The sequence below is a fragment of the Rhinatrema bivittatum genome, chromosome 5, assembly GCF_901001135.1.
Source record: "Rhinatrema bivittatum chromosome 5, aRhiBiv1.1, whole genome shotgun sequence".
NCBI lineage: Eukaryota > Metazoa > Chordata > Amphibia > Gymnophiona > Rhinatrematidae > Rhinatrema > Rhinatrema bivittatum.
The window spans coordinates 252604677-253181392 of NC_042619.1; the positions used below are offsets into that span (position 1 = coordinate 252604677).

At 46.6% G+C, this 576716-nt stretch overlaps 5 protein-coding genes across 15 annotated transcripts; 2 read left to right on the forward strand and 3 right to left on the reverse strand.

Moving 5' to 3' along the window:
- Positions 1-28840: 28840 nt before the first annotated feature.
- Positions 28841-40619, reverse strand: FGF17 (fibroblast growth factor 17). Of its 2 annotated transcripts, XM_029601761.1 has the most exons (5): positions 40399-40619; positions 40242-40278; positions 37830-38007; positions 37108-37214; positions 28841-29168 (listed from the first exon to the last, which is right to left on the reverse strand). In XM_029601761.1, the coding sequence occupies exons 1-5, from the start codon at positions 40428-40430 to the stop codon at positions 28872-28874; spliced, it is 651 nt and encodes a 216-aa protein (XP_029457621.1). In that variant the 5' UTR covers positions 40431-40619; the 3' UTR covers positions 28841-28871. The 2 variants fall into 2 exon arrangements, with proteins under 2 accessions (XP_029457621.1, XP_029457620.1); XM_029601760.1 differs by having other exon boundaries at positions 40242-40619.
- Positions 40620-66304: 25685 nt separating this feature from the next.
- NPM2 (nucleophosmin/nucleoplasmin 2) lies at positions 66305-75314 on the reverse strand. Of its 5 annotated transcripts, none has more exons than XM_029603857.1 (10): positions 75215-75314; positions 71247-71322; positions 69697-69782; positions 69028-69150; positions 68816-68909; positions 68271-68392; positions 67773-67807; positions 66761-66800; positions 66487-66555; positions 66305-66396 (listed from the first exon to the last, which is right to left on the reverse strand). In XM_029603857.1, exons 2-9 carry the CDS (start codon positions 71302-71304, stop codon positions 66511-66513), a joined length of 603 nt encoding a protein of 200 aa, XP_029459717.1. In that variant the 5' UTR covers positions 71305-71322; positions 75215-75314; the 3' UTR covers positions 66305-66396; positions 66487-66510. The 5 variants fall into 5 exon arrangements, with proteins under 5 accessions (XP_029459717.1, XP_029459714.1, XP_029459716.1 ...); XM_029603854.1 differs by having other exon boundaries at positions 68259-68392; positions 75215-75310; XM_029603856.1 differs by lacking the exon at positions 75215-75314 and adding an exon at positions 75101-75153 and having other exon boundaries at positions 68259-68392.
- A 4552-nt stretch (positions 75315-79866) lies between these two features.
- Positions 79867-100297, forward strand: PBDC1 (polysaccharide biosynthesis domain containing 1). Its single transcript, XM_029603862.1, is given in 7 exon segments — positions 79867-79993; positions 80210-80275; positions 97888-97947; positions 98446-98526; positions 98528-98584; positions 98846-98957; positions 99846-100297. Coding segments are annotated over 7 exon segments (522 nt in total). The 5' UTR covers positions 79867-79954; the 3' UTR covers positions 99953-100297.
- Positions 100298-109786: 9489 nt separating this feature from the next.
- XPO7 (exportin 7) lies at positions 109787-424120 on the reverse strand. Of its 3 annotated transcripts, XM_029603860.1 has the most exons (28): positions 423956-424114; positions 348011-348157; positions 345885-345978; positions 345543-345709; positions 332797-332862; positions 313573-313677; positions 312899-313064; positions 295139-295212; positions 294257-294376; positions 292804-292950; positions 292407-292579; positions 281155-281348; positions 280434-280539; positions 243246-243381; positions 242600-242673; positions 242137-242217; positions 227509-227572; positions 227264-227372; positions 220807-220913; positions 219855-219943; positions 197445-197552; positions 197274-197356; positions 190205-190419; positions 126072-126210; positions 123966-124126; positions 123453-123551; positions 110923-111050; positions 109787-110233 (listed from the first exon to the last, which is right to left on the reverse strand). In XM_029603860.1, the coding sequence occupies exons 1-28, from the start codon at positions 423971-423973 to the stop codon at positions 110140-110142; spliced, it is 3264 nt and encodes a 1087-aa protein (XP_029459720.1). In that variant the 5' UTR covers positions 423974-424114; the 3' UTR covers positions 109787-110139. The 3 variants fall into 3 exon arrangements, 2 of the variants coding, with proteins under 2 accessions (XP_029459720.1, XP_029459721.1); XM_029603861.1 differs by lacking the exon at positions 332797-332862 and having other exon boundaries at positions 423956-424115; XR_003857049.1 differs by lacking the exons at positions 109787-110233; positions 110923-111050; positions 123453-123551 and adding an exon at positions 142584-142720 and having other exon boundaries at positions 123994-124126; positions 423956-424120.
- A 30697-nt stretch (positions 424121-454817) lies between these two features.
- DOK2 (docking protein 2) lies at positions 454818-484370 on the forward strand. 4 transcript variants are annotated; one of them, XM_029603865.1, is made up of 5 exons: positions 454818-455450; positions 479780-479872; positions 480349-480433; positions 482246-482421; positions 483138-484370. In XM_029603865.1, exons 1-5 carry the CDS (start codon positions 455388-455390, stop codon positions 484107-484109), a joined length of 1389 nt encoding a protein of 462 aa, XP_029459725.1. In that variant the 5' UTR covers positions 454818-455387; the 3' UTR covers positions 484110-484370. The 4 variants fall into 4 exon arrangements, with proteins under 4 accessions (XP_029459725.1, XP_029459723.1, XP_029459724.1 ...); XM_029603863.1 differs by having other exon boundaries at positions 454819-455450; positions 479780-480064; XM_029603864.1 differs by lacking the exon at positions 454818-455450 and adding an exon at positions 455579-455675 and having other exon boundaries at positions 479780-480064.
- The last annotated feature ends 92346 nt before the right edge of the window (positions 484371-576716 follow it).

Below are 576716 nucleotides of genomic sequence, written 5' to 3' on the forward strand. Positions count from 1 at the left end.
CCAGAATGGACCCCACACTCTTACCCACGGAGGCACTTATGGGATGAGTGTAACATCTCTCACCCAGGGCATAGGACCAACACTGTATTTTGCTATTCCTCACTTCTAATTCCAGCTCTGCCCCGACTCTGTGTGACCTTGGAGGAGTCACTTTACCTCCCTGTGTTTCAGTTCTAATGCCCGGCTTTGTCAGTGATTCTCTGTGTGGCCTGCAGGTGGTCACTTGATTACCCTGTGCCTTGGTTCTAATCCCTGGTTTGCCCCTAACTCTGTGAAACCTTGGGTTGGTCAATGTACCTCCCAGTGACTCTGTGTGTGTTTCCTTTCTGATCCCTGTCTCTGCCACCGAATCTGGGTGTCTTTGAATGGGCCAGTGTGTATCTCCCTGGCCTCAGTTCTAATCTGGTTTTGCCTCAACAATGTATGACCCAGGATCAGGGCTGGTGCTTCTCCATTAGGCAAACTAGGTGGTTGCCTAGAGTGCCAAAGTTTTGGGGGCATTCTCCAACATCCACTGTTCAAGGGAAACCCTTGCTCGGTGGTTTTGTGCGGTGGCTATATTTAAGGACAACTACTGTGTAATTGCCCCTCCTAATAGCCCCGTATTTTACTCTTTAATATAAACTCTTCACGTCTATTTTTTATTAATATTTTAATTTTTATCCTTTTTAATTTTTTATTATTTCACTTCTCCCTGGCTGCTTATCCGACCCAACCATCAATTTTTTCTTGTATCACGTACTTATCTAGGCTGCCACCCTTATTTCTCCTTATGGGTTTGGATCCGCCTCCCCAGCGGATCCAAACCCATAAGGAGGTGGTAAGGTGGGGGAAGGGGGTCTTGATTGAAGCTTCGCCCAGGGCACCAAATACTCTTGCAACCTGCCTAGAGTGAGTCAATCAAATCTAGTTACTTACACCTTTCCCAGATCTGGGCAAAACATGTGACAAACTGTGTCAATAAACCCCCACATCCAGCATAAACAGAGAAATACATTCACAACAAAACAGCACAAGCTGTAGTGTATTCACAGATCCCACAATATACATAAATCAAAGTCAAAATCATAAAAGCGCTAGTGATATTAAGTTATGTTCACAAACCTCACGAGTTGCATACGTTCTCAATTAAAGATTTCTGACCATCTAGTCAGAGTTGTAGCAACTGCATTATTAACAGGGAACTGGCCACAAACTTGAGTGAAGAGCCATGCCCTCCCGATCATCCTAAATGTTAGCAGATCAGCAGTTACGTGGCCCTCCCTTGAAAGTCAATTCCAAAGGAGTGGACTGGCCCAGTGAAAGGCTCTTTGTCTGGAGCAGGTGCGGTTCAGCTCGGCTATGGGTGATCAGCGCATCTCCCTGCACCTCAGTTCTAATCCCTGGATCTGCCCTTGACTCTAGCTGGCTTTGGGTAGCGATGCAGCTCCTGGCAGTGGGATAAGCGGCACCGGGAGGAGGGAGGTTTATGGCTGAGGCTGTCTCGCGCACCTTCAGTCCTCATTCTTCCCAGCTCAAACACTCTCCCTTGAAATCTGGTCTAAGAAGTTCTTTTCACTTGTTAGACAGGGGACATGGCCTTCTGCTGATGACTGGGGGATACCCTTGACTGCACTTTTTGCTCAGGGAGGCATTTCAGAGCATCCTCTTCCCACCCCCTCCCCCCATTTAACCTTCAAAACCAAGACAGTGAGCTGGGAGGGGGAGAGAAGGAGATGGGTTGGGAAGGAGGGGAATAAGGAAGGAGGGAGGAGTGTGGCTCCCAGCAGTGAAAGTGCCTGGACCTGCAGGCATGACAGGCTGGACAGAAATGAATAGAGCCCTGCAAACCTCAAAGCCTCCTAATTGTTTTTTTTGTTTTGTTGTTGTGTGTCAGAGCCCTGCAAACCTCAAAGCCTCCTAATTGTTTTTTTGTTTGTTTGTTTTGTTGTTGTGTGTCAGAGCCCTGCAAACCTCAAAGCCTCCTAATTGTTTTTTTTTTTTGTTGTTGTGTGTCAGAGCCCTGCAAACCTCAAAGCCTCCTAATTGTTTTTTTGTTTGTTTGTTTTGTTGTTGTGTGTCAGAGCCCTGCAAACCTCAAAGCCTCCTAATTGTTTTTTTGTTTTGTTGTTGTGTGTCAGAGCCCTGCAAACCTCAAAGCCTCCTAATTGTTTTTTTGTTTTGTTGTTGTGTGTCAGAGCCCTGCAAACCTCAAAGCCTCCTAATTGTTTTTTTGTTTGTTTGTTTTGTTGTTGTGTGTCAGAGCCCTGCAAACCTCAAAGCCTCCTAATTGTTTTTTTGTTTTGTTGTTGTGTGTCAGAGCCCTGCAAACCTCAAAGCCTCCTAATTGTTTTTTTGTTTGTTTTGTTGTTGTGTGTCAGAGCCCTGCAAACCTCAAAGCCTCCTAATTGTTTGTTTTTTTGTTTTGTTTTGTTGTTGTGTGTCCTGTCTGTCTTGACTAGATTGTAAGCTCCAAGGAGCAGAGACTGTCCATTGTCTCTGTACAGTGCTGTGTACACCTGGCATGTGCTATACAAACCACGACAGTAATAATAATGGGAATCCAAGACCCTGGGGATGGGGTGGGGGCAGGGTAGCCCTCATGAATTTAGAGCTATCCAAAATAGAAAGGGCCAAATTCTCTAGAAAGAACATACAGGCAACTCCTGAGAAACAACTCCATGCCTGCTCGGTGGCAGTGCTCGGCCCCCCCCCCCCCCCCTCAAAAAAAAACACCCCAAAACATTTGGGAGCAGGCTGCCCACCTGGGAGTAAGCTGGACCCCCATGTACCGATCAATATGGCAATCAAACCTTATGATGTGGCTCCATGAATGCCAGAGGGCGAGGGCAGCCTGGTGTGAAGAGGTTAATCATTATCTCACAGGAGATGGCATCTCAGCCAATAGGAACCGTTCCCAGGTGCAGTAGGTGGGAGGTAGCTCCCGACTGCTGGCTAACCTGCTGCTTTAGGAGTCAAAGGCCCAGCTCTCCGAAGTGGTAAAGGCATAACATTGGGGTAAAGAAGAGAGAAAGAGTGAGTGGCTCGGTAAGGGAGTGATTTGAGTATAAGCTGTGAGCCAGTTCAGGGGCTGTTTGCAGAAGGAGGGAATGAAGGGGGGGGAGAGAAGGAGGAAAGGTTTGGGGTGGATGCAGAGAGGGCTGCCACGGAGCTGTGGAATGCCCCTTCAAAGCCTCAGCTTTGATTGATTTAACAAACTAGTTCCTTGCTTTAAGGACAAAGCACGAGTACGGAGCCACCCTGGGTCCTCCGCTCTGATTACCGCCTTAGCAGGAAGGAGCCTTTTCCTTTCAAGCTTTTTTGCTTTTTTTTTTTTTAACGTAAAACAAATTTGGTGCAAGCTACCGAAATCCCCTTTAATCACTCTGACACTTCCAGTTAATCAGAGCCAGCTAAGTCCTAAAAGCCAGGGTCCTGTCTGCCCCCCCTCCCTGGGTCTTTTCACACCTTGCTGTCACAGGGAAGAATAGGGTTAGACAATCCCTTTCAGAGGGCCCCCCAAGCGTCCAGCCCCCTCCCCCCATCTCTTTCACTCCTGAACTGCAGGAGATAAAGGGTTTCAGGTGAGTTCCTTTCACCTCCCCTGGGGGACTGGAGCCAGTTCTTAAATGAAACGAGCAGAAAATTGGAGCATGGATCAAGGATGAAAAGCTTTACACCTTGGTGCCAGCTGCCCTGTCCTCCCCTCCTCACTTTTTAATCAGCCAGGAGCTTTCTGTTGCCTTTCATCTCCCAGAACCACCAGGTATTCAGGGCTGCACCAAGATTTCCAGCCAAATTAACCTCCAGCTAAGGCCTCACCAGCCACAGTTTGCTGCTTTCCAAAGCTAACAGGCAGCTGTTGCAGGAACCACACGTGCTAAGGGGAGCAGCTGCAGGACACACGAGCACTGAGAGCTGCACCCATGCTGCGAAGAGTCACTGCAGGACCCAAACATCGGGAAGGGAGCCAACTGCAGAAACCAGACATGCATAGGAGAGCTTTTGCAGGAACCACACAGGCTGAGGAGGTTCACCGGAGAAACCACACATGCTGAGAGATTCTGCAGGAGCCGCACAAACTGAGGAAAGCCGCTACAGGAGACACATATGATGAGGAAAACCAGACATTATGGGAAAGGAGAAAAACACAAAACCAGCATTGCTAATAGAAGTGTCAGTACCAAGTGAGTGTTGCGTACTATGTATGGAGAGAGAGAAGATCATCAGGTAGCAAGCGATGCAATCAGAAACCAAGAAAATGCAACAGGAAAATAAAGAAATATTTCCAATTGTACTGGTTGTAAACTGGCCTGATTAAGAAAAACTTTCATGAGCGCCTTGATATGTTGCCTTCACATATTACACTTTATAAAATCCAGAAGGAAGCTTTCTTTGGCACACTAGCAGTGCATTTGAGAGACTGAGATCGTACTCAACAAACCCCGGCTTATGAGGAATGAGCTTCATTCCTGCCATGGTGCGTGCAAAACCAATCCATTCGGAGACAATAATTCCTTAAAAAAAGATGCTGTAGGTCCTACACATCCTGAGGACAGCAGCTGCAGGAGCCACAGGGACTGAGAAGAGCCGTTGAGGGAGCAACATGTGCCAGTGGAATTAGCTTTTGTCTGTTGTGTTCCCTCAGTTTTCTAAGATGAGTTACATTCTGTTACAGAGAATTTAAGGCTCTCCAGTTCCCCCAAATTATAGTGACTGATGATCCTATAGGACCTTTACTTCCATAAGGTTTATTCTGTAGATAACAGTGCATGGGATATAGAGTTCCCTGGAGCAGGGAGGTACTGAGAGGGGATGGGGCTAGGCTTCGTAGGTAGAGTCTGCGGTTCAATGGCTTAAAGATATGGATCCCCCTAATGGTCAGAGCACGAATCAGAAAGGCCTGAAGGCCTAGATTCCAATCACACGCCTCCACTCCCAGCAGGACCACTCATGTGAGAGATCTGGATTTGACTTCCAAGCCTGGCTACTGCTCTTCAAGCCAGGCCAGGCAGGATAGCATTCATAGCTGTGCGAGGAAGGGGGGGGGGGGGGAATCCTATTCTTTATACAAAAGTGACACCTAGTTGTCAGATTCAAGATGGACAGATACCAACAATGTACAGGAAGCCACAGTCAGTAGCCCTGGCTTGGGGGGGGGGGGGGGGGTGTCATTGTGATAGCTGGATAAGATGGGAGAGGGAGAAAGGGTTAAATAATGGGGGGAGGGGGGATGGGTAGTTGCCAATAATCCAGTGGTGCCTGGTTTGAATGAGTGGCAATAAATTACAGGACCAAAATATCTCAAACCCACGAGCCTTTGGGCTCAGATGCTCACATACGGGCTCATTTGTTCTTTAGAGAATAGGATGCTGGAGAATCCCACCACAAATGCATTGCTTGAGCCCATCTACATACTGACAACACCACATACACAATAAATATTGGTTTGATCTTAGCTGTCTCCAGTAAAATTAAAAGTTTAATAAAAATTGGTAACCTATCAATCCATAAAAAGTGTGTGCTGTTAATATAACAGAAAATAGAGACAAGAATAGTGCCCTCTGTCTCTCACAAAATGTAAGCTGGTGCTGATTTATAATCATTACTGGCATAAAAATGTACCCCAAAAGGCAAGATGGCTATAATCTGTGGGGATGAAAACATATATAATAAATCTTGTTTATTGCATTATGTAATAAATTCAGTTTATAGATCTGTGCCTTATATTAGTTCTCCCTATCATTAAAATAGTCCGTTGTACCTGATGATTGGAAGATGGCCAAAGTGGCCCTGATATTTAAAAAGGGTTCCAGAGGTGATCCGGGAAACTATAGACCGGTGAGCCTGACTTCAGTGCCAGAAAAAATTGTGGAAACTGTTATAAAGAATAAAATCACAAAACATTTAGATAGACATGGTTTAATGGGACACAGCCAGCATGGATTTACCCAAGGGAAGTCTTGCCTCACAAATCTCCTACATTTTTGAAGGGGTGAATAAACATGTGGATAAAGGTGAACCGGTAGATGAGGTGTATTTGGATTTTCAGAAGGTGTTCTACAAAGTCCTGCATGAGAGGCTTCTAAGAAAACTAAAAAGTCATGGCATAGGAGGTGATGTCCTTTTGTGGATTGCAAGTTGATTAAAAGACAGGAAATAGAGAGTAGGATTAAATGGCCAGTTTTCACACTGAAAAAAGGTAGAGTGCCTCAGGGATCTGTACATGGAGCAATGCTTTTTAATATATTTATAAATGATCTGGAAAGGGGTATGACGAGTGAGGTGATCAAATTTACGGATGACACTAAATTATGCAGAGTAGTTAAATCTCAAGCGGATTGTGGTGAATTGCAGGAGGACATTGCGAGACTGGAAGATTGGGCTTCCAAATGGCATGAAATTGAATGTGGACAAGTGCAAAGTGATGCATATAGAGAAAAATAACCCTTGCTGTGTTAGGTTCTATCTTAGGAGTTACCACCCAGGAAAAAGATCTAGGCTCATAGTGGATAATACATTGAAATTGTCGGCTCAGGGTGCTGTGGCGATCAATAAAGCAAACAGAATGTTAGGGATTATTAAAAAGGGAATGGAAAATAAAACAGAGGATGTCAAATGCCTCTGTATCGCTCCATATTGAGACCGCATCTTGAATACTGTGTGCAGTTCTGGTCACCACATCTCAAAAAAAGATGCAGTTGCACTGGAGAAGATGTAGAGAAGGGCGTCCGAATTTGATAAGTTTCATGGAATGGCTGCCATATGAGGTAAGGCTAAAGAAGTTAGGGTTGATCAGTTTGAAGAGACGACTGTGTGGGGATATGATAGAGGTCTACAAAATCATGAAAGGACTTGAAAAAGTGAATGTATATATATTATTTACTCTCTCAGATAATAGAATGACTAGGGGGCACTCCATGAAGTTATCAAGTAGCTCATTTAAAATAATTCAAAGAAAATTATTTTTCACTCAGCGCATAGTTAAGCTCTGGAATTCATTGCCAGAGGATATGGTTACAGCAGTTAGTGTAGCTGGGTTTAAAAAAGGTTTGGATAAGTTCCTAGAGAAAAAATCCATAAACTGCTATTGATTAATAATCATTAGTAGCTTGAGATTTACTACAACTAATCCAAAATGCAACCGCAAGAATGATCTTTAACTTACCACGAAAAGATCATATCACCCCCATACTGCAGCATCTCCACTAGCTTCCGATAACTCACCGAATCAGATACAAAATCTTGACTACCATCCATAATTTACTATATAATCCCAACTCTCTATGGCTTTGTTCCATGTTACACATATATAAACCCCCAAGACAGCTCCGATCCATGGATAAATGTTTATTGGAAATCCCATCAGTCAGAATAGCCAGTCTAGCTGTAACAAGGAAAAGGGCCTTCTCGATAGCAGGCCCGACACTGTGGAACTCTATCCCTGAATTTATCCGAATGATACCTAACCGCAAAGAATTCAAAAAAATGTTAAAAACTTATCTGTTTAATGATGCTTACCGAGTACAATGAGCAATACGTTATTCTGGCCGGACCATTATGATGTTAAACCTTTTATAAAAATTTGTTCTACTCTGACTTGCTAAGTTTGTTTTAAATTGTGTTTGTTTTGATTGCAAACCGCCTAGTCGGACATGTAAATACCTAATTGTGCGGGATATAAAACTTTTTAAAATAAATAAATAAATAAATAAAATAATGTTTGGATACTTGCCAGGTTCTTATGGCCTGGATTGGCCATTGTTGGAAACAGGATACTAGGCTTGATGGACTCTTGGTCTGACCCATATGGCATGTTCTTATATTCTATGTACTAAGCCATCGTCTGGTGAAACAAAGGCCCTTTGTTGGGGATGTTTATGAAATTACTTTATAATATGTTACAACAATGGAGATAATTGTGTGGACACATTATATTTTGCCATAATAGTATGGCATGGTCTAAGATCCTAAGGAGGATTTGTCATAGATTTATGCACTTTAGGTATACCATATAATACCGGAATAACAGGATGTTTAACTTCCAAGAACAACCGTTCTTTTTTTGTAAGAAAACCTAAAGCATCAGCTGTGTTCAAAAAAAGGGCTTAATTTATGTTCCAATATCTGCTATGGGATCTGAAAGTAATTTTTTATTATATTTTATTTATTTATTTATTTCGGATTTTTATATACCGGCATTCGAGACAGCAGTCACATCATGCTGGTTCACATAAAACAGGGGTGCATAGTAAACATAACTATAACAATGGTGCTGAAAAGGCAGTTACATATAACAAGGTGATAAGAACTTGGCTGAGAAGGAAGAGAAAGGACAGGTTATTAATTCACACAGGTAAACGATAGAAGATATGGTTAACCATGGTGTAGTTGGAGATTAGTTGACCATGTTGGAGATTAGTTAACCATGGTGTAGTTGGAGATTAGGGGTGGCTTGGAGGTGTTAGATCAATTGGCGTCCGGGAAAGCTTGTATGAATATCCAGGTCTTTAGTCTTTTTTTAAAGGTTGAGATGCATGGTTCTGTTCTGAGATTTGAGGGGATGGAGTATTATATTTCCCATCATCTTGAACATTGAGCCAATCAAGAAACATTCTTGTGGTTTTTCTAGTATGGCAATCACAGACATACAGCTACATCTAAAAAGTGTTCCGATTAAGTGATGATTCATTGCAGATTGCTGTTCTACATTTGTCATTTAATTAAGTGTCCTTGTGATCTTATTTATGTTGGCTGGACAAGCAATTCTGTGAAGAAGCGATTAATTGAACATAGGAGTCGTCTTAATACTGAGAAAATGACAGTGCCAATGGTGACTCATTTTTTGGAACTGAAACACACTTTTTCACAAATCTCTTGGACTATTATTGATCATGTCCCCGAGTCTAATAGAGGTGGCGATCGGTTAAAACGATTGGCTATGAAAGAGCAAATGTGGATTTTTAAACCAAATTCAAAAGCTGCGAACGGGTTGAACGAGGACATTGATTTACCAATCAATACGTTATTCTGGCCGGAGCTGTCCTCGTTCAACCCGTTCGCAGCTTTTGAATTTGGTTTAAAAATCCACATTTGCTCTTTCATAGCCAATCGTTTTAACCGATCGCCACCTCTATTAGACTCGGGGACATGATCAATAATAGTCATCCTGAGACATATAATCATCCCATTGGTCATTTAATCATGGTGAAAATGTAGTGGGTCATTGTGATTGGTTGGGGACAAGATGTAACCAATGAATACATTGAGTACATTTTGTCTCGCAGAAACAAATAATTGGTTGGTCAAAACGGTGAGTACCCCTGAAGTAGAAAGTAGTGAAGTACGCTCTCGAAATGCTGTCAGTGTCGAGTGATGCTTGTGTTCCTCGCTATAAAAGCTTAGAACTTGTGATTTGTGTTGTGAAAGTCATTAATATTGACAAATGTTAATTGCAATAGAAAATTCTACAAAGACATTTTTAAACAAAGTATTGTGTTTCATCTTGCACAATTCCTATGATGATAGTGTTTTCCCGCAGCAATATCGGCTGTTGAGGTGTAATGTTTGAGGAATTGTGTTTTGATTGAAGACTTTGACGCTATTGTGTTGGCATCTCAAATAACAGTTACAGTGTGCCTGGTGAGAGTGTTTGCAGTAGTTTAACGCAATGTACAAGCATTATGTGCTGGGGAGATGGAGGGGAGGGGCCTAGTGTGGGGAACTGTGAAAGAGCACTGGCTATGGAGGGGCTGTAGGGAATGGTGGAGGAACGCTGGCTGTGGGGGAGTTGTAGGTAGTGCTGGAGGAGTGCTGGCAGTGGGGGAGCTATAGGGAATGACGGAGTAGTACAGGCTGTGAGGAAGAGCTGTAGGGAGTGACATAGGAGTGCTGGAATGGAGGGAGCTGTAGTAAATGATGGAGAAGGGCTAGCTGTGGGGAGAGCTGTAAGAAGTGATAGAGTATACCGACTGTGAGCTATACTCTAGGTCTGTCTACCTACGACTGTAGGTAGACAGAATTTTAGAGGGTGCTAAGGAGGAGCCACTGTTGTACTCCATGTGGGTCCTAATGACATAGAAAGGTGTGAGAGGGAGGTTCTGGATGCCAAAATGTAGGCTTCTAGGTAAGGAACTGAAACCCAGAACCAGGCTCCAAGGTAGCATTCTCAGAAATGTTCCCAGTTCCGAGCAAGAAACAAGCTGAGCTCTGGAGTATCAATGTGTGGATGAGAGAATGGTGCAGGGAGTAGGGCTTCAGATTCATTAGGAACTGGGGAACATTTTGGGGAAGAGGGAATTTATTCCATTAGAATGGGCTCCAGTATGGCCAGAATGAAACCAGCTTCTAGCACGAAAAATTAAAAAGGAGACAGAGCAGATTTTAAATTATATCATGCAGAAAAGCCGACAGTCGCTCAGGTGCACATGGAGCAGAGAGAGATAACTTTACAGAATATTATGAAAACAAGAAAATTAGAGTATCCTGATAGTGAGGATGTGGAGAAGGCTGAGGTAGCTCAGATGTATTTAAATAAAGAGCAGACAAACATGAATGCTTTCAGATTAGCTGATTAAGAATAAAAAATACATTTAGGTGTCTATATGCAAATGCCCAAAGTCTAAAAAAATAAGATTGAAGAGTTAGCATGAATGGCACTGCATGACAATATAGACATAATAAGCATCTCAGAGACCTGGTGGAAGGAGGATAATCAATGGAACTCTGTGATACCAGCATACAAAATATAGCAAAATGACAGAGCAGATTGAAATGGTGGGGAAATGGCACCATATATTGAGGAAAGCATAAATTCTAGTAAGATAAAAATTCTGCAGAAAATTAACTTCACTCTAGAACAGTGGTTCCCAACCCTGGCCTGGGGACCCCCCAGCCAGTCAGGTTTTCAGGATATCCACAATGAATATGCATGAGAGAAAATGTGGATGCACTGCCTCTATAATATGCAAATTTTCTCTCATGCATATTTATTGTGGATATCCTGAAAACCTGACTGGCTGAGGGGTCCCCAGGACAGGTTTGGGAACCACTGCTCTAGAATCTCTCTGGATAGAAATTCAATGTGTGACAAGATGTATAGCAGTAGGGGTATACTGCTGTCTGCCTGACCAGGATGGTGAAACAGACTGAAATGCTAAAAGAAATTAGACAGACTATTAAAATTGGAAACAAAATGGCAGATTTAATTTAACCCAGTACGGACTGGGTGAGTCTCCTCAGGGCATGGAAGGAAGGTTAAGTTTCTAAATCAGGGCTTCCCAAACTTTGGATTGAGACCCCAAATGGGGTCACAAAACTTTCATTTGAGGTCACAAGTGACTCAAATGGTAGCGTTCTCCAGGAGCAAGAAGCAGCAGCATTAGTGGTGTCAGACAGAGTAGGGCCTGTGAGCCAGCATGCACTCCGTCTTCACATGAGTTTCTGTGGTAACAGGAAGCCTTACATGAGGAGGGATCAGGGGCACTGCAGGGCCTGTGAACTTGCCTTGGGTTCACAGGCTCTGTGATGATTTTTATTACTAATGCTCCTGCCACTTGCAGATCACCATCTGACTTGGGATCAGCAATAATGGGAGGGGAGGGCTAAGTATGAACCGACCAATGGAGACTGTCACCACCCTTCTCACTTCAACCACCCCTGAATCTACCTAAGAGAAAAATGTTGCCCTCATCATCAGCTTGCCCTCACCAGTTGTCATTCACCTTTGTCTTGATGCCCAAAAGAACATGTTGCCACTGACCCTGGCCAGGGGGATTTTTAAAGAAGGGGTTGTTTGAAAGGAGGTATCAGATGCAGGAGGACTATGAAGGCTGGATCAGCTGGAGAGGGTTTGGCTGTGAAGGATGAGCGAGAGATAATGAAAGCAGATCACTGGGGGATGTAAAAGAGGAGCTGGGGGTTGAGGGGAATCAGTTGGGGGGGATGTGAGAAAAAGGTTGGAGGGGAGGAGGTGGGAGGTCAGAGAGAGGATGGGGTATGAAAGTGAGAAGGGAATGTAGGATGGGTGAGAAGGAGGGAATGACAGAGGATTAGTTGGGAGTTACAAGAAGGGCTTGGTGGCAAGAGGGGACCAATGGCTGGGGAGGTAAGATGAGCTGGGGGATGCAAGAGGGGGATCAAATGAGAGAGGAGGTCCACTGGAGGAGGCTCTCTGCAGGGTAGAGGTTGAGGAAGTAGGTGAAAGTTGAGAGAAAGAATTGACTAGAGTGGGTGAACTTTAAGAGATGGCATCAGCTGGAGTGTGGACAGGGTTACAGCAGAGTGATTGGTGTAGGGGGATCACACGCCTGCTAATTTCTCTGAGGGTCCAGTGAATTTTCAAGTGCTAAAATGGGGTCATTGGTTTAAAGTTTGGGAAGTCCTGTTCTAGGTGACCATTTCATGGAGCAGCTGGTTCCGAAACCGATGAAAGGGAAAGGGACTTGAGATTTAATCCTCGGTGGCACGCAGGACCTGCTGCAGGAGGTGGAGCCATTTGGTAGCAGTGATCATCATGCAATCAGATTTGATATTATCAGTGGAGACTGAATAAGAAATAAAACTACTGCAATAGCATGTGACTTTAAAAAGGAAGAGCATGATAAAATGAGGAAAGTCGTAAGAAGCAAATTAAAAGGAGCAGCTACAAGGGTTAAAAATCTGCATGCGGTATGGAGATGGCTTAGAAATACCACTAGGAAGCTCAGATAAAACATATTCCACAAGTTAAAAAGGGTTGAAAGAAGAACAAACAACTTCCCACATGGCTACATTGTTCTGTGAAAGAAATTATTAATGCCAAAAAATGCATTCGTTAAAAAATGGAAAGCTGGACCTAATGTGGAAAGCAGGAAAGAGCAAGAGCCCTGGCAAAGTTAGAGTAAAACATTCATTAAGCAGGCCAAGTGAGAATGCTAGAAACTTGTCAAAGAGGCAAAAATGAATACTAAAACCTTTTTCAAGCAGATAAAAAAACATGAAGTCTGCAAGGGAATCAGCTGGAGTTCTAGATGACCAGGAATAAAAAAAAAAAGGGGGTGGGGTGGCTCAGGGAGGATAAAGCCAAAGCAGAAACAGTCAAAGAGTTCTTTGTTTTGGTCTTTGCTGCGGAGGATACTGGGGAGATTCCCCTATTGTAACCAATAACCATTCCCATACTGTAATAAGGTGCACTCAGCTGTGTTCACACATTTTTGTGTGTACAACCTTATTTCCAATTTAACAAGGAGTTTATTGTACAGAAAATGTGAGGAAAACTGTGTACATAAATTAGCACTCCTCCCAGCAAATCCCATTTTCCTCAAGGCATTAGCTATTACTCCTCATGCAGAGAGGACAAACGGAAGGAACAAGTGAGAATTCACCCGCACAGGAGAGGAAAGAAGCAACAGAATTTGAAAAAGGGGGGGAAAAAAAACCTTTTTCAAGGATTGAGACCAGCAAACAAGGAAAACCAATTGTAAAAGCACAAATATAGCAAGAAATATAGGGAGTTACTTGAAAAACACCATGTAGATCAAAACCTGACAACAGAAAGGCACAACAAGATGGCACAGTTCTTCCACTGGAAACTGTGTAATCACTGTCACTCTATCAGAAAAACATTGGGATTACGACCTTGGCAGAACTGCAGAGAACGAAGAAGTTGTGATCACCTGGGACATTCCCATTCCAACTGATACAAAGCTCAATGCTAGAGAACTGGACACTGTAGTAAAAGAGGAATACATAAGAACAGCATTGCTAATAGACATGTAAGTGCCAAGTGACTATTCTGTGGAATGTATGGAGAGAAAGAAGATGCTCCAATTTTTTGTATTTGGTTAGAGATCCAACCAAAGACCAAGAAAATATGGCAGAAAGATACAGAAATACTATCAATTGTATTGGGCATCACTGGCCTGATTAAAAAGAATTTTCAAGCATGTCTAGATATTACAATCAATAAACTCCAGAAGGAAGCTTTCTTTGGTACAATGCAAGTATTGAGAAGAGCAACAGCAGTAAATTGTTATAGTAGGTGCAAACTTAACCCTTTTGGAAACACTAACCCAGGGGCCGATGCAATAAAGTCACGTAGAAAGCGGGCGCTGAACAGTCAGCACCCGCTCTCTTAACACACCCCAGGGGCACCATGCAAGCAACCCTAGCGGTTCCTTGCTAACGCGAATCCAATCGGTTTTCATGACTGCCATACACCGATCACGAAAAACAACTCCGAGTTTATCAGTGTCGGTTTTCCTTACTGGTGGACAGCCAGACCTCGGTTTTCGTGATGGGGCCGACTGTCAATTTTTTTTTTTTTTACTTTTATTTCTTTTATTTTTCATCTTTTTTTGATGTGCTCAGCTATTAACGCCTGCTCCATAACCCTTTGAAAATCTGGCCCAAAATGTATGCTGAAGTTCAGTGCACATTTTTACTCATAGACGGGCCGATACAGTAAAGTCCACGGGAGAGCGGACGAACACCTGCTCTCCCGGCGTGCGCGCCGGCTCTTCGCCGGTGCGCGTGATTTTGTATTTAAATTAGGTGACGTGGTAAAAACGGGGAAAAGGAGGCACTAGGGACACTAGTGCATCCCTAGCGCCTCCTTTTTGACAGGAGCGGCGGCTGTCAGCGGGTTTGACAGCCGATGCTCAATTTTGCCGGCGTCGGTTCTCGAGCCCGCTGACAGCCACGGGTTCAGAAACCGGACACCGGCAAAATTGAGCGTCCGGTTTTTGGCCCGACAGCCGCAGGCCGAATTCAAATTTTTTATTTTTATTTTTTTACTTTTCGGGACCTCCGACTTAATATCGCTATGATATTAAGTCGGAGGGTGCACAGAAAAGCAGTTTTTACTGCTTTTCTGTGCACTTTCCCGGCGCCGGAAGAAATTAGCGCCGACCTTTGGGTCAGCGCTAATTTCTGAAAGTAAAATGTGCGGCTTGGCTGCACATTTTACTTTCTGTATCCCGCGCGCATACCTAATAGGGCCATCAACATGCATTTGCATGTTGAGGGCGCTTTTAGGTGCCACGGGTTGGACGCGCATTTTCCTCCCCTTACTGAATAAGGGGTAAGGGAAAACGCGTGTCCAAGAGCAGGCTAACAGTGCACTCCGTCGGAGCGCACTGTACTGTATCGGCCTGTAAATCGGGCCAAAAGTGATGAGTCAGAGGAACTTAAATAAATCATTGTGAATATGAAAGAGGTACTAGAGTAAACTGACAAATAATAGCAAATCACAGGACCAGATGGTATTGACCCTAGAGTTCTGAAGGAACTCAGATATGAAATTTCAGACCTGCTGCTGGTAATCTGTAACCTATCTTTAAAATATTCTTCTGCACCTGTTGACTGGAAGGTAGCCAATGTAGCACCAATTTTTAAAAAGCACTCCAGGATAATCGAGGAAACTACAGACTGGTAGTACCAGATAAAACGGTTGAAGATATTGTTAAGAACAATATTATTGGGTATGTGATTAAAGAGAAAGTCATGCCTTACTAATCTACAAGAATTCTTTGAAGATATATATAAACATATGTATGAGAGTGAACCAGTTGACATACAGGTACATTTTCAAAGAACTTGCACACATAAATGTAACATACTATCGTAGCAATTTTAAAAAGCCATTTACATGTATAAAGTGCACTTATGTGAGTAAATCCTATGGACAATTCAATGGCATATATTGTAGCAATTTTCAAAAGCCCACTTACACAGGTAAAATACATTTACATGTGTAAACCCATTTTTAAATGTGTAAATGATTTTGAAAAATAGGCCCATAATGTATTTAGATTTTCAGAAGGCATTTACTATATTTGATAAAGTCCCTCAGGAAAGAGACGCTGAGAGGAGATATGACAGAGGTCTATAAAATAATGAGTGGAATGGAAGGGGTTAAATGCGAATTGGTTGTTTACTCTTTCAAAAGGTACAAAGACTAGGGGACACACAATGAAGTTGCTAGATGGTACATTTAAGACAAATAGGAGAAAATACTTTTTTATTCAATGCATAATTAAACTCTGGAATTCATTGCTAGAGGACATATTGAAAGCTGTTAGTATAGCTTGGTTTAAAAAGGGTTTGGATGATTTCTTGGAAGAAAAGTCCATAAATCATTATTAAGGTGGACTTGGGGAAAATCTACTGCTTATCCCTGGGATAAGCAGCATGGAATCTATCAACATTTTAGGATCCTCCCAGGTACTTGTGACTTGGATTGGCCACTGTCGGAGAAAGGATGCTGGGCTTGATGGACCTTTAGTCTGACCCAGAATAGCACATTTTATGTTTTTATGTTGTAAATTAAAAAGTCATGGGATAGGCAGCAATATCTTATTATAGGGAGCAAAGACTAAGACTAAATAGCTTTCCCTGAGTAAAACTTGTGTGCTAAATTTTAGTTGACGTTTTCTTTACTTAAGTGCTGAAAATTGAGTTAATGCCTGATGCGTTAAACTAATGGTTTGCTAATACATCAGGAGTATTAAAAAAACAGGCTAACCCCAAAATGTGTGCAGAAGACATGCTTAGTGTGCATAAAATTTGATTGATATGTACAAAACATGTTTTCTGCTCAGAAAATACATTTTGTGCCCACACATAGGGTCTTCTGCGCATAAAACAAGATGTACGTGCACAAAACAAAGGTCATTTACGAAGCATTTTTTCTATAGATATAGAATGGGAGAAAACCTTTAGTAAATGGGCCCCAAAATCTGTAAACATAAAAAAAAAAAAATGTGTGTACAAAGCATATTCTTGCCACATAAAACATACACTGGGCACAGAAAATGTGATTTGTGCACAAACTCCTAGTACAGGACCCCTTCACATCACAAACTTCGGCTCCAGTTTCATAGACCGACATTAGCTCGAGTAATTTTACTGCAGCTCTGACCAGGAGTTACATTTCCAGTGATAAGAAACCATGAGTTGAGCCTACGCATCTCTCCGCATCCGGGAGTAATAGCTAATGCCTTTGTTAATGTGGGATTTAAAGGGAGGAGCTCGTTTCTGTCTGCAGCTTTACGCTGGTTGGCACACACATTTTTTACATTCAGAACTCCTTGCTGCATCCAGAAAAGTCTTTGCACAAAAAAAAGTGAGCACATCCCAGGGCACCTTATTACACCAGAGCCAGAAAGACAGAGGTGAACGTGGAGTGCCCCAGGGATCTTTACTGGGGCCAGTGTTGTTTAACTTATGACCTGGAGAAAGAGCAGAGAGCGAGGTGCGCGGCAGATGACACAAAATTATTCAAAATAGTCAAACCCCAGCGGATTGCGAGGAACTGCATGCAGGAGGACCTTGCCAGACTGGGAAACTGGCCATCAAAATGGCAGAGGGAATTTAATATGGACAAGTGCAAAGCGAAAGGCGTGAGGAAAAGTCATTCTAAATATCTGGACACGGGGCTGAGCTCCACATTAGAAGTTACCACCCAGGAAAAATAAAATTATATATCTAGGAATCACTGTGAACAATCCACTGAAATCCTCAGCTCAATGTGCAGCAGCCAAAAAAATAAAAAGCAAATCGAAGGTAAGGAATTATTCAGAAAGGAATGGAGCATAAAACTGAGAAAAACATAACGCCTCCGTAACAATGTATTTGTGTGACCACACCTTGAGTTCTGTGCTCATTTCTAGTCTCCCCATGTCAAAAAGGATATAGAAAAACTAGACAAGGTATAAAGAAAGGAGGCAGGTGATGCAATGAGAGCAGAAAGATGCTTTCTGGCTTGCTCCTGGGCCCCACTCCCTGCATCACAGCCCATCGACCTTTCCCCAGGCATGAGCTTAACTGGCCTCTGCCATTTTTTATTGCTTTCTGCCTTCTCTCACCACTGTGCTTTGCGGCACCAGGAAAAAAGCAGCGAATGGCGACAAAACCGCTGTGGAAGGACAGGCCGAAGGCTACCGCGGGTTCCAACATGGCGGCGCCGCCTAGTCCTCCGGCGGCAATACTAGAGACCTCTGAGGAAGCGAGCTCCCTCGCGGCGACGATACTTACCGCACTGGATGAAAAACTGAACAAACTACACTCTCACTTCGATGATCTCCAATCCTTGCTGACGCGAATCGGCACCACGGAGGACCGGATGCAGGCCTTGGAGCATGAGTTGCATGCGGCACAGGCGGAATTAGCTAAGCATGAAACTAAATTGGAAGACTTGGAGAATCGCTCCTGTCGGAGCAATCTCCAAATTATTGGCTTTCCTGAGTCGCTTTCTGACCGAGGCCTGTGCTCCTTTTTTGAAACTTGGCTGCAGCGGGCCTTTGACTCTCCGGCCTCTCCCACGGACCTCCGCGTGGAGCGGGCGCATCGGGTGCAGAGTCGGCCCATGGATCCCAACAGACTGCGCCTGATTTTGGCTATAATCATGAACTTTCATCATAAAGAGGAGGTCCTACGCCTGTTTAAACAGCACCGCGCCATTGAATATGAAGGCCGGAAGATTTTATTCTTCCCAGATTGCTCTCCAGCGATTTCTACTAGAAGGCGTGCCTTTCCAACACTGTGCTCTGCTTTAGCACATCATCCGATTCGTTTCACTCTGCAGTACCCAGCCCGACTTCGGGTATCTTATGACAACCAAGTCCACTTTTTTGAGTCAGCGCCTGAAGCCCATGTCTTTTTTCAATCCAAGTTGAAGGACATGGAAGTCCAATCTTCTTCTGTTCCTTGACTTTCGCTGCGTAATGGATCAGCGGCCTAGTGATTGACTAAGAGTTTTTGCACTGTCTTTCCTGAGACTGCCTCTTGAAGGGACCTCTTATTCCTGTCTGGTTTTTGGGGAGTGGGGCCCCATTACACCCAGTTGCCCTTCTTTAGTTGTCTGTTAGTTGTACCTTGGGGATATGGGGCGGGGGGAGGTGGGGAGGAGTTGGGGGGGGGGGGGGGGAGGGAGGGTATAGGCCTTTCCAGGAAATTAATTTTGTCTGGATAGTCTCACATACACAATTTCTGATGGGCAGTGATTCCTTTGTTTTGTGGGGGGCCAGGCCTAGGCTGGGGTGCCCTGTCCCATACCAGTGTTGTTATTGCTGTCTTTATTTAGTTCCTGTCTCTCCGTCTGCTTCCTCATGACTCACCCTTCACGCTGTATTACCTGGAACATATGTGGTCTAGGTTGTGTTACTAAGTGTTTTACAGTTCTGCAAGCTTGGCAGTGCTGGCAAGTGCTCATAGCGATGCTCCAGGAGACAGGCCTCTCTCAACCTGAACACCAATGGGCGGGTAAGGTTTTTGCTGCCCAGGCCACATCTGGAAAAGCGGGAGTGGCAATCCTGATAGGGAAATCTGTTCCTTTCCAGGATATGCGCATAATTGTTGATTCAGATGGTCGCTATGTGTTAGTAGAGAGGTGGGAAACCGCTGGTGCTCTGAAATATTTATGCCCTGAATCAGTACTCTCATGCATTTTTTTCAGCAGCTCACTAAACTGCTTGCGTCACTTCTTTCTATCCCTCTGATTTGGGGGGGGGGGGGGGGGGGGGGGAACGACTTTAATTGTGTCGAGGAGGCCAGCTTAAATAGGTCACAATCCCATCCGGTGCTCCTGCCAGCTCCCCACAACGGGTTGCCCTACGCATGCGCTGCCCTGGCATTTCCCGAAATTCCTTTACAAGGATCATCAGTTTGGTGGCAGGAATATACTTCCTTCAATTTTGCACATGTATTCTCCCCAGTTCTTTTTTGGGAGACTACGAAAGCAGTGCTGAGGGGGGACATTATTTCTTATGTGGCCGATAGAAATAGAGTGCTAACATCAGAAATCCTTGCTTTAGAAAAATAACTATATGCAGCTAAGCGGTGGTATGAGACCAACCCTATGGCTGCTCAGCGAACCAATTTTTTTGAGATACAAACCACGTTAAATATCCTACTACACCAACGGGCAAAAAAGGGACTGATGTATTACAAAGGGCGTTTTTTCCTGTATGGTAATAAAATGGGCAGAACTCTGGCAAATTTAACACACCACGAGAAAAGCACTCCATTGTTGACCACTTTGCATATTGCCACAGGTCAATTGGTTAACTCGGGCCTGGCTTATTGTCAGATTTATCGGGATTTTTATCAACAATTGTATACATCCGTCCCTAGCCCTACGGACGATATTCAATCTTATCTGGGTACAGTGGGCCTCCTCCACCTGTCCGACTCCCAATTGCAGCAACTTTATAGCCCTATTCAACTTCAGGAAATATTAAAAGGAATTAAGTCAGCTAAACTTCTGAAGACTCCAGGGCCTGATGGGTTGCCCACTGAATTCTACAAATTACTGGCCCCAGACTTGGTAGGCCCTGTGGGCGAAATGCTTCACTCTCTAATAGACCAGGCGGCATTTCCGCTCTCCCCTAATTCGGCCATGATTATTGTTCTCCCTATAGGTGGTCGTGGCCCTACTATTCCAGCTTCCTATCGGCCCATTTCTCTACTTAACTTTGCTGTCAAACTCCTTGCAAAGATTATGGCCACTCGTTTGGGTAATTTCCTTCCTGATCTGGTGGGAGCTGAGCAAACTGGATTTATCCTGAAACGTAACATGGTCACTAACATTTGGAAAATACTTGTCACTTTGGCTTACAGTCAAAACAATTGCGTGCCCTTGTTGCTCTTGTTTAGATCTGGAAAAAGCGTTTCATCGCTTAGAATGGAATTTTATATTCTGGGCGCTGGAAGCTTTTGACATATCAGGCTTTTTCTTGTGGGTGATTCAAGTCCTTTATCAAAGACCTCGAGCCTTTGTATACTTTAATGGGTGTCAATCTGAGGAGTTTGAGCTGGAGAGAGGCATTCGCCAAGGCTACCCATTGTCGCCTTTGCTCTTTATTTTAGCCCTAGAGCCCTTTTTGTGTCGGATTCGGGCAAACCGAGATATTGCGGGTATCCCTACTGATAAGCTATCCATTTTTGCAGACAATATTTTGTTACACATCTCCGACCCACAACAGTCTGTACCAGCTCTACTGTCAGAGGTATCAGCGTACGGACAAGTGGCGGGCTTTAATCTTAACTTTGACAAATGTGAGGCTCTCCCAGTTGACCCCACCGTTCGGCGTACGTGGGTTGGTGACTTTCCAATTAAATGGGTCTTTGATTCTTTCTCTTACCTTGGCATTATTCTGACCACAGAATTACACCAGCTCGGTAAGGTTAATTTTACCTGCCTCTTTTGCGCGACTCAATGGACTCTTACATTATGGCAGACTTTTCCGCTTTTGCTTTCAGGTAGAGTTCATCTAATGCAAATGATTCTGTTTCAGACCCTACCTTGTGCCTACACTAAATGAGAATCGGCGAGCGTTGATAGTTTGTTGCATCACTTTATTTTGAAGAACAAAAGACCCTGACTGTCCTGGTCGGTCTTACGTCGGAAGAAAGACTGTGGCAGGCTGGGACTCATGGACTCGAAAATATACAATACTGCGTGCAATCTGTGACACTGGATGCTGGAAACGTTGTTTTTTACACCTCTGGCTTTTGAACAGTCACTTTTGTCTTCTGGGCTCACCCTTCATTACTTTTTGCATGCTCCTCCACGGCTGACCCCAATCATTTTAAAAAAGAGCTTGTTATATTTTCCCCTCCTCCATGCATGGAAATATCTTTGCAAGGCCCTATATCTAGAATGCACGGTATCTCAATTTCTCCCTCTGTGTAGTAATCCTAATTTCACTCCAGGGCTTGCCAGGAGTATTTTTTCATGCTGGGCCTCATGTGGGCTGAAATGGGTGGAACAATTCCTCTCCGAGGAGGGGGAATTTAAAATTTTCTCTACCCTCTGTGAGGGATTTGATCTACCTGCAATGCAAATGTTTATGTATCTACAAATCCAGAGCCATATTCGCACTCTCTGTGTCCAAGACTGGAACAGTGTTCAACACGAATCCCTTTCCGATATACTAGACATGGAAGACCCCTTCCCTAATTCTATTTCTTATTACTATAAGCTTCTACTACGACTGAAGCCTACTTTGAATTTTGTGGGGTCTTATTGCAGTGACAGGGTGAACTCCTTTTAGATAAAACGGTAGCGCAATATGCTCTTTGTTTTAAATGTATCCCAATGGTCGTGAGTGGTCAGGATCTTCGGGAAACCCAATATAAATTCCTCACGCGCTATTACTACTCCCAGATACGGGCACAACGTCTCAATCTCACCCCCTCACCTATATGTGAGAAATGTACTCTTGCACCAGGTACACTGGGTCATAAGTTTTGGAGTTGCCCTAAAGTCCAGATTTGTTGGCACACAGTTGTCACTCATATTTTTTGAGTGACTAGGATAAAGTTACCCTTTCAGAATCACGCTCTTCTTTTTGATCATCTGAGTGGGGTGGCATTGGGGCAGAAATGTAAGCGGCTGTGGATTCGGAAGGTTTTATTATTAGACAAGAAGTCCATTCTGCATACTTGGGTGGGACCAGACCTGCTTAATTTGACATACTGGAAAAATCAAATCCACCTTTTATGTCTAACTGAAAAAGTGGCAGAGCACATAGATATTGTTTGTAAAGCTCAGCCCTTCCTCGCTGCCTACATTTTATTTTTGCCTCACAGAGTACGCAGTTTAATACTCTTCTTCCTTTTGTTTTGTTTCCTTGTTAAGGCCTAAGGGGGAGTGGAAGGTATGGGGGGGGGGGGGGGCCTTGCTTTTTGTATTAAGGTAGGCTGTGAAGATCTCACCAGCTTGCTCTTAGTTTTCTATGCTAATGTTCTCTGTGCCCCACTATGTGGGGGATATGGGGGAGGTTTGTGGGATTAAGGGGATACATTGCCTGTGTTTATATATGCTGTTCTTATTCTAGTGGTTGCTTATTTGTCCAATTATGTGGCAATGTTGGCTTTTTGTGAAAATCAATAAAGATATTTAAACATAAAGGAGGCAAAAATGATAGCATGGTTCCCTGAAGGCTAAGTAGTTTAAGCTTGTAGAGGTTATGATAGAAGACACTCCATGAAACTGATAGCAGATTTAAAACAATTAAGCTGTGGAATTTGGTGCTGGAAGATGCAGTCAAGGATAATAGTACAGCAGAGTTCAGAAAAGGTTTGGACTGGTTTCTGGAGGACAGATCCATTAACTATTATTAGCCAGGTAAACTCAAGGAACCACCATCCCTTACTTCTGTGAGCATGCAACAAGAAACAGATTTCCACAGTGAAATCTTCTGGGTACTGAGTCCCTAGTGACCAAGATTGGCCATTGTCAGAGACACAATGCTAGACTCAGTGGACTGACCAAGCATGGTAGGGAATGGGGAAGAGTGCTGGCTCTGGGAGAGCTGTAAGAAATGGTAGATGAGAGTTGGTTGCAGAGAAAGCTGTAGGAATGGTGAAGGAGCACGAGATGAGAAGCAGATGTAGGGAATAGTGGAGGAGGACTAGATGTAAAGCAGCTGTAAGAAGGTAAGGAGAGGTGGAGGAGTGCAAGATGTGCAGGAGCTGTAAGGAATGGTGGAGGAAGGTTATCTGTGGGGGTTGCTGTAGAGAGAATGGTAGAGTATTAGGTGTAAAGAAACTGTTTGGAATGATGAAAGAGCAGTAGGTGTGAAGAAGCTGTAGGGAGTGGTGGAAGAGTGCTAGATATGGATCAGCTGTAGTAGTGGACGAGCACTAAGTGTGAAGGAACTGTAGGGAGTGGTTGAGGAGCACTAAGTGTGAAAGAGCTGTAGGCAGTGGTGGAGTGTTAGGTATGAAGGAGCTGTAGAAAGTGGTGGAGGAGTGCTAGGTGTGAAGGAGCTGTAGAGAGTGTTGAAGGAGCACTAGCTGTAAAAGAGCTGTAGGGAGTGGTGGAGGAGCGCTAGGTGTGAAGGAGTTGTAGGGAGTGGTAGAGGACCACTAGGTGTGGAGGAGCTGTAGGGTTTGGTGGAGGTCCACTAGGTGTAGAGCTGAAGGGAGTGGTGGAGCACTAGATGTGAAAGAATTGTAGGGAGTGGTGAAGTGTTAGGTGTAAAGGAGCTGTAAGGAGTGATAGAGGAGCACTAGGTGTCAAGGAGCTATAGGGAGTGATGGAGAAGCACTACATGTGAAGGAGCTGTAGGATGTGGTAAAGGAGCACTAGGTGTGAAGGAGATGTAGAGAATGGTAGAGGAGTGCTAGGTGTGAAAGAGCTGTAGGGAGTGGTGGAGGTGTGCTAGGTGTGGAGGAGATGTAGGGTGTGGTGGAGGATTGCTAGGTGTGGAGAAGCTGTAGGGAGTGGTGGAGGAGCATTTGGTGTGAAAGCTCTAGGGAGTGGTGTAGGAGCATTAGGTGTGAAAGAACTGTAGGGAATAGTGAAGGAGTTGTAGGGAATGGTGGATGAGCACTATATGTAAAAGACCTGTTGGGTGTGGTAGACGAGCAGATGTGAAGGAGCTGTAGGGTGTGGTGGAGTGCTAGGTGTTAAAGAGCTGTAGGAAGTGGTGGAGGAGCACTAGTTGTGAAAGAGTTGAAAGGAGTGGTGGAGGAGCATTAGGTGTGAAGGATTTGTAGGGAATAGTGGAGGAGCATTAGGTGTGAAGGAGCTGTAGCGAAATGTGTAGGAGCACTAGGTGTGAAGGAGCTGTAGGGTGTGGTGGAGGAGCACTAGGTGTGAAAAAGCTGTAGAGAGTGGTGAAGTGCTAGGTGTGAAGCAGCTGTAGAGAGTGGTGAGGAGCATTAGGTGTGAAACAGCTCTAGGGAGTGGTAGAGGAGTGCTAGGTGTAAAAGAGCTGAAGGGAATGGTGAAGGAGGATTAGGCGTGAAAGAGTTGTAGGGAGTGGTGGAGGAGCATTAGGAGTGAATGAGTTGTAGGGAGTGGGCAAGGAGCATTAGGCGTGAATGAGTTGTAGGAAGTAGTGGAGGAGCATTAGGCATGAAGGAGTTGTAGGGGGTCATGAAGGAGCATTAAGCATGAAGGAGTTGTAGGGGGTGATGGAGGAGCATTAGGCATGAAGGAGTTGTAGCGAGTGGTGGAAGAGCATTAGGCAAGAAGGAGTTGTAGGGAGTGGGCAAGGAGCATTAGGAGTGAATGAGTTGTAGGAAGTAGTGGAGGAGCATTAGGCGTCATTAAGATGTATTGAGTGGGGGAGGAGCATTAGGCGTGAATGAGTTGTAGGAAGTAATGGAGGAGCATTTGGCATGAAGGAGTTGTAGGGAGTGGTGGAGGAGCATTAGGCGTGAAGGAGTTGTAGGGAGTGATTGAGGAGCATTAGGCATGAAGGAATTGTAGGGAGTGTTGGAGGAGCATTAGGCGTGAAGGAGTTGTAGGGAGTGATGGAGGAACATTAGGCGTGAAGGAGTTGTAGGGGGTGATGGAGGAGCATTAGGCGTGAAGGAGTTGTAGTGAGTGGTGGAAGAGCATTAGGCAAGGAGTTGTAGGGAGTGGGCAAAGAGCATTAGGCATGAATGATTTATAGGGAGTGGCGGAGGAGCATTAGGCATGAAGAAGTTGTGGGGAGTGGTGGAGGAGCATTAGGCGTGAAGGAGTTGTAGGAAGTGATTGAGGAGCATTAGGCATGAAGGAGTTGTAGGGAGTGATTGAGGAGCATTAGGCATGAAGGAGTTGTAGGGGGGTGATGGAGGAGCATTAGGCGTGAATGAGTTGTAGCGAGTGGTGGAAGAGCATTAGGGAAGGAGTTGTAGGGAGTGGGCAAAGAGCATTAGGCATGAATGATTTATAGGGCGTGGTGGAGGAGCATTAGGCATGAAGACGTTGTGGGGAGTGATGGAGGAGCATTAGGCATGAAGGAGTTGTAGGGAGTGATGGAGCAGCATTAGGCGTGAAGGAGTTGTAGGGAGTGATGGAGGAACATTAGGCATGAAGGAGTTGTAGGGGGTGATGGAGGAGCATTAGGCGGGAAGGAGTTGTAGTGAGTGGTGGAAGAGCATTAGGCAAGAAGGAGTTGTAGGGAGTGGGCAAGGAGCATTAGGCATGAATAAGTTATAGGGAGTGGTGGAGGAGCATTAGGCGTGAAGGAGTTGTAGTGAGTGGTGGAAGAGCATTAGGCAAGAAGGAGTTGTAGGGAGTGGGCAAGGAGCATTAGGCATGAATGAGTTATAGGGAGTGGTGGAGGTGCAATAGGCGTGAATGAGTTGTAGGGAGTGATTGAGGAGCATTAGGCATGAAGGAGTTGTAGGGGGTGATGCAGGAGCATTAGGCATGAAGGAGTTGTAGCGAGTGGTGGAAGAGCAGTAGGCAAGGAGTTGTAGGGAGTGGGCAAAGAGCATTAGTCATGAATGAGTTATAGGGGGTGGTGGAGGAGCATTAGGCATGAAGGAGTTGTGGGGAGTGATGGAGGAGCATTAGGAATGAAGGAGTTGTAGGGAGTGATGGAGGAGCATTAGGCGTGAAGGAGTTGTAGGGAGTGATGGAGGAGCATTAGGCATGAAGGAGTTGTAGGGGGTGATGGAGGAGCATTAGGCGTGAAGGAGTTGTAGTGAGTGGTGGAAGAGCATTAGGCAAGAAGGAGTTGTAGGGAGTGGGCAAGGAGCATTAGGCATGAATGAGTTATAGGGAGTGGTGGAGGAGCATTAGGCGTGAATGAGTTGTAGGATGTAGTGGAGGAGCAATATGCGAGAATGAGTTGTAGGGAGTGGTGGAGGAGCATTAGGCGTGAAGGAGTTGTAGGGAGTGATTGAGGAGCATTAGGCGTGAAGGAGTTGTAGGGAGTGATTGAGGAGCATTAGGCGTGAAGGAGTTGTAGGAGTGATGGAGGAGCATTAGGCGTGAAGGAGTTGTAGCGAGTGTTGGAAGAGCATTAGGCAATGAGTTGTAGGGAGTGGACAAAGAGCATTAGGCATGAATGAGTTATAGGGAGTGGTGGAGGAGCATTAGGCATGAAGACATTGTGGGGAGTGATGGAGAAGCATTAGGCATGAAGGAGTTGTAGGGAGTGATGGAGGAGCATTAGGCATGAAGGAGTTGTAGGGAGTGATGGAGGAGCATTAGGCGTGAAGGAGTTGTAGGGGGTGATGGAGGAGCATTAGGCGTGAAGGAGTTGTAGTGAGTGGTGGAAGAGCATTAGGCAAGAAGGAGTTGTAGGGAGTGGGCAAGGAGCATTAGGCATGAATAAGTTATAGGGAGTGGTGGAGGAGCATTAGACATGAATGAGTTGTAGGATGTAGTGGAGGAGCAATAGGCGTGAATGAGTTGTAGGGAGTGATTGAGGAGCATTAGGCGTGAAGAAGTTGTAAGGGGTGATGGAGGAGCATTAGGCGTGAAGGAGTTGTAGCGAGTGGTGGAAGAGCATTAGGCAAGGAGTTGTAGGGAGTGGGCAAAGAGCATTAGGCGTGAAGGAGTTGTAGGGAGTGATTGAGGAGCATTAGGCGTGAAGGAGTTGTAGGGAGTGATTGAGGAGCATTAGGTGTGAAGAAGTTGTAAGGGGTGATGGAGGAGCATTAGGCGTGAAGGAGTTGTAGTGAGTGGTGGAAGAGCATTAGGCAAGAAGGAGTTGTAGGGAGTGGGCAAGGAGCATTAGGCATGAATGAGTTATAGGGAGTGGTGGAGGAGCATTAGGCGTGAATGAGTTGTAGGATGTAGTGGAGGAGCAATATGCGTGAATGAGTTGTAGGGCGTGGTGGAGGAGCATTAGGCGTGAAGGAGTTGTAGGGAGTGATTGAGGAGCATTAGGCGTGAAGGAGTTGTAGGGAGTGATTGAGGAGCATTAGGCGTGAAGGAGTTGTAGGAGTGATGGAGGAGCATTAGGCGTGAAGGAGTTGTAGCGAGTGGTGGAAGAGCATTAGGCAAGGAGTTGTAGGGAGTGGGCAAAGAGCATTAGGCATGAATGAGTTATAGGGAGTGGTGGAGGAGCATTAGGTATGAAGGAGTTGTGGGGAGTGATGGAGGAGCATTAGGCATGAAGAAGTTGTAGAGAGTGATGGAAGAGCATTAGGCGTGAAGTTGTAGGGAGTGATGGAGGAGCATTAGGCGTGAAGGAGTTGTAGTGAGTGGTGGAAGAGCATTAGGTGTGAAAGAGCTGTAGGGACTAGTGGAGGAGCATTAGGCTTGAAAGAGCTGTAAGGACTGGTGGAGGAGCATTAGATGTGAAAGAGCTGTAGGGACTGGTGGAGGAGCATTAGGTGTGAAAGAGCTGTAGAGACTGGTGGAGGAGCATTAGGCGTGAAAGAGCTGTAGGGAGTGGTGGAGGAACATTAGGTGTGAAAGAGCTGTAGGGAGTGGTGGAGGAGCAGTAGGCGTGAAAGAGTTGTAGGGACTGGTGGAGGAGTAGTAGGCGTGAAAGAGCTGTAGGGAGTGGTGGAGGAGCAGTAGGAGTGAACGAGTAGTAGGGAGTGGTGGAGGAGCAGTAGGTGTGAGAGAGCTGTAGGGAGTGGTGGAGGAGTAGTAGGCGTGAAAGAGCTGTAGGGAGTGGTGGAGGAGCATTAGGCGACGGGCGTGAAAGAGCTGTAGTGAGTGATTGAGAAGCAATAGGCGTGAAAAAGCTGTAGGGAGTGGTGGAGGAGCATTAGGTGTGAAAGAGCTGTAGGGAGTGGTGGAGGAGCATTAGGTGTGAAAGAGCTGTAGTGAGTGATTGAGGAGCAATAGGCATGAAAGAGCTGTAGGGAGTGGTGGAGGAGCATTAGGTGTGAAAGGGCTTTAGGGAGTGATGGAGGAGCAGTAGGCGTGAACGAGTTGTAGGGAGTGGTGGAGGAGTGCTAGGTGTGAAAGAACTGTAGGGAATGGTTTGGATTGTAACTGAATGACAATTTATATATAAGTGACCACATGTTTAAAATGAAAGAACAGCGAAACATCGCAAGGAACCATTTTGTGAAGAGCAGCTCTTATTTTTAGGTACTGTACATAAAAGCTAAACTTTCTTTACGAGTTCATTTTTCTCTACATTTATTAAAATATAAAAATAGATCATCTCTTTTAAAGCATCTGATAGTTCTTATTTACATCTGCGGGGATGGGGGAGTTATGTCTGTGGGGGCCGTGGATTCTGGCCATGCCTCGTCTGCCTGGTTGGGGAGAATGCCACGATCTCGAAGTGCTTCTGTTCCTCCGCGTGGTTGGGAAAGGACAGGTGGCCACGGTACAGGCGTTTGATGAAGTGGGCCTCCCGCTGGTTCCACTGGCTCCGTGAGGCCTTGCGTGGCCGCCCCCGGCGGGTGAACGCCATATACCAGCTGCTGTGGCGGGCGTTCTGGAAGGCCGTGTAGTTATTCTCCAACACAATCTCTGTGAAGACGCAGTCCTTGCTCCTGCCGCTGGGCTAGGTGGAGGAAAGAGACAAAGAGACTTTCTGTTAAGGATTCAGCCCGTAGTGGAAATCAGTGCAGCCCTGCCAGTGGCGTGAATCTAGAGGCCTGGAGATGAGCAGGCGTCACACCCCTTTCCTAAAAGCGGGCACAGGGAGGAGGCTGGTAACTACAGAGACCTCAGTACTGAGTAAATGAATGCTCTTAATGGAAAAGAAAGTATCTGGAATAAAATAGGTTGCAGGACACGAGGCAGCATCATTTTACTAGGGGAAGATTGTGTTCAGTGAATCAATGTATTTTTCTGAATGGTGAAAGAATTAGATGCTTGTAAATAAATGTAGCAGCCTGAGGGTGGACCCCCAAGTGGGAAGCTGGGTTAGGAACTGGATTGGGTGGATGAGAATAGTGGTAAATGCAGTTCATTCCAAGAAATAGAGGGTAACCAATGGATTTTCTCAGGGACCAGTCCTGGTCTGGGCTAGTTCTGTTCAATATTTTCAGAAGTGATATTGTCGAGGGGTTAGTAGGAATGGTTTGTCGTTCTGCAGATGATACTAAGATCTACACAGGATGGACATTTGAGATGGAGTAGAAAAATGAGGCATGATCAAGAGGTTAGCAGAGGTGAGAGCCAGAGGACTGTTAAGAGTGCATGGGGGGGAGATATAACCAGAAGGAAAAAAAGAGGGGGTAAGGCCTCTGTACAGGTTATTGTTGAGACCTCATTTGGCGCATTGCGTTCAATTCTCATTAATAATCCTCAAAAATATAGACAGTGGAGGCAGTACAGAGAAGGGCTATCAAAATGGTGCACAGTCTGCATCAAAAGGTCTAAAAAATGAGATTTAAGGACTTAAATATCTATATCTAGAGGAGAGGGGAGAGAAGGGAGACATTCAAATATTTGCCACAAAACTAATGCATAAGAAACTATTTTCAATGGAGAAGAAGTCCATGAACAAGATGTCCAGTTTGAGGCTCCAATGTGGGTAGACTAAGGAGCAACAACAGGAAATATTCTTCACAGAGAGAGAGAGTGGATGCACAGGACAGCCCCCTAGTGAAGGACTGGGATGAGCATAGAGAGAATTAGTGGGGAACTGAAAGTAAAGCTGGAGATTAGGTGGGGTCTGCAGTGCTACACAGGAAAAAAGGGTTGGATGTCCCAGTCTCTGATGGGCCCTGTCTCAGATAAATTGTGTCTGCAACACCTGGCTGATCTTAAAATGAGCTTGGAGTCAGGGCCGGTGGAAGCACTAGGCGAACTAGGCCTGGGTCTAGGGCACTGAGTATTAGGGGGCGCCGTGAGCAGTGGTATCCCAAAGGGAGCCAATGCCCTCGGGCGCAGTTAGGCTCATGCGGCCGCCGGTGGACCTCATAGCGACAAATAGCACGCAGGCAGATCGGCAGGGCCGTGAAGGAGCTCATGTCACCACGGCCCGAAGAAAAGGTTGCGTTCAAGCCTGCAGGTGCTCCTCCTCCTTCCTGCCCTCGCGACCCCAGAAGAAAACGTTGCCGGAGCCGCATGGGCAGGAAGGAGGAGGAGCATCAGCGAGTGCAAAAGAGGAGCAGCATCAGCGCATGCAGAAGAGGAGCAGCCACCACGGGCCGCCGCGAATCTCAAGTCGCAGCGGCCCGAGAAGAGGAAGAGGCCCGGTAGTGACCGTGAAGAGGAGGCCCAGAGGTGAGAGAGAGGCTGAGGGCCTGTAGAGTGTGTGTGTGTGTGTGTGTATGAGATGAGTTGAGAGACTGTGTGTGAGAGTGAGTTGAGAGACTGTGTGTGGGAGTGAGGACCTGAATGTTTGCAGAGACAGCATGTGAGAGCCTCTGTGTGTGTGAGAGGGACAGCATGTGACAATAAGAGCCTGTGTGTATGAATGATTGTATGAGACAGCATGTGGGAGTGAGAGAGAGCCTGTGTGTGTGAGAGTCAGACAGCATGTGCAAGAGAGAGACTGTGGGTATGAATGATTGTATGAGAGACAGCATGTGACAGTGAGAGCCTGTGCTTGAGCAAGACAGTATGTGGAAGTGAGAGAGAGCCTGTGTGTGTGTGTGAGACTCAGACAGCATGTGCCAGTGAGAGTCTGTGTGTATGAATGATTGTATGAGAGAGAGCCTGTGCTTGAGTGAGAGAGAGAAAGCATGTGAGAATGAGAACCTGACTGTGTTTGAGGGAAGAAGATAGATGGAGAGAAAAGAAATAGAAAAAAAGACAATATACAAGGAATTGGCAAAAAAATAAGAAAGGGAAGGTGGAAAAAAATAAGAAAGGGAAGGTGGAAAAAAAAAAAAAAGACTTTGACCAACCGATTAGAAAACTAAGATCAGACAGCAAAGGTAAAAAAAAAAAAATTACTTTTTAGTGATTGGCACCTGTAATATTTGGGAATGTGAAAGAGTAGCACTTTTTCTATGCGGATCTCACGATGTACGAGATCAGCATGGAGGAAGTGGAAACCCACGGGGCCTGCACAGAGGAGGCAGCAGAATGGGCTTCAGTGTCAGTAGCAGCAATCGGCGCCTCCCCAATAGCCACGTGGCAGCAGTGACAGTGGCAGCAGAGGAATGAGAGAGGCTCTGAGGTTGCTGGCAAAAGAAAGAGAGGGGTTGTCTGCCTTTAGTGTGTGAATGTGTATGAATGGGACTCTGCCTGGGGGTGAATGTGTGTGAATGCATGGGTGCCTGCCTGGGGGTCTCTGTGTGTGTGAGAATGAATGTGTGCACGCCTGGGGGATGGGGAGGGAGTGGTGTGAAAATGAATGGGAGCCTGCCTGGGGGGTCAGTGTGTGTGTGTGTGAGAGTGACTGGGAGCTTGCCTGGGTGTGTGTGTTTGTGTGTATGTGAGGGAGCCAGTGCGTGTGAGAGCATGAGTGTGTATGAGAAAATCCAGGGGAGTAAGAGTTTGTGTGTGGGGGGGGGGAGGGTGTGGAGGGGGAGAGAGTGTCTTAGAGCCTGAGAGTGTGTCAGTGTCTGTGAGAGCGAGAGGTTATGGTGGATATAAGAACATGAATGTGTATGTATGTGACAGTGTATGTGTGAGAGAGAATGGATTATCCCAGAGGGAGGATAACCTCCTAATTCTCGACAATATCAGGGTGACTGGAAATCAAGAGCTCCCATGCATGGACAGCAGGGGCTTTTTAAAATCCTTATTAGTTTTAATTATTGGATGTTATTTAATATATGTGCTGTTTTGAAAAATTTTATTGGTGTTTGGGAAATTGTAAAAAATGTATATGATTTTAATTAATAGAAATTCTATTTATAGTAGTTTTAAAATATTCTTTAATTAGTATGGTTTTACTATTATAACTGATGCTTTATGTTTCTTGATTTTATTGTTTTATGAGGAATGGTGGTTCTGTTTTTCCATTGTTAATACACAGAGTCTGGCTTCTTGGGGTTTCCATTTCAGTTTTTCTAATTTGTGCTCCTTTATTTTGTATTCTGTATTTGGTGAGGGGCTGTTTCTGCTCTGAGTGTGTGACCTTGATGAGAGATTCTGCTAGCATGTAGTGTCTGTATAGGGATCTATAGCAATCGGGTTTGTTTTGTTTCCTCAGTAGGTGGTGTATTGGTATTCTAGGACCCAGTGTAATATTTACCCTTGCTTTTTCACAGGTAGGGTTATTGTTGTTTGAGTCCTTGGTGTTATTACTGTTATGTTACGATGGGATTACAGTATAGATTTTGAGTGTCTTTTTTGCGAGGTTTTGTGTTAGTTCACAATGTGTCTGGCATTGGAAGGTGTTTGTGCTGCTGTTACTGTGAGGTGACACCAGCATTTGAAAATATCTTTTACTATGATGAGCTGTAAGGGAAACATCCAAGCTCCACTGTTTGGGGGAATTTCAGTGGATGCACAGAGTTACAGAACTGGAGGTGCAGGATTTGTATTGACATTCTGTCCCTTCCTATATATTCCAGACTTCACTCTCATAGCCATATAGAATTAGTTGAATGAGGCTATCAAATAATTTTATAGTAGTTTTACTAGAAGTGTGAAACTGGCCAGCTCTTTAAAATTATGCAGAAGACTCTTTGGACTTTTTTATTAACACTTTTTTTTTTAATAACCAATTTTAAAGCAGGATCCAAGGTATAGAGGTGGGTGTGATGAAGAAATGTCATTTTGGCTCCCCTCCCCAAAAATTCTTCTGTCTAGAGATGCCACTGATTTTCTGTGACCTTAAGCATTAGTACAAGAAGGATTACGGGGGGGATGCTGGAGAGGCACACAAATGCATTAGCCCTGTATGAGATTTGTTATTGGTCATAGGGAAGATTTGTTTTGTATTACTTTTTTGAATCCGTTTTTTAATTTGCCTTCTTAGTTCACCGTAGATGCCCTGTCCAAGTATAGGTTTGATAAAGTTTATGTGCTCCATTGTTAGAATGGTTTTAGTTAATAGGAAAGGTTATTATGGTAGATGAACAGCAGGCTAGCACTTCAGGGGTGCACAAAGGGGCAAGCTCCTCTGTTGCACTCCTTTGTGCACTTCAAGGGCGCGCACCCACCAGAGACCCTTGGTACGCCACTGGGTGCGAACCATATGGGGCCGCAAGCGGCGGCAAAGAGGAGTGGAGATTTGGCGGGCCGCGAGCAGTGCCCAACCTGCTCGCGACCCAGAAAACCACACACTCGGTGGGCGTGATCGAGAATGAGGTAGGAGTTGGGGCCGAGACCGGGGGGGGGGGGGGGGGGGCGAAAGGGAGAAGGCTCGCCTAGGGCGCCTAATCCCCTTGCACCGGCCCTGCTTGGAGTCTGGGGAAGACTGAAATTAAATGTACTATATAACTGCTGCTGTTACCCAATGTAGTGAAATCTATTTATTGAGTTTGCATTTGTTTTCCTTTTTGCCTTCACAGTGCCCACTGTGAAATCTGTTTACCCAATGAGTTTCCTATGATATAATTAGACTGGGAGAAGACTAGAGGTCTAACAAGTTCAACTTTCTGATTGCCTAACAGCTTTCTCTATGGGATAATCCAGGGGAAGACGAATAAACACAGTGAATTCCATGACAGTGAAAAAATTCCTTCCTGACCCCCCCACATCAGGCAATTGGCTCAGAATCACTGGATTAACCATTTTTTTAACATATAGATACCTCCCCTCCCCACCCAAACATTAGTATTTATTTAGTTATCATCTGCTTCCCCAATGATTCAGACACTCACACAAAGTAGTGTACAAGTAAAAAAAAAAAATCCATACATTACATCAAACAAAAAGATCAACACTTATCTCTGCTACAAAGCAAAATAATTATAAATACATCACATCAATCATAAAAGAAACCAAAAAGTCATAACATGAACACAAAAAAAATACCAACATGAATATAGAAGCCTCATCTTAGCTTTGCCATGCCCCCAGCCAAGGCCAAAAAGGAACTCATAATCAATGCCAAAAGACTCCATCCATGTCACCCTACCCCTCAGGCTGCAACACCTTTCTAACCAGGCTTTTTCTTCTAAAAACCTGTCCAGTTTATTTTTGGGTTAATTTAGTGCTGCAGCCAAAACTACTTCAGCTGGCAAAATGATCCATAATTTCACCTCCAAGTAAAATCTCCCTTTCCTCTGGAGGCGAAATCTGTTACCCCATACTCTCAGAGGATGCTCCTGGTTTTAAGACCGATGTAAAAAAGGCTTAGCGCACAGCAAAACAAGATTTATGTGCACAAATATTTTATGAGCAGAAAACATGGTCTATGTGCACAAATCATGTTTTCTGCGCATGGAAAAATGTGGAAAACATGATATGTGCAGATAAATCATGTTTCCTGCACATAAAAATATGATTATGCAGACACAAAAATGCACAGAAAACATTTGCCGTGCACATAAATCATATTTTATGCAGGGAAAATAAACTTTTTGTGCACAAAGCATATTTTCTGCACATAGAATTCTGATTACAAGTCCTGACAGTGGCACTCTTAGCTGTAGCCTAACATTAACCCTGGAAACTTTACTCCACCACTAGGAGTTAAGTTTCCAGGGCTATGAAAACACGAGATAAGCCAGTACCCCTCTCTTCACTGAGGGAGGTAAAAACGAATGCCTTCATTAGCATGGGATTTCCATGCAAGGGCATTAACTTAAGCGCACATTATGTTGTGTGCAAAACTCCTTGCTGCATTGGTGGTACAGTTTGCACACAAAAAATGTGAGCACAAATACAGGTTTTCCAACCGTGCGCTCTGCCAAGTGCCCCTTCTTACATCTTTTTGTTTGCAGTTGCTCTGGTAAAAGGAAAATGGTTCCGCAGTCTTTCGCTAAATCCAAGCCTAGGGTCCCTTCCTGATCTTTTCAGATGACATTTCGAAGCTGTACAATATAGGAGGTTAATGCCCTGCCACCTGTCTCCCACTGGGAACAGGAGGATGTAATGACCATTGCCTAAACAGAAGGATTAAACTTTTTGCTAAAATAAATTAAAATGCCTGTGAGATCCCTGTAAGCTCCTGAGATACATCAGTATAGCATAATTAAATCCCCTTTTAACAGTCTTTTTTTAATGTAAATAACCCCATTTTGGACAATCTTTCAGCATACATAAGCCCCTGGGTCCCCTTTGATAGCCTCCTCTCCCTTGTGTACCAGTTCTAACCTTTTAGAGAAAATAAAAATAAGAAAAATAAGAAATTGCCATGCTGGGTCAGACCAAGGGTCCATCAAGCCCAGCATCCTGTTTCCAACAGAGGCCAAACCAGGCCACAAGAACCTGGCAATTACCCAAACACCTAGAAGATCCCATGCTACTGATGCAATTAATAGAGGATGGGTGACCAAAGCTGAACCCCTGAACTCCCAATATCTTCTGACAAACACCTGGTATAGTGATAGGGAGAAATCCTCAGTCCATAATACTTCCTATCAGGGTCCCAGCTCATTCCCAGTTTATCAGCTAATCCCCACAGACCTTTTGCTTGGACAGTGTAAGCAAATACTGCCCCATTCCAACTTTTTACTATGTCATCCTCTCTCCCTACTGGACAATCTCCCATATCCGCACATCATTCCTCTTGTCTTTCAAAGCTTCCCTCCTCCATAATTTCCATCCCTTTCCCTTTCACAGCTTCCCTCCATCTTCCCCTTCCCTTCAGAACTTTCCACCCCATTCCTTTCATAGCTTCTCCCTTCCCCTTCACATCTTCCCTCTCCATCTCCTTCAGAGCTTTCCACCCCATTCCTTTCATAGCTTCCCTCCCCCTTCCCCTTCACATCTTCCCTCTCCATCCCCTTCAGAGCTTTCCACCCCCCGTCCCCTTCTCATCTTCCCTCTCCATCCCCTTCAGAGCTTTCCACCCTCCTTCCCCTTCACATCTTCCCTCTCCATCCCCTTCAGAGCTTTCCACCCCATTCCTTTCATAGCTTCCTCCCCTTCCCTTCATAACATTTCACCCCACTTCTTTCATAGCTTCTCTCCCCTTCCCTTCAGAATTTGCCACCCCATTCCTTTCATAGGTTCCCTCCCCTTCCCTTCAGAACTTTTCACCCCATTCCTCCCCCTTCCCCTTCACATCTTCCCTCTCCACCCCTTTCAGAGCTTTCCCCCCTATTCCTTTCATAGCTTCCTTCCTTCATCCCTTTCTCCCACCATCCCCTCCATAGATTCCCTCCTTCTTTGTAGCTTTCTCCTTTCCCCTTCACACATTCCCCATCCCTTTCATCCCTTCTTTCTTTCCCCTTCAAAGCTACTCTTATCTTTTTCCCCATCATAATTTCCCTCCCCTACTCCTGCTCTCTCATTGCTAATACTGCTTCTCTCCCTCCAGCACTCTTATAGAGGAACACATATGAATACATACACACACACATATATGTACAGAGGTATGTAATGTATTGCAGAAATACATAGAGATGAAAACATATGTTAACGAAGACCACATGCACTGCAGGTCTATGGCTCTGTGTGTATGTGTGCGGGTGACTCACTTTTCCAACCAGCTTCCCTTTTTTGCTCATACAGATGTACTTTTCGCTCTCAGCCCCCTTGATCCTGACGCGGCTTCCAAAGGTATCTGTCTCCACAATCAACTTCGCTAGAAAAATCAAAGCAAAGAGAAAGAGAAAAATGGTCTTGCACGGATTTCATGTGCTACATGCACCGACCGACGTGTCATCTTTCACTGCTTCCGGGTGCTGACATGCTCTGACCTGAATCCCTTCATTGATTTCATGTGCTACATGGACAGACATACTATCTTTTGCTGGCTCCATGTGCCAGTGATCCTGGGCACAGGCATGACCTCTTTCACTCATCCCGTGGCCTAGCACGGACGGATATGACTAGTGTCGCTGTGCGGACCTGACTCCGAGGAACGTGAGACTGTGAGAGAGATTGGGAATTGAAGACAGAGAGAGTCTGAATCTGTCTGGGGAGGGAGGGAGGAAGGGACGGGGTGGAGGAGAGTGGAAAGCTCTCCTAACCAAGGTGTCAAGGGTGGAGGATGGAGCCGAGAGGGGGCAGGAGTGGGGTGGATGCGCATGTTGAAGTCAGAGAGCTACACTGCGTCAAGTCTGAGTGGAGGAACTGGAAAATCTGCAAGGGCAGCTCTAAAGTGGGGGCCAGAGGAAGAAATAGGCCCATCTTGCACTTTGTCCCTGCTCGCCCAGGTTCTGGGATCAGTCGGCCCCTTTTGGAGATCGTTTCTTACCAAATCGATTGCCATCTTCTGCAGTGGCGCTGACCCGTTTGCCATGGACCTGGACATGTTTGCCACTGGTTCGGCTGTAAAGCTGGTACTCCCGCATCTGGCGCCGGCTCAGCTGGTCGCTCACGGCTCCCTGGTCCCTCACATACTGGTTAAAATTAGGAGACGGTTCATTCTCCCCCTTTGTTTACAAAGGGAAAAATAAAATCATTGTGTTTCCGACAGGGTTAGATGAGGGGAGTCAGGAACGGAGGTGGGAGTAGGGCCAAAAACTAATCAGAGGACCCCCTCCTCCATAAAAAGAACCCCAAATAAACAAAATAATAACCAGCTGTGCCAGGCATGTATCTGGGGTAGGGCCTGGAAAGTCACAGGGGCCAGTTGGTGGCCTCCAGGAACAGGGTCCAGCAATACATAACCTCCCTCTGATACCCACCCAAATCACACCCTGACCAGGCCCTCCGACTAACCCCAAACACAGCCTCCCTCTCCATCCCTCCCCATCGCTCTTATCCCACTTGCATCCTCCCCCACCAGGCCCTCCTACTCAGCCCAAACACATCCTCTCCCCCCCCCCCCCCAGCCCTCTCACACCAGTAGCACCCTCCAGCAACTTTCCCAGCTCCAGCAGCCTGCAGACTGCCCTCCAGTAGTGCGCTAGGAGCAGCGGGGAGGGTGCAGGGTGCAATGTGCAGCTCTCCAGGTATGGAGCACATCATGATGCAAATCTTGGGGTTTTCTTTAGAATTTTTTTTCCTTGCTGATGGGAACTGTCTGGCTTCAGTGCAATTATTCATTGATCTTTGCACCTTTCCATCCGTTTCCTAATTCTCTGTCTTTTTGTTCCCATTCTCTGTCCGTTCCAGGTCACAGGGACCCCCTCCTTGCAGTGTGAGCAGAGGGCTCAGCGATCACAGTCCACATTCTCCATGTGCAGGGATCCTGAGAGCCCTTCCCCCCCACCCACAGACTGAGCTGGGAACTGAAGCATGGATTTGTCCACCCCTTCTCTCACCCCCCCCTACCCCCCACCCCCACTCTGCCTTTCACAGACCAGCCATTATTAGCATTATTAGAGTCCCTAAAGTACCCCTTCCCCCAACCAACTTTAATCAGGGGGCTGTCCCTTGAGAAGTTTTACAGACTGGATAGGTTAAGAAGTTTAAACAGACAATTAAAAAGTAACTGGATAATTTTTCTTTTGTCAAATGATCATCTGTTTTTGTCTTCTAGATATCCTGAAGGTTTGGACAAGTTCCTGGAGAAGAAGTCCATAAATTGCTATTAATCAATGGGGAATATGTTTGGGTAACTGACAGGTACTTGTGACTTGGATTGGTCACTGTTGGAGACAGGATACTGGGCTTGATGATGGCATTTCTTATGTTGTAACTATTTTTCCCCTGCCTTCCCCCATGTACCTTTTTCTCCCCCCTCAGCAGTCCTGTATCTGTGTATTGCCCCAGACTGATCTTGTCTGCCCCTCATGCTACCCTCAGTAGTCTGGATATCTGGCTATTGCCCTATCTTTCCCCCCACCTCCCCTTCTCTATCTCCTCAGCAGTCTCTGCCTCTGGCTATTACCCCTGCTTTCCCCTCACTCTACATTCAGCAATTCCTGTATCTATTTGTTACCCCTACGTTTCCCTGCCTGCCCCTGTCAGCAGTCCTTGGATCTCCGGTTATGGCTCACTCAGTAATCCCTGTTCCTAATTATTGCCCCTGCTTTTCCTCCTTATTACCCTCTTCCACCCCTCAGCAGTCCCTGTATCTGGTTATTGCCCCTGCTCTTCCCCCTCTTTTGCCCTTCGGCAGTCCCTGTATCTGGTTATTACCCTTGCTTTCCCGTAGGTGAAGTCAGAATTCATGGAAAAAGAGAAGCAGTAACACACTAGTAAAACATATAAAGTCTCCTCTATCTAATCTGACCCCACTCCCAATCACAGGTAAAAAGAAACATTCACAATGCTGCAGAATGAATCTGGAGGTGGTGTGGGGTGCAATACTTAACACTGTCTCCTGAAGATTTACAGTCCCCATCCTCCCTCAAATTATTCACAATATATAACACACACACACACACACACACAGTTTATTTGTGCAGATAACCATATCCATATTATATGTACATGCTATATATGTAAATACACTATAGATTGTCTTTGTGTGCTATATAGAAATAATGGGATGTATTTGGGTACATTTATATATACATACATGCTTATTAGTATATATATGCTTGCACCATATATATATGGTGCAAGCATATCTAGATCTATCCTGTGTACAGATTTCACATCATGTATTTCTCTCTCACACACACACACACACCGTATACTAATTCTGCGTGCACCATGCTTACACTACACACAGCAGGAGACACACACATGCAGTGTGGATATTGTGGACACGTACCTGGGTTTGACAGGAGAGCAGCAAAACTTGCAGACATCTGCATATGGAAAGAAGAGGGAGAAGAAAGGTTCGTTTAAGACATGGACACATTCGCTTAGTCCCGTTGCTGCTGCTCTGGCGGGTGAGCGGAACCGAAGGGACCCAGACAGATGCTTACAGGTAAACGCCGGGAAGCCGGGGAGGTGCCATGATGCTGGAGGGCAAACTCCTAGGTGCAGGACCCTTCCACTTTTCGCGCAGGATGGGGAGCCTCCGGCGCGCCTGCCCGGTCCCCTTTTCAGCAGACGGAGAGCGGCCCGTGGAAAGTCATAGCCGGAAGAGATGAGCCACCAGATAATGTCCGTGGACTGAGCTGTCCTGTAGTGCAGGTCCCGTGCTCTCCTCCCTACTTCCACAGGCTCCCAGCAGCTCCCACCACGTTAGAAGCCAGCAGCCTCTGGCACGGAATCAACTCCCCCTTCCCTCCCCGCACACCCCCCCCCCCCAAAAAAAAATAGTCTCACACCACGTTCCCTGTCTGGAGTGACTTTCATACCTTCTCTCGGGCTTCCTTGCTGGAAAGAGAAACCTCGCGCATAATGCGGAGATGCCCCCTCCTCATCCCCCAAAGCTTCCAGCACAGCCCCCCCAAGGTCCTTCCCGCAGCGTGGACGGGCCCCTGGGAGCCTCTGCGTGCGAGTCAGGCTTCCAGCAAGCAGGCAAAGAAGAAGCCAAGTAGGGGGCAGCTGCACCTCCTGGAGAGATCGGGTGGCCCCACTGCTTGCTGTCTCCTGCCCAGCCCTGCTCCAACATTAATCAGAGCACACCTTGGTCAGGAGGAGAGGGGCTGGGGGGAATTTGCTGCTGCACAGCTGGAGGGGGATTCACATTGGATTTTTGGGCACAGGCTGGAAGCAAATCTCCAGTAGCCTAATGTTTACATTTAAAAAGACAAATCTGATCTCCTCGACAGGACAAACATGACTGCCAGCTGGCTCTGCTCGCTGGGGGAAAAGCTGATCCAAGCCTGATTTACCCCCGCTGAACACACAGGAGTGCACTCCGCTTCTCTTAGGGGAAATCAGAACCACAAGTGCACGCATGCAGTGGGGCAAAACCAGGACTGGGTCAGGCCATGTGCATAAACTGGAGTCAGTTGGCAACTCCTCACTATAACATATTCTCATGCAAAAGTTCCCAATCCAGCCAGCAGAAAAGCACACCAGACTTTATATCAGTACACCTAGTCATTCTGTGAGAGTCTTTTATTTGAACAACGTTTTTCTGTTTGAGAATAAAATGGATAGTCCAGAGACTCTTATTTACGAATACAGCAACCACATTTGTGTATGCAAGCACACACACACACATATATATATATCTCTATATATATATATATATTTATCCTTCCTTTCTCACTACTAGTTTTTTGGTTCCCCAGTTGTATGTGAACCAATGTGATATCCATTTGAATGTCGGTATATCAAAGTTATAAATAAATAAATATGTATATTATTATTATTATTATTATTTATTTCTTTTGTATACCGACATTCGATCGAGATATCACATCGGTTTCCAGATAACAGGTTGAATAGAGCCGGAACTGCCCTATTTTTACATTGTAACAAGATAACAGTTGATTAAACAATTAATATAAGGAACATTGTAACATATGGATAAAATTAAAATTAAATATTAAATGTGGGTATATAGAAGTGGCATATAGCCTATATACAATATGTACAATATGACTTGGTTACGAGTAGGGTGGGGGACAGGGAAAAAGGGAGGATAGAGAGGGGGAGGAGGGGTTATGAGTTCGTGCAGGGTAGAAGTTATGCGGTAAGGCTTTCAAGAGCGTTTATTTTGGGATGTTGGGGTTCAGGAGGGAATGCTTTCAAGAACAGCCATGTTTTGAGCTGTTTTTTAAAGACTTGCGGTGAGGGTTAGTTTCTGAGCTGAGGGGGGAGGGAGTTCCACAGGGTAGGGCCAGCTATTGTAATGGCTCGTTTGCGTGTTGTATTGAGGTGAGCATTTTTAAGAGTTGGGATGGAGAGGAGACCTGAGTTGGAGGATCTGAGATTTCTTTGTGTGATATATGGTTGGATGGTGTTGTTTAGCCAGACCATTCTGTTGTTGTTTATTTTTTTGTGAAGAAGGGTGAGGGTTTTATACTGGATTCTTTGTGTGATGGGTAGCCAGTGGAGGTCTTTGAGAGTAGGTGTGATGTGGGAGGATTTTCTGTGATTGGTGATAATTCTGGCAGCGGCGTTTTGTAGTACTTGGAGGGGCTTGATGTGGATTTCAGGAAGTCCAAGGAGGAGGGAGTTGCAGTAGTCGAGTTTTGAGAAAATAATTGATTGCAGTACTGTTCGGAAATCATGCGGTTGAACATATACACGCATGTGTCCCTACATTTACACATATACAGGGGGTGACTCTGCCCCTCTCTTGCCCTGAGCAAGCCCTAGCTCATCAGATCTCGGAAGTGTCAGGCCTGCTTAATATTCAGATGGGAGTCGGCTAGGGAAGACCAAGTGCTGTAATTCTGCAGGGAGCAATGGCAAATCTCTTCCAGTATCCTGCCAAGAATGTCAGCGGCATCATGGAGAGGCTGGCATTGCCTACATCTGTAATGGAGAAGGTACTTACCACCACCAACCCACCTAGCCACAGACACCAAAAGCATGCAACATATAACGAAGACACAGGAGACCAGAGGGACTAAGAAAAAAACAATCTACAGGGAAGATGTCACCGCCCCCCCCCCCCCCCCCCGGGACACATTCTATAAACACCCACCATAAAACTCATTCTTCCGCACCCACTCCCATTAACAATGAACTCCACAATCCATCTCCAGCCTTCCAAGCAAGGACCCTTCACATGCACACACAAGAAATCTGTAGCTGAAGCCTTCTGCCTCCCCCAAGTAAGAGTATTCTATGTTAAGAGGAGCCTCAGATTTGCTTGTTTGTAACCCTCCCCTCCATCGCTCCCCCATCCAGAAAATTAGATAAAATTGCACCCCCCCCCCCCAAATCAGAGTTGCTGAGGGCAGGAGGAGCTCAGATAAAGCCCACTGATAAGGTACCCGCCTGTTCATCACCCTTCTTACAGCCAGACCACAAATCCCTCCTGCACCCTACACACCTTCTAATACACAAAATTGCACCCTCCTCCCAGTCTCAGTGAAGAAGCTGCTACTTTCCCAATTATTTTCTGAGAAAACTTTGCCTTTGGCATACAACCCTGAATCCCTTAATTCAGTGGTATTGTACTCCATATTTATCTATTTCTATTGTAACCCGTTGCCAGTGGCTCTCCTAACCTTATTGCAGGGGTGGCCAAGAGCCACAATAAGTACCGGTTTTCAGGATACGCAGGAGATAGATTTTCCCCACAATGGAGGCAGTGCATGCACATCTGTCTCATGCATAATCCATTGTGGATCCCCTGAAAACCTGGCCTGTTTCTGGCTCTTGCAGGCCGGATTTGGCCTCCCCCTGCTTTACTGCAATCCACGTTGAAGTGGCAGTCCGATCGGCAGAGCAGAAATTGAAAATTAAATAGGATTTAAAAAAAAAAAAAAAATCTCTTGATGCCCTACAGCAGGGGTGGGCAACTCCAGTCCTCAAGTGCAGCAAACAGGTCTGGTTTTCAGGCTATGCACAGTAAATATGCATGAAATAGATTTGCATAGAATGGAGGCAGCGCATGCAACATGCATTTTCATTACAGATATCCTGAAAACCAGGCCCATTTATGGCACTTGATACCCCTGCACTTATTCTCCTGGCCCTATCAGATTCCGATTTAAGATAGTGTCATGGCCTGATCGTTGGTCCACGGGTTGACAAAGTAATATATAAAGTGAAAAACAAAAAAGGAAAGAATTGCTAAGTACAGAAGCGAAATAACAGGGTCATTCATTCACTGGGTTTTGATGCCGGGCCAGGCTGTCTCTGGTCAGATTATGTTTCTGGCCTGGTGGCAGGATTCTACACATTTTGCTGTGTAGCTGTTATTTCTCTCTCCCCCCGGTACAGTTTTGACAGCTATTCTTTTCTGGGAAATCTTCGCTATGCTCTCTCAGCTTTGGGAAATGTGCGTCTCTGGTATCTTTGAATTTTGCACAGCACTGGAGCAAATGTATTTCTGTTTCTCCACCTTTTCACTGCATGCAGAGTCTGCTTTTTTGGGATTTCCAGTTCATTTCTCCCTCTCTCTCTCTCTCTCTCTCATTCTCTTCCTCTCCCCTACCTCCCCCGCCCCGTCCATGGTCCCGTTCCCCCCCCCACTCCCTTTCCCTTCCCTCTCGCTGGTGGCTGACGTCAACAAGATGCCCCTAACAGTGACATCGCGCCATCTACCTGCGATTCTCCCTTGGCGGCAGTCCATGGTACTCCAAGCATGGGCTGGGAGGACCCCCCTTGCCGATTACTGGCAGTGGCAGAGGGAGACGGGCACCGGCTGTACAAACTGCCACGAATAGGCAATCCTGAAAGGGCAGCTCCATCCACCAGATCTGGCAGCCAGTAAAACAGAGCTGAATGGCATTAACTCTTCCCAGCCAGGAGTAAACATTCATTAACAGGAGCATCAGCACAAAGACATTTAACATGTCCATTAACAGGTCCTTAAAGTTTACAAACTGGTTTATTTTCTTATCTTTACACTAAAAGGGAGGGACTTAACACAGGTTGGAAGTTTGTGAGCAGTAGCCTCAATGTCAAGTCTTCACTCCTTGCTGCTGTGCATTTGCACATCTTTCATTTACATTCAAAATTCAATCATCATAAAAAAAAAATATCTAAAGTGGAGAATATATACAAGCAAGCAGTAAGTAAGATGTGAGATGTAGTCTCCACTTTAGACAGATTTGTTTTAAGATGATTGAAGTTATATATGAGAGAAGCATGAATGGGCAGTCGCCAGGGATGAAGCCTTAACAATCACTACATTACACATTTCAAACTTGGGCTAATTCACCCCCTTTGTATCTAGGTCACTGTGTCCAATATAAGCGCACATTTCTCAGTTTTCTTCCTTCTAGGAAGGTAGAAGTGCATCAGGCTTCCAGGAAGGCTGGGACATACAGAACAGAGCAGCCCTGCATCAGTGAGCAGCGGGGCCAGATGTTTTGGACAACAGCTTCCATAGTTTTGGTGGCTATGTGAACTATTACACAATTATTTATTTAGAAACTTTTATATACCGGTATTTGTGGGGACATCATACCGGTTCACATAATAACTGCAAGGTTGGAAAGTACATTTCAACAGGGAGAGTAACTGGGCGCGGGGATAACCATTAGGCAGAATGAAGGATAGAAAACAAGAAGGTCATAACCAGAGAATAACAATTAACAATTTACATTGAATATCTCCTTAATATAAGGAGAGGGCGGTCACCTGGAGGGGGGGGGGGCGGGCTACGGAGGGGGAGGGAAAGCTATTCTGTGTAGGCATGGTTGAACAGGAGTGTTTTTAGTTTCTTTTTGAATTTGATTGCACAGGGTTCAAGGCTCATGTGGACAGGTAGGGAGTTCCAGAGGGCTGGACCGGCAATGGAGATGGCACGGTCGCGGGTGGAGGAGAGATGAGCTGTTTTCAAGGATTGAACATGTAGGGTGCCTTTGTTGGTGGATCTGGTGGCTCGGGTGGACAAGGAGGCGGTGAATGGGAAGTCGAGCCAGTTTGAGTTGTGGGTGTGGATGGACTTGTGTATTATGGTCAAAGTTTTGTAGTGTATACGGGACAGGATGGGGAGCCAATGTAAGTCCTTAAGGATGGGGGTAATATGGTCGTGTTTGTGTGTGTTCGTGATGAGTCTTGCAGTAGCATTTTGCAATAGTTGGAGGGGTTTTATCGAAGATAGGGGGAGCCCTAAGAGGAGGGCATTACAGTAATCAAGTTTGGAGGTGAGGGTGGCTTGAATCACTGTACGGAGGTCATGGGTGTAGAGCAGGGGTCTGAGTTTCTTTAGAACATTGAGTTTGAAGAAACCAGCTTTGAGGATGGAATTGATGTGAGGTTTCATACTGAGATTGGGATCGAGGAGGACTCCGAGGTCCCTAACGGAGGGTTGAGCAGTAAGGAGGTTAAGTTTAGGGTCATTAGGCGGGAGGTCAGGGGGATGCGAGGAGATGTGGAGGAGTTCTGTTTTATTAGTGTTGAGTGCAAGCTGAAGGTTGGTGAGGAGGGCGTTGATGGCTGCTAGGCAATTTTCCCAGTGCTCCAGGGCGTCAGATATAGAGTTGTGAATGGGAATGATGATCTGTACATCATCAGCATAGAGGTAGAATTTGAGTTTAAGGTCAGAGAGGAGGTGGCAGAGAGGTGTGAGGTAAACATTGAAGAGGGTCGAAGAAAGTGATGAGCCTTGCGGGACTCCTTGTTGTAGGGGGTATGAGGCAGATAGGTTGTTTCCAATTTTAACAGAGAACTTTCTGTTAGAGAGGTAGGATTTGAACCAGGCGAGGGCTATTCCTGAGATGCCGATGCTTTTGCTTTCTAGCCGTGTCAGGATGTGGTGGTGGCTGATGGTGTCAAAGGCCGCTGAAATATCGAGAAGGGCGAGGAGGTAGCTGTGGCCTTGTCCCAGACCTCTGAGGAGATGGTCAGTAAGGGAAAGGAGTAAGGATTCAGTATTAAAGTGTTTCCTGAATCCAAATTGGGAAACATGGAGGATATCATGGTTTTCAAGGTAGTCCATGAGTTGAGAATTAACCACTTTTTCCATTAGTTTGGAGATAAAAGGGAGGTTGGAAATGGGGCGGAAGTTGGAGGGGTCTTTTGGGTCTAGGGAGGGTTTCTTGAGGAGGGGTTTAACAACAGCGTGTTTGAGGGGGTCTGGGACTGTCCCATGGGTGAAGGAGCAGTTAATAATATCTGCTATAGTGCTGGCTATGCTGTCGGGGATGGCTATTAGAGCTTTGGTGGGGATGGTGTCATTGGGGTGAGAGGCTGGCTTAAGTTTATGAAGGAGGCTTATGATTTCTTTAGAGGAGGTAAGGTCAATTGTGGCCATTGAAGGTTGGGTAGGAGGGGGAAACGAGGGTGGGTTAGTGGGGGGACAGGGATTGGTGGGGGGAAATCTGGAGAGCAGGTTGGAGATTTTACTTTGGAAGTAATTTGCCAGTTCTTCACATTTAGCCACAGCCTCAGAGTCTGGAGTGGTAGGAGAGATAGGGGTGGTGAGGCTAGTGACATAGGAGAAAAGAACTTTAGGGTTGAATTTATATTCATGGATTTTTTTGCCATAGAAGTCACGCTTATGTTTGAGGGTGGACAGTCTGTATATGTGTAAGGCTGTTTTGTAGCTGGAGGAGTGTGGCGGGGTTGGGTCCTTGCGCCATTTTCTCTCTTTTTGTCTGAGATTACATTTTAGGGTTTTTAGCTCTTGGGTGTACCAGGGCTTGGAGGGTTTCGCTGCGGTGTTTATAGTACGTTCGGAGAGTGGGCAAAGCTTGTTGGCAATGTCTTCAGTGAGGCTATGCCAGGAAGCTAAGGCTGTGTCTGGGTCTGAGCAGATTAGTCTTGGTAGGGAAGAGGCTAATGCGTCAGTTAATTCGTCGCTGGGGCAGGTTTTTCTGGATTTGATGGTGGTGTGAGTGGGATGGTTACTTGGGAGGGATTTCTTCATGGCGAGTCGGCTTTCAATGAGATAGTGGTCGGACCAGGGCACTGGGGTGCAGATGGGTGAGTCTGTGGTCTGGAAACTGGAGTTAATAAACATTAGGTCCAGTGTGTGACCAGCTTTGTGGGTTGGAGATGTTATAATTTGTCGGAAGCCTATGGCAAGGAGCGATTGAGTGAAGATTTCGCATGATGCAGTGGGGGGGAGTGAGTCAACATGAAGATTAAAATCTCCAAGGATGATGGAAGGGGTATCTGTTTTCATCCATTCTACAACAAATTCAATTAGGGGGGAGGGGTTGGACTCAAGGATGGTGGGGGGGGGGGGGCATAAACAAGGCAGATTTGCAGGGTGGCTATCTTAAAGAGACCTATTTTGAGTTTGGGTGGGGCGGGTATGCTGATGGGTTTCAGGTTAAGGTGTTTCTTAGCTGCTAGGAGAAGTCCTCCTCCTCTTTTTTTAGGTCGGTGGATGGGGAATATGTCATAGAGGGAGGATGGGAGTTGATTTATGAGGATGGTATCTGATTCTTTGAGCCATGTTTCCGTGACTGCACAAATGTCTGGAGTGCAGTCCGTAAGTAGGTCATTGAGGATTAGTGTCTTTTTGGATATGGATTGCGCATTCATGAGTATAATGGAGAGGGTGGTGAGACCAAGGAATTGGGTTAGGGGTGAGGTAAGGATGGGGATGAGGGATCTGCGGCGGGGGGAGGGGTGGTGGGGAAGGAGGGGGGGGAGGTAGTCTGGAGAGAGGGTGATGGATGCGAGGGATTGGGTAAGCAGCCATGTTGTTACCTTAAAGGTCAGGTAGGAAGGGGGGAGCAGGTAGATGGGAGGGGTGCACAGTGGACTAGCAGAGGATAAGCAGTGAAGAAGATATGCAGAGCAGCTATCTGAGTCCGCAAGTTTCAATAATCTGAATATAAGCAAATTACAGTTTGCAACAATAGGGTACAAATAGTAAACAGGGATGCAGCACAGAGGAATAGGGCACTTTGAGCTGCTCACCGTGTGGCGAGTGTCCGTGTTGATTGATAGTGAAAGGAGGGGATAGCGTGGAGGATGGTCCCATTGCACGTGGTTCAGTTAGTGCCTGAGATGTATGTCCTTTGCAGAAGCGTCTTTCTCCATATCTCTCGGTCGGCGTCTCTCACGCTCTCTCTCAGGCTGTGTGACTCCCTCCCGCTCTATCTCGTTCACCTTCCGGGAGTGGGTCACAGTGGGAGGTGAGAGGATAGAGGCCGCAGATTTGAAGCTGAGGGCTGAGCTGTTTCAGGGCGCTGAGTATGGGGGATGTCAGTGGCGGTGGAGAGAGGGGGGGTTTGGGCGCGGCCCTAAGGTGCAGCACGAAGGAGCGCGAACTAAGGGGGTTCGGCGCCGCAGGTATGAGCCCGGATTTAAAGGGGCTCACCTTCCGTCCTCCGTTGATGGCGTCGGAGCAGCGCCGGGCTGCCGATTGGTCCCTGGAACGGCTTGGGGGCGGTCGCAGGGGAACCCACGTGAGCCTCGGGCAGGCAGGGCGTCGGGCAGGCCGCGAAACAGGCCAGAGGGTTCGGAGTTGCGTCTCGGTGGCTGGCTCCTTCCCCGATGGGAATGCGCCGGCAAGCGCGAGCCAGGGATGCGAGGCGAGGTGGTCGCAGGCGAAATGGAAGGTGCCGCAGGTAGGAGCCCGGATTTAAAGGGGCTCACCTTCCGTCCTCCGGTGGTAAAACAATTAGGTGGTAAACCATGGGAGGAAGCAGGGGAGCTGGATGAGTAGGGACCTTCATTTCTTTTCTGCTGGGAATTTATCAGGGTTTATTTTCACAAAAATAAAAAATGGGAGAAAAATCAGTGGAAAACAATTACTCATCATTTTTCCAGGTGAATATCAGACCCCACCCCCCCCCGCCCCCAACAAAAATGATGACCAGCCTCTCTTCTCAGCCCCTTGAGAAGTATGCCTAAAAATACTATACTTTTACTGAGTCTAAGTGTTCTTGTGTCCCTGGCCATAAGCATAGAGGAAGCTTAACACCCTCTCTTCATTCTTCCTTCTCCAGCCCCTCTCCTGCTAGCATTCCATTCTCTCCTCTTCCCCCTCCTCTCTCTCCATCCCCAGCACTGCTTGCTTTTGTCCCCTGCCCCATCCTCTCGGCATGGGGTACCCTCATTCACACCCTTCCCCACAATCTCATTTCTTCATTCTATCCCCCCACATACCTCTTCCACCCACAATCCCCCTCACCCGCCTCCTTCACTCCCACCCCCACGAGCCCTTCACCTTTTTTCTCTCCCCCCATCACTCACCTTCATTCCCCCTTTCCCCATAGCAGAAGAGAATACTCATTAGCATGGGACATAGCATCATTCCTTTCCAAGTGCCCCCCCCCCCCCCCCCCCCATCACTCACCCACCTACCATGCTCCTACAGAATCACAGCTTTTCAGGGCCTCGGGTCTCGTCCTCCTCTGCAGCCGTCTGCACCCGATGACATCACTCAGGCACCAGCAGGAGGGAGAAGGTCAAGGTAGTGCAAGGCCAAGATCCTCCAACTTTAGGAGCATGGAGGGTGAGTGACCGAAATCATGGATCAGAGGGCAGGGGTAGCAGCAGAGGCCACCTCCAGGGAAAGGGGGTATAGCACCAGGTCAATGAGGCTTCACTTGTTCTGTTGCCAGTGGAATCTTTATTTATTTATTTATTTTTGAGGAGGGGCTATAGCCCCTGCAGTTCCCTGCTTCATCGCCTATGCCTCCTCCATAGACATAAAATTAGGGTGAAAATCAGTTTAAACTGATTTAAGGGTGAAAATTGGTTTAAAGTGAAAACGAAGGTCCCAATGGACGAGGTAGGAGTCTTATCAGAGTCAAAGCAGAAGATAGGCCTTGCCACGCTTTATCAGTTAGGACTGCCAACTGGCTCCAGCTTTTCCCAACAGGATTGATCCAGCCCAGGGCTTATCCCATTGCATACAGGGACTTGAGCCTTACTTTTCTTAAAGCGTGCAACAGGGAAATCAGAATTACAAGCTCTACTTGTGATGGGGTAACTTGAGGCCTGGATCACCCTGTTGGCATATCTAGAGCTAGTTGGCAACCCTACTACCAATTACCCCAATATAGACTGGGTAAATGTATCATCGGGTCACGCTAGAGAGATAACGTTCCTGGATGGAATAAATGATAGCTTTATGGAGCAATTGGTTCAGGAACCGACGAGAGAGGGAGCAATTTTAGATCTAATTCTCAGTGGAGCACAGGACTTGGTGAGAGAGGTAACGGTGGTGGGGCCGCTTGGCAATAGTGATCATAATATGATCAAATTTGATTTAATGACTGGAAAAGGAACAGTGTGCAAATCCAAGGCTCTCGTGCTAAACTTTCAAAAGGGAAACTTTGATAAAATGAGAAAAATTGTTAGAAAAAAACTGAAAGGAGCAGCTACAAAAGTAAAAAATGTCCAAGAGGCATGGTCATTGTTAAAAAATACCATTCTAGAAGCACAGTCCAGATGTATTCCACACATTAAGAAAGGTGGAAAGAAGGCAAAACGATTACTGGCATGGTTAAAAGGGGAGGTGAAAGAAGCTATTTTAGCCAAAAGATCTTCATTCAAAAATTGGAAGAAGGATCCAACAGAAGAAAATAGGATAAAGCATAAACATTGGCAAGTTAAATGTAAGACATTGATAAGACAGGCTAAGAGAGAATTTGAAAAGAAGTTGGCTGTAGAGGCAAAAACTCACAGTAAAAACTTTTAAAAATATATCCGAAGCAGAAAGCCTGTGAGGGAGTCAGTTGGACCGTTAGATGATCGAGGGGTTAAAGGGGCACTTAGAGAAGATAAGGCCATCGCGGAAAGATTAAATGATTTCTTTGCTTCGGTGTTTACTGAAGAGGATGTTGGGGAGGTACCCGTAATGGAGAAGGTTTTCATGGGTAATGATTCAGATGGACTGAATCAAATCACGGTGAACCTAGAAGATGTGGTAGGCCTGATTGACAAACTGAAGAGTAGTAAATCACCTGGACCAGATGGTATACACCCCAGAGTTCTGAAGGAACTAAAAAATGAAATTTCAGACCTATTAGTAAAAATTTGTAACTTATCATTAAAATCATCCATTGTACCTGAAGACTGGAGGATAGCAAATGTAACCCCAATATTTAAAAAGGGCTCCAGGGGCGATCTGGGAAACTACAGACCGGTTAGCCTGACTTCAGTGCCAGGAAAAATAGTGGAAAGTGTTCTAAACATCAAAATCACAGAACATATAGAAAGACATGGTTTAATGGAACAAAGTCAGCATGGCTTTACCCAGGGCAAGTCTTGCCTCACAAATCTGCTTCACTTTTTTGAAGGAGTTAATAAACATGTGGATAAAGGTGAACCGGTAGATATAGTATACTTGGATTTTCAGAAGGCGTTTGACAAAGTTCCTCATGAGAGGCTTCTAGGAAAAGTAAAAAGTCATGGGATAGGTGGCGATGTCCTTTCGTGGATTGCAAACTGGCTAAAAGACAGGAAACAGAGAGTAGGATTAAATGGGCAATTTTCTCAGTGGAAGGGAGTGGACAGTGGAGTGCCTCAGGGATCTGTATTGGGACCCTTACTGTTCAATATATTTATAAATGATCTGGAAAGAAATACGACGAGTGAGATAATCAAATTTGCAGATGACACAAAATTGTGCAGAGTAGTTAAATCACAAGCAGATTGTGATAAATTGCAGGAAGACCTTGTGAGACTGGAAAATTGGGCATCCAAATGGCAGATGAAATTTAATGTGGATAAGTGCAAGGTGATGCATATAGGGAAAAATAACCCATGCTATAATTACACGATGTTGGGTTCCATATTAGGTGCTACAACCCAAGAAAGAGATCTAGGTGTCAGAGTGGATAACACATTGAAATCGTCGGTTCAGTGTGCTGCGGCAGTCAAAAAAGCAAACAGAATGTTGGGAATTATTAGAAAAGGAATGATGAATAAAACGGAAAATGTCATAATGCCTCTGTATCGCTCCATGGTGAGACCGCACCTTGAATACTGTGTACAATTCTGGTCGCCGCATCTCAAAAAAGATATAATTGCGATGGAGAAGGTACAGAGAAGGGCTACCAAAATGATAAGGGGAATGGAACAACTCCCCTATGAGGAAAGACTAAAGAGGTTAGGACTTTTCAGCTTGGAGAAGAGACGACTGAGGGGGGATATGATAGAGGTGTTTAAAATCATGAGAGGTCTAGAACGGGTAGATGTGAATCGGTTATTTACTCTTTCGGATAGTAGAAGGACTAGGGGACACTCCATGAAGTTAGCATGGGGCACATTTAAAACTAATCGGAGAAAGTTCTTTTTTACTCAACGCACAATTAAACTCTGGAATTTGTTGCCAGAGAATGTGGTTCGTGCAGTTAGTATAGCTGTGTTTAAAAAAGGATTGGATAAGTTCTTGGAGGAGAAGTCCATTACCTGCTATTAAGTTCACTTAGAGAATAGCCACTGCCATTAGCAATGCTTACATGGAATAGACTTAGTTTTTGGGTACTTGCCAGGTTCTTATGGCCTGGATTGGCCACTGTTGGAAACGGGATGCTGGGCTTGATGGACCCTTGGTCTGACCCAGTATGGTAAAAAAAAAAAAAAAAAAAAAAAATCAAATCAGAGGAGGTGGAGCACAGCGCTACAAAGCGTAGGACAGAGGTAGGAAATAGGTTCAGAGTTCTGGTAAAAGACATGAGGACAGATGGTGTTGGTTTAAGAATAGAAATGTTTATGCTCATGTACCCAAAGTAATAGAGAACCAGAGAGGAAAAGAATTGGGTAGTGAGTGGGCCAGTTGGTCTTTATCTGCTATTTACTACAGTACTGAATCCCCACCCCTGAACTCGTTAAATGTAAGAAGCTAATCGCGACCAGGCCTAGATGATACCTGCATGGGGTGGGGAGAACAAGAAGGCAGAAAGGAGTGACGGACTGCAGAAAGCAAGGGTAAACCTCTACGGTATTCTGCCACGGCAAGAACATTGGCACCATAAGGGATCAATGATCACCTACAGCTCAACACCCAAGAATAGGTAGAAAGAGAATAGGGAAAGCAACTATATCCTCAAATGTTTTCCAGCAAGCCACACACTACAGCATTAGTGCTTAATAAACAAACATTCCAGGGGCTAAATTAATAGCACCGGAAGCCAAAGGCAGCAGCGGGGCAAACCCCCCCTCCAAGAGCCAACAGCACTGAAAGAACGAGTAGAAGAGCAGGAGAACACTGGCTGTGCTGGGGGAAAGGTTTGACCCCCCCATTCCTCATGCAGTCTCTACAGGGTCTTCTAGATCTTGTTCAGTTCAGATGCTCACCACCCATACAAACCTCAGGAAGAGGTGTGATGAAAACCTAGCTCCTGCACCTATTATTAGGTTCTGTGAAAAGTTTGGAATTGCATTAACTCCTTTTAGTGACGTGAACGCCTGTTATGCTAGGAGCAGCAAGAGACGATCGACTCACTGTGCAGGGACACCCAGACCCATCCACTTCTGCTGGAGATGACTTTCAGTCATTACTGAGTGGAACTGGATGTGAACCCAAAGTTGAAAGATTCTGTGTTTCTGGGTCAAGCTACTGAGCCCCTGAGAACTCTATCATAAGACTAAAGGCATCACCTCCCTTTCTAACATAATGTCCCAGATTAGGCAGGGTATCAGCAGAGAGCACGATGCGAGACAGCGTATTTAATGGAGAGTGTGATGGGAGCAGAGAGCACGATCGGAGATGGCATTAGACAGCATGAAGGGAAACATGACATGACGGGAGGCAAGGCATTAAGAAAAAGCATGATGGGGAAACAGGGCATTAGCAGTTAGAAATGTTGGCAGGGTACAGGCCGCAAAGCCTTCACAGTCAGTCTCTCTGCCATGGCTTTCCAGACCAGAGCTCCCCAAACTATGCCCCCCTCCCCTCCCCCTACTCCTTTTTTGTGCAGCTGGATCTAGCCTAGGGAGAAACATGTTTTGTTTATGAGGATGCGGCAGTGGGAAAAAGGCTGGCTGAGCCCCTACCCCCAGGAGAACCATCACCTGAATAAGAACATAAGAAATTGCCATGCTGGGTCAGACCAAAGGTCCAGCAAGCCCAGCATCCTGTCTCCAACAGTGGCCAATCCACCTCATAAGTACCTGGCAGGAGCTCAAGAGGAAGATAGATTTGTTGTCGCTTATCCCAGAGAAGGCAGAGATGCAGAAATCCACTTAATAGTAGTTTATGGACTTTTCCTGGTACTGGCAGGGAGGCCAGGCCCCGCCAGAAAGAGAACTGCCAGAGACGACCCCAGAAGTCAGCCGCTGACAGGGAAGCCAGGCCTGACTGACTAAGAAGAGCCTCCAGGGAAAGGCTGCACCAGCAGGGAGGCCCAGCTGGACCCCATGCTCAAGAAGCAGGTGCTAGTGGGGAAGGCCCTGCCAGCTGGATTCAGTCCACCAGGCCCCACCTGCATAAGGTAGTGGGGGGTGAATGAGTGAGAGGAAATGAAGGGAAGGGAGGGGGCATGAGGGGAGGAAAGGAAAAAAAATGTGAATGAGAAGGAAGGGAGAGCATGAAAGAGGAAAAGAGGGGGTGGAAAGCAGAGAAAAAAGGGAGGAAAGTAGAGAGCAAGTGTATATGGGGGAGGTGAATTAGAGCGAGAGTGTGCATCACAAACATATCCTGCCATAAAACCCAATCCCCCTACTCCACCAGGGGGCAGATGCAAATCCTGAGGAAGAGGGGAGGCACGTGATAGCGTTGCTAACTTTCTAGAAATATTTTTACTAAACACCCTGTGTGTTAGTGCCTCTGTGGCCCCCCCCCCCCCCCCGTCTCCCCACTTCCCCAGCATTTGGAATCAGCAAAAAATGGCTAGACCCCCATCCCTGCCCCCCTCAGCTCCAACCTTCAAGAGAAACCCCCGCCCCAGCTTCCACCGGAATAGTAAATGTTGCACGCAGCCCACTGCTTAAAAAAAATTAAGAGCAGCCCCTGAGTAGACTCACTCCTCAAACAATTTGTTCATCACCAGCCAAGCAAGGGGTTGCTTTCTGCATTCCATGCTTCCCGCAGGTCCTATCCCCCTTCCCTCGCAGAGGCTGTGTGTAAAGGGGCCCCCGCAGCCGTGAAAGGAGGGATCCACAAGTATCAAATCAACAAGCTCTACCCTGAACTTATTAACCCCAAGAAACTCCGTTTCGCTTGCCCGCATGATAAAATTGTCTTCTTTATCTGCATGGCATGAGTGAAGCGTGTGCAAAGTGTGGAGTCATCAGGAAATAAACTTTTTTGTATCCTGTTTTATCTCAACACCTTCTACTCAAGCTTTTTACACATTTATAATGTATTTTTTTCTTTTGCTTGGCAGACTAAATTATTTCATATAAAGAAACTGTTTCAGCCAGTATGAGATAAGGAACAGGTAAAAAAAACCAAAACAATAATAATAAAAATACAAATTAAATAATGGGTAGAGCAGGGCAGGAATGAGGTGCATTGATGGAGCTGTGTGGATGGGGCAGGGGTCTCAGTAATGGAAATTCAGCACGCTCTGATCATATTACTCTGGCCCTTATGAAATTACATTGGCTGCCTATATCTTTAAGAATGGAGTACAAAATGCTTATGCTCATTCATAAGTTAAGCAGGCAGAGGCCCCAGGGCTTGGTGCGGCCTTGATGATGTAGATAGATAGATAGATAGATAGATAGATAGATAGATACTCCTCTACCAGCAATAAACACAGCACATATAGGCGAGGTCGGGCATCAAACTTTCTCCAGATGAATAATATGCCAGAAATCACCGAGAGGCGAATTAGCAACTCCTAAGTTCAAGAAAAACTTAAGACCTGGCTATTCCAGAGACAATCTGGGACAGCAGCATCTTAGGCAGAGAGTAACGAATAGCTGTGACGCTTGGGCAGGACTGAACAGTTGCTCTCAGAAACGGCATTTTGAAATGTTTGTCTTTTCAATTTTTTTTTTTTTTTTAATTCTTTCAGATTTTATGCCTGTGTTTTAAGTTTGTAAATCAGACTGATGTGCTATGATTTTCGATACATAAGCAACAGCAAATAAATGAGGGCAGGAGTAAGGTGCACGGCCGGAGCTGGAGAGGGCAGGAGCAGACGCCCTCCCTCTTGGAATAACAGGGCAATTCTAGTGTAAACAAACGCCTCCATCTTTACCTGAATGCAAGAGCATACACATAAAGGATTTGTAAATCCTAAACCTTGTTCCTCTAAGGTCTGAATACGGCTGGCACAGGAGTTGAGGGGCACAGGTAGGGGCTGCAGGGCAGGAGGAAGGAGTATGTCTCGCTGTCCCCCCCGCACTAAGCTGCCCCTGTGTTATGTACAATCTTCTCTAAACTAGCGGCGACCGGAGCACAGCTCTGTGCTAGGGGAAGGGTCCCCAAATGTCCTGCTCTCTCTTCCTCCTCCTCTCCCTCTTGTTTGCCTTCATCTGGGACACCACTGCATCCAAGGAAAACAGGAGGTGACAGCCCAGCACAGAAGGGGGGCAGGGGTTTGTGTTTTACTAAGAAACAGACAACCCATCCTCTGCTGACAGAAAAGCCTTTTTTTTTTTTTTTTTACTGTGAGGTCTTACAAACAGGGGGTCAGTAGTAGAATGAATTTGTCATCACACCTGAGTTATGTAGAGGGGGTACAGGAAAGTAATGAGTAACAGCAGGAAAGGAGGACAGGAGCAAAGAGACAGATAAAGCAGCCAAGAGAAGAAAAAGGAACAAATCCAGCAGCTAGAGGAGGGGGATGGGGAGAGAGAGACAGTCCTCAGAGAACCTCCCTCTTCTGCACATAGCAGGGTTACAATCTCAGGGGCCGATGCAATACAGCGCTCTCAGCGAAGCGCACTGTCGGGCCGAGGTTTGGATGAGTGTTTGACGCGCTAGCTTTACCCTTATACAGTAAGGGGTAATAGCGGGTCGAAAACGCGCGGCCAACCCCCATGAAACTAATAGCGCCCGCAACATGCAAATGCATGTTGATGGCTCTATTAGTTATTCCCGCACGATACAGAAAGTAAAATGTGCAGCCAAGCCGGCGCCGCACATTTTACTCTCAGAAATTAACTCCTGCCCAAAGACTGGCGTTAATTTCTGCCGGCACCAGGAAAGTGCACAGAAAAGCAGTAAAAACTGCCCGTGGGACGGAAGACGGACGCTCAATTTAGCCGGTGTCCATTTTCCCAACCTGTGGCTGTCAGTGGACTTGAGAATAGACGCCGGAAAAATTGAGCGTCGGCTGTCAAACCCGCTGACAGCCGCCACTCCTGTCAAAAAGGAGGCACTAGGGACGCGCTAGTGTCCCTAGCACCTCTTTTTACCGTGGGCCCTCATTTGCATATTCTTTCCCCCTGAATCGTGAGCACAGGAGAGTGGCCTGTGCGCGCGCTGGGAGAGTGGGTGCTCGCCCGCTCTCTCCCGTGACTTTTACTGAATCGGCCTGTGAATAACCCACCCTCGGACACGGGTTAAATGCGATAGCGCTCATCACATGCAAATACATGTGAATGAGGCTATTACTCATTCACACCGCATTAAAAAAAAAAAAAAAAAAAAAGTGTGCATCTCAGATGCACATTTTGCTTTCAGATATTGCTGCCTACCTAGAGCAGGTGTTAATAGCTGAGAGCAGGTAAAAGAAGTACAGAAAAGCAGGAAAAACTGCTTTTCTGTATTTTTTTTTTTACTTAAAAACTCCCCCACCTCAGCAGACTGCCAAGTTATGAAGACTGAGGCTGAGTTTACCGGCGTCGGTCTTCATAACTGGCAGCCGCGGCAGAGTCACGTTAGCAAGGGGGTGCTGAGGTCTCGCATGCGACCCTAGAGCCTCCTTGCTAGCGCGACCCCCTAGTTTGGGTCTAGCATGGCGCATCCCTTGCGGGCGCTGACTTTTCAGCGCCTGCTTTCTGCACTTTTTATTGCATCGGCCCCTCAGGGAGCACATCTGCAATGCTTGCACAAGGTTATATTAACAGGACGGGGGATCCTTTGCCAGGGGTGAGGGGGGAACTGTTAAAGCCATTCCACTGGCGTCCATTGCACTTTTACTGCTGCAATTACAAAGACAGCAATGGTTTGCCTCTGGCGGTTTCCGGTAGGGATGTGAATGGTTTTTCTGACGAATTAAAATATCCTACGATATTTCTTAATTCGTCAAAAATTCGTGAATGATGAGAACGATCGCATTTCCCCCGAATTTTTATCAAAAATCGTTTTTCCGATTAGTGCGCACTAAACGGGAGTCAGCGCGCACTGACAGGAGTGAGTGCGCGCTGACTCCCGTTAGCGCGCACTATTCCGAAAAAACGATTTTTCACTAAAAAAAAAAAAAAAAAAAAGCCGATCTGCAGGAAACCGAGATTTTCCCGCGGCCACACGAACCCGATAGCAGAAACGATGGGGCACCTGATTCACATCCCTAGTTTCCGGTATTTCAGCGGCCAGACAGAACCCTCTGAGGTTCACAGCCCCAAAAGCTGCATGGGGCAACTTTCTGTTCAGCTTACCTTAACCTTCTGTTTCCTAGCCAGGGCCGATTGCTCTTAAGGCCAACTCCTTGAGGACTGAGCAGGAGGTAAGTAAGGTAACCCAATCTGTGCTTTTGCCATCTCTGTTCAATTCAGAACCCGGGAGGAGAACAGAAATAGGCCAGAAGCTCAAGATAAACATAACAAGCTAGAATGGGTGCACTCCTTGCTGCCCTTCCTTGGGAAGGTAACATTCACAGGAAAAAAAAAAGAGTGGGAGGTCCCCTCATCCAAGCAAGCAATCTTCAGGTACAGCGGGGCCCTGGAATTAATCATTTAATTGCTGTATTAGAACAATAATCTGGATGCAGCTCAGAGTTAATATGCAGAACAAAAAGCAGGCAGCGTGGACAGGAATTGATGGGCCAGCTCGTATTGTTTCTGCCAGCATCTACTATGCTACTATGAAAAGTCAGATCCACTGCGTCAAACTGCCAGAGGCCGCCCAGCGCCTCTTAGAATGGGAGGGGAGTGTATAATCATAAGTCTTCACTTAAGCCCAAAAAGTAGGCCCAGCAGCTGGAAGAGGCCTAGGAGAACATCCCATTGCCATACAAGGGGTCTTGGGCTTTAAAATTGTGCCCTTTGAGTAATAAACCACAGGCTCCGAAATAATCCTCTGTACTGCTTGCTGGCAAGACCTCAGCGTACAGTGTCCAATGCTGGAGGCCCTATCTCCAAAAGGATATGGATTGGACAGGTTGGAAACGGTCCGGGTGTACATCAAAAGCCATACGCAATCAGCCTGAAGGATGTAAATATGGACGGGCGAGGAGAAACGGGAGTTATAAAAGAAGAGACCTCAGAAGTATGAACAACGTATAAGAAGTAAACCTCCAAAGGGAGAGGAAAAATCCTAATCAAGAAGTCATGACATGGGGCTCAAAAGGGGGAGACTCAGGAATAACATTAGGAACTATTTCTTCATGCCAAGGATGGTGGGTGCATGCAACAGCCTTCCAGGGCAAGTGGTGAAGGCAAACAAACAAAAAACACAGTACAGAGAGCCCCTGTTTGTGAGGAAAGGGAAGGAAGAGTCAGAAATCAACTGGGGCCTATGGCCTTGAACCAGGAAGTAAATGGGATCTGCTCCCGCTATTCCATCAGACTCTTACAGGCCCATACAATACAGTGCATGCGGCCGAGCACACTGTTTAACCCATGATTGGACGTGGATTTTGGACACACGTCCACAACCCCTTATTCTAGAAGGGGATTAGCACGTCCAACCCCCCTGCAAAACTAATAGCGCTCATCACGTGCAAGTGCATGTTAAAGAGACGATTAGCAATTCTCCCCCACTTAAAAAATAAAGTGCACTCGACACACACATCTTAACCCTGAGAAGTTAGCACCTGCCCAGAGCAGGCCAGAAAGTGTACAGAAAAGCAAAAAAATACCACTTTTCTGTCCTTCTTCCATGGCAATATTAAATCGGAGGAACATAAAGGAGGACATCTTTAAAAAAAAAAAAAAAGTGCCAGCAGTTAGGTTAGGAATACGGATGCTCAATTTTAGGAGCCTCCGTTTTTCTAACCGGCTGACAGCTGACCTCTCGGGGCGCCCACTGCTGAGGTGGTGCTAGGGGGGGGGGGGGCACAATTTCCCCTAGTGCCTCCTTTTTACCACAGCACCCAATTTAAATAATTAAAAACTGGCACCCCGGAGAGGTCGATGGGCACGCACTGGGAAATGAGCGCCTGTTTTCAATATTGCATCAGCCTGTTCGCATCTTGCCTCTGCCAGAGCTGCATCGTGAATGCCGAATGCTCATTTCCGGAGCTTTCCTCTCACCGTGGCACTAGCTCTCTTTCAGCATGGCCTGCTCCACTAACAAGCCCCTGTCCTTCTTAGATTGCTCCTGGGCCTGGCCTCCCCCAGCAGAGAGGAAGCCATGGGCTCTGTGCCCACAATGCTCTGGAAGTGCCTTGTGGTGCAGATAACAGGCAGGGGAGGCTCTTGCTGAGCGGCCCTGCGCGCGGAGTGTGTGCTGGCGAGTGGGAGAGGAGCGCTTATCAGACCAAAGGAACTTTCTAACAGCTTTCTCTTCAGAAAATATACTAAGCAGGGGGGAGAAAGAAAGACAACCAGACAGACAGAAGCCACTCGAAAGGAACAGAGCATAAGGACAGGCCCGGCCATAAAATAAGAGCTGTCTGCCAGTTGCAGGGAGGCCCAGTGTCCTGTGCTTGCTGGGGGAACGGGATGCAAGTTGTGATTTATCAGCAGAGATAGCTACAGCTGCAGAAGTGGGAGTGAGGGCGGGGGAATCTGTGCCACCTTTGTGCTACCGACTTAGTGCATATGGCCTTGAGGAGCAGATGGTAAACCAAGGTCTACCCTTGCCCCTCCCTCAAGGCAGAAACTCCAAGGGGAAGGCCCCCCCCACCCCAAAAAAAAAAAGCACTCAATGTTCTGAAAGCCCACTCCATTCCTTTCCCAGCCAATAATGATGAGACTCTGCTAGTTTCTTGCCCACTTCCACCATGTGCCGCACTATTACCCCCACAGCCTGTATACTGACAACATTCCACTCGCCACACATTTTCCTCATGTACATTAACCCCACGTTCCATCTAGTGAAAGTGTAACATCTATTTCAAGACAGCCCCATACAGCAGCATAGCCGCATGCAGCGGGGGCTTACATAGGCAGACCATCAACTGCTGCCATAGTCAGAACAAGCCATTTGGCAATCTAGGCCAGGGCATTAAGAACATAAGAAAATGCCATACTGGGTCAGACCAAGGGTCCATCAAGCCCAGCATCCTGTTTCCAACAGTGGCCAATCCAGGCCATAAGAACCTGGCAAGTACCCAAAAACTAAGTCTATTCCATGTAACCATTGCTAATGGCAGTGGCTATTCTCTAAGTGAACTTAATAGCAGGTAATGGACTTCTCTTCCAAGAACTTATCCAATCCTTTTTTCCCAATCCTCTGTGGGAGGCACACCTAACCCGTCAGGTTTTCAGGATATCCATAATGGAATATGCATGAGATAGATCTGCATATATTGGACAGCAGGGTATGCAAATATTTCATGCCTATTCATTGTGGAAATCCTAAAACCCAAACTGGGTAGAGGTGTCTCCAAGAGAGAGTTGGGAAAGTGATCTAGGACACCATCACACAAGCTGCTCAGTTCACTTCATCTTCAGTAAAAACAGCTGTACCAGCACACACATGGCTGTGTAGGGAGAGGGGCCATCTTATTACTCCACACACTACCTTACAGAGCACAAACGGGATGCAGCTTTCCACTACACGGGACTTCAGCACGCAGATATCAGGGAGTTTATCACAGAAACCTCTGCATTCCAGGGGTGCCCAACTCCCCCACTGAGTATGCATGAGAAAGAGTTGCATACAATGGAGGCAGTGCATGCTGACCTCTCAGAGTTGTATTGTGGATATCCAGAAAACCTGGCCTGCTGGAGGCTTTTGAGAACTGGAGTAGCCACGCCCCACCCCCCCCCAAACTAGAGAGTGAGGTTACGCCCAGCGTGAATACCACCACCATTCTGCCTACACATAGGCACACCGTCGCCACTCAGTAACAGTTTACAGGAGATCATTACCCGTCCCTGGGCCCTAGAAGAAAGTTAAAAAGGGAGGCTGTAGAGCAGGTCCACTGCCTCAGTGCAGAATTGCTGGGAGTCTGAATTTTAGCTCTTGTTTTCTGCTCCCTGGGTGGGTGCGGGTAGGAAGAGGCGCCATTTACAGCTCCTAGGCAAGGAAATTCATTGTGCAACAGTGACACACAGTGGTCAGAGTTAGGGCCTCCACTTGCACCTGTCTAGAAAGAGCTCTGGTGTGTGGTACCTGGCCACGGGTAGGACACCTAGCACTGCACTAAATCGAACTAAAGTTGGGAGGCAATGTAGAATAATGGGAAAAAAAAAAACCAGGTACGTTTCCATGAGAACTCATGGTACCAGATCAGAGCCCTGCTACCACCCAAGCTAGAAGCAGGAGGCAACTGTCAGCCTCCCTTCCCCACCCCCCCAAAAAAAAGAGAGTGTCTGCTAGTTTGCAGAGTCCTTGTCCTTCCATCCCCTGAAAGGGCTACCTGCTGGGCTCAAGGCAGCAGTTTCTCTCATCCTTTTCTGGAAAGGAAGCTCTGAGCTGGCAGCCAGCACTAGCAGACCACAAAAAGTTGGTATATTAATGCCTAAAAAATGCTAAAGGGTGTAGAGATTACCCCTACCACCTTCTTCCCAGACCAGACCAAAGGATAATCCCGGGAGGGCTAGCATTAGCTGGGCATCACCTCTGGTTTTTTGTTTTAACCTTAGTTGATAGCTAAGCACAAGGGTTGAGCTATAACCAGAGGACAGCACTTCTTGGGTGAGACTGAGTGTTCCGTAAAATATATTTTGCGTGGGGGTAGCAAATAGGGATTAACACCTACCATCAAACCTCATTATGATGAAGATTTTTTTAAACCTGGCCAAAGCAGGACACCTACACCTTCTTCCCCCCCCACCCCCCCCCAAGAAAAAAAAGTGATCCATAAACTTACTCTACTACTCTTGAAGTCACCTTAATACAGTTTTTTCCTAAAGCCCTGCTTTCTGGTCCTGTTACTTGCTGCACCTCCCCATGCAGACTTTGTATGGGCTAGCCCTTTTCCCTCTGTGCAGGTGTGGTCCTTTGGTGGTGACCACCCTCACTAGCCACAGCACTGGCGGCTTCTGAAAAGGACTGGGGGACCAAGCCCCTTTCATGTTCATGCCAACACCACACTATTGTGCTCTACTCACATTTTGCCTTTCCCACCAACCTCTGTGCTTTTGTGTCTCTCTCCCCTTACCCCAGCCAGCAAATACCCCCCCTCCCCAAAACCTTTTCCCATCACTCCTCTCTCCCACCCCCAGCACCGTCTGGGCACTGCCCCTAAGCCATTCACTAGGTAATTGGGGCTTTTCATGAAGTTTGTGAAACAGACAGGCAGAGCCCACCTTTTAAAGCAGCCCCTCCCCTCCCCCCAGCTACATTCCTCAGCAGCAGCTTCCAAGCAGGGGATAGGCCAGTAGCCCAGAATTTAAGTCAGTCCAAAAAATGGTGAGAGGAGGCTTGTACTAAACACACAAAAAAATCCACAGAAGAACTTTACTAATATGAGGGGGGAGGGGTAGATTATATACCTGAAGCCTTCTGCTCCCACTTGAATATGCAGGATCTGTAGCTACAGGTCCCTACCTAAATGTGCAGCCCAAAAAAAGTTGCTATTTTCTTCCTCTTTCAGGGAGGGAAAAAAGTGTCCCTTCCCCATTGCTTTGGTTAAGGGCTTCTGGCCCTGCCTTTCTGCTTAAAAAGTTAGGACATTGCATTAGCCTAACCTTGCACTTGGCCAAAGCTGTGGCTTGAGAGGAAGTTATCACTTCATCCCCTTCCACTGATAGGTATTAGTGTCCAGAAGGGTGCTTTTTACCTGCAGCTGTACTTCTACACCTTTAGCCAGTTCTCACTAAGCACCCACCAGCTAGGCTGGGGCATCTGAGAAATAGGCGCACATCGGTTATCTATAGCACTGCACTCCTCTGCATGTCTGCTTAATTCACTACAAGCAAACAGGGGCTCGTGTGCCTTAATTATAGCCATCCACCCAGTAGCAGCAGCCCTAGCACAGTGGAAAGCACTTAAAAGCTTGAGGTGCTGATACAATATGGTATGCACACTTTAAACATGTGGTTTAGCACACTGGTATAACTGCCACTGCACTGACAGTAGTGCATCCAAAGAAGCAGGTAGATAAGTGCTCATGACATGTAGGTGACTGTTCTCAATGAGGGATGGTCCACACAGGACTCTAACAACACAGAGCACCATTTTTCCCTAACTGCATGTACTCTTTAGAATTTTTTTTTCCTTCAATCTCCAGCACCCATGTTTGCACCTCTACCATCTGCTGGCAACAGAAATAGAGGGACTGCAGGTGGCAATTCCACATGAAGTAGTAGTGGCTGAAAAGTTTCTCTGCCTCCATCTGCTGGTACCGATGCAAAACACTTATCTAGACTGATTTGGGGTATTAACAGGAAGAGGGTATTAGCTATTGGTCCCCAATGCATACTCCACACAAACTTAAACACCAGCAAGGGCTCAAGAAAAAAAAAAAAAAAAAAAGGTTCTAATGGCAGTGATTTTTCCTATGTCAGATCATTGCAATACTAATACCCACTACTTGTGGAGATTGAAGTTTTTGTAAAGGAGTCAAAGTTTAACCAAATTCAGGCTGCAGGTGTGTGTACAAGTTAGTGGTAGCAGGTAGGTTCTCGTTACCAAGCAGCTGTCTTCCTAAGCCCTGCTTGAGGATAGGTAGTGTGGCCCTTGTGTGCCCCGTTTAGCACAGCTGCTAGTTTACATACCTCATGTGGCATGCAGGAGCTATGGATGTGTATGCAGTAGGAAGGCAGGTGTCCTGTTGAGCACCGGTTGTTTCACTACACTATTTTGTTGGCCCCTCAGAGCTAGCTTTGCCCTGCAGCAGAAGGGGGCTTTATTACAGAGGGGCACGGCTATGCCCTAGATGAGCATTGTACAGCTCTGCCCTCTGCTGGCAGAAGGATAGCATGGCAAGGAGTACTAGTACTCAAAGCATGCACTAGGGCACAGTTCATAGCCAACCTTACCCCTCAAGTGCCAAGGAGGAAAAAAAAAAAAAAAAAAAAAAAGTGCCCAAGATCAGTACAGGTAAAATCTAGCTCAGGCCATAGAAAAAAAAAATAAACCTAGAAGAAACAGAAGGCAGGTGCACTGTTTCAACTGATTACCTCAGCTCTTTAAAAGTTTGAGTTTCTGTTCTGCTCTTAAGCATGCAAAGACACAGTAACTGCTGCCCTACCCTCCAAACAAGAGCCAGAAACCTAAAAACCCAAAGAGGAAGAAAAGAAACCAATTCCAAAAAAAGTTCTTTATTGCTACAGAAACTAATTTCATCTTCTCCCCATCGTCACAGCACCTAGGAAACAGAGAGGCAAGGTTACCAAGGAGACCAGCCCCCCACCAACTCTTCTGGTGCAACAGGGAATAGGAGGCCTTCAGCCCTTACCTCGGGTAGGAACACAGCACAGCTTTACTTTTTCATGGACAACTTCTTGCCCCTGCCAGCTCCTTTCCCCTGCAAGGTGGTCAGAAAACACTACATCAGGAAGCTCCAAGCAAGAAAGCCCTGCACCCAGGTGAGAGCAGAAGCCAGCTGCCACCTATACCTACATAAAAAGGAGTTAAGTCCCCCTCCCCTGTGCAGAGATGGCATCATGTCAAGCCACTGTGACCCACTACCCCCCCCCCCCATACAAAGAGACTTAAAGGGTACTTTGTACCTTTTTCACTGGGCTGTCTTCATCCTCCACAGAAGCCATCCTGAGACAGGCACAAAATGAGGTTTAGCATACAATAAAAATAAGACCCCCAGCCCCAACAGAACCATGCCCAAAGCCACTTGTACACCTCCATGAAAGCCAGCACTGGTACTGCCTCCCCCCCCCAAAGAATATGTACACACTTATCTCAAAATACTTTGAGAAACATTTTGTATAGAAAGCACATTGAAGTCTAAATACTCCCAACATCCATGAGTTCAGTATGCACCTACCTCACAGGAATAGTGATGGGGGCTCTGGTGCCCCACAGCCCAAATGTCTCCCCTACTCCCAGTAAGAACACTGGCCAACACCACACCTCTTGCTTCCCTAGAGGGGGGGGGGGGGGCTTGACAGCCACCAGTGCCCTCTTGTCATCCCTGCATCCCCTTGCCTCCACCCCCTGGCCCACAATCCTGCTTCAGCTGGCAGCTTCCATGCAGGAAATGACATAAGAACATAAGCTACAGCATCACAGAACAGCTCCACAAATCTGTGCTCTTCAGCAAGCACCACCTTCAGCACCTGCTGGTTGCAGCCTGATGATGGCGGCACATAGGTGGCTTAACAAGCAGCAGGTGCCAGTTTCCACCTCCTCCAGTGTTATGAGGGCAGATGGAGCCACAATGTCACACACCCAGCACCAACCAAAGCCCACACAGGCAATACTGAAGTCACGCATCCTGTCATAAAACCCCACTGAACTACACTTCCACATGGCCAGGACAACCAGCTCTGCATGTCTAGAAATGTTTATTTTCTTCCTGGGAATTAAGTATTACAAGAACAATATTTACCTGGAAAAATGACAAATCCTCCCCACCCCAGATTTCTCCTATTTTTGTTTAAACCCCCAAACATTCCCAGGAAAAAAAAATAAATCTGAACATGAAGGTCCCTGTGGATGTGCTGTGTTCAGACAGCTCTCATCCCCATATCTGAGAGGCTGGGTCATAGGAATGTCAGTACTCACTCATCCTCAGGTTCTTCTTTATCAAGTTTCTTTTTCTGGGACAGAAACAGAAAAGGAATACCTGCATTTACCTTGATTCCACCACCAAGTGACTAAATCCCATCTTCACAAAGGGCAGGTTAAGACCTCTTTTTTGCCAGCATGGTGGCTCAGTGGTACAACCCTGCAGAGGACCATGTTCTCTTCACATGAGGCCACTTCTCATCTCCAGCCAACATGCTCCCAGGGACAGGATGAGAATCCTGGTGTTTTTCATTCGGGGGTTTCTTCTGCTTATCCAAAGCAGACTACCCTCTGGCATGTAGGGAGTTAACACAGGCCTGGTCCAGCCCATCTTCAGACTGGGTCCATTTGATGGAGCCAAGCATTCTTCCCCTCCCCACCAGATAGGAAAGTGGAGTCAAGTTCCCTACCCCCCCCCCCCCCCCCCCAGGGAGGTTAGTCAATTGCCTCTGTTCCAGAGTTAGAAGGTAAAGAGCTGCTCACCAGTTGGCGTACCTTGGCCTGGCCCATTTTTTTGTTGGCGGCAGGTCTCTTCACAGGCTTCGGAGGAGATTCTACTTCTTCCTCTTCAGCCTCCTCCTCTTCCTCCTCCTCCATCCATGAGTAGTCTGCTTCCACTAGGAAGCAGAGAGGTGGGGGGAGGGGGCATTAGTGCTTATACCAAGGGAGTGGGGCAATTTACAGGCTTCAGCTGTGCTCACTGCAGCTGCTATTTGGGGAAGTCACAAGGAGGGCTCCTCCCAAACACAAAGGGGCAGACTATTTTCTTAGAGAAAACCCCTTCCCTGAGGGATCAGGCATCATAAGCTCCACATAGGGGAATTTAAGAGGATCATTCCTGTCATGGTATACTCAGACATTTGGAGACTTCACCCTGGAAGGAGGGAATAATATTAAGCACAGGACTTTAAAGAGAAATCCAGATTCTGTTTCAAGTCTGGGCATTGATGGTATCCAGTAGGATGCATCTAATCTAAATTTCTCCTCATCTCCACCATGCTGCACATTACCAAAAAAAATAAAATAATCCATGTACTCACAGGCAATGTGCTGTCCGCTGATGTACACTGGGCCAGAGCCCACCTTCAGTCGAAAAGCAACCGGAGGGTTCAGCTCAAATCCAGCTACAGTGGCCTGCAAGTCAGACACTGTCAACCCACTGAGGCAAGTAAACATCACCAAGCAATGGCATGGTATGCCACCCATAGAGCAATACGCAGAGGTACAATTCACAGGGCCCCACCCCACTCACCATTGGCAGGATGGAAGACCTCAGGGTTGCAACAGGTACTCCCTCACCATCACCTCCCTCTCCAGGTCTGGATATGATCTCTACAATGTTGACTTCATCCTTGGCATTCTCTCCTAGGCACACCTAAGGACAAAAAACCCAAACCCTTCCACATTTAGATACTCAGACTGCACCACATGTAGCTCTCCCCCTTTACCATGGGGTTTCCAAATGGACTCATTATCCTGTGCACTAAAGTCAGACATCCCTGTGAGATCAGACTAGAAGTCTCCTCCACCCTTTAATAACTATTGCCTTCCTAGCACTATAAGGTCCCACCTACTAATCCAAACATAGGGATTTTAGGTAATATTTTGTTTCTTCTTTGCTATTTGCCTAGCAGTTTCTGCCTATTAACTACCAAGTCACTATTTCAGACTCCCAGTCACCGGCAGCCACCAGAAAGATCATGCACACCACTGGAATAATCTAATCCACTGTGAAAGTCAGATTAAATCAGCTGAGCAAAGTGCTAGGTTCTCTTTGTGGGATACATCTGCTTTTCCACCATTCCTAATTTTGTTTAGGGATGGGGAGTAGTAGACTGGTCAACAGCAGATTCCACATCTTTACCCCATTGTAGGGGAGGATGGTTTCGGAAACTAAACACCCCATGAGGCCAACACATACCGTCCGCAGCACCAACTGATACTCATACTTGTCCGTCTCCATCACTTTGAAGAGATAAGTGCGACTCTGCTCATTCAATTCACATCCTATGGAGGAAAGGCAACATTGAAGACTCCAGCATAACTGTTTACCCTTAGAATACAGTGGGGTATGCAGCTGGAAGAGCAGGAGTAAGATTAAAGCCCAGAGAAGAAAGAGACTCGGGGGTATGTTAGAACACAGGACTAGCTCCATTCTGGGAGCTAGAACAAGAAAGGGAAACAGTTCTGCAGGGCCAGTGCCCTAGGCAAACCTTCTGCCCTCCTCTGGCCCTGAGCTCACTCAGACAGGCCCCCTCTTACATACACAGGCCCCTTGTCTCATTCACACATGCATCCTTACACAGGCTCCCTCTCTCCCACCCATTGCTCTCGTATGCACACAGCAGCTGCTCTTTGCCACCCCCTAATGGCTGGCACCCTAGGTGACTACCTAGTTTACCTATTGGATCGCACCGGCCTTGCTTGTGTGCTGTACATTATTAAGTAGAGCCAAGAGGCCAGCAGAAGCAGATTAGTCACAGAACACAAGCTAAGGTGCAAAAGCAGCTGTGTTACCTAGACGTCAGAAGGGTGTTACAAGGTCTCCTCTGATACTTTGTAGTCCTATGAAGTCTGACCAGTACAGCTACAGTTCACAAGTCTCCACCCCTGTTTAGCCAGTGATTCATGCCATGATGCAGAAAGTATCTCAGAAGTATGTTCTTGACTATCTGAGGAACTTGTGTGAAGTGATTGAGCTCCTTTGCCAGAGCAGTGACTCACTACATGATTCAGTTACAGGCAATGGTTCAAATTAATTCTCTGGATGTTGCCAACCTTAGGCTCAAGCCCCTTTTTTTTTTTTTTTTAAAAACACAAGTGTGACATGTCTTAAAGTTTATTTGCAACATTCACTTATAGAAAGGTGAACCACCTCCAGGCAACAGCACAGCATATCCCATTTTGGCATTACAATAGGCTTTTTAGCAGTAGTAATTTTCTTAAAAGGTATCAGGTTGAGGCCAGTAGCAGCTTCCACCTTTCAGTCTAGCTACAATGGGAAGAGTTAAAAAAAAAAAAAAAAAAAAAAAAAGGTCTGCTGACCTGGAAACAGCCGTTGCAATCTGAGCCCTCTTACACTTTGCCAGTCACAGGTAGTTCTCGTAGTCAGTTAGGGATAAGTTTTGTTTTTTTTAAAAATGCTTTGAGTCTTCCTAGTCACCCTCTTGCCACATTCCCTAGGACAGATATCTTGGCCTATTATACCAAATCCTTAGTCTACAAGCATATTTGTCTTAAGACCTTGGACAAAAATGCTTTTCTGGTTTTGTTGTACTTTTAAGTTATGTATCAGCAAGAGAGCCTGACCTCTGAGCCACTGTTCAGTTCTATAGACCCAAGTCCTAGGAGTAGCTCGACAACCACACACAATGAGACTGGATTGAGCCCATAGCCTATTGCTCTGGACCCCAACTTGTACTAGAATCTCCAGTATCAGATCAGATCCCCTCTCTCCCTCAAGATTCTTACCCCATACTAAGGACACCGGCTTCTCAATCCTGCTGCTGTTACTAGTACTAGAAGCCATGGTCTTCAGAGTTATCTTCTGGATAGAGAGAAGGAAATAGTGAATCTACAAGCATTGGAGATATCACCAAAGCTAGCTCTCATCTGACACTTTTAAAGCATAAAACAAAGCTATCTGAACTGTTCCACTTGATACAATACTGGCATGAGGGGCCCAGAACCACCTTTGAGGAAGGGGGCCATCTAACGTGAACACCACACTGTCAGCCACAAGTGATTTTTCTCCAACTCCTTGTGCATAGTTTTGGGGGGAGGGGGAGGGGGGCCCCACACAAAGCCCAGGTTACAGGAAGATGGGGCAGTCCTTGGGACACACCTAGTCAGGCAAGTTTTTAGGATATTCATATTTAATATGCAATGGACATGCGTCCATCAGAGCAATGCATGCAAGCCTAGCTCATGCAGTTTCGTTGGGGATATCCTGAAAACCTTGACTAGCTGTGTTCAGAGGACTGGAGTTGAGAAAGTCTAGGAGTGGGGCAGCAGAGTCCTGAAGGTTACAAGGACATGGGGGGGGGGGGCTGCTCCTTTAGGGCCGGATTTTAAATGCCCTGCGCACGTAAATCCGGCCGTATTTATGCACGAAGAGCCCCGGGATGCGCGTAAGTCCCGGGGCTTTGTAAAAGGGGCGTGTTGGGGGGCATGTCCTAAATGACACAGTGTGACAGTGTTGCGGGGGCAGGCCCGGGGGGCAATGCACCAGCCCAGGGGCGTGGTTGAGGCCTCCGCACCAGCCCCCCGGGTCGGGTGATGGCACGCCAGCAGCCAGCTGGCGAGTGCAGATTTACATCTGCTTTCAGCAGGCATAAATCGTGCAACAAAGGTAAGGGGGGGTTAGGTAGGGGGAGGGCAAAGGAAAGTTCCCTCCGAGGCCGCTCCGAAATCAGAGCGGCCTCGGAGGGAACAGGCAGCACGCGCTGGGCTCGGCGCGAGCAGGTTGCACAAATGTGCACCCCCTTGCAATACGCGCAGCCATGTGCTTATCTTATAAAATCCAGCATACTTTTGTTCGCGCCTGGTGCGTGAACAAAAGTACGTGCTCGTGCAAAATTATAAAATCTACCCTTAGTGTTGCAGTTCAGGAGGTGAGAGGGGAGCTCCTTTAGTATTATTAATTAGCAGGTCTATCCAGTAAAGTGCGGCCGCGTTTACCCCGCTCCTAACCAGCGTTCTACTCACTTTCCGGCCGCGTTAGCCCTTCCTGCGATCCACAACCCCCTTTAACCTACCCTTACCGCGTCCTAAAATCCCAGGGCAACCCCTTCCACACGCGACATGTATATTGCAAGTAAATGAGCGAATTAGCTATTCCCTAGCATCCAGTAACCCGTGCCCAGACTATCGCTATTTTACCCTGCAGTTTTGCCACGCGTTTAACCTGTTAACTTACCGCCTACCCTTACCCCTGTGTTAGAGGCAGGGGTAAGGGTAGGCGGCAAGCTTTCCCCCAGCCCCCGCTCACCTGCCCTGGCCGCGTCCATGGATGCTGGTCTCCGGGACAGTCCCAGTCCTCTCCCCTCCTCCCGAAGCAAAAAAAAAGCAAAAAAAAAAAGTTGCAAGAGGGGAGAGGACGGGCAATCCTACGCTCAGTGACTTACTTTTGCAGCCCCCCTCCGGACATCGTGGCTTCCCCCGTGCCAGTCCCCTCTCCCCTCCTCCCGAAGCAGGGCAGAAGGGACTGGCAGTGTAAAGCGGCGAAGCGACTTACTTTTTGCAGCCCCCTCCGGACATCGGACGACCTCTCCTGCCTCCAGCTGCTCACGAAGATGGACGCCTGCATGGCCGCTGAAGACGTGACGTCACATCTTCAGTGGCCATGCAGGCGTCCATCTTCGCGAGCAGCTGGAGGCAGGAGAGGTCATCCGATGTCCGGAGGGGGCTGCAAAAAGTAAGTCGCTTCGCCGCTTTACACTGCCAGTCCCTTCTTCCCTCCTCCCGGAGCAAGGCTGCTTTTCGCGCCCTGCTTCGGGAGGAGGGGAGAGGGGACTGGCAATCCCGACTTCCTGGTATCTGTCATTTCAAATGACATTTGAAATGACAGATACCAGCGTGGCCGTGAAGCGTTAGGCCAGCGCACCCAGGATACTGTATAGGCGCTCTATACAGTAAAATGGGTTGCGCGGGTCTAACGCTTCACGGACGCAGCTTGCATTTGCAAGCTATTTACATACAGGATAGAGCGGTAGGTGAGCTGCACTGTGCATGCAGCAACCGCGGGTGCGCCGGGCACTAACACAGCTCTTCCTACCGCTCGTTACTGGATAGGCCTGTAGGGGAGTAGGAAGCATAACCCAAGGTGGTTACAGCAACATTGAGGAGACACTGGCACACTGTACAGCTTGCTGTTGGACGCCGGTTGTATAGGCATTATATTGCATAAGGGGATTACCCCTTATGCAATAAGGAGATTAGCACCTCTACAACCTGCATTCAGTGTAGAGTGAATCTACTAGTGCTTGTCACATGCAAATGCATATAAAAAAACCAAAAAACCCCACTGCACACGCAAATGCTACGGGCTTTGGAGCTTGAATGTACAAGCAGCAATGCTTGGGAAGGTGTGTAAGGAAGTTCCTATAGCTATTCACTCCCAAGGCAAAAAAAAAAGTGCCTCTAGGACACATTTTAGCAATCAGATATTAAACACCTGCCCGGAACAGGTGTTAATAGCTGAGTGCTGCTAAAATTAGCACTGAAAAGCAGAAAGAACTGCTTCCTACTTAATATCATTGCGATATTAATTAGGAGGAAAAAGAAGGCGGGGGAGCACCGGCAGTCAGGTGCAAGAAACAGCCGCTCAATTGACAAGCGTCCGTTTCCTGAACCCCTGGCTGTGGCATTTAGGAAAGCTGACCACAATAAATTAGATATCGCATGGCACCCCAGGAGGGAGGGGCATATTAAGAAAGCAGGCGCTAACTGTTCAGTGCCACTTTCTGCTCATAAATGTTGCATCGGCCCCTTAGTGCTACAGCAGAGGCACATAGAGTCCAGGCTGTTCGAGAGAAACAGAGTAACCTCTAGTGAGGCAGTGTTACCGTACAGCGATGAGAGGTCACACGGCTCAGGATGGTAGAGACATAAGGGAGAGAGGGGTGAGTGTGATGGAGGACCGTGTTGTAGTGAGTGAAAGAGTAGAGCCCAGGTGGTTATAGGACACAGGGGGCGGGATCCGGCTGTTACAGGAAAGGGTGAGATGAAGACTTAGTATAACCAATAGGGGGAGCAGGGACCAGAGGCCAAGAAGTTATAGGAATATAGCATAGCTAGCATTATAGTACACAGAAAAGAAGGGAGGAAAATGCCTCTAGTTTTAGAGTATAGGGGATATTAAATACAGAGCAATCCCTGAAGACAAAGATTAGCCTCCATTTTGGTTTTTTGTCATCAGTATTAAGCCAAAGACTTAGTGCTCGATCTTTTTTTATTAGCAAGAAGATCTACAGTAAGGATATTTGTTTATTGCACAGGCACATTACTTCTTTTGATCTCATTCCTAAGCTCTTTGGGATTTTTCCTTTTATACATCCTTTATAAAAAGGAAAAATCAGAGCCCATTTTCGCAGTGTTTATACTTAGTGAGAGACCTTTCTAGGGGTCTTCCACAATCTCTTAAATTTATTGTAAGCATAATGTTTCAAAGTCTTAACATTGACCTCCCCAGAAAAGGAAGAAAAAGGGAATCAATTTGTTTCAAGTGGCCTCTGAATTATTTAAGATTGCGACCAGTACTAGAGTTTTAAACACATTAACTCCTTTCTCTTAAAACACTGCTGCAAAAGCAGGCTCCTGCTTACCCTAATTTCTGATGCCAGTAGGTCTGCAAAAAAGGCTAAAGCTGATGATCCAAGGGACAGAGGTTGTTAAATTGCTAGATAAAGTCTTAAACTAATTGCACCCTCAGGTCTTACCTGATCTTATTCTCTAGCAAGGAGCCTTGCTTTGGACAGAAAGAGAAACCCAAACTCTAGCAGCTGCTTAATAAAGAAATTCCAGATGAAGCAAATCCAGGCTCAGCCAATCACAGAAGACCTTCTCTACTCCTAAATTTGCACTAATTTATTCCAATGATAAGCTAACACTGGCTCAGCCCCGTTCCTCTTTTTTTTTTTAATCACTTATTTAAGTCTTCAGAATGTGGGGTTAGTCTAGTCACACTCTTGTTTTAATTTTAAATAGCTTCTTACATCTGCATATAGATAAAATAACCTATGTTGCTACGGAACTCTTTTAGCTCCTGCCCCTGTTTTCAAACAACAAAGACGTGCCAAGTGCAAGGAATGAATCATTTTATTTTAACTTCCTCTGTCCTTCTAAATACCAGAAGCACACCACCCAAGTCCTAGACAAGTCCATGAATTGCCTCTCTCCCCTACAGTGTCATTCTTGTTTTCCTCCTATGTCTCTTTCTGTTCATCTTTCTAACTCTTCTCTGTTCTAGCTTTCCTTTCTCCAGTGATATCCTGTCTCCTCCTTGTGTCCACCACCACCTGTCTCCCTAGCCCATAAGTGTTGCAACTGGCCTGACCCATGCAACTCTATTTTACTGCATCACTAGGAATGCCAAATCTTCGGGGGACATTTATCTTCTTTAAATAAAAATCTGTGCTCTGTATTCTATAAACTCCTCCACATTTCCAGCCTTTTTCTGAAATCTCTACTATTTTCATTTCCATGGATTTTGCGTTGCTGGTGTTTGCAGCACTTTTCTCCCCAAGGATGACTTGGTTAAGTTTGAGATCCCAGCAGATTCATCTACACTCCAGCACAGTGCTGAATAGCCCTGGAGGATCTGCTCTAGATATACCGTTTTCAGGAAGACGAGAGCACTGGAATAAATACATCTCTTGTTGACAAGGAGGAAGCTTTATTGCAGGATGAAAACTGTTTGACTTGAGGACAATTGTCACCTTGATCCCAAGATGGAAGCCCTTTCAAAGTTCCATAGAAAAGGGGATATTAGGAAGCACCACTGCTTTTCATAGAGAGGGGGAAATCTGTGGAGTAGTTGGCCAGACATGGTACAAATGGCCAGCAATAGTATTCACACTGGGGTTAGACTGATTTGGGCTAGAATATAAAAATGTAGCCTAGGGTGGGGGCACTATACTGAAGGTGGCATCATGTATAAACATCGGAATTTGGTGGACCACGGCCTATCCAAATGTTGGCCCTTCCTATAGATTCACTGCAGGAGATCCAGAGCCGGGTAGGGCAGGGAACAGCTGCTTGGTAGCAGGAGGAGGACAGCAGGTGTGTGAGTCACATCCTCCATCTCTAGGCATGACTGTTGCTCTGAACCAGATTCAGGTACTTCTATTAGCATGACAATTGTTATAGGTATTGCCACAGTAATATATAGAATGACTAAAATAAAAGGGTAGGAAAAGAAAAACATTCAAAATGGTAATAAATCGTGCAAAGGTACAGGTTATGGAAAGTACATCATCACCAATTAGCTGTCACGTTTGTGACGCAATTGCATCGCTCTCTGCTTTGATGGTGGCGGGGAAAAGGAGAATTGGTTTCTGATGACAGCCAATGCTGGGCCCTGACTTTTACGGTTCAGGGTACTGATACGCAGACATCAGGGGAAAAAGTACAGAACTGCTTTTATGGCCAAGTCCAAAAGCACAGCACATTCAAGCAGCATTGTCTGAATTATCAAGAAGGCTGCTCACCCTGTGAAATGGTGCTAGCTGTAGTTTTGTTATGAGTTTGACAGTTGCTTGGTTTTAATTGTTAACATTACTACTCTCAACATAAAGCTTTGGGGTAAACTGCACGGAGCGGCAGTTACTACTCTTAACATAAGGCTTGGGGTAACCACCATGGAGTGCCAGTTACTATCCTTAATAGAAACATGGGGGTAAACTGTATAGAGCGGCAGTTATTACTCTTAACATAAGGCTTGGGTGTAGCGGTCACGGAACGGCAGTTATACTACTCAACATAAGGCTTGGGGGTAATCTACATGGAGGAGCAGTTACTACTAGGGATGTGAATCGTTTTTTGACGATTTAAAACAATCGTCAGATATATTTTAAATCGTCAAAAACCGTTAGAGCTGCGATACAATAGCAATTCCCCCGATTTATCGTCAAAAAATCGTAAATCGGGGGAGGGCGGGAAAACCGGCACACCAAAACAACCCTAAATCCCACCCCGACCCTTTAAAACAAATCCCCCACCCTCCCGAAGACCCCCAAAATGTTTTAAATTACCTGGGGTCCAGTGGGGAGGGGGTTCCCGGCGCGATCTCCTGCTCTCGGGCCACGGCTGCGTTAATAGAAATGGCGCCGGTGGCCCTTTGCCCTTACCATATGACAGGGCAAAGGTAGCGCCGGCGCCATTTTGGTTCCTGTCACCCGACGTCACGAGTGCAGGAGATCGCTTCCGGACCCCCGCTGGACCCCCAGGGACTTTTGGCCAGCTTGGGGGGGCCTCCTGACCCCCACAAGACTTGCCAAAAGTCCAGCGGGGGTCCAGGAGCGACCTCCTGCATGTGGGCCGTATTGCCAATATTCAAAATGGCGCCGGCGCTACTTTTGCCCTCACTATGTCGACATAGTGAGGGCAAAATGGCGCCGGCGGGGCGGGGCTTCGGGAGGGTGGGGGAGGGTTTTAGGGTTGTTTTGGTGTGCCGGTTTTCCCGCCCTCCCCCAATTTACAATTTTTTTACGATTTTTTACCAAAAAAACCCATGACAATCAGATTTCCCTCCCCCCCCCCAGCCAAAATCGATCGTTAAGACGATCGATCACACGATTCACATCCCTAGTTACTACCATAAGAAATTTGCTGGGCAGACTGGATGGACCATTTGGTCTTTTTCTGCTGACATTATTACGTTATGGATGTCTCAGGTTTTAGTGCTAGTCTGTACTGTTGCCTGCTCAAGTTTCATTTCTGGCCTGGTGGCACAGCATACCACATATTTTGCTGCTATAGATGCTGTTTCTTTTTTTTCCCTCCAGGATTATAAAGCATTTTTCTACTCATTCTTTTGTAAGAAGTCTTGCATTTCCTGTCAGCCTTGAGAAATATGCATCTTTGTATTTTCCACAACATTGATCCACACTGGACTCTGCACGGTTCAAAACAGCAGTCAAGCCAAATGTCAGAGAAAGGAAAAGGCAGCCTAAAGTACCACCACCCTTCTCCCTTTTCTGCTGTTGATCAATGGAGGGGAGGGGGCAGGAGAATCGTAGTGGGGGCAAAAAGGAAGAGAGCAAGAGGGGAGGGCTGGAATCCATTATAGCAATGGGCTAAGGAAGAAAGTAGGGTTCAACTCCTACTTCTCCTCCTAACAATCCTTGTAATCGAGGGCAACTCACTTTGTCTTCCATTGCCTCAGGTACCTACTTACGGGCCGATACAGTAAAAATCGCGGGAGAGCACCTGCTCTCCCAGCACGCGCACAGAACACTCTCCTGTGCACACAATACAGTAATTTAATTAGTTTAAATTAGAGCCGGCGGTAAAAAGAGGCGCTGGAGCGGCGGCTGTCAGCGGGTTTGACAGCCGATGCTCAATTTTGCCAGCGTCGGTTCTCAAGCCCGCTGACAGCCATGGGTTCAGAAACTGGATGCCGGCAAAATTGAGCGTCCGGTTTTCAACCCGCGAGCCTATTTCAAAATTTTTTTTCTTTTTACGTTTTTTAACTTTTGGGACCTCCGACTTAATATCGCCATGATGTTAAGTCGGAGGGTGCACAGAAAAGGTTTTCTGTGCACTTCCCCGGCAGAAATTAACGCCTACCTTTGGGTAGGCGCTAATTTCTAAGCCGCACATTTTACTTACTGAATCGCGCGGGAATACCTAATAGGGCCATCAACATGCATTTGCATGTTGTGGGCGCTATTAGGTTCGGGGGGGGGGGGTTGGACGCGCATTTTCGACACGCTATTACCCCTTACTGAAGAAGGGGTAAAGCTAGTGCATCGAAAATGCGTGTCCAATTGGAGCGCACTGTACTGTATTGGCCTGTTAGATAGTAAGTTCTGTGGGACAGGGAAACCTACAGAATACTTGACACTTTGTAGAATATTGTATATGCATCAAAATATGTATTAAGAGAGAGAGAGAGGTTGGGGGGGGGGGGGGGGAGCACAGATTGCTTCACTTGACCCCAGGGTCTCGCAGAGAATCTTCGATTTATCAAAGTTTCCCCCCCCCCCCCCTTTCTTCAATATCAGTTATAGTCTTGAATCCTATTAGCAGACCTACTACGCTGTAGCGCCCACTAAGAGCTGGTGTACGGCTACAACGAGCATCAGGATGACGAGTCTCTCTCTTTAGGAAAAGCCACACACAATTAAGCAGAATGTTACTATTATTTTCCAGGCTCACTTTTCACATCGCAAGGGAAAGGGTGGCTACTACACGCTACTTGTCTTTGTGTCTTACTGCATTTTTCCACAATATGTCACTGGCCCTGCAAGTGGCCAGGATTTGCATAGCGTCACTTCCTGAAAGGCTTCTCATAGGGTAGTTTCAAAGGCGGAGAAAAGTCGCTACTTCGCATGAGATGCTCCTCCGTGCCCTAATCAAACATGGCTGACAAGCACCTCAGACACCGCCCCCTGACGTATGCACAGCTGGGTCAGCCGGCAGGAAATGGACTGCGCATGCGAGGGACAAGTTAAAGCATGGCAGCGCGAGAAACTGGAGCAGGTTTAGGCTTACTGGTGAGGCGAAAAACACCGGATTCAATATACAGAGGGGGGATAGGGACCAGCGTTATACCAGGTGTGAGATGGGGGGGGGGCAGGCGTTATTCCAGATTCGATTTACTAGAGGATAGCTTTTAGGTTTAATGGGCGTAGGGTATTAAACCTGTTGCGAATCGGTACTTTACAGCTTCTCGTTTTCCTAACGACTCTCTTCTTTCTCCCGCTGTATAGGGCCCAGCTGAAGCAGTAGCTGTAGGGCAGGCACTGTCCCTCCCCGCAGAACGCTATGGAAATGATGTAAGTGGAGCTCTTGAGATCAGTGTGCCCCATGACTACAATTTCGACATCCAAAGACACGCATTCCCTAGCACTCCTGCTCTGGGTATTCACAATTTTAGTTACTGCTCTCCAGTAACATTGGGGCTTGGGGATTTTGTGATACTAGTGTTTGACTGTGGTCGAAGGTGTGAAAAGTACTATAGCTAGAACTCGTTTTAGTGCTGTATGTGAAGAGCAGAAAGACGGTCCTCATAAGTATACCACTGGTTCAGAAATAAGCGCACCCTATTAAACAAAGTTGCTTACCTGTAACAGGTATTCTCTATGGACAACTGGATAAATCAGTCATACCTATTGGTTAAGGATGTGAAGCATAGCCAGTTTCTTATCTATGCCTGCAAAAAGTTTAGGCTTTACTAAGCTTGTACAAGAGCTGCACAGATTTCGTGGTAGTATGAGGTCTCCATTGTATATAGCACTTTATTTATTTTTTTTAATTTAAGCAAACTCTAGGGGAAGGTGGGAAGGGTTGCAGGACTGATTTATCTTGCTGTCCCTGGAGAACACTAGTGACAGATAAGCAACTTTGCTTTCTCCATGTAGAAGCAGGAAAGTCAGTTGCATGTGTGGGGAACCCCTACATAAAAGTTGTTTTGCAGTACCCAAAATTTTATACATCTTCAAGTTTACCTATACAATCTGGGTGATTGTGGGAAGGAGTTAAGGAGAACTTTCTTAAAATATTGAGTGGTCAAACTTGCTATCTTGATAGGAAGCAGCTTCTAGGTAGTAATGAAGTGAAAAGTATGCACACAGTTCCAACTGGTCACTTTTTATATCTATCTATCTTCAATAGCAGAACCCAGCTCTGCTATGAGAGCAGCCATGGCTCTAATACTGGAGGTCTTGACATGACCTGCAACATTAAGCTTGCTTTTACTATAACAAACTGAGTTACAAAAAAAAAAATTAGGAATAAATGGGTTCAGATACAATTTTTACCAAAACTATTTCTATATGTATATGTAAGCTAATGCTGTTGCTGCAGAACTTTGTATACAGTAAGTCACTAATGTCTGGAGCTCACTCTTTCTTCGAGTAGAGCTGATTGCCACCAGGAAGACCATATCTAAGGAAAAATATTTCAGGGGACAAGAACAAGTTCAAAAGGACAACAATGAGATCCCATGACAAAGTAGTTGGTCTTGAGGTTCTTCCATTTAAAACCTTCCATTTCATGAAATGTCACAGGCTTTCCTTATTCCTGAAAAAAAATAGACCACTGTTGTGGTTAGATGAACTTTGACTGAGTTGGTCTAAAGAACTGAACTGGAGAGATGAAGTTCAATAGGGACTAAGACTAATCAGAGAAACTTCTTTTTCACTCAGCATACAATAAAGCTCTGGAATTTGTTGCCAGAGGATGTGGTTAGTGCAGTTAGTGTGGCTGGGTTCAAAAAAGGTTTGGATACGTTCTTGGAGAAGAAGTCCATTAACTGCTATTAATCAAGTTTACTTAGGGAATAGTCACTGCTATTAATTGCATCAGTAGCATGGGATCTTCTTGGTGTTTGGGTAATTGCCAGGTTCTTGTGGCCTGGTTTGGCCACTGTTGGAAACAGGATGCTGGGCTTGATGGACCCTTGGTCTGACCCATCATGGCAATTTCTTATGGTCTTATGCTGCCTGATAAACAGTGCAGAAACTATCTGCACACCAGCCTAAGAATCTCTTCCACTTACATATGTAAGAGGTTGTGGTGGATTGCTTTCTGGATAGTAACAGTATTTGAGATACTACCTCTGAATAGCATATATGTACCTTTCAATAGTTATGCTGTTAGGGCTAGTATGGGCGTAGTTAGATGCAGAAGGATTCTCTAATTCCAGGGAAGGGGATTTGGCTTTTGTATAGAGCTGCAGAAAGAAAAAAAGGTTTCCTGTTCATATCATTTTCACCAGTGTTATTTTGACAAAGTAAAGAAAGATAGGCAAATAAGTGTTTTCCATTCCTTGGGAATCAGTCTTATCTCTGTTTCACTGAGACAGCCTTCTTGGAACAAAAATGTATGAATGTTGTTGTTGAAATCACACACAGCTCTGTTTCCAGGTTTTGGTAATAATGGACAAGTCAGTGTGCTACCCAAGTGCCTAACACCCCTTTGCATATTTCAGATATCCTACTTAGATGACAAACTAACATGCTCTGCTTATCTGGGAGGTTAGTTATCCAGAGAAGAGGCTGTTGTAGTCTCTATTAAGTCCTGATGGCTTCCAAAATGACAGCAGAAGCCATTCTACCTCTTTGCTAACAGAAAACATCAGCATCTGCTTGTCCAGCCCTATTGAATTTTTCTGGACAAATTATGGAATAAGACAAGGTCCGCTCTGAGTCACAGTTCTAGAAGATTGATGGATAATGGCCATGTTGTGGGACTATAGATGGGAAGAGGGAGACAGAGCATAGACCCACAGCACTAAAGAGAAGTACCCATTGTCAAAATTATTTGCTGCACTTGCATGGTGAAGGGCAAACTGACTTAGGGGTTGGCTGTCCAGTTATAAACTTAAGACTCTTCTGGCATTCAGTGTTTTGAGATTCTGAGAATGTTGATTCTGCTGTGAGTACAACATCCAGTAGGATTAGCTCACATGGAATCTTGCCATTGGCAACATGGGTTTAGTTGAGGCCATGCACACCAGTATCAAACTTATGAACTACTGAAAATGTAGAATACGGAGGAGAGTATGTTAGTTATTCTGGGGCTGATGTAATAGCATGTGCCATGGCCAGCGCCCGCTTTAACCCTCAACTGGATGCACGTTTTGGACCTGCATCCATAACCCCCAATGCAATACGGGGATTAGCGTGTCCAGATCACTGCATCGCTAATAGCACTCATCACATGTAAAGTCCATGTAGATAAGGCTGATAGCTAATTCCCGTGATGCAAAAAATTGTCAACATAGCAAATTTTATGCCATACTCAGATGCACTGAAAAAAAATCCTGTTTTCTGCAATTCCTCACAGTATTATAGCAATACTAAGTAGGAGGAACCAAAAAAAGCAGATTGTTTAAAAAAAATTTTTTTTGGAAAACAAAAAACATCTGTACCTGCGGTGGGAGAAAAGAGTCTTAGATTGAGTGTCCATTTTCTCAACCCACTTGACAGACACCTCTTATGTGCCTGATGCCAAGGAGGTGCTAGGGATGCACAAAGTTTCCCTAGCGCCTCCTTTTTTGCACAACCCCTCATTTAAATATTTCAAATCTTTTTTTTATATACCGACGTATAGCAATCTGCCTTCACTCTTGTTTACATGAAAACTTATTACATCGAATTAACATTGGAACAGTATATTACAGTAAATTTTATACTTGAACGAGAGACTTCTTAATTGACCAACTATAACATTTTAACAGAACAATTTCTAACAAGCTAATTGAACGGTATGTTGGGACTGATAGAGTCCGAAATTCGGTAGGCGGGGTGGACCAGATCTTTAACTAAAAGGGTACGTTAGGAGATCGTGGGAGGTAGAGAGATGTGGATAGGAGAGAGGAGAACATTCGACAAGTCTAGTGTGTGTGTGCAACCAGAAATGGGTAATGGGTCATGGTAATTGTATAATACACTTGATTTGGTCGTAGTTATATAGTAACTTCATTTATTTAAAACGGTGACTCCTTTACATCCCCCACAGTTATAGCATACAGTTTGACAGCAGTCCCCTTTTTGACATGGTCCCGTGTTTCGCCTGTCGGCTGCTTCAGGGGGATTCTTAATAAATCTGCTGTCAAACTGTATGCTATAACTGTGGGGGATGTAAAGAAGGAGTCACCATTTGAAATAAATGAAGTTACTATATAACTACGACCAAATCAAGTCTATTGTGCGCTGCTTTGACTGTATAATTTACATTGTAAAGTGCACTTGGAGCTCTGGTTGCTGTGTTTGTGTCATGGTAATTGTATGCCACTTAACCCACGCCATCTCTGAACGTTTGCCTGAATATCCATGTTTTGAGTTTTTTTGAAGGATTTGATGTCGCTAAGTGAGCTTAGGTATTGTGGTAAGGAGTTCCATATGTTTGGTCCTGCTATGGAGAAAGCTCTGTTCCTAGTGTTAGTAAGCTTCGCTAAAGGAAGAGAGGATATGTCTAGGTGTAGTTTGCAGGCGGTTCTGGTTGTTCGTTGAGGTTTGTGTTGCTGAATCATGTTGTTGAGTGCAGTGTTGTCTGCTTTGTGTATAGCATTATGAACTATTGTTAGAGTTTTGAATTTGATTCTTTGCTCGATTGGAAGCCAGTGAAGATTTCTCAGAATAGGGGTGATGTGTTCTGATTTCTTCTTGCTGGTTAGGATTCTGGCTGTGGCGTTTTGTAACAGTTGCAGTGGTTTTAATGTAGATTTAGGTAGGCCAATCAGGAGTGAGTTGCAGTAATCAAGGCTATTGAAAATGAGACTGTAGCACTGTTCGGAATTCATATTGGTGAAGAAGCGGTTTTAGATGTTTCAGGATGTGAAGTTTGTGAAAGCCTTCTTTAGTTTTAGTTGCGATGTTCTTTTTTTAAGTTGAGTTCGTTGTCGATCCAGATGCCGAGGTCCTTTGAGTTTTTCAGTTGGATGTTGATGTTATCGATTTGTAGGGAGTGTATTGGGGTTGTTTGTTCTAAGTTGTTTCTTCCTACGGTATGAGGATGCATTCAGTTTTATTCATGTTAAGGCATAACTTTAGTTGGTTCAGCATGTTTCTAATTGAGATTAGGTGTTTGGCTGCAGTGCTCAGTGCCTCTTCTATTGTGGTGGTTACTGCATTGCACGCCTAGGAGAGGTGGCTGGGCACGTGTTAGGAAAACACTGAGCACCTGTTTTCTGTGCACAAATATTGCATCGACCTCTGTCTGATTAAAAGAAAAACTTTGGCATCCTCAGCGATGAACAGAGTTCCAATTAACTCTATTCCAAGGGTGGGAGATTTGAGTACTAAAGTTTGTAATGAAACCTACCGTGTTTCCCCGAAAGTAAGACAGCGTCTTACTTTCTTTTTACCCCAAAAAGTCCCACTATGTCTTACTTTCAGGGTATGTCTTATATTGGAAAAAACCTGTAAGACATCCCCCGAAAGTAAGACGTAGTGTTCAAAAAAAAATAAATTTTTTTTAAATACCTGTCGGAGGGCCGCGTGGGTCCAGGCGGCTGGCGGCGGGAGCCGGGTGGTCGCGTGTTAAATCTAGGCCGCGGGCGGGTGGGCGCTTGTTCCAGGCGGCGGGGGGACGCGCGTTAGTTCGAGACGGCCGGCGGGCGGCCTCGTGTTACATCTAGGCCGGGTCGCACAGGCGCGCATTCATTCACTACCGGTGGGGGCTGCCTCGGCAGCCCCCACCGGCAGTGAATGAATGCGCGCACAGGCCCACAGCGCCTGTGCGACCCCTGCGATTCGGCGCTGGGGGCTGCCGGTGGGGGCGCTCAAGGCAGTCACATGCTGTCACAGCATGTGACTGCCTTGAGCGCTGAAAGCAGCCCCCACCGGCAGCCCCCAGCGCCGAATCGCAGGGGTCGCACAGGCGCTGTGGGCCTGTGCGCGCATTCATTCACTGCCGGTGGGGGCTGCCGGGGGGGGCTGCCGAGGCAGCCCCCACCGGCAGTGAATGAATGCGCGCCTGTGCGACCCGGCCTAGATGTAACACGCGGCCGCTCGCCGCCCGCCGGCCGTCTCGAACTAACGCGCGCCCACCCGCCCGCGGCCTAGATTTAACACGCGACCACCCGGCTCCCGCCGCCAGCCGCCTGGACCCACGCGGCCCTCCGACAGGTATTTAAAAATAAATTTTTTTTGAACACTACGTCTTACTTTCGGGGGATGTCTTACATTAGCCGACCCCCCTAAAATTCCCACTACGTCTTACTATCAGGGGTGTCTTACTATCGGGGAAACACGGTAGCAACTGCATTACAATGTTTAGAGCTTGCATCATGTAAGACTGGGCCTTGCTCCTGAGCAGTCATCTAAGGGAATGCAGTATGTAACCCAAGCAGATTTGGTTCCAGCTCATCACAAAGAGGGTTAGTTGTCCCTGCATTACACCTGAGGCCTGTCCCTACTTCAGGGTACTGAAACTGTTTGCTATAGGGAGTCAAAAAGGTTTAGGCTGAAGTGTTTTTTTTTGTTTTTTTTTTACTTTTGGCTCATAACTCTTCTGCTCCAGCAATCACAGAGGAACAATCTCTTATTATAACAACTGATCTTTCTGGAGAGGAGCATGGAAACTTTGTTTCTTGTGGGGGATCTCTTATTGCAGATGATACTGCTTATAATGTGGAACAGTGACCCTTGATGAGGTCCATAGTTTCATTAACCATACTACCAAAAAGATTCTTCTCTGTGCCAGAAACATCAGCTAGTGGCTTGTGCACATTTTCTCTCTGTTGTAAGTTCAGCATTGGAGTCCAGCTCCAATGAATGTTCTGCTTTGGAAGCAGACCAATAGGGGAAGGGAAAAATGCAGGCTGATAAATGTACATGAGCCTGTCTCAACAAAACTCTTCCAAGATGGAGGAGACAAGTCCCTGTCAGCAGCTGAGCAACTCCTAAGAGAAGAGCTCAAATGATAGTGATGAGTGGCTCTCCCTAAAAAAGGATTCCACCACAGGCTGTACCTGAATTAAGACTGGACGGATAGCAGGTGGCTCAAATTTACACTAGCCAGAACGATACATTCTAATTTTTTTTCATAGAGACTATGCAGAACAGCTATATTGGATAATGTCTTCCTCTATCACTAAAGGTGACAGGTCTTGAGGATACAAAAGCTGGAATAGACAAAGTGTGGAGGTAGCAAAGACATTCCAGATTCACTTGGCATTGGCAACATCTACTCTATGGCATGGATAATGATGCACTAGGCATCAAGATGGGGCCTTTGAGCTCTTGGCACTTAGGCTGCCCTGCTTCTTTCTTGAAGGGTGAGCTGGGACTGGTAGGCTGCAAAAGCTTCAAGGTCTAAGTCTGCTGCCTGCCATCAAAGGCTCACTCCATTGCTAGACCCTGCCTCATCCAGGGTAATCTGAGAGCAGATGTATTTAAAAGTGCAGCTTTACACACCCGCGGGTGTTGTCTTTGTAGGGGGAGGCTGGAGAGGCTTTGATGGCTTCCCCTCCGGCCCTATCGACCTCTCTCTCCCCCTAATGGTGAGGGTTCCTCTGAATCCGGCAGCCTTCAGGGACCCGGATATGCCGTCAAGAGGGGCGTGTGCCGATGTTGCTGATGCTTCACGATCCCGTGCAGGGCCAGAACATTCAATGGAGGAGATGCCAGTAGAGTTCCTGATGTGGGCTGTGCCGGCTCACCAATGGAGGGAACTGTTTGGACCCAGGCTGAATCTGCCTCCATCCCAGCTATAAGACCCTACCCTGGTAAAACCCAATTTAATAATGTCTGATTCTATATGGGATGAAAGAGAAAATCTTGGAACCTCAATTTCCCTGCAATTGAACTCTGTTGTGGACAGAATTGTTAATGAAACTAGAGTTAATCTCTTGGAAACATCAAATGACTATCTCCAAAAAGGAAATGAGGAAGTTTAAACAAGATGAACAAGAGTTGAACCTACCCAGGATATAGTTATAAAATAAAATCAGCTTTTGCATAATCAACTTGAGAATTTAGAAAATATAAATGGAGATTTTTCCCATGTATTATAAATTTTCCTAAAATCCTACCTATGTCTGTAAAAGAAATATCTTATAGAAATTTTCAAGAATCCAGAGATGGCGATAATTTTATCTAAATCATATTACATACGTCCCTTCAAGAGGCAAGAAAATCAAGCAGGTTCCCAGGGTATGGATTCCCTAATTCCAAATATGGTTACATCTCAACTTCTGGAAACATCGCATGGTGCCCTTGTGGAAGCAGCCACGATGTTGGTCACCTTTGCCCTTGAACTTGATAGTGATTGGGTCCTGAGCTTATTCTCCAGGCATAGTTCTGAACTTTTTCTTTACTTCAAAATTAGGGTATACCCTGATGTTTCCAGACAAAAAGAAGAGGCAACAATTCTTATTGATACGACCCAGAGTTACACAGATTGGGGCCTTTTGTGTCCTAAAGTTTCCGTGTAAATGTCTTCCAAAATATAAGGGTCTTTCCTATGTTTTTCTTACTCCTTCTCAATTAGCCTTTTTTTCTTAGTGTAAACTGATTTTGCAGCCTAGGGGGGTAATGAGTAGCTTAGCCTGATCCTCTTTTAGAAGGGTGAGTACCTTTTAAATTATACAACCTGTTATATTGGCACTGCTTTTTCTTTTTAATTTATTCCCCCTTAGGGGGTTTCTTTGAAATTTTGATATTGGATCCCCTATTGTGGACTTATGGAATTGAATGATTGTATTCCTCATTTTTCTATTGTTTTTTTCTTCTTCTCCTTTTCTGTCCAAGATTTTTTTTGAAAATTGCATTAAAAAAAAAAAGCCCTGCAGGTTGTGCCACAAACTCAACTCCCCACTGGAGGAAGAGGCTTTGTCTATGTTGAGTCCACTGCTGTTTTTGACCTAGAAAACAAATTAGACCATGACAAAGTTCAGTGGTCTTGACTGAGAATTAATCATGATATTAAAAACAATGTGCTTTTACTGTGAGACATATTTCTCTCATTCAAGACAGCACTTTTATTTATTTATTTATTATTTTTATATACCGACATTCATCTCAATTGAGATCACACCAGTTTACATTCAGGTACTGTAGGTACCTTGAACCCTGCTGTACTGTAGGTACATTCAGTACTGTACTGAATGTACCTACTGTAGGTACATTCAGGTACTGTAGGTACCTTGAACCCTGCTGTACTGTAGGTACACTTGAACCCTGCTGCCTTTCTCTTGGCCATAGAGGGATGGAGAGTCATCTAAATTGGAGACACATTTTGAAGAGGGTGAAAAGAGGTACAGCTTCCTGTTAGAACATAAATACCATACTGGGTCAGATCAAAAGTCCATCAAATTGAGCATCCTGTCTCCAACAGTGACCAAGCCAAGTCACAAGAACAGGCTAGGATCCCAAAGAATAGATCTAGTCCTCCTTGATCATACTTAGGATAAGCAGTGGATTCCCTAAGGCTACATGGCTAATAGTGGTTTCTAGACTTTCCCTCCAGGAACTTGTCCAAACCCTTTTTAAACCCAGTTCAGTCCAGACTTCTGAGTTTTGCCTCTCTGCCAGCAGATGAAGAAAGTTTCACTGACTGTACATAATTCAGTGTGCGACCTGCAGTCCTTTAGTATTTCTCTGTCTCCAGCAGATGGTGTAAAAGCTGCAGTCTAGAGAGAGAAAAAAAGGCAGAGAAAAAAAATGATTAAAAGAATTTCTGTATCCTCACAGGGTGCTGTGATGTCCTGATAGGGCAACCCCCCCACACCCAGTTTGAGGCAGATGAGCAAGGGGTTGGTGACCCTTCTGATAGCTCAGTCCGGAGGTCCATGGGTTGGACATCTGGTGGTCTAGATCCCTCATTCCCCACAAGACAGTGGTGGAACCTGTAGGCGGAGCGAGAAGTATCCCTTTTATATGGTTGGTCCTAGCCTGGGTTGCTAAAGTTTGGTGAAAGAAGACTGATATAACCAGTGGTCTAGCTTTTTTCTGATCTGCCATGGGGCCTGTGCTCCTGAACAGGAAACCCTGCACCAAAGGAAAGTATTGGTTTCTATGTATCTTTCTTCTCAGAGTAACAAAAAACAAATGAACAAGGAATTAGTTAAAAGTAATCTGTGCAGCAGTGGGGAGCTCATCAGGGTTTTTCAGCAGCTTCTCTGACTGCAGAGGAGATGGGGTATTGGCTCTGTGACGCTGAGGGACTGTTCCCCTGCGTGCCGTTGCATTTAGCCCCCATTTGGCCGTGTGTTTTAGATGCGCTATTACCCCTTATAGCGAGGGCAGGCGTTAAGTTCTAGGAGACCCTGAAAAGTGTACAGCAAAGCAGAAAAATACAAAATCGTGTGCCCAGGAAAGGTGCCTGGGTGCACATCAGGAGAGCGGGTGCTCAACTCAGAGTGCCGGCTCTCCCGCACCTCTTATTGAATCGGCCTGAGTGTGCAGCAAGTGTCATGGCCATACCGGTAGGACGAGCCTCACGGGTGATGGGATCTACCGCTGAGGCTTTTCCCATCAGCATAGAAACAGCCATTTTCGATTTCCTAGCAGTTGTCAGCAGGAGAGACAGTGGAACCCCTCCTCAACTATTGCCAGCGGTTCCCTGACCAGCAGAGGTGCAGAGAGGCACTTGCAGTGAGTTGTCTCTTGTTCTGGTAAATGCTGGCTCTCGGCTGGTCAAGAGGCCTGAGCTGTTGAGAAGCTCTTTAGGCCTTTGATGATTTTCGGTGCCAGATGTTGAACCGATCTGAGCCTAAACATGCTGAAGGTGTAGACAGGCTTTGCTTGGCAGCATCATAGGCTGCAGTTCTTTTCCCGTGTGTAGGCATATGCGCATTCTCATGCGGTGGTTGCATCCGGAGGGACCTGTGTGCATAAGGCTGTGGTTTAGATTTGAGCTTGAATTTGCGTAGGTACTTATGACTGTAAGGCCGTGACCTAGACTGGAGTGCCTGTTTGCATGGGTACTTGTGTGCAGAAGGCTCCAACCTAAACTTGAGCACGTATTGTGGGTGTACAATTGCGACTTAGTCTTTTACGCATCCTGGAAGGGTGTGCGCGTATGCACAGGAGGCAGCCTAGAGCCAAAGTTCAGGAGAGCTAAGGGCTGGGGACAAAAAGGTCCAAGTGCCTTGCTAGTTGTGAGGCTTGCCATCTTATAGCAATACAGTCCTCTCTGTGTCAACGCTATTTAGATGCTCAAAGCAATTTGAGTACTACAGCTTTTGCCCCATGTTGGAACATCCCCTCGGCCTGTGGCATCTATGGAAGGGGGACAAAGTGGGAGACAAGGCAACAGTCAGTTCTCCTCCTCCCTTGTTCGTGAGGCTAGAAGCTTCCCTGAGAGAGCAAGGTTTGCCTATGGGCTCCAGTATAAATCCATTCTCCTCCTCCTGGGTGGAATGTTTCCAGGGACTGCAGACCTTTCTGCAGGGACACTCACCGAAGGTGAAGCAACCTCTGATTGTAGAGATTGCATGCTTAGGCTTCCCAATTGTCACTCAGGGCAGGCAAATGCCACAGGGAGGCTGCCACTGGTAATGTTTTAAAGGGGTGTGGATTATGAGCCATAGGAGGATTCTGATGGGGAATTGACTCTCACCTCTAGAAGAGGGAGAAATTGCATAGGATTGAGAGCAGCTTCAGACTCTGCTCGGATTTTTTCTTTTTTCACAGAGATGGCTTCCTGAATTGGTTCAGACCCTGAACACAGTGTGGCTGGAGGTCAAGTTTGAGTTAAGCATCCTGGTTTTTTCCCCCCCTGTATCCAAATTCAAGAGAGATTGTATTTAAAGAAGGTAAATGTGGCTCTCAAGGTTCCCCGTTTCCGCATGGAAACTGAGGTCTACCTCCGAGTTCCATCATAGTGGCATTATGGAAGGGAGAGTTCTTGGCATCTCTTGCCTTGACAGAGGTGTATCTGCACATAGCCAATCGGGCTGCAGCACTAGAGATTCCTGAGGTTCACTGTCCTAAGGGAATATTTTTGGTTTCAAGCCTTTCCCTTCGGCTGGTGATGGTTGCACATACCTTCACCAATGTGATGGTGGTGGGGGCAGCTGCAATGCAGAAGAAGAATGTGTTGGTGCATCCATGTCTGGCTCGTTCATGCAAAATCAGAGGACCTCGGACACTGAGTACAAAAAGTACTGATGTGTTTGAAGTCTCTAGGATGGGTGGCGAACCTAGCAGCAAGCCATTTAGTCCTCTTCCAAACTCTGGCATATTTGGGAGCTCAGTTTGATACACTGGCAGAGAGTGTTTTTCACGGAAAGATACTGCTGAAATTGTAGAGTCAGATTAGGCTTCTGCTAGCACTTTCAGTGTTCAGGATCTGGTACTATTTACAGGTCCTGGGTTCTATGTCATTGCCATTGGAATTAATGCTTTGGATGTTTGTTCCTGTGTCCTCTGCAGGGGCTGTTATCACCTGCTTGAATCTGTTATTGGAAGAGTTTCATCTTCCTCTACTGTTAGTGGGAGAAGCCAAGGACAGTTATGTGGTGGCTTATTTGCACCAATCTCTAGTGTGGTGTGGAATTGAAGGTTCCGAATTGGGTAAGGGTCACTATCAATGCAAGCCTCTCTGGATGGAGGGTGGTGTGGCAAGATCAGTGATCAAAACAGAAGACCAAGGTCTATCAATCTGTTAGAGATGAGGGGTATATTTTGCGTTGCTTGCCTCTCTGCCAAGGTTACATGGCCATCCAGTATAGATCCTATTAGACAATGTAATGATGGTGGCTTACATCAACTGTTGAGGCGGAACCAAAAACCATTCAGTGGCTCGAGGGGAGCCAGAAGTTGATTCTCTGGGCAGAACATCACTTGGAGCGGCTGGCAGAATCTTGCACTGCTGGAGTGAACAACGTTCAGGCAAATTTTCTCAGTTTGAGAAAGTTAGACCGTGGGGAATGGGAGCTATTGGCGACAGTGATGTCTCAGTCTCAGAAGATGGGGGTATCCCGACCAGACAGAACACCAAGGCTTCGTGGTTTTACAGCCACTGAACAGAACATGGTATGGAAGGAATCTAGGTCTGGTGCTGCCGTTGGCTTAAGGGATACTTTTGCTTCCCTCCGTAGACAAGGGATTATGACAGCTAGAGAAACATCCGGGCAACATGATCGTGGTAGCTCCAGAGTGGCCACTTTGACCATGCATCCCAGATCTGATCAACATGGCCATAAACAAGCCCTTGACGTTTGGACATCTGTCAACTTTTCCACCAGGGCCCAATATTTTCGGGTCAGGGAGCTCACCTCTATCTCGCGGTTTTGCTTCTGAAAGATGACTGAGATGGAGGGGATATTCCGAAGTGGTTATTTATACTTTATTGCAAGTTAGGCGACCTTCTACATCCTTGAAGTATATGCGAATTTGGAGGATCTTCAAATCCTGGTCTGCTGTTGACGGAGTGTAGCCTTAGCCTGTTCAGTCTATGGTATCACATATTTTGGCCTTTCTACAGAAAGGTTCTGGTCAGACTGGTCTTTAGCTCTCTGAAAGTCCAGGTAGCGACACTGGGTTATCTCCAGGGTAAGGTGCAAGGGTATCCTCTGTCCGCACATCCAGATGTTTATACTATTCCTTCGGGGAGCTAAGAACTTGTGTCCTCAGGTGCGGAACATTTGTCTGTCTTGGAATCTGAATCTAGTCCTCCGAGGATTGAGTGAGGCTTGGTTTGAACTAGTAAAGAGAGCCACAGTTAAGGACTTGATTCTGAAAGTGGTTTTCTTGGTGGCTATTTGTTCAGCAAGGAGAATTTCAGAGCTTCAAGTGCTGTCGTATTGAGATCCCTTCGTCGAGATATCCCATTCAGGGGGTAGTTTTATGCATGATGCCTTCTTTTCTGCCTGAGGTAGTCTCGGCGTTCTGTCTTAGTTGAGCTTCTAGTTTTTCCAGATTTGGATTCTTCTATGCCTACCGTGGGGGAGCTTAGGCTCTTAGATGGGGGGTGTGCATTATTGACATATCTAAAGGTCACTTATGATTTCCTTAAATCTGAGTACAAAGAAGAGAAGTAAGGTGTCCAAAGAAGAGAAGTAAGGTGTCTAAGGCTACAATTGGGTAGTGACTGAAGGAAGTGATAATCAACTTGCATTGCTAAAGGGTGCTGGCTGCTGGGGGATTTAGGGGTGCACTTATTGTGTTCTCAGGTAACTTCCTGGGCTGAGTCATAACAGGTGTCTTCTCATGAAATTTGCTGGGTGGCTATGGGAAGTTATTGCACACTTTTGCTAGGCATTATTACTTGATGTCAGGCTCCGGATTGCATGTGCTTTGAGTGTGTTCTACAAGCAAAACTCTCCAGGTCTTACCTGAGTTAAGGGGAGCTTAGGTACATAGAAACATAAATGATGGCAGAAGAAGACTAAACGGCCCATCCAGTCTGCCCAGCAAGCTTTTGCACTTTTTTTTCTCACATACTTATCTGTTTCTCTTGGCTCTTAGAATAAAAAAAAGTTACTATTTCCCTTCCACCCCCACCATTAATGTAGAAAGCAGTGTTGGACCTGCATCTAAGTGAAATAGCTTAATTTAGTTAGGGGTATTAACCACTGCACTAAGCAAGCTACACCCATGCTTATCTGTTTATTCAGACTATGTAATTCAGTCCTTGTTGATTGTTGCCTGAATATAGATCCACCTTTCTTCATTCCCCCCTGCCATTGAAGCAGAGAGCCATGCTGGCTATGCATTGAAAGTGAAATATCAGACTTGCTCCCCTGCCATTGCAGCAGAGGGCTATGCTAGATATGCGTGAATTGTCAAAAATTTCCTCCCCTGCCGTTGAAGCAGAGAGCTATGCTGGATTTGCGTTGAAAGTGAAGTAACAGGTATTTTTTTGGTTTGGGGTAGTAACCGCCGTAACAAGCAAGCTACTCCCCTGCTTTTGTGGTTGCAAATCCTTTTTTCCACATTTCTTCTTGCCGTTGAAGCACATAGCAAGGATGAAGTCGCATTATTGAATAAGGATATTCATCTCCAGGTATTAGCCAACATTCCCTCAAGCCACCCCCATGCCTCTTGTCTTCATTCACATCCTCTAGACCAGTGGTTCTCAACCCTGTCCCTGGAGACCCCCCAGCCAGTCGGGTTTTCATGATATCCACAATGAATATGCATGAGAGAAAATTTGCATATTATGGAGGCAGTGCATGCAAATTTTCTCTCATGCATATTCATTGTGGATATCATGAAAACCCGACTGGCTGGGGGGTCCCCAGGACAGGGTTGAGAACCACTGCTCTAGACTTTATGGATCCACAGTATTTATCCCACACCCTTTTGAAATCCTTCACAGTTTTGGTCTTCACCACTTCCTCCGGAAGGGTGTTCCAGGCATCCACCATCCTCTCTGTGAAGAAATACTTCCTGACACTGGTTTTGTGTCTTCCTCCCTGGAGTTTTAAATCGTGACCCCCCTGGTTCTGCTGATTTTTTTGCAACGGAAAAGGTTTGTTGTTGTCTTTGGATCATTAAAGCCTTTCAAGTATCTGAAAGTCTGTATCATATCACCTCTGCTTCTCCTTTCCTCCAGGGTGTACATATTTAGATTCTTCAATCTCTCCTCATAAGTCATTTGATGAAGACCCTCCACCTTTTTGGTTGCCCTTCTCTGTTCCGCCTCCATACTGTCTCTGTCCCTTCGGAGATATGGTCTCCAGAACTGAACACAGTACTCCAGGTGAGGCCTCACCAAGGACCTTTACAAGGGGATAATCACTTCCCTTTTCTTACTTGATATTCCTCTCTATGCAGCCCAGCATTCTTCTGGCTTTAGCTATCGCCTTGTCGCATTGTTTCGCCGACTTCAGATCATTAGACACTATCACCCCAAGGTCTCTCTCCTGCCCCGTGCACATCAGCCCTTCTCCCCCCATCGAATACAGTTCTTCCGGATTTGCACACCCCATATGCATGACTCTGCACTTCTTGGCATTGAATCTCAGCTGCCATATCTTCGACCACTCTTCCAGTTTCCTTAAATCCTGTCTCATTCTCTCCACTCCTTCCAGCGTGTCCACTCTGTTGCAGACCTTAGTGTCATCCGCAAAAAGACAAACCTTACCTTCTATCCCGTCCGCAATGTCGCTCACAAAGATATTGAACAGGACCTGTCCCAACACCGACCCTTGTGGCACTCCGCTCAACACCGCTCTCTCTTCAGAGTAAGTTCCATTTACCATCACATTGACTTCTGTCCGTCAACCAGTTTTACAATCCAGGTCACCACCTTGGCACTCACTCCTAAGCTTCTTATTTTATTCACCAGTCTCCTGTGCGGAACCGTATCAAAAGCTTTGCTGAAATCCAAGTAGATGACAGAGTGCTCTTCCTTGATCCAATTCCTTGGTTACCCCAGTCAAAAAAGTCAATCAGATTTGTCTGACAGGAATCTTCCCCTGGTGAATCCATGCTCCTCTGGTCCAGCAATTCTTCCGACTGTAGATAGCTCACCATTCCTTCTTTTAACAGAGACTCCATTACTTTTCCCACCACCGATGTGAGGCTAACCGGTCTGTAATTACCAGCCTCTTCTCTATTTCCACTCTTGTGAAGCGGGATCACCACCGCTCTTCTCCAGTCACTCGGCACCACTCCTGTTTCTAGGGATCTATTGAACAGGTCACACAGCGGACCCGCCAGTACATCTCTGAGCTTGGACTAATCTGGGTCCATACAGGGAAAGGAAAATTGGTTCTTACCTAATTTTCGTTCCTGTAGTACTACAGTTCAGGCCAGATATTCCCCCCCCCCCCCCAATTTACTAGGGGGCGGGGGATGTTTAAAGTCCACCACTCGTACTGTCACTTTGGTATATAGTGCGGAATTGTTGGAGGTTTTCTATGCTGATCGCTTATGTTTAATTTGGGAAACAAGTTTTCCATTACTCTGGAGTAACTTTCAACCTTCTTCTGACTCGTTGGAGGGAGGGAGTTTGCTTAGAAATGTATGGTTGTTGCTGTCATCTTGGTTGGGTACAGCTCAGTAGTGAGGGAACTGCAGGTGGCATACTGGGTTAATGTACAGTGTCAGTGAAACTTTCTCTGTTTCCATCTGCTGGCAGGGAGGCAAAAGCAAACGAGTCTGGACTGATCTTGGCACTACAGAAATGAAAATTAGCAGGTAAGAATATCAAATTTTCCTATGCTATTTTTCCACATCCTCTGAAAACAATTTCTGTACTTTAAGTGTATGCTGCATGAAAAAAAACTATTTTAAAAGTGCTACCCACTACCTTTCATGGAGTGTCCCATTGTACTATTAGAAAGGGTAATAGAGAACAGTTATTTACCTATTCTACCTACTCATGATTTCAAAGACCTTTACCATCTCTTCTCCAGGTTGATGAGCCTTAAAATGTTTAGTTTTCTCAGTGGGGAGCTATTCCCACTGATAATCATATTGGGCACCCTTCTCTGCACTTTTGCCTGTTCTGCTATAATTTTTTTAGATGGGGCATCCAGACCACAAAATACTCGTGTGGTTGCACCATGGCTCTATAGAGAGCCATTATGATATCTTCTGTTTTATTTTCCATTCTTTATAAAAGGAAAGATTCAGCAAGATATGTTTAAAAGCAAAAAACAAAACCCTGTGTTTCCTCATGCCCAAATGAAGACAGCAGTGAGGACCCCTTTTACTTGCTCCACAGAAGAAAAAAAGACTGAGGCTGTAGGGATGTTACAGCACCAGACAGCATGTGCAACCATTGCACATACTCAGAGCTTAAACTTCTAACTGCAGTTAGGGAACTACCTCTGCTCAATATAGTTTATATCATCATCCTATGTGTGACTGACTTTACCTGCTTGTCTATGGAGAACCTAGGGCTTCCCAAAGCTATGATGACCCCACACCAGTCAGATTTAAGATATTCTCAATGAATAAGCACAGAATAAAGCTGCATATACTAGGTTTCCACTGTTTGAAGCTTGTGGATCCTATTTTTTTTTATTCTTTTTCTACAGTCCAACATTGAAATGATGTGGGCAGTGAAAGCTTATCAGCATGCAGAAGTCTATTTTAATGTAAGTCCCTGCAGATGAGCAACTTGTACTGAAGATAGGGACACTTGGGTTTCAAGCAATTGATATTTTTTACTAGAGGAGGGAACGGAACAAGATAAAGGTGGAAACTGTAAATTCGCAAAGGCCAGGGTACACAGGCTACAAAAGGTAGTAGCAGGGCCTGGGTGCACTGCATATAGTTATGAAAGAGCCAGAAGGAAGGATCAAGTAGGGGCATTGTAAGTAAGAGGGTAGAAAACAAAAACACTGCGAGTATATTGGGGGGGGGGGGGGGGGGGGGGGGGGGGGGCTGAGCCATTAAGGACAAAGAGCACTGGCAGGTGGAAATTAGGCATGCTGCACAGTAGTGACAAGCAGGGTTTATGGAGAAGTGGTATAATGCATAGGATAAGGTGGAAAGTTGGGGGGGCATACTGTACATGGAGAGTCAGAGGCAGGCTTGGGGGAGGGGGGACTCACCCTCTGCTGTGGTGGGCTTATTGTTTGTTTTTCTTGTAGCTGATCTCTTCTGTTGACCCCAAACTTCTGAAACTTACCAAGGTTGATGATCTCATCTATACCGAGTTCAAGGCCTGCTTGGTGACCTGAGATAGATATCCTAGACCCAGAAGAGCTGAAATCTGAACAAGCCAAAGCGGTAATATGTTCTATACATAAGTTCATTTGGAGGTAGATTATGACAGACTGTATGCCATTATTTGCATTTCCTCTATTTACAGAAACAAAATCTCATGGTCCTTGCTGGTGTGAGGTTTCTGTTCTGAGTCAAATACCAGTATTCTGCACTTTGTTTCATCTTACGAAGACGAGTAGTTGCTTTTGATTGACTTGGGGAGGGGGAACTGGCTCAGTGGTGCGATGGAGGTGGTTTTAATTAAATGCCTTCTGATCTTACCAGAAATGGAGACCATTTTGTATTCGATTTGATGGGATTGTTGAAGATTTCAATTATGGTACACTGCTGCGTCTTGACTGCACCAGAGATTACACAGAGGAGAACACCATCTTCGGTGAGTTTATGCCAGTAGGGTGGCCTTTTCTGTCACAGCACTGATGCAGCTGTGGCAACATGTTTGGTGGGTGCATTTTTAAGAGCCAATGATATGTAAAGTCAGCACCCGCTTTCCTAATGTGTTCATGGCGCCCACAAGGGGGGGTGCTATGCAATACCCAAATTAGGGGGTCACGCTAGCCACAGCTGCTGGTTTTGAAGACCAAGGCTAGTAAACTCTGCTTCTGTTTCATAACCGGCTGTCTGCCAGTAATGAAAATGGCTGCTGGTTATGAAAACAAAACGCTGAGTTTACTGGCCTTGGTCTTTATAACTCAGCTGAGTTAATTTTACTTAAGAAAAGTAGTACAGAAAAGCAGTTTTTTCTGCTTTTTTCTGTACTTTTTACCTGCGCTCAGGTATTAACACCTGCTGCAGGCAGGCATTAATAGCTGAGTGATAACTGTGTTGGAGAGGCACATGTATCTTTTTGCATTGGAGTGAATGAGTAATAGGCTCATTCACATGCATTTGCCTGTGATGAGCACTATTACATTCACTCCATGGCCACGGATTAAATAGGCACTAATCCCCCTATTGCATTAGGGGGTGGATTAGCGCTATTTAACCTGCGTTGGAGTGCGGGTTATACAGTGTGCTCGGCTGAGTGCAATGTATTGCATTGATCTCTTAGTATTTTCAGCTTTGAAATACTTTACAATTTCCAGACCCCTCTCTAAAGAACATCATGTTTTCCTTTTTAAAGTATTTGTTTGGGAATGAGACTTTACATTATTAGTTACTAAATGTGATTTAGCCATAGCTATAATTAGATTAGGGAGGAGAACTCACTCCTCTTGAGACTGTTTCTGGTATAGTATACAGTAATGCTCTATCTTTTTCACAGCCACCAGGATACAGTTTTATGGTATTGAGATAGCACGGAACAGAGAAGGTTACAACAGTCAAGTCTTCAACCGTGGCAAGCCAGGGGTGAAAGATACATCAGGCTAAAGACTGGCTACATAATCTCATGCTCTTGTAAGAGGAGAGGGGATTGATCAAACAATTTCTCTCAAATGGTTTCTGTCAATGGTTGGATTTTACTGGAGCCAGAGTTAATTGGAAAATGGTGTGTACCTCTCTTTCGCAAGCATCTCCTGAAAATAGATAGAATCTGTGAGGACTTATCACGTCAGAAGCAGCCAATGCCTTCTTTTGGAGGCCAAGGTGCATAAGTAAACAGCTCAGTTCAGTACACCCAGCTTTTGTCTGGGTGCAGTAATATTTTATTTAAAAGTTATGTCATTGTCTAAACCCTGGTTTACAATTAAAAATGTTAATTCTAAATATCAAGCTGCTCTGTTGTAGCTGGTTCTAGTCTGAGTGGAGTACAATTCCTGTTTTTCCAAAGAACAGATTGATAGTTAAGGGGCAGAATCTGAGGTGAGCATGACAGGGATAGTCACAAAAAACAGTTGCTTACCTGTACCAGGTGTTTTCCTAGGACAGCAGGATGTTAGTCTTCACACTCCATCATTGGATAGAGCCCAGCATGGAAACCTTAAGTCAAAGTTTTTAGAACTTTAACTGGCACACTGAGCATGCTCATCATACCACTATCCATGTAGGCTCCCTCTCCAATCTCAAACTACAATTATGAAAACAAAATAAATACAGGAGAAACCCCACGCTGGGATAGCAGCCAGGTTTCTTGAGGACTAAGATCCTGCTGTCCTAGGAGAACACATGTTACAGATAAGCAACTCTGCTATCTTATAGGACAAGCAGGCTGGTAGTCCTCACACACATGGGTGAATCCCTAGATCCAGGCTGTTCCTGAACAACAAGACAGAGCAACATGCACCCAACTAGGTGGCAACAGGCACAAAAATACTGGTGCTGTTGGTAACAGGAGACAACCTGAACAATGGGCCACGGGTAGAAAGAGTTGGTTTCACAGCTGAAAGATTCCGGAGGACAGACTGGCTGAAGCTGCTATGGTGTCAGCCATCCCTATTCCAACAGGAGATGGCAGCGAAGATGTGTAGAGAACTCCACATTACAGCCGTGCAGATCTCAGCCATGGGTCTGCTCAAGTGGGCCACTGAAGCAGTCATGGCTCTGACAGAGTGAGCCTCGGCATAGCAGAAGGAAATCCAATCGGCCAACCAGTTAGACAGGGTCTGCTTGGCAACCACAACTCCTAATCTATTCTTGTCAAAAGAGATGAAGAGGTGCATAGACTGGCAGTGGCCTGCTGTTCAGTCCAGGTAGAAGGCCATGGCTCTCTTGCAATCCAAGCTGGGCAGAGGCTGTTCCTGCTGGTGTGAATGAGGCTTGGGAAAAAAGATGGGTAGGATGATTGACTGGTTAAGATGGAAATCTGTCACCACTTTAGGCAGGAATTTAGGGTGTGTACGTAGAGCCACCCTATCATGAAAGAACTTCATGTATGGTGGGTATGTCACCAGAGCCTGAAGCTCACTGACTCTGCATGCTGAAGTGACCAAAACCATGACCTTCCAGGTCAGGTACTTCAGATCATAGGAGTGGAATGGTTTGAATGGATCTTTCATGAGCCGAGCTAACACTACATTGAGGTCCCAGGACACAATAGGAGGCCACAGGGGAGGCTTCAGCTGAAGCAGACCTCACATAAAACGCCCCACTATGGGCTGCACAGAGATGGGTGAACCATCCACCCCTTGGTGGTAGGCACCAATGGCATGCAAGTGTATCCTGAAGGAGTTGGTTTTCAAGCCAGCATCCAAAAGCTGTAGTAAGTAGTCAGTTTCGGTGTGGAGCAGGAGAACGGATCTAAGTGGTGATGCTTACACCACATCTGAAGCCTCCTCTACTTCAGGCCATAAGACTTCCTGGAAGCCACCAGGACCCAAGATACATCGTCCGACAGGTCAAGATACTGCAGAATTAGCCTCTCAACATCCAGGCCAACAGACTATGCCTTCAGGTTGGGATGGTACAGCCTGCTCTGATCCTGTGATATGAGGTCAGGGGAAGTCCCTGGAACACTTGGCTCTCGGACAAAGAGATCCTGCAGGAGCAGGAACCAGATCTGCCTTAGCCAATGAGGAGCTATGAGGATCATAGTCACCCAGGCTTGTCGGAGCTTCAGGAGAGTATTCACCATCACGTACAGAAGGCCCTTGCTCCACTGGTGGGCAAAGGCATCAGTGGCTGGTTTGCTGTCCACACTGTACAGGGAGCAGAATTGTTTTACCTTGCTGTTGCAGGGGGAGGCGAAGAGATCCACGTCCAGGGTTACCTAGAGGTAGAAGATCTGATCTGCTTCTTCCTGATTCAGGGACGACTCAGGGGGGTCCGCCAACCACATTCTGTGTCCCAGCCAGATACATGGCTCGTAGCAGTATGCCCTGGGACTAAGCCCATGACCCAATCTGAACTGCCTCTTGGCACAAGAGGAATGCTTTATAGCTCCCTGCAAGTTGGTGTACCACATTGGCACCTGGTTGTCTGTCTGGATCAGGACTGCTTTGGTGGATAGGCAATCCCTGAATTTCCAAAGTGCATAATGGATCGCTCAAAGCTCCAGGAAGTTGATCTGGCACTGAGCTTCCTGAGCAGACCACAGACCCTGCGTGCAGAGCCCATCCACATGGGCACCCCATCGCAGGGTGGACACATCCATGGTAAGTACAACTTGGGTAGAGGGAGACTGGAAAGGAAGCCCCTGTTCAAAACCGGGCAGGCTTTCCCACCAAGACAAGGAAGTCTGTTGAGCCGGAGTAACACATGCGAACACAGAGGTCCTGGGTGGCCTGCTACCATTGGGACCGCAGCGTCTACTGAACTCTGCGCATACGTAAGCAAGCCACAGGAGTAACATGGACAGACACAGCCATGTAACCCAGGAGTCTGAGCATGTGGCGAGCTGAGACTCACCAACTCCAGGGAACCACTCCTGCAACAGATGCCAGTGCGAGCGCCTGATCGTAAGGAAAATAGGCCCTGGCCTGAGCTGTGTCCAGTCGGGCGCCGCTAAAGCTCAAGTGAAGTGATTGAGTAAGATGGGACTTTGGGTAGTTGATAACAAATCCTAGGGACTCCAACAGCCGAATGGTCAAGTGCAGGGACGAAGCACCTCCTCCTGGGTGGCACTCTTGACCAGCAAATCGTTCAAGTAGGGGGAACACCTGCACCCCCAGATGGCGGAGGTGTGCACTCACTACTGCCAGACAGTTGGTAAAGACCCGTGGGGCCAAGGCGAGGCTGAATGGCAACACCATGTACTGGAAATGCCTCTTGCCCATGATGAACCGCAGATACTTCTTGTGACCGGGGAAGATCTTGATGTGGGTGTATGCGTCTTTCAGAACGAGGGAGCAAAGCCAGTCTCCTCTTTGTAAGAGGAGGATCAGGGTGTCCAGAGTGACCATCTTGAACTTTTTTCTTCTTAGAAATTTGTTCAAGGCTCTCAGGTCCAAAATAGGACAGAGTCCCCCTGTTCTCTTTGGAAGCAGGAAATAGCAAGAGCAGAACCCCCATCCTTGCTATTGCAGTGGAATGGGTTCTACTGCTCTGGCCATTACTAGGGCTGAGAGCTCAGTCAAGAGTATTTCCTGATGCAAAGACAGACCCCAAGAGGGTCACAGGGAAGAGTCCAAGGGGCACACAAAGTTCAACTTATACCCTCAACGAACAATGGAGAGGATCCACCAGTCTGAGGTGACAGTGGGCCAGCGGTCCACAACGAATGGTAGCTGGTCTCCGACCAGAAGGACTGGTCAGTTGGCTTATGCTCCCTCGCAGCCAGTCAAAACGCTGTAGTGGGGCTTGGCTGAGGCCTGGGAGTCTGCTGCTGTCTGGGGCAGCCCCTAGAGCCCACACGCTGAGAATGGGTGCAAGAGGCAGGAAGGTAATACTTCCTATGGTGATAAAGGACCTAGTCATGCCTTGCCATGAGGATATACTGGCAGAGAGATGCTGAAGGGTCTCATGGTGATCTTTCAACTGAGCCACAGCATCCATCACCTTATCGCCAAAGAGGTTCTCACCAGAACACCGCAGGTCCACATGCTTCTCGTGGACCTCCCGCTGGAGATCAAAGGCTCTGAGCCAGGCCATCCTGCAGGTGCCAATTGCCCACTACCACCATGCTGCCTGCCTTCTCAAACTCGTAGGTGGAGTGCACCTCATGTCTGCCACATTCCGGGCCCTGCTAGATGACTGTGAACAAAGCATCCTGCTGATGGTGGGGCAGACGCTTGGAGAATTTGTGGATCTGTTTCTAGACGTTTCGAGTATTGTGTCATGTACAGCTGGTAGGAAGCGATATGGGCGATCAACATAGTGCCCTGAAACACCTTCCTACCCAGTGCATCCAGCACCTTGTGTTCCCAATTGGGAGGCATGGGTGCGGGAACACTGGGCCTTTGAGGGCAGACTCCACTATAACTGACGAGTGAGGTGACGCCTCTCAAACCCCAAGGCATGCTGTACTAAGTAAACAGTATGCCTTCTGATTCACCAGAGGCATGGAGATGGGATGCTTCCAAATCCTAAGGAGTAATTCCTTGAAGATCTCATGGACAGGAACTGCTGCCAGTTTGTTGATGCTCCTTCAGGGCATCAACAAACTGGCCATTACAAGCTGAAATGGAATGGTTTCTGCCATAGCCTGGACAAATCCTGCAAAGGTCCTCGGGCTGAGACTGATGCCACTCCCCTGGAGGAGATGGGCCAAGGGAAGATCCCCGAGTCTTCATCTGAAGACTCGGAGGTTATCATTCCCCCACAGGTCATCTTCCTTATTAAGATCATCTGGAGACAGCAGTGGAAGGCCCCCTTGGCTTAGCAGCAAGGCACTGGGTACTGGACTGGGCAATGCCAGCCATGGCACCAAGAGCCTTGACAGGGCTGTGGGCTGTGATGGGCCTTCCTCTTCAGAGGAACCCACAATGGGGGATCGCACAAGACAGAGGCAGCAACAGTGGCTGTTGGGATATCAAAGGACACCCCCCCCCCCCCGGGCATTGGCAGCAGCTGTGTAGAGAGGACACCAAGAAGGACATTGAGGCACTCCAGCAATGGTAGCAACAGAGGGTGTGGGCTCTAGCACTGGTAATGCCAGTGGCTCGAAGCCCTGCAGGGTTCAGACCACAGTCAGTTGCACCCTGTACTTCAACTCCTCCTGGAAATCCGCCGAAGCCAGGATGGACGGAGGAGGGGGATCAGTGCCCAGAGCGTGGATCAATGCCCAGCACTGGTGGGAATGCCTAGGATTCCCAGGTTGATGGAGGGTGGTGCCTCCTCACTTCAGGGGCATCACACCAGGTGCCGGTGCCAGCCCGTGCCAAGAACTGTGTTTAGACAGAGGTGGCCATGCTTTCCTGGACTTCCTATGGTGCTTGACCCAGTCTTTCCCCGGCGCCAAGGAGGAAGGTAATGATCCAGACAGCTTGGCAGGTGAAGTCACATACGACGGCCAATCCCCGACGCCTCATTCCATCGAGGGCCCCAGTGGAGGGGTGGACAGCGAAGGCTCGTTTCCATCAGTTCCCCTCAGCTGCTTGGTATCGATGCCCCGGACTCTGGAGTCGAAGGTTCAGACTTCTTTGAGCAGAAGAGTTTCTCCATTTTATCCAGACAGTGCGCCGGCCCTGGGGGGGTGGTCGGGAGTCATTTGATCACAAAAATGACATCCCCAAATGTCGTACAATGCCCCCAGGCAGAGGATACACACTTCGTGTGGATCCGTGAGGGACATGGTCCGAGGGCATGGGGGACACAGACCAAAACCTAACTATGCCATACCAAAAATCCAGTGAGCGGTCTGACCAGTGGATACTGAAGGGAATGCCACCGTGAATAGACTGCACAGAATGGAAAAAAAAAAACAACTTACCAGGCTGCCCAGCTAGCTAAGCCAGGGGAATGGAGAGGGACCTGGCCCAGGAAAGTCGATGAATCGATAAGTGAAAAAGCTTTCCAAACCGAAAAAAAACATGAGCTCCACAACCGCGAGAAAGTCTGCGGAAAAGAAGAGACTGTAGAGGGACCCAGTGTCGACAGTGGCGTGCTGCACATGCTCAGTGTGCCAGTCTTAAGTTCTAGAAACTTAGACATAAGTTTTCTGTGCCGGGCTCCATCCAATGATGTCACCCATGTGAGGACTATGAGCCTGCTTGTCCTAGGAGAATGCACATATCTCCTGTGACGATGTGTGCAGCTGCAGATTTGGGGATCCTCAGTACAAAACTACAAGTTTGATTTTTTTTTATCTGTAAAAAACTCTCCAGCACTGACACCCAGGGGCCTACAGTTCATTGAAGGCTATAATAATTTTTCCTAATGGTATCTCAAAAGGAAACACTATTCAATACAGTCCTAATCTAGCTGGGAAAACTTTGTTCTCAATTCGTGAACAGATGTAAATTTGGGACCCAAATGTAAACAGTGCAGTGGAAAAAACTGTAATAAGTGTCATTTATAAATAGTAGAAACCAAAACAGAAGTGAAGAGTTACAAAGGGATTGAAAAAAAAGTGATGTGGTAGGCAACAAAGTAGCTGATAAGGTCAAACAGATAAATCCAAGGTAATGTACAAGGGAGAACACAATCCAAACTTCTCTAACGCAAGAAAGTGTTGGAGAGTAGCCAGTACCACTTCAGAAAGAAATCTTGGAATCAATGTGCATAGTTCTCTAAAAACATCATTGCAATGTGCAGCGGCAGTCAAAGGTTCACAGCATGTAAGGAAGTAGGATTTACAAACAAGTCAGAAAATGCCATTACACAAATCCATACTACACCCAGATCTTGTCTATTGTGTGCAGGTTTGGTCACTCCATCTAAAAAGGATATTGTATACTTAGAAAAGGTACAGGGAAGGGCAACAGTGATTATTAGGGGTCTGGCGTAACTTCCATATGAGGAGAGATTCAAACCTAGGAATTTTCAGCTTAATAAGAGATTAAGGGGAAAGATGCTAAAGGAGTATAAAATCCTGAAAGTAAATAGGAGAAACTATTGTCTTATCAAGTAGGTGGCACATGCCAAAAAGTAGCCAGTGTGTGAAGAATAAAAAAGGGAAGTATTTCAAAAAGCACCATTGGGTTCATCATGGGATTAAATAAATGCATGAAGTTAAATCAATAGTAGGCTAACATGTCAGGGTTTTCTCTCTAGGGTCAAGGAATCCCTAAAGGAAAATTGGTTCTTACCTGCTAATTTTCGTTCCTGTAGTACCACGGATCAGTCCAGACTACTGGGTTTTGCCTCCCGTCCAGAAGATGGAGACAGAGAAGTTTTTGACTTACACTGCTCTATAACTCGATATGCCACCTGCAGTCTGTCAGTATTGAACTGTACCCAAGACTGCAAGAGAGTAGCAACCACTGCATCCGAATAACCCTTATTTCTTAGCCATTCCCTCTCAAAAGCCAGGCCGCAAGACAAAAGCGATCTGCCCCTTCCAAACAAATGGGGCCCTGATGCAGAAGATTTGGCAGGAGATGTAATCTCAAAGGACCACCCACCATTAGCTTTATTTATTTATACATTTTTATATACCGACATTAGATCAATGATATCACATCGATTTACAGATAACAAAAAGGAAATAAGCGGGAGGGGAACTTATTTCTTACAGTGAACATATCTTTAACAATGCAACGAAAAGAAACTTGAAGTTTAGCAACAAGATAAGGAAAACATGGGAATATAAAAAGAATGAACATTGATATGAAGGTTGATCAAGTCCACAAACCACGGCCGCCTCGGTCATTCCAGAGCCATGAGGATTACGTCACTTGGATGGCCCTCTATGCGACAACACCTTACCGATTAATGGCCACAGTGGAAAAATGTACAGCAGAATGTCTGCTGGCTGACAAACCTCGCGGCCTTGGCATTGCGAAAAGTTGCCATCAAATTCATGCATGGCTTGCTTCACTTGTGGCATATCAGGCGAAAGGCTTCCTCTGACAATTCCCACTCCCTGGGATCGAGCTGGTGTCAGCTCAGGAAATCTGCTTGAACATTGTCCATGCCTACGATGTGGGAGGGCTGCAATCCTCTCCAGGTGCAGTTCCACCCAGCAGATAAGCTTCCGGGCTTCCAATGCAACCGTATGGCTCTTGGTACCTCCTTGGTGATGTAGGCCACTGTTGTCACATTGTCTGATATGATCCTATCTGATTTCCCTCTCACCAGAGGGAGGAGAACCTGCAGAGCCAGCCGCACAGCTCTGGTCTCTAACAGATTGATCGACCACAAGGATTCCTCCCCGACTATCAGCCCTGCACCACAGTCCTGATAGACTGCTCCCCAACAGAGAGACTGGCATCCATGGTTACCACCATCCAAGCTGGAAACTCCAAGTTCACCCCCCGGTGCAACTTGTCCGGGAGGAGCCACCAAGAGGCTGGAGTGCACAGACTCTGTGAGAGGAAGTGGTAAAGGAAACTGCTCTGAGATCGGGTCCCAACAGGATAGTAAAGCTGACTGTAGAGGTCTCATATGAGCAGTTCCAAGGTGGAAGTCACTGACCCGAGGACCTGCAAGAAATCCCAGATCCTGGGCAAATGCTTGTCCAACAGCGCAGGAACCTGAGCTTGCAACTTGGCGATCCTTTCCTCAGTGAGGCAAACCTTTCCCAATCATGTGTTGGAAAGCACTCCCAGGAACTGTCTGGTGGGGACAAAGGTGGCTGTTGGCCAGACTGATTGTCCACCCCAAGGACCTCAGGAGCTGGAGGACATGATCCACCGCCGTCCGACAGAGGGATTTCGACTTTGCTCGAATCAGCCAGTCGTCCAAGTAAGGATGAACAAGATGCCATCATTCCGGAGCACAGTGGCCACCATGACCATTCCCTTGGTAAAGGTTCTGGGTGCCATCACTAGCCTGAAAATGCTCCCCCCGAATCATGAACCTCAGGTATGTCTGGTGGTCGGGCCGGAATCCTGTGTGCAAGTATGCTTCTTTCTCTTCAGACTGCAATATTTTGCAACCTCTATCTGCTGGAGGACAGCACCTTGAGATTATAGGGCAGCGTCAATCAAAAACTTTTCTGTCTCCATATGCTGGACAGGTGGCAAAATCCAGGAGTCTGGACTGATCCAGGTACATACAAGGAAATCAGGATTGCTACAAAGTGGAAGTGTAGGACAGGAGGCTGGTTCAGGTGGTCATATGGTCTGACTTAATTTGGCAACTGTATTCTTAGGATCATTAAATAAACTTGTTTACAAGTTGCCTGTACCCTTCCTTCTGTATTTGTGGGGAGGGTGCTGTAATACTGCTTCCTTCCCTCCCTCCCCATCCATTCACACTGAGATAGATTGGAGGGTGCCAGTACAGGCTGTGTGTAACATGCTTGTGTCCTAGAGAGTACACCATCTCCCTTCCATAGCTTGCTTTATTTCACACACAATCCTAAACTTTACAGAGATGGGGAGATTGCAGAAAGAGCATTCTAGTGCCACGGGAGAGGAATATAACACCTTAAACAAAGCAGTGAGCTCTCTATCCCTCAAACTCAATAGTTCCCACTGTGCAACAGGTATGGACATGACAACAGAGCAGCAGACGGGGAAGCTGGTACCGCAAGGTAATAGAATTTGTGTAGTGTGAAGCAAGGGAACACTTACAACAGAACCATGGCTCCTATCGTACAGGGTTCCTAAGAACAAGGCTTTCAACAGGTACAAGAAGCTGTTGGTATTCAAGGGTTATAAGAAAAATATACATTCTGAATTTTACATGTATCTCATCTAAACTCATCAGGTAATCTCTTCCTTGCACTTCCACACACCCTCCTTTCCAGGAACATTATCTTCATTCACATCAGCATTGCTGCTCTGAACTCTGTAAAAATTTCAGTTACACCGCTTTTTTTTTTTAAACTGAATCAATATAAACATTGTTCAAAATGTTCTGAAAAAATGTACATATTTTATACAAGGCAGGGTACGGCAGCACACAGGGGAGAGGGAGGGAACCAGGCAGGCTCTGCGTTCTTGGAAATGCCCTAACAACAAGGGACGGAAGCACCCTGCCCGCTTTCTGACCTCCGACCTCCCTCCCCCATCCTGTCCTCTTCTCCCACAGTCCTAAGGAAGAGTGGGGGGATGCAGAAAGCCATTCCCCCTGCCCCTCAAGGGTGGGCCGGGCCAGAGAGATACCGTTCTGTCCAAGTGCAGGCAGGCTCAGTGTCAGCTCATCATATCATTGCTGTTCACGCCACATGTAGAGTTCTTCATTGAGTCATTCACTTCGCGCCTAAATGCCGAAAGGTTCTGTGTAAACCTGCAGGAAACAGTTTAAAATTACAGATCTGTGGCAGAGAGCAACACACAAAATTCAAACATTTTAGTATGTCCCATTCATAGCACTGTCTACCTAACCCAGCCCTCAGAACAGAAACGCTCCAGCCTACCTCTTGTACTGGAATAGCAGGAGCTGCTGCAGAGCAGGAATAAGATGCATTGGCAGAGCTGATTGAGGAGGGAGTGTCTTAGAACTCAAAACTGCAGGGGATGCTATAGGACAGGACTGGGGATGCATTGGCAGAACTGTGAATAGGGCGTGTCTCAGTACCAAAATAGCAGGATATGCTGCATGGCAGGACTGAGTGTACTGGCAGAGCTGAGTATGTAAGCTTACGGTGATTACCAGTTCACTATCCTTTGCACCAGTGGTTATTTTCTAAAATTTATCACGTCTGGGCCAGTAGCAGCCTCCCTTTACTTTCAAACCCAGCTGTCGTGAGGAAAAGGAAGCAATTTTTTTGCAGTGTCAAAAGATTCAGAAAATCAGCACTGAGTGCTCACTCCCCTAAACACTAACATTCACTATCCTTTGGTGCAAATGAGGGTTTCTAGTGCTGTACTGATAATACAACTTCCCTCACAGTATTGTACCAGGAAGTATTAAGGATTTATTTTTTTCCTAACCAGGGGCCACTGATTGACAAGCTGGTCCTATTCCATACTAACCTGTCCCGGTTCTTTGTTAGCAGATTGCGTTCAATTCCTTCCATGAGATTTTCAAAGCATAGGTGCATGGCCTGCTGCTTTTCAGGGGGCTGGCTGTTTACGATACTATTCCTTAGATCTGAAAAATACTGAGACACGAGATGAAGTGATTAGCCTAAAACAACACTATTGCATGGGGTGGAGTGGAATGGAGAAATTACTTACCAGATAATGTTTTCTTTAGTGTAGACAGATGGACTCAGAACCAATGGGTTTATGCATCCCTGCCAGCAGATGGAGACGGAGTCAGATTTCAAAGCTGACGTCACCCTAGATACACCCCTGCAGTGACCTCATCCCTTCAGTATTCTCTTCAAAAGCCACTGTGGACATACTATTGAAAAAACTTGATTTAAAACATGATTAAAATGATAACCATAACTGTAATCAACCAACCATATAAACACTGAACTCCAGTAAGAATATAGATGCCCTGGATAACAGCTTACCTGTAATCTCTTGGACCTGATATTTATTTCATGGGCAAATCCTTGGCACCGTTCTTGGGCAGCAGTGGGTGGGATGCTGAGTCCATTTGTCTACACTAAGGAAAACTAAATTATCAGGTAAGTAATTTCTCCATTTCCTAATGTGTAGCAGATGGACTCAGGACCAATGGGATATATAAATGCTAATCCCAATCGGGCTGGGATGCTGCCCGCGATCCGGTTAACACAGTCCTTGCAAAAGCTGAATCCTCTGGGGCCTGTATGTCCTGGTGACAGAACCTGGAGAAGGTGTGCCAGGAGGACCACGTTGCAGCTTGTCAGATATCGATGGGAGACAGCAGTTTAGCTTCCGCCCATGAGACCGCCTGAGCCCTAGTGGAATGAGCTTTAAACTGAGAAGGTAATGGCTTTCTGCCTCCACAGAGGCTCCTGTGACCAACTCCTTAATTCCAGCGAACTATAGTAGCCCGCGAAGCTGGTCACCTTGCTTCCTTCCACTGTGAAGGACAAACAGGCGGTCAGTCTTTTAGACCGGTTCTGAAACTTCCAGATACCACCCCAAAAGTCTACTGACATTCAAGACGGAGGCGGTATTCTTCCGTGTCCTTGTGCTTATATCTAGGGATGGCAACGAAATGGACTGAGACTACCTTGGGCAAGAAGGATGGAATGGAACAAAGCTGTAACGCTCCTGGAGTCATCCAGAGGAACGATTTCCAACAATGACAATGCCTGTATTTCAGACATGCGATGGGCCGAGCATATAGCCACCAGGAACACCGCTTTCAAGGTTAATAAATGCAAGGAAAGACTGTGTAGCGGCTGAAAGGAGGGCCCTGCCAAAAAATTCTAATACTAGATTAAGATTCCACAAGGTAACAGGCCACCTTAGGGGTTGCCAGAGTTGTTTCATCATTCATTCTCCCTTTCAGAAAAAGGGCGATGTCCGGATGAGCTGACAGGCTGGTTCCGTTTACCTTGCCCCTGAAACACGAGAGAGCCGCTACCTGAACCTTCAAGGAGTTAAGGGTCAAACCTTTATTCAAGCCGTCCTGCAAAAATTCCAGAATTAGTGGGATTTGACCACCTGAGGGGGGACACAGTGTTCCTCGCACTAGGCCTCTAATACTCTCCAGACTCGTACATACGCTAGAGACATAGAGAACTTCCACGTGCAGAGTAAGGTGGCAATTCCTGCTCAAAATATCCTTGCTTCATCAGGCGAGCCCTCTCGTGGATTCTCGTGAAGGACCGGTCCCTGCTGCAGCAGGTCCCTGTGTAGTGGGAGGCACAGGGGAGTCTCTACCAGGAGTCTCCGCATGTCCGCATATCACGAATGCCGGGGCCAATTCGGAGCTACTAGTAGGACTAATCCCCTGTGGTGCTTGATTATACGAATGACCCTGCCCCATAGGGGTCACAGAGGGAAGGCGTATAGCAACTCTTCTTCCGGTCAGGTCTGAATGAAAGTGTCAATCCCCAGGGACCACTGATCTCTTTTGCGACTGAAGAATCGGGGAACCTTCGCATTGTGAGATGTGGCCAGCAAGTCAATGGATGGGAGACCCCAGCGATCTACTATTAGCTAAAAGGCTTTGGCCGACAACACCCACTCTCCCTGCTTAGAAAGTCTGCTCTGGGAGGCTGAGATCATCTGTAGATGTGTTTCCATATCTCCTGTGATATTTGCTGGCTCTTGATTCCACTCTGGTGGTTGATGAAGGCTACTGTCGTCATGTTGTCAGACATTACACGGACCGCTTGACCCTGGAGTCTGTGGCTGAATTCTAGACACACCAATCTGACTGCCCAGGCTTCCAGGTGGTTGATGTTCCAGAGTGCCTCTTCCTCGGTCCAATGTTCCTGACAGTGAGCTCCCCAGCCCCAGAGGCTCATGTCTGTTGTGAGGACCAGACAGTTTGGAGAGGACAGGATTACATCCCTGCTCAGATGAGCTTCCTGCAGCCACCACTGGAGCCAAGAGCATACTCCCCACGGTAAGTGGAGGTGAATCGAATAGTCTTGAGACTGTGGGTTCCAACATGACAGTAGTGAGTGTTGAAGTGGTTGCATATGTGCCCTCGCCCACGGCACTACCTCCAGGGTTGCCACCAAACTGAGAACTTGGAGATAGCTCCACACTGTTGGGCGCATCATGCTCATCAACCGACACACTTGGGACATCAACTTCCTTATCGTCGAACCAGATTCCCAGATATTCCAAGGACTGGGAGGGCTTGAAGCTGCTTTTGTCCAGGTTTACGACCCAACAGAGTTCCTAAAGCAAGGTGGTCACCTTGTTGGTCACCCGGAGACTCTCTTCCACAGACTTGGCCCAGATCAACCAGCCAAAGTATGGGTGCACCAGGATTCCCTCTTTTCTCAATGCTGCCACTACGACCACCATAATCTTGGAAAATGTTCTGGGGGGGGGGGGGGGGGGTGGCTAGGCCAAAGGATAGTTCCCAGAAGTGAAACTGGTGACCTAGTATCGCAAAACGTAGGAAACGGTGGTGTTCTTGACGGGCTGGAATATGTAGCTAGGCCTCGGATAGGTTCAGGGAGATTAAGAACTCTCCTGATTGTATGGCCATTATCACAGAGGGTAAGGTGGTTTCCATGCGGAAATGAGTCACTCATAGATGTTGCTTGACACTCTTGAGGTCCAGGATAGGGCAAAAGGAACCTTCCTTCTTGGGTATGATGAAATAGATGGAATAATGCCCATATTTTCCTGGAGTGCAAGTACTGAGGAGCCTTAAAAGAGTAGTCTCCACTGACTGCTTCTTGTGCTGGGAGTGGCAAGAAGACATCCTGAATATGTCCCGAGGAGTGCTGTGAAATTCCAGCATATATCCTTCTTGTATGACCTCCAGTACCCATTTGTCCGAAGTGATTTCAAGCAACCACTGGTAGAAAAGGGACAGACGACCCCTATCTTCTCATTCCGAGGATAGGGCAGCAAATTTTCATTGGGGGGTTTGGGACAAACCTGATTCCGAGCCTGCCCCTCTCTTGGGCTGTCGACTACAAAAGGACTGAGACTTCCCATAGGTCCAAGACCTCTGAAATGGTGAGTTTCTATAGGGGTGAAAGAGTTGGGAGCCCTTCGATCGACCCCTCATAGGCGAGGGACACTATAACTGCTTTCTCTTATCTTCTGGTAGCCAGGGAACTGGAGATTCACCCCCATTTACTGGCCAGCTTTTCCATTTTGCTTCTGAAAAGAAGTGATCCTTAAAAGGGCATCTTTGTAAGATTTGCCTTGGAGGTTGCGTCTGGTGACCAATTCTGCAGCCATATCTGTCATCTGGTCGCCACCACTGAGGCCGCCACTCTGGCCGAAGTACGGACTAGATCTGAGCCTGCATCAGCTTAAAAGGCAGAGGTGCGGTTCCATAACCTCTCTGGAATTCACCCCCCCCCCAAGTGATCCACCTCTTGAGAGAGGAGTAGGCATGAACGAGCTACCAGGGCACAACAAGAAAGTGCAGTTGCTTACCTGTAACAGGTGTTCCCCTAGGACAGCAGGATGTTAATCCTCACAGATGGGTGACCATCAGATGGATCCCGGCACGGAAAACTTTTGTCAAAGTTTCTAGAAGCTTTCACTGGCACACTGAGCATGCCACTATCCACGCGAGGTTCCCCTTCAGTCTTGTAACATAACAAAAATACGAGCAAAAAAATAATAATAAAACAAAACGCATAACAACCCAACTCTGCAGGGTGGCGTGTGAGTTTCCTGAGGACTAACAGTATGCTGTCCTAGGAGAACACTTGTTACAGGGTAAGCAACTGCGCTTTCTCCTAGGACAAGCAGGACGGTAGTCCTCACAGATGAATACCAAGCTCCAGGCTGCTCCCGGCCTCAACTAAGGCCAACATTCACCGAACAAGGTGCCAACAGACATCAACTGCGGTGCTGTTGGTCAGCAGGAAGATGGCCTGGTTCCAAACAGGGACCTTAGGCAGGAAGAGTTGGGTCTAAACCTGGAAGAGATTGCGGAGGACAGATTGGCCGAAGGCACTGCCCTGTCTACCATCCTTGTCCAAGCAGTAATGGACAGCGAACCTGTGTAGGGAACTCCACATTGCTGCCCAACAAATTTTGGCGACAGGGACCTCCCACAGGTGAGCTATTGACACCGCCATGGCCCTCACAGAGTGCGCTTTGATTTGGCCTCCAAGCTGAAGGCCCACTTGTGCATAGCAAAAGGCAATGCAGTCTGCCAGCCAATTAGATAGTCTGTTTACCCACTGCAACTCGCAATCTAGCGTTGTCAAAAGATACAAAGAGCTGAGTGGATTGCCTGTAAGCTGCTGTGCGTTACAAATAGAAAGCAGGAGCTCTTTTGCAATCCAAAGTATGGAAAGCCCATTCCCCTGGGTGGGAATGAGGCCTCGGAAAGAAGGTGGGCAAGACAATGGACTAATTGATGTGGAAATCAGTCACAACTTTACATATAGAAACATATATAGAAACATAGAAATGACGGCAGAAGAAGACCAAACGGCCCATCCAGTCTGCCCAGCAAGCTTCACACAGTTTTTCTCTCATACTTATCTGTTTCTCTTAGCTCTTGGTTCTATTTCCCTTCCACCCCCACCATTAATGTAGAGAGCAGTGATGGAGCTGCATCCAAGTGAAATATCTAGCTTGATAAGTTAGGGGTAGTAGGGGTAGTAACCGCCGCAATAAGCAAGCTACACCCATGCTTATTTGTTTTCTCAGACTATGTTATACAAGCCCTTATTGGTTGTTTTTCTTCTCCCCTGCCGTTGAAGCAGGGAGCTATGCTGGATATGCATCGAAAGTGAAGTATCAGGCACATTTGGTTTGGGGTAGTAACCGCCGTAACAAGCCAGCTACTCCCCGCTTTGTGAGTGCGACCCTTTTTTCTTCTCCCCTGCTGACTTTAGGCAGGAACTTTTTTCTTCTTCCCTGCTGACTTCAGGCAGGAACTTGGGGTGAGTTTACAGGACCACATGGTTGTGAAAAAACTTCATGTATGGCGGGTATGTGACCAAGGCCTGAAGCTCACTGACTCTTGAGCCAAAGTGATCTCCACTAGGAATATAACCTTCCAGGTGAGGAACTTTGTGTCGCAGGAGTGTAGAGGCTTGAAGGGAGGAAGCATGAGCCACGTTAGCATAATGTTGAGGTCCCAGGACACAACAGGAGGCCGAAGAGGGGGCTTCAGCTGAATCAGACCCTTCATGAAGTGACTCACTAAAGGCTGTACTGAGATGGGAGTGCGGGCAACACCCAGATGGTATGCACTACAGCACTGAGGTGAACTCTGACTGAGCTGGTCTATAGCACAGACTTGGAAAGGTGCCACAAATAGTCCAAAAACTTGGGGAAGGGGCATGTGAATGGATCAAAGTCATGCCCCTTGCACCAGGCGGAGAACCTATTCCATTTTGACCTGTAAGACTTCCTGGTGGAAGGCTTTCTAGAAGCCACGAGCATTTGGGAGACGCTTTCCGAGAGGTGCAGGGGCTGAAGGACTAAGCGCTCAACATCCACGCTGTCAAGGCCAACGCCCTGAGGTTCGGATGGCGTAACGTGCTCTGGTTCTGAATGATCAGATCGGGTGCGGTCCCCAGGCTGATAGGATCCCTAATTGATAGATCCCAAAGAAGAGGGAACCAGATCAGCCAGGGCCAGAAGGGCATCACGAGAATCATGGTCTCCCAGTCCTGTTGAAGCTTTAGAAGAGTCTTCAGGAGGAGTGGGAGAGGAGGATATGCGTACAGTAGGTCCTTCCCCCAGTGAAGGGAGAAGGCGTTGGAGGCTGGATGACCGCCCCATGCGAACAGGGATCAAAAATTGCTCACTTTGCAATTGTAGAGGGAGGTGAAAAGGTCTATATCTGGGATTACCCACTGGTGGAAAATCCAGGCTGCCACTGTCTGATTCAGGGACCAGTCATGTGACTGAAAAGAGTGGCTGAGGCGGTCCGCCAGCACGTTCATAGCCCCGGACAGGTATGTCGCCCGCGACATCATCCTCTGTGACAGGGCCCAGGCCCAGAGCTGCACCGCTTCCTGACAGAGGAGGAACGACCCCCATGCCTCCCTGTTTGTTGATATACCACATCGCAATGAGGTTGTCCATCCGAATCAGGACTTGTGTGTGACAACCGGTCTCACAATGTCCAGAGGGAGTAACGAATCGCCCGAAGCTCTAGGAAGTTTATCTGGCAGAGAACTTCCTGAGCAGTCCAGTGACCTTGTGTGCGGAGGCCATACACATGGGCTCCCCAGCCCTAAGGAGAGGCAACAGTAGTAAGGATTACTTGGGGCAGGGTGGCTTGGAAGGGGGATCCCCTGCTTCAAATTGGAGAGACTCTCCCACCAGGACAGAGAGATCCTCAGAGGTGGGGTGATGGAGACACAAGCCTCGAGGGTCCTGGGATGCCTGCTGCCATTGGGACTGTAATGTCCATTGTGCTCTGTGCATGCAAAGATGGATTAATGAAGTAACATGGACAGAGGCCATCATGTGGCCCAATAAGCGAAGCAGAAGTCGGGCACTTACACAGTCTGACTGCTGCGCACAAAAGATGCCAACGAAGCTAGGGCAAGGGCCCGGTCGCGTGGCAAGAACGCCCTCACCTGTACCGTGTCCAGCCTGGCTCCTATGAAGTCCAGTCTGGGAGAACAGGTAGAGATGAGACTTTAGGTAGTTGATAAACCCCAAGGATTCCAGTGTCTCCACGGTTAGGGTTAAAGCATTCAGTGCTCCCTGTGTGTGAGTTGCTCTTGATCAACCAGTTGTCCAGGTATGGGAAGACATGCACCGCTCGACATCTCAGATATGCAGCCACCACCGCTAGGCATTAGGTGAAAACATGAGGAGTGGAGGCCAACCCAAAAGGCAGTGTACTGGTAATGAGCCTTCCCCACCACGAAATGGAGGTATTTTCTGTGGCCGGGGAAGATAGCAATATGAGCGTAAGCTTCCTTGAGATCAAGGGAGCAGAGCCAGTCTTCTCTTTTGAGGAGGGGGGATCAGAGTGCCCTGAGAAACCATCTTGAACTTTTCTTTTAAGAGAAATTTGTTCAACACCCTGAGGTTGAGAATGAGGCGCAAGCCTCCGTTTCTCTTCGGTATTAAGGAATACCTCGAACAGAACCCTTGGCCCTGCTGAAGGCGAGGAACGGGCTCTACTGTTCTTGCTGTGAGAAGGGCGGAGAGATCTGTCCAAATCATGACCTGCTGGTCGGACAAATCCCATGATGGATATTTATTTATTTATGGTTTTTATATACCGGAGTTCCTGTATACAATACATATCACTCCGGTTCACAGTTAACAGTAATAACTACTGCCGGGTGGCAGTTTACATGGAACAAATCTTGGAACAAAAAACAGAAAATTTGGTCTAAGTAAATAAGAAAAACAAACTAACTAGGTTCAACTATAAACATATAAATAAGGCAATTTATAATCTTGGATAAATAAGGCATAAGGATAAATACATTAGAACAAAAGGACAGGGATATGGGGGAGAGTTCTCTGGAAGCTGTCTGAAACTGAGCCGGTAACCCGGACCAAAATGATGGTTCTCCGGTGGTGGGCGAAGCCAATAAGCCTGCCTTCTACTGGGGGAATCCGGTGCCAGAGGTACATTTTGCTGACTCATGCTCCCACCTGCTAGTCAAAACCCTTAACTGGGGCTTGCTTGGGTGCTGGCTGGGGCCTAGGTATCCATTGCTGATGGGAGCAGCCCCTGGAGCTAGTGTGCGGCGTGCACACCCAAGAGGCAGGGGGATATTTCCACTGCTTGTAAAGGACTTCCTGGAGCTGGGCCTGGAAGATTTCCTGGCAGAGGAAGGAGTGTCTGAAGTGCTAGTGGAGAGCTGTTGGAGGGTTTCGTGGTGGTCCTTCAAATGAGCTACCACATCTCGGACCTTGTCCCCAAAAAGGTTGTCACCTGTGCATGGAAGGTCAGAGGCCCAGAGCCAGGCCATTCTACAGGCACCGATGCCTCAACACGTCGTAGGTAGATCTCATTTTGTGTTTGTCAGCTTCCAGACCCTGAAGGACAATGGCAGAGAGTGACTCCTGTTGCGTCAAGCTCTCTGCGAGGTCCTGGAACCTTTTCCACATGTTCCGGTTGTAGTGGGTCATATCCAACTGGTAGGCGGTGATCCGGGCCATGAGCATAGCGCCCTGAAAGACCTTCCTACCCAGAGCATCTAGCTCCCTATGCTCTCGACCGGGAGGGTCAGAGGCATGGGTGCGGGAGCACTTGGCCTTCTTGAGGGTGGACTCCACGACCACAGACTGGTGAGGGAGATGACGCCTCTCGAATCCCAAGGCCTGCAATACCAAATAGGTGGCGTCTGCCTTCCTATTGACAGGAGATATGGAGATCGGGTGTTCCCACATCTGAAGGAGAAGATCCTTAAAGATGTCATGGATGGGAACTGCTACGATTTCCTTAGGAGCATCGACAAACTGGAGTATTTCCAGCATCTTATGTCGCGCATCCTTGTCCGTCAGGAGTTGGAAGGGAATAGCCTTGGCCATGGCCCTGACGAACCCTGCGAAGGGAGAAATCGGACGCCTTTCCTCTTGTGGGGAAGCTTGGAGAGGGGGGAGGGTCATCCAAGAATTCAGATGAAGACTCCGAGGAATCATCCCCCCACGGGTCATTAGGGCCTTCTTCTTCACTAAGGCCATTGCAGGGCTTGTGCGAGCAAGGCCTATGAAGAACCCTAGCCCTGGGCTCCGAATGCACAGAGGGAATTGATGGCCCCCCAGCAATGGGGAAACTGGGGGCCGCGGGAGGCCAGAGGGCTTGGGAAAAGGCTCGGGGAACAGAGGCCTCGGAATTCCTCCTCGGAGGATCCGATGATGGGGATCGCTCCCCAAGGGGGGCATTGGTGGCTGCTGGGGAACCGAGGGCCGGACACCGGTTGTGTCAGGAGGGCGCAGAAAAGGACATCCAGACACTCAAGCAGAAGTGCTAGAATAGACGGTGGAGGCTCTGGTATGAGGACTGGTAGCAGGGGCAGCTCAATGTTCCGCAGAGCTCTGAGCACTGCGGTCTGCACCCTGTGGTTCAACTTCTCCTGAAAGTCTGGTGAGGCCAGGACTGAGGGAGGGGGATGAGGTGTTACCGGCGCTTCCTCGGTTCTCTGAAGAGGCACGGTGCCCGGTACTGATATCAGTGGGAACACCTAGGACTACCATGTATATCGGAGGATGGGGCCTCTGAGCCATGGGGTCGCTTCGATGGCGGTATGGCAGCCGCTGGTACCGCCCCGGAACCAGAGCCATGCACTGACGGCAACTGATGTAAATACTTGTGGGATCTCCCACGGTGCTCGGTCTTTCCCTGGCGCCGAAGAAGTGCAGAATCCCGATGTCCTGGAAACCGGTGAGATCATGGAGGACCAGTCACTGTTCCTTCGGTCTTTTGAAGATGCAGTAGGAAGAGCAGTGAGAGGGAGCGTATGGAGAGGCTCCCCTCGACCCCCGGTGTTGATGACTCCGACATAGGTGAAGATGAAGTGGACTTTTTGGAACCAAAAAGTTTCTCCATTTTATCAAGGTGCGCACAACGGCCCTTGAAGGTCATCTGGTCACACAGCTGACACCCTCTGACGTCATGCGAGACCCCCAGGCACAGGATACTAACCTCATGCAGATCCGTGATGGACATGGTCCGCGGGCATTGGGGGCACTGACAAAAGCTGGACAACGCCATGAAAAATCACCAATGCGTGGTCGATGACTGGCAGCCACCAAGAAGTGGGATGCTGGGAATCGACCGCGAAAAGCAGGAAAAGGTTTTTAACCTTCTGCGCTGAGGACAGGCACCGACCGCAAAGGGGGACCAGATAAGACGGGAAAAATATTTGATTATTACACACAAAAAACCCAAGAGAGCAGAGCTCCAAGAACTGCGAGGCAACTGCACCGTGGAAAAAGAAAGACTGAAGGGGGACCTCGTGTGGACGCATGGATAGTGGCATGCCAGGCTCAATCTGTCATCACCCATATGCGAGGACTACCATCCTGCTTGTCCTAGGAGAAGCAATCTGTAAAGTCATTGCTACTGTGTCAAAGGCCTGTTTAACGATGGACTCCATCCATCTGTGTGCATCCTTTAAGACTGCTTCTCCCTCCACTGGGATAGTTGTTTGCTTAGAGATGGCACAGATGAGTGCATCCACTTTAGGGAAATGCAAACAATCTTTCACTCCCGGATCCAGTGGGCATATCGCTTTTAACACTCGTTCCCTTTTAAAACTTGCTTCTGGAGCATCCCATTCCAGGTCAATCAACTCCTGGATGGCTTCCAGTACTGGAAAGTAGCAAGAGATTTTCCGTAGGGAAATCAGAATGGGGTTCTTTGTTCCATCAGAGTCCACCCCAGGAACGCTCAGCATTTTCAGGGTTTGGGAAACCAGGGCCAGCAAGTCATCTCTATGAGAAAACGGAAACATGGTCCGATATGGTTCTAAACCAGGGGGAATTTCCCCATCCTCTTCTTCATTTGTGCCGTCTAGGTCCCTGCCAGGGTTACCGTTGGTGAAGTGAGGCATGCCTCGAGCTCTGCTGATAGGACTGGGAGAAAGAGGGCTTACCGGTTGAGGCTCCGTCCAGACAGGGGCAAGTGAGGTAACAGACTGCGCCTGTACAAAAGCTTGAAGGCCCTGGAAAAATTCAACCCAAGAGAAGGCAGCCGGGTCCATGCCTAGCCCAGGAGGTACTGGGGTAGGTGCCACTGAATTTCCCTCTCCCATGGGTGACCCAGTCCCAGGGGTTCTCAGATATGGGTACTTCCTGTTAATGCTGTGGCTAACCCAACCTCTGAATAGGAGAAGCCGGGCTTAGCAAAGTCAGGGGAGGCCAACTCTCCCTAGGCTTCCTCACAGTGCTGACATAAGTTGAAATCCAGGTCAGACTGTGATGCTCTAAATATGGCAAGCGTTTATGTTTCTTGGCTGCCAGAACCATTGGTGACGGTAACAGAGTGTTCTGTCAGCTTGCGCTTAAAATTTTACGTGCACAGATTTCGGGCACCTAGGCAGGATGCGGCCAGGCGTATGCACAGCCCGTGTGCCCGACTTTACCTGTATTCTGCATTTAATAGGTTGTGCATGTATGTACGCGTGCGACATTGTGCCACAGCTAACGCATTGCATATACCGATCTTTTATGGAGGGCAATATGGCACGCACAGACACACGCAACATGGAGCCACCGCGGCTTACCACACAGTGTGCCGACCAAGCCTAAAGCGGGGCGTAGCTCATTGGGGGAGCACTCAACCCGCTCAGAAGCCCATTTCCCCTTACCCCAACGGGATCGGGAACAATGATACGGCGTGCTGAGCAAGGAGACCAGCTGAAGTCTTACTGAAACCCCTCCAAATGTCTTTGAATTGGGAGGTAAATCATTTTACTTTCCTGGGCTCAGCGCTTACTGGCTGAGTACAAAGATGGTCTGAGGGGGAGGAGAGAGCTTTTGCCGTCACTGCCACACTCTACTTCCTGCACCTGCTGCCTTTCAGCTGCTTAAGCAGTATAGTTCACACTGGGAACCGGCGACTGGACTATGGCACACCTCTGAGGGATCTCGGAAATCACCTCAGGAATTCTCAACTGGGGGAGGGACCTTTAGGAGAGCGGTGCTCAATCTTAATTTAAATGTAGAATTTTTCCTTCCAAAAAGTTAGCAATCCCCATAGGGAGAGGTACGTCCACCATCTGCTGGAGATGGAGAAATACTGAAGGGCTGATGACACTGCAGAGGTGTATCTAGGGTGACGTCAGCTTTGAAATCTGACTCCTCCTCCATCAACTGTCAGGGGAGCATAACCCATTGGTCCTGAGTCTATCTGGCTACACGCTACGAAATATTTAATTTCAGATCCTGAGTCACACTGTAGCTCCTCTATGAACAGTCTGAAAGCCAGCTACAAACATCAAAGCCTAGATATTGAAGTGACACTATAGGCAAAAGCTTCTGCATTCACTGGGGGAACAGGAGGGAGGGAAGGAGAGAATACCTACCTTCTCATTAAGTAATATTAAACCCAGCAGGGGACGGGACATGGACCACTGGTTTCTGCAGTCTTCAAAGATTATGATGTTGAGCACTGTTGACAGCATCTGAAGATCAAATGCAAAATGAAATGTGAAGCTGGTAACTAACTACATGACTGATGTTTTACATGCCTAGCACAATACTGAATCACTGATCAGAGTTACAGTATCAATTTTCAAATCCCGCACAAAGCTTCTGGTGCACTGTCAGTAGGAATATGCACACATTTTTGTATGAAAAATACTCTCTCATAAATAAAGTTGTGTAGTTGCTGTTTTAGTCCAAGTGGGCATGTAGATACAAGGTCAACAAACAAGCTGTTGCCAAGACCTTTATATCAGACTAGCTTACACTTGTGACTACCTTTTGAGGGCTCTGTTGCATTCGTAGGATCCAAGCAAAAATTCTGCCACTAGGCTGTAAAGTATATGAGGAGGAGCGAGACCATCCATAGCAGGAACTCTGCACTTTCTGCCTACCTGCTGAATCATATCAGGGTGCTGTTGCATGATGTGCAGGAAGCGATCACTTTCCTGAGTCATGGGTGCCGGCCTCTTCTTGGTGCTGCGGGATAGCTGCTTGAAAAGATATGTGACGATGTGGTCCAAACAGGAGCAGCAGCCTGTGCAAACCATAGTGTCTGTGGAACAGCAGCATCCAATGAGAACAGGGTAGAAATCCTTAGCCCCCTTCTAGTCAATGCAGTCTGGAGCCACACATAGGACACCCCTGTTGTACCCATCCGCTGTCACAACTTTTCCCAGGGCCAGTCATGGGACACCCTGGGTTCCCTTCCATTGTTACTGAAGTTCTAATGCCATGCCAGACACAGAACACTCTCGGGCCCGCCCCCCCCCCCCCTTTACACCATCATGGTGGTTCTGGAGAAAGATATGGTTCAAGGGCAGATTCATTTTGGCTCCCTTCCACAGTCACAACAGATAGAGGAACAGGATCTATTGCAGAAATAATTTTTCTTCACAGTCATATCTGTAATTTATACATTTCTTGTTTGTTTTGTTAAAATGCAATTTGTTTGTTATATTTGATTACATGCCCAATTTATCGGCTCAGAGCAAGTTACAATAAAATACATCTTTATCATATTTGACTTTCATTTTCAGTTATTTTATTTTTCTTGGGAATTTCAATGCTATAACAAAAAAAAAAAAAAGTGGAAAAATTACTTTTCCACTGATTTTTCTCCTGTGTGTAATGTCTTTTTTCTACTGATTTTTTTTTTTTTTTATAACTGACATTCTCAGGACAAATACAATAAAACTGAAAACAAAGGTCCCTAATCATATAAACTTAAAATAAACACACCTAACCTAAATTTCTGGTATTTACCGTATTTTTCGCTCCATAAGACGCACTTTTTTTCCCCCAAAGGTGGGGGGAAAATGTATGTGCGTCTTATGGAGCGAATATAAAAAAAAAACCAAACAAAAATCTAACAAACACCCCCCCCCCCGACTCCCCCAAGACCTGCCGACTTAATTTCCCACAACCCCCCCCCCCCCCAAGACCTGACAAATTAATTTCCTGCAACCCCCCACCCTCCTGACCCCCCCAAGACCTGCCAAACGTCCCTGGTGGTCCAGCGGGGGTCTGGGAATGATTTCCTGGGCGTGGGCCGTCGGCTGCCAGTAAACAAAATGGCGCCGACGGCCCTATGCCCTCACTATGTCACTGAGACCGACCGCTGCTATTGGTCGGTCTCAGTGACATAGTGAGGGCATAGGGCCGTTGGCGCCATTTTGTTTACTGGCAGCCGACGGCCCTATGCCCTCACTATGTCACTGAGACCGATCGCTGCTATTGGTCGGTCTCAGTGACATAGTGAGGGCATAGGGCCGTCGGCTGCCAGTAAACAAAATGGCGCCGACGGCCCTATGCCCTCACTATGTCACTGAGACCGACCAATAGCAGCGGTCGGTCTCAGTGACATAGTGAGGGCATAGGGCCGTCGGCGCCATTTTGTTTACTGGCAGCCGACGGCTCACGCCCAGGAGATCGTTCCCGGACCGCTCCTGGACCCCCGCTGGACCACCAGGGACGTTTGGCAGGTCTTGGGGGGGTCAGGAGGGTGGGGGGTTGCAGGAAATTAATTCAGCAGGTCTTGGGAGGGTCAGGAGGGTGGGGGGTTGCAGGAAATTAATTCGGCAGGTCTTGGGGGGGGTCAGGGGGGTGGAGGTTGTTAATTTAAAGGGTTGGGATGGGGGGGGGGGGTTTTGGGGGTTCCCACAGAAAGAAAAATTTTCTGATCTGGGGAGTGGACCGAAATGGCCCTCCCCAGACCCGAAAACAAAATGGGGAGAAAAAAAAAAACTATGCACTCCCCTAATTTGCTCCATAAGACGCCCAGACGCAGAGCTGGTTTAGCACAATTTTTTTTTTTTTTTAATTTTCCCCCTCTGAATCCTAGGTGCGTCTTATGGTCAGGTGCGTCTTATGGAGCGAAAAATACGGTAAATGAAATGCAAAGAATGGAAAACTGTCAAACAAAAGCCTAATGTATTAAAAAGCTTCTGTATCCCCTCTCACAAGTCCTGAAGTGCCAATAGAATGAAACAGGCAGTTACCTAGTGCAGTGAGTCCTTCTGAGATGGAAGAGAGGATGTACATAATGACATGGGGCTCCAAGCTAGCTATGAAGTTCATGTGGTCCTGGGTGAGGACTTCCAACAGTGAATAGTATGATTGGCTAAGTTTTGGATAGTCCTGTGGGCAGGAGAAAGAAACATCCTATCATTTAGGAAATTTCAAAGACAATAGCAAGACATCCTATTCAGCCCAATGCATCAATTGGCTATGCCAACACACATTTTTCATTTAACCAGTAGCCTACTGTAGGAAAAGAAATATCACCATGAGAATATGGCTTACCAGAAGGTCAGTAGGGATTCTGAGCAGGCTAAATTGGAACCAGACAACTATAGTATGGTTTCTTACCTGTTAATTTACTTTCTTTGAGTCTTATAAGACTAATCCAAATGGGATGCGTTTTTATCCCCTACCAGCAGATGGAGACAGAGAATAAAAGCTTTGCTAAAACAGCCTACCTGAGGCACTGTGCTACCTGCAGTCTCTCAGTATTTTTTTATCAGCTATACTATCATCAAATCTCTTAGGTGAACCCTAACAAAGCCTGCCCCTTTTAACAGAGAGGACCTGAACACTGAGGGGAAAATAAAAGAGCAATTACCATCCATGAAAAAATTCTGAATAGTATATAGACACTCACCAGAGATTAGGCTACAGAACAATTGATCAGGATTCTGGACTGGTCTGGCAGGACTCAAGGAAAGAAAATTAGCAGGTAAGAAACCATTTTTTCCTTCCTTATTAACCACCAGACCAATCCAGAGGGACAGGATGTACCAAAGCCACCCTTAAATTGGGAGGGATTCTGAAAGAGCTGCTCCAAAGGCAACATCCAATGTTCGAACATCTAGTCTGTAATGTTTGGAGAAGGTTTACAATGAAGACCAAATTGCCGCTTTACAAATGTCCTGTGGCACGCCACGTAAGATGCCGCCTGTATCCTTGTTGAATGTGCCTTAAGACCCTCAGGAACCACTAGTCCCTTGCCAATGTAAGCAGAAGCAATCGCTTCCTTAATCCATTTGGCAAAAGAAGACTTGGATGCCTTCTCCCCTTTCTTGTGACTGCTGAAAAGAATAAAATGATGGTCTGATCTCTGAAAGGAATTCATCACCTTCAAATACCTCAAGAGTACTCTAGATACATCTAGGATGTGAATCCTTGGACTGCTCCCCAGAACTCGACCTCCTGAAGGATGGTAATTCAACTGTCTAATTCAGATGAAAAAATGAAATCACCTTAGGTAAGAGGGATGGGACCATGCGAATTGAAACCCTGTCCTTAAGAGAATTTGAGAAATGAATCCTTGCACGACAAGACCTGTAATTTGGAGATATATTTCTCTGAACAGATTGCTACCAGAAAAACTGTTTTCAAAGTCAGATCCTTCAGAAAAGCCTTTCCGATGAATTCAAATGGCACCATACACAAAGGCCTTCAATACCAAATTGAGATTCTATAGAGGGAACAACTTCCTAACTGGAAGATGAAAGTGCTTCACTCCCTTCAAGAACTTTACTACATCTGGATGCAAAGCCAAGGACTGCCTCTGTTACCTTCCCTCTAACAGGAAAGTGCCGCTACCTGAAACTTGAGATAATTCATTGCTAGCTCCTTCTGCAAACCTCTGCAAGAAAGAAAAAGAATTGTAGACACCAAAGCTACAAACAGGGAAACCCCTGTCTCTACACACTAAGGCTCAAAAACCTTCCAAATATGACCATATTTTATTTCAAAAATTATTCTGCATGTATCTAAACATTCATGGCAGATTACATTTAACATACATAAATCACATAAAAACAAATATAATGAACTTAAGCAAACAATGCAAAAAACGTATGATGAAAAACAATGTAGGACATAAAAACAGCAAAAACATAAAAGTAGGCCATTGTATCAAACATAAAAACATAAGTATAAAAAAATGACTACCAAGCCATAACACACCTGTTGCAACATATTATTCTGCTATGCCAAATGCTTCCTTAAAAAAAGAGGGTCTTGACTGCTTTTCTGAATATAGGTATGTATGTTATAAGTTGATCTTTTCCTAGATTGTAGCAAGGTAGACATCACATCCTCTGAATAACCCTTGCCTCTCAATTTTCTCTGCTGAACAGCCAAGCCACGAGACAAAAGTGAGCCACCTGCTTCAAGGAAATCAGACCCTGACTTAGTGAATTTTGGCAATGACCGAACTGTAGCAGCTCCTCTGAGCCTTATTAGATTGGAAAATCCAGTGGCGTAGCTTGAATTGATTTTTTGGGTGGGCACAAGGTTAACAAAGGTGGGCTGTAGGTATGCAGGTCTGAGACCTACTAGTTGTATTCTTATTGATAAATAATACCATATACTACACTGGACAATGGCTAAGTAGTTTGTAACAGCCATTATGCATCATGCATGAAACTTCCTCTTTGCAGAAAGCCAGAAATCATCATAACTACAATAAAATATCATTAATCATCAGAACAGGTGCAGGACAATTCCCATTATAACTAACATGAAAAAAAAAAAATTCAAATTCTGATGTCACTTCAGCAAAAATATAGGAAAATTGGTTCTTACCTGCTAATTTTCGTTCCTGTAGTACCCAAGGATCAGTCCAGACTCCTGGGTTTTGCCTTCCCTCCAGCAGATGGAGACAGAGAAGTTTTAACGGACTCAGTCCTAATCCCCTGAGGTGCCACCTAGAGTCTGTCAGTATTACACTGTACTCAAACAGAAAATGCAACTATAACGTCTATATAAACCACCTCTCCCTGAAGAACAGAGGGAATGAAAAACCAGTAACTTGCTGAACAAATGGATGCCCATACTCTTACCCTGCAAAAGGGGGGCATGCTGAAAACTTGCAGAAATTAATAACTACCAGCCGAGCGGACTCTCCATTTCCCCCTGGGTGGGACCCTGGACTGATCCGTGGTACTACAGGAATGAAAATTAGCAGGTAACAACCAATTTTCCTTTTCCTGGTCATACCCGGATCAGTCCAGACTCCTGGGATGTACCAAAGCTTCCCTAATCAGGGTGGGACAGAGAGTCCCGCTCGGAGCGCACTGGCCCTGAAGGAACCGGGCTCTGGAGCCCAGACATCCAAACGATAATGCCTCGCAAATGTATGTGCAGACTTCCAGGTAGCCGCTCTACAAATCTCTTTTGGTGACACCTGTTGGCACTCCGCCCAAGAGGCTGCTTGCGATCAAGTAGAATGAGCTTTAAGACCAACCGGGATCAGACGGCCTGCACAAAGTAAGCAGACGCAATAGCTTCCTTTAACCAGCACGCGATAGTGGCCTTTGACGCCTTATGACCCCCTCTTGGGTCCACTCCACAGAAAGAATAGATGGTCCAAGAGACGGAAACTGTTCGTAACATCCAAGTAATGCAATAATGCTCTCTTTACATCCAGCTTCCGTAAATCCTTAAATTCAGGATTAGAGGAATCCAGTCCTTTGAAGGAAGGGAGCTCCACTGATTGGTTCAAATGAAAGGAGGACACCACCTTCGGGAGGAAGGAGGGAACTGTTCTTAATGAAACTCCCGCTTCCGAAATCCGTAAAAACGGTTCCCTGCAAGACAAAGCCTGAATCTCAGAAACACGCCTTGCCGAGGAAATAGCCACCAGAAAAACGACCTTCAGTGCCAGATCCTTCAGGGTTGTGCGTTTCAAGGGTTCGAAAGGAGCAGCACAAAGGGCGCAGAGAACCAGATTCAGTTTCCACGAGGGACAGGGGTTCCGGACTGGAAGTCGCAAATGCTTGGCCCCTCTTAAAAAACGAACCACGTCCGGATGAGAGGCTAGTTTAACCTCCTGTACCTTGCCATGCAAACAGCCAAAGACAGCCACCTGAACTCGCAGAGAATTAAACGCCAACCCCTTGGCTAACCCTGCCTGTAAAAAATCCAGAACATTTGGAATGGAAGCCCTGGACGGCTGCACTCCACGTTCTATACACCAGGATTCAAAAACTCCCCACACTCTAACGTATGCCATGGATGTAGAGGTTTTCCGGGACTGCAAGAGCATAGCAACTACCGCATCCGAGTAACCCTTACTCCTTAACCTCTGCCTTCAAAAGCCATGCCGCTAAACAAAAGCGATCTACCTCTCCGAAACAAACGGGACCCTGATGCATCGGATTGGGAGACGGCCGAAACTGAAGCGGACAGTCCACTGCTAGATTCAGTAGATCCGCGAACCACAGACCGCCTCGGCCACTCCGGAGCCACTAGTATCACCCTGCATGGGTGAATTTTGATGCGTTGCAGAACTTTTCTGATCAGCGGCCATGGTGGAAAAACGTACAACAGAACGTCCTTCGGCCAGGAGAGGACCAGAGCATCTTCTCCTTCTGCTCCCGGCTCCCACCGGAGACTGAAGAATCGAGGAACCTTGGCATGAAATCCATGGTGAGCATGGCCCAGAGTTTGCACAGAAGATGAAAGGCCTCGGCAGAGAGCTCCCACTCCCCCGGTTCCAACTGATGACGGCTGAGAAAGTCCACCTGTACATTGTACACCCTGGCAATGTGAGTCGCTGCAATCTTGTAGAGGTTTTTTTCCACCCAGGTGATTAAGAGCTTAGCTTCCGTCACCACCGGACGGCTCCTGGTTCCCTCCCTGACGGTTGATGTAAGCCACTGTCGTCGCATTGTCTGAGAGTATCCTCACTGATCGTCCCTCTACCAAAGGAAGGAGGGCCTATAACGCTAACCAAACCGCTCTGGTTTCCAACTGACTGATCGACCACGAGGACTCTGCTCTCGTCCATTGGCCTTGCACTGCTGTCCCCTGATAAACTGCCCCCCACCGCGTGAGGCTGGTATTGGTGGTGACCACTATCCAGGAGGGAATCTCCAAATCCACCCCCCCCCCCCCCCAACGCAAATTGTCCGGACAAAGCCACCAAAGAAGACTGGATTGCGCCGTGTCTGTCAGTGGTAATAGAAGATGAAACTGCTCGGAGAGCGGATTCCATCGGGAGAGTAAGGCTGACTGAAGAGGACGCATATGAGCAAAGGCCCACGGAACCAGCTCGAGAGTGGACACCATCGAATCTAAGACCTGTAAATAATCCCAGGCTCTGGGACAAGGTATGGGCCAAAAGGATTCCACCTGAATGAGAAGCTTGGAGAGTCTCTCCTCGATAAGAAAAACCTTTCCCAGGACTGTGTCGAACTGAGCACCTAGAAACTCCAAGGACTGGGATGGTACCAGATGGCTTTTTTCGGGGTTGACCTCCCAACCTAGTGAGCTCAGCAGCTGTAGCATCCTCTGAACCACCCTCTGCAAAGAGCTTCCGATTTTGTCCGAATCAGCCAATCATCCAGGTAGGGATGCACCAGAATACCCTCCTTTCGCAGGGCCGCTGCTACAACCATCATCACCTTTGTGAACACCTGGGGTGCCGTCGCCAGACCAAACGGTAGCACGCAGAACTGGAAATGATGCCCGAGGACTGCGAACCACAGATATTTCTGATGATCCGGTCGAATGGGTATGTGCAAGTAAGCTTAGGTCAGATCTAGGGACGCCAAGAATTCTCCTTTTGTGCACGGATGCTATTACTGAGCACAGAGTTTCCATCAGAAACAGAGGCACCTTTAGAACCCGATTGACCCGTTTTAGGTCCAGGATGGGATGGAATGTGCCTTCCTTTTTGGGCACCACGAAATAGATGGAGTAGCGCCCTCGCCGGAGCTCTCCGATGGGTACCGGAACAATGGCGCCCAAGTCCTGTAAACATTGCAGAGTTTCTTGCACCGCCCGATGCTTTTGGTGGTAAGCGCACGGAGAAACCATGTAGTGTTCCTGGATTGGCCGGGCAAATATTTAGGACCCATTAATCTGAGGTCAAGTTGGTCTACTCCTCCAGAAAAAGGGATAGTCTTCCCCCTAACCTCGGAACAGAGGAGTGAACCGGCCTCATTTCATTGCACGGACTTGGAGCCTCCATGAGCTTGAGGGGCTCCTTTTCTGGCCGGCTGTCAGCCACGAAAGGACTGGTTCCAGGAATGCTGACGGCTGGGAGCTGGACGCGAGGAGGATCCAGAAGACCGTGAGGCCCAAAAACAACAATGCCCCCGGAATCTGGACCTCTGAGGAAAGGATTCTCTGCTCCTGAGCCTGTCTTCCGGCAGCTTGTGGACCTTATTCTCTCCCAGAGATTTAATCATGTCCTCCAACTGTTAGCCAAAGAGTAGCTTTCCCTTAAAAGGCAAGGATCTCAGCTGAGCTTTCGAAGAGACATCCGCCGACCAATTTCTAAGCCAAAAGAGCCGTCGGGCTGAAACCATAGCTCTTCCCGACGTGTGCAGGAGATCATACAGCGCATCCGCACTGAAAGCCACCGCCGCTTCCAAGCAACCTGCCTGGGCTGCGTCCGCCTCTGAAAGGGACGCCACAGATTGCAAATGTTGAACCGAATGCAGGCTCGCATGCAGAGCAAAACTGCTGTACATGGCCGCCCATACTTCCAGGGCCAAGGTCTCAAAAATCTTCTTAAGCTGGACCTCCAACTTTTGGTCCTACAAATCTTTCAGGGCCGTCGCTCCCGTGACCGGGATTGGTGGTCTTTTTAGTGACTGCGGAGACTTCTGCATCCACCTTAGGTATCCTGAGCAGTTCCAGCACGTCTTCTGGTAGTGGCTAACCCAATCCTATACAATCAAACCAATTAAGTAAACCAACTAACGGGCGGATACAGTAAAAAAACGCGGGAGAGCGGGCGAGCGCCCAGGACACTCGCCTGTGCACGCGATACAGTAAGTTAATTTATTTAAATTAGGCCCGGTGGTAAAAAGAGGTGCTAGGGACACTAGCGCGTCCCTAGCGCCTCTTTTTGGACAGGAGCGGCAGCTGTCAGCGGGTTTGACAGCCGACGCTCAATTTTGCTGGCGTCGGTTCTCGAGCCCGCTGACAGCCACGGGCTCGGAAACTGGACGCCGGCAAAATTTAGCGTCCGGTTTTCGGCCCGACAGCCGCGGGCCGAATTCAATTTTTTTTTTTTTAAACTTTTTTTTACTCTACGGGACCTCCAACTTAATATCGCTATGATATTAAGTTGGAGGGTGCACAGAAAAGCAGTTTTTACTGTTTTTCTGTGCACTTTCCCGGTGTCGGAAGAAATTAGCGCCGACCTTTGGGTCGGCGCTAATTTCTGAAAGTAAAATGTGCGGCTTGGCTGTACATTTTTCTTTCTGAATCGCGCGCGCATACCGTCTGAGCGCACTGTACTGTATCTGCCTGTAAGTAAACCCAGACTCCAGGGATTGCACCTCCACCATCTGTTGGAGACAGAGAAATAGTGACAGACTCTAGGTGGCACCTCAGGGGTATAGGATGGAGTTCGTTAAAATTTCTCTGTCTCCATCTGCTGGCGGGGAGGCAAAACCCAGGAGTCTGGACTGATCCGGGTACATACAGGGAACCCTGCTATTTTATGAACTAACACAAACTCCTGTAAAGAAGGAGACATCTAGAACCTTGCCATACCATATAGTCATAACAGCAACCTTATGAAAAAGCAGCAATGCAAATACTATACCAGGCCCTAGAACATTAATACATCACTTACTGGAACAACAGCACAAGCGGGACTATACTGCACTTCAGTCACACACACAAGCAAAACAGAGACCGACCTTTCTCTAATATAGAAATAAGAGACTACAAATTAGAAGCATGCAGATAAAACCAAAATAGAAAGCCTGAGAAACTAGACTCTGAACAGTGGAATACTGAAGAGCAAGCAAAATACAAAAATGTAAGAAATGCACATTCCCAAAGATGGTATATTCAAATTGCTAAAATCTAAATTTTTTTTTTTTTTACCTTTGTTGTCTGATCTTTGTATTTTTCTAATCAGTTGGTCCTGGTCTCTTTTTCCCATTTTTCCCTTGTCGCTCATTTCCTAATTTTTCAGTGTCTCTTCTCTTACCGTCTTCTTCCCTTCCTCCATCATACTCACAAACTTGCTTTCTCTCACAGACTCCCTTCACACACACAAGCTCTCACTCTCATATGCTCTCCCTCTGAAACAAGCTCACATACACACAAGCTCTGACTCTCTTAGTCCACCCCCCCCTCCCATTCTTATGCACATACAGACTCACACCCAGGCTCCCATTTTCACCCACATACCACGCATTCAAGCTCCCATTCTCACCCACTCACCCAGGGGCTCTCACACAGACACACACACACGCATGCACACACATAGGATCTCACAGACAGACACACACAAACTGGGCCGTGGTGAGATGAGCTCCACCACGGCCCTGAGTGCCTCCTGCTATCTTTGGGCTGTACAGCTCATACACAGCTTCCTGTCCCTCCCCCAGCTAACCCCAGTTCCCTTCTTCAACTGAAGAACCAAGGTCACTTGGCATTTCTTCTTGTTGCCATCAGATCCATCTAAGGCTCTCCCCACCTGGATAAGATCATGAGGAACACTGCATCCAACAGTTCCTATTCCCAGGGATTCAGCATGTGCCCACTCACGAAGCTCACCTGAACACTCTACACACTGGCAATGTGAGATGTCGAAAGAATCTTCAGATGATGTTCCACCCAAAGGAATAAGAGGCACAGCTCCAGGGACACAGCTGGACTCCTGGTCCCTCCTTTGCTGATTTATATACCACATTGTCTGAAAACACTCTCACCGCTCTCCCATTGATTAGAGGAAGAAATTCCAGCAAGGCTCTTCTGATCGCCCTCATCTCTAAAAGGTTGATGGACTAAACTGACTGACACATTCCAGCAACCTTGAGCAGTGGAGCTCAAGGTTGGGCTACCTCTGGTAGCCCAACCAGCCAGATTGGCACTCATGTTTACCACTGTCCATTCCATGATCTCCAGATCTATTCCCTTGGATAAACTGTGGACTGAAAGCCACTACACTAGACTGAGCCTGGCCTCCACTGGGGAGGCAGCCTGAGCACATAATAATGTGACAGAGCTCCAATACAAGAGCAGAGCTTTCTGCAGCAGCCTCATGTCTACCTCCATCTAAAGGACCAAGCCGAATTTCAACACCATCAACCCCAGAATTAATAGCAATCCCAGACTATGGGGCCCTCATCTGCAGAATTTTGCGAACTTGCCCCTGCAGTTTGACTATCTTGTCCATTGTTAGAACCACCTTTCCTTCCCAAGTATTAAAATGAGCGCCCAGGTACTCTAGGCTCCTGGAAAAATTGATGACCCAACCTAGACATTGTAATAGCTGAATCACCATGGAGGTGGACCACTGACCTTCTTCTGACTTTACTTGAATCAAACAGTCATTCAGGCAAGGATGCACCAGCACTACCATCATAACCTTACGTTCTCAAAGCAGTAGCTAGACCACACAGAAGAGCCTGAAACTTGAAATGACCCCCCAGAACAGCAAATCTGAGAAACCACTGATGATCCTTCCAGATTGAAATATGCAGATAAGCCTCTGAAAAGACCAGAGACAGCAGAGTTGCTTACCTGTAACATGTGATTCTCCCAGGACAGCAGGATGTTAGTCCTCACAGATGGATGAACAGCAAGCTGCAGGCTGCTCCAGAACACCCTGGGCTAACAGACACCTAATAACGTGCAACAAGCACAATAGGGGTGCTGTTGGAAACAATGGGGCATCCTGAACACCAGACGGGGCCCTAGGAAGGAAGAGTTGGGTTGTTACACTGGAAACAGATTACGGAGGACAGACTGGCCAGAGAAGCTGTCCTGCCGACCATCCTTATCCAGAGAGTAATGAGCTGCGAAGGTGTGAAGGGAACTCCACGTCGCAGCCTTGCAGATTTCAGAAATAGGGACGCTGTGCCATATAGAAGTGTGCCATTGACGCTGCCATGGCCCTCACTGAGTGCACTTTTACTCGGCTCTCTAGCGAAAGGCCTGTTTGCTGGTAGCAGTAAGCAATACCGTCCTCCAACCAATTAGAGAGGGTCTAGCTTGCCCACCGCAACTCCTAGTCTATTCTTATCGAAGGAGACAAAGAGTTGGGTGGACTGTCTATGGGCTGCGGTGCGCTCTAAATAAAAGGCGAGAGCACGCTTGCAGTCCAAGGTATGCAGAGCCTGCTCACCTGGATGAGAATGTGGTCTTGGGAAAAAAGTGGGCAAAACAATGGACTGATTTAAGTGGACGTCCGTAACTACCTCAGGCAGGAGCTTGGGGTGAGTGTGCATTACCACCCTGTCGTGGAAGAACCTCGTGTAAGGTGCAAGCAGAAGTAACCATCACGAGGAAGAGGACTTTCCAAGTGATGAGTGCTTGAACTCGCAGGAGCTCAAACGGAGGCCGCATGAACCATTTCAACACTATGTTGAGGTCCCATGCCACAAAAGGAGGGCTTAGCGGAGGCTTTAGTTGTAGTAAGCCTCTCATGAAGTGCTTCACTAGGGATTGCACCGAGATTGGGGTATCACCCACCCCTCGGTGGTATGCGCTAATGGCACTCAGATGTATCTGAATTGAGTTGGTCTGTAGACCGGACTCCGAAAGGCACCAGAGGTAGTCCAAAAGGGTCATCATGGGGCAAGGCCTTCTTGCGGGCATCACGAGGAGAACCTTTTCCACTTCACCTGATATGACTGCCAAGTGGAAGGCTTTCGCGAAGCTACTAGGACTTGCGAGACATTGGCCGAAAGGTTGAAGGGCTGAAGTATCAGGCTTTCAACATCCTGTCTGACAGGGACCGGAGGTTTGGGTGGCGTAGCCTGCCCTGATCCTGCGTGATGAGGTCGGGCGAGGTGCCCAGGCGTATGGGTTCCTGAACAGAGGTCGTGGAGGATGGGAAACCAGACCTGACGCAGCCAACGCGGGGCTATGAAAATCATGGAGCCTCGGTCCTGCTGTAGCTTCACGAGAGTCTTTGTTATTAGTGGAATCGGAGGGTATGCATATAACAAACCCATGCTCCAGGAGTGGGCGAAGGCATCCACGGGTGGTGTCCTTCTATCCCCCCTGTAGGGAGCAGAATCGGTTCACCTTCTGGTTCTACGAGGATGCAAAGAGATAGACATCCAGCTGATCCCACCAGCGGAAGATCCTGGTTGTCACACAGGGATTCAGAGTCCACTCGTGGGCTGGAATGTCCGGCTAAGGCAGTCTGCCACTACACTCTGTGTGCTTGCCAGATAGGTGGCTCGCAAGAGCATGAAACGCGACAGGGTCCAGGCCCAAATCTGTGCCGCCTCTTGGCAGAGCAGGTAAGAGCCTGTGCCCCCCTGTTTGTTGAGGTACCACATGGCTACCTGGTTGTCCGTCTGGATCAGGATGACCTTGTTGGACAGGCAGTCCTGGAATGCCTAACAGGCATACTGCATCGCCCGGAGTTCCAGGAAATTGATCTGGCAGGCCGCCTCGTCTCTTGACCACATCCCTTGTGTGTGGAGGCTGTTGACATGGGAGCCCCAGCCCAGGTTGGAGGCATTGGTAGTCAAAGTTATTTGAGCAGCCGGGGGCTGAAAAGGATGCCCTTTGTTCAAGTTGGATTTCTACATCCAGCAGGCGAGGGAGAGCCGGAGTGGAGTGGTTATGTGGACCCGTGCCGAGAGTTTTTGAGAGGCTTGGCTCCACTGAGATCGCAGGTCCACTATGTGACTCATGGCCAGGCGGGCAATTGGGGTGACATGGAGAATGATGCCATGTGCCCCAACAACATGAGGAGCAGGTGGGCAGAGATCGTACGCTGGTGGCCGCCAGGTTGGCCAGGGTGGTTATGCGTTCATTGGGAACGCACGCCTTGGCCAGAGTCGTGTCCAGGTCTGCACCAATGAATGACAGTTTTTGACATGGAGTCAAGTGGGATTTCGGGTAGTTGATCAGGAAACCCAGTGACTGAAGGAGTTGTAAGGTTAAGTGGAGGGAGTGAAGGACTCCCTCCTTAGACTAGCTCTTGATGAGCCAATTGTCCAGACATGGGAATACATGTACGCCGCTTCGGTGCAACTGTGCTCTGACAACTGCCAGGCACTTTGTGAATACCCGTGGCGCGGAGGCGAGCCCAAAGGGAAGAACCCTGTACTGGAAGTGACTGTGACCCATGACGAATCGCAGATATCTGCGATGAGGTGGGAAAATTGCAATATGTGCATAAGCGTCAGGTAGATCCAGAGAGCAGAGCCATTCCCCCTGCTCAGTAGCGGGAGTAGAGTGCCCAAGGACATCATTCTGAACCACTCTCTGCGCAGGAACCTGTTTAAGGCTCAAAGGTCGAGGATAGGACTGAGGCCACTTGTCTTTTTTGGGATGAGAAAATAGCATGAGTAGAACCCTTGGCCTTGCTGGGTCCGGGAAACCAGTTCCACGGCTCTGACTGTAGCAGGGCTGAGAGTTCTAACTCAAGGACCACTGTGTGATCGACCAGACTCCACGATGGAGAAGGTGGGGAGTCTGGCGGCACTACGAGAAGATTGAGGTGGTAACCGTGGGCTATGATGGACAATACCCATTGGTCGGTGGTGACAGGTATCCAATTCCTGGCGAAGCGGCAGAGACCATCTCCGACAGGTGGGTTGGCTGCTGCAGGGGGGGGGGGGGCGTGTTGGATTCTGTTGTCTGGATGTGAGTCAAAATCCAGCTGCAGGGCTAGGCTGAGGAGGCTGACTGTGCCCTCTCTGTTGGCGAGGATGGCCTCGTTGAGAGGGCTGAGTTGTACGAGCATGGGATGCTGGGGAGTAGTATCTCCGTGATTTGTAGAACTGTTTCCTGGTGTCCCTATGTGGACAGTGTAGGGCCACTGAGGGGGTATCAGTGGTAGTGGAGAGCTGATGCAGGGTCTCATGGTGATCCTTGAGTTGGCCACACTCACAAAAAACAGTAGGTTTCACTGGTCAAAATGTTTTCTTTTCAATTGTAACCACATATACAGCAATACCAATACATTGTTTGTAGGACCCACACTCTGAGTTTGTATTTCAATCAAACTCAATCTGGTTATGGTTCATTTACTTTATTTAATTGTTGACTCCTTTTTTAAGATATATTTTTATGTTTCAAAATTTTTCTTAAAAATAAACCACCTGGAGCTGACTCACTAACCCCATGTGTCAGTATCTCCTCGGATAAATGGAGCGAATGAATAGGTATTCCTTTATAGTTCTTTATGATCCTTAGGAAACAATCCCATATCTCTAGTCATGAAACAAATTGCAGAGTAATATTCATCTAATATAGCAAACAGTCCCACGTCAAAGTAATAGGATGTTCCCAGAGACGGTTCAGGAGGTCTAGGAGAATCTTATGGACTGGGAAAGCCATGACCTCTTTTGGAGCGCCACAAACTGCAGGACCTCCAACATCTTGTGGCGGGCATCTTCCTCTGTTGCAAGTTGGAAGGGTATTGTTTCCACCATTTCCCTTATGAAGCTAGCAAATGAGAGGTCTTTCGGGGGTGAGCGTAGTTTCTCCTCTGGGGGAGAAGGTTCTGAAAGAAGGTCCTCAGAAACCTCCAAAGAATGATCCAAGGAGCCGTCACTCCATGGGTCTTCGGGGGCCTCTTCCTCACCAGGGAGGTGCCTGGGTCAAGGAGAGAGTCAACCCCAGAGTATGGGGCGCAGGCACCGATGGGCGGTGAGGCGGCACCAACGATGATGGTGCCGGCACCGGCACTGGGACCTGAGAGGGATGCCAGGGCACCGGAAGGCCCGATAGTACGGTTACGGGATCAGGCATCAGTGGTCCCGCCGCATCTTCCTCCTCCGAGGAGCCCGGGATCGAGACTGGAGGAGATACTGGTGGTTGGCTGGGCACCAGAGGCCTGGCTGGTACGGGCTGCATTGACAGAGTACCAAGGAGGACGTCCAACATTTCCAGAAGGGGTGCCAAAATGGAGTTGCTGGTTCTGATGCCAGTATGGGAACCGGTGTCGGTGGCGACTGAAAACCCCAAAGGGCGTTGAGCACTGCCTGTTGGTCCATGCTGTCCAACTCCTCCTGGAACGAGGGTGTGGAGAGAACCAACTCTGAAGGAGGCGGCAGGCTAGGCGTCACCGGAGTGTGCATGGGAGTCCATAGGGGCTCAGTGCCCATCACTGGTGGGGAACGCCTTGGGCTCCCGGGTCCAGAGGAGGATGGGGGCTCCTCACTCCAGGGCCTCTTCGGAGGATGCTAGGTCAAGGCTGATGCCATTCCTGTGCCGGTAGCGATGCTTCCCAGGGTGCTCAGCCCAGTCTTTCTCTGGCTCCGAGGATGACGATGCAGAACCCCTGTGGGCCACGCCCCCAACACAGGGTAATAGTAACCAGGGCATGATCAGACAGGGCAATGGTCCCTATAGTAGCCTCTTCCAGTTGGGGGAAGCATCGTTCGGAGACCAATAAATAATCTAATCTTGAATATGTATTATGCGGATTAGAGTAAAAGGTGAAATCCCTGTCCTGGGGATGGAGAACCCTACACGCATCTAAAAGATGCAGTTCTTGACATAGTAAATTAACGCCCTTAGTCAAATCCACTGCCGAAGTAATTTTTGAGGGTTTAACATCTATGTTTTTATTTGCCACCACATTAAAATCACCCCCCCACTACCAAGTGATAGTCAGAGAATTCCAGTAACAGTTGCAATAGATGGGCAAAGAACCCTGGAGAATACACATTGGGGGCACAGACATTGCAAAATGCAATTTTCTGCTGGTATAACGTGCCCGCCGCCAGAATATAGCGCCCTTCATCATCCTGACAAGAGCGCGTTAGATGGAATGGCAAATTTCTATGCACAAGGATGGCAACTCCCCTCTTGCGCCTTCCATAGGAAGAGTAATAACATTGGCCCACCCAATCATACTTCAATTTGGCATGCTCCACATCTCCCAGGTGAGTTTCCTGTAAGAATGCCACCTGCGCCTTCAGGCGTTTAAACAGCGCATTTAATTTGGTGCATTTTATTGGGGAGTGGACGCCAGCCACGTTCAAAGAAATCACTTTAACTTGTGCCATAGGAAATCGTGAAATTGATAGTTATGTCTCGAAGCCCCATGGAGCCCCGAGAAGCAGACCTCAAAGGGTCCCCTCGACCTCCCAGCCTAGGTCGTGGGGATTCAAGAAACAGTAAATAACCAGTAGTCTGCAGCCAGAGTGTTCTAACTTCTCCTTCTGCCGATATACCAAGTATATATCTGCTGATTATAATCCATGTTTCTGTATTACTAATTTATTGTTTTGTGCTAATTTATAGTTTGTAATTTTGTTAACTTATTGTTTGATTCTTGATCTCCCATTGCTGTTATAGTTTAATTCTGTCCTATCTTCCAACATCCATGTTTTTACTCTCCCTGTTTTAATGTAACTTCTCATTTCTACTTATACGTTAATTGGTTTCCCCATGTTTTAATGTAAACCGGCACGATAAGACCTGGTCTTGAGTGTCGGTATAGTAAAAGAAGTTAAATAAAAAAAATAAATAAATATACCCTTAAAAGTTGGGTTTTGTGGTCCCAGTTGAGTATCCGGGCCATGACTGGCCTCGGCCGGCCTTGCCCCTCGGGCCTACCTGATGCACACGTTCACATTGAATGCTTCCTTCCTCCAACTCCAGCCCGACCTGCCGGGGAAGCCAACTCTCCACCAGGGCTTTGAGCTCATCATCCTTAACTGCCTCAGGCAGGCCAATAATCTTTAAGTTATTTCTCCGGCCTCGGTCCTCCTGTTCCTCCACCTTCGCCAGCAATTCTTTTTGCCTGCCTTGCAGCTCCGCCACGTGGCGCTCCGAGGTGGCCAGCCGGTCCCCCAGGTCAGAGAGAGTGTTTTCAGCCATATCAAGTCTCTTAGAATGCCCCTCCACAGACGACTTTACATCCTCTATTGCAGTTTGGAGCTTGATCAGCCGGCTATCGAGGGCATCTGTTACCCGTTGCGAAATTTTTTGTAACGCCTCCTCCGAGATTGCAGCCATTACAGGCTCTGCAGGGGAGGCCATCTCCGCCATTTTGACTGCCCGCGGTCGGTGCGATCAACGTCCACGAGTGCCGGTCTGGTGCATCCCGCGCCCGGCGGAACGTGGCTGTGGGAGCACTTCTGCTTGACGGTCGGGGGTATGGAGGGCGAAAAAGAGCGGCAAAATTAGGTAAAGTTTCGGTTATTAGGGAGCGGGGCCGCGGAGCTCAATCCCCCTGCTTCCCCCTCAAGCTACGTCATCGCCGGAAGTCCCCTGTCATCTTAACTAAATAGTATGTCTTCCTTCCTTTCGTAGGGATTTGTGTAGAAAGAAGAATGCACAGCTTCATCATCTGGATGTTAAGAGGGTTATTCTTCAGTATTTGAAGGCCACTAACGGTTTCAGAACTTTGGATTATCTTTGTTCTGTTCAGTGGTCCCAGGAAGGGTGGGACAGCTCAAAAGGTTTCGATAACCCGTTGGATTAAGGAAGTAACAGGTGCAAATTTCATAAAGAAGGGATTGCTGCTTCCTAGGATTTGGGAGCCTACGCTACCAGAGGGCAGGCAGTTTCACAGGCAGGCCGACAACTTGATCTGCTTTGCATACCTTTTTAAAGCTCTGTTGTCTCGATGTCCAAGCCATCGAGGCCGCCTCTTTTGGTTCAGGAGTGTTGAGAGCAGGTTTGGCAGTGTCCCACTAGCAGAGGGAAGGCTGGGTAATCCCATACATCTGGACTGGTCTGGCTGGATGAAGAAGAAGGAGAAATTAATTCTTACCTGATAATTCCTTTTCTTGAGTCCAGCCAGATCGGTCCAAGACCCTCTCTGTTCTGCTAAAGTTTTTTTTTTTTTAATTTTTCTTCTGCCAATTCATTTTCAGAATGCTTGTCAGAAGCATGTATATCAAGACAATTGATCCTTACCAAGGAATGCAGTATGTAGAAATCTGTGAGACTGGCTCCTTAGAAGAGGAGTCTGAATTTCTGAACTGTGACAGGGCCTGGCCAGCATGGACACATAATGAGGCAGAAAGTGAACAAACACCAGATCCAGGTATAAGCAGTTGCTAGAGGGCAGGAAGAGAATCTGGAGGACATAAGTATACTGGGATACCGGCCTGTATAGGATCTCTGGAGATCAAGAAACTAAAAACACATTACTTCTAGGAAAATGAAACTTAAGAGCAAAGTGCTTAAGAAAAGGATGTAGTCAACAGTTGGAAATCAGAATGACTAGCTGGAGGGGTACAAGGCAGGCATGGTATGTATAGCCAGTCACTTACACAGATAGAATATAAGATAAGAGGATACATACGAGAAATCGTAGAACTGTTTTCAATTACCTAGCATTTTGCAGGATTTTGACCAGTTCTACCCAGGAAGAGAGTGTGAAGCTTTGATAAAATATTCTTTACATTTGAATAGCAAAAAAAATTATATGCTGCTCACTGCTTGAGATTTAAATGATTTCTTTTCCTTTATGCTTGCTATTAAATAAATTTTAACTCAAATCAAACATTTAAATTTAATGTTTAAGTGGTTTATCTCTTCCTGCCATCAAGACTCAGGTAAGGAAACACATTAAAAGAAAAAGAAACAAGACAAACCAGGGACAAACTCCTCGAAGGTTTAGCTCAAAGCAGCCTTCTAATACTTTTACCTCAGAGGTGAGACAGAAGGTGGGCTAAACAATTGGTGAACCGACTTGATTTTTGGTGAAAACGCATTTGGTCAAGGAGTGATGTGCATCCTGTCCACGACCTCCTGTGGTCAGAGGAATGTGTAGGACCTGTCGGACTTCGACGGACAGAGGATAACCAGTTCGTTGGAATGGATGGGACCCAACTGAAGGATTCTAGGAGGGGATCACTTTTCTTTAAAGTTGCAACATACTAAGTACTTAATATTGTTCATGTGTGGACAAAGTATGTCACCTCCATTAGAAATAGTTTATAGGAGTAATCCTTCACTTTAGAAAGAAATCACGAAATATAGAGATAAATGGTGTAAAGTAAAAAGAGTTCATTTGTTGATTGGCCACAAGCTGGAATCTTAGACCCAGCTGTTTTAATAAAAAACAAAATAAAGGGACTATCACTGAATAAACACCTTCAATTTTTTGACTTATGGCAAAAAGAGCAGAAAAATAATACTAGACAGTCTTCCGTCCAAGGCGATAAGCCCCCGCCCTCTGAAGAAAGGACATATGGGGGACATCTAGGCTTTATTGTGTATTGCTGCAGCCCAGGGATGGTATGGGAGATGTTGCGGATGGTTTTAAACCAGACCCACCTCCTGTTGGTTCAGTCACGCCAGAACCCCCGGTTTTAACACCCCAAATGGCCCATAAAGCAGCAGTAAATCCAGCCCAAACTGTGCCATGCACACATGTCTCTGGGGCCTTGAAAACATGGGATATAAGTGACCCGTCAGCATATTTTTCTGATGCTATACATCCTAAGAACGTAGACGAGAGGGGGGAGATTCCAACTTAATAATGGGACAGAGATTGAGAGAAAATCTTGATGGACAGGGGGATATCTTTGGGACCTGCAACTTTTGTCCAGAGAGTCGGGTACCAAAGCCCCAAAGAAATAGTGGCTAAAGGTGAACAGTCATTTTCTTGACCCCTGGGTGGATAATTTGGCAGGATGGACTGAAACTATAGGAATTCAGATGACCCCATATCCCCAGCATTGTTGAGATTACTAACCTGATAATCTCCTTTTCCTTAGTGTAGACAGATGGACTCAGAACAAGTGGGTATAGTGTGCTCGTGCTAGCAGTTGGAGACGGATCTGACGTCAGCACGGGTACATATACCCCCACAGGAAGTGAAGCAACTCAGTAATCTTCCTTGCAAAAGCTGTTATGGATATATGTGTACTGACCGATCGATGAATTAGTGAAACAGGATTCCCCTGACCGATTGATAGTAGCTGGAGACCGCCAGCGTTCCCAACCGGAAGACGTCTACACCTGGTAGAGTGGACGCACTCATGTAAGAAGTGATAAGGCTTACCTTGAATCGGTGAAACCCCTGTATACTGGCAGCCGGGCGGGATGCTGAGTACATCTGTCTACACTAAGGAAAAGGAGATTATCAGGTAAGTAATCTCAACATTTCCTAGCGTGTAGCCAGATGGACTCAGAACAAGTGGGATGTACAAAAGCTACTCCCGAACCGGGCGGGAGGCTGCCTGAGGACCGCGTAGGACTGCCCTCACAAATGCTGTGTCCTCCCTGGCCTGGACATCCAGACGGTAAAATCTGGAAAAGGTATGGAGGGAGGACCATGTCGCCACCTTACATATCTCCCGCGGGCGACAGCATCCTAGATTCTGCCCAAGAGGCCGCCTGCGCTCTGGTAGAATGAGCCTTGACCTGCAGAGGCGGTGACTTCCCGGCCTCTACGTAGGACGCTCTGATAACTTCTTTGATCCAGCGGGCGATGGTGGGCCGTGAGGCCATTTCTCCTTGTTTCTTCCCGCTGTGAAGGACGAACAGATGGTCCGTCTTTCGTACTGCTTCTGTCATTTCCAGGTATCTGGGCAGCAATCTGCCGATGTCGAGATGGCGTAGCAAACGCCCTTCTTCTGATTTCTTCAAACCCGCCGTGGTTGGCAAGGATATGGTTTGGTTGAGGTGAAATTGTGAGACTACTTTAGGTAAAAAGGAGGGAACCATGCGAAGATGGATAGCCTCAGGAGTGATTCTGAGAAAGGGATCACGGCAGGACAGCGCTTGTAGCTCTGAGATGCGGCGTGCTGAACACACAGCCAGCAAGAAAACCATCTTCAAAGTTAGAGAACGGAGAGACAGGCCCCGGAGGGGTCTGAAGGTGGATCCCGCAAGGAAATCCAAAACTATGTTGAGGTCCCACAGGGGCACTGGCCACCTCAGTGGCGGACGAATGTGCTTGACTCCTTTCAGGAAGCGGGAAACATCTGGGTGCGTGGCAATGGTCTTGCCATCCCTCCTGGGACCGTAGCAGGACAGCGCAGCCACCTGAACCTTGATGGAGCTGAGGGAGAGACCCTTCTGAAGCCCATCCTGCAGGAAATCCAGAACAATAGGGATTGTGGTCGCATGTGGATTGGTGCCATGAGTGTCGCACCAGGCTTCAAATACTCTCCAGATCCTTATGTAGGTGAGGGATGTGGAAAACTTGCGCGCTCGGAGGAGTGTATCTATCACTGCCTCTGAGTAACCTCTTTTCTTCAGTCTAGCCCTCTCAATGGCCAGACAGTAAGAGAGAATTGAGCTGGATCCTCGTGGAGGATGGGACCTTGACGTAGCAGGTCCCTGAGCGGAGGCAGGGGAAGAGGCTCCCCTGTCAATAGTCTTCTCATGTCCGAGTACCAGGGTCTTCTTGGCCAGTCTGGTGCCACTAGAAGAACTAGGCCCCTGTGCCTCTGAATCTTGTGTATAAGGGCGCCCAGCAGGGGCCACGGAGGAAAGGCATATAGCAGGGTCCCTGGAGGCCATGGCTGAACCAGGGCGTCGATCCCGTGAGAGAACGGATCTCGCTTGCGGCTGAAGTATCTGGGTACTTGAGCATTGGACCTGTCCGCTAGTAGGTCCATGTCCAGAGTCTCCCACTGATCCACAATCATCTGGAAGGTTGTGGGGGACAGCTGCCATTCTCCCGGATTTAGGCTTTCCCTGCTGAGGAAGTCTGCCGCGGTGTTGTCCCTTCCGGTAATGTGGACGGCGGAGATGTCCTGGAGATTCGCCTCTGCCCAAGCCATCAGCGGGGCTATCTCTAGGGACACCTGTCGGCTTCTGGTTCCGCCCTGTCGGTTGATGTATGCCACCGTGGTGGCGTTGTCGGACATCACTCTGACTGCTCTGTTCCGCAGTCTGTGAGCAAATCGCAGGCAGGCTAACCGGACTGCCCGTGCCTCTAGACGGTTGATGTTCCACCCCGACTCTTCTCTGTTCCACCGCCCTTGGGCGGTGAGCTCTTCGCAGTGTGCTCCCCATCCGCTCAGGCTGGCATCTGTGGTGAGCAGAGTCCACGTGGGGGAGGACATCTTCGACCCCCTGCTCGTGTGGTCGGACTGCAACCACCACTATAGCTGGGTCCGCATTCTGGCTGGTAGAGGTAGATGCACGGAGTAATTCCGGAAGCGTGGGCTCAATCGAGAGAGAAGGGAGCGTTGTAGTGGTCTCATATGGGCCCGCGCCCAGGGTACCACTTCCAGGGTGGATGCCATGAGACCGAGAACCTGCAGATAATCCCAAGCTATGGGCCGGCTGGCTCCCATCAAGGACCGTAGACGCATCTGGAGTTTTAATCTTCTCTTGGTGGTGAGACTGACTTTGTCTGCCTGGGTGTCGAACTGGACTCCCAGGTATTCCAGTGATTGGGAAGGCTGTAGGCAACCCTTGCTTAGGTTGACTACCCATCCCAGGCTTTCCAGAAGGGCGATCACTCTGTTGGTTGCCCGATGGCTCTCCTCTCGGGATTTCACCCTGATCAGCCAATCGTCTAGGTAAGGATGGACAAGGATTCCTTCCCGTCTGAGCGCCGCTGCTACCACTATGATCACCTTGGTGAAGGTCCGCGGTGCTGTGGCTAACCCGAAGGGCAAAGCCTGGAATTGGAAGTTTCGTCCCAGAACCTTGAAGCGTAGGTAACGCTGATGATCCTGATGGATCGGGATATGCAGGTAGGCTTCTGACAAGTCTAAGGCCGTGAGGAACTCCCCTGGCTGTACTGCGGTCTTGACTGAGCGCAGAGTTTCCATGCGAAACCTCGGGACCCTTAAGTATCGGTTGACTGACTTGAGGTCTAATACGGGCCGGAAAGTGCCCTCTTTCTTGGGTACCATGAAATAAATGGAATAGTGCCCAGAATCATTTCCCATGCAGGTACTGGGATTATGGCTTTCAAGGACAGGAGCCTCACCAGGGTAACTTTCTAATGCCTCCTTCTTGTGGATTGGACACGGAGACTCCACAAACCTGTCCGGAGGGGTGTGATGGAAGTCCAGATAATAGCCCTCTCGGATGATGGCGAGGACCCACTGGTCCGACGTAATCTCGACCCATCTGGGGTAGAAGAGGGTTAACCTGCCCCCTATGGCTCTGTCCCCCGGATGGATCGGCTGATTCTCATTGTGAGGCGCGGCCGGGACCTGACCCTGAGCCGGCTCCCCTCTTGCGTTGCTTGGTCCGAAAGGTCTGGTTCCTGGCCTGAGGACAAGGTGCCTGGTAGCGACTCCTATAGGGAGTGAAGCGTTGGGAGCTTCTACCTCTGGAGGGCCTCGGAAAGATGCGCTGGTTCCTCTTGGACCTGTCTTCCAGCAGTCGAGGTACTGGAGAGGCGCCCCATGTGCTGGCCAGTTTATCTAGGTCGCTGCTGAACAGGAGAGAACCCTTGAACGGCATTCTAGTGAGACGTGTCTTAGAAGGAGCATCGGCTGACCAATTCCGAATCCAGAGCTGCCTCCTGGCTGCTACTAAGGATGAGACCCCCTTGGCTGTTGTACGGACTAGGTCGGAGGCGGCATCCGTAAGGAACGAGAGAGCTGACTCCATGTCCGCTGCCGGAGCATTGTTCCGGACCTGTGACAAACAGGAACGCGTCACCACTGTGCAGCAGGTTGCGATTCGCAGAGACAGAGCTGCCACCTCAAAGGTTTGTTTCAGGATGGCGTCCAGGCGTCGGTCATGAGCTTCCTTGAGGGCCGCCCCCCCCCCTCCACTGGAATGATAGTGCGCTTGACCACAGCGCTAACCAAGGCGTCCACCTTAGGGCACGCCAGCATATCCTTAATTGCCGGGTCCAGGGGGTACATGCCGGACAGGGCCAGACCCCCTTTGAACGAGGCCTCCGGCGCATTCCACTCCAAATCTATCAGTTGTTGTGCCGCTTGCAGGAAGGGGAAATGGCGGGCTGTGGGACGAAGACCCTCCAGCAGGGGGTTCTGCGTAGACGCCTCCATGGTGCTGGGGCCTGGAATAGCCAACTCCGTCAGGCACTGAGAAACCAGGTCGGAGAGATCTTCCTTGGGAAAGAACCGCCTCATAGTTCGATATGGCTCTATCCCCGAGGGAAGGTCCCCCTCCTCGGGGGGTTCGGACTCGTCCTCCGAGACATCAGGGTCCGCATGAAATGGAAGCGGTCTCCAGCCGTCGGGGTACCAGGTCCCCCGGGATTCCTGGCTGTTCGAGACGGCCCGCTAGGTCCGGGGTGGCCCCTGGGGAACTGTCGGTAAACCTCGGTTGAGACTGGTCCTGGCCCGAGGCTCCCACGGCCTCCTCACATTGGGCACAAAGGGAGTCTGGCTCCTCGCTCTGCGTGGCTCTAAGCTGGCACAGGCCAAGAGCTTTCACGCCGGACTCAGGAGGTGCCACCTCTGGAGACGCCGGGGCGTTTAAGTGTTCCATTGCGTCTTGCGAATGCAGGGTGCCGGCGCTTATGCTGTCAGCGATATGCGCTCAATAATATGAGCCCAATAACAATATGCGCTCAATAATATGCGTTCAGCAATATGCGCTCAATAATAAACAATATGCGCTCAGTAATATGCGTACAGCAATATGCGCTCAATAATAAACAATATGCGCTCAATAATATGCGTTCAGCAATATGAGCTCAATAATAAACAATATGCGCTCAATAATATGCGTTCAGCAATATGCGCTCAATAATAAACTATGCGCTCAGTAATATGCATACAGCAATATGCGCTCAATAAAACAATATGCGCTCAATAATATGCGTTCCGCAATATGCGCTCAATAATAAACAATATGCGCTCAATAATAAACAATATGCGCTCAGTAATATGCATACAGCAATATGCGCTCAATAATAAACAATATGCGCTCAATAACATACGCTTAGCAATATATATGCTGTGTTATGCGCCTATCCACAGGCGCTTATCCGTGTGCGCCTATCTGTGGGCGCTCAATACCTGAACAAGGCAGACAAAATGGCGACCTCCACGGCGTGCCGCATGCAGGCAACACCACCGATCCTCGTACCTCGGAGACCAAAAGTAAGAGATGTACGCCTTATCTGATCCTCGGCGCTTCCCGGCTGTAACCCGGGTGGTCTCCGGCTGCGGGGGGAGAGGGGAAATACCTTCACCACCACGCTCGAGGAAGTGCACCTGCTGCCTCTAAGCCGCCGAACTCGTCTTGCTCGGGGCCAAGTCCACGCCGGGACCGAGGCGCCTCTCAGCCAGGCCCAAGCCCTTCTCGCTCGGGGGCTAGATCCCTGCCGCGAACTGGCCACCGGACCGAGGCTCTTACCTCCGAGGGACCACAGAAATCACCTCGGGAAACTCGACTGGGGGAGGGACCCGAGGGTATCACCGCAGGAGTGCGGGGCTCGTCTTCTGAGAAATTTTGGAAAGTAGAAAGTAGTATTGGAAAACACGCTCAGCGAGCGAGCAGGCACTCCAAACTGCTTTGGAGACGGAAATTACTGAGTTGCTTCACTTCATGTGGGGGTATATGTACCCGTGCTGACGTCAGATCCGTCTCCAACTGCTAGCACGAGCACACTATACCCATTTGTTCTGAGTCCATCTGGCTACACGCTAGGAAAGGCTCATTTGAAGTGAATCACATGAATACTGCCCATTTGTGTATCACTGGTGGTGTGGCATGCCCTCAATGTACATGAAATATATGATAGAGGGATTAAAAGTGTGGGAGAAATATGCTAAAAAGAGTAGTGGACCGTTTCCCATGATATTTGGTAAACGACAGTCAAGATCTCAGATGTCAAAGAAATATGTCTTGGAGTTTTACTGATCTGGCCACCCTTATTGATTAACTGCAACCTTTGGAGAAGAGTGCTAGTATTTGGATTGGCGATTTTGAGTGCCATACCACGGGTTCCACGTTATGTATTGGGGACATAAAGGCATTGCTGGAGAAATTACTTGGTGTTGATGCAGATGCCGTTTTTAGAAAGGCTGACATGAGTAATATTAGCTTGACCAGTGGTGAAAATGATGGGGCTGCTTTTAATCCATTTAGACCAAAGGTCTGGGCTGCCCTCCAAGCTATGTTTCTGACCCAGCGAGATCTTTCGGGCCTGACGGCTTGCCAGTAGGACCCTAAGGATCAGAATTTACATGCTTTTATCACCTATCAGGAAGAATGGGCTAGACTCATTCTCCCCTCCTCCTATCTGCCTCTCCTTTTTCTCTCCCATTCTTCCCCCCAAGCAAAGACTCCAAAATACAGTGTTTCTTCCCCCAAGCAAAGACTCCTAAATACTGTGTTATAAGTTCCACTCCTCCACTCTAAGCTTATCCTACCCTGTCCCTCCCTCCCCTCCCCCCCCCCCACTTCTCCCTTTCACTGCCATCAATGGTCTGGTACCTACCAGCCCACCTGTACATATATTGTCTATTGTTAATTTATATTCTTCGAATGTTCCTATCAAATTTCTCTCTTTCCCTATCCTTCCTACTGCTGTCCTCTCTCCTCCTCCTTTGCTGCTCCCCCCTTCCCCATCCCTGTTTATTGTATTTCATTCTCTTGTTAATTTGTTACAATGTAAACTGGCATGATGTTCCCACGAATGTCGGTATATAAAAATCAACAAATAAATAAATAGACAGATTGAGAAAAGTTTTGATGATCCTGGAATGCTTCTCATTTTATCAGGCTCTTAAGAACAGTTTACCAGCCCCAGTTAAATGTTTAGAGAATTTGGTTGGGATGGAAGAAAAACCACAGGCTGAAATGAGCTCTCATATCCCACACTACTGTAAACAGTATAAGGACAAACAGGACAGGCCAGAAAAAGATCTCATTGAGCTGCAGAGCAAGGTCTGGCATATGCAGTTGGCCGAGAGTAAGAGCAAGGAGAAAAAGAGAAGGGAGGAAAAGAGTACATCTAAGAAGACAGTGATTCAGACTATGATTCAGAACCGGATCCTGGTGATCCCAATGATTTTTGGAGGATTCCATGGAATACAGAATGGGACACTTTTCAGGGAGCGATTATGAACTGGACTGACAATATGAGGGGTTGGGAAGAATATGTAATGTTGGTCCCCCCTGTTTAATGATGAATCCTACACTAGTCCCAGTTGGAGGTCAGGGGGTACCTTTTGGTCCTGTGGCAGAATAGGACATTTTGTAGCTGAGTGTAGGAAGGGCAGCTACTGTAGTGGTAGACCAAGTGCTCCCCCCTAGGGGACATGTGGGCACTCCCCAGTATTGGGATATGGCTGTGCAGTTGAGAAGCTACAGAGAAAGAAAGCAGCACAGACTCCTAGGGGCGGTGAAAGTCCATGCCAGCCTGAAAGGAAAATTGGTTCTTACCTGCTAATTTTCATTCCTGTAGTATCATGGATCAGTCCAGACCCTGGGTTATGTCACCAATCCAGCAGAGGGAGGCAGAGAAAACATTCTAATGACTCTGACGTATCCCCTGGAGCACCACCTGCAGTCAATCAGTATTGAGCAGTATCAAAGCAGAAATTTAACTACTAACATTAACTAGCTATCTAAATAGGAGAACGAATTTCCAACTCACAAATCCTAAATGGAAGTAGAATCCCCCCAAAAAATCTTGGGAATAAACTAGAAAATATTAAGAAAAATAGACAGCATGAAAAGGCGGTTTAATCACCCAAACAGTGAACGAGGGGACTCTCCAAAAAGACAAATATAATACACAGACATAAAGGGTGGGCGTCTGGACTGATCCATGGTACTACAGGAACGAAAATTAGCAGGTAAGAACCAATTTTCCTTTCCCTGTACGTACCTGGATCAGTCCAGACCCTGGGATGTACCAGAGCTGATTCAATTAGGGTGGGACCCAGAGAGTCCCGCTCGGAGAACACTCTCTCCGAAGGCTGCCGAACTTGGAGCGTGAACATCCAAGCGGTAATGATGAGCAAAAGTATGCAAAATATCCAAGTCGCTGCTTTACAAATCTCCTGAGGAGAAACTAACTGACATTCTGCCCAAGCGGTAGCCTGTGACCTAGTAGAATGAACTCTCAACTCTTCAGGAAGGTCACGACGAGCTAGAAGATAAGCTGAACGAATTGTCTCTTTTAACCAACGAGCAATCGTAGCCTTCGAAACCTTATGACCTTTGCGAGGGCCACTCCACAAAACAAACAAATGATCAGACAATCGAAAATTGTTTGTAACTTCAAGATAACGCAACAGAGCTCATCGTACATCCAATTTTTTAAGATCCCTAGAGGAAGGATCCAAACGATCTACAGACTGAAAAGCCGGAAGCTCTATGGACTGATTTAAATGGAAAGAAGATACTACCTTAGGTAAAAAAGATGGTAGAGTCCGTAATGAAATTCCTGTATCAGAAATTCTAAGAAAAGGCTCTCTGCAAGACAAGGCCTGCAACTCTGAAATTCTACGAGCTGAAGAAATGACCACAAGAAACACCACCTTCAATGTGAGATCCTTCAAAGTTGCATGATTGAGGGGTTCAAAGGGAGCCGAACACAAAGCCCTAAGAACCAAATTCAAACTCCAAGCAGGACAAGGATTCCGAAATGGAGGACGTAGATGTTGCGCACCTTTGAGAAAACGCACTACATCCGGATGCGCAGCCAAGGATAATCCCTGAACCTTACCACGAAAACATCCAAGCGCTGCTACTTGTACCCATAAGGAACTACAGGACAAACCCTTGGCTAAACCGTCTTATAAAAAAGATAAAATATTGGATACTGAAGAGTGAACTGGATCTACTTGATGCTCATTACACCAAGATTCAAAAACCTTCCACACCCTTGCATAAACCAAAGATGTAGAAGGTTTTCTAGAACGCAATAAAATAGTCACTACAGCATCTGAATAACCTTTATTCTTTAACCGACGCCTCTCAAAAGCCATGCCGCTAGAGAGAAGCGTTCAACCTCTTCCAAACAAACCGGACCCTGAGACAGAAGGCAGGGAAGATCTCTAAATCGAAGGGGACTGTTCAGTGCTAGTCTAACCAGGTCCGCGAACCACGGACGGCGTAGCCACTAAGACAATGTCGACTTGTTGAACTTCTATCCGACGCAGAACCTTGCCGATTAGAGGCCAGGGAGGGAATACGTAGAGAAGAACATCCCTTGGCCAAGGAAGTACCAGAGCATCTACTCCTTCCGCTCCTCTTTCCCTCCTGCGGCTGAAGAACCGAGGGGCTTTGGCATTCTGAAATGTGGCCATGAGATCCATTGCCGAAGTGGACCATCTGTTGCATATCATTTGATAGGCTTCCTCGCACAGTTCCCACTTGCCTGGGTCGAGATGATGCCGACTGAGAAAGTCGGCTTGAATGTTGTCCATCCCGGCAATGTGTGAGGCTGCGATGCTGAGCAGATGTTGCTCCACCCAAGCGATCAGCTGTTGTGCTTTCTGAGCTACCAGGAAGCTTTGGGTTCCTCCCTGACAGTTGATGTACGCTACCGTGGTCGCATTGTCGGAAAGAACCCGAACCGACTTCCTGCAAAGGAGAGGTTGAAGAGCGATTAAGGCTAAACGAACCACTCTGGTCTCTAAAAGATTGATCGACCACTGCACTTCCTCTTCGGACCACTGACCCTGAACAGATGTATTCTGACATACCGCTCCCCAGCCTGAAAGACTGGCGTCGGTAGTGACCACAGTCCATTCCGGAATCTCTAGTGGTACACCTCATTGCAGATCCGCTGTCTGTAACCACCAATCTAGGCTGGAACGAGCCGTCTCTGTAAGAGGAAGGGGGGGGTGGTATAGTTCTGAAACCGGATTCCAGCATGAAAAGCAATGCAGACTGAAGTGGTCTCATGTGCGCAAAGGCCCAAGGAACCAACTCCAGAGTAGAGGTCATTGAACCTAAAACTATTAAGTAATCCCGCACACAAGGAATAGGAATAGACTGTGAGTCTCGAATTTGTGATTGAATCTTGAGAAGGAGATGCTCCGGAAGGAACACTATCCCTTGACGAGTGTCGAACAGTGCACCCAAAAACTCCAGAGATTGGGAAGGTAATAGGTGATTCTTGTCTTTGTTGATCACCCAGCCTAAAGACTGCAAAAGGCTGATTACCCTGTTGATTGTATAATAACAAAGATTCCGACTTCGCTCGAATCAACCAGTCGTCCAGGTACGGATATACCAACAGGCCCTCCCTTCCTGAGTTGAGCGGCCACCACAACCAGTATTTTGGTAAATGTTCTGGGAACTGTGGCTAATCCGAACGGGAGAGCCCTGAATTGATAATGTTGCCCTAGAATGCAAAACCTGAGAAACTTCTGATGATCGGATCGAATGCCGATATGAAGATAGGCTTCAGTGAGGTCGAGAGATGCTAGAAATTCTCCTCTGTGAACCGAAGCTATGATAGACCGAAGAGTCTCCATCCGGAACTTTGGAATCCTTAGACAACAGTTGACCCTCTTGAGATCGAGAATGGGAAGAAAGGTTCCTTCATTTTTGGGAACGACGAAGAAAATTGAATAATGACCTTTCCGATGTTCTGATGTTGGAACTGGAACTATTGCTCCTAGGTCGCTTAAACGCTGTAGCGAGTCTTGGATTATGAGACGCTTTTGTAGGGAAGAACACGGTGAAATTAGGAACAGGTGGTGAAGTCGCCGAACAAAATCTAAAGCGTAACCTTGATTTATCACTGATAGAACCCATTGATCCGACGTACAACTGGCCCATTCTCCGTAAAACAGAGACAGCCTGCCCCCTATGACGGGAACCGGAGAAAGGACCAGCCTTATCTCATTGGACAGACTTTGTGCCTCCTGAGACTGGGGAAGTTCCAGGTCTTCCAAAGCGGCGGCCAGAAAGGACTGAGACCAATTCTGTTGTCTACCTGAAGACTGTTTAGCTGGAGGAACCGATGGACGAGAAGAACGAAATCTTCTGTTAAACCGAAAACGAGAACGAGATGAAAAAGAGCTTCTAGGCCTAGGACGGTCCTCTGGCAATTTGTGAATTTTATTTTCCCCTAGGGACAAAATTAAATCTTCCAATTCCTTACCAAATAATTTTCCCTTAAAGGGCAAAGCCCCTAATTGAGCTTTGGAGGATGCATCTGTAGACCAATTCCTCAACCAGAGAAGGCTGCGAGCCGATACAGAAGCAACGATAGAGTGAGCCGAGGTCCTAATGAGATCATATAAAGCATCTGCACTATAAGCAACTGTAGCTTCCAGTCTACCAGTCTGAGCAACTTCTTCTTCAGAGAGGGAAGAATTGTTTTGTAAAGCCTGGACCCATCTTAGTCCAGCTCGCAAAGCCAAGCTACTACACATGGCCGCCCGCACACCTTAAGCAGAAACCTCAAAAATTCGCTTAAGCTGAACCTCCAGCTTACGATCTTGGAGATCTTTAAGAGCCGTAGCCCCAGTTACTGGAATAGTTGTTTTCTTAGTGAGGGCTGAAACAGCGGCATCCACCTTAAGAAATTTTAAAATTTCCAAAGCTTCCTCAGGTAATGGATACAATTTTTCCATGGCTCGTGCTACCTTAAGCCCCAACTCAGGAGTATCCCACTCCCGATACATAAGGTCAGTGAGAGAAAGATGAAAAGGAAATGATGTCGTGGGACCTCTAAAGGCCAAGCAACACTGGGTCAACGTCACCCATCCAAGAATCCTTTACTGGAACCTCGAGACCCAATTCCAGTAAATTAGCTGGAATTAAGGGACTAAGTTCCTCTCTTCTAAACAGGCGGACTACTTTGGGGTCATCCCCATCCGCAACATGAGGGTCTGAACTAATACTCAAAGCAGGGTCTTCATTTAAATCCCCCTCCAGCAAGGACTTGTCCGGGACAGGTAAAGAGTCATGATCAGAATCATCTGAAAAAGAAAAAATTGTCTGACCCGGACCCTGACGAAGGGGACGCTTCGGAGCTGACTCCACTCCCAAATCCGTGGGACTAGCCCTTTTTGAGGAACGTGGCCTTAACCTCTGTTCAGATGAGAGACTCTTATGTCTCTTATGAAATTTCTTAGATTTGTAAGCTTTGCGAAGAAAACGAAGAAAATCCCCTCAAAAGGCAGAAGAAGAGGAAGAAGAATCTGAAATCTCCTCCAGGCTTTCAGCGATAAATATGGCCCTGTTTCGAGCGGCTTGTCCCCACCAGGGACCGCTGGCTGCAGCGACAACAGAGGCGGGTCAGAAGCACCCTGAATAGCTTGTGTCGCCACCCTCAGAGTAGACAGGAGTGCCTCAGTTCCCGCACTACAGCTAAGAGTGTCTGGGGCAGGAGAGCAGCTGGGCCGAGGTTTTGGGGCCGCGCGAAGTGGCAGAGTCCATTTTTTTTTTAAATCGGCAAACTTGATGAGCCTTCCCCCCCCGGGGAGACTCTCCCTGAAGAGACGCGCGCATCTCCACAAACGCGGCAGGCCGTTCCTCGCAGCATTATAAAGAAAAAATGGCGTGAAATAAAAAGTATGAAACTAAAAAACTAAAAGAAACCCCGGCGAAAAACAAAGGCACGTGCCCACCGAACACCAAAAGGTAAGTAAACAATTCAGCTGACAAGAATTTTTTTTTTTACCTGACCGAAATGCCACGGCCCCCAGGAGCTGCTCCAAGTAGGGTGAATGAGCCGGGCCCCCCGGTATCACCCCTGCCAGGAGTGGTTGCTGGGTACAAAACCTCCCCAACTCCGGCAGCCTCAAAAACCAGGAGGGATAGTCTTCCCAGGACTTGGCAACCTCCCGGGAAACAGTGAAACGGCTGTGAAGAAAAAATAAAACCTCTTTTTTTTTTTTTTTTAAATAACTTAAATGAAAAGAACAGGCTCTCTTCAAAAGAAAAAGAAAGCCTGCAAAAAATTAACTCCTTAAGTGCCTGACTAAAAAATAAACTACCACAGACTGCAGGGGTTAGGGACGTCCACCTCTGCTGGGAGACAGAGAAATACTGATTGACTGCAGGTGGTGCTCCAGGGTATACGTCAGAGTCATTAGAATGTTTCTCTGCCTCCCTCTGCTGGATTGGTGACATAACCCAGGGTCTGGACTGATCCAGGCATGTACAGGGAAAGAGCCTTTTGTAACGCTTAAAGTCAAAAACATTCCAACACCTCTCCTCATTGATTCAGGGCCTACTAAATCCGTCGTCATCCATTTGGTACCGGGAGTAAGATTAAATAATGAAGCCCATGACACTCAAGGTTTCGAGGTATGTAGTCAGATGATTTGAGTAATGGGACCCTGACGTTTAATGTGGGGTTCTGAATTCCATGTCTCTTCATTATTGTACTCCCCTACATGCCCCGTGAATTTATTAGGAAGAGATTTGCTGCAGGATTTTCAGGTTAGGAAAGACTTTGCACCTGGAGTCCCTGATACCTTAGTCTTGCAATGTTTAATGGAAATAGCTAGAGGTCACAGGCAAAATGAGCCCGTTGATATTCCAGAAGATACTACTAGTCAGAGTGTAAACCATTTCCCAATTACTGGACATGATACTGTATGGGCAACCCCCAACCGTTTGAAAGAGTAAAATCAGTAAAGCATGTACAATTGCTTCCCAGGTTGCCAAAAACAGGCCCCAAGAGAGCACAGTATAGTCTTAGCAGACAGGCTATAACAGGAATTGGACGGGAGATTGACAATCTTCTTAAACATGGTATCACAGAGTTGAGCGATTCTCCTTTTAATACCCTCCTGTATCCTGTGCCAAAGGGAGAGATGAAGTGGCGCATTGTCCATGACATCTGGGGCCTAAATGATTTGGTACTCTCAGAATTTCCTAATGTTGAGAACTCAGCTACTATCCTCCAAAGTGCCCAGCTGGGAAACATCATACCATGCTGGATTTATCTAATGCCTTTTTCTGCGTACCCTTACATCCTGACAGTCGCCTGCTTACGGCCTTTCAGTATCGAGGACAGACTTTCCAGTGGACTAGGCTTCCACAGGGGTACACTGAGAGCCCCTCTGTTTTTTTATGAATACTATCCTGAGATCTGGAGAGTTTTGAGAACTCCTTGCCAGAGGATGTGAAGTTCATTCACTATAGTGATTTATTTCTCTCTGCGCCTACTCCAGAAGTCTGTTTAGAGTACAGAGAACTTTTGCTTCACAAACTCGCACAAGTAGGATATAAGGTTAATCTCCAAAAGGCACAAATTTGTCAAGCTGAAGTCTCCTTTTTAGGGTTTACTCTGGGATTACATGGGAAGAAGCTTCAATGTCCCCTGCACAAAGAATTGAATGAGCTTAGTAGCTCTTGCACTGTCAGTTAAGGGGATTGCTGGGAGTTTTACATTTTTGCCGTTTAGGGATACCAGATTTTAGTACACGTATGGCCCCCCTTAGGAGACATTTGAAGGGAAACCCGAGTGGAAATATCCCCATTGCTTTATCCCCCAGTGATGAAGATATCACTGAAATAATGTCCCTTCTTCTTGCCACCCCATTCCTTTCCCTGTTAAATTTGCAGTTACCTGTGGATTTATGTTTATCATAATGCTGTAGAGTGGGCAGCTGCAGCTTGCCAGGATAATCATACTGTTTCTATTGCGTTCTTATCCGGCACCTTTACTCCAGCCGAAAGCCTTCTCCCCCTGTGAGCAGGGGCTGGTGGGCAGGAAGTGCTGCAGTTCTGAAGCTCTTAGCTCATGCCCCAGGAATGACAATTAAATTACACACTTCCCATAATGTTAAGGTGTTAATGGCCTGCCCACAACTCACTTTTACAGCCCCTCATTTAGGGACCTGCATAACCACCTTGTTAAACTCTGGAGTGACTCTGTTGCCTCTGTTAAAGTCTGATCCCTTCCAATTTCTGTATGAGTATCGAGGGAGATACAACTATAACACACTGATGTGGAATAAATTCTTTACCACTACCTGGTGACATCGTTTTGAAGAGCACTCCCTTGAAGCAGGTACCTGTATGGTTTACTGATGGTTCCTGTTTTGAGTCTGTTGAAGGTTTTGCTGCTGTCCACTATGGCCATGACGGCCACATTATACAATTTGAACAGCGATTGTTACCCCCAGGGAATACTGTGCAACAGGCATAATTAGCAGCGCCATTCTGTTTTAACACTGAGCCAGAAACTATCTCTGATTCACAATACGTGATTATATCTTTGCATGAATACTTAAGGAAATGGCATAAACAAGGTTTTGTTTCAGCCTCAGGTGAGCCTATTGCTAATTTGGCTTTATGGGAAATGATTATTGGAACCTTGCAGGACAGAAGCAGCAATAACATTGAGACTGCACTCTGCTGGAAGAGGGCTCATCAAGAAAATAGCCTAGCAGATGCTGCTGCAAAAGAAATTGCTTCTGGTCTTCATGACCTTTATTTACATGTAGTACAGACACAAGTAGTTCTTCTACGCCCTCACCTTTGTCAGTTATGGACTTCCAGCCATATGCTTCCAAGGAAGAGATATCTAGGTGGAGCTTGAATGGAGCCACATATGAAATAAAGGAGTGGGTAGGTTTGGTCCTAATGGACTCCCCTGTTGTCCACTTTATGCATTACATTTACTATTCCATGAATATCATTATCCATATCATTTGTCTGCTGTGGCCATGCATACAGTAATGTCTAAATTAGTCTGGGTTTGCAATTTAAAACAATATTGTGAAGAGACTGTTTCCTGCTAGCAGGTATATACAACAGCCATGCCCAAACAAGGAATACACATACTAGAGGGAAGCATCCCCAAACCCCTGGGTCCCTAACTGGAATGGCATTGTGACTTCACTGATATGATTGATACTTGCAAAGGGCTTAGGTTTCTGCTTGTCTGTGTCTGTGCATTTTCCCAATGGAAAAGTGCAAGGCGATGCATATAAGGACAAATAACCCATGTTATAGTTACACAATATTAGGTCCCATATTAGGAGCTAGCACCCAAGAAAGAGATCTAGGCGTCATAGTGGATAACACATTGAAATCGTCGGTTCAGTGTGCTGCGGCAGTCAAAAAAGCAAACAATGTTGGGAATTATTAGAAAAGGAATGATGGTGAATAAAATGGAAAATGTCATAATGCCTCTATCGCTTCATGGTGAGATCACACCTTGAATACTGTGTACAATTCTGGTCGCCGCATCTCAAAAAAGATATAGTTGCGATGGAGAAGGTACAGAGAAGGGCGACCAAAATGATAAAGGGGATGGAACAGCTCCCCTATGAGGAAAGACTAAAGAGGTTAGGACTGTTCAGCTTGGAGAAGAGACGGCTGAGGGGGGATATGATAGAGGTGTTTAAAATCATGAGAGGTCTAGAATGGGTAGATGTGAATCGGTTATTTACTCTTTCGGATAATAGAAGGACTAGGGGGCCCTATTAGCATGTAGCACATTTAAAACTAATCAGAGAAAGTTCTTTATTCACTCAATGCACAATTAAACTCTGGAATTTGTTGCCAGGGGATGTGGTTAGTGCAGTTAGTGTAGCTGGGCTTAAAAAAGGTTTGGTTAATTTCTTGGAGAAGTCCATTACCTGCTATTGATCAGGTTGACTTAGAAAATAGCCACTGCTATTACTAGCATCAGTAGATAGGATAGACTTAGTTTTTAGGTACTTGCCAGGTACTTATAGCCTGTATTGGCCACTGTTGGAAACAGGATGCTGGGCTTGATGGACCCTTGGTCTGACCCAGTATGGCATGTTCTTATGATTGAAGTTGTTCCCTGCCGTCAGGAGACTGCAAAAGTAATAGCTGACACACTGGTGAACCATATCATGCCAAGATTTGGCATTACTCATAAAATTGTTACTGATAATGGATCATATTTTCGAAATACTCTCTTGCAGGACTTAAAATAGCATTTAACGTTTGATAGGAGATATGCTAGTGCATATTCACCCACCTACAATGGATTAGTGGAATGTTGTAATGGATTGTTGAAAACCAAATTGTGCCAATTAATAATAACGACTGGTCAAACATGGAGGTAGGCTCTCCCCGCTGCACTACCAATTCTCTGAAATACTCTCTTGCGGGCATGTAAAACCACCCTGTTTGAGTTATGCTCTGGTAGGGTTCTATGTGCCCCTATGACCGGAAATGCTCCAAATACACCTACACTCCCTGACTATTTTTGTTTGAAACCTGCAGGTGGCAACCCAACAGATTACTGCCATATGCACTGTTACTCCCCTTCTATTATATCCTCCTTTCAGATACCATGTTGGTGACCTGGTGTACCAAAAGAACTTTACCCATAAAACTTGGAAAGTCCCTGTGTATACCGGGCCGTTTCGACTTGAGACCGTGACTCCAATGGCTGCCATCCTTGCTGGTGAAAGACATTGGTTGCACCTACCTGATTTACATCCCTGTCCCTTTGTGTCTCATGGACAATAACTTATACCCCCCCCCCTTGTGGATTTGAAGGGGGTCCTTCATTTGATTTGTTTTATTTTTATGCTGCTGGCTTCCTTGCTCCTGATTTTATACTTTAGGTTTTGTGTGCAGATATTATGTTAGTCATTTCCTGACAATGGAACTAATTTTTTTCACTGCTTTTCTGTATTCACCTTGCTGTGTCAAATTGCTCAGTCTTACTGTAACAAATTCATGGTATGAATCACTCAGTAGTCATGTTAATCTTACAGAAGATTTCATAGTTTGCTCTCAGACCTTTCCAATTTCTAAACTAGCGGGGTTTCTTTTTTCTGTTCCTTTTTCATCCCTGCAGTGTCTCTTTTGCATGTATTTACTTGTACCCTTGAATACCCTTACCATGAAAGTAAACCAAGATAGCAATGGCTTCCTCTGTCACTAAGCTTTCCTGTATCAATTTTGACCAGTTTTCTCATTTGGATGCTCTTAATTTGTCCAAATCCAAACTCTTGCCCAAGATTAAAACTACACAGAACACTAGGGGCCAGAACCCACAAATTAGAACAGCCAACAATAACATGGCTGAATAATGTATAAAAAATTTAGGCACCCCCATAACTTGTACCCAAGTACTCTTTTCTATTCATACTGTTACATACTGGAAGTTTGGTAAGCATTCTTTTAGCAACTCTCCTCATCTCCCGTGGAATCTCATTATGCATTGTCCATTATCCCTTTTCCTATCGTTAGTACAATCCCCTTTAGTAAACCTTAGTTCGCCTGTGACAAGGGCTTTATACCCCAAACACGATGCCTTTTGTATTTTTAATGCTGGTTTTGGCCAAGACCTCGGTCAGTACCCTTATTGTAATACCACTTTTTTCACCCTGCATTTGGCTGCCGGACAACTATATTATGGATCTTTTTTGGCTATGTGGAGAGGAGAAGCTCATCTACAGTTGCCTTCCATGTAGGTGGAATGGGAAGTGCACCACTGTTGAGTTAACTTCTCCTATTGCTGTTTTTCCTCTTAAAGATTTTTCCTTTAAGTCTCAAGCCTTTGCTGATACTTCAGGTGCCCCCACCCTCATCAGAGAACCAAATGCTCTAATTTTTTTGCCCAAACTAAAATTCCTAAGGAATTTAAAATCTTTTCTAACACAGAGGTAGGATTTGCTTCTTTTGCCCCAGGAGATCAGGCAGCTGCCAATGCAAAATGGATACAATGTATTTGTTATGATTTAGTAAAATGTATTATCTGACCACACATGGTCTTAATGCAATTAGAGAAGAATTAGCTGCAAACACATTGATGACTCAACAAAACAGGTTAGTGCATGATTATTTGCTAGCTGTGAAAGGTGGTGTTTGTGTATTGTTCAATTCTACCTGCTGTACTTATATATAAGAAAATTATTACTTACCTGCTAATTTTCGTTCCTGTAGTACCATGGATCAGTCCAGACCGTGGGTTATGTCCCCAATCCAGCAGATGGAGTCAGACCAAGCTTTGAGGGGGCGTCACCATATATACCACTACCCCCTCTGCAGGAGTTCAGTATCGAGTATATCAAAGCCCGAGTAGAAAACAGAACCCCTTATTGGATCAAGTTTACAAATAACCGGCAACAAGGAGCCGTGCAACTATAATATCGAACGCAAACTGCAAGCACCCTACCAACGGGTAGGGAACAATGAACGCAGCGAGACAACCTGTAGGGAGCTGCGAAAAACAGTAGAATCTGAAAGAGCCATGAAGGACAGACTCAGAGAAGATCCGAGCAGGCTGAGAAAACCCAGACGCGGTGGGCGTCTGGACTGATCCATGGTACTACAGGAACGAAAATTAGCAGGTAAGTAATAATTTTCTTTTCCCTGTACGTACCTGGATCAGTCCAGACCGTGGGATGTACCCAAGCTTCCCTAAATCGGGTGGGGTCCTGCGAGGCCTGCTCGGAGAACCTGCTCGCCAAAATGCCCAGAGACTGGAGAGGCGAGATGTAGGCGATAGTGCCTCGAGAATGTATGTAACGATTTCCAGGTGGCTGCTCTACAGATTTCCTGAGAAGAAACCGAGCGAGCCTCCGCCCAGGAGGCCGCCTGAGAACGTGTAGAGTGCGCGACAATGCCGGGTGGGGGAGTCCGCCCCATCCCAATATAGGAAGCTGCAATGCCAGCCTTCAGCCATCTGGCAATGGTCGTCTTCGAGGCCTGGGCCCCCTTCTTAGGGCCGGACCAAAGCACGAAGAGATGGTCAGACGTCCGGAACTCATTCGTAGCCTCCAGATAGAGACGCAGAGTGCGCTTGACGTCCAAGAGACGGAGAGACTTCGGCTCAGACGAAGAGAAGGACGGCAGTTCCACCGTTTGGTTCACGTGAAACGCAGACACCACTTTCGGGAGAAATGATGGAACGGTTCGGATGGAAACTCCAGAGTCTGAGAAACGTAGATAAGGCTCTCTACACGAAAGAGCCTGCAGTTCAGATATGCGGCGAGCGGAACAGATTGCCACCAGAAACACTGTCTTAAGGGTGAGATCCTTAAGCGTTGCACTCCGCAGGGGTTCGAACGGAGGTCCTGACAGGGAGCGAAGGACGAGGTTGAGACTCCAGGATGGACAAGGATCTCGCAACGGAGGCCGCAAGTGTTTAACACCCTTGAGAAAACGTACGATGTCCGGGTGCTGTAGCAGAGAGCCCCCATCGCGCAAGAGCGAGCCAAGGGCGGCCACCTGAACCAGCAGGGAATTATAAGCGAGCCCCTTGTCCACCCCCGCTTGTAGAAACTGCAGGATCTGAGGAACAGAAGCCGTAGTGGGTCCCGTGTTTTGGCTGGAACACCAGGACTCGAACACCTTCCAGACTCGAACGTAGGCTACCGACGTCGACGTTTTCCGTGAGCGCAACAGCGTTGACACTACCGCCTCCTGGTAGCCCCGGCGCCGGAGGCGGCGCCTTTCAAAAGCCAGGCCGCAAGACAAAAGAGTTCTGCCTGATCGAAAAATACCGGACCCTGGTGCAAGAGGTGGGGAAGATGTCCCAGCCGGATGGGTCCGTCGATAACCAGCTGTATCAGGTCTGCAAACCAGGGACGCCTGGGCCATTCTGGCGCGACGAAGATCACAGTCCCCTGATGAGCCTCTATTCGGCGGAGCATTCTGCCCACCAGCGGCCACGGCGGGAATGCGTAGAGAAGAAGGTGGGACGGCCACGGAAGCACCAGGGCATCGACTCCCTCCGCGCCTCGCTCCCTGCGGCGACTGAAGAAGCGGGGAGCCTTGGTGTTTCGAGCGGACGCCATCAGATCCAGGTGGGGGGACCCCCACCGATGGACGAGCAGCTGCATCGCCTCGTTGGATAGGGCCCATTCTTCGGGATCCAGTAGTTGGCGACTGAGGAAATCCGCCTGGACGTTGTCTACTCCTGCGATGTGCGAGGCCGCTAGGTGGACCAGATGTCGCTCTGCCCACTGCATTAACATCGCTGCTTCGAGCGCGACCTGCGGACTGCGAGTGCCGCCTTGGCGGTTGATATAGGCCACGGTGGTCGCGTTGTCGGACAAGACCCTGACCTCCCGGTTCCGAAGAAGGGGCAGGAAGTGTCGCAGAGCTAGTCTGACCGCTCTGGTCTCCAGGCGATTGATGGACCACTTCGACTCCTCCTCGGACCACGTCCCCTGCGTGGCACTGCGGTCGCACACTGCTCCCCAGCCGACGAGACTGGCATCGGTGGTGACCACCACCCAATCCGGCAGCTCGAGGGACACGCCGCGAGCCAGACTCGCTGGATCCATCCACCAGCTCAGGCTGTTTCTGGCCAACTGCGGCAACGGGAGAATCACCTGGTAGTCCTGCGAGAGCGGTTTCCAACGAGAGAGGAGAGCCCTCTGTAGGGGCCGGAGGTGCGCAAACGCCCAAGGGACCATGTCGATGGTGGAGCCCATCACCCCCAGGAGCTGCAGGTAGTCCCAGGAGGTGGGTTCTGGTAATGCAGAGAATCGCCGTATGTGATCCCGCAAGGAGTGCGCTTTGTCCGTCCGTAGAAAAACCTTGCCCAGACGGGTGTCGAAGGTCGCCCCCAAAAAATCCAAACGCTGCGAGGGCACGAGGGAGCTCTTGGAGAAATTCACCACCCATCCCAGGGACTGCAGGAACTGTACCACCCGGGCTACTGCTGCCTGCCCGTGGTGGAAAGATTTCGCTGGAACGGGCCAATCGTCCAGATAAGGATGAACTAGGATGCCCTCCTTCCGCAGGGCAGCCGCCACCACCACCATGATCTTGGTGAAAGTGCGCGGAGCCGTCGCTAACCCAAATGGGAGGGCTATGAATTGGAAATGCTGGTCCAGAATCTTGAACCTGAGAAGGCGATGATGCTCCTGGCGGATGGGGATGTGCAGGTAGGCCTCCGTCAGGTCCAAGGAGGCGAGAAACTCCCCCCGATGCACCGCCGTGATCACAGACCGCAGCGTTTCCATGCGGAACCGGACCACCCGGAGGGACTTGTTGACCTCCTTGAGGTCCAGGATGGGTCGGTAGGAGCCGTCCTTCTTTGGCACCACGAAGTAGATGGAATAATGGCCCGAGCCCACCTCTCCTAAGGGCACGGGCGCAATAGCGCCGATCTCCTGAAGCCTGTCGAGCGTCAGCTGCACCGCCCTGCGCTTGGGTCCCGATCCGCAGGGGGAGAAGATGAACCTTCCCTGAGGAGCGCGGACAAACACCAATGCGTAGCCGCGTTCTATGGTGTCCAAGACCCACTGGTCTGATGTAATTTGCGCCCACTCCTGGTAGAACCACGCCAGCCGGCCCCCAATCCTGGGGACGGCGGAGTGGGCGAGCCTGACATCATTGCGAGGACTTGGGAGCGGGGTGTCCCGCCCCAAGGGCAGGGCGCGCGGGCCGGCGCCCACGAAAGGAGCGCGACCAGGGCTGAGACCTGGGAGCGGAGGATCTGGAGCCCGTCGGTCTGTAGTTCCTGTAGCGGCGTTGTGCCCTGGCTCTGGTCAGAGATGACGAAAACGCCCTAGAAGACCGATATCTGTCCTCTGGGAGCCGATGCACCGCATTTTCCCCCAGGGACTTGATGATCTGATCCAAATCCTCCCCGAAGAGGAACTTACCCCTGAAAGGCAGGGAACCTAGACTCGACTTGGAGGACGTATCCGCCGCCCAATTGCGAAGCCACAGCAAATGCCGGGCCGCCACAACCAAAGCCATGGATCGTGCCAGCACCCTGAACAGGTCGTACGAGGCATCCGCCCCGTACGCAACCGCCGCCTCCAGTCTATCCGCCTGGGCGGCCTCCTCGGGAGGCAGGGCCTGGGACGTGAGGAGTTGTTGTACCCAGAGGAGGCTTGCCCGCTGGGCAAGGGAACTGCACATCGCTGCTCGCATCCCCAGCGCGGAGACCTCAAAGACCCTTTTAAGGAACACTTCCAACTTGCGATCCTGCGTGTCCCGCAGGGCCGCTCCTCCCGTCACTGGGATCGTCGTCCTCTTCGTGACTGCCGACACTGCGGAGTCCACCTTTGGCACCTTTATGAGATCCAGGAAATCTTCAGGCAGAGGATACAGCTTTTCCATGGTACGTCCGACCTTCAGGGAAGCCTCCGGGGTGTCCCACTCCCTAGTGAGAAGCTGGAGGAAAGATTCGTGGATAGGAAAAGCCCGGGCCCTCGGACGAAGAGCCGCCAGGACCGGATCCCCCTTCTTCGATGCGGTGACAACCGCGGGTGCTACCGGCGCGGGCGGTTCCGGTGGAGGGTCCAGGTCCAACTCCTGAATAATCAGCGGGATCAGGTCATCCAGTTCGTCCCTCTGGAAGAGACGCAGTGTGCGCGGATCTTCTCCGTCCGGCGTGGAGTCCGCTAGGCCCAAGTCCGTAACATCAGGGTCGGGAGTCGCTGATCCGGTCGCCGCTCCCACCGGTCCTGGGGGAGGCCGAACCCGAACGGGGGGGTTGGGGGCCCCCACTCCCGTAAAGACGGGGGGGGGGGGGGCCGGTGCAGAAGTCGACGTGCGAGGTACCTTAGCCGGGGGAGGTTCCGCCGGCGTGTCCAGCCCCTGCAAATATGCCGTATGCATAAGCAGAATAAATTCTGGAGAAAAATCCCGTCTGCCCGAAGGGGCTCCGGACGGAGGAGAGGCCGTGGTACCCTGTCCCTGCAGGCCCGGTTCCGGTACCAGGGTTGGGGGCGAAACCGCAACCGCCTCCCTATCCTCCAGCAGTCCCTGAGTCCCCTCAGGGCGCTGGGTGTGTAAAATGGCCGCCGTTCCCGCCAGGAATGGGGGAGGGGCCGGCCCACGCTGCCCGGGCAAACTAGGAAGAAAGGCAAAATCGGCGAGGGACTGCGAGGTGCCTTCCCCCCCGGGAAGGCACCGAGCACAGATGCCTTCCCGAGAAATGCGAGACCCCGGCTCGCCGCAAGCCGAGCAGCGAGACGGCCGCGGCATCGGGATGGCGTAGCAGGGAGAAACGGCAGCGAAAATTAATTAAATGAGCCTCGGGGGGGGGGGCCGCGAGAGAGAGAGAGAGAGAGACGACGCCGCGGGGGGGGCCGAGGTCGGCCTGCGCTACCCGCCAAAGAAAACCCAAGTGCTGCGGGGGGCCCCTCCTGGCCTCACGACCCGCCAACGATGTCCTTCCTGCCTGCCACAGCAGCCCCCGAGGAGCTGCAAGATGGCCGCCGGCAGAGAAATCAGCGCGGAGATGCCGGCACCACCGGCACCCGCGATGCACAGGAGGTTGGGGAGCTGCAAAGGAAAAGCACCGAACAAAAACACAAACTTACCCCGGCCAAACGAAGTCCAGAGAAGAGGAAAGACACAGAGGGTAAGCAAGGATGCAAAGACACACCTCCCCACAAATTGAGAAACTTTCTTTTTTTTTTTTTTTTAAACTACAAAACTTGATCCAAATAACAACAATAGGCAGAGGCCAAAGAGAAATAAACAGGGTAAAAAAGAAGGCACAGAGAAAACCTATTCCGATGGGGGAACCCCAGGGTACCCTACTCGCATCTGCTGGAGTCAGAAGATACTGAACTCCTGCAGAGGGGGTAGTGGTATATATGGTGACGCCCCCTCAAAGCTTGGTCTGACTCCATTTGCTGGATTGGGGACATAACCCACGGTCTGGACTGATCCAGGTACGTACAGGGAACTGCACATTCTGCTGATGGTGGAAACACAACAGCTGGAATATGATATACACCATGTGGCTAAACCTATTGATTTCTCTGCTGACAGATGGTTTGCCAGTCTCTTCTCCTGGTGAGATTCACTGGGTGCAACGTTCAAGGGCTTATTGTTAGCGGGATTTTCAATTGTTCTTCTATTATTGTTCTCCTATTTTGTCTGATGTGCTGCTGCTCCCTGTTGGCGATTTGCAACCCGTGTGACAACTATCATGGTTGCCTCGCCCACCTCCAGCTTGGTCCAAGAGGGTTGCATTACTCACAGCGACAGCTGTGTAATGGCTCCTATTTGCTCTTTAGTTTCTTTCTTTAGCACTACCCTTCTCTTTTCCTGGTAGTCCACAGTGCTGAAGAACCCCAGAGTTGAGCTGCCTTCTCCCATGCATTACTCATGTTTGTGCCCATCAACACAGTTTTCTGTTAACTGTATATCCCAAGTTACACTACCCCTTTTTTTAGCCATTCCCTATATTTATTCACGTTATTTTGATGAGTTATTGTTGTCTATGTAATATTTATTTATGTTCTTATGTTCAGAAACTCTGTTTATTGTAACGCCTTAACCGCGACAGTTTTGTTCTATGGAAACCGACCTGATTTGATACTTGTATTGAGCAGGTCGGTATATAAAAATCCTAAATAAATAAATAAATAAATAAATGAGGAAAACCTGAATAGGAATTCCTCAAGAGGGAAATGTAGAAATCTGAGACTGGCTGCTTAGAAGAGAATTTGGTCAACACTGACACGAGGCAAAAAGTGAACAAACACCAGAACTGGGTATAAGCAGGTGCTAGAGGGCAGGAAGACTATCTGGAGGACATAAGTGTGCTGGGATACCGGCCTGTATAAGTATCTCTGGGTTGACCCTCTGGCAGAAAGTGAATGGAGAACATGAAACTAAAAACATACCATTTCTAGGAAAATGAAACTTGAGAGCAAAGAGCTTAATAAAAGGGTGTAGTCAGCAGTCGGAAAAGGAAAATTGGTTCTTACCTGCTAATTTTCGTTCCTGTAGTACCATGGATCAGTCCAGACCATGGGTTATGTCACCAATCCAGCAGAGGGAGGCAGAGAAACATTCTGACGTATACCTTGGGGTGCCACCTGCAGTCCATCAGTATTGAACGATATCAAAGCACAAATGTAACCAATAAAATACTATCTAAACTCTATAACATACTTCCAACTCACGAATCCTAAATGGAAGCAGAATCCCAAAGAAAAAAATCCGTGGGAATAAATAAGAAACATTAAAAAAGTAGACAGCATGAAAAGTGGTTTAAGAACCAAAACAGTGAACAAGCGAACTCTCTGAAAAGATAATTGCCATACACAGATATAAAGGGCGGGTGTCTGGACTGATCCATGGTATTAACAGTAACGAAAATTAGCAGGTTTAAGAACCAATTTTCCTTTCCCTGTACGTACCTGGATCAGTCCAGACCCTGGGATGTACCAGAGCTGTTTTACTTGGGGTGGGACCCAGAGAGTCCCACTCGGAGAACACTCTCTCCGAAAGCTGCTGAACTTGGAGCCTGGACATCCAGGCGGTAATGATGAGCAAAAGTGTGTAAGGACTTCCAAGTTGCTGCCTTACAAATCTCCTGAGGAGAAACTAGTTGACATTCCGCCCAGGACGTAGCTTGCGACCTAGTGGAATGAGCTCTCAAACCTTCAGGAAGATCTCGACAAGCCAAAAGATAAGCAGACCGAATTGTCTCTTTTAACCAACGAGCAATCGTAGCCTTAGAAACATTATGACCCTTGCGAGGGTCATTCCACAAAACAAACAAATGATCAGACAACCGAAAACTGTTAGTTACTTCAAGATAACGTAATAGTATCCGTCGCACATCCAATTTCTTAAGATCCTTAGAGGAAAGACCCCTAAGATCTAAACACGGAAAAGCAGGTAGCTCTATTGACTGATTTAAGTGAAAAGAAGGTAAAAAAGATGGCACAGTCCGTAATGAAATTCCCGAATCGGAAATTCTAAGGAAGGGCTCTCTGCAAGACAAGGCCTGTAACTCCGAAATTCTACGAGCTGAAGAGATGGCCACAAGAAAAAACGCCTTCAACGTAAGATCTTTCAAAGTCGCATGATTAAAGTGTTCAAAGGGGGCCGCACACAGAGCCCTAAGAACCAAATTCAAACTCCATGCAGGACAAGGGTTCCGGAACGGAGGACGTAGATGTTATGCGCCTTTGAGAAAACGCGCTACATCCGGATGTGCGGCCAAGGATAATCCCCGAACCTTACCCCTAAAACATCCAAGAGCTGCAACTTGGACACGTAAGGAACTGCAGGACAAACCTTTCGCTAAACCACCTTGCAAGAAGGATAAAATATCCGATATAGAAGAATGTACCGGATCTAATTGATGCTCAGTACACCATGATTCAAAAACTTTCCACACCATCGCATAAGCCAAAGATGTAGAAGGTTTACGAGAACGTAATAAAGTAGTTACCACAGCATCCGAATAACCTTTGTTCTTTAACCGACGCCTCTCAAAAACCATGCCGCTAGAGAGAAGCATTTGACCTCTTCCAAACAAACCGGACCCTGAGACAAAAGGCATGGGAGATCCCAAAATCGTAGCGCTAGACTGACCAAATCCGCGAACCACGGACAGCGTGGCCACTCCGGAGCCACTAAAACGACGTCGACTCGTTGAAGCTCTATCAGACACAGGACCTTGCCTATTAGAGGCCAGGGTGGAAACACAGAGAAGAACATTCCTTGGGCAAGGCAGCACTCCTTCTGCTCCTCTTTCACTCCTGCGGCTGAAGAACCGAGGGGCCTTGGAATTCTGGAATGTTGCCATGAGATCCACTGCCGGTGTGGACCATCTGTTGCATATCAACTGATAGGCTTCTTCGCTCAGTTCCCACTCCCCTGGGTTGAGATGACGACAACTGAGGAAGTCGGCTTGAACTTTGTCTACCCCAGCAATGTGTGAGGCTGCAATGCTGAGCAGATGTTACTCCGCCCAGGTGATCAGCTATTGCGCTTCCTGCGCTACCTGTAAGCTTCGAGTTCCTCCCTGGCGGTTGGATATATGCTACCGTGATCACATTGTCGGAAAGTATCCGTATCGACTTCCCGCATTGGAGAGGTTGAAGATCGATCAAGGCCAAGCGAACCGCTCTGGTCTCTAACAGATTGATCACCACCGCGCTTCTTCAGACCACTGACCTTGAACAGATGTTTTCTGACATACCGCTCCCCAGCCTGAAAGACTGGCATCGGTGGTGACCACAGTCCATTCCGGAATCTCTAGAGGTACTCTCCGACGCAAATTGTCCGACTGTAACCACCAATCCAGGCTGAAACGAGCCTTCTCTGTAAGGGGTAGTATAATTCCGAAACCGGATTCCAGCGTGAAAGCAAAGCAGACTGAAGTGGTCTCATATGTGCAAAGGCCCAAGGCACCAATTCCAGAGTAGAGGTCATTGAGCCTAAGACTGTCAAGTAATCCCTTACACATGTTATAGGAACTGACAGCAAGTCTCGTATTTGCGATTGAAGCTTGAGAATGCGATGCTCCGGAAGGAACACTGTCCCTTGACAAGTGTCGAACAGTGCACCCAAAAACTCCAGAGACTGTGAAGGGACTAGGTGTTAAGGACTAGGTGCTAGGGACTAAGGAATTAAGACATGGCTCTTTAAACAGGCTTACCCCAACTCCTCTCAACCCTAGTCATTGTTCATCTTTGAACCATCTCAGCTCCCGCTCAGCCTTCATACCTTCTCCTTGACCTCCCTCTTATCATCCTAGTACCCCCCCTGCTCCCTCCCCCACACCCTTCCCCTGCGCCCCGCAGCCTCCCCTCCACCCCGCCCTTCATCCCTTAGCAACCTTTCCTTGAAAGTACCTTGCCATGTTTCCTTGTTCCCTCCATCCCTTCCTCCTTTCCCCTCCTCGCTCCCTCCCTCTTCCCTCTGCATATAATTGTACATAAGTGCACATGCCTCCTTTATACTGTAAATAAGTTCATATATTAAGTTTATAAGTGCACACACACGCCTCCTTAACATTGCTTATGCATATTTAATCTTAACATGGATAAGCTAATTCCATGTCGTTCAACAAAGTTATATCCCTGCTCGTTGACTCTCTCTCCTGTACTTTCATATGTTATCCAGTTTCGTATATTATCCAATTATTTCCCAGTTAGCCCTCCATCCTCGTTCATTGTAATTTCCTTTCTCAGTTACTTGTGAACCGACATGATGTGTCCTACGAATGCCGGTATATAAAAAGTGTTAAATAAATAAATAAGGTGACTCTTGTCCTTGTTGATAACCCGGCCTAGAGATTGCAAAAGGTCGATGACCCTGCTGATCGTTGAGCGACAAAGATTCCAACTTCGCTCGAATTAACCAGTCGTCCAGGTATGGATGTACCAACAGGCCCTCTTTCCTGAGCTGTGTGGCCACCACAATCATTACCTTGGTAAATGTTCTGGGAGCTGTGGCTAACCCAAACGGGAGAGCCCTGAATTGATAATGCTGCCCTAGAATGCAAAACCTGAGAAACTTCTGATGATCGGAACGAATGCCGATGTGTAGATAAGCTTCGGTGAGGTCGAGAGACGCTAGAAATTCTCCCTTGTGTACTGAAGCTATGACAGACCGGAGAGTTTCCATTTGAAACTTGGAGATCCGTAGGCAATGGTTGACCCTTTTGAGATCAAGAATGGGACGAAAGGTTCCTTCTTTTTTTGGAACGACGAAAAAAATTGAGTAACGACCCCTCTGATGTTCTGATATTGGAACTGGAATAATAGCTCCGAGGTCGCTTAGACACTGAAGGGAGTCCTTGATTACTCGACGTTTTTCTAGGTAAGAACATGGTGAAATCAGAAATCAGTGGTGAAGCCGCCGGACAAAATCTAAAGCGTAACCTTGATTTATCACTGAAAGAACCCACTGGTCCGACGTCCATCTGGCCCATTCCCCGTAAAAAAGGGACAGTCTGCCCCCTATAACCGGAACCATATCTCATTGAGCAGACTTTGTGCCACCTGAGGCTTGGGAAGTTCCAGGTCTTCCGAACCGGCGGCCACGAAAGGACTGAGTCCAAGTCTGTTGTCTACCTGAAGACTGCTTAGCAGGTGGAGCAGATGACCGAGAAGAACGAAATCTTCGACCAGACCAAAAACGAGAACGGGATGTGAAGGAGGTCCGAGTTCTAGGACGATCCTCTGGTAACTTGTGAATCTTATTCTCTTCTAGGGACAAAATTAAATCTTCCAATTCTTTACCAAAGAGCAATTTTCCCTTAAAGGGTAAAGCCCCTAACTGAGCTTTTGATGATGCATCTGCAGACCAATTCCTCAACCAGAGGAGCCTGCGAGCTGATACTGAAGCAACCATAGAGTGAGCAGAGGTCCTGAGGAGATCATATAAAGCATCTGCACTGTAAGCAACTGTAGCCTCTAATCGACCAGCTTGTGCTACCTCCTCAGTAGAGAGGGAAGAATTATTTTGCAATGCTTGGACCCACCGCAGGCCAGCTCGCAAAGCCAAGCTACTACACATGGCCACCCGTACACCTAGAGCAGAAACCTAAAAAATTCGCTTGAGCGGAACCTCTACTTTACGATCCTGTAGGTCTTTAAGAGCCGTAGCTCCCGTCACTGGAATAGTCGTCCTCTTACTGACAGCTGAGATAGCGGCATCCAATTTTGGAAATTTTAAAATTTCCAAAGCCTCTTCAGGTAATGGATATAGCTTCTCCATAGCTCGTGCTACCTTAAGACTTAATTCAGGAGTGTCCCACTCCCAGTACAAAAGGTCAGTGAGAGAAAGATGAAAAGGAAAGGATGTCGCCGGACCCCTAAGACCTAGTAACACTGGGTCAATATTACCCATTCGAGAATCCTTCGCCGGGGCCTCCAGACCCAATTCAAGCAAAATTGCTGGACTTGAAGGATTAAGTTCCTCCCTTCTGAAAAATGCGGACTACTTTGGGATCATCCCCATCCGCTACATGAGGGTCAGAACTACTGCCCAAAACAGGATCTCCACCGAGATCCCCATCCGTCAGGGACTTGTCTGGGACAGGCAAAGAGTCATGTTCAGAATCCTCTGAAGTAGAAAAATTAAACTGATCCTGGCCTGAGCGAAGGGGACGCTTCAGAGCTGGCCCAGTCCCAAAATCGCTTGGTCTCATCCGTTTGGAAGAGCGGGCCTTTAGACCCTGTCCAGATGAGTGGTTCCTATGTTTTTTATGAAACTTTCTAGACTTGTAAGCCTTACGAAGAAAACGAATAAAATCCCCTGAAAAGGGAGAAGAAGAGGAATTTGAAATGTCCTCCAGACTCTCATCAGAGAAACCTACCTCTGTAACTCGCGGCTTGTCCCCCCCAGGGACTGCTGGCTGTGGCGACAAGGGAGGCGGGTCCGGAGCTCCCTGAATTACTTGCTGTGTCGCCGCCCTCAATGAAGATAAAATAGCTTCCGTTCCTGCACTGCAGCAAAACGGGTCTGGGGTAGGTGAGCAGCCACACCGAGGTTTCGGGGCCGCATGAGGCGGCCGAGTCACTTCTTTCGCCGGCAAAACAGACGAGCCTCCCCCCCCACCCCGGGAAGACAGGCAGAACAGAGACTATCCCTGGAGAGACGCAGGCCGCGCCTTGTGGCATTGAAAAGGAAAAAACGGCGCAAATTTAAAACAAAATAAAATAAACCCCGACGAGAAAAGGCACGGCCCTGCTGAACACCGAAGAAGTAAATAAACCACAATATAGCCGTCAGAAAACAGAAAGGAAAAGAAAAAAGTATTTATTTTATATTTTTTTTTTCCTGACGAAACGCCGCGGACCTCGGGAGCTGCTCCAAGTAGGGTGAGTGAGCCGGGCCCCCCGGTATCACCCCTGCCAGGAGTGGTTGCTGGGTTCAAACCTCCCCAACTCCGGCGGCCTCAGAACCAGGAGGGATAGTCCCCCCAGGACTTTCCAACCTCCCGGGAGGCAGTGAAACGGCTGAAGAAAAAAAAGATACACTTTTTTTTTTTTTTTTTTTTAAATAACTTAAATGAAAAGAACAGCCTTTCACAAAGAGAGATAGAAAACCAATTAACTCCTAAACTACCTGACTAACAAACCAAAAAACTACCACAGACTGCAGGGTTAGGCATGTCCACCTCTGCTGGGAGACAGAAAAATACGGATGGACTGCAGGTGGCACCCCAAGGTATACGTCAGAGTCAGTAGAATGTTACTCTGCCTCCCTCTGCTGGATTGGTGACATAACCCAGGGTCTGGACTGATCCAGGTACGTACAGGGAACAAGAATGTACTGGTTTGGACTAGTTGGAGGGGTACAAGGCAGGCATGGTATGTATAAGCCAGTCATTTTCACAGATAGTATATAAGATAAGAGATACATACAGGAAATTGTAGAACTGTTTTCGGTTACTTACAGGCCGATACAGTACAGTGCGCTCCGATGGAGCGCACTGTTAGTCTGCTATTGGACGCGCGTTTTCCCTTACCCCTTATTCAGTAAGGGGAGGAAAATGCGCGTCCAACCCGCAGCACCTAATAGCACCCTCAACATGCAAATGCATGTTGATGGCCCTATTAGGTATGCGCGCGGGATACAGAAAGTAAAATGTGCACCGGGAAAGTGCACAGAAAAGCAGTAAAAACTGCTTTTCTGTGCACCCTCCGACTTAATATCATAGCGATATTAAGTTGGAGGTCCCAAAGAGTAAAAAAAAAATAATTTGAATTCGGCCCGCGGCTGTCGGGCCGAAAACCGGATGCTCAATTTTGCCAGCGTCCGGTTTCCAAGCCCGTGGCTGTCAGCGGGCTCGAGAACAGTCGCTGGCAAAATTGAGCGTCGGCTGTCAAACCCGCCGACAGCCGCTGCTCCTGTCAAAAAGGAGGCGCTAGGGACGCGCTAGTGTCCCTAGCGCCTCCTTTTACCCGGATCTACTGCTGGACCTAATTTAAATACTGAATTGCGCGCACCGGCAAGTGGCCGGTGTGCGTGCCGGGAGAGCGGGCATTTGCCTGCTCTCCCGCAGACTTTACTGTATCGGCCCATTAGTGTTTTGCAGGATTTTGACCTGTTCCACTCAGGAAGAAAGACAGCTTTGCTAAAATATTCTTTGCATTTAATAGGAAAAAAAAAAACATTTAATGCTGTTCACTGCTTGAGATTTAAATGATTTATTTCTTTTTCTTTACACTTGCTGTCTACTAAATAAATTTTAACTCAAATCAAACATTTAAATTTTACATCTTCGTGGTTTATCTCTTCCTATCATCAAGAATCAGGTAAGAAAACTTAAAAGAAAAAGAAACAAGACAACCCAGGGACAAACTCCTCAAAGGTTTAGCCCAAAACACCCTTCTGATATTTTTACCTCAGAGGTGAGACAGAAGGGGGCTAACAAGTAGTCTGTTCTGTTTTCCCTTGGGAGCTCTCTGGTTTCATATAAGAGTCAAGAGAGCATTAGAGGATTAAGCAGAGGTGCTTACCTGTAACAGATGTTCTCCAAGGACAGCAGGATGTTAGTCCTCACACATGGGTGACATCATTGATGCAGCCCAGTACAGAATATGTTGCTCTCAAAGAATCTAGAACTTTCAAACTTGCCCTACTGGGCATGTGCAGCTGTAGTCATACCCTGCCCCCCTAAGCAGATTCCCTCAGTCCATAATATAGCTAATTGTGATGTAGTACCACCCAGCCAGGGGCAGAAGCAGACTAGATATAAAAACACTGAGGCAAGCAGTACTAAAAACACACACCAGAGGGCGAGCAGGAAGGCAGCAAGAACTACAACTCCCAGGTTCCCAGAACCATCACCTGACTCCTGGGTTGAGGGAGAGCAAGACCAGGTGTGGGAAGTAGAGAGTAATGATTATGACTCAGCAGAGTCTATGGAACTGGAGGAAGAGGGCCGGCTTGGTGGCGTTAGACTCAAAAGCCTAGTTCCTCAGAATCAGGAGGAGGAGGACATGGAGGTAGGATCAAGATGGGAAGGATCCACCAGCTCTGCCATGGAGGTGGAGTAATTGAGATGAGGAGGGGGAGGATATAACCGTTATACTTTAAAGGAATGTGTAGTATGATATGTTAAAAGAATTGTTAGGTTTAAAAGCTGTGCAAATCCTGTTTAACTGAGATAAGGTGAGAGGAATACTTTGCTGTAGTGTCTAAACCTTTGGGCACAGACAGTAGGGCAGAGGAAGCTTCTAACTGCTCCTAAAAGAGCAGTGTCAGAGGAGAGTTGGGGGTTTCCCTAACTGGGAGCTGTAGGGGTGGACTAAGGTTAGCCTAGTGCCAGGGGATAAAGGTTGTCACAACCGAACAGATTGTACCATATAGGCATAAGAGAGCAAAGCGGTTGCAATGCCATTTAAATAAACCTGGATTTCATAAAGACTTTGTGTTATGTGGTTTGGGGAGTGTCGGGTGCTAGCCCCGGCACTCTGATTAAAGGAGCTCACGAGGCTGTGCAAAAGGGCTGGACGGGGTGGACTGCAAGAGGTAGCAGGCCGGAGCAGCTCCTAGGACCTATACCAAGAGCCAGACGGGAGCCATGGTACTGACGTAATCGTGACACAATACATGGAGAAACCAACTCCCAGGAAAGGTGGGTGGATTTCGTGAGGACTATCATCCTGTTGTCCTCTGAGAACACCTGTTACAGGTAAGCAACTCTGCTTTCTCAGAGGACAAGCAGGATGGTAGTCCTCACACATGGGTGAATCCCAAGCTATAAGCTGTCTGAGCAGGACAAAGCGGGAAACTGCACTGTGCTGAAAGCACCACCTCTCTTCTCTTTTGCTTGTGAGGCAGCCGACCCACAAAGTCTAGGCAGAAAAAGAGTTGGATTCTACAAAGAGAAAGCCAGAGAAAAGAGACACAAAACCCCGATGCGTAGTAGAGGTGCCTAAGGCAGGGGAGTGATGCAAGTGCCAACAAGAAACATACTCCACATCACGGAAAACATTACAAGCAGGGTTTTGGATCAGTAAACCCTGACGACAGTAAACCCTGGATACAGGAGAAAGTCTAGAGATGTAAACAAGAGAAGGACTCTTGGATGAAGACCGCACAGCTTTCTTCAGTGTTACAAGACAACTGAAAAACCAAATGGGGCTTGAGAACTCCCCAGAAAGAAACTGCAGTCCACTGACATCTGAAGTACAGAATATCTCTGCAGAAGTGTGCCCATGTTTGGCTAATAGGCATAATGGGCAGAAAATCCAAGCAATGCTTGAAAGAATAATCAGCAGCAATGGCAGAGTCTGTGACAGACCCTATATGTCAAAGCACCAGACATAACTGAGCAGCAGGACAGCATCACAGGTTTCAGGGGATGAAACGCAATCCCTGAATGGGATCGCTAGCCCAAACCACTGTGCAGGCAGATACGTTAGGCCTGAAGCTCACCCACACTGCATCCTGTCAAGGGCAGGGCTTTCCATCCTGTCTACAGGATAGTTCAGGTGAGAAGGAAGATATTTTGGGCAACCTAGTAAAGTGAGAAAAGCTAAAGGCAGTATTGGCCAGAGCTTGAATAGCCACTGCTATTAATTGCAACAGTAGCATGGGATCTTCTTAGTGTTTGGTTAATTGCCAGGTTCTTGTGGCCTGGTTTGGCCTCTGTTGGCAACAGGATGCTGGGCTTGATGGACCCTTGCACTGACCCAGCATGGCAATTTCTTATGTTCCTAAAAATAGAAAAAGTGGGGTATCTTTCCCTGCAGGAATACAGTAAAATATACCATGTATGCCTTAGCTTTTTTCCCCCTCATCCCAAAATTCCAATTGGAAGTCAGAAGGAGCAAAAAACACAAGGAGGCAGACCAGTGGATTGCTGGGGTAAGCATAAGTCGCTAGATTGTATAACCCCCGCAAGCGAATGACTCACTGCTGATTCTAGTAGGGAGTTACCCACTGAGACAGAGCCCTTAGCCTGCTAGGAACAGCTGAAACAGAGTGAATTCCACAGGGAAGAAATCCAGAAACACTCCACTAACAGATAGGAAGCCAGGGTGCTGCAAGTGCAAACCCCTGTTGAACAGGATTTCTTCACCGGCCTGGAAACCCTAAGGGTACCAGGGTAGGTCAAGGGCGATCTCGGAATTAGATTGCCCTGAACCTGGCTTGGGTATTAATAACTCAGCCATAATAGCATATACTTCCCCCCAAGGAAGCACACAGTCCAGTAAATGGAACAACCGCTGCATGAACCAGGACTTCCCTGTCCGCAGACAGGGTTATCCCTACAATGGGGAAGTATAGCTTGCAAGCCACTACAACCAAAGAGCATCAACCTCTGTTGCGGGGTCCCTTGTCTCCCAATTCTCTCAGCCATGGATATGGCGATAGGTAGAAAGGCATATTTGCCAATTAATGGGGTAGAACCCTCTTCAATAAGGTAGGGTCCTGCAGGTGAGAATGACTGGCAATAGTGGTCCTTATCAAAAAATGCCCATTGAGCTCAGCAGGTAATCAATGAAGGGACACAGCAAAAACGGTCAGATGACTGCGGCTGCCGTGTCCCAGCCCAGGCCTACAAGAAGCACCAATTCAAAGAATTGATGCTCCAGTTCAGCAACGAACCTGTCATGGATGGAGCCCTAGGAACTTCTCCACATAGGGGATTTGTGACACGGACGAGGTCGAAAGAATATTTCTCTTCTGAGGAAGGAGAAGTCTCCTGACACTACCCTTCCTGGTATCTAACCCCCCCCCCCCCCCCCAAGGAACGCAGTCCTAGGTCAGTCCTGTTGCTGCGGCACACAACCTGTTGTGCTCACCACAAGGGAATCGCATACATACACATACAGTAGAGGGCAATTAGAGAATAGAGTCCTCTGCTGTAAAAGCACACTGACCAGTACTCATACAGTGCTATCCCATCCTATGGATGGGGGCACACCCATGACCCCATTTCACCATGCTTGTGGGTAGAATCCCATGGCATAGCAGGACCGAGCACTAGAGTCTGTGGCGGCACGCTACCAAAAAGCAAGTCACAGAATGTGTGATGACGCCTTCCTCGCCAGTACTCCCCAGTACTTTGTGGTGCAGAACTGACGAGGAGGCTGAGACTTTGATGCGACAATAGCAGAACCCTGGCATGGCTGAGAACTGCACAGACAGGGAGGATGCTGCCTATTGCCCAAGGTGCTTGGAGTAGATGCCTTGCCAAAGCCAACCATGTATGCTGCGCTCCAGTGACACCAGAACTGCCAGTGAAATGCATAAGAACCATGTGACGACGGCATCCCCAGTACCACCGGGGCTTTGGGTATGGCATGGTGGTGGGTGGCATTCTATGGCATTGCCCCCTCCAGTAACTGATAATGTTCCAAGAAGCTGGACACAGCCCTTAAAACTGCATCAGAAATGGCTCACCACAGTTTCCCTCATGTAATGACAGCAACAAAGCCCATGGTGACCGACTGTGCCCACGTGCTATGTGGTCATGTCATGTGGCATAAGACTGCATCCACTGGTGCCCACATGCCCACAGTGGTGACGGTGCCTGTAGAGCTCATAGCACTTTCACACTCACCAATTATGGATTACTTCAAGGGCACCAAACGAAGCTGCACCCAGGGCTTCAACGGCGCTTGACCGAATCTTGATCAACTGGACAGTATATAGCGCCGTCCCAGGTGCCACAGGCACCTGCGGACCTCAACAACCCGGCAGCACTGATAGAGACCCCAGTGCCCAAAGGCATCAATGGACCTCTGGTACCAAGGATGGCAGGGGCACCTGCAGACAATCTCTGCAGCCCTAACACGGTCCTGACATGCCTTATCAGTGCCCAGAGGAACTGATGTCTGCCAGTGCCATCAACTCTTCCCCTTGGCTCACCTATCCATCCGAGGACGTTGACGCTGCGAGCTTGAGGCTGTCCCTCACCAGCGGCTATGGCAGACTATAGACTCGCCAGTGCTCACTGAGACCGATGGTGCACAAATCACGGCGGGGCCTCCAATGCCCCCTGATCCCAGAGGCTTCGGGCCCCGAGATCATTGGCATCCATGGTGCTCGATAATAGGCCAGTGTTGGGACAGCACAATGCCCCTCAGAGCCTCAAGGGCACCAGACCACTGTGCATGTATGCCTCAGCATACCAGGGTGCCTTGAGTAAATGGCGACCCCGGTGCTCGATCCATTAAAGGCCAAAATCCCTGTCGCTCGAGGGCTTCAGTGACACTCGAGGATGACCAGGGCACTCAGTGGTGATCCCAGCAACTCGTTGGTCGTGCTCGACATTGTCGAGAGTGACAACGAATGGCATCGGTGGCCAAACCGCTCGATGGTCTCCAAGGCGGCCCCGCAACTCGACAGTGGTCGCAGCATTGAGGCTACGCACCTCGATGGCATCTAGGGCACCGATGGGGGACCATGATGCTTGATGGCAGACCTGGTCTCCAATAGAGGTCGGTACCACTACTCCGCCACATTGGGGCCCAAGGCGCTCAATGACTTTGGTGCATCAAGACTCCACATCCACATATATCTTTAGCATAGAAGGCCCTTACGGCATCGAGGGCAGTCATGCACCCCCCGATGGCGTCGAGGGTGACCATGGTGGCCCTCAATGGCAGTCCTGGTCCCTGACGCTGTCCTGACATTGATGCATTAGATCAACTGTGCACTAGTCACAGATGTGCATGGGCAACTCTTTCTGGGCAAGGCACCGAAGGTGCAGCAGCAAGCTGCTTGCCCAGACTCCTGCTCACTCTCTCTCACAAGTAGACTGCACTGCCATACCGGCAAGCAGGAGGGGAGGCTATGTCATCCAGGACTCTTGCCCATGGAGACTAATTCCTTTGAATGTGGGGGAGGATGAGCTCTCCCCCCCCCCCCCCACAGGAACAGTGTGGTCCTCGATCTCTGCACTGTCTGAACCTCCATCACTGCTATTCGATCGGTGAAACGATTGTGGAGCTCCTGGCTGGGTAGAACACATGTGAGTCCCCAGCGGCCTACACGGATCACCCTCGGACTGCATTTGGTCAGTCCTGCCAGGACCTGACAATGGTACAAAAACAGAGACAGCAAGGAGACGACACAGATACTAAACTGCAGGTACAGAATATATAGGTATGAAAATTGGTTACCTGCTAATTTTCGTTCCTGTAATACCACAGATCAGTCCACAGAAATGGGTTGTGTATCCCTACCAGCAGATGGAGTCAGAGAGCAAAAACTTTGGGCTCTGCCATATATACAAGAGTGCCACCTGCAGTCCCTCAGTATTGTTTTGTACCCAAGCCCATGCTAACAGAACTAGAGAACGAAGGGTAGCAACCAACCAAAAACCCCGATTACCACTTAGCCCCGTGAAAAACCAAACCGAATCAACTGCTAACAACTGCTCCATCCATCATATCTGCAAAAAAAGGAGCTTCGTGAAAAACATAGCCAAATTCTAGCCAAGACAGTCTTTCGGTATCTGAAGAAAGGGGTGGGCCTCTGGACTGATCTGTGGTATTACAGGAACGAAAATTACCAGGTAAGAACCAATTTTCATTTCCTGAACATACCCAGATCAGTTCAGAGAAGTGGAATGTACCCAAGCCACTCTACACTGGGCGGGAACCCGAAAGACCCGCACGAAGCACACTCTCACCGAAGGATGAATCATCGGAAGCTTTAATGTCCAGTCGATAATGCTTAGTGAAAGTGTGAAGAGAAGACCACACAGCCGCCCTACAGATCTCCTGAGGCGACAGAAGCTGACACTCTGCCCAGGAAGTAGCCTGGGCCCTAGTGGAATGAGCTCTGAGACCCCGAGGAACTTGACGTCCTCGGGCTATGTATGCCGAGCAAATGGCTTTTTTAATCCAACGCGATATGGTCGCCTTGGACGCTTTGTCCCCTTCCTTTGGGCCACCAAAGAGAATGAACAAATGGTCGAATGTCGGAAGTAATTGGTAACGTCCAGATAACGCAATAAGGCGTTCCGTAGATCCAAAAGATGAAGGTCTCTGTCCTGAGAAGAATCTCGAGACCAATGTGGAAACCCTGGTAGCTCCACCGTCTGATTTACGTAAAGGCCGAAATCACCTTAGGGATGAAAGACAGAACCGTGCGCAAAGACACCCGATCGTCGTAAATCTGAAGGAACGGATCCCGACACAACAGTGCCTGTAATTCTGAGATCCGATGAGCTGAGCAAATGGCCACCAAAAACACCGCCTTCAAAGTCAGATCTTTCAGGGAAGTCCTGCGGATAGACTCGAAAGGGGCGTCACACAGCACCCGTAGCACCAGATTCAAGCTCCAATCCAGACACACTGAGCAGCTGGGAGGCCGCAAATGCTTGACCCCCTTAAGAAACTGAGCAATATCCGGATGCGCTGCAAGTGAACCACCATTAACTCGTCCCCTCAAGGCACCCAGATTCGCAACTTTGACACAAAGTGAATTGAATGCTAATCCCTTAGCGAGATCCTGCTGCAGAAAGTCAAGCACCCAAGGGACATAGACTGCTAATGGATCGCAGGAACGCTGACGACACCATGTCTCAAAAAGCTTCCAGACTCTCACACAGGCCATAGAGGTGGCCGGAAGTATCGCTTGCAGCCGAGTGGAAATGACCTGTTTGGAAAAACCCTTCAAGCGTAAACGTCGCCTCTCAAAAGCCAAGCCGCGAGAGAGAAGTGATCCTACCGATCCGAAAATATGGGCCCCTGGTGGAGCAGATGAGCCAGCTGCAATGGGCCCTCTAGAGCCATGCTCACCAGATCCGCGAAACACGGGCGACGTTGCCACTCTGGTGCCACCAGGACCACTCTTCCTGGGTGAAGTTCTATGCGACGGAGAAGTCGACCTATGAGGGGCCAGGGAGGGAAGGCATACAGGAGAATTCCCGTGGGCCAGGGACACACGAGAGCGTCGATGCCCACCGAACCCTGCTCTCGTCGACGGCTGAAGAAACGTCCTGTCTTCGCATTCGCCCACGTTGGCATCAGATCCAACTGAGGTGCTCCCCATCTGGCGCAAACGTTTCGAGAGACAGCTCCCACTCTTCTGGATAGAGTTGCTGTCTGCTGAGAAAATCTGCCTGCATGTTCTCCACCCCTGCGACATGAGAAGCGGCAATGCCCCTGAGATGACGCTCCGCCCAGGCGAACAGAAGTCGCGCCTCTAGCGCCACCGTGGGGCTTCTTGTCCCGCCTTGCCAGTTGATATACGCCACCGTCGTCGCATTGTTGGAGAATACTCGCACCATTCTGCCCTGGATCCAGGGTAGGAATGCTTGTAGGGCCAGACGTACCGCTCTTGTCTCGAGTCGATTTATGGACCAGGTTCCTTCCGTCGTCGACCAGAGACCTTGGGCGGACTTGTCTGCACACACCGCTCCCCAACTGGAAAGGCTGGCATCGGCGGAGATTATCAGCCAATTCGGACGGTCCAAATCCACCCCTACACCCCCGTTCTAGATTGTCACGCGAAAGCCACCACGACAGACTGACTCTGGAAGCAGCGACATTGGCAGGTGGAATTGCTCAGACACCGGGCTCCAACGAGACAAAAGCGCACATTGTAACGGTCGTAAGTTCACGAACGCCCATGGAACCAAATCCAAGGTGGAAGCCATGGAGCCCAGGACCTGAAGATGATGCCATACTGTGGGATTGCTCCTCCGAAGAAGGGAATGGATCTGGTCTTGTAATTTTGTTACTTGATCTGCCCCCAGAAACACTTTGCCTTGCAAGGTATCGAATTGCGCTCCCAGGTATCAGCTCTTGGGTGGGCTCCAAGTGACTCTTTTGTACATTGATTACCCACCCGAGCAACTGTAACGTGAACATCACCATGTGCACCGATCTCTCGCATTCCTCCTGAGACTTTGCACGAATCAACCAGTCGTCCAGGTACGGGTGGACCAAGATCCCCTCCTTTCGAAGGAAGGCCGCTACCACTACCATCACCATGGTGAATGTTCGAGGAGCTGTTGTGAGACCAAATGGGAGGGCTCAAAATTGAAAGTGCTGTCCCAAGACATTGAAGCGCAGAAATCTCTGGTGACTCAGCCGGATTGGTATATGCAGATACGCCTCCGTGAAGTCCAAGGATGCTAGAAACTCCCCTTTCTGAACCGCAGCCATCACTGTTCTCAGTGTTTCCATACAAAAACGAGGAATCAGCAGGCAACGGTTCACCTTCTGCAGATCGAGGATGGGCCAAAATGTGCCCTCTTTTTGGGAACCACAAAGTAAACAGTACCGTCCTCGTCCCCTCTGAGCCTCCGGAACTGGGACAATAGCTTTGAGCTCGAGAAGTCATTGCAGAGTCACCTGGACCGCTTTGCGCTTGCTGCTTGAGGCCACGCGGGACTCCACAAACACCTCCCGGACCGGACGCAAGAATTCCAGCACGTAGCCTTCTCTGATCACCTCTAAGACCCAGCGGTCTGAGGTAATTCTTGCCCATTCTGTGTAAAAATTGGATAATCTGCCTCAAACAGCTTCGACGGAATGGGTGCTCCTGGCTTCATTGGAAGGGTTTACTGTTTCCTGCACTGAGTTGCCTCGAGTCTCTACTGGAGCGGCAACCCCCGCGAAAGGACTGCTGGCGCCCCGGAGTTGGTTTAGAAGCAGCCGGTGTAGTTTATCTGCCAGCTCTATAGCGGCGAGAATCCCGAAAACGAGCTCAAGGAGGAAAAACCTTCTTAGAGGATCTCCTATCTTCTGGCAACCTATTGCCCTTGGATTCTGCAAGCAGCTTCACCAGCTGATCAAGATCCTCCCGAAACAGGAGCTTGCTCTTAAAAGGCAGATTGCAAAGCTGGGATTTTTAGGACAAATCCGCTGCCCAATTCCTCAGCCAGAGGAGTCGCTGCGCCGATACCATGGACGCCATGCTCCTCCTGAGGTCCGTACCAGATCATACAGGGCATCCGCCACATAGCGATGCCCACCTCCAAGCGGGCGGACTGCAGCATCCTGCTGCCTCCAGTCCTGGAAGCAGACTCCTGAACCCAACACAGACATGCCCTCTGCATTAGGCTAGCGCAGACCGCCGCCCAAAGCGGAAACTTCAACGACCCGCTTCAACTGGATCTCCAGCTTCGGGTCCTGCATGTCTTTCAGGGTGGCTGCCTCCGCAACCGGGATAGTGGTCTTCTTAGTGACCGCGACGTCCACCTTCAGAATTTTTAGCAGGTCTAAAACTTCAGACAGGGGATATAGCTTCGCCACAGCCCTGCATCAGGAGCCTCCCACTCCCGGGTCACCAGTTTGCGGACTTTCTTAGACAGAGGAAAGGAAGTTGTGGGCCCCCCTAATGCCGTCGAGGACTGGATTAACACCCTCATTGTCGGATTCATCCTGTGAAATCTTAAGCCCAGGAGCTGGGGAATAAGTTGCCGTAGCTCATCCCGTTTGAAGAGGCGGACCACGCTGGGATAGTCTCCCTCCGGCGGAGGGCTATCAGGTTCATCCTGATAGTCAGTATCCACATCTGCCTGATCTGGCAGTGAATCCGGATCTGCCCCCATGTCTGCCCCCGAGGCTTGCGCCGATCCTGACCAGGCATCGGATCCCGTGGTCCCCAGGAACTGAACTCCCCGGGGCGAGGCTGTTCCGAAGGGCGTGGACGGGGTTCCGCACCCTGACCCCTTTTCTCAGTCGGGTCCGGGCCTCTTAATTGCCGAGTGCTTCCTAGCAAGGAAGGCTTGGTGCATGAGGAGAATAAATTCTGGGGAAAACCCCTCCGGGTCCCCATCCCCTTCCAGGGAATCGACTGGAGTCGCATCGCCAGCTCCTCCCGTGGGGGGTCCTTCCCCACTGGGGCTAAAACAGGAGAATCCATCTCCTGCAATCTGAGGCGCGGGGCCGCCGGTTCCTCCCCGCCGGAAGGGACAACCAGCCCTCAAGAGCCCTCTATACCCGGGGAACAAGATGTGCATAAGGAGGCCGCATCCAGCGCCAGACCGCGTGTGCCACACGCAAGGCAGGCCAGCGAGTTTGAGTGCGGCCCCATTCACAAAGCATGCTGCCTCGTGATTCGAGGGGGAGAAGTGAAGGCTGCGATTACCACGAGCCACTTGCTGCCGCGACACGGGAAAAATTTCAACCAGGCCGTGAAAAAAAACAGAGCCTGCAAAAACTGTGCACAGCCGAGCAGCTGGAAAGAAAATGAAAGGCAGTCTGTCCCCGGCCAAATTGCCTCAGCCACACTGTGGAGAAACGCCGAAAAAATGGCCCAAACTTAAAACTCACCCCTTCCCTTCACAGGCAACCCGGAGCCCCGGGAGCTGAGGGAAAAATGCTGACAGGCTCCCAGAACGGCCACCGAGGACCCAGTCCCTCCCTGCACAGGCTCCTTACCTCAGCCCCGAAGGCAGCCTTTTTTTTTTTTTTTTGGTAAAACTTTACTTAAGCACAGAGGAAGCTCTTGCAGGGGGCAAGGGAGCAGCTGTAGCAGCCTCGGTGGTGAGTAACCAGGAGCCCCTGGTAGTCACACACCGAACTGTGGCGGGCGAAACCCTGCCAGAGATGTCCAATCCCCCGGACGCCCAGCTTCCACTGAGGGATGGCCCACGAAGGTGCCTAACACCTCAGGAAGCGACCGCAACTAAAGAAAAAATAAAATCTATCTAACCAAATAAAAACTCAAACTAAAGACTGCAGGAGTGCATCTCTACCATCTGCTGGAGTCAGAGAAATACAGAAGGACTGCAAGGTGGCAGTCTTGTATATGGCAGTGCCCAAAGTTTTTGCTCTCTGACTCCATCTGCTGGTAGGGATACACAATCCACTTCTCTGAACTGATCTGGGTATGTTCAGGAAATATATAATTTTTAAAAATAAGGTACAGAAATAGACTCTGCCAGATTGCATAGCAACTAAGGCCTGCCATGCAGCTGGCAGACAGAGGGAAAAGGAAAAGAAATAAAACTACCATAAGGTAAAGGGAAGAAAACAGCTGCAGCTCTAGAAAAAAAATCACTTACAAAAATTGTGAGGAGAGAGCAAGGTTGAATACCGTGAGACACATGGCTCCCGCAACCACACAGCTCCACAGAAAAGAAAGACTGAGGGACTTCTCCTAGGGGGCAGGGTGATGACTAGAGCTGCACATGCCCAGTAGGGCATGTTTGAAAGTTCTAGATTCTTTTGAGATCAAAGTTCTGTGCCGGGCTCCATCCAATATCATCACCCATGGTTGAGGACTACCATCTTGCTTGTCCTTTGAGAAAAACGTTTCTCTTAGCTTGTTATATAGAATACTGGCAGGCTGAGGAAGCATGGGATCCTATATAGGGAGAAATCAGCAAACTTGTTAAATCTCTGTCTCCATTAGCTGGTTAGGAGGCATAATCCATGCGTCTGGACTGGTCTGGCTAGACTCAAGGAAAGGAAAAGATCAAGCAAGAATTTCTCTTTTGAGAGAATGTAATTTTACTGGACAGATAGTCTTATATAAGTGTTCCTGCTGAGTGATAATATATGTTTCACCACCACCATAGGAAGTGAAATTACACAATTTGCTAGCAAAGATGGAATTGAATACATTAAAAAATAATTTTAAAAAAGTTTTGGAGGATTAAAGATCTCTGTTGGTATGGTGAAGTAGATACACTGAGGAAAGATGCTGGTGCAGGGACTTACGCTGTATACCATATTTGGGGCTGGGAAATGTTTTTCACCTCCTCTAGGATTACCATTAGGAGAGAGCAAGCCTTCACTCACACTATATAGGAATAAGGGTGTATGCCAATGGGCAGTCTTACCAGAAGGTCGCTGTGTGGGATGGACAGCAGGAGCTTGATGAAGGTCTGCAGCGCATTGTCAAGGGCATCATCGCCATAGAGACGGAAGACTCCAAAGTTTACGTAACTTCCACTAAGTGCAGCCTTCAGCATGGAGAAGCAAATAGAAATCCCCTTGAGTTTTAGTGCATAGAGTTGCTCCTTTGGAACCTCTCCTAGTGTTAAGATACGATTGCCTGCACAAAACAGAGAGAGTCTCACTATCCTAGCAGCTGCCTATGTGAGGCTCTAGATGTTCAGTCTGCCCGTGCTATCATCATGGACACTGTGCTAAAATTCTTAGCTGACCTGAAAATCTCAGAGAATGTAAATTATCTTTAGGCTGGAGCTTTCATCACCAAAAGACTTAGTACCAAGTATAAAGAATAAAATCCAAGAATGAAGGCTCTGGCCCAAAGACCCTGGTATTACTGAGAACAAAGATTGAAACTCAGAATTCCTGCAGGTTAAATCCAGCAACCTCCACACGCCAGCATAGGTGGCTTTGGTGAACAACGGTTTAGTGCTGCACCACTGCTCATGACAAAAACACCTGAATAATAACATACAGGTCAATACAGTAAAGTGCGGCCGCGGTTACCCTGCTCCTAACCCGCTTTCTACCCACTTTTCGGCCGCGTTAGCCCTTCCTGCGATACACAATCCCCTTTAACCTACTCTTACCGCGGGGCAGCCCCCGGGAGGCAGGGGAGCCGCAGTGCATCTCCGGAGGAGGGCTGCAAGAGTAAGTTACACTTCACATGTCACTTTTCTCCTTTTTCGCTTTCGTTGCTTCGGGAGGAGGGTAGAGAGGACTGGGCTGCCCCTTTTTCGCTCACCGGCCAGCTTTCGTTGCTTCGGGAGGAGGGTAGAGAGGACTGGCAATCCCGAGCATAGGAGAACAGAGCGTAGGAGAACCGTCCACTTCCTGTCATTTCAAATGTCATTTGAAATGACAGGTACCAGCGCACCCAGGTTACTGTATAGGCGCTGTATAGCGCTCTATACAGTAAAATGGATTGCGCGGGCCTAACCCTTCTCGGACGCGGCTTGCATAAGAAAATTATTACTTACCTGCTAATTTTCGTTCCTGTAGTACCATGGATCAGTCCAGACCGTGGGTTATGTCCCCAATCCAGCAGATGGAGTCAGCCCAAAGCTTTGAGGGGGCGTCACCATAAGTACTACTACCCCCTCTGCAGGAGTTCAGTATAGAGTATATCAAAGCCCGAGTAAACAGAAACCCCCGGATTGGATCAAGTTTAAACAAGACGGCAACAATACGCCGCTGAATCTAAATAGAGAAACTGGAACCGTCCCACCAACGGGTGGGAGGTCACGAGCATAGCGTGTCAACCTCCAAGAGAACGGTGACAAACAGTGAAAACTGGAAACACGGGAAAACAACAGCAGTAAAGACACTACTGGAACATGAGGAACAGCTGAGCAGAATCAGCACCCCAATACAGCTGAGCAGGAGTAGAACCCAAATGCGGTGGGCATCTGGACTGATCCATGGTACTACAGGAACGAAAATTAGCAGGTAAGTAATAATTTTCTTTTCCCTGTACGTACCAGGATCAGTCCAGACCGTGGGATGTACCCAAGCTTCCCTAACCCGGGTGGGGTCCTGCGAGGCCTGCTCGTAGAACCTGTTCGCCAAAATGTCCATGGACGGACGAGGCGAGATGTAGTCTATAGTGTCTTGAGAACGTGTGCAACGATTTCCAGGTGGCCGCTCTACAGATTTCTTGCGAAGAGACCGAGCGGCTCTCCGCCCAGGAGGCCGCCTGAGAGCGTGTAGAATGTGCTACAATGCCGGGTGGGGGAGTCCGCCCCACCCCAATGTAGGAAGTGGCAATGCCGGCCTTCAGCCATCAGGCAATGGTCGTCTTCGAGGCCTGAGATCCCTTCCGGGGACCGGACCAAAGGACGAAGAGATGGTCAGAAGTCCGGAAATCATTCGTAGCCTCCAGGTAGAGACGCAGAGTGCGCTTGACGTCAAGGAGACGGAGAGACCGCGGCTCAGACGAAGGGAAAGACGGAAGTTCCACCGTCTGATTCACATGGAACGCAGACACCACCTTCGGAAGGAAGGAGGGCACAGTGCGAAGTGAAACTCCCGAATCGGAGAACCGGAGATAAGGCTCTCTACACGACAGGGCCTGCAGCTCCGAAATGCGTCGAGTGGAGCAGATGGCCATCAGGAACACAGTCTTGAGAGTGAGATCCTTGATCGTCGCATTCCGCAGCGGTTCAAACGGAGGTCCCGACATGGCACGTAGTACCAGATTGAGACTCCAAGAGGGACAAGGGTCCCGCAATGGGGGTCGCAAGTGCTTGACCCCCTTGAGAAAACGGACGATGTCCGGGTGTTGTAACAGAGATCCTCCGTCACGCAGGAGGGAGCCAAGAGCGGCCACTTGAACCCGAAGTGAGTTGTAAGCAAGCCCCTTGTCCACCCCCGCTTGCAGGAACTGGAGGATCTGAGGGACAGACGCCTCCGTGGGTCTCGTGTTCAGGCCGGTACACCACAGCTCGAACACCTTCCAGACTCGTACATAGGCCACCGACGTCGAAGGCTTCCGAGAACGCAGCAGCGTTGACACTACCGCCTCCGGGTATCCCCGTCGCCGAAGGCGGCGCCTCTCAAAAGCCAGGCCGCAAGACAGAAGAGTTCTGCCTGGTCGAAAAATACCGGTCCCTGGTGGAGGAGGCGGGGAAGATGTCCCAGACGGATGGGTCCGTCGATTACCAGGTGGAGGAGGTCCGCAAACCAAGGTCGCCTTGGCCACTCTGGCGCGACGAAGATTACAGTCCCCTGATGGGCCTCTATCCGGCGTAGTAGTCTTCCCACCAGCGGCCACGGGGGAAACGCGTATAGGAGCAGATCGGCCGGCCACGGGAGCGCGAGAGCATCGACGCCCTCCGCCCCCCGCTCTCTCCGGCGACTGAAGAAACGAGGAGCCTTGGTGTTTTGGGCGGACGCCATGAGATCCAGGTGGGGGGATCCCCACCGCCGGACGAGCAGCTGCATCGCCTCGTCGGAGAGGGACCACTCTCCGGGATCCAGAAGCTGGCGACTGAGGAAATCCGCCTGGACGTTGTCCACGCCCGCGATGTGCGAGGCCGCCAGACGGCCCAGATGCCGTTCCGCCCACTGCATCAGCATCGCTGCCTCGAGCGCGACCTGCGGACTGCGAGTGCCGCCCTGTCGGTTGATGTAGGCCACCGTCGTCGCGTTGTCCGATAAGATTCTGACTTCCCGATTCCGAAGGAGTGGCAGGAAGTGGAGAAGCGCCAGTCTGACCGCTCTGGTCTCCAAACGATTGATGGACCACTTCGACTCCTCCGCGGACCACGTCCCCTGCGTGGCGCTGCGGTCGCAGACTGCTCCCCAGCCTACGAGACTGGCGTCGGTGGTTACCACTACCCAATTTGGTAGATCGAGGGACATGCCGCGAGCCAGATTCTCCGGAACCATCCACCAGGCCAAGCTGCTCCTGGCAAACTGGGGCAGCGGGAGTATCACCTGGTAGTCCTGCGAGAGTGGTTTCCAACGGGATAGAAGTGCTCTTTGCAGAGGCCGGAGGTGCGCAAATGCCCAAGGAACCATGTCGATGGTGGAACCCATCACCCCCAGGAGCTGCAGATAGTCCCAGGAGGTGGGAGCTGGTAATGCAGAGAACCGCTGTATGTGCTCCCGCAGGGCGTGCGCCTTGTCCTGACGTAGAAAAACCGCGCCCAGACGGGTGTCGAAGGTCGCCCCCAAGAAATCCAAGCGCTGCGAGGGCACGAGGGAGCTCTTGGAGAAGTTCACCACCCATCCCAGGGACTGCAGAAACTCTATCACCCTGGCCACTGCAGCTTGTCCATGCCGAAAAGACTTCGCGCGGATGAGCCAATCGTCCAGATAGGGGTAAACTAGAATACCCTCCTTCCGAAGGGCAGCCGCCACGACTACCATGATCTTGGTGAAGGTGCGCGGGGCTGTTGCCAATCCGAACGGAAGCGCCACAAACTGGAAATGCTGATCCAGAATCTTGAACCGTAGAAGACGATGATGCTCCCGGCGAATGGGGATGTGAAGGTAGGCCTCCGTCAGGTCCAAGGAGGCCAGGAACTCTCCTCGATGTACCGCCGCAATCACTGAACGCAGCGTTTCCATGCGGAACCGGACCACCCGAAGGGATTTGTTGACTTCCTTCAAGTCCAGTATGGGGCGGAAGGAACCGTCTTTCTTCGGTACCACGAAGTAGATGGAATAATGGCCCGAGCCCACCTCCCCGGAGGGTACGGGCACAATGGCGCCTATCTCCCACAGTCTGTCCAGCGCCAACTGCACCGCCCTTCGCTTGAGGGCCGAGCCGCAGGGGGAGAAGATGAACCGTCCCTTCGGAGCGCGGACAAACTCCAACGCGTAGCCGTGTCCTATGGTGTCCAAGACCCACTGATCCGAGGTGATCCGCGCCCACTCCTCGTAGAAGAACGCCAGCCGCCCCCCAATCCTGGGGACGGCAGAGTGGGCGAGCTGAACATCATTGAGAGGACTTGGGAGAAGGTTGTCCCGCCGTGGAAGCGGGACGCGCGGGGCGGCGCCCGCGAAAGGAGCGTGACCAGGGCTGTGACCTGGAGGCAGAGGACCGAGGCGCCGCCGGTCTGTAATTCCTGTAATGCCTTTGCGCCCTGGCTCTGGTCCGAGAGGACGAAAAGGCCCTGGTGGAGCGATATCTGTCTTCTGGCAGGCGATGGACCGCGTTTTCCCCCAGAGACTTGATGATCTGGTCCAGATCCTCCCCGAACAGGAACTTACCCCTGAATGGCAGGGAACCCAGACTCGACTTGGAGGACGTGTCCGCCGCCCAGTTGCGTAGCCAGAGGAGTCGACGTGCCGCCACCACCGAGGCCATGGAGCGGGCGAGGACCCTAAAAAGATCATAGGAGGCGTCAGCCCCGTACGCCACCGCAGCTTCCAGCCTATCCGCCTGGGCGGCCTCCTCGGGTGGCAACACCTGAGAAGTGAGCAGTAGCTGCACCCAGAGAAGACTGGCCCCACTGGGCAAGCGAGCTGCACATCGCCGCCCGCAGCCCCACTGCGGAGACCTCGAAGACCTCGAAGATCCAACTTGCGATCCTGCGTATCCCTTAACGCCGCTCCACCCGTCACCGGTATGGTCGTCCTCTTCGTGACCGCCGACACCGCGGAGTCCACCCTGGGTACCAGAAAATCTTCCGGCAGCGGGTACAGCCTCTCCATGGCGCGGCTGCCCTTTAGAGCAGCTTCCGGGGCATCCCATTCCCTGGTGAGAAGCTGCAGGAACGACTCGTGAATGGGAAAAGCCCGAGCCCTCGGACGAAGAGCTGCCAGAACCGGATCCCCCTTCTTTGAGGAAGTGACGACAGCGGGCGCAACGGGCGCTGGCGGGTCCGGCGGGGGATCGAGGTCCAACCCCTGAATGATTTGCGGATTAGGTCATCCAGCTCTTCCCGCTGGAAAAGGCGCAGCGTGCGCAGATCCTCTCCCTCTGAAGTGGAGTCCCCTTGTCCCGAAGCTGCCGGGTCCGACCCAGGGGAAACTGGGGCCGACCCAGTTCCCCCCGAGCCCACAGGGAGCCGGGCGTGGACGGGGAGCTGTGGGGCCCCCACGCCCGCAGGAGCGGGGGGGGCCGGATAGAGGGACGAAGGTCGCGGTAGCTTGGGTGGCGGCGGTCCCGCGGGAGCAGCCAGGTCCTGCAGGTAAGCTGTGTGCATCAGCCGGATAAACTCCGGGGAAAACCCCGGCCTACTCGGGGGGACCTCCGCGGGTGGGGGCCCCGGGGGACCCTGCCCCTGCGGGTCTTCCTCCGGATCTGTCTCCGGTAGTAAGTTCGGGGGAGAGCCCTCTAAGGCTTCCCCGTCCCCCAGCGCTGCCTGAGCTCCTTCAGGACGCAGCGCATGCAAAATGGCCGCCGTTCCTGCCAGGAATGGTGGAGGGGCCGGCCCACGCCGCCCGGGCAAGGCTGCCAGAGGGGAAAGATGAGTGAGGGACCGAGACGTGCCTTCCCCCCCGGGAGGCACCGAGCACAGATTCCCTCCCTCGAAACGCGCGATCCAGGCTCGCCGCAGGCCGAGCAACGCGACGGCCGTGGCATCGAATCGCGAGCAAAAACAGTCCCCGGCAGCCAAAAACACCCTGGTAACCTCGGGGGGGGGGGGGGGGGGGGGGGCCGCGAGACGGAGCGCCGCTGCGGGGGGGCCCGGATGGCCTGCACTACCCGCCGAAGAAAAAGCGGCGCCGCGGGGGGGCCTTCCTGGCCGCACAACCCGCTGAGACCGATCTCCCTGCTCCCCGCTGCAGCCCACGAGGAGCCGGCAAAATGGCCGCGGGAGAGGGAGAAGACGCTGGGAGGCCGGTTCCACCGGCAGCCGCGTCCAACCTAGCTGAAAAAGAAAATAACAGCAACAAAAAACAAGAAATGCCACTTACCCCGGTGAAGCAACAACTAGCGCCGGGAAAAGAGAAAGAGAGACAGAGAAGCAGAACAAGGAAGCCACGCCTCTCCAATTAAGTAATTAACTTTGGTTTTTTTGGTTTTTTTATTAAATGAAGCACAACTTGATCCAAAATAAAGCTAACAAACACAGAGAATAAAGCCCCAAACAAGGGAAGCAAAAAGAAAGGTTATAGGTAATCGGGAGCAAGCCCAGATTCCCCTACTCGCATCTGCTGGAGTCAGAAGATACTGAACTCCTGCAGAGGGGGTAGTAGTACTTATCGTGACGCCCCCTCAAAGCTTTGGGCTGACTCCATCTGCTGGATTGGGGACATAACCCACGGTCTGGACTGATCCTGGTACGTACAGGGAATTGCAAGCTATTTAAATACAGTATCGAGCGGTAGGTGAGCCGGACTGTGTGTGCGGCAAACGCGGGTGCGCCCGGCACTAACGCAGCTCTTCCTACCGCTCCTTACTGTATCGGCCCGATAATAATGTAACAGCAGAAGGAAAAATGATCAGCTGAAATAATCATGTAAAGCGCGACATGGCCTATATCTCTGGCATATGCTCACCATATGTTGTTATCATTTTGCTGGTTTCTCTGAAAAGTAGGATGCCATTTGGAGATGAGACGTCGAACTGTAGCCGCTGGGACCTAAAACCAAAGTGGAAGAGAAAATTTCAGACTGGAGGCAATGGGTGCAGGAAGTGGGCAGTGAACAGAGTATTGGGCTCCTTCTCACCTGTTGTGCACCAGCTCGGCCATGAGCTTCAGTACTGGGGTGGTGCACGCTGGGTCATGGTACCAGAGTTCAATGGCTCGTTGTAGTATTGGCATGTAGGATGGATAACTGCAGTAGGAAGTTAAGGAACTCTACTATTCAGTACTACAAACAGTAACACATGCTCCCCTCCTCATGCTGTCTGGCCACCTGACTCTCAAAAGGCTATTAGAAATGGTCAATTTTCTCAGTGGAAAAAGGTAAACAGTGGCTGCCTCAGGATCTGTACTTGGACTGGTGCTTTTCAATATATTTATAAATGATCTGGAAAGGAATACGACAAGTGAGGTGATGTGAATCGGTTATTTACTCTTTTGGATGTTAGAAGGACTAGGGTCCTTCTAATATCCAATGCCATGAAGTTAGCAAGTAGCACATTTAAAACTAATTGGTGAAAATTCTTTCACTCAACGCACAATTAAGTTCTGGAATTTGTTGCCAGAGGATGTGATTAGTGCAGTTAGTGTAGCTGGGTTTAAAAACAGTTTGGATAAGTTCTTGGAGAAGTCAATTAACTGCTATTAATCAAGTTGCCTTAGAGAATACCCACTGCTATTACTGGCATCAGTAGCATAGGATCTACTTAGTTTTTTCATACTTGCCAGGTATTGTTGGAAACAGGATGCTGGGCTTGATGGAAACTTGGTCTGACCCAGTATAGCAATTTCTTATGTTCTTAAATGGGTCGAGTGGCAGCACTACCATTACAAGTCCATGTTTTCATGGCTTCGTAAACACCTTCATATGGGTGAAATTTGGCACAAAATGTTTTGAAATGAGAGTGCATGGTCTCACCTCTGCCCTCACTTTGAGACATGAGGGATCTTTGAGGCACTGGGAAACAAAATGAGCACCTGTGACAGACACCAGTAGGAATCAACCAACCTAGTTCATTCAGCTAAGTATGAGAATGTAACAAGGGAGGTAAAACAGAACCCAAAAAAGTTGCAAGCTAAAATTACTACCAATTTTTCCAAAAATCATGATATCTATATCAGTTTTAAGGAAAGCAAAGCTACTTACCTGTAGCAGGTGCTCTCTATAGACAGTAGGCCAACTCAGCCACATAAGTGAGACACATCAGATGGCACCAATGCAGAATGCTCAAAAGAGCTCAAAATGATCTGGAAGTCTTTTTGAGCATGTGCAGGTTTCCATGTGCTGCTGCAGTGAAAGTCTGTCATTTTGTAAGCTAAGCTTCAACTCTATGGGGAGGAGGAATGGATTATGTGACTGAATTGTTCTGTTGTCTACAAAAAACTCTTATTACAGGTAAGCAACTTTGCTTTCTCCATGGACAAGTAGGACTAGATTCAGCCACACAAAAGTGTGGATTCCTAATCTGAGGGCTGCAATGTAACAATTTTTCTTCTTTGATTAGCAATGGGGGCATTGTAATCCAGTGTTGAGAGGATGGAGGGAGAACTGAAGCATCTAATTAAACAAGCTTTTAAGTACTGCTAGCTGAATATACTACTATCCCTGTGAGAATCCTCAAGACAGTAATGTTTAACAAAGACCATGTAGCTGCTTTGCAAGATCTCGAACTGAAGATTAGTCAAAGTGAGCTAGGAAAGCTGAAACTACTCAGACTTGATAAACTTTCACCTTGCCATGAAGTTGCTATCCAGATTTAGCATAGGAATATGAAATGCAGTCTGATATCCAAGTTAAAAGCATTTGTTTCATAACTGGTAATCCTTGATTGTTTGGCTTGTAAGAGACAAATAGTTGAGGAGATTTCCTGTAAGATTTAGACTAGTGGCTCCCAAACCTGCCCTGGGGGACCCCCTAGCAATTTGGGTTTTCAAGATATCCATAATGAATATTCATGAGATTGCCTTCATTGCATAAAGTTTTGCATACAAATCTGTCTCATGCATATTGATTGTGCATATCCTGAAAACCTGACTAGTCAAGATCCCTCAGGACAGATTTGGATACCACTGATTTAGACCTTTCCAAGTAGTCTAAAGTTCTTCTGTTGTCTAAGGTATGCAGCACTTGTTCACATTTGATTGAATGAGTTTTTGGAAAGAATGTTGGTAAAACTATATAGACAATCATGTAAAATTAAGAAGTCACCTTAGGTAAAACTCTGAAAGGGTTTTATAACTACCCTATTCTTGAAAATTTGTTTGTAGGGAGTATGAATCACTAAGGCTTACAGCTTACTTTCTCTGCATACTGAGGCTACTGCTATTAAAAAGAAAACTTTCTAAGAAAGAAATCTGAGATCCACTGAGGCTAATTCAAGGGGAGAATTCATTAGCTGAGAAAATTCTACATTTAGAGCTCAGTGAATAAGTGGTTCTCTACTCAGTGAATAAAGATGGCAATGAATCTTGCTACCATCGGATTCTGAGAAACAAAGTCCTTCCCAGGACTGATGATTTGCTGCAATAGCACTTAAGTGCATTCTGATGAAATTAGTCTTTAATCCTGATTTGGAGAAACTAAGACGATATCTCTGATGTATATCAAACAGACGATATCTCTGATGTATATCAAACAGAAAATCCTTCCCATTTAAAGTTTAGGACTGTCAAGAGGAAGACCTTCTTTGCAACAAGAAGAGTTTATTTTACTTCTAGGGATAGGAGAATGGCTTGCACTGCCCTGCTTTCAGTATCCATGCTGTAAGTGTCAGAGATGGAAGGTGGGGTGAAAATGTGTCCCATTGCATTGTGTTAAGGGATTTGGGAATGTTTGCTGATGTACTAGTTGAGCAATGACTAGATATTGAAGCTATGGAAATCAAATCTGGCACAGCCAAAAGGGAGCTATTAGAATCACATTTCCCTTGTCTTTTCTTAATTTGAAGATAATCTTTGATATGAGTATTGGTGAAAACGCATATATCTTGATTTTATGGAATGAAAAATGCGTCTGACACTAACAAATCAGGTGCTGGTCTACTGGAATAGAAAGGGAAGCTGTGGTTGAACAGCTGCAAAGAGGTCCACTTGCAGAGTTCCTCAAAGACAAAAGAGAAACTGTGCTATGCCGAGGGGTGTGGGGGGGAGGGTGGAATGATCATTTCTGGGGTTGCAGAAGATAACTCAATGATTCCAACAAGTCATTATCTTTGCCTGGGAGGTGAATTGTATTGAGGAATATTTTTCTTGGAATTGCCCAATTCCATATCTTGCATAGCTTTGAGGATCCTGTCCCACCCCTCTTTGTTTATGTAATACATTGCTACTTGACTGTTTGGATTTGAATTTTTATTCCCTTTAGTCATGTACAAAATGCTAAAAGCTTTGAAAATGGCACTCAACTCCAGAAGGTTTATGTGCAGCTTTTGTTCTTGTGCACACCATATCTCTTGTGAGCAAACTGTGTTGAGATGTTCCTCGTATCCTTGATATCCTGTTACTGTTAAGTAGCAAGTTATCCACCCACACAAGGCCAGATCATTTAAAAATCTCACCGGTTATATTCAAACTTAGCCATTTAGGGAGTACATGGTACAGATAATGTTACTCTGTTACAGTGAAACGCCAAGTATTTCAATATGCATGGAAATGTGCTTGTAAGCATCCTTTATATCCAGAGTCATCAGCCAATCATTTATCACCAAGAATGGAAGGATGGCCTTAGCAAATTCATTTTGAAGTTTTCTCTCTTGAGATATTTGTTGTTACTAAGGTCTAGAACTGAACAAAAGCCTCTGACTTTTTTTGCAATAAGAAAATATCTCTGGTAAAATCCTGTCTCTTTCATTATTGGGACTGGTTTTATCACAATGGCTGCTAATAAGGAGATAGGTTCCTGTTGCAGGATTTGAAGTTGCTCCAAAGGAATCGAATGAGGATTTGCTGTGGTGAGAAAAGGTACATTTTAAAAAAGTTTAGGCAGTAGCTCTTCCAGATTAATTTTGAACACTTAATCTGTGACAGACATTGGGGGTAAAAAAACTGAAACCTTTATACCCAATGGAAGTGCTTTGGAGAATGGGGTGCAATTAGGCCCCAATTTTTGAGTGACCTGCTAACTGGACCTTGGTTGAGTCCTCTCTCTAGGAAGTGATTTACCTTGCTGCGATTGCTGCTATGATTGCTGTCTTTGAAAATGGTACAGTTAGTACCTTCTTAGAAGGTAATAGTATTACTTTCTGTAAGGCTGCAATGGATATTTTCTATGAGCTCAGAAGTAACTGCAGACAACATTTGAAGGGCTGAAGAGCGATCGTTTATAAGGTCAAATGTTTCCTTGATTTTTGTCCCCAAATAAGTTATCTCCACAACTTGATATGTATGTCCTCCCAAAGGCCTGAGACTCTTAGCCAAGCCAGACTTCTGGCTCCTAAAGCTATAGCAGATCTTGAAGCAGTTTGAACATCATATTAAGACCTTTATTAGATGTTTGGCACATTCATCAGCTTTTTTCAAATGAGGCATAAACTGATCCTGTGAGGTCAAAGAAAGAAGAGATCAAGCATCTCTGTTTTCTGTAGCTTATTATAAAGATATTGGAATATTTGAATTGGAGGGCTGAAATTCTTTTTTACATCACCAGATTGGAAGATCTTCCTTGTGTTGTCCAGTAATTTGGTGTCCTGACCAGGAGTACTAGTGGAGTGTGCCTTTGATCTTTGTAATTTTTTTTTTTTTTGAGGCGGACTCAACTTCCACAGATTCATGAGGCAGCTGTATTTTATACAAGCTGAACTTTGTATTTAATGTTCAGTTTCCTGGCAACTGGGGTAGTGGAGGAGTCTGTTATATCTTAGATTGCACCTCTTGAAGGGATTTGGGAATTGGGAAAGAAATAGCATATGTAGGCACCTGTATATAATTTAGAACCCTAGTAAGGTCTTCATTTGAATCTACTTCCTCTTCCAATTTAAACAATTGCTTCTGCCATTTTTTGGTGGGAGGCAGGGTAAGTCAGGTCCTTCCAGTGGAGTGGTACTTCTAACTGGTTCTGGTGAGGGATCTAAAAGCAATCTTGTTGGCTCCTCACCAGGATGGAAGGAGTAAGAGCCATAAGATGAACACGAATCTTCTTCAGAGTCGAAAAGCAGAATGTGAAGGTCCATCTCACAGCTCCATCTCTTGGGAGTCCAATTGTGTTGACAGCTTCTCCAAAGTGGGTTCCATAAGCAAATGTGGAGGAGTGGATGGAATATGCTTCATATAATAATGGACAAACTCCAATCATAGTTTCTGGATAAATGGATGGCACTCAGGAGGAAGCACCACTGAAGTGTCTGACTCTGGTACCAAGATGGAAGGAGAGCTCTTTCCAGTAGAAGGTTTAGAATTCAGAATTTCTATGCAGAGAAGTTGCTGCATTAGCACCTGGACATTCAATGTTTATAGCTCTGAGACCTTAGCACAGTAATTCCTATAGGGGATGCTTTGAAGCTCTCTGTGCCAACCAGGACGTCGTTATCCTTCTTGTGCCCTGAACCTGAAGAGGCATGGCTTCAACGCCAAGGAGACTCAAGACTTCTCTTTTTAGGTACTGGCCTCTCCGAACATCTTACTTTTCTTTTCCTCTGATGAAGAGGATAAGGGAAAATTGGTTCTTACCTGATAATTTTCTTTTCTTTAGTCTCACAGATCAGTCCAGACAATTGGGTTTTTCTACCCTACCAGCAGATGGAGACAGAAGAAAAACTTTACTGTACTACTGGTATATAACACAATATGCCATCTGCAATCGTTCAGTATAACATGTAACCAAGCTTAAAAAATGAACTAGAACATTAATCCCCTAAAACTACAAGCAGGACATATTAATCAATCAGTAAACCCAAAGCTTAACTGGATCACCCTGTCCAAAGAAAAGAACCGGAATAGCCAAACAGATCTGATATATTTACATACAGAATAGCAGCTACCAGTGCAGTCTGCAGAATCCACAGGTGGGATTCTGGATTTATCCGTGGGACTAAAGGAAAGAAAATCATCAGGTAAGAACCAAATTTTTCCTCTTATCATCCCTTAATCACAGTCCAGACACCTGGGATGTACCCAAGCTCCCCTAAACCAGGTGGAAACCTGCAAGACCTGCTCGTAACACACTGTCTCCAAACATTATTGAATCCAGAGCCTGGGCATCCAGTCTATAACACTTGGCAAAAGTATGTCAGTACGACCAAGTGGCTACTCTACAAATCTCCCGTGGAAAGACCAACTAGGATGCCACCTAGGATGCTGCTTATGCCCTAGGAGGAGCATGAAGGCCCACCGGAACCTATAAATCCTTGGATATGTATGCAAAGGCAATTGCCTTCTTAATCCATTTAGCAATAAATGCTTTTGAAACTTTCTTCCCTCTCCTACAACCATTAAATACAAACAAATGACCCACATTTCGAAATCTATTTGTAACCTTTAAATATCTCAAGAGAACCCTGTGCATATCTAATACATGCAGCTACTTAGCACTGAAAGTGGTCTCTTCGTTCCTTTTGAACCAGTTCATAGAATTACCAGCACTTTGAGACATATATATATTTCTAATGGAAACCCCATCCTCCGAAAACTGCAGAAAGGGGTCCCTGCATGATATAGCCTGCAACTCTGAAACATGCTTCGCCGAGTAAATCACCAGCAAAAATATCGTCTTCAAGGTAAGGTATTTCAAAGAAGCTCTCTTTCAAGGGCTTGAAGGACAGGACACAGATTTCAAAACCAAATTCCAGGGCAGAAAACACCTGCCTAAGTAGGGGACACAACTACTGGACCCCCTTTGAGAAACCTCATGACATCCGGATGGGAAGCCAAAAAGGATCTGTGATTCTTCCTTCCAAAACACGCTAAAGCTGCTATCTGAATCTTTAGGAAGTAGAGAACAAGACCATCCTTTTCTGTAGAAAGGAAAGAATTAGATGGACTGAGGCCTGAAAAGGAGAAACACCTGATTTATCATACCAGGCCTCAAATACTTTCCAAAATCTTATGTGCACCAGGGGAAATAGCTTTCTAGTTTGAAGCAAGTTGTAATGAACTCTTCCGAATAATCCTTAGGTCTCAACTTCCTCTTCTCAAAAGCCAAGCAGTAAGAAAAAAGTGATCTACCTGATCCATGAAAACAGGACGTCTTAACAGGTCAGGAAAATGACAGTCTTAAAGGTCCCTCTATAACCAAGTTTACGAGATCCGCAAACCAAAGATGTCTGGGCCATTCTGGAGCTACCAGAATTACTTTTCCTTGCATTTCTGTTTTCTGTGCATTTCACTAGCTTGCTGCCGAAGCCATGGTTGAGAGCGCATATCGAGACCCTGAGACCCTGAATTCCCACCTCTGGCTGAAAATAAGTGGTTGCCATTAAATCACACTGACTTGATCAATGACATTGCCTCGTGAGAAAATTCCCACTCTCCAGGATCCAACAAATTTCTGCTGAGGGAATCCACTTGTACATTCTCTACATCAACCACAGGAGATGCTGATAAGAGCCTTAGGCGGTTCTCTGCCCAACAAAACAAGGGTGCCACCTCCAACTGAAATCCCTGGCTTGGTACCTCCCTGTTGGTTGATGTACACTACTGTTATCACATTGTCTAACATCACTCACTGCCCTGTCATGGATTAGCGTTTATGCCCTCGGCTGCGACTGAAGAAATTTGCTGCCTTGGCACTGCTCCCTGATGCCATCAGATCCAGGCAGGGACTGCCCCAATGAGACTGGATAAGGCTGAAGGCCTCTTTCGACAGCTCCCATTCTCCTGGGTCCAACTGTTGTCTACTGAGATAGTCCACTTGCACATTTGTCCACTCCCACAACATGTGAAGTGGCTATCCCCTGCAAATGTTGCTCCACCCAGGCAAAAAGGTCCTGGGCTCCTTGGGCAACCGCGTGACTCTTCATTCCTCCTTGCCGATTGATATAAGCCACCACTGTTGCATTGTCCAAACACACACAGACCATTTGACCTCGGACTTGTGGAAGGAATTCCACCAATACCCTGCATACTGCTTTTGTTGCCAAGCAATTGATAGACCAGGATACTTCCACCGGCGACCACAGTCCTTGTACCATCCGTTCTTGACAGATCGCCCTCACAACCCTTGATGTTGGCATCCGTGATCTCTAAAACCCAGCCCAGAATCTCCAGGCCCATCCCTTTCTCCAAACTGGGCCGAGACAGCCACCACAAGACCTGTAAGTATCCTTCAGCAGTAAAGGCCGATGAAACTCTGAAAATGGATTCCAATGAGACAGCAACGTCCCATGGCACCAAATTCAATGTAGATGCCTTTGAACTCAGAACCTGAAGATAATCCCAAGGCCTGGGCACTGGCATCCACAAAATCCACACCACCTGGGATTGTAACTTCTGAATCCTCTCCAAGGTGAGAAACTCTGCCGAGCTGAGTATCGAACTTTGCCCCCAAGTATTCCAGCATCTGCTATATTCAATAAAAACAGTGCTGGATGTGGGTTTAAGCTTGTGTGTGTTATGGTGAGGATCAGATTTGCTATATCTGCCCAGAAGACAGTAATTTTGGGGCAGGTCCACCACATGTGAAAATATGTGCCTGTTTCACCACATTGCATCCAGCAATAACTATCCCATTTATCTGAAAATTTATGTAATTTAGCAGGTGTGATATGCCAACGGTATAGAACTTTATAACCCTGTTCCACCAAAGAGGCTGAAATAGAGCACTGCTTAGATTGCTCAGGTGACTTCGCCAAATTTACCACCCAGCTAAAGGACCGCAACATATCCATCATCGGGTGCACAGACTACCAGCATACCTCCTCCGATTTTCCTTGGATAAGCCAGTCGTCCAGATAAGTATGAACTAAGATCCCCTCCCTGCAAAGGGCCGCTGCCACCACCACCATCACCTTTCTGAAAGTATGAGGTGCAGTTGCCAACTGAACGGGAAAAGTTACCCTAGAACCATAACACAAAGAAACTTAGATGTTCTTCCCATCAAGTCCAGCAAGGCCCAAAAAACTCCACACGAACTGCCGCTATCACCATCCGCAACGTTTCCAAACAGAAAAATGGGGAACTCACCACATTACATTTCACCTTTTGCAGATAGAGGATGGGATGAAAGGCTCCTTCCTTTATTGGCACGACACAGTAGATAAGAGTACCAACCACGACCGCACTCCCTGGCCGCCACCGGTACTATCATGCCAGCAACTGAAGGTGACACAATATATCCCAAATTGCCGGACACTGCCATGAGACACCATGAAAACTTCCTTGATGGGGCAAAAAACTTCTAAAGCATAGCCACCCCTTTTTATCTCTAGGACCCATTGATTCAAGGTAATCCTTGTCCACTCTTCGTAAAACTGTGATAGACAGTCTTTCACCCCCATCTCGAGAGAGTGGACCAGCCTAGCCTTACTGCCACCAGCCTCTTGGTCTGAGCTCCCTCAGGGAAGTCTACGGGTGCCTCGAAAGGACAGCTACCTACCGGACCTCTGGTTCTGCCCCGAAGACAGTGCAGAATCCTTATTGGGACAAAAACAGTCTCACCTCCCATAACCTAGAGCGAGGCGGAAAAGACTTTCTGACTGTCATCTTATCCTCCGGCAGCTTATTCCCTTTAGACTCCCCCAAAACCTTCATCAATTGATTCAGGTCCTCCCTGACAATAATTTTGGGGCAGGTCCACCACATGTGAAAATATGTGCCTGTTTCACCACACTGCCTACAGCAATAACTATCCCATTTATCTGAAAATGTATGTAATTTAGCAGCTGTGATATGTCAACGGTATAGAACTTTATATCCCTGTTCCAAAGAGGCTGAAATAGAGCACTGCTTGATCCTCAGGAAGCCTTCTCGCCAGTACTGAGGAGCACTCAATGCTGGGATATCCGCCTCCCAATGCTTTATATGACCGGGAGGCATTGGAGGATCACCATTAAGCAACACATATATTTTTGAAATAACCTTAACCAGGGACTCAGCCTTATCGCAGAAACCCTCAAACAGCAATTTGCCCTTTAGGCCACTTTTGACTTAAATGCGGGGGTACTTTGCTCACCAGCTCCGGCGCACTCTCACCGCCATTTTCGCGGGCTTCTCCCTCCTCTAGCGCTGCCCCGGGAGGCCGCGATTTCGCATTATCAAAAGAAAAATGTTTTAAGTCCACTATTTTCTTTCTGACTGACATCTTGGTGGGTTCTCAAGTCCCGTCTGCTAGTTTCGTCGCTTTTGTGGAGGTTCGGTGCTCTAAACGCTGCAGTTATTGAGGTCGGTATTAGGAGCAAATTCCCTAGGCGGCCATTCAGTGAAGTGACGTCACTTCCTCTTGATTTTGATAGGAATTTAATAAAGTTCTGAAAGAGGATTCCAATTCAGAAGTGCAATATTTCCACCACTGACGTTCATATTTTCTCAAAGATTGACACATCAATTTAAGAGGGAGTCGACCAGAGTTGCACTCTAGAATTCCTAGGTTTGAAAGCTTCTAGTGCGGCAAATTTGTCCAAAACCAAGCATAAGGTTGAATCCCATTGTGAAATTGAAGCTGTAATATTAGACATGGGAATACTGGGTAGCAAGGGTGAAATGCAGGATGAGAAAAGTATGGTATTAATACTGCGACATCGGAGAGAACTAGCCTGTGAATTGGATACAATAGTAAGAACTGTATTGTTGAGATTATTTACCTAATAATCTCCTTTTCCTTAGTGTATGCAGATGGACTCAAAACAAATGGGTATAGTGTGCTCATGCTAGCAGTTGGAGACGGATCTGACGTCAGCACAGGTACATATACCCCCACAGGAAGTATAGCAATTCAGTAATCTTCCTTGCAAAAGCTTTTATGGATATATGTGTGACTGACCGATCGTTTAAATGAACAGGATTACCCTGACCAATTGATGGTAGCTGGAGACCGCCAGTGTTCTCAACCGGAAGGCGTCGACACCCGGTAGGGTGGAAGCCCTATGTAAGCAAACATGGCTTACTGTGAGTCGGCGAATCCCCATGTATACCAGCAGCCGGGCGGGATGCTGAGTCCATCTGCATACACTAAGGAAAAGGAGATTATCAGGTAAGTAATCTCAACATTTCCTAGCGTGTAGCAGATGGACTCAAAACAAATGGGATGTACAAAAGCTACTCCCGGACTGGGCGGGAGGCTGCCCGAGAAACGTGTAGGATTGCCCTCGCGAATGCTGTGTCCTCCCTGGCCTGGACGTCCAGACGGTAGAATCTGGAGAAGGTATGGAGGGAGGACCATGTCGCCGCTTTACATATCTCTGCCGGCGACAGCATCTTAGTTTCTGCCCAAGAGGCCACTTGCGCTCTGGTAGAGTGAGCCTTGACCTGTAGAGGCGGTGGTTTTCCTGCCTCAACGTAGGCTGCCTTGATAACTTCTTTAATCCAGTGGGCGATGGTCGGCCGTGAGGCCGCTTCCCCTTGCTTCTTCCCGCTGTGAAGGACGAACAGTTGGTCCCGTCTTTCGTACTGTTTCTGACATTCCCAGGTATCTGGACAGTAGTCTGCCGATGTCGAGATGGCGTAGTATTCGACCTTCTTCTGATTTCTTCAAACCTTCCGTGGTAGGCAAGGATATGGTTTGGTTGAGGTGAAATTGTGAGACCACTTTGGGTAAAAAGGATGGAACTGTGCGAAGATGGATAGCCTCTGGAGTGATTCTGAGAAATGGATCACGGCAGGACAGTGCTTGTAGCTCTGAGATGCGGCGTGCTGAACATACGGCCAAGCAAGAACACCATCTTCAAGGTTAACAAACGGAGAGACAGGCCTTGAAGGGGCCTGAAGGCGGATCCCGCTAGAAATTCCAATACTAGGTTGAGGTTCCACAAGGGCACTGGCCACTTCAGTGGCGGGCAAATGTGTTTGACTCCTTTCAGGAAACGTGAAACGTCTGGGTGTTTGGCAATGGAGTTGCCTTCACGCCTGGGACCGTAGCAAGACAGCGCTGCTACCTGTACCTTGATGGAGTTGAGGGACAGACCCTTCTGGAGTCCATCTTGTAGGAAGTCCAAGATGATAGGAATCTTAGCGGCATGTGAATTGGTGCTGTGAGAGTCGCACCAGGCTTCAAAAACTCTCCAGATCCTGATATATGTCAGTGATGTGGAGAACTTGCATGCTCGGAGGAGTGTATCTATTACCGGCTCCGAGTATCCTCTTTTCTTCAATCTAGCCCTCTCAATGGCCAGACCGTAAGAGAGAATTGAGCTGGATCCTCGTGGAGGATGGGACCTTGCTGCACCAGGTCCCAGTGTGGAGGCAGGCATAGAGGATTCCCTGCCAGTAGTCTTCGCATGTCTGCGTACCAGGGTCTTCTTGGCCAGTCCGGGGCCACTAGAAGAACTAGGCCTCTGTGTCACTGAATCCTGTGTACAATGGCACCCAGCAGGGGCCACGGAGGAAAGGCGTATAAGCAGGATCCCCTGAGGCCATGGTTGTACCAGGGCATCGATCCCCTGGGCCCGAGGATCCCACCTGCGGCTGAAATATCTGGGAACTTGAGCGTTGGACCTGTCCGCTAATAGGTCCATGGCTGGTGTCCCCCATCGATCCACAATTATCTGAAAAACTGTGGGTGACAGCTGCCACTCCCCCGGGTTTAGGCTTTCTCTGCTGAGGAAGTCTGCCTTCGTGTTGTCCTTCCCGGCAATGTGGACGGCGGAGATGTCCTGAAGATTTGCTTCTGCCCAAATCATCAGGGGAGTTATTTCTAGGGACACTTGTTGGCTTCTGGTTCCGCCCTGTCGATTGATGTATGCCACTGTGGTGGCGTTGTCTGACATCACTCTGACCGCTCCGTCGCGAAGTCTGTGGGCAAATCGCAGGCATGCAAGCCTGACTGCCCGTGCCTCTAGTCGGTTGATGTTCCACCTTGACTCTTCGCTGGTCCACCGCCCTTGGGCGGTGAGTTCCTCGCAGTGTGCTCCCCATCCGTTCAGGCTGGCATCTGTGGTGAGCAGAATCCAGGTTGAGGAGGACATTCTTGACCCCCAGCTTATGTGGCCGGGCTGTAACCACCACCGTAGCCGATTCCACACTCTGGCCGGCAGAGGTAGGTGCATGGTGTAGTTCCACGATCTTGGACTCCATCGAGATAGAAGGGCGCGTTGCAATGGTCTCATATGAGCCCGCGCCCAAGGCACCACTTCCAGAGTGGATGCCATGAGGCAGAGGACTTGTAGGTAATCCCGAGCTGTGGGCCGGCTGGCGCTCAGCAGGACCTGCAGATGATTCCGGAGTTTTAACTGTCTCTTGGAGGTCAGGCTGACCTTGTCGTCTTGGGTGTCGAATTGGACCCCTAGGTATTCCAGCGACTGGCATGGCTGTAGGGAACTCTTCTTTATGTTGACTACCCATCCTAGGCTTTCCAGAAGAGCTATAACTCTGTTGGATGCCCGGTGACTCTCCTCCGGTGATTTTGCCCTCGTCCATCCCAGGTAGGGATGGACGAGAATTCTCGTCCATCCCAGGTAGGGATGGACGAGAATTCCTTCCGTCCTGAGTGCTGCTGCCACTACTACTATGACCTTGGTAAAGATCCGCGGCGCAGTGGCTAACCCGAAGGGTAAAGCTCGGAACTGGAAGTGCTGATTCAGGACTTTGAAGCATAAATAGCGCTGGTGATCCCGATGGATTGGGATATGCAAGTAGGCTTCCGACAGATCTAGGGAGGTGAGAAACTCCCCTGGCTGTACTGAATTCTTGACAGACCGCAGAGTTTCCATGCGAAAGCTGGGGACCCGTAAGTGTCGATTGACTGACTTGAGGTCCAGGACGGGCCTGAAAGTGCCCTCCTTCTTGGGTACTATGAAATAAATGGAATAATGCCCAGAATTTCTCTCTCCTGCAGGTACTGGGATTATGGCTCTTAGGGTCAGGAGCCTCTGTAAGGTCACTTCTAGTGCCGCTTTCTTGATCGGTGAGCAGGGAGATTCCACAAACTTGTTCGGTGGAATCCGAAGAAAATCCAGGTAATATCCTTCCCGGATGATGGCGAGGACCCACTGGTCCGAAGTGATCTCGACCCACCTGCGGTAGAAGAGGGTTAGCCTGCCCCCTATGGCTGCTACCCTCGGATGGGTCGACTGATTGTCATTGTCGGTTACGGCCGGGGCCAGAACCCGGGCCGGTTCCCTTCTTAGTGTGCTTAGTCCGAAAGGGCTGGTTCCTGGCCTGAGAACGAGGTGCTTGATAGTGAGTCCTGTAGGGGTTGAAGTGCTGCGAGTTTCTACCTCTGGATGGTCTAGAAACAGAACGCTGGCTCCTCCTTGACCTGTCTTCTGGCAGACGGGGTAATGGAGAGGCACCCCATTTAGTAGCCCAGTTCTTGAGGTCGCTGCCGAACAGTAGGGTACCACTAAAGGGCATTCTTGTGAGTTGTGTCTTGGAGGACGAGTCGGCCGCCCAATTGCGTAGCCAAAGTTGTCTCCTGGCTGCCACTGAGGAGGACACTCCCTTGGCTGCCGTACAGACGAGGTCGGAGGCTGCGTCAGTGAGAAATGCGAGAGCTGATTCCATGTCTTCTCCCGGGGTGTTGTTTCTTGTCTGTGATAAACAGGAACGCGTCACCACGGTGCAGCAGGTCGCGATTCGAAGGGACATGGCTGCTACCTCAAAGGCTTGTTTCAGAATGGTGTCCATGCGTCTGTCATGCGTATCCTTGAGGGCCGCTCCCCCCTCCACCGGAATGGTGGTGCGCTTCACAATTGCGTTAACTATGGCGTCTACCCTGGGGCACGCCAGCAGCTCCTTGGACGCCGGATCCAGAGGGTACATGCCAGACAAGGCCCGACCCCCTTTGAATGAGGCCTCCGGTGCCTTCCATTCCAGCTCGATTAGCTGCTGTGCTGCTTGTAGGAGAGGAAAGTGGTGAGCTGTTTGGCGCAGGCCCTCTAGCAGGGGGTTCTTTATAGGGTCCCCTGGGGTGTCCTGGCCCGGAATGGCCAGCTCCGATAAGCATTGTGAGACCAGGCCTGGAAGATCTTCTTTCCGAAAGAAGCGTCTCATGGTCCAATATGGTTCTATCTCTGAGGGAAGTTCACCCTCCTCGGGGGGCTCCCCATGTTCCTCGGAGCAATCCGAATCCCCATAATCGGGGCTGTCGGGTGGCTAGTGGCCGCGCCTAGGTCTCGAGGGTCCAGGGGCCGGATCAACCGGGACGGAAAGACCCATGCGAGGAGCAGACCGCATCTGGACAAAGGTGTGAATCCCCTTAAATAATTCCACCCAGGAAAGCAAAGCCGGATCTGGCCGTAGGGGCACCAGGTCTCTCGGGTTCCCTGGCTGCTCGCCGCGGCCTGCTAAGTCCTGTGTGTTCCCTGAGGAACCGCTGGGCTGGGACCGGTCTTGTCCTGGAACTCCCATGGCCTCCTCACATTGGGCACACATAGGGAGTCTGCTTCCTCGCTCTGTGTGGCTCTGAGGTTGCATGCTGAGCAGAGGCTTAGAGCGTTCATGCCTGATTCTGGAGGTGCCGGCTCTGCGGACGCATGGGCTCTCTTATGCTCCATTCGCCTGAAATTTGGTGTCGCCCAACAATGTGCTCCTAACACGTGCGCTTAACAGCATGCGCCTAGAACGGGCGTCTTATGAACGTGCGCCTATAACGGGCGTCTTATGAACGTGCGCGTATCCTAGTAGCGTGCGCTTAGTCAACGTGCGCCTAACGCGTGCGCTAACAACGTGCGCCTAACGCGTGCGCTAACAACGTGCGCTTAATTGGCGAAGATGAGTAGGCAGGCAAAATGGCGACCTCCCAGGCGGGCTGCCTCGTAGGCACGCCCAGTTAGTCCACACTTCCTCGGAGACCAAGTAAAGATGTACGCCTTACCTTGTCTTTGGCGCTTCCCGGCTGCGACCCGGGCGGTCTCCGGCTGCGGGGGGGAGAGGGTAAGTACCTTCACCGCCGCGCTTAAGGAAGTGCACCCGCTGCCTCTAGGCCGCGCCCGAACTCGTCTCGCCTGGGGGCCAAGTCCACGCCGGGACCGAGGCTGCCTCTAGGCCGCGCCCGAACTCGTCTCGCTCGGGGGCCAAGCCGCGCCCGAGCCCTTCTCACTCGGGGGCTGGGTCCCTGCCGCGAACCGGCCACCGGACCGAGGCTCTTACCTCCGAGGGACCACGGAAGTCAGCTCGGGAAACTCGACTGGGTGAGTGACCGCCTGGTATCACCACAGGAGTGCGGGGCTCGTCTTCAGTAGGTTTCTTCTATGAATTTAGTCATTAGAATTTGGAAACACGCTCAGCGAGCGCGAGGTAGCTCCAAACTGCTTTGGAGGCGGAAATTACTGAATTGCTACACTTCCTGTGGGGGTATATGTACTTGTGCTGACATCAGATCAGTCTCCAACTGCTAGCACGAGCACACTATACCCATTTGTTTTGAGTCCATCTGCTACACGCTAGGAAATGATATGATTTTGAAAATGTATTAACAAATGATCAGACCAAGGGACCCCAGTAATGGATAGGGATAGAGACTCTGACAAATACAAGGTCTAAAATGTGGCCTAAGTTATGAGTGGCAGTTTGAATTAGCTGATGCCAACCAAGAGATTTCAGAATCTCTAAAAACAGAGCATACTGCATGGAGAAAGGGGTAGGATCAACATGTAAATTGAAATCACCTAAGATTATCATGTTTCAATTAAATTTGGAAAGTAGTTGTTCAAAGAAAGATGGATTGGTCTGTAAAAGCTTTGGAGGGCAATAAACTAAACATTTAGGTTTCCAAGTATTTTTGTAGATGATTAGTAGGCCATCACCTTGTTTTTTCTACACAGTTGAGAAACACAGGAGAAACTGCTGGACAGATCTGATTTAAAATTATAAAATCAGCATCTAAAAGGCAGGATTCATAAAACAGCAAAAATTGTTTTTCAAAAATTAAATCGTGCATTAACTGAAATTTACTCTTAACAGATTGAACATCGATAAGCATAAATGAGACAAATGTAACCAATGAATTAGATGGGTGAGTTTGAATAGGAATTTGTGTATGATAAGATGGCTGACGGAGCACTGAAGAGGACTTGATTGAAAAGAGATCACTATAACTTCCTTGTCCGATATCTGTTGAGATTGATGATGGCAAATGATCTGAAGCATTGTTGTCCTTTTCTACCTTGGTGGCCCTTGGTGTGCACAATGAAGCGCACAAAGGAGCTCCTTTGTCACTGTACATAAGTACATCACGCACACCTCCGGCACCACACGCCAGTTCTTCACCCCCTGTACTGTGACAACATTGGGGGGTGGGGCCATGGGCCGCAGATGACCGGTGAGCCAAGGGTAGCAGCGGGAACATCTAGGGCTCAACAAAAGCTCTTCCAGAGGAGCCAGAGGGTGTAGAATGGCTCGTCGAACCAGTGAGGGTGCAGGAAACAGCAGCACACAGTCCTTCACCAGCGTCGCACACTAGTTCTTCACCCCCTGTACTGATGACATAATCGGGGACAGGGCCACGGTCCACAGAAGACACGTGAGCCAAAGGCAGTGGCAGGAACATCCAGGGCTCAGCAAAAGCTCTCCCAGAGAAGCCAGAGAGTGTAGAATGGCTTGTTGATTCGAGGTGAGTGCAGGAAACAGTAGCATACAGTCCTTCACTGACCACCTTAATACCCAGTTCCTTCTGAACATGGGAAATAAGGGGCCTCAACTCCTTCTTACGGAACAGACGAACCACTTGCGGGACATCTCCCTCCGTTATCGGGACCTCTTCTGGATCAGCCAGGGCCTTATCCCTGTCATGATCAAAATCCACCGTGAGATCTGCTGGGTCATCCAAGATCCACCCCCCCCCCCCCCCCCCCCCGAACCAATCCCAAGACCATCTTCCGGGTCATCCAGGTCCAAATCTGGGAGACCGGTGTTCGTAGCCCTCCTGTTCCAGCCCGGAACATCCAGCAAGGCACACGTGAGGGGAGGAGCCAGACCGCAATTAAAATCTCTGCGGTGGAACCGAGACGCCTGGGAGACCGGTGTTCGTAGCCCCCCTGTTCCAGCCCGGAACATCCAGCAAGGCACATGTGAGGGGAGGAGCCAGACCGCAATTAAAATCTCTGCGGTGGAACCGAGACGCCTGGGAGACCGGTGTTCGTAGCCCCCCTGTTCCAGAGCGGAACATCCAGCAAGGCACACGTGAGGGGAGGAGCTGGACCGCAATTAAAATCTCTGTGACAGCGGCGCCCTGCCGACGGGCCGCCAAAGCCGTGCGCGCCTAAGGGGTGCGCACGGCTTGGTCCGGACTAGGCTGGACAGGAGGAGAACAACCGTCCCTAACTACTGAGCCCTTGGCATAAGGACAGTACCGGTAAACCCTCTATTTTTGTGTTGTTTTCTTGTTTAGCCTGTTATGCCAGCGAAAAGGAAAGGCAAGGTGAGGGTATTTCCCTCAGATCCCCTACCTCCCTTATTACAGCTAGAAATAGATTGGCTTATGAAACAATTAGAGAATGAGGGTCCCAGTGACTCTATTGGAAGCCCCTTGGTAGAACGAGAGGCTCCCCGAGATGAGGCTTCCCTCAGCCCTGTTTTACGCCCTCCTCCAGCCCAACGAAGGAGCAGCAGCAATATCTACATAAGGGGTTGGTCAATTGCTTGCTTCGGAAGGAGCTACCTCCGTGGTGGAACTGGAGGAAGAGGAGAAATCATTAATAGCGGTAACATCTGCTAGAGAACAACATGAGACTCCCCATTTAGAACAACTGGAGGAAGTAAGGCCAAAAACAACTAGACCGGAGACGGTAACATTGGGGGCACTGTGGGACTTGGTAAGCGGGTTAAATGTGACTGTCAACAGATTGAAAAAAAAGATAGATACGGTGTCTTCAAATTTATCCCAGCAGTATGTGGGAATACAACAGCAAGTCAATGAAATAGATACTAGAATTGATTCAGCAGAAGGGAATATTAAATCTTTACAGGCAGTGAATATAGCTTTGTTGAAAGATCAGTCCTTGTGCTCTAAAAGGTTGGAAGTAATTGAAAATAATACCAGACAATTAAATGTAAGAGTTATGAATTTTCCAAGAATAGCTGGGGAAATTCCTTATGTTTCTTTTAAAAGATTTCTAACCGAAGTTCTTGGTTTCTCTGAAAATAATATGATTTCAGTAAATTCTTGCTATTTCCTAAAAAAAAGAACTTCTGGTGTGGCAGTCTCTATCCCAGCTAACAACCAGTTTCCTGGAAAATTCAGCCGTTCAAGTGCTTGAGAGAGAAACGTTAATAGTCTCATTAATATCTACGGCTGATATAAGTAGCTTAATGAGAAATTACTTCAAAATATTTCCTATATTATACCTAGGACAAAATGTTAAGATTTTTCCAGATTTATCACCAGTATCCCGTCTTAAGCGACGGCAATTCCTTGAATTAAGACAAAGAGTCTTGACATTAGGTTTTTCCTTTATGTTAAAATATCCTTGCCATTGTGTCCTAAAAAGAGGTATGGAATCATTTGTTTTTACTCAGGTGGAACATTTAAGCCAATTTGTAGAGTCACGAATACCTGTAACCTCCTCCCCTGTTGACCCTTGATGTACAGGGATTAGAAAAACTAAATTGTTGTGGTCGCTGATTGCTTTTAATAATATTATTGTTTAATATTTCTTCTCTTGTATTAGCCAATAGGTCTGTTTTATTTTCTGTTTTTCTTTAAACAGATAAGTGGGATTTTATTTTCTTGTTACAACAGTATCAAAGATTATTATTTAGGATGTAAATCCAATTTAAAGATATATAGATGTGTCTGTTTGGAATTATTGCAGTAATACAATATTGTATTCTAAAAGTATATACGATTAATTAAATGGAAAAAAATAAATAAAACTTAAAAAAAAATACCCAGTTCCTTCTGAACATGGGAAATAAGAGGCCTCAACTCCTTCTTACGGAACAGACGAACCACTTGCGGGACCTCTTCTGGATCAGCCAGGGCCTTATCCCTGTCCTGATCAAAATCCACCGTGAGATCTGCTGGGTCATCCAAGATCCCCCCCCCCCCCCCCCCCCCCGACCAATCCCAAAACCATCTTCCGGGTCATCCAGGTCCAAATCATCTGAACCGCCAGGCCCCTCAGGATGGTCCAGACCCAGCCAGTGAAGGAGGTCCCCTTGACCCCCTGGCCAAGGAGCCCCCCTCTGCCTCTTTGCAGCAGTATGAGACAGCTGACAGAAATGCCTTTTATAGCCAGTGCTTTTCCTGGTTAAAAAGGATTTATGCATAAGATAAACTGAGGAAAACTCCACATCATCCTCTCCCCTGTCTGCCCCAGAGTTCGTATCTCCTCCCCCAACATGACTGCTGGAGACAATGGGGGAGGGGAATCCCTGGGCACCCGGGAGTCCAACACCTTCCAAGCTGTAGCCCTTCTCTTGCCTGACAGGCTGTTTAGGATCCCAGTATTTATCTTGACAGGAACCTGTGGCTCTCCTTCCAGCCTCGTTCCCCCCAGATGGCCTCTCCCCTCCAGAAACGAATCATGGCATAGCGCTGCTGCATTCAGCTGTCCCAGAGCCAGACCGCTGGCCTGACAAGCTTTCCCACACTAGGAAACCGCTGTTTGCGCTATCTTGTCTCCACGTGGTTCGGCCTGCTGCAGAGGATACAAGCCACATAATTGCAGTGTGCCGGGAGAGGAGGGGGAACACAGCCCAACGCAGCCTCTGCCTCCCCAAGCAGCCCAAAGCTTTCCCAAGCTAGGAAATCACTGTCGGAGCCATCTTGTCTCCATGCAGCCAGGCCTGCTGCAGAGGAACAGAAGCCGCATGATCGCAGTGTGCAGGAGAGGAGGGGAACACGGCCCAATGCAGCCTCCGGCTCCCCGAGCAGCCAGAAGCTGCGAACAGGGGAGCTACACTGCTCCCTTTTCCAGCTCAGGCCTGGATCATTGGAGCGATGATCAAACCAGAAACAGCCCAAGTAATTGCTGCTGAAAGAAAATGTAACTTTTTTTTTTTTAAACAGCAGCCACAGCAAAGGAAGAAATTCAAGGAAAAAAAAAAAGGAATTCTTCCCTACTACTGGCAACACCTCTGGGAAGGAGCTTTCAGGGGATAAGAGGGAACCAGGATCCCTGGCTATCAGACCCCTGGATCTGCTGCGGGCTAAAGCTGATCAGGGATTATCAACCTGAGGGATGGCCCACGAAAAAATCTAACACCTCAGGAAGAGTCTTACTTTTTTTCTGTCCCTTCTTTTTCCTTAACTGCAAGTTTGCACCTCTACCATCTGCTGGAGACAAAAATTGAGGGACTGCAGGTGGCACTCTCAGTTATGCAGTAGTGCCTCAAGGTTTTTAGTTCTCTGCCTCCAACTACTGGTAGGGTCGCAAAACCCACTTGTCTGGATTGATCTGGAGTACAAACAGGAAAAATGTATCGAGCAAGTTGATACACTGCACTTAGAATGTTTTTGCTTCTTCAATGCAGGCTGTGATGGCTCCAGGATTGATGCCACTTTGTCTTCAATGCAGGGTGGTCAGTGAAACTAGTCCCTGGGGCTTTGGCCTCAGTTGACAAGGGAGTGTTTGAGGAGCTTCTGCTTAACTCCTTTCCCAGTGAGGCAATCGAAGCTGCACTGCAGGATGAGGACCTACTGTGACTTTGGAGAGATTCACACAGTTCCTCGATGCGAAGTGCCATGGACTTCTGCGAGCAGATGGACATTCATCCACAGGCATAGCAGCTCTTCTGGTCACGTTCCAGGCCAAGGCATTGGTAATTCATAGCTGATAGTGAGGGAAATAATCTTCCCACAAATACAACTTTTGAAACTACTCAACGGAGTTGCTTTCTTCTTCTGACTGGACATGGTGGAAGAGAAGGCTACTTGTCCTTAAGTTGTTTTGTTTGTTTTTTTGTAGTATTGAAACATTCTGTTGTGGGACTGCAGAGGCAGAGAGGCAACTTAAGAAGAAAAGAAGAAAACTGAAGTAAAATTATTGAATTGAAAAGGTTTTTAAGGATTTTTTCAGAAAATAAATAGTCAGTTTATGTCTGTTGTGCTCAGATAAAATATGACAGAAGAGATTCACAAGGCAACACCAGCATATGCTCAGTAAAGCTCAAAGCTACTAGCTTGGAGACATCGGTCCTTTTGGTGCTGTAGCATGACATTACCCACTCATAATGGCTAATTCATCCTACTTATTGACCGAAAAAAGGACTTAACACAGTCATTTGGACCAGAAGGTGTACATACAAAGCCTAGGAAAAACTGGAAGAGAGTGCAGTAAATATCAGGGGAAAAGCAGTTTAAAAAAAAAAAAGCAATGCCAAGTTAAGAAATATGCAAGTGATACTGTTTTGAAGAGGTTCAGGGCATGAAGGCACTGGGAAGCAGATCGACAGGCAAAGACTGCCTCTGCTACTGATTCCAGGCTGTACTAGGGCTCCACAGGGACCAGAGGCAGACAGGGCAGGATACATCCAATCAAAGAGCATCATGAAGCTGGTCTTTGCATTGAAGGCAAAAGCGATTCCCCTCAGGTCTCTCACCAAACCAACTAAGGTTCTCTGCAAAGAAAGTAAGCAAACATACTATAAGCAAAATAAATACATAAAAACACATACTTTGAACTCCTCACACTGTAGTGCAGCAGCTTGTACCTGGGAATGCAAGGGCTCAAAGATTGTTATGCACTTCTCTCGGTCAACAGCCCAAGGCAACAGTACAAACTTAGAAGAGAAAGAATGCATATGGCCGAATCCCTGTTGAAAGAGTTTACATCGGGACTGTACAGAAATCAAAGCAGCCTTCTCAGTGGACCCTGCTAATTACAGACTACAAAATTTCAGGAACTAAGGGGGTTCTAGGCCAGTGGTTAAATCCAGTTACATTCTGAAATCTATAACCTTTTTATTTCTCCACAGAAATAATACCAAATTAAGTTCAAGCATCAAGGTGACATAGGTTAACAACAAATATGGTAAAGTAAGGCAGTGATAAGCAGCACTGGCTCCAGCAGACAAGGAAAACACTGAAAGCAATGGAAGGCGGCTTTTCATTGTAAAAATCTTGGATGCATTGACCTGTTTCCCATGACCTGCAGCTTTGTGTCCTATGAAAATCACCTTGCAGGCAGGGGTTTGGAGAAAAACGAACAGTTGGTAGGTTAAGACATGCCCTTCTTGTACTGCAGTGCACCATGTTCAAATCCACTGGACATGAACTGTACTCTCTTTCTTGGAAGGTTCTACGCCTTGTTCTCAGCTCTTCCCTTCTATGTCTTTATTCTAAAAGTCATAACAGAGAACTGGCTTCCATACTAGCATCAGTACAAAAGATGGAGTCTATATGTGCACAACATCTGGAAGGCTGGAAATCTGAACATTCCCAACATAGGAAGAGCAGTCAGATGCTAGCAGCAGGGACTCACTTTTGCTTCTTGCTCATTGAATGTGTTGGTGCTGAACATCTGTGCCACAGCCTCAAAGGCAGCTGTGAGAGGCAGCATGAACTGCTCAAACTGGTCTTCATCTTCTCCTGAGAGAAAGCAAGTGGGTTACCATTTTAAAAGTCACCAACAAATCTCTGCTCAATAAGATCACAATTTGCTATTACTATACATTCTCCTTCCTGCACTGGAAGCACAAAATTTACTGTGGCCTCTTCCCTCACAAAAGAATATGGAATTAGTGCCCTGATTCTGTTGCTAATTCCATGTAATTGAAGGGCCACTCTACAGCATAGCAGGTGCAGAGACATGAACAAAAAGATGAAGTATGGTGCTATATAAAGGCTGAACTCCCACATTTTTAGTCTCTTGCAAGAATCAAGTCTAAGACTATATCAGAGTTGCTTACCTGTAACAGGTTCTCACAGGACAGCAGGATGTTAGTCCTCACATATGGGTGACATCATCAGGATGGAGCCCAATCATGGAATACTTTTGTCAAAGTTTCTAGAACTTTGACTGGCACCTACTGGGCATGCCCAGCATGGCACTAACCCTGCATCCAGCAGGGGTCTCCCTTCAGTCTCATTTATAGTAAAAATAGCGTGTGAAAAATAAAACAAATCGCAAGCACCCACCCGCCACCCGCAGGGTGGCGGTTGGGTTTCGTGAGGACTAACATCCTGCTGTCCTGTGGGAACACCTGTTACAGGTAAGCAACTCTTTCTCACAAGACAAGCAGGATGGTAGTCCTCACATATGGGTGAATAATGAGCTGAGGATGCCCGCGCATGTACCAAAAATGTCAAAAAATGTGCAAAAGGCACAACAACAGGGGTGATTTTTGGAAACGGGCAGCCTGAAAATCCCAGTGGGTCATTGTAGGAAGTTGGGTATTAAGCTGAAAACAAATTGCGCAGAACTGACTGGCCAAAAAGAGAATCTTGTGCGCCAGCTTTGTCCAGGCAATAGTGGGCTGTGAAGGTATTGAGAGAACTCCAAGTAGCAGCCTTGCAGATGTCAGCAAGAGGCACAGACCAAAGATTTGCTACAGACGTTGCCATTGCTCGAATGGAGTGCGCTTTAACGCGTTCCTGTAACGGAAGGCCTGCTTGTTGGTAGCAGAAGGAAATACAACCAGGACGACAGGGTCTGCTTTCCCACCGGGATACCCAGTTTAATTGGATCAAAAGAGATAAATAGCTGGGTGGACTTCCTACGGCCTGCAGTGCGTTCCAAATAAAAGGCTAATGCACGTTGCAGTCCAAGGAATGCAGAGCCCGCTCACCTGGATGTGAGTGGGGTTTTGGAAAGAAAGTAGGCAAAACTATAGATGGATTTAAATGGAACTCAAATTATTTTCGGCAGAAATTTAGGATGAGTGCGAAGGACCACCTGATCATGAAGAAATTTTGTGTAAGGGGGGTATGTCACCAGTGCTTGTAGCTCACTGATCCTGCGGGCAGACGTCAAAGCTAAAAGGAAAAGTACCTTCCAAGTGAAATGTAACTCGCAGGAGTGCAGAGGCTCAAACGGAGGTTTCATGAGTCTCGCTAAAACCACATTAAGGTCCCAAGCCGGGGCCGGGGGATGGAGAGGGGGCTTGAGGTGAAGCAAGTCCTTCATAAAGCATACTACTAAGGGTTGTGATGAAATAGTCATCCCCTGTACCCTTATGGAAGGCGGCCACCGCACTGACATGTACTCTAATGAAGGAAGTTTGTAAACCCGACTCCGAAAGGTGCCAGAGATAGTCTAAAAACTGAGTTGTGGGGCAGGTAAAAGGGTCTAACTCCTTTGAAGTGCACCAAAATGAAAACCTTTTCCATTTAGAATGGTAAGATTTTCTAGTAGAAGGCTTTCGTGAAGTTATCAGAACTGGGATACAGAGTCCGAAAGATTGAGAGGCCGCAAGATTAGCCTTTCAACATCCAAGTCGTCAGTGACAAGGCCTGAAGGTTGGGAGGGCGCAACTGTCCGCTCTGAGATATCAGGGACGGATCTGTGCCTAGTCGTATTTGTGGACGGACTGAGAGGTCGCGAAGGATGGGAAACCATACCTGTCGTGGCCAGGAGGGGGCTATTAGAATCATTAGACCCCTGTCCCTGCGTAACTTCATGAGAGTCTTGCTGATGAGAGGAAGTGGTGGGTAGGCAGAGAGGAGGCCTGTCGCCCAGGAAAGGGCGAAAGTATCCCGTGGTGTTTTGTGATTGCAATGTAGGGAACAGAAGTTCTCCACCTTGTGATTGTGAATCGATGCAAAGAGGTCGATGCTCGGATACCCCCACTTCTGAAATATCCAGTTCGCCAACGCGGGGCTGAAACGTACGACTGAGTCTGTCCGCTAGAACATTGTCCACACCCACCAGGTAGGTCGCTCTCAGTAGCATGGCCTGAGAGAGAGCTAAGGCCCAAATTTGTGCTACTTCCTGACATAGGAGGTAGGAACCGGTCCCCTCCCTGCTTGTTAATGTACCACATCGCTACCTGATTGTCCGTTTAATCAGGATTGTTTTGTTGGATAAGCAATCCTTGAAAGCGCAAAGGGCATATCTGATCGCTCAGAGCTCCAGAAAGTTTATTTGATGTCGTGCCTCTTCTGCAGACTAGGTTCCCTGAGTCTGCAGGTGGTTGACATGTGCTCCCCAACCTAGGATGGAAGCATCGGTTGTTAAGATTATCTGAGGTTCTGAAGCTTGAAACAGCAGCCCTTTGAGCAGGTGGGACTCTTGGATCCACCACACCAGTGAGAGACGAAGCTGCCTGGTGACATGGACTATGTTGGACACTGAATGATGTGCCTGTGACCACTCAGATTTTAATGTCCACTGCGTTACGCACATGGCAAGTCGAGCCATTGGGGTGACATGGACTGAGGACGCCATATGTCCCAGCAAGACGAGGACATGACGAGCAGTCGTGATTCGACGAGACTGCACAGTGCGCGCCAGACCCACTAGTGTATGAGCTCGGTCCCTGGGAAGAAAAGCCTTTGCCTGGATAGTGTCGAGATCCGCTCCGATAAAGGAGAGAACTTCAGATGGAGTCAGATGGGATTTCTGATAATTGATTAGAAATCCCAAGGACAGTAGAAGCCGCACAGTAAGATGAAGTGAAGAACTGCCTCCGAAGACTGAGCACTCAGTAACCAGTCATCTAGATAAGGATAGATGTGAGTGCCTAGTCCTCTTAAATATGCGGCTACTACTTCCAAGCATTTCGTGAAGACACGAGGGGTTGATGCCAGGCTGAAGGGAAGCACTCAGTATTGGAAATGTCTGTTTCCGACAAGGAGCCGGAGGTACTTTCTGTGAGACGGAGTAATGGCTATGTGCATGTTCGCGTCTGAGATCTAGAGAGCAAAGCCAATCCCTCTGTTGGAGAAGCGGTAGTAAGGAGCCTAAGGTTACCATCCGAAACTTCTCTTTCCGAAGATGTTTGTTTAGGGCACGAAGGTCTAATATGGGGCGAATGCCTCCCGTCTTTTTTGGTATTAAGAAGTATTGGGAGTAGAAGCCCTGTCCCCTTTGGAAAGGAGGAACTGGTTCTATGGCATTGGCTTGCAGGAGGGAAGTTATTTCCCCTTGTAGGAGATGAGAGTGGGCGGAGGACGTCCACCCCGGCCTAGGTGGAGAGTCCGGTGGTACAGTAAGGAAGTTTAGATGTAACATTGAGCTACGACCGAATGGACCCAGTGGTCCGTGGTGACACTTATCCACTTGGTGGTAAAGTGGCAGAGTCGGTCGCCGACCGGTAGAGATGGCAGAGGGGGAATATGACAGTCGCTCTCTAACGGGGAGTCAAAACCCCGAGGCAGGACCAAGTTGTGCAGGTGGCTGTGGCTTCTGAGTCCTGGGTTGTCATGGTGGAGGCTTCTGGAAAGGTCTGGATGGACGAGACCATGCAGGAGGAGGATAGTACCTTCAGGCCTTGTAAGCCAGTCTCTTCGCCTCTCTCCTAAACGACCGTTTAGAAGAGGCAGAAAAATCAGCATGAGCAGCGGAGAGCTGTCGGAGCGTTTCATTATGATCCTTCAGCTGTGCAATGGTTTCCTGGATCTTTTCTCCAAAGAGATTGTCCCCTGTACAGGGGAGATTTGCCAAACGGTCTTGAACTTCCAGGCATAGATCCAAGGATTTTAGCCAGGCCCAACACCTCGTACTTATTTCAGCTGCTGACAATCTGGACGCTGTTTCAAAAATGTCATAAGCTGACCTGACTTCATGCTTACCTGCATCGAAGCCTTTTTTGATAATGGAATTCAGTTGATCTTGAAGTTGCTCCGGGAGAGATTCCCCAAATTCCTGCAACTGCTTGAAAAGATTTGTTGTATTGGGTCATATACAACTGATACGCCGCAATACGAGAGATGAGCATAGAGCCATGGAAAACTCTGCGCCCAAAAGCATCCAGGAACTTTTGCTCCTTCCCGGTAGGTGCTGAAGAATGAGGTTTTGGACGTTTAGCCCTCTTCTGGGTGGACTCCACCACCAATGAATGATGCGCCAACTGTGTTTTTTGGAAACCAGGAGACGGCTGCACCAAATAAGTCGCATCCATCTTGCGATTAACAGAAGAGACTGTCCTGGGATGTTCCCAGTTGCACTGCAGAAGATCCAGTAGAACGTCATGTACTGGAATCGACATTATCTCTTTTGGAGGATCCAGAAACTGAAGGACCTCCAGCATTTTATGCCTGGAGTCTTCTTCAGTTTGTAGTGTGAATGGAATAGTCTCCACCATCTCCCTTATGCAATTAATAAAGGAGAGGTCCTCCGGTGGAGACTTATGCCTCTCCTCAGGCGGCGATGGCTCCGATGGAACATCGATAGAATCCTGGGAATCAGAAGAATCTTCTGTCCGTGGATTATAAAGCTGATCTCCGGCATCCAACAGTGGGGTCCAGGCGGTAAAGAAGGACCTCCCCTGGCCGGAGGAGGTCTTGGCACAGAGGGTATTTGTGCCAGCATCGATGGCACCAGGCCCAGCATCGGTGAGGGACAAAAAGGCATTGATGGCATCAGTGACTTCGCCGGGCGCCTCGGTGCACTTGCTCCAGAAGGTCCCGGAACGGGCTCCGGCATCGATGATGACTCCTCATCCGAGGAGAGAGGAATGGGGCAAAGGAACCATCGGAATCTGTGATTTACCCGGTGCCATCGGCAGGGCACTGATGAGGACGTCCAGCTTGTCAAGGAGAGGAACAAGCACCGGTGGCACCGGTGCAGGAACCGGTGCCGGTGTCAATGGCCTCGGAAGGCTCTGGATAGCCTGAACCACCACCTCTTGCACCATCCGGTGCAATTCCTCATAGAGCGCAGGAGTGGTGAACCCCAGGTCCGGAGCAGGAGGCATGGCAGGCATCGCCGGAGGGTCCACCAGTCCCAGTGTAGTCTCGGCTGCCGCACCCACTGAAGGGGGAGAACGCCTCTGTGCATCCGGCTTAGAGGAGGGTTGAGGTTCCTCAGCCCAGGGCTTCTTCCTCAGTGGCTCGATCCCAGACTATGAAGCCACCGATGTCCCTGATGTCGATGGCATAGATTTACGATGTCTATGCCGGTGCTTCTCACGGTGCTCGGCCTTACCTGTATCTGGCACAGAAGACGGGGACGCCGAAGACTTATGACACCGACAGAGTCATCGGTATCGGATCGATGGCACGGTTTTGCCAGTGACGGCGTCGATGAAGTCTGGGATGGCGGGTGCTGCTTTGTATGGAATAAGAGCGCCATTTTCTCCAGATGCAGCCGACGGCCTTTCGGTGACATCTGGATGCAATTGGTACATGAATCCACGTCGTGCGTCAGGCCCAGACAAAGGACACAGACCAAATGAGGGTCCGTGATCGACATTGTCCTAGGACAGTCAGGGCATCGACGAAAAACCCGTCGCCATCATTGCCGTCGAAAATTTAGGCCGGTTGCGGTCGGTGCCAGTGAGGCCTATATAGGTCCCTGATGGGAACCGACCGAAAAACGGGGCAAAACCTACCGTGCAGACGTGGCTATCGACAGCGGCGAAGGGAGACCCCAAAGGGGTATAAACTTTTGCAAATTTGCAAAGAATTCCTGAAAAGAAATTTCCTGTCAGAACTTGAGAGCTCCTAATCCGCGTGGCCAAAGCTGCGCAGAAAAAAAAAAAGAAACTAAAGGGAGAACCCTGCTGGATGCAGGGTTAGTGCCATGCTGGGCATGCCCAGAAGGTGCCAGTCAAAGTTCTAGAAACTTTGACAAAAGTATTCCGTGATTGGGCTCCATCCTGATGATGTCACCCATATGTGAGGACTACCGTCCTGCTTGTCCTGTGAGAATACACCAATTTCTGATCACTTCCATTCTTGCTTACCTTGGACTATTGCAGGCTGGTGTTGATTTCAAGATATTTAAATTTTGAAACTGTCAGCAACAAACATGACCAGGAAATGCAGAATGAATTTACCTAAATCCACCATTAGTAGGCGTCCCAGCGCTGTGTAAAAAGTTGTCCGACACCTCATGTCGGTCAGATTTGATTGATTGTTGATGCCCAAGAAGGAAAAGTGCTCACTCTGTGGACAGAAATATGAAATATATGATTACATGAGGATAGCCAAGGTATATCAGCACCAGGGATTGTGTAAATTAATATTCAAATGAATATGTAAACTGCTAGAAAGAACATGTGCAGGGAACAGGTAAACTTACCGTATGATTGTTCAGCATGAACTGTACTGCGCTAAGCTTCACCAATTTTCTAACACTGCTGTAAGTATGAAGAAAGTTAAGGAAAAGGCAAGGCAAGAAATGCAACAAATTACAGCAATGCAACCTCAACTCCATGAATGCAGAATCAGGAGCTCCAAAGACAATTATGTCACCCCCATATAAACAGAAGGGGACTATGGAGATTTTTATCTTTTTCCTCTTATTCACTCCACAAAAATAGATGAAGATGAATCAGTTTCAGTACAATGATCCAATTTTATTTTACATGTAATATTTCAATATCACATGGAGAAGGCCATATTTCAAACAGTGGGCATTCCAAAGTTCATTACATACAGCAAGACATACATTGTCGCTACATACATTCAGGCCGATACAGTAAGGAACGGTAGGAAGAGCTGCGTTAGTGCCGGGCGCACCCGCGGTTGCCGCACACACAGTCCAGCTCACCTACCGCTCGATACTGTATGTAAATAGCTTGTAAATGCAAGCTGCGTCTAAGAACCGTCCGTGAAGCGTTAGGCCCGCGCAACCCATTTTACTGTATAGAGCGCTATACAGTATCCTGGGTGCGCTGGCCTAATGCTTCACGGACACGCTGATATCTGTCATTTCAAATGTCATTTGAAATGACAGGTACCAGAAGTGGACGGTTCTCAGACGCTCGGGATTGCCAGTCCTCTCTCCCCTCCTCCCGAAGCAAGCAACGAAAGCGGAAAAAATTGAAAAAGCGAAAAAAAAAAGTAGCAAGAGAGAGAGGGGAGAGAGGACGGGCAATCCTACACTCGGGATTGCCAGTCCTCTCTCCCCTCCTCCCGAAGCAAGGCTGCTTTTCGCGCCTTGCTTCGGGAGGAGGGGAGAGAGGACTGGCAGTGTAAAGCAACGAAGCGACTTACTTTTTTTGCAGCCCCCCTCCGGAGACTGACATTGGTGAAGACGACCGCGGCTCCCCTGCCTCCAGCTGCCCGCGAAGATGGACGCATCGCACGGGCAGCTGGAGGCAGGGGAGCCACGGTCATCTTCGCCGATGTCAGTCTCCAGAGGGGGGCTGCAAAAAAAGTAAGTCGCTTCGTTGCTTTACACCGCCAGTCCTCTCTCCCCTCCTCCCGAAGCAAGGCTGCTTTTCGCGCCTTGCTTCGGGAGGAGGGGAGAGAGGACTGGCAATCCCGAGCGTAGGATTGCCTGTCCTCTCTGCCCTCTCTCTCTTGCAACTTTTTTTTTTTCGCTTTTTTCCGCTTTCGTTGCTTCGGGAGGAGGGGAGAGGACTGGGGCTGCCCTGGAGACCAGCACCCATGGACGCGGCCAGGGCAGGTGAGCGGGGGCTGGGGGAAAGTTTGCCGCCTACCCTTACCCCTGCCTCTAACGCAGGAGTAAGGGTAGGCGGTAAGTTAGCAGGTTAAACACGCGGCAAAACGGCAGGGTAAAAAAGCGATAGTCGGGGCGCACGTTACTGTATGGGAGGGAATAGCTAATTCGATCATTTACATGTAATATACATGCCGCGGGCGGGTTACCCGGTGATTTAAGGACGCGGTAAGAGTAGGTTAAAGGGGATAGTGTATCGCGGGTTGGACTAACACAGCCAAAAAGTGGGTAGAAAGCGGGTTAGGAGCAGGGTAACCGCGGCCGCACTTTACTGTATTGACCTGAAAGTTGGCAAGATTCAGCAAAATATCGAAACCTAGCATTTTATTTCAGCTTGACCAATCAGTTTAATCTCTGCATTTTATTCTAGCAACATATGTCTTAGGTCATGACCTAAATTCTAATCATAATTATCTACAAGCACAGGACATTTTGTTACTGATAAGCAAGGATCAGGTGTTTTAGTCTAATTAGGAAGCCTTGACTTTTGTTTCTATTTTTTCTTGCAAACATAGCAAAAATCAGTTTAATAAGTATAACTTTAAAAAACATTGATTTACTTGCATTAGCTAAAAGGGACAGAGATATAATAAAACTTTTTAACTTTGTCAGGACCAAGCCTCAAAGGTAAAATTGGGTTTCTTATCTGCTAATTTTCTTTCCTTGAGTCCTGCCAGGCCAGTCCAATTTAGATGCTTGGGTTTTTCTCCCCTACCAGTAGAGACAGACATAGGGAATGAAAGCTTTGCTGGAACATAAGAAATTGCCATGCTGGGTCAGACTAAGGGTCCATCAAGCCCAGCATCCTATTTCCAACAGAGGCCAAACCAGGCCACAAGAACCTGGCAATTATCCAAACACTAAGAAGATCCCATACTACTGATGCAATTAATAGCAGTGTCTATTCCCTAAGTAAACTTGATTAATAGCCGTTAATGGACTTCTCCTCCAAGAACTTATCCAAACCTTTTTTGAACCCAGCTATACTAACTGCACTAACCACATCCTCTGGCAACAAATTCCAGAGCTTTATTGTGCGTTGACTGAAAAAGAATTTTCTCCGATTAGTCTTAAATGTGCTACTTGCCAACTTCATGGAATGCCCCCTAGTCCTTCTATTATTCGAAATTGTAAATAACAGAGTCACATCTACTCATTCAAGACCTACATAAGGCACTGTGTCACCTGAAGCCTTTCAGTATTCCTTTATCAAAGCTATACCCCACCTGAGCAGGTGTAAGAACACACAATTTCCTGTTCATACCCCAGATCAGTCCAGACAAGTGGGTTTTGCATCCCTATCAGCAGATGGAGGCAGAGAATAAAAACTTTTCAGGCACTGCTACATAACAGAGAGTGCCACCTGAAATTCCTCAGTATTTCTCTGTCTCCAGGAGATGGTAGAGGTGCAAACCTGCAGTCTGGAACAGAAATAGAGAGAGAGGAAAAAAAGAAAAGAAAAAAGAGAAAATAGAAAATAGATGAAGATGTGCTCCCTGAGGTGCTAGGTTCCTTCATGGGCCATCCCTCAGGTCAAGCCAGGCGAGCGGGAATTGGTGATCCCTGGTCTGGCTTAGCCTGTGGCGTTCGGAAGGATTGAAAGCCAGGGGTCCTAGTTTCCTCATCCCCTCTGAAGTCCTCTCATCCATATCTGATGGTCAGCAGCAGGGAAGTATTCCCTTTCTTGTTTTTTTTTTTTATTATGTTTATTCATTTTCAAAAGATACACAAGTATAACAAATAGCATTATACAACATTCTCATGTGATATAACAAAGGAATGACATTTGAATCATTAATCATGTAAGTAGTCCTTGTGCAGAACAGTAGTACAGCATGGTATGCAGTCATGGAATTTTGACTATTAAAGGAGCAATGGGACGGCAAAGGTAGGTATCCAGGGAATGCCATGTAGCTAAACCAGGAATCCACCATTCTATACACTGTTGGTGAATGCCAAACAACTTGGAATAGTAAATGTGTATCTATCAGGATCAATAACTATGATTAAGAGAGCATATTTTTTTCTCCCGCCCCCCCCATCCTTCCATCTCTATGCATTGAGGAATTACAATAAACATTCCAATCCATTCTAATCCAAGCCTACCATTTAGAACCAAAGATTCTCCATGTCCATCCTGGTATCAAGGAATCGTATTAGAACTAGAAGAACTAGAAGAGGTTGGCCTATCAACTGGGAGGCATAAATGCTTGATCTGATCAGCCAGGTGTTGTTGGAGAAAAGGAGACCAGATACGCTCTGTCGCTCTTTGCCGGTGTATACTGAGCGCGGTTGCCAACATATACTCAAAGGTGACAAGACGCATCATTCTCTTGACCCAGTGAGTAAGACTTGGGGGTTCTTTAGAGATCCAAACATTCAATATCATCTGCTTAGCTATCAGACCAGCTTTGTCTAGGTAGGTTTTTTGATAGGTTGTTAACAAGTTTAAATTAGCTGGATAGGTTCCAAACAGCCATACCATAGCATCTAGAAGTATATGAGAATTACAAACTTGAGAACAGTATTTGGCAACTGACAACTAAAAGGCTTGTATGCGGGGACAGGACCAAAAGCAGTCCACCAGCTCGCATTTTAAGCATGGGGGGATGAACTCACCCCTGTGCGAAAGGCTTTAAACATTAGAGAAATAGAGTTGCCAGATAAATTTAAATTGCATCTCTCTCAGGTTGATGTTTTCAGTAGTTCTGACATTTTTCTGAAAATAATTTTTCAGTCTGGTTGGGGTCAAAGTTATCCCAGAAGCAGTGTTCCATTTGGCTAGAATATCCATATATGGGGCCATATCTGTGTGTGGTTTAAGTAGAGAGGTGAACGTGGCACATGAAAACTTTGAGGTGGGCCGTGAGCAAAACCTCTCTTGTTCTTAAAAAAAAAAAAAAAGAGTTGCAGGGCCATGCAGCCAGCGATGTGGCGGGATGACAGAGAATTGCTGATGCCTCTGTGACCATCCCGAGGATCAGAGGCAGTTCCGAGAGGGTGAATGGTTCAGCTTTGGGCCTTTTGTGCAGATACAAGGCTGGTGGTGCAGGGTAGTATCTCTTGTTTAATTTCTAGCTGAGATGGGACACTGAAAGATGCAAAATCCTGTGGTGCCAGTTCCCTCAGTCCTCTCCTTCTCCTCCCTTTTGTTGTGCACTCCGCTGTGGCTTCTCAAATCAGTTGGCAGAGAAGTAGCTTATTTTAATTTGATTCTAAGTTAACAAAAAAAAAACAAAAAAAAAAGTTTTGGAGAAATAGACTGTCTGGAGCAGGGAGTGCGGATTCTGTCCCATTCGCAAGGCAGGTTGCCGGCTAGCTAAGGTCAGCGAAGGGGAGGTGGAGAGTGTATCTGTCGGCTCAGGGCTAGGTGCGATGAAGCACTGTTTGCTTTATAGTCAGCACTGTTGCTAACTACAAGTGGTTGATGCAGGCGGCACCTTGCGAGTCTCTCCCATGGGAAGTAGGTAGAGGATGACTGCAGCATCCTTGTGTCTGCTTCAGTGTGACACAAGCCCGTTAATCTGGCAGCACTACTGGGATTGCCTCTGCTGGGAACGGGAAGGAAGTCCCCATGGTGTCTCAACTGTTCCCGCTCGTCGCAAGTAGTGGCAGTTTTGGTGGTGCCATTATACTGATTGCTGAGGAGAGCGGGAAGAAAAAGTGTTCCAGCTCAATGCAAGCAGTCAAGCATTCGCTGCACCATGTAATTTCTACCACTGGGAGTGGGAAACAGGAGCCCCTGTACCAGGGCAAGCATTTATGGCCAGTGCCATGTTTGAGGCTTCGGTGAGATTTAGCTCGGCGCGAGCATTACAATTGGGCAGCGCTAATTGGATTAGCTTCCACAGTGAGCAGGAGGAGGTGGTTCACGGTGATGGGGCAAGTGTCATTGGCTCAAAGACAGCAGGGAATAGTTTCCACCGTGAGCGGAGGGGTGGGGGGGTGGGGCTGAAGCTGGCAGCATCTTTGCGAGTTTTCCCACCACTGCGATCGCTTTCAATGGATGCGGGAGGTTAAATGCCGTGGGACGTGCTCGGCTTCAGCCATTCCGGCTCTCCAGTTATAGTGGGGGGGAGTTTTGCTATTTATCAGAATCTCCTGTTGGTGCATGAGGGCCAAGGAATAGCCAGTTGTGAGCAGGCAATGGTTTTCTCGCTCGGACACTTACAATTGGGCACTTACAGGTTCAGTGGCCATCTTAGGACCAATTGTGGGATCTCGAAGGGTTAAGCCAGATAGAGGATCTGCTCTTCGGCACTTTTAAAAGTGGTCTTATGGGAAAGCTATCGGGTAGGGGAGTGGACTCTCAATAGTAGCCCATTGGGTATCCCAGTTCTTCCCCAGTCAACGTGTCCTCCTATGGTAGGGGACATGGACTAGACCCAGGTTTTGGGAATCAGTTCCCTGACAGGGCCTATGATGGAGCTTGTAAGGGAAGCAGACCCAGGTGCAATTGCCAACTCCATGCAGGAGGCCTGGTTGGAAGCTAAGACAGGCTAAGAGAGAATTTGAAAAGAAGTTGGCAGTAGAGGCAAAAACTCTCAGTAAAAACTTTTAAAAATATATCCAAAGCAGAAAGCCTGTAAGGGAGTCAGTTGGACCGTTAGACGATCGAGGGGTTAAAGGGGCCCTTAGAAAAAATAAGGCCATTGTGGAAAGAGTCAACTATTTCTTTGCTTCAGTGTTTACTGAAGAGGATGTTGGGGAGATACCGGAGAAGGTTTTCATGGGTAATGATTTAGATGGACTGAACCAAATCACGGTGAACCTAGAAGATGTGGTAGACCTGATTGACAAACTGAAGAGTAGTAAACAGCGGCAGATTCACGATGTCAGACCGGCCCGGGTATTCGCCGCTCAGGCCGGCCCAGGACACATCATGTGGTCTGCCAAGCACGGCAGACCACGTGACTGTAGCGATCGGCCCACCGGGGGATACCCAATCCCCCGATAGGCCAATCCGCCCCTGGTAGTAAATCACCTGGACCGGATGGTATACAGTTCTGAAGGAACTCAAAAATGAAATTTAAGACCTATTAGTAAAAATTTGTAACCTATCATTAAAATCATCCATTGTACTTGAAGACTGGAGGGTGGCTAATGTAACCTCAATATTTAAAAAGGGCTCCAGGAGCGATCTGGGAAACTACAGACCAGTTAGCTTGACTTCAGTGTCAGGAAAAATAGTGGAAAATGTTCTAAATGTTGAGATTACTTACCTGATAATCTCCTTTTCCTTATTGTATGCAGATGGACTCAAAACAAATGGGTATAGTGTGCTCGTGCTAGCAGTTGGAGACGGATCTGACGTCAGCACGGGTACATATACCCCCACAGGAAGTGTAGCAAATCAGTAATCTTCCTTGCAAAGCTTTTATGGATATATGTGTGACTGACCGATCGATTAAATGAACAGGATTACCCTGACCAATTGGTAGTAGCTGGAGACCGCCAGTGTACTCAGCCGGAAGGCGTCGACAGCCGGCAGGGTGGATGCCCTATATAAGAAAACATGGCTTACCATGAGTCGGCGAATCCCCATGTATACCGGCAGCTGGGCGGGATGCTGAGTCCATCTGCATACACTAAGGAAAAGGAGATTATCAGGTAAGTAATCTCAACATTTCCTAGTGTGTAGCAGATGGACTCAAAACAAATGGGATGTACAAAAACTACTCCCGGACTGGGCGGGAGGCTGCCCAAAAACAGTTTAAGATTGCCCTCGCGAATGCTGTGTCCTCCCTGACCTGGACATACAGACGGTAGAATCTGGAGAAGGTATGGAGAGAGGACCACGTCGCCGCTTTACATATCTCTGCAGGCAACAGCAGCATAGTTTCTGCCCAAGAGGCCGATTGTGCTCTGGTAGAATGAGCCTTGACCTGTAGAGGCGGTGGTTTTCCCGCCTCTACGTAGGCTGCCTTGATAACTTCTTTAATCCAGCGGGCGATGGTTGGCCGTGAGGCTGCTTCCCCTTGCTTCTTCCCGCTGTGCAGGACGAACAGGTGGTCTGTCTTTCGTACTGCTTCTGACATTTCCAGGTATCTGGACAGCAGTCTGCCGATGTCGAAATGGCGTAGCATTCGACCTTCTTCCGACTTCTTCAAACCTTCCGTGGTAGGCAAGGATATGGTTTGGTTGAGGTGAAAGTGTGAGACCACTTTGGGTAAGAAGGATGGAACTGTGCGAAGATGGATAGCCTCTGGAGTGATTCTGAGAAATGGATCACGGCAGGATAATGCTTGTAGTTCTGAGATGCGGCGTGCTGAACACACAGCCAGCAAAAACACCATCTTCAAGGTTAACAAACTGAGAGACAGGCCTCGAAGGTGCCTGAAGGTGGATCCCGCTAGAAAGTCCAATACTAGGTTGAGGATCCACAGGGGCACTGGCCACTTCAGTGGCGGGCGAATGTGTTTGACTCCTTTCAGGAAACGTGAGACGTCTGGGTGTTTGGCAATGGTGTTGCCGTCACTCCTGGGGCCGTAGCAAGACAGCGCTGCTACCTGAACCTTGATGGAGCTGAGGGACAGACCCTTCTGAAGTCCATCTTGTAGGAAGTCCAAAATGATAGGAATCTTAGCGGCATGTGAATTGGTGCTGTGAGAGTTGCACCAGGCTTCAAAAACTCTCCAGACCCTGATATATGTCAGTGATGTGGAGAACTTAAGTGCTCGGAGAAGTGTATCTATTACCGGCTCCGAGTATCCTCTTTTCTTCAGTCTAGCCCTCTCAATGGCCAGAACGTAAGAGAATTGAGCCGGATCCTCGTGGAGGATGGGGCCTTGCCGTAGCAGGTCCCTGTATGGAGGCAGAGGTAGAGGGTTCCCTGCCAGTAGTCTTCTCATGTCTGAGTACTAGGGTCTTCTTGGCCAGTCCGGGGCCACTAGAAGAACCAGGCCTCGGTGCCGCTGAATCTTGTGTACAATGGCGCCCAGCAGGGGCCATGGAGGAAAGGCGTATAGCAGGATCCCCTGAGGCCACGGCTGTACCAGGGCATCAATCCCCTGGGCCCAAGGATCCCGCCTGCGGCTGAAATATCTGGGAACTTGAGCGTTGGACCTGTCCGCTAATAGGTCCATGGCTGGTGTTCCCCATTGATCCACAATTATCTGAAAAGCTGTGGGCGACAGCTGCCATTCCCCCGGGTTTAGGCTTTCTCTGCTGAGGAAGTCTGCCGTGGTGTTGTCCTTCCCGGCGATGTGGATGGCAGAGATGTCCTGGAGATTTGCTTCTGCCCAAATCATCAGAGGAATTATCTCTAGGGACACTTGTTGGCTTCTGGTTCCGCCCTGTCGGTTGATGTATGCCACCGTGAGAAACTCCCCTGGCTGTACCGCATTCTTGACAGACCGCAGAGTTTCCATGCGAAAGCTGGGGACCCGTAGGTGTCAGTTGACTGACTTGAGGTCCAGGACGGGCCTGAAAGTGCCCTCCTTCTTGGGTACTATGAAATAAATGGAATAATGCCCAGAATCTATCTCCCCTGCAGGCACTGGGATTATGGCTTTTAGGGCCAGGAGCCTCTGCAAGGTAACTTCTAATGCCGTCTTCTTGAGAGGTGAACAAGGAGATTCCACAAACTTGGCCGGCGGAAGCCGAAGAAAATCCAGGTAATTCCCTTCTCGGATGATGGCGAGGACCCACTGGTCCGAAGTGATCTCGACCCACCTGCGGTAGAAGAGGGTTAGCATGCCCCCTATGGCTGCTACCCCCGGGTGGGTCGGTTGATTGTCAATGGGGATTGCGGACGGGACCAGAACCCGAGCCGGTTCTCCTCTTGCTGTGCTTAGCTCGAAAGGGCTGGTTCCTGGCCTGAGAACAAGGTGCTTGGTAGCGAGCCCTGTAAGGGATGAAGCGCTGAGAGTTTCTACCTCTGGATGGTCTAGAAAAAGAACGCTGGCTCCTCCTTGACCTGTCTTCTGGTAGACGGGGTAATGGAGAGGCACCCCATTTAGTAGTCCAGTTCTCGAGATCGCTGCCGAACAGTAGGGAACCCTTAAAGGGCATTCTTGTGAGTCGTGTCTTGGAAGAAGAGTCGGCCGCCCAATTACGTAGCCAGAGCTGTCTCCTGGCTGCCACTGAGGAGGACACTCCCTTGGCTGCCCTACAGACGAGGTCGGAGGCTGCGTCAGTGAGGAATGCGAGAGCTGATTCCATGCCTTCTCCCGGGGTGTTGTTTCTAGCTTGCGATAAACAGGAACGCGTCACCACGGTGCAGCAGGTTGCGATTCGTAGGGACATTGCTGCTACCTCAAAGGCTTGTTTCAGAATGGTGTCCATGCGCCGGTCATGTGCGTCCTTGAGGGCCGCTCCCCCCTCAACCGGAATGGTGGTGCGCTTCACAATTGCGTTAATTATGTCGTCTACCTTGGGGCACGCCAGCAGGTCCCTGGACGCCGGATCCAGAGGGTACATGCCTGCCAAGGCCCGACCCCCTTTGAATCAGGCCTCCGGTGCCTTCCATTCCAGATCGATTAGCTGCTGCGCTGCTTGTAGGAGGGGAAAATGGTGAGTCGTTTGGCGCAGGCCCTCTAACAGGGGGTTCATTTTAGGGTCCCCTGGGGTGTCTTGGCCCGGAATGGTCAGTTCCGATACGCATTGTGAGACCAGGCCTGAAAGATCTTCTTTCCGAAAGAAGCGCCTCATGGTCCGATATGGCTCTATCTCTGAGGGAAATTCACCCTCCTCGGAGGGCTCCTCATTTTCCTCGGAGCAATCCGAATCCCCATAATCGGGGCTGTCGGGTGGCGAGTGGCCGCGCCTAGGTCTCGAGGGTCCAGGGGCCGGCTCAACCGGGACGGAAAGACCCATTCGAGGAGCAGACTGCATCTGGACAAAGGCGTGAATCCCCTTGAATAATTCCACCCAGGAAAGCGAAGCCGGATCTGGCCGTAGGGGCACCAGGTCTCTCGGGTTCCCTGGTTGCTCACCGCGGCCTGCTAGGTCCGGGGTGTTCCCTGAGGAACCGCTGGGCTGGGACCGGTCCTGTCCTGGAACTCCCATGGCCTCCTCACATTGGGCATACAGTGAGTCTGCTTCCTCGCTCTGTGTGGCTCTGATGTTGCATGCTGAGCAGAGGCTTAGAGCTTTCATGCCTGATTCTGGAGGTGCCGGCTCTGCGGACGCCTGGGTTCTCTTATGCTCCATAGCTGCTGTGTGCACCAGATCGGAAGCAGCATCCGCGAGGAATGATACTGCTGGTTCCATGGCTTCCCCAGGAGTGTTGCTCCTGGTCTGTGATAGGCAGGCACGTGTCACCATGGTGCAGCAGGCCGCTATTTGTAGGGACATAGCGGCAACGTGAAAGGACTGTTTAAGGATGGATTCCAGACATCTGTCTTATGCATCTTTGAGTGCTGCACCTCCCTCCACTGGGATAGTAGTGCGCTTCGAGACCACGCAGACCATGGCATCCACTTTTGGGCATGTCAGAAGGTCTTTGGCTGCCTGGTCCAGAGGATACATGGCTGCCATAGCCCGTCCCCCTTTGAATGTAGACTCTGGAGCAATCCATTCCAGGTCAATTAGCTGTTGAATGGCTTGGTAACAGAGGGAAATGGCAGGAGGTCTGACGGCATCCCTCTAGCAGGGGATTAGTCTTGGGCTCCCCCGAGGCATTTGTGCCCGGGATAGCAAGCTCCTTCAGGCTGTGGGTGACCAGGTCTAGAAGTTTGTCCTTGGTGAAGAAGCGTCTCATGGTCCGGTGAGGCTCTGTCCCCGGAGTTCCCCCTCCTCCAGGGGCTCTGATTCCTCCTCAGAGTTGTCCGTATCCCTGTAGGTGGGGCTTCAGGGTGGTGGATTCACTTCCCTGGGCCTAGAGCGTAAAGGACCTCTGGTGAAGGCTGTGGCCGTGTTATCGGAAGCTCCGTCTGCATGTGGACAAAGGTGTGCAGGCCTTTGAAGAATTCCACCCAGGAGATAGACGCTGGGTCCAAACTAGGAGGCGCTGTGTCCCTGGGGGACCCCGTTTGAGGGGGAGGTCCCGCTGGAATTTGCTAGGTCCGGGGTACTTATTGAGGAGCTAGCACTCAGTCCCAGATGGGGCTGGCCCTGGGCTGGATCCCCCAGGGTCTCCTCGCACTAGATACACAGGGCGTTGGCCTCTTCGTGTTGTGCGGCTCTGATGTGGCATGCTGGGCAGAGTCCCTGAGCCTTGAGCTCCTTTTCCAGTGGTACCATGGATGTAGGCGCGTAAAATCTGTTATGTGCTCCGGTGCGTCGTCTATGTGCGCGTGGAATGGGTATGTGCTTAGGATGTGTGCACACAAGTCGTAGATATGCGCCCGGCACAGTAAGCGCGTGTTACACGCGTAACTTGTGCGCACGGTACTTGCGCGTGCGATGTTGTGTGCACAAGTAATTTGTGCACCCGGCTCGCCCTTTTTGCGCACGGATCAAGACGGCGGACAGGGCGGCGAACAGAGCTAAATGGCAACGGCGACCACACGGACAAGATGGCGATCACCTCGGAGGGTCTCCACGTGGGAGGACCCTTGGATCTAACCGGGGCCTAGCCCTGCTAGGGTGGATCAACCCGGTGGGGCACTGGTCCCGGCCGGCGATCTGTGCGACTCCTCGAGCTTCGGAGACCGGAGACTTTAAAGAAGATTTCTACCTTACCTTGTCTCGGAGCTTCCTGGTTTCGTTCCGGGCGGTCTCCGGCTGCGGGGGGAGAGGGGATATATCTTCACCGCCACGCTCGAGGTTGCACTCGTCGTCTCTCAGCCACACCCGAAATCGGGAGCTAGGTCCCCGCCGAGGGTTGGCTGCCGGACCGAGGCTCACCTCCGCGGGATCACGGAAATCACCTCGGGAATTCTGGACTGAGGGAGGGACCCAAGGGTGTCACCGCAGGAGAGGGGGGCTCGTCCGTAGAGGTAAGATTTCTTCTTGTTTCGGATTTTCTCCGTTAAATTTACTCTAACACTGTGAGAGCATGCAGGTAGTCCCTAACTGCTATGGAGACGGAAAATACTGAAGAGCTGCACTTCCAGCAGGGGTATATGTACTAGGGCTGACGTCAGATTGAAATCTAATCCGTCTCCAACTGCTATCAGGAGTACACTATACCCATTGGTCCTGAGTCCATCTGCTACACGCTAGGAAATGGGATTTTTCTTTGGCTCAGACATGGAATCTGCCCCAGGTACTCCCAGCATCTTTAATGTCTTGGAAACTAGAGCCGGTAGCTCATCTCTACGGTTCCAGTCCCAGAGGAGTTTCCCCATCCTTCAGAGTCAGGATTCTCATCATCCGTGCCATCTGGATTCCTATCGGGAGGACCTGCTGCCAAACTAGGTGTACTTAGGCGCTTAACAGTAGTAACGGGCAAGAAAGAGGTCACCACTTGCGACTGACCTGGCAGGATTGGATGGGGGCTGAATGCGGCTGAAGAAAGGATTATAATCCTTGAAAAAAAATTCTACCCAAGAAAAGGCAGAAGGATCCATGCCAAAACCAGAAGGTACCTGTGCTGCATCCACTGAGCTACTTTCGCCCGCTGATGAGCCAGTTAAAGGAGTTCCAAGGTCAGGCACCCTCTCCTGATGTGTCTTTACCCAGGCCGTCATCAGGCTGGGAAGAACCAAGCTTAGTAAAATTAGAGGAAGATAGTTCTCCCTGATCCTCTAAGCAGCTCTGGCACAAGTTAGAGGGCATGCCAGGCTGAGATGCCTGAATATGACAGGCAGCACAGAGGGAAAGGAACTTAGGTTTATTAGCCACAAGCGTCATCAATCTGTCAGTACACTTAACATGAGACTGAAGGTGTGTGTCCAGCCGAATTCACACTGTAAAATGTGTCCCCAAATTTTAGGCGCCCCAAGGCTAAGCATCACAAAGCTATGCGTCCCAAACTTAATTTAGGCTCACTGTTGTGTGCTTATGTGAACAGGCAAGCGCGCGCCTATCATGGAAGCCATTATCACCTGGATGCCCAAGCAGGCATTCAACTTAGCACCCAAAAACTGGGTGCACAAACTGGATACACAGCCAGATGCACTTGAACACACAAATGACCCTGTAGAAGGCAGCCTAACATGCAGGAAAATCGCACGAAAATGCCGCCTTGGCCTACCACATGGCACACAGAGAAAAGCTGAACAGGGCCTAACCCACATGGGCTGCTCAACCCGCCAGGCTGCCCACATCCCTCAACTTCCCTTGGGGGTGGGAACGAACGTCGGAACGGCACACCAAGCATGGAGACTGGAGGAAGGGGGGGGGGGGGGGAGTCCTTACAAACAACTTCTGTTTTTTTTTTTTGTTGTTTTTTAATTTAAGCCTTACCTGAGAGCTCAGCCTGTCCCAGCTGAGTACACAGACTTTAATTGTGCACTGAGTGAAAAAGAACTTTCTCCGAGTAGTTTTAAATGTGCCCCATGCTAACTTCATGGAGTGCCCCCTAGTCTTTCTATTATCTGAAAGAGTAAATAACCGATTCCCATCTACCCATTCTAGACCTCTCATGATTTTAAACACCTCTATCATGTCTATCAGCCGTCTTCTCCAAGCTGAAAAGTCCTAACCTCTTTAGTCTTTCCTCATAGGGGAGCTGTTCCATTCCCCTTATTATGGTAAGGGGAATGGAACAGCTCAGGAATTCTCAACTGGGGGATGGACCATTTGGTATCTCTGCAGGAGAGCGGGGCGAATTAAATTTCCTTTTATTTTTCCTGCTAAAACTTGAAGCAATTCCCAGTAGGGAGATGCATGTCCACCATCTGCTGGAGACGGAGAATACTAGCAGGCTGATATCACCACAGAAGTATATATACTGTGATGTCAGTTTTGCTTTGTCTCCCCATCTGCTAGTAGAGATGCATAACCCACTAGTTCTGGATTCATCCAACTAGACGCTAAGAAAGCTGTCATTCTCTGTCTCAATCTGCTGGTAGAGGGGAAAAAAACATGTGTCTGGACTAGTCTGGTAGGTCAATAAGAAGTTCCCATTTTTCCATATTGTCATGCTGCCTACTAAAGTAGCAGCTCAGCCCATATATACACCAGTAGAGTAGCAAATGCATGCTTAATTTGGATTGCTAATTATGCTTATAAAATGGTATCACTTTTGTGTTATTGTTATATTGTTGCGGCACTGCACTTCAGGAAGCGTTTTGTTCACCACTTTCCTAAACACCTGTCACTGAATCTGCTTATATGGTATAAGCTGGCATTCTGGTATTTATTTACCAAGTCTTCGGTCCCTGTACTGGCCAAAAATTTGGCAAAGGATATCCAATGGACAGGTCATTCAGCAACTGTAGTGTCTTGGAGGTGATGGGTTCACATCGGCCCCAGTACTTCAGGTTGGTGATGCTAGAGAAAGTAACATACAAACTGCTGTTAAACATCCTTCACTTTGCAACCTATGACAATAATTCCTGCAGTCACTCATACACCCTTATCTAATGTGAATATAACAAGCCTTACCCAGAAGGAGAAACAAAGAGAAGTCCTGCTTTTCTTAGGGAACTTAATACAGAAAGCAGGACTACATCTCCCTGCATGCAAAGTAGTATAAACCAGGACTGGGTTTATACTACCACCCCTAAACATGAAGCTGTATTATCATCCTACCCATATCCCAAACTCCCCTCCCGTCAAGGACAGTATTCAGCATGCCCTCCTCACCCCATTCCCCAATTACCCCCTCCCCAGAGGGATCATGACAGCCACAATTCATACCACAATTACATACATTTTCCCTATGAAAACACTTAGGACCATGGTCTCATCATTCAAGCCCAGAACTTCAGAAAGACGGCGGTATAGCTGAATGAAAAAAAAAAGAGACAGGAATTGGGGTATGTTAGTCCTTGTCAGGATAACTTTTCCTTCCTCCCCAGACTGCAGTTAAATGACAGAACTGCATGAAGGGAAACACCAAGAACTTGCTATCCTCAGAGTCCTCTCACACCTTTGCATATAGTTTGATGGAGAGCTCCATTGTACTCCAGGTTTCAGCATGTGTGCAATCATGTAACCTATGATCTTAAGCATGCAATTATCAGTGAGATTTTCACTGCCCATGCAGAGGAATATGTTATTTCCTCTCTATAGTCAGACATCCTACTGCCAATGAATGGAGTGAAGATGCAGAATGAGCTATACTGCCAAATGAGAGAATCCTTCCACAACCACAAACTTTCAATTTACAAATTAAAGATTATAACAAGCTGTACAAAAATGTGCTGTAACCTAAATTCATTGTCTCGCTTTCTCCAGTTTTGTTTAATCTGCCTGATGGGGCAGTAAACCTCAATCTACAGGATGTAATATAGAGCCTAGACAAGGCTTCTGCGAGAGAACCTGAACCTTCGGGCAGCCTCTAGAGAAGACATTACCTTGGAGGATTTCTGCACCTGGTCACCAATGTAGATCTTGCGGAACTGTTCAAAGAAGCTCAGCATAGCAAGTTCCAGCTTCTCATTCCCTGCCTGGGCCAGACGTGAGTCAGTTAGGTTCATGAGCTGCAAAACTCTGAGAAGAAGAAAACCAACAGGTTTATCAGCAAGTATTGAGAAACACACCCTACAGGAGTGGATGAAGTCACAGGTCTTCAGAGAGGTGCATGCAGGGAAGGGGAGTCATAGGATTTACAGGGAAAGGGACTGTGTGAGTTATCTTTAAAAATTAGTGAAGGCTTGCTGAGGCAGAAGGAGAAATTTAGTCTCACCTGTTAATTTCTTTTCCTTGAATCCTGCTAGACAAGTCCAGACACATGGATTTGTGTTGCCCTGCTAGCAGATAGAGCAGAACACTTTTCCAGTGACTTCGATACTGCTATTAGTACGGGATTAGCACAGAAACCCAATATCCTTATGACAAAGAAACTAAAAACTTATCCTATAACAAATTAAACTCCCTATAGGAGAGGCGTAAGTAAATCCCCTCTCACTCACCACAAATAGAAAAGAAGCATAATAAGAAAAAAAAACTGATTCAAAGAAATCTCAGGTACCCTCCAGCAAGGAGTAAAGGGATTTTAGTTCTGCAAACCAGAAACACCTGAACAACATAACAGCAAATTGCAGCCAATTACTTTCTGGGTGGATCTTGGACTGGTCTAGCAGGATTCAACGAAAGGAAATAAGCAGGTGAGAAATTTTCTTTCCTTATCATCCTGCTAGACCAGTCCACACACATGGGAAGTACCTTCCATGTGTCTCCCCACCTCAACACTGATGGAAATAAAATAGGACTACCTTAAGAACATTTGCTCTAAGGGTTGCATAAGCCTTAGCTTAAACATCCAGTTTATAATGCTTAGAGAAGGAATGCTGCGATGACCAAATGGCCACATTTGAAATATCTTCTGAAGCGACTGCTGTAGCTTCTGCCCATGAAGAAGACTGAGCACTGTCAAGTGAGCCTTTAAACCCTTCAGGAAATATGCCAAAGAAACTGTCTCCCTGATCCATCAGGACAAGGTGAAATTTAAACTTACCTGTTAATTCAGAGAAAAAAATCTCAAAGCTGATTTCACTCCTCCATAGGAGTCTAGTGCTGCACTCACTGAAGTCAATTATTTGTTTTGGTTTCCAAATCACCACAAAAAAAAAAAAAAATCTGATGAAACCAAGAAATTTCATTCCATGGTCATTGAGGAGATATTTCCTTATCTGTTAATTTCCTTTCCATTATTCCTGCTATATCAGCCCAGCCCTGATGAGTGGGTTCTTTTTGCCCTACCAGTAGATGGAGACAGACAGACAACACTGTTTTCCTGTGTCTCATCACAGCCACTATTTAGGAGGCAGTGCTAGCAGCAGGAATCCAATACCCTTCTGGCAAAGCTTTGGATTATTTATTTATTTTATTTAACAGTTTTATATACCGAAGTTCTGGTAAGAGAGTTACTAATCATTTCGGTTTACATTACAACAGTTGAATTGACAGTATATAGAATAATGTCTTACAATGAACAAGGTAAATTGAACTTGGAAAAAATAAATAATAAAATAACTTAAATGAACAAGGAGAGTATAATTTAAATACAATATATTTTGAGGAAAAGTGAACATAATTGCTGGTACTGATTTTGTTGAGACTGAAGTCGGCGGTCATGGAGATTCAAAGCTTGGTTATTGGGATTAAGAGAATGCTTGGTTGAACAACCAGGTCTTGAGTCTCTTTTTAAAGGTGGGTGTCGATTGTTCAATTCTAAGGTCAGGAGGGAGTGAGTTCCAAAGTTTAGGGCCAGCGGTGGAAAGAGCTCTTCTACTTAGTGATGTTTTGAGCGGATGGGCCCTTAGATCCCATCTTTTAAAAGCCAATCAAATATTAACGAGAAACTGAGAAGTTTCCCTACAACCTGGGACAGACAGAAAGAAGGAGCAAGAAAAGGAAACCAACAGAGACAAGACCAGATGAAATCTTTTTAACCATAAACAAAAAATGAACCCTCTGAAAATAATACAGTCTTGCTTCCTGGGTGGGTCCTGTACTGGTGTAGCACAACTAATGGAAAGGAAATTAACAGGTAAGGAAATTTCTCCTTTCATCTTGTCCTGCTACATCAGTTCAGCCTTGACACGTGGAAAGTACCAAAGCTTCATCTACCTGGCAGGAGGAAGCTAGGACTCCTTGGAGAACCCCTGCTCCAGAATATATATCTTCCCGTGCCAATACGTCCAGCCGATAATGCTTCTCAAAAGCATGCAGTGAAGACCAACTGGCTGCCTTGCAAATGTCAGCTTACGCAAGAGTATGCAGCCTCACCCAGGACACAGACTGAGCCCGGATACAAAGCACATGCACCAATTCTGGAGGCTTCTTTCTATTTAGCACATAAGCTGACTACATTGTCTCCTTTATCTGGCAGGCCAGCGTAGCCTTGGAGGCCACCTCCCCCTTACGTGGACCTCCAAAAAAGGTCAAATAACTTATCCGACTTGTGGAAGGCATTACTAACCTCCAAGTTGCATAATAAGCCTCCAGTCGGCCAAGCACCTGAGGGAATGATACTCAGGTCTACACTCCTCCCGGCAAAGGCCAGAAGGGAAACAGTCTGATTGATGTGACATGCTGAACTGACCTTTGGAAGAAAGGAAGGCACTGGATGAAAAACCACTGCTTCCAACGAAATCAACAGAAAAGGGTCTTGACAAGATAGAGCTTGCAACTCAGAGACCTGCCAAGCAAAACAAATTGCAACCAGAAAGGCCATGCTCAGTGAGAAGTCCTTCAGTGAACTCTTTCAGAGGCAAGAACAGGGCTCCCACGTAAGGGTTCTCAACACTAGATTGAGATCCCACACAGGGACAATGTGGCAAAAAGGCAGACCTAACCAAAAAGTGGGCTGCATCTGGGTGAGCTGCTATAGACAACTCCGCTATGGGTTCCCTGTAGCACAAAATAGCTGCCACCTGCACCTTTAGAGAGTTCAGGGCCAGCCCCCTGTCCAGTCCTCCTTGAAGGAAGGCTAAGATACAGAAAGCTGCAGCATGCCAGGGGAATGCCAACCTGGACTCACAGAAGTGCTCAGTCTCCAGACCTGAATGTGAACATAAGAACCTGCCATACTGGGTCAGACCAAGGGTCCATCAAGCCCAGCATCCTGTTTCCAACAGTGGCCAATCCAGGCCATAAGAACCTGGCAAGTACCCAAAAACTAAGTCTATTCCATGTTACCACTGCTAGTCATAGTGGTGGTTATTATCTAAGTCAACTTAATTAATAGCAGGTAATGGACTTCTCCTCCAAGAACTTATCCAATCCTTTTTTAAACACAGCTATACTAACTGCACTAACCACATCCTCTGGCAACAAACTCCAGAGTTTAATTGTGCGTTGAGGAAAAAAGAACTTTCTCTGATTAGTTTTAAATGTGCCACATGCTAACTTCATGGAGTGCCCCCTAGTCTTTCTATTATCCGAAAGAGTAAAAAAAATGATTCACATCTACCCGTTCTAGACCTCGCATGATTTTAAACACCTCTATCATACCCCCCCCAGCCGTCTTTTCTCCAAGCTGAAAAGGCCTAACCTCTTTAGTCTTTCCTCATAGGGGAGCTGTTCCATTCCCTTTATCATTTTGGTCGCCCTTCTCTGTACCTTCTCCATCGCAATTATATCTTTTTTGAGATGCGGCGACCAGAATTGTACACAGTATTCAAGGTGCGGTCTCACCATGGAGCGATACAGAGGCATTATGACATTTTCAGTTTTATTCACCATTCCCTTTATAATAATTCCCAACATTGTTTGCTTTTTTGACTGCCGCAGCACACTGAACAGACAATTTCAATGTGTTATCCACTATGACACCTAGATCTCTTTCTTGGGTAGTAGCACCTAATATGGAACCTAACATTGTGTAACTATAGCATGGGTTATTTTTCCCTATATGCATCACCTTGCACTTGTCCACATTAAATTTCATCTGCCATTTTGATGCCCAATTTTCCAGCCTCACAAGGTCTTCCTGCAATTTATCACAATCTGCTTGTGATTTAACTACTTTGAACAATTTGTATCAATGCAAATTTGATTACCTCACTCGTCATATCTCTTTCCAGATCATTTATAAATATATTGAAAAGTAAGGGTCCCAATACAGATCCCTGAGGCACTCCACTGCCCACACCCTTCCACTGAGAAAATTGTCCATTTAATCCTACGCTCTGTTTCCTGTCTTTTAGCCAGTTTGCAATCCACGAAAGGACATCACCACCTAGCCCATGACTTTTTATTTTTCCTAGAAGCCTCTCATGAGGAACTTTGTCAAATGCCTTCTGAAAATCCAAGTACACTACATCTACAGGTTCACCTTTATCCACAAGTTTATTAACTCCTTCAAAAAAGTGAAGCAGATTTGTGAGGCAAGACTTGCCTTGGGTAAAGCCATGCTGACTTTGTTCCATTAAACCATGTGTTTCTATACGTTCTGTGATTTTGATGTTAGAATACTTTCCACTATTTTTCCTTGCACTGAAGTCAGGCTAACTGGTCTGTAGTTTCCCGGATCGCCCCTGGAGCCCTTTTTAAATATGGGGGTTACATTAGCTATCCTCCAGTCTTCAGGTACAATGGATGATTTTAATGACAGGTTACAAATTTTTACTAACCAAGGAAGTGGACTATTTCTGGGCCTTCACCAGTGTGGAAATTACCACTGAAGAATGCCCCTTTCTGCAGAACTGTTTCCACTCAAGAGCCAAGCTGTAAGAGAATGGAGCCAGATCCTTTATGACCATGGGGCCTCCAGAATCTCCGGAGGTGAAAGGTCGAGCCACCTGGAGCCAGACAAGATCAGAGTACCAAGGCCTGTGCAGCCAGTCTGGAGCCACCAGAATGACTGTTGCTTTCTAGCTCTATCTGATGCAGCAATCAGCATACGAGCGCCCATGGAGGGAAGGTGTACAGGAGTTCTTCCTCTGGCCAGGGCTGTATTACGGCATCAATCCCCAGCGACCTCTGCTCTCTCCGTCAGATGAAGAAACTGCCAACCTTTGCATTCCGCTGGTTGCCATCAGGTCCATCTGAGAATGACCCTACCTGCGACAAATTCTGTGCAAAATCACTGAGCTCAGCTTCCATTCCCTGGGTTCTAGTAAGGTTCAGCTGAGGAAGTCAGCCTATACATTTTCCAGGCTGGCAATGTGTGTTGCCAAAAGCAGCTGGCGCTTTTTCTCTGCCTAGACTCCACAATTCCTGGTCCCCGCTGCCGATTCACATATGCCATTGCAGTGGCATTGTCCGAGAGGGCTCTGAATGGTCTTGCCCCTGAAGCAGTGGGAGGAAAGCCAACAAATTGCTCTGGTCTCCAACCAAATGGACTATGAAGCATCTACCAGAGGCCAAGTTCTCTGGGCCACCTGATCTTGACAATGAGCTCCCAACCAGAGAAGCTCTTGTCTGTCGTGACCAGAATCCAATCCGGCTTGGCTAGACTGACGCCCTTCAGCAAGAGAGTGGGCGCCAGCCAACATCTCAATGAAAAGTGAACTCCATAGTCCTGCAACTGCAGAGACCATTGAGTCAGAAGTGACGCTTGGAGAAGGCGCATATTAACCCTGGCCCTTGGAACCAAGTCCAGAATCGCTGCCATCAGGCTGAGCACCTGCAAATAACATACCAAAGGAATGGCAAGTCTGAGGAAACCCTGAATGTGGCAGAGTATTTTGTGCACTCTGTCATCCGTGAGGAACACCTGCCCCAACTGTGTCAAACCGCACCCCCAGATACCCCAGGGACTGCAAGGGCTGTTGTGAACTTTTGGAAAAAGTCACTACCCAGCCCAAACTTTCTAAAAACCATAACACTTGATGAGTCATGCACTCTGCCTCCTCGTAAGGCAGAGCCCAGTTTAACCAATTGTTGAGATATGGATGCACTAAGATACCCTTGCGCTGGAGGGTTGCCGCACCACGACTATTACCTTGGAGAAAACTTGGAGCAGTTGAGAGACCAAAGGGTAATGCTCGGAACAAAAAATGTTCTTGAAATACACAAAACCACGGGTACTGTTGAGCCTTGTCCCGAATGGGAACATGGAGATAGGCCTCCGACAGGTCCAGCAAGCACAGTAACTCCCCCTGCCAACCACAATCAGAATGGACTTTAGATTTTCCATATGGAAATGTGGAACCCGCAGATAGTGGTTTATGCCCCTGAGATCCAAGATGGGTCAGACAGACCCATCCTTCTGGAGAACCACGAAGTAAATAGAATACCGACCTCGGCCCCTTTGCGATGGGGCACAGATACCACTGCCCGCAAGAGCTGCAGCTTCAGGAGGATTTGAGAACCACCTTCTGCTTGGCCAGAGCAGAGCAAGGGGAGACCATGAAGATTTCTCAAATAGGGAAATATAGACTAAAGGCATAACCAGTACAAATGATCTACAATATCTACTGATCGGTTTTTATATGGATCCATTCCCTGTAGAACTCTTGCAGGTGGCCTCCTACAAGTGTCAAGAGTGAGGGAATACACAGACCTTTGGGAAGAGGCCCTTCTGGCTCCTGAACAAGAGCTGGAATCTCCTCTGTCTTCTGGTTCTCCAAAAGGACTGACCCCAGCCCCTGGATCCCAAATACTTAGCAGAGGTGATACCAAAATATTGCCTACTGGGATGGTACTGTCATGAGGCCCAGAATTGTCCACAACCTCTGCTAGCTTTATAGGAGCAGCAACCTTTAGCTTCTGGCAAGTGCTGGGGCTTAGGATCACTGAGGTTCTTAACCAACTGGTCCAGATCCTCCCCAGAAAGCAATTTGCCTTTAAACTGTAATTTCCCTAGCCAAGTCTTAGACAGAGTCAGCTGCCCAATTGCATAGCCACAAGAGGCGACATCACAATAGAAAGGGCCACCGTCCGAGCAAAACTCTTAAATCATACAGAGCATCCGCCAAAAAGGCTGCAGTGGACTCCATCCTGGTCACCTCTTTGCTCTCCGGAAGCTGTTGGATCCAGCAAAAGAGCCCAGACTACTAGAGCCGAGCAGATAGAAATCTGCACTCTTTTCATTGAGGATACAAAAACTTCTCAGAGGAGGCTCCATCTTTCTATCCCGAGGGGCCTTCAGAGACGCACTCCTCTCCACAGGATAGTGGTAGCCTGGTCACAGCCATAACCAAGGCATCCACCACCGGCACCTGAAAAAACTTCTGTAGCACAGTCTATGGAAGAGGGTACAGCCACTGCAGAAGGTTAACACCTCTCAGGCCCGACTCGGGGAATTCCCATTCCATCAACATCATCTCCTCCACCTTCGGGTGAAGTGGGAAGGCGGTAATGGTTTTATGTTTAGCCTTAATAATGGAGTCCTACACACGAGCCTCTGGTGGCTTTGTCTCTTCCAGATGAAGACACGAAACCATTCAATCAATCAAAAATCCAATCTAACCCGATGGAAGAGACGGATGATTGAATCATCTTCAGGGCCGGGGGAATCTTCCTCTCCTCTAGATGCCAAGCTATCTGCATCTCCAGGCTCCTCTGCACACTTAGATATTCCCACGAGGGCCCTGGTGCCTCAATTGCCAGCCACACCCTCTTAACGGGGACCGGGAGAAAAGGGTAGAACTGTGCTAAGACCTCTTCCAGGGTCCTTGACAGGAACCCTTGGCCCTTCCTCCGGCCAAGTAAAAGTGCAAAAAAAGCCTGATGTAAAAAAATAGAAAACCTCTGGTGAAAAAGTCTTCCCAGAGCCATCGCAGACGTGTCTCCTGATGAAGGCCCTGCCAGAGGAATCGCTAGTATCAATCAGGGGACCTTCTAGCTCCTCCCCTGCTCCTAGCACTGGCCCAGAGAGAGTCCATCTGCACGGGAACATTCAAGATGGCCACCAGCTCTGCAGATCACGCAGCAGACTGTGTATCAGGCCCGTCAGAAGTCGGTGCGCCAAAAAAACAAGGAGGGCAGTGAAGCAGGTGCTAAACCCGCCATAGAGCAATATCCAGAAGTCTCCCAGAGTGGGTACACGCAAGACAAATCGGACTCTTTTCTGACGCGGCTCAGAGGACCCCGCATACCTCGTGCTTCCGGAGACCATGGGCAGGCTTGTCCATCTCTCCCTCTCAAGTGCTATGAACCGCCCCAAGGTGAGCCCAGTGCTTTCTCCTTCCATCCACAAAAGCCTAGAGCTGGCAGCTATGCACCCGACAGTGCCAAGGTCGCCTTACCTGGCAACCTACACGCTGTACAGGCAGAGAGTGGGGATCTTAGCTTTTCTTTTTTAAATATCAGATTGCCAGGGCAAGGAGGGGGAGGGGAGAGAGAAAAGCACAGCAGAGAGCAGGAGGAAACCTCCTCAAAATAAATTACAGCACTTATCTGAGGCTTCTTTTCTGTTTTTTTTTTCATGCTGTTCCACCGCCAAGCTCAACCAAGCACCCTCAAAAAGGGTCTGGGACCCAAAATGTGGGTTCGCATTGCTGGCCTAAATGCACCCGAAACTCCTTCACAAGGTCTGATTTCCGACCATTCAGGACCTGGCCTCGCACCCTCCGATCCGACTGGGAACAGCTCCGAATACACCCAGGACCAGGGCAAGCTCCACCACCCCAACCTACAAGCCCTGGATCTCATGGCTTGGATGTTGACCGGGTGACTCTGCAGGCCCTCAGCCTTTTGGAAGGGGTGTTGCATGTTATTCTGGAGTCCAGAAAACCATCTACTAGAAAATCTTATAATCTAAAGTAAAAAAGGTTTTCATCTTGGTGTGAAGGACAGTGCCTGGACCCTTTTTCATGCTCTCTGCCCTCATTCTTTTACTACCTGCTGTTCCTCTCGGAGTCTGGTCTGCAGATCTTCAGTGAGAGTTCACCTCAGTATCATCAGGGCATACTATCGGGGTGCAGATGGTACTGTGATTTCTTCCCATCTGCTCGTGGGTCGATTCATGTGGGGCTTATTACAGCTGAATCCTCCTACTCGCCCCTCCAGCAATTTCCTGGGAATCTAAAAGTGGTCCTCTCATAACTCATGAAACCTCCGTTTGAGTCGTTGCAATCTTGCGACCTGAAATACCTTTCCTGGAAAGTTGTATTCTTGGTCACGATTACATTGGCTCGCAGGGTTGGTGAACTAGCAGCTCTGGTGTTGTACCCACCTTTTACAAAGTTTTGTCATGACAAGTTAGTCCTGCAAATGCACCCGAAGTTCCTTCCCAAGGTGGTTTCAGAGTTCCATCTTAACCAATCTATTGTATTGCCCTCTTTATTTCCCAGGCCTCACACTCACTAGAGTGAGCGTGCCCTACACCCGCTGGACTGCAAGAGGGCGCTTGCCTTTTTCTTGGAAGAGACAGCGCCCCACTGCCTCTCCACTCAACTTTTTGTCTCCTTCGACAAAAACAGATTGGAAGTTGCAGTCTCCAAGCAGACCCTATCCCCTTGGCTAGTGGACTGTATTGCCTTCTGCTACCCTCAGGTGGGCATGTTGCTTGATGGTCATGTCAAAGCCCACTATATATGGGCCATATCTGTCTCGGTTACTCACTTGCGTGCAGTTCCCATCCACGAGATTTGCAGAGCGGCGACTTGAAGTTCCCATCACACATTTGCCTCACATTCCCATCACACATTCGCCTCACATTCCCCTTTGCTTAATAACAGTTTGTACCTTGAAACCCTTGTTTAACCCCCCCCATATCCCTGTAACCTTATATTTTGTAAACAGTTATGATGGTGTTATTTTGACGATTCCGAATGACGGTATAGAAAACTCGTCAAATAAATAAATAAATAAGTTGCCTGGACAAGGATGGCAGGCAGGACTGTCAATTCGGATAGTCTGTCCTCCGTAATCTCTTTCATCCATAAAACCCAATTCTCTCTCCATGAGCCCTATCCTTGGGTGCAGGCCTGCTCCTGTGATTGTTGCCGTGTCAGTTGTGCACGTTGGCACCAGTTCTCTGCAGCACTTGTTCGGAATGGCCTGAAGCTACTTAATCACCCATGTGTGTGGACTACAATCCTGCTTGGAGAAAGCAGAGTTGCTTATCTGTAACATGTTCTCCAAGGACAGCAGGATGTTAGCCCTCATGAAACCTGCCCCACAGAGTTGGGTTTCTCTCGGGTTTTTGATTTCCTTTTACATAAACTCTGCTATAAGACTGAAGAGGGACCCCGCGAGGATGCGTGGGTAGCAGCATGCTGGGCATGCTCAGTATGCCAGTCAAAGTTTCTAGAAACCTACTCACAAAGTTTCTAGAAACTTTGACAAAAGTTTTCCATGCTGGGCTCCATCCAATGTCATCACCCATATGTGAGGACTAACATCCTGCTGTCCTTGGAGAAAGCAGAGTTGCTTACCTGTAACAGGTGTTCTCCCAGGACAGCAGGATGTAGTCCTCACATGTGGGTGACGTCACTGGACGGAGCCCTATCACGGAAAACTTTTCTGTCAAAGTTTCTAGAACTTTTGACTGGCACACTGAGCATGCCCAGCATGCCAGAATCCCTGTAGCCACCCTTCAGTCTCGTTTGTAGCAAAAGGAGCAAGAGAAAAATAAAATAAAACGTTTCGGACCCAACTCTGCAGGGTGGCGGGTGGGTTTTGTGAGGACTACATCCCGCTGTCCTGGGAGAACACCTGTTACAGGTAAGCAACTCTGCTTTCTCCCAGGGCAAGCAGGATGGTAGTCCTCACATGTGAGTGATTAGCAAGCTATAGGCGGACTCATATTTGTTTGGACCAACAGCTTACAACTTGTGCAACAGGCACACACAACTGGTGTACTATTGGGAAAAACGAGGCAGCTTGAAAATCACAGCAGATGGATGTGGAAGGAGTTGGGATTATACTGGAAATAAGTTCTTCAAGACAGATTGGCCAAAGGCAGAGTCTTGACGTCCTTCCTTGTCCAGGCAGTAATGTGCTGCAAATGTATGAAGAGAGCTCCATGTTGCAGCTTTACAGATCTCGGCAATCGGTACTGAACCTTAGTGTGCTACTGAGGTTGCCATAGCTCTCACTGAATGCGCCTTCACTCGTCCCTGGAGAGGAAGGCCTGCTTTCTCATAGCAGAATTCAATACAGTCTGCTAGCCAATTGGAGAGAGTTTGTTTGCCCACTGCAACTCCCGGTTTGTTTTTATCGAAAGAAAACAAAGAGTTGGGTAAATTTCCTATGGACTGCAGTGAGCTCTAGGTAAAATGCAAGTGCACATTTATAGTCCAAGGTGTGTAAAACCCTCTCGCCTTGGTGAGTGAGGCCTTGGGAAAAATGTGGACAAGACTATAGACTGATTCAAGTGGAAGTCAGTAACCACCTTGGGAAGGAACTTAGGGCAAGTACGTAGGACCACTTTGTCATGTAGGAACCTGGTATAGGGTGAGTATGTGACAAGTTCTTGTAATTCACTAACCCTTCGAGCAGATGTAATGGCTACAAGGAAGAGAACTTTCCATGTAAGAAATTTAACATCGCAGGAGTGCAAAGGCTCAAACGGGGACTGCATGAGCCTTGTAAGTATTTATTTTATTTATTTAACACTTTTTTATACCGACCTTCATAGTAGTAACCATATCGGATCGGTTTACATTTAACAAGGGTATAACTGTAGCGTAACTAAAGAAAATTAAACAAAAGAAATGAATAAGGCAAAGTTACATTCAACAAGGATAAGGAACTTGGAAGCTTATGTAGCTGGAAGGAAGTAAAGGTGGTAATAATTAAGAAATACAATAGAGGATACGGGTTAAAGCTTAAAAGTGCTTTAACCTAGAGGTGCCATAGTCCATCGTTCATGAAGATCAAAGGCCATCGTCCAAGTAAGAGAAGGGCAACTAGTGATTGTCTGGGGGATCCCCGAAAGCTTGGTGAAAGAGCCACGTCTTGAGTTTTTTTCTGAAAGTTAAGAGGCAGGGTTCCAATCTGAGGTCTGAAGGGATATTATTCCAGATAGATGGGCCTGCGATCGAAAACGCTCGGTCTTTGGTCGAGGAGAGGCGTGTGGCTTTAGTCGGGGGAAATTTCAGAGTTCCTTTGTGTATATCTCTAGTTGGTCTGTTGGAGGAGTGTAGATTGAAGGGGAATTCAAGATCGAGTTGAAGTTGATGGTGAATGAATTTGTGAATTAGGGTGATTGATTTGTATAAAATTCTACAATTCACTGGTAACCAATGTAGGTTTCTAAGAATGGGAGAGATGTGTTCACCACGGCTGGTGTTGGTCAGCAATCTCGCTGCGGCATTTTGTATCATCTGCAGTGGTTTGGTGGTAGATTTGGGGAGGCCTAGGAAGAGGGCACTGCAGTAGTCGATCTTAGCGAATAGCAATGCTTGGAGGACTGTCCTGAAGTCATAGAAGAATAGGAGTGGTTTGAGACGTTTTAGAACCTGTAGTCTGTAGAAGCAGTCTTTGGATGTGGTGTTGACCATTTTCTTTAGGTTTAGTCGATTATCTAGAATTACCCCAAGGTCTCTGACATGCGTATTGGTGATGTGGGCGTTGTGTGGGGATGGAAGGGGAGGTTTTCTTCGTTTGAAGAGATGAGGAGGAGCTCTGTTTTTGAGGCATTGAGGACCAAGTTTAGGCTGTTGAGAAGACTGGTGATAGATAGGAGGCAGTTATTCCAATGAGAGAGAGCTTTTGAGATGGAACCTGTTATAGGGATTAGAATCTGTACGTCGTCTGCATACAGATAATGAATTAGATTGAGATCGGTTAGTAATTGGCAAAGGGGGAGGAGGTAGATGTTAAAGAGGGTTGGGGATAAGGAGGATCCTTGTGGTACACCAAGAGTGGACTTCGTTAAAGGTGACTCTTTATTATTGGTTTTGACTTTAAAGGTTCTATTGCTGAGGAAGGACTTGAACCAACTGTGGGCTGATCCAGCGATACAGATATCAGTTAGGCGATCCAGAAGGATGGAATGGTTGACGGTGTCAAATGCCGCCGAGATGTCTAGCAGGACTAATAAAAAGGAGTAGCCTTTGTCTAAACCCATTATAATATGGTCTGTAAGAGAAATGAGGAGGGTTTCCGTGTTGCGTGATTTGCGGAAACCATATTGCGAAGGGTATAGGATATTGTGATCTTCTAGATACTCTGAAAGCTGGGTGTTTACCAGTTTCTCCGTTAGTTTGGCTAAGAATGGGAGATTAGAGATGGGTCTGAAATTGGCTGGATCATTAGGGTCTAGATTGTGTTTCTTAAGGAGGGGTTTGAGAGAAGCGGTTTTTAGTCTATCTGGGTATATCCCTTGAGTTAGAAAGCAGTTTATGATACTTGTCAGAGGTCCTGAGATCGTGTCTGGGATGAGAAGCAAGAGTTTCGACGGGATATTATCTGCTGGGTGGCTGGATGGTTTCTGTCTTTTTAGGAGGGATTCGATCTCTTTGGTGGAGATTGAGTCAAAATTGTCAAGCTTGGCTCTCAAAGGGGAATGAGGATTCTTGCCTGAAGTGAAAGGTGTCGTAGTTGGAGGTAGGAGGGCAAGCGTATTTGATATCTTCTGTTGAAAAAATGTAGCAAGCTCATTAGCCTTGGATAGAGCTTGTTCGTCTGGAATAGGCGGAGGGGTTGATTTAGTGATTTGTGTTACGTATGAGAACAGTGCTTGGGCATTGTATTGGAGATGGTGTATTTTGTTGGAATAGAATTCCCTTTTTGTTAGTAGAATAGAAGTCCTGTAGCGATGTAGAAATCCTTTGTAAGCTGAAAGGGTAGCTGTGTTGGGGGTTTTGCGCCATCTATTTTCCTTGTGACGTAGGTCCTGTTTCATTTGTTTTAGTTCAGGTGTGAACCAGGGTTGGTTACCTTTTTTTGTGGGATTGATTGTTTTGGAGGCAATTGGGCACAATTTGTTTGCAACTGCTTCCGTAATCTTATGCCAGGAGGAAAGGGCTAAGTCAGGATTGGATAGGTCTAGGTTAGTGAGTTCCTTGGAGAGTACTACATTTAGGTCCCATTCAGTGACTGGTGGCCGTAGAGGGGGCCTTAAGTTATAATAGGCCCCTCATAAACCTATTCACAAGGGGTTGTGCTGTTACCTGGGCATTCCCAACTCTCTTGTGGTACGCTGAGATAGCACTCAGGTGTACCCTCACCGAAGAAGTCTGAAGACCAGAGTCTGAAAGGTGCCAGAGATAGTCTAATAGAGATGGAGTGGAGCAAGAAAAGGGGTCGATACCTTTTTGCATGCACCATATGGTGAATCTATTCCACTTCGAATGATAGGATTTTCGTGTAGAAGGCTTTCATGAAACTACAAGCACTTGAGAAATATCAGTTGAAAGGTTGAGCAGTTGGAGGATCAAGCTGTGAGGGATAGGGTTTGAAGGTTCGGATGGCGTAACATGCCTTGGTTCTGAGTTATGAGAGTGGGCGCTGTGCCCAGGCGAATTGGTTCTCCGATTGAGAGGTCGAGAAGCATGGGAAAGCATACTTGTCTAGGCCAATACGGGACTATGAGTATCATTGACCCTTTGTCCTGTTGAAGCTTCACGAGAGTTTTGGCTATTAGCGGTATTGAGGGATACGCATATAGGAGGCCTGTGTTCCAGGGGTGATTGAAGACGTCCATGGCTAACGTGTTCTGTTGCCTGTGCAGGGAGCAGAATCTGTCCACTTTGTGATTCAGTTCGGATGCAAAGAGGTCTATTTTTGGTTGACCCCAGCGTTGGAAGATTCTGGTCCAGAGACCATTCAGGATCCAGAGACCATTCGTGGGAATGGAACTGTCAACTGAGGCGATCTGCTACTACGTTTTGTATGCCTGCCAGATAAGTGGCCCGCAGATAAATGGAGTGTGCAAGGGCCCAGGCCCAGATCTGCGTGGCTTCTTGGCAGAGGAGATAAGAACCTGTGCCACCCTGCTTGTTCAAGTAACACATTGCAAATGTCCTGTCTGTTTGTATGAGAACAGTCTTGTGTGAAAGGCAGACCTTGCATGCATACAGAGCATAACGTATAGCTCGAAGCGCTAGGAAGTTGATCTGAAACTTTTCATCGAGTTGTGTCCAAGTACCTTGAGTTTGAAGGCTGTTCACATGAGCTCCCCAACCCAAGTTGGATGTGTCTGTGGTTAAAGTTACTTGCGGAACTGGTTGCTGGAAGGGTAGACCGGTTAGCAAGTTGGCTTTGTTTGTCCACCAGAGAAGTGAGAGACGCAGCTGGTCGGTTACATGGATCTAGGATGAAAGAGGTTGAGTGGCTTGTAGCCACTGAGATTTCAAAGTCCACTGAGCTATTCTCATGGCTAGCCTGGCCATAGGAGTGACGTGGACTATGGAAGCCATGTGGCCCAGCAACGTTAGGAATTGATGGCTGAGGTTGATTTTTTTGTGCGCAGAGACGAAGCTAGCTTGGAGAGTGTGGCTGCGCAGTCGGTGGGCAAGAAGGCCTTTGCGACTGTGGTGTCCAAATCTGCTCAGATGAAAGTAAAAAGGTGAGATGGAGTCAGGTGGGATTTTTGTAGTTGATGTGAAATCCCAACGAGTGTAGCAGATTGATAGTGATCACGAGAGCACCTTGCTTGGATGGGCTCTTGATTAGCCAGTCATCTAGGTAAGGAAACACGTGTATGCTGATCTTGCGTAGATGGGCCGCGGCCACTGCTTGGCACTTTTGTAAATACATGTGGTGCTGAGGCAAGACCGAAAGGCAGAACTCGGTACTGAAAATGTTGATATCCCACTATGAAACGCAGGTATTTGCGGTGATGTGGGAATACTGGAACGTGAGCATAAGCGTCCTGAAGATCCAGAGAATAGAGCCAATCTCCTTTTTGCAGAAGGGGAAGCATGGTGCATAGGAAAACCACCCTGAACTTTTCCTTTTGTAGAAATTTGTTGAGATTGCGGAGGTCTAGGATGGGGCGGAGGCCGCCTGATTTCTCTGGAATGAGAAAGTAGAACCCTCTGCCCTGTTGTACCCAGGGAACGGCTTCCACAGCCCTGGTGCTCAGAAGGGTGTACAGTTCTGACTCTAGAAGGGGTATGTTATCTTTTTGCATCCACAGTGGATTGGGTGGTGAATCCAGGGGTACCATGAGGAAGTTTAAATGGTATCCCTGGGTTATGATGGATATAACCCATTGGTCTGTGGTGATGCTGAGCCAGTTGGTTATGAAGTGGTGAAGTCAACCTCCTACTGGCAAGTCTGGTTTTGGATTTGTGGAGTGGCTGCTATTCTCTGGATAGATTTCAAAATCCAGAGGCTGGACCTGCTTGTGGAGCTGGCTGAGGTCTGAATGGCTTACGCTGTCGTGGATGTCCTCTCTGAGGTGGTTTGGCTGGCCTTCCGCGAGATGTAGGTGGATAGTACTTGCGTGAGCGATAAAATGGTCTCCTGGGGTCCCTTTTCGTGGTTCTTCTTACCGAGTAGGGAGTCTCTGTAGTAACCGTGGACAGCTGACGCAGGTCTTTCAGTTGAGCCATTGCGTCCTGTATCTTGTCACCGAATAGATTTTCTTCGGTATAAGGCAGGTCAGCAAGTTTGTCTTGGACTTCAGTTTGTAAATCTGATGCTTTAAGCCAAGGCCACCTTCTGGCGCTGATTCCAGTCGCTGATAATCGAGAAGCAGTCTTAAAGGAATCGTAAGCGGCCCTTACTTCATACTTTTTATGCCTCAAGGCCTTTCTGTAATATGGCACTGAGGTTATCTTGATGTTGTTGGGGAAGAGTATCAGCTATTCCCTGAACTTGCTTCCAGAGATTTCTCTGATATTGTGTCATGTAGAGTTGATATGCAGTTATACGTGACACTAGCATAGACTCCATAAAGATTTTCTGACCTAAGATGTCCAGGAATTTTTGGTCTTTTCCAGGGGGAGATGAGGAGTGAGAGGGCAGTCTCCGGGTCTTTTTCTGTGTGGATTCAACTACCACTGATTGATGGGGTAGTTGTGGCTTTTGGAATCCTGGAGTATGTTGGACAAGATATGTTGCATCTGTCTTCCTATTCATCGACAGGACAGTGCAGAGATGCTCCCATAGACGATGTTGGAGGTCCAAGAGTACCTCGTGGACGGGAATAGCCATAATTTTTCTGGGAGCATCCACAAATTGGAGGACCTCTAACATTTTATGACATATGTCCTCTTCTGTGACCAGATCAAAGGGGATTGTCTCTGACATTTCCTTTATAAAATTTGCAAAGGAGAGGTCTTCTGGGGGAAACCATCTCCTTTCCTCCAGAGGAGATGGTTCTGATAGTATGTCCTCTGTAGAAGAGTCTGTGTCAACATCCTCCCATGGGTCATACGGGGTCTCTGGCTGATCACGAGGGAGGGAAAAAGGCTGGTACTGTAGGACGTGTTGTCATCAACGGATCCCTCGATGGCTTCGATGGAGGAAGTGGTGGCACCAATGAAGACTTCAGCGGCATCGATGGTATAGAGGGGAATCGTGGGCGTCTCAGTCCCGAGAGCCCCGATGGACCAGGAATCTGTTCCGGCATCGGTGGATGCGGTGCTGGAAGAGGACTGGATTCCGTGCCTTTGTCTTCTGAGGACCCCGGAATGGGTATCGGGGGTTTCAGAGACTCAATATGTTGTTGTGGCATCGATGGTCCAGGCTGGGTCGGAAGGGCACTGATGAGTGTGTCGAGGCTGTCAAGCAGCGGTGTAAATATCGATGGCTCCGGTGTCTGTGCCGGTATAGGAGCTGGCATCGCTGTTGTAGGTTTGAGGGCATCCAGGACCGCCTGTCGGACCAGTATGTCCAACTCCTCCCTGGAGGCTGCCATCTGTAACAGCTGCAAGGGGAGGCAGGCTAGGCGCAACTGGCGCATCCACAGGTGTCTGTGGAGGCCTCAGTACCCGGCATTGATATCGGTGGGGATCGCCTCGGTTTCTCGGGTAGGGAGGAAATTGGAGGCTCTTTCACCCGTTTCCTCTTCGCAGTCGGCTCGATAGCCATCGAGGCCGATGCGGTGTTGCTGCCGGCACCAGGAATGGAATCGCATCGGTGCCAATATTTCCCTCTGTGCTCGGTCCGGTCTTTGCATCGTCTTCCTCGGTGCCGGAGAGATACCTTATAGATGGTGTGCCTGTGATGGATGGTCACCCTGCCCTGGTGCTTCCAGCGAGGTTTGTCAATGGATTTTTTCGATGTTCCTGCCGGTGACGATTGGGTGGATGTCAATGGAGTTATCTTGATTTTAAAAAGGGACTCAGTCTTGTCCAAGCGGGCCTGTCTGCCCTTCATGGTCATTTGGGCACAACTTGGGCAGCGACTAACGTCTTGTGATGAGCCAAGGCACAGGACACAGACATCATGTGGGTCGGTAATCGACATGATACGGGGACACTCCGAATATTTTCTAAAACCCGTTGCCATGATAGAGAAAAAGGGGGCCGCAAAAACGGTCGATGGCCTGCAAACACCGAGGAAAGGGGAGCAGGAACCAAATGGAGATAGAGTTTTACTCACCGAGCGATGAAAAACAATATCGCAATGGGAGACCCCTATGAGGGACATTTTTAATGAAGTAATCTTCAAATTTTTTTCCATGAGGAAATATTGTGAGAGAATTCTCACAGAGCTCCTAACCGCGAGGCAAACTGCAGCATGGAAAAAAAAAAAAAAAGAGAGATTGAAGGGAGACCCCTGTGGCTACAGGGATTATGGCATGCTGGGTATGCTCAGTGTGCCAGTCAAAAGTTCTAGAAACTTCGACAGAAAAGCTTTCCGTGATAGGGATCTGTCCAGTGACATCACCCATATGTGAGGACTACCATCCTGCTTGTCCTGGGAGAACACCTGTTACAGGTAAGCAACTCTGGTTTAACTAATTTATTGATTTGCTTTTTCATATTAAGGTTTTCATCTAGCTGGATACCTAAATCCAGTACTTGATTTGAGGGAGTAATTTGGAAAGCATCCAAGTCTAGAACCAGAGGTTTAACTATAGAAGAGTTTCTATTTAACCAAATGATTTCAGTCTTATTAGGGTTTAATGTTAGCTTAAGTTGAGATAGTTCTTGCTGTATTGCTTTCATATAGATTGATAGTGTTGATGCTGTATGTTCGAATAATTTAGAGAATGGAATGTAAAACTGTATGCCATCAGCATACAAGAAGAAAGAAATTCCTAGTTCCGAGAGAGCTAAACCTTGAGGGATACCTGTATCAATGTGGAAAATTTCAACATGGAAAGTATCAGATATGTGATTGCCCAATTTGTCTTGGAATGACCTATTAGATAAAAAGGAAGAGAGCCATCTGAGAATACTATCGTCGACCTCAGTGTTGCTCAGCTGATGGCATAACAAGGTACGGTCCACAGTGTCAAAGACAGCAGTTAAATCGATTAGCACAAGAAGATAAGTCATCCAAATCAAAACCTCGTAACACAGGGTCCATTAAGGAAAGGAGTAAAGTCTCAGTTGAACGATGTTTCCTAAATCTAAATTGATTTGGGAAAAGAATATCTTGGTCTTCTAAATGATTCACAAGTTGGGATAACACAGCTTTTTCAAGAACTTTTAAGAGAAAAGACAGACTGGATATGGGACGATAGTTGTCCCAATCATCGATTCTACTGGTTTTATTTTTCAGAATTGGCTTTATCACAGCTTGTTTTAACCCAGATGGAACAATTCTTTCTGAGAGAGAAAGATTAATTAAGGTTGTGATTGTCTGAGTAATAACAGCATACTTGTTTCAAGGAACTGGCTGGAATTGGATCACATGGGTGAATAGCAGGATTAATTTTAGCAATAATTTGATTAATTTCAAGATTGGTTACTCTGTCAAGAGTTGTCTTTTAAACAGCCTATAGGAATCTTCAGGGGCTCTTGTGAGAACAGACAAGGAAATGATTTATCAACCTATTCATTTTATTTAAAAAATGTAGCATATTCATTGCAAGCAGCCTTTGAAAGGTTATAATTTCTCAAGAAGGAAGATGACGGGTTCTTAACTAAATGTTTACCATCAAAGAGTAATTAAGAATTAAATATTACTCCATGAATCTGTTTAGCATAGTAATCTTTTTTTTTTTTTTTTAGCTTTATTAGTTAATGCACAGTATTTTGTTAGGAGAAATCTATATTTTCCTAGGGATTCCGAAAATGGACATTTCCGCCAGTGTCTCTCTAATTTTCTACGGTTCTGTTTAGTGCTTCAAATTATCACTGTACCATGGCTTCTTATGTTTAATGAGAAGTGGGCCAAAGTCATGACAGACCAGTGGGTCCTAAGCGTGATAAGAGACGGTTACATGTTAGAATTCTCTTGTCCACTTCGAGACTTGTTTGTGGTTTCTCCTTGTGCTCCACTCAGCAAATGGAAAGTGGTCCAAGAAACCGTGGATTGGTTACAGAGGCTGGGAGCTATCGTTTCCATGCCTACAGTGGAGCAAAGAACAGGAAGGTTTTCCATATATTTCGTGGTGCCAAAAAAAAAAAAAAAAAGAGAGAGATCACGTACATAGCAATCCGCCCAGATTACCAACAATTTGAGGTTCATGGTCCTCGGGAAGCATTTTCAGCTGTGTGCCCTTCCTTTCGGTCTAGCAACGGCTCCATGTACGTTTACTGAGGTGATGATGGTTGTGGCGGTGGCACTCAGAAAGAAGGGCGTACTGGTTTACCTGTATCTGGATGACTGGCTCATTTGGGCAAAGTTGAAAGCCCTCTGCAGACACGCAGTATGTCAGGTCTTGCTGCAGTTGAGGTCTCTAGGCTGGGTGGTGAACCTGGCAAAATGTCAACTCACCCTGTCTCAGGTTCCAGAGTTCTTAGGAGCAGGTATGCAAGCTTTGGATGCTGCGGTGCCCATGGTCTGGGACTACCTTCAAGTTCAGAAGCTGCTCTCTGAACACCTGTAGGGTGTACTGAATCGCTCACAGCTCCAAAAGGTCATCTGGAACTATGATTCCTGTGCAGACCAAAGCCCTTGGGTGTGGAGGCCCACAACATGTGCCCCCCCCACCCCGTCCGGGATGCGTTAGTGGTGAGGATAGCCTGGGGTTGAAGGCTCCAAAAGGGGCATCCCCACTCCAGATTGGAGGGAGTTGCCCACCACTGGAGAGACTGCTGCAACAGTTTCGTGACTAGAACACAAGCACACAGGTCCTGAGTAGCTTGATACCACTGAGAACGCAACGTCCACTGTGCATGTGCAACCGAGCCAGGGAAGTGACATGCACCGTCGCTGCCCTATGGCCCAACAAGTAAAGGAATTGGTGAACCGAGTCTTGTGAGCAGTTGGAGATCTGTCGAGCGAGAGCCGCAAGGGTCTCTGCCCTGTCTCAAGGCAAAAAAGTTTTCGCCTGGACATTGTCCAGACGAGCCCCAATGAAGTCCAGTTGTAATGAGGGCTGGAGATAGGATTTTGGGTAGTTGATCAGAAATCCCAAGGTCTCCAGGATTTTGATTGTAATGCGCATGGCGTCCTGTGCCCCTTATCTGGAGTTGCTCTTGACAAGCCAATCCATCAAGGTATGGGGAAATTGTGAATCCACCGCCTTCGAAGATGGGCTCCGACAACTGCCAGACATTTGGTGAAAACGCAGAGTGCAGATGCTAGGCCAAAGGGCAGAACTCGATACTGATAGTGGTTCCTGTCAGCTAGGAATCGTAGGTACTGCCGATCCCTCTGAAAGATGGGGATATGGGCATATATGTCTTTTAGATCGAGGGAACAGAGCCAGTCTCCTGCTTTGAGAAGGGGGATCAACGTGCCCAGCGAAACCATTTTGAACTTTTCCTTCATCAAAAAATGGTTTACGGCTCTCAAGTCCAGAATGGGTCAGAGGCCACCCGTTTTCTTGGGGATTAGAAAATACCTGGAATAGAACCCCTCTCCCTGCTGGCTGGGTGTAACGGGTTTGACCACTCGAGCCAGTACGAGGGCGGAAAGCCCTCCATCCAAAGTATCTGTGAATCCCCCACTGCCTGCCACTGGGGATACAGAAGTGAGCAGGGTAGAAGCCGCTGGAAGTGCAACTGGTAACCCTAATGCATGATGGACAGGACCCAAAGGCCCGACATAATCGAGGTCCATCAATCTGTGAAAAATCGGAGGGACCCTACCTGATATGAGAAGCAAAAAACTGAGAAAGTTTGCATCTGTTGTGAGGACCAGTCAGATCTGAGAGGACAGGGATACACTCAGATGATCTTCCTGTAGCCACCACTGGAGCTAAGAGCATACGTATCTTATAGTTTTGTTGATTATATATATATATATATTTATCTCTCTCTAATTGTTTCTTAGTTTAAATTCTGTACTGTCTTCCATTGCCCAGGTTTTACGCTCCCTGTTTAATGTAACTTTACTTTCTACCTTGATGTTAATTGGTTTCCCCTCAGTTACATTGTAAACCGGTACGATAAGACCTAGTCTTGAGCATCGGTATAGTAAAAGAAATTAAATAAATAAATAAATAAATAAATAAATACTCCCATCGGTAAGTGGAGGTGAACTGAATAGTTTTGAGACTGCGGGTTCCAAAGTGACAGTAGTGAGCGCTGAAGTGGTCGTGTGTCTGCCCTCACCCACGGCACTACTTCCAGGGTTGCCGCCATCAAACTGAGAACTTGGAGATAGCAAAATTGCTTATCTTGTAATAGGTGTTATCCCAGGACAGCAGGATGTAGTCCTCACATATGGACTCACATATGGGTGATGTCCTGGATGGAGCCCTATCACGGAAAACTTTGTCAAAGTTTCTAAAAACGTTTGACTGGCACACTGAACCCACTGAGCATGCCCAGCATGCCATGATCCCTTGAGCCCCAGGGGTCTCCCTTCAATCTCGTGTATAGCAATAAGCATTAGCAAAAATAAAATAATAAGACATATCGGACCCAACTCCGTGGGGTGGCGGGTGGGTTTTGTGAGGACTACATCCTGCTGTCCTGGGATAACACCTATTACAAGGTAAGCAATTTTGCTTTATCCCAGGAAAAGCAGGATGCTAGTCCTCACATATGGGTGATTAGCAAGCTACAGGCTGAGTCATTTTGTAGTGGACCAACAGCAATTAGAGTGCTATTGGGAAAAAAAATTGAGGCAGCCTAAAATCACAGCAGGTTGGATGCAGAAGGAGATGGGATTATGCTAGAAACAAGTTCTTTAAGACAGATTGTCCGTAGGCTGAATTTTGTTGTCCTTTGTCCAAACAGTAATGAGCTGCAAAGGTGTGAAGAGAACGCCATGTTGCAGCTTTACAAATGTCAGCTATTGGCACTGAACGATAGTGTGCTACTGAGGTTGCCCATTGCTTTTACTGAGTGCTCCATTACTCGCCCTTGGAGAGGAAGGCCTGCTTTTTCATAGCAGAACTCTATACATTCTGCTAACCAGTTGGAGAGAGTTTGTTTGCCCACTGCTTTACCTGGATTGTTCTTATCATAAGAAACAAAAAGTTGAGTGGATTTTCTATGACTGCAGTGCGATCTAGGTAATATGCAAGTGCACATTTACAGTCCAAGGTGTGTAAAACCCTCTCACCCTGGTGAGAGTGAGGTCTTGGGAAGAATGTTGGCAAGACTATGAACTGATTCAAGTGGAAATCCGTAACTACTTTGGGAAGGAATTTACGATGAGTATGGAGTACCACTCGGTCACATAAGAACCTTGTATAGGAGGAATAGCCTAGTGGTTAGAGCAGTGGACTATGAACCAGGAGACCAGGGTTCAAGTCCTGCTGTCGCTCCTTGTGACCTTGGGCAAGTCACTTTACCCTCCATTGCCTCAGGTACACACTTACGGGTCGATCCTGTAAGGCCGCGGTAATAACAGTGCGGCAGTGTCAGGCGCACCCTTCCTCCCCGCACGCACAGTTCTCTTCACTAACTCCCCGATACTCTCCTCTAATCGCATGCAAATGCATGCCGCGGCTTTAAAGCGGTAGGGAAGGGTTATGCCCGCGTAACCCATTTTACTGTATAGGCGCTTAATACAGCGCCTATACAGTAACCGGGTGCGCTGGTACCTGTCATTTCAAATGACATTTGAAATGACAGGCACCATGAAGTGAAAAAAAAAAAATACCAAAAATATGTAAAAACCTGAGTGTTCAAAAAAAAAAAAAAATTTTTAAATACCTGTCGGAGGGCCGCGTGGGTCCAGGCGGCTGGCGGCGGGAGCCGGGTGGTCGCGTGTTTAATCTAGGCCGCGGGCGGGTGGGCGCCTGTTCCAGGCGGCGGCGGCGGGGGCGGGTGGACACGCGTTAGTTCGAGACGGCCGGCGGGCGGGCGGCGGCGGGTGGTCGCGTGTTAAATCTAGGCCGGGTCGCACAGGCGCGCATTCATTCATCCAGGCGGAGGAGCCGGCGGCGAAAGCTGCCGGCTCCGCCTGAATGAATGCCTTGAGTGACTGCTGTGACTGCCTTGAGTGCTGAATCGCAGGGGTCGCACAGGCGCGCATTCATTCACTGCCGGTGGGGACTGCCCCGGCAGCCCCCACCGGCAGTGAATGAATGCGACCCCTGCGATTCGGCGCTCAAGGCAGTCACATGCCATGACGTCACGGCATGTGACTGCCTTGAGCGCCGAATCGCAGGGGTCGCACAGGCGCGCATTCATTCACTGCCGGTGGGGGCTGCCGGAGAGGCAGCCCCCACCGGCAGTGAATGAATGCGCGCCTGTGCGGACCCAGCCTAGATTTAACACGCGACCACCCGCCGCCCACCGGCCGTCTCGAACTAACGCGTGTCCCCCCGCTGCCGCTGCCGCCTGGAACAGGCGCCCACCCGCCCGCGGCCTAGATTTAACACGCGACCACCCGGCTCCCGCCGGCCGCCTGGACCCACGCGGCCCTCCGACAGGTATTTAAAAATTTTTATTTTTTTTTCTGACAGGTTTTGTGTGTCCCACATCATTACATTTTCTCGATCATCTCTGTATCGCTTTTTTTTTTTATTGTGTTTTGTTTTTGAGTGTCTTAAGCGGTGTCGATGGATTTATTACTAGACTCACAGTCCTAACTCCTACTAGGGGGAGGCGGTAAACTAACACGTTACGGCCGCGGCAAAACAGTGCGTTACTAATGAGATAACCTGAGCGCGCGTTACGGTATCGGAGGGGAATAGCTAATTCCTTCATTATACAGCTAATTCGTTCATTTACATGCCGGGTGGGGAAGGGTTACGCGTCTGTTTTAAGAAGCGCTACGGACGCGCGAAACTGGAGACTGTATTGCTGGTTTGCCTTACGCGTCCGAATTGTGCGCAGGGAGCTCGTTACAGACGAGAAATCTTCAACTGAATGTTACTGTATCGAGCTGTTAGATTGTAAGCCCTCTGGGGATAGAAAAATACCTACAGTACCTGAATGTAAACCGGTGTGATATCTCAATTGAGATCGAATGTCGGTATATAAAATAATAAATAAATAAATAAATAAAAATAAAAAAAATAAATAAGTGCTTGTAACTCACTAACCCTTCTAGCAGATGTAATAGCTACTAAGAAGAGAACTTTCCATGTAAGAAATTTAATATCACAGGAATCCATGGGTTCAAAAGGAGAACGCATGAGTCTTGTTAGTACTACATTAAGGTCCCATTCTGTGACTGGTGGCCATAACGGGGGTTTAAGGTGAATTAAACCTCTCATAAACCTATTGACAAGGGGTTGCGCTGATATCGGTGCATCCCCTATTGTACGATGGTAAGCTCAGATAACACTTAGATGTACACTTACTGACTAGGTCTGAAGACCAGAGTCTGAAAGGTGCCAGAGATACTCTAATAAAGATGTTATGGGGCAGGAAAAGGGGTCAATACTTTTCTGTGCACACCACGTGGTGAATCTTTTCCACTTCGAACTGTAGTTTTTTCATGTGGAAGGCTTACGTGAAGCTACAAGCACTTGAGAGACATTAGTTGAAAGATTGAGCGGTTGCAAGATCAAGCTTTCAACATCCAGGCTGTTAGAGATAGGGATTGAAGGTTGGGATGGCGCAACCTGCCCTGATCCTGAATTATGAGAGTGGGAGCTGTACCCAGGTGAATCGGGTTCCTGATCGAGAGGTCCAGAAGCATGGGGAACCACATTTGTTGAGGCCAATACGGGGCTATGTGTATCATGATCTCTTGTCCTGTTGTAGCTTCACTAGAATCTTGGTTATTAGCGGTATCAAGGGATACGTATAGAGAAGACCTGAATTCCAGGGGTGAGCAAAGGCGTCCCTGGCTAACTGATTTCTCTGTTTGTGCAGGGAGCAAAAGTTGTCCACTTTGTGATTCAGTTCGGATGCAAAGAGGTCCATCATTGGTTGACCCCAACGTTGAAATATCCTGGTCGCTACTAAGGGATCCAAGGACCACTTGTGAGGTTGGAATTGACGACCGAGATGGTCTGCCACTACGTTGTGAATGCCTGCCAGATAAGTGGCCCGGAGAAACATGGAATGTCAGGACCCAGTCCCAAATCTGTGCGGCTTCTTGACAAAGGAGATACGAGCCCATACCTCCCTGTTTGTTCAGGTACCACATGGCAACTGTGTTGTCCATTAGTATCAGAACAGTCTTGTGTGAAAGGCAGCCCTTGAACGCATGTAGAGCAGTGATTCTCAACCTTTTTTCGGCTGGGACACACCTGACAGATGGTTCTCACGTGCGTGACACACTGAACATGTGACTGTTACGTGGCAAAATGTAAATATACATTCTGCATCCTCAGGAACCCCGTCGACCCCCAAAAATGGGTGCAGAGCAGAACTAGGGCATTACCCGTACAACTCGCCATACAAAAAAAGATATTCTGGATCTGATGACATCTCAGTAAAAGAAAAACAAACTCTCTTTACTGGTAAGCACAATAACCCTCCTTATGAAAAGACTGTAATTTACCACTACAAATATTTAACCAGGCCCTAAACACTAATACACCTCCTATTGGGAAAACAGAGCCAGCCAAGCTGCTACAGATACCCACTTAAAAATAATTGTAAAACTATACTAATAAATGTTACAAAACAGCTGAACAGAATAACATCCAACAATTAAAAACTCATAAAATTATTAAAAATTGTCTAAATATCAATAAAATATTTCAAAACAGCAGACATCACATAATACCCAATAATTAAAATGGCAGTCAATCAAGAAAAATAAACTTAAAAAGCAGCCTTTATTTACCCCTCTTCAGCAACTCTCCTACTCCTTTTCCTTGCAGGCCAATAGCACTCACCAGAAGCAGCAGTGGCTGATGAAGCTCTGTTCTCACAGTCCTCTTCCTTAAGGCCCACAACCAGTCACAAGCAGTCTCTGTCTCACACAGACCAGTAACTTCCCTAACAAGTATCTCTTCCTCACACACACACACACCAGTCACCTCCCTGACCAATCTCTGTCTCTCTCTCTCACACACACAAACCAGTCACTTCCTTGACCAGTCTGTCTCCCACACACACCCACACACTGGTCACCTCCCTGACCAGTCTGTCACACACCCACACACCAGTCACCTCCCTGACCAGTCTCTCTCAATCACACACATGCTCTATCACTTAAATACAAGCTCACACATACTCTGTCACTTACAACCACACACACTGCCACTCATGCACCCATTGTACCACACACACACACTGCCACTCATGCACCCATTGTACCACACACACACACACACAAGCTCTCACTCATGCACCCAGGCACCCATTGTACCACACACACACTGCCACTCATGCACCCATTGTACCACACACAAGCTCTCACATGCACCCAGGCACCCATTCTACCACACACACAAAGCTGCCACTCACCACCCAGGCACCCATTCTACCACAGGCACACAAGCTCTCACTCATGCACCCAGGCATGCATTCTAACACACACACACACACACACACACACAAAGCTGTCACTCACGCACCCAGGCATGCATTCTAAACACACGCACACACACAAAGCTGCCATTCACGCACCCAGGCACCCATTCTACCACGCACACACACAGCAAGCTCCCACTCATGCACCCATTCCACCACACACACACACATAGCAAGCTCCCACTCATGCACCCATTCTACCACACGCACACAAGCTCTCACTCATGCACCCAGGCACCCATTCTACCACACACACACACTGCCACTCATGCACCCATTGTACCACACACACAAGCTCTCACTCATGCACCCAGGCACCCATTCTACCACACACACACACAAAGCTGCCACTCACCACCCAGGCACCCATTCTACCACACACACACACACAAAGCTGCCACTCACCACCCAGGCACCCATTCTACCACAGGCACACAAGCTCTCACTCATGCACCCAGGCATGCATTCTAAACACACACACACAAAGCTGCCACTCACGCACCCAGGCATGCATTCTAAACACACACACGCACACACACAAAGCTGCCACTCACGCACCTAGGCACCCATTCTACTACACAAACACACACACAGCAAGCTCCCACTCATGCACCCATTCTACCACACGCACACAAGCTCACATGGAGCCTCTTCTCATTGTTTGGCCCAATAAGCCTGGCCTCCACTTCTCAGCCGCCTCTGGCCTGACCTCTGGCGGCGTGCAACGTCTCTCCAGCCACCTCCCGCGGTGTGCAACATCTCTCTAGCCACCTCCCACGGTGCGCAGGGTCTCTCTGCTCTTCAGCTGCCGGCAGCGGAGTGCAGCGTCTCTTCGTTCTTCGGCCCTGCCGGTGGCAGCGCACAGGTCTCTCCGCTCTTCAGCCGCCGGCAGCAGCACGCAGCATCTCTTCATTCTTCGGCCCCACCGCCGGCAGCACAGGTCTCTCCACTCTTCAGCTGCCGCGAGCGGCGCGCAAGTCTCTCCACTCTTCAGCCGCATGCAGCGGCGTGCAGCGACTTTTCATTCTTCGGCCCCGCCGGTGGCAGCACAGATTTCTCTTCAGCCTCCGGCAACAGCGCGCAGCATCTCTTCATTCTTCGGCTCCGCCGGCCTGGCGTCCAGCGGTGGCGCGCAGAGTCTCTCCATTCTTCAGCCCCGCCCCTAAGGAGAAGGGAAGCACAAGCGGGGCAGTGGAACACCGGGAGCCACGACACACTGGTGTGTACGCGACCCACCGGTTGAGAACCACTGATGTAGAGCATAACATATAGCTCGAAGCTCCAGGAAATTGATATGAAATGTTGCTTCGAGTTTTGTCCAAGTACCTTTAGTTTGGAGATTGTCTGTGTGAGCTCCCCAACCTAAGGTGGATGCATCTATAGTTAAAGTTACTTGCAGAACTGGTTGTTGGAAAGGTAGGCCTTTGCGCAAGTTGTTCTTGTTCGCCCACCAGAGGAGAGATGAACGTAGTTGGTGGTTTATTTGAACTGGGGATGACAGCAGTTGAATGGCTTGTATCCACTTATCTTAATGTCCATTGGGTTATTCTCATGGCTAATCTGGCCATAGGAGTGACAAACTGTGGAGGCCATGTGGCCAAGCAGAGTTAGAAACTGATGTGCTGTCGCCTGTTCCTTTAAGCGCAGAGAGTTTGCTAATGAGGAGAGTGTCTCCGCCCGGTCTTCCGGGAGGAAGGCTCTTGATATTATGGTGTTCAACTCTGCTAAGATAAATTGCAGTAAGTGAGATGGGATGAGTTGGGATTTTTGGTAGTTGATTAGAAATCCCAGCGAGTGGAGCAGATTGACTGAGCCTGAGAGAAGCGAGAGCTCCTTGCTGTGCTTGGCTTCTGATGAGCCAGTCGTCTAGGTAAGGAAAAACGTGTACACTTTCCTTGTGCAAATGAGCTGCTGCTACTGCTAGGCACTTTGTGAATACTCAGGGTGCGGAGATAAGTCCAAATGGCAGAACCCGGTATTGGAAATGCTGATGACCCACCAGGAAACGCAGAAACTTGCGATGAGGAGGGAATATTGGCATGTGAGCTTAAGCGTCTTGCACAGGGGTGGGCAATTCCGGTCCTCGAGGGCTGCAAACCAGTCGGGTTTTCAGGATATCCTTAATGAATATGCATGAGAGAGACCTGCATACACACTGCCTCAGTTGTATGCAAATCTATTTCATGCATATTCATTAGGGGTATCCTGAAAACCCGACTGGTTTGCAGCCCTCGAGGACCGGACTTGCCCACCCCTGGTCTTGCAGATTCAGAGAACTGACCCAGTCTCCTGTTTGAAGAAGGGGAAGCACGGTGCCTAAGGAGACCATTCTGAACTTCTCTTTCCGTAGAAATTTGTTGAGATTTCGGAGGTGTAGGAGGGATGTAGGTCTCCTGTTTTCTTTGGAATGAGGAAATAAGAGTAGAATCCTCTGCCCTACTGAGGTCGAGGAACTGGTTCCACGGCCCTGGCTCTCAGAAGGGTGGATAATTCTGCTTGCAGAAGAGTGATATGATCCTTGTGTATCCAAAGAGATTTTGGTGGGGAGTCTTTTGGTACTGTGAGAAAATTCAGATAGTAACCTTGTGTTATAATTGAAAGCACCCATTGATCTGTTGTGATGTTTGACCAATGGGGCTGGAAGAGAGAGACCCGACCTTCCACTGGTAACTCTGGGTTTGGGTTGGTGGAGTGGCTGCAGTCCTCTGGCTGGTTTTCAAAAGCCTGATGCTGGGCCTGTTTGAGGAGGAGGTTGAGGCCTAGAAGCTCTCGGTTGTCTAGGCTGGGTTCTTTGCACTGGTCTGGACGCTCTACCATGGGGTGCTGGTGAATAGTACCTACGTGGTCTATAGTAGGACTTTCTGGTGTCCTTCCGTGCTATGCAACGTGGAGCAGAGGAAGTATCTTGTGGGATAGTAGACAGTTGACGCAGAGTTTCAAAGTGTTCTTTGAGCCGAGCTACTGCGCCCTGAACTCGTGTTCCAAAAAGGTTATCACCAACACAAGGCAGATCTGCTAGCTTCTCTTGAACTTCAGGCCTGAGGTCAGAAGCTTTGAGCCAGGCCCAACGACGTGCACTGATACCAGTTGCAGCTACCCTTGAAGAGGTCTCAAAACTGTCATATGCAGCATGGACCTCGTTCTTGCCTGCTTCCAAACCTTTGTGAATGATGTCATTTACTGAGTCCTGATACTGTTGAGGCAAAGTCTCAGATAATTGTTGCATCTGTTTCCAAAGGTTGCGCTGATACTGCATTATATATAGTTGATATGACGCTATCCTGGAAACAAGCATTGAGCCTTGAAAGACTTTTCTGCCTAGAGTGTCTAAGAACTTTTTTTCTTTGCCAGGCAGAGTTGATGAATGAGGGCGTATTCTCTTTGATTTTTTCTGGGCGGATTCTACCACCACAGATTGGTGTGGAAGTTGGGCCCTCTGATAACTAGGGATGTGCTACACCAGATAGGTGTTATCCATCCTTTTGTTAACCAGTGGTACTGAGCATGGGTGTTCCCATAGCCTGCGTTGCAGGTCTACTAGGTCTTCATGTACCAGAATTGCTAGTACCTCCTTAGGAGGGTCCACAAACTGTAGAATCTCTAAGGTCTTTTGTCTGGTATCTTCTTCTGACACTACTTGAAAGGGAATAGTGTCAGCCATGTCCTTTACAAAACTGGTAAAAGATAAGTCCTCTGGGGGTGACGGCTCAGACAGGATGTCCTCTGAAGAGGTGTCAGTGTCTCAGTCATCCCAAGAGTCTGACGGAGGGCGCCTTGGAGGAGAAGTATGAGGAGGCATCGATGGGGAAAAGAACGGCATCGATGGAGATACCGGGATTCTCGGCCGAGAAAGTCCGGAGGGCCCTGGCATGGGTTCAGAAGGCAGAGAAGCCCCTGAGATAGGAATCGGAGTGATAGGCTGCACTGGAAGAGTTCCGGTCAGGGCATCGAGCTTCGACATCAGTGGCTGTAATAGTGAAAAGTCCGGTACCGGTATCGGAACAGGCACCGGCATCGGTGACGGCACGGGTTCCAGCGGTGTCGATGGACAAAGATCCCAGAGAGCTTCTTTCACTGCCTGGCGGATAAATCTGTCCAGTTCCTCCCTTATAGCTGGTGAGGTCAGAGCAGCTATAGGTGGTGGCAGAGAAGGCGTCATCGGCACTTCCACAGGACCCTGTGGTGGCTCAATGCCAGACACCTTTGCAGGTGGGGAACAGCTCGGAGTAGTAGGCCTCGATGGCTCTTGTAGACGAAGCCTCTTCGGCTATGGCTCTCTCGGCAACAGTAAGGCTTCTGGCGTCTAAGTCCGTCGATGCCTATGATGATGCTTTTTATTTATTTATTTATTTATTTAAATGCTTTTAAAATATACCGACATTCATAGGACATATCATGCCGGTTCACAATCAACATTGTAAAGGAGGAAGAGGAAGTTACAAATAACAGGGAGGGGGGAGGTGGAGCAGTGAAGGAAAAAGGAGAGGATGGGGGTCAGGTGACAGTAAGCGCAGAAGTTGCGGGAAGGAGAAAGGTAGTGAAGTGCTAGGGGAGAGAGAAATTGATAGGAACTGTGTTAAAAAACTGAGAATAAAAAATTAACAAATTTACAAAATCAGCAATTCCCTAGGATGCATCAACGGATTAGAAGGGGTAAGGGAATTGGAAGTGGCAGTGGAGGGGGTTTAGGTCTGATTGGAGTCAGGGTATGCTTGTAAGAAAAGCCAGGTTTTGATGCCTTTTTTGAAGTTGGGTAAGGAAGGTTCAAGGCGGAGATACGTGGGAAGAGAGTTCCAGAGGGAGGGGCCGGCTATGGTAAAGGCTCTCTCTCTAGTAGTTGAGTGGTGTGCTATTTTGAGGGGTGGGATGTGTAAAGTGCCCGCCGTGGAGGCTCTGGATGGACGATTGGATGTACGGAAACGTGGTGTTTCCTTGAGCCATTCGTGGTCATTTTTGTGAAGCATGTTATGGAGTATTGTAAGGGTTTTGTATTTTATACGGAAAGGGATGGGGAGCCAATGCAGTTCTTTATGTTTATGTTCCGTGGTTTTTTCAAGCCCGGATGTCTATTTCACCGATGCCGCAGACGGAGTCAGTGATAGCCGGTCTCCGGAGGCGATGTTTGCAAACGACTAATCTTTTAGACGCTCCAGCCAGAGACGACTGAGTTGACGTCTATGGTATAAGCTGTATATGGAAGAGATGTTCCATCTTTTCTTGTCGGGCCCTCCTGCCCTTGGCGGTCATTTCAGCACACTGAGGGCAGGAAGAAACATCTTGCGACTCTCCCAAGCACAGACCCCTCTATGTGCGGGTCGGTGATCAACATTGTGCGAGGGCACTTCAGGCATTTTTTGAAGCCCGTGGTCATGATGAAAGCCGGACAGCTGTTGACGGCCTTCTGACCAAAAAATTATTTTAACCCAGATCAAAATGGGAAAAATTGTACTCACCGGCCAGTGGAGTAGGGAGATCCTATTTAGGGGATGAAATGAGAGATTTTTTAAACTTTTTTTCTCACAGTAGATGTGTGAGGAATCACACAGGGCTCCTTCACCTCGATGCTAACTGCAGCACGGAAAAACGAAGACTGAAGGGAGACCCCTGTGACTCGAGGGATCATGGCATGCTGGGCTCAGTGTGCCAGTCAAAAGTTTCTAGAAACTTTGACAGAAAGTTTTCCGTGATAGGGCACCATCCAGTGACGTCCCTCATATGTGAGTCCATATGTGAGGACTAGCATCCTGCTTGTCCTGGGTTAAAGCTCTACACAGATGGGTGTATCGTGCTCATCAAATGACGCACTTGGGACATCAACTTCCTTATCCGCATGGTCAGAAGGGGCAAGTAAGGTAGTGGACTGTAGCTGTACAAAGGCTTGAAGGCCCTGGAAAAATTCCACCCAAAAGAAGGCAGCTAGGTCCATGCCTAGCCCAGGAGGTATTGGGATAGGTACTGCTGAATTTCCCTCTCCCACAGATGACCCAATCCCAGGGGTACTCCGATCGGGGGTACTTCCAGTTAAGGCTGTGGCTAACCTATCATCTGAAAGGGAGGAGCCAAGCTTAGCAAAATGCAGGAAGGCCACCTCTCCCTGGGCTTCCTCACAGTTCTGATATAACAGCAAATGCACTGTGCGTACCGACGTTCTATGGAGGGCAATATGGCATGCACAAAGACACGTACAAGATGACACCGTTGCAGCCTACCAAGCCTAAAGCAGGGCCTAGCACATCGGGTGGCCCGCTCAACCCACTCGGAAGCCCACTTCCCCTTACTCCAACGGGATCAGAAACGACGTCGGTAAGGCACGCTGAGCAAGGAGACCAGAGGAAGTCTTACTAAAACCCCTCCAAATGTCTCTGAATCAGGAGGTAAATTTTTTTTTTTTTAAACTTACCTGGGCTCAGCGCTTATTGGCCGAGTAAAGAGATGGTCTCTAGCTGCGGGAGGCAAGGGCTTTGGCCATCACCACCGCACTCTGCTTCCTGTACCCGCTGCCTTTCAGCTGCTTAAGCAGCTAAGTCCACGCCAGGAACCAGCTACTGAACCAAGGCACACCTCTGAGGGATCTTGGAAATTGCCTCAGGAATTCTCAACTTGGGGGGGGGGAGGGGGCCATTAGGTATCGCCACAGGAGAGTGGGGCTCAATTTTTGTCTCCAATTTAAATGTAGAATTTCTACTTCCAAAAAGTACAAAAATCCCCATAGGGAGAAGAACATCACCATCTGCTGGAGATGGAGAAATACTGAAGGGCTGGGGTCACTGCAGGGTGTATCTAAGGTGACGTCAGCTTTGAAATCAGATTCCATCTCCATCTGCTAAAAGGGGAGCATAACCCTTGGTCCTGAGTCCATCTGCCTACATGCTAGGAAACTGTCTTGTGAATAACTGCTGACATCAAGGCATCAACCTTTAGAATCTGAAATAAGCTATTTTTAAATCTGAAGGCAGAAGGTAAAGTTTGTTATGCTCTTCTTACCTCTCAGCCTCCATTCTAGAGATTCCCATTCCTCCTCCACCATGCCCTTAAGCTCTTTGTGAAGACAGAAACAAGAGATGGTCTTCTAGACCTCTCCTGAATAGGATCCCTGTCAGGGACCTCCTCGACCTTAAAGTCTGACATGCAGCAAGAGGCTACCACCCAAGTAAAGTAGGAAGCAAGCTCCTCTTTCCTGAATATCTTAATCACAGACGAGTCCTCTCCTTTCAAAGACAACTACCCCGCCTCTGACTCCAGTGGACTCCGTGTTAGTCTTCTCCAGTTTCCCCCACTAAGGGAGGCAAAATCGTAATCAAAACTCCAGGGCTTCCCTAGATAACATTGGGTATTTGGGGCAGAACCACCCTTCAAAAGGTTAACTGCTTGAAATCGAGGGACCAGGGACCACTGAGACTCTTCACCCACTACTCACTAGACCTCTGTATGGCACAAAGTACCTGCTGCATGATCTTCAATACTTCTGTTAAGATTCTCCTGGAACTGACCCAAGGAAATCCCCATGAGGGACCAAAATAAGGGGCCTAACTGAATCAGAAGAATTCCTTCTGAAATGGATCCAGAGACAGGCCAAATAGAGAATCTAAAACGTTGGCTATTCCTGCCTGAAATTGATCCCCAGAAGCAGGCAGAAGCTGCAGTTTCCACCTCATTTCCCCTTTTCCCCACTGGGGGCCGAGCTACAGGAGAGGCAGCAGGAACCTGAAGTGTTCGAAACATGATGGCCCTTATCTGTCATGCTTCTCTCTCCTCCCCTGCCCCCACAAGCAAAGACACCCTAAAGCAGTGGTTCTCAACCTTTTTCCCCCAACATGACACACCTGACTCACAAGGCTCAAATGTGAGACACATTGCTCATTACAATCCATGGTGGAAATAAAAAAAAAAAAAAGGCCCAGTATTATTGTTAAGAATGACACAAGGGAATGCTAAGTATGGCCTCTGAACAGAAATTATATAAATAGTAAACCTCCCATACTAGAACAGCACCATCTTCCAGCAATCAAACAGTAATTACTTAAGGAAAGGCAACACTGAAAATATTACACCAGGCCTTAAAACATCAATACTCCTATTAGGAAAACGTAACAAGCCAGGCTGCTATAGAGCCCTACACAGAAACTACAGGCCAGCAGAAAACCTCACCTAAATCACATTTGCTGACCCTCACCTAACAAAGAATAAAGAGACTATAAAGCATAAATAGAAACATGCAAAATAAAACTGAACTGGAAACCGCAAAAAGCCAGAGACACTGTATGCAGCGCAATAAAGGAAAAAGAAAAACACCACCAGTCCTAATAAAACAAATCAAGAAATATAAAATCTATAGCAGTAAAACATAATAAACAGATTTCAAAACAGCTAATGAATGGAATGTCCAATAATTAAAAACTCATAAGAAATATCCAGACACTAATAAAATATTTCAAATCAGCAGACACAAAGACCCAATAATTAAAAATAAGGATAAGAAAATGCTCTGTTCTCCATACCTGGGAATGTTTGATTTCCAGGTGCCGTGATATTAATGTGAATTAACAGGAGAAGGGGAGGGGGGAGAGTTTGCTTGCAACTTTCTCCTTTTTCTAAGTCACATAGGCTCTCAATCACACACAGATACACATGCATGCTCTCTCACTCTCACTGTCAATCACATTTCCACATGTTCTCTCATACTTACACACAAGCTTTCAATCACACACATACATGCTTTCTCTCACACACATAGGTTCTCGATCACAGTTACGTACATGCTGTTTCTCACACACAGACAGGCTCTTAATCATACACACTCTTTCACACAAACAGGTTCTCAATCACACATTTACATATGCTCTCTCTCACTTACATGCATACTCTCATACACACAAACACACAGAGTCTCAAACACACATGCTCACTCACTCTCTCTCCCTCCACCGAAGAACTGCAGCAGCAGCCGCCGCCTCCTCCTCCTCCTGTTCCAACCCTCGTGGTCTTGAGAAAGGAGTCCCATCATTGCTTCTCTTTTCACTCTGGACCAATGCTACACGCACTTATAACTTAGCATGGTCTCTTCTTCCTGTATGCTGCACAACACTTCCTCTTCTGGGCCATAGGGGTGGGAAGAAGAGACCATGCTGCTAGTGCCGTGATGAGGTTACTGGAAAAGTTGTGTTCTGTCGCCATATGCTGGCAGGGTAGTATAAACCCATATATCCGGGCTGGTCTAGCAGGATAAGGAAGGGGGTCCCTTGGCAAAGACCCAATGTGGTGAGGATGAAGAATCATGGCATGCAGAGATGGCAAAGCGAGGCATGGGTGCAAAACTTCTCTTGTAACAGCCTCCTTGGTTCTTACCTACATACAAGCTCGCCGTCCATTGCATCCTGCTCATCTGTGCTTGCAAATGAAACTCTGCCACCAATCACTGCTCCAATTATATACACCAGCCACGTCAAGCGACCTGCAAGCACAGCGAGCTCATTAAAATGCAGGCATGTTCAATTCGCCACAGAAGATGTTACCTGCCTAGACACAGAACATCATGAAATCCTGAAACACCAAAGCCAGACATAAAAATGCCCATGAAACAAACTGTGCTCTTACAGGATGAGACAAGTCGATGCATACCCACCCAATGTAGATGGGTAGACTAGATATGCTGAATGATCTTTTTCTGCTGATACATGGGACAGAACAATTCAAATTCTATGAGAGGAGACAAGCTAACATAACCAGGGCTGGTGCTTCCATTAGGCAAACTAGGAAGTCACCTAGAGCACAACAATTTTGGGGGTGGCAAAATCCTGCCAGCGCAAGGCCAGAAAGCTGCTGTGTAAGAGCCAATACCAACAAACCGGGAATGCTGTGCTGGTGCCACAGTTGCCGGTAGGAGGGAGAACTGTGCTGGAGCTGCCAACCATAGATACATTGGGGGAAGTGGGTACATAAACAAAGGTTTGCCTAGGGCACCAAATATCCTGCACAGGCCCTGAACATAACACTGTTCTTCTCATCCTACTTTATATTTGGTTGTAACTGGGTGGAGTGGGCATGGTGGTACTTTCACTGGGCTCACCTTCTTGTACAGCAATGTCCATTGCACTAGAGCTGGCTGTCTGTAACAATTCCTGGTATGACTGGGCTGACTGGTCAAAGAGCTGCACCAGGAGGGCACACGTCTTCTCGTACTCACAGCGGCCAATGGTGGACAGTTGGTCTAACTGTTGCTGGACCAAACCTGTATCATCCAGGGGGTCTTCCAGGCCATCCCTACAAAGAGTGGGAAAGGAAAACTGGTTCTTACCCGCAAATTTTCGTTCCTGAAGTACCATGGATCAGTCCAGTCAAGTGGGTTTATGCATCCCTACCAACAGATGGAGGCAGAGAATAAAAACTTGAGGCACTGCTACATAACCGAGAGTATCACCTGCAGTCCCCTCAGTATTGACCTGTACCCAAGCCAAGTTGTCTACCTTAATAAACTCCAATATACCTGGGGTGAACAGATGATTAAAGGTTGGAGCCTCCTGAAAAAAACTAGACCCCCTTAACCTGACAGAACACACATTTGAAACTATGTACACTTCTCATTACTCTGAATATATCCCTATCAGCTCAGCAACATCCAGAAGTGAAGAAGTCTTTCAAAAAATGGGGACGGGTCTCTGGACTGATCCGTGGTACTTAAAGAACAAAAATTAGCAAGTAAGAACCAATTTTCCTTTCCTATTCGTACACTGGATCAATCCAGACAAGTGAAATGTACCCAAACCCCTCTATTCTGGGCGGGAACTCGAAAGACCCATGTGCAACACACTTTCCCCAAAAGACACCTCCTCCGCCACACACCTAAGCGGTAAATGTTTGGGTAAAAGTGTGAGGCGAAGACCACATTGTCGCATGAAAAACGTTCTGTGGAGAAAACAGACACTCCACCCATGAGATTGCCTACGACCTAGTGGAATGCGCTCTCAACCCCTCTGACACTGACCGGCCCTTACAGATGTAAGCCGAAGCTATCGTCTCTTTCAGCCATCATGCAATAGTGCCCTTAGGCGCCTTGTTTCCCCTTCTTAGCACAGGATAAAAGATGTTCAGATCTCCAAAAGGCTTTTGTCGCCTTAAGATATCGCAAAGAATTCTGTGCCCATCCAGCAAGTGAAGCCCCGTCGCCATAGAAGCATTCGCAAACAAATTCGGAAAGGCCGGTAACTCAATCACTAGGTTAAAGTGAAAGGAGGAAACCACCCTAGGTAAAAAAAACCAAAAAAAACCCACCTAAGTTCAGATTCCATCCTGGACAAATCTTCTGAACGGGAGGACGCAAACACTTTGCCCCTTTGAGGAAACGAACCACATTCGGGGGAGATGCCAGCAGTCTTCCCTAAATCCTACCTCGAAGGGAACCTAAGATTACCACCTGAACCCGAAGGGAATTATAGGCAAAACCAGACACAAAAAACCCCTAGAATCTGTGGAATGTCCACTTTCAAAGGCTGCACCTTGTTCTGTAAACACCAAGATTCAAAGACTCTCCACACTCGGACATAAGTCAAAGTCATGGAAGGCTGCCTTGCCTGAAGCAAAAATCGCAATCACAGGCTCCAAATAATGTTTCAAGCGGAGCTATCACTATCAAAAGCCAAGCTGCTAGACAGAAGTGATTCTCCCGGTCACAAAATACAGGTCCCTGCTGCAACACCTCTGACAGATGGGCCAATTGAATGGAACTGTCCACCGCCAAACAAAGAAGGTCCGCAAACACGGCCGGCATGGTCACTCGGGAGCCACCGAATCACCCTGCCTAGATGAAGCTCGATGAACCGTCACACTTGACCTATGAGAGGCCACGGTGGAAACACGTATAGCAACAGGTGTATCAGCCACAGGTGAACGAGAGCATCAATGCCCTTCAAGCCGATCTCCCTTCTGCGACTAAAAAAAAAAAAAAAAATTCGATCCATTTTCATATTTCCTGAAGTCGCCATGAGGCCCACCGCTGATCTGCCCTGCTTGGCCTGAATCAAGGAGACGAGGAAGTCCGCCTGCAGGTGGCACTCTCTTATGTAGCAGTGTCCAATATTTTTGTTCTCAGACTCCATCTGCTGGTAGGGATACATAACCCACTGGTCTGGAATGATCTGAGTATGTACAGGAAAGCAAAATTGCTTACCTTGTAATAGGTGTTTTCCCAGGACAGCAGGATGTAGTCCTCACAGATGGGTGACGTCACTAACAGAGCCCTAGTGCAGGAAAACTTTCTGTCAAAGTTTCTAGAAACTTTTGACTGGCCCTGTGAGGCCACTGAGCTTTCCCAGCATGCCATGATATTCTCTGCCACAGGGGTCTCTCTTCAGTCTCGTATGTAGCAATAAGTTTTAGCAAAAATAAAATAATAAAAGGTATGAGACCCAACTCCGCGGGGTGGCGGGTGGGTTTCGTGAGGACTACATCCTGCTGTCCTGGGATAACACCTAATACAAGGTAAGCAATTTTGCTTTATCCCAGGACAAGTCCTCACAGATGGGTGATTAGCAAGCTAGAGGCAGAGTCATTTTGTAGTGAAGCAACACTGAAGTAGTGTTGTTGAAATGAGGTAGCCGAAGATCACAACAGGTTGGTTGTAGGAGGAGTTGGGATTAGACTGGAAACAAGTTCTTTAAGACAGATTGTCTATAGGCTGAATCTTGTCGTCCTTCTTTGTCCAAACAGTAGTGAGCTGCAAATGAGTGAAGAGAACTCCATGTTGCTGCTTTACAGATGTCAAGGATTGGCACTGAACGATAGTGTGCTACTGAGGTTGACATTGCTCTTACTGAATATGTGCCTTTACTCGCCCTTGGAGAGGAAGGCCTGCTTTTTCATAGCAAAACTGTATGCAATCTGCTAATCAGTTAGATAGAGTATGTTTACCCACTGCTTTACCCGGTTTGTTTGGATCATAAGAAACAAACAGTTGAGTAGATTTCCTATGGACTGCCATGCGGTCTAAGTAAAAAGCTAGCGCACGTTTACAGTCCAAGGTGTGTAAGGCTCTTTCTCCTTGATGAGAATGAGGCCTTGGAAAGAATGTTGGTAAAACTATGGATTGGTTCAAGTGGAATTCCGTAACTACCTTGGGAAGGAATTTTGGATATGTTCGGAGAACTACTCTGTCATGAAGGAATTTTGTGTAAGGTGAGTATGTGACAAGTGCTTGTAACTCACTAACCCTTCTAGCAGATGTAATTGCTATGAGGAAGATAGTTTTCCATGTGAAAAATTTAAGATCACAGGAATTCATGGGTTTCAAAGGGAGAACGCATGAGTCTTGTTAAGACCAAATTCAGGTCCCATTCTGTGACAGGTGGCCGAATTGGTGGATTAAGGTGAGTTAAATCTTGAATGATAAAAGGAATGATAAAGGGAATGGAACAGCTCCCCTACGAGGAAAGACTAAAGAGGTTAGGGCTGATCAACTTGGAGAAGAGACGGCTGAGGGGGGATATGATAGAGATGTTTAAAATCATGAGAGATCTAGAATGGGTAGATGTGAATCAGTTTTTTACTCTTTCGGATAATAGAAAGACAAGGGGGCACTCCATGAAGTTAGCATGTGGCACATTTAAAACTAATCGGAGAAAATTCTTTCACTCAACGCACAATTAAACTCTGGAATTTGTTGCCAGAAGATGTGGTTAGTGCAGTTAGTATAGTTGTGTTTAAAAAAGGATTGGATAAGTTCTTGGAGGAAAAGTCCATTACCTGCTATTAAGTTGACTTAGAAAATAGCCACTGCTATTACTAGCAACGGTAACATGGAATAGACTTAGTTTTTGGGTACTTGCCAGGTTCTTATGGCCTGGATTGGCCACTGTTGGAAACAGGATGCTGGGCTTGATGGACCCTTGGTCTGACCCAGTATGGCATGTTATGTTCTTTTCTCATGAACCTAGTGACGAGAGGTTGCGTGGATATAGGTGCATCTCCCAGCTTGTTATGGTAAGCTGAGATTGCACTTAAATGTACCCTAACAGATGAAATCTGAAGACCAGAGTCTGAAAGATGACATAAATAGTCTAATAGAGAAGTTGTGGGGCAGGCGAAAGGATATATACTTTTTTGCCTACACCACAAAGTAAACCTCTTCCATTTTGAAGAATAGTTCTTTCGTGTGAAAGGTTTGCGTGAAGCTAGAAGTACTTGAGATACCTTGGATGAAAGATTGAGTGGTGTAAAATTAAGTTTTCAACATCCATGCTGTCAGGGAGAGGGATTGCAGGTTGGGATGGCGCAACCAACCCTGATCCTGAGTTATGAGAGTGGGAGCTACACCCAAGCGAATTGGATTCCTGATAGAGATGGCTAGAAGTGTGGGAAACCATACTTGTCGAGGCCAATACGGGGCTATGAGTATCATAGAGCCCTTGTCCTGTTGTAGCTTCACTAGAGTTTTGGTTATGAGCGGTATCGGAGGATACGCGTATAGAAGGCCTGAGTTCCAAGGGCGAGCAAAGGCGTCCTTGGCTAGCTGGTTTTTCTGTTTGTGTAGAGAACAGAACTTGTCCACTTTGTGATTCAGGTGTGATGCAAAGAGGTCTATTGTTGGATGACCCCAAAGTTGAAAGATCCTGGTCGCTACTGAGGGATCCAGGGACCATTCGTGTGGTTGAAATTGACGACTGAGTTGATCTGCCACTACGTTGTGGATTCTTGCCAGATAAATGGCCTGGAGAAACATTGAGTGTGTTAGGGCCCAGGCCCAAATCTGTGCAGCTTCTTGACAAAGGAGATACAAGCCCGTACCTCCCTGTTTGTTGATGTACCATATGGCTACTGTATTGTTTGTTTGAATTAGAACAGTCTTGTGTGAAAGGCAGTCCTTGAACGCATGCAGCACATAATGTATAGCTTGAAGCTCCAGGAAATTTATTTGGAATGTTGCTTCGAGGTTTGTCCAAGTCCCCTGGGTTTGGAGATTGTCTATGTGAGCTCCCCAACCCAAGGTGGATGCATCTGTAGTTAAAGTTATCTGTGGGATTGGTTGCTGAAAAGGTAGGCCTTTGCACAAGTTGTCCATGTTTGTCCGCCAAAGTAGAGATAATCTGCGTTGGTGGGTCACTTGAATTGGATAATGTAGAGGTTGAATGGCTTGGATCCATTGTGATCTTAAAGTCCATTGGGTAACTCATGGTGAGCCGTGCCACAGGAGTGACGAACTGTGGAGGCCATATTGCCTAGTAAGGTTAGAAACTGATGAGCTGTCGCTTGTTTCTGTGAGTAAATGGATTTTGCCAGGAGGGAAAGAGTCTTTGCCAGATCTTTGGGTAGAAAGGCTCTTGATAGGAGAGTGTTCAAGTCTGCACCTTTGAATTGAAGTGGCTGAGATGGCGTAAGGTGGGATTTTTGATAGTTGATGAGAAAACCCATGGAGTGAAGTAGAGAAATCATTCGACTGAGAGAAGTGAGAGCTCCTTGTTGAGATTGACTTCTGACGAGCCAGTCATCTAGATATGGAAAAACATGGACACTGTTTGTGCAAGTGTCCTGCTATTACTGCCAGACATTTTGTGAATACTCTGGGAGCAGAGGCTAGTCCGAATGGTAGAACTCTGTATTGGAAATGTTGATGGCCCACCATGAAGCGCAGGTACTTGTGATGAGGAGGGAATATTGGAATGTGAGCGTAAGCGTCTTGAAGATCCAGAGAACAAAGCCAATCTCCTGTTTGAAGAAGTGGAAACATGGTGCCTAGAGAAACCATCCTGAACTTTTCCTTCTTCAGAAATTTGTTGAGATTTCTGAGATCTAGGATGGGACGTAGGCCTCCGGTTTTCTTTGAAATGAGGAAATTACGGGAGTAGAATCCTCTGCCCTGCTGAGTCCAGGGCACTAGCTGTACAGCCCTGGCTCTCAGAAGGATGGATAATTCTGCTTGTAGATGAATTAGCTAAGAATCTTGTTGTGGGAAGAAACTCTGTGGAGATTCTGGTGGAAATGAGAGGAAATTGAGTTTGTAACTTCGAGAGACTATGGAGAGTACCCATTGGTCTGATGTTATCCTTAGCCAATGTTTGTGAAAATAGGATACTCTTCCTCCTACTGGTCTGGTCGAGGATTTAGGAGATGGGTTTGTTCTCTGGTGTGTATTTCAAAAACCCGCAGCTGGTCCTGTTTCTGGAGGAGGTTGCGGGCGAATAGCTCTCGGTTGTCTGGCCTGGGAACGTTGTTGCGGCCTAGTCGACCTGCCCCTAGAGGCTTGGGGGTAGTATGGGCGTCTGGTTTCTCTCCTAGGTGGTCGAACAGGCTGTGTAGAGGGGTCTTGTGGAACCTGTGACAACTGACGAAAGGTCTCTGTATGTTCTTTTAGTTGTTGCGCGGCATCTTGGACCTTTTCGCCAAAAGTTATCCCCCACACATGGCAAGTCAACAAGTTTATCCTGGACCTCAGGCCTGAGGTCCGAGGCCTTAAGCCATGCCCATTGACTAGCGGTGATTCCAGCAGCTGCTGTTCTGGAAGCCATTTCAAAATTGTCGTAGCCCGCCCTCACTTCATGTTTTCCGGCTTCTAGGCCTTTATGGACTATGGCCTGTGCTGCTTCCTGAAATTGTGTAGGCAAAGATGTGGTAAATTCTTCCATCTGCTTCCAGAGATTTCTCTGATACTGTGTCATATACAGTTGATAAGAAGAGATTCTGGCATTCAGGATAGCACCTTGATACACCTTTCTTCCAAGGGAATCTAGAAACCGGTGATCTTTACCAGGTGGGGTTGAGGAGTGTGGGCGAATACGTTTAGATGTTTTGGGGGCAGATTCCACTACCACAGATTGATGTGGTAGCTGTGGTTTTTGGTATCCTGGAGCTGCCTGTCCCAAATATGTAGTGTCTACATGTTTGTTTACTGCTGAGACAGAACATGGGTGCTCCCAGATCCGGTGTTGGAGATCCAAAAGTACTTCATGTATTGGAATAGCCAATACTTGGTTTGGCGGGTCAACAAACTGAAGGACTTCTAAAGTTTGTTGCCTTGTATCTTGTTCTGCAGTCAGCTTAAAAGGAATGGTGTCTGCCATATCCTGTATGAAGGTGGAAAAAGACAAATCTTCTGGTGGGGACTTTTTTCTTTGGTCTGGAGGTGAAGGCTCAGACATGAAGTCCTCAGAAGATGTGTCAGTATGCTGATCATCCCAAGAGTCATCTTGATCGTCTCTATATGGAGATCGTGGGGAAGACCTGGGTGGGTGATGAAGGCCTGAAGGTCCTGGCTGTGGATCATCAGAGGGTATTAATGGAGAAGTGTCCTCCAATGTTTTTGGTGGAAGTGTATCGATGACATCTTGATATCTCTGTAAGAGTCGTTGAAAAAATGCCAGATCATGGGGTTCAGGATCTTCAGATGGTGGTTGCATCGATGGAATAGTGGTTGGTATCGATGCAGGTGTTGTTGGACGTGCCTGCAAGGGTGTCGAAGACGGCAACGGTGTTGGCATCGAGATCGGCCTCGAAGAGGTCGACGGTATCTGTGCGTAAATCGATGACGATGCCGTGATGAATTTCGGTGCAGTCATCGATTCTATGCTCGTCCTCTGTGTCGACATCGACATCGGTGGTACCACCGGCATAGGTAAATTTACCGGCATCAATGCTGTGTGCATCGGCGGGACCGCTGGAGTTATTTGTTGATCCTTTAAAGCCTATAAAACCGCTTGTCTGATGAGGTCAGACAATTCTGGTATTACAACTGTTGGCGGAGGCTGAGGTGTCAGATCCTGCACAGAGCCCTGTGCAGGATCTGGTATCGATGGTTCTGGTAGAAGAGGCCCAGGTGCTGAAGAACCGATGTTTCTTGGTTCCGTGGCCGCTTCGCCATCGATTCTTCCTGGGGAATGGATGTTTCGGATGTCGATGGACGTCGATGTTTCGTTTTATGTTGATCGACGGACTTCATCGATGCTGTGGATGACTGTGGGGACAGATGATCTCCCGATCCTTCTGGGCGAGGCTTTTTAAGTTAGACGCGTTTAGTAGCTCTGGCCAGAGACTACTTCGATGACATCGAGTGAGATGGAATAAGTTGAAGGTGGAACAAATGTTCCATTTTCTCTTGATGAGCTTTCCTTCCCTTCACAGAGATTTCCGCGCATTTTGGACAATTGTTAACCGTGTTTTTCACCGAGACACATTACACACTCTAGGTGCGGGTCGGTGATAGACATTGTCCTGTTACATACAGGGCATTTTTTGAAGCCCGTAGCCATTTTTAGGTCGACAGACGTCGATGAAAGAATGGGAATTTGTGAGAAAAAAATATTTTACTCAAAGAGCAAAATATGAGACCGAGGTACTCACCAGCCGGTGGAAAAACCCCGAGAGACTCCAATGATAGAGAATATTATAGAAAAATGTGATTTTTCAGTCAGAAATTGTTGTGAGAGACTCGCAACGGCTCCTGCTCCGCGATGCCTACAGCAGCGCGGAAAAACGAAGACTGAAGACAGACCCCTGTGGCAGAGAATATCATGGCATGCTCAGTGGCCTCACAGGGCCAGTCAAAAGTTTCTAGAAACTTTGACAGAAAGTTTTCCCGCACTAGGGCTCCGTCAGTGACGTCACCCATCTGTGAGGACTAGCATCCTGCTTGTCCTGGGATAAAGATGTTTTCTTAGCGACCGCTGACATGGCTGCATCCACCTTGGGAACTCTCCAGGACTCCAAGATCTGCTCCAGCCAGGGGTATAGCTTCGCCATAGCTCCAGGCCTACCTCGGGAGATTTTCCCTCCCGATCTACCAGCTTCTTCACTGTCATCTGGAATGGAAAGGCCTTAGGGGGTCTCCTTAATCCCCCCAGGACCGAGTCACCCCTTCTTTATCTGAGTCCTCCCAGGTTTGTTCCAACAAGGGATACAGCTTAGCCATAGCTTTGGCTACCTTCTGGCCTGCTTCAGGAAAACTCCCATTCCACTAACTTCTTCACTTTCTTGAGTAAAGAAAAAAAACCGCCTTAGGAGGCACCCCGCAGTCCCTTCAGGACCGGGTTCACCCCCTAATCCCCAAATCTTCCAATACCTGGGGAACCAGTGGACCTAACTCCTCCCTGCGGAACAACCGAACTAGCTGAGGGCAGTCACCCTCAGCAGTCAGGACTTCATCCAAAAGGATTCACTAACTCATTGACTGGGTCTTTTGTCTGCTCCACCGCAGCATCCTGCCACTGATCGGGCCCATCCGACTCACCTGACATTGTCCCCATCCTCAGCCATGGATCTCCCAGCTCAAGGAGATGCAGGATCTCGGGATTTCCTGGGAAGCAGCCACCTGGATGCTGCCTCCTTCTCAGCCAAATAAGCCTTGTGAAGAAGCAGGACAAGATCCACTGAAAACTGCTCAGAATCAGACCAACCCTGTCCATTGTCCCCGTCCCCCCCCCCCCCCCCCCCGTCCAGTCCCGTCCCCTGCCACCAGGGGGGCTTAAATCAACAGGCAAAAGCGGGGAAGGGGAGTTCCGAGGCTCTGAAGCAGCCTCTTAGATCCTGGCATGTATTCTCTAAATGGCTGCCGGTGTCTCCAACCACTCCAGGGCCTGCAGCACTGGTGTGGCCGACCGCCCCCCGATGGGCATAGAGGTCCCAGCTACTCCTGAGGCACCCTCCGTGGTTGTACCGAGTCAAACCCCTGCCACACCGCAACAACCTCTCTCACACTAATCGGGCATCATCCTAAATCATGGTCAGGCCTAAAAATAGCCCCTGCTGCTGAACATACCCCGCTGGCGAGCGAGCCCCAATGCTAATTGAGCCCCTGGCCCAGCGATCGAGAGACGTTTGCCCTCACTCACCCAACCCTGCCTCCCGGCAGCTTGGCAGATCAGTACCTGAGCAGCTCCTTCACAGCGTCGTCTTTTTTGGTTTTTTTTAAAGGCACAGACACCAAATAAAGGAAATAACCAGCAAACAAGGAAAGCACAAAGAAAAGGGCTACTTCCCTGCTTTTGGATGCGGAGGGAGCAGACTATGGAGGTGAGGACTCAGAGGGGGTGAGGGAACCAGGACCCCTGGCTTTCACCTCCCCTGACCAATAAGGGCTGAGCTAGCTCAGGGGTCACCAATCCCCCGCTTGCCCTGCTCCACCCAAGGAATAGCCCACAAGGGAACCTAACACCTCGGGGAGCCTTCCAGGAATCTTCTTGTCTTCCTTTTTTTTTTTTTTTTTTTAAATCAAACTCCAGACTGCAGGTTTGCACCTCTACCATCTGCTGAAGACAGAGAAATACTGAGGGACTGCAGGCAGCACTTGATTATGTAGCAATGCCTCAAAGTTTTTATTCTCTGCTTCCATCTGCTGATAGGGATGCATAAACCCACTTGTCTGGACTGATCCGAAGTACAAACAGGAAATTGTAGACAGAATTATTTAAACAAAAAAAAAAAAGCCAACTTGGACATGCTAGTTCCCAATGCACCAGAGCCCTCTACAGCAACATCACACCCCCTAATGCATACTCTCTCTTGCCCACATTAGGCACTAACACAACTCATAAGCAATGATTGAAAATGAGGATCAAAGAAATCCACTGGACCCAAACTTAACAGCACACACTGGAGAACCAGCAGGTTCTTAAAATCCTTTAGTGGTCACAAGTCACATTTTCAGAATGCAGATTTTAACACTGTAAGCAGCAATTCACTTGCAGGCCGATACAGTACAGTGCACTCCGGTGCTAGCTAGCTTTACCCCTTATTCAGCAAGGGGTAATAGTGCGTCGAAAATGCGTGTCCAACCCCCCCCCCCCCCCAGACTAATAGCGCCCGCAACATGCAAATGCATGTTGATGGCCCTATTAGTCATTCCCGCGCGATACAGTAAGTAAAATGTACAGCCAAGCCGCACATTTTACTTTAAGAAATTAGCGCCTACCCAAAGGTAGGCATTAATTTCTGCCGGCGTCGGGGAAGTGCACAGAAAAGTAGTAAAAACTGCTTTTTTGTGCACCCTCCGACTTAATATCCTGGCGACATTAAGTCGGAGGTCCCAAAAGTAAAAAAAAAAAATTAAAATGGGCCCGCGGCTTGAAAACCGGACGCTCAATTTTGCCAGCATCCGGTTTCCGAACCCGTGGCTGTCAGCGGGTTTAAGAACAGACGCCGGCAAAATTGAGCGTCGGCTGTCAAACTTGCTGACAGACGTCGCTCCTGTCCAAACTTGCTGACAGATGCTGCTCCTGCCCAAAAGGAGACGCTAGGGAGAGTGGCCTGTGAGCGCCCGCTCTCCCACAATTTTTACTGTATCGGCCCATTTGAAAGCACACATCTGTCTTCCAGGCGGATTGCAGCTCTTATCTCCCATACCTGAGAATGATGTGTGCGGATTCTAGTCTGGATGTTATATATGCTTTCGTGACCTCTGGTGTATATGTTTCCAGCATGTGTGGCTCTGTAGCTTTCACATACGGCACGGAGGCTGCAAGCCGCTGCCAGAGGCTCAGGAGGTAATGCACACTATTGGGGGCGAATTCCCAGTGCTGTAGGGGAAGAAACCATTAAAAACAAAAGGTAATTCAGAGCACCATACAAATGGTCTCTGAATTCCATGCACATGCATTGACCTTCAGGGACAGGAAAAATGTATAGTTGCAACAATCAACCCTACCCCCCTCCCCCTTGCAGGATGTGCACCTGCTGTTACCCAAGGGCCACATAATACAGAGACACGCTCCAGAAGAGGATGAAGAAACGAGCTGTTAACCTGCAGGCTGGTCACTGTAAAGTTGGCTATTAATCGGATCACCTCAGGATAATTTTCCACCTTCACCAGTTCTCCTAGCTGGTAATTACTTTTCAATCGTGCCAGCAACCGGCAAAACTCATGGTAATTGTTTGGGTCCGACAGACTCTGGAGGAAGAAAATTAAGTCTCTCATCACTCATCTGCCACAGAACTGTAGCAGTACTGTACTTAGATCAGTGCACATCTCATGCTGAACAAGATGATGCTCCCAGCAAGGGAGCTCCTGCTATAAGATCAGCCTGGGTCCACAGGCATTCTTCTAGCTTCACAAAGACACTATGCAGGGTACTCTTTTTAGTCAAAAAACACTGACCACCCAAATAATTTTACATAAACACACACCAATGAGGCTTACACTGATCAAATATACATCATAGTAACATATACATAGTAATACAGACATCATAGGATAAGAACTACTTGGCCCTGCCTACATTGCTCTAGCTAAGGATATTTCCAAGCTTTAGCCATACAAGCTGGACACCTAACAGCCTTTTGGTCCTTAGTTGGGGAGTATAGCCAAGTGAGCCTGCTGCCCTGCTAAGAAATTTGCCACCTCCCCCCAGTTATACCTGAAAATGTCCTCCATGGCTGAGTGCTGGCTGACCTTTTTTATTCTGCTTAGGATCTTAATGTAGCTGTACCACCAGAGCATGATGGATTTGCATCTCTCTTTTTTTTGTCCCTCTTCTGTTTTTGGTATAAAGTATATAAAGTTTCATTATCTCGAACAAAATCCAGCACCACCCCCCTCAATTTCTTTGATCCTGCCTCTCCCCTCAACTTCTCCTTTTATCACTACTCTTTGTATCTGTCCCAGATATGCTCAGATTCTGCCACCAATTTTGTTGCCACCACTTCCACTGGCAGGCTATTTCATGCATCCCCCACCCTCTCTGTAAAGAAGTATTTCTTCTCAGCCTCCTTCCAACTTCACATCATGGCCCCTTGACCTTGAATTTCTTTATCTGTGGAAAATGCTACCTTCTGGTACTTTATTGGAGCTTGCTAAAATATCTGAATGCTTCTACCATATTCCTCTTTTCTACCAGCAAATTAATCTTGAGTTCTTTCAGAGTTTGTATTTCAGGCATGGAACTATTTTGGTATCATTCTCTATAAACAGCTATCATTTGTAAAAGATGGTTATAATAAATGAAAGAGGATTACATTCCGTGAATGGTTTAAGATTCTTCCTTACAGGAGGAAAGGGTGCTCTGCTGAAACAGACCATGGTCTGGAAACACCTTTCTTTCTCCCCTCTCTCACCAAGACAATGAGATTGGTTAGCAGTATGCCCAGTTAAAAGGTGGGTGTGACACAATGTGGAGAGAGTAGAGGAAGATGATTTGGGGAATATACTTTTAAAAGGCCTTTACATGAGATCCTATTGGACCTTCCAACATTCTCACCTGTGGGTTTTCCAGTATTCGCTTCACACCATCCACAAGATGTGAAAGGAACTTGGCTCTTTCAGCATTGTTAAAAAGGGACCGGCGTACTGATGCTATTTGAACCAAGCATGATAAGACCTGAAAGGGGACAGAGACAAAAAGCACAACATTAAGGGATAAGGTCTGCAGTCTGATTCCATTTACTATGTTAATAAATTATTTTAAAACTTCTTGACCAGTCTTTGTGGTCTGAAGCACTCCCAAATCATGTGATGTAGAACTGTACTTTTCTGGATTTACTCCCAAACTTGGTTTTCATAAGCAACAAGTATTTCAACAGTTTCAGACCAGCAGCCAGGTTACATTTAAAGAGACACCTTTGTTTGTGGTCCATAATATTTAGCTATGATGGACAACTCACTTTTCACCCTATGGGTAATGATGTCTGTATATGCATTTATTCTGTGCTACTATAATCAGCTGTAGCGAGGAACCAACCATTTCAATGATGGCCCAAGCTAGCAATTGCCCACAACTTCTGCTCACAAAAGAATACTTAGAAAAACTGTAAACAATGTTAGCTTCATTTAATTTTTGGCATTCAGTAACATGAAAGCACTACAGATAGCAGCTCTCCCCTTTCTCCACACTTTAGTGGCTGTAGAAAGAATGAAGTCTCCCTGCTCACTGTCAGGCTGGGAGAAACCTGCTCTGCTATGTAACATTGTTTAGTAATGACTCCCAGATTTCATGTCGCCAATTTCAGAGATTGGCTCAGGACTGAAGAATGACAAGTAATCAAAATGTCTCCTTTATACTGCAATAGATAAGGGACTCCGAGAATCCTCGCCATGGAGCTGTGCTATTGGGCTGGACACTCACCACAGACTGAGAACTCACCAGAGGTGAAAAGGAAGGAGGGATGGAATGATAGAGATCAAAAAAAAGCTGCAGTGTCGAGGAATCCAAGAATGCTGGAAAAGGAAGAGAGAAACTTTAATGCAGCCAATACATTATTTCACAGTAAAAACAGCAAATTACTGCAGAAAGCTTCCCACTACAGCCCTGAACTTCCACCTTGGCCATATACACATTTAAGTAAGCAAAAGGGTGACAGGACATGCTCCAGCATTTTGTATTGAGAATTACAGCTACATTTTACCTAATACTTCCCCTTCCCCAAGCATATAAAAAGAACAAAGACCCTTACTCAGACAGCTGGATGAAAGCCTGTTGAAAAGTAGGAGAACAGTGTCTGCCTATTGCCAGCACACAAGCATTCTGCCTCTCCCTGTAGTTTGAGTACATTAACTCCAAGGTACTCCTGAGCATGGGCCACAGGTAAGGTATACACCACAGACAAGTTCTGAGGCTCTCAAGAAACGTGTCAGTCTCGACATAACGTTCTCAGCAGTTATGATTCATACAAAACATGACTGGGAGGTAAGTTAAGGGGCAAGGTCAGAGTGGCAGGGATAGGACAAGAACCTGAGGAATTTCATTTTATAACTGCATTAATCATGAGACTCCACTGATGCCCCTCAGGCAGGGAGAGCAATTTATTCCAGTAGTCAAGAAAAAAAAGATGTACCTCTGGATTTTTGGAGAAGGTGGAAAATTTAGTTAACAAAAGTAAGTTTGCTTACCACAAACTGTCTTCCACAGAGAGTATAAATTAGACATGGGTGGCATCATCCGGTAGCACCGAACAGACCTCTTACAGGCTGATGCAATATCCGCGTGGGAAAAACAGGTGCTCATGATTAAGTGCCGCTTTCCTAACATGCGCCTATCCACTTCTCCTGGGCATGTGACACAGTAGGCAAACGAGACACTGCGTTAAAAAGGAGGCGCTAGGGGAAATTCTGCACCCCTAGCGTCTCCTTGGCATCGGGTGCCCAGGAGAATTGGCTGTGTGCAGGTCAGGAAGATGAATGCTCGTAAATGGAGCGTCCGCTTTCTTAACCTTACTGCTGTAAAGACTTTCTTTTACATCAGGATCTAGTTCGCTTAGCTCGATTATTTCATTATAGGTGAAAAATAGTCTAAATAAATAAATAGCAGCCTCATCAGCATGGCATTTACATGTAATGAGCACTATTAGCTCTGCTTTGATTTAGACACGTGTTTTGGATGTGCTGATTCCCTTATTGCATCAGGGGTTAAGGACGCGTGTCCAAAAGAAAATTGGTTCTTACCTGATAATTTTCGTTTCTGTAGTACCACAGATCAGTCCAGACTCCTGGGATGTACCAGAGCTTACCTTAATTGGGATGGGATCCTGAGAGGCCCGCTCTGAGCACTCCTTCCCCAAATCCAGCGTTTCCTGGAGCCTTAACATCCAGACGATAATGTCTGGCAAAAGTATGTAAAGATTTCCATGTAGCCGCCCTACAAATCTCTTCTGTAGATATTTGCTGGCATTCCGCCCAAGATGCGGCCTGAGATAGTGTAGAATGAGCACGTAGACCCACCGGTAGAGACCTTCCCTGCAATAGATACGCCGAGATTATGGTCTCCTTCAACCAGCGAGCAATGGTAGACTTGGAAGCAGCATTACCTCTTCTAGGCCCACTCCAAAGTACGAAGAGGTGGTCCAATACCCGGAAAGTGTTGGTAACTTCCAGGTAGCACAACAGCGTCTGTCTTACATCCAATTTTCACAGGTCTTTAGACAACTGATCTGAGCTGACCAAATCCAAAAACGATGGGAGTTCTACCGTCTGAGTTAAATGAAAAGAAGAAACAACCTTAGGAAGAAATGAAGGTACCGTGCGTAGCGACACCCCCGACTCTGATATCCGCAAAAAGGGCTCTCGACAAGACAGGGCTTGAAGCTCGGAAACCCGCCTTGCTGAGGCAATAGCCACTAAAAACACCACCTTTAGAGTTAAATCCTTCAAGGTGACCTTGCGGACAGGCTCAAAGGGAGCGCCGCACAAAGCCTTAAGCACCATATTCAGATTCCAGGAAGGGCAAGGCCGCCGGGATGGTGGACGTAGATTTTTGCCCCTTTAAGGAACCGCACCACATCTGGGTGAGACACCAAAGGTGCACCGTGGATCCGACCTCGCAAAGATCCCAGTGCCGCCACCTGGACCCGCAAATAACTGCAGGAGAGGCCCTTTGCCAAACCGTCCTGAAGAAAATACAAGATATCCGAAATGGACACATGAGCAGGAACCACCTCCCAATCAAGGCACCATGACTCAAATACTTTCCATACCTGCACATAACGACGTATACACTTTGCGGGATCGTAGGAGAGTGGTTACCACCGCATCCGAATATCCTTTGGATTTCAGCCTTTGCCTCTCAAAAGCCATGCCGCTAGCCAAAAGCATTCAAGCTGGTCGAAACAGACGGGCCCCTGATGTAGCAGATCCGGGACATACTGAAATCGAATGGGTTCCTCTAATGCCAGATTTATCAGATCCGCAAACCACGGACGACGTGGCCATTCGGGAGCGACGAGCACCACTTCTGTCAGGTGTAACTCTATCCGACGTAGGACCCTGCCGATGAGGGGCCACGGAGGGAACACATACAGTAGGACATCCGGCCAAGGCAGTACTAGAGCATCCACGCCCTCCGCTCCCATCTCCTTGTGACGAGCGAAGAAACGAGGAGCTTTGGCATTCATGAATGTCGCCATCAGATCCAGGGCGGGGATCCCCCACTTTGCACAAATGAGTCGAAACGCGTCCTCCGCGAGTTCCCACTCCCCGGGGTCTAGACGACTGCGACGGAGAAAATCTGCCTGAAAATTCTCTACCCCAGCAATGTGGGAGGCTGCCATGTTGCACAAATGCTGCTCCGCCCACGCGATCAAGTTGACGGGCTTCAGACACCACTGGTTGACTCTTGGTTCCTCCCCTGTCGATTGATGTAAGCCACCGTGGTCGCATTGTCTGATAGAACTCTGACTGACTTGCCTCGGACTAGCGGAAGAAAAGCCTGCAACGCCAGGCGAACCGCTCTGGTCTCTAGACGATTGATGGACCAAGAAGCCTCCTGTGGGGACCATTGTCCCTGTACTGACTTTCGCAGACAAACCGCTCCCCAACCGGACAAGCTGGCATCCGTGGTGACCACTGTCCTGGACGGAACCACCAACGGCACTCCGCGGCTTAAGTTGCTCTGACACAACCACCAATCCATGCTGTCATGAGCGGACTGTGTCAGAGGCAATGGCAGATGAAATTGTTCTGACACCGGGTGCCATCGAGAGAGCAACGCTGACTGCAATGGTCGCATATGAGCGAAGGCCCAGGGAACCAATTCCAACGTCGAAGTCATTTACCCCAACACCTGAAGATAGTCCCAGACTATTGGGACCGGTTTGGATAACAAGTGTAGAACTTGACCCTGTAACTTGAACAAGCGTTCCCGTGTGAGAGATACCGTTCCCCGACGAATGTCGAACAAGGCTCCCAAAAACTCCAGAGAATGCAAAGGTACCAGTCGACTTTTGGAAGCATTGACTACCCAGTGTTTGCAATAATTGGAGTACCCGCTGAACTGCTTCTTGACAGAGCAACTCCGACTTGGTGCGAATCAGCCAATCGTCCAGATACGAGTGTACCAGGAAACCTTCCCTGCGAAGCTGCGCTGCTACCACTACCATAATCTTGGTGAAAGTTCGAGGTGCGGTCGCAAGGTCGCATGGTAGCGCCTGAAACTGGTAATGCTGACCCAGCACGGCGAACCTTAGAAATCGCTGGTGATCTGCCCGAATTCCTATGTGACTATATGCTTCCGTGAGGTCCACGGATGCTAGAAATTCCCCCCCCGTCTTACCGAAGCAATCACGGATCTAAAGGTCTCCATACGAAAACGAGGTATTCGCAGACATCTGTTGACCCTCTTCAGATCGAAAATAGGATGAAAGGTTCCTTCTTTTTTTGGTACCACGAAGTAAATGGAATAACGGCCCCTGCGGAGCTCGCGGGGTGGAACCGGAACAATCGCGCAGAGTTCTCGAAGACGGCCCAGCGTTGCTCGTACTGCCCGGCGCTTGTCTGTAAAACCACAGGGTGATACCAGAAAGCACTGGCGCGGCTGGCGTATAAAATCTAACGTGTAACCATGTCTTATCACATCTAGGACCCACTGATCCGATGTGATTCTGGTCCACTCCTCGTAAAACCGGGCCAATCTGCCCCCGATCATTGGCACTGAGGAATGGACCGGCCGCACATCATTGTGCAGGCTTTCCACCCTGCACATTCTGACCGGCCCCCGGCCGACCAAAACGGCGCCCGCGAAAGGACAGAGTACGTCTGCTGTCTGTTGGCACTATGTCAAAAAGAGGAAACCGACCCCAGGGAGGTCCAAGGCCGCCGAACTCCCCGAAATCGAGAGCAGGAAGATGGAGCCCCTCTTGACCTTGGTCTGTCCTCTGGTAGCCGATGCACCTTGTTCTCACCCAAGGACTCAATCAGATCCTCCAATTCCTTGCCAAACAACTTGCCCTTAAAAAGCAACGAACCCAACCGGGCTTTAGAAACCACATTCGCTGACCAATGGCGGAGCCACAACAAGCGCCATGCCGAAGCCGCGGAAACCATGGATCTGACCGATGTGCGAAGCAGATCATAAAAGGCATCCGCACTATAGGCAATCACCGCTTCTAGGCGCCCCGCCTGACGCACTTCCTCTGGGGAAAGTGAGTCGTTGGCTAGCAACTGTTGCGCCCACCGAAGTCCTGCACGCAAGGAGAAATTATTGCAGATAGCTGCACGAATCCCTAGTGCAGAGACCTCAAAGATCCTTTTAAGTTGTATCTCCAGCTTACGGTCCTGTAAATCCTTAAGAGCTGTACCCCCGGTCACCGGGATGGTGGTCTTTGTGACCACCACCACCGCCAAATCTATCTTAGGAACCCCTCAACAGCTCCAATACCTCCTCAGGCAGGGGGTAGAGCTTATCCATCACTTTAGCCACCTTGAGGCCCAAGTCAGGGGTATCCCTTTCCTTGAAAACTAAATCTGAGGTGGAAAAATGCAATGGGAAAGCAGAAGGAGGACCCCTAAGTCCCAATATTACCGGGTTCGTCGCTCCAAGCCTGGACTCCTCCTGTGGTACTTGAATCCCTAATTCACCCAGAATTTCCGGGATAAAAGGCCCCAGTTTGTCCCGTCGAAATGGACAACTTTCGGGTCATCCCCATCTGTCCCATGGGTACCCCTAGGACTAGCGGACAACCGGTCTCCGTCCCCATCAACCTCCCTCGGGGGGTTGGGACAGTAGGTCCTGGTCCCCCCTGTTGCTCCTCCGGCTCATCGGTATCCGAGGAGGAGTCCAGATCTCGCCGCGCGTTCCGCGATCGGAAAGGCCGGGATCTGTCACCGATATCCAGAGCCTGGGTGGGTTTATGTCGCTTCCAAAGCCCTATCGGAGGGTCCGGAGCATGGGAATCCTGGGGTCTCTTCCTGGCCAGTCTGCGGGCCTTGACTGCCTTGTGCATTAACAATACAAATTCAGAGCAAAAAGAAGAATATGACGCACAATCCTCCGTATCCCCCTCAGGGATCTGTAAATTGCCCAGGCAGAATGGCCTCGCAGGCCTGTCCCCCTCAGGGACCCTGCGCTGGGGAGACAATCGCGGTGGGAGGTTGTCCTCCCCCTGTGCCGCCAGCGGTGCGGCGCCGCGGACCCCAGGGGAGACAAAATGGCGGATGCTCCCGCCGAAACCGGACTCGTGGTGTCCTAAATGGCGCCCGTTCCCGCGCTCCTCGGGAATGGGCCGTCCCCTGCAGCCGGCTTGCCCCCAGCAGCCCCGGTTCGCGATCGCGTCCTTCCCCGGGGCCGAAGTCTAACCTTCGTTTCCCGAGAGACAGCTAGAGCACAGGCTATCGAGCGAGAGCTGTGCCGGCATGACGCTGCAAGCCCAGCAAGCAGCCCATCGCAGCATGCCCCAGCAATCGAGAAAACACACTCCCGCAGCGGCGAAAATCGGCGCCTGCCCCCCCCCCCCCCCCGCGGGAAGGAAGGAGGAAAGAACCCAGTAAATAAAACTACAAAAACCACAAAACTTTTTTTTTTTTTTTGTATAGTTACCGATCACCTCCGGGTCCTGGACCAACTGGGGGGAGTGAGCCAGGTTCCCCGGTATCACCCCCAGTGAAGTCGGTACGCTGGAAAATGGGTAATTCCCCACACTTCAGCGGCCTCTGAAACCAGGGGGGTGGTCCCCTCAGGACCTCGCAACCCCCTGGGAGGCGTGAGACTAGACCTGCAGGCAAGCCACTGCGGTCCTTATCCTAACCTATCCTCACTGTTTTTCTCTTTTCTTTTTTTTTTACACTATCTAGCACCTAACCAACTAGGCCTCAAGCACAGACTGTAGGTTTTGCATCTCCTAGGAGACAGAAGAATACTGCCGGACTGTAGGTGGCACCAGCCTAGATAAGGTGGAGTTTTTGTTTGTAAACTTCTGTCTCCATCTGCTGGGGGGGGGGGGGGGGGGCAAAACCCAGGAGTCTGGACTGATCCGGGTACGTACAGGGAACTGTGGGTTAACCTGTGCGCTAGCACAGGACTTGGTGAGAGAGGTAACGGTGGTGGGCTGCTTGGCAATAGTGATCATATGATCAAATTTGAATTAATGACAGGAAGAGGAACAGTATGCAAATCCACGGCTCTAGTGCTAAACTTTCAAAAGGGAAACTTTGATAAAATGAGAAAAATTGTTAGAAAAAAACTGAAAGGAGCAGCTATAAAAGTAAAAAAATGTGCAAGAGGCATGGTCATTATTAAAAAATACCATTCTAGAAGCACAGTCCAGATGTATTCCACACATTAAGAAAGGTGGAAAGAAGGCAAAACGATTACTGGCATGGTTAAAAGGGGAGGTGAAAGAAGCTATTTTAGCCAAAAGATCTTCATTCAAAAATTGGAAGAAGGATCCAACAGAAAAAAATAGGATAATGCATAAACGTTGGCACGTTAAATGTAAGACATTGATAAAACAGGCTAAGAGAGAATTTGAAAAGAAGTTGGCCGTAGAGGCAAAAACTCACAGTAAAAACTTTTTAAAATATATCTGAAGCAGAAAGCCTGTGAGGGAGTCAGTTGGACAGTTAGATGATCGAGGGCTTAAAGGGGAACTTAGAGAAGGATAAGGCCATTGCAGAAAGATTAAATGATTTATTTTCTTTGGTGTTTACTGAAGAGGATGTTGGGGAGGTACCCGTACTGGAGAAGGTTTTCATGGGTAATAATTCAGATGGAAATCACGGTGAACCTAGAAGATGTGGTAGACCTGATTGACAAACTTAAGAGTAGTAAATCACCTGAACCGGATGGTATACACCCCAGAGTTCTGAAAGAACTAAAAAATGAAGTTTCAGACCTATTAGTAAAAATTTGTAACCTATCATTAAAATCATCCATTGTACCTGAGGACTGGAGGATAGCTAATGTAACCCCAATATTTAAAAAGGGCTCCAGGGGCGATCCGGGAAACTACAGACCGGTTAGCCTGACTTCAGTGCCAGGAAAAATAGTGGAAAGTGTTCTAAATATCAAAATCACAGAACATATAGAAAGACATGGTTTAATGGAACAATGTCAGCATGGCTTTACCCAAGGCAAGTCTTGCCTCACAAATCTGCTTCACTTTTTTGAAGGAGTTAATAAACATGTGGACAAAGGTGAATCGGTAGATGTAGTATACTTGGATTTTCAGAAGGCGTTTGACAAAGTTCCTCATGAGAGGCTTCTAGGAAAAGTTAAAAGTCATGGGATAGGTGGCGATGTCCTTTCATGGACTGCAAACTGGTTAAAAGACAGGAAACAGAGTAGGATTAAATGGACAATTTTCTCAGTGGAAGGGAGTGGGCAATGGAGTGCCTCAGGGATCTGTTTTGGGACCTTTACTTTTCAATATATTTATAAATGATCTGGAAAGAAATACGACAAGTGAGATAATCAAATTTGCAGATGATACAAAATTGTTCAGAGTAGTTAAATCATAAGCAGATTGTGATAAATTGCAGGAAGACCTTGTGAGACTGGAAAATTGGGCATCCAAATGGCAGATGAAATTTAATGTGGATAAGTGCAAGGTGATGCATATAGGGAAAAATAACCCATGCTATAGTTACACAATGTTAGGTTCCATATTAGGTGCTACAACCCAAGAAAGAGATCTAGGCGTCATAGTGGATAACACATTGAAATCGTCTGTTCAGTGTGCTGCGGCAGTCAAAAAAGCAAACAGAATGTTGGGAATTATTAGAAAGGGAATTGTGAATAAAACGGAAAATGTCATAATGCCTCTATATCGCTCCATGGTGAGACTGCACCTTGAATACTGTATACAATTCTGGTCGCCGCATCTCAAAAAAGATATAATTGCGATGGAGAAGGTACAGAGAAGGGCTACCAAAATGATAAGGGGAATGGAGCAGCTCCCCTATGAGGAAAGACTAAAGAGGGTAGGACTTTTCAGCTTGGAGAAGAGACGACTGAGGGGGGATATGATAGAGATGTTTAAAATCATGAGAGGTCTAGAATGGGTAGATGTGAATCGGTTATTTAGTCTTTCAGATAATAGAAAGACTAAGGGGCACTCCATGAAGTTAGCATGGGGCACATTTAAAACTAATCGGAGAAAGTTTTTTTTTACTCAACGCACAATTAAACTCTGGAATTTGTTGCCAGAGGATGTGGTTAGTGCAGTTAGTATAGCTGTGTTTAAAAAAGGATTGGATAAGTTCTTGGAGGAGAAGTCCATTACCTGCTATTAAGTTGACTTAGAAAATAGCCACTGCCATTACTAGCAGTGGTAACATAGAATAGACTTAGTTTTTGGGTACTTGCCAGGTTCTTATGGCCTGGATTGGCCACTGTTGGAAACAGGATGCTGGGCTTGATGGACCCTTGGCCTGACCCAGTATGGCATGTTCTTATGTAGCATGAGTGCACAGTATTGCATCGGCCTGTTAGATAGTAGAATTTTTACTCTACTGAGCATGTGCAGGAATTCACACTCAGGCACTGCCTTGTCACCTCCCTCCAATGATTTGAGAGCTAATTCTAGCCAGGTAGCACACACTCCAGGAAGGCAGGTGGGTATTTAGCATGGATAATTCATCCTCCTATCTACAGAAAACACCGTTTACGGTAAGCAAACTGTTTTCCTGTCAATAAGCAAGGCTGAATTAGTCATGACTTATAAGGAGTCTCAAGCTGAAAGCTGCAGTGGAGTGTTTATTGAAAAAGTAAACTGAACCCCATAATGGAGAGTGGGACTTTTGGGTGAACAGGCTACACAAAACTGCTTGCCTGAATTTACTGTCACCCTTTGATAAATTGTCCAGACAGTAATGGGATGTAAAGCTGTGTGCTGATGACCAAGTTGCAGCTTTGCAGATGTCTTCAAAACATACAGCTCAAAGATGAGCCACTGATGCAGCCATGGCTCTTGCTCGATGAGCCTTGAAAAGTTTGTAATCTGGATGCTTGTTAGGGTACCAGCAATGTGCAAAACAGTCTGCTAGCTAATTTAGACAATGTCCATTTGACCTATGCCTAATTGGTTAGGATCATAAGAGACAAAGACCTTGGAAATTTGGCAATGTGGCTGATTTCTTCTTTTGTAATAAGCCAAGGCCCCCTTACAGTCTAAGGCTGTGGTTTTCAACCTTTTTTCGGCCGGGACACACTTGATAGATGGTTCTCACATGCGTGACACACTGAACATGTGACCATCACGGGGCAAAATGTAAATAAACATTCTGCATCCTCAGGAACCCCTTCGACCCCAAAAAATGGGTGCAGAGCAGAACTAGGGCATTACCCGTACAGCTCACCATACAGAAAAAGATATTCTGGATCTGATGACATCTCAGTAAAAGCAAAACAAACTCTTTACTGCCAAGCACAATACCCCTCCTTATAAAAAGACAATAATTTACCACTACAAATATTTAACCAGGCCCTAAACACTAATACCCCTCCTATTAGGAAAACAGAGTAAGCCAAGCTGCTACAGATACCCACTTAGAAATAATTGTAAAACTAGACTAATAAATGTTACAAAAACAGCTGAACAATAGAACATCCAACAATTAAAAACTCAAAATTATTTTAAAATTGTCCAAATATCAATAAAATATTTCAAAATAGCAGACGTCACATAATATCCAATAATTAAAATAGTCAATCAAGAAAAATAAACTTAAAAAGCAGCCTTTACTTACCCTCTCCAGCAACTCTCCTACTCCTTTCCCTTGCAGGCCAATAGCACTCACCAGAAGCAGCAGTGGCTGCTGAAGCTCTGTCCTCACAGTCCTCTTCCTTAGGACCCACAACCAGTCATAACCAGTCTCTGTCTCTCACAGACCAGTAACTTCCCTAACTAGTATCTCTTCCTCACACACACACACCAGTCACCTCCCTGACCGGTCTCTGTCTCTCTCAATCACACACATGCTCTGTCACTTACAACCACACACACACTGCCACGCATGCACCCATTCTACCACACACACACACACATAGCCACTCATGCACCCATTCTACCACACACACGCAAGCTCTTCACTCATGCACCCATTCTACCGCACACACACACACACGCTCTTCACTCATGCACCCATTCTACCGCACACACACATGCTCTTCACTCATGCACCCATTCTACCGCACACACACACTGCCACTCATGCACCCATTCTACCACACACACACACACTGCCACTCATGCACCCATTCTACCGCACACACACACACTCATGCACCCATTCTACCGCACACATACACACGCTCTTCACTCATGCACCCATTCTACCGCACACACACTGCCACTCATGCACCCATTCTACCGCACACACACACACTCATGCACCCATTCTACCGCACACAAACACACACGCTCTTCACTCATGCACCCATTCTACCGCACACAAACACACACGCTCTTCACTCATGCACCCATTCTACCGCACACACACACTGCCACTCATGCACCCATTCTACCGCACACACACGCTCTTCACTCATGCACCCATTCTACTGCACACACACGCTCTTCACTCATGCACCCATTCTACCGCACACACACACACACGCTCTTCACTCATGCACCCATTCTACCGCACACACACTGCCACTCATGCACCCATTCTACCGCACACACACGCTCTTCACTCATGCACCCATTCTACCGCACACACACGCTCTTCACTCATGCACCCATTCTACCGCACACACACACACAGCCACTCATGCACCCATTCTACCGCACACACACGCTCTTCACTCATGCACCCATTCTACCGCACACACACGCTCTTCACTCATGCACCCATTCTACCACACACACACACTGCCACTCATGCACCCATTCTACCGCACACACACAGCCACTCATGCACCCATTCTACCGCACACACACGCTCTTCACTCATGCACCCATTCTACCGCTCACACACACACAGCCACTCATGCACCCATTCTACCGCGCACACACACACAGCCACTCATGCACCCATTCTACCGCGCACACACACACAGCCACTCATGCACCCATTCTACCACACACACACACACACACACACAAGCTCTTCACTCATGCACCCATTCTACCACACACCCAAGCTCTTCACTCATGCACCCATTCTACCACACACCCAAGCTCTTCACTCATGCACCCATTTTACCACACACCCAAGCTCTTCACTCATGCACCCATTTTACCACACACCCAAGCTCTTCACTCATGCACCCATTCTACCACACACCCACACACATACACAGAGCTTCTTCTCATTGTTTGGCCCAATAAGCCTAGCCTCCGCTTCTCAGCTGCCTCTGGCGGCGTGCAACATCTCTTCAGCCACCTCCCGCGGTGCGCAGGGTCTCTCTGCTCTTCGGCCTGGCCGGCGGCGGCAGCATGCAGTGTCTCTCCGCTCTTCGGCCCCGCCGGCGGCAGCGCACAGGTCTCTCCGCTCTTTGGCCCCGCCGGCAGCAGCGCACAGGTCTCTCCGCTCTTCGGCCCCGCCGGCAGCAGCGCACAGGTCTCTCCCCTCTTCAGCCGCCCGCAGCAGCGCACAGGTCTCTCCGCTCTTCAGCCGCCGGCAGCAGCGCACAGGTCTCTCCCCTCTTCAGCCCTGCAGACCTGGCCTCCAGTGGTGGCACGCAGCGCTCTCCATTCTTCAGCCCCGCCCCTAGAGAGAAGGGAAGCACAAGCGGGGCAGTGGAACACCGGGAGCCACGACACACCTGCCGGTGCTTGACGACACACCGGTTGAGAACTGCTGGTCTAAGGTATGGAGGAATTTTCACCTTCATGTGCATGTGGCCTTGAAAAGAACAGAAAGTACGATGGCTTGATTAATATGGAAATCTGATAATACTTTTGGTAGGAATTTTGGGTGGGTGTAGAGCACCACCCTATTGCAGAAGAGTTGCATGTAGGGCAGGTAATGAACTAAAGCTTGAAGTTCACTAACTCTTCAGGCTGACGTTACTGCTACCAAGAACGGTACCTTTCCATGTTAGGCATATGAGAGAAGCTGACTCCAATGGTTCAAATGGCATTTTTATATGTTGTGCGAGGGCCATATTTAGATCCCATGGTACAGGAGTTTTGTAATCCGAGATTTAGTCTGCCATAAACCTTTCATGAATTTGGACATTATCAGATGAACTGAGAGATTTACTCTGAGTATTGTAAGCAGCTATTGTGCTGAGATATAATTCTCACTAATGAACTGACAAACCCCAAAGCACACAGCGAAAGCAAGTAGTTATGCAAGTCTTTGGGATGAGAGTGGATCCAAAGAATTCTGCTGACACCATGCAGAAAATCTTTTCCATTTAAAGCCATAGGTTCTCCTAGTTGATGATTTTCTTGCAGATACTATGTTATCCTCAACTTCTTTCAGTAAGGAAAACCCTGTGATTACTGATCACTCAACATCCAAGCTGTCAGATTGAGGGATTGTAGATTTCCTGTAGTACCATAGATCAGTCCAGACTTCTGGGTTTTGCCTCCCCTCCAGCAGAGAGAGACAGGGAAAGTATCACTGATACTGCCACATAACCTAAGGTGCCACCTGCAGTCCCTCAGTAGTGATATGTACCCAAGCCAAAAAAGTAGCAAATACCAATACGATGACGAAATAATGTCTCCCTGAATGAGCAGTGGGAAGTGGAAAAAAAACCTAGTAGATAAACTCACCCACAGTAAACCTGTGCAGGACGAATAAAACCTGAGGCACTCTTCAGATTAACTACACTAGCAAGTGGACGCTCCAATTCTCCCTTTTCCCCTGAGGGCAGGAATCTGGACTGATCTGTGGTTCTACAGGAACAAAAATTAGCAGGTAAGAACCAATTTTCCTTTCCCTGTTTTACCCAGATCAGTCCAGATTCCTAGGATGTACCAAAACGTCCCTAAATGGGGTGGGACTAAGAGAATCCCGTTCACAGAACACCTTCACCAAAACCCATAGCTCCTGCGTCCTGAACATCCAAACGATAAATGTCTAGCGAATGTAGGCAAAGATTTCCAAGTAGCCACCCTGCAAATTTCTTGTGGCAAAACTTGATGACATTCGGCCCAGGAGGTCGCCTGAGAATGGGTAGAATGAACCCCTCCGGGACAGGGTGACCTTGACAGATGTACACGGATGCAATAGTTTCTTTCAACTTTCGCGCAATTGTAGGATTTGGTGCTTTATGACCCTTTTTCACAGCACTCCATAGCACAAAACGATGGGCGGACACCAGTAGCTGTTAGTAACTTCAAGGTACTGCAACAATGCACACATTACATCCAAGCGACGCAAATCCTTGGCGTGAGGCTTCTTAGGATCCAAACTGGGAAAAGACGGCAACTCCACTAACTAATTTAAATGGATTGAGGAAACCACCTTCGGCAGAAAGGAACTGTCCCTCAAGGATACCTCTGAATCCAAAAACCTCAAAAAAGGCTCTCTTCAAGATTCAGCAAGCTGAACAAATTGCCACTAGAAAATCCACCTTCAAAGTAAGATCTTTCATAGAGGCTCTCTTTAGTGGTTCAAACGGCGCTGCACACATACCCTTAAGGACTATGTTAAGGCTCCAGGAAGGACAAAGCTTCCGAACCAGAGGCCGTAAATGCTTTGCCCCCCCCCCCCCCCCCCGGAGAAAATGCGCAGCTAGGGCCACTCTTCGAACCTTGCCTCGAAAACAGCCCAAAGCCACCACCTGAACCCTGAGAGAGTTCAAGGATAACCCCTTCACTAAACCATCTTGTAAAAAGGCTAGAATATGTGCCACGGAGGCCTTGATGGGATCCACTCTCCGTTCTGCACACCAAGCCTCAAAAACTCTCCAAACTCTCAGGGAGGTGGAAGACTTCATAGACTGCAAAAGGGTAGTAATGACCGCTTCCGAATAATCCTTATTCCTCAAGTGCTGCCTCTCAAAAGCCAAGCCACTAGACAAAAGCTATCTGCCTGATCTGAAAATATGGGACCTTGATGCAGTAGATTTGGCAGATGAACTAGCCTCAGACCATCCACCATCAGATTGACCAAGTCTGAAAACCAAGGATGTCTCTGCCACTCTGGTGCTACTAGAATCATGTCATCCGGATGGATCTCTATGCACCGTAAGATTTTTCCCACTAGTAGCCACAGCGGAAACACATACAGAAGGATGTCGCTTGGCCAAGGCAGAACCAATGCGTCTACCTGTTCTGCTCCTCGCTCCCTTCATTGACTGAAGAACAAAGGGGCCTTGGCACTGTGAAAAGTCACCAATTAGATCCATATATGGTCTGCCCCATCTGCGACTGAGGCGGCGCATATGCTTCTTTGGATAGATACCACGCCCCATGACCCAGCTGTTGCCGGTTGAGGAAATCTACTTGCACATTTGTCCATGCCTGCTATGTGAGATGCCACTAATTGCGCCAGTTGTTGCTTTGCCCAGTGGATTAACTCCTGGGCTTCCTGAGCTGCTGCCCGACTCTTGGTGCCACCCTATCGGTAGATGTAAGCCACTGTCTGACAAGACTCTCATTGGTTTCCCCCTCAACAGTGCCAGAAACGTGCATAGTGACAAACGCACTGCCCTTCTTTCCAAGCAATTGATGGACCACAACGCATCCTCCGTCAATCAAATGTCCCTAAACGGACTGGTTCTGACACACCGCCCCCCAACCAGAGAGACTGGATCGGTGGTAACGACCATGAAGACCAGAACTTCCCAGTCCACACCTCACCACAACCTGTCCGGACCAAGCCACCAAGAGAGACTGGACCTGGCACACTCCGGAAGAGGAAGCGGTAACTGAAACTGTTCTGACACTGGGTCCCAGCAGGACAGCAAAGCCGACTGTAGAGGCTGCATATGAGCAAAGGCCCATGGGACCAACTCCAAGGTGGAAGCCATGGAACAGAAAACCTGCAAGTAATCCCAGACGTTGGGCACCTGCTTCTCCAAAAAAACGTGAATCTGAGCTTACAACTTGGAAATCCGCTCTTCGGTGAGAAAAATCTTCCCCACCTTGGTATCGAAATGCGCCCCCAGAAATTCTAACACATGAGAAGAGGAAAGATGGCTCTTGGAGAGATTGACTATCCACCCTAATGATCTCAGGCGCCGAAGAATAGAGTCCACTGCCTCCCGGGAAAGGACCTCCAACTTTGCTCAAATCGGCCAGTCATCCAGATATGGGTGAACCAATACACCCTCTCTCCAGAGGGCCACCACCACCACGACCATAACCTTGGTGAAAGTTCTGGGCGCCATCGCCAGACCAAAGAGCAGAGTGCAAAACCTAAAATGTTGACCCAGATATTTTTGATAATTGGGCTGGATGTTGATGTGTAAGTACGCTTCAGTCAAATCCAGAGATGCCAGGAATTCCCCCTTGTGCACTGCCGCAATCACCGAATGCAGGGATTCCATCCGATACTGAGGAACCTTGAGAGCTACGTTCACCCTTTTCAAATCCAAGATGGGATGGAACGTGCCCTCCTTTTTGGGAATGATGAAATAAATGGAATAGTGGCCTGCCCCCCGTTTCTCCAGAGAAACCGGGACAATGGGCCCCAGCATGTGAAGATGACTGACTGTTTTTTGCACTACAATCTTCTTTTTCTCATAAGTGCAAAAGAAGACAATGAACAAGTCTCGCAGGGGCCAAGAAAATTCTAAAGCGTAACCTTGCCTTTTCACGATTAAGACCCACTGGTCTGACGTGATTTTGGTCCATTCCTCTTAAAAACAGGGCCAATCAATCCCCTATAAGAGGAATCTAGGAATGAACCAGCCTCACTTCATTGGGCAGACTTGGATTCACCACCTCTCTGGGCAGAGCCATCTCTACCCAGCCTCCTCCCATGAAAGAACTAGTTCCAGGACCGTTGCCTTGCCGAGGATTGCCTCTGGGAGCCACTTGAAGACCTGTTAGGCCAAAAACGCTTATTCCCTCTGAAAGCAGAGCGTGAAGGAAAGGATCTTCTCCATTTTGGCTTATCCTTGGCAATTTGTGAGTCTTGTTCTCAGCTGGGCACCCAACTGCAACGACTGCTGGCCATCAGAGAAACAGGAAAGGAAGGAGAGAGCCGCCTGTACTGCAATAAAAGCGCCACGAAAATGAGGAGCCAGTCTCAGCACTTGACTCCAGCGCCTTACTGCCTGACAGAACTTATTATTTTATTTTTTTTTTTAAACTTTAATCAGGCTTAGCAGCGCAACAAGCAAAGAAAAAGACCACTTCCCTGACACACAAGACTGGCCTCAGGCTCTATCCGTCCTCCAGGTGCAAGGGAACTGGACCACCAGCTGTCTGCCCATACCAGAAATAAAAGACTGAGCAATAAAGGGTTCCCAACCCCCTGCTCATCTGCCCAAAAAACCAAGGGGGATGGCCCCACCAGGACCTAACCACCCCTTTGGGAGGTAATCTAAGAATCTTTTCTCCTTTTTTTTTTTTTAATCAGTCTCAGACTGCAGGTTTTGCACCTCCACCATCTGCTGGAGACAGAAATATTGAGGGACTGCAGGTGGCCCTTTGGCTTATGTGGCAGTATCAGTGAAACTTTCTCTGTCTCCATCTGCTGGAGGGGAGGCAAAACACAGGAGTCTACAGGGAACAAGAATCTGATCTTGGAGAATGTTATTTCATCTATCTAGGCCAGTCCAGTGGCTTATGCAAAGGACATGGGTCTGAATCTTAGGTCAGGTCTCCTGTTCCCTAGGCTGGCTGGAGATGCTCTAGAAGTAGCATTCACTGCCCTTGAGAGAAGGGAAGGCGCTCCAATCATCATACAATGGTGACATCATATGGTCAGATTTAGGGTCCATGATTACAGGGTTCTTGGCCTCTGACTGAAGGCTGTACCTGCAATAACTGGGCAGGTGAGCTGGGACTGGTTATAAAACAGGAGAAAAATCCTTGGGTACTTGTAAATGAAGCTCCAATTCAGCTGGAAGTACAAGTAGAAGAAAACTGCTGGGCTCCCAAAAATCCTATTTTATCTATCAAATGAACAGTCTAAGGTTCCAAATAATTTTCACCTGTCTAGCACCATTTCACCTACTACTGTTCTTATTACACAACTCTAATGTTCTGGGACTCCAGAACTGCAGTACCATTTCTCTTTCTCTCTTCTGCATTCATACATAATTTCAGTCTTTTCTCAGTACCTGATCTCCAGCTGGTGGGGATCTGCACAGTGCAGAGGTCATCCGAGGATTCATCTGTTGAGGTGCCGATGAAGTCAAAGTTGAGGCAGTTGTGTGTAAGTTTGAGTAGCTGCATAAGCAGGCCGTGCTGAGACTCATCATTCAGATTCAGGGTCTTTCCCGAAGCCTGCAAAAAAAGCAATAACAGGAAAGAATGGAAGGCTCAGGCTGGGGAGTAGCATAGGATAACAGGACTGAAGGGTAATAGGGAACAGCCTTATTCCAGTAACAAGCAACATTAGATGTTCTTTAGTCCCTTTCAGACAAAAATCATTATGAGTCCCCTTCATATCTCCTCAAGACCCTTATCCATGAAACTTAAACACCCCATCCTTGTGACATTAACCTAATCTTCCCACACTGATATACCATTCTAAGCATCATTCACTATTCCAGCTAAATAAAAACACGACCTGTCTTCAGACCATTCAGAAATCCTTGCGGAATTAGGCTGCATCCTTTCCTCAATAAAGGGGGGTGAAAAAGATAGTGCTTCCTGCCTTAGCAGCCTATTTATACAGAGCTGTGGGTAAGGCATAGGAGAAAACGTGAAGATCTGAAGGAAAGACAGATGCATTCTACAGTCTCTTTCCCCCCCTCTACATTGATTATACACCAGAAAATAGGGATTCTACCTGTTTTAGTAAATTGCAGGAGAGCGTGAAAATGTCAAACAGGGATGAATCACGGAAAGATGATGCTATTTTCCTATGCTTGGTCAGGGGATGTGTGGTATCAGCCTGCAGAGAGAGACAAAACAAGGAATAGGTTAGCAGGTGCAACAAATATGTAGATAGAATGTATACACAGTAGGCATGTGTATTCATTGGGCCATTCGTTTCATTCATTTCGGCCCTGTGCAAGTATCTAGCAATCAGAAGGAATGTGCACAGGAGGCGTGGCCTTCGAGCAAGATGGCCACCTGATCAGGAGCTCTGGCTAACTCAGATCCCAGCTATTGCTAATCTAAGAACATAAGAACAAAAGAAAATGCCACACTGGGTCAGACCAAGGGTCCATCAAGCCCAGCATCCTGTTTCCAACAGTGGCCAATCCAGGCCATAAGAACCTGGCAAGTACCCAAAAACTAAGTCTATTCCATGTTACCATTGCTAATGGCAGTGGCTATTCTCTAAGTGAACTTAATAGCAGGTAATGGACTTCTCCTCCAAGAACTTATCCAATCCTTTTTTAAACACAGCTATACTAACTGCACTAACCACATCCTCTGGCAACAAATTCCAGAGTTTAATTGTGCGTTGAGTAAAAAAGAACTTTCTCCGATTAGTTTTAAATGTGCCCCTTGCTAACTTCATGGAGTGCCCCCTAGTCTTTCTACTATCCGAAAGAGTAAATAACCGATTCACATCTACCCGTTCTAGACCTCTCATGATTTTAAACACCTCTATCATATCCCCCCTCAGTCGTCTCTTCTCCAAACTGAAAAGTCCTAACCTCTTTAGTCTTTCCTCATAGGGGAGTTGTTCCATTCCCCTTATTTTGGTAGCCCTTCTCTGTACCTTCTCCATCGCAATTATATCATTTTTTGAGATGCGGCGACCAGAATTGTACACAGTATTCAAGGTGCGGTCTCACCATGGAGCGATACAGAGGCATTATGACATTTTCCGTTTTATTCACCATTCCCTTTCTAATAATTCCCAACATTCTGTTTGCTTTTTTGACTGCCGCAGCATACTGTACCAACGATTTCAATGTGTTATCCACTATAACACCTAGATCTCTTTCTTGGGTTGTAGCACCCAATATGGAACCCAACATTGTGTAATTATAGCATGGGTTATTTTTCCCTATATGCATCACCTTGCACTTATCCACATTAAATTTCATCTGCCATTTGGATGCCCAATTTTCCAGTCTCACAAGGTCTTCCTGCAATTTATCACAATCTGCTTGTGATTTAACTACTCTGAACAATTTCGTGTCATCTGCAAATTTGATTATCTCACTCTTCGTATTTCTTTCCAGATCATTTATAAATATATTGAAAGTAAGGGTCCCAATACAGATCCCTGAGGCACTCCACTGTCCACTCCCTTCCACTGAGAAAATTGCCCATTTAATCCTACTCTCTGTTTCCTGTCTTTTAGCCAGTTTGCAATCCACGAAAGGACATCGCCACCTATCCCATGACTTTTTACTTTTCCTAGAAGCCTCTCATGAGGAACTTTGTCAAACGCCTTCTGAAAATCCAAGTATACTATATCTACCGGTTCACCTTTATCCACATGTTTATTAACTCCTTCAAAAAAGTGAAGCAGATTTGTGAGGCAAGACTTGCCCTGGGTAAAGCCATGCTGACTTTGTTCCATTAAACCATGTCTTTCTATATGTTCTGTGATTTTGATGTTTAGAACACTTTCCACTATTTTTCCTGGCATTGAAGTCAGGCTAACCGGTCTGTAGTTTCCCGGATCGCCCCTGGAGCCCTTTTTAAATATTGGGGTTACATTTGCTATCCTCCAGTCTTCAGGTACAATGGATGATTTTAATGATAAGTTACAAATTTTTACTAATAGGTCTGAAATTTCATTTTTTTAGTTCCTTCAGAACTCTGGGGTGTATACCATCCGGTCCAGGTGATTTACTACTCTTCAGTTTGTCAATCAGGCCTACCACATCTTCTAGGTTCACCGTGATTTGATTCAGTCCATCTGAATCATTGCCCATGAAAACCTTCTCCATTACGGGTACCTCCCCAACATCCTCTTCAGTGAACACCGAAGCAAAGAAATCATTTAATCTTTCCGCAATGGCCTTATCTTCTCTAAGTGCCCCTTTAACCCCTCGATCATCTAACGGTCCAACTGACTCCCTCACAGGCTTTCTGCTTCGGATATATTTTAAAAAGTTTTTACTGTGAGTTTTTGCCTCTACAGCCAACTTCTTTTCAAATTCTCTCTTAGCCTGTCTTATCAATGTCTTACATTTAACTTGCCAATGTTTATGCTTTATCCTATTTTCTTCTGTTGGATCCTTCTTCCAATTTTTGAATGAAGATCTTCAGGTAGGTTTCTCCTTTAAATTTTGGTTTTCTTCTTTGAATTTGGGTCTAACGCTGTGAGAGCGTGCAGATAGTCCTTAACTGCTATGGAGACGGAAAATACTGAAGAGCTGCACTTCCTGCAGGGGTATATGTACTAGGGCTGACGTCAGATTGAAATCTGATCCTTCTCCAACTGCTAGCAGGAGTACTATACCCATTGGTCCTGAGTCCATCTGCTACACGCTAGGAAACGATCATTCTTCTTTGGCAGTGACTATAGAAGCACATCAAAACTAATATACCTTCTCGGGATGAGTTCCGATAATGGTTCTGTGATATCAAAAAGGATAAGAGAGACTCAAAAAAAAAAAAAGAACTCGCAATAAAGGAGGAAATGGCAGACATAGGCCATCATGTGCATGAAGGTGATGTGCATTTAGAGGCTCAAGCTAACATAATCAAGAACTTACAAATCAATCTCCAGCAAATGTTGGATGAGTCCATCTTTGTGCAAACAGAACTTGAAGATCTTGAGAACAGGAATCGGCATTGCAACCTAAGATTTTGGGGCATCCCGGAAATGGACAACCAGAAAGGCTTAGAGATTGTAAAGAGAATAAGTGATTTCTTATCATCGCCAAGAACCTACCTCTTCGAAACAGGTTGTGATCGAAAGAGCCCACCGAAAGCTGGGCCCAAGGGTGGGCAATAACCCACAAGACATCGTGGCATGCCTCTTACGCTTCCCTATCAAACAGCAAATCCTAGTGGTAGCTAGAAAGCAAGAAAACATGGATGTGGAACTCTCACCTGATCGCAGTATTTATGGACCTTGTCCCAACCACCTTGAAGAAAAGGCTAGACTTTCGCATAAAGAAGGGCATCGATACAGGTGGTTGTTTCCCCTTGGGTCTGGCCATTATGATCCACGGCATCACCACAAAAGTTAAAACTGTATCTGAGGTGGAAGCCATTTTAGCAATTGCCGGCATGATGGTTAAAACCCCCAAGGACAGAAACCCCCTGCAACTCCAGCAAAAGAGGATCTGCTGAAATGGCAGAGGATGGAAAAGGGGAGACGCCGACTACGGAAGAATTCGGGAGATTCTATGTCTCTAAAGACAGCAGAAGAGGATGAAGGCTGGACTATTTGAGATTGGACTGTTAAAAGTAATGATATGAGTAGGTTAACTAGTTTAATTTAAGTTTTTTCTGGTCACATCAAAGCTTATTCAACAGAATGGGCCAGGCAAGGGTACTTGGTCCTGAATTTTTCATATTTTCTGATATTATGGAGGGATCTGGGGAGCTACTTGGAGAGTTGTTAGGCTTTCCAATTTGTGAAGATTAGAGCTCCTCCTCCACTGGTTGGTGTGTGACTTAGTCTCACCAACATTGAATAAGTAATGGGGGGAAGGGGGGGGGGAGTTAGGAAAATTAGTTCTTACCTGTTAATTTTCGTTCCTGTAGTACCACGGATCAGTCCAGACCATGGGTTGAGCCTCCTGTCCAGCAGATGGAGATAGACCAAAACTGAAAGGGTATCCTATATCAGGACAGAACCTACCCTGCAGCCCTTCAGTATAACCATTGTCAAAGCAGAAAACAAGATAAACAGTAAGGAATCAAGCAAGTAACAAGAGAACTCAAAAAATTTGAACAAGCGCAAACATTGACTGGACTCTGTAGATAGACGCTCTTGCATGAATATCCATGGTCATCATATAGATGCTTCCGGTGCCTCTTGATTATCACCACAGAAAAAAATCATTCGGAATCCTGCAGAGAGAGGAAAGAAGCTTCGAGCGGACAGTAGGAAGTAAAGGGAAGGGTGTCTGGACTGATCTGTGGTACTACAGGAACGAAAATTAACAGGTAAGAACTAATTTTCCTTTCCCTGTACATACCCGTATCGGTCCAGACCATGGGATGTACCAGAGCGTCCCTAAACAGGGTGGGACCGAGACAGTCCCACTCCAAGCACCTGCCGACCAAAGGAACCAAAGACTGGCACCTGAACATCAAGGTGGTAATGCCGAGCAAAAGTATGCAGAGACTTCCACATAGCTGCCCTGCATATCTCCTGCGGAGAGACTGACTGACTCTCCGCCCAATAAGTTGCTTGAGAACGCAAGGAATGAGCCTTCAGACCTTCTGGGACCGCCCGGCCCCGACAGATATAGGCCAATGCGGTCGCCTCCTTCAACCAGCAAGAAATCGTAGTCAGAGGCCTGTTTGCCTCGGTTGGGCCCACTCCATAAGACAAAGATGATCCGAAACTCGGAATTCATTGGTTACTTGAAGTTAATGCATGAGAATGCACTTCACATCCAGACCGTAGATCATCCCCGACCGTACTTGCAATATCCGCAGGAGAGAACGCGGGGAGCTCCACCGACTGACATGAAAGGCAGAAACAAACTTCGGCAAGAAAGACAGTACAGTCTTAAGGGAGACCCCAGAATCCGAAAAACGTAGGAAGGGCTCCCGGCAAGACAACGCTTGAATCTCCGACACCCATCTGGCGGAGCAAATAGAGACCAAAAACACCGCCTTAAGTGTTAAATCCTTGAGAGTAGAGTGGCGGAGAGGCTCAAAGGGAGCAAGGCAGAGAGCCTGGAGGACCAAGTTAAGGCTCCACGAAGGACAAGTGGAACGCAGCAGCGGCTTCAAATGTTTAACTCCCTTGAGGAAACTGACAATATCTCTGGATGAGATGCAACTGCATAACCTTCAAAACTTCCCAAGAGACAGCAGAGGGCAGAAACCTGTACCCGGAGCGAGCCGAACGATAGGCCCTTAGAGAGACCGCGCTGGAGAAAGGAAAGAACCAGCAAAACTGGGGCCGAATGTGCCAAGATACTCGATTCCGTGCAGACAAGTTCGAACACACTCCAAACTCGGACATAGGCGAGGGAAGTAGAAGTCTTGGGAGCACGCAGAATAGTGGAGATGACGTCCTCCCTATTCCCTTCTTCCTCAGTCTCCGCCGTTCAAAAGCCAGGCCTCTAGACAGAAGCGATCCGCTTGGTCAAAAAATACGTAACCCTGCCGGAGCAGGTACTGAAGATGACCGAGATGAAGCGGGCCGTCCCTCGACAGGTTTACTAGATCCGCGAACCACTAGATCTGTGAGGCCACTCGGGAGCTACGAGAATGACCCGACCTCTGTGGAGCTCTATCCTTCTGAATAATTTTCCCACCAGGGGCCAAGGAGGGAACACGTACAGAAGGATGTTGCACAGCCAGGGGAGGACTAGAGCATCTACTCCCTCCGAGCAGTGCTCCCTCCAGCGGCTGAAAAACCTGGGAGCTTTGGCATTGTCCAAGGTTGCCATCAGGGCCAGGTGCGGGGAACCCCACCTGTGGACAATCAGATCCATTGCTTCGGACAACTCCCACTCTTCTGGATTGAGACGCTGACGACTCAAGAAATCGGCTTGAACATTCTCCTTGCCCGAAATGTGAAAAGCTGCTAGGCACTCTAGATGGCGCTCCGCCCAGGCAAAGAGCTGACTGGCCTTGAGGGCCACCAGGCGACTCCTAGTGTCCCCCTGGCGACTGATATATGCCACTGTGGTAGAGATGTCCGAGAGCACCTGAACTGCTCTTCGGCGAAGCAGTGGGAGAAACGTTTTGAGAGCCAGATGAACCGCTCGAGCCTCCAGGCGACTGATGTGCCAGCGGGATTGGGCTGGGGACCAGTATCCCTGCGAGGCCTTGACTGGCAGGCCGCTCCCCATCCGGAGAGGCTGGCGACCGTCATGACTACAATCCACTGTGGAGTCTGAAGGGATATTCCTCTCAGAAGGTGCTTGAGCGATAGCCACCATTGTATGTCACTGATGGTAGAGTCAGCGAGCAGGAGCGGCATCTGAAACTGTTCAGACACTGGTTTCCAACGGGATAGCAAAGCTTTCTGTAAGGGACGCATATGTGCAAAAGCCCAGGGGACCAAGTCAATAGTGGAAGCCATGGTCCCCAGGAACCTGTAGGTAGTCCCACGCCGTGGGAAGAGGCATAGAAAGGAAGTTTTGGACTTGATCCATCAGCTTGAACGCTCGAGAGTCCAGCAGGAAAACCTTGCCGACTCTGGTATCGAACCGAGCCCCTAGGAATTTTAAGACCTGGGAAGGATGGAGATTGCTCTTGGAAAAATTGACTATCCATCCCAGGGACGAGAGAAGAGCAAGGACGCGGTCCACTGCCAGCTGGCATAGGATCTCAGACTTGGCCTGTACTAGCCAATCGCCCAGGTATGGGTGGACTAGGACTCCGTCCCTCTGGAGGGCAGCCGCCATCACCACCATCACCTTGGTAAATGTGCGTGGCGTTGTGGCGAGACCGAAAGGCAGAGCCTGGAACTGAAAATGTTGACCCAAAATGTGAAATCGGAGATACCTCTGATATTCGGCACGGATCGGTATGTACAGGTAGGCCTCCGTCAGGTCAAGAGAGGCCAGAAATTCTCCGGGATGAACAGCTGCTATAACTGCCCGCAGGGTTTCCATCCAAAAGTGGGGCACTTTGAAGGCTCGGTTGACTCTCTTGAGATCCAAGATGGGTGGGAAGGAGTCGTCCTTTCGGAACCACGAAGTAAATAGAATACTGGCCGGTGCCTTGTTCTTCCTCCGGGACTATAGCCCCCAGCCCCTGGAGCCTGGCGAGAGTCTGACACACAACGGCCCGCTTCCGATGTCCGCACAGAGAGACTATGTACAGGTCCGGCAGGTCTCGAGCAAATTCTAAGGCGTAGCCTCTTTCGATTATCTCGAGGACCACTGGCTGACGTAATTTTGACCCATTCCTCCAAGAACAGAGACAGACGACCACCTAAGTTGGGAACGGAGGGATGGGCCGGCAGAATCTCATTGGGAGGCGGACTTGGCCGCAGGGCGTTGTGGATTACCATCCCGGAAGGCATGACGGCCTCGAAAGGACTGAGACCAGGAAGAATTTCCCCTAGAGAAGGCGCCTCTCGCCTTGGGGTTATATCTCCGCTGACCCCGGAAGCAGGTGCATGTAGGGAAAAAGGTTCTCGACTGTTTCGGGCGGTCCTCAGGTAGCTTATGAACCTTGTTCTCACCCAAGGATTTAATAAGCTGCTCCAGGTCCTCGCCAAAAAGCAACTTACCTTTAATGGGGAGTGTGCCCAGCTGCACCTTGGAAGATGAGTCAGCCGCCCAATTATGGAGCCAGAGAAGTCGTCTGGCCGAGACCACCAAAGCCATCGCTTTCACTTGGACCCGGAACAAGTCGTAAAGGGCATCCGCCCCATACGCTATAGCGCCTTCCAACCTTTCAGCCTGCTCTGCCTCTACAGACGGGAGGTCCTGTGTGCTGAACAATTGTTGGACCCACCTAAGGCTTGCCTGCTGCATGAGACTGTTGCAGATTGTCACCCGAACCCCCAAGGCCAAGATTTCGAAGATGCACTTGAGATGGAATTCCAGCTTGCAGTCTTGGACATCCCTCAAGGCTGTAGCACCCACAACTGGGATGGTGGTGTGCTTAGTGACTGCCGTCACAGAAGAATCCACCTTGGGAATGTTCAGCATTTCTAAACACTCTTCCGGGAGAGGATAGAGCTTCTGCATGGCCCTCCCAATGCAGAGACCTGAATCGGGGGCCTCCCATTCCTGGAGGAGCATCAGCCTATGCATTGGATGGAAGGGAAAGGTACACGGAAAAGCCCTGAGTCCCGCCAGGACCAGGTCCGCTCAAGCCGGCATCGCAGCCGAGAACTCGTCCACTGAGGGCACTCAATCCCCAATTCCTGAGTGATAAAGGGAATAAGGGGCTCCAGTTCCTCCCTCCGGAATAGACGGAGAATTCGGGGGTCATCCCCCTCTAGAGGGGGAGGAGTTTCAGCAAAATCCAGATCCAGGTCTGGGACAGGGAGATCCGGGGGTGGGGAGATCCGGAAGGGGTGGGAACCCCAGGGACCACCCGCACCCGAACAGACCCCTGCGCATCTGGAACCGTGGGAGCGGATGGGACGGCAATTCGAGGAAGTTTAGGAAGAGGGGGGCCAGGGAGGGGGTCCAATTCCTCTTGCAAGCTGGCTAAATAGGATTTGTGCATTAACATCACAAATCCTGTTATATTAGCAGTTTGTATTTACCCCAGGTAGTTATCTTCATGGACCCTAGTTACGTTTAACCCCTGTTCCATGTAATGCTCTTATGCAACCTCTGTTTCAATGTAACCGATGTGATACGTATTTGCTACATGAACACCGGTATAGAAAAATTCAAAATAAATAAATAAGAGCACAAATTCTGAAGAAAAACGAGGTCTGGAACCTCCGGAAGGGGGAGGGGGGGAATGGATGAAGGGGGGTCAGGACCTGCATCCGGAGACTGCATGGGGCTCAAATCGGATTGGGGTGGGAACACTCCAAAAAAATCCGGGTCCTGTGAGTCCTGCTGCCCTGAAACAGGAGCAGCCGAGAAACCCAAAATATCCGCCGTTCCCGCGGTTTGTTGGCCCGGGAACGGTGCGGCCATTCGCTTGTGTGGCCTTGCTCGGGCTCCAGAGGAGATCGCAGCCGCGGAGGGACCCTTCTCCCCCCTCCCCGGAAGACACTTAGAGCAGAGCCTTTCTAGAGAAACTGAATGAAGAATCCCCGCAGGCCAGGCTGAGAGGAGAGCGCGGCATGACCCCGATGCAGAGGAGAAGCAGTAATTAGAATCAGCTGGGCTGCCGGGGCAGAGGCAGGAGACTGAATTCTGCACGCTCCCGACTCTCACAAAAGGCTGCCAAGTTTTTAGTTTCACTTTGGTTCTTATTTTATTTTATTTTTTTAAACAGACAGTGCAGAGGAAAACATGTCCCTGCAGGCAGCTCCGGGGAAAAAGCGTCCTGGTAGAAGAGAGAGAGGCTGTTCAGGGGAAGTGACTGGCACCACCAATTTCACCCCACAGCCAAGGAACACTGGGGATAGGGAGCCTAGGCTATATTACACAAGCGGCAAAGCCCTCCTAGGCCCCCCCCCCCCCAAGAGCGAGGAGACAAACTGTCTCCTGTATGTAAATCAACAGAGTCCAATATACAAAAGATTGAAATCTGGACATTTAAAAGTGAGAAATCTCTTGCAGCTAAAACGGACCCTAGCCACGCCCATCAGCCCGACGTCACTGCAAGGCTAAAGCACTGATCACACCAACGGCTGTGCTGATAGGGAAAAAGGAACTGTGAAAAAAGAAAGAGAATCGCTGGAAAAGCACAAAAGATTGAAATCTGGACATTTAAAAGTGAGGAGAATCGCTTGGAAAAGCACAAAAGATTGAAATCTGGACATTTAAAAGTGAGAAATCTCTTGCAGCTAAAACGGACCCTAGCCACGCCCATCAGCCCGACGTCACTACAAGGTTGGGACAATAAAGCACCAATCCCTTTAGGCGTCGCGCGCCGAAGGGGTGCGCCAAAGGGGTTTACCCCTTTGTGCGCCCCTTCGTGCGCTCCTGAGTGCCGGGATGCCGGGGCGCCACGTAAGGCTTAATATTGGTTTCTAACAAAATGTATTTTAGTTTTCTTCAGCAATGACTATTGGAGAGCTGGAGATATTAAGGTAGATATCCTTAGCCCCGCTCTCATCCCATGTCTGATGCTCTAGTTAAATGTTAGTATTAATTTAAAGGCGTGTGCTAAATTTTCCTCTCTAATACATTAGAGTCTCATTATTATCATATAGTTTTTTTTTACCCTTTCATAGGGTGCTGTGGGTATGAGAAACCGTAACACCCGTAGCTCCTTGGATAGTAATTGCCGTAATTCAAGTAATAATAAAATGGCTGAAGCCTCAGTTGGAGAGAAAGTTCTCACATCCTTTACAGAAGATGCGTTACAACAGCTTTCACAAAGAGTCACAGAAGCTCTGGAAGCTCGTTTAGATGGTCGTCTTAATAAATTGCAAACTTCTATGGAAGACATTAAGTCAGGATTAGAAGGTCACTCCAAAAAATTAGAAGTAGTAGATACTTTGTCAGATCATAGTGATCGATTAATGGTGGTGGAGCAGCAGGTGATGGAGTTGAAGATTCAGCAACGTGAACTTATCACTAAAATTGAAGTGCAAGAAGACCGTGATCGACGTAACAATATTAAGATTGTTGGTTTACCTGAGACGGTAAAGGATGGAGAACTAAGAGAATTTGTAGAAAATTGGCTTCCATCTAATGTAGGCTTAACTTTTAAAAATGAAAAAATACAATGTGAGAGAGTATATCGAATAGGATCTTTAAGAGAGGGAAATGTCAAGCCACGTCATGTTATGGCTCGTATTTTAAATTTGGAACATAAATCTCAAATACTAAGGGCTTATAGAAAACAGGCTATTTTAGAATATCAGAGTTGCAAAATTTTGTTGTTTAATGATTTTTCTGCTAATACTGCATCACAGCGAAAAGTGTTGGCGCCAGCATGTACGGAACTTCATAAAAGAGGAATAAAGTTTGCTTTATTATATCCAGCAAAACTAAGAATACAACATGAAAACAAAGTTCTACTTATTACTTCCAAAGAAGAAGCAGATCGTTTTATTTTAAAACTACCAAGATATGAAGAACAGAGTATTTGAACTATTCATTCTAAAGCCATTTAACTTAATGAAACAGTTTTGGATCTAACTTTCATTGTTATAATAACTTCTGTTGTTGTTTACTTCAGGGAGGGAGCGGGGTTGGAAAGTAGTTGTTTTAATCCTATCTTCCTTTAAGGAGATGGGGGTATATTATATGTTACTAGGTTTAATGTATAATTTCGATAAAAGTATAACTGAAATGGATGATTGGAGTGCTTGTTTGTTTGTATGGTATAATAAGAATGTATGTAATTGGGAAATTATAGGAATGCATGAGGAACCTCCATGGTGTATGTGGTACAAATATTCAGGGGCCCAGGCTGGGAGGCCTTTGAAATTGGCAAATTATTGTTTCTTAATTAAAGGTTCTATAAATAAATATTGCAAATGACAATGGTTAAAATTGTTTCTTTAAATGTGAATGGCCTTCACTCACCAATAAAGAGGAAAAAAATACTAAGTATGTTTAAGCGTATGAATACGCAAGTAGCCTTTTTACAAGAAACACATTTGAATGATATAGAACATAATAAATTGCAACGAGAATGGGTAGGTCAGTGTTTTTATTCCTCTTTTACTACTAGGAAGTGTGGAGTAGCCATTCTCATTCATAAAAATTTGCTATTTCAATATGAACAAACTATACATGATCCTGATGGGATATTTGTTATAGTAGTTGGTAAATTACATCAACAGAGATTGGTATTTTGCAATATTTATGCACCAAATTTATATTCTCAAGTTTTTTTTCTATCCTTGGTGAGGTTGCTTACTGATTTTTCTGATGGTCGTCTTGTTATAGGTGGTGATTTTAATGTTGTAGCTAATAAACAACTTGATAATTATCCATCTAAACCTATGTTGCTACGGGATCAACATACAGGTATTAATTTGCTGTGCCATGAATTACAGCTTTTGGATGTCTGGCGTGTATTGCATCCTAATGATTTGGAATTTACATTTTTCTCTAATCCTCATCAAACATATTCTCGCCTTGATTATTTATTAGTATCAGATCAATGTTTTCAAACAGTGGTTGATGCTTCTATAGGGGCTATTTCTATTTCGGATCATGCTCCAATAACAGTCAAGTTGCAATGTGGCATCCCTTATCATTCTCCATTTTCATGGCGTTTGCGTCCTGATTTATATTTAGACAAAATATTTCATAAATATTTACAAGATTGCTGGAAAGAATTTTTAGAATTTAATGATAAACAGGATGTTTCTCCCGCAACGCTATGGGATGCGGGAAAAACAGTTATGAGGGGAGCTATAATTGCATATGTGGCAAAGCGAAATAAAAGGTGTAATGCTGAAATATTGAGGTTAACATCTGTTCTGAAAACAGCACAAATGCAACATATGTTGGATATGACTAATGATACCAAGGCACAAGTCGATAGAATTAGAGAGGCCCTTAATACTTTATTACATCAGAGAGCTTCTAAATCGCTACGATACTATCGCTATCAATTATATAAGCATGGTAATCGTACTAGTCGTTTAATGTCGCATCTTATCCGTCCTAAAAGAAATCGTACATCTGTAGTTGGTATTCGAGATAGTCAGGGTTTATATCAGACTGCACCTGGAAAAATTGCTACTAGGTTTCTTGAATATTATGCAGCCTTGTATGGTCATAAACCTATGAATTTGGAAGTAGCAGAAAACCTTTTTCAATTACTTGGCCTCAAGTTTCTAGAGATCAGGTATTGGCAATGAATACTCCTATAACTGAACAGGAAATTTATTCGGTAATTCAATCAATTAAATTGGGTAAAGCAGCAGGTCAGGATGGTTTAGGATCTGAGTTTTATAAAATTCTGAAATTTATTGTTTTAAAACCTTTACAAAAATATTATACTGGAATGTTAATTGACAAACATATTGCTGTATCATCTAATCAGTCAACTATTGTTGTTCTTCCTAAACCAGGTAAAGATCCCCTGGAAGTAGGTTCATATCGTCCAATATCTTTAATTAATGTGGATATAAAAATTTTGTCTGCAATTTTGGCATCTCGTTTAAATCAAATTTTACCTTCTCTCATTCATGAAGATCAAACTGGCTTTGTTAAAGGTCGTCAGGGGGGTACGTAATGTTCGGCGTCTTATTGCCACATTAAGTTATCAACCAAAAGCAGAATCATTAATTCTTAGTCTGGATGCTGAAAAGGCTTTTGATTCTCTATCTTGGGAATATACGATACTCCCTCAAGATTTACAAGCTGGTTTGATTGATTCTGGTTATAAACATGACTGGTCTTAAATGGAGGTTTATGTAATAAGAAATGTATGAATGTAATGTATGAATGTTGTGTTGAATGTGGTGTGCTTTTAAATGGATGAAAGATAATGTATGATTGTGGTTGGGGATATTTGTTGTTTGATGGTTATTTAATTTGATATTGTATTTTTATTGTATTTTTGTAAGTTGTCTTATTTTTGTATTTAAAAATATAATAAAAATTATTTTGAAAAAAAAAAAATTGATAAATAATAAACACTTGCTTAATCCAATAAGTTTAGAGAAGAAAGAAAACCCCAAAACAGGGGCTAAGCAAAAAAAACAGGGAACCGCAGGGTGAGCTGTTGCATCTGCTGGAGACAGACAAATACTGAAGGGCTGCAGGGTAGGCTCTGAACTGATATAGTATACCCTTTCAGTTTTGGTCTGTCTCCATCTGCTGGACAGGAGGCTCAACCCATGGTCTGGACTGATCCAGGTACGTACAAGGAATGGGGTTTTGTATACAAGTCGTTCCAGTATTATGAAGATGTAAAGCCTGTAAGTTATTTGGCAGTCTTGCAATGTAGCTTGAGCAAGAGCAGATAATATTTCTCCCTGCAGATGAAGAGAGGGTGGGGGTCACTCCAGGCAGTTAATGTGCTTATTTATATTTTGATAAATGAATGATGGCATCTATGAAAATCTTGTCACTAAATATAAAGGGTTTAAATAGCCCCCAAAAGTGCCAGCTTCTCAGGGCAGATCGTCAGACATGGGAGGATCATTTTTCTTCAGGAGACCCACTTGAAAAACCACTTTTAGTATCTGCTACTCAGTTTTTTGCTGCAGCCCCATATACTGCTAAATATGCCTGTATGGGAATATTACTCCATAAGGGGTTCAAGGACACAATAGTAAAAACTAGAGAGCATGGCTTGGACAGGATACTTATGGTCCAGTTTAGCCTGGAAGGGGTTCTGTATTCATTGATTAATATATATGCTCTACCTGAAGGCAGCAAAGATTTTTTTTTAAAAAGCCTTAAGGATTTCATTTTGACCAAAGGGAAAGGATTTTTAATAGTAGCGGGAGATTTTAATATCACCATTTCTCCGCAATTAGACAACTCAAGGGGTAGCGGGAGTGCTGGGTCCAAAGCACTCAGGGGAGAGATTAAAAAGCTAATAAAAAAAAAGGGGGGGGGGGGATCTTGTAGATGCTCTATACCCATCTGCTAGGAATTATACTTTTTATTCGCCACCACATAAAATCTATTCTAGAACAGATTATTTTCTCATAGAGAAATTACTGGTAGGGCTATTTTCTTTAGCAGGTATAGATGCCATCTCATGGTCTGATCATGCTCCTATTTGGATCTTGTTAAAGTATTCAAGTTCAGAGGAAGGCAGAAGGTTCTGGAAATTGAATGATACTCTGCTGGCTGATGATCATTTCTGCATTCAGATGCAGCGTGAAATACAGGAATATATAGAATTTAACGACCAGGATGACATTAATCCAACACTGCTTTGGGATAGCTTGAAAGCAGTCTTGCATGGTAAATTCATTTCCAGAGCCTCTTTCATTAAAAAGCAGAAATCAGACCAAAAGAGGCGAATAACGACTGAGCTATTGAGGGTGGAAGCCCAGCATAAAGTAACCCTGTCAGAGACCATATATAGACAGATATCACAGTTATGAGACCAAATCCAGGCAATAGACCTCGACCAGGTAGCGTTTCAATTACAGATGACACAGCAGGAATTTTATGAGTGGGCCAATAAAGCAAGTCACCTGTTAGCAAGGCAATTAAAGAAAAGGACAGTCCAGCAAGATGAACTAAAGTTAAAATCGGATTTGGGGGAGATATCACTACCACACGAAATTCATCAACAATTCACCAAGTTTTATGGTACGCTTTACAAGACTAATAAGGGATTATGGATGAAAGCCTTACTCAATACCTTCAGGGAGCTGAGCTGCCATTCCTAACGGAAGAAGAGCAGCAATTCATTGATGGTGAAATCAGTTTAATATGGTAATCAAGGATCTTAAAGTAAATAAATCTCTTTGTTTGGACAGGTATACGGCTGCTTTTTACAAAAGGTTTTCTCCAGATTTAATGCCCATTTTTATTGAAATGGTTTAATTTTTTGCGAATAGGTCACCATTTATTTCCAGGATCCAATACAGTGGGAATTACAGTAATAGCAAAACCCGGTCGCAACCCCACACTTTGCAGGTCATACCACCCTATATCCTTAATAAACAAACAGACCAACATTTTAGCAAAGATTTTGGCTAATCGTATGACTCGGTTCATCGCTAGGGTGATACACCACGATCAATCAGGATTCATTCCTGGATGAATGACATCAGATAATGTGAGAAAAATTATAGGATCTAATTTGGGGGTGCGAAAACAACAATCCGACTGTTCTTCTCTCGATAGGTGCGGAGAAGGCTTTCAATCTGGTCCATTGGCCATTTCTGTTTAAAGTGCTGGAAAAAATGAAATTTGGGTCCCACTTTTTAAATTGGTTACGCCAACTGTATTCTAACCCAGAGGCACGAGAAAAGGTCAACAGGTCATACTCGCCCACCTTCCCGATTCAACGAGTGACAAGGCAGGGCTGTCCCATGTCACCCCTATTTGCGCTGTTTCTGTGACCTTTGGCGACATATCAGGCAATCTGAGCAAATTACAAGAGTACGGGTGGGGGATTGTGAGTTTAAAGTTTCGCTTTATGCCGGTATTATTTACTCTCACAGACCCCAATAACTCATTAGAGAAAGTAATCACAGCGCTGGGTGATTTCAGTGAGGTCTCAGGATTCAGACTAAATTTAGAAAAGTCAGAAATCTTAAATGTCTCTGTTTCTAAAGATCAGCTTCTTACATTGAAGCAAAAGTTATCCTTTAAATGGGCTACTAAATCCATTAAATATTTGGGTGTACGAAGAGCTTTTCTATTTAAAATTTTTACCTCTTATAAAGTCTCTAGCCCAGGATTTGGACACCTGGTCAGGCTTTACTCTCTCCTGGTCGGGCAGAATGGCCTCCATTAAAATGAACTTAATCCCACAACTCAACTACCTTTTTCAATCACTGCCAACATATCTATCCACAGACATATTGAAAAGCTTACAAAGGAGAATCTTTGCTTTATTTGGAAGCGCAAACCCCCATGGATTAAGAGATCTGTCTCATATAAACATAAATTACAAGGGGGATTGAGCGTGCCGAATATCTCCTGGTACTATACTGCGGCACAGCTCAGAGCTATTGTGGATTGGCACAAACTGAAGAGAGCAATGGCTTGGCTCGAATCTGAGATGGTGGAGGGATCCCCCTTCGCTTTCTGGTATGGCAACCACGTTCAACATGGTCCCCTATAAAAAAAAGTTGGCCTCCTTCGGTCAGCACTACAATGAGACTCTGGTCTCACTGGAAATTCAAACTAGTAGGTTCTAGTAGGAATTTTTTCAAGACTGGTATTAATTTCAATGTCTCCCACGGGGCGATTCCTATCTTCCTACAAACATTGGATAGTTAAGGGGTAGAGACTTTTGAAAAACTATGGGGTGACCAAAGAATAATCTCTTTCCACGAACTGCAAGAAATATTTCAGCTGGACTCCAGGGAAATTTTCCATTATTTGCAGGTTCGACATTTTTTTAACGACTGAGAAAGTGGAAAATGATCTATTATTAGGAAAAACCCAAGTCGAACACTGGTGCGATCAGGCGAACTCCCTGAAAAAGACTCTCTCTCTTATATACCGGTTCCTTAACCAGGACCCAATTGGGAAAACCTCTTATGTGAACCATTAACACAGTTCCAGAGCTACCACATTCATGAAGGTGATGTAATAAAAGCCTTCACAGTCCTCCCCTATTTAATTTCCTTGCTTTTCGCCCAAGTTATACAAACCCTATTCTCTATACTTGCTTCACCCATTTTATGTTTTCCAGGTTATTTCTTCCCTGTTCTTTGTTTTATCCAGGTTATTATTCCCTGTTCATTGTAAAACAAGACTTTGTCTGTTATTTTGCTGGTTGTAATGTAAACCGAAGTGATAATTAATCTTGTTAATTGAACCTCGGTATATAAAAGTTATAATAAATAAATAAATAAATAAATAAATAAATGTAAAGGCTTGGGTACAAGATTTGGGGAAAGAGCTTTCAGAAGAGTCATGGGATCTAATTTACGGTACTTAAATGTTAAACTGTGTTCTATCTCCGCCCTCTTAAAGGAAAATAGCTATAAGACTATGTTGAGGTGGTATAATTCTCCAGAAAGGATCGCCAGGTTTGCTCCGTCTTATACAAACAGTTGTTGGAAAGGTTGCGGGAGCCTTGGAACTTACTTCCACATGTGGTGGCAATGTCCAAGAATCTGATCTTTGGAAAATTATATTCACGCTAGTTGGGTTGATGTTAGACCCCAATCCGTAACAACCATTGTTAAATGTTCCACTTGATAAGACAGATTCAGTGAACTCCCTATTCCAACAAATAATGCTGGCAACGCGTTGTGCTTTAGCGTACAGATGGAAGTCCGAGATGATCCCTATGATCGAAGAGGTAAAACAGAGGATGAATAAGATATGTTTCTTACCTAAACTGACTGCCATAAAGAATAAGACCTTAACTAAATATTATAACATTTGGTCACCCTGGATTGATGATAAAAAATTAATTATAGGCCCTATATAAATGCTATTTAGTGCATACTATGATGTATTTTTTTTATGTATTATGCCAGACTGTACGGCTAATGCTGTGATTGGACTTGGTGATACTCCAGGAGTATAGGTGAGGAATAAGACTGTATGGGGGGAGGGTTAGAAGTGGGACTAGATTAAGGGGATTAAAGAAAATGATGGACAAATCGAGAATGGTTGGTGAAGTCACAAACATGTTTATTAGGAAAGATTGTATAGTACTTGCTTTACTTTGACCTCTGATTATCTGTATTTTGTACTCTGTTTAATTTTGTGTATCAATAAAAATTACAATTTGGAAAAAGAAGGAATGCGCACAAAACTGATGGTACGCGCACATTCAGGTGGGCGCCCATATGCGCGCATACCATCTTTTTTGTGCATGTACAATCCGATTGCGAGATATGTTCACACAGGCCGAAACAAATGAAACGAATGGACTAAAAAGACCAACAAATGCACATCCCTAATACACACACAAAATATAAAAAGTATTTTTGCTTTCAAAATACATCACATGTAAAGTACTACAGAAAAATCTGACATTACAGCAATTAGCAAATTGAGCCTGCTTTACCAGTGCATGCTGGATCACTTGACAAAATACCTGAAATGGCAGTATAGAATTATAGCTTGGATTTACAATGTGCTTTTCAGGTAAAGAAAAGACCTAGTGTCAATAACATCTAATGCTTCAGAAGCATGCATGCAGTCACCTATGGGGTAGACAAACAGATTGTTTAATATTTTGTGCAGATCATATTAAAAAAGTAACAGGTTAATATTACTACCCAATTTAGTGAGCTAAACAAAAGCACATGGTAATACAATGACTGCAAAGTCAGCAGTGGGGAGAAGACTTCAATACATGTCCCAGGATTCCTTCCAATCCCAAGTTAAATGCATTCACCAGTAGAAAGCATCTTCTCCCTTACTGGCTGTGTGTGGCTTGAGTGTGCAAAAGACTGGCTCAGTAACTGCTAAATCTGGACAATTGTTTTTCAAAAGTGTAGTGTTCTATCAGTCACAGAAAGAGGGGAACAAGGATAAGAGAAGTAGGGCTTTGCTATGTCCCAATGGGTTGATCTAGACACATCCCTATCTGATCCTTCTCCTTGCTGCAAACATGTCTATTCCATCTCATATGGCTGCTGTCAGTGCAGACAGAGCACTAGAGCAAATGGTAACTAGACAGATGATTTGAAACTGTGCATAACCCAACGAAAACCAGCACACACAAAACGGGGGGGAAAGAATACATGGAAAAATGGGATGCATACTTGGATCAGGTACAAGTCAACACTTACTTGATTAATCTCATTGGTTAGCTGCGATAGAATGGTCACTCCTATGATGCAGTGCTCAACACTGTCCTACAAGGGGAGTGACCACAGTAAGTTTACAAGAAGCTAATATATGCTTTCATAATATTACTAGTTGCATCTGCTTTGAATCTGTTCAAGACTTTTTCCAGTTCAAAAATTAGTAGTATTCATTCTAAAGCCAAAACTCTGAAGTTTTGCAAATGCTTATGGAACTGAGCTAATACATAAAAATTCATCCCATTATCCCTGGCAGAATTTGTAAGATGTGTAGCATTTTAAGAAAACATGAGTGATCAGACAAAACACATATAGGAAAATTGGTTCTTATCTGCTAATTTTCGTTCCTCTAGTACAGTGATGGCTAATCTATGACACACGTGTCAGAGGTGACACGCCGAGACTTTTTGCTGACACGCGCAGCGTTTCGAGGACTATCGGGAATTTTTTTTTAATCGGCTGCGCCGATCCTTTAAAACTAGTTTTTTAGTATCCCCCCACCCTCCGGACCCCTCCACCCCCCCACCCTCCCCAATGCCCCCGGGCGCAGCGACAGGCAGATAGGCAGGGCCGCGGCCCAAAGAAAAAGATCACGTTTAAACGCGCTGATGCTCCTCCTCCTTCCTGCCTGTGCGGCCCCGGAAGTAAACGTTGCCTGAGCCACGTGGGCTGGAAGGAGGTGAAGCATCGGCGCGTGCAGAAGAGGAGCAACGCTTGCGTTTACGGGCAGCTGCAAATCCCAAGTCGCAGCGGCCCGAGAAGAGGAAGAGGCCTGGTAGCAGGGCTGCCGCAGAGCCCATCCTGCGACGACCGGCGAAGAGGAGGCCCAGAGGTGAGAGAGAAGCCGAGGGTCTGTAGAGGGTGTGTGTGTGTGCGCGTGTATGAGATGAGTTGAGAGATTGTGTGTGAGAGTGAGGACCTGAATGTTTGCAGAGACGGCATGTGCTTGAGCAAGACAGCATGTGGGAGTGAGAGCCTGTGCTTGAGCAAGACAGCATGTGGGAGTGAGAGAGAGCCTGTGTGTGTGAGTCAGACAGCATGTGCCAGTGAGAGACTGTGTGTGTGTGTGAGAGAGAGAAATGCATGTGAGAATGAGAACCTGTGTGTTTGAGGGAAGAAGATGGAGAGAAAAGAAACAGAAAAAAAGACAATATAAAAGGAATTGGCAAAAAAAAAAAGAAAGGGAAGGTGGGAAAAAAAGCCTGTGACCAACCAATTAAAAAATGAAGATCAGACAGCAAAGGTAAAAAACAAAATAAATTACTTTTTATTGATTGGCACATGTAATCTTTGGGAATGTGCAAGAATAGCACTTTCTCTATGCGGATCTCACAATGTACGAGATCAGCATGGAGAAAATGGAAGCCCACGGGGCCTGCACAGAGGAGGCAGCAGAATGGGCTTCAGTGTCAGTAGCAGCAATCGGCATCTCCCCAATAGCCATGCGGCAGCAATGACAGTGGCAGCAGAGGAATGAGAGCGGTTCCGAGGTTGCTGGCTAAAGAGAGGGGGGTCTGCCTTTAGTGTGTGCAGGTGAATGAATGGGACTCTGCATGGGGGTGTATGTGTATGAATGCATGGGTGCCTGCGTGAGAATGAATTGGTGCCTGCCTGGAGGATGGAGCGGGAGTGGTGTGAAAATGAATGGGAGCGTGCGTGTGCGTGAGCCAGTGAGTGTGAGAGCATGAGTGTGTATGAGAAAATCCAGGAGAGTAAGAGTTTGTGGGAGGGGAGGGGGAGAGAGTGCTTTAATTGAAGATTTAGCCAATGAAATTCAGCAACAAAAAAATCACTAAGCAGGTAAGGTAAAGAATTATGGGGCAGATTTTAAATACTTGCGCGAGCGCGAACAAAAGTATGCTGGATTTTATAAGATACGCACGTAGCCGCGCGTATCTTATAAAATCCGGGGTCGGCGCGCACAAGGGGGTGCACATATGTGCAACCTGCGCGCGCCGAGCCCAGCGCGGCCGGCCTGTTCCCTCCGAGGCAGCTCCGATTTCGGAGCGGCCTCGGAGGGAACTTTTCTTCGCCCTCCCCCCACCTTCCCCTCCCTTCCCCTACCTAACCCACCCCCCCCCGGCCCTATCTAAACCCCCCCCCCCTACCTTTGTCGGCAAAGTTACGCCTGCTTTCAGCAGGCGTAACTTTGCACTCGTTGCCGGCAGCCCCGCTCCGTCCTCCGGTCCCAGGGGCTGGTCCGGAGGCCTCGACCACGCCCCCGGGCCAGCACCATGCCCCCGGGCCCGCCCCCAAAACGCCACAGCACGCCCCCTCCCGCCCCTTTTCGAAAGCCCCGGGACTTACGCACATCCCGGGGCTTTACGCGCGCCAGCGGCCTATGCAAAATAGGCGCACAGGTGCGCGAGGGCCCTGCGCGCGTAAATCCAGAAAGATTTACGCGCGCGGCCCTTTTAAAATCCACCCCTATTTGTTTTTGCTTTATTAATAAATACAGAACATATATTAAAATTATAACTTTTTGTTATTAATATTAGAGCCACAAATATCACAAAATTATGGATTTTTCTAGAAGTGACACACCACCCAAGTTATGCTCGGTTTTTTTTATGAATTTTGACACACTGAGCGCAAAAGGTTGGCTATCACTGCTCTAGTACCACAGATCAGTCCAGACTCCCGGGTTTTGCCTCCCTTCCAGTAGATGGCGACAGAGAAAGTTTTGTAGACACCACCTCTTAAACCTGGTGAGCCACCTGCATCACCTCAGTATTAAAAAACAGTACTCAAGCAGAAACCTGTGCCAGTCTTCAGATTTACTGAGAACTATTAAAGAAGACAGATCAAGCAGACTCTCCAAAACTCCTCTTCCCGCCGGGTGAGACTCTGGACTGATCTGTGGTACTACAGGAATGAAAATTAGCAGGTAGTAAGAACCAGTTTTCCTTTCCCTGTATGTACCCAGATCGGTCCAGACTCCTGGGATGTACCAAAGCTTCCTAACCTGGGTGGGACTGTGTGAGTCCTGCACGAAGAACACTTCTACCAAAGTTTTCGACATCCAGAGCCTGGATGTCCAATCGGTAGTGTCTGGCAAAGGTATGTAAAGACTTTCAAGTAGCCACCCTGCAAATCTCTTGTGGCAAAACCAGTTGGCACTCTGCCCAGGAGACAGACTGCGAAAGGGTAGAATGATCTCTTAACTCCTCTGGGACAGGACAACCGCAACAGATATGTGGATCCAATGGCCTCCTTCAACAAAAGTGCTATTGTGGCCATTGACGCTTTTTGACCCTTTTTTGCACCACTCTATAGCACAAAAAGGTGATCTGACAGCCAAAAACCATTCGTGACCTCTACATACTGCAACAAGGCATGATATCCAGATGTCTCAATTCCCTTGCATGAGGCATTATCAATCTCCACATTTGTAAAGGCTGGAAGCCCCACTGACTGACTTAAGTGGAACGCTGAAAATACCTTTGACAGAAAGGACAGAACCGTCCTCAGCGAAACTCTGCAGACCGAAATCTGCAAAAAGGTTCCCTGCAAGACAGGGCTTGAAGCTCAGACACACTTCTGGCTGAACAAATTGCTACCAAGAAAACCACTTTGAGAGTCAAATCTTTTATGGTGGCCCTCTTAAGAGGCTCAAACGGCACCTCACACATACCCCTGAGGACCAAATTAAGGCTCCAAGAAAGACACACCTTACGAACAGGGGGTTCAAATGTTTTGCCCTGCAAAGAAAACACAATACATCCGGATGCGCAGCCACAGTTTCTCCATGAATCTTGCCCCGTAAGCAGCTCAAGGCTGACACCTGCACTCTCAGGGAACTAAGAGACAAACCTTTCATTAGACCTCTCTGCAAAAAAGCCAGAATCTGCGCCACTGATGCTTACTGAGGAATAACCCTCTGCTCCATATACCAAGTCTCGAAGACTCTCCAAACACGGACATATGCCAAGGAAGTAGAGGTCTTGTGAGCTCGCAGCAGAGTAGAAATAACATCCTCTGGATATCTTTTCTTCCTTAGTTGCCTCCTTTCAAAAGCCAAGCCACTAGACAAAAGCGATCTGATTGATCTGAAAATATAGGGCCCTATCTTAAAAGAGTTGGTAGATGGCCCAGCCTCAGGGGGGCCCATCCACCACTAGGTTGACCAGATCCACAAATCAAGGCCTTCGCAACCTGAGTGGACCTCTATTCTCCTTACAACCTAGCCCACCAGAGGCCAAGGAGGAAACACATAGATCAGAATGTCATGTGGCCAAGGGAGCACCAGGGCATCGACCCCTCCACTCTGTGCTCTCTTCTGTGACTGAAGAAACATGGTGCCTTGGCATTCCTCTGAGTTGCCATCAGATCCATGTGAGAAGTGCCCTATCTGCGAGAAATGCAGGCTACTGCATTCTCTGATAGCTCCCATTCCCCGGGATCCAACCACTGCCAACTGAGAAAAATCGCTTGCACACTGTCAGACCCCGCTATGTGCGATGACACTATCAAGGCCAAATGCTGCTCCGCCCAGGTCACCAGCATCTCCGCTTTCAGAGCTACCAGCCGACTCTTGGTTCCTCTGACGATTGATGTAGGCCACCGCCATCGCATTGTCTGTCAGGACTGACTGTCCGGTTGTGCAGAAGGGGAAGAAACATTTCCAAAGCCAACTGCACCACCATCTCTAGATGATTGATGGACCAAGTTGCTTCCTCCTGAGGAGTGTGCCTGAACAGAAAACCAACATGTAGAAAAGAAACTGACCCAGAATCCCCTGGTTCTTAGCCTACCTTGGCTGCAAGAACTAAGTGACTTATTGAGAATGACTTGCAGAATTCCTAGGACATCTGGACAGGCAGTCAAGTTGGCTCCACATGACGCCTAATCATAGGGTCACAAAGCAGAAGCCAACAGAGGGACCTTCAGGCTATCCTGTCACAACAGAGGCACTCTTTCTCAGGGGTTTCTATAAACACAGCCACAGATGTGTTAATTACCCTGACCAGCAAGATTCTAAAAGAACAAAAAAGACTATCCAAAGAGTGATGGTAAATGGGACCCACCTGGGAGAAATACTCAGGGGTAGCTAAGGATGATCTTATCATGCTGTTGACATGACAACCTATGTAAATGATTCTTTGGGCAGTCACACAATGCTAGAATCTTCTATAATATTGTATGTTATCTATAAAAGAAGGATCACTTCCTGTATACGAGATGCTGGTAGTCAGTTTGTCAGAGGCATGGCATCAGCATCTCCAAGAATACTTATATTGTTCAATAAAAAATTATGCTTTCTACCAAAATCTAAGTGTTCTTCTCTCCCTGGCCATAAGCGTTATAAAAAATGGCGTGGCGCTTAACACTCCGTCGATCATCAGCCCTGTACTAACTAGGAATGACACATAGCCCCAACCGGTGAGACTGGCGTCGGTAGTCACTACCATCCATTGAGACATTTCGAGGTCCACCCCATGCCCCAAGTGGTCCCAGGCAAGCCACCAGTCAAGACGGGACCTGGCGAATTCTGTAAGCAGCAGCGGGAGATAAAACAGCTCTGATATCTGATCCCAGCGGGTTAGCAACGCTTTCTGTAGAGGTCTCATATGAGCAAACGCTCACAGGATGAGCTCCAAAGTCGAAGCCATAGAACCAAGGACCTGCAAGCAATACCAGACCATGGGCACTTGGATATCCAACAGGTGCCGAACCTGTGCCCACAGTTTGAAAATCTGCTCCTCCGTGAGAAAGACCTTGCCCACACGGATATCGAAGCGCACACCCAACAACTCCAGAACCTGTGAAGGAAAAAGGTGGCTTTTGGCCAGATTCATAACCCAGCCCAAGGATCTCAAGTGGTGCAAGACAACTTCCACCACCTGTCTGCAAAGGTCCTCCGACTTCACTCGGATGAGCCAGTCGTCCAGATATGGATGAACCAGCACCCTTCTCCTTTCTGAGGGCTGCCACTACCACCACCATCACTTTGGTGAAAGTCCTTGAAGCCGTGGCTAGGCCGAATGGAAGAGCTCAAAACTGAAAATGCTTTCGAGAATCATGAATCTAAGGTATCTTTGATGATCCCGGTGGATACCAATGTGCAAATACGCTTCCGTCAAATCCAGGGAAGCCAAGAATCCCCCCCCCCCCCCCCCCCCGCTGCGCACCACCGCTGTGATAGACCAGAAAGTCTCCATCCAGAAACATGGAACCTAAATACCTCCTTACCAGTCTAAACCTAATCCTCAATGCTTCAAAAACTGAATTCTTACTTATATCCCCAGAAAACAACATCACTTCAAACCCACCAGCCAACCTTCAAACCTCTCACATAAGAGACCTAGGAGCTATCATAGACAACCGTCTTAACCTAAAATCATTCATCAACCAAACTACCAAAGATTGTTTCCACAAATTACATGTCCTTAAAAGAATTAAGCCACTCTTCCACTCGCAGGACTTCAAAACAATTTTACAAGCAATAACCTTCTCTAAGATAGATTATTGTAACTATTTTATTAGGACTCCCTGCATCCCATACCAAACCGCTACAGATGGTTCAGAATACAGCAGTCAGAATCCTGACAAACTCTAGGAGAATTGACCACATCTCCCCAATTCTCGAAAAACTTCATTGGCTGCCAATACACTACAGAATCATGTACAAGGCCATCACCACCATTTACAAAGTCATCCATCACCAAGCTCTGCTCAACTTACAAATTCCTTTCAAAAAACATACATCCTCTAGACCCATTAGAGTCTTATAAAGAATCACTTCATGTTCCTCACGCCAAAACCTTTCAACACAAATCCCTCAAAGACAGAGCATTCTCAACAGCAGGACCACCTCTACGGAACTCCATCCCATCTGACCTGCGACAGGAACCATGCCTACCAACGTTCAGGAAAAAGCTGAAAACATGGCTTTTTAAAAAAGCTTATCCAGACCTCAACTGATCCTTACCTTCCAGCCACTTATTATCAGACATTACAAACTTTGTTAACAATTTGCTTTCAGTTAATCTCCTTCTTCTCTCCCCTCAGCTCCCAGTTGTGCACTTCCCTGTTTTAATGTAACTGCAATTTTCTAACTATGCACTTGTTATAATTTTTTAGTTCTCTGTATATCTCACACCCTGTTTATTGTAAACCGGCATGATGTGATACCTGTCATGAACGCCGGTATAATTAAAAACACTAAATAAATAAATAAAGGTAAAGATGGAAAACACTTTTCACTTAACAGAAATAAAAATACAATAAAAGAGTCAAAAGAAAACTCACATAGCAACCTTATACAGATAAAAAGGACCAACAACTCAAATAAATCCACCTTAAACAACATGTTAATGTTAGCATTCTTCCTAGTAAATGCACAATCAGTAGCAAAAAAATTCCCAATCGTCACAGACCTGCTATAATGACAATAAACCAAACTTCATTGCAATAACAATCATGGCTAAAAAAAAATCAGATGTAGTTCTAAAAAATCAAATAGCACATAGAAATTATGAAGTTTTCTCAGTACCCAGAATAAATAAGCGAGGAGGTGGGCTCTTATTAATTATTGAAAAAAACCTTTAAATGTAAATTAATCCCAATAACTCCCCCTACAAATCATGAAATCGCCATCTTTGACACTAACATACAAATATGCCTCATCTACTGTCCTCCCACCCTCCTTGAATTAAATATCTCACCACTAATCGAGTTTCTTACAACACACAAACATATCTAAACCCTCCATAGTGCTAGGTGACTTTAATCTTCACATGGACGTCCACCTGTTAACTGATACATGCCAGACACTGTTAGACACTATGACAGCATTAGGCTTCTCATTAATAACAGACAACTCAACACACAAAGCTGGACACTCAATCTCACCTTCATCAACCACAAATGTTTAGAACATGTTAAAACTGACTACACTCAAATACCTTGGTCAGACCATTTCCTGATTCATTCCAATGTTAAATTCCTTAAACCACAAACCGATAGAATTCAAGTACCATCCACCCTATAATATTGAAAAACTAAAAGAAACTAAAGGAAAAACTCACAAATATTGACTACAATAACTGCAGCTCCGCAATGGAAGCATGGTTTGACTCAACCAAAAGGATAGCAGATGACGTACAAATTCTCTTACCAATCACCGAATCACTAAACAAAACCCTCGAGTTTTGGGACACCTGCTTCAAGTCCATAAACAGCCTTCTATCAAGCCTCAACTTGATCCTGAACACAAAAAAGACGGAATACCTACTCATCTCGCACGACGGCAATTTCACACAGCGCAACCCCCTCCCTGCTACCCTTCCCACTTTCTCCTCCCAAGTCAGAAACTTGGGAGTCCTCATGGATAAACAACTTAACTTCAAAAGCTTCATCAACAACACTACCAAGGACTGCTTTTTCAAACTCCAAGTGTTAAAACGACTCAGACCGCTCCTCCACTTCTACGACTTCCGTACAGTACTTCAGGCAATCATTTTCTCAAAAATAGACTATGGCAATTCTCTTCTGATCGGCCTCCCTGCAAATACTATCAAGCCTTTACAGATGGTGCAGAATGCCGCTGCCAGGATTCTAACCAGATCCAATAAATGGGACCACATCACCCCCATCCTGAAGACCCTCCACTGGCTCCCTATCAATTACAGAATCCTGTTCAAAACTTTAACCATCACCCACAAAGCGATATTCCACATCACACCTTTGGATCTCAAGTTCCCTCTTAGACTGCACTTACCATCCAGGCTGGTAAGAGCAGCTTATAAAGACACCCTCCAGGTTCCCTTTCTAAAAACAACTTCAGGAATGAGAGCCCTCTCAGCGTCTGGTCCCAAACACTGGAACTCTCTCCCTCCAGACCTACGGCTAGAACACTGCCCGGTTACTTTTAAGAAAAGACTCAAAACCTGGTTGTTTAATCAGGCATTTCCCTATTCAGATAATCCTCTGAATTAAAACCTGCCCGTTTTTGAGTGGTAATTTAGTCTCTTTCTATCATTTAAATCGCCTTAGTCATAAATCTCATGTCCAGATTTGGCTCCTCCACTTGTTCTCTAAGGTTCATTCATCTAACCCTCTAGCCTTGAATTATTTTGTACAGTGACACCCTTATTTGCCTTTTGCTCCATGACAATAGTTTTGTGCATTCCATTTTTGTATCAACCCCTTCTTCTTCTGCTTCGTAGTCCAAGATCTTAGCCTCAGCTATCACGTGCGTATTATATTTTTCCTCTCCGAAACACTGTTTCATTATAAATTTTAAAAAGTTTTAAATGTCATCTGCTTGTTCATTGGTTAATAATATATTATTCTGTTTGGAATCCAGAGTTCTCTGTAATTGTTCTCAATTGTTCTTTTTGAAATTCTGTTAATGTTCATTGTAATTGCTTGCACTTTTGAAGCACTGTTTTTGTTCAATGTAAACCGAACTGATTTGTACCCCCTACAAGAATTTCAGTATATAAAACTGCTAAATAAATAAATAAATGAAATAAACCCCAAAGTAATGTGTAAAAAAGAAGCGAAACAAGTTAATCCTTGGCACAACGAAAAACTAAAAGATGCAAAAAGAACTCAGGAAAATAGAGAAAAAAATGGAGAAAGCTCAAAACAACTGAAACCCTAACCAAATTCAGAAATCATCTTGCCTTTTACAAAAATTTTATCCTGACCGTTAAAAAAAAAAAAAAAGAATACTACAGCAACAAAATTGAGAAGTTCGCTAACAACCCAAGAACCTTATTCTCCATAGTAGCAAATCTCATCAATGACAAACAAGAATCACCCCTAAGTCTACCAGAATCAAAATGCAACGAAATAGCTAAATTCTTCAGCGACAAAATTACAAACTTAAGATCCAAACATCACCAAACAAGAAATTAAATTGCAAAAAAGAGACGTTACTCAATGGTCCTCATTCACTGAAATATCAGAGCTAGAAGTAGAATCCATACTAAAAAAATCTAAAACCAGCTCCACACAAAATCGACAATACCAACATTTGACATAAAAAAAAGCAGCCATCACAGTCTCCCCAACCTTAGCTAAGATTATAAACCTATCCCTAAAAGGAACAATTCCAGATATACTAAAAGGAGCAATTATAAAACCAATCATAAAGAAAAAAAATAGTGACCCCCCCGATCCTAAACAACTACCGTCCAGTCTCAAATCTACCCTTATTAGCCAAATTAATAGAAAAAAAACAGTACAGAAACAACTAGGGAACACCTTGATAACAATAACTTACTATATCCGTCACAACATGGATTTCGCAAACACTACAGTACCGACACAGTAATCCATAAAATTCTACTAAAAAGACTAGAAGAGATTGGACTACACAACGAAACAATAAACTGGTTCAGCTCATATCTAAAAAATAGGTTCTTTCAAGTTCAGATCAACAACACACTATCAATCTTGAAACAGGTGTACCGCAGGGATCAGCCTTGTCCGCAACCCTTTTTAACATATACATGCTTCCATTATACCATCTACTAGCAGGATTAGGAATCATACATTACATCTATGCAGATGATATTCAATTAATTCTACCAATCGACGATACAATAGAAAAAACATTAAACCTAGCTAACATGTACCTAGACATCACAAAACAACTATTAAACCGAATGGAACTAGTGATCAATATTGAAAAAAATGGAATTTCTACACTTAGAAAGAAAAAATATCGAAATCATTCAAACCCCAATTATACTCAAAGACAACCAGAAAATAGAACTAGCGGAAAAAGTAATGAACCTTGGAATAATAATGGACCCCGAAATAAATCTAAAACAACATGGGCCGGATTTTATAAATTAGCGAGATTGCGTACTTTTGTTCACGCACCAGGCACGAACAAGAGTACGCGGGATTTTAATAGATACGCGCGTATCCATTAAAATCCGGGGTCGGCGCGCACAAGGCTGCCCAAAATCGGCAGCCTGCGCGCGCCGAGCCGCGCAGGCTGCCTCCGTTCCCTCCGAGGCCGCTCCGAAATCGGAGCGGCCTCAAAGGGAACTTTCCTTCCACCCCCCCCCCCCCGCACCTTCCCTTCCCTAACTCACCCCCCCGGCCCTATCTAAACCCCCCCCCCCTACCTTTGTCGGCAAAGTTACGCCTGCTGGAAGCAGGCTTAACTTTGCGCGCGCCGGCCAGCTGCCCCGCTCCGAGTTCCGGTCCCGGGGGCTGGTCCGGAGGCCACGGCCACGCCCCTAGAATGCCCCCGGGCCAAATCCACGTCTGCGGCGCTGCCCCCGAAACGCCGCATCACTGCCAACACGCCCCTCCATGCAAGCCCCAGGATTTAGGCTCGGCACGCAGGGGGGGTTTGGGGTAGGTTTTCAGGGGGTACGCGCGTATCCTACGCGTGTACCCCTTTGAAAATCTACCCGCATAATCGCTAAAAGTAAAAGAAGGCTATGCTAAACTCATGATCCTCAGAAAACTTAAACAGTTACGCTAACTTCTGCAGATTTCAGAACAGTGCTTCAGGCACTAGTTTTCGCCAGTACCGATTACTGTAATGCACTTTTTCTAGGACTCCCAAATACAACAATATGACCACTTCAAATTCTGCAAAACACAGCAGCGAGAATACTAACTGGAAAAAGAAGAAGAGACCATATAACAAACTCTGGCCGAACTTCACTGGCTACCCATAGAACAAAGAATAAAATACAAAGCACTATGCACCATACATAAACTAATACATGATGAAAAAGCTGACTGGCTAAACACTGCACTACGGGTACACGTCCCACACAGGAACCTTTGTTCAGCAAACAAAGCTCTCTTAACCATTCCCTCAGTCAAGACAGCAAGACTAACCCAGGTAAGAGAAAGGGCATTGCCTTTAGCAGGACCCACACTCTGCAACACAATGCCTTTGGAGACCAGATTACAGAGAGACCCCAAAACATTCAAGAGAAGTCTAAAGACATGGCTTTTTAAACAAGCCTTTTATAAAGAGACCGGAGAATAGAAAATACACTGGAATAAACAGAAGAGCACCGGCACACAGAACTATTCTCATAAATGTGCATTACAATATTTTAACAAATTGAGTACACAATGAATGTAATAATATAACACAGTAAATGTGATTTTTTTTGACCTGTAAAAGTACTTTCTAGGTACATCTGGCCAGAACCTACATCACTAAACATTTGGACATATTTTTATGATTTAATGTACCGAAACTTAATGGCACCGGTTAGAATGTACTACAGTACGCTTACTCCAAATTTATGTGCCTACATGTAAACCGTTGCGATGATATATAACTTAGTGACGGTATAGAAAAGACTTTAAATAAATAAACAAACATTAAAAATAACACGTATTTTGTCTGATCACTCATGTTTTCTTAAAATGCTATACATCTTACAAATTCTGCCAGTGCTGTATGTAAACTTATGAGCATAATTGTATCTCTGGATGCTTCAGGCTGTAAATTGGTCTGGACAGCAGGACTACCCACATGCTATCCCTACATACAGACGTGTCATCGCACAACCCATCGTGTAACCCGCAGCACTTATCTACAGCCAGCTTACCATTTCTGATATACACTCTCAGGTGTCAACAGCTGAAAGACAGTACTTGTGACTGGTCAATGCAGTGCAGGTTTGGGGGTTTACCAAGATATGTTCGAGAACCATGTTTTTCTCAAAGCTCAGCCAGAGGTCCTCTCCCTCCACACACACAGAAATCGGTTAAGCCTTCCCCTCCTCTCGTACCTGTAAAAACCTTGTTACATCTACGATGACATTCCTGAACACATATTCATCCTTCTGACAGTCGAACCAGCCCAGCTTTGTGATTCGAGCATATAACTGAATAAGTGCTTGTGTTACAAAAGTGGCCAGCTTTGGCCTAGTGGCCAAGTAGTTCAGCACATAGTTCCCTGCAAGACAACAAAGCAGAAATTCAAAACAATATTTTTTAAGTATACTGTTGGCTGGAAGCATGAATGACACAAATTCAAACAACTCTGATCTGATTTACTAAATCTTCCTTCTCCCACACCTAAAAAACAAATACCGTGGCCTTGTTTCACAGAAGAAGCACGTCGTACTTACGAATATCTATCCGCTGTTCCAGTGGAAGGGGGTTGTTGGTACGGGACACAAGTTTGGTGAGACATGTGGCTGCCAGTAGCTGAGAATAGGAGGACTGTGAAAAATAAAGAAACAGTTACATGTGTTCCATGATATAAACCTTCACAAGAAGGCAGCAGAAATATAGCACAAGCCCCAGAGCGAACTGCAAAGTCATCTAAAGGCTTATGGAAACATTGCATAACAGTAATGGAGATAAGAGAAATGAAATAATTTTACACTATATAAATACAATTAGATCCACATGCTACGCATTCTTGCTATCATGCGAATGCAGACCAAAAAGTCTAGCTGGAATTTCTACGTGGTCAACTCTGCTGAAATACTGCTTGAAGACTGTAGAGGGCAGCAGCTGGGCATAGATGACTGCTCCCATGAACTTTTAACATTTTTAGGAAGACTGACTACTGGTACTTTTAATTCATCCTCCAGTTTCTTTCACATTTTCAACCCTTTCCTGGAGTCAAGATCTTCTGACTTAAACAGTACCTTACAGAAAAATCACAGGCACTCAAAACCTGCTGCTTAATCAAGGCTAGGCAGCTGTCCCTAATTCCTCTATTAGGAAGAACATTCCTGTTGAGTTCTGATCAACTGGTCCATGTCTGTGCCCGATCTAATCAGAGACATTCTTAGCAACATGTCCCCTTCAGGTAGGAGATGGGAAGCTGCACTTACAATTTCACAGCAAATAAAGGTAAAGGAAAAGTGCCTAAGAAACTAGGTTGAGGTCCTGTTATTTCCCCTCTTAATGTCTGAGATTTTTAGGAATTCTTGGAATGGGGCAGCAGAGATAGGGAAGGAAGAGAAGCTGCAATTTATATCTTAAGAAATGTATTATATCTACAATAATTAACATTACCTAGAAGTTTAAATTTTTGTCTGGAGCACCAGCCTCCTCTCATGCACAAATCTGGAGCACTGCCTGCTGTTACCCTAACACTCCCTCCCTCCTCCCCTGCCTTAATTGTCAGGCCAATACAGAACGGTGCGCTCAGCCGAGAGCACCATTAGCCCCTGTTTGGACGAGTGTTTCTGACGCGCTATTATTACCTCTTATACAGTATGGGGTAATAGCGCTTGGAAAATGCACGGCCAATCCCCCCGAAACTAATGGCGCTCATCACATGCAAATGCATGTTGATGAGCCTATTAGGTATTCACCCACAATACAGAAAGCAAAATGTGCGGCCAAGCCACACATTTTACTTTCAGAAATTAATTCCTGCCAAAGGCAGGAGTTAATTTCAGACGGTACCAGGCAAGTGTACAGAAAAGCAGAAAAAACTGCTTTTCTGTACACCCTCCGACTTAATATCATAGTGATATTGTCGGAGGCCCCAAAAATAAAAAAAAATAAAAAATTTGCCCGCGGGTTGGAAAACAGATGCTCAATTTTGCCAGCGTCCGTTTTCCAAACCCATGGCTGTCAGTGGGTTCGACAACAGATGATGGTAAAATTAAGCATCGGCTGTCAGACCTGCTGACAGCCGCCGCTTCACCAATAAGGAGGTGCTAGGGATGCATTAGTGTCCCTAGCGCCTCCTTATTAGCGCGGGCCCTAATTTTAAATAGTGAATCGTGCGCCCAGGACAGGTGCCTGGGTGCGCGTTGGGAGAGCGGGCACTTGCCTTGAAGCTCCGGCTCTCCCGCGCACTTTACTGTATGGGCCTGTGTGTCTGGAGCTCAGGCTGCTCTGACTTACCACTTCCCCTCCCCCAAATTTAAAGCACCCTCTGCTCTTATCTACCATTCCCTTTCCTCCTATAATCCAGGGTACTGTCTGCTCTTAGCTTTCACTTGCTTTGTCCCTGTTTCCCAAAAAATACAGAGAACAGTCTATTTACAAACATCACCCACACCTCCAATCGAAAGATCAATTATTGGCTTTCAATCTCCCTCCCCAAAATGGATCACTGCTTACTGTCACCTACCATACCATTCCCTCTTGCAGATTCCCCCCCCCCCCCCCCCCCTCGCTTCTCTAGCACAGATACTGTTTTTCAGCTCTTCCCTCTCCACTCCCATTCTTCATTAGGAATAAGCAGCCCCTATGTCCCACATTTTGATGTCCAAACGCTACGTACACTCCCTCGTTCCAGGAGAAGCTGGCACTTGCTCAAGCAGTCCGGGCTGGTGGTGAACTCTACCAAGGCTTTCTCCGCCTGCAACCGGGTGGCTGTGTCTGTGCTCTCATATAGCTGCTTGCATAGGTTCTCCAGCTGGGCTAAGCTCTGGAACACAAACAGAGGGGAACATATAAGTCTGCTCACCCACAGCATTTCTCTAGGAATAAAGTACAGGTCTACCAAAACCTTACTTTCGCTACATTCTGCCAGGTGCTGGGCTTTCCTGTCCCAGGTCAGCCTTGCTATAGCTCCTGCATTCCCCATGCATTCCACTCTCCTCTGCCTTTTCATACCATTTACTCTGTCTGAATTACCCTGATCTCTTACTGTTGTGGAGATTCTTCTCTGCTGCGTTACAAAGATAAAAACAAAATCTCAGAGAACAAACCCAGCTGCATTGCTCAGTGTAACAAGCAGGAGAAATATAGTTCCATATAAGACAGCAGACAGTGCATCCAATTATCCAGGAGAATTTCTGTTACCACCAGTACCTTAAAACGTTTCTGGAGAGAAAGAGTAGTGTCACAGATGATATTTATTACCTGTACCCTATGCACACAGACCCAGGCATACCTTCAACAAGCACCTCTCTTACAACTGGGTGTACTAACCTGCTCTGTAATTGATCTGTTTACTTTGGCTGCAGCTTAATCAGAATAATTAAAGATAGAGCTAAACATCAATGCATAAGATTAAACAATTAACAGTTTATGACTAACAATAATGTTAACACCAACTGTACAATCAGAAAAACCAGAGAAGAAATCAGGAACCTTAGAAAAGCAAGTTTGCTTACCGTAAATGGTGTTTCTGTAGATAGTAGGATGAATTAGCCATGCTGACATGGGAACTGTCTATCAGGGCCCGGGAGGCAGAGCTTCCAAAGAGGAAGTCAGAGCTTTGCTCTGTGCGGCTGCACATGTGTTCCCGCGCAGGAAACAATCTCCTCAGTCTATGATTAAGCAGTATATGAATCTAACACATGTTAGGTCGACTATCCAGGGAGGCGGGAGGGTCAGCATGGCTAATTCATCCTGCTATCTACGGAAACACCATTTACGGTAAGCAAACTTGCTTTTTCCAGTTGATAGCAGGGCTGAATTAGCCCTGCTGTCGTGGAAGTCCTAAGCTTCCGATCATGCTGTGGTTTGAGCAATCTGTTTGCATGTGATCAAGTTGTAGTGGAGAGTCAACTTCCCTATTAAGTTGTTAAAGAGTGGCGTCATCAGATGTCTGTTGATCTAACAGTAGGGGGACGTGAACGGATGCAAGGAGGTCCCAGGTGGCCACCTTACAAATGTCAATGGGCTGGTACATGTCGCAGATGAGCTATCGAAGCCGTGTCTGCTCTCACATGATGAGCTTTCGGGTGGAAAGGTAGGTCAGCTTCTGCTTGTGATAACAAAACTGAATACATTGTGCAATCCAGCTGGATATGGTTCGTTTAGCAACCGAGAGTGCCAGTGCATTTGGATTGAAGGAGACATACAACTGCGACGCTCTTGAATCTGAGTGTGTTCGTTTCTTATAATAGGCTAACGCACGCTTACAGTCCAAGGTGTGAAGTAATCGTTCCCTGTCATTCTGATGAGGTTTAGGAAAGAATGTTGGTGGTTCTATCAATTGATTCAAATGGAATGGCAAACATTTTTGGAAGGAATGATGGATGTGTTCGGAGAACGGCTTTATGATGATAAAATTGGAGATAGGGACTGAAATGAACCAAAGCTAATAGATCACTAACTTTGCGTGCCGAGACTACCGCTACAAGAAATACCATTTTCCATGTGAGGTATTTCATGTGGGCTGAGTCCATAGGTTCAAAGAGTGATAGCATAAGCTGTTCCAAGATGAGGTTGAGATTCCATGGTACTGGAGGCTTGGAGATAGGTGAACTATGGCGAGATAGGCCTTTTATAAATTGAGATACCAATGGATGCAATGAGATGGGCTGGCCACAATGTGGTCGATGATACGCCACTATGGCACTGAGATGTACTCTGACAGAAGTTGCTGCTAGATCTCCCTTGTATAAAGTGTGAAGGTAGTCTAGCAGTGATTCAGGTGAACAGTCTAAGGGATGTAGTCCTTTCGATGCGCACCAGGTCGAGCATTGGTTCCACTTGAACCCATAGTTCCGTCTCATGGATGGTTTTCTAGATTCCACAATGATTTCTTGGGCTTCTACAGAGATGCCCTGCTCTTTCAGGAGGATCCGATCAACCTCCATGCTGTTAAGGGAGGAGTGCATTGGGTGAAGAAGGGTTCCCCTGTCCTTTGTTAAGAGATCCGTTTGATCCGGTAATCTGATCGGATCTGCGATGGAGAGATGAAGCAGATGTGTACCACGGCTGTCGGGGCCAAGCCGGTGCTATTAATATTTGCTGTGTTGTATCCTGCATACATTTTTGAATGGTCTTGGTGATGAGAGGAAGGAGGAAGGCACCTTGCGCCGTCCGACGATGACTTGGCCAAATTGAACAGAAACGAGGAACCTTTGCGTTCTGTTCCGTGGCAAAGAGATCTAAGGTTGGTAACCCCCACTGAGCAAATATTTGTTGAGTCACTTGTTAGTTGAGCGACCATTTGTGGGGGTAGAATATCTGGCTTAGTCTGTCTGCACGAGTTTTGATTACTCCGGGCAGGTAGGTCGCCTGGAGGTGGATGGAGTGGCGGTATGCATGGTCGAAAATGAGCAGCGTCTCTTTGCAGAGGGACCATGAACCTGACCCTCCTTGTTTGTTGATGTAGAACATTGCTACTTGATTGTTGGTGTACACCATTACTCGGCGACCTTGAAGCTGAGTGAGAAAAGCTTGTAAGGCATTCTGGATTGCTCTGAGTTCTAGGAGATATATCTGCAGATTTTGTTCCTGACTAGATCATTGTCCTTGTGTTTGCAGCTTGTTTAAATGTGCTCCCCAAACCCTGTGAGAGGCATCGGATGTGAGGACTGTGTTGTAAGGGGGAGTGCTGAAAGACGCACCCTTTGACAGCGTAGACTTGTTTAGCCACCATTCTATGTCTTTCAACATCTCCTGAGTCAGGACTAGCCTTTGATTTAGAGGTTGTGTTGTTTCCATTGACATTTATTTATTTATTTAGAGTTTTTATATACCGACCTTCTCGATATACATAATCGAATCAGGTCGGTTTCCATAAAACAAAACTTTCGCAAGTAAGGCGTTACATTAAACAATAAAACAGAGTACTGATTGCATATGCGTCGCCTACAGAGAACTGTAGGCGACGCATATGCAATCTGGTGTTGGGCACAGTATAGATGGCTGCTACCATGTGTCCCAACAGCGTAAGTATCTGACGCGCTGAAGGTCGCTGCATTACTCTGAGGGAGCGTAGTAGACATTACATCTCCAACTGCCTGTCTTCTGGTAGGAAGGCTCTGCTCCGAGTGGTATCTAAACACACTCCTATAAACTGCAGAATTTGAGTTGGGGTTAACATGGACTTTTGGTAGTTGATGACTAGTCCAAGAAGTCTATTATTTGATGCACCCGAGTCAGTAGCGTCATGAGATTCGATGCTACCAGTAGCCAATCGTTGAGGTATGGGAAAATTTGCATGCCCCGCTGTCGAAGGGACACCACCAACACTGCCATGCATTACGTGAACACTCTGGGAGCCGCTGAGAGGCCAAAGGGGAGGACTGTCCTTGAAATGGAAAGATAGGAAACATCACGAAGATGGGTGGATAGGAATGTAATCAAATCAAATCACGGTGAACCTAGAAGATGTGGTAGGCCCTGATTGACAAACTGAAGAGTAGTAAATCACCTGGACCGGATGGTATACACCCCAGAGTTCTGAAGGAACTAAAAAATGAAATTTCAGACCTATTAGTAAAAATTTGTAACTTATCATTAAAATCATCCATTGTACCTGAAGACTGGAGGATAGCAAATGTAACCCCAATATTTAAAAAGGGCTCCAGGGGCGATCTGGGAAACTACAGACCAGTTAGCCTGACTTCAGTGCCAGGAAAAATAGTGGAAAGTGTTCTAAACATCAAAATCACAGAACATATAGAAAGACATGGTTTAATGGAACAAAGTCAGCATGGCTTTACCCAGGGCAAGTCTTGCCTCACAAATCTGCTTCACTTTTTTGAAGGAGTTAATAAACATGTGGATAAAGGTGAACCGGTAGATATAGTATACTTGGATTTTCAGAAGGCGTTTGACAAAGTTCCTCATGAGAGGCTTCTAGGAAAAGTAAAAAGTCATGGGATAGGTGGCGATGTCCTTTCGTGGATTGAAAACTGGCTAAAAGACAGGAAACAGAGAGTAGGATTAAATGGGCAATTTTCTCAGTGGAAGGGAGTGGACAGTGGAGTGCCTCAGGGATCTGTATTGGGACCCTTACTGTTCAATATATTTATAAATGATCTGGAAAGAAATACGAGTGAGATAATCAAATTTGCAGATGACACAAAATTGTTCAGAGTAGTTAAATCACAAGCAGATTGTGATAAATTGCAGGAAGACCTTGTGAGACTGGAAAATTGGGCATCCAAATGGCAGATGAAATTTAATGTGGATAAGTGCAAGGTGATGCATATAGGGAAAAATAACCCATGCTATAATTACACGATGTTGGGTTCCATATTAGGTGCTACAACCCAAGAAAGAGATCTAGGTGTCATAGTGGATAACACATTGAAATAGTCAGTTCAGTGTGCTGCGGCAGTCAAAAAAGCAAACAGAATGTTGGGAATTATTAGAAAAGGAATGATGAATAAAACGGAAAATGTCATAATGCCTCTGTATCGCTCCATGGTGAGACCGCACCTTGAATACTGTGTACAATTCTGGTCGCCGCATCTCAAAAAAGATATAATTGCGATGGAGAAGGTACAGAGAAGGGCTACCAAAATGATAAGGGGAATGGAACAACTCCCCTATGAGGAAAGACTAAAGAGGTTAGGACTTTTCAGTTTGGAGAAGAGACGACTGAGGGGGGATATGATAGAGGTGTTTAAAATCATGAGAGGTCTAGAACGGGTAGATGTGAATCGGTTATTTACTCTTTCGGATAGTAGAAAGACTAGGGGACACTCCATGAAGTTAGCATGGGGCACATTTAAAACTAATCGGAGAAAGTTCTTTTTTACTCAACGCACAATTAAACTCTGGAATTTGTTGCCAGAGAATGTGGTTCGTGCAGTTAGTATAGCTGTGTTTAAAAAAGGATTGGATAAGTTCTTGGAGGAGAAGTCCATTACCTGCTATTAAGTTCACTTAGAGAATAGCCACTGCCATTAGCAATGGTTACATGGAATAGACTTAGTTTTTGGGTACTTGCCAGGTTCTTATGTCCTGGATTGGCCACTGTTGGAAACAGGATGCTGGGCTTGATGGACCCTTGGTCTGACCCAGTATGGCATTTTCTTATGTTCTTAATGTAGGTATAAGCATCCTTCAAATCTATTGTGCACATTCAATCGTTGGGTTGAAGAAGGGGTAGAATGGTTTTTAAGGATACCATCTTGAATTTCTACTTCACCAGATATTTGTTCAACTCCCGGAGGTCCAGGATCGGGCGAAGGCCACTGGACTTCTTGGGAATTAGGAAGTATGGTGAATAGAACCCTGTGTTGCAGGCATGAAGTGGGATTTTGCGAATGGCCCGTTAGTTTAGTAGCAATGCTAGTTCTGACGCCAACTGGGGTTGGTGTAATCTGGGCCCCCGTGTTAGATGAGGGAGCGGGAGTGTGGTGAGGAAGTGGAGTTGATAGCCCTTCTGTACAATCTCTACTACCTAATGATCGGATGTTATGGCTTCCCATGCTGGAAAGCATGCTGTTATTCTTCCCGGTGGTGTGGGTTGTGGCGGTGGCGATTGAAACCTTAAGACTGAGATGGTTTGGCAGGGGCTGATGGCTGGTGGTCTTGGGTCCGCTGGGACCTAGGGCGTCCCCTCCTGTTCTGCACCTGTGATTGTTGCGGCCTTTGCTGTGGCTGGTACGATGGAGGCCGATACGACGCGTAGGAACGGAAAGGTCGACGTGAAAAAGGTTGCCGGTGATTTGCCACTGACTGTTCCTTTAAACTCGCAACTGTCTCTTGAAAACGATCGCTGAGTAAATTGTCACCTTTACAAGGCAGATTTGCCAATTTCTCATACACGTCTTCCCGGATCTTGCTAGCCCGGAGCCACGCCATCCAACGAGCCACGATGGCCGACACTGATGACCTGGACGATGTCTCAAAGGATTCATAGACGGTCCTGAGAACAGGGGCGGATTGGCCTATCGGGGGATCGGGCATCCCCCGGTCAGCCGGTCGCTTTAGTCACGTGGTCTGCCGAGTGCAGCTGCGACAGAGCTGCGCTCGGCAGATCACGTGATATTTCCGGGGCGATCTGTCATCTGAATCCGCCCCTGCCTGAGCAGGTGCCTGATCCCTTCCTCAATATCTTGGATCGGTTGACGTGTGGTCGTCGCGGGTAAATCTGCTGTGAAAAGCATCCCTTTCATTGCCTGCACGCATTCATACAAGTATTGTACAATGTAGAATTGGTGTTGGTGGATACATGCCAACAGCATAGCTGCTTGGAATGTCCTTTTTGCAAAGTCATCCAAGTGTCTGTGATCTCTAACCGGCGGCGTGGAAGCATGGAGCTTGGGATTTTCACCTTTTGCAGGGCGGTTTCCACCACTATCGAGGTGTGTGGAAGTTGTGGCAGGGTGTAATACGGCAACTGTTTCATCTTAAATTTTAAGTCCTTTTTCCTAGACACTGGTGGATTGGTAAACGGCGTTTTCCATGTCTTCTCTAGGACAGTATTGAGCACTCTATGCGACGGCAAGGAAGTAGGTTCTGCTGGCAGGTCAAAGATTTTGAGAATGCCCAATGTCTCTGCTCTTGGGTCCAGTACCTTCTGCACTTCTAAATGCAGGATGGACCCTAACTTTTCCAGGAACTTCGGATATGACAGATCTTCAGGTGGGGAATACGGTTCTGGGAGATCCTCTGTTGGATCCGATGGATACCCCATGGACGAATCCAGAGATGTTTGAGGGGAGTTTGGCTGGACAGGTGAAAGAGGTAGTTGAGCGGAAAGCTGTGGGCTGTGCGACTGGGTCAGTGCTGGGTGCTCCGGAGAGGCCTCTTTTGAAGGAGGTGCCAATGGTGACAAGCTCGTAGTCGGCGAGGGTGGTAAAGCGAAAGAGGACTGCAGTGTCTCGAAGAACCCAGAGTGGGCCTCCGACAAATGTGAGAACGCCTGTTGTGTTTGGGGTGGCATGTGCAGCTTTGAGGGCTTGTGTGGATGTCGTCGGGATACAGCTGCTCATAAAATATCTGATGGTAAACACCACATAGGGAATATATATACAAAAAATTCTCTAATAGCTAAATCTAATCGTACACTCAGAGAATTCTCTTGAAATTACAATACAGTATTGTGCAATAATTTTTATTACTATACCAAACCTGTAAACATGTACACCATTAAAATTCGTAAATATCAATCATTCAAACATTCACACATTAAAAACAAAGAACTAATGACACAGTATAATCCTTACAGTACATCAAATTCGAGTACAAAGATAATACATCTCAAATATTTATAATACAGAAACCCTTTTCTTCATAAAGTTTCCAATATTTTCCAACTTGACCACTTATTTTTCTTTTTGTGAAATCCAGATGTTTATATAGAATATGTGCGTGCTGATTTTCTGCACCCACACACCGCTGATGAAGCCCAAGCGTGGGTGAAACAAGGATCCGTTGTTGGACTGTATAAATGTGGATGGAGTGGTGAAGGGCTAGTTCCCTTGACACAAGTTAACTAGAGAAGCTGTGGAATATTGCAAACAGCGGTGTGTGGGTGCAGAAAATCAGCAAGCACATATTCTATATAAACATCTGGATTTCACAAAAAGAAAAATAAGTGGTCAAGTTGGAAAATATTGGAAACTTTATGAAGAAAAAGGTTTCTGTATTATAAATATTTGAGATGTATTATCTTTGTACTCGAATTTGATGTACTGTAAGGATTATACTGTGTCATTAGTTCTTTGTTTTTAATGTGTGAATGTTTGAGTGATTGATATTTACGAATTTTAATGGTGTACATGTTTACAGGTTTGGTATAGTAATAAAAATTATTGCACAATACTGTATTGTAATTTCAAGAGAATTCTATGAGTGTACGAGTACATAAAATATCTGAGTCACCTGTCCCAAACAGACTACGTTGCTGCTGTCAATCATCTACCACCTTTCGCTTTTTTGTCAGTGTCTCATGGAGGCCTTGGTCACGTGCACAGTGTCTTGAGACTGATGAAAGGTCGGAGAACACTTGTGAGGCCAAGGAGGACGAAAAGGAATGAGATGGGACCCTGACCCAGTCATCCTCTGAAGTAGATTGACCTCCAGGAGTCTGCTGTCCAAAGGATGAGGTAGATGGCCTCGAATATTGGGGGCTCGACATGGGTGAGTGAGCACATTGAGAGTCTTTTCTGGGTTTTTCAGGAAGATCATCCCTTGACGAAGGCTTGGTTACTAGAGATCCCAAATCGGTTCTCTTATGTTTCTGAGGGAGACTGGTCCCAGTCTCCATTGACTTTGCCCCTGTTAAGTGGCTTCAAGTACGTGAGTCGAATGCTTCGGCTGTTGGGTACTGTGCGCTGTGTGGACACTTTTTGCGTTGATGTTGCCTTCTTCTGCGATGGCGTCAACTTATGCGTCGGTCCGTCAACTTCGGCGTCATGCTTTGAGGTCGACGCAGGGTCCGAAGCAGCATGCATCAATGGATGCGTCTACTTCAACGCAGATGGATGGCGCGTCTATTTCGACGCCGACTGCATCGGCATCTGTCAACTCTGCCTCTGCGTCGATTGTTTTTCGGCGTGGTGTTTTCCACTGTGCGTAGTCTGCTACGGGTGCGAGTGATGCATTGATGGCGACTGCTCTCGACGACTCTTACATTTGGTTTTATGGGGTTCTTGACCCCTATGTACCTCCTTGGTATCCCCTTGACCTCCATGCCTGGAGTTCAATGGGTCCATAGATGAGGCTCTCCATAACGGTAGGACCTGTGGTTTTGATTGGCCTGGCGAGGAGTGGGACTCGGACGGAGGGGCATAAGAGCCCCGGACACGGATCTTCAAGTGCTCGATCTTTTACACACTTTGTATTCGGGCCCAAGGCGACATGCGGCCGCAATGTTCGCACTCGGCCTGGATGTGCTCTGCCCCTAAGCAGCGATAGCTGCAATCATGTCCATCATATCCAACAGGATAAAGATCATACAAGAGACTTAATGCTCAGTAAAATCTATATGGATAGAAATCCCATGTGTGTTGGGTAAGAGTATAGTGATAGGAGTATACTACCGTCCACCTGGACAAAATGGTCAGACAGATGATGAAATGCTAAGAGAAATCAGGGAAGCTAACCAATTTGGCAGTGCAATAATAATGGGAGCTTTCAATTACTGCAATATTGCTTGGGTAAATGTAACATCAGGACTTGCTAGAGACAAAGTTCCTGGATATAATAAATGACTGCTTCATGGAGCAATTGGTTCAGGAACCAACAAGAGAGGGAGCTATTTTAGATTTAATTCTTAGTGGAAACTGTGCTGGGGCCACTCGGCAATAGTGATCATAATATGATCAAATTTAAACTAATAACTGGAAGGGGGATGATAAGTAAATCTACAGCTCTGACACTAAACTTTCAAAAGGGAAACTGATAAAATGAGGAAAATAGTTAGAAAAAAACAGAAAGGTGCAGCTGCAAAGGTTAAGTGTTCAACAAGCATGGACATTTTTAAAAAATACAATCTTAGAGGCGCAGTCCAGATTTATTCCATGCATTAAGAAAGGTGGAAGGAAGGCAAAACGATTACCGTCATGGTTAAAAGGTGAGGTGAAAGAGGCTATTTTAGCCAAAAAATACATCCTTCAAAAATTGGAAAGATCCATCTGAAGAAAATAGGATAAAACATAAGCATTGTCAAGTTAAGTGTAAAACATTGATAAGACAGGCGAAGAGAGAATTTGAAATGAATTTGGCTATACAGGCAAAACTCATAATAAAAACCTTTTTAAATATATCCAAAGCAAGAAACCTGTGAGGGAGACAGTTGGACCATTAGATGACCGAGGGGTTAAAGGGGTTAGTAGGGAAGATAAGGCCATTGCAAAAAGACTAAATGAATTCTTTGCTTCTGTGTTTACTAATGAGAATGTTGGGGAGATACCAGTTCTGGAGATGGTTTTCAAGGGTGATGAGTCAGACGAACTAAACCAAATCACTGTGAACCGGGAAGATGTAGTAGGCCAGATTGACAAACTAAACAATAGCAAATCACCTGGACTGAATGGTATGCATCCTAGGGTACTAAAGAAATTTCTGATCTATCAGTTAAAATTTGTAACCTATTATTAAAATCATCCTTTGTACCTTAAGACTGGAAGGGGGCCAATATAACCCCAATATTTAAAAAGGGCTCCAGGGGAGATCCGGGTAACTATATACGATCTGGAAAGGAATACGAGGAGTGAGGTTATCAAATCTGAGGATGATACAAAATTATTCAGAGTAGTTAAATCACAAGCGGATTGTGATACTCTACAGGAGGACCTTGCAAGAATGGAAAATTGGGCATCCAAATAGCAGATGAAATTTAATGTGGACAAGTGCAAGGTGTTGCACCTAGGGAAAAATAACCCTTGCTGTAGTTACACGATGTTAGGTTCCATATTAGGAACTACCACCCAGAAAAAAGATCTAGGCATCATAGTGGATAATAATTTAAAAGTCGGCTCAGTGTGCTGCAGCAGTCAAAAAAGCAAACAGAATGTTATGAATTATTAGGAAGGTAATGGTTAATAAAACGGAAAATGACAATGCCTCTATTGCTCCATGGTGAGACCTCACCTTGAATACTGTGTACAATTCTGGTTGCTGCATCTCAAAAAGGATATAATTGCAATGGAGAAGGTACAGAGAAGGGCAACCAAAATGATAAAGGGGATGGAACAGCTCCCCTATGAGGAAAGGCTGAAGAAGTTAGGCCTGTTCAGCTTGGAAAAGAGACGGCTGAGGGGGGATATGATAGAGGTCTTTAAGATCATGAGAGGTCTTGAATGAGTAGATGTGAATTGGTTATTTACACTTTCGGATAATAGAAGGACTAGGGGCATTCCATGAAGTTAGCAAGTAGCACATTTAAGACTAATCGGACAAAATTCTTTCACTCAACGCACAATTAAGCTCTGAAATTTGTTGCCAGAGGATGTGGTTAGTACAGTTAGTGTAGCTGGGTTCAAAAAAGGTTTGGATAAGTTCTTGGAGGAGAAGTCCATTAACTGCTATTAATCAAATTTACTTAGGGAATACCCACTGCTATTAATTGCATCAGTAGCATGGGATCTTCTTAGTGTTTGGGTAATTGCCAGGTTCTTGTGGCCTGGATTGGCCTCTGCTGGAAACAGGATGCTGGCTTGATGGACCCTTGGTCTGACCCAGCATGGCAATTTCTTATGTTCTTATCTTACCGCAGCAGCACAGTTTAAAACCCTACGGCCTCGGGTTAGATTTTTGGGACATCACTGTCTTCAAGTTTTTAGAAGCTGAGGAGAGTGAAGCTCTGCGTGCAATCCCACGTGCAAATGAAAGACTGAGGAGATTCTGTTTCCTGCACGGGAACACATACGCAGCTGCACAGAGCAAAGCTCTGACTTCCTCTTTGGAAGCTCCACCTCCCCGGCCCTGATAGACAGTTCCTATGACAGCATGGCTAATTCAGCCCTGCTATCGATGGGAAACTGTAAATGCATTTTTAGAGCAACCTCATTCCTGTGCCTCAGATAACTTACTATGTTAAATGACAATTTCACTTCTAGTATTGTAGGCTGCAACCGTGCAAATGCCAACATTGCTACAGGAAATCCAATTACTATCATTGGGGCAGCAAGTTCTAAAATGCATTAGTAAATGCATTATTAAAACATAGCAACTACCTCCTTAAAAATGAAGTGTGTAAAGCGTTACAGTTCGGTTAAGCATACCAAAATCACTGACCAAAAACCAATAATCAGATCACCAGTAAATCCAATCCAACAAAAGGAAAATAAAATTGCTTTTCTACAGTTACCATTAAATAAAAAAGGAGGTCTCTCCTCCCCATCCCTGCAGAGTAAACTTTAAACCTACACTTATTTCTGGTTAATTCAGTCTGGGGAATACATGCAGGTTTTACGCAGGGAGATAGCCTAGCATCAGTGTTACAAGCCATAATCATCCTATGGAGAGTGGGTGGGGCATTAAAGGTTTGCTGCTCACCCTTGTCCAAAGAGATACTGGCTTCAAGGAAGCTCTCAAAAGAAGTCTCTGTACTATGTTTCAGAGAAGAAAGGCTAAACAGAAAACCATCCTCCTTGGCTGCGACAGACACGCAGAACATGGAAAATCTGTGATGTGGGATTGGGAGGTACGCCAGAAGAAAAATACAGGGAATTCAATTTGATCCTAACAGATACCTGTTAAAGGGGCCAATGCAATATTTATGTGCAGAAAACGGGCGCTGAACCCGTCAGCACCTGCGCCCCCAAGCACCCATCCTGGGGGCGCCATGCAATTTTTAGGGGTCACCCCTAGCGCCTCCTTGATAACAGGAGTCCAAGAGCGTCGGCTGTCCGCCAGTTAGGAAAACAAACGCCAAATTTATCAGCGTCGGTTTTCCTAAACGCCGAATAGCCAGGGAGGGCTTTCAGGAAACGAATGCTTGTCAATTGAGCATCTGTTTCCGGCACCCGACTGCCGGCGCTTTTTTTTTTTATTTTGTTAGTTTATGAAAGATTTTTCCTCCTACTTAATATCGCAACAATAAGTAGGAGGCAGTACAGAAAAGCATTTTTTTTCTGCTTTTCTGTACTAGTTTAAGGAGCACTCAGCAATTAATGCCTACTCCAGGCAGGCGTTAATTTTTGATCGCAACAATGTGCTCCTAGACGCACATTTTTTCTTGCATTGGAGTGAATAGCTAATAGGCCCATTCACATGCATTTGCATGTGATGAGCGCTATTAGTTTCACTCCACATTGGACACTCGTAGAGGCGCTAATCCACTTATTGCATAAGGAGATTAGTTAGCGCCTATACCAACCCTCATACAACTGCCATACAGTGTGCTCAGCTGAGCGTACTGTATTGCATCTATCCCAAAGTTTGCCTTAGTTTACCCTAATTATTATTAATCCTCCATTCTCAGCTGTCTGGGAGCAGCTAAGGTCACATCTTCATAAACTAACCCATTAAAGCAGCTGACCCAGATCATTTCTCTACAATTTCCCTCCCTCCCCTCACATTAACAACAATAGGGAAAATCACTTTTCATGAATAAGGGGCTTTTCCACTAGCCCAAACCTCTTCTAAATGACAACAAAAGCTGAACAAGCAATTACTAGCCACTTCTTCAATGTCTCCAGGCTGCCTCTAACTCTATACTTAACAGAAATGACTTACAATGGGGCTTGCAAAAGTATTTGACCCCTTAAAGTGTCAGCAGATTTGTGTGGATTACAAATGACACACAGATTGTTCCAGACAGTATTTATTGCAAACCAGTATGCTCTTAAAGAAAATTTTCTGCATTTTTTGTAAAATAAAAATTAAAAACTGAAACATGCTGCTTGCATAAGTATTTAACCCCTTCAGACTAGTACTTGGTAGAACCACCTTTTTCTGTAATAACAGCTTGAAGTCAATTGGGGTAAATTTCTACCAGCTTTGCACACTGTTTGGGAGTGATTTTTGCCCATTCTTCACAGCAGATATGCTCTAGGTTGTTCAGGTTGGTTGGATGACACTTATGGACCGCAATTTTCAAATAGTGCCACAGATTCGCAATTGGATTCAGATCTGGATTTTGACTTGGCTATTGTAGAACATTCACCTTTTTGTTCTTCAAAACCACTCCTGTGTCACTTTGGCCTTGGCTTGGGATCACTGCTCTGCTGAAAGGTGAACTTTCTCCCAAAGTTTTAGGTTTTTAGCAAACTGAAGCAGATTGTCTTGCATTAACTCCCTGTAAGTTACACCATCCATCAATCCTTCAATTTTATCAAGATGCCCAGTCCCCACTGAGGAAAGCATCCCCACAACACAAAGTATATCACCTCCATACTTTACTGTTGGGATGGTGTTTATGGAGGAATGAGCAGTGTTAGGTTTGGGCCACACATAGCATTTTGAATTTTGGCCAAACAAAACCCTCTATTTTGTCATCTGACCACAAAACCTTATCCCACATTTTAGCTGGGTCACTCTGAAGCTTTCTGGCAAACTCCAGATTTGCTTTGATGAAGCTTTTCTTCAGTAATGGCTTCTTTCTAGCCTCCTTCCCATGCAGGCCAGTTGTATGCAGAGGTCTTGATATGGTTGACTGGTGCACCTCCACTCCAGTCTCAGCCACTGAACTCTGTAGCTCCTTCAAAGTGAGTGTTGGCCTCTCTATGGCTTGCCTCACAAGTCTCCTTCTTACTCTGATACTGAGTTTTGAGGGACAGCTTTGTCTAGGCAGTGTCAGGGTGGTATGATGCAGTTTCTATTTCCTCACAATTGATCCAACAGTGCTCAGTGGGATATCCAAGCACTTGGATATTATTTTGTAGACCTTTCCTATCTTGTGCATATAAATGAACTATCTTTAATTTCCTTACAATGCTCTTTGGTCTTTGTTTTCACAGCTTTCCTTTCAGATTTACATCTGACAAATGGTACTGGAATTAGGGGGGGGGGGTGGTCTTTTATCCAGAAAAACTGACCTTTTTAATGATTCTCAGGTAGAGAACATAAGAAGATGTCATACTGGGTCAGACCGAGGGTCCATCAAGCCCAGCATCCTGTTTCCAACAGTGACCAATCCAGGTTACAAGTACTTGGCAAGTACCCAAACATTAGCTAGATCCCATACTACTAATGCCAGTATAAGTAATGGCTATTCCACAAGTCAACTCTTCCTCCAAGAACTTATCCAAAACCTTTTTAAACCCAGCTACACTAACTGCCCTAATCAAATGTAAGCCAATTGTTAGGGCAATATCTTCCATCTGTGTAAACTTGGAGCATCCATGGCACAGGGGTTGAATACTTATGCAAGCAGCATTTTTTTCAGTTTTCAATTTTTACAAAAAAATGCAGATACATTTTCAAAGTCACAATTCATTATTTTAAAAGCATACTGGTTTGCCACACACATACTGTCTGGAACAATCCGTATGTCACTTGTAATCCATACAAATCTGCTGACTTTAGGGAGTAGAATAATTTTGCAAGCCACTGTATATGAGGCCTCCCACCCACTACGCCAGCAGTCCCAGCCCTGAAAATTACACAGTACTGATGTCTATTTTATGATGAATGCAAAGTCAGAGTAATCAGCATCTGCAACACTTGGAATACTGCAGGCGGTCACCTTAGCAACTACATGCATCTGTCAGGAACAAGCCTCACCCACACCTTATCTATATATTGCAGAAAAATATATACTGAGATCAGGTTACAGCTGAACCATTGCACATGACTGAACTGTCACAATGCCTACTACCATTGCTGACAGACTGCTTTCCTCACACACAATGACCTCCTTCCATGCAAACAGATACACAATCCAGAGAAGCGATGTCATACAACAGCTAGAGTAGTGCACTGTCACAAGCAAAGTACAGACATACATAGAGAAAGTGATGAATCAGAGCAAAGGGTGCAAAGTGAGGACCTTACAACTTTCTAACAGCAGCAGGTATTTGAGTCACTACTTCAGTGTGCTGGAGTCCCAGGATACACCATGGAGTAGGATAGGAATGGTTAGCAAAAAAAAGACTGGCATGCACATCAGAAAAACTTTACAAAATTCTGAAAGTTGATGGGTTCTGGTTCTGTCAGAATTTTGATGGATTTTGCTGTGAAGGATACCATGACATTTTCATTTGCAAGGTAAATCAGAGTTCTGGGTGCACAATCTGCAGGCCAGTCAATGTCTTATTAAACTGAGCACACTGGTACCATGATACATGGTAGGCAACAATAGGGGTAATAGCTACTAGCTACTATCTCTCCCAAGGGAAAGCAGAGTTGCTTACCTGCAACAGGTGTTCTCCAAGGACAGCAGGATGTTAGTCCTCACACATGGGTGACATCATCAGATGGAGCCCCAGTCCAGAACTTTGATCTCAAAGATTCTAGAACTTTCAAATATGCCCTACTGGGTCATGTCCTGTGGCATCCAACCGCGTTCACTGGTGCCCATAGGGCCAATAGCACTCTCGTGCTCCCCAAATGATGGATCACATCAAGGGCACCAAATGATGCTTCAGCCAGGGCTTTGACAGTGTTTGACCATGTTTTGATCAGTTCGACGGTATATAGCGCCACCACAGGTGCCCGCAAACATCAACAGCCTGGCGGCACCAATAAAGACCCCGGTGTCCGAAGGCATCGATGGACCAGCAGCCATCAAGCAGGCAGAGGATCTGCAGTTCCTACACGGCCATGACACATCTCATCGGTGCCCAAAGAAAGTAACTGCAAATGTCATCAACTGTTCCCCTCAGCTCACCTATTCTCGTTTGAGTGCATCAATTCTGCGAGCTTGATGATGTCCCTTACCAGCGGCTATGGCTGACAATAGCCTTGATGGTACATGAATCCAGTTGGGGGTTTCAGATGCTCCCCAATCCCAGCAGCTTAGGATCCCGAGATTATCGGTATCCACGATGCTCAATAGCCATAGGCCAGTGATGGGACAGCAGGATGCCCCCTCAGTGCACCGTCAGGAGCCTGGAGAGCACCGGACCACTGTGCCTGGATGCCTCTGAGTCCCAGGGTACCTTGCGTGGATGATGACCTCAGTGATCAATCCGTCCAAGGCCAAAACCTGTCACCAGAAGGCTTGAGTGGCATTTGAGGGCTCTCAAGAGCCCTGGCATTCAGTAGCCTTGAGGACAACCAGGGCGCTCAACGGCAATCCCAGTGCCTTGTTAATAGTGCTCGACCTCGTCGAGAGCAGCAACAAATGGCATTGAGGCAGATTCGCACCGTGACTGTATTGAGGGTGGCTGCGCAGGCATCTCAATGGCATCAATGGCCCTGAAGGCACTGAGGACGGCTCCAATGGTATCGAGGGGAACCATGGCACTTGATGGCAGTCCTGGTCCCCGACACTAAAGATCGGTGCTGCTACTCTGCCACATCGAGGCCCAAGGTGCTCGATGACTCCGGTGAGGCGATGCCTTCGGCACAGAAGGCCCTTATGGCATTGAGGGCGGCCACACATCTCAATGGCATCGAAAGTGCCCTGGCACCTCCACAGCGTCCAGAGCGACCATGGTGCTCAATGGCAGTCCTGGTCCCAGACATGTCAGATCAACAATGTGCTGGTCACAGATGTGCATGGGCAACCATTACTGGACATGGCACTGAAGGTACAGTAGCAAGCTGATTGCCAAGACTCTTGCTCGCCCTCTCAAGGAGACTGCACTGCCATCATAAGCAAGCAGGAGGGGAGGCTATGTCGTCCAGGGCTCCTCCCATGGAGACTAGGTTCCTTTGAATGTAGAGAGAGGATGAGCTCTCCCCCCCCATAGGAACAGTGTGGTCCTCAATCTCTTCACTGTCTGAACTTCCATAGATGACGATTGATCAGTGAAACAGCATGGAACTCTTTCCCAGGTAGAACTCAGGCAAGTTCCCAGGCTCAGCAGCCTACATGGATCACCCACAGACTGCATTCAGTCAGTCCTGCCAGCACCTGTCAAAAGGTAAAAAAACAGAGCAAGGAGAGGACACAGATACTAAACTGCAGGTGCAGTCTTTATTTGATAACAGATAGTAATAGATTCTGCCAGACTGCAAAGAGACTAAGGCCCATCATGTGACTAGCAGACAGTGGAAAGAGGAAGAAACAGGAAAAAGAAAATAAGACTACAATAAGGGAAAGAAAAGAAAAACTGCTGCAACTCTAGAAAAAAAAAATCACTTACAAAAACCGTGAGGAGAGAGCAAAGCTGAACACCGTAACACACACGGCTCCCGTGACCACATGGCTCTGCAGGGTGGGGAAAAAAAAAGAGAGACCCCGATGGACTCTGCCTAGGGGGTAGAGTGATGACTACAGCTCCACGGGCTCAGTAGGGCATGTTTGAAAGTTCTAGAATCTTTGAGATTAAAGTTCCAGACCGGTGCTCCATCTGATGATGTAACCAATATGTGAGGACTACCATCTGCTTATCCTCAGAGAAACATGGAGATTTTGTGACTGTCAGCAAGGCCTTCTTTGGTGAAACCTGATATTTTTAGACAACAAACTATTAGAACACTTACTTTGGATATGCATATCAGAATAAAATCTCCAGAAATAAATTAATTTTGTCAAGTGCAGAGGATTGTGAAGTTGGAACAAACTTCTATTCAATTAACATTAGTGCAAATGACTGATTCAAGAGAAAAATGGCACATGACAGTGGGAAGGGTTAGGTCGGCCGTCAATAGTTGGTGATTCGATTATTAGGAATGTAGACAGCTGGGTGGCTGCTGGGCTTGAGGATCACCTGGTAACATGCCTGCCTGGTGCGAAGGTGGCGGACCTCACGCGACACTTAGATAGGATTTTAGACAGTGCTGGGGAGGAGCCGGCTGTCGTAGTACATGTGGGCACCAACGACATAGGAAAATGTGGGAGAGAGGTTCTGGAAGCCAAGTTTAGGCAGAAAACTTAAATCCAGAACCTCCAGGGTAGCATTCTCTGAAATGCTCCCTGTTCCACGTGCAGGTCACCAGAGGCAGGCAGAGCTCTGGAGTCTCAATGTGTGGCTGAGACGATGGTGCAAGGAAGAGGGATTCAGTTTTATTAGGAACTGGGGAACCTTTTGGGGAAGGGGGGGAGTCTCTTCTGAAGGGATGGGCTCCACCTTAACCAGGGTGGAACCAGACTGCTGGAGCTAACCTTTAAAATAAGGAGATAGAGCAGCTTTTAAACTAGAACAAAGGGGAAAGCCGACATCACTCAGCAGTGCATGGTTCGGAGAGAGGTATCTTCAAAGGATACTAATGATGCATTAGAATTAGGGCATCCTGACAGTGAGGTTCCAATAATAAGAAAAGTAGTCAAAGTGCGTGTAAGTAAAAACTCACCTGAGCTAAAAAATTCTAACTTATCCCTATTAATTAAAAAGCAGAATGAAAATACAAACAAAAAACAAATTTTGAAATGTTTGTATGCTAATGCCAGAAGTCTAAGAAGTAAGATGGGAGAATTAGAATGTATAGCAGTGAATGATGACAGACTTAATTGGCATCTCAGAGACATGGTGGAAGGAGGACAACCAATGGGACAGTGCTATACCGGGGTACAAATTATATCGCAATGACAGAGAGGAGCACCTGGGAGGCGGTTTGGTGCTTTATGTCCGGGATGGCATAGAGTCCAACAGGATAAACATCCTGCACGAGACTAAATGCACAATTGAATCTTTATGGGTAGAAATCCCTTGTGTGTTGGGGAACACTATAGTGATAGGAGTATACTACCGTCCACCTGGTCAAGTTGGTGAGACTGACAGTGAAATGCTAAGAGAAATTAGGGAAGCTAACCAAATTGGTAGTGCGGTAATAATGGGAGACTTCAATTACCCCAATATTGACTGAGTAAATGTATCATCGGGATACGCTAAAGAGATAAAGTTCCTGGATAGAATAAATGATAGCTTTATGGAGCAATTGGTTCAGGAAGCGACGAGAGAGGGAGCAATTTTAGATCTAATTCTCAGTGGAGAACAGGATTTGGTGAGAGGTAACAGTGGTGGGGCCGCTTGGCAATAGTGATCATAATATGATCAAATTTGATTTAATGACTGGAAGGGGGACAGTAAGCAAACCCACGGCTCTCGTGCTGAACTTTCAAAAGGGAAACTTTGATAAAATGAGAAAAACTGTTAGAAAAAAACTGAAAGGAGCAGCTACAAAAGTAAAAAGTGTGCAAGAGGCGTGGTCATTGTTAAAAAAATACCATCCTAGAAGCACAATCCAGATGTATTCCACACATTAAGAAAGGTGGAAAGAAGGCAAAACGATTACCCGATAGTTAAAAGGGGAGGTGAAAGAAGCTATTTTAGCCAAAAGATCTTCATTCAAAAATTGGAAGAAGGATCCAACAGAAGAAAATAGGATAATGCATAAACTTTGGCAAGTTAAATGTAAGACATTGATAAGACAGGCTAAGAGAGAATTTGAAAAGAAGTTGGCCATAGAGGCAAAAACTCACAGTAAAAACTTTTAAAAATATATCCGAAGCAGAAAGCCTGTGAGGGAGTCTGTTGGACCGTTAGATGATCGAGGGGTTAAAAGGGCACTTAGAGAAGATAAGGTCATCGCGGAAAGATTAAATGATTTCTTTTCTTTGGTGTTTACTGAAGAGGATGTTGGAGAGGTACCCATACTGGAGAAGGTTTTCGTGGGTAATGATTCAGATGGACTGAACCAAATCATGGTGGACCTAGAAGATGTGGTAGACAAACTTAAGAGTAGTAAATCACCTGGACCGGATCGTATACACCCCAGAGTTCTGAAGGAACGAAAAAATGAAAATTCAGACCTATTAGTAAAAATTGTAACCTGTCATTAAAATCATCCATTGTACCTGAAGACTGGAGGATAGCTAATGTAACCCCAATATTTAAAAAGGGCTCCAGGGGCGATCCGGGAAACTACAGACTGGTTAGCCTGACTTCAGTGCCAGGAAAAATAGTGGAAAGTATTCTAAACATCAAAATCAGAGAACATATAGAAAGACAGGGTTTAATGGAACAAAGTCAGCATGGCTTTACCCAAGGCAAGTCTTGCCTCACAAATCTGCTTCACTTTTTTGAAGGAGTTAATAAACATGTGGACAAAGGTGAACCTGTAGATGTAGTGTACTTGGATTTTCAGAAGGCGTTTGACAAAGTTCCTCATGAGCGGCTTCTAGGAAAAATAAAAAGTCATGGGATAGGTGGCGATGTCCTTTCATGAATTACAAACCGGCTAAAAGACAGGAAACAGAGAGTAGGATTAAATGGACAATTTTCTCAGTGGAAGGGTGTGGACAGTGGAGTGCCTCAGGGATCTGTATTGGGACCCTTACTTTTCAATATATTTATAAATGATCTGGAAAGAAATATGACAAGTGAGGTAATCAAGTTTGCAGATGATACAAAATTGTTCAGAGCAGTTAAATTACAAGCAGATTGTGATACATTGCAGGAAGACCATGTGAGGCTGGAAAATTGGGCATCCAAATGACAGATGAAATTTAATGTGGACAAGTGCAAGGTGATGCATATAGGGAAAAATAACCCATGCTATAGTTACACAATGTTAAGTTCCATATTAGGTGCTACTACCTAAGAAAGAGATCTAGGCGTCATAGTGGGTAACACATTGAAATAGTCGGTTCAGTGTGCTGCTGCAGTCAAAAAAGCAAACAGAATGTTGGGAATTATTAGAAAGGGAATGGTGAATAAAACGGAAAATGTCATAATGCCTCTATCGCTCCATGGTGAGACCGCTCCTTGAATGCTGTGTACAATTCTGGTCGCCACATCTCAAAAAAGATATAGTTGTGATGGAGAAGTTAGAGAAGGGCTACCAAAATGTTAAGGGGAATGGAACAGCTCCCCTATGAGGAAAGACTAAAGAGGTTAGGACTTTTCAGCTTGGAGAAGAGATAGCTGAGTGGGGATATGATAGAGGTGTTTAAAATCATGAGAGGTCTAGAACGGGTAGATGTGAATCGGTTTTTTACTCTTTCAGATAATAGAAAGACTAGGGGGCACTCCATGAAGTTAGCATGTGGCACATTTAAAACTAATCGGAGAAAGTTTTTTTTTACTCAACGCACAATTAAACTCTGGAATTTGTTGCCACAAGATGTGGTTAGTGCACTTAGTATTGGATTGGATAAGTTCTTGGAGAAGAAGTCCATTACCTGCTATTAATTAAGTTGACTTAGATAATAACCACTATTACTAGCAATGGTAACATGGAATAGACTTAGTTTTTGGGTACTTGCCAGGTTCTTATGGCCTGGATTGGCCACTGTTGGAAACAGGATGCTGGGCTTGATGGACCCTTGATCTGACCCAGTATGGCATTTTCTTATGTTCTTAAATCTTTAAATGTTGAATTTTCCCAATTCTTCTTTCCTATCAGCATGAGATTTGTTTGTTAAATATCTGAAAGATGTTTTAGGAATTTCTGATAGAGCTATTCCACCTGTAAGTAAATTTTTCTTTTTAGCTTCTTCAAAGAAAATGTTAGGAGAAGCCAGGATAAGACGAGTGGAAAAGGCTGCTGTGAATCTCTCAGCTGATAGTTTGGATGTGACTAATTTCCTTGAAAAATCTAAGGAGAATGAAATAAATAAACCTTCACACTTCTTGCTACATTTGCATTTCCTCATGTTCGTGATACTGTATTTTTGGAATTGTCAGACTTGTTTATGGCGTTTACTAGACCTATGTGGAGAGATTGCAGAAAAAAAAGGAAAAGATTTCTGGCTATGCATCAAGAAGCTTTGGCTTTAGGTGCAACCTTTATTATTAGATTTCTGTGTAAATATATTCTTTTATAGTCTGGTAATGGACATTTTTGAGCCTTCTCAGATAAGGGTTTTATTTTGGATAACATGAAGTTGAACAAGCCTAATTAATATTTTTCTCTCTCTTTTTAAATTACTAGAGCTAATGTATTTATTGCTGTGCTTCTACTTTTACAAGATGTACTTGATTTCTAATGAAAATGGGGAAAAAAAAAAACATGGTAGGGATTTGCACCACTGAAAATACATGGACTTCTCTAAACCCATTTGCATCAAAGGTCATTATCTGCAAATCCAAATTGCTCCACAGGACAAAGTGTTTATCAGACATTAACCTGCAGATAGAAATTACTGAGTTGGCAGAACAGGCACATTCTGGCCTTCTTTCATGACCTGCTGCTAGAAGGATGAAGAAAGGCCAGAAAGATAAATCTTCAGATTACCTATCAGGTGTTACCTGCCAGAACTTTAATGCATGTCACAGTGCAATATATACAAAAAGATGCACAGCTCAAAGAGCTGGCAAAGTCCACAAAACAATTCTCACTCCAATATTCAAAAAAGAATAAAGACAAGGTATCTATAATTAATTTCCAGTTAAGTTATGTATTCCAAAATTGCAAGCACCAGCATTGCACAATACTTTTACTGCATGAGTGAAGCAAAAGGATAGGAGAATGACTTCATGGGATGTGCACCTAAATGGAGAGATTCATTGGTAGAACCAACATCATAAAAAGGTGAAATTAGATAGAAGGCATTGTTTCCTCAGTGGGAGGTGGGTTTGATAATGAAAGAAAAACTTTTTTTTTTTTTTTTTAAGAACACATGTTCAAGAATACTCAGTTACAGATGGCAAGAAAAGCAGGTTTTGGAGCTGCAAAGTCTGCAGCGCTGAAGATTTTACCCACTACAAGTGACTTTAGAAATAAGATGCTTTACAGATGCACAACCTGTACAGATTAGATAAGAGTGCTGGTGTGCTTATGTAAAACATGACACAGCAGAGCGCCAGAATTAATACTGAAAAGAGCAGTCATGCTACAAAATCTTGGGAAAAAAAATATGAGGAGTCTGGACTGGTGTCAAGTAAGAACATAAGAACATGCCATACTGGGTCAGACCAAGGGTCCATCAAGCCCAGCATCCTGTGTCCAACAGTGGCCAATCCAGGCCATAAGAACCTGGCAAGTACCCAAAAACTAAATCTATTCCATGTTACCGTTGCAGTGGCTAATTTCTAAGTCAACTTAATTAATAGCAGGTAATGGACTTCTCCTCCAAGAACTTATCCAATCCTTTTTTAAACACAGTTACACTAACCACATCCTCTGGCAACAAATTCCAGAGTTTAATTGTGCGTTGAGTGAAAAAGAATTTTCTCCGATTGGTTTTAAATGTGCCACATGCTAACTTCATGGAGTGCCCCCAGTCTATTATTCGAAAGAGTAAATAACCAATTCACATCTACCCGTTCTAGACCTCTCATGATTTTAAACACCACTATCATATCCCCCCTCAGCCGTCTCTTCTCCAAGCTGAAGAGTCCTAACCTCTTTAGTCTTTCCTCATAGGGGAGCTGTTCCATTCCCTTTATCATTTTGGTTGCCCTTCTCCATCGCAATTATATCTTTTTTGAGATGCGGCGACCAGAATTGTACACAATATTTAAGGTGGGGTCTCACTATGGAGCGATACAGAGGCATTATGACATTTTCCATTTTATTCACCATTCCCTTTCTAATAATTCCCAACATTCTGTTTGCTTTTTTGACTGTCACAGCACACTGAACCGACGATTTCAATGTGTTATCCATTATGACGCCTAGATCTCTTTCTTGGTTAGTAGCACCTAATATGGATCCTATCATTGTGTAACTATGCAGGGGTTATTTTTCCCTATATGCATCACCTTGCACTTATCCACATTAAATTTCATCTGCCATTTTGATGCCCAATTTTCCAGTCTGACAAGGTCTTCCTGCAATTTATCACAATCTGCTTGTGATTTAACTACTCTGAACAATTTTGAATCATCTGCAAATTTCATTATCTCACTCGTATTTCTTTCCAGATCATTTATAAATATATTGAAAAGTAAGGGTCCCAATACAGATCCCTGAGGCACTCCACTGCCCACTCCCTTCCACTGAGAAAATTGCCCATTTAATCCTACTCTTTGTTTCCTGTCTTTTAGCCAGTTTGTAATCCACGAAAGGACATCGCCACCTATCCCATGACTTTTTACTTTTCCTAGAAGCCTCTCATGAGGAACTTTGTCAAACTCCTTCTGAAAAGGCTCTGCCAATGTTCCTCAGTCCTGCTCTGCAACAACCCCTACTACTGCAGCACACTCTCCACTCTCTGCCATTGCACCTCTCATGCCCTCAATACCCCCCATCTTTCACTCCTGAGCAGGGCCTTTGAAAAGGATGTTAGCATGCATCCTACTAACCCTACTAACCCCACCAGCATCCCACACTCCAGCATAGCTGCTGCTATGTGGTTGCATCATTAAGGGGTGTATGCCCCAGCAACCACATCATTAGGGGGACCCCTCCACAATCAGTTCATCATTTAACCCCGCAATGGTTCTGGTAAAGAAACACCACCATTACAGCTCTGTCAATGCACTTCACTCCTGTCCTGCAGCATCCACTGCTATTCTAGTCTTGAGACTTCCCTCCCAATCCACAACATACATACGGTTTTGTTAATGCACCAGGTATTTTGGAGGGCCCTTTTTCCTGAAGAAATTAAAGCGTAGTAAAGTGCTGGTATCTAATCCACACTGACTTTACAACGATTTATTATGGTAAAATGTAAACGTACCTATTAATCTCCCTTCCTTTAGTCTTGCCAGACCAGTTCAGACTAGTGGGTTATGTCCTCCTACCAGCATAAGATTGGATAAAAGTCCAAAGCTTTCCTTATAGAGTCTGATGCCACCTTCAGTTCTTCAATATCCCATGTCAAAGCCAAGACAACTGGAGACAACTATTTTGGTTTCCAAATCACCACCTCATCAAAAAGCTTTTCATGGTTATTATCCAAGGAAAAAGAATTTCTACACTAAGCTTCCAAATGGCAGATGAAATTTAAAGTGGACAAGAGCAAGGTGATGCATATAGGGAAAAATAACTCTTGCTGTAGTTACACAATGTTAGGTTTTATCTTAGGTGTTACCCAGGAAAGAGATCTAGGTGTCATAGTGGATAATATACAAATCGTTGGCTCAGTGTTCTGTGGCGATCAAAAAAGCAAACAGTGTGTTAGGAATTATTAGGAAGGGAATGGCAAATAAAACGATGGATGTCATAATGCCTCTGTATCGCTCCATGGTGAGACCGCATCTTGAATACTGTGTGCAATTCTGGTCGTCACATCTCAAAAAAGATATAGGTGCACTGGAGAAAGTGCCGAGAAGGGCCACCAAAATGATAAGGGGCATGGAACAGCTATCCTATGCGGAAAGGCTAAAGAAGTTAGGGCTGTTCAGTTTGGAGAAGAGACGGCTGAGGGGGGATATGATAGAAGTCTACAAAATCATGAAAGGACTTGAAAACGTTAAAGTAAATCGGTTATTTACTCTCTCAGATAATAGAAGGACTAGGGTGCACTCCTTGAAGTTAGCAAGCAGGTCAGTAGAAGAGTACCGGAAGGCTCATCTGCATACTGCTCCCAGCATCCCCCAGGAGAGGAGTCCAGAGGTCACCGCAAACGATCCACGGATTGACGTCCACAGCCCCAGCTTCCAGAGGCCCCGCACCCTTTGCAGTAGAAGAGGACCGGAAGCGCGTGAATCTCAAACCCGTCAATTAACTAAGTGAAGATCAATTTAATGGTGGTTAAAGAGGACTGGTAAGTATAGCTTTGGGAAATCTTTGGACTTATAAAAGTTAGGTAAGAGGTGAAAGAGGTATATATTCTTTAGAGTTTGTGTGGGTCTGAGGTAATAAGCAAACCAGAGACAGTTAATTCTAGTGTCTGTCTTTCCTGCCCACTCAACCCTTGATTGTTAGGCAAGAGATACTCTCTCATTAAAAATCAATCAGGGTCTTATCTAAATCATACTATTGTACCAGCCTTTATTGAAAGTTTAATCATCCCCTTGTAGGACACTAGCTGATTAATTAGTAAATACTCCTGTAAATTTAAAGTACTCTAATTCCAACTCCCTTATTATCCTAAACTTAACTAGGAACTCAATAAAACTAAGATGAAGGCAGCAGTCCAGAAGCAAGAGGGGGGCTTTACAGTCTTTTGCATTGAGTGTCACATGTATGATTTTTTACCCACTGGTGAGAGATTGTGTGTGTGCACTCTGTGCAAAGAGCTCCTGGCTCTAAGGGAACGAGTCCGATCTCTGGAGGCTAGAGTAGCAGACTTAGAGGAGCTGAGGCAGACAGAGTTACATTGATAAGACCTTCAGGGACATAGTAGCCAAGTCCCAAATCCAGTCTGGCAGTCCCAGTGCTGCCTTGGATTAGAAAGACTAAAACATCTTTTATATTTTAATGATTTTAGGACTGTTTTTCAAGCTTTTATTTTTAGCAAATTAGACTACTGCAACACATCTTTACTGGGCCTACCTACCAATGTTATACGTCCATTGCAGCTCCTGCAGAATCCTGCTGCCAGACTGCTGACTAATACAAAGAAATTTGACCATATCACTCCCGTACTACAAGACCTTCATTGGCTCCCCTATTGGTTACAGATCACAGTATAAAGCACTTGCCCTAATTCACAAATCCCTGTACAACGAGAAGGTTGAATGGCTCAATGCAGCACTGCATTTTCATATACCAACACGATTAACAAGATCAGCTAATATTGGGTTACTACCAATCCCGACTGTAAAATCTGCACACATGAATACAGTCAGAGAAAGAGCGTTATCCATTGCCGGACCCAACCTATGGAACTCTCTACCATCACAATTGAGAATGGAAACCAACAAAAACGTCTTTAAGAAAGGAGACAAAACTTGGCTTTTTAACGAAGCATTTAATAACGGTTGACTTTGATGCTGTTTGCTACTTTTATATTTTAGTTTTTATGATTTTATGATTCTCTCTCAATGTATAGTTATTCTTTTATTTTTTAGATATTTTAAGCAAAATGGATAATATCTAACTAGTTTTTAAATTTTAAATGCAATTTCAATTATCGATGCTTAATCTGAGATGTAAACCAACGTGATATGTTTTTACATGAATGCCAGTATATAAAAACAAATAAATAAATAAAAAAGGTCTCCCTGTAGGAGAACATCACCCTGGTGTAGCAGGAAGTGATCCTGTAGCAAGGACCTACTCTCCAGGTGATGTATTGTCCTCTCGCACTGAGTACAAGTCTCCCAGGGATACTGCCCAGTAAGGGAAGAGTTAGGCTGGCTATCATAGTTGGTGATTCAATTATTAGAAATGTAGATATATGAGGGTGGCTGGTGGACGTGAGGACCTAACTTGCCGGCCTGGTGCGAAGATGGCAGACCTCACGTGTCACCTAGATAGGATTATAGACAATGCTGGGGAGGAGCCAACTGTCATGGTAAATGTGGGCACCAATGACATAGTAAAATGTGGGAGAGGTTCTGGAAGCCAAATTTAGGATTTTAGGTAGAAAGCTGAAATCCAGAACCTCCAGGGTGGCATTCTCTGAAATGCTTCCTGTTCCATGTGCAGATCCCCAGAGGCAGGCAGAGCTCCAGAGTTTCAATGCGTGGATGAGATGGTGCAGAGAAGAGGGATTCAGTTTTGAAAGGAACTGGGGAAACTTTTGGGGAAGGGGGAGACTTTTCCAAAAGGATGGGCTCCACCTTAACCAGAGTGGAACCAAGCTGCTGGCACTAACTTCCAAATAGGAGATAGACCAGCTTTTAAACTAGAACAAGGGGGAAAGCAGACAGTCACTCAGCAGTGCATGGTTCGGAGAAATGTATCCTTGAAGGATACTAATGAAACAGGAGAGTTAGGGCATCCCAACAGAGAGGTTCCAATAAAAGCAAATATAGAAACATAGAAACGACGGCAGAAGACGACCGAATGGCCCATCCAGTCTGCCCAGCAAGCCTCACACATTTTTTCTCTCATTCTTATCTGTTTCTCTTAGCTCCTTGTTCTATTCCCCTTCCACCCCCCACCATTAATGTAGAGAGCAGTGATGGAGCTGCATCCAAGTGAAATATCTAGCTTGATTAGTTAGGGGTAGTAGGGGCAGTAACTGCTGCGATAAGCAAGCTACACCCATGCTTATTTGTTTTACCTAGACTATGTAGACTGTAGTCCATGTCCCTATATGTAAAAATTCACCGAAGCTAATGATTTCCAAATTATCCTTAACAACTGAAAAGCAGGTAGTTAATACATACAAAAAACATACTTTGAAATGTCTGCATGCCAATTCCAGAAGTCTAAGAAGTAAGATGGGAGAGTGTTTAGCAGTAAATGAGATTGACATAATTGGCATCGCAGAGACTTGGTGGAAGGAGGACAACCAATGGGACAGTGCTATAACAGGGTACAAATTATATCGCAATGATAGGGAGGATCAACTTGGTGGGGGTGTGGCACCTTATGTCCGGGAGGGTATAGAGTCCAACAGGAAAAAGATCATATAAATACTCAGTAGAATCTATATGGGTAGAATTCCCATGTGTGTTGGGTAAGAGTATACTACCATCCACCTGGGCAAAATGGTCAGACAGATGATGAAATGCTAAGAGAAATCAGGGAAACAAACCAATTTGGCAGTGCAATAATAATGGAAGATTTCAATTACCCCAATATTGACTGGGTAAATGAAACATCAAGACTTCATAGAGACAAAGTTCCTGGATGTAATAAATGACTGCTTCATGGAGCAATTGGTTCAGGAACCAACAAGAGAGGGAGCAGGTGGCAATAGTGATCATAACATGTTCAAATTTAAACTAATAACTGGAAGGGGGACAATAAGTAAATCTATAGCTCTAACACTAAACTTTCAAAAGGGAACCTTTGATAAAATGAAGAAAATATTTAGAAAAAAACTGAAAGATGCAGCTGCAAAGGTTAAAAGTGTTCAACAGGCTTGGACATTGTATAAAAATACAATCCTAGAGGTGCAGTCCAGATGTATTCCACGCATTAAGAAAGGTGGAAGGAAGGCAAAACGAGTACCGTCATGGTTAAAAGGAGAGGTGAAATAGGCTATTTTAGCCAAAAAAAAAAATCCTTCAAAAATTGGAAGGATCCATCTGAAGAAAATAGGATAAAACATAAGCATTGTCAAGTTAAGTATAAAACATTGATAAGACAGGCAAAAAGAGAATTTGAAACGAAGTTGGCCACAGAGGCAAAACTCATAATAAAAACTTTTTTTTAACATATCCGAAGCAAGAAACCTGTGAGGGAGTCTGTTGGACCATTAGATGACCGAGGGGTTAAAGGGGCTCTTAGAGAAAATTGGAGAAATTACTTACCTGATAATTTTGTTTTCCTTAGTGTAGACAGATGGACTCAGGACCAATGGTATGTACAAAAGCTACTCCCCTACCGGGTGGGAGGCTGCCTATGGCCCACTTAGTGCTGTCCTTGCGAAGGCTATATCTTCCCTGGCCTGAACATCCAGGCGGTAAAACCTGGAAAAGGTGTGGAGAGGACCATGTCGCTGCCCGACATATCTCGGCTGGCGACAGCAGCTTGGTTTCAGCCCAGGAGACTGCCTGGGCCCTTGTAGAATGCGCCTTGACCTGCAGAGGTAATGGTTTTCCTGTCTATGTAGGCAGCATTAATTACTTCTTTGATACAGTGGGCTATGGTGGCCCGTGATGCCGCTTCCCCTTGTTTCTTTCCGCTGTGAAGAACGAACAGGTGGTCAGTTTTGCGTAAGGATTCCGATCATTTCAGGTATCGGATTAGGATTCTGCCGACATTCATGTGGCGGAGGAGGCATGAGTCTTCCGAATCCCTGTGCTCATCTGGTGATGGTAAGGATATGGTCTGGTTCATATGGAACTGGGAAACCACTTTCCGAAGGAAGGATGGTACCGTACGTAGCTGTATGGTGCCCGGGGAGAACCTGAGGAATGGTTCCCGACAGGATAATGCTTGAAATTTGGAGATGCTCCAGGCTAAGCATACTGCAATCAAGAACACTGTCTTTAAGGTCAAGAGACATAGAGAAGGGGCGCTTGTTGGTCTGAAGGATTCCCCTGCTAGGAAGTCTAGTACTAGACTGAGGTTCCATAGAGGCACTGGCCACTTTAGTGGTGGTCAGAGTTGTTTTGACTCTTTTCAGGAAGCGGGACATATTAGGGTGAGTTGATAGTCTGATGCCGTCTACTTCGGACCTGAAACAGGCCAGTGCTGTGTCTTGGACCCTGAGGGAGTTGAGGGACAACCCCTTCTGCATTCCGTCCTGTAGGAATTCTAGGATCGTGGGAATCTTGGCATCCTTGGGAGGAGAGCACGGTCTTCACACCAAGCTTTGAATACTCTCCAGATCCGGATGTAAGACAGATGTGGAGAACTTGCGTGCCCGAAGCAGGGTGTCAAATCACTGCTTTTGAGTAGCCGCGCTTCTTTAGGCTAGTCCTCTCAAGGGCCATACCGTAAGAGAGAACAGAGCCGGGTCTTCGGGGGAGATCGGTCCCTGATGAAGAAGGTCCCTGGATGATGGTAGACGTAGAGGATTCCCCGCCAATAGTCTTCGCATGTCCGCGTACCGTGATCTTCTTGGCCAATCCGGGGCGACTAGTAGAACTAGTCCCCTGTAGTGTTCTATCTTGTGGATCACCCTGCCCAGTAGTGGCCAGGGTGGGAAGGCATACAGGAGGCTTTCCTCTGGTCAGTTCTGGACGAGAGCGTCTATTCCCTGCGATTGTGGTTCTCGTCTGCAACTTGTCGGTCCATGAATGGGAGACCCCAAGGATTTACTATCAGCTGGAATGCTGTGTCCGCCAGCGACCATTCCCCCGGTTCTAGGCTCTCTCTGCTGAGGTAGTCGGTAGAGATGTCTTTTCCTGCAATGTGGGAGGCCGAAATCCCTTGTAGATTTATTTCCGCCCACTCCATGAGGAGGTCTACTTCTAGAGACACCTGCTGGCTCTTGGTTCTTCCCTGTCTGTTGATGTAGGCAACGGTCATTGCGTTGTCTGACATGACTCTGACGGACTCGCCTCGGAGTCTGTGGCTGAATCGTATGCAGGCTAGTCTGACCGCACGAGCTTCCAGACAGTTTTATGTTCCATTCCTCCTCTTCCTTATTCCATTGTCCCTGGGCAGTCAGTTCCTGACAGTGGGCTCCCCACCCTCGCAGGCTTGTGACTGTGATGAGCAAGATCCATTTTGGTGCGGACAGGTTTATACCTCTGCTTAGGTGTTCTTCCTGTAGCGACCACTGAAGCTGCTCCCAAACCTCTGTCGGTAGCTGGAGGTGAATTGAGTAGAGTTCTGGGGCACTGGATTCCATTGTGACAGTAGGGAACATTGTAGAGGTCGCATATGGGCCCTCGCCCATGGCACAACTTCCGGAGTTGATGTCATGATGCAGAGGACTTGAAGGTAGCCCCATACCTTGGGGTGGACAGAGGTCAACACCTTTTGTAATTGATCCATTAGCTTCCTTCTCCTTGTTCTGTTTGGTATCGAATGGGATTCCCAGGTATTCTAGTGACTGGGAGGGCTGTAGACAACTCTTGGTTGTGTTCACGATCCACCCAAGTTCTTGTAGTCAATTCTTGACTCTGGTGGTCGCATGGCGACTCTCCTCTGGAGACTTTGCCCTGATCAGCCAATTGTCCAAGTAAGGATGTATGAGGACTCCTCCTTTCCTCAGTGCTGCCGCCACTACCACCATGATTTTGGTGAAGGTTCTGGGGGCGGTAGCTAGACTGAAGGGTAGTGCTCAGAATTGATAATGACGATCCAGTATCGCAAAGCGCAGGAAGTGCTGGTGGTTCTGATGGACCGGGATGTGAAGGTAGGCTTCGGATAAGTTTCTCCCAGTTGTACTGCCATTATAATGGAGCGTAGGGTTTCCATGCAGAAGTGTGGAACCTTCAGGTAGCGGTTGACAGCCTTGAGGTCCAGGTTAGGTCAGAATGTTCCTTCCTTCTTGGGAACGATAAAATAGATGGAATAGTGGCCAGTACTTTGTTGAAGCGTGGGCACTGGAGCTATTGCCTTCAGGCTGAGTAATCTTGCTAGCGTGGTTTCCACTACCAGTCTCTTGGAATGGGAGTGGCACGGCGATTTCATAAATTTGTCTGGGGGAATGATTTGGAATTCCAACGAGCACCCCCCTCGAATGATAGTTAGGACCCACTTGTCCAAAGTTATCTCGACCCATCTTTGGTAGAAGAGGGTAAGTCTGCCCCCCTATGTCTTCTTCCTGTGGATGAGTCTGCATCTTCTCATTGTGGGGTACAGCTGGGGCCTGCCCTTGAGCTTGCTCCTCTCTTAATGTGCCTGTTTTGAAAGAACTGAGACCTTCCTGAAGAACGAGGTGCTTGGGACTGTGTATTCTTGTAAGGCTTAAAGCGTTGCGATCCTCTACACTTGGTTCTTCTGGGGGAGGAACGCTGTTATGTTCTTTGGTACCTGTCCTCAGGTAATTGGGGTACTGGAGATTCACCCCATTTGTTGGCTAATTTCTCCAGTTCGCTCCCGAACAGGAGAGATCCTTTTAAAGGGCATTTTTGTGAGGTTTGCTTTGGAAGTCGTGTCAGCCGACCAATTCCGGAGCCATAATTGTCTTCTTGCTGCCACTGCAGCGACGTCACCCCTGGATGAGGTGCGCATGAGGTCTGCGGTAGCATCGGTGAGGAAGGAAACCGCAGGCTCCATCGCTTCTCTGGCGAGGATCGGACAGGAACGTGCCACTAAGGCACAACAGGAAGCAATTTGTGGCTTCATTGCTGAAACAAAGGGCTGCTTAAGGATGGCTTCCAGCCTTCTATCCTGGGCGTCCTTCAGTGCTGCACCCCCCTCCACTGGAATTGTGGTGCGTTTTGAGACTGCACAGATTATAGCATCCACTTTTGGGAAACGTAGAATTTCCTTATCTGTGGGTGGTTGTTCCATATTAGGAACAACCACCCAAGAAAGAGATCTAGGCGTCCTTTGAAAGTGGCCTCTGGAGCATTCCATGTCAATCAGTTCCTTGATGGGCTCCAACATAGGAAAATAGCATGAGGCCTTACAGAGGTACACCAACATGGGATTCTTCTTTGGTTCCAATGTAGTTTCCGTGCCTGGAAGACCCAGTGTCTTCATAGTCTGGGACACAAGGGCTGGTAATTCATCCTTGTGGAAGAATCGGAGCATGGTCCGGTATGGTTCCATCCTTGGGGGAATTTCTCCTTCTTCCAGGGAGTCAGTTTCCTCTTCTGAGGTGTCTGGATCCTCATCCGGGATGCTCTTGGTTAGGAGAGGATTGTCTTGAGAAACCCGGGAGGGACTGGGAAGTGCTTATGCTTCCGGCAGGGTTTGAATTAGGTGGGTAGTAGGGGCTGGTTGTGTCTGGACAAAAGGTTTGCAGCCCTTTAAAAAATTCCACCCAGGAAGGTCCATGTTGATCCCAGGGGGGAATGAAGTGGTTGCCCCAGAGGAATTTCCCTGTGGGGGGACAGAGTTGGAAATACTTAGGTCGGGGGTGCCATCATCCGTGGTACAGGACTCCTCTTCCTGGCTGTAGAGGGTCTTGATTTGGTTCTCCCTAGTTCTGTTCACACTGATGGCACAGAAGGGATTCTAATTCAGGCTACTTGACACTTAAGTGACAGGCTGGGCAAAGAAAAGGTCCCTTGGCTTTCTTGGATGGCAGTGCCATTGCTTGCGCATATGAAGGTCTTAAAAACTCGTCCGTGCATGGGGTTATGCGCGCAAATGCACTTAGTTATGCACTTAGTTGTGCACGTTGGGTGTGCGGAGGTTATGCGCATGATGTGCGCTCAAGTTGTGCATGCTGACAACGGAATTTGTGTACACAGCACTGATATGCGCACAGTTGTGCGTGCGGCCTAGTTGTGCTCACCACTGTGCGCTCACCCCATAGATGAGCGTTTAAATTAGGCGCTTCGGGCCTCCGGCCTGCCCCGCGCATATCGCTGGTCGAGGGGGGGGAAATGGCGCAGACGACCCCAAAGTCAAGATGGCGACACCCCCCCCCCCCCCCGAGGGTCTCCACGTGGATGGACCCTCGCACCGAATCGGGGCCTGCCCCAAGGAGGGCTGCTCAACCCGATTTAAACCTCGGAGGAAGGACGGTACAGCTGTTCGAGCCTTGGAGACCAGAGACTTAGAAGTAAAGGTTTCTACCTTATCTGGTCTCGGCGCTTACCGGTCACATGCCAGGTGGTCTCCAGCCATGGGGGGGCGGAGAAGGGAATACCTTCACAGCCATGCTCGAATCTGCACGCACTGCCTTTCAACCACCCTGGGGGCTAAGTCCACGCTGGGATCGGCCAGCGGACAAAGGCTCGCCTCTGAGGGATATCGAAAATCACCTCAGGAAAGTCTCGACTGGGGGAGGGACCATTAGGTTTCACCGCAGGATAAGCAGGCTCTCTTCTTAAAGGTAAATTTTCTTTCTTGTAAATGTTACATTATTCTTGTTTGAGATAGTGTCCGCATCTGCTATGGAGACTGAGAAATACTGAAGAGCTAAGCACGCTGCACGGGTATATATAGGCTGACATCAGCTTTGAAATCTGACTCCGTCCCCGATCTGCTATCAGGAGAGCACAATACCCATTGGTCTTGAGTCCATCTGACTACATGCTAGGAAAAAGGCCATTGCAGAAAGACTAAATGAATTCTTTCCTTCCATGTTTACTAATGAGGATGTTCAGACGAACTGAACCAAATCACTGTGAACCTGGAAGATGTAGTAGGCCAGATTGACAAACTAAAGAGTGGCAAATCACCTGGACCGGATGGTGTGCATCCTAGGGTACTAAAGGAACTAAAAAATGAAGTTTCTGATCTATTAGGTAAAATTGTAACCTATCATTAAAATCATCCATTGTACCTGAATGGCCAATATAACCCCAATATTTAAAAAGGGCTCCAGGGGCGATCCGGGTAACTTTAGACTGGTGAATCTGACTTCAGTGCCAAGTAAAATAGTGGAAACTATTCTAAAGATCAAAATCGTAGAGCATATAAAAAGACATGATTTAATGGAACACAGTCAACATGGATTTACCCAAGGGAAGTCTTGCCTAACAAATCTGCTTCATTTTTTTGAAGGGGTTAATAAATATGTGGATAAAGGTGAACCGGTAAATGTAGTGTATTTGGATTTTCAGAAGACATCATGGGATAGGAGGTGATGTCCTTTCATAGATTACAAACTGATTAAAAGACAGGAAACGGGGCAGCTTGATCCAAGATGGCGGCACAGTAGGAGTCGGCACCGAGTAGCTCTACATTTTCCTGCTTGAGAATTGCCTTAATATACTTAATATGCCACCTAAGAGGAAGGGGAAAGTCAGGGTATATCCCTCGACTCCCCCACTAACCTCGGTAGCTTACCAAGAGATCACTCGCTTCCTTACCTCCTCCACCACACTACCTCCAGGAGTCGAGACCTTGGAGCGGCTCCAGCAGAGAGAGGAACCCGCTCCGGAGGAGACTAGCCTGAGCCCCGAACTGAGGACAGCGCCGAAACAGGAAGCTGGACTGTTGCTTCAACTCGATGCGCCGAAGGGAGGATCTTCTTCCGGGTTACAGGCAGAGACGCCATCGCCAACGTTGACTGTTGTGCCCACAGCACTGATAACCAGCTCAGTTGCCCCGGGAGAAGTGAACCTCGCCTCGGGAACATCTGAAATCGGCCAGGGAGAAGGGGCTGTTGGGGTAAGTCCCGCGGATATTTTCCTGCCACTACCACGGGCAAGTTCCCCAGCTGTTATACCCCTAAAAATCCCTGAACGTCCAGAGACTGTGACTAACGCTGCGTTGTGGGATTTGATGGTGGGGGTAGCTACTGTAATAAATCAAGTAAATGAGAAAGTGGAATTGTTGGCCTCTCAAGGGACCCAAAAAATCGCTGGAATTTCAACAGAAGTTTGACTTGGTTTCAAAGAGAATTGATAAATTAGAAGAAAAAGAGCAAGAAAATCTCAAGTTTAAAGCTGCAGTTGCCAAAGACAATCAATTTATCGTAAGAAGGATAGAAGCATTAGAAAATGCCTCCAGACACTTAAATATAAGGATATTAAATTTTCCTCGTGTCTTAGGAGAAAATCCTTATATTTCCCTGAAGAGGTTCCTGAAGGAAGTTCTGTGTTTTGAAGAAGATAATATTCCTAATGTTAACAAATGCTTCTTTTTACCTAATGTAACTTCTACATCAAATAGAGTAAATATACAAGAAAATCTAACTGACTTCTTAGAAAACTCTGCAGCAGAAGACCTACGTTACTGGTTTCATTGATATCATTACTAGATATTCAGTTAAAAATGAAAAACTATTTCAGGAAATTTCCCACTCTTTTTCATGGTGAAAATGTAAAGATTTTCCCTGATTTGTCTCCTATTACTCAGGGAAGGCGAAGGGAATTCTTAACCCTTCGCCAACAGGCTATTACTTTGGGTTATTCCTTCAAATTAAAGTTTCCTTGTAAATGTATCTTAAAGGAGTAGAGGTTAACATATTCTTTACTTTTCAGCAGTTAAATAATTTTCTTATGTCTAAAACCCCCCTCGCATCCACCCCAAGTGATATGTAATAGTGGTGGATAGATGCAGTCTTTTTTTTTTTTCTTAAAGGAATAACTAATTTACTAATTAACTCTCTGTAATATCGGATCTCACTAATTCGTGGAAACACATTGTATATTGATTTATATTTTAAGACTGATGGAATCTTAACATTATTTCCTCTAAAGTTAGAGTTGCATAATTTATGTTTTTCTTTATCTCATTCTGTCATTTTTTCTTATTTGCAAAATTTATGGTTTTATAAAATTTAAAACTGATAAAGAATTAAAAAAAAAAAAAAAAAAAAGGCAGGAAACAGAGTAGGATTAAATGGTCAATTTTCTCAGTGGAAAAGGGTAAACAGTGGAGTGCCTCAGGGATCTGTACTTGCACCGGTGCTGTTCAATATATATATATGATCTGGAAAGGAATACGACGAGAGAGGTTATGAAATTTGCGGACGATAGAAAATTCTTCATAGTTAAATCACAAGCGGATTGTGATACATTGCAGGAGGACCTTGCAAGACTGGAAGATTTGGCATTCAAATGGCAGATGAAATTTTATGTGGACAAGTGCAAGGTGTTGCACATAGGGAAAAATAACCCTTGCTGTAGTTACACGATGTTAGGTTCCATATTAGGAACAACCACCCAAGAAAGAGATCTAGGCGTCATAGTGGATAACACATTGAAATCGTCAGTTCAGTGTGCTGCGGCAGTCAAAAAAGCAAACAGAATGTTGGGAATTATTAGAAAGGGAATGGTGAATAAAACGGAAAATGTCATAATGCCTCTATCACTCCATGGTGAGTCCGCACCTTGAATACTGTGTATAATTCTGGTCGCCGCATTTCAAAAAAGATATAGTTGTGATGGAGAAGGTACAGAGAAGGGCGACCAAAATTGATAAAGGGAATGGAACAGCTCCCCTATGAGGAAAGACTAAAGAGGTTAGGACTTTTCAGCTTGGAGAAGAGACGGCTGAGGGAGGATATGTTAGAGGTGTTTAAAATCATGAGAGGTCTAGAACGGGTAAATGTGAATCGTTTTTTACTCTTTCGGATAATAGAAAGATTAGGGGGCACTCCATGAAGTTAGCATGTGGCACATTTAAAACTAATCAGAGAAAGTTCTTTTTCACTCAATGCACAAACTCTGGAAGTTGTTGCCAGAGGATGTGGTTAGTGCAGTTAGTGTAGCTGTGTTTAAAAAAGGTTTGGATAAGTTCTTGGAGGAGAAGTCCATTACCTGCTATTAATTAAGTTGACTTAGAAAATAGTCACTGCTATTACTAGCAACAGTAACATGGGATAGACAGTTTTTGGGTACTTGCCAGGTTCTTATGGCCTGGATTGGCCACTGTTGGAAACAGAATGCTGGGCTTGATGGACCCTTGGTCTGACCCAGTATGGCATGTTCTTATGTACCACCCTCAAACCCCAACTCGCCCAAGTAGCAAACACCCGATTTTGAGAACCTATAAAGGGCAAAACGTAAGATATAGAAAATTTCAACCAGAGAGTGGAACACACAAATCTCAAAGTGTTAATGAAAGGAGTGACCAAACTGCTATGCCTGCTGTTATCCGGTAGATCTGCCCATGCAGAATGTAATATTGCTCCTGGGCCAGAGGAACCAAGAAAATTCTGTTCCATAACTAAGGGAGTGTAAAAATGAGTCCTAAGGAGCGAATCAGCCAAATGTCTCAGGTTACATACTACATTATCACTCCCTTATCCCATTTATCCATCAATTTAATCAGTGCTATTCGCGGTTTTCTATTCTTCCACAAGTATCCTCTCAGGGGGTAATGCACCTGTCTTGCAACTTGCCTTGTAAGATAACAGGGTAATGTTTGGAGAAAAGATAGTTCTTTTTCAAATGATTATCCTATACAAATGGTTATCTTTCCCGCTAACAAGAGGAAAGTCCTTCCATTTACTCAATAAGGTTTTTGTGATTCCCAACAACTTGGAAAAATTAAGTTTGTACATTAACCTTGGGTCTCTATGTAGAACCATTCCCAAGTATACCAACGAGTCAGTGACCCATTGCATGGGAAAGTTTGTTCCTCATAAATTACTAACTGCCTGGGAAATCGGCAAAGCCTCAGATTTTTCCACATTTAATTTCAGGCCTAACTGGACAAGTTAGGCATAATGGACAAGTTCTTCCATTAAAGTTCTCAAGGACTGGACACATACAGAAGAATATTGTCCACAAAACCCACTATTTTAAATTCTGAAAGTGGTGCATTCCTATTTTAATCCCCTGAACGTCCCCATTCCCCAGATATGGCAGAGTAAATGCTCCAAAGCTAATATAAATAGCAACTGGAGTAAGAGGCATTCCTGTCAAGTGCTGCGGCCCAAATGATTACAATTGGAAAGATATCTATTAGCATGAATCACTGCTTGAGGATTACCATATAAAGTTCGGATGACCTGGACAAAACCACCCTCTATTCCAAAAGCCCGTAAGGTGCAAAACAATAGTTTCACGCCAGCCTATCAAAGGTTTATTCAGCATTGAGAATCAGCAATAGTAACGTGTGCTGACTGCACGCCACTCTATTGATGCAACTATCTTACGTGCATTAGTGACACTATGCTGCCCAGGGACGAAACCCACCTGATCTTCTCCAATTACTGCCTCAATGACCTTCGCTAAGCGACTCACCATTATTTTGGCCAACAGTTTAACATCAAAACTCAACAATGAAATCGGACAATATGAGACTGGAGACGTCAAATCCGTGCCTCCTTTGAGCAAAATTGTAATCACCGCTTTATTTGGTGCAAATGAGAAATATCCCAACTCCATTAGCTTCTCAAACACTTCCCCCAATGGGTGCGCCACTTGGTGGGCAACAATTTTATAAAATTCAGAGGAAACGTCATCAGGTCCTGGGGCCTTCAACAACTTGGCTTCCTTAATGTTGTCCAAAATCTCTTGCAATTGCACTGGCCGATTTAATATAGTCAATTTGTCCACTGATAATTTGAGCAAAACTATGGACTGCAAGTCCTCTTTTATACTTTGTGTATCCCCTGGATTAGCAACGTACAAAGTTTGATAAGATTCCTTAAATTGGCAATGAGAACCACTTCCATAGGTCTGCCTTAATTTTCTGAAATGTAGGTGTAATTATCTTTATATAACTTTGGGTAATTCTTAGAGACCCATATTCCTAAATACTTAAATCCCTCCTCAGATTCACGGAAGGTATCCAACCCCACCGAAAAGAAGTCTGATTTAACATAACCTGCAACCTGAATAAATTGCTCTAAAAGGGCCATCAGCACAGCAAAGATTTAGACAAATTTGTTGTTAGGTATAATAAAGCATCATCCGCATACAGCAAAAGTTTATGACTAGAATTATAAAATATAAACCCTCCAATGCTTGTATATTGCCTGACAACCTATGCTAAGGGCTCTATAGCTAAGTCAAAGAATAAATGGGACATAGGACAGCCTTGCCTTGTCCCCGTCCCAATCGGGAAAGAGGCAGACAACACCCCATTAGATATGACTCTAGCAGCTGGGTTTGTATAAAGCACCTGAATCCAGGTGATTAACCTCTTCAGGAATCCAAAACAGATACAGCCACGACACTGTCAAAAGCTTTTCCCGTTGATAGCAGGGCTGAATTAGCCATGCTGTCATGGGAACTGTCACTCAGGGCCTGGGAGGCGGAGCTTCCTAAGCAGAGGTTAGAGTTTGTGTGTCCTCTGCGGCTGCACGTGTGTTCCTGCACAGGAAAGTAACAGATTCTCCTCAGTCTATTTTTTTCCGCGCGCGGGATAGCACGCAGAGCTTTTTTCTCCTCAGATTTTTTGCTGAAGAAAGAAATGTCTAAAAAACAGAAATTCCAACTAGCACATCAACATTCCATTCATCTACAAGCAACCCTACCTGCCTGGAATAGCCAATACCAGGGCAGACAGACTGTCGAGTGTTTTATCCTCACGAATGGTCTCTCAATCCCCAAATAGCTCAAGGAATATTTCTGCAATGGGGGATCCTGACGATAGATCTCTTTGCAACGGAAATGAGCACCCAGGTTCCTCGTTTCTGCTCACTCTGGCCCACTCCCAGAGTGGCACAAGATGCGTTCTTGATTCCTTGGAAAGAGAGCCTAATGTACGCCTTTCTGCCCATACCGCTCATCACGAGAACCATTCAAAAATGCATGACAGACGCAGCGCAATTGATACTCATAGCACCCGCCTGGCCCAGACAACCGTGGTACAGTTACTTCCTACGTCTCTCCATAGCAGAACCGATTCGACTACCAAGTCAACCAGATCTATTGATCCAACAGCAAGAAATGCTTCTCCACCCGCTTCACTCTTCCCTTCACTTGACAGCATGGAGATTAAGCGGTTCCTTCTAACAGAACAAGGCATATCCACGGCAGCCCAAAACGTCCTGCTGGAGTCTAGGAAGCAATCAACTAGACACAATTACAGTTTCAAATGGAAATGCTATTCCGACTGGTGCGCATCTAATGGAATCTCCCAGTTAGATTGTTCTCTAGAACTACTCGTAGATTACCTTTATACGTTATATATGTCTGGCCTGGCGACTTCCTCGATAAGAGTTCACCTTAGTGCCATAGCTGCTTATCATAGACCATGTCAAAATCAACCTCTCTCTACTCACCCCTTGATATCTCATTTCATCAAAGGCCTGTCGCATCTTCGTTCAGTCGCTAAACCACCAGTTCCATGGAATTTAAACATAGTATTGGAAAAACTCATGCTGCCACCATTCGAGCCCATGGATTCTGCACATATAAAATGCTTAACATGGAAAGTAGTGTTCTTAGTGGCAGTTACATCCACACGACGAGTCAGTGAGTTACAAGTGTTAGTTCACTACTATGCTCTATATCTTCAATTTTACCACCATAAAGCAGTTCTCCGAACTCACCCAACCTTTCTTCCAAAGGTGGTGTCACAATTCCACTTGAATCAAACGATTGAACTACCAACATTATTTCCCAAACCTCATTCTAACAATAGAGAGCGAATGCTCCAAATGCTGGACTGCAAACGGGTGTTAACGTACTACAAAGAGAGAATGCACTCTGATTCCCGTTCCTCTCAACTCTTTGTCTCATTCAATCCAAATACACTAGGACTTCCAGTAAGTAAACATACTATCTCCAACTGGATAGCACAATGTATCCAATTTTGCTATGGAAAGAGAAAGTTGCCTCTAGAATCTTTTCCAAATGCTCACCAAGTTAGGGCTATGGCAACCTCCATAGCACGCCTCCAACATGTTCAACCCGTAGACATCTGCAAAGCGGCTACTTGGTCCTCTCTTCACACATTCACATCGCATTATTGCCTAGATCAACAGGCAATAGTGGACGCAAAGATAGGACAGGCTGTACTTCAGTCTCTTTCAACTTTAAAAAAAAAAAAAAAAAAAAAAAAGTCGACTACCACTGCTATATGATCACGCGACAGTGGAGACATATCAACCTGCGTGATCGGGAGCTTGGGACTCCCATGACAGCATAACTAATTCAGCCCTGCTATCAACAGGAAAAAGCAAGTTTGCTTACCGTAAACGGTGTGTCCGTAGATAGCACGATGAATTAGCCATGCTGACCCTCCCTCCTCCCTGTTAATCGACCATTTTCTACTGCTACGCCTAAGCTTAATTATAGACTGAGGAGAATCTGTTATTTTCCTGCGCGGGAACACATGCGCAGCGGACACAAAAACTCTAACCTCTGCTTAGGAAGCTCCGCCTCCTGGGCCCTGATTGACAGTTCCCATGACAGCATGGATAATTCATTCTATCTACGGAAACATCGTTTACGGTAAGCAAACTTGCTTTTACCCGCATCCATGGATGATTGCCCCTGCCATTTTCTTTTGGGAAGTTAGATGTAATATATTAAACAGTCATCATGTATTGTTAGTTGAAACCCTTCCCTTAATAAAACCAGTTTGGTCTGGATGTACAAGCTCTAACCTCACCTCCTCCATCCGAAACTGCAGGACCTTTGCAAACATCTTAACATCTATATTAATATGCGAGATGGGACGATATGAAGCACAGTCTAACGGGTCTTTTGACACTTTATAAATTAATACTAGCTTCTGAAATTTCCCACCCTAGCTCTCGGAGTATGCAAATAATTAAACAACTCACCCAACATGAAAGTTAATAAATCTATGAAAGCCTTGTAGAATTCAATAGGGTACCTATTGGGGCCTGGGCTCTTTCCTCCCTTCAAGGCCTTAATAGCCTTTTCAACCTCCAATGTAGTAATGTCCGCAGACAATCTGCTTCATCCAATGACAAAACTGGTAACCCTAAAGTACCAACAAAAGACTTTATGGCTTGCTCTTCTCTTTCCATTACTTAGAGAAGGTGGCTCAAGCCATGCTTTTCCCAAACATTAAAATAGTCACTCAGTGCTATATTAATATTCTAGATTCTAGCTTTCTCAAATATTATCTTATTACAAGAAATGTTTAAGGATAAAAGTTTTGTAAATATCTGATAACTTTCAAAAGTAAGTTACATAATCTAGATTGAAGGAGCTGTTGGCCCAAATGTAATAAATCATCTGCTTATATAAAAAAAAGTTAAACAATGACAGTGGTACATCAAAACATCCAGGAAAGGTTTGGAAATTCTTTTCACCTCATTGTGCTAAGATGTTTAATTTTTAGAATTTTCTCTGCTCTTCAATACCATCAGGTGATGTGAATCTGTAGTTAAAGTAGTCTAGGCTTCCAGCTAACATAAAACACAGGGAATAATTCCCAGTACTCGCTGGGCTTTTTTTCAAATCTTTAAGATGAAACCAAAAGCATGGTCTTTTATGTGCCCAGGGAGGCACATCAGGATAAGGTGGAGAGTCAAAAGTAAAAGGCCATTCTGTTATTCTTTTAATAAATTTTAACTAAGAGCAGTGAGCAATTTGCAGAACTGTGGAAACCTTCATTCAGACCAATGTACGGTAGAATTTATCTGCTACTGAACACACAATGCATTTGATTCCTCACAACTATATGTCTTAGTTTCCCTAAATGCACATTCAACTTCAGGAAGCATAAAGAGGATGCAGCCTGGACAAGTAAGAGGTTTCCAAATAAAAAAGGAAATTAAAATGAGTACATCCCTGGTGGCGGGAAAAAGCAAATCAGATAATCACAGAGAAGCTAGCAAGCAGCTTTTTGTGTCCAAGTTTCTCTACTGACAATAGCCAACATGAAATTTTATTGCTTTAAAAAACACAGTCCCAAAACTGTGGCCCTTGGCTGAATTTCATCTGGCTCCTGGCAGCAACAGCAGAAGAAGCTTGATCTGGCTTATAATGGCAGGAATGGATGGGTTTCCGCCACTACCAGAAGCTCAGACACTTGAAGTTGGAAATTCAAGTGGCAGCAAATCAGAGCAGCATGGGCAGTGCCAGTGCAAGGCCGCCACAGATTGAATGCATTATGGCTTGCCGGCGTTTCTGCTACTTATGCAGGTGGAACCTCTTGGGCCGAAGACATGGGCAGAAGCTGCAGTGAAGTTTTCGGCTGCCATGAAAGGCAGTCCAGGAGAAGAGGTGGGGAAAAAGGATTAGAAAAATCAAACTTCCTTTCCTTGAATCCTGAGAGACCAGTCCAAATGAATGGATTATCCTCCCTCACCAGCAGGTAGAGGCAGAGAATACGTCATGTTCCGCTATGTAGGTAGGTGCAGCAGGAAATGCTGTCAGTAATTTCTTACCCAAGTGTTTGTTTGTTTTTTTTTAAATTAAGGAATGAACTCTACTGAGACCTTAAAATAGTGAATATCCCAATTAAATTTAAAATAGTGCGTTTGGAATAGTGATAACACTTTAGTTATTTTGAGTATATAACTATTATAAGAAATGTTATGAGTATTGGATCCTTTATTATGGACTATAAATGTAAGAAGAGAATTTAATATTGAATCCTGATTTCTTAATTATTGGATTTTTGTATGTAAACTTACTGTTGTCAATCAAGATATAATTCTTGTAAAATGTTTTAAAATGGCATAAATAATAATTTTAAAAAAAGTGTTTTCTAATCTACAAATATTTTTTCATCCCCCTCCTCCCCAAATATCATAACAAAAATTGTAATTCCTTATCGGCCTGCCAGATCAGTCCTACAAATGGGACATGCCCGAGCAATACCTAGCCCAGATGGGGCAAGACCATGATGGCCTCCAGCACTCATGACAAATACCAAGTCCTTCTTGGCTTAAGTCTAACTTGTAATGCTTGACAACTGAATTGCCTGTGGAGACCAATCTTTGCTTTACCAATGACAAGGCCTGTATCCTTGTGAAGTGCGCTCTCAACCCCTCCGGGACTGTTCTGCCCCTTCCAATATAAGTTTAGGTGATGGACTCCTTAATCCACCTTGCGATGGATGCATGAGGCTGCCTTCTCCTTTCGCCATCCTCCAAAAGAGGATGAGCAGCCTATCTGACCTCTAGAAGGTGATTGTGACTTTCAGTTACCTAAGCAGTGCCTTACACACATCCAGAAAGTGTAAGGTTTCCCTCGACTCTATACACTCCCATCTCCTGAATACAGGCAGTAATACTGCCAGATTAAAATGGAACTCTGATATCACCTTTGGTAAAAAGGAAGGCACTGGCCGAATGGATATCAGGACATCAAATAATCTCTACATCTCAGCAACTGGAGCTCCAAATTCTTTTGGCTGAACAGATGGCCAGTAGGGATACAAATCTTCAATGTTAGATCCTTGACTGACACCTCCCTCAGTCGCTTCAAAGGTGGCTACTGCTAGGGATCTCAGAACTACGTTTAGATCATAAGCAGACTGGAGGCTGCACATATTTCAACCCCAGGGAAAAAAAAACCCACATCTGAGAGCAAGGCCAAGGACCACTCCCAACCTGCCCCCTGAAGCATGAAATGGCTGCCACATGTACCTAAAGAGTTTAGTTCTAAAACCAATCTCCAAACCAACCTGCAGAAATTCCAGGATTGAAGTCAATTGGGCTTTGAAGGGGAACAGATCCTTGCTAGAGAATCAGGCCCCAAAGATCTTCCATACCCTGATGTATGCCAGTGAAGTGGATATCTTCCTTGCGTTCAGCATCTTGATTGCCACATCCAAACAGCCATTTCTTCTCAGTCTCTTTCTTTCAATAGCCAGTACATAAGATAAAATGGTGCTGAATGTTCCACTGTCAGTGGACCCTGTCAAGAAGCCTTTTGTCCAAAGCGAGCCAAAGTAGTTTCTCCTACTCATTTGATGGCCAAGGTTGGGTCAGCGTATCTATCCTTTTCGAGCTCTTCTCCCTTTGCCAGCTGAAGAAAATTGCTACCATAGCATTTTGGTAGGTTGCCCATCATTCCCAGTGGGAGGTCCCCCATTTGGTCACAATCTGCATGAAGACCTGTTCCACTAATTCCCATTGCCCCTGGTCTAAGGTGAGCCTGGTTCAGGCATTCTGCTCTTATGTCGGCCTTCACCACTATATGCAATACCTCAAGATGTACTTCAGCCAAGCTCATTAGCAGACACCTTCCATGCTAACCGAGGGCTCTTTGAATCCCCCCTGCCTGATGTAGAGCGTCTTGAAAGGATTCTTACCAGCCACCTCTTTAATGTTGGGCAGAAGTTGATCAGTGCCTGTCTGATTGCCCTGATCTCTAACTGGTCAACCAGCACTGCTGGTCAACCAGCAGTGCTGTGCTACCGTACTCCTGCAATGAGCCCCCAGGCTGGCATCTGTCACTACCATGATCCAATTTGGAGGGTCCAGATTTACTCCTTTTATTAGATTGGCCTCAAACAGCCACCAATGCAGTCTATTCTTGGGCTCTCTAGGTATGGGGAAAGCTCAATAGATTGTCAAGCAGGGGGTGCATATTGGTCTTCATCCAGGGTACATCTATGGCAATGGTCATTGACAGTAACACCTACAGATACAAGCTTATTCAAGAAACATTGGAGGACAACAGCTCCCTCACCTATGCCTGCAGCTGATTCTCTCTGGTGTCAAACACTTAACCTTAATCTTGTGCCGATGAAGGCTCCCAGGTAAACTGTAGCAAGCAGGGTGGAAATGGCTTTTTTTCTCTGTTGATTATTCAATCTAGGGCTTGCAGGAGCTGCAGAACTCTGTGACCTGACTCTTCTGCTTTGACTTGGCTCTGATCAGCCAATCATCCAGATAGAAGTGGACTAATATTCCTTCTCTACACAGGAATGCTGCCACCACTACCATTAATTTGGTAAAGGTTCGTGGGGCTGTGGCCAAGCCAAAAGACATGGCTCTAAATTGGTAGTGTTTCCCCAATATCACGACCTCAAATCTCTGATGTTCTTTTCTGTTCAGGATATGAAGATACATTTCAGAAAGGACCAAGGAGGTGAGAATCTCCCTTCCTTACCACTAGCATTACTGCCCTTAAGGTTTCCATTCAAAATGAGGCACTTTTAAATTCCCTCTTAACATGCTGTAAATCCATGACTTCTTTCTTGGGATCCACAAAGTAAATGGAGTATTTTTCCTTTTTTGATTTCCCCTCTTGGGAACTGGCACTATAGCCTCCAACTGGAGCAATATGTCCCTTGGATGGCTGACTTCTTTGAGCTCAGTCTGCAAGGGGACTTGATAAAGGCCTCAGGAATAGGGACAGCCATTGTGAGGGCATAATCTTGCTGGATAATCTCCAGGACCCATATATCTCCATGTTAATGCGAGTTCACACCTCGTAAAACTAAGCCAATGGTCTCTGACTGGTAGCGATAAGGAGTAGACCCTCATAGCCTCATTTCGAGCTTCAAGTTCTTATGGCTTCCCCGAAAGGAGAAGTACTCCTTTGGCTCTCTGAAAGGACTAGGCTGATGCTGGTTGCTTAGTTTTCTGAGAAGTGATACATCTCCCAGGTCTATATTGCCTGACCTCACAGTAATGAGCAGGAGAGCGCCTCTCGTTGCTCCCCTCTGCCTCAGAGGCCTGGCCACGCTCAGGTCCTTTACCAGTTTTTCTACCTCTTCCCCCAACAACCACTTCTCTTTAAAGGATTGTCTACATATATGGGCTTTGGAGGCTGAACCTTCCATTCAGTTCCTCGTCCAAAGCAATCTCCTAGCTGACACTGCCATCGCTACCAGGTTGCAGCTGCTGAACCCAGCAAATCAATGATTTAGCTGCATAGCTCCCCCCCCCCAAGTCCGCTGCCCGTAGGGACAAACTGGCAATCTCTTTTCAGAACTGCTTCAATCTTCCTACCTTGGGGGTTCCTTCAGGGACATATCCCTTCCACTGAGATTGTCCTTCATGCAACTGCAGCCTCTAGTGCATCCACTTCTGGAACACGAAACAGGCGAACCACTTCTGCCTGTAAGATTGGGTAGCTTGCCTGATCCTAAGGGAGGAGTCAAGAGGTCTCCCATTCTACCGTAATTATCTCCTGTACTGCATGACGACAGGGAAAGGCTTTAGGGGATTTCTTAATCACTATTAAAATCGATCTCCTCGTGGGGCTGCTTCTCTGTCCTGTTATTTGAAAACTTCAGAGATTGGATTACTTGGAATATAAGTGCCCGAAGACTCTCACCACTACATCTTCTAGAACTCTCACCACTACATCTACTAGAACTCAGAATGGAACCGTGCCTAACTACATTTAAAAAAAAACTCAAAACTTGGCTCTTCTTACAAGCCTTCCCTGATCCATCAAACTTTCACTAGATAACTACTCAGCTTTTGAACATGGAACTTCGCCCCGCCAATATTCACCTCATTTACTAGTTTGGACATATCACAATGTACTTAATTTAATACCTTCTTAAGGCTTCTCTTTTTCCAGCTGAACCAGCTTCCAAGTTCAAGGTCCTTGTTATTATGTAACTTTTTGCTTCTCTGCTCTTGTCTCTTACCACAAAATTTGCTCCTTATGTTATGTTACGTTATACTGATCTACCCCTGTTCGATGTAAACCGACCTGATATGGTATTCAACCTTGAAGGTCGGTATAGAAAAATGTTAAATAAATAAATAAATAAATCTTCAACTCCATGTGATATCATCTCTGCTTCTTCAGAGCCTTCCCCCAACTCCTGTATCTCCCGACCTCCCTCAGGTCAACTCTGGATGCTGAAGGAGGTACAGAGAAGGATCTTTATCCGGTTCCATCTGGGGTCTCGTTACCTGGAGACTGTTCCTCTCCAGGCTCAGATGGTTACCAAGCCTCTGCTGGCCCACTATCTCCCCCTTTCTTCACCTCACAATAAACCTTGTGCATAAACCAGACAAACTCTGTGGAGAACACCTGTTACACTGTGGAATCCTGCTGAAATACCCCTGGGGAAGCCCTCCATGGAGCCCTGGAGTCTGCTGCTGCTTGGCTACCAGGCAACACAGAATTCTTTCCACCCCCACTGCTTCCTGGGCATGCTATAGCGCCCCCCCCCCCCCTCGTCCCAGGACCCCAGGATCCTCCACTTCAGACACCTCTTACCTCCTCCTTCAGTGCCTGACTAAATGCTGACTCATCTGGCATCTCGCATGTCCTGCAAAAGTAACTGGAATTGTACTTTGCTGCCAGCTGCCACATAGTAGACACTTTCTCCCCCTGTCCATTGGCCTTCTGTAGCCAGAGGAAAGTACAAAAAGTAAACATGCCCTTCTGCAGGCCCACTGTGGGAATCTGTAGCTGTACTTTGTGTCTTTTTTTTCCCCCACAAGTTTATTGTCCTCCAGGGAAGGGAGAGAAGCTGATCCTGGCCATTGTTCCCCTTTTTTCAATCTTGGTTTAGGCTGCTATTACGATACCTTCTGCTATTACGATAATGAATAAGCAATAGTAGCTTGTGATTTAGCTAATGTTTGGGTACTTGCGACTTGGATTGGCCACTGTTGAAACAGGATACTGGGCTCGATGAACCCTTGTTCTGACCCAGTATGGCATCTCTTATGCTCTGAGAGATTAGCAAAATAATAATGTTTCTGCTGCACAGTCCTTCTGCTAGAAACAAAGAACTAGACATGGTCCCCCTCCCCCCAAAAAAACCTCTCAAACAACTCCGTGAGGCTGCTCTCTTCCTTCCCCCATATTCCAGAAAAATTTGAGAAGGACCTCTTTCCCGGCCTTTGCACTAATTTAAAATTACCTTTGTGGCCCTTCTTGTGAAATGTTTGGCAAACTGATGAATGGGACACTTTTAAAACAAAAAACATGAACTAAATTGTAACAATACATACAGCACACAAGAAAAAGCATATGTAAAAACATCAAGAAGGAAAGCAAGAGACAAAGTCCAGAGCCCAGCACCGTGCTGCTGTGCATTACACAGCATTCACACAAGACTAACACACTAGCTTTGACAGCTATTTCTCTTGCTCTTATGTGGTGCAGACTCTGCATTACGCATGCTATAGTCTAGAATCCCATGTTCAGCTGTAGAAACATTCTAATGACAACCTGAGATTTATCTTTCACAGCAATCTCTACCTGAGAAGAGGTAGAACTGCACAGCTCTACCACTGTAGAATGAGTGATACACAAATACCTGAACCAAAAAACACAGTATTGAATATGCAGATTCTGATTCACAAAACTTTATTTGCCTGACAATTTGTACACGTCAACATAAGAACCCAAGATTAACTCTACTAGGTCAGACCAAAGATCCATCAAGCTCAGTACCTTGTTTCCAACAGTGGCCAATCCAGGTCACAAGTACCTAGGCAACAGATTCCATTCTGCTTATCCAAGGGATAAGCAATGGATTTTCCCAAGTCTACCTTAATAATGGTTTATGGATTTTGCATCCAGGAACTTGTTCAAACTTTTTTTTTTTTTTTTTTTTTTTTTTTTTTACAGCCAGCTACACTTTTACCACATTTTCCAGCAATGAGTTTGAAAGTTAAATTACACATAGAAAAAAAAATATATATTTTCTCTTATTTGTCTTAAATTACCCTACTAACTTCATTCAGGCCGAGGTTCTACACTGTGCGCTGGCTGCAGCACACAGTTAACCCGCGACTGGACGCGCATCCATATCCCTGATACATCCTGGGTTAGCACATAGGTAATAGCGCTCATCACATACAAATGATTGTTGATGAGGCTATTATTGATTCTCCCTCCGGTGCACATTTTTACTCTCAAAAATTAATGCCAGCTTGGTGTTAAGTCTTGAGGAGCCCAAAAAGTGTACAGAAAAGCAGAAAATACTGCTTTTCTGAACTTCCTCCGACTTAATATTGTGGCAATATTAAGTCAGAGGGAAATTAAAAAAAAAAAAAAAAAAAAGACTAGAAATGTCCCAAAAAAAAAAAAAAAAAAAAAAAAGACTAGAAATGTCCCAAAAAAAAAAAAAAAAAAAAAAGAGTGACAGCAGTCAGGTTATAAAAACGGACACTCAATTAACAAGCGTCCATTTTCCAAACCCGTGGCTGTGCACAGGTTAGGAAAACAGATCTCTAAAATTGAGCATCCGTTTTCCAAAGTGGCTGACAGCCATCTCTCCCAGGCGCCCGCTACAGAGGAGGCGCTAAGGGCATGCAGTTTCTCCTAATGCCTCCTTTTCACCACAGCAGCCCATTTGCATGTAGCATTGGGCGCCCTGGAGAGATGGATCGGCATGTATTAAGGGAGCAGGCGCTCAATCATAAGCACCCCTTTACCTGTTACCTCTCACACCAATCGTGTGTCTCCTAGTCTCTGTACTTTTTGAAAAAGAGTAAACAACTGATTTGCATTTACCCCTTCTATGTCACTTATTTTATAGTCCTCTAGCATATCTCCCCTCAGCCATCTCTTCTCCATGCTGAAGACCCCTAACCTCTTTGGCATTCCAATTAGGGTAATTGTTCCATCCCTTTTCCCATTTTGGTCGCCCTTCTCTAAACATTTTCGAATTCTGCTATAACCTTTTAGAGATGTGGTGACCAGAAAGTGCCCACAATACCCAAGGTGTGGTCACACCATCGAGTGATACAGAGGCATTATGATATTCTTTGTTTTATTTTCTATTCCTTCACTTATAATTCCTAGCATTCTATTTGCTTTCTTGATCACCCCCGCATACTGAGCAGAGGATTTTAACATATTATCCACAATGATGCCTAAATTGTTTTCCTGGGTGGTGACTTCTAGTGTGTAACTTTGCATTATATAATCTTCTATTGTGGAGTGAAAACTGGTTAAAAGAGAAAAAAAAAAAAGACAGTAGGGCCAGATTGAGTGCCCCTGGGTTCTGTATTGGGACCACTGTTTTTGGGGATTTTGTTCTGTTTTAACATTTATAAATGACCTAGAATGAGCAACAACGAACGACGTTATCAACTTTGCCAATGATACAAAATTATTCAAAGTTGTTAAATCACAAGAGGATTGTGAAAAATTGCAGATGAACTTTGCGAGCATGGGCATCCAAATGGCAAGTAACGTTTAATGTGGACAAGTGCAACGTGATGTACATAGGGGGAAGAGCAACCCAAATTTTAGTTACCTCCTATCCCATGACTTTTTAATTTCTTCAAGAGTCTCATGAGATACTTTGTCAAACAAACACTTTTTAAAAATCTAGATACACTATATCAACTGGCTCACCTTTATCCACGTTTATTCACACCTTCAAAAAAAATTTAGCAGATTGGTGATGCAAGACTTTCCTTTGCTAAATCTACATGGTTTTGTACCATTAAACTACGATTATCTATATGTTCATTAATTTTGTTCTTTATAATAGTTTCAACCATTTTACCAGCATAGATGTTAGGCTCACTGGTCTGTAGTTTCTTGGATTGCCCCTAGAACTCTTTTTAAAAATTGGCGTTACATTGGTCACCCTCCAATCTTCAGGTACTGTAGCTGATTTTAAGTGATAATTTACAAATGACTGTCTTCTGCAATTTCATTTTTTTCAGTTCTTTCAATGCACTGATGTATACCATTTGGTCCAGATGATTTGCTACTTTTTAGTTTGTCACTTTGCCCTATTACTTCTTTCAGGTTCACAGAGATCTGTTTCCATTTCTCTGAATCGTCACCTTTAAATATCACTTCTGGCATGAGTATCTCCCTTTATTCAGTAAGCACTGAAACAAATAATTCATTTAGTCTCTCTATGAGCTTGTCCTCGTTTAATGCTCCTTTTACCTCTCTATTATCTAATATTTATTTTTATTTATTTATACGTTTTTATATACCGAAGTATTGGCGGGGGCCTTCACTCCGGTTTACATTTATAACAACGCTATACATTGAAGTCAGATGAACAGCTTTAACAGAGTTAAAGTTATAAAGAATATATACACACACTTGTTAAAGGTCTAAGTATGTCAGAACTGTTAGAAACAGACATATTTTAACATATTTACAAATATATCAGATATAAACAAGAGTAAGTAAAAAACTCTTGGGGGCAATACAGACAGTGGGTTAGCGATATTCATCAGGTAAGAAGTAATTACTCATTTCTTAGTATCTAGACAGATGAATCTAGATCCAGTGGGATGTACCCAAGCTACTCCCGAATAGGGCGGAAGGATGCCTGCAGTCCAGTCAAAACTGCATGTGCAAAGGCTGTGTCCTCCCGGGCCTGCACATCCAGACGATAAAACCTGGAAAAGGTATGTAAGGAGGACTACGTCACAGCTCGGCAAATGGTCGATGGGAGATAATCTAACCTCCGCACATGACACTGCCTGAGCCCTAACCTGACTAGGTAACAGCTGCTCAGCATCCATATACATGGTCGTGTCTTCCTCCTTAATCCAGCGAGCTATTATGGCCCGTGAAGCCGGCTCACTCTATTTACCTCCACCATGGAGGACAAACAGATGATCCGACTTCCTGAGAGGTTTAGAAACCTCCAGATACCTCACAATATGTCTCTAACATCCAAGGGTTGAAACAGGCAATATTCCTCCGCATCTCTCTCTCTCTCTCTATCCAGAAACAGCAGAGAAATGGATTGATTCAAGTGAAAATCCGGAGACCACTTTTGGCAAAAAGGAAGGAACAGTATGCAGCTGTATCATCCCTGGAGTCACTCAAAGGAACGGATCCCAGCAAGACCAGGCGTGTAACTCGGATATTCTATGTGCAGAAGAAATTACCACAAGAAACACCATTTTCAAGGTCAGTAATTGCAAAGAAAGGTTATGCTCGCTATGAAATCCAAAACCAGATTGAGACTCCACAAGGGTACCGGTAACTGCAAGGGAGGACAAAGATGTTTCACTCCTTTCAAGAAATAGGCCACATCTAGATGAGCCGACAAGGATCCACCATTCATATGACCCCAGAAAAGGCAAGAGCCACTACCTGTACAGTTAATGAATTAAGGGCCAATCCTTTATTCAAACCATCCTGCAAAAATTCCAAAATGAGCGGGATCTGAAATAAATGAGGAAGAACCCCTCTATCTTCCCACCAAATCTCAAACACTTGCCAAACCCACACATAGACTATAGAGATAGAGAACTTTCTACCTCATAGCAAGGTGGCAACCACCACAGTAGAATAACCACATTTCAGCAAGCGAGCCCTCAAGGGCCATACTATAAGACAAAACCAAGTCTGATCTTCGTGAACAAGCCCCTGCTGCAACATATCCCTGTGCACTGGAAACTGGGGAAGGGGGACAATCTACCGTGAGACTTCGCAGATCTGCATACCATGGTCTCCTGGGCCAGTCTGGTGCCACCAGGAGCTCCCTCCCCATGACTCTTGATCCTCCGAATCATTCTGCCCAACATGGACCATGGGGGAAAAGCATACAGCAGCAGCTTGCCCTCCGGCCATTCCTGCATTAAGAGTATCAATGCCCAAAGACTTTGTATCTCTCCTTCGACTGAAGAATTGAGAAACCTTCACATTGAGAAAAGTCACCACCGGGTCCAGAAATGACAGACCCCAGCAATCCACTATTAGCTGAAATGCCTCTTCTGACAATTCCTTTTTTTTTTTTTTTTTTTTAATTCTTTATTTCTCATTTCAATTTACAAAGTAAATGACATTGGTTTGTATTCAATTATTACATTGAATTTTTTGGGAAAACATTAGGTTCTATATATATTTTTAAACTTAAAAAGAAATTATTCATAATTCACCTAGTTTCCGGTTACTATATATAATGGGGAGCTTGATGAGCAATCCTATATTCTAAAAAACGAAAAATTACTAAGCATTTAACAGAAGTGATGCAAACATTTTCATTAATTTCCAACAAGTGATCAAATTCAATTTTATGAACTTGCGGAGCTTGCCTCCCCCCTGTGAGTTCTGCGTTCTTCCAGAAATCTTTCTAAATCTGTAGGTTCATAATAAACATATTTTAACCCATCCACTTTCATAGTACATTTGCAAGGAAACCGAATAATTATCTGTATCCCATATGTTCTGGCTATACTAGCCAAAACAATGAATCTTTTCCTTCTGGCTTGAGTATCTTTTGCCACATCTGGATAGACCCACAATTTCTGGCCAAGATAGGAAAGGGTTCTTTTTTGCATAAAATGATTTAATACTTTATCCCTGTCCGAAGAAAGGTCAAATTTAACAATTAGAGTTCCCCTTTTCTCTATTTGTGCACTGAATGATGTCTCTATCAGATCGGTAATGTTTAATGTAGACTCCTGTGAAGGTGGATTAAGTTTTAAATTTCTTTCATTTAAAAAATATGCACTTTTTATCATTGGAAGATTGTCAGAAGTAAAAGACAAAACTTCCATGAAATAATTTTTTAACTGTTCTACTGGGGACATCATTTTACATTTGGGAAAATTCACAAATCGAAGATTTGGGTAACGAACTACGTTCTCCAGATTTTCAATCTTTCTCGATAGAATGTTTTCACCTTTTATTAAAGATGTCTGCACATCTTTTATATTAACAATTTCTGTTTCCACCTTCTTAAGAGTCATCCCATTATTTACTACCATTGGGCTCAGATTCAACAATGTATTTTGTACATCCTTAATATTCACATTCATAATTTCAATATTCTTTTGCAGAGACATTATTGCAGACCATAACATTTCTAAAGATATTTGTTTAGTCTCTCCAGGCTTAGTACCAGAAGTGGAAGGTTTCATCAATAAATGTAGAGATTCCTGGTCTAAAGCATTCCCCAGCATAGGGGCAGGAATAGCTCCTCCAATTGCCAAAGATCTTCCATTGGGCATTCCAGTTCTCTGATCCAACAATTGAGAAAGTGGAGGTATTCCCTCCATTTCCTTAGGCACCGCAGATTTCCCTTCTTGGTCTTCCTCTGACGGTTTGCCACAATATGCCCTGTCCGCAATAGTGGCAAACCTAGACCAATAGTGTCTGCTATGCTCACTGGTGGTAGGGGAGTTATTGGTACCCCGGGACTGAGACTTATTTCTCCCGACAATGGTGATATTTGCTCACAAACCCCCATTGTAATGGGACTCTCCGGGGTATTTACTGCTGCAGGTGTGTAAAAACCCGTTAAAGTTGTTTGAATGGGACCCGGCCTGGCAGGGGTAGAGGCATCCTGCCTCACTCTGCCTTTTCTTTTAGTATGCGGCATGGTTAGTAACATAAGCAAGATAACAGTTTAAGGGGTTCTACTCACGCTTCTGTATTTAAACATCAAGGTGTAGGAGGCGCTTTAGGAATCCAGTTCCGTTACCAAGTTTTATGGCAGCCTTCCAGCCTTCGCCGGCCTAAGCCGGACCAAGCCGCGCGCCCCTTTGGAGCGCGCAGCTTAGGCAGCGCGCGCCGACGGCGGCGGTGCGCCGACTACTGCCCACTTTATGGGAGCGGACGCTCCGGTGACGTCACTCAGCCTCGCTCTCGCTCCGTGGATCGAAATCCTTTCAGGTGTTCCGGGGAATACGACCCTTGATGACCTGGGTCTTAACGAGGTAGCGGTATTATCCTGGAGGCCTGTCTCACCTCCAACTCAGGCTCCCCAGCCTGACAATTCCTATTCTCCTGGGTCCAGACTGCCTGCTGAGAAAGTCTGCTCTTATGTTATCTTTTTCTGCAATGTGTGAAGCCAAGATCTCCTGAAAATGCACTTCCGCCCATTCCATAAGTTGGTCTATTTCCTGCAACACTTGCTGGCTCTTGGTTCCTCTCTGTCGATTGATATAGGCTACTGTCGTTGCATCGTCCGACATTATCTGGACCGCTCAACCCTGCAACCTGTCGCCAAACTGCAAGCATGTCAACCTTACTGCCTGGGCTTCCAGCCAACTGATGTTCCAGAGAGACTCTTCTGCACTCCAACGAGACAGCAGAGTGCACTAAAGAGGACACATGTGTGCCCTCGACCATGGCACCACCATCAATTCAAGCACCTGCGGATAAGACCACACTGTCGGGCGTATTGTGTTCGTCAACAGATGCACCTGCGCCATCAGCTTCTGAATATGGTTCTCCAGCAGGAATGCCCTGCATCGAACCAAACACAGAGATAATCTAGTGAGATGGCTGAAGATTTCTCTTGCCTAGGTTCACAACCTAACCTAACTCCTGCAACAAGGAGATCACCTTGCGTGAGACCAGGAGGCTCTCTTCCAGACTCTTGGCCCTAATCAGCCAGTCGTCCAAGTATGGATGACCCAGGATTCCATCCTCTCTCAACTCCGCCACCACCACTACCATGCCCTGGGAAAAAGTTCTGGACATGATGGCCAAACCAAAAGGAAGTGCTTGAAACTGATGATGCCCCAAAATGGCAAAATGTAGACAATGTTGATGCTCTAATCGGAGGGGAATATGCAGGAATTCCTCAGACAAATCCAGAGATGTCAGAACTCCTCAGACTGTACTGTCATTATCACAGAGTGCAAGGTTTCCATGCGAAAATGAGTCACATGCAAATGACTGTTGACTCCTTTGAGATCCAGGATAGGATAAAATGAGCTCTCCTTCTTGGGCACAACTAAATAAATGGAACAATAGCCTGTATTTTCTTGATATGTGGGAACTGGAACCACAGCTTGCAGGCTGAGGATTCTAGACAATGCACACGCCACTGCCTGTCTCTTCTGTGGAGAATTACAGGGAGACACCATGAACATATCCTGAGGAACACTGAGAAACTCCAGCACATGGCCTTCTCGTATCACCTCCAGAACCCACTGGTCTGTAGTGATCTTGACCCACCCCTGATTTAAAAAAAAAAAAAAAAAAGAGAAAGCCAACCTATCTCCTGTTCCTGGAAGTGGGTCAGCACACCTTTATTGGGAGGCTCGGGGTGCTCCACTACCCAAGCCTGTTCCCTGTCTGAGCTGCCTGAGATGAAAGGACCGAAATCTACCCCAAGGTCAAGTCCTCAAAGGCTGCTGCTCTGTACAGCCAAAAATGTCAGAAAACCCTAGAACAACCACTGGAGCTGAAGGAACCCGGCACTCGTTTCTTATATGGCAATTGAGGAACCGGGGACTCACCCCACTTATTGGTCGTTTTATCCAACTCACTCCTAAAACAAAGTGTACCTTTAAAGGGCAACTTCGTAAAGTTAGACTTCGAGGTTGAATCAGCCGACCAATTTCTCAGCCATAGCTGACGGCTAGCCACAACTACTGAAGCCACCCCTCTGGCAGAAGTGCGGACCAAATCATAACCCCCATCTGCCAAAAAGACGGCTGCTGGTTCCATCACTGCCCTGGAATTTACACCAGACTCATCGACCTCCTAAGAGAGCAGCAAACAAGAGAGAGCCACCAAGAAACACAAAGCTATCTGCAAGGTCACTGCCATTGCCTCAAAGGCCTACTGAAGGACAGCCTGAATTTGTCAGGCTTTGCATTCTTCAAGGCCACTCCCCCTTCAACGGGAATAGTCGTCCACTTCATAACGGCACACACAAGTGCATCCAGCTTCGGAAAATGCAACTGCTCTCTCGCAACCGGATCCAGGGGTAGAGTCCATCCAAGACTTGTCCCCCTTCTGGGGTGCCCCTTTCAAGATTAATTCTTGAATAGCTTCCATAATTGGAAAGAAACATTAGGCTTTACGCAAGGAAACCAGAATGGGATTTTTCTTTGGCTCAGACATGGATTTAGCCCCAGGTACTACCAGCATCTTAAATGTCTGGGAGATGAGATCCGGCATCTCTATTAAAGAATCGCAACATAGTTCTATAAGGTTCCAATCCCAGAGGAATCTCCCCATCCTCCAGGAAGTAAGGATCAATTTCATCATCCATGCCATCTGGTTCCCTATAGGGAAAACTAGCTCCGACGCTTATCTGCAGCACCAGGCATGCAGGATTTCACTGTCTGTGACTGGATAAAGTTGGGCAGGGCAGAGGACTGCACCTGAAGACAAGACTGCAGTCCTTGAAAAAAAATTCCAGCCAAGAAAACGCTAAAGGATCCATGCCACTGAACTACCTTCCCCTGCTGATGAACCAGTTAGGGAAGCCTCAAGATCAGGTGACCCTTCTGGCAGCTCTTTCTCCATTCCCACAGCAGGCTGGGAAGAACTAAGCTTAGCAAAATCAGAGGGGGGTAATTCCCTCTGTGCCTCCAAACAGCACTAACACAAGTTAGAAGAAATGCCAGGCGAAGATGCCCTATTATGATACACCACACACAGGACAAGGTGCTTAGGAGTTTCTTTGCTATAGGCGCCATCAGATAAGGCACACGACACTGTGCTGAAATAACTGCCCAACTTGAGCTCCAACAGGATGCTCAGGGAATGCGCATAAAAAAAAAAAAAAAAAAAAAGCTGAGCCTCGGAGCGGGGCCCAGTCACAAGGGCTGCTCAACCCGGCAGGCTGCCCCCCAACCTCCGAACACCAGAGGCAGGAACAGCCTTCAGATTGCTCACCAAGCACAGAGACCGGAGGGGGGGGGGGCATCCCTATTCAAATCCCCTTCTCTTCCCAAGAAATTTTAAAACTTTACCTGAGCTCAGCCCTTCCCAGCTGAGCACAAGAACAGTCTCTGGCTGCAAGGGGAGAGGGTGTATTCCTTCACCGCTGCACTCAGCTTCCTGCACCTGCTTACCTTTCAGCTTTTTTTTTTTTTTTTTACAGCTAAGTCCACACTAGCTCAAAAGCCAGCTACTGAAACAAGGCACTTATCTGAGGGACCACAGAAATCACCTCAGGAATTCTGAACTGAGGGAAGGACTTTAAAGGTATCACAGCAGGAGAGCGGGTATAATTAATCTCCTCCTACTTTTCTCCTGCTGGAGATGGAGAATACTGATGGGCTGTCACTGCAGGGGTATATATACACTGTGATGTCAGCTTTGCTCAGTCTCTATCTGCTGGTAGAGGTGCATAACCCACTGGTTTTGGATTCATCTGTCCAGATGCTAAGAAATCCTAAATTTGGCTTCCAGAACTGCCCCCCTGCACCTTCCCTATATCATTGGTACCATGTACCCAAACAGCTGGCTCCTCCCCAGCATTGTCTAAAATCATACGTAGGTGATGTGTGAGGCCCACCACATCACACTAGGCAGGCAAGTTATCTAGTGATCCTCACATCCACTAGTCATCCAGCTTCTATAGTGCTAATGATTGAATCACCAACTACAATGGCTGTCCTAACACCTCCCTCCTAGACATGTGCCCCTTGAGATACAAATTAGAAAAAGAAAAAAAAACATTTGTAACAGTAAAAAAATAAAAAATATATATAAAGCAGCATACAGAAAGGATAAAACCAAATGCTTCTCAGGTTGTGGTGATGGATCATTATTGTTTAGTCAAATTTCATTTCAGCTTGGTGGCAGATATGGCATATGCTCTTTCCTTCAGGATTATATAGAGTTTTTCCTACTGATTCTTTTGTCTTATTTCTCTCTCAGCTTTGAGAAATGTGCATCTTTGATATCTTTGTATTTTGCATAGTACATGAGGAAATGTATTTTTGTTTCTTCAGTGTTGCATGCAGAGTGGACTCTGTTCTGGAAAGCTCATGCTTCAATAAATTGCCTAGTTTATAAAGTGCCACCCAACTCGTCATTTTTGCTACACCAGAATAACACAGCAATACTTCTGAAGATTTTGCTAGCATATTAGTTCTGTGGAGGAATCAACAGCAGTCCAGCTTGTTCCCTTTTCCCAACCGAACCATATTGGTGTTCTAAGGCCCATTGCAATATTTGTACAGTTGTTTTGAGTTCTGGATTTAGTACTGTTTTAGTACAGCAGATTTGCTATATAGGTGTGTGTGACTTGTTTGGGATTTTGGGTTACATCCCAAAGTCTCAATCTGCTGACAGGTCAAAGTCTGCACGTCATGAAAAAAAAAAAAAGGAGAAGAAAGAGAAAAGTCTCCTCACTCTCAGAGCACAGAACTTGAAGTAAGAAATGGGACAGATGATGTATCTTTCAGTAAAACTCTGGAGAGAAAGGGCAGAAACTTTAAATTGCTATCAGAACTATCACAGGGAAGCTCATAAATGTTTCACAAAAGGGACAGGAAACTGCCTAAAAACTGTGCATGGAAAGTGCTGATGCAACACTTGTGTACAGACAGATAAAAGGCAGGACAGATGCAGCAAGAGCTGTGTGTATGTGGAAAGGGGAGGGATTCTAATAGAGACATTTTTCCCACTATAATCTGGATATACATTCTATGGGAAAATCCACAAATTAGAGGAAGATGCTTAGCAGCACAATGCTACAAGGTGATTTCTCTATCCATCTCTATTTAAAAAGAGGGTAAACAAACTTGCTTTTTCAATAAACAGAGTTTTCTGTAGACAGCAGGATGAATTAGCCATAATACTTGTGCGGCATCATCCAATGGCACTGAATGGACTTCTCTTCTGGCTCAGAAAGCTTTTGCTCTACTGAACATGCCCCTCAGTTGATTGCAGACCTCATGTTTAGCTAGGTAGTTGATTCCAGGGAGGACGGTGGGTATTAAATATGGTTAATTCATTCTGTCATTTATGGAGAATCCTGAATTTGCGGTAAGCAAACTTGTTTTTTCCATCTACAAGCAGGGTTGAATTAGCCATGACAATTATTGTAGAGTTTTATATACCGTCGTTCAGTATTGCCATCACAACAGAATCCCAAGCTGAAGATTCCAGCAGAACTGAGAACCCCTGGTAGGAGAGTAGACTACTGGGTTAACAGTACCTGCCCAAAGTTAGTCACTTCCTGACAGATTATCCAGACAGTACTGGGACATGAAGGTATGAACGGATGACCAAACTGCAGCTTTGCTGATGTCTTCAGTGGACATTGATCTTAGGTGATCTACTGAAGTAGTCATGGATCCTATTTGTTAAGCCTTGACAGAGTCCATGACCTGGAGGCCAGCCAGAGCACAGCAATGTTTGATACAGTGTGCTAAACCAGTTGGACAACATGTGCTTGGCAATAGCTATTCCCACTCTGTTATGATCATAAGAGATGAAACATTGAGAAGCCCAATGATGTGATTTGACTTGTCTTCAGATAATATGCCAAGGCCCTTCCACTGTCCAGTGAATGGAAGGCCTTCTCTTCATGAGGCTTTAGAAATAGTGTGGGCAAAGCAATAGCCTGATTCAGATAATAGGCCGAAAATACTATTGGCAGAACTTGGGGTGAGTGTGAAGCACCACTTTAAGGAACAAATGCCTGAAGATCACAGAATCTTCTAGCAGCTGTAATGGCGACTAGAAGCACTACTTTCCAGGTGACAAATTTTAAGGAGCAACTAATGGTTCGTATAGCAGTTTCATTAGTTGTGTCAATACAACACTGAGATCCCAAAGCACTGAAGGTCTTATATGCTACAAGCCTTTCATGAACTTCAACACTAAAGGATGCATGGAGATTGGTTTGTCAGCTACTTGAACATGGCAAGCTGCAAGAGCACCAAGATGCACTTTGACTGATGACGTACTGAAACCCAAGGAGAAAAGGGGAGAATAAGAACTAGAGCAACTTTTTTGGCACGCAGGCAAACAGATCCAGGGAGCTTGCTTGACATCAAGATGAAAATCTTTTCCATTTAAAAACTATAAGCTCTTCTAGTTGAAGCCTTCCTGGCTGAAATCACAATATCCTCATCTTCCTTGGATAACAACAATGATAAGACTAGCAAGCATTCAACATCCATGCTATCAAGTTGATAAAGGGAAGGTTTAGATGTCAAAGAAGACCCTCCTAAGTTGGCAAAGTTGAATCAGATACCTGAGGGACAACTTGATGAGCTAAGAGAATCACACCTGTCTGGGCCACGCTGGGGCAATTAGGATAAGGTGTGCCTGATCCCTGAATGCCTTCTATACTGTTCTCACCACCAATAGAAGTGGTAGAAAAGCATACACCAGACCTGCATCTGAACTTGCTGTAAAAAAAAAAAAAAAAAAAAAAAGAAGAGCAAAATGTTTCTACTTTCCCGTTGTTCTCTGATGCAAACAAGCCAACTGACTAGCGACCCCACCAGTCAAACAACCTGTTAGCCACTGTTTGGTCTAGAGACCACCATGTTGGAGATCACAAAAAGGTAAGTTGCTTGCAAGATAGCTCTGTGACTGCAAGCCCACTCCTAAATTCTTTGAAATTCCTGGCAGAGTCCCCACAATGCTGTACCCTCTTGTTTACACAGCTTATTGTTACTTGGCTGTCTGTTTGAATCAGAATTCTCTTTCTCTGAAGGAGATATGAAAAAAAACAAAATCAATCAATCCTCATCTGATTGTTTGTAGCTCCAGGAGTTTGATCTGATACAGATGTTCTGTTGACGACAAGACTCCATAAATTTGAAAGGAGTTTGTATATGCACCCATCCCCTGGTTTACGCATCCGTTGACAGTGCTACCTGATGAGGTAGAAGCGACACGGGAGCCTCCATTTCTGGGACTTTTGAGTCGAGCCACCCTTCATGTCCCCAGTGACCCTCACCAGGAACAAGGATTGAAGCAACTGATCTCAGTATGCACAGAGGACCCAGTGTAAAATCTGCATGTTTGAGATGGGTCATGGGAACCACATGCAGCACTGCTGCCATGTTTCCCAAGATAACCAGAACTTCTTAGGCCAGAGAATAATGCTGGTTCCAGAGAAGTTTTCATGGGTAATGATTCAGATGGATTGAACCAAATCACGGTGAACCTAGAAGATGTGGTAGGCCTGATTGACAAACTGAAGAGTAGTAAATCACCTGGACCGGATGGTGTACACCCCAGGGTTCTGAAAGAACTCAAAATGAAGTTTCAGACCTATTAGTAAAAATGTGTAACCTATCATTAAAATCATCCATTGTACCTGAAGACTGGAGGGTGGCTAATGTAACCCCAATATTTAAAAAAGGGCTCCAGGGGCGATCCGGGAAATTACAGACCAGTTAGCCTAACATTTATGCCAGGAAAAATAGTGGAAAGTGTTCTAAATATCAAAATCACAGGACATATAGAAAAAGACATGGTTTAATGGAACAAAGTCAGCATGGTTTTACCCAAGGCAAGTCTTGCCTCACAAATCTGCTTCACTTTTTTTTGAAGGAGTTGATAAACATGTAGAAAAAGGTGAACCAGTAGAGGTAGTGTATTTGGATTTTCAGAAGGCGTTTGACAAAATTCCTAATGAGAGACTTCTAGGAAAAAGTAAAAACAAAGTCATGGGATAGGTGGCGATGTCCTTTTGTGGATTACAAACTAGCTAAAAGACAGGAAACAGAGTAGGATTAAATCGACAATTTTCTCAGTGGAAGGGAGTGGATAGTGGAGTGCCTCAGGAATCTGTATTGGGACCCATACTTTTCAATATATTTATAAATGATCTGGAAAGGAATACGAGAAGTGAGGTAATCAAATTTGCAGATGATACAAAATTATTCAGAGTAGTTAAATCACAAGCAGATTGTGATAAATCGCAGGAAGACCTTGTGAGATTTGGAAAATTGGGAATCCAAATGGCAGATGAAATGTAATGTGGATAAGTGCAAGGTGAAGCATATAGGGAAAACTAACCCATGCTACAGTTACATAATGTTAGGTTCCATATTAGGAGCTACCACCCAAGAAAGAGATCTAACATAAGAACATAAGAAATTGCCATGCTGGGTCAGACCAAGGGTCCATCAAGCCCAGCATCCTGTTTCCAACAGAGGCCAAAACCAGGCCACAAGAACCTGGCAACTACCCAAACACCAAGAAGATCCCATGCTGCTGATGCAATTAATAGCAGTGGCTATTTCCTAAGTAAAATTGATTAATAGCCATTAATGGACTTCTCCTCCAAGAACTTATCCAAACCTTTTTTGAACCCAGCTACACTAACTGCACTAACCACATCCTCTGGCAACAAATTCCAGAGCTTTATTGTGCGTTGACTGAAAAAGAATTTTCTCCGATTAGTCTTAAATGTGCTACTTGCTACCTTCATGGAATGCCCCCTAGTCCTTCTATTATTCGAAAGTGAAAATAACCGAGTCACATCTACTCGTTCAAGACCTCTCATGATCTTAAAGACCTCTATCATATCCCCCCTCAGCCGTCTCTTCTCCAAGCTGAACAGCCCTAACCTCTTCAGCCTTTCCTTATAGGGAAGCTGTTCCATCCCCTTTATCATTTTGGTTGCCCTTCTCTGTACCTTCTCCATCGCAACTATATCTTTTTTGAGATGCGGCGACCAGAATTGTACACAGTATTCAAGGTGTGGTCTCACCATGGAGCGATATAGAGGCATTATGACATTTTCCGTTCTATTAACCATTCCCTTCCTAATAATTCCTAACATTCTATTTGCTTTTTTGACTGCTGCAGCACACTGAGCCGATGATTTTAAAGTATTATCCACTATGATGCCTAGATCTTTTTCCTGAGTGGTAGCTCCTAATATGGAACCTAACATCGTGTAACTACAGCAATGGTTATTTTTCCCCTATATGCAACACCTTGCACTTGTCCACATTAAATTTCATCTGCCATTTGGATGCCCAATCTTCAAGTCTTTTAACTTTTAACTTTCAGAAAAAGACTTAAAACCTGGCTATTTCACCAAGCCTTTCCTGATCCTCCAGACAATTACTAGTTGCCCTTCACTCCTACCCGGTCTGGCAATCATTTGCACGAAATGGACTCTGAGACTTTCAGGTCAAAGCACCGTTTAAGCTGTTAACTCGTACGTTCTATGGTAACACTACTTATTTATTACCGGCCTTTCTTCCTTCCAGCTTGTTGTAAGCTTCCAAGTTCTCTCTCCCTGTTGATTGTAACTTTGACTTATTCCTACCATTGTTATCTGTCATTTTACTTGAATTGCTACTCCAGTTATTCCCTTGTTATATTGTAAACCGATCCAATATGGTTATTTACTATGAAGGTCGGTATAAAAAACTGTTAAATAAATAAATAAGTCTTGCAAGGTCCTCCTGTAATGTAATCAGTCTGCTTGTCATTTAACTACTCTGAATAATTTTGTATCATCCGCAAATTTGATAACCTCACTTGTCATATTCCTTTCCAGATCATTTTCCTAACTCCAACTCCAACATTACTTAACTCCCTTCAATCAACATACTTCGCTAGGAATAGCATTAATAGCCACCCCTTATAATGTTATTATATATATATATAATTATCTGATCTTCATTTTCCTCCTTACTCCAAGTTATTGTTTCCCTGTTACATGTAACTGCTTTTCTGCACTATTGTTCAAATTGTAAAGTTTATTTTAATTGCACCCCTGTTTCTTGTGAACCTGCATGATGGGACTATCGTCTTGAATGTTGGTATATAAAAAAGCTTAAATAAATAAATAAATAAATAAATATTGAAAAGCACCAGTCCAAGTACAGATCCCTGAGGCACTCCACTGTTTACCCTTTTCCACTGAGAAAATTAACCATTTAATCCTACTCTGTTTCCTGTCTTTTAACCAGCTTGTAATCCACGAAAGGACATCGCCTCCTATCCAATTACTTTTTAGTTTTCATAGAAGCCTCTCATGAGGGTCTTTGTCAAACGCCTTCTGAAAATCCAAATACATTACATATACCGGTTCACCTTTATCCACATGTTTATTAACCTCTTCAAAAAAATGAAGCAGATTTGTTAGGCAAGACTTCCCTTGGGTAAATCCATGTTGACTATGGTTCATTAAATCATGTCTTTTTATATGCTCTACGATTTTGATCTTGAGAATAGTTTCCACTATTTTTCCCGGCACTGAAGTCAGGCTCACTGGTCTATAGTTATCCGGATCGCCCCTGGAGCATTTTTTAAATATTGGGGTTACATTGCCCACCCTCCAGTCTAGGCGTGATCTAGGTGTCACAGTGGATAACTCATTGAAATTATCAGCTCACTGTGCTGCGGCAGTCAAAAAAGCAAACAATGTTGGGAATTATTAGGAAAGGAATGGTGAATAGAACGGAAAATATCATAATGCCTCTGTATCGCTCCATGGTGAGACCCCACCTTGAACACTGTGTACAATTCTGGTCGCCGCATCTCAAAAAAGATATAGTTGCAATAGAGAAGGTACAGAGAAGGGTGACCAAAATGATAAAGGGGATGGAATAACTCCCATATGAGTAAAGACTAAAAAAGTTAGGACTTTTCAGCTTGGAGAAGAGACGGATGAGGGGGGGATATGATAGAGGTGTTTAAAATCATGAGAGGTCTAGAACAGGTAAATGTGAATTGGTTATTTACTCTTTTGGATAATAGAAGGACTAGTGGGCATTCCAAGAAGTTAGCATGTGGCACATTTAAAACTAATTGGAGAAAGCTCTTTTTCACTCAACGCACAATTAAACTCTGGAATTTGTTGCTAGGGGATGTGGTTAGTGCAGTTAGTGAAGCTGGGTTTAAAAAAGGATTGGATAAGTTCTTGGAGGAGAAGTCCATTTCCTGCTATTAATTAAGTTGACTTAGAAAATAGCCACTGCTATTACTAGCAGTGGTAACATGGAATAGATTTAGTTTTTGGGAACTTGCCAGGTTCTTATGGCCTGGATTGGCCACTGTTGGAAACAGGATGCTGGGCTTGATGGACCTTTGGTCTGACCCAGTATGGCATGCTCTTGTGTTCTTAAGGCGTGAAGGTCGCATACTCACTGCAATGGAAGGAACATTCCCTCCTCCAGGGATTTTATCCATGCCCCAATTAACTTGATTCTTTGGGTAGAAACAAGGTTCGATTTGTCAAAACTGATAATGAACTCTAGTGACTAACGGAGCTGGATTGTCTTCTGCAGTGAGTTAAACACCTGTGCTTGGGAAGGCCCTATCACCAGTTATCCAGGTAAGGAAAGACACAAATTCCCTGGCAATGAAGGTATGCCACTGCTACCGCTAGGCATTTTGTGAAGACTCTCAAGCCACAGAGAACCCAAAAAGGAGAACAGTGTTATTGGTAGTGAGAGGAATCCACTAAGAAATGGATGTATTTCCAATGGGAGTGATGAATGGGTATATGAGCATACACATCTTTCAGATCCAGGGCACACATTCAGTCTCCCGCTTGAATGAAGAGCCAGGATGGAGTGGAGGGAGCTCATTTTCAATTTCTTTGATAACAGGCTCTTGCTTGATTTTCATAAATCTGGGATGGGTCCCAATCCCTCATCTTCTTGGAAATAAGAAAATTGCAGGAGTGGAACCCCTTGCTAATCTCCATTTAGACAAGAAATGATTCCACCTCAAGAGAGCTGGGTCCAGTGAGAATTCAGATTGGAGGCCAAACAATAGTGCAGCACTGGAGGACAGGAGAAGCGAGAACTGTAACCAGACTACAATTTGGAGGATCCTTGGTAACCTTCAACCACTCCTCCAGGAAAAGCTGAATCTTTCCCCTACTAGAGGAGTCAAGTCCCATCAAAACTAGGCTAAAGCTTATGCTGGGTCTGTTGCAGCATCTTCAATTAATGTCTCTCGTGCTGATGTGGTAGCATATGTGGTGCATGATACCACTGAAATTGGTAGAAGAGGCTTCTCTGGAAGAAGGAACATTTAAATGCAAAGTAAGGAAACCTAGAAGAAGATGGTTGTTCAGGTCCTATCAAAAGAGTCTTGACAGCAGCATGCTGCTCTTTTAATTTGGGTGACTGTTTCCCTGACCTAGTCTCCAATGAGGTTGACCCCTGTCAAGTTGACCGATGTCCCCTGTTTATGAACATCTTTGCACAAGCTTCTGGCTTTTAAAACAAGCCATCTGGCATTCTCCAATGGCCACTGCAGAAGATCTCATTGCCGTATCAAATGATTTGTACACAGAGTGGAAAAGATGTCATTCGTACTCATCCCTGTCAAGAATAACCAGCTGATAGTTTTCCTGTTCTCTGACTAGTGGCTCAACAGGAGCTTCAGCTCGTCAATACAACTGTCTAAGTATTGCACCATGTAGAATTGGTGGGACATGACGCAGGCATTGAGCTCTGGAAAACCTTCTTCAATTATCTAAGCCTTGTGTCCTTGCCCAACTTCTATTGGAGTGTTGGAGAAGATTTTAGTCTTCTTAGCCCATTTTAACACGGACGCCTCTATCACTGACTGATGTGATAGCTGTATTACTCCAAACCTTAGATTTGTTTTACTCTATATTTCAGAGTTTCCTAGCTATTAGTGAACAGGATGCCAGATTCTCCTAAATTCTCATTTGTAAATCCCACAGGATCAAGAACTCTGATTGCTGCAGGCTCACATGGAGTTTCCAGGATTCAGAGAAGGCCAAAGACATCAGTGTAGGTGTCTTTGTCCTTACAGATGTTGACTCCCATCACCTCTCTCAGCTCATCCAAGAACAATTCTCTGGCAGATCAGGTAGGGAATCTGAGGAAATCCCCATAGACCCTTCCTTAGAACCAATGTGACAGGACACTAACATCCAAACCCAATGATGATGAAGGAAAATGGAGCAAGGTCCTTGGTCTTCTTCGAGGGAAATATTCCCAGGACATGTTCCAGATGGTGGCATCCTGTGCTCCTTTTTCAGACTCACTAGTTTCCTCTGGAACTTCTGATGGGAGCTCCTAAGGAATGGAGGTGAGTTGAAAGGTGCTCTCTTTGTCACTTTCTGCCAGTGAGGTAAAGAAAACCTTCACCAATTCTACTAACCATCCTTTTGAGAAGCTCCTACTGGATTCCAGAAGGGAGCCCCCTCCCGGGTCAACTGAACTGGCCGATGCATGGAGACCAGAGGCAACATTGTGTATATCAGATCTGGCATCTCCAAACAAAGTCCTCAATCAAGGAGACAGGACAGAGACAAGGACATCAAGATAGGAGGCGGCAAGTGCTATGACTCACCCTCGGGCTCTCTCAATGATAGTTCTTGCCTCAAATGCATCGAGTGCACAGAGCCGAGTACCGGTAGTTCAACTGCATCAGGGCATGGTCAATGCTTTTGAGGCTGGATGCATCGACACAGCGCATAGCTGTGTTGGCCCAATGCATTGATGGGGATGTAGGGTCCAAGGGCTTGTTCGTTGACTGTGTCAACAGGATGTTCCCGACCTTAACTTCAGCGACGCCAACTGCACTGCCCACTCCAAAGCATACTGCTGCTTCTTTATTAATCGACGAGACCTGTGAGGCCAGTGAAGGGCTCACAGACCCTTGTTTATAACGCTTTCACTCCCTGCTCAACCCTACAGGAGTGGCGGATTCAGGAACTGGTGCTGCAAAAGGGGAAGCTTTGTTCAAAGACATGCTGTTCAACTCAGCATGGAGGGAGCCTGAGGAGGCCCCTCCCACAGAAGAGGAATGACTGTGGCTTTTCACCAACCTGCAAAGTTCTTCCATCTTCCAGGAATCTCTGGGACTTCGATGACATCCAGCCAGTCATAGCAGTTAGCTGTGTCATAGTCTGGCCCCAGACAATTGTGGTAGACACCAGTGATGCATAACTTTCAGCCATACACACAATGCCTGAAGCCACTGGGGGTGACCTTGGAGCCAAACATCTCTCATAATTCTTTTAATTATTCAATTAATTAAAAAAAAAAGTTTTGAGTAGCACAGAAAAGTGCTGTTGAGGGGCTGCCAAGGCAGTGAGGCAATTTGAAGCAAGCTTAAAGAAAAGAAACTATGAATCACCAGTTAGAGAAGTGGGGGGGGGGGGGGGGGGGGAACATGACCACGCCAAAGCTTGGACAAAGAAAGTATGGGCTCATGAGGTTACATGTGCGTAGGAACGCTATGAACTAGGACACAAGGGTTCGTTTGGCATAGTTAGATGATGCCAACCACATACTCAGGCAGATGCAATAGAGCTCACTCAGGCTAGCACACCAAGTAACACTGTATTGGACGCAAGTTTTGGATGCGCTAAAATAACACCCCGGTGGAATACGTGAATTAGCGCATCCAAAACTCTCATCCAATCGAGCGCATAGCTAATAGAATTTGCATGAAATGAGCGCTATGTAGATGAGGCTATTAGCTATTACCCTGCAATGGCAAAAATTGCTGCACAGCCAAGGCGTCCATTTTTAACGTGGCAAATTTAACGCCTGTTTGGGAGCTGACATTAAAGCATGCCACGCTCAAGGGCTCACTGAAAAAATCCCAAAATCCTACTTTCTGTGGTTCCTCATAGGGTGAACTACAGAATGCAGCATGCCCAAGGTCTGGCCCAACTGGAACCCCTGCTGGTACTAAGTGAAGGAGTGAATAAATTAATATTAAGTGTCATGCACTTAATTTATTAACTCCTTAACTTACTGTGATTGGTCCTTTCACAGACAAGTGTCAACAAAAAGGACCAATCAGGAACAGTCTTGGGGGGAAGAGAGCTCTGGCCAGGCTGTTGTGGGTGCACAGCCAAGTCTCCTGGGCACCTGATGCTAAGTGCTAGTGATGCACAAATTATCCATTGTGAGATCCTTTTACCGCAACAGCTCATTTTCCTATTGCATCGAGCACCCAGGAAAAGTGGATGTGTGCATGGTTTTTTTTTTACACGATAATATTGCATCGGCCTGATTATGGCTAACTCAGCCCTGCTTATCGATGGAAAAAGTGAATTACAAATGAAATCAAATTAGTTTAATGCTTAATTAAATTACAATATCCTGCATGCTCTGAAAAAAATATCTTGAATTTTATACCTCTTTGAAATAAGAGTTTAACTTCTGTTTTTCTGTGAAGTGCAGCAGCAAACCAAACAGACCCAACCATGAGTAGCTGCTAATTCTCTGACAGAAATGTTCTGTCAAACATTCTCATTTTATGAGCCCTGATGGAACTCCTTTTACCACCTTCTCCTTGCAACCTGAAGATCACTCCTGCTAGCTTGCTCCATCACAACTGCTCACATCCAAAGCCACACTTACTTCTTTGGCTGAAGCTGAGCAGCATATGCCTTCATATGACACCAGTCTGACAGCACTCTTGCACAGGGGAAGATACATCTCAGTGACATCATTTAGGCATGATTAAGAAACTAGAGAATAATTGTAGGAACAGCATTGACAGTCTGAATAAGATACATCTAGGGAGAGGAGTGCTGAGTGTTTGATTACATATGGTTATTTACCCACAATGAACTACAGAGGGAAGTCAACAAACCTAATTGAGATGGATAGGACACCATATTCTGCAGGTAATTAAGCTTGTATGGCTGACAATTATATCCTTAGCTAGAGTAGATAGGAACAACTGGACAGACCGCGTGGGCCAACTGGTCCTTAACTGTCATCCATTTATTTATTTGATTTATATTCTGCTTTTCGGCATTTCAAAGCAGATTACATTCAGGTAGTGTAGATATTTCCCTATCCCCAAAAGGCTTACATTTGTACTGAGGCAATGGAGGGTAAAGTGACTTGCCTAAGATCACAAGAAGCAGCAGTAGGATTTGAACTCTAGTTTCCTTGGTTCATAGCCTGCTTTCTAACCACTAGGTTACTCCTACCACTCAAAATACAGCACCTGATAGTGGATATTCCCGAATACTTATATCATGAGACCAGAGATGGGGTTCCTAACTAAAACAGAGTTCATATATTAGCTAAAACCCAACATTTACAAATATTTTTTTGTCTTAGCCAAAATGCAAGCTTGTCTCAGACCCAACCTTTCAGTTATCCGATCACACAGTTCACATGCTAGCAAATTAGAGATTCAGCGGTTTATCAAATAGGGAATATTTGGTAAAGTTGTGCTGTTTAAATTTTGGCAATGTTACAATTACAAAAAAAATCTTAGAAAAAAAAAATACAAAGGACCTGGGAAACAAATCTGCATGTCTTAACTTTCCATAGTCAGGATAGAGATTGGCCGGTTCCTAAACAACCTAAAAGCCTGAAATCCAGCAGCACATCTAAAGAATGCAAGGCTTGAGCTCAGATTCTGAGTATTCCTTCATCTGCACCACAGGAAAACTTCACAATTACTCCTACAGTCTCTGCGGGTTGTTAAACCTTTCACTGGATCAATATAATTATCCAAAAGAGGGATGTACATGACGTTTTAAGACCACTCAGGTCCCTTCAAATTGTGATTTGGAAGACTCACATCAGCTTTGGAGAATTGTTTGGCTAGCTTTCTCCAGGACCTATACAATTACTAAAACTTTATATGGCAAATCACTCCTACAAACTGCCATCTGAGTCCTCAGAAACAACCCAAATAACTTAACAGTAAAATACAGATAAGAATTATAAAATTGTGGTGTCAACTACCATTCAAAAAAAATCAAGATTTGACTAGAGCATAGAACAGAGTCAGTACTCCTGACAGTTAAACTGCAGCAAATACCAGTCTTCTATTACCTGAGCTTCCAAGTGTGGCATACTCGATAGATGAACTCAAAGCTGAAATAATTCACTTGCAGAATGGCAAAACAGCTAAACATATTCACACAGAATATGTTGATCAAGCACAACCAAGAACATTGGTCCCACAACCAAGCTGTGAACGTTACGCCTTTTTAACTATTGCCCATCAATACTTAGAATACCTACAACAGGGTGACAATACTATGTAATAGTTCACTGAAGCCAAGGAATGATGACTGACCCAAAAACTTCAGGTCAATATCTTTATTCCACCTCTATAAACATAGAGATTTAGACCAAGCACTGGCCAAAAGCTAAATATTACAGAGCATATAGAGGATGGATTCGAGAAAAGGACGATCACAGGTGCTGGGTTACTTTAATGACACGAACACACGACTGTGGTGAAGTGCAGATCATGGAGCACCTACTTGTTTGTGGACTCTTTGGGGAGACCTGTATAAAGGAGGACCTCGCTGCAGCAACAGAAAGAGCCATCACTTGTGCACGCCTCTGGAAAATCGTCTGGTTTGTGAGAAGAACATGAGAAGAATAAGCATCTACATGTACTTCCCTACAATTTCTACAATCACAAGTACAAAGAGGGGCTTAAACTCAGAATATCTTTTTCTCTAGAAGAGAAAGAAGCAGGTAGATGACAAACACTTTAACTAGAAGACTTCAATAACAGGGAGGTAACATTTTCCATAAGGAAAAAAAGTACAAGGGGCCATGATATGAAGCTGCAAGGACAGAGTCTTAGAGAAAAGGCAAGGAAAAAACTTTACTGAAAGGTTGATGGGTTCTTAAATCCACCTACCAGAGGAGGTGGCAATAGACAAACCCATGACAGAATTCACACATGCTTGAGATAGAAAGAGAGTGAGAGAGATGACCGAGGATGGAGTAAGGTCTCTGGGGGAGCTGCAGGTAGGAGCAACTGAGCAGAACCAGCAGTCATTATCTGCTGCCAACAGATATTGTGTTACTATGTAAATAGGAACCTAGAATATTATGCACTTATGTCTATATTCACAAACATTCTCCCCAAGTAATACAAGCACATTTAAACTACAAGCCCAGTTTATAAAACAGCCCTGATCTCTTTGGGAAGGAAGGGGGGTTTCGAATTCAGCTTCCACAACATCCTTAAAATTCAGCTGGCCACAGAAGCAGAAGCCCAGCCTGGGAAACAAGTCCAGGCTGCCTGCCACTAGGCTGTTGAGAGAGCCTCCACGCTTCTTCATGTCCAGGACTAAAATTCTTTTATGGCATTATTAGAACATATGTAATTCAAACCTTTAAATGCAAACTTACCACAATGAAATCAGTTTTCGAGTTACAGTAAGGTAAACCAGAGAAGGGTTTACCCAGGAAGGCCACTCAGAATATGTAAATACCTTTATGTTGCATTCACTTGGGGGCAAGACATTTTTTCATATAGATTTCTCCAATTCACAACAGCATACCAAAAGCCTTTCAATTGGAAAACCCATGTTACAAAGCCAGATAAAAAGACATATTGCAATACAGCCAATACAGCACGGATCAAGTCTGCATATACACACATTTCCCCCCCTTCCTAGAGGAGAGCCCAGCATCCTGTGCCCTCTTCACTTCCGTAACCCTTCCTGTCTTATGGCCCCACTCGACTCTGCAGGCGAGACGCAGGAAGCGGGCTCCCGGCGGCAGGGATGCGACAGGAGAACGCCGGCTCCGGCCCTGCCGAGGCCTGCACAAGCCCCCTGAGCCCCAGCATAAGGGGGCAGCAGAGCCAGACCAAACTGAATTGGGCAGGGCTAAGGTACGGAGGGCCAGCGGCCTGGGCGCTATCCAGTTGAAGAAGCCGAGAATCCCGACGGCATAAAAACAACAAAACCGAAGACACTCGTCCTCTCTCCTCACACTCACCTGCACAGGATCCGCCATTTTCCTCCATTCATGCTCCTCTCTTACCGCCGCTTGCCATGGCGCATGCGCGCGTAGCCTCTTCCTGCACACTCTGCGTAACACCGCTGCCCACTGCCTGCCTCAGCGGCCGCCCACCGCCTTCCAGAATACGCAAGCAGCGTAAATCACACGTAACGTGAGCGAGCTGCGAACGGGAGGGGGGACAGGGCTTTGTTTACATGATCCTTAAAGGAGCCGCACAGCTGGGGGAGGGTATTGAAGACGGGTGGTGGAGAGCAACAGGGGAGAGGGGTGAGTATCAGAGTGGTGGAAAGAAAGAGTTCCAGTATGGGAGGAGAACACTTACCAGGTGCTGTCAGTAAGAGTAATAGGTACGGAGAAGACTGCAAGCCAGGGGCTGGAAGAAAGTATCCGTGTTTAAGTGGCAAATATCAGAGGAGGCGAGAGAGAGTGCTAGGAGTCAAGAGAATCGGGGATTGGAGAAAAGAGAGATGACCTGAATCTTAAACTACTGTAAATTGGAATTGGGAAGTTGAGGGGATGGGGGAACTTATGAAATAATTATTCCATGCAAGGAGTGAGGCAGGAATGCAGCTAAACCCCTTTCAGGGCCTGTGCAAGAGTGTTCGATGCCTTAGGTAATGCATCCTCTCTCCCAATTTACCTTCAGCACAGCACTTCCTCCTACCAGTGGCAGTGGTTCCAGCATAGTGCTCCCTTCTCTGGGCCTTGTGCTGGTGGGTTTTGCCACCCCCCAAAAATTTAGGCATTGTAAGCCACCATCTAATTTGTCTAATGGAAGCGCTGGCCTTGACTTCACCTGTATCAGTGACCTTCCCATACTACCTCTAAAAAAAGCCTACGAACTAATGTAAAGAATTATCAAACAAGCCACTTACTGAACATTATTTTTCCAGAAATATTGCTTCTCAGCACAGCAAATAATATTTGACTAAAATCTATTCAAAACTGAAAAAGTAAATATCAATATTAGATTGTTAACTTTGAATGTTTTGATTATTCAATAGTATTAAAATAGCTACAATCACTTTAAATAAGAACCTGTTAATACAATATTATACAATGTAATTTAATGCAATTTATGTGAACTGTTGTGACGGTATATAAAAAGCATAAATAAAATACTATTACTACTACTACTTGACTACTACTACATGACTTAAAACATGTATAGCACTACTTGACGTACACAGCACTGTATAAACAGCACACAAGAGACTAACAAGATGCTCAGTCCAGAACTAACTTAGCAGCAGGTTGAGAACTAGAGAGGTTAGGGTTCAGAGTATTCTGACACACTCCTTGTGATCTTGGGCAAGTCACTTCCCGTAGTGTCTCTAGACAGAAGTATTTGGAGTGGTAACAGGGGGGTAAGCCAAGTATAGCGGAGAGCAAGCCAAAGTTAAATCTGCATACATTGCACCCCTCCCCCACCATAACATTGGCTCTAAAAGTTACAATAAGAAAATGTCACAAAGTCCTACTGTGCATTTTCTTTTAAAACCCATCCAGTTTCAACCTCCCAATAAAGCAACCATTAAATTAGTTGCTAGCTGCATTCAACAAATTCTTCTATATAGATATGAGAGTGAAGTCTAAGGTCTACACAAAAAGGAACAATCTAAATATAAATCCTGCATCTTCAATTCTATAACACAATTTGCATCCACAGGAAGTACCCCAACAATGGACATAGGACATTGACTCTGTAACAGGACAGCCTGGAGCTTCACCTTAACCAACCGCCTCCTCCGCAGGTGGCTGGCAGGACTTAGGCGGGTCCCTAGTCCAGAGACACATCAGAGACAAAATAGACAGCAAGCTTACGGAAGTCAGAGGAGAGCCAAGGTCAGGGCAGGCAGCAAGCAAGAGTATTCAGGTCCAGATGGCAGGCAATTTAGTCAGGTCTAGGCAGGAAGTCAAGATCCGAAGTGGCAATCCGAGTGAGACATGGACACTCAGGAAACACGAAGAGAATGAGAAAGGCAGACTGGACTGGAAGGCGAGTTAAGGCATAAGAATGCTGGCAACACACACTACAAGGAATGCAGGAGACCCATTGCTGAGGCAAAGTAGAGGCATCCCAGGGGCCCTTTTATAGGGTAGCGGCGATGATGTCATCTAAGAGCGCCATGGCCTTTTCCTGCTGTGGCACTTTTAAATCCAGCAATATCGGGCGCACATGCACCTAGAGGCAGCGGTCCCGGAGGCATCTTGCTGTATCTGCGAGGGCCGACGGGGTCTCATTGGAGAGAGGGGTCCCAGCATTTTGTGGTTTCGGAGGTGAGTGTGGTGGCCTGCAGGGACAATCCACAGTCACACAGACAAGCTCCCTCTCTCTCACTAATACACAGATAGGCATGCAGGCAGGCTCTCTCACACACACAGGCATGCAGACAGGCTCCCTCTTTCACATGCACACACAGGTACAAAGGTAGGCTCCCTCTCTCTCTCTCATACACATGCATGCAGGCAGGATCTCTCTCTTTCACTCACACTCAGAGGCACTGTTACATTTGGCAGTTTGTGGTATGCCCCCACAAGCCGCCGCACTCAGCCCAATGCCACCGGCATCTTTCTTCATTGCACATGCTGCCAACTTTCCCGTTCGTATCAGGATGCCACCAGCTCCTGCCCCTGCTAGGCACACATGCACCTAATGACTTACCATCTAAAGGGCCTGCAATGCCCAGAGGTGATGTCATTCTCTTCAGCTCTATAAAAGGCCCTGCAGACATCTCTACTGTGCATCAGCAATAGATCCCTTTCTTTGTCCAGCCTGTCTTCCAGCTTTGCCTCATCCAACCTGCCTTCCAGCCTTACCTCGTCCACCCTGCCTTCCAGCCTTGCCTCGCCCAACCTACCTTTCAGCCTTGCCCCATCCAAACTGCCTTCCAGCCTGTTTCCTTATCTTGTTTGTCTGTGTTACCTTTGTCTAGGGAGTCTTGCCATGCCTTGTCTTATCTATCCTGTCCTGTCCTGTCTGTCCTTCTCTGTTTTGTCTGTCTTGGCCAATCTCTCCGATTCTGACCTCAGCCTTGAACTTAGTCCTACCCCTTACTTGCCGTCTGAACTTGACCTTAGCCTCGATCTTGGGCCACGCCTTATCTGTCACTAGTCTCGACTCTTGAACTGCCTCTGGACTCTGGCTTTCTCTTGAATTTCCTAAGTCCTGCCGGCTGCTGGAATCCCAAGGGCCCAACCTGCTGGGGAGGCATCCAGTTCAGGTAAAGCCTTAGTCTAGCTCGTGTCAAAGCATGTTCTCCAGCTATCAGAATAGGCTTTGTGGGCCCGCCCGTGAGGCAGTATCAACTGCACTATAGCACAAAGGAGTCACCTCACGCCATTCCTTCCATATTGCTAAGGCCATGAGTTTGGCAAATGCGTTTCCACGATGGGCCGTTGCCAGATTTGCCGCTCAAGAGCAGGAGCAAAAAGCCAGGTTGAATTTCTTGGGTGGCCTCATGCAAGGGTTTACCCAGCAAGTCCAGAAGCAACTTGATCACAAGACCGGGTTACTTCAGCCTCTGACCCAGCAATTGGACACCGTACAGGCCCAACTTTCAGCTCCAGTCCCAGCACCAGCCCTGGTGAACCCTGCACCATTCAGACCATGGAAACCGTGATACAGCTTCCACCATCTCCTAGGTACAATGGCAACCCCAGAAGATACAGAAGGTTCCTCAATGTCTGTAAAATGAACTTTGAGTTACAGGAGGCTCTTTTTTTTTTTTAAGACCACCTCAAGATAACATATACTCTCCTTGTTGGATGGTCTTGCTTTTCTTGTCTGTGCCTCTCCTTTGTGGGAACGAGATGATCTGTTCCTTGGAAGTTTGGACAGCTTCGTATGACAGTTTCGCCTGGTTTTTGAAAATAGAGTTCTTTATTCTGGCCTCTGAGCTTGGCTAGCCGCTTCTCTGAAAAGCCAGGAAATCCTAGGAATGGGGCCATGATTGGGAGGACAATGTTAAACCATCTGGCTCCCTCCCCACAGCCAGTGGTACTGGTATGTCTCATCTTTGTGAAACACACCATGAGGGCCAAGGCCCTACTTGATTCCGGAGCTGGGGGCAATTTTATAAAGGAGTCACTGGTGCGCCAGTATGGCTGGCCTAACACCACCTTGAATGCACCTTGCACCATTTCTTGAGTCTATGGCTACCTTCTGTCTGGCTATGTGACCTTGGCTACTTTGCCTGTTACCATGCAGACTGGTTCACATCTAGAAAGCATCGAGTTGTATGTGCTACCTAAAGCAGTCAACTCTGTCATTCTTGGATTATCCTGGCTCAGATTCCACCAGCCTTTGATTGATTGGTCTACAATGCAGATTACATATTGTGGCTCCTCTTGCCAAGAGCGTTGCACCACTCTGGTTACAATGGCACAGACTACTTTGCCTGATCTATCCGATCTGCCACTTCAGGCTTACCAGCCTATGCTGTGAGCAATAACCTAGAGCCTTGGCACTTTGCAAATCTACTGACTGTTCAAAATTCTTGAAGCCCTTCATCATGGAGCTAAAAGCCACTGCCAAGAATACAGGGGCCGTCCTCATTCAACATGAAGATCCTAGAACCCAGGAGTCCCGCTCTTCTTTCTCCAAAGGATCCTTACTTACAGAAGATAATCAGTCAGTTGATGCTCCTTCATATCCGCAAAAAAAAATAAAAGAATTACTGGAATTCATGTCAAACTCCCTAAGGCTCCAGGTGGTAAAGGTGTACTATCGATGTTTCCCCCAGAAGCCGAAGACAAGCAGTTTGGGGGTGACTTAGAAGGGGGTCCTGTTATGTTTGTGGCTTGCGGGACCGTCCTGCAGCCTGCCACATTCACCCCAATGCTGCCAGCATCCTTCTTTGCGGCACATGCCACCGACTTTCCTGTGCACAGCAGGATGCGCACCTAACAACTCAAAATTTAAAGGGCCTGCAGCGGGAAAACATTATGGTACAGAGAGGTGACGTCATTCTCTTTAGCCCTATAAAAGGGCCCAGAAGACATTTATTTATTTATTTATTTATTTAAAGCTTTTCTATACCGGCATTCATGATACAATCATATCATGCCGGTTTACATATAACAAGGGGTGCAATAACTTTCTTTTAACCAGTGTCGAGGAAGTAAAAAGTTACAATATAACAAGGTTGTTGAAACTGGGAAGGAAAGAGACAGGGAAAGACAAGAATTATATAATCTTTACAGAGGTAGCTTATTTACATCTCTATCTTGCCTCAGCAATGGGTCCCTTGCATTTTCCAGCCAGCCTTGCCTCATCCAGCCTGCCCTCCAGCTTTGCCTTGTCCAGCCTGCCTTCCAGCCTTGCCCTATTTCTGTTTCCTAGTCTTGTTTGTCTATGTTACCCTTGTCTTGAGAATCTTGCTGTGCCTTGTCTTATCTGTCCTGTCCTGTCTGTCCCTCTGTATCTTGTTTGTCTTGGCCAGCCTCTCTGGTTCTGACCTCAGCCTTGGATTTAGATCTACCCCTTGCTTGTCACCTGAACCTGACCATAGCTTTGAACTTGGGCCGTGCCTTGTCTGCCATCAGTCTCAACCCTGGACTGCCACTGGACTCTGCCTTGCCCTTTGAAACTCCTAAGTCCTGCTGGCCACCAAGGGTCCAATCCGCAGGGGAGGTGGTTGGTTCAGCCTGGCTTGAGTCAAAATACGTTCTCCAGCTGTTAGAGCAGGCCTCATGGACTGCCATCTGTGAGGCAGCGTCAACTGCGCTACAGTACGAAAGGCTCATGCTCATGCTATTCCTTACAGGCACACAAACAAACTCCCTTTCTCTCACACATACATAGGCACAGAGGCAGGCTCCCTCTATCACACTCACATGCACACATAGGCCCACAGACAGGCTCCCTCTCTCCATCAGCAGGGCCCTCAATGGGCCTCGCGCTGCCCTGCTCTAGTTACCACCTTGAAGCTGCATGATGCAGCAAAGCCATCCCTATAAGAACCTCCCTCCCAGATTTCTAGGTGCCTCTTTGAGTCACCTCAGCTCTTTGCTCTGACTAATCTTGTGCTTGTTCTTGTTACTGTGTGGCCTTTGCGGCCTTCTTGCTGCTTTGTTTCCATGTGGCCTTAGTGGCCTTTTTGCCTTAACTTGTTCCCAATATGGCCTGTTTAGGCCTTCTTGTCTGGACCTGTCTTGTCCCTCTTCTTTTCTCTAGTTCCTGTCTGGGTCTTCCGGTGGCCCTTCGTGCCTGTCTTGACTTATCTTATATTTACCTTGTGTTACCATTGGATCCTGTTTGCCTGTGTCTGGTATACTTTGCCTTGTTCTTGTGTTCCTGTCCTGTCTGTGGCCCTCTTGCTTCCTTTTGGTCTCCTGCTGGACCTTCTTGCCTGTGGGTCTAGGTCTCTCTGCGGCCTAGCCCATCTGTGTATTTCTGCCTTGTCCATGTTCCCAGTGTGGCCTATTTTGGTCTTCCTGCGTTGATCTATTTGTTCCTGTGTTCCTTGCCTATTGTTTATTTGTCCTGTTCCCTATGGACGCCAGTGGCTCTCCTGTTTCTATAGGCCTCCCAGTGGCCTTCCAGTGTCATGCCTAGGTCTGTCAGTGGCCTAGCCTTTCCATGCCTTGTTCCTGTGCCTTGCCTAAGCCCCCTAGTTGCCTACTCTGTTTCTGTGCTCCCTGTCTTGCCCTTATCTCCCGGTGGCCTATCTAGCCTGTCTGAACCCTGCTTTGCACCCCTGTTACACCATGATTTACCCTGTTCCTACCTGTGTGATTTACCCTGGTTCTGCCTTATCTCTTCATGCTCCTGCCCATCCTTGCCTCTCCATCCAGCCTTGTTCTCATGTCCTGCTTTGCCTTGTCTTCTCAGTCAGCCTTCCTCAAACTGATTTTCATTGCTGACTCAGATTGCCTTTGGCCCTTGCCTCTCTGTTTGATCTCTGCTTGCCTCGACCTCTGCCTGGATTCTGATCCTGTTTGATCTCCGCCTGTCCTGACCTCTGCCTGGACACTGACCTTGCTTGAACATTGCCTAACCTGACCACAGCCTGCCATACACCCTGCCAGAGAAGTCCTGCCAACCAACAGAACCTCCAGGCTCAACCCAAGGAGGATATGATCGGCCAAGTAGAAGACATAAGAACATAAGAAATGCATTCTGGGTTAGACCAAGGGTCCATCAAGCCCAGTATCCTGTGTCCAACAATAGCCAACCAATTCACAGGTACCTGGTACGTACTCAAATATTAAATGAATAGATCTCAAGCTACTAATTCTTATTGATTAATAGTTTATGAACTTGTGCTCTAGGAACTTATCCAAACTTTTTTTTAAGCCCAGCTATACTCACTGCTAACATTCTTTGGCAATGAATTCTAGAGCTTAATTATGTGTTGAATGATAAATCATTTTCTCTGATTTGTTTTAAATGAGCTACTTGCTAACTTCATGGAGTGCACCCTAGTCCTTGTATTATCCAAAAGAGTAAATAATCAATTCACATCTACCTGTTCAAGTCCTTTCATGATTTTTAGACCTCTATCATATCCCCCTCAGGCGTCTGTTCTCTAAGCTGAGCAACCCTAACCTCTTTAGCCTTTTCTCATAGGGGAGCCATTCTATCCCCTTTATCATTTTGGTAGCCCTTATCTGTACTTTCTCCAGTGCAACTATATCTTTTTTGAGATGCGGCGATCAGAACTGCACATAGTATTCAATGTGCGGTCTCACCATGGAGCAATACAGAAGTATTATGACATCCAACATTTTATTCGTCATTCCCTTCCTAATAATTCCTAACATTCTGTTTGCTTTTTTGACCGCCACAGCACACTGAGCCGATGATTTAAATGTGTTATCCACCATGGTTGTTATCGATCAGCTCCCCCGAGGGGAGGAGTTAGCAATCTGTTAGAGATCAGCTCCCTCGAGGGGAGGAGTTAGCAATCTGATGTCGATCAACTCCCCCAAAGGGCGGAGTTAGCAATCTGTTACTTCTCCGGTTAAGGAGTTAGCAATCTGTTAATGATCAGCTCCTCCAGAAGGGAGGAGTAGCAATCTGATTAATGCTGTACCCTGAAGGGGAGGAGCTGGCAATTTATAATACTCTGTAGGCGGAGTTATCAATCTGTAGTGGGTTGGCTCCCCACAGAGTGACAGCCTGTACAATACAACTCTTGTAGTGTGGGGAAGAGCACCCAATGTAAGTTGGTGAATCCCTGGGCCGATGGCAGATGACAACGCCCCCAAGAGGATATCCTAAGAGGGACCACCAGCTAGGCTGGAGTATGGAGACAGACACAGATAGTTCTTTATTTTGACAGGTAGTAGAACCACCAGAGGTGGCAGTAGTGAGCTGATGAACCCGGCAGGGCTGAAGTCCCTCAGATACTGGAACTGCGATCTCTGGGTTTGCTGAGCTGTAGAGAGAGACTATAGGTAGTGAGTAGACAGGGTATGCTGGATACATAACCAGTAGATGATACACTCACAATTGTAGATATATCTGTAATGGCTCCTATGCAACAGATAGTCTTCAGTATATTCAGGATCAGGAGCCTTTAGGCGAGTACTGGTTCCTAAATGCAATCTGGATTAAGAACTCACAATATCTGTGTATGCGATGGCTTCTGAACTAGAAGAGAGTCTTTGGAGGGTTATAGAAGAGAGTCTTTGAAGAGTTTTAGGAACATGGGCCCTCGTGGAGCGAGTACCGGTTCCTATCTGCAATATGAAATAGTAATTCACAAGATATAGGTAGGTGATAACTTTTGAGATAGAAGAGAGTCTTTGAAGGGTTTTACGAACATGGGCCCTCGTGGAGCGAGTACCGGTTCCTATCTGCAATCTGCAATAATCACTCACGATCTCCGTACCTGCGATAACGTCTTAGACAGAAGAGAGTCTTCAGTGCTAGGAACATGGGCCCTCGTGGGGCGAGTACCGGTTCCTATCTGCAATAGAACTCACAGTGTTCACGTCTGTGATTGCTTCCAGGCAATAGGGAGTCTTCTGAGCATTCAGGGACTCAGGCCCTCGAGGAGCGAATACCGGATCCTGTCTTAGAATCTGAAATCTAGAAGAGAGAGCGGGGCCCCCGAGGAGCGGGTACCCCTTGGTACGTTTGTGGAGGCAGAGCAGCAGAGAAAAAATTCCCCTTGCTAATTCGATTCATAGTTGCAAACAAAGACCTTTTAAGGTGGAAGTGGATGATGTCACTACAGGGGGACGCCCCCGAGGTTTGCGCCCTTGCTGTTACAAACTCTGTAGCGCGCGCACACCCTTACGTCATCAGGAACATGGCGGCTCCGCAGCATCAGGCCAGTCCGGGGACTCCGGGAAGAAGTGGCGAGGAGAAGCCGTGGCAGCATCTGTCCGTCAGACCCGAAGGGAGTCACCACAGAGGTAGAGAGGGTGGAGCGAGGGCGAAAACAGGCACAAACGCAACAGTACCCCCCCTTCAAAGGGCGGTCTCCTCTTCGGTTTCCAGGTGACGTAATCTAAGTGACGTAATCTAAGTGAATTGGGTGTGTCTCAGGCCTTGAGGAAGGTAATCAGAGTAGGAGAAGCCATTGTCCTGTGCACACGCTGGAGTGATTTCCCTTGGAGGACGTGTATATTCATTGTGCAACCTGCATTGTGGCTTAAGTATTTCTGCTTATTGCTTTGAACCTGCATCGTGGCTAAGTATTTCTGATTATTCTTGAAGTTGTGTAGAAAGCTTCTGTGCCTATTTATAGTAAGAAATTATTCCAGTAAGTTCATTTGCTGTTTGCTTGCACAGGGCTTACTGCTTTGTATTTGTGCAGAAAGCCTCTGTGCCTAATTCCTGACTGTTTTAATTTTCTTTATAGTAAGATAATAATTTTCTAGTAAGTTAAATTGCTGTTTGTTGCACAAAGTTAGAACCCCCTCCCCCCAACAAAAACTCTCTCCAGCTTGTAAACTGTTATAATCTCTCTGATTTGGGGTTAGCTGGCAGAAATAATCTATTCAAACTAAAATATTGGGGCATAAAGACTGTTTTTTAAAACAATTGACCAAAAAGCAAAGATAACCGTCCAGAAGTGCCCTGCTTTACCCAGCTTGTCCCAGGCTTAACTGTTTAACTCCCACCCACCCTACCCCTCTACCCACCCACCCCTGGGGCTTGTTTTCTAATAAAGACTGCCTAACTTGCCATTGGCAGCAACATAAATTAGTACATTGGTAACAGTCAAGGACATACAAATCATAAATTACCAGGATGAGGACTATCCAATGTAACTGCTGTGGAGCCTTTATTCTGAGGGAAAGCATCTGGAAACTTAGAGCTTGCCCAATTTGTACACAACTCTCTTCCCTGAAAAAGGAGTTGACTGACATTAAAAATCAATTAGCTTCAATTAAAAATAATACACCCACATTGCATTACTCAGAATATAATTCCCCAATATCACAGAAAAACCAGGAGTCAAGAAAAGGAAATTCATTAGGCTCAGGAAGGACCCACAGTCACCCATTCTTGACAGAAGAGCAGTCAACAGGTATACCCCCCCACTCAAACAGGTCATTAAGAAACTCTTTAAAATCCAGGAATACAGTGGGCTCTGGTAGAATTAGACCTGTGATGAGGAGACACACCATGTACCAAATGCAAAAAGAACAAGCCTTCTCTATATTAAAAACTGAAGAAGTTCATGAGAAAAACATTGAAGTGTTACCAGAAAAGAGGGAAAAAACACAATGCATGCAGTATTTCAGGATCCATAACCAAAAGAAAAATCTAATTGAGAGGAATAACTCTGTCAACAGTGGCACAACTACAAAAAGAAAGAGTGAAGTGAATAACAAATCTCAACTAATATCTTATAAGGAGTCCAGGAAATGCAATAACCTTAAAGAGAGTACCTGGAAGGTAATGACCACAAATGCTCATAGTTTGGGAAATAAAATCCCAGATCTGCAGGCCCTAATGGCTGAGGCAGAATTAGACATTGTTGCTATAACAGAAACATGGTTCACAGAATCTCATGAATGGGATACAACAATACCAGGCTACAACTTGTTAAGGAAGGACAGAAAGGATAGAAAAGGGGGAGGTGTGGCTCTTTATGTCAGACAAAACATCCAAGCAACTGAGCTACAAGGAAGTTGGGGTAAGGAAGAAGCTCTATGGCTCGACCTAAAAAAAGATGACGGAGCATACATTTATATTGGAGTGGTTTACAGGCCTCCAAACCAAAAGGAAGAGCTGGACAGAGAGCTGGTTGAAGACATCCATAAGATAGGTAAGAAGGGAGAAGTGGTGATCGTGGGTGACTTTAATATGCCAGATGTAGACTGGAAAATCCCATCTACAGAAACTAAAAATAGTAGAGCGATAGTGGATGCCATGCAAGTATCTTTGTTCAAACAAATGGTGTTGGAACCTACGAGAGAAGGAGCTATACTCGACTTAGTGCTCACTAATGCAGATAATGTCTCAGATGTCCAGGTGGGAGCCCACCTCAGCAGCAGTGACCATCAAACGGTATGGTTTAATATCAATAAAAGAATAGGGAAAAGAACCACAAAGACCCGAGTTTTACAGTTCAAAAACACAGACTTTGAGGAAATGGGTAAGTACCTGGAGGAAGAACTAAAAGGATGGGAGAACGAGAGAGATGTGGATCAGCAGTGGACCTATCTAAAAGGAGCAATCACCAAGGCAACTGCTCTATATGTTAGAAATGTAAAGAAAAGCAAAAGGAAACTGAAACCTATCTGGTTCTCAAAGGAGGTGGCTGACAAAATTAAAGCTAAAAGAACAGCATTCAAGATATATAAAAGATCCCAAAGGGAGGAGCACAAAGAAGCATATTTGAATCAACTGAGGGAGACAAAGAAATTAATCAAGTTGGCAAAAAGTCAAGCGGAAGAGAGGATTGCCAAGGAGATAAAAAAATGGTGACAAAACATTTTTCAGATACATCAGCGAAAAGAGAAAGGTCCAAAGTGGTATAGCAAAATTGAAAGGTGGTAATGATCAATGTGTGGAGAGTGACGAAGAAATGGCAGAAATATTAAACGAATACTTCAGCTCTGTGTTCACTAAAGAAGACCCTGGAGAAGGACCATCTCTACACAACAAGAAACTGGAGGGAAGTGGAATAGATGAAAATCCTTTCACAGTAGAAAATGTGTGGGAAGAGCTAAAGAACCTGAAAGTGGACAAAGCCATGGGGCCTGATGGTATTCATCCAAGGATATTGAGGGAGCTCAGAGATGTTCTGGCAGCTCCACTGTGTGACCTGTTCAATAGATCCCTAGAAACGGGAGTGGTGCCGAGTGATTGGAGAAGAGCGGTGGTGGTCCTGCTTCACAAGAGTGGCAACAGGGAGGAGGCTGGAAACTACAGACCAGTTAGCCTCACTTCGGTGGTGGGAAAAGTAATGGAGTCACTGCTGAAAGAGAGAATAGTGAACAATCTACAGTCCGGAGAATCGATGGACCAGAGGCAACATGGATTCACCAGGGGAAGATCCTGTCAGACAAATCTGATTGACTTTTTTGACTGGGTAACCAAGGAATTGGATCAAGGAAGAGCACTCGATATCATATACTTGGATTTCAGCAAAGCTTTTGATACGGTTCCGCACAGGAGACTGGTGAATAAAACGAGAAGCTTGGGAGTGAGTGCCGATGTGGTGACCTGGATTGCAAATTGGTTGACGGACAGAAGACAATGTGTGATGGTAAATGGAACCTTCTCTGAGGAGAGAGCAGTTATAAGTGGTGTACCGCAAGGATCGGTGTTGGGACCGGTCCTGTTCAATATCTTTGTGAGCGACATTGCGGACGGGATTGAAGGTAAGGTTTGTCTTTTTGCGGATGACACTAAGATCTGCAACAGAGTGGACACGCCGGAAGGAGTGGAGAGAATGAGACGGGATCTAAGGAAACTGGAAGAGTGGTCGAAGACATGGCAGCTGAGATTCAATGCAAAGAAATGCAAAGTCATGCATATGGGGAGTGGAAATCCGAATGAAATGTATTCGATGGGGGGGGGAAGGCTGATGTGCACGGAGCAGGAGAGGGACCTTGGGGTGATAGTATCTAATGATATGAAGTCTGCGAAACAATGCGACAAGGCGATAGCAAAAGCCAGAAGAATGCTGGGCTGCATAGAGAGAGGAATATCGAGTAAGAAAAGGGAAGTGATTATTCCCCTGTACAGGTCCTTGGTGAGGCCTCACCTGGAGTACTGTGTTCAGTTCTGGAGACCGTATCTTCAAAAAGACAAAGACAAGATGGAAGCGGTACAGAGAAGGGCGACCAGGAAGGTGGAGGATCTTCATCGGATGACGTACGAGGAGAGATTGAAGAATCTAAATATGTACACCCTGGAGGAGAGGAGGAGCAGAGGTGATATGATACAGACTTTCAGATACTTGAAAGGTTTTAATGATCCAAAGACAACGACAAACCTTTTCCGTAGGAAGAAAATCAGCAGAACCAGGGGTCACGATTTGAAGCTCCAGGGAGGAAGATTCAGAACCAATGTCAGGAAGTATTTCTTCACGGAGAGGGTGGTGGATGCCTGGAATGCCCTTCCGGAGGAAGTGGTGAAGACCAGAACTGTGAGGGACTTCAAAGGGGCGTGGGATAAACACTGTGGATCCATAAAGTCAAGAGACCGCCAATGTAGAGTGGGTGGCTCACCAGAACGATGGCTACTGCCCGGAGACAATACCCTTATTAAATAAACATACAGATGCTTACTGTGACTCCAACATCGCTCTAAGCTTCAACGGCAAGAGGAAATGTGGAAAAAAGGATTTGCTATCACAAAGAGGGGAGTAGCTGGCTTGTTACGGCGGTTACTACCCCAAACCAAATAAGCCTAATACTTCACTTTCCAAGCATATACAGCATAGTTCTCTGCTTCAACGGCAGGGGAGAAGAAAAGAGGGTTCGCACTCACAAAGCGGGGAGTAGCTGGCTTATTACGGCGGTTACTACCCCAAACCAAATGTGCCTGATACTTCGCTTTCGATGCATATCCAGCATGGCTCTCTGCTTCATGGCATGGGAGAGGCTGATACATCAAGCATTTCCAGCATAGCTCTCTGCTTCAACAGCAGGGGAATAAGAAAAGCTGAGGCTTCACGCATATCCAGAATAACTTCAACTGCAGGGGAGAAGAAAAAAAAAAAATAGGATTCGCACTCACAAAGCAGGGAGTAGCTGGCTTGTTACGGCGGTTACTACCCTAAACCAAAAGGGCCTGATACTTCACTTTCAATGCATAACCAGCATGGCTCTCCGCTTCAACGGCAGGAGAGAAGAAAAACAACCAATAGGGGCTGTATGACATAGTCTGGGTAAAGGGAATAAACATGGGTGTAGCTTGCTTATTGCAGCAGTTACTACCCCTACTACCCCTAACTAATCAAGCTAGGTATTTCACTTGGATGCAGCTCCATCACTGCTCTCTACATTAATGGTGGGGGTGGAAGGGAAATAGAACCAAGAGTTAAGAGAAAATGATAAGTATGAGAGAAAAAAATGTGTGAAGCTTGCTGGGCAGACTAGATGGGCCATTTGGTCTTCTTCTGCCGTCATTTCTATGTTTCTATGTTTCTATAAAGTATCAAGGATGCGCGAGGTGGAACTGATGAAGCATCTTTTTATCCAGTAGGTCTGAGGCTCCCAATGATGATTTCGGGGCCAAAGCCCATTCAGGCATTCAAAACTCAGCCTCTTTACAAACATCCAGGATCTCTAAATTCTTGAGTTCAATTTTGTATTACACGATGACAGATGGATGTTGAGATTTGAAGAATCTTGCAGAGTGTAAGATGATATCAGCAGCAATGAGAGGAGCTGCTGTAGACATCACTGAGGTATCAGTGGAAGTGGTGATTTAGAAACTTGTCCAAAATCCACTTCTGAATAGCTCTTCCGCATTTAAGACTAATCGGAGAAAATTCTTTTTCACTCAATGCACAATAAAGCTCTGGAATTTGTTGCCAGAGAAGGTAGTTAGTGCAGTTAGTGTAGCTGGGTTTAAAAAAGGTTTGGATAAGTTCTTGGAGGAGAAGTCCATTAATGGCTATTAATCAATTATACTTAGGGAATAGCCACTGCTATTAATTGCATCAGTAGCATGGGTTCTTCTTAGTGTTTGGGTAATTGCCAGGTTCTTGTGGCCTGGTTTTTGGCCTCTGTTGGAAACAGGATGCTGGGCTTGATGGACCCTTGGTCTGTCCCAGCATGGCAATTTCTTATGTTCTTAGGATGCTGGAAGAGAGATGATGGCAATACCAGTAAAACGATCAGGTTGATGGGTGGAGATATCTTCATCCTCGGAATCAACAGTGCTGTACACCTCCAGCACGACTTCCGATTAAACCAAACGTAAGTTGATAGCTAGAGATATCTTCTTCTTTGGAATCAACAGTGCTGTACACCTCCAGCACGACTTACGATTGGACCAATCGCAAACACTGGTAGCTAGAGATGTCTTCTTCGGAATCAACAGTGCTGTACATCTCTAGCACAACTTCCGAGTGGACCAAACACAAAAGCTGGTAGATAGGGATATCTTCTTCTTCAGAATCAACAGTGCTGTATACCTCCAGCACGACTTCTGAGTGGATAGATCATAGCGGATATTTCAATTTTTTAGTCCAGGAAGACATTAAAGATGTAGAGCGCCATCTAGCTATGGCGCACATAACAACTGCTATGAAAAACAGCAGGTAATAGAAAAACTGCTGGTGAAGTTGATAAGATCCTCAAGAGAAGTGGTGGTGTAAAGAATCGTCCAAGGCCCACTTCAAATTGTGATGCAATAGTGGATCTTCAAATTTGCTGAATGGACTCCTCAGGTCTTCCACAAGACGACTGAGAATAAAGTTGCCTTCTACCCCTGAGTCCTTCAGGGCAGTGGTTTGAACCGTCACTGGTTCAGGGATCACAGAGACTGAACGAGAGAGTGGAGGAGATAATCCTGTACAGCCCAAGAACAGTCCTCCCACGGGACTCAGGCTTGTCCGTTTCCCGGACGAATAGGGCAAGCAGAAACATCATGGCCTGGCTGACCACAGTACCTGCACAGGCCGTTCTTCCTCCTAAATCTTCTCTCTTTAGAGGTTAAGTGACCATTACCAGGTTCCTTCGGTTCCTTCTTCTCCTCAGCAGGAGGTGCTGTACCCCTTTGTAGCGCAGGAGCACTGGTTTGCTTTAACCCAGGTAACACCCTAGGCCGGAGTTCCTTCACCTTGTCTCGGAGCCGCCAGTCAATCCGAGTAGCTAAGGCTATTAATTCTTCCAGCGAGTCAGGTGTCTGACGAGCAGCCAGCTTGTCCTTTACGCGGGTGTCCAGGCCTCTGCAAAAGAGTGTCTTCAGACATCTGGGGTCCCAACAAAGTACTGCTGCCAGGGTTTTAAATTCTAGGGCAAATTCAGCCAGAGATCTGTTGCCTTGCTTCAAGTCCACCAAAGCAAATCCAGAATCAGATATATGAGCAGGGTCATCAAAAACAGATTTAAACAAGTCCATAAATCCTTCTATGTCCTGCAAGATAGCCTGGGAATCCAGCCTTTAGCTGGATCCCCAGGAGTACTGCTTCACCAAATACTGCTTCTCCAATACTTTTAGCCAGATTCACTGGAGTTAGCAATCTGTTATCGACAGCTCCCCCGAGGGGAGGAGTTAGCAGTCTGTTAGAGATCAGCTCCCCCGAGGGGAGGAGTTAGCAATCTGATGTCGATCAGCTCCCCTGAGTGGCGGAGTTAGCAATCTGTTACTTCTCCGGTTAAGGAGTGTTGGATATCTGCTAAGGAGTTAGCAATCTGTTGTGGATCTGCTCCCCCAAAGGGGTGGAGCTAGCAATCTGATATCGATTAGCTCCTCCCGAGGGGAGGATTAGCAATCTGTTATGGATCTGCTTCCCCAGAGGGGAGGAGTTAGCAGAGTGTTAGTAATCAGCTCCTCCAGAGGAGAGGGGTTAGCAACCTGATGTAGATCTGTTCCTCCAGAGAGGAGGAGTAGCAGTCTGTAATAGAATCTGCTCCCCCGAGGAGAGTAGTCAGCAGTCCGATGTACTCCATAGATGGAGTTAATAATCTGTTGTGGGTTGGCTCCCCACAGAGTGGCAATCTGTTATGATACCACTCTAATAGTGTAAGGAACGAACACTTAATGTAAATTGGTGAATCCTTGGGCCGATGGCAGATGACAGTGCCCCCAGGAGGATATCCTGAGAGGGACCACTGGCTAGGCTGGAGTATGGAGTATGGAGACACAGATAGTTCTTTATTATTTAGGAAGTAGAACCACCAGAGGTGGCAGTAGTGAGCTGATGTCCACAGCAGGGCTGAAGTCCTTCAGATACTGGAATTGCGATCTCTGGATTGCTGAGCTGTAGAGAGAGACTATAGGTAGTGAGTAGACAGGGTATGCTGGATACATAACCAGTAGTAGATGATACACTCACAATTGTATATGTCTGTAATGGCTTCTATGCAACAGAGAGTCTTCAGTATATTCAGGAACAGGAGCCGTAGGCGAGTACTGGTTCCTATATGCAGTCTGGAATAAGAACTCACAATATCTGTGTATGAGATGGCTTCTGGAATAGAAGAGAGTCTTTGAAGGGTTTTAGGAACATGGGTCCTTGTGGAGCAAGAACCGGTTCCTATCTGCAATAGAATTCACAGTGTTCACGTCTGCAATAGGGAGTCTTCTGAGCATTCAGGAATGTAGGCCCTCGAGGAGCGAGTACCAGATCCCGTCTTAGAATCTGAAATCAAGAAGAGAGTGCGGGGCCCCCGAGGAGCGGGTACCCCTTGGTAAGTTTGTGGAGGCAGAGCAGCGGAGAAAGAATTCCCCTTGCTAACTCGATTCATAGTTGCAAACAAAGACCTTTTAAGGTGGAAGCGGATGACGTCACTACGGGGGATGAACCCCGAGGTTCGTGCCCTTGCCGGTACAAACTCTGGAGCGCGCACGCGCCCTTACGTCATCAGTAACATGGCGGATCCGCAGCATCAGGCCAGCCCGGGGATTCCGGGAAGAAGTGGCGAGGAGAAGCCGCGGCAGCATCTTTCCATCAGACCCGAAGGGAGTCGCCACAGAGGTAGAGAGGGTGGAGCGAGGGCGAAAACAGGCACGAACGCAACAATGGTGCCTAGATCTTTTTCCTGTGTGGTAACTCCTAATGTGGAACCTAACATTGTGTAACCACACAAGGGTTATTTTTCCCTATATGCATCACCTTGCACTTGTTCAATTAAATTTCATCTGCCATTTAGACGCCCAATCTTCCAGTTTCAAAAGGTCCTTTTTATTCCTTATTCCAGAAGGTTGCAAATGACCCTAAACCTACTAGAGACCTACTGGAAATCATAGGTGTTTGGGTACTTGCCAGGTTCTTGTGGCCTGGTTTGGCCTCTGTTGGAAACAGGATGCTGGGCTTGATGGACCCTTGGTCTGACCCAGCATGGCAATTTCTTATGTTCTTATGGGCCCTACAGGTGAATCTGGAAATGACAAAAAATATGATTTTCTAGAAAAAGTCAAAAACTCTCCAATAGAAATTCACATTTTACATAATTAACTAGGAAAAAAAGAGCACAGGCTAAGCATATCTTGGCATGACATTAAGTATCTATAAGCTTTGCACTGGTTGTAAAAACACTAAAATAAAAAAAATTTAAGAGCCTTGTATAATCTCCCAGTAAAATTACTATTGAAATTATTCAATAGCATCATTCAACCAATTTTCCTTTATGAAGGTGAATTCTGGGATGTATCATTAACCCACACCATAGTGAATAGGGAAGAACCCTGCATCTGCTCCTGTTCTGCAACAAACACTCTGCATCCACACAAACTCCCCCATCAGTGGGTGCAGAGCAGAGCTAGGACATTTCCATATAAAAACAATATTTAAATTCTGACATCACCTCATTAACAGTGCTGCAAAGTCCCTCCACCACCAAGCACAAAACCCTGCAAAAACGCTACTCGGCACCTATGTAGCAACACCTGCCAGACCAGAACAGCAAAAACCCAATCTATGAAAAAGATTGCACTGCAAATATTATTATACTGGGATGAAGAACCCCAATACACATTCTATTGTGAAAACAGAACAAGCAAGACTGCTATCAATGAGGGAGAGAGTTTTAGCTAAGACAGGGTAAGTATTATTTGTACTTGTTATATGCATGTTTGAATTATTGTCACTACAAGGGTAAAATGACTTTGAAGGATCAGTATCTCCTTTAGACAACAGATTGTGCTGTTTTCTGGGATTAATCACTCCTTGTACAAGATTCTTAAGGCCCAGCAGGCTTCTCCCTGCAGCTGTGACAGACAAAGCCTTATTTACATATTGCTTTAATTTAATTTAACTTATTTGTAAAACACCAGTCAGGGTTAATTTAACCCACTCAGAGCTGCATACAAACATAACTGTACACATAATTATGTGCATTCATATAAGAACATAAGGCTTGCCATAGTGGGTAGGACCAAGGGTCCATCAAGCCCAGTATCCTGTTTCCAACAGTGGCCAATCCAGGCTACAAGTACCTGGCAGGATCCCAAGGGGTAGACAGATTCCAAGGAGAGTTGCAGAAATCCACTGCTTATTTTTGGGATAAGCAGCTTGGAATCTGTCTTCCCCTTAGGATCCTGCCAGGTATTTGTGACCTGGCTTGGCCACTGTTGGAAACAGGATACTGGGCTTGATGGACCCTTGGTCTGACCCAGTATGGCAAGCCTTTATGTTCTTATGCTCTTATATGCACACATATAGAAACATAGAAATGATGGCAGAAAAAGACCAAATAGTCCATCCATTCTGCCCAGCAAGCCCAGAGCAGCACCCACCGCGCTGTACAAGTCACCCCCATATTTATCATTTTCTTCAATTGTAAAAGTTATTGCTGTCTGAGTCCAGTTCCCTGTTACCTCTTGCTGCTGAAGCAGAGAGCAATGTTGGAATTACATCAGAAGTATCAGGCTTATTGGTTAAGGGTAGTAACAGCCACAACAGCAAGTTACCCCCATGCTTATTTGTTTCCTCAAACTGTAAAAGTCAGCTCCAATTCCCCTTTTCCTCTTTTCCCTCTGCCATTGAAACAGAGAGCAATGATGGCGTTAAATCAACCGTATGAAGGCTTATTGGTTAAGGGTAGTAACCGCTGGACCAGCAAGTTATCTCCATGCACACTTTTCTTCATTCCCATCCTCTAGCAGCCTTTAGGGACCCACAGTGTTTATCACATGCCCCTTTGAAATCTTTCACTGTTTTTGTCTTCACCACCTCCTCCGGAAGGGCATTCCAGGCATCCACCACTCTCTCTGTGAAGAAATATTTCCTGATGTTGGTTCTGAATCATCCTCCTGGAGTTTCATTTCGTGACCCTAGTTCTACTGATTTCTTTCCAATGGAAAAGGTTTGTTGATTGTGCATCATTAAAACCTTTCAGGTACCTAAAGGTCTGCATCGTATCTCCCCTGCTCCTCCTCTTCAAGAGTTTACATATTTAGTTCCTTCAACCTCTCCTCATAAGTCATTTGATGGAGACCCGCCCCCCCCCCCCCCCCCCCAACATTTTGGTCGCCCTTCTCTGTCCCTTTTGAGATACGGACTCCAGAACTGAACACAGTACTCCAGGTGAGGCCTCACCAAGGACCTGCACAAAGGGATTATCATCTCCGTTTTCTTACTGGTTATTCCTCTCTCTATTCAGCCCAGCATTCTTCTGGCTTTAGCTATCACCTTGTCACATTGCTTCACTGTCTTCAGATCATCAGACACTATCACCTTAAGGTCTCTCTCCTGCTCCGTGCACATCAGCCCTTCACTCCCCATCACATACGGCTCTTTTAGATTACCACACCCCAGATGCATGACTCTGCACCTCTTGGCATTGAATCCCAGCTGCCATATCTTCGACCACTGGTTCAAGCTTCCTTAAATCACGTCTCATTCTCTCTACTCCTTCCGGCTTGTTCACTCTGTTGCAGATCATTAGTATCATCCGCAAATAGACAAACTTTACATTCTATCCCTTCTGCAATGTAGCTCACAAAGATATTGAACAGAACTGGTCCCAACACCGATCCTTGTGGCACTCCATTTAACACTGTTCTCACTTCAGAGTGTGTTGGCTTCGTGGACCCTTGGGCCGATTGGAACCGATGGCAGAGCTGCAGTCAGGGTTCGCAGCGGTGGTTCCGACCGGGAGGCGGCAGATGCAGGCCCGAGGATGGCTGGCGGAAGGTACCACGAAGAGCCCTATGCGACCAAGGGCTTTGGCGAGGAGGAAGGGGACGGTGGAACTGGCGCAGTGTTGTGAAGATCTTCGCCCTGGAAGCCGATCCTCCCCCGAGAGGAGCTCGTAGGAGTCCGGCCGCTGGGACTTAGGAGATTCACCCTGGAAGCCGGAGTCCCCCCAGGAGGAGCCCGTAGGAACCCGGCCGCTGGGACTTAGGAGAGCCCGCGGGGGCCGAGTCAGACGGAGTCCAAGGTCGAGTGCTAGAGGGGCGTCGCTCACCAGTCCAGAGTCATGTGCCAAAGAATCGTCGCTTGCCAATCCAGAGTCGTGTGCCAGAGAATCGTCGCTTGCCAGTCCAGAGCCAGGAACCAAGGGATCACCGTAAGCCAGTCCGAGGTCAAAAGCCAGAGAGTCACCGTAAGCCAGTCCAGGGTCAGGAGCCAGAGGATTCTACAAGCCAGTCCGAAGTCAAAAGCCAAGCGGAGAACAAGACGACACAGGAACGCAGCAACTGGAGACAGGAACACCTGGGAACCTCGTTGCAAGGCCCTGAGAGCAGGGACTGCAGGGCTTAAGTAGCCCTGCAGCTTCTGACGTCACCCGAGGGAGGAACCAAGTTCCCCCGCGCTTGGCCCTTTAAATTAGAAGCCGGGACGCGCGCGTGCGCCTAGGGGGCGGAGCCAGCCGCGGCGAGACGCCAGCTGCTCCGCCGGAGCGGGAGCGTGGCGGCAGGAGAGGATGCAGGCCCGGGCGAGGTACACAAGCATCGGGAGTGCGGCGGCAAGAGTCCCCGGAGGCCCGGGGAGGGCAGAGCGGGCCCGGAAGCCCGACGAGGTAGGCGGCGCTCCCGGGGCTGACCCGGGACCGCAACAGAGTGGGTTCCATTTACCATCACACTCTGCCTTCTATCCATCAACCAGTTTGTAATCCATGCCACCACCTTGGCACTCCCTCCCAAGCTTCTCATTTTATTCACAAGCCTCCTATGCGGGCCCGAATCAAAAGCTTTGCTGAAATCCAAATAGATTACAATGAGTACTCTTCCTCGATCCATTTCTTTATTCACCCCATCAAAAAAATCAATCAGATTTGTCTGACAGGACCTTCCCCTGGTGAATCCATGCTGCCTCGGGTCCAGCAATCCTCCTGACTGTAGATAATTCACTATCCTTTCCTTCAGCAGAGTCTCCATTAATTTTCCCACCACTGAGGTGAGGCTAACCAGCCTGCAGTTTTCAGCCTCCTCTCTGCTCCCACTCTTTTGAAGCAGGACCACCATCGCTCTTCTCCAGTCACTCGGCACCACTCCCGTTTCCAGGGATCTATTGAATAGGTCATGCAGCAGACCTGACAGCACATCTCTGAGCTCCCTCAGTATCCTGGGATAAAGTTCATCTGGCCCCATGGCCTTGTCCACTTTAAGTTTTCCTAGCTCTTCCCATACATTCTCTTCTGTGAACAGAGTTTCATCTATCCTATCTCCATCTATGGTCTTGTCAACCAGCAACGGTCCTTCTCCAGGGTCTTCTTTGGTGAATACTGAACTGAAGTATTTGTTTACTATTTCTACCATTTCTTCATCTCTCTCTATATAGTGCTCCTTGTCACCTTTCAATTTCACTCTACCACTTTGGGCTTCTCTTCTTTCTCTGATAAATCTGAAAAATGTTTTGTCTCCTCTCTTTACCTCTTTGGCCATCCTTTCTTCCACTTGACTTTTTGCTTTCCTGATTTCTTTCTTCATCTCCCTCATTTTTAACAGATATTCTTCCTTGTGTTCCTTTTTTTGAGATCATATATAGAACTCGAATTCTGTTCTTTTTGCCTTCATTTTTTCAGCCACCTCCTTAGAGAACAAGATTGGTTTCTTTTTCCTCTTACTCTTCTTTACGTTCCTAACATATACATTTGTTGCCTTTGTAATAGCTCCTTTTAATTTGGCCAAATGTTGTTCCACCTCACCCTTTTTCTCCCACTCTTCCAGTTGTTCCTCCAGGTACACCCCCATTTTGACAAAGTCCAGTATTTGTGAAATTCAAAATTCGGGTCTTTGTGCGACTTCTCTGTATTCTGTAGCAATATTGAACAATACTGTCTGATGATTACTAGTGCTCAGGTGAGCCCCTACCCAAACATCAGAGACATTATCCCCATTAGTGAGCACTAGATCGAGGATCATAACCTCCCTCGTGGGTTCCATTACCATTTGTTTGAGCAGAGCATCTTGAAAGGCATCCACTATCTCTCTACTTTTTGCAGATTCCGCAGAAGGGATGCTCCAATCCGCATCCAGATGATTAAAATCTCCAACAAGTAACACTTCTCCCTTCTTTTCCACCTTTTGGATTTCCTCGATTAGGTCTCTGTCCAGTTCATCCATTTGGGTAGGAGGCCTATAGATCACACCAGTAAAAATGGAAGCACAATCTTCCCTTTTTAGGACGGTCCATAATGCTTCTTTACCCCATGTCCCTTGCAATTCAGTTGCTTGGATATTGTTTTTGACATAAAGAGCTACTCCTTCCCCTTTTCTGTCCTATCTGTCCTTCCTTAACAAGTTATAGCTCGGGATGGCTACATCCTATTCATGAGACTCAGTGAACCATGTCTCCATAACAGCAATAATGTCTAATTCCGCCTCTACCATTAGGGCCTGCAGGTCTGGGATTTTATTGCTCAAACTACCAGCATTTGTGGTCATTTCTTTCCGGCTGCTCTTCCTAGTAATACTTCCTGTATTACTTGGGGGTGACATTCCAGTTTCACTGGCCACCTCCTGCCACCCCCACTCCCTAGTTTAAATGCCTGTTAATGTATGATATGAATTTTTCACTTAGCATTCTCTTTCCTGCCACAGACACATGTAGGCCACTCTTACCATATAATCTTTTATTGTTCCATACACAGCCCCAGCCTCCAATGTATCGAAAACCATTTTCTTTATACCAGGTTTTGAGCCAGACATTGAAATTATCTATATGGCATAGCCTTTATTTGTACAATTATGTTGTAGTTATACAGTATGTACACACACACAAATACCAATTCCTGTTTCTTGAAATCCAAAGAGATATTCCGGTGTAAATTCCATTCCTGCTAGATTCTGACATAAGAACATAAGATTTGCTATACTGGGTCAGACCAAACGTCCATCTAACCCAGTATCCTGTATCCATTAGTGGCCAATCCAGGTCACGTACCTGGTAGGATCCCAAGGGGTAGACAGATTCCAAGTTGCTTTTCCTCCAGGAACTTGTCCAAACCTTTTTTTAAACAGAAGCTACACTAATATCTTTCACCACATCCTCTGGCAATGAATTCCAGAGCTTAATTATGCGTTGAGTAAAAAAAAAAAATTATCTTATTAGTTTTAAATGTAAAACCTAGTAACCTCATTGTGTGTCCTCTGTACTTTTTGAAAGAGTAAACACTTGATTAACGTTTACTTGTTCCATTCCACGCATTATTTTATAAACCTCTGCCATATCTCTGACCTTAGACTTGATACCCTTAGACTTAGACTTGATACCCTTAAACCTTAGACTTCATACCGACTGACCTTAGACTTGAACCCTGCCTTCATACCTTTCGAAGGAAACTTAAGACGTGGCTTTTCCTCCAAGCCTTCCCCTAAGTCAAAATTTCACGTCAGACTCAGCACGCCGGACTCAGCCCAAGGAATGGGATGTTCACTAATCTCTTAACCCGTCTCATTTTATTTATATGTTGTTAATTTCTGATCTGCCTACTTCCTGGCTACTATAGCCCCCAAGTTCCATGTCCCTGTTATATGTAACTTTGCTTGCTTCGGCCTTCTTGTTTGGTTAATCCCAAGTTCCATGTAAACCGGCCTGATGTGAATTTTATTCATGAAGTCCGGTATAGAAATATATTAAATAAATAAATAAATATCTCCTCTCAGCCATCTCTTCTCCAAGCGGAAGAGTCTTAACCTCTTTATCCTTCCTTTGTATGAGAATTGTACCATCTTCTTTATCATTTTGGTCACCCTTCTCTCTACCTTTTCTAATTCTGCTATATCTTTTTTGAGATGCGGTGACCAGAACTGCACCTAATATTCAAGATGAGGTCGCACCATGGAGCGATACAAAGGCATTATGATATTCTCTGTTGTATTCTCCATTCCTTTCCTAAAAATCCCTAGCATTCTATTTGTTTTTGTGGCTGCTATTGCACACTGAAAAAAGATTTCAACGTATTTTCAACAATGACACCTAGATCCTTTTCCTGAGTGGTGGAACCTTGCATTATATAGCTATAATTTGGGTTACTTTTCCCTAAGTGCATCATTTTGCACTTGTCCACATTAAATTTCATTTTTCATTTGCATGCCCAGATTCCGTTTTGCAATGTCCTCTTGCAATTTCTCACAATCTTCTTGCAATTTAACAACTTTGAATAATTGTGTGTCATCAGCAAATTTGATCACCTCACTTGTTGTTCCCTTTTCCAGGTCATTTATAAATATTTTAAAAAGCAGTGGTCCCAGAACAGATCCCTGGGGCATTACACTAGTCACCTTTTTCCATTGGGAAAATTTACTATTTAGCCCTACTATCTGTTTACTATCTTTTAACCAGTTGGCAATCCACAATAGGTCATTGCCCCTTGTCCCCGTATACCCTCAAAAAAATGTAGCAGATTTGTGAGGCAAGACTTCCCTTGGCTAAATCCATGTTGTCTTTGTTCCATTAAACTTTGCTTATATATATGTTCAGCAATTTTGTTCTTTATAATAGTTTCTACCATTTTGCCTAGCAGATGTCAGACTCACTTGTCTGTAGTTTCCTGGATCACACCTTGATCCTTTTTTAAAAACTGGCATTACATTGGCATCCCTCCAATCTTGAGGTACCAAAGATGCTGTTACTGATAATTTACTAATTTCCAATAGCAGGTCTGCAATTTCATTTCTCAGTTCTTTCAGCACTCTGGGATGTATACCTTTGGGTCCAGGTGATTTGCTACTTTTTAGTTTGTCAATTTGCCCTAGTACATCTTCCAGATTCCTGAGATTTGTTTCAGTTCCTCTGAATCATCACTGAGGTAGAGAGTCCATCAAACTAGGTTGAGAGAACATTGTACAAATCTCATCTCTGTGTGAGTTTCCTCACTCCGAAAGACATCAAATCTTCACAAGCGTGTACTGTTCTGTTCGTACGTCTCACTCTGCATGTAAAAGTGGCCCCTAACCCCTACAGTACTACCTAAACCTCAGCTCAAGTTACTAGGTGGGCCTCCTATAGTAGCATAAATAGCTGCTTACTATGGTGCCACCTCCAGAGGCAGTCTCTCTTTATCTCTGTCATCAACAAATTACCATAAAACAAGCCCCTTTTTCTACTGCATGGAATATTTACAGCAATTTGATAAAGCTAGGCCTTAGATGATAAACCTTCTGGAGATAGGAAAATACCTACAGTAACTGAATGTAATCTGCTCTGATGCGCCAAAAGCGGAATAAAAAAATAAATTAGTAATGAAAGTCAGCATGGGGCCTATGAGTCAATGCAAGCTCGCAGGCCCTTCATCAGACCCAATCCCTCCTCATGCAGGACGTCCAGTTAGCACAGAAACTCATGCAAGGGCGGGGTCTCTGCAAGGTGTGCTGCCTCACAGGGCTCATACTGCCTTCTACTACTAATGCTGCTGCTGCTTCTGGTACCTGAAGAGTGCTGATATGTGAGACATTTGTGACCCCAGCTGAAGGGTTTGCAACCCCATTTGGGGTCTCACCACAGTTTGGGAAGCTCTGTCTTAGAGAGCATTGCTTACAGGAGGAAATTACTCAGACAGTCTCAGTCAGATGAGGAGGTGTCTCAAATACAGTGTCTGGCTGAGTTCCATGGGGTTTTTTCCCCCCTCTTTTCTTGCACATATTGAACATGTTGAGAGAAATGTGAATACCGGACTTGCAATAATTTCATTTACTTTAATTTTCAATTTCTATTCTGCCTTCCATGACTGGCCAGCCACTTCAAAGTAGATTACAATAAGGCTAGGAGAGCTGCTGGCTGCAGATTACAGTGGAGATACAATTAAAGGCGGATTTCAGTAGAGTTACAGTTGAATTAAGAGGTTGAGGGGTCATACCTAGAGACATTGAATACTGAAAATCTATGCATGTAGTTGCTTTGGAAAATAGTACGTCTCATGCTTTTCAGTAATATCAGTATGATAATTTTATTTATTTATTTTAAAACATTTGTATTCCACCAATCCATAAATCTTGGTGGATGACAAGAAAAGTCATTAGACTGACATAATTACGGTAACATAAAACAAACATCCACTCCATGCTCCTGATAACCACCTTCCTTAAGCTGGTACAGGCCCATCCCCACATCCTCTAGGGCAACTCATTAATAAAGGACCTAGAGAAAAGTTGTGTTTCCGGAGACTTCCGAAACCTCAGATAGTCGTTTTCTGCCCTAATCTCTTCTGGTAGACTCTTCCACTATATTCACTTCTTTACATGATGTCATGCACCATACAAGAACCGAAATCATGCCCTGGAGGTGGCTGCATGCGTGCTCCTGTAGCCTGTGTTGGGTGTTGTGACTAAATTATGTGGGCTCTGGTGCCCTCTGCTGCTTTCTGAGTAACATTAAGCCCAGCCTGGGTGTTACCTATGAACCTAGGGGTGGATTTGGTTTGAATGTTCAAGAATGCACACTATGAAGCAAAAGCAGCTTTTCCGAATTTGTTGGTTTACTGGGGCTTCTCAGAGCATTAATTCAGATTCTCATATGTAGCGAGTTATCATCCCAGGTCCATGCTGAAGTTTCTCCAGCTCCCACACTCAGGATTAGATTAAATTAGCCTCCAGTACCTGAACCAAGTGTCTCCCACCCCCCCCTCCCCGTAAAAGGCCCTATGTAAAAATGAAACTTTTCTATAGGAAGTGGCTCTGAATTTAATTTCCTTTTCACACATGGCAGGAACTGTCAAGCCCCCCATTCCTTTCTCCAAGTCTTCCTGGAGGAAGATGGGGGGGGGGGGGGGGGCGCAGAGGAAGTGGAGTCACCTTCTGCAGAGCCCCTTCCAGTGCTCCCAGTACTTCACGTTATGTCAGTGAGACTGAGGATTGTGGCAATGGCCCTGGCCTGAGGTCCCATCTCTGCATGGACATATTGATCTTAATTAGCATCCCCCCCCCCTCCAGAGCGACAGACAGACTGTCCAGTCCTAAGAAGGTCAGGATAGGGGCAGGAGGCAGCACGTGCAGCTCTTACACAGGGAGCCGATTCCTTCCTCGGAGACCTGCAGAGCCAGAAATATCCAAGCAAGAGGCGAGAAAGGAAGAAAAAGCGAGGACCCAAGGACAGGGCGTCTAGCCAAGAGCGAGAGCGGGTGGGGACATTCCCTGCTGTATTCAAACCCTGGAGCTGTGCCCATCATGCTGGGTCATCCTGTACAAGCCTCGTTCCTCTGCACCCTCCCCCACTCTGATAGGTACACACCTGATCCTCCTGCACTTGCCCAACCCTTGTACACACATCTTATCCTCCCCCCACCCCCGCCAATGCAGCGCATGCGGGCTCCCTGAGTCTCAGCACTGTACCCCCCATAATACAGCACATGTGGGCTCCTGGGACGTCTCTCTTGTTTTTGTGCTGCTGCTCTGTCTTTTTCATGTTTAAGTCTGGTAATGTTAAAACAGGAATAACAATGTATTTCATGCTGTCATGGGGGTCGGGCAGGGGAATTTGGGAGAAGATGTGGAAAGGATATTACACATTCTATTCTATTTTTACATTTACCTACCAACTTATTCCCCAAAAAGGGGGACCCAGAGTGGTTTTCATCCAAAAAAAAAAACAACTTCAGGAAAATATATTGTAAATCCAATTATCAAAGTCCTTAATACAGACATACCATGTCCAAAATCCTACTAGGGTAGTGATAGGCCATAGCACAATAACACGCCTGCTTAATCAATACAATACAACCAATTCCAGATATACAACATCATATAAATACAGCATCATGACAGAACAAAAAGCATCACTATATCATTAGTCATAACATAACATAAGAACATAAGACTTGCCATACTGGGTCAGACCAAGGGTCCATGAAGCCCAGTATCCTGTCTCCAACAGTGGCCAATCCAAGTCACAAGAACCTGGCAAGATCCCAAACATTAAGCAGATCCCAGCAGACTTTATACCACCGGCACTTTCAAAGGCAAACACTCCGACCAATCTCAAGTGGTCCCAAGTAGCTCCTGAAGGGAGACCCAAAGAGGCGAACCTCACCCCTCCCCCCTCCCCAACTTGGATCACGCCTTTAGAGGCAACCTACTAGCATGACCCACCACCCACAACCTACTAGCATGACCCACCACCCCTGGTCGGCATTGGTCTTATGGCCTGCGGCAGGTGATATCACTAGAGGGCAAAACTTAAGCATGGATCACGGCTATAACAGCAGGAAGACAGGAGGGCTCGGAGGGAAGAGAGCAGTCCTTACCAGGGGGCCATGTAGACGGTCTTCCTGGCCTGTGCCTTCTGCAGTCTCTTGTCCTTCTGGTGTGAAGTGAATTGAAATACAGGATCCCTGTGCTAGAATACAATCTCCAAACACCTGGATTTGGGAGATCCATGTGGTGAGTTAGATCCTCTGTTAAACTGAACTCATCTGACATGTCTCAAAAACAGCAGCCACCTGCTCTGATGACTGGGGAGCAGGGCAGCCCCCTCCTCTGCACAGCACAGAGCTGATTCTGGCGCACCTGCACCCTACTGCTCCACTTCTGCTGTTCTAACTGTCACCCCCGGGCCATCCTGCTGCGTGACAGACAGTAACTGCAAGCTTATTCCCTAAACTGTAGGCTCCCAGCATGAGGAAAGTCCTGAGCCCTGTCTGGGGTGCACAGCCTCCCTGACTCTTCCCTTTGATGATCCAGTAATGCCGGAAACATCCCGTCAAACTCTGTTCTTAATGAAACAAAAAAAAAACAAGAAGGTTTGGTTTGAGACAATTTGTCTTGAGGTTGCATGAGACCCCGGTCCTGACTATGAGATGCTGGTGAGGGTGAGCTATAGGACAGGCAGCTGAGAGGCATGTGGGGTCTCGCAGGGCCGTTGCTTCCTTGAAGGCAAACTAGGCCGTCGCCTACAGTGCCAAAATGCTGGGGGCAGCAAACTCCTGCCAGCAAAGGGTCAGAGCGAAAACTGCCAAAGATGAGTGCATTGTGCTGTAGCCACTGCCCCCGGCAGGAGGGAACGTTGTGCTGGAATTGCCGCCAATAGGTATATTGGGGGGTGGGGGCTAGGAGTAAATGGGTAAATGACGAAATGTGTGCCTAGGGCGCTAAATGCTCTTGCACTGGCCCTAGGGTCTCATGGACTTGAACAGCAGGAGGCGCTGTAATTCAGGAGTGAGGTGCATTGACATAGTTGGGTTTTTTTTTTTTTTTTTGTGAGGGTCTCAATACTAGAAGAGAAACGGGTGCTACAGAACAGGATTGTTCATCTCTGGCTCCACCTCATTTGTGCCCTGTACTAGAATGAACTCTGTCTGTATAACAGACAGAGGACGTTCCCCTTTTATCTCCTGCCTACGCATCACCCTCAGTTCACATGGCTGGGAAAAGTGAAACCATCACCACGACAGAAGACCCAACTCCATCCACCCACGCATGAGCAATCCTGGATTCTGATTCCTCGGTTTGCACCTGAGTAAAAAAAAAAAACAAAAACCCAGATGTGGCTGATTCCCCGTTTTCGAATGGCTGCTAGTCCCAGTGAGACAGTGACCGGGGACTGTCCGAGTTCCCCTGTCACGCCAGAGTGATGGCAGAATTCAGAGACACTCTGTGCTGTGTGATGGGGGGCCCAGGAGGCTGTCTGCAGCCCACGCCTGGACTTCGGATGTTTCTTATCTGCAGCTGTGGCACCTGCTCCCCTCCGCTGCTTCCGCCTGCTGTGATGCCTGTCTTTCTGGGTCAGCCTTCCTGTGAGTTACACAGGAAGCCAAGCGCGGTCGAAAAGATGTGGCAGTGAGAGAGCTTGCTTTTGTTCTCTCTCTCTTTTTTTTTATTTTTGAAATACCACATAGAGTATATCACCTCTAAGAGACTGGTGCAGGAGGAGGAGGAGGAGGCAGCGGAAGAAAGTTTGAGCCAGCAGGAGGTGAGAATGCCCAGGAGTGGGTCATGGAGGACGCTATAGTGAAGCAGGGATTACTGATGTTTCAACAGCAGCACAAGTTTGGGAAGGTAAGGGGAGGCTCTGTGCCTGTGGGCCTGGGATGGGACCGACCCTCGCACGTTTTACCCAAGGTGGGAGAGGAGGGAGGAGGCACTGGTTGGGTGGGTGGTGAAAGTGTTGGGCCGAGAAGGGGCAGAGGAGACGGCAGCAGAGGTAGGAAGCCTGCGAGGTGAGGAGGTGGAAGGGGAGCAGGCAGAGAAGGATCGTGCATGAGAAGCGAGTCCTTGGAGTTTGTAAGTAGCATCTGTAGGTGCTTGGGCAGCTATTCAAGGGAAAGGAAATGGGACAGGAGCTGAATCCTTGACTGCAGTGTTAACATGGGCTATTCGCAAAGACCTCCTGAGTGAGAGTCTGGTTTTGGAGAGGCAGGACAGAGTTTCACGCGTTGCACACTCTCAGGCCTATGCAATAACCCAGGGCTTCCCAAACTCATCCAGAAGAAGACCCCACAGTCAGTCTGGTTTTCAGGATATCCTACAATGAATGTGCATGAGAAGAATTTGCATAGCATGGAGACTCAGTATGTGCAAATTTATCTCATACATACATATTGTGGGAATCTTGAAAACCTGACTGGCCGTGAGGTCCCCAGGACAGGTTTGGGAGCCCCTGAAATAACCTGTGCATTAAGAGCCTGTTTTAAATTTATTTATTAACTTCCGATGCAGTAAGCTAATGCTATGCTCATGCATCGGGAATTAAGATGTACATACACCGAGTCAATATGTGCGGTCAGCATAGGCTGAATCCTCATTTCAACTCAGGAAGGGAGGGGCTGAACAGGAGAGCGACTATAGGAGCCCACCTTTTGCTGTGAGTCCAATTTAGGAGTCCATTTTTCTTGTGCTCCTGGCCGGCTATCGTGGTTAGGCTTAAAAACATAAACCCACTGTCGAGCCGCCGCCACCACCATCCTCACGAGTAGTGGGGGAGCCCTGGCGGCGAATCCAGCGTTAGAAACTTTACTCCACCTCTGACCAGGAGCAAAGTTTCTAGCGCTAAGAAATTGTGACTCAGCCAGCGCCCCTCTTTGCATTGGGAGGGAATGCTTAATGCCCTCATTTGCAGGGGATTTCCATGTGAGGGTGCTGAGCTGTGCGCATGTTTTTAAACACATATTTTGTGCAATTAAAACTCCTTCCTGCATTGGGAGTAATGTTTACCTGCACAAAATGTGCACCCAAGTGTGGGCAAACCATGCATTTGGCTGAACACGCTGTATTGCATGGACCTGACTGAATGTTATTTTTTTCTTGGGGGCTGGGGGATGGGCAGGGGAAGGTTTAAGCCTTCCAATTTGGCCAGGGTCCAGTTTTGAACTGAATGGGGTCAGGTGGCAGAGGGTTAACACTTCTCCACCTCCCTCCCCAATCCCCCTGTTACCCAGGTTCTTAGTCTCAATCAAAATGCCAAGAAGGAACAATCCTTAGCTCCTGGCTCAGACCTTGCAATTAATCTTCACCAAAAAGGCCGAGAAGCTGGATACCAATGTCTGCTGCATCCCTGCTCGCTCTCCAAGATGGCCTCACTCTCTGCTAGAATCAGGGCTGGGGCTTCCATTAGGTAAACTAAGTGGACACCTAGAGCACCACCACCACCAGCATGAAGCCAGGAGGTGCTGTGCCAGAACCAATACCGAAGAAGAGAGATGTTGGAGCCACTGCTGCTGATAGAAGGGAGCACTATGCTGGAAGTGGAGGGAGGTGCATGACACCTAGGGGTGCCAAATACTCTTGCACCAACAGGTTCTGCTTCAGGCCATGCATGGAGCAGAGTCAGAGTCCATATCCTTGGATAGTCTCTGAAGGGAAGCAGAGGCCAGCATTGCTTGGAAAGTCATTAGCAGAAGCACATCTTGCAGCAATGCTGGAGAACTTCCGATGATAAATACCTGTCTGGAGATCCTTGACACAAGCGAGTAATAGGGGTGTGTAGGGTTTCATTTTGATTTCTGTTTTGTTTCATTTCATGCCCACTAAAGCCATTTAACACACTGTAAAAATGTTTTAGAGCAGTTAAATGGATTTAGTGTGAGCTAAACAAAATAAAACGAAAGGGAAGCACATCATTAGTGAGCAAGGGGCTGCCGAAGAAACCCAAGTCTAATGTCATTAACGGTAGCCATATTGTGGTGACAAACTCTTCAAAATGTCAGCTCTTTTGTTTGCTTGATTCGATTCGTTCCTCTGTCTCCATTTTCATGTCTTGGTATGACACCTGCATGGAGCTCTGACGAAGCTCTGCTCTCACTTGTCCGTGCTGTATTCATGCCTTATTTATATCAGTGTGAGGCCTTCATGGGGCTCTGATGGAGATGCACCCATCAGCTGTGTGTCCTGTACTCATGTTTTGCATGCATCACTGTGAATTTGAAGGGACTTAGCACAGCATCACCTGATTTACAGAGATTCATAAAGGGAGAGACTATGTAGGAGGCACGTTCAAAAGTGTTATCAGGAATGAAAGAAGAAGTAGGATGAGAAGAGAAAGTTTAGGGCTTTATATATTAAGCATTTTCCACACAGACACAAAATGAGAAAAAGCCTTTCCTACCACAGAGTCTTAATATTTTTGTTAATTTTAAGTGGCACCCAAATTATTAAAACATCTCTTTGCTAGGAAAGCTGCTTTAAGCTTATCTAGTGCAGGCAGGCCGGTCGGCCTGCCTGCACTAGATAAGGTCCTCTACGGTATGTCCCAGGGAAGGCCACAGACACCCATCTGCCCCTGATGTGCTGCTTGTGATTTCCTGCTGTCATCCTGTTTCTAATTCTAAGTAGAAATCGAGAAAGCCATAACGACAATCCTCCACTCCCCACATTCAGTGACCATGTATTATATACATCAACCCTCAATCTCGTACCTACAGAGTCCCTGTCCTCAAAGCGATGTTACACCCTACCCCATGCTGTACCATGGCAACCCCCTAAGCATATTGTAACCTGCTCTGAAGCGGAAGAGAAATCCTAAATTCAATTATGAAAGCCACATCAGTAGGGCTGGTAAATGGAAGGAGCTCCTGTATTTACAACCACTGATGAAGCAGCAAAAATGTGTAAATTAGAACAACAGAGGCTCGGCAGGATGGACCGATGACTGTTACTTGTTTTTTCTAATTTATTTAAAAACAATCATTATCCACCCTTCCTACGTTCAGAGCAGAGTACAGTAAGAACATGCACAGTCAAGTGAAGGGAATAGAACAAGGTGATGCATCAGTCATACGAAGAAGGGGAATTACATGATTCTTCAGGAGGGGGGGGGGGGGGGGGGGGAGACAAATAATTAGTTAGTGGGTACATTATTGAGATTGTAGCCAGAGGTGAGGGCAGTAATCTGCTATGTAGTACAATCCGAGGGGGGACACATTGGGGGTCTTCCATTATCATTTGGGATTGGGAACGCTTTCTTGAAGAGAAAAGTTTTTAGGGCTTTTTTTTTAAAGAAGGACTGCTATTTTTAATACTTTTTAGGGGTAGGTGCAGGTCAGCAGGGTCTTCCAATCCTGTAATTTGAGTTTGCATATCTTTGCTGCTGCATCACAATGGAAAGTAACACCAGAGATTCATGGGAAGGCAAAAATAGGAAATGCCTTGATTTGATTCTTGCATAGTTTAATTTAGTTTGTTTGAATGTTAGACCACCGTAGATACATAGAAATAAAGGTGAAAACAATGAAATTGTAGATGAGATCTTTTCACTGGTCTGATTTAATACATTTTTTATGAGCTATTGAGGGATTTGCTCCCTTCATCAGGTCAATGCAGAATGAGCTATGGATGATGCTGCCGGAATATATTTCTGGTTGAATTTGGATAGGCCACTGTTGGAAACAGGATGCTGGGCTTGATGGACCCTTGGTCTGACCCAGTATGGCATGTTCTTATGTTCTTATGTACAATGGCAGTGTTGGTCTTCAAAGCTATATTCTAGTCCAGTGGTTCTCAACCTTTTTTTGGCCAGGACACACCTGACAGATGGTTCTCACATGCCTGACACACTGAACATGTGACCGTCACGGGGCTAAATGTAAATATACATTCTGCATACTCAGGAACCCCCTCGACCCCCAAAAATGGGTGCAGAGCAGAACTAGGGCATTATCCGTACAGCTCACCATACAAAAAAAGATATTCTGGATCTGATGACATCTCAGTAAAAGCAAAACAAACTCTCTTTACTAGCAGGCACAATACCCCTCCTTATGAAAAGACAGTAATTTACCACTATAAATATTTAACCAGGCCCTAAACACTAATACAAGCCTTCCCATAACACTTGTCCTTGCCTCATCCTCCACGGACCTTCTCTTCCTAAGCTCAGATGCCTAAGCACTTTTTCTTCCACTGCCTAAGCTATTTAATATATGCATATTAGTTTCATTAAATCTATGGTAACCCTCAGCTACCCTCCCCCCCACCTTCCAACCCCCCTTCCAACCCCCTTCCAATCCCTCATTCCTACCCCCTCCCTCGGAATACCTTGTAACCCCAAAAAGCCAACTCATCAGTTCTTACCAGTTTTGACAAGTTACTCCCCATGCTTAAGCTGTATCTAAGTTTTTCTCTCCTCCTGTTCTATGTAAGACAACTTTGTCACTGTTGTTTATGGTTGCAATGTAAACCGGAGTGATAATTAACTCTGTTATTTGAACTTCGGTATAGAAAAGTTATAAATAAATAAATAAATTATACACCTCCTATTAGGAAAACAGAGCAAGCCAAGCTGCTATAGATACCCACTTAGAAATAATTGTAAAACTATACTAATAAATGTTACAAAACAGCTGATGAAATCCAATTGAAAACTCATAACAATTATTAAAAATTGTCCAAATATCAATTAAATATTTCAAAACAGCAGACACATCACATAATACCCAATAATTAAAATGGCAGTCAATCAAGAAAAATAAACTTAAAAAGCTGCCTTTACTTACCCTCTCCAGCAACTCTCCTACTCCTTTCCCTTGCAGGCCAATAGCACTCACCAGAAGCAGCAGTGGCTGCTGAAGCTCTGTCCTCACAGTCCTCTTCCTTAGGGCCCACAACCAGTCTCTGTCTCACACAGACCAGTAACTTCCCTAACTAGTATCTCTTCCTCACACACATATCAGTCACCTCCCTGACCAGTCTCTGTCTCTCCCACACACACATCAGTCACCTCCCTGACCAGTCTCTGTCTCTCACACACCAGTCACCTCCCTGACCGGTCTCTGTCTCTCTCTCTCTCTCTCTCACACACACACACACACACCAGTCACCTCCCTGACCATACACACACACACATACCCCAGTCACCTCCCTGACCAGTCTCTGTCTCTCATACACACAAAAGTCACCTCCCTGACCAGTCTCTGTCTCTCTCACACAGACACTAGTCACCTTGCTGACCAGTCTCTAGCTCTCTCTCACGCACACACACACCCTCACACCAGTCACCTCCCTGACCAGTCTCTATCTCTCACACACACACACACACCCCAGTCACCTCCCTGACCAGTCTCTGTCTCTCTCACACACACACACACACACCAGTCATCTCCCTGACCTGTCTCTGTCTCTCACACACACACTCCAGTCACCTCCCTGACCAGTCTCTGTCTCTCATACACACACCAGTCACTTCCCTAACCAGTCTATCTCTCTTACAAAGACTTCTGTCACCTCGCTGACCAGTCTGGCTCTCTCACACAGACACCAGTCACCTCCCTGACCAGTCTGTCTTTCTCATACAGACACCAGTCACCTCCCTGACCAGTCTCTGACTCTCACACATACACATACACACACCAGTCATCTTCATGGCCAGTCTGTCTCACAGAAACACATCACCTCTGACCAGTCTCTCTCTCTCAATCACACACATGCTCTGTCACTTACATACAAGCTCACATATACTCTGTCACTTACAACCACACACACACACACTGCCACACACACACTGCCACTCATGCACCCATTGTACCACACACACACAAGCTCTCACTCACACACCCAGGCACCCATTCTACCACACACACACACACACACACACACAAAGCTGCCACTCACACACCCAGGCACCCATTCTACCCTCCCTCCCCCCCCCACACACACACACACAAGCTCACATGGAGCCTCTTCTCATTGTTTGGCCCAATAAGCCTGGCCTCTGCTTATCAGCCGCCGCTGGCCTGACCTCCGGTGGCATGCAATGTCTCTCCAGCCGCCTCCGGTGGTGCGCAGGGTCTCTCTGCTCTTCGGCCCTGCCGGCCTGGCGTCCAGTGGCGGTGCACATGCCTCTCCACTCTTCAGCCGCCGGCGGCAGCACGCAGCATTTCACCATTCTTTGGCCCCGCCAGCGGCGGCGCACAGTTCTCTCTACTCTTTGGCCCTGCCGGCCTGGCTTCCAGCGGTGGCTCGCAGCGTCTCTCCATTCTTCAGCCCCGTCCCTAGGGAGAAGGGAAGCACAAGCGGGGCAGTGGAACACTGGGAGCCATGACACACTGGCCGGTGCTTGGTGACTCACTGGTTGAGAACCCCTGTTCTAGTCTACAATTCTCTTAGGGTCAGTTCTCACCATCAGCAGGCAGACCCAGATGAAGCAGAAATTGGACAGGACCTTCACCTATACCAGCTCTCATTCCCCTCAGGCTCAGCCTTTGGGTGCTGGGGCCAGCAGGACATAGGAGAGGGTCTCTGCTATGGAGACATGGTCCGAGGCCAGGCAAAGGTCGTAGGCAGGTGGCGAATAGATGTGTTGAGCTCCGGGCAAGGGTCAGAGTCAGGCAGCGGTCAGGCATATCTGGAGTCCAGGCAGAGGTCAAAGGCAGGCAGCGGTCAGGCATATCTGAAGTCCAGGTATCCGTCCGAAGGGTAGGGAGAGGGATGAATAGGCTGAGGCAGGCAGGCAAGGGTTGGCACAATCAGGCAACAAAGAATGGCACAGGTTGGAATAAAGACAGGAATACTGGAATGCAACACGCACTACTATGCAGTAGCTGGACCTGTTGCTGAAGCAGTGAGGGAAGGTCAGAGGGGGGGCCCTTTATAGGGCTAGGAGTGTAAGGTCATCAGGAGGTGCCACTGTGGGCCTTTTAAATATACTGATGTCGGGCATGCACGTGCCTAAGGAGGAGCATGGCAGTTTAGGGCCGGCGGCATCCTGTCACATTGAGAGTCGACAGCACCTTGCCAGGTCAGAGAGTAGCGTCCTGCCGCATGGAGAGCTGACTGCGTCGGGCCACATTGGGAGCCAGTGGGAACAGACTGGCTGGGGAGGTGAGTGCTGCGGTTCACAGGAGCAGCCCGCGGACTGCCAAACACAACACATTTTCACTATTGAATGATGCTGGTGCCTGGTTTAGTAAGAGATAGTAAGGTTTTGCTCCATGGCCTGGGAGGCCTTCGAAGTCCTCGGGGCCTGTCTGAGGCCTGCTTCAGTCTTCGCCTGGACTTCCTGGTTTGGGCCCCGCCCTTCTCCCTAGGGGTCGGCCCGCAGCTCTTCTCTCCAGTTATAGGGCCTGCCAGGTGTGGCCCATCTGAGCTCCTCCCAGGGAGTTGCTTGTATCCTGTCCTGTAAAAGGACTTCCGCTTCTCTCAGTCCTTGCTTCGGCAAAGGGCTAGTCTACCTAGGCTATGTCTCCCTTGGACTTCCTGTGTGTTCCAGTGTTCCTGTTGTGTCTGATCCAGACGCCAGAATGTGGGACCCTTGCCTCCGAGAGTCTCCTCCTGTGTTCTGAGTCTGCAGATTCCTCATTGTCTTGCCTAGTTCTGATTCAGGAGGATCCGAGGGGTTTCCACTACCCTGTGCTAAGTGACTTTCTGAGCTTCTCCCACTCTTCTCGTGGTCCGCGACCAGCCTCCTGGCTGTGTAGGGCGTGTAGGAGACAGCGTGGTCCATGACTAGCCCACTGGGTCCGCCCATTTACGGTGGGCTGTGTAGGGCGCCTGAGGGTCCAGCTCACCCCTCTTGTTCCTGTCTTCTTCCTGAACTCCACTTGTGCCTTGCTCCAAGTTCCAAGACCTTGCTCTGACCGCTTCAGTCCTGTGCCCACCTGACCTCTGTCTGGCATGCCACCTCTGCTGCTCTCTGCGGCAGGTCCGAAAGGGCTGGGAACGGTTGGAGGACCGTTCAGAGACCACCATAATGTTGTGGTCTCCCGGGGCATGTAGGTCGGCAGAGTGGCCAAGACTTGGACCGCCTTCACCACCGCAAGGGCACACCTCACTTCTCTTCCACTTAGAGAGCCCTGGTATGCCAAGCCTCGAGTGCTTGCTCGAGACTGACACTAGCCATAACAGAACCACTACTCTAGGGTATACATGTTTAGATGTTTAAGTCTATCCCCATATGCTTAACAACTGACCATTTTAGTAGCAACTCTATGGACTGACTCCAACTGGTTTATATCCTTTTGAAAGTGCAGTCTACAGAATTGTACACAGTATTACAAATGAGGTCTCATCGAGGACTTATACAGGGGGCAATATCACCTCCATTTTTTTCTTCTGACCATTCTACTCCCTATGCAGCCAAGCATCTTTCTGTCTTTTGCCATCACCTTATCCACTTGTTTGGCCACCTTTAAAATCATCAGAATCGACCACTCCCTTTTGTGCTTAGAAGAATTTCACTCCATATACTGTACCTCGCCCTTGAGGTTTTGCATTCTACATGCATTTTTTAGCATTAAATCTTAGCTATAAGACACTTGCCCATTCCTTGGGCTTTACTAGATCTCTTTTCATGTTTCACACATCTTTCTGGCTGTCTACACTAGTGTTTTCCTACTTTCTCCTGGAGGCACATCTAACCAATTGGGTTTTCAGAATATCCATAATGAATATGCAAGAGATAAATGTGCATGCATTGGAAACCCAGGGTATGCAAATCTATCTCATGCATATTCATTGTGGAAATCCTGAAAACCCAAGTGTTTAGGTGTGCCTCCAGGGGATGGTTGAGAAACACTGGTCTACCCTGTTGCAGATTTTGATATCATTCAAAAAAAACAAACATTTCCTGATAATTGTTCTGCAATGTCTTTCACAAAAATGTTGAATAGAACTGGTCCAAGAATTAAACACTGCGGCACATTGCTCGTAAAATCCCTTGCCTCAGAGTGAACTTCATTTATCACTCCTTGTGTTACCTCCCACTCAACCAGTTTCTAACCCAATCAGTCATTTTAGGGCCCCTCCCAAGGGCCCTCAATTTATTTATTTACTGAAATCTATGTATACTACATCTAGTGCTATCTCCTGATCCTACTCTCTGGTCACCCAGTCAAAGAAATTGATCAGATGTGTCTGGCAAGACCTATCTCTGGTAAAACCATGCTGCTTCTGATCTTGCAATCCATTGGATTCCAGACCTTGCACTATCCTCTTTCAGAGCAGCAATTCTATTAATTTCCTCATCCCAGCTGGTAGCTCCTAGCCTCTTCCTTACTTCCACTTTTGTGAAGAGGAACCATATCCACCTGTCTCCAGTCCTCTGGAACTGCTCCTGACTTTAAAGAAGCATTGAAAAGGTCAGCCGCGGAGCTGCCAGAAGTTTTCCAAGTTCCCTTAAAATACTAGAAATGTATCCCATCCAGCCCCATTGCTTTATTTACTTCAAATTTAATTAGCTCATCACAAACACACTTTTCTGAAAATCAATTAGATTTACTTCACTTTCAATCCTATTTATGTTTGTTTTATGAGGCCCTGCTCCTGGACCTTCCACAGCGAACACCAACCAAACATTTGTTTAAACAATTTTACTTTTTTTCTCGTCAGCCTGCACATATTCATTCCCTTCATCTCGGAGTCTGTCAATGCCACTGTTGCACATGTTTCTGTCACTCAAATATCTAATAAAAAGTCTTGCCCCAGTTTTTCTAAATTTGCTATTTTTCTTCCAATTGCATCTTTTCATTCATGACTACTTTCCCAGCTTCTCTTAGCTTTTTCAGATATTGTCATGTCTCCCACTTTCTGAGATCCCTTATAGTTTATGAACTGTAACCTTTTTTCCTTATCTTTTCAGCTACTTCTTTAGAAAACTGTAGCAGCTTCATTTTCCTCTTTCCTTTATTTACTTTCCTAAAAATAGGTTAGTTGCCTTATATTATATCATTTTAGTTTTGCTCACTGCTCTTCTACTTCCCCTAGATTTTCCCAACCAGTTAATGACTCCTTGAGGTTCTTCCCTGAAGCCTAATCCCCTCACCTTTGAATGAACCTTTATCTCTTGCACTCTGATACTGAACCTCACCATCTGGTGATCACTGGATCCCAGATGATTGCCCATTGCAACATCAGAAACACTGTCTCCATTGGTAAGCACCAGGTCTAGTATTGCCCCCTCCTATGTAGGTTCCATTACCAGTTTATGGAATAATTTTCCCTGCACAGAATCCAGAATCTCCCTGTTTCTATATGACAACCACAGTCGGGATGTCCCAGTCAGTATCCAGTAGATTGAGATCCCCTAGCAGTAACACCTTTCCTTTCATAGCAATTTTGTGAATATGCTCCATTAAATCTCTTTTTCTTCTGTCTGTGATGGAGGTCTGTATATTACAAAGAGAAAATTTGTGAATAAATATTAATTGTTCAGGCTTTAAATACTCCAAATAAACAGGTAACATTTTCAAAGACACTGGCTGTTTATTTAAAGACTAGCTGTTAAGCCCGTAACAACGGGCTACATTTAAAAAAAATTTTCGGTCCATTTCCTTCCCACTTCCTCCCCCCTCTAGTCTCCCTCCCCCCACCTCACTCTCTCCTCCCCCCCTCCCCTCACTCTCTCCTCCCCCCTCCCCCCTCCCCCCTCCACTCTCTCCCCCCTCCCCCCACTCTCTCCTTCCCCCACTCTCTCCCCCCTCCCCCCACTCTCTCCTCCCTCCCCCACCTCACTCTCACCTCCCTCCCTCTCCTCCCTCCCTCACCTCCCTCTCACCTCCCTCCCTCTCCTCCCTCCCCCCACCTCACTCTCACCTCCCTCCCCCCTCTCCTTCCCCCACCTCACTTTCACCTCCCTCCCTCCCCTCCCCCCACCTCTCTCCCCTCCCTCCCTCTCCTCCCTCCCCCCACCTCCCTCTCACCTCTCCCCCCACCTACCTCTCACCTCCCTCCCTCTCCTCCCTCCCCCCACCTCACTCTCACCCCCCTCCCCCACTCTCTCCTCCCTCCCCTCCCCCCTCCTCTCAGCTCACTCTCTCCTTCCACCCCCTCACTCACTCCCCCTCTCTCAATCCCCTCCCCTTTCAGCTCATCCACACCCGGCAGACAGGGGGGTGTCCCTCCCTCGCGCGCGCGCTGCCGCCGCTACTGCTCCTCCCTCCCTTGCGCGCGTCGCCGCCGCTGCTCCTCCCGCTCCTGCTTGTTGTCGTCGTCGTTGCCGCCACGGCTACTGCTCCTCCTGCTCGTTGCTGCTGCTGCCGCCGCTCCTGGTCCTAAGGAGCAGGCGCCATTTTTTTTTTCAGGCACGCTCCGCTCTGGCTGACGTGCTGCCCGCGCATGCGCGGTAAAGTTGCTCTCTACTGCGCATTTGCAGCACGTTGGTCAGGGCTCCCTTATCTAGTAGATAGTTCACATTGGTGGACTGTACATGTTTAGTCGGCAGAAGGATGCCTATGTGCCCCTCAGAAGTGAGTCACAATTACCACTACCCTCTGCCTCCTAGATGCAGTGGTTGTTGAGCCCACAGCTTTGGGGCTTGCATGTTTTGGTTCTTCCTCATCCTGGGATGGTTTCTTGTCCTCCGCTTCCAGGACTGCATATCGGTTCTTAAGCTCGAGGGAAATAGGAGTTGGGGGGTATTGTCTATAGCTGTAGTAATCTAGGTCCAACTGTCATCTTGTGGTCCAGTGGCCCTCTGCTCAAGTTTTACATCTCTGACGCCTCAATAAGCATTTCATCCATGTAGCCTCATTCTCCCAGATGCTTCTCAGTGTTGTCGCCTCCTCTGTGAGTTCTGCCACCTGTTTACTGAATGAGTTGATTTGCAGACATCTTTCATACTGAATTGGTTCTTCCCTGTGTATCAGGACATCTGTGTGCACAGCAGTAGAAGAAGTAATAGTGGAGACAGTTTTGGTGATACAGTGTTTTCTGGCCATCCTTCAGCTATTGGGAGCTTCTGGTATATGTTTAAAGCAAACGAGAAAGACCTACCAAAGTCCTTACCTTTTCCTCAAGTAATATTAGCTAGTCTGTGGAATTTAACTTTCACCTGCAGACTTAAAATCCATGTTTGTAGTTCTTCTTGCTTGCTTACTTGTTGGAAGTATAAAGTGTCTTATCTTATTCTTTCAGATTAAGGTATGTTTTTATTGTAATGGTTTGTGGGTTTGTGGACCCTTGGCCCAAGGTGAGAGTTGTTATCACCTGTGGGGAGGAGAGATCGGGCACAGTGGGGAGCTCTGGGTGAAACTGTGGAGAGGTCCCGAGGAACGGGGTAAGCGACACAGCAAGGAAGGATCCCCACAGTAAGTAGGCAGGCTGGAGATCAGTACCTGGGCAGAGACCTCCAAAGGGGGTGGTGCTAGGCAGGCCCGTGGAGCGGGAAGCGCGACACAGGATGTGCAGGAGGTATACTGTAGAGGCAACCCCGAGGGGTGGAACTGCGCGGCGAGGGAAGTACTGATGCTATGACATAGGCTAACCCGCGGAGTGGGGAAGCCCAAGTCAGGTCTCCAGATGATGACGTAGACCAGCCCGAGGAGCGGGAGGTGCCGGTAGTGACCGGTGGTTGAATCAAGGGTACTGCCCTGAGGAGCAGGGAAGCACAATGTTCCCTGGTATCGAACATAGGCACGACCCCAAGGAGCAGAGAAGCACTGACAGTCCCAAGTGTAGAACGAAGGCACTACCCTGAGGAGTGGGGAAGCACTGACAGTCTCTGTATAGAACATAGGCACTGCCCCAAGGAGCGGGGAAGCACAGGCAGTCTCTGTATAGAACGTAGGCACTGCCCCAAGGAGCAGGGAAGCACTGACAGTCTCTGTATGGAACATAGGCACTGCCTCGAGGAGCAGGGAAGCCAGAAAGATATCTCCCAAGTGGTGAAGGCATTCCCAGAGGCAGCCTCGAGGATCAGGGAGCCTGCAAGATAGGACTTCTGGAAGGCGCAGGGCCAGCCCGAGGAGTGGGGAAAGCCAAGAGATGAAGTCTTCATAGAGCACGCACCCTGGCACCCAAGAAGCGGGTACCAGGCAGGGTCCAGAGTCTAAGAAGGGTCCGGTAGCATCACCACAGGTCCAGCGGAGACAGGAGCTCGTAGAGTAGCGATGGAATTCATTGCCAAGTCGGCTAGCTGGGGGCGACGGTGGAAGTTAAGAACCCTGATCCAATGACATCATCAATCAGGGACGCCCCCGAGGTTCCTGCCATAGAAGCTTCAAAAGAGGGCCCGGTGGCGCGCGCACACGCGCATCTAGGAAGGCCCAGAGTTGGCGTGGGTGGCAGCGGCATCCTGACCGCTACGAGGAACCATGCGGTACGCGGCGGCAGAGACTAGCTCCCGCTGCGAGCAGGACCGGAGAAGGAAGGAGGATGGTGCAGGACGTGAGTAGACGCGGTCGCAGCTGTCTGCGACCAATGGTCATAATATTTATAAATCTCTGAGATGTGTGGTTTAGTTTGTTGTTAAGAGTATAAAAGTAAACCAGAGCAATTAGAAATAATTACCACAAAGGTCTGATATAATGCTACCAATTAAGCTCTCTCAGAAATGTATTTATTTTGTTCTATTTGTAGGTGGCAAAATTTTGACCTAAATTGTGAGCTGTCCATCTGCTTCCTAGTAAAAACAGTACTTTCCCCAGCTGATGACTAATAGTATATCCTAATCTATGACCTTAATGTATGTACCTATGATTTCTAATAGACCTCTTTATTTTAATTTTGGTCAAGATTAATCTGTCTAAGGACACTAATAAATATTATTACACTCAATTATTATCCTAAACCCCCTCTCAGTTTATAAAATGTGTTTTTGTATCTATCTGGTGTGTATGTTATAAAGAATCCTATAGTCTTGGTTACAAAACATTAGATCAACTAAAAGTGATTTACTATGATATTAGTAATTCAATTCCCTTGAACTTTACATAAGTGCTTTCTTTTCACTAAGGACTAAACTTACCTAAATTATTTCCTTATGTTTGTCTGCCGATCAATGTCAAGTTATTCTGTATAGTCCAGCCCCCTAATTAATGGGCTAGTCTATATGGTTAGAATGGAAGGTAGGGGTGGGAGGAGAGAACTAAAGGCAGAAGAAGAAGAAGAAGAGCAAAGCAGCCCTTTCCCTTCTAGAAATCCTCTAAGCAGGGGGGATCCAAGATGGCGGCCGCTTGAGAGGGACGGGAAGGCAGCTTTAAACCTTTTTCCTCGTTAATGAGCTTTTTTGCCTGAAAAACTGCTTTAAAATGCCTCACACTAAGAGGAAAGCACGGCTTCGTGAAAGCACGGCGACTCCTGGTTCAGGAGATTTAGCTCAGGCTACAATACCTGCCTTCTTTACCTCGACACCCCAACCGAGAGAGACGGGACGGCAGGCCGCGGTGGACAGGGACGCGGAGCGTACGTCCAGGTCCCAGGCCGATGAAATCTCGTTAAGTCCCGGCGCACCCGAGACTCCCTCCCAACCACAGCGTCTGGAGAGCCGCGAGATGACGCTGGCTCCCTCGCAGGGGAACCTCGTGGGGCCTGGTGCCCAGGAAGAGAGAGACCCGGAGGGAACATCATTGCTGGGTACATCGTTACCCGGCCCGACGCTGTTTGAAGGAAGAGAGACTGTTACTGGAGCCGCTAATGTTGGTGAGTCTCGACATTTAACCTCCTTCCTAGTAAGGCCTGAAGTGATAACGATGGACTCTATATGGGACGCTTTAGCTGCCGTTGAGAACGCTGTTATCAATTTATCTAAGATGTGTGTGGATTCACATAAACGCAGCATTGAAAATGAAAAGAGAGCTGACCAGCAAGAACAAAAAATTCAAGTTATTGAAGAGAAAGTTAAAAAACTGGAAAGTTTCCAATATCACTCAATTCAAAGAGAGACAGTGATCGATAAAAAAAATAGAAAATATGGAGAATACGATCAGGAGTACAAATATCAGAGTATTAAATTTCCCTGTGATCTCTCATATAATGCCGCAAGAATTGTTTAAAAAATATTTAAATGTGATATTGAAAGTTCCCTTAGAGGCTGCTCCTTTAATTACAAAGGTATATTACATGCCGTCAAAGAGAGAAGAACAGCAAAATCCAGAGCAGCAGCAACGGCAGCAGCAGCAGGCTTCATTGAACATCACTGATATATTGGAACTCTCACATGAGGATATGGTTCAAGAAAGGGGAACCTTGTTTGTATCTTTTGCGTTCTTGTCTGAGAAGAACAATATATTAAAGTTATTCTTTCGAAATAGATCTACAGAATTTTTTGGCCAAAAGGTTTGGCTTTTTCCTGATATCACGAGGTCTACTCAGGAAAGGAGGAAAAAATTTCTGCAAATGAAGGAAGAAGTGATGGCTATTTGTTCTAAATTTTTGCTTCGTTATCCCTGTAAATGCGTAGTCAAGTACAGGGACTCTGTATATGTTTTTTTTGAACCATCACAATTGCGTTTTTTCATAGATTCTCATCAGTTATCTGCGACATAGATAGTGACAGTGGGTGCTAAGTAGTAATGAATCGGTGGGAAATCGGCCTCCTTAATATTTCTTTTTTCTCGTTACTTTGATATGCGCTCTAAGGTTTCCAACTCCCCCAAAATTACTTAATTACTGTTGATGGTTATTGTTATATTATATTGAGTGTATATTTGCTTAACAGGGGATACCATGTAACCACTTTTTCAATCACAATGATTATTTGTGTATTAGTGTAAAATTTAATAAATAAAAAATTTAAAAAAAAAAAAAAAAGAAATCCTCTAAGCAGCAATAACCCAGCAAAAAATAAAAGTTATGTAAACAATTACCCTTTCTTCAAAAGCAAAAAACAAATCAATGAAGAAAAAAAATATCCCTTTTTCAAAACAAGATCACAGCACTTGAATAAAACCAGAAAGTAATTGTGCTCCTCCAAGAATTCCTCCCTCTAACCTAAGCAATAATAACCTAGCAAAAAGAAAAGCAATGTAAACAATTACCCCTTTTTCAAAAGCAAAAAAAAAAACAAAGCAATGAATAAACAAAGCTAGTATCATTGGTCTCAACAGATCCTGCCTTTGTCACGCAGTGATGTCAGTGTAAATAGGCATGAAAGGAGGTTATGCCACTTCCAACTGGGAAGAGTCTTAGTCTAAATAATACTCTTGCACTCATGTGAGGCAGGGGGCATTAGGAATTAGAATTCTAGGATTTGGAGCCTGAGGTAGCCATTTCTTTACAGAAGAACTAGAATAATTCCTGCCTAGGGACGGTGGCTAGAGCCCAGCGACCGAATTGGCCAGGCCTTACAGGGAGGAATGAGTTTCAGAGTTCCCAAGGAGTGAGTGCCCAGGAGACTGACAAAATGAAATCTTGGGAAGAGAGGTCATATATTCCTCAGGGAGTTCTTGGAGAAAAGGAAGTTACCCAACAGAGAAGAGGTCTTCTGGGTGTTCCTGTGTGACATATGCATTCATCCGAAAGCTTAGCGGAGTGCAAGAAGCTAGTGAAAGAAAGAAGGATAGCCGCACTACTGAACAGATACTGAGGAAGTTACCCAGGGAGTAGATGTGAAAGAGAGGGTGGATTTTGCTGCAGAAGTCTGAGTTTGGTCTTGTTGCAGGTTGGTGCACTATTTTCTGGGGCGCCTATGATTTGGACTTTGTGTTGCTCATCTTCAGTGCCAGTAGAATAGCTTATTTTTTGAACAGCAGTCGTGGAATCTGAGTGGTGATTTGGGACTGGACAGTTGAGTGGAGGAGCCTCAGAGAGGAGAAACCCTAAGGGCCTTGAAAAGATGAAGTTTTCCTCTCTGTGTGGGAACCCCAGGAGGTCATTGGGCCTGTCCTAGGCCATGATTCCCTATGCCCAGGGCTAGATTGGGGAAGGAGTTACACTGTAATTTCTATTTGCCTCTGTCGAGTTTCCCCGCCCCTCTGTAAACACACTAGGCCCCATTTTCCCCCATTCTTTTCCTTTACAACCCTTAAACGTTTTGAAAATAAATAAATGCTACCACATATCAACAAGGGCTCACCTACAACTTGTTGGCTGACTTTTCTTTCTACATTTAGGACCTGATTCACCAGTCTTTCTATCGTGAATCAGCTCCTTCATCGTACAGAAATTAAATATGCTTTTGCTCATGAAAAGCTTTTGCATCACTTCTTGCACATTTATAAACTTTCCTCTCTTCTCTGAGGTGTAGCAGGAAATGTATGCAAATTAAAGCAACAGGATTGGCTGATCCTGCTGTGCAGGAGCGATGCTCTGAAACGGGAAATTAAAATCGACCACCATGATGTGACACAACCAGGCCCAACCTCCTTCAGCTTTACAAAAAAACAAAATAAAAACCCACAAAAGCTTTCAGCCTGGAGCTTGTCCTTTCAAAAATAAGAATAAAAACTTTTATAATTTCAATGAAAATAATTTGATGACGCTAACACTAAAGGAGAAATCCTAAAATCCCAGATAGAGAGGCCAGCTTCAAGGTAGAAAGCTGGGCAGAGGTACCCGAGGGGCTAGAATTTCTGCATGCAGGAGCCGGGCTGTAACCTGGGCGCCAGGCTCTAACTATGCGGGCCGAGCTTTAACATAGGACCTGGGTTCTCACCAAGCAGAGCTCTAACATGAGGAGCTGGGCTCTAACACAGGGCCTAGGGGAAGATATTTTTATCTCAGGAGCAGGAAGTTCTAGCTGTCTTTCGGTTGCAGCAGTGCTAAGTTTAGCAGAGACCACAAGCTCCTTACTTCTTTTAACTTTCACAGCATTTGGGCCTGGTTACTGTGTGATGTCAGGATTGCAGAGGACAGCACTCGGTGTTGAGATGTCATCTGCAATCCCATGCAAAGAAGACAACCAGAGGGCTCCAGGTCAGAATGGCCAGACTGAGCCAGTCCTGGTTTTGTCCCATTGCATCTAGGCACTTGTAGTTTCTGCTTTTCCTAGCATGCCCAAATTTACCCATAGGCAAGGCAAGGCAAGCTGTTGTTTCTCTTGCCTCTGGTACCAATTTTTTAAGGCATCATCCAGTTCCCATACTTGGGAACTCTCAGGTTTTACCAGACTCTTAGTACACTGGAAAGATAATTTTTATAGTGTGTGTGTTTGTCTAAAATAAAGGAAAGATAGATATTTTTTTAGTGCATCTTTCTTTTCTTCCCACCCATCCCTAGGCACATTCTTTGATTTATAGACTCTTACCCATATAAGAGGAAAAGAGAAATTTTCACTCCAAAAATCAAGCAGGGATTTATGATAACAAGGGGGTGATCCAGCCCTTATCAATAGATTATATTAATTATTGCCTCCTTGCAGGTCATTACCAAATTAACATTAAATACACCACATAAATTTAAAGAATGTTAAGCATCCCTACTCCCTTAGCAACCTAAATTAACTAAGCACTCAACAATATTAAGATGCGGTCAGCAGTCCAGCAGCGAGATGGCAGCCTTTCAGTCTTTTGCACTGACTGCCACATGTATGATTATCTGCCAGTTGGTGAGAGGGTGTATGTGTGCGCCCGGTACAAAGAACTCCTGGCTCTCAGAGAACAAGTCCAATCTCTGGAGCTAGAGTGGCAGAGCTGGAAGAGCTGAGGCAGACAGAGAGGTATATAGATGAGACCTTCAGGGACATAGTAGCCAAGTTCCAACTCCAATCTGTGCTGCCTTGGAAGAGCAAGGTCACCTGGACAGATAGCATCACCTTGGTGTAACAGGAAGTGATCCTGTAGTTAAGACCTGCTCTCCAGGTGATGCATTATGTTGTCATACCAAGGATGGGTCTCCAAGGGCTTGTGCCCAAGAAGGAAGGGTTAGATCAGCTGTTAAAGTTGGTAATTCAATTATTAGAAATTCAGATAGTTGGGTGACTGCTGGAGGTGAGGATCACTTGGTAACCTGTCTATCTGGTGCATAGATGGCAAACCTCACGCGTCACCTAGATAGGATTTTAGACAGTGCTGGGGAAGAGCCATCTGTCATGATACATGTGAGCACCAACAACATAGGAAGATGTGGGAAGGAGCTTCTGGAAGCCAAATTTAGGCTCTTTGTTAGAAAGTTGAAATCTAGAACCTCCAGGGTAGCATTCTCTGAAATGCCCCCGTTCCACTCGCAGGAGCCCAGAAGCAGGCAGAGCTCCAGAATCTCAATGCGTGGATGCGATGATGGTGCAGGGAAGAGGGCTTTAATTTTGTTAGGAACTGGGCAAAATTTTGGGGAAGGAGGATCCTATTGTGAAAGGCTGGGCTCCACCTTAATCAGGGTGGAACCAAGCTGCTGGCGCTAACCTTTATAAAGGAGATAGAGAAGTTTTTTTTTTAACTAGAACAAGGGGGAAAGCCGACAGTTGCTCAGCAGCGCATGGTTCAGAGAGAGGTATCTTCAAAGGATACTAAAGAAACAGGGGAGTTGGAGCATCCCAATAGAGAGGTCCCAATAAAAGCAAAAGTAGCCCCTGTCCTATAAGTAAAGAATAGATTGAGTTAAAAGATTCCATATTATCCCTGTTAACTGCTAGGAAAGTTGAATATATGTATAAAAAACGTATCTTGAAATGTTGTTATGCTAACGCCAGAAGTCTAAAAAGTACGGTAAGATGGGAGGGTTAGCATGTATAACACTGAAAGAAGAAGTAGACATAATTGGCATCTCAGAGACCTGGTGGAAAGAGGATAATCAATGGGACAGTGCTATTTCAGGGTGCAAATTATACTGCATTGAAAGGGTTGATCAACTTGGTGGGGGTGTGATGTTTTATGTTAGGGATGGGTGGCGTAGAGTCCAACAGGATAAAGATCCTTAAGGAAACTAAATGCACGTTTGAATCTTTATGGGTGGAAATTCCATGTGTGATGGGGAAGAGTATGGGGGTTATGCTACCTGGCCAAAATGAACAGACGGGTGATGGAATTCTAACAGAAATTAGGGAAGTTAACAGATTTGGCAACACAATAATAATGGGAGATTTAAAGTACCCCAGTATTGACTGGGTAAATGTCATATCGGGATATGCTAGGGAGGTAAAGTTTCTAGATGAAATAAATAACTGCTTCACGGAGCAGCTGGTCCAGTAACCAATAAGAGGCCTTTCCGGACCCTTACTGATTCTCCTACACTAAATACAACAAGACTGATCATCTTCCGTTAAACTAATATAGTCATTAACAACCTCCGCAAAGTTCTACCTCTTGTTAAACTTCTATCTTCCTCTTCTTTTACTCCCAGTTAGAATCATCCCTGTTTTATTGTAACTTCTTCTTCTGAGCACTTGTTATAATTTGTTATAATTTATTATAAGTTGTAATGTATACATTCAAGTTATAGTTTTGTATTGCTCACCCCTTGTTTTATGTAAACCGACATGATACGAACTCCGTGAATGCCGGTATAGAAAAATCACAAATAAATAAATAAATAAATAAATATTAGAACTAATTCTTAGTGGAACACAGAATTTGGTGTGAGAAGGAATGGTAGTGGCGCTGCTTGGCAACAATAGTCATAATGCAATCAAATTTGAATTAATGATTGGTGGGAAGACATGAAATACAGCTGCTGCTCTAGAATTTAACTTTCAAAAGGGAGACTTTGATAAAATGAGGAAAATAGTTAGAAAAAGACTTAAGGTTGCAGCTACAAAAATTAAGAGTTGCTTAAAAATCCCATCTTGGACGCCCAGACCAGATGCATTCCATGCATTGAAAAGGTGAAAGGAAGGGCAAATGACTGCCTGCATGGTTATAAGGTGAAGTGAAAAAGGCTATTATAGCCAAAAGGAAGTCTTTAAAAAATTGGAAAAAGGATCCATCTGAAGAAAACAGGAAAAAGCATAATCATGGGCAGGCAGCATGTGAGGAGAAATAGGAGGGGAGGGGTTGAAAAGGGATCAGAGCAATTTGTTTTCTGCTCTGCTGTATTTGCTCCAGCATCAATCCTCTCCCCTCCTGTATCACTAGACAGCAGGTGGGAAGAAACAAGAGCTGAGGAGCTGGTGGGGGTCAGAAAAGGGTGAAGGGGGAAGGTGCTGGGGTCAGGCCTAGGGAAAGGCCAGCAGTTCTAGGGTCATCCCTGGAGGTGGGAAGGAGAGAGAGAAAATGTGCATGAGAGAGTGTGGATTAGCAAGGGGGAGAGTGGGAGATGAAAGAGAGAAAATTGCTACACATTCTCTCATCCCCACCCTGCTAATCAACAGCAGTCCCAAGCTGGCCACAACTCAAAAGTTTCCCAGTCTCTGATGCTGGTCCAGAGTTTGAAACGTTCCAGTGGTGATCCAGATGTTACTGTGCCCCTCCCCTTCTTTCCTCTGGCCCACAGCAGCACTGGGGCTTGTGAGCACGTGCCCGCCCTGAGGCGGGCCTGCCCTTCGCCCAAGCTTCCCTAATAACTTGAAGCCCAGGTGGAGAAAGGAACAGGGCCGCTGCAGAGCCTGTGAGACTGCATCTGCTCAGCTCCATGCTACATTTCTTTCCACTGCTGCTCTGTGCTGGTGGAAGAGAGGAGGAGGGGAAGGGAGGAATGGTTTGTGTGCAGACCTGAACAGGGCTACCCCCCTTTTCCCCAGTTTTCAGGGCCCGGGTCATCCCTGCCGAGGGTGACTATGGGCCCAGAATCCTAAATCCAACCCTGTTCCCTAGAGAACTTGAAACTACTGGTCCAGTAATGCAGCAGGAGTAGAACCAGAACTTGATCTGCCTGTTCCTCCTGATCTGGAGCTGTCAGACCATGGGCACCAATGCTCTTTATGCAAGTGTAGGGGACGTATTTGTGCGTTACCTGAGTCCAGCCGTCCGTATCCCCTGGGGACTCTCTTCAGCGGAAAAGCCTTTATTTTCTGAATGAGCCCTGCGCTCTCCCAGACGTGAATCCGATCAAATACTTTGCATCTCTTCTCCTAAATCAGACTTTTCTGATCATTTCCTTGCCAGATGTAAGTCACTGGCACAGAGCCAGGGGAAGGTGGGTGTTTATACTGAGGAACTCTAATAAGATATACCCTTATTAAATAAACATACAGATGCTTACTGTGACTCCAACATCGCTCTAAGCTTCAACGGCAAGAGGAAATGTGGAAAAAAGGATTTGCTATCACAAAGAGGGGAGTAGCTGGCTTGTTACGGCGGTTACTACCCCAAACCAAATAAGCCTAATACTTCACTTTCCAAGCATATACAGCATAGTTCTCTGCTTCAACGGCAGGGGAGAAGAAAAGAGGGTTCGCACTCACAAAGCGGGGAGTAGCTGGCTTATTACGGCGGTTACTACCCCAAACCAAATGTGCCTGATACTTCGCTTTCGATGCATATCCAGCATGGCTCTCTGCTTCATGGCATGGGAGAGGCTGATACATCAAGCATTTCCAGCATAGCTCTCTGCTTCAACAGCAGGGGAATAAGAAAAGCTGAGGCTTCACGCATATCCAGAATAACTTCAACTGCAGGGGAGAAGAAAAAAAAAAAAAATAGGATTCGCACTCACAAAGCAGGGAGTAGCTGGCTTGTTACGGCGGTTACTACCCTAAACCAAAAGGGCCTGATACTTCACTTTCAATGCATAACCAGCATGGCTCTCCGCTTCAACGGCAGGAGAGAAGAAAAACAACCAATAGGGGCTGTATGACATAGTCTGGGTAAAGGGAATAAACATGGGTGTAGCTTGCTTATTGCAGCAGTTACTACCCCTACTACCCCTAACTAATCAAGCTAGGTATTTCACTTGGATGCAGCTCCATCACTGCTCTCTACATTAATGGTGGGGGTGGAAGGGAAATAGAACCAAGAGTTAAGAGAAAATGATAAGTATGAGAGAAAAAAATGTGTGAAGCTTGCTGGGCAGACTAGATGGGCCATTTGGTCTTCTTCTGCCGTCATTTCTATGTTTCTATGTTTCTATGTTTCTATCTGACAGTGCTAACACGGCACAGAGGAGCATCAGAAGGAGAGGAGGAGGACAGGCAGAAATAGAATGAAAAGGGGTTCAGGGGAAATGGGGGGAATCTCACCTAAGGGTAACAGGATGGGGGGTAGGAGGCAGGGAACGCTGAAGGCCTCATGGAAGGAGCAGAGTATGGGTAGAGAGGGGCACTGGACTCCAGAGTCAGTGGTACAATGCAGGGGGAGCTCTGAGCTTACCCTTATTGAGCTGCTTATAAATACAAAGGTCATTTCAGCCTTTCAGCTCACTGTAGGACAGATTTATTTTTATTTTATTTATTTATAACTTTTTTTATACCGAATTTCAAGTAACAGGGTTACTTATCATTCCTGTTTACATTACAACAGTAGAAACATACTGATAAAAATATGTCTTACAATGAACAAGGAAGTGAACAACTTGGAGAACATAACTGGGAAGAGAAAAATGTGAACATAACTGGGAAGAGAGCAATGTTAGCAATTACAGCGATTGGATAGGGTAAGGTTACAATAGGAGGGAATTAAGTAATGGAGGGAGGGGAAGAGCTACTGTGGCTGGGAGAATATAAGCTTAGGTCAGGGTAGTGAAAGTCTGAGACAGACTGTGGAAAGTCCGTGGCAGTCTGTGGAGGCTATAATCTGTGATTATATATATTATATAATCAGATACCAGCAGATTTTCTCAGGTTTCAGCCCGCAATCCGGTATCTGTGAAAGATGCTGAAAGTGAACGTGTAGGACCCCTGGCACGCCTTCAGGCATGGCTGTTGCCACAGGAACAGCATCTACAGCCTTTCTGAGGCCTTTCAGTGTCCTGGTCCCAGGACTGGACTGTCTGCAGGGTGTGCGACCCCCCCCCCCTCCCCCCTTTCTTACCCAATGGGATCCGTTCTGTTGATACAGCAGGCAGCTGGTGAAGAGTCTTGCAATGACCTAGCTTCGGTAAAGTTTAAAACCAAATTTCAAACCACATACCTGGCCCCGCTGGGCCCTGTACAACCCTTCCTGGTCCCGCCAGGCCCTGCTCTTGGACTGTGCCCTAGGAACCAAGAGTAGAGTCCGAAAGGCCCGCAAAGTGGGACAACAGTCCTTAAAAAAAGAAAGCAACAAGAGACCGATGATTATTTTAGTTTCCAAGTCTTACATTTTACAAATTAACACCTTCCAAAGTGAAACCCCAAAAAGAAAAAAAAAGTCAAAAACTGATATTTAAAGGGAAATACAGTGACAATATATGAAAGCTTTCTTCTCTTTTTTTTTTTTCCATCTCTCTCTCTCCAGAAATGGAAGAAATACTGGGCTATCCTTTACAGAGAAAGCATCTGCTCTATTGCCCGCCTGGAGTTGTTTGAGTGCTCCAGTCCACCCGAGAAGGTGAAGAAACAGGACAGCAAGAAACTGATAAAGATGAGTGACTGTGTGTGTGTGGCAGAGGCCAGCGAGGAGAGCAGCCCCAAGGACACATCAGCCTTCCTGTTGGAGACCACGGACAAGCTGTATCTGTTCGCTGCGGAGATTCCTGAACAGGACAGCTGGATCAGCAGCCTCTGCGAGCTGGCATTCCCCGTGAGTGCCTGCTGAGAATCTGGGGACCAAGGAGGTGCCCTGCAGGGCATCACCATAGGAATGACATACCATACTGTACCAAATGCACTGTACCTCTCTATAGTGTGCCAAATACAGAGCATCACCATAAGAACTCTATTGTCCACCTCTTGATGCAGAGACCTAGGCAGAGTAGGATTAAAGAATTGTGAGGCCAATATCAGATGTACAGATTTGGTAGATTGGGTTGCCATGTGTATATGAGTCACTGGAAACCTCTTCTGTTTCTGCTTTTTTTTTTTCAGATGCAGAGACAGGAGCAGAAGGGAAGGGGACAGGGCTCCTCACTCAGTATGGAAGATAACTTCTTGTACTGCACAGGATCAAAAGGTAGCGTGGGAGAGCCTGGTGCAAGCACTGTCTGTACAAGGCCAGGATTCCACCCATCTGTTGGAGGGGGGCAAGCCGTTGTACTAATATTTATTAAAAATGACACAGAGACTGATCGCATCTTATAGACTAATCGATTTACTGAGGCATAAGCTTTTGAGGACAAGAACATAAGAACATGCCATCCTGGCAACAAATTCCAGAGTTTAATTGTGCGTTGAGTGAAAAAGAACTTTCTCCAATTAGTTTTAAATGTGCCACATGCTAACTTCATGGAGTGCCCCCTAGTCCTTCTATTATCTGAAAGAGTAAATAATTGATTCACATTAACCCGTTCTAGACCTCTCATGATTTTAAAGACCTCTATCATATCCCCCCTCAGCCGTCTCTTCTCCAAGCTGAACAGCCCTAACCTTTTCAGCCTTTCCTCATAGGGGAGCTGTTCCATTCCCTTTTCATTTTGGTTGCCCTTCTCTGGACCACCTCCATCGCAACTATATCTTTTTTGAGATGCGGCCACCAGAATTGTACACAGTATTCAAGGTGCGGTCTCACCATGGAGCGATACAGAGGCATTATGATATTTTCCATTTTATTCACCATTCCCTGTCTAATAATTCCCAACATTCTGTTTGCTTTCTTGACTGCCGCAGCCCACTGAACCGACTATTTCAATCTGTTATCCACTATGACGTCTAGATCTCTTTCTTGGGTAGTAGCTCCTAATATGGAGCCTAACATCATGTAACTTCTGTATGGGTTATTTTTCCCTATATGCATCACCTTGCACTTATCCACATTAAATTTCATCTGCCATTTGGATGCCCAATTTTCCAGTCTTACAAGGTCCTCCTGCAATTTATCACAATCTGCTTGTGATTTACCTACTCTGAACAATTTTGTATCATCTGCAAATTTGATTACCTCACTTGCCGTATTTCTTTCCAGATTATTTATAAATATATTGAAAAGTACAGGTCCCAATACAGATCCCTGAGGTACTCCACTGCCCATTCCCTTTCACTGAGAATCCACTTTGCACCATATGTGGAGCTGTACAAGACTGCTCATATGGGTACAATTTCCCTGGCTATCTCTCTGTGAATAATAATGATAATAATAAAATGAGTTACCAGTTTAGCCCTTTTTCAGAAATGATTTTCTGCTTGGGAAGGTTCCTATATCATCTTTTTTGGGGGAGGATTTATTTATTAAATTTCTGCCCACTTCGTGAGCTGATAATTCTTTTCTCTATTGCCTTGTCTAGCTTGCCCCAGTGCTGTAGTGCACAAATAATCTCAATGCAGTGCTTGCGGTGATCAAAATTTGCAGTGATCACAGCATAGTATTTGCACTGCCCACATGATCTCAGTGCAGTACTTACAGTGATCTGTGTTGCAGTGTCTGCATGTTCTCGGCACAGTGCTTGCAGTGGTCTGTGCTACAGTGTCCCATGATCTCAGTGCAGTGCTTGCAGTGATCTGTGCTACAGTGATCTGTGCTACAGGGTCCACATGATTTCAGCACAATGCTTGCAGTGATCTGTGCTACAGTGTCCACATGATCTCAGTGCAGTGCTATGTGCTGTAGTGTCCACATGATCTCAGTGCAGTGCTTGCAGTGATCTGTGTTACAGTGATATGTACTACAGTGTCCACATGATCTCATGTGCTGCAGTGTCCACATGATCTCAGTGCAGTGCTTGCAGTGATCTGTGCTGCACTGTATTCTGTGCTCAGTACAGTACCACTGTTGGGGCAAAGAGAGCGAGTTGAGATGTTTGAGAATATCTGGAATGGTCTTGTTTTGCAGTCATGAAGGAATTTAAAGTGACAGTGAGGAAGACGGAAGCCTCAGAGCGTTGTGGGCTTTGGGGCTCCTATATCTTAAAGACAGAGGCTGATGCTCTTGAGCTCCAGGACACAAACACTGGGAACATCTCTGGCATGTGGCCCTACAGATTTCTACGCAGATTTGGACGTGACAAGGTAACATTCCCTTTCATGTGGTGGGATAAGTCTAGGGTCTGGGATTCTGAAAACAGGAGCAAAGACTTTCCATATAAAAGAGTAGCAGGACATACTGAAAGAGATGTCAATGCACCCAAAGCCAGTACCTCCTGCTGGGAAAGACTGGAACTGCAGGAGGTGTGAGCTCCTGCCAGGGGTAGATTTAACCCAGAGGCCCCTCCAAAATTGCACATTACAGCAGGCCTGGAGGGAGGGGGTCCTCCTCTGAAATTGCATCCTGCAGTTGGCCATTTGTAGTCAAGTCAGCTGGTCAATGCAAAATAATTATGGGGCCACACAGGATTGCCACTTCTGGTGACAGGGTGGACTTCTGGTAGCAGGGTGGCTGCCCATTGCCAGGTGCCCACTCTGCCTGTTGTGAGATCCGTTCCTGGCTCCTACACCATTCTTTTCAGCGTCTTTTGCTGAGAGAGGCTGAGACTGCAGGAGCTTTGAGCTCCCCCACAGCCAATGCTCCTATACCTTTCTTTACAATTGCACTTCCTGCTGGAAGAAGCTGGGACTGCAGGAGCTATAATGTCCCCCATAGCCAGAGCTCCTGCACCAGTACCCAGAGTACTTCTTACTGGGAGAAGTTGAGATTGCAGAAACTGTGAGGCCCCCCCTAGCCTTGCAGTATGTGTGAGTGCGTGTGAAAAGGGGATCTGTTATTTTCTGGATTTTTGCCCCACCAGGTGACCTTTTCGTTTGAGGCAGGGCGCAGATGTGCATCAGGAGAAGGGAACTTTGAGTTTGAGACCAGGCTGGGGAATGAGATCTTCCTGGCCATTGAGTCAGCAATCAGCGCCCAGAGATACAGTGGCAGGGAGTGCCCACAACATAACACATACAGCACTGTGGGTACATCTGTAACCACCAGGGAAGAAAGGACCAAGGAACCCAAAGAGAAATCCTCAGCCAGCAACTGGCTAGAAGCACCAGGAGGCAACAACCTTCACCTGGCTGGTAGCAGGTGTCTGTCCCTGGAATCTAGTCTGGAAGGCAGAATGACCTCTCTCAAGTCCTTCAACAGTTGCCCAATTTCCTCCGCCCAGACCCTTGCACCCAGGAGGAAATCCTCGCAACCCCAGGACACGAAGTGCCTCTATTCTGAACCACAGCTGCTGGTGCCCGGAAACAGCAAAACCTCAAAGCAGAAAACTGAGAAGCAAGACCAGGAGGCATATCTGGCAGAGTCGGAATATGCAGTGCCCTTTGACACCATTGCCAAATCCCTGATGGCTACTAGTTTTGCCACCTTTCTTTGTGACCAGGACAACCACCAACTTGCCCCTCAGCCTAGCACAAACTCTCTTCTGAGCCCAGATGCCCTGTATGACAGCATTGAAGAGCTGCTCACTAAAAGACTGCAGCTGCCCACAAGTCCTAAGGCCGAGAACATCTATGATGAGCCAGAGGGCGTGGCTGGTCACATGCTCTATGATGAACCCGAAGATATCAGAAGCGAGGCGTGGAAGCTTCAGGCCACCAATCAGGACTTTACAGGCCATGAATACCCCTATAACTCAGAAGTGGATGACTATGCTGTGCCAAAGCCTGGCACCAGCCAGGGCAGGCAAGCAGAGAAGGGAGGGCAAGGCTGGCTAGAGGAGCGAGAATATGACAATGTGGTGTTACAATCTTCGAAGAAAAAGACTGCACAGTGAAACAGATGAAGGATACATGTTGCTCCTGCTCTCTGTTCTCTGGACACTGCAGCAGATAGGGACACAGAACTACAAGAGGAAACAGGCCTCATCTCTGAGGCTGCAGGAACATGCTTTAATTTACCCTTGATGAATTTTTCCATTTTGAAATTATTATATTATATTTTCTTTCTACATGTTGCAAATAATTTCTTTTCTTTTCTTTTTTTGTTTTGAGAGTTTTGATGCATATAAGAGATAAAATACAGACGGAAATTGATACATCTTAGTCCTGTCTTACAGCACTCTACAGTTCCAGTACTGAGACCCACACTCATAGCCCTGCCATTCACCACGTTCCTGCCTTGCAGTCAGAGTTGTAGGTGCCATCTACAAGGGGGTGCCACAGCTTCTTTCCAATGCTGCAGCAATTAGATGCCTCTCTCTTTTCCTCATACTGTCCTCCACTGAAGAAGAAGTTGCTTCTACCCTCCCCCCAACTCTGCCCCTCCAAGACTGCTGCAAGGCCAATTGCTATGGTTCTGCTTCATTATGGTGCATAGGGTGAGAACCATTGCTACTCCTACTCCTGCAGCTACTGGGTTGGAAGGTGAAAGCGTGAGGGGAAGATTGTAAGCTGAAGGTGAATAGTAAAGAACACAGGTGAAGGGGGTTGGAAGGCGAAGATATGGGGGAAGGTTTAGGATTTTGCCTGCTTCACAGCCTCATCCTACCTTGCTGCCTTTTACAATGAAGCCTCCCCACCAGCAAAGGCCTCTAGTGAGCTTGGCTTCCAGCCTTGCCAAGCTCCTTTCCCGTGCCTGTACTACATGCAACGTCTAGTCCCATTTAACCCTGCCTTGTCAGAGCCTCCTTTTCTTCTCATGGAGTTACCTTAGGCTCCTTGACCTGTCTGCTGTTATTCGTGTTCCTTGCCTTGCCTTGTGGCCTCCAGACCTTCAAGTCTCTTGCTTTGTGAACTTTCCAGGCCTCCTCTTGCCTTGTGGCTTCTGAGCCTTCTAGTCTCTTGCCTTGTGGCTTATCTGGGCCTACCTCTTTCCTCATAGCCTCTGGGCCTTCTTGCTTCCTGCTTTGCTGCCTATCTTGGCCTAGCCTTGCCAGGCCTTCCTGCTCCTTGCCTTGCGGCCTCCAGGCCTTCTAGCTCACTTCCTTGTTATCTAGTGCCCTCTGGGGTTTCTTGCTTAGTGGTCTCCGGGCCTCCTACTACGCTGCCTTTGGGCCTTTATGTTTCTTGTTCTGTGTTCCTTGTCTCTGCCTAGTCTTCTCTAGTCTCATCTCTGTCTTGTTCATTCTTGTGTCTGTCCCGTTCAGTTCCAATCCTATCTACTGCACACAGTCCAGTATCCAGTCCTGTCTTTGGTCAGCTCTGGCTTGTCCCTGTCTATCCTGTCAGCAGCCCTTACTTGTCTCTGTCCACAGCCTCGCCTGGTCCAGCCTGACCATGGCTTTGCCTAGTCCAGCCTTTTCCAGCCTTGCCCAGTCTAGTCAGTCTACAGCCTTGCCTAAACCAGACTCACCATGTACTTCCATCGCACTGGCGTCCTACTGGTTCCCAGAAGCCAAAGGGCCAACCTGTAGAGGAGGGGCCTGGCTAGGTAGAAAACTGGCCCTTGTCCTGTCCAGCATCCTGCCTTGTTTTCCTGTACCGCTCCTGGGGTGGTATACCCTGGGTCCAGCCCTGCACCTTGTAACAGGAAGGATGGAGGGTGAGGGGCGGTTGGAAGGATGGAAAGTGGGAAAGGGTTGGAAAGTGTGGGAGAGGAGGTTGAAAGGCAAAGGAGAGAAGGGAGGACAGAAGGTGAGGGAGAAGAGCGGAGGGTGAAAAGCTTAAGGAAAGTGTGGGGAAGGATGGTGTTATGGATCTGTTGCTGAATGGATCTGTTGCTGAAGACTCCTGAAGAAGGGAGGAGTTAGCAATCTGTTATGAAACTGCTCCCGTGGTAGGAGGAGTTAGCAATCTTGTTATGAACTGCTCCTGTAGAGGGAGGAGTTAGCAATCTTGTTATGCCTCGACTCCTGTAGAAGGGAGGAGATAGCAATCTGTTAGAGACTCCGTGAGGAGTTAGCAATCTGTTACCAGCAGAGTGTTTGGAGAGAGCACTCGGCTGTAAAGGAAAGTAGATAGGTGGATACTTGGGCCGATGGCAGATGACAGCGCCCCCAGGAGGATATCCTGAGAGGGATAGGCTTGGGTATGGAGACAGACACAGATAGTTCTTTTATTAGACAGGTTAGTAGAACCACCAGAGGTGGCAGTAGTGAGCTGATATGCCCGGCAGGGCTGAAGTCCCTCAGGAACTGGAACAGCGATCCCAGGGTTGCTGAGCTGTAGAGAAACTATAGATAGTGAGTAGACAGGGTATGCTGTGTTCATAGCCAGAACTAGATGACAAAACTCACATAAGGTCTTCAAGAAGCTCAGTAGCTGGAAAGGGTTAGGCCCTCAAGGAGTGAGTACCTGGTTCCAGGGAAAGCTCTGAGAGAGTGGTGGTAACTCACAATTGTCTGTATCTGCGATAGCTTCCAGGCAGTAGAGAATCTTCAGTGTGTTCAGGAACATGGGCCCTTGAGGAGCGAGTACCGGTTCCTTTCTGCAATCTGAAATAGTAACTCACAAATGTCTGGATCTGCGATAGCTTCTAGACAGTAGAGAATCTTCAGAGTGTTCAGGAACATGGCCCTCGAAGAGCGAGAACCGGTTCCTATCTGCAATCTGAAATAGTAAATGTCTGTATCTGTGATAGCTTCCAGACAGTAGAGAAACTTCAGAGTGTTTAGGAACATGGGCCCTTAAGGAGTGAGTACCGGTTCCTATCTGCAATCTGAAATAGGAGCTCAAAATGTCTGTATCTGCGATTGCTTCCAGGCAGTAGAGAATCTTCAGAGTGTTCAGGAACATAGGCCCTCGAGGAGCGAGTACCGGTTCCTATCTGCAAACTGAAATAAAGAAAAGAGAGCGAGGACCCTGAGGAGCAGGTACCCCTGGTAAGTCCGAGGAGGCAGAGTAGCTTGGACGAATCCCGTATGCGATTTCTTATCCTTGTCCTTGTCCTTGCTAACTCGATTCGTTAGCAAATACTGAGACCTTTTATATTGGAAGAGGATGACGTCATCTCAGGGGACGCCCCAGAGGTTCGTGCACATGCTGGTACATCAATCGGAGCACGCATGCGCCCTATGTCAGCAGGAACATGGCGAATCCACAGAGTCGTGCCGGTCCGGGGACGCCGGAGAGAGATGGCATGAAGACGCCGTGGCAGCTAACTGTCCATCAGACCCGGAGGGAGTCGCCACAGAGGTAAAAAGGGTGGAGTGAGGGCGTCGAGCAGCGATGGACACAACAGATGGAAGGTGTGGGGAGTTGGAAAGGTATGAAAGATGAGGGTGAATTGGGGAAAGAAGAAGATTTCTAGAGCAAGAATGGAGGTAGCTCTTGATGGAAAGAACAAGAGAGTCAGATAGCTAGAGATGATAAAGGGAACAGCCCAACAAGGGGGAGATGGAGGGCTGACAGACGCAATAGAGGTGAGAGTTGTGGGGGTGTAGGGTGAGGAGTTGGAGGGCTGAGAAATACAATAGATGGGAGAGTTGTGGAGGTGTAGGGGGAGGAGATGGAGGGCTGAGAGATACAATAGAGGGGAGAGTTCTGGAGGTGTATGGTGGGGGTCTGGAGGGCTGAGAGATACAATAGAGGGAAGAGTTGTGGAGGTGTAGGGTCGGGAAATGGGGGGCTGAGAGATGCATTAGAGGGGAGAGTTGTGGAGGTGTAGGATGGGAAGATGCAGGGCTGAGAGATGCAATAAAGGGGAGAGTTGTGGAGGTGTAGGGTGAGGAGATGGAGGGCTGAGAGATGCAATAGAGGGGAGAGTTGTGGAGGTGTAGGATGGGGAGATGGAGGGCTGAGAGACGCATTAGAGGGGAGAGTTGTGGAGGTGTAGGATGGATGGTGAGAGATACAATAAAGGGAGAGTTGTGGAGATGTAGGATGGGGAGATGGAGGGCTGAGAGATGCAATAGAGGGGAGAGTTGCGGAAGTGTAGGGTGAGGAGATGGAGGGCTGAGAGATGCAATAGAGGGGAGAGTTGTGGAGGAGTAGGGTGGGGAGTTGGAAGGCTGAGAGATGCAAAAGAGGGGAGAGTTGTGGAGGTGTAGGATGGAGGGCTGAGAGATTTAATAGAGGGGAGCGTTGTGGAGGTGTAGGGTGATGAGATGGAGGGCTGTGAGATGCAATAGTGGAGAGAATTGTGTAGGTGTAGGATGGGGAGTTGGAGGACTGAGAGATGCAATAAAGGGGAGAGATGTGGAAGTGTAGGGTGAGGAGATGGAGGGCTGAGAAATGCAAGAGAGGGGAGAGTTGTGGAGTGTAGGATGGGGAGATGCAGGGCTGAGAGATTCAATAAAGGGGAGAGTTGTGGAAGTGTAGGGTGAAGAGATGGAGGGCTGAGCGATGCAATAGTGGGGAGAGTTGTGGAGGTGTAGGATGGGGAGATGGAGGGCTGAGAGATGCATTAGAGGGGAGAGTTGAGGAAGTGTAGGATGGAGGGGTGAGAGAATACAATAGAGTGTGAGTTGTGGAGGTGTAGGATGGGGAGATGGAGGGCTGAGAGATGCGTTAAAGGGGAGAGTTGTGGAGGTGTAGGATGGAGGGCTGAGAGATGCAATAGAGGGGAGAGTTGTGGAGGTGTAGGTATGGAGATGGAGGGCTGAGAGATACAATAAGAGGGTGAGTTGTGGAGGTGTAGGATGGGGAGATGGAGGGCTGAGAGATACAATAGAGGGTGTGTTGTGGAGGTGTAGGATGGGGAGATGGAGGGCTGAGAGATGCGTTAGAGGAAAGAGTTGTGGAGGTGTAGGATGGAGGTGTGAGAGACACAATAGAGGGGAGAGTTGGGAGATGTAGGATGGGGAGATGGAGGGCTGAGAGATTCAATAAAGGGGAGAGTTGTGGAAGTGTAGGGTGAAGAGATGGAGGGCTGAGCGATGCAATAGTGGGAAGAGTTGTGGAGGTGTAGGATTGGGAGATGGAGGGCTGAGAGATGCATTAGAGGGGAGAGTTGTGGAGGCGTAGGATGGAGGGGTGAGAGATACAATAGAGTGTGAGTTGTGGAGGTGTAGGATGGGGAGTTGGAGGGCTGAGAGATGCGTTAGAGGGGAGAGTTGTGGAGGTGTAGGATGGAGGGGTGAGAGATACAATAGAGGGGAAAGTTGTGGAGGTTAGGGTGGAAAGATGGAGGGTTGAGAGATGCAATAGAGGGGAGAGTTGTGGAGGTGTAGGTAAGGAGATGGAGGGCTGAGAGATACAATAGAGGGTGAGTTGTGGAGCTGTAGGATGGGGAGATGGAGGGCTGAGAGATACAATAGAGGGTGTGCTGTGGAGGTGTAGGATGGGAAGATGGAGGGCTGAGAGATGCGTTAAAGGGAAGAGTTGTGGAGGTGTAGGTTGGAGGTGTGAGAGACACAATAGAGGGGAGAGTTGGGAGATGTAGGATGGGGAGATGGAGGGCTGAGAGATACAATAGAGGGTGAGTTGTGGAGTATGGGGAGATGGAGGGCTGAGAGATGCATTAGAGGGAAGAGTTGTGGAGGTGTAGGATGGAGGTGTGAGAGATACAATAGAGGGAGAGTTGTGGATGTGTAGGATGGGGAGATGCAGGGCTGAGAGATTCAATAAAGGGGAGAGTTGTGGAGGTGTAGGGTGGGGAGATGGATGGCCGAGAGATGCAATAGAGGGGAGAGTTGTGGAGGTGTAGGGTGGGGAGATGGAGGGCTGAGAGATGCAATACAGGGGAGAGTTGTGGAGGTGTCGGATGGGGAGATGGAGGGCTGAGAGATGCAATAGAGGGCGAAAGTTGTGGAGGTTAGGTGGGGAGATGGAGGGCTGAGAGATGCAATAGAGGGGAGAGTTGTGGAGGTGTAGGGTGAGGAGATGGAGGGCTGAGAGATGCAATAGAGGGGAGAGTTGTGGAGGTTAGGGTGAGGAGATGCAGGGTTGAGAGATGCAATAGAGGAGAGAGTTGTGGACGTGTAGGGTGGGTAGATGGAGTGCTGAGAGATACAATAGAGGGAAGAGTTGGGGTGGTCTAGGGTGAGGAGATGGAGGGCTGAGAGACGCAATAGAGGGGAGAGTTGTGGAGGTGTAGGATGGGGAGATGGAGGGCTGAGAGATGCAATAGAGGGGAGAGTTGTGGAGGAGTAGGGTGGGGAGATGGAAGGCTGAGAGATGCAATAGAGGGGAGAGTTGCGGAGGTGTAGGTGTGGAGATGGAGGGCTGAGAGATGCAATAGAGGGGAGAGTGTGCAGTAGTAGGGTGAGGAGAAGGAGGGCTGAGAGATGAAATAGAGGGGAGAGTTGTGGACGTGTAGGATGGGGAGATGGAGGGCTGAGAGATGCAATAGAGGGGAGAGTTGTAGAGGTGTAGGGTGGGGAGATGGAGGGCTGAGAGATGCAATAGAGGGGAGAGTTGTGGAGGTGTAGGTTGGGGAGATGGAGGCCTGAGAGATGCAATAGAGGGGAGAGTTGTGGAGGTGTAGGTTGGGGAGATGGAGGCCTGAGAGATGCAATAGAGGGGAGCGTTGTGGAGGAGTACATTGGGGAGTTGGAGGGCTGAGAGATGCAATAGAGGGGAGAGTTGTGGAGGTGTAGGGTGCAGATATGGAGGGCTCAGAGATGCAATAGAGGGGAGAGTTGTGGAGGTGTAGGGTGAGGAGATGCAGGGCTGAGAGATGCAATAGAGGGAAGAGTTGTGGAGGTGTAGGATGGAGGTGTGAGAGACACAATAGAGGGGAGAGTTGGGAGATGTAGGATGGGGAGATGGAGGGCTGAGAGAGACAATAGAGGGGAGAGTTGTGGAGGTGTAGGGTGAGGAGATGGAGGACTGAGATTTACAATAGTGGGAAGAGTGGTGGAGGTGTAGGGTGGGGAGATGGAGGTCTGAGAGATGCAATAGAGGGGAGAGTTGTGGAGGTGTCGGATGGGGAGATGGAGGGCTGAGAGATGCAATAGAGGGGAGAGTTGTGGAGGTGTAGGATGGGGAGATGGAGGGCTGAGGGGTGCAATAGAGGGGAGAGTTGTGTAGGAGTAGGGTGGGGAGATGGAAGGCTGAGTGATGCAATAGAGGGGAGAGTTATGGAGGTGTAGGGTGAGGAGATGGAGGGCTGAGAAATGCAAAAGAAGGGAGAGTTGTGGAGGTTAGGGTGAGGAGATGGAGAGCTGAGAGATGCAATAAAGGGGAGAGTTGTGGAGGTGTAGGATGGGGAGATGGAGGGCTAAGGGTGCAATAGAGGGGAGAGTTGTATAGGAGTAGGGTGGGGAGATGGAAGGCTGAGTGATGCAATAGAGGGGAGAGTTATGGAGGTGTAGGGTGAGGAGATGGAGGGCTGAGAGATGCAAAAGAGGGGAGAGTTGTGGAGGTTAGGGTGAGGAGATGGAGAGCTGAGAGATGCAATAAAGGGGAGAGTTGTGGAGGTGTAGGATGGGGAGATGGAGGGCTAAGGGGTGCAATAGAGGGGAGAGTTGTGTAGGAGTAGGGTGGGGAGATGGAAGGCTGAGTGATGCAATAGAGGGGAGAGTTGTGGAGGTGTAGGTGTGGAGACGGAGGGCTGAGAGATGCAATAGAGGTGAGAGTTGTGGAATCGTAGGGTGAGGAGATGGAGGGCTGAGAGATGCAATAGAGGGGAGAGTTGTTGAGGTGTAGGATGGGGAGGAGGGCTGAGAGATATAATAGAGGGGAGAGTTGTGGCAGTTTATGTGGGGAGATGGAGGGCTGAGAGATGCAATAGAGGGGAGAGTTGTTGAGGTTAGGATGGGGAGATGGAGGGCTGAGAGATGCAATAGAGTGGAGAGTTGTGGAGGTGCATGGAGGTCTGAGAGATGCAATAGAGGTTAGGGTTGTGGAGGTGTAGGGTGGGGAGATGGAGGGCTGAGAGTTACAATGGAGGGGAGAGTTGAGGTGGTATAGGGTGAATTGATGGGGGGCTGAGAGATGCAATAGAGGGGAAAGTTGTGGAGGTTAGGTGCGGAGATGGAGGGCTGAGAGATGCAATAGAGGGGAGAGTTGTGGAGGTGTAGGGTGAGGAGATGGAGGGCTGAAAGTTGCAATAGAGGGGAGAGTTGGGGAGGTGTATGGTGAGATGGAGGGCTGAGAGTTGCAATAGAGGGGAGAGTTGTGGAGGTTAGGGTGAGGAGATGGAGGCCTGAGAGATGCAATAGAGGAGAGAGATGTGGACGTGTAGGGTGGGGAGATGGAGGGCTGAGAGATACAATAGAGGGGAGAGTTGTGGAGGTGTAGATTGGGGAGATGGAGGCCTGAGAGATGCAATAGAGGGGAGAGTTGTGGAAGTGTAGGTTGGGGAGATGGAGGCCTGAGAGATGCAATAGATGGGAGAGTTGTGGAGGTGTAGGGTGAGGAGATGGAGGGCTGAGAGATGCAATAGAGGGGAGAGTTGTGGAGGTGTAGGATGGAGGGCTGAGAGATGCAATAGAGGGGAGAGTTGTGGAGGTGTAGGTTGGGTAGATGGAGGGCTGAGAGATGCAATAGAGGGGAGAGTTGTAGAGGGGTAGGGTGGGGAGATGGAGGGCTGAGAGATGCATTAGAGGGCAGAGTTGTGAATGTGTAGGTTGGGGAGATGGAGGGCTGAGAGATGCAATAGAGGGGAGAGTTGTGGAGTCATAGGTGAGGAGATGGAGGGCTGTGAGATGCAATAGTGGGGAGAATTGTGGAGGTCTAGGATGGGGAGATGGAGGACAGAGAATTGCAATAGAGGGGAGAGTTGTGGAAGAGTAGGGTGAAGAGATGGAGGGCTCAGAGATGCAATAGAGGGGAGAGTTGTGGAGGTGTAGGATGGGAAGATACAGGGCTGAGAGATTTAATAAAGGGGAGAGTTTTGGAAGTGTAGGGTGAAGAGATGGAGGGCTGAGAGATGCAATAGTGGGGAGAGTTGTGGAGGTGTAAGTTGGGGAGATGGAGGGCTGAGAGATACATTAGAGGGGAGAGTTGTGGAGGTGTGGGATGGAGGACTGAGAGATACAATAGAGTGTGAGTTGTGGAGGTTAAGGATGGGGAGATGGAGGCCTGAGAGATGCAATAGATGGGAGAGTTGTGGAGGTGTAGGGTGAGGAGATGGAGGGCTCAGAGATGCAATAGAGGGGAGAGTTGTGGAGGTGTAGGATGGGGAGATACAGGGCTGAGAGATTTAATAAAGGGGAGAGTTTTGGAAGTGTAGGGTGAAGAGATGGAGGCCTGAGAGATGCAATAGAGGAGAGAGATGTGGACGTGTAGGGTGGGGAGATGGAGGGCTGAGAGATACAATAGAGGGGAGAGTTGTGGAGGTGTAGATTGGGGAGATGGAGGCCTGAGAGATGCAATAGAGGGGAGAGTTGTGGAAGTGTAGGTTGGGGAGATGGAGGCCTGAGAGATGCAATAGATGGGAGAGTTGTGGAGGTGTAGGGTGAGGAGATGGAGGGCTGAGAGATAAATAGAGGGGAGAGTTATGGAGGTTTAGGATGGGGAGATGGAGGGCTGAGAGATAAATAGAGGGGAGAGTTGTGGAGGTATAGGATGGGGGAGATGGAGGGCTGAGAGATAAATAGAGGGGAAAGTTGTGGAGGTGTAGGGTGGGGAGATGGAGGGCTGAGAGATAAATAGAGGGGAGAGTTATGGAGGTTTAGGATGGGGAGATGGAGGGCTGAGAGATAAATAGAGGGGAGAGTTGTGGAGGTATAGGATGGGGGAGATGGAGGGCTGAGAGATAAATAGAGGGGAGAGTTGTGGAGGTTAAGGATGCGGAGATGGAGGGCTGAGAGTTAAATAGAGGGGAGAGTTGTGGAGGTGTAGGGTGGGGAGATGGAGGGCTGAGAGATAAATAGAGGGGAGAGTTGTGGAGGTGTAGGATGCGGAGATGGAGGGCTGAGAGTTAAATAGAGGGGAGAGTTGTGGAGGTGTAGGGTGTGGAGATGGAGGCCTGAGAGATAAATAGAGGGGACAGTTGTGGAGGTGTAGGGTGAGGAGATGGAGGGCTGAGAGATGCAATAGAGGGGGGAGTTGTGGAGGTGTAGGGTGGGGAGATGGAGGGCTGAGAGATAAATAGAGGAGAGAGTTGTGGAGGTGTAGGATGGGGAGATGGAGGGCTGAGAGATAAATAGAGGGGAGAGTTGTGGAGGAGTAGGGTGGGGAGATTGAAGTCTGAGAGATGCAATAGAGGGGAGAGTTGTGGAGTCGTAGGGTGAGGAGATGGAGGGTTGAGAGATGCAATAGAGGGGGGGAGTTGTGGAGGTGTAGGGTGGGGAGATGGATGGAAGGATGAAACTTGCTAAGAGTTGATACTGAGGCAGAGAGAAATGGAGAAAAATGAGATGAAGGGAAAAGTCAATGAAAGCGAGGGATCTAGGGGAGGAAATGAAGAAGACAGAAGGCTCTGAAAAAGGAGATAGGAGACCAACAAGAGAAAAGTAGAAATATAGCAATGAGGACCGAAATTATTAAGAAAATAAAATGTCTAAACAATAAAAGTGGAAAAAAATATTTTATTTTCATTTAGCAAATGCGATATGTCAAATTTGGGAATGTCCAGCTCTTGATATCTTTGTATTTCGCACAGTACTAGAGTAAGTGCATTTATATTTCTATTTGTCTGGTGTTGCTCTGCATAGGACCCAATTTATTAAAGTTTTTTACCCCCCATTCTGTGTCTGTGGGAAAAAATGTTTAGTAAATCAGGTCCCAAGTCTGTCTTCTTGAGGTGTCTATTTATAGTTCTGTATTGGATGAGGGTCTGCCTGTGGATGACATCGTCATGGCTAAAAGGCGCACACTCCTTTTTCAACCCTTACTGCTTTATAGTGTAAAGTTGGGTAGAGGTTAAGTTCACTTCTGGTAACATGCCAACAAACCTAAAGGTCACGCTTTTGAAGCTAAGGTAAAACTTATAGATTATAAGTAATAATGTTATGTTTTAAATAAAAAGCCCCAAACATTATCTCCCAGCTTGTGGTGACATGTATTGTGTACAGGTGAGAGTGCACGTTTTCACTTGGCCTTAGGTGTCAAATTGCCTGGCTTCAGCTCTGCCTGCAGTATCCCCTGTTATTCCAGTACTGAATCTCCCTCTGCAGTATCCCTCTGCAGTATATCTTGCATTTCCAGTACTGAGACCTCCCCCCTACACACAGCTCTGTCAGTGCACCTCCCTCTTGCCCTACAGCACTGCCTTCTATTCCAGTGCTAATAGTCCTGCCAGTAAAGTGATCTGAGTCTGAATCATTTGAGCTGGGATTGCTGGTTCTGTGAATTTTTCATTGCCATAGTGTTATCTGGAGCTTCTGCAGGTCTGATTGTCCCCACTAGAGAGCAGCATTGATTTAAAGACACAGCGGTGGCAGCCAGCAGCGGGAGGCTGGGGTAAGTGGAGCAAGGCTGTTATTTCACTTCTGCTGACTTATAGATGGGGGCATCAGTGGCGTCTGGACTAAAAAATGTTTAATATAGATTTGAAAGTAATTTTATTGAGTCTTCTGTTAGTTACAGATCCTAGTTCCTGTTGTGAGCGTAACTAGCCAGAGCTCCTAATTGTTGAAGAATTGAAAGGGAAGGAAGTTAAAACTGGTGCAGGGTGTGTTGGGTAAATGGAGGCTGATGGCAGGTGCTGGGCTGTCTCAGGGCACATCAGGAGGATTTAAAGTCTTTAACTGGCGTCACCTGCTCTGGGCAGACCCTTTTCTGAAGGATTTATCAAATAATATAATGGCTTTGTCTCATGGTAACTGTGCGTGTGTTTATATGTGTGGCTGTGTGTGTGTGTCAGATTTGTTGTATGCGCATATAAGAACATAAGAACATGCCATACTGGGTCAGACCAAGGGTCCATCAAGCCCAGCATCCTGTTTCCAATAGAAGCCAATCCAGGCCATAAGAACCTGGCAAGTACCCAAAAACTAAGTCTATCCCATGTTACCGTTGCTAGTAATAGCAGTGGCTATTTTCTAAGTCATCCTAATTAATAGCAGGTAATGGACTTCTCCTCCAAGAACTTATCCAATCCTTTTTTAAACACAGCTATACTAACTGCACTAACCATATCCTCTGGCAACAAATTCCAGAGTTTAATTGTGCGTTGAGTGAAAAAGAACTTTCTCCGATTAGTTTTAAATGTGACACATGCTAACTTCATGGAGTGCTCCCTAGTCTTTCTATTATCTGAAAGACTAAATAACCGATTCACATCTACCCGTTCCAGACCTCTCATGATTTTAAATACCTCTATCATATACCCCCTCAGCCGTCTCTTCTCCAAGCTGAAAAGTCCTAACCTCTTTAGTCTTTCCTCATAGGGGAGATGTTCCATTCCCTTTATCATTTTGGTCGCCCTTCTCTGTACCTTCTCCTTCACAGCTATATCTTTTTTGAGATGTGGTAACCAGAATTGTACACAGTATTCAAGGTGCGGTCTCACCATGGAGTGATACAGAGACATTATGACATTTTCCGTTTTATTCACCATTCCCTTTCTAATAATTCCCAACATTCTGTTTGCTTTTTTGACTGCCGCAGCACACTGAACCGATGATTTCAATGTGTTATCCACTATGACGCCTAGATCTCTTTCTTGGGTGGTAGCTCCTAATATGGAACTTAACATTGTGTAACTATAGCATGGGTTATTTTTCCCTATATGCATCACCTTGCACTTATCCACATTAAATTTCATCTGCCATTTCAATGCCCAATTTTCAAGTCTCAGAAGTTCTTCCTGCAATTTATCACAATCTGCTTGTGATTTAACTACTCTGAACAATTTTGTATCATCTGCAAATTTGATTACCTCACTCGTATTTCTTTCCAGATCATTTATAGATATATTTAAAAGTATGGGTCCCAATACAGATCCCTGAGGCACTAAAATGTTTACCCTTTTCCACTGAGAGAATTGACCATTAAATCCTACTCTTTGTTTCCTGTCTTTTAACCAGTTTGTAATCCACGAAAGGACATCGCCACCTATCCCATGACTTTTTACTTTTCCTAGAAGCCTCTCATAAGGAACTTTGTCAAATGCCTTATCTATATGTTTATTAACTCCTTCAAAAAAGTGAAGCAGATTTGTGAGGCAAGTCTTGCCTTGGGTGAAGCCATGCTGACTTTGTTCCATTAAACCATGTCTTTCTATATGTCCTGTGATTTTGATATTTAGAACACTTTCCACTATTTTTCCTGGCACTGAGGTCAGGCTAACCGGTCTATAGTTTCCCTGATCGCCCCTGGAGCCCTTTTTAAATATTGGGATTATATTAGCCACCCTCCAGTCTTCAGGTACAATGGATGATTTTAATGATAGGTTACAAATGTTTACTAATAGGTCTGAAAGTTCATTTTTGAGTTCCTTCAGAACCCTGGGGTATATAGACCATCCGGTCCAGGTGATTTACTACTCTTCAGTTTGTCAGTCAGGCCTTCCACATCTTCTAGGTTCACCGTGATTTGGTTCAGTCCATCTGAATCATTACCCATGAAAACCTTCTCCATTACGGGTACCTCCCCAACATCCTCTTCAGTAAACACCGAAGCAAAGAAATCATTTAATCTTTCCGCGATGGCCTTATCTTCTCTAAGTGCCCCTTTAACCCCTCGATCATCTAACGGTCCAACTGACTCTCTCAGAGGCTTCTGCTTCAAATATATTTTAAAACGTTTTTACTGTGAGTTTTTGCCTCTACGGCCAACTTCTTTTCAAATTCTTTCTTTGCCTATTTTATCAATGTCTTACATTTAACTTGCCAATGCTTATGCATTATCCTATTTTCTTCTGTTGGATCCTTCTTCCAATTTTTGAATGAAGATCTTTTGGCTAAAATAGCCTCTTTCACCCCACCTTTTAACCATGCTGATAATTGTTTTGCCTTCTTTCCACCTTTCTTAATGTGTGGAATACATCTGGACTGTGCTTCTAGGATGGTATTTTTTAACAATGACCACGCCTCTTGCACACTTTTTACCTTTATAGCTGCTCCTTTCAGTTTTTTTCTAACTATTTTTCTCATTTTATCAAAGTTTCCCTTTTGAAAGTTTAGCATGAGAGCCGTGGATTTGCTTACTGTCCCCCTTCCAGTCATTAATTCAAATTTGATCATATTATGATCACAGTTGCCAAACAGCCCCACCACCGTTACCTCTCTCACCAAATCCTGTCCTCCACTGAGAATTAGATCTAAAATTGCTCCCTCTCTTGTCGGTTCCTGAACCAATTGCTCCATAAAACTCTCATTTATTCTATCCAAGAACTTTATCTCTCTAACATGTCCCGATGATACATTTACCCAGTCAATATTGGAGTAATTGAAATCTCGCATTATTACTGCACTACCAATTTGGTTAGCTTCCCTAATTTCTCTTAGCATTTCACTGTCCGTCTCACCATCTTGACCAGGTGGACGGTAGTATACTCCTATCACTATAGTCTTGCCCGACACACAAGGAATACAAACAGTCTAACTTCAGTTAGTCAGCCAGAGTGACTCACTGCTCTCTTGATTAACAAATGTTGGTACCTAATCAAACCAAATCACACTACCTCAACACTTTTCCAAGGTGAGTAACTGAACTGAACTTTTCAACCTTTTTACTTAGGTAGACACTGCTCCTAGCTTATTTCTAGCTTCTGGCTACTTTTTTTTTTTTTTTAATATACAAACACTCTAACTTCTGTTTACTAGCTGCCTTACAGACTATTAAAAATAAACACACTAACTACTGCTTACTAGCTGCCTTACTGACTGACTATTTAAGAATACAAACAGTCTAACTGCTGTTTATTCACTGCCTTACTGACTATTAAAAGCACAAACACACAAACACACTAAATAATATTCCTAAATAGTTAACTTCGCCCCAATACTTTTAAAAAAGACAATTTCCCAAGCAAAAACTTACTGATTCCTTTCAGCCACCAGCAAGGTGATCCTCTCCTCTCAGTGCTCCCACTGGATATTTTCAAAGACATTAGATACACTAAAGAATTTTTTAAAATTCCTGGTAAAGCTGTATGTCTGAGTGATTTGTATGTGTGTTAGTTAATTCCATTCAGTTCTTTAAAGAAAACTAAACTAAAATAATATAATGTCAAAATGCAGAGACCTCCACAATGCATTCAGACAAAAAAAAAATGAATACTTGAGTGTGCTATAATTGCTCATTTTGTCTTTCTCTTTGCACCATACCATTGCAAACCCTGCCTCATGGAACAGATGAAACCGGTAATACTGGAGTAGAAAGAGGCATCTTGGAATGATAAAGTCAAGCAATACATAAGGGTTCTAGGATTATAAAAATGGAAACAGTGATTCAGTGGTGACCTGTACATAGCTGCATCTGGTTACCTCTAGTATAATGACTGCAGGATTCTTTTGATGTGAGACCTGATGTATTGGATTTAATTGCTGGAAACACAAACATATTCTTTTAAACCTTTCTTTGGATCACTAGCAGAATACTTGTAATGTATCCCTCCTGTGCTTTTGCTTTGTTTGTGCCCGTAGATATGGCACTTTCTCCATGTGTTATTATATTAGTGTGGGCTGCCTATGTGTCTGTGATTACATTGGCAGTGTCCTTGTTGGTTGCAATGAAACAGAGGTACATGAGCTTTGGAGACCTCACTGGCCCCCTTTTCATCTTTTCTGTTACTGTTGTGTACCTTCATGTTCATTGAATATGTGGTACAGGGGGTTAATAATTAACATCTCTCATTCATCAGTGTCTGTGCATTAGATTTTGGAAGTATCCAGTATGATGGAGTTTGGGAGCTTCATGTAGAATGACATAAGAACATAAGAAATTGCCATACTGGGTCAGACCAAGGGTCCATCAAGCCCAGCATCCTGTTTCCAACAGTGGCCAATCCAGGCCATAAGAACCTGGCAATTACCCAAAGACCAAGAAGATCCCATTCTACTGATGCCAGTAATAGCAGAGGCCATTCCCTAAGACAACCTGATTAATAGCAGTTAATGGACTTCTCTTCCAAGAACTCAAGAACTTATCCAAACCTTTTTTAAACCCAGCTACACTAACTGCACTAACCACATCCTCTGGCAGCAAATTCCAGAGCTTAATTGTGTGTTGAGTGAAAAAGAATTTTCTCCGATTAGCCTTAAATGTGCTACTTGCTAACTTCATGGCATGCCCCCTAGTTCTTCTATTATCTGAAAGTGTAAATAACCGAGTCACATCTACTCATTCTAGACCTCTCATGATCTTAAAGACCTCTATCATATCCCCCCTCAGCCGTCTCTTCTCTAAGCTGAACAGCCCTAACCTCTTCAGTCTTTCCTCATAGGGGAGCTGTTCCATCCCCTTTATCATTTTGGTCGCCCTTCTCTGTACCTTCTCCATCACAACTATATCTTTTTTGAGATGCGGTGACCAGAATTGTACACAGTATTCAAGGTGTGGTCTCACCATGGAGCGATACAGAGGCATTATGACATTTTCTGTTTTATTAACCATTCCCTTCCTAATAATTCCTAACATTCTGTTTGCTTTTTTGACTGCTGCAGCACACTGAGCCGACGATTTCAATGTGTTATCCACTATGATTCCAAGAACTTTTTCCTGGGTGGTAGCTCCTAATATGGAACCTAACAGTTTTGTGAATGTGTAATATGTGAGTCTGGAAGCATGGAGTATGATGGAGTTTGGGAGCTTCATGTACTATGACAGTTTTGGGAATGTGTAATATGTGAGTTTGGAAGCATGGAGTATATTGGAGGGCACACAAGTCCCATCTTCAGTTGTCATCTGTGAGATCTGGACTAGCACATCTTTTTTGTTTTTGTTGGTCCTTTCCAAAGTCTCCTAAGAGATATAATTGTAGAGCAGTACAGGACTGCTTTCTCAGATTGTGTCTTTCTCAGCTTACAGTGTGAGGGCATTCCTCAGCCATGGCATGGCAGGGACAGTTTTCGGGACCCACAGGATGCCATGCATTATTGGGTGCTACTACTCCATCCTGATGTCCCTTCTTCCTCTCAATACAGCTGCTGGGGTCAAAGAGCCATTTGCGTCTTGCCTCCTGACTTGGCTGCAGGACTGAAGAACAGCTGATGTGGGACCCCAGTCAACAGGATGTCAAAGCCAGTGACCCAGATCACCCTCTCACCTCTTCCTCCTGACTCCAATTTCTACACCTTGTCCATGGTACAAACAGCTGATCTATCAACTGAACTGCACTGGAGGAAGAGAAAGTGAGGCAGGAGGAGGAGGTGATGAGGAGGGCTGTCCAGTCCGCCAGCTCCAACTCCTTGCAACAAGGGAGAGAAAAAGGTGAGGGAGACTTCCTGAGAGGAAGGAGGAGCCTTGAAGCTCCCAGGGAAGGGGAGAGCAGGGTCTTGGGGATCGGGGAACAGCAGGGACAGAAGAGGGGAGAGGCTCTGAAGGATAGGGATAAGAGGGCTGGGGTCACGGAAGGGGTGAGAGGGAGTGAAAAGGAACTGTAAGCTGTGCAAGCAGTGGAGAGATGGGGGAAGAGTGGAGAATGGATGAAAGGAAGGAGAAATGAAGGGGTGAGCAATGGGGAAGGAGCTGACGTTGATGAGGGGATAAGGGTTGTGGAGAAAGTGAGTACAGAAGGTGGAAATGGGGATCTGAGGAGTGAATGAAAGAGAAGGGGAGAAATAGCCTGGGGAAGAAGTAGGAGGAGGGAATGGAAGAGCGGGGAGGGAGCGAGAGTGGGAGGTGGAAAGCTGATCGGTAGGCAAGAGGTGAGGAGAGGGAGACTGAGGAAAATAGGCAAGAAAGAGAGAAGTGGAACTAAAGATGTGGATGGTGCAAGATAAATGATATGGAAGATGGCAAGGAGGTAAAGAGAGAGTGATAAGGGGTGGGAGATCAAGAGAGGAGCTGCCTGGAGGGGATAGGAAAGTTTCGGAGGGAGTGAGAGGGAAAAAGAATGGTTGGAGACTTGAGAGGGGATGACTGGACAGAGAGGGAGTGCTTGAGAGTGCCAGAAAGGGAGGTAGCTGTTAAGGACTTCTCTCTCTCTTTCTCCTTCCATCTCTCTCTCCCCCACCTCATCTCTTTCGCTCCTCCCACACTGATCAGTAGCAGGAGGAGGAGAGCAGTTGTACGATCATGGACCCTTGGCCCGAAGTGGTGTTGGCGCTACCTGTAGGGGGAACCCCCACAGGTCCCCACCGTTGGGTGGCGAGGCTGGATGGGAAGCAGAGGCCAGCAGGAGCTTCACCACTACCAGCCCACGTTCCTTGCAGGTTGAGCCCTTGGGTACCGGGGCCGGCTGGTCTTAGGTGGGCCTCTGCGTGGATGACCCCAGGAAGTTGGCGAGAGAGCACGGTGGCAGCTAGGAAAGAGCTGCCCGAGGTCGAAGCCAAGGGTGGAGGCAGATCCAGCCCCATGAACAAGGCGGGCGGCAGAGAGCGAGGACAGGTCGGTCCAGGGGTCAGAGGCAAGCAGCAGAAAGCGTGGTCAGGCCCGGTCCAGAGGTCAGGCAGGTGGAGCTCCGTCCGAGGAAGCAAGGAACAAGCAGGAACTAGAACGAGGGGAACTGGAGCAGAAGCAGGGGCCAGAGATGGAAGCAGGGACAGGAACACAGGAACTTGAACAGCAACGCTGGAACTCGAGCAAACAAGAGCGAGGAGACCCATTGCCAAGGCAAGCTTTGACTGTCAGAGATTGCCTTATATATACTCAAGGCTGGAAACGTCATCACTAGGGGCTGTGGGAGCTTTTCCTGCCGCGGCCCCTTTAAATCCTGGCCGCCGGTGCACGCCTAGCAGCAGGGGTCAAGCAGGGCGGCTGCGATGGCGTGGGTGGCATGGCATCGTTCCCTTGCCACGGCTGGGAGGCAGCCTGTATGGAGGTTGAAGCGGCAGCTCCCCTCTGCCGCGGAGGGGAGAGCGAGGAGTAGTCCTGGGCCGAGCTGGGGAGCTGGGAGGCGACAGGACCGCTGTGGCGGCCGCCAGGTGTGGCCGAAGAGAGAAGGGCCGCGGGCCAGGCCCAGTACTGGGAGGTAGGAAACAGGTTTCTTGAGACCGAAAATTGTAACAGCAGTGATATCTGGGGCTGCCTTCCTTCTCCTCCTCTGCTGCCTACCGACTGCTGCTTTGAATCATGTGGCTGTACAGAGTCCCATGCCCTGCAAAGTAGCAGTCGCGCCCAGCCCCAGAGCTGCAGCGGTGGAAGACGCTGTGGATGCACTGCTGCCCTACAGTTGTTGCCTGCCCTAGCCAGCCCTGGATCTCCCACAGTGATTCTGCAGAAAGAGCCCTCTGTGGGTCCCCTCCCTCATTCCGAGGCTTATGAGAGGCAGAGGTAGAGAAGAATGAGATGAAGGGTAAAGATCAGTGTCAGAGAGAGATGCAGAGGAGGACCTGAAGATAGGACAGGAGAGAAGAAATGGGAAAATGGACAGGCGACCGACAAGACAAAAGTGTAACAGAGATGAAGACCAATGCGATTAGAAAAATAGTGTCCAGACAACATATGTAACAAAAATAAATAAATAAATAAATAAATAAATAAAAAGGCTTTGCAGTTTTATTTTAAAGATTGAACTATGTCAGCTTTGGAAATGTGCTTCACTGATATCTTTGTATTTTGCTCAGAGAAGGAGGAAATGCTTTTCTGTTTCTGTTTCCCCAGTGTTGGCTTCTTGGGGGTTCTCTACTTCTAACGTGTGATCATTTATTTTGCATTTGAAGGATCTGTCTCTGTTCTGTGTATGTAGTACTGGTGAGATATTCTGCTTCTGTGTAGCAATTCTGCTTGCATTGTTTTCTCCATAGGAGGTGTATTGGTGTTTTAAGGCTTGGTGCAATATTTGCAATGTTGCCTTTTTATAGGTAGGGTTGTCACTGGTTGAGTCCTCAGAATTAGTGTTTTGTTTTGTTTTTTTTTTTATTTACTTTTGCCATATTAAGTATTAATAGAGCCAAGATAACCTTGAGATGAAATAACAAACGTACAAAATAGAAATTAAATATCAGACGAGAAAAGACTTATTTCCACATACATTTCAACACAGTCCCCAATATAAGACATACTTATATGAGCAGGCATTCAATGAATTTAATTAAAATACAGGTGTTAAGACAGATAAGATGCTTGAGAATGTATTATATTAATTAGTGTTGTAAGTGGTCAGATTAACATTTATATGTTATTTATTTAATATAGAATTTTATGTCTATTTGGTTTAGCTGTTTTTTATGTTTTATGGCTGTTTAATTTGTCATCTGCCTAGAATTGAAAATAGAGCGGGTTATAAATATTTAGATAAATAAATAAACTAACCAATATTGTGGTGATCCAAGAAAGTAAGCCCAGGAGCTAGGGAAACTACCCGTGGCCAATTATAGATGCAGAATGCAGAGAGCAAATCTGAGTCATCTGTTTTCCTCTACATGAAACGGCGGCTTCACTAGAACATAATCCACAGGCAGTACTGCTCTTGGACTTGGCCGCTGAGCCCAGAAAAATGTTTGGTTGGCAGGTTCATTAAATAAATAAATACCTAAATCTATTTCTATTTATTCTAAAAAGAGAGAGGCTGCATGTGAGCATTGTGGAGTGTCTGCACATGTGCTTGTGTAAGGGCGCTCACCTGGATCAGGCGCAGGAACCTCAAGCAGTGGAGTGAGGGGCAGTGGAGTTGGTACCCTGGAGTCACTATTGGTGCCTGCACTGGATAATGTTGGTGGGATTTCCCACCAGTGGAAAATTAAAGGAGGGCGGTAAGGCTGGTAGGGGGTGCCCAGGCTCCCCCAGCAGCAGGATGATGAGATCTGAGCCTGAGGGGGGAGGGGAGGGGAGGACAAGATGAGTAAGATGAGTGCTAGATTAGGTGGGAGATGGGAAGAAGACTGTGGGGGGGGGGGGGGGTGATAGGGCTAAGAGTAGTGGGAGAGGAGGTGAGTGAGGTGGAAGGGATGTCAGGGGAGGAAAGAGTGGGAGTGGGGTGGGGAGGAGAGGAGAGGAAGTGTGAGTGAGGGAGAGAGGGGCAAAGGGGGAGAGATAGGGGAACAAATGGGAGGGACAAGGTGAGGAGAGTGCAAAGGGAAAAGAGTGTGCACAAACACCCCCCACATGCCCCTCCACCCCACCCCCACCCCCACATTCCCCCAACCCCAATCACACACAACACATACTCCCCTTCCATACCCACTCTCAATCCACATCTATCCCCTACAAATACACTGTCCCTCTCACACCACCAACCCCAACCCCCCCCCTCTACACACAGTGCCTCCCACCCACCGTACACCCCCAAATCTACACCCAGATAGGGGTAAGGGAAGGAGATGGAGAGGGTGTCCCCCCGCACCCAACTCATCCCTCATCACTTTCTCCTGATACACACACACCCCCACTCCAATCTCACAACACATATGGCCCCACACCGACGCACCCCCCCCCCCCCACACACACACAAGAGGGAGAAAGTGGAGCGTGCAAGAGGGAAAGAGTGCAAACACACACACACACACACACTAGCAACTCCCCCTTTCTACACATGTCTCCCAACTCACCCCCACACCACTCTCATCAACCCTACAACAAATACCCCTCTACACACACACAGGGGAAGGGGAGAATGTGGAAAGTGTGAGAGAGAAAGAATACAGACCTCCCAAATTCACACACTCTCTCCCCCTTCCCGCAGGAGAGGACAAGGGGTGGGGGGGGGGAGAGAGTGTGTGGAGTGTGCAGAGAGGCAGGAGGGGCAAAGAGTGCACACTCACATGCATACGCCTCTGTCAGACTCTCCTCTCCACACTCACACACACACACACATATATATAAACACCCTGCTGGCAATACCTCCCCCACCTACATACAGACCACTTTCTCTCATTTACTGCTGAGTGTGCTTTCTAATACTTGCACCCTGCTAAGAGCTTCTTTCTGGAGCTGGGATGGTATAATATATCATGTTTTACTATTGCTTTTTCTTCCAGTGGTTGTTAGCTGAATATTTTCTCCTTTTTATCTTCAGGGGTCCATGGAACTATGTTCGGGCTTCTTAATATTTTCATTACTGCTGAGGCCTGTTTCCTGCTACAGTACGTCCATGAACATATTCCCCATGGCCTATAACTGGCAGGAGTGTTCCCTTCCCCTGAAGTTTCAGCACTAGTGCTACCACGAGCAGCAGCCACAGGGCCGGTGGGAGCACTAGGAAGAATAGGCGGCCACCTAGAGAGCCACAGGTTTGGGGGTGGCCACCTAGTCCTTCTACTGGCCCTACTCATAAGTCACCTGAGGACTCTTGGCTGGTGGCAGAGCTGTGATGATTGGGCCTCCTTCTTCTCCCCATGGCTAGGAGAGGAAGCTATGTTGTTTGGACACGGGGACAGGAAAGAAGAGGCCCAATCGCAGCAGTAAGGAACGGAAATGGCATTGGCCCCACGGGCCGGAAGAAAGGACTCCGGAGGCAAAGCAGTGTCAACCGGCCTGTGCGGCCGAAAAGGAAGCACTGAGCAGGACCAGGAGCAATGTCAGCTGCCCAGGCAGTCCAAGAGAGGAGCGGCGGTGGCAGCAGCAGGTAGAGAGGAGCTCTGAGTAGGAGTAGCGTTGGCTGGGCCTGCATGGCTACAAACAGGAGAGAGAGAGAGAGAGAGAGAAAGAAAGAAAGGAGGCATCAGGCCCATGGATCCTGTCCAAGGACAAGGCTGTTATCACTGTTGCTTACAAGTTTCGGGAGGAAGGGGAGTGAGAGAGAGAGCATGAGTATGAGTGTGTATATCTGAGAGAGCATGAGAAAGATGAGTGTGTGTGTGAGAGAACACGAATATGAGTTTATGTGTTTGTGTGAGAAAGATTTTAAAAAAATAGTGTGTCCTATCCCCCTCCTCCTCACCCCTCACTAATGAATGAAAATCTCAGGGTGACTAGAAATCAAAAGTTCCCAAGTATGGAGAGCAGGGGATATTCTGATCTTTATTAGATTTAATAATTGGTGATTGTTTATTGTGTCTGCTGTTTTGAAATATTTTATTTATCCTACCTTTCCCCTTATGTATTTGTTAGCTGTTGTGAAATATTTTTTATTAGTATGGTATTACTGTTATGGTTTTATGTTGTTTGAAGTTTTATGAGAAATGGTGATTTTCTCTTTTTCCATTGTTGCACTGCATGCAGAGACAGGCTTCTTGTGGATTCCAATTCAATTTTTGTCTGCAAGTGTCTATTCATATTTTATAGGCCCTTTATTCTATTAGAGTCTATTTGTGTTCTGCATGTGTGACTGAGATGAGGTATTCTGCTAGCCAGTGTGTCGTTTCTGTGTAGAGATCTATAGCAGTTTGGCTTCTTCTGTTTTCCTCATAGGAGGTGTGTTGGTGTTTTAGGGCCTGGTGTAAGAGTTGCCTTTTCATAGGTAGGGTTCTTACTGTTTGAGTGCTGGTGTAACACCTGGGTCTGGGATAGCTTTTAGATATTGGTTCACAGGTGAACAAATTACATTTATCTTTAGTTTGTTTTTTTTAAACTTGGGGAGCAACACTCAGCACGGCAGCCGACTCTCTCACAGAAGCAGAACTCCCACACCGATTGGTATTGCAGAAGGCAAATTTCTAGCCCAGCACTCACAATTAAGCCGATGCAATATTGGCACACGTTAAACGGGCGCTCATGATTGAGCAACTGCTCTCTTAACGCGCACTGATCTACATCTCCCGGGCACCCGATTTAATATTGAAATGGACTGCCACGGTAAAAAGGAGGCGCCAGGGGAATGTTTGCATTCCTAGCACCTCCTCGGCATCAGGCACCCAGGAGAGGTGGCTGGCGGCGGGTTAGGAAAACGGACGCTTGTTAATTGAAAGTCTGTTTTCCTAACCTGACTGCTGGCACACTTTTTTTTTTTTACAGTTCTTTTATAGTTCCTCTGACTTAATATTGCCATGATATTAAGTCGGAGAAACTACAGAAAAGGAGCATTTTCTGCTTTTCTGTGAACTTTTGGGGCTCCTCAAGAATGAATGCCCTCATCCAGGGCAGTTGTTAATTTTTGAGAGTAAAAATGTGCGCGTCGGGCACACATTTTGTTTTTGCATTGGGAGTAATAGCTAATCGCCTCATCGGCACGAATTTACATGTGATGAGCGCTATTAGCTACACGCTCGATTGGACGCGTGTTTTGGGCATGCTAACCCCTGTTTTGCATTGGGGGATTATGGATGCACCTCCAATCGCGTGTTGCGTTGTGCGCTGGCTACGGCGCACGGCATTGCATCAGCTTGATAAAGCAGGATTCAGCAACACAAAAGACTTGTAACAGCAGAAGACGGAAAGACATACAAGAGTCCACCTCTCAGACGTGTTCCTGGCACCTGCAATTTACAGAAAGCTGAATCAGGGGAAACTACTGCACTCCCAGCTCAGCCGCTGAGCAGCTCCAGCCCTTGCCAAGTCCCGGAACCAGAACCCTCCTCTCTGCAACCTCTCTCACAGACTCCTCTTGTTTTTTCTCTGCTTACTACAGGTCTCATTTCTTCCACAGAGGATGCATTCAGCAGATGACAAGATTTAAAGACACTTTTAACCAGACCTTCAAAATTATTTTTATTCTATAAAAGGAAAATTATGTAGTTTTAGTAACACATCCTCCCCCTGTGAAACTGCTTGCTACCATGTAAGCTATGTCATAAACTTCATGACAGGATGATAATACATGATATAACTTTGCAGCAAGACATTTCCATTTCTTCCAGTCACACAAGGTCCTCCTGCAATTTATCACAATCTGCTTGTGATTTAACTACTCTGAATAATTTTGTATCATCTGCAAATGTGATTACCTCACTTGTCGTATTCCTTTCCAGATCATTTATAAATATATTGAAAAGCACTGGTCCCAGTACAGATCCCTGAGGCACTCCACTGCCCACTCCCTTCCACTGAGAAAATTGTCCATTTAATCCTACTCTCTGTTTCCTGTCTTTTAAACAGCTTGCAATCCACGAAAGGACATCACCTCATATCCCATGACTTTTTAATTTTCTTAGAAGCCTCTCATGAGGGATTTTGTCAAATGCCTTCTGAAAATCCAAATGCACTACATCTACTGGTCCACCTTTATCCACATGTCTATTAACCCCTTCAAAAAAATGAAGATTTGTGAGGCAAGACTTCCCTGGGTAAATCCATGCTGACTTTGTTCCATTAAACCATGTCTTTCTATATGCTCTACGATTTTGATCTTCAGAATAGTTTTCACTATTTTCCTGGCACTGAAGTCAGGCTAACAGGTCTATAGTTTCCCAGATCACCCCTGGAGCCCTTTTAAAATATTGGGCTTACACTGGCCACTCTCCAGTCTTCCGGTACAATGGATGATTTTAATGATATGTTACAAATTTTAACTAATAGATCTGAAATTTCATTTTTCAGTTCCTTCAGAATCCTGGGATGCATACTGGGGACACGGCTCCCTGTGCCGTTCTGTAACCAGCCTGTAATACTACTCCCTTTCCTTGCTTAACATACTTCATCTCAAATATCCAGGTCTACTTAGAAATTTGTCCTTTCACTAAGTGGACAGTTATAGGCTGATAATTAGTAAAGCAATGGCCTGCCGAATGACTCACTACATCCAGCAGAGGAAAAGCATCTGTAATTGAAATTACTGGTGACAGTGATTAGATCACTGAAATGTGCGAAGTGCCTTTAATGTCCACCTTCCATGCAATCAGCAGGAGCCAAGCACTGATCTTATCTGGGAGGCGGCTTGCACAGCGACCCGGGGCAGCTAATCGACGGATTTCCCAAACAGCAGCATGACAGGAAATCTCTGCGGCCACATTCTCAGCTCCCTGCTTTGGGCTGCAATGATCGCAGCACAGGCAAACAGCGGAGTGTTGCCTTCTTACCACTGCGGGACTGTGGGGGACCCTTGGGACACGATTTCGGCAGCAGCAGCAGCATGCATGGCCTGGTAAACATCACTTCCTCTTCCGGGCCGCAGGGGCAGGAAGAAGAAAAGGCCATGCTGTTGCCGGCTTCCACAAACACTGCTACCATTCCCCTCGGGGCTTGAATGTGCTGATAGAACGGGCAGGAACGGCAGCAGTGTTCGTGGAAGAGTTCTGTGCATCTCGCTGGGGTGAGGAGAGGGAGGGGAGAGCAGCGGGAGACCAGGATGTAGGTGACACACCTGCTAGTGCTTGGCGACACACTGGTGAGAACTGCTGACATAGACAATGCTGTGGCAACGCTATAGCAATGCTAGACTACCTCAGTGTCTATGCAAAACAGTTAAGTGATCAGGTTTGCCTAACCATACTAAATTAAGGCAAAGCACAGAAAGATTTAAGAAGTACATTACATAAAACAAATACTTTGAGCTTACTAAAATTTCTCTTGAAAGCTGTTTTCCTCAGCCAAGAGGTTTTTTGGAGGTTCCCAGGAGAATAAGTAGGTTTCCTGAAGTAGATAAGTACTATTTCCTAAAATGACATCAGAGGAATAAGGGTATCTACTGAGGATGTTCAGAGAGCACCATGTGAAACTGAGAGCAGAGCTGAACTGGAGACTGAAGGGGAGAGACCAGGTCGCAGGTTCCTGTCACAGAGACCTAGACTAAGTGGAGGAGCACCCAAACACCTTAGGAAACACTAGGTTTGTGTGTGACAGTGTGTGAAAGTGATGTTTATTGCAATCCTAATCCTTTTTGAGGTAAGAAACTAGTTAAAATTAAGGATAATTTTCTGACCCACAGTATTTGTCAGCTTTAATAGTCAGTTGGATGTCAGAAAAGTAGATGACTGATGATCTGAGTCTGAGTTGATTTAATTGAAGTGCATTCTGCCTCAAAGGAAAAGTATTTCATAAAGTCCCAAATATTTAAATTATCTACAAGTGGAGTGTTTACAAAAGTGTTGTAGTGTTGATCTCAGGACCTGTAGATAAAGTTACTTTTGTGTTGTTTCCTTAAAGGGAAAAATCTTTGAAATAATTTGGAATATAGAAATCCTATCATTTTTTCCTGTTTTTACTGGAAAATAAGTGTGGAATGTGAGAAAGAAAGTAACCATCATTTAATACTTCTTTTACTCTATAAGTTCTCGCAAAACCTGCATATTTAGACAGTGCTGATATAATTATCTTTTGATTTCTGTTAGCAAGAACTCCAGTCTCAATTAGACGTCGCGGCACAAACCAGCAACATTGTAGACTGCAGAAGATTGGTGGTGTAAGGAAGTCAGTCTTTATTATTGATTTGGTTTGAATTAATGTAGATTACTCCTGGGGAATGCTGCGCAAAAAAATGTAAAATTCTGCACACAAAAACTTAAAATTCTGCAAAATTCTGAAAACTTTATATTGGTCAAAAATGACAGTCATTAAGTAATTACATTTTAAATTAATACAGAAAAAAGTTATTACTTAAAGATGCAGAATTTTAAATATTTTGAGCAGAATTTCCCTAGAAATTCACTGTAAGAGAGTCCCTTCCACTCGCTCTCCCTACTCCCCTGGCCACTTTGCCCTCTCAGGCCCCAACTCCTCCACCTGCCAGTATCTCTCCCCTCCACCTCTAGGCTCAACCCCTTCCACTCTATCGCCAGTCCCAGAGTTTGACCCCGTTCTCAGTACTGCCCCTCACAAGGCTCTCTCTGTCCATCCCTATCTCTAGTACACATACACACCCCCTCATATAGGCTTGCTCACTCTCTCGCACGCACACACACACACACACACACACCCTCATACAGGGCCCTCTCTCTAGCATACACACCCACACAAGCTCCCTTTCTCTCTCACGCATACACCCTCACACAGGCTACCTATGTCTCTCTTTCACGCACCCATTCACACAGGCTCTGTCTCACACATACACAATCCCTTCACATACACAATCCCTTCACATACACAATCCCTTCACACCCTCACACCCTCACATACCCACAATCCCTTCACACCCTCACATACCCACGATCCCATACCCACGATCACCTTCACCCTCACATAATCACGATCCCTTTTTCATACACACGAGCTCCCAATCTCTCACACACATACACACTCCTTCGCAATCTCCTCATATAGGGGCAGATTTTCAAAGACTACGCCCGTAACATACGTGCGTAACCCGAGAAAATCTGCCCCTGTGGGCGCCGGGCCTATTTTGCATAGGCTTGGCGGCGTGCGCATGTCCGGAGGCTTGTAAAAAGGGGCGGGGCATGGGCGGGGCGGGGCCAGAGCCTCCAGGCACAGTGGCCATTTGCCGCTGTGCCTGGGATTGCGGGCCAGCTGTTGGCCGGTGCGTGTAAGCTACGCCTGCCGGAAGGCGTAGCTTACACACTACAAACTTACCCGACAAAGGTAAGGGGGGGTTCTAGGTAGGGCTGGGGAGCGGGTTAGGGAGGGGAAGGTGGGGGGAGGCAGAAGGAAAGTTCCCTCCGAGGCTGCTCCGATTTCGGAGTGGACTTGGAGGGAACAGAGGAAGTCTGCGCAGCTCGGCACGCGCAAGTTGCACAATTGTGCACCCCCTTGCATGTGCAACCCTGGATTTTATAACATGCGCGCGCAGCAGCGCGCGCATGTTATAAAATCGGGCGTAGATTTGTTCGTGCCGGGTTGCGCGAACAAATCTATGCCCGCGCGCACTTTTTAAAATTTGGCCCTCAGACTCCCTTTCTCTGAAACCCACACTCAAGCATCCCCCCCTCTCTTACCTCCCATGTTCTCTCACACTTCCCTCTTTCACACCCCTCTCTCTGCTCTGACCCTCCCCTCCTCCACACCCCCTCCTCTCCCCTCCCCTCCCTCATACCCCTTCTCCTCTCTCACATGCCCTGCCCTCTCCTCCCTCACACCCCTCACACCCCTCTCTCTGCTCTGACCCTCCCCTCCCACACCCCCTCCTCTCCCCTCCCCTCCCTCATACCCCTTCTCCTCTCTCACATGCCCTGCCCTCTCCTCCCTCACACCCCTCACACCCCTCTCCCTGCTCTCCAACCCTCCCCTCCTCCACACCCCCCTCCTCTCCCCTCCCCTCCCTCATACCCCTTCTCCTCTCTCACATGCCCTGCCCTCTCCTCCCTCACACCCCTCACACCCCTCTCCCTGCTCTCACCCTCCCCTCCTCCACACCCCCTCCTCTCCCCTCCCCTCCCTCATACCCCTTCTCCTCTCTCACACGCCCTGCCCTCTCCTCCCTCACACCCCTCACACCCCTCTCCCTGCTCTCACCCTCCCCTCCTCCACACCCCCTCCTCTCCCCTCCCCTCCCTCATACCCCTTCTCCTCTCTCACACGCCCTGCCCTCTCCTCATCTCACACCACCTCAACCTCCCTCACACCCCTCTCCTGCGCTCTCACCCGTCCCTCCCGTCCACTCACCCCCTCCTCTCCTCTCCCCTCCCTCATACCACTTCTCTCTCTCTCACAAACGCCCTTGCCCTCCTCTCTCACACCCCTCACCTCCTCACACCCCTCTCCCTGCTCTCACCCTCCCCTCCTCACACCCCCTCCTCTCCCCTCCCCTCCCTCATAACCCCTTCTCCCTCTCTCACAATGCCCTGCTCTCTTCTCTCTCACACCCCTCACCTCCCTCACACCCCCTCTCCTCTCTCATCCCCCTCCCCTCTCCTCTCTCTAAAACCCCCTCCCCTCCCCTCTCCTCTCACACACACACACACACACACATTCTCTTTCACCAAGGTCTTTATCTTTGCCGCGAGCGGAGCACACTCCGTTTGCGGCACATGGGGGCCTTACATTTTCACCGCGAACGGCGCGCCCAGGCCTTCATCTTTGCTGCGAGCGTAGCGCATCCCACAACACATGGACCTTCTTCTTCGTGCGCTCCATTCGCGGCATGCTGGGGTCTCCTCTGCTATTTTCTGCTGTAGAATTTGGCAATTCTGTGCAGAAAATGGCAATTCTGCACGGGGGGGGCGGAGAATTCTGCGCAAATTCTGCACTCCGCAGTAGCACAGAATTCCCCCAGGACTAATTAGGTAAACCACTGTATCCTGAGACTTCGTGATCAAGAGTGGTAGTCCAGGTCTCGTCTGCACCATCAAGCAGTGTACTCTATTCCTCAATAACAAGCTGCCAAAGCTTCACTTCATTCCTGGGTCAGCCCTGGCTATCCAGCATGCACAAGCTGCGGCCTCACAATTTATTACCCAGAAATAAATTAAAGATAAATGCGCAGCAATGAACTTTGTCACAATTTTGGTAAATTGCATTAGTGCAACACACATGGACAGACAAGAGGTCATATTTAATCACTGAGTTAAACTAGGTTAAAGAGAAAATCTGTTCATACTTACATGAAGGGAAACCTGGAGGATTCCAGAATATCTTGAAGATCCTGTAATGATAAAAAACTGACACAAAGAATCAGATTTCTTGAATTAAAGTTAAGAATTCAACATTTGTTCTCATTAAGAAGAAACTAACTGAGATAAATGCTTATCAGACAGTATCTTGGTGAGAAGTAATCCTTGTACAGGAACAGGTTTCTATTCAAATACTGTGTTAAAGAATTAGAGTGAGCGTCAAATATACAAAATTGTTTTGTGCATCAGAAGTAAATCATTCCTTATTGAAAATATTAACAGAAATTGAAATGTTGTTTTTTTTCTGCTCAATAATTGCACTTGTTTCTAGAAGTGAAGAACCTGAAAAATGATCAATTTGCCAGCAAAATCAAATTCCTTAATTTGATTCTAGGAATGCCTCTGAGATCATTTTTCTATTTTGATTTATTTCCCAGTGAAAATACCTATTTCCTTACCATCTTTAAAAGCAGAAACCCCAATAGCCTTACCATCTGACTACCCACGTGATGACAGTGCCCGAAATAGTTTGGTGCCCAAGGGTGTTTACAACAGAAAAGAGAAGAAAAGTCTCTCTCTTGACTTCAGTTTCAGTTGAATTTAGTGCCCTGGGTGTGGCTGGGCTACATCGCTGCTATCTGGCAGGATGTGCAGAGCTGTTTGTATTTCTTCTGGCTTTTTTGGCACTTCCTCATACAAACAAACTAGTCTGGCACATCATGCACTGTAGGACCACTGTCATTTTCATTTATATTCCACCTTTCAGGCGCTTCAAAGCGGATTAGATTCTGGTACTTCCCTGTCCCCAGATGGCTTATAATGCAAGTTTGTACTTGAAGCGATGGGAGGGTGAAATGGCCTTCCCAAGGTCACAAGGAATGATACTGAAATGTAAACCCTGGCTTCCCTAGTTCTTAGCCCACTGCTCCCACCACACGGCTACTCCATTTCACAGCCATACAAGCCTCCTTATAGGGAGGAGGATGCTTCCTTGATTCCCATTCTGGTGTATCTGCCATACTAGATAGCTTTGCAGATTTCACCTTCTCTGATCCCAGGGTCGCACTTGCTGCTGGCTCTGCACAGGCTCCACATGCCTCCCTGTACAGAGAGGGTCTCTCCTACACCTCCATCTCTGGCACATCATCTGCCCCTGCAAGCTGGTGAACCTCCGCCTGGCTTTCACGGCCTCTTGTTGCTCCTTCTCTGTGAAGTGCGGTTTCCCTGCAGGCCTCACAGGTGAACCCTCATCCCAGAGGGGGGCAGCACATACCCTAGCAGGCGCACTGCATTCAGATGGCTACTCGCCCTCCTTTGAGTCCCAGCATAGGTTTGCTTGACTCATGCTGACGAATTGGGGAAAAACTCCAGGGATTGCCGATAATACTGTCACACCTATGGCCAACTCTCCCAGAACTTGGGGAACCCGTGGTGTCTCGCTCCTTGCTGCAACTTCCTCGTGCAGAACGCCACATCACCTGATCACGCAGAAGTTGATATGTCACCACAAAACTCAATGTCATCGAGGGCCTATGTATAGCAGTCTTCATCCTCGGATTCCAAAGCAGAGTCGCTGTCCTAGTGAACATAAGGGGTCAACGAAATGGCCATCTTGCTGAACTTTCCATGTTAACAAAAATGGCCAAATCACCCAAAAACCTGCAAAAGTCTTGTTGCTGGAGCACCTCATTGATGTAACACCTGGGTCTGGGATAACTTTTAGACGTTGAATACCAGGGTTCACGTGCAGGCACGTGCAGGGTTCACGTGCAGGCAATTTATCTATACATTTTTTTAAACTTGGCAAGCAACCCTCAGCAAAGCAACCCAGAAACAGAGCTGCCACACTGAGTGGTGGTTCAAAAGTCTTTGGCTTTATTTATAGAAGGCAAATTGACAGCCTGGCACTCACACAGAGCTGGATTCAGTAGTACAAACGACTTGTAACAGCAGAATACAGAAAGACATGCAAGAATCCACCTCTCAGACGTGTTCCTGGCACCTGCAATTTATAGAAAGCTGAATCAGGGGAAACTACTGCACTCCCAGCTCAGCTGTTAAGCAGCTCCAGCCCTCGCCAGCTCCCTGAACCAGAACCTCCTCTCTGCAGCTTCTCTCATAGGCTCCCCTTTTGAGACTTTTTTCCTGCTCATTATAGGTCTCATTTCCTCCACATAGGACATTCAATAATCAGTGGTTCTCAACCTTTTTTCTGTCAGGACACACCTGAGAGATGATGCTCACATGCGTGACACACGGAGCACATGACCATCATGGGACTTAATAAAAGCACATGCTCTGCATTCACAGGCGTCCCCCGCTTCCTAACAATAGGTGCAGAGCAGAACTAAGACATTTCCCTGTACATCTCACCATACAAAAAAGATATTCTGATTCTGGTGCCATCTCAATAACAGCATCACAATCTTCCTCTATTACCAGGTGCATTGTAAAATAATACAAACAAACCCCACTCTGTATACTTCTAACAAACCTGCCATACCTCAGTAGCACTAACTCCAAGAAATAGAAACATAGAAACTTAGAAATGAAGGCAGAAGAAGACCAAACGGCCCATCCAGTCTGCCCAGCAAGCTTTGAACATTTTTTTTCTCATACTTATCTGTTACTCTTGGCTCTTAGTAACCTTTTTTGTTTCTATTTCCCTTCCACCCCCACCATTAATGCAGAGAGCAGTGTTGGAACTGCATCTATGTGAAATATTTAGCTTAATTAGTTAGGGGTAGTAACCGCCGCAATAAGCAAGCTACACCCATGCTTATTTGTTTTCCCAGACTATGTAATTCAGTCCTTTTTGGTTGTTGTCTGTATATAGATCCTCTTTTCTTCATTCCCCTGCTGTTGAAGCAGAGAGTTATGCTGGACATGCATTGAAAGTGAAGCATCAGACTTTCTCCCCTGCCGTTGAAGCAGAGAGCCATGCTGGTTATGTGTGAAGCATCAGTCTTTCTCCCCTGCTGTTAAAGCAGAGAGCTATGCTGGATATGTGTAAAGTATCAGTCTTTCTCCCCTGCTGTTGAAGCAGAGAGCTATGCTGGATATGCATTGAAAGTGAAGTATCAGGCTTATTTGGTTTGGGGTAGTAACCGCCGTAACAAGCAAGCTACTCCCTGCTTTTTTGTGAATGCAAATCATTTTTTCCACATTCATTCACGTCCTCTAGACTTTATGGATCCACAGTGTTTATCCCATGCCCCTTTGAAGTCCTTCACAGTTCTGGTCTTCACTACTTCCTTCGGAAGGGCATTCCAGGCATCCACCACCCTCTCTGTGAAATGAAACAGCAATAGCCCTATCTATGAAAAGGCAGCAGTTCACCTCCAGTGCAATATAATATTGAGAAAATACAACAAATAAGGCTGATACAAACCTCTAGCAAAGTACCTCATCTCAGTCACGTACACACAGAACACAGACAGATCTGCCTTCACCAAATATAGAATAAAAGACCACAAATTACAAATGTGGAAACAAAACCTGGAATGGAAACCCCAAGACCACCTTCTGCATGCAGTGCAAAACTAGACTCTAGAAACAGAAATATATTTCCTCCTACACTAAGCAAAGTTCAAAGAGAGAAGTAATGTATATTCACAAAACTGACATAGTATGACCCTTGTACCCTGTCACTCCCTTCCATGTCCCCATCACCCTATACTTCTCCCAACTACTCAATCATCCCTTCACATCCTCATATATCTGTCCAACATTCCTGACACCCCCCACTTCCCCATGCTCCCTCTCTCCCCTATTCAACTTTCTGCCCTTCACTCTCCCCTTCCTTACCCAGAATACCTCTGATCACCTCCCCCACTCCCTGCTCCACTCTCCCCCAACCCAGCCACCCCAACCCAGCAACCCCACACCTCCATCTCTAGACTTCCATCTCCCATCCCTGTCCAGCAGCCCCCAACTCCTCCTTCCTCCACCTCCGCCTCCCCAACCCAGCAACCCCAACCTCCTTTCCCCCAACCCCTGACTCCCTGTCTTCCCACGCCTTCCCGCCCAGTACATTTCCCCCTCCTCCTGGCTCCCAGCCAGCAGAAAAGACTTGTCCAATCCAGAGTCTCCCACCCTTTTTATCAGCAGCAGATGAGGGCAAGAAGCACCAACGACATAGGAAAATGTGGGAGGGAGGTTCTGGAAGCCAAATTTAGGATCTTAGGTAGAAAGTTGACATCCAGAACCTCCAGGGTGGCATTCTCTGAAATGCTTCCTGATCCACATGCAGTTTCCCAGAGGCAGGCAGAGCTCCAGAGTTTCAATGCGTGGATGAGACGATGGTGCAGGGAAGAGGGATTCAGCTTTGTAAGGAACTGGGGAGCCTTTTGGGGAAGGGGGAGACTTTTCCGAAAGGATGGGCTCCACCTTAACCAGATTGGAACCAGGCTGCTGGCACTAACTTCCAAAAAGGAGATAGAGCAGCTTTTAAACTAGAACAAAGGGAAAAGCCGACAGTCACTCAGCAGTGTATGGTTCGAAGAAATATATCCTTGAAGGATACTAATGAAACAGGAGAGTTAGGGCATCCCAACAGAGAGGTTCCAATAAAAGCAAACATAGTCCATGTGCCTATATATAAAAAATCACCTGAGCTAAAGATTTCCAAATTATTCCTATCAACTGAAAAGCAGGATGTTAATACAAACAAAAACCACACTTTGAAATGTCTGTATGCCAATGCCAGAAGTCTAAGACGTAAGATGGGAGAGTTAGAGTATATAGCAGTAAATGATGAGATTGACAAAACTGGCATCACAGAGACTTAGTGGAAGGAGGAATGGGACAATGCTATATCAGGGAACAAATTATATCGCAGTGATAGGGAGGATCAACTTGGTGGGGGTGTGGCACTTTATGTTCAGGAGGGTATAGAGTCCAACAGGATAAAGATCATACAAGAGAGTAAATGCTCATTAGAATCTATATGGGTAGAAATCACATGTGTGTTGGGTAAGAGTATAATGATAGGAGTATACTACCATCCACCTGGTCAAAATAGTCAGACAGATGATGAAATGCTAAGAGATATCAGGGAAGCAAACCAATTTGGCAGTGCAGTAATAAGGTGAGATTTCAATTATCCCAATATTGACTGGGTAAATGTAACATCAGGACCTGCTAGAGACATAACGTTCCTGGATGTAATAAACGACTGCTTCATGGAGCAATTGGTTCAGGAGCCAACAAGAGAGGGGAGCTATTTTAGCTTTAATTCTTAGTGGAACACAAGATTTGGTGAAAGAAGTAACGGTGGTGGGGCCACTTGGCAACAGGGATCATAACATGATCAAATTTAAACTAATAACTGGAAGGGGGACAATAAGTAAATCTGCAGCTCTAACACTACATTTTCAAAAGGGAAACTTTGATAAAATGAAGAAAATACTTAGAAAAAAAACCTGAAAGGTGCAGCTACAAAGGTTAAAAGTGTTCAACAGGCTTGGACGTTGTTTAAAAATACAATCCTAGAGGCGTAGTCCATATGTATTCCACACATTAAGAAAGGTGGAAGGAAGGCAAAACGATTACCGTCATGGTTAAAAGGTGAGGAGAAAGAGGCTATTTTAGCCAAAAAAACATCCTTCACAAATTGGAAGAAGGATCCATCTGAAGAAAATAGGATAAAACATAAGTATTGTCAAGTTAAGTGTAAAACATTGATAAGACAGGCGAAGAGAGAATTTGGCCACAGAGGCAAAAACTCATAATAAAAACTTTTTAAAATATATCCCAAGCAAGAAACCTGTGAGGGAGTCGGTTGGACCGTTAGATGACGGAGGGGTTAAAGGGGCTCTTAGGGAAGATAAGGCCATTGCTTCAGTGTTTACTAATGAGGATGTTGGGAAGATACAGTAACCCCCTTCCCGGTCCATTGGAGTTTAGTGCTAGTCATGAGCCCTGCTCTGAAATAAGCAGCTGCAACCTTCCCCTTAGGTTGAGTCAGCCCCACCCCCCTCCCCCACTGCAGTCTCTGTATCCAAAATCCAAACCGCCTTACAGGTCAATCCAGTAAAGTGCGGCCGCGGTTACCCTGCTCCTAACCCACTTTCTACCCAATTTTCGGCCGCGTTAGCCCTTCCTGCGATACACAATCCCCTTTAACCTACTCTTACCGCGTCCTTAAATCCCCGGGTAACCCCTTCAGCACGCGGCATGTATATTACATGTAAACGATCGAATTAGCTATTCCCTCCCATACAGTAACGCGCGTCCGGACTATCGCTTTTTTACCCTGCCGTTTTGCCGCGCGTTTAACCTGCTAACTTACCGCCTACCCTTACCCCTGCGTTAGAGGCAGGGGTAAGGGTAGGCGGAAAACTTTCCCCCAGCCCCCGCTCACCTGCCCTGGCCGCGTCCATGGGTGCTGGTCTCCGGGGCAGCCCCAGTCCTCTCCCCTCCTCCCGAAGCAACGAAAGCGGAAAAAAGCGAAAAAGTGAAAAAGCGAAAAAAAAAAAAAAGCGAAAAAAAAATGTTGCAAGAGAGAGAGGGGAGAGAGGACGGGCAATCCTACGCTCGGGATTGCCAGTCCCCTCTCCCCTCCTCCCGAAGCAAGGCGCGAAAAGCAGCCTTGCTTCGGGAGGAGGGGAGAGGGGACTGGCAGTGTAAAGCAACGAAGCGACTTACTTTTTTTGCAGCCCCCCTCCGGAGACTGACATCGGTGAAGACGACCGCGGCTCCCCTGCCTCCAGCTGCCCGCGAAGATGGATGCCTGCACGGGCAAAAGCGGCCCCTGTGCGTGCAATTGGGCCACTCAACACACAGGGCTGCTTTCACCCGTGCGATGCGTCCATTTTCGCGGGCAGCTGGAGGCAGGGGAGCCGCGGTCGTCTTCACCGATGTCCGTCTCCGGAGGGGGGCTGCAAAAAAGGTAAGTCGCTTCGTTGCTTTACACTGCCAGTCCTCTCTCCCCTCCTCCCGAAGCAAGGCTGCTTTTCGCGCCTTGCTTCGGGAGGAGGGGAGAGAGGACTGGCAATCCCGAGCGTAGGATTGCCAGTCCTCTCTCATTTGAAATGACAGATACCAGCGTGTCCGTGAAGCATTAGGCCAGCGCACCCAGGATACTGTATAGCGCTCTATACAGTAAAATGGGTTGCGCGGGTCTAACGCTTCACGGACGCTTCTTAGACGCAGCTTGCATTTGCAAGCTATTTACATACAGTATCGAGCGGTAGGTGAGCTGGACTGTGCGTGCGGCAACCGTGGGTGCGCCTGGCACTAACGCAGCTCTTCCTACCGCTTCTTACTGTATCGGCCTGTTAGTAAGTAAGAATTTGAAATCCCAATTCCTTGAGCTTCTGTTCACCTCTAGACTGTTGGACGCCCCAGGCACTCCTCGGTTCACACCTTGTATGCCATCATGGTCTCTTCGTTTCCAGTCTCAACCCGCAGTGTAGGTCCCGTGTAGTACTTCTAGATGAAGCCCAAATGTTCTTCTCTACTCCCCTTCTTCTCCAACCCGCATTGTAGGTTCTTTGTAGCACGTCTGGCTGAAGCACTGCTGTTCTCTTCCAACTCCCTTGGCATGGACTCTCCAGAGCCTCCTGCTTCCAGATTCCATCCTCAGATGACCATCCTGAGTCCCACTGCACGTGCTCCTTAAATACAAATGCCGCTCATTCACCCATGGGCTAGCAGTCACATTTACCACTCACCAAACAGGCACACTCCTACCAGGGCTGTCCTTGTACCACACTCCAGAATTTTACACACCCCTTATAGGAAGGGCTACTAGTCATCCTCCCTCAGATAAACTTTAGATTACCGATGTTAACCATAACACTCGCAGTTAAAACGCACAGGCTGAACCTTTGAACCCCCAATAACCATTCACAGTAAAAATAGAGCCAAGTAATATTGAGCTACATCGCCATCTAGTGACCCCATAGGGTTACATGGCAAAGGAAAACTGTGTTTCTAGCAACACATAGCTGTTACACTGGCAGAACTAGTTTTGGTATATTGTAATTAACTTTTTTTTTTTTTTCAATGTAATGTTTATTCAAATGCACAAAATGTGAACATTGTACAATAACATTCAGAAAATGACAAAATCTCACAATAAAAAACAATGTTTGCATATAATCAGAGTGTGTAATGCATAATACCACTGTACAACGTTATCATGTGATGAAGAAGACATGCACAAATAATAAATGAAGAAGAAAAGCTTCGTATGAACCACGGGTGTGAAAACAGCTCTCATCGGGAAAGTAAAACCAAGATCATTAACAAATATAGGGTGTGGTTAAGACTGAGTATACATTAATGGCCGACTAAAGTATAACGTAAAACATAGCCACAGGCTACTTGACAGACTGAAGTCACATTTCTCATACTATGGGTACAGTGGTGAAGTAGTCCCCTCGGGTGTGTGTCCCTCTGTTTTCCTCCAAGTAAGAAATGGGGACCACGTCTTCTCAAATTTAGGTAGTTGTCTATGTTTTTGAGCCGTGATCTTATACATCACACACATAAGATCTAGTTTGTGTAGTAACAAAGGCTTAGTAGGCACTGTTGACTGCTTCCAGTAAAGCGCTAAGAGACATCTTGCCCCCAAACAAAACTGGTTAATGAGTGTACTTGCAAATGGAGAACCCTCAACTGGTGCATTTAGAAGACCTTGAGCAGGGGATAAGACTAACCGCTGCTTCAGTGTACAATAAATGATGTCCTGGACATCCAACCATAATTTCTGGACGTGAGTGCAGTGCCACCACATGTGTAAAAATGTTCCATGCTGCCCACATCCCTTCCAACACAAGTCATGAGCACATAAGTTAGCCTTATATAGCCTAGTCGGAGTAAGGTGCCATCTGAATAATACCTTATACCCATTCTCCGTGAGAGAGAAGGAAACTGAGCACCGCTTAGTATGGAGAAAAATTTGATCCCACTCCTCCTCGGATAATAGTGTCCCCAAGTCTCTTTCCCATGCCAAAACATAGTTGGGGCGACTGGGTAATGAGTTTTGTAGCAGGGTATAGATTTTTGATAAACCACCGGTGACACGGTCAGCCAAATCACACCAACCTTCGAATTGCGATTTACCTTTATCTAGTTCTCCCAGTATGTTTTCCCGTCTAATAAATTGTTGAAGTTGTAAGTGTGAGAATAAGGCGGTGGATGGCAGTTGGTACACGTCCTGCAGTTGTGCAAAGGACAGTAAGTCACCTCTAACTCTAAGGTGACCTAGAGTCGTTATACCCTTGCTTTTCCACTCAGAAAATAATGCAGATTCCCACCCCGGAGGGAAGGATACATGATGAAATAAATGTGTATTCAAAAAGTAACGTCTCGTGCCCACCAACAAAACCTTCCAACGGTCCCAAGATTGTAGCGTGGTTTGTAAGGAGAGAGAAATGCAACCATCAATTTTCCAGGATTTCTTAGGTTGCCATATAAGGGCTCTTAATGGGATTATTGTAATTAACTTTAAGTTTACTCATGGCTTTCTGACGGCCAAACCCATACCCATCAAGTGTTACAATAGGCCTACTATAAAGAATGGTATAGCACTATGTAAGTTCATGGAACCTTATCTTAAATTTTTCAATGATTGAAACTTGAGAATTAATTAGATCAACATATCCTTCTTTTTATTTAACAATTGCTTGCAGACAAATCTTTCGGTCCCCCGACACGGACCGTGTTTCGCCACAAGGGCTGCCTCGGGAGGGACAAAAGCCCAAAAGTGAAACGGTAAGCGCTGTGACCTGAGTATTATGAGAATGTAGTGGAGCTCTGCAGAGGAATTCAAGTCACCTCACGAGCATGATATTCAAAATTGTAACGGCAAACTCCTTCCGGGAGGATTTCTGAAGAGAGGAGAGGCGTGCGAGATACTCTACCCTAGTGCAACAACCAGTATGGCGACTCTGCGTCAGGCAGAGCCTGTCTCCTGCATTTAGAAAATCAAAGTCCCATTTCTCTCTTTGCAGCTGCAGATAGCCCCCTTCTTGTCATCAACGACGCTTCGCATTAAGGGTGTCTGCTGTCATTCCTGTGCTGGATCACAGACAGCAGGGCAGGTGCAGAGGGCATTAGATTTGAAGTTTGCAAAGGGAGCATGGTAACGGTGTTATGAGGGAGGTACTGGAAGTGTTGACAGCGCTAAATAGGCTGTGGGCCTGAGCATTTCTTTCATGTGCACCCAAAGTCTCCAGGTTACTCCGTCCTGGAGTGCAGGGCCGGCACTTCCCACAGGCTCAGCACTCTCTCGGCTGGCAAGAAGAGGCCTCCCCAGAGGCTTGATGCCTGCTACCGAGCGCTAAAGGAGACTCTCCGCGAGCTCTGGGCCACTGACAGGTTGGTTGTCGCTTTTGTTCAGATTCCTCATGCAGCAATGTGAATGGCAGGCGGGGATTAGGGCTCTTTCAGTGCCGCGGAGTCACTGTAAAGGCTCTGTATGCAGGCTCTAACTCCTCTGCACTCGCATTCCTTCTTCGGATATTAAAACCGAATTCTCCAAGACTTCCTTCACAGTGCCAGTTCCCTTTTTTTTTTTCCCAGCTTCATTCTCTCCACCCTTGGTTTTATTTCTAGTTCTCAGTGATTTATTTCTTCTGTCTTCGCTAGGCTGTCCCCCATTTTGCGCTTACATTTTTTTCACACTCAAAAAGCTCCTCCCTGAGTTTGCACTTCAGCTGTTCACGTCGAGTTAAGTACAGGAACGCTGGCAGGGCTGTGGGTGTGTTTGGTGGGGGGGAGAGAGGCTTCGTACTGGAATAGGAGGAGGTGCTGTTGGCAAAGCTCTGGGGAATGGGGTGGTTTCAGTGCTGGAATAGAAGGGGGGGGGGGTGCTGCAGGGCAGGAGTGAGGTGCACTGGTGATCTTCTCCCGCAATCACTGTTTTCATTACTATCAAAATTCCTAGTTTCCAAAAGAGTGTCTCTGTTTCTCTGTATGCTGTAGACTCTAATTTATGGGTCCTGTTCTATTATTTTACAAACAGTTGTGACCTTTCCTGGTTCTTTTTCCTCTGCCCAGCTGTGAAGTAATATCCACTCAGAAGTGTATAAAACTTTAATATTGCTACAGAAGATGGCTTTAAATGAATCCTTCAAGCAGCCTGTGTAATAAGGAACTGTTTTCTTAATATTTAATCAAACTGTGATTCAGCGGCTGTTGAAACCAACATTTCTCCTTGGCAGTGGGCGGAGCAGATCGTGTAAAGGTCTCTGATTTATCACTAGTGATCACTGCTCTGATATTTACACTGGAAACGTTCGTTGGATGGGGATTCATCCATAATTTATCCACCTTGTTACAAGCTCTGCCGTAAATTATTGAAAGGTTCAGAGAAGGCCCAAAGAGCTGAAGTTGGTGCAGGACTAGTGTCCTGCGTCCAGGAGCAGCAGCAGCAGCAGCCAGGCTCCGGGGAATTGGAGCATCTTCCCCGGGTTGGCACAGACCGCAAGTTCAGAAGCTGCTGCCACAGTGATCTGATTTAAGTTTTGCTACTCCGTTCCACGTAAAATCTCAGCCAGCGCGAGTAACGGCGAACTACGGGGCAGGTTTTAATGCAAGTGCTTTAGGAAAATGTTCGCAGAGAAAGTCCCCACGTTGTTTTTCTTTGAAGTGCAAAGTAGGGGTGTTCTGAGCATCTGCGTGCTTTCCTCGAATATTGGGAAATGGGATGTACGCATGCTGCCTTCCTCCTGCCGCCATATGCATGTGCACCAGGGAATCCACACTGAGAGGCCAATGCAATATTAAACACGTACAAATGTGCATCCAAACCGGGCACCTGGTTTTTTAATGCGCACGTATCCGTCTCTCCTGGGCGCCCAATGCAATATTCCAGTGAGCTGCCGCGCCAAAAGGGACAGGCTAGGGATAAATTGTGCGTCCCTAGAGTTCAAAAGCATCGGGTGCCCAGGAGCCCGTGGCTGTGTGCGGGTGCGTTTTTGCCAGTCGGTTTGGTTTTGCAGCCTGGATGGGGTGGGCAGCAATGGATGTGTCACCCGTTTCAGTTGTGCTTCCTTCTCTGCTGCTGAAACTTTACAGGGAGCCAACTTGTGCGATGTTAGAACTTCATGCCCGCGGTCACACGAGACACAGGACTCCCTCAGAAATCAGTGTGCACGTCGGAGCTCCCCAAAACAGAGCCTGTTGAATCGCCTGGTTCATTATAGCCAGGCCTCCATAAAGTCCCTGCTATCAGATAAACCCTGGCTGAGCAGTATTGCTCTGAGTGAACCAGACAAGCATTCACTGCTCATGGGGGACTACAGTGCCGAGCAGGATAGCGCGGCATGACGCTTTCAGATCAGGAACCGATGCACTGTTAGACAGACGGACAGCTGATTTAAAAGCTTTATTCTTACCACATCCTCTGATGATTTATGTTCAAATTTCAATAGCCCAATTGAAAAGGAAGAAGGAATTATCTGCGGTGGGATGAAACGGGTGCTCAATATGAGCGTCCGTATTATCCCGCTGCAGATAACTTGCCGGCAGAAAAGCAGTATTTTTGTTTTGTAGTTGAGCCCTTGACGCACAGCACAACTTAACGCCAGCCAAGGCCGGTGTCAGCTTTTTTGCTGCCCTGCCAAACAATTACTGTGCTGTCCCCCCCGCCATTCATTCATTCTCTGTCCCGGGACTACCAAAAAAAATGCCCAGCTCTCTTCAGTGATACAAACTTTAAAAACTAACAACATCCCTCCCTCCCCCCCCCCCCCCCCCCCCCCCCCCCCGAACCCATGCCTGATGCAAGGTATTAGGTGCCCCAGGCGAACCTTATAGCCTTGCACAACGCCCCCCCTCACCCCATTCTACACACACAGTTAAGAGTTATGCATTTATATTTTACATGAAAAATATCAAAGTACAGTATTCTGAGGTAAAGATATCACTTACATTATATTTACATGCACTGCTGTGATGCCAACCAGAAATCCCTGCAAAAAAGACACTGGGAACCCAAATGGTATTAGGCCTATTGTGATGTGTGTTGTGTTGAGTATGGGCTTGACCCTTCGAAAGCCCTAAAACACTAATACACTTCCTATTAGGAAAATGTCTCACCTCAGTCGCACATGCAGAACATAAACAGACCCTCACCAAATCCAGAACAGAGCAACCATAAAGTAGAAATACAAACACGCAGACAAAAACTGAACTGGAAACCGCAAGAAGCCAGACTCTCTATGCAGTGCAGCAATGAAAAAACAGAACCATCACCATTCCTCAAACATCAAACACTACAATCAAGAAATAAAATAAATACATAATCACAATACTAAAAACATACTAATACTATTAAAAAAAAAAAGCTGATGCATAAAAGATCAATAATTAAAAACTCATATACAAGTTTTTTTAAATATCCCAAACACCAATAAAATATTTCAAAACAGCAGACACAGCAAATAACACCTAAAAAAATAAAACTAAAAAGGATTTTAAAAATTCACGCTCTCCATACCTGGGAACTTTGATTTCCAGTCATCCTGAGATTGTCATGGATTAGTGGAAGAGGGATGCACAGACTTTCTCCTCTTTCTTATATACACACACACATACAAGCTCATACACACATACGCTCTCTCTCAGACAAACCCACAAGCGTCTCCAGCTCTTCTTTGGTTGGGATCTACCAGCAGCATCAGGCCCTCATTTTCATTTCAGCTGCTGGCAGGTTGGAATCCACCTGCAGCACCCCATTCTCTCTCTCTCTTTCTCTCTCACACACACACACACATACACACAGCTCCCATTCATACACATGCACACACTGAAGACAGACCCCCCTCTCTTTCTTTTGCCAGCAAACTTGGAACTTCTCTTCGTTCCGCTGCTGCCGCTGTCACTGCTGCCTCTTAGTTATTGGAGATTCACCGATCGCTGCTACTGGCACTGAAGCCCGCTCTGCTGCCTCCTCTGTGTAGGCCCCGTGGTATTAAAAATTTGCAGCGCTTCCAGTTCCTCCATGCTGATCTCGTACATAGCGAGATCGGCTTAGAGAAAGTGCTACTCTTGCACATTCCCAACGATTACATGTGCCAATCACTAAAAATTCAAAATGATTTTTTTTTTTTTTTTTGCCTTTGCTGTCTGATCTTAGTTTTCTAATTGGTTGGTCACAGGTTTTTTTTCCCACCTTCCCTTTCTTGGTCTTTTGCCAATTCTTTGCACAGCATATCTTTTTTTTCCTGTTTCTTCTGTATCTCCCTGTCTTCTTCTTTTCTTCCCTCAAACACACATTCAGGCTTTCATTCTCACATGCTATCTCTAACACACACACACTCCGGCTCTCATTCTCAAACACTGCCTGTCTCTCTCACACATACACAGGCACAGGCTCTCACACTCAAATACTGTCTCTCACACACATCTCTCACTCTCAAATGCTCTCTCTCATACGTAAATACACACTGTCTTTCACATGCTGTCTCTCTCACACACACAGGCTCTCGCTCTTACAAGCTGTTTCACACAAACACACAGGCTCTCACTCTCACAAGCTGTCTCACAAACACACAGGCTCTCACTCTTACATGCTATCTCACACACACACACACACACACACACACACACACAGGCTCTCACATGCTGTCTCTCCAATCATACAGGCTCTCTTACACACAGTCTCTCAACTCACTCTCTCACACACACACACACTCTTCAGGGCCTCAGCCTTTCTGTCACCTCTTGGCCTCCTCTTCGCGGATCACCGTGGGATGGGTTCCACGGCAGCCCTGATTTTCTCAGGCTATTGCAAGGTGGGATCCGCAGCGGCCCTGCTACACTCGCTACTGCTCCTCTGCACGCGGCCGATGCTCCTCCTCCTTCCTGCCTACGCAGCTCAGGCAACGTTTTTCTTCTGGGGCTGCACAGGCAGGAAGGAGAAGGGGCACCTGGACGTGAATGTTTCTTTGGGCCATGGTGGGATGAGCTGCACCACGGCCCTACCAATCAAAGTGACATGCCCCCCTCCCCCCCCCCCCCCCTCAGTACGAAACTGCTTCCTGCTTTTTCTGCCGCCGGTTGAACCAATCCACCAGCGGAAGAAAAAGCAAAAATCTTCCGCCACCAGTGGGATTGAGTCCACCGGCAGCAACACGGGCCTCCCCCTGCTCCCGAAGCTGCTCTACCGGGCGTGCTGCCCCGTGCAATTGCACGGTTTGCACACCTGGTGGTGCCGGGCCTAACATCAGCTCTGGGGCTGGCCTTAAATTTTGCTATGTTAAAAAATGCGAGTCGGGCTCACAGTGATTTTTTACATGGGGGTAATAGCCTCATCTACATGGCATTTACATGTGATGAGTGCTGTTAGCTATGCGTTGGTTTGGACGCATGTTTTGGATACGCTAATCCCCTTATTATATCAGGTGTTAGTCTAGCACATCCAAAACATGCATTCAACTGTACCTCGCAGAGCGCACTTTATTGCATCAGCCTGTGAAGAAGAGTAATGGTCAGTCAGGCCATTTTACTGGGGTAAATACCTGTGAAAACCACCTTCTTAATGCCCATTTGTCAAGGAAATAACCTTACAGGGACCTGTTCTATAAACTGTGTGCTGTGCACCACTCCTCATCTTGTCTGCCATACTTACATAGTAACAGTAAATATAGAAACATAGAAACATAGAAATGACGGCAGAAGAAGACCAGTCGGTCCATCCAGTCTGCCCAGCAAGCTTCACACTTATTTTTTCTCATACTTATCTGTTTCTCTTGGCTCTTAGTAACCTTATGTTCTAATTCCCTTTCACCCCCACTATTAATGTAGAGAGCAGTGATGGAGCTGCTTCCAAGTGAAATATTAAGTTTGATTAGTTGAAAAAGCCCAATCAGCCCATCTTCTCTGTCCAGCTTGTTAAGGATATATCCCAGCTGGCAGCCATGAAGCATGATTCCTTGTAGGTTATGTATATCTGCAGAGCAAGAGACAGCTCTAGCAGACATAATATGTATGCACAGAACTGCAACTGTGGTGCTCATGATCCATATCAGATCAGCAGGGAGATCTAACAACCAGACAAAAGGGAAGCAAGACAAAAGAGACATGATGCTGAAACCATAGGTGCCATGGTGGAGCTGAAACTGAGATAGAAGGGAGATATAGCCTGTGGGAACAGGAAAATATAATAATGTTAGACCAATAGGGGGCTAAGATGAAAAGAAACAAATCCAATTATCACGATGCTGAGATAAGAAGAAGCTGGTAAACAAAGACATTTTCTATATAAGCAGCTAATATGCAAGCAGAAAACTGAAGGAGCTTGGACAGTGACTGTCAGGTCATTTGTCTCTCTTTCCTCCCATACTCTGTCTTATTTTGCATACCAATAAATGCTTCTAACCTGACTGAGTACCGTCTGTTTATCTGTAAACATGTGGATAAGCACTGTAAGAAGCCTTCAGATACCGCTGCCTGTCCTGGACAGATTTCGTTGTCTTCCTTCTTAGCACTCCACTATCTTGGTTAGATGAGCATACAAGATCCCCCGTGTAGTTCATTCCCGGCACTCCTCCCTTCCCATGTCTAATCACAGAGCTGTTGCCCAAAAATCCAGGCTCCTCAGTCCCCTGTGTTCTCCTGCTGTCCCTAACAGAAAAGCTGTTTTCCCTATCAGTTGCTATGTGAAGCTTAGCAAACTGGAAATGTAGCTCCAATGTTCTGATGCCAAGAAAGAGAGCTAGATAAAGAGACAAAATATGCAATGCGGCTAACGCGGTGCTTGAAATTGCTAATTGCGGTTCTTGGTATCAGGGGGAAAGGTTTACAAAGGCGGTTTGGAAAGCAGTACTCCAGTTTGAGGTACACAGAGCTCCCAAGCACACTCTTTGTGAGCATAGCCAGACAACTGTATAGGGCACTAGCTCTTGAAGGTGCCGAATACCAAGGATGAAGAGGAGCCAGCAAGTGCTTTTTAGAGCAGTGCACTGGTGCTGCTTCAAAGGGGTGCCACTATGGCATCCTGCCCTCACCCGTGGGCATCAAAATCTTAAATCTGGCCCTGAGCACAGCACACTCCGTGTTTCTTTCACTGGTGACAGGCGACACAGCATCCCCTTAATATGCTCTTTATTTCTTCACACACAGTGTATGGAAAGAAGGAAAAATGGGTAGAGCGTGTTTTGCTTTAGAAAGCAACAAACAATAATCAACTTGCATCCTTTATGTATGGGGTGAAAAGCAAAAGATCCCTGACCAACGGTCCTTCTAATCTTTGTCTGATGTTGCTGTAAACTGTATCTGATATTTGTATTATAACCCTGGAATAAATAATAATAGTAATCTTGGGATTTTTAGCTCATCTTTCCAAATAATGCTCAAAGTAGCTTACAGCATCACTAGCATTCAGATGCAATAAAAATGACTAGAAGTCTAATGCAGAACTAATAAATCCCTACTTTCCAGGATGTGTGTGCATGTGTCTAGCTGAATCTGGAAAAAAATGTATTTATTTAACCCACATCTTTTCATTGGTAGATCAAGGCAAGTTACCGTCAGGTACTGGAGGTTTTCCCCTGTCCCCAGAGAGTTTACAATCTAAGGGCCCCGTTTACTACACATTTTCCCCATAGATGCAAAATGGGAGAAAACCTTTCGTTAATAAGCCCCAAAGCTGGCTTCCCTGGCTCATAGCCTTCAGCATTAAGTACTAGGTGACGCCTCCAATATAACCATGTCCAGCTCCTCTTGCCCTCTACCCCATACATAGTTTTAACACTATTCTTGCTTGTTATTTGTTAGGATGCTGAGACCAGTGACCATGCACTTAATACAGAGGGGCTGAATTACATTACACCCAGGTGTGATGACTGGGTCTCTTTCCACAGAAGACAGCTCTGGGAATCCAAACCTGCACCTCTCACGTAGACCTTGACCGGTTGCTCCTGATGGTGGAACAGGCACAGCAAAACAACAGAACTGACAATACTGTAGCTGAAAGCTTCCATTCTGAACAAAAATGAGGAGTACAGGGTGTTTTGATTTTTTAAAATTGAAATAGGGATGCCTTGTATTATAAAAAGCAGTTGGTAACCCTACTGATGACTGATCCCAGGTCTGCGACGCAAGCACTGCCACTAATCCCCATTCAGCCCTCAGTGGATAGCTCAGCCCCAGGGGTACCACTGCCATGCTCCCTCCCCCCCCCGGGACCCTGCTTGTTCTCTCCTGCATGCAGATTGCACTGCCTGTTATGCAGCTGTCCTCAGGAGGTAATCCCAGCAAGCTCATTTAGATGAGAGAAGCAATTAAAGCTGCTCCTGTTTAATAAATATTGACGTGACTCCACTCCCAGTGCTCAGTTAAAAAAAAACAGGCTTTGCTCAGGCTTTTATGTATTAATTAAGCGTGGACTTCACCCATGGAAGGCCTGAACCCCCTCCTTATGCCCTGCTTAGCACAGCTGCCACCAAACTGCTGCTCCAGTACCCGTCTAACCCCCTCCTGTCTCGCTGAGGGAGTGACTCAATGCAGTCCAGCTGCAAGTCCTGCTACAGTGCGACCCTGTCGCGGCGCATCAAGTCCTGCTCCGACATCCATTTTCTGGCACTGCAGAGCGGAGGAGTAGCCTCGTGGTTAGAGCAGTGGGGCTGAGAAGCCCATAAATCCTGCTGATGCTCCTTGTGACCTTGGGCAAGTCACTTCTCCCTCCATTGCCTCGGGTATAAAAATTAGGGCAGGGCATCCCAAACCACAGCCAGTCAGATTTTCAGGATACCCGCAATGAATGTATACCATAGAGACTCCACATATACATAGTTTATCTCCTACCTATTCATTGCGGGTATCCCGTGAAAACTCGGCTGGCTGCGGCCTCCTCAGGACAGACTTGGGAAGTCCCGATCTAGGGGCTCATTCACTGCACTGCAGGAGTCACAAAGCCACAGTAAATGACCCTCAGCATTTCTTGAAGGAAAATAGCACAGCAGTAAATGACCCCCCCCCCCCCCCCCTTGCAATTCAGGATGGCAGCTCCCGGGAATATGGAGCCGACAGTCTTGAGTAAACCCTCAGCCCCCGAAAGCAGCCAAAAACCTCAAGGTCTTGCAGAGACCCCTTTTCCCACTCCTGGAGGCAGCTGTTGTTAAAAAATATTCAAAACAAAACAAAAAAAAGTTTAAGCTGGTACCATGCTCCGCCCCACCAACCCTCCCTTTCAATCACGAAAATCCAGCCCCTGAAGGCCAGGACCCCCAGCCCTCCCCCTTACTCGCAAGTCCTTGGTGGTCCAGTGGGGACCCAGAGCGCCCCCTAGGCTCCAGGCTTGGCAGCTGCCATTTTTCAAAATGGCACCAGCTGGTCCTTTGCTCCACAACAGGGGCAAAGGACCTGCTGACTCCATTTTTTTTAAATGGTGGCTGCCGGGCCTGGAGCCTAGGGGGTAACCTGGGCTCCCACTGAGCCACCAGGGACTCATTTGTAAGGGGGGTTAGGGTGGCTGTCCTGGACTCTGGGGCCTGGATTTTATTTTTTTTTTTTAAAGGGAGAGATTGAGGGTTGGTGGGGTGTTGCTGACTTACAAATATTTCTGAACAACAGCTGCCTCCAGGGCTGGCAGAGGGGGGATGGGGGTGGAAGAGAGAGTCTGTGTGCAGACTCCTGGGGTTTGTGACTACTTTCAGGGGAGAGGCCTTACTGGGGGCCATTGGCCCTTTTAAGACAGAGCCCCGGGAGTATCGGGCCATGTGTTAATGTCCTGATGCTCTCGGGGGATTGGGAAATAACTACAGTACTTGAATGTAATCTGCTCTGCAGTGGCTGACCAGTTACAAATATAAATCAAATAAAAATAAAATATTATTACAGGCAGGGTTGCAGACTATCTTCCCAACTAACTGTGACGTTTGGCGCCACATGCCGTGACACCAAACGTCGTGACGTCACGTCTTGAGCGGCCAATTGCACGCACAGGGGCCCCTTTCCCCCGTGCAGGCGTCCATCTTCGCCGGGAGCAGCGATCCGTTTCTGCTGATGGCCGTCTCCTCCGGAGGGCTGCAAAAAAAAGTAAGTCGCTTGGTCGCTTCACACTGCCAGTCCTCTCTCCCCTCCTCCCGGAGCAAGGCTGCTTTTCGCGCCTTGCCTCGGGAGGAGGGGTGAGGGACTGGCCATCCCGAGCGTAGGATTGCCAGTCCTCTCTCCCCTCGTTCTTGCTACTTTTTTTTTCGCTTTACACTGCCAGTCCTGTCTCCCCTCCTCCCGGAGCAAGGCTGCTTTCGCGCCTTGCTTCGGGAGGAGGGGAGAGGGCTGACAATCACCCGCCCGCCGGCTCCCGCCTCGATGAACTCGCTCCCGCCGGCTCCCACCAGTAACTTTTTTTACACTTTTGTTTTTTACACTTTTGTTTTAATTTTCGCCTGCGCCTTGCTTCGGGAGGGGAGGAACCATCCACTTCCTGGTACCTGTCATTTCAAATGTCAGTTGAAATGACATTTGAAATGACAGGTACCAGCGCACCCAGGATACTGTATAGGCGCTGTATTAAGCGCCTATACAGTAAAATGGGTTGCGCGGGCCTAACCCTTCGCCTAACGCTTCGCAGACGCGGCTTGCATTTGCAAGCAATTTAAATAGAGTATCGAGCGGTATGTGAGCAGGACTGTGCGTGCGGGGGACCAGGGTGCGCCCGGCACTGCCGCACTCTTTCTGTGTCAGGTCGATACAGCAAGGCCGCGTTAGAAAGAGTGCGGCAGTGCCGGGCGTGTGTATGTCTGGGCTACACCAGTGCTGATGGAGAAGGGAAGGAGAAACAGATCTTCAATAGATGTGAGCGATCTGTTTAACATTTGCAGGATGTCAGCAAACTGAAGAATTATATATACAGGGCAGGAAGCTGAAGCAAGCTTAACGAAGTTGAAAGCACAGGGACTGAGAATACCTGAGGCTCCGTCTCTAGCAGAATGCAAGGCTCAAAGTGAGCACCTTAAATCAGTTTTTCCCAGCCAGTGCGTGCCTTCAGACCTGATCAGGCATGCCAAGAAAAAGTCACCACTGCTTGATGCTCAGAGTCAGGTTAGCACCTGGCAAGCCCGGGTTTAAGTACAAGGCAATACAGACAACTGCTCAAGGCACCAAGTAGCCAGGCTGAAGAAGCCACCTGTTTCAAAGCCCCACTGTTACGGCATGTCATCCATGCACCTCCCACCCTGGCTCCCCTGTCCTGCCTACAGTCATCAAAACCTTCAGTCTGCCCCTGGCCCCTGGGCTCCTCTCTTAGCACCTCATAGCAAAAAGAGTCGCCAATGTGTGTGTGTGTCCTTTCTGAGACCATGCGCAATCAGGCATGCCTCGCCTTCCCAGATACAGCATGAGCCCTGGAGTGGGGGTCAATAACGGGCAGCACGCAGGGCACCGAGAGCTGGACTCTTCCCCCATCTTTGAGTCCTTCCAGCCTCTGCCTTATCCCCAGGCTGAGTGAGCGGGGAGAGCGTGCACCGAGCAATGGACCCGACTCACTCCGAGCGCCGGGTGCTGCAGCAGTGGAGGAGCTCTGGCAGGCAAGGTAACTGCCCGAGCCGGCGGCCCGCACCACACTGACTTCTCCCTTCTCCCGCACCATTATGTGTGTATTCGTCCCCTCTCTCCCTTTGTTTTAAAATTTGGAAGAGAGACCAGTGGGGGTTTTCAGTGCTTCCCTAGGCCCTCTTTTGGCCCTGTGAGTCCTCTCCATGTCCTCGTTGCCTACTCCATGGAGGCTGGTGCCCTGCAACCCATTTCTGTTCATGTGGGCAAGAAAAGGCTGGGAAGCGCTGCTTTAAATAACAAACTCTGAAGTAAAAGATAACTGTTGAACTGGAGGGGAGCTACACCACCTTCTTCTCGGCAATGGAGGAAGCTATTGCATAACTTGATGAAAGCAGAAAATTGTCTAGTAGGTTGACTATTTGGGATAAGTACATTCAAAGCTTTCCTACACAAGTGCGCACAGTGCAGACTTAAACTTGTTGGGTTTAATCATCGTGTTCAGCTTGTTGGGATAATGCAAAACTGACACAGATGTGTAATGTGTATGTTCTTATCACATCATTAGGGATTTTTCAGATATCTCGGTGAGATTTGGGAGAGGGGTGACTGGGGGAGGGAAGGATAACAGGAGGGGTTGACTCGGATACATTAAGGGCCAGATTTTAAGAGGTACGCGTGGGCGTACATTTGTGCTCGCAACCCAGCACGCACAAATGTACGCCCGATTTTATAACATGCGTGCGCAGCCACGCGCATGTTATAAAATCTGGGGTCGGCACGCGCAAGGGGGTGCACACTTGTGCAGCTTGCGAGCGCCGAGCCCTAGGGGAGCCCCGATGGCTTTCCCCATTCCCTCCAAGGCCGCACACAGCTCATATATTGTTAAACAAAGGTGAGGGGGGAGTTTAGGTAAGACTGGGGGGCGGGTTAGGTAGGGGAAGGGAGGGGAAGGTGGTGGGGGGGGTGGGGCGGAAGGAAATTTCCCTCCGAGGCTGCTCCGAAATCGGAGGGAACTTTACTTCCGCCCCCCCCCCCACCATCCCCTCCCTTCCCCTACCTAACCTGCCCCCCAGCCCTACCTAAACCCCCCCCACCACCTTTGTTTAATAAGTTGCGCCTGCCTCTGGGTAGGCGTAGGTTGCGCGCACCGGCGTGCGATCCCCCGGCACAGCCGTTGTGCCGGAGGCCTCGGTCCCACCCCCGCCCCTACCACGCCCCTTTCACAAAGCCCCGGAACATACGCGCATCCCGGGGCTTGCGGGCGTCGCCGGGCCTATGCAAAATCGGCTCAGCGCGCGCAGGAGCGGTTACGCGCGTAACCCTTTGAAAATCAGGCCTGGATGTGGACGGGTGGGAGGAATTATGGAAATCTTGATTCCTGGAGATGGGCCCTTGCTACGTGGAAAGGAAACTTGAAAACTGTATCACATTGGTTGTATATTGTTACTTGCTATGCATCAGAACCAAATGTACGGCGGAGCATTCGCTTGCTATATATTTTATTTCAAGAAAAAAAAAGTTTAAACATAAATAATGAACTACGAAACCGGAGCAGCCTTTCCCTTTTGGCTCAGGCATTCAAGACTAAATTAGATGTGGGGAAGATGCACAACTGCGCACCTGAGTGATTGTGGAGGAGGCCAGGTTAAGCAGGGAGCTAGGTGGGCAGTCACTCTGAAATCAGGAGGCTAGGGATGGTTTTTCTGCTGGGACAAGGCTGGGGCGCATATAAGCACTTCTGGTGATTTAACGACTAGCCCTGGGCCTCTAGCTGTAGGCTACCTCCTAGGGCTTCTGTGACGTTCAGTGATATTCTTTGGATTGGAACCACAAGTAGTGGGCTGTGAGCTGCACTTCTCTCCCAATCGATGGGATGGGGCCCTCCATCTCGCTCCCTCTCCTTCAGTCTCCTGGAGCAGTGCTGATCTCTCTCTTTCCCTAGCAGCTACTCATCCATCTGACTCTCTCTCAAAGAGATCTCTAGGTGAACCAATAGTTCGCTTCCTGTATTGTTTATCTCCTCACACTCTGTGGCTTAATGAACAAAAAATACAAAATGATAGAAGGTGATACCTTTTAATTAAACTAATACATCTCTCGACTAGTTTTTGAGCTCACACCCTCTCTTTCTCAGGCTGAAACAAAACGAGCAAGTCAGAGCAAAAACTGTAAGAAACTCTGTTGATATGACAGGGGTGTGCCAAAATAATATGTTACATAGTCCCTCTCTCTCTCCCTCTCCCTCACAGCCCCCTTTCTCAATGCTGTCTCTCCCTCCCTTTCTTTCTCTCCTCTCAGTCTCAGTTGTTATTTGTGAGCGCCTTATCAAATTCTTTAACCTTTTCCTATGCATTGGGCCCCTCAGAACCAACAATCCTACAGGAAGGAAAATGCTAGGGGTGTGCATTTTCATAAATGATCCATTTCATTTTGTTTCAGCTTGCACTAAAGTTTGAAACAGTGCGCACTAAGGCCCTGATTTTAAAAAGTGTTTACATGCTTAAAACTGGGTTTTACCCGTGCAAATACACTTCACCCGTGTAATGGGCTTTTGAAAATTACTACAATATATACCAATGAATTGCCCATAGGATATGCACGCGTATTTTTTAGGTAGAAAGCTGACATCCAGAACCTCCAGGGTGGCATTCTCTGAAATGCTCCCTGTTCCACGTGCAGGTCACCAGAGGCAGGCAGAGCTCTGGAGTCTCAATGCATGGACGAGACGATAGTGCAAGGAAGAGGGATTCAGCTTTGAAAGGAACTGGGGAAACTTTTGGGGAAAGGGGAGACTTTTCCGAAAGGATGGGCTCCACCTTAACCAGAGTGGAACCAAGCTGCTGGCACTAACTTTCAAAAAGGAGATAGAGCAGCTTTTCAACTAGAACAAGGGGGAAAGTCGACAGTAACTGAGCAGTGCATGGTTCGGAGAAATGTATCCTTGAAGGATATTAATGAAACAGGAGAGTTAGGGCATCCCAACAGAAAGGTTCCATTAAAAGCAAACATAGTCCATATGCCTATATGTAAAAAATCACCAAAGCTAATGATTTCCGAATTATCCCAAACAACTGAAAAGCAGGTTGTTAAAACAAGCAAAAACCACACTTTGAAATGTCTGTATGCCAATGCCAGAAGTCTAAGAAGTAAGATGGGAGAGTTAGAGTGTATAGCAGCAAATGATGAGATTGACATAATTGGCATCACAGAGACTTGGTGGAAGGAGGATAACCAATGGGACAGTGCTATATCAGGGTACAAATTATATCGCAATGATAGGGAGGATCAACTTGGTGGGGGTGTGGCACTTTATGTCCGGGAGGGTATAGAGTCCAACAGGATAAAGATCATACAAGAGAGTAAATGCTCAGTAGAATCTATATGGGTAGAAATCCCATGTGTGTTGGGTAAGAGTATAGTGATAGGAGTATACTACCGTCCACCTGGACAAAATGGTCAGACAGATGATGAAATGCTAAGAGAAATCAGGGAAGCAAACCAGTTTGGCAGTGCAATAATAATGGGAGATTTCAATTACCCCAATATTGACTGGGTAAATGTAATATCAGGACTTGCTAGAGACATAACGTTCCTGGATGTAATAAATGATTGCTTCATGGAGCAATTGGTTCAGGAACCAACAAGAGAGGGAGCTATTTTAGATTTAATTCTTAGTGGAACGCAAGATTTGGTGAGAGAAGTAACGGTGGTGGGGCCACTTGGCAACAGTGATCATAACATGATCAAATTTAAACTAATAACTAGAAGGGGGACAATAAGTAAATCTGCAGCTCTAACACTAAATTTAAAAAAGGGAAACATTGATAAAATGAGGAAAATAGAAAAAAACTGAAAGGTGCAGCTGCAAAGGTTAAAAGTGTTCAACAGGCTTGGACATTGTTTAAAAATACAATCCTAGAGGCGCAGTACATATGTATTCTGCGCATTAAGAAAGGTGGAAGGAAGGCAAAACGATTACAGTCATGGTTAAAAGGTGAGGTGAAAGAGGCTATTTTAGCCAAAAAAACATCCTTCAGAAATTGGAAGAAGGATCCATCTGAAGAAAATAGGATAAAACATAAGCATTGTCACGGTAAGTGTAAAACATTGATAAGACAGGCGAAGAGAGAATTTGAAATGAAGTTGGCCATAGAGGCAAAAACTCATAATAAAAACTTTTTAAAATATATCCAAAGCAAGAAACCTGTGAGGGAGTCGGTTGGACCATTAGATGACAGAGGCGTTACAGAGGCTCTTAGGGAAGATAAGGCCATTGCAGAAAGACTAACTGAATTATTTGCCTCCGTGTTTACTAATGAGGATGTTGGGGAGATACCATTTCCAGAGATGGTTTTCAGGGGTGATGAGTCAGACGAACTGAACAAAATCACTGTGAACCTTGAAGATGTAGTAGGCCATATTGACAAACTAAAGAGTAGCAAATCACCTGGACCGGATGGTATGCATCCTAGGGTTCTGAAGGAACTAAAAAATGAAATTTCTGATCTATTAGTTAAAATTTGTAACCTATCATTAAAATCATCCATTGTACCTGAAGACTGGAGGGTGGCCAATGTAACCCCAATATTTAAAAAAGGCTCCAGGGGCGATCCGGGTAACTATAGACCAGTGAGCCTGACTTCAGTGCCGGGAAAAATAGTGGAAACTGTTCTCAAGATCAAAATCGTAGAGCATACAGAAAGACATGATTTAATGGGACACAGTCAACATGGATTTACCCAAGGGAAGCCTTGCCTAACAAATCTGCTTCATTTTTTGAAGGGGTTAATAAACATATGGATAAAGGTGAACCGGTAGATGTAGTGTATTTGGATTTTCAGAAGGCGTTTGACAAAGTCCCTCATGAGAGGCTTCTACGAAAACTAAAAAGTCATGGGATAGGAGGCGATGTCCTTTCGTGGATTACAAACTGGTTAAAAGACAGGAATCAGAGAGTAGGATTAAATGGTCAATTTTCTCAGTGGAAAAGGGTAAACAGTGGAGTGCCTCAGGGATCTGTACTTGGACCGGTGCTTTTCAATATATATATAAATGATCTGGAAAGGAATACGACGAGTGAGGTTATCAAATTTGTGGATGATACAAAATTATTCAGAGTAGTTAAATCGCAAGCAGACTGAAATACATTACAGGAGGACCTTGCAAGACTGGAAGATTGGGCATCCAAATGGCAGATGAAATTTAATGTGGACAAGTGCAAGGTGTTGAATATAGGGAAAAGTAACCCTTGCTGTAGTTACACGATGTTAGGTTCCATATTAGGAGTTACCACCCAGGAAGAAGATCTAGGCATCATAGTGGATAATACTTTGAAATCGTTGGCTCAGTGTGCTGCAGCAGTCAAAAAAGCAAATAGAATGTTAAGAATTATTAGGAAGGGAATGGCTAATAGAATGGAAAATGTCATAATGCCTCTGTATCGCTCCATGGTGAGACCGCACCTTGAATACTGTGTACAATTCTGGTCTCCGCATCTCAAAAAAGATATAGTTGCGATGGAGAAAGTACAGAGAAAGGCAACCAAAATGATAAAGGGGATGGAGCAGCTCCCCTATGAGGAAAGGCTGAAGAGGTTAGGGCTGTTCAGCTTGGAGAAGAGACGGCTGAGGGGGGATATGATAGAGGTCTTTAAGATCATGAGAGGTCTTGAACGAGTAGATGTGACTTGGTTATTTACACTTTCGAATAATAGAAGGACTAGGGGGCATTCCATGAAGTTAGCAAGTAGCACATTTAAGACTAATCGGAGAAAATTATTTTTCACTCAACGCACAATAAAGCTCTGGAATTTGTTGCCAGAGGATGTGGTTAGTGCAGTTAGTGTAGCTGGGTTTAAAAAAGGTTTGGATGAGTTCTTGGAGGAGAAGTTTATTAATGGCTATTAATCAAGTTTACTTAGGGAATAGCCACTGCTATTAATTGCATCCGTAGCATGGGATCTTCTTATTTATTTAATTTATTTAACATTTTTCTATACCGACCTTCAAGGTTGAATACCATATCAGGTCGGTTTACATCGAACAGGGGTAGATCAGTATAACATAACGTAACATAAGGAACAACTTTTTATAATTAGCGGAGACAAAAGCAGAGAAGCAAAAAGTTACATAATAACAAGGACCTTGAACTTGGAAGCTGATTCAGCTGGAAAAAGAGAAGCCTTAAGAGGGTATTAAATTAAATACATTGTGAAATGTCCGAGCCTGGTCTAGAGCTAGTTAACTTATTAGGGTAGCAAACTAGTAAATGAGGTGAATATTGGAGGGGCGAAGTTCCATATTCTTAGTGTTTGGGTAATTGCCAGGTTCTTGTGGCCTGGTTTTGGCCTCTATTGGAAACAGGATGCTGGGCTTGATGGACCGTTGGTCTGACCCAGCATGGCAATTTCTAAAAAAACCCAAAAAAAACCAAACCCGCTTTTTAAAATTGCTACAATAGTATGTTACATTTTCCTAGACAACTCCTTTTACAATTAGCAGGACTAGATTATTGTAGCTCGGTGTACATTGGGCTCCCATCTGACATCACAAGAGCCTTGTTGCAGATCGTGCAGAGCTCTGCTGCTAGCAGTCTATAGGGGTCAGTATCCGAGATCATCTCACCCTGGTCTCCAGCCTCTGCACTGCTTATCTATCCAGTGGAGGATTAGGATCAAAATGGCTATGTTAATCCGTAGGCTGTTAAACAGCTCTTCCTGTACCCTACCCAATGCCATTCTGCGTATATATCTTCCTTCCGATCAGACCAGCCTGGTCTCCTGGAGGTGCCTTCCCTGCGATCTGCACATCTGGGGATTGCCGGTCTGCTCTACTGGAATTCTCTTCCTAAACAACTTTGTTTAACGGCTTATTGGGAGTTGGTAAAAAAAAAAGCCTTTGGAAACATTTCCGTTTAAGCAGGTCTTTGATTGTGATATCTAGAAGCGCAGCTGTCTGAGGTCTTCAGTGGCTGACTCTTTATGTTGAAGTGCCTGGTACGTGATGTTTTAGGGCGAACTTGCTAGGAAGAGGCCCTTGAGCAACTCAGTCGCCTGTTGTTTTCATTCTGGAAGATCTGTGCTTTTTTTTTTTGCCGATGTTTATGCGCGTTTTCATTGCAACGTGCTGCAAACTTTGGATGTGAGCAGATAATACATCTTTTAAATAAATACTTAGATAAATAAATAAATAAATAAATAAATAAATATAGCTATATTTGTGTGTGAGTGTGTGTGTGTGGTGTGTGTGTGTGTGTGCTACTTTGTTTTTAGTATGCACGAAAATGAAACAAAACAAATTAAATTAAAATAAAAAGTCAGCCTGCACGTTCCTACCTGGAGAGTGCCCCTGCCTCCCCCTTCTTGTCTGCAAGGGGCTGATGTGATGTGTGTATGAAGGATGCTGGGAGAAGGGTGCTCAGGTGACACGAACAGAACTGCGAAGGTGCTGGGGTCAGCAACAGGTGGGAAAGGCAGGATTTCGATGGGTTCCTACCCCCAGGCAGCGGTGCAAGGGAAGGGGGAGTGAGTCACTGGACAGGACTCTGTCACCTTTCGGACAATATTCTGTGAGTCTGCAGCACCGGCGCAGAGGCCTGCGGTAACCAATGAGACCTGCGATCATTTTCAGACTTTTGTGAAATAAGGGCCCTCCCTGGAAGGGCTGGGGATGAGAATTGCTTCTGCTGCCCCGGGCTCAGCTCACCGGCCTTGCACAGCACGGAAAACACTGGCAGAGGCAGGGGTAGAGTAAAATCAATTCATCCCCTTAAGTGGGTTTAATAAAAGCTCCTTGCTGAGGTCAGGGAGATGGGCAGGCAGAGATTTATGGCATCCAGAATGGGCTGGTTCACTGTCTCCTGCAGATCGAAATACGGTACTTAACAACATCCTGGAAAGATGATGAAGCGGAAGGCACAGCAGGTTGTTGGTGCATTCTGTCCTCGATCCATATGCACCTGGAAAGGAAAGGGAAAAACTAAATTAGAAAAAAAAAAGTCCTGACACAGTCAGAAGAGAAATCTGTGACTGTACAGATCTGTAGTGCTGTCTCCATTTTTACTATCTGGTTTTTCCCTAACCCCCCTCTCTGTATCCCTCCTGCTCTCTCTCGAGCCAGTTTTCAGAAATAAATGTTAATAGGTCCATATTCAGCACGTTTGTGTGGCTAAGACTAGGGCAAATGTTGGGATTTCAAAATCTCTCTGCTCTGATCACTCCTGACATAGCCGGATAGTTTGTCTGGGTACGGCAGGGTGTTCCGGGGGGGGGGGGGGGGCATTTCAGTGTGGAGCACCGTTATCCGACCACTCTAACTGGATAACTTTAAGACAACTAAAGAGCAGTGCTAAAGTCAGCCGGATAACCTTGTTAGGATAGCCCGCTATAAGCGGTGGCATGGGTGTGCCACTGAATATCCCAGCTAAGTTAGCCGGATAACTTTGCCAGCTGCCCAGCATAGTTCCCTCTAAGCTGAGCGCGTGTGAGCGATAGCTCATACATTTCGAAGCATCGCTCATGGGTTTTACACGGTTGCTCACATACATTTTTATTTGTGCTGTATACAGAAATGCAATGCTAATACTGGCGCTCAAAAATATTTGTTTGTAAAAAAAAATGTTCATAGACACAAAAAGATGTGCACACATAATTCACTCCTTGGAGGGAACATTGCTGCCCGGTGACTGAATATGCATCTCTCAATCCCTTAATTAGGTTCCTAAATTTAGGGAGATTTTCAGTCAAATTTAGAAGCCTAAAGTTTCAGCTGAAAATTCACCTAAATGTAGGCCTACAATTCATTTACCTAGATTTAGATTCTAAGTTATGTGCTTCATGCTTGCTGACAATCATTGCTAAGTGTTTATGGTTTTTTGCTGTCCTAAATTTGCCCCCTCTTTAGGCCCCTAAATTTAGGGTCTCAGCCCTTCTCAGTTTTGAAAGGAGCTAATATAGACTCCTGACTCCCAAAGTCAGATCTCTAAACCTGTAGAAAACTGGCCATAGAGTTTCACAGATTCACATTCAGGACGCCCTCGTGGCCTGACGTGGTTACAAAGCTAAGAATGAAATGAAGTACGGAGGGGGCAATGCATAGAATTCCAGGATTCTGGCAAGGGTCAGCATGGTCTCTGGTCCATGTGTCTGTCTGCCTCAGTCTCACTGCCTTTCCACTGCCTTTCCACTGATATCGCAAACAGAGAAGGCAGAGTGCGCGGGCGGGCGGCAAGAGAGGTCTCAGCTCATGAGGAAGCCATTAACCCCAGGTTCCCCCCTTGGCTGCTCTATGGATACTAGCAGCAACCTATGCAAACCAGCTCTTGGAAATCTCTGAGAGAAGCAGAGGTCGGAGCCCTGTGAAAAGAGGAGCTGAGAGCCACCTGGAAATCAGGATGCTAGCCAGCCTCGGGAGAAGGGAGAGGACATTTAGGAAACTAGTCACCGCAGGGGCAGGGACCTGGGTCCTAGGCACGGGAACAGACCTCTGAGGTGGTCAAATGCGTGTCGTACTCACTTTGGGACCCACTGTCTCGCTTTAAGAGGCTTGGGAGTTTAAAGAGCCTCCTCAGTCAAATCTTAAAAAAAAAAAAGCCACGTCCAAGTCTCCCTGGGAGTTGCACTGCCTTCTGCCTGAATAACCGAGGTCCACCTTCTTCAGGGTCACGCCCTTGAGAGGAAGCCTTGGGGCCTCCGCTCCTGGCAGGTTCTCAGGAAGCCCACCTGCCTCCGGCCTGAGAAATGGCCAGAAAGTGCTACCAGGATGCCACCGCTTCTCACCCAAGACCAAGGCTGGGCCCTCGCCGATACGAAGTGGCCATGTGAACCCGACGGAACCGTTTTTCTGAAAGGGTTTTCATTCTCCTTTCTGTGCCTGCGGTATAAAAATTAAAAAAAACGTTTGTAAATGAGGCACTTGCTCTGCCTCCACGTCTTCGTCAGGCTCTGGGGGAGCGGCGGGGGGGCCACACATCTGTGGATACAACAGTCAAAGACCCTTGTCGTACTGAACTAAGAAGGCTTCAAAGGCAAGGGACCAAAGGCATCTCGCTGACTTGATGCCTTCCTCCTGAGTTATCGTGTGTACAAACAGAGCTGAGAGAAACCCATAATTTCTGCATTAGAATTCACTTGCACGCCATGTTCCTTCCATCTAATTCAATCACCCCCGTTCTCAGCCAGCACCAGAGTCCTGGCGGACACGTCTCTCCACTTATTAAAAACCTATTACACTGCTGCTATTAAACTGCCTCCACCGATAGGCCAGGGCACTCCTGGCGCTACAGCCCCCACATCATTAAATGGAGGCTGAGAAGGGGCCCTTGTACGCACCCCTGCTGCTTTTAGTTATCTGAGCAAAATGAGAGCCAGTTACCAGCAGCTGTCGGGAGCAGAGAATTATTATTAATTTCAAATAAAGCATATGGTTTGTGTTAGCAATTCTCTGTGGTGATAAATGGTGGGAGGGCCGTGCATGGCAGGACATGATTAATACGCTGGGGGCCCCTCCCTGGAAGCTTTAGGTAATGATGTACTCGTCATAAGGGGGCTCTCGTCTGCTCTTTTGACTTGGGACAGTGTTGCCGGTGATCGGCTGTGCTGGTCACTCCAGTTCTCAGATCCAGCCAGAACATGGGAGTTACTGCAACCACCACAGGCAATGCAGGAAAAAATGTTTTAAAAAATGCCAAGCTATATACTGTAAAATAGCAAACTGATGGATTATATATTAAACGTAGGGCCCTCCAACCCCACTTCCAGTTTGGCTTAGGGGCTCAGACCGTTCTCCCCAGTTCTTTCCTGAAACGGGCCCTAGGTTTTTGTCTGCTCATCTTTTGCTAAAGTCCCATTAATAAAAGAATAAATCCTGTTACTGGTTACTCGACTGCAGAATGAAAATTCACAGATAGCACACTCTGAAGCAGTGCACTTCAATACAAAAAAGAAAATCCCCCTCTCCAAAAAAAAAAATCAGAGATGGGGGTCTCTGGTAAATCTGCACTCCCTGACAGGAGGTGCCCTTAACTAAGAACCCTCCTGAGCACTTCTCTGGATGGTACCTGCAAGCTGGAGGCAAACGCCTTCCAAGTAGGAAACGTGGAAATTCCTCCCTGATACTCTTCAGAAGAGACCCTGCTGAAATATTCTTCTGACAGCAACTCCGCAACTAGATTTCCCAGCCTGGCGGTGCTCGAGTTTAGTTTAGCTGTCTGGATTGACCGCTGTTCTACAATAAGTCACAGCGGTTTGCAAAGCAATGCTTACAAAATTTACAGAGTATAAATCATAATAAAGGGAAAGTAACCAATATATAAAAATACATTTAAAAAGACACATCTAAAAAGAGCAATTAAAACAAAAGTACACAATAAAATACAAAGAGCAGCACAAAACTGCTTACTGTCAAAGGGACCTCCAGATGGAACAATTAAGGAGGCAGGGAAAAACAGAGGTTAAACAACAAAAGGCTGATGAAAAAGCCAAGTTGCAAGTCCTTTTCTAAATTTCAAATAATTGCTTTCATGTCTCAAATCCAGAAGAAGAGAGTTCCAAAGAGAGGGTGCTGAGGAGCTAAAAGCTGTCTGACGTATAATTTCCAGCTGGATTAGAGAAAGAGAAGGAACAGTAAACAGATCCAAATTAGAGGAGCAGAGGGTCCACAGAGGAGAGCAAGGAAGCAGTAAATCTGATAAATATTCAGGAACACATCTGCATAAACATTTAAACACAAGACTCAGTATCTTAACTCTACAGCAGATTGGAAACCAAGGCAGGCCTATCAATAAAGGAGACATGATCAAATTTATTGGCGCCAAAAAATGATCTTAGCTGTCGTATTTTGCAGGCGTTGAATGTGCTTAAGGAAAAAGCTGAGATGCTATGGTATAGTACATTAAATAGTCTGTAGTCGATTGATAATAAGCAAATAGATGATTGCTTCATGGTCTTTTCTGTCCAAACTTAAATACAACAGGTGCATCAAATGAACAGGGAGATTTACAAAGCCACACTATTTTCCCACAAGGGGGGGGGGGATGTCCCACAATATTTGACCCCTCCCCAACAAAATATCATGGCAGTTTTGCAGTGATATTTTTTATTGTGGATAAAATTCACAATAAAAATATTGCTGCAAAACAGCGAAAAACATGCAATTGGCTGCCCTCGTTGCCCAGGGCCACCATCAGCTTAAATGGCCATGAGGCCCAGAAATGACCTCCCCCTGAAAAAAGTGACAAAATCTCTTCCAGGGGTCTTGGAGAACCCTGCTCGCCACTCCACCACGTGTCAAGGTGGCCCCGTATCAAAAACATAGTGAAAATGCCCCTACCCTAACCCCTCTAGGTTGAAAGAACCCCCCTCCAGTGTACAACCCCCCCAATCCTCCAACCCTCCCAGCCCTAAGATCCCCACACTTAGTTCCTGGGGTCTAGTAGCCTCCACCCCCTGACATCCCCTTCTATTAAATAAATCCCTGGTTGTCTAGTGTGCTCTCCTGAACCCCTGCCATACTTTAACTGGAGGTTTAAGGGTGTCCCGGAGAGCTCCCTAGCTCCAGGCCATTTGCCAAAATGTCACGAACTAGCCTTGGCCCTTATGGATATGGGCTGAGGGAATTGGAGAATGATAATGTTTTCCACAGAAATAGAGAAAGGGGGAAATGAATTGGGGGAGGGGGGAGGAAGCTAAGGAGCTCTGTCTTGGCCGTGCTGAATTTAAGATGGTGGCAGGAGATCAAGGCAGCAATGTCAGACAAGCAGGCTGACATTGGATTTGGCACTGGATTGCTGATGAAATTTCTGATGTAGAGAGGTCGATCTGGGAGTCCTCAGCACAAAGATAGTACTGACAGCTATGGGATGAGAACAGAGTACCAAGGAAATTATTATACAGCTTGAAAGAAGATGATCCAGGATGGCGGTGGAGGAGGATCCACCAGAGTACACACTAACAGGCCGATGCAATATCGTCGCATAAAAAACATGCGTCCAAGCTGGTGCATGTTTTTTGAATGCGTGCACATCCACCTTTCCTGGACACTCGATGCAATAGGCATATGAGCTGCCAAGCTAAAAGGGACACACAATGGATAATATGTGCATCCCTAGTGCTCTGCATCGGGCACCCAGGAGAGTGGCTGTGCGTCCACAACAGCCTGGCCAGAGCTCTCTCCTCACCCCCCCCCCCCCCAACCTGGGCAGGGTTGTTCCCGATTGGTCCTTTTCACTGACACTCAGTGAAAGCACCAATCCCCTTTCAGGACAGCCTTCTGCAAGGGGATTGGTCCTTTCACTGACATACGACAGTGAATGGACCAATCAACAGTAAGAGAAGGAGTGAATACATTAATATTAAGTACCGACACTTAATATTAATTTATTCACTTCTTCAATCAGGCCAGAATTTGGGGAAGCTGCTTTCTGTGGTTCCTCATACTGTATTGTGACAAGACTAATAGGAGGAATTACGGAAAGCAGGAATTTTGTTTTTTTTCATGAGCCCTTGAGTACAGTGTGCTTTAGCACCTGCTCCCAGGCAGGCGTTCAATTTGCCGCATAAAAATGGGTGCCTTGTCTGTGCGGCAATTTTTGACATTGTAGAGTAATAGCCAATAGCCTCATCTCCATGGAATTTGCATGTGATGAGCGTGATTAGCTACGTGCTTGATTTGATGCACATTTTGGAAGCGCTAATCCCCCATATTGCATTGGGCGTAAATCTAGTGCATCCAAAACACGCGTCCAACTGCACGTTAAGCAGCGCGCTGACCTGAGCACCCAATATTACCTTAAGGCCCAGCACAACACAGTCGGAGGAGGCAATGACGATGGTGTTTCTGCTGCCAGAAGAGGGAGGCAGCATTGGGTGGCATCCCATTGTTAAAGGCAGGAATGGGCTCAGAGGAATAAGTAGTGAGTTTGGAGAAGGTCAGAAGATGAGCAGTTTCCTCCACTGTGATTTCAGAAAAGCAGAAAAGGGTGGCAAAGGCCAGAGGAATTGTGGGGGAAGGAGAGACGGGGAGGTAGAGGTAGAGGTAGACATGACTTGGGTTGAGAACGCAAGACTAATTTTATGAACCTTGTCATGGAAGTAGTCAGCTAAAGTCTAGGCAGACAGTGAAGTTGGGGTGGGAGGTGAAGGCAGTTTGAGGAGGGAATTGAGTGTAGCAAAGTGATGGGAATAATAGGAGGCAAGAAAGTTTGTCAGATGGACATAATAGTCCTGCTTGAAAAGTACAATAGTAGACTGGAAGGAGGTCAGTATGAATTTGAAATGTGTGAAGTTGGCATGGGATTTTAGCCAGAGATGCTCCTCAGCACAGGCATAGGAATGTAGGAAACAAATTCAGAGAGTAAGCCAAGGCTGGAGTTCGGTGCATCTTACAGGATGGATAAGGGAAGAGGTGAGAATATCTAAAGCAGAGGAGAGCATAGTGTTGTAAGAAGAGACTGCCTCATCAACTGACAGACAATGCAGTGGAGAAGAGGAGAGATGAAACGGTAGTGTACAGGATGCAAGGGTTGATAGCCTGAAGATTCCTGAAGGTGCTGGGGTGACTAGTCAAGGCTGTGGGGGAGGGAAGTTTAGCATGAAAGTTATCAGATGATGGTCTGAGAGTGGAAGAACTGAAGTGGAGAAGTCAAGAGACAGCTGTTGGAAGAAAGGACTAGGTCAAGGCAGTGGCCATGCTGGTGAGTAGGGGGCTGTAGAGCAGATTTGGAAGTCACATGAGGATATTAAGACAAGGAGTTGTGGGGCATAAAAATCAGAGGGATCATCAGCTTGAAGGATATAGTCCCTAAGAATAAGGGAAGGGGAAGCTTCAAGGAAAAAGGAAAGCCAGGATTCAAAATAGGAAGGGGGTCTTTCAGGGGGTCAGTAAGTGACAGCTACTTAAAGAATTAAGGGGTGAATAGGCAGATGGAGTGGGCCCTAAAGGAAGAAAAGGAGTGGGATTGAAGGGGGAAAAGGTGTTGAAACCTATAGGAGGGGGAGCACAGCAGTCCAACACCACCACTGCAGTTTGCTGTGTGAGATGAAAGGGAGAAAAGACAGCAGCAACTGAAGCAGAGTCTTCAGGGGAAAGCCAAGTCTCAGTCAAGGCAAGAAGATGAAGAGTAGGAGAATTTTCAGGTCCTGAATGTAGGTAAGCTTGATGAAAATAGCAGGCATTCCACAGGGAAGAGAAGAGGGAGGGAGCAGGGGAATAGGGATAACATTGGAGGGGCAATGGTTTGATGTGCATAGATGGAAGGCAACTTTTGGGACTGGGATTGATATCCCCAGCTGAGAGTAGAAGAGGGAGCAGGAGGATATGGAGAAGAGAAGTGGAGGTGTGATGACAATGACAAGGAAGAGATGCTTTTAGGGAGAGAGGAGATGGCTGGGTGAGGGGAAGAAAATGTTGAAGCTCAATAGCAGTGGACAGGGCAGAAAACAGAATGGCAGGTGATATTAAGAATGCAGAGAATGGGGACAGTAGACCTGATGTTAGTGGTTTATAGCAGGAAATACAATTGGCGAATATTACCATCAGGAAGAGTAGACATAGTGGAGTCATAGAAGATAAAGAGAGGGAAAATCTACTGGCCAGAAGTAATGTTATGGCACACCCCCCCTGGCCAGCTGGTGGAAGGTCATGTAGATTTGAAAGCCCTCAGGAGTTCACTGCAGCAGTGGGGAGAAGTGTGCAGATGTACTGCCATCTCACCAATTACTGGCTGGTTGCTCGAGGAGCACAGGTGGCAGCAGCCCAGGCCTGAGGGTAGGTTGTGGTGACTTCTGAAGTCAACCACCAAGGCAGCTGGTGTTAGGGAAGATGGAGACCTTGAGCATGGGAAAGTTCAGAGGCCTTCGCAATCTGTTAGGGAGCGCTAGGAGAGCGGTCCCATTTCCAAGGAGATTGTGTGTCCTTGGACCTCGGCACAACCCCAGAGGACTCCAAGGCAGAACCGAGGCTGGTGAGACATGTCCAAGCCTGGGCTGAGACCAGGAAGCCAGGCCCCTGCCGACCTGCACAACCTGAGTGAGACCAACCACGCAAGGTTGGTCTCTGAGTGGTCCTCTGACTACTCCAAGCCCTTTCGGACCTGCCGCTGGGAACAGCAAAGGCAGCAGGCCAGACAGGAGACCAGGGCAGATGAAGACTCTGGAACATGAAGATTCAAGACGAGGAACTTGGAGACGTGAAGACACAGACGAGAAGCTTGAGACATGAAGACTCAGGATCAAAGTTCAGGAACAAATTTTAGTACTGGGTTGAGGCTGCGATGCAGTGCACCCTACTCAGCCCACCACAGGACGGACCCACGGGACTGGTCGCGGACCACGCTTGAGTGTGAAGCAGACTCCAGATGAATACATAGAAGATGAAGCCGGAACACAGCGAAGATTCAGTAGAAGCCTGCACCAAGATGCGCCCTACACAGTGTTGCAACCATCCCTTCCTGACGGCTTCACTCCGCCTACCTTTCTTTCTTTGCACCTCCTCTTGCTGTGGATGGACGCCTGGCTGCCACGGTGTCTGCTTGCTGTCCTCTCTGGCGTCCCTGGACTGGCTTGGGCGCTGCTTCCCGCCATGCTCCGTCAGTACCTTAGGGCACGCGCACCACGCAGCCCTCACTCTTATTTCCTACTTGGCGTGAACCTCAGGGGTGTCCCCCTGTGATGACGTCATGCTGCCCGGATATTTAAAGCCTACGATGTTTGCTAGCCTTTGAGTTAGCAAGGGGGAATCTTACAGATGGGATTCGCTCTCCGTACCCAGCTACTCTGCCTCTCCAATCTTTCATTGGACTCTTAACGCTAACGGGGTACCCGCTTCCTGGGGGCCTCACTTGCTTTTCAGGTCGCTATCAGGAAACCGGTACTCGCTCCTCGAGGGCCCATGTTCCCTGACTTGCTGCCTGCTCCTACCTTCTCTTCTGCCTGGAAGGATTCGCTATCTCCAACACCAGTGAGTATTACCATCTTCACCTCAGAGCTGTTCCCTGGAACCAGGTACTCGCTTCTCAAGGGCCTGCCTCCGTTCCAGCCCTAGTGCCATCTCCTGCGTGGAACCGCTGTGTGAGTATATTACCTTCAAGCCTCTCAGCTCTCAGGGATCAGGTACTCGCTTCTCAAGGGCCTGCCTCCGTTCCAGCCCTAGTGCCATCTCCTACGTGGAACCGCTGTGTGAGTATATTACCTTCAAGCCTCTCAGCTCTCAGGGATCAGGTACTCGCTCCTCGAGGGCCTGCCTCCGTTCCAGCCCTAGTGCCATCTCCTACGTGGAACCGCTGTGTGAGTACATTACCTTCAAGCCTCTCTGCTCTCAGGTACTCGCTCCTCAAGGGCCTGCGCTCCCTATCCTGGGGTTCCCCATACTGGGGCTTTGTGCATATTCCACGGTACTCATTATTCTCAGTTCTTTCCACTACAGCACTGCTACCGGAGGAGTCGCTGTTCCAGCGCCTGAGCCGGGCTACTTCTGCTGCTCCTTCTGCTGCTCACTACTGCCACCTCTAGTGGCTTCATCACATTAATAAAAGATCAATCTCTGTGTTTGTATGTCCTAAGCTGAGCCTGACCTGTGGCCCCTCATGGGACTTCCCCCGTGGGCATGGTCAGCTTCCACAGTATCCAAGAGTCCACCCAAACCTCACTAATTATAGCACACAGCCGCCCATGGCTGGTCACGGACCACGCTGGAATGGAGCAGGTTCAGTCAGAGTCTTAGGCATGGATGGAGCAACCACAAGAACATCCGAGGGCTGAGATGAGATTTAGGATAAGGGCCCAAGACAAGACTTGGCTTCAGGCATGAGACAGGGGACCAAGACGAGACTTGGCTTCAGGCAAGGATGACCCTCCGGAGGCTTGCGCTGCAGATGAGAAGACAGGCTCATGCCACGAGGTGATGAGACACAACATGGCATGCCAGAAGAGGTAGCAATGAGGAACCATGGGTCCAGGAAGCAGAAGCAGAGACGAGGCATCAGGAAGGAACATCAGGAAGACTATGAAACATCAGGGCAAGACAAGAGATAATCCAGAAGAGACCAGGAACATGAAGAACGATGAGGGATCCCAGAAGAACAGGAAATACCAGCAGGAGTGAAAACTAGGCGTCCTGGAGAGGAACTAACTCCTTGCAAAGGCAACTAAGGACTGGAAGCTGAGCCCTTAAATAGAGCTGAAGATCAAGAAACGCCCTGGGAGGAGTCCAGGTGGGGCGAGGAGGCTGGCCCTTTAAATCACTGAAGGAGGCGTGGCCTGCGGGTTAGAAAACAGGAAGTTCAGCACCGTGGAGAGCGGCCATGCTGCTGCTGTGAGTGCAGGAGCCCGAGCAGGCCACAACCAGGCCCGACATTTGAGCGGTGGTGTCCAGGCCACGAGGAACAGCTGGGAGCGGATCCTAGCCGCAAGTGAGGCCGGGGACTGCGGCCTCCAGGCCACGAGGCTGAAGAGGGCGTCAGCGGCACTCCCTGCCACGAGAGGGTCCCAATGAGAGCGGCTCCGTCCCACGCTGAGAAGTGAAGGAAGTCGGCAGCCTCCGGGCCGCATCGGAAGCAGCAAGAGAGAAGAGAGATCTCCCGCAGCTCTGGCCACGAAGGTAAACGCCTGCTTGCAGCTGGCCCGCGAGCAAAAGTGTAACAGCTGGAAGAAGTATGCAGATGTACTGTAACCTCCCCTTTATCCACAGAGAGTAGATAGCATAGTGTCTTCCTTAAAGAATTCTCAAATATTTAATCTAAATATGGCATATGAAATTTGCTGTGGATAAGTGCAAGTTGATGCATATAAGGAAAAATAACCCATGCTGTAGTTATACGATGTTAGGTTCCATACTAGGAGCTACCACCCAAGAAAGAGATCTAGGCATCATAGTGGGTAACAGATTGAAATTGTCAGCTCAGCATGCTGCGGCAGTCAAAAAAGCAAACGATGCTGGGAATTATTAGAAAGAGAATGGTGAATAAAACAGAGGATGTCATAATGCCTCTGTATCACTCCATGGTGAGACCGCACCTTGAATACTGTGTACAATTCTGGTCGGCGCATCTCAAAAAAGATATAGTTGCGATGGAGAAGGTATAGAGAAGGGCGACCAAAATGATAAAGGGGATGGAACAGCTCCCCTGTGAGGAAAGACTAAAGAGGTTAGGGCTGTTCAGCTTGGAGAAGAGACTGCTGAGGGGGGATATGCTAGAAATCTTTAAAATCATGAGAAATCTAAAACTGGCAAATGTGAACCAGTTATTTACTCTTTCAGATAACAGAAGGACTAGGGGGGCACTCCATGAAGTTAGCAAGTAGCACATTTAAAACTAATCGTAGAAAATTCTTTTTCACTCAACGCACAATTAAGCTCTGGAATTTGTTGCCAGAGGATGTGGTTAGTGCAGTTAGTGTAGCTGGGTTTAAAAAAGGTTTGGATAAGTTCTTGGGAGGAGAAGTCTATTAACTGCTATTAATCAAGTTGTCTTAGAAAATAGCCACTGCTATTACTGGCATCAATAGCATGGGATCTACTTAGTGTTTTGATACTTGCCAGGTAGTTGTAGCCTGGATTGGCCACTGTTGGAAACAGGATGCTGGGCTTGATGGACCCTTGGTCTGACCCAGTATGGCAACTTCTTATGTTCTTATGTTCCCAGTACACCTAAGCTTTTGATGCACTGCTGTGCTTTGCAGACGTAATCCCAGCTCTCATTATAAGTTAATTCATTTTCTAAGAACATCTCACCTGCAGCTCACCTGATCAGTCATGTATGAAAACGTGCCCCAGGGACAGAGACAAAGACAGAGATTTGGGGGGAAGGGGAGGTCAAGACAAAGGGAGGAAGAGACAGAATGAGAAGGGGAGAGAGAATACATGGTAAAGATAGGGAGGAAGGGGAGAAGAGAAAAGTGAGGAGATTGAGGAAGGGAGAGAAAAGGCGAGAGAGGTAGAGACAGAGAGGCGGAGTGGAGGGGGAAGAGTGATGACTGCTTGTGCCTGTTTAGGGCTTTGGATTGGATTTAGAAGCTCTCAGGGCTCTAATTGATCTCGCCTAACATAATATTCAGGATCAAATTCAGTTAAAGAAAAAGCAGATGTCCTTGTCAGCAGCTGAGTGCCTTCAAATGTTTGGAATCAGAAGATGAATGTGAACTTGCGTGTGTGTGTGCATGAGAGAGCAGTGCATGTGTCTGTATGAGAGCATGTGCACCTATATGTGTCTCTGCCAACCTGTGCTGACATGCATGTATGAGATCCTATACTGGGAAATGCATGACTGCTTCTGTATGAAGCCACTCACTCATCTGCATAGGTGCCAGCTCTGTGGGTGTAATGAGCACCCCCCCCCCCCCCCCAATATTGAGCACATTTCTTCACTGTGTCTAGGGAGGGGTAATTTGTGTGTGTTTAGCACCCCCAACAGTTTTGAAAAGTTGGTTGTGTAAGAATACCTATGCCTGGTGGAGAATGTGCTTGTGTGTGAACATATGGCTCTCTCTGTGTGAGAGTGTGTCTCTGGGTGCTTCTATCTGTGCAAGAGTGTGTGGCTGGGTACCTCTATCTGTGCGAGAGTGTGCCTGGGTGTTCTATCTGTGTGAGAGTGTGCCTGGGTGTTCTATCTGTGCAAGAGTGTGTGGCTGGGTACCTCTATCTGTGCGAGAGTGTGCCTGGGTGTTCTATCTGTGTGAGAGTGTGCCTGGGTGTTCTATCTGTGCGAGAGTGTGTGCCTGGGTGTTCTTCTATCTGTGCGAGAGTGTGCCTGGGTGTTCTATCTGTGCGAGAGTGTGTGCCTGGGTGTTCTATCTGTGCGAGAGTGTGTGCCTGGGTGTTCTTCTATCTGTGCGAGACTGTGGGACTGGGTGTCTCTCTGTGTAGGAGTGTGTGTATTCTGGGTGTTTCTATCTGTGTGACAGTGTATGACTGGGTGCCTATTTCTGTGTGAGAGTGTGTGCCTTGGTGCCTCTATGTCTCACAGTGTGTTCCTGGCTCTCTCTCTCTCTCTCTGCAAGAGTCTGTACAGCAATTATTGAATCACCATAAGAATTATTAAAAAATATGCTGCATATTAGCTTTACAAACCACTTTGAGCCAGTCTGTAAATGTGACCTCCCACCTCATGCAATGTTCTTTCCTGCTTTCTTCTCCTCATGCAGCTTTTCTGTTCCCCATTTCTACCTTATCTCTTCCTGCTCCTGTTCTCTCTTCTGTATCCCACCTTCTCATACAGGGCTCTCATTCCCCTTTTTTATTTATTTATTTATTTATTTATTTGTGGTTTTTTATATACCGAAGTATAGCGTTTTGCCTTCACTCCGGTTTACAGGATAACAACGTAATACATACAAATAACGTAATACATACAAATAACTTATAACTGTATTTAACATTCATATAGTATAACTTTATTTAACATATTAGAAGAGAAATTTATATGAAAGAGGTAATCGACACGAGGAGTAAATATATGATATTCATTAATTATTATGTGGAACGAATAGCAATCTGAGCGGTGTAGGGTTGATGTAGGATAAGGGTAAGAGTAGGCGCTCGGGGCACGTTAAGTGCTACAGGTAAAGACTTGAGAAAGGTTGGAAGAGGATGAGGGATGAGGGCAGAGTAGGGGAGGTGAGAGGGAGAGAGGGGGTGGGGGGAGAAGGGAGATGATACAGTGTTTAATAGAAAAGGATCGTCGAAGGAATGGGGTCGTCAGCATGTAATGGTTCGAGAGGGGGTGGATTTCTTATCCCACGCCATCTCTAAAAGTTTGACTGAATAACCAGGTCTTTAGTTCTTTTTTGAATGCTTTGATGTCATGAATTGCGCTTAAATGTTGTGGAATGTTGTTCCATAAGTTCGGGCCTGCTATGGAGAAAGCTCTGTTCCTGGTGTTAGTGAGTTTGGCTAGAGGAATTGATGGAATTTCAAGTTGAAGTTTATTTGCAGATCTGGTCATTCTTTGAGGTTTGTGTGTTAGGATAAGTTCATTGAGAGCGGTGTTATCCGTTGAGTGTATTGCATTGTGAACTATTGTTAATGCTTTGAATTTAATTCTCTGGTCTATTGGGAGCCAGTGAAGTGATTTGAGGACTGGTGTGATATGGTCAGATTTTTTTTTTCCGGTTAGAATTCTTGCTGCGGCGTTTTGTAGTAGTTGCAGAGGTTTTAAGGTGGTTTTTGGTAGGCCAATCAGGAGGGAGTTGCAGTAGTCGAGGCTGTTGAAGATGAGCGATTGTAGAATTGTTCGGAACTCATGTTGGTGTAGTAGTGGTTTTAGATGTTTGAGGACATGTAGTTTGTGGAAGCCTTCTTTTGTTTTGAAAGCAATGTTCTGTTTTAAGTTGAGTTCGTTGTCGATCCAGATTCCTAGGTCTCTTGTTGAGTTTTTTAGTTGGATGTTGAAGTTTTCTATTTGTAGAGAGAGGGGAGTGGAGGATTGTGTAGTGTTGTTTCTTTCCTATTAGTATGCATTCTGTTTTATTCATGTTGAGGGATAACTTTAGGTGGTTCAGCATGTTTCTGATGGTGATTAGGTGTTTGGCTGCGGTTCTTAATGTTTCTTCTATTGTGGATGTTATTGGGAAGAGGAGTTGGATGTCGTCGGCGTACATGTAGAAAGTAACTCCGATCGTTGATAGGAGGTGGCATAGAGGGAGTAGATATATGTTAAAGAGGGTCGCAGAAAGTGCAGATCCCTGTGGTACGCCAGTTTCGAGTGGGAGAGGATTTGAAGATTGGTTATTAATGGTAACCTTGAAGAATCTGTCTTTCATGAAAGATTTGAACCAGTTGAGGGTTTTGCCTGTGAGCCCAATGCTGGCTAGTCTCGACAGTAGGCATGTGTGGTCTACGGTATCGAAGGCTGCTGATAGGTCAAGTAAGATGAGGATGTGGCTTAGGTTGTTGTCGAAGCCTCTAATTATCTTGTTTGTTAGGTTGACAAGGAGAGTTTCTGTGCTGCGGTTTTTTCTGAATCCATGTTGGGCGTTGTGGAGAATGTTGTTGTCCTCAAGGTGTTCGTTGAGTTGAGTAAGAGCTGCTTTCTCGGTCATCTTTGCGATTAGGGGGAGGTTTGAGATTGGTCTGTAGTTGTTTAGGTCTGTGGGATCAAGGTTCTTCTTTTTTAGTATGGGGGTGATAGTATCCCCTTTCTCATTCAGTGCTCCTCTTCCCTTTCCTCATGTAGTGTTCCTGTTCCCTCTTCCTCATACAGCTCTCCTATTCCCCTTTTTTATATTCCTTCCTCCCCATGCAGTGCTCCTCTTCCCCCTTCTTGCATTTGCTCAGCTCATGCTGCACTCCTGCCACCTTCCTGTACCCCCCAGTCCTCATGCAATGTTCCGGTAATTCCTAGCAATCAGAGATAGGTGCCTTCCATACCCAGATGCAAAAAGCCCTACAGAAATCTCTGATCCTGCTCCCTTCTCACAGAATTAGCTGTGTCTTATCTTCCCAATCTTGCTCAAAGGTGTCCCCTAGGGCATAAATAGGTCAAAGGTGTCCCCAGCCTTGGGTTACTGCTGTGGGCAGCAAGCTGACTTCTTACAGGACCATCAATTAACACCCACTCTGTGTAAACCAAATCAGTGCTGAAGGCTCTGCTTGGGACCCAGTGGGGTGCGAGATAAGTCAGAGTCAGAGGAAGCATCCACCTGAAATCAAAGCCCTGCCACAGGTAACTGCTGGTAGCTAAGGTCTCCCCTGCTACATAAAGCCCCTACTGTGCAGCTCCCCCTGCTGGGGGTGGTTCATGAATGGATTTTAAGGCTCTTTGGGTAATTGGGGGGGGGGGGGGTCTTCAAAGCAAACCAACTCTATCAGAAAAACCCAGAGAGAATCCAAACAGCATCCAGGGAACTGCCCCTTGTGGAGTGAGGCAGGGAACTGCCCCTTGTGGATGATTCCCTGCGGTTCCCTGTGGTCCCAGTGCTCACCACACATACACACACACACACACACACACACAGATAAAATGACCATGAGGTCATATGAGGCCATAAAAATGATGAATTGTGTAATCAAAATACAAAAGGCAGAAGCCAAATATTTAAGGAAATACAAGAGGGAGGAAATCCAATACAGGAGAAGGATTCTGCGGGTCTCAGCACTTAGGCATATTAAAAACATTTTAGGTTTTATTGATATTGGAAGCCATTATTTGTTGCACTGTACTCTGGTTAGATCTAATTACAGCTGACCTTTCACCTCCTTCCCCCACCTCCATTTAGCCGCCAATTTCCAGGAGCTCGGATGCCAGACTCTGGTAATAGTGGATAGGGAGCTTTCAAGAGAGAGAGGTCCTAGTGGGGGCAGCAATATGTACAGGATGGGGGGGGGGGGGGGGGGGGGGGGGGGGGGGGGGAGAGATGTGGATGCTGCATTTACACAATGTGCGTTTGTGTGTACAAGTCAAGGCAGGCGCGGGTTATTCTTGCAGCAATGTATATACGGGGTCATTTTCCAATAGACTGCATCGTTGCAATCTTATAGGAAGTTTTTGATGCGTGTACTTCATGCACATTTTTAAAGAGAAACTACCGTGTTATTCATTGAAAATTAGCATAAACTAATAGGGGTGGGTTGTTTGTTTTTTTTAATGTGACGTACACATGCTATGTTCTTCCCCAGACCGGAACTCGCCTCAGGTCCCACAATCCGGCTAAAAGTACCTGAGCTGCGGAAGCCGGAAGGCAATTTACCCTGATAAATAGGTTTTTTAAAAAAATGTTTCTTGTGCAGGCTTGGGAGCGATAGGAGTCTACGATTCAGTCAGCGCAGAGAATAATTTCCAGTAGCTCTTTGGGGTAGGGACCTTGCAAGCCAATTGCACTGGGTACACTGACAGTGCCTTACAGTAACAGATATAACGATATTACTGCGTGCGCTGCACGGTACTGGCAGTGTCCAGGTGTCTGTCCCTTCCATACAGTCTGCAGCAGCAGCAGCTTGCGAATGTACTGATTTCCAAAGCTATTTTGGTTGCCAAAAAAAAAAGAGAGAGAGATCTTTCTAAAAACAGCAGCGCTTTCACTGAGGGGTGTTACGGCTTTATAATGGGACGACAGGAGGATTTCGGCTGTATGCTGACTCAGTCCTCTATGGCGCCCACACTGCTGCCAGCGCCGATGGACTCGGGCATGTAGACTGCCACTTCTGCCTCCTCCAGCTAGCCCACGGATCATGGGCTTCGGATGCTGGCAGCCCCTCGGATCCGTAACAGCTGGAGCAGGTTCAGAGCACCGAAGCGGAAAAGGTTTTGCGCGCCTGCGGCTCGTCCCTTCCGCCTCCGTACGTGGAAAGGGCCCGCGCATTAAGCAAGCGGCCCGATGACCTGGTCTGGGGCCGAGCCTCCTCAGACGCGAGCTTCGCCTTCCTCTCCCTGCCCGGAGCACGCCCGACCCCCCCCCCCGAGTGCGTGCGGCCGCCTTTGTTCCTGACGCCCTGTGACAGGGTTTAGGGTTAAGATTTGGCGGCACCCTTTGGTCTTCTTCTTCTGCTGGAAGAAGACGACTCTTCAAGGTTTAATTACATTCCTGTCAGCGCAGTCAATATGCAGTGTCTTAATAATTTTGTCCTGAAGGCATTTGCAATGGTTGATTTTAATTAAAATCTGTAATTAGAACTGTCTTTATTTTCTGCCTGAACAATACACCATTCCAGACCATCTCCGCCGGCACAGCCAGCGTGAAAGGAGGTTTTTTTTGCCTGAGGCGCTGAAGCCTTGCAGAGAGCTGGGTTATACCGCAGCCTCTTGGTCCTGCCACCTGGCTTGAACTTTAGCCCCGGTGGCAACCTGAGTGAAGGGACTGGCCCCCCTGTGTCCCGCTCAGACATCCAAAGAGCGAGCGTGGGCTCCCTTGGAGGACCACGGGGCACCTGTATCACGGTAGTTGCACAATTCTGTAGCTGGCCCAGAAAGCTGTGGGATCCACGTACAGGGAGAGGGCTCGATGTGACCCATGTGTGGGGAGCTTACTGCAGCCAATGCAGCATTGCCAGCTCATGTAAATGGTTTTTTTTTTTAATGACAGCCTGTCAGATTTTTAATGACAACAAAGCTTTATTATGGCCACACATTTCAACTTCAACATCACCATTTAGTGCCTAGCTGGACTCATCATGCCTTCATGTGTTGTGGGGGTTCCCTCTGTCTATATTGGGAGTCTTCCAGACTAAGTTTCAGCCACAGGATCACTGCAACAGGATTCTCCTTGCTATGCAAGAGGTCCTGTCATGATCGGGTAGGTCTGCACTTCTTGGCCATGTGTCAACTTATCTCTGCTCTCCAGCTGGCCAGGAATCACAATCTCAGCTGTAGAGGCACTGATGATTTCTGAAAAGCCCACAGGGCTCTCATACCATGTTTCAGTTAGCCAGTGCTGCTGCAGGAGGCACTCTTGCTCCTTGTGGTGCTGCACCTGCAGGAGGCCAGACACAGCCTACCAAGACATAAGCAACAGGCAGGTGGCCAAGACAGAGGTCCTGATGCCTGAGACCACAGCCTCTAGCTGCAAGGGCCCATGCCCCACAACTTATTTATTTATATATACTGACATTAGATCTGAGATATTACATTCAGGTACTAGTAGATATTTCCTTATCCCCAGAGGGCTTTCAATCTAAGTTTGTGCCTGAGGTAATTGAGGGTAAAGTGATTTGCCCAAGGTCACAAGGAGTGACAGCGGGACTTGAACCCTGGTCTCCTGGTTTGTAGCCCACTACTCTAACCACTAGGCTATTCCTCCTCCCTAGTAAAAAGCTTGTGCTGTTTTTACTGAAATGAGATTATTTTCATGGCTATTTTATTTTTTTGCTTATTTATTGATTGCCAGTAAATTTATTGATGGTTGGCAACTCTGGGTCTGTGTTCGAGGAGGGGCCCAGTGTGGCCCCTGTGAGGCTTATCCTTGGCTTCCTATGGCTGACCTTGCAGCCACTTGGTGATGGCCTCACTCCTGCTTCCCACACGGCAGCATTCTGCTGTAGATGACATGGCTGCTGCTCCCTCTCCCTGCTGCTCTACAGTGCTCTCAGCAATGAAGCAGCCCATAATAATATTCCATCCAGAGGTTCAGCGTCACGCAGGAGTTCAAGCCATTTAGTTTTTGCTTCAGAGCGCCAGAGATTGAAACCATCTAATCAGATGCTAGAGCTCACTGTCTGGCTTCTAAATATATCTGGGAATTGCACTGAGGGCTTCCTGCCTTTTTCACCTTGGAGATTTGACCTTCTTCCTGTATTCCTTCCTTCCTCAGAGCTAACCACAAGAACATCAGCAGCTCAGCCTCCAGCAGCCAACCCCATGCCCACACCCACATGCTCCAGGAGGAACCTTTAACCAGCTCAACAGAGGGCAAGAAAGGAATTATTAGTTACTCTAATTTACCAAGTGACATTCATGCACACAGGCCTGTACATATGTAAGGAGCTACACAATAGGCAGTGAAACCCCACCTTCCCCCAGGAAGTTGTAGGATCCTGCCAGGAAGAGCTTAAGCAGAGACCCAGAGGCTCCTGTGAGGGAGAACCAAGCAGCCTGGGCAACAGTCAGCTTAAATGAGAGCACCTCCTGTTGGGCTAGTGGTGCAAGTTGCAGCTCATAGCTCTGGCCACTGGGATGGGGGTGGACTCCTACAGGATAATGCTGGGAAGTCCATTCAGTGCTTAAATGTCTCCTGCCCATATGCTGTGTCTTCAAGGAGGTCCCTGCACATCCCACTTTCCTTTCCTAAGAGGTTTGGATTTAATTTTCAGATCCATTTTTGCTCCCTCCTCCCCAGATCCTACACAAAGAAGCACCCTTGAGAGATTTTTCTTCTTCTGCACGTGATGAAGCTGATCCGCCTTTCATCGCAGCTCCATAAAATATAAATATTTGAGTGATAATGGCATGAGAAGCAGCCAAACATAGTGCACTAGACAGTATTAGAAACGAGCTGGAACCAGGATGGCTTTATATAGGCATGCGGTGAAGGAGGCGCGGCGCAGGTTTCCTTGGAAGCCTTCCAGCTGGCACTAACCTTTGTCTTGAAGAGGATGAGCGTGGAATCTCAGCTCTGCTCACATGAAGCACCTTGTAAGGGACAATAATAACCTCCTAACTGGGTGCAATCCAGGTTCCAGGCCCACCTTCAACATGTGCCTTTCTGCAGATCACCTAACCTTGCACACCTGGACACAGACCCCCTGGAGGCCATGACCTTAGAAATCAAAGGTCGGCAAACAAGCTGCAGGTGATGTCTTTTAATTGGATTAAATGGCATCTGTGATTAGTTTCTGAGATGTAAACTCTCTTTGTCATCGACTCACTGAACACTGACCCTAAAAGCAAGTCACATAAACTTAGTACAGGTAAGAGATAAACTCGCCCTAGGCATAGGGACGCTGGACATTTGAGAGAGGAGGGAGGCAGGCCTCAGAACATGCTGTCCTGCAGCTCGCATTAATCTGACCAAAGAACACAAGCTTTTGCTTAATCTATGTTACGTTATGACTTCCTCCTCCTAAATCTACTGTATTGATGTACTCAAAAATCAATCTGTCCTGAGATCTGTTCAAGGCTCCTGTTTTAAACAGGCCCCCTCCATCTCAAAGACCCAGAGAAAGAAGGAAGCACAAAAGGAGTGCTTTTTATTCTTTGTATTTGCCTGCATTGAGACCAGAGTTTGAACTGTTTTTAGGGAACTAGGACTTTTGATAATAGATTACTAAAAAAAAATGTATGTTACAGAATTCAGTAACGGTATTTACCTTAAGCTCCCTAATAGATTGTATACACCTCTCATCAAACTGATTGACAGGTGAGATGACGTTCACTTCCTGTCTAGGCCTTGCTTACAACCCACCCATAACTACCCAACCCTCACTCGCCTCCTATAGAAGTGAATGACTCGCCCCCAAACCATGCCTCCAACCTGCCCAGAACCAAAACCCACCTAACCCCAAACCACACCCCTATGATATAAATCAGAAATGGCTGCAGTCACTTTTGATGATGTCACAGTTAAGGCCCTGGCTGTTTGTGATGACATCAAATTAATAGATCTTGTCCATTTTTGACAGCTATCATAGGGGTATGGTGGTTCAGGGATTAATGAGTGTGGTTTGGCATGGGTAGGGCTATGCCAATTCGCTTCTATGGGGTGGGGCATGGGCAGAGTTATGAGTGGGTTGTGGGCATGGCCTAGACCGGAAGTGAATGCTGATTGGCTGACATCATCATCAACTATCAATTAGCTTGATGAGTGAGTAGTGTACCCATTCTACCACTACTGTATATTTTATTTTATTTACTAGCCATTAAGCCCGTAACAACGGGCTACATTTAAAAAAGTTTTTTTCAGTCCATTTCTTTCCCACTCCCTCCCCCTCATTCTCCCTCCCTCCCTCCAGTCTCCCTCCCCCCTCCCCCACTCTCTCCTCCCTCCCTCCTCTCCCCTCTATTCTCCCTCCCTCTCACCTTCCCCCTCCCCTCACCCTCTCCCTCCCCCTCACTCTCTCCTTCCCTCCCTCCCCCCTCCCCCTCTCCTCACTCTCTCCTCCCTCCCCCTCCCCTCCCTCTCTCCTCTCCTCCCCTCCCCTCAGCTCACTCTCTCTCCTCCCTCCCCTCACTCCCTCCCCTCACTCACTCCCCCTCTCTCACTCCCCTCCCTTTCAGCTCATCCACAACCGATAACGGGGGCTGTCCCTCCCTCCCTCCCTCCCTTGCGCACGCCGCCGCCGCTACTCTCCTCCCGCTCCTGCTCGTCATCGCCGCCACTACTCTCCTCCCGCTCCTGCTCGTCGTCGCCGCTGCCGCCACTGCTCCTAGCGACCCAGCGCCATTTTTTTTTTTTCGGGCACTCTGGCCGACGTGCTTGCCCGCGCATGTGCGGTAGAGCTGCTCTCTACTGCGCATTTGCGGCACGTCGGTCAGGGCTCCCTTATCTAGTAGATTTATTTAAGTTTTAATATACCGGCGTTCATCAAAGCTATCACATTGGTGTACATTGAACAAAAACTACGCCAAAGGCATTTGACATGAAACACATTGGGAAATATAAGTTTAAACTATAGAGATAGCATTGTATAAGAAGTTTACAGTGTAGCTACAGTGTAGCAACAGTGATATATAATATTTTTTAACAGATTAACAGTGCAAAATAATATATACAAGATAAAGAACAATGGTATGTACAAGTAACAGTGTAAGCTGAAATAAACAGGATAATGAACAGCGGAAAGTGTCAAAACTGAGGGAGAGTTTAGGTATCGAGGGGTGGGGAAGAGAGAGGAGAGGGGGGGAAATGTTTAAGGTGAGGGATTGAGAAGTGCAGTGAAGGAAATAGACTCAAGGGTAAAGGGGTGGAGGTACCTGGGGAAGTGATAGGAGAAAAGGAGATGGGGGTGCTGGGTGGGGTGAGGGAGTATTTGCTCTTTGGCAATCATTACCTTAGGATGGGGCACAATGCCTAGGGGCAGGCAGGCAAGCATGGGCATGATTTAGCTTTTTCGCAGCATCTGGCATTTCACACTCAATAGTGTTCTGCTTTGACTACTTGGAAACATTTTGTGCAAAAGTTATAAGCTGATCATTTGTAGTCATCCCTTCATCCACAACTCCAATAGGGTGATGGGCTCCGTATCTCTGAGCCCATCCCCTGAGTCCTCCAATCCTGCAGGCGACAAGATCTGGGCCCATGTGCCTATTGCCTGAGCCCTCCAGACCCGGCTTCCCTTGTTGTTAAAAAGTAATCAGAGGTGTACTCTTTCTCTGGCGTAGCCCTGAGAACGTTAAGGAGCTATTGGCATTAGCCCGATATCCTTTCTGATTCCATGCAGGGGATATTAACTTTCTGAGCTGTGCTGCTGATAAGATGCTCTCCCTGATTTACATTGCTCAGACCAACGCCAGGCTGCAGAGCCAAGGACTCTTCAATCTGATCCCAGCAAACTCATGCCTTAAAAACAAGAAAGGTTTACTTTCTGTAGTGTTTTCATACATTATAAATCAGATTGATTGGGAAAATCAGTCAGTCCCAAGGAGGAACCTGCTAATATTCCAGCTTCTTTGATGTCATTTGGACAGCCAGCTGCAGCAGTTAATATGCAGAGAGTGCCACTGCAGAGCTATTCCCGCTTTTACTATGATCTTACCTGTCCATACCTGAAGGCAAGGGTCTATAGCCATCCTGTATCATTTTCAGAGGCTGATTTAGGGTCACAGTGAGCATCTTCATTTTTTAGTTGCTGTATTTATTTAATTTCTGCTTTTTGGGTGCTTCATGGCGGATTGCATTCAGGTACTGTAAGTATTTCTCTATCTCCAGAGGGATTAAAATGTAAAGGCCTCACTTACTAAGCTTTTTTTTTTTTTCTTCAGACACAGGGATGGTAACTTTAAAACGAGCGTGCGTGCACCCACATAGGCACAAGCGCACATACGCTGGAATTTTAAATCATCCACGCAAATGTGTGTATATGATTTAAAATATACCTAACGAGCGCACGCGTGCTCCTAATTTTAAGCGATTACACGGGCAAATGCTAATCGCATATCTTCCTTGGGAATTTGTCGGCTTTAACGTGCACAGCTGGGCAGATTTTAAAACGTGCGCGAGTAAAGAAAATAGCCAGTTTGACCCATTAGTCCACCAGTTTACCCAGTCCACCTGTAGGTCTTCCTGACCCCCCTGGTTCTTCAGCCTGCACTTCTTCTAGTTTACGCAGACCTCTCACCCAGTCCTTTTAGGCCTAAAACAAGTTTTAGTCAGACTTATACCTCATCAGGAGCAGAAGTAAATAAGCGTGGGTGTAGGATTTAAAATCCGTATTTACGTATGTAAATGTGGGCCCCGCCCGGAATGCCCCTGACACGCCCCTTTTTACCCGTGGGTCAAGGTTGTTCGCACCTGCGCTATACTCGCATAACTGGGCCATTTTAAAATACGAGGAGCTCGGCTCAGGGACCCATTGAATATGGGTCTTTTACACAAGCAACTCTTTTAAAATGAGTTAAAGGCCTTAACAAATGAGGCTCTAAGTCGTCTGCTTTATCCCTGTCTTCAGTCGCTGGACTCTACTTGGGCTGTTTTAATCCGACTGGATTCTTCTATCCCAGCCACTGCAAGTGATATTTCCAAGCCAGCAGATTCAGTAAAATCCCTTGCAGAAAAGGCAAGTTGAGGATTATAAGAAGCTGCATACGGATATAGTGGTCATTAAGGATGAGACCAAAGATATTAAAAGTATAAATGGTTCTTTAATTCAGGAGAAGACATTTGTTCACAGATGACCGGAACAATTGGAGAATCAAGTTACGCAGTTAAATATACATTTTGTACATTTTCCTAGGTCATCTCGGTCTACTCCTTTGCAACTTCTTAATAAATGTTTTACTGATATTCCTGCTATTCCAGCTGATGCAGTCCCACCTCTATATAAGGCATATTACTGGCCTTAGAAGAAGAAGTCTGGGAACAATGCCGTTTTGGTATCTGGGGAAGCGCTGGATTTAACTGATATTTCAGAAAAATCTGGTGCCTGTAGTATCCATTTGGGCTGCTTTGTTGGCCTCCTTTCTCTTTAAGGATGATTTGGATCTTGTATTTTCTTCGTATTTCCAAAAGGCCTCGGAGAAATTCTAGGGACAGCGAATATGGGTTTTGTTTTTTTTTTTGCTAATGTTACTAAGTCAACTCAGGAGAGAAGAAAATCATTCCTTGCTGTGAACAGAGAGACTTGGAGCCTCATTTCTTTTATTTTATCCCTCTAAGGGTTTAGTTACCTATGCAGAAGTTAAATTATGTTCTCCCAGAGCAACTGAGGGCCTTCCTAGATTTGAAGGGGTTTAGTGGTTCTGCCACAGCTGGGGGTGGCAATGATACTGAGACCGGTTGAGAGTCTGTACTTCACCTACACCTTCCATTCTGCCTTTTCTTTATTTCTTTTCACTTGGTAGAAGTTTCCTTTGCTAATGGTTTGGGTTTTGGTTTTTTTTTCCCTTCCCCCCCTCCTGAATATTTTGTTTTGCTGAGCTATATGGTTGAAATTTCTAGATGCTGTCTATCGTGTGTAATATGCTTTAATACGTTTCTTAGAAATCTTAATATTTCTGTATGAAGGATAATTTTGTGTAATTGTACGTAAAATGAAAAAAATTAATAAAATAAAATCCCTATTAGGGAATTGCTCTTGCCAGATATCAGCCCATTTAACACAAAGTTTAAGACCCTTGCTGGGCTCCCCGGCCACCCTTGCCTGACAGGTGTTCCAGTCCCCTGCCGCTGTCGTATACACACAGAGGTAAACCTCGCTGACACTCTGAGAACAAAGGTTCTGAGCCCTGTCAGCCTATATCGATTCACTGCAGCCACTTTCTGATTATATTATGCACCCTCTAACAAAACAAATCTCCCTTCCGGGTCTTTTTCAGCTTTGGTAACTTTCAGTGGCAACGTCTTCTGAATCAAGCTACAGAGCCCTCTACTTTTTGAGCTGTGTGAATCAGTATGTAACAGGCCCTCCCAGGTCTCTTGTCTGTTAGGTGAGTCACCTGGGTTTTGCACTTTTTAAGAAATTGGAAGAGTCCTTTTTTTTTTTTTTTTACCTGCAATCCTTAGTGGGGTTTTTAATCCCCAGGGCACACAAAACATATTTATTTCTCTTCAGGGGCTGCTCCGGCTAGCAAATTCCACCCCATGCTTGACTCTTAATCCCTGGGCGGGGGGATCCTTTATATGAGGGGAAGCCCTTGTTTGTGGCCCAGACGATATTGTGCTGCTCCCAGTCTGGCCGATGCGATATCGGTGCGCATTAATAAACTGGCGCTTATGATTGAGCACCCGCTCCCTTAACGCGCGCCGATCCACCTCTCCCGGACGCCCAATTTAATATTTAAATTGAGTGCCATGGCAAACAGGAGGTGCTAGGGGAAACTGCGTACCCCTAGCGCCTCCCCGGAGCGGGCGCCCAGGAGCGGTGGCTGTCAGCCGGTTAGGAAAATGGACGCAGGATTTTACGAGCCTCCGTTTTCCTAACTTGTGCACAGCCACAGGTTAGGAAATTGGACGCTCGTTAATTAAGCATTCCTTTCCCTAACCTGACCGCCGGCACACTTTTTTTTTTTTTTTAAATTCTCCTATTTCGGTTCCTCTGACTTGATATCGCAACGATATCAAGTCAGAGGAACCGATAAAAGGAACAGAAAAGCAGTATTTTCTGCTTTTCTATAATTTTTTGGGGGTCCTCAAGAATTAATGCTTGCTCCAGGCAGGCGTTAATTTTTGTGGGTTAAAATGTGAGCGTCGGGCGCACATTTTTTGAATCGGGGGGAGAAATAGTAAATAGCCTCATCAACGTGAATTTACATGTGGTGAGTGCCATTACTGACATGCTCGATTGGACGCGCATTTTGGATGCACTAACCCCCGTTTTGCATCGGGATGTGTTGAGCCGTGTTCTGTCGCCAGCGCATGGTATTGCGTCAGCCTAAGTGTGTGTAGGCTATAGGTGTATCTCATGGGGTGAGAGGCTGTGATAAATCAGACAGGACTAGGGTCTGGGTGTTAAAATAAAGTTTATTGATTGGTACTAATAAATTAAAGTCCATTTGTCAATAATGTTGAAGTTACATCTGACTGATGGTACATGAATGATCTTCCTCTGTAGGTAGGTATCCTTTATTCAGACCTCTGGATAGAGCCCCCATGGTGATTTTTTGCCGCGCAAAGCTCACTCAGCCGCTATCTGGGAATCCTAGTGGACGGGGTCCCCCTTGCTCCGTCGCCTTTCTGGTCACCCAGCCCATCCTGGTCACATAGGTGTGGAGCTCCAGTTGGGCTCTCCTGATCTGGTTCTTCCATCCTTGATTAGTGGATATTTCTGGGGGGATTTCTTGTGAGGAAAAGCTACCTCAGCACTACAATCCCAGTGGGGAGGGGGACTCCTAAACCCCCCCCCCCCCACTCTGTTCAGATCCTAAAATGACTGGTAAAGTTAAACTGGATCTCTCTTCTGCCCTCACCGTCTCTCGTGCGGCAGGATCCATCCCTGGTGCTTTCCCACCTAGGGTTTAGAGTGGGCTCACAGGTCTTTGCTCCTCTGCTGAGAACCCTTTCGCTCCAAAAGGGTATCAGGTTTAAAAGTCTACCTCTTCTATAAATTAGTAGGAGACGGACCCTCTGGCAGGGAGTGCACGATGAGGTGTCACTTCTAACTGAAACTCCATATGGGTGAAGCTGGGAGGCCTCACCAGAGTGTAAAACTTGAACAAACTCACTTATCCCTCAAACTGATCCCAAACTGTCTTAAAATAGCTGGGCTAAATAATATTGAGGCATCCAACCTGTTACAGTTCCGGCTACTGTGCAGCCTCCCCTCCACCAGGTGAGCCCTGCTTGGAACTGTACTCTTCAGCATGTCTCTGGTCTCTGGCCTCCGCCTGTTGTACAACCTCCGCTCCACCAGGGAATCACCATGAGCACATCCCTTAGACTCTCCTGCCTACACCACATTCAGACTCTTGCCTTACTTGACTGTCTGCCCTTTCTCGCAATGCTTTGGTATCGAGTACTACTCCACTCCTTGCTCTAGCCACCTCTACCTTATGGCCTTCTAAGGCCTTTTCTTGCTTCTCGGTGTGGCCTCTGGGCCTTCTGATTACTGTCTCGCCTTGCTTTGTTCTGTGGCCTTTGGGCCTTCAGATCTTGGTTTTTCTCTGCCTTGTCTTGTGGCCATTCAGTCTTCTGTCTTTAGCTTTGCCCTGTGGCCTGCAGGCCTTCTGAATCTCAAGGCCTTCCTTGTTGTTGCCTTTTGGCTTTGTGTTTTATGTTCTGTGTTTGCCCTGTTCATTTCTGTCCTGTCTGAGCCTTGAGCACTTCTCAGTCTGTCCCTGAGTTCACCCTTTCTCCCACGCACTTCCAGTGTTCCTATTCAGTCTTACCTCCACACAGCTCCAGTGTGTTCCAGTTCGCTCTAACCTCCACGCAGCTCCAGTGTGTTCTAGTTCGCTCTTACCTCCACACAGCTCCAGTGTGTTCCAGTTCGCTCTAACCTCCACGCAGCTCCAGTGTGTTCCAGTTCGCTTTTACCTCCACGCAGCTCCAGTGTGTTCCAGTTCGCTCTAACCTCCACGCAGCTCCAGTGTGTTCCAGTCCGCTCTAACCTCCACGCAGCTCCAGTGTGTTCCAGTCCGCTCTAACCTCCACGCAGCTCCAGTGTGTTCCAGTTCGCTCTAACCTCCACGCAGCTCCAGTGTGTTCGTTTACTCTTACCTCCACGCAGCTCCAGTGTGTTCCCATTCACTCTTACCTCCACGCAGCTCCAGTGTGTTCCAGTTCGCTCTAACCTCCACGCAGCTCCAGTGTGTTCCAGTCCGCTCTAACCTCCACGCAGCTCCAGTGTGTTCCAGTTCGCTCTAACCTCCACGCAGCTCCAGTGTGTTCCAGTCCGCTCTAACCTCCACGCAGCTCCAGTGTGTTCCAGTTCGCTCTTACCTCCACGCAGCTCCAGTGTGTTCCAGTTCGCTCTTACCTCCACGCAACTCCAGTGTGTTCCAGTTCGCTCTTACCTCCACGCAACTCCAGTGTGTTCCAGTTCGCTTTTACCTCCACGCAGCTCCAGCGTGTTCCAGTTCGCTCTAACCTCCACGCAGCTCCAGCGTGTTCCAGTTCGCTCTAACCTCCACGCAGCTCCAGCGTGTTCCAGTCCGCTCCAACCTCCACGCAGCTCCAGTGTGTTCCAGTCCGCTCTAACCTCCACGCAGCTCCAGTGTGTTCCAGTCCGCTCTAACCTCCACGCAGCTCCAGTGTGTTCCAGTTCGCTCTTACCTCCACGCAGCTCCAGTGTGTTCCAGTTCGCTCTTACCTCCACGCAGCTCCAGTGTGTTCCAGTCCGCTCTAACCTCCACGCAGCTCCAGTGTGTTCCAGTCCGCTCTAACCTCCACGCAGCTCCAGTGTGTTCCAGTTCGCTCTTACCTCCACGCAGCTCCAGTGTGTTCCAGTTCGCTCTTACCTCCACGCAGCTCCAGACCAGCCTGCACTCCATTCCTGAGCTTCAATCCAGCCTGCAGTCCATTCCTGAACTTCAGTCCAGGCTGCACATCATACCTTGCTTTAGCCTCCCCGGACGGCCCAACTAACTCTAGTCTGCCCTCTCATCCTGTGCCACCCTGGAGGTGGTGTCTACCACCCTTCTCCATCTCCAAACCTGCATCATAACCACAGCCTTCCAGGTGGGAGGGACTGAGGGGGATGGATGGCTCCTTAGTAGTGTGTGCTATATAGGGACAGTGACATCTGGGGGCTAAACCAGGGGGGGTTTGCCACATATGAGTGAGGCTATTCCCAAACATTAAAGGAAACAAAACTGACCTGGGATTTAGCCATCATCAAAAACAACAACTGCAAATTGTGTGCCCATGAAAATAAACCAAAGAGCCAGGCAAATATGCAGTCTTGTATTTCTGTTAAATAGAGAGTTACCGAATATCTGAAAGCTTAAAAACAGTACCCCCAAACAACGTTACAACCTCCCCCGCCCTCAAGTCGAGAGAAATCAGGCAAGGTACTGGGAGGTTCTCAACCCCCTGCCTAACCCTCCCATAACCACCATCTGCAACAACATTACCCCGTTTTACCACAACAACCATACCACTCAGCTGGGAGACCCCCTCAGAGCCTGAGCTCAGCTATCCCCCCATCTATCCCTCCTAAACATCCTTTGAATTCCCCCCCCCCAACCCCCTCCCTTTCTAACCTTGAATAGATTAAACCACAGTCTAATATAGTCCAGTCCGTAGAGAAACAAAATAAAAACATGCAGTTCCCTTTCTGCAATCTGAAAAACAGAGAGTGCTAAGTGTTTGGGGCGAGCACTACTCCTGTGAAAAGAAGAGATGCAGCCACTCAACAGGACCAGTTCAACGCTGTCTGAATACGTTCCCCACAGGCCGATGTGTGAAGATCCAGCTGATCAGAGAAAGTAGGTGTAATGCCAACATCAGGTGCAGCCTTAAACCGCCCCCGTCAGTTCGATCGTGGCGTGCACATGACGCAGAACTCCATATTGCTAGGCAGCAGGCTTCGAAAAACACGTGGCGCCGCCATCATAGTCAATGTCCAACAGAACTGAAAAAAAACGTAGATAAACTCTCAAAACCCACCCTTCCCACCTAGCAAAGAACAATCAACAGAACTTTAAAAAAAGAAAAAAAAACCAACCAAAATGTTCAGCCTTCTGTGGGGGTCCCTGTGCTCCATAAAGCATCTGTCCCAGGCCTCACATTGAGCTGCCGGGCACAAACATGTCAAGAACATCATCGGTAGTTAGCAAAGGCCACATCCTCACCTAGCTGGTCAATAAAACGCTGAGCCTCCACAGAGGAGTTGAAGAACTTCTGACGTGCTCCGTATATCGCCTTGAACTTTGTTGGATACACAAGAACATACTTAAAGCCGCACTGCTTTAGTGTTTACTTGATCAGTGTATAACTCACACTTTTTTTTTTTTGCAGCAGCTCAGAAATCATTAAAAAATTATATACGTTACTGCTCGTACAGGACTTCATCTCTTGTGTGGGCCACACAGAGGATAATGATGCAACTGCACAATTACAGCTCATGCTTGACTTCCAGGACTTGGCAGGGAGAGGAGGGGCAAGTGCCCTCTGGGCTCTCTCAATCTTAATTCTGTTATCCTTCACAGACAAGCCAAGTGCACCAGTGCCAGAAGAAGGTGACTGGATCAGAGTCCTCTTCCCCTTCGGGGAAACCTACTATCTGCGGGTTCCTTCTGCAGCCCCTAATCTCCAGGTCATCCATCTTATCTGTTGTCTCGAGCAGGCACCTCTCTAGTGGGTCCAGTTTTCGGCATGTACCAGTTAGGGACAGCGGTGGATTGCAGGAAAATATCAGTCTGGGGGATTTTTTCAAAACTGGCCCACGGGGTATCTGACTCTCATGTGCACTTTCGCTGCAGCACATGCATCGACACGCCAAGTCAACTCTGAAACCCAGCAGAATTAAATCCAAATATCTTCAAAATACATTTCACATTTTTCCTAAATAACTAAGAAATTGAGCATACTCTAGACCAGTAGTGCGTAAACAAAGCTGTAGACTCCCATTCTATCCATGCAAATTGGTTGGGGCCACCCCACAAGTCTTCTTAGCAGAATACCTCACCTTAGTCACACATGTAGAACACAGACAGAGCTTCACCAAATACAAAATGAAGAGATGATAAAGTATAAATAGGAACATGCAGACAAAAACTGAACTTGAAACTGCAACAAGCCAGACTCTGTATGGAATGGAAAAACAAATATCATTCCTCACTAAACATCAAAAAATATAAAGCATCAATCATAATAGTAAAACCAAACTCATAAAAAGAATAAATATTTCAAAACAGCTGATGAAAAAAACATCCAATGATTACAAACATATAACATTGTTTTTTTAATTTCCCAAACATAGATAAAATATTTCAAAATAGCAGACACAGCAAACACCCAATAATTAAAATTAAAGGTAAAATAAATCCCCTGCTCTCCATACCTGGGAACTTTAGATTACAATCACCCTGAGATTGTCATAGATTAGTATCGGGTGGGAGATATGCACAACTTTTTTCTCTCTCTAGCACACGTTCATTTTCACACAAACTCCCTTATATTCTTTCTGTCGTACATGCTCACTGGCTCACATGTTCTCTCTCACAGACATGCTCACTATGTCACACACTCATGCTCTTGTTCACACACATGCTCACTGGCTCACTCATGCTCTTATATACATGCTCACACACATGTTCACTGACTCATTCTTACTCACACACATGCTCACTGAATCAGTTGCTCTCTTTTATACTCACACACAGGTCCACTGGCTTAAACAGTCCTCCCGCTCAAACACATGCTCATTGGTTCACTCATTCTCTCTCACTTGCAAACATGCTCTGGTAGCCATAACAAGCTCGACTGTATTATGCAGTGCAACAATGGAAAAACAGAAACATAATCACTCCTCACAAAACATCAAGCAATAAAAATCAAGAGATATAAGACATTATTCATAATATTAAAAGCATGAAAAGAATATATCAAAACAGCTGACAAACATAGGGGGCCCAATATTCAAAGCGTGTTCAGCGCTACTTAACCGGATAAGTAGGACTTATGTGGTTAAGTAGTGACCACTGAATATGAGCTTATGTTTAGTGGCTGCTGCTTAGCCACAAAAGTCCCTTATATGGCTATAAAATTGGCTGCAAGTTCGGGGCAGGCAGTGGGCTACTTAGCTGCATACCTTATGCAGCTAAGTAGCTGTGCCGCTGAATATATTGTGTAATTTAGCCAGATAAATCATATTTGGCCAAGTTACTTAAATGGACATCTTTCAATATTAGGCCCATAATGATTTAAAATTCACATACATTTGTTCTATTTCCCCAACATCAATAAAATATTTCAAAACAGCAGACACATGAAATAACACCCCAAAATTTTAAAATAATAAATAATTAAAAAATCTCCAGCTCTCCATACCACTGAATAAATACCTGGCATCTTTTGATTTCCCAGATTGTTGTGGATTTGGCCACACAATCTTTATCCTCTCTCTCTCACCTTCACCCACATAGGCACTCTCTCATACACATGCAGGAACTCACACACATATGCAAACTCTCTCTCTCATACACACATGCAGGCTCTTTCTCTCATGGACACATGCAGGTTCTCACTTTTTCATGGACTCATGCAGGCTCTAAGATATGCAGGTACTCATACAGACATGTAGGCACGCTCTCATATACATGCAGGTGCTCATCTCATGCACATATTCAGGCGCCCTCTCTTTCATACACACACACATCTCTGGCATCCTCCCTTCTTCTGGG

Bases quoted from the DNA above. Each gene is read 5' to 3' on its own strand.
- FGF17 (XM_029601760.1), bottom strand. From the start codon at position 40,331: ATGTGTCCATGTCTTAAACGAACCTTTCTTCTCCCTCTTCTTTCCATA. The intron at 38,008-40,241 runs GTACGTGTCCAC...TTGTAAACAAAG, and splicing joins TGCTCTCCTGTCAAACCCAG to GGGGAGAATGAACCGTCTCC. The intron at 29,169-37,107 runs GTGAGTCACCCG...TCCTCCACCTAG, and splicing joins AAGGGAAGCTGGTTGGAAAA to CCCAGCGGCAGGAGCAAGGA.
- NPM2 (XM_029603854.1), bottom strand. From the start codon at position 71,304: ATGGCTTCTAGTACTAGTAACAGCAGCAGGATTGAGAAGCCGGTGTCC. The intron at 69,783-71,246 runs GTAAGAATCTTG...TTTCCTCCATAG, and splicing joins GCCGGTGTCCTTAGTATGGG to GATGTGAATTGAATGAGCAG. The intron at 66,801-67,772 runs GTGAGTACTGAC...TGCCTGTCTCAG, and splicing joins AAAGAAGAACCTGAGGATGA to GATGGCTTCTGTGGAGGATG.
- XPO7 (XM_029603860.1), bottom strand. The intron at 197,357-197,444 runs GTGAGAAGGAGC...CTTTGGTTTTAG, and splicing joins GCCGAGCTGGTGCACAACAG to GTCCCAGCGGCTACAGTTCG. The intron at 123,552-123,965 runs GTAGGCAGAAAG...TTTGATCTTCAG, and splicing joins ACCCTGATATGATTCAGCAG to ATGCTGTCAACAGTGCTCAA.
- DOK2 (XM_029603863.1), top strand. From the start codon at position 455,388: ATGGAGGACGCTATAGTGAAGCAGGGATTACTGATGTTTCAACAGCAG. The intron at 480,065-480,348 runs GTGAGTGCCTGC...TTTTTTTTTCAG, and splicing joins TCTGCGAGCTGGCATTCCCC to ATGCAGAGACAGGAGCAGAA. The intron at 482,422-483,137 runs GTAACATTCCCT...TTGCCCCACCAG, and splicing joins GCAGATTTGGACGTGACAAG to GTGACCTTTTCGTTTGAGGC.